The sequence below is a fragment of the Anomaloglossus baeobatrachus genome, chromosome 3 (assembly GCF_048569485.1).
Source record: "Anomaloglossus baeobatrachus isolate aAnoBae1 chromosome 3, aAnoBae1.hap1, whole genome shotgun sequence".
NCBI classification, from domain to species: Eukaryota; Metazoa; Chordata; class Amphibia; order Anura; family Aromobatidae; genus Anomaloglossus; species Anomaloglossus baeobatrachus.
The window spans coordinates 273,885,022-274,461,737 of NC_134355.1; the positions used below are offsets into that span (position 1 = coordinate 273,885,022).

The window sequence follows — 576,716 nt, forward strand, 5'->3', positions numbered from 1 at the left end:
GGCTTTTAAATTGGGGGGAACCGCACGCCGTTTTTTTTTAATTATTTATTTATTTATTTTACTGCACAGTATAGACACGCCCACCGGCTGCTGTGATTGGGTGCAGTGTGACACCTGTCACTCAGCGTGGGGGCGTGTCTCACTGTAACCAATCATAGGCGCCGGTGGGCGGGGAAAGCAGGGAATAGGAGATTGTTTAATGAGCGGCCGGCTTTTTCAAAATAGTAAAAGCCGCCGCAGCAGTGTGAATGCCGTGCAGCGCTGCGCCGGAGATCGGGGAACGGTAAGTATGAGAGAGGGGGGGAAACTGACCGACAGACTGTGAGAGAGGGACAGAGAGAGAGAGAGACCGACAGAGAGACTGACCGACGGACTCAGGGAGATTGACCGACATACACAGAAATAGAAAGAATAGCCGACATCACTAGAAATAAAAACACCAAATGGACACGGACTATAGGTAGATGCATACGTGTTTACTAACGTGTGTGCACATACCCATAGACTTTCATTGTGTCCACGTGTGCGTGCTCCGTGCAGATAACGGACATGCATCCGTGCCAAACGCAAACATATACGGATCACGGACACGCACACACGGACATAATGAAATAACGGACGTGTGACCACAATCATAGATTAACATTGGTGCACGTTTGGCCGTGTCTCCGGTATATACGGAAACGGACCAAACACGCACGTGTATCACGGACGTGTGAAGGGGGCCTTAAAGAAATAATACTGCAGGATAGGGATACAGGCTGCTGCTGGATAATTACTGCTCGGCCATTGCACTCCTCTCCTCACTTGCTGTGGGTTTTTACCTCCTTCCCCCTTGCTCTATATATACTATCAGCACACATGTTTGCACTATTTCTTGTACTTGTGTGTATATTTCTTTTCTATAAGTTTTTTTAATCTTTGGTCTAATAAAAATATTTTTTTAGCCATTAAAGCTCTTGTTTCCCTCCTCTGTATAAATTCAATATGGACTGGCTTTCCGTTATGGATAAGTCATTAGAGGACAATGTGCAATATGAAAATACTGTATTTACGTATCCAAGTCCCCTCCATAGAGCTGCATTAGCTGTAAGCGCCTCCCAGTTCCTTCCTGTTTGGTCATGTGACCGCTGAGGAGCCCATACGTTCTAGCCTCCACACCTCTCCACTCTGACTGGCTTCTCGGTCACCCGGGTGACGGGAGTAGGCGGGGCCAGTTACCGGGGAGCTGTTGTGGGCGGCCGAAGTAGGGAAAGTAACGGAAGAGTGGGCAGGGTCCTGTGAGCTCCGGTAACGGCCGCAGTCGCTCAGGTGAGTGGACGCGGCACCTTGCTGATGCTTGTCTGTAATGGAGGCGCCTGTGCCCAGTGCTGCAGCCCCACAGCCTCCTTGTGTACAGCACCGAGCTCAGCTGTCATGTCTGCCTGTAAGCAGCGCCGGGAGTGAGGACCAGGGGTAGTGTCCTCTTAAAGGAGCAGTGCAGCTCCAGTGTATACAATGCCTTCATATCACTGCATGTCTCCTATCTACAGGTGATCAGACGTTTCCCCCCAGAATATGCTCGTCTGGACTGAGAGCTTGTCCAGGACTAGTTTATCCTCCTGGATCCTGCAGGATGGGGATGCTCCTCTGCAGGGGCGTAACTAGAGTTTGATGGGCCCCGGTGCAAAGTTCAGACCTGGCCCCCCCTCCACATACATTGACACTTGGGATACGGGATAATGACTGGGTACGGGATAATAAGCACCCAGATTTCCCATGATCTGAAATCCCTCTATCAGCACCCAGCGTTTCTATGTTCTGATATACATCTTCTCTCAGCACCCAGCTTCCCCATGCTCTGCTATACATCTTTCCCTCAGCACCCAGCTTTCCCATATCAGAGCATGGGGAAAGCTGGGTGCTGAGAGAAGATGTATAGCAGAGCATGGGAAAGCTGGGTGCTGAGAGAAGATGTATAGCAGAGCATGGGAAAGCTGAGTGCTGAGAGAAGATGTATAGCAGAGCATGGGAAAGCTGGGTGCTGAGAGAAGATGTATAGCAGAGCATGGGAAAGCTGGGTGCTGAGAGAAGATGTATAGCAGAGCATGGGAAAGCTGGGTGCTGAGAGAAGATGTATAGCAGAGCATGGGAAAGCTGGGTGCTGAGAGAAGATGTATAGCAGAGCATGGGTAAGCTGGGTGCTGAGAGAAGATGTATAGCAGAGCATGGGTAAGCTGGGTGCTGAGAGAAGATGTATAGCAGAGCATGGGAAAGCTGGGTGCTGAGAGAAGATGTATAGCAGAGCATGGGAAAGCTGGGTGCTGAGAGAAGATGTATAGCAGAGCATGGGAAAGCTGGGTGCTGAGAGAAGATGTATAGCAGAGCATGGGAAAGCTGAGTGCTGAGAGAAGATGTATAGCAGAGCATGAGAAAGCTGGGTGCTGAGAGAAGATGTATAGCAGAGCATGAGAAAGCTGGGTGCTGAGAGAAGATGTATAGCACAGCATGGGTAAGCTGGGTGCTGAGAGAAGATGTATAGCAGAGCATGGGGAAGCTGGGTGCTGAGAGAAGATGTATAGCAGAGCATGGGGAAGCTGGGTGCTGAGAGAAGATGTATAGCAGAGCATGGGAAAGCTGGGTGCTGAGAGAAGATGTATAGCAGAGCATGGGAAAGCTGGGTGCTGAGAGAAGATGTATAGCAGAGCATGAGAAAGCTGGGTGCTGAGAGAAGATGTATAGCAGAGCATGGGTAAGCTGGGTGCTGAGAGAAGATGTATAGCAGAGCATGGGAAAGCTGGGTGCTGAGAGAAGATGTATAGCAGAGCATGGGAAAGCTGGGGGCTGAGAGAAGATGTATAGCAGAGCATGGGAAAGCTGGGGGCTGAGAGAAGATGTATAGCAGAGCATGGGAAAGCTGGGGGCTGAGAGAAGATGTATAGCAGAGCATGGGAAAGCTGGGTGCTGAGAGAAGATGTATAGCAGAGCATGAGAAAGCTGGGTGCTGAGAGAAGATGTATAGCAGAGCATGGGTAAGCTGGGTGCTGAGAGAAGATGTATAGCACAGCATGGGTAAGCTGGGTGCTGAGAGAAGATGTATAGCAGAGCATGGGGAAGCTGGGTGCTGAGAGAAGATGTATAGCAGAGCATGGGGAAGCTGGGTGCTGAGAGAAGATGTATAGCAGAGCATGGGAAAGCTGGGTGCTGAGAGAAGATGTATAGCAGAGCATGGGAAAGCTGGGTGCTGAGAGAAGATGTATAGCAGAGCATGAGAAAGCTGGGTGCTGAGAGAAGATGTATAGCAGAGCATGGGTAAGCTGGGTGCTGAGAGAAGATGTATAGCAGAGCATGGGAAAGCTGGGTGCTGAGAGAAGATGTATAGCAGAGCATGGGAAAGCTGGGGGCTGAGAGAAGATGTATAGCAGAGCATGGGAAAGCTGGGGGCTGAGAGAAGATGTATAGCAGAGCATGGGAAAGCTGGGGGCTGAGGGAAAAGAGCCTTTTTCCCTCAGCACAAAATGTTCCCATCCCATGCTTGTTTCTTTGTCCCCCCTTGTATATAGTTCTCCAATACAATAATGGCACCCACATAGCCTTCCATATAATATAAAGGGTCCCACATAACCCTTCATATTTAGAATACACTTCCATAGTCCTCCATGTATTATATTGCATTTCCCATAGTTCTCCATGCATTATAATTCACCCCATAGTACTCCATATATTATACTGCACCACATAGTCCTCCATATATTATAATGCACCCCCATAATCCTCCATGTATAAAGTAGCCCTTCAATTATTATCATGAATTTCTCATAGTCCTCCATATATTATAATTCACCCCATAGTACTCCATATATTATACTGCACCCCATAGTCCTCCATATATTACACTGCACCACATAGGTCTCCATATATTATAATGCAGCCCCATAATCCTCTATGTATAAAGTAGCCCTCATAGCCCTCTAAATATTATAATACATTTCTCATAGTTCTCCATGTATTATAATTCAGTCCATAGTTCTCCATATATTATACTGCACCACATAGTCCCCAATGTTTTATAATGCACCCCCATAGTCCATGTATAAGGTAGGCTCCATAATCCTCCATATATTATAATGTAGCCCCCATAGTCCTATATGTATTATAACGCAACCCCATAAAACTTCAGATTGTATTATGCAGCCCCATACTCCTCCATGTATAATGCACCCCTATATTCCATGTATAAGGTGTACTTCCAGCCCCCTAGACCTCCATGTATAATGCAGCCCTTTTACATGTATAAGGTGTCCTTCATGTTTATTAAGCAGCCCCCCAGACCTCCATGTATAATAATGTAGCCAGCCTCCCCAGCCCTCCATGTATAATAATGCAGCCAGCCTCCCCAGGCCTCCATGTATAATATAGCAGCTAATCTTTCCAGGCCTCCATGTATAATGTACCCAGCATCTCCAGGCCTCCATCTATAATAATGCAGTCAGCCTCTCCAGGACTCCATCTATAATAATGCAGCCAGCCTCCCCAGTCCTCCATGTATAATAATGCAGCCAGCCTCTCCAGGCCTCCATGTATAATGCAGCCAGCCTCTCCAGGCTTCCATGTATAATAATGCAGCCTCCCCAGGCCTCCATGTATAATAATGCAGTCAGCCTCTCCAGGCCTCCATGTATAATAATGCAGTCAGCCTCTCCAGGCCTCCATCTATAATAATGCTGCCAGCCTCTCCAGGCTTCCATGTATAATAATGCAGCCTCCCCAGGCCTCCATGTATAATATAGCAGCCAGCTTCTCCAGGCCTCCATGTATAATAATGCAGTCAGCCTCTCCAGGCCTCCATGTATAATAATGCAGTCAGCCTCTCCAGGCCTCCATGTATAATAATGCAGTCAGCCTCTCCAGGCCTCCATGTATAATAATGCAGTCAGCCTCTCCAGGCCTCCATATATAATAATGTAGTCAGCCTCTCCAGGCCTCCATATATAATAATGCAGCCAGCCTCCCCAGCCCTCCATGTATAATAATGCAGCCAGCCTCCCCAGGCCTCCATGAATAATATAGCAGCTAATCTCTCCAGGCCTCAATGTATAATAATGCAGCCAGCCTCTCCAGGCCTCCATCTATTATTTAGCCTCCCCAGGCCACCATGTATAATATAGCAGCCAGCCTCCCCAGGCCTCCATGTATAATGCAGCCAGCCTCTCTAGGCCTCCATCTATAATAATGCAGCTAGCCTCCCCAGTCCTCCATGTATAATAATGCTGCCAGCCTCCCCAGTCCTCCATGTATAATAATGCAGCCAGCCTCTCCAGGCCTCCATGTATAATAATGCAGCCAGCCTCTCCAGGCTTCCATGTATAATAATGCAGCCTCCCCAGGCCTCCATGTATAATAATGCAGTCAGCCTCTCCAGGCCTCAATGTATAATAATGCAGTCAGCCTCTCCAGGCCTCCATCTATAATAATGCTGCCAGCCTCTCCAGGCTTCCATGTATAATAATGCAGCCTCCCCAGGCCTCCATGTATAATATAGCAGCCAGCTTCTCCAGGCCTCCATGTATAATAATGCAGTCAGCCTCTCCAGGCCTCCATGTATAATAATGCAGTCAGCCTCTCCAGGCCTCCATGTATAATAATGCAGTCAGCCTCTCCAGGCGTCCATGTATAATAATGCAGTCAGCCTCTCCAGGCCTCCATGTATAATAATGCAGCCAGCCTCCCCAGGCCTCCATGTATAATATAGCAGCTAATCTCTCCAGGCCTCAATGTATAATAATGCAGCCAGCCTCTCCAGGCCTCCATCTATAATTAAGCCTCCCCAGGCCACCATGTATAATATAGCAGCCAGCCTCCCCAGGCCTCCATGTATAATGCAGCCAGCCTCTCTAGGCCTCCATCTATAATAATGCAGCTAGCCTCCCCAGTCCTCCATGTATAATAATGCTGCCAGCCTCCCCAGGCCTCCATGTATAATAACGTGAGCAAGGATGGTTGACCTTAGGGAGATCAACATCCACCACTGCGGAGACACCATCACGTGTTTCTCAACGCAGTGATTCTAGAGCAATGCCCCCTGGGTAATATTCAAAGCAAGAAGGCCTGCGGAGACACCATCACATGTCTCAACGCTGGCAGACTGATGAGGGGCAAATACCCCGAAACGGCTGTCTGTGGATGGATACCATGTTTGGCATAGGTGGTCTCCTTGACTGGAGACTGCTCTTCCCGTGGTTGTTCCTTCCCGGTGAAAGACCTGGCTAGTTTCCTGCCAGCGTTGAGACGTGATGGTGTCTCCGCAGGCCTTCTTGCTTTGAATATTACCCAGGGGGCATTGCTCTAGAATCACTGCGTTGAGAAACACGTGATGGTGTCTCCGCAGTGGTGGATGTTGATCTCCGTAAGGTCAACCATCCTTGCTCACATAGTCTTTACTAGGCAATGCTCCCACTAGCCAGATTCCTACTCCACACTGATGAGGGGCAAATACCCCGAAACGGCTGTCTGTGGATGGATACCATGTTTGGCATAGGTTGTCTCCTTGACTGGAGACTGCTCTTCCCGTGGTTGTTCCTTCCCGGTGAAAGACCTGGCTAGTTTCCTGCCAGCGTTGAGACATGTGATGGTGTCTCCGCAGGCCTTCTTGCTTTGAATATTACCCAGGGGGCACGTTTTACTCGGGTACCACCTTCCTCATTATGGGTGAGTGCAGCACAGGGACTTTGTGCATAGTAATGTGTTGCATCTTTTAATGCCTGTCTCTGTTATAATTGTGGTGTGGTTAATGGTCTGACTCTTCGGATATTGGACCCCTTATGTATGCTGATCCTCTTTGGTGCACACTTGTTAGGTGTGCACATTCCGGATCATTGATGTTTATTTGGGCCCAGTATCCGTTGTTGTTTCTTCTGGCCATGTCCCACCTATTATTTTGGTGATTCTGCTTCCCCAATGAAGGGTGGACTCCTGGTTCTATTGTGTCAGTGACACCTCCTTGCTGTAGCCTGATCACTGTGTAATGTTGTTTTTATCATGTTATGTCACTTTTTTGCTATTTATTATATGAATAAAACACTTGTTATATTTTTGCAAAAAAAGCAGTAATTGTGGTTATTTTGAATTGGTCAGTTTTTGACCCCGTGACTACCATTCCCATAGTCCTCCTGTCTCCATATCAAGTAATAGGGTGTAGTCTTTATTGGTACCTTAATTATTGGTCACATTTTGCCCTCATTCTTTTATATTCATGTTTGGCATAGGTGGTCTCCTTGACTGGAGACTGCTCTTCCCGTGGTTGTTCCTTCCCGGTGAAAGACCTGGCTAGTTTCCTGCCAGCGTTGAGACATGTGATGGTGTCTCCGCAGGCCTTCTTGCTTTGAATATTACCCAGGGGGCATTGCTCTAGAATCACTGCGTTGAGAAACACGTGATGGTGTCTCCGCAGTGGTGGATGTTGATCTCCCTAAGGTCAACCATCCTTGCTCACATAGTCTTTACTAGGCAATGCTCCCACTAGCCAGATTCCTACTCCACACTGATGAGGGGCAAATACCCCGAAACAGCTGTCTGTGGATGGATACCATGTTTGGCATAGGTGGTCTCCTTGACTGGAGACTGCTCTTCCCGTGGTTGTTCCTTCCCGGTGAAAGACCTGGCTAGTTTCCTGCCAGCGTTGAGACGTGATGGTGTCTCCGCAGGCCTTCTTGCTTTGAATATTACCCAGGGGGCATTGCTCTAGAATCACTGCGTTGAGAAACACGTGATGGTGTCTCCGCAGTGGTGGATGTTGATCTCCGTAAGGTCAACCATCCTTGCTCACATAGTCTTTACTAGGCAATGCTCCCACTAGCCAGATTCCTACTCCACACTGATGAGGGGCAAATACCCCGAAACGGCTGTCTGTGGATGGATACCATGTTTGGCATAGGTGGTCTCCTTGTCTGGAGACTGCTCTTCCCGTGGTTGTTCCTTCCCGGTGAAAGACCTGGCTAGTTTCCTGCCAGCGTTGAGACATGTGATGGTGTCTCCGCAGGCCTTCTTGCTTTGAATATTACCCAGGGGGCATTGCTCTAGAATCACTGCGTTGAGAAACACGTGATGGTGTCTCCGCAGTGGTGGATGTTGATCTCCCTAAGGTCAACCATCCTTGCTCACATAGTCTTTACTAGGCAATGCTCCCACTAGCCAGATTCCTACTCCACACTGATGAGGGGCAAATACCCCGAAACGGCTGTCTGTGGATGGATACCATGTTTGGCATAGGTGGTCTCCTTGTCTGGAGACTGCTCTTCCCGTGGTTGTTCCTTCCCGGTGAAAGACCTGGCTAGTTTCCTGCCAGCGTTGAGACATGTGATGGTGTCTCCGCAGGCCTTCTTGCTTTGAATATTACCCAGGGGGCATTGCTCTAGAATCACTGCGTTGAGAAACACGTGATGGTGTCTCCGCAGTGGTGGATGTTGATCTCCCTAAGGTCAACCATCCTTGCTCACATAGTCTTTACTAGGCAATGCTCCCACTAGCCAGATTCCTACTCCACACTGATGAGGGGCAAATACCCCGAAACGGCTGTCTGTGGATGGATACCATGTTTGGCATAGGTGGTCTCCTTGACTGGAGACTGCTCTTCCCGTGGTTGTTCCTTCCCGGTGAAAGACCTGGCTAGTTTCCTGCCAGCGTTGAGACATGTGATGGTGTCTCCGCAGGCCTTCTTGCTTTGAATATTACCCAGGGGGCATTGCTCTAGAATCACTGCGTTGAGAAACACGTGATGGTGTCTCCGCAGTGGTGGATGTTGATCTCCCTAAGGTCAACCATCCTTGCTCACATAGTCTTTACTAGGCAATGCTCCCACTAGCCAGATTCCTACTCCACACTGATGAAGGGCAAATACCCCGAAACGGCTGTCTGTGGATGGATACCATGTTTGGCATAGGTGGTCTCCTTGACTGGAGACTGCTCTTCCCGTGGTTGTTCCTTCCCGGTGAAAGACCTGGCTAGTTTCCTGCCAGCGTTGAGACATGTGATGGTGTCTCCGCAGGCCTTCTTGCTTTTTCCATGTATAATAATGCAGCCAGCCTCCCCAGGCCTTCATGTATAATAATGCTGCCAGGTTCCCCAGGCCTCCATGTATAATAATGCAGCCAGCCTCCCCAGCCCTCCATGTATAATAATGCAGCCAGCCTCCCCAGCCCTCCATGTATAATAATGCAGCCAGCCTCCCCAGCCCTCCATGTATAATAATGCAGCCAGCCTCCCCAGCCCTCCATGTCTAATAATGCAGCCAGCCTCCCCAGTACTCCATGTATAATAATGCAGCCAGCCTCCCCAGGCCTCCATGTATAATAATGCAGCCAGCCTCTCCAGGCCTCCATCTATAATAATGCAGCTAGCCTCCCCAGTCCTCCATGTATAATAATGCAGCCAGCCTCCCCAGGCCTCCATGCATAATAATGCAGCCAGCCTCCCAAGGCCTCCATGTATAATAATGCTGCCAGCCTCCCCAGGCCTCCATGTATAATAATGCTGCCAGCCTCCCCAGGCCTCCATGTATAATATAGCAGCCAGCTTCCCCAGTCCTCCATTTATAATAATGCAGCCAGCCTCCCCAGGCCTCCATGTATAATATAGCAGCCAGCTTCCCCAGTCCTCCATTTATAATAATGCAGTCAGCCTCCCCAATCCTCCATGGAGAGGGAGAATGATGATGCAAAGCGGCGCCGGCCGCTCTATGCTTCATTATTACTGTGCGCGGTAACGGGGGAGGGGGGCCCCGATGCCACCGCTGACATCGGGCAGGGGGCCCGATGTCGGCAGCGGGTCAAATAGTGGCCGCGTCCACTGTGGCAGATCAGCGCAGCTTCTCTCTTGCTGACAGGAGCTGTCTGCTAATCTGCCGGGTGGCTGCGGGCCCCTAACCTCCCGGGCCCGGTCGCAGTGGTCGCCATTGCGACCGTGGTAGTTACGCCCCTGCTCCTCTGTTTATCCTCCTGGATCCTGCAGGATGGGAATGCTCCTCTGTTTATAGTTTATCCTCCTGGATCCTGCAGGATGGGAATGCTCCTCTGTTTATAGTTTATCCTCCTGGATCCTGCAGGGTGGGAATGCTCCTCTGTTTATAGTTTATCCTCCTGGATCCTGCAGGATGGGAATGCTCCTCTGTTTATAGTTTATCCTCCTGGATCCTGCAGGATGGGAATGCTCCTCTGTTTATAGTTTATCCTCCTGGATCCTGCAGGATGGGAATGCTCCTCTGTTTATAGTTTATCCTCCTGGATCCTGCAGGATGGGAATGCTCCTCTGTTTATAGTTTATCCTCCTGGATCCTGCAGGATGGGAATGCTCCTCTGTTTATAGTTTATCCTCCTGGATCCTGCAGGATGGGAATGCTCCTCTGTTTATAGTTTATCCTCCTGGATCCTGCAGGATGGGAATGCTCCTCTGTTTATAGTTTATCCTCCTGGATCCTGCAGGATGGGAATGCTCCTCTGTTTATAGTTTATCCTCCTGGATCCTGCAGGATGGGAATGCTCCTCTGTTTATAGTTTATCCTCCTGGATCCTGCAGGATGGGAATGCTCCTCTGTTTATAGTTTATCCTCCTGGATCCTGCAGGATGGGAATGCTCCTCTGTTTATAGTTTATCCTCCTGGATCCTGCAGGATGGGAATGCTCCTCTGTTTATAGTTTATCCTCCTGGATCCTGCAGGATGGGAATGCTCCTCTGTTTATAGTTTATCCTCCTGGATCCTGCAGGATGGGAATGCTCCTCTGTTTATAGTTTATCCTCCTGGATCCTGCAGGATTGGAATGCTCCTCTGCTTATAGTTTATCCTCCTGGATCCTGCAGGATGGGGATACTCCTCTGTTTATAGTTTATCCCCCTGAATCCTGCAGGATGGGAATGCTCCTCTGCTTATAGTTTATCCTCCTGGATCCTGCAGGATGGGAATGCTCCTCTGTTTATAGTTTATCCTCCTGGATCCTGCAGGATGGGAATGCTCCTCTGTTTATAGTTTATCCTCCTGGATCCTGCAGGATCGGAATGCTCCTCTGTTTATAGTTTATCCTCCTGGATCCTGCAGGATGGGAATGCTCCTCTGTTTATAGTTTATCCTCCTGGATCCTGCAGGATCGGAATGCTCCTCTGTTTATAGTTTATCCTCCTGGATCCTGCAGGATGGGGATACTCCTCTGTTTATAGTTTATCCCCCTGAATCCTGCAGGATGGGAATGCTCCTCTGTTTATAGTTTATCCTCCTGGATCCTGCAGGATGGGAATGCTCCTCTGTTTATAGTTTATCCTCTTAGATACTGCAGGATGGGAATACTCCTCTGTTTATAGTTTATCCCCCTGAATCCTGCAGGATCGGAATGCTCCTCTGCTTATAGTTTATCCTCCTGGATCCTGCAGGATGGGAATGCTCCTCTGTTTATAGTTTATCCTCCTGGATCCTGCAGGATGGGAATGCTCCTCTGTTTATAGTTTATCCTCTTAGATACTGCAGGATGGGAATACTCCTCTGTTTATAGTTTATCCCCCTGAATCCTGCAGGATGGGAATGCTCCTCTGTTTATAGTTTATCCTCCTGGATCCTGCAGGATGGGAATGCTCCTCTGTTTATAGTTTATCCTCCTGAATCCTGCAGGATGGGAATGCTCCTCTGCTTATAGTTTATCCTCCTGGATCCTGCAGGATGGGAATGCTCCTCTGTTTATAGTTTATCCTCCTGGATCCTGCAGGATGGGAATGCTCCTCTGTTTATAGTTTATCCTCCTGGATCCTGCAGGATGGGAATGCTCCTCTGTTTATAGTTTATCCTCTTAGATACTGCAGGATGGGAATACTCCTCTGTTTATAGTTTATCCCCCTGAATCCTGCAGGATGGGAATGCTCCTCTGTTTATAGTTTATCCTCCTGGATCCTGCAGGATGGGAATGCTCCTCTGTTTATAGTTTATCCTCCTGAATCCTGCAGGATCGGAATGCTCCTCTGTTTATAGTTTATCCTCCTGGATCCTGCAGGATTGGAATGCTCCTCTGCTTATAGTTTATCCTCCTGGATCCTGCAGGATGGGAATGCTCCTCTGTTTATAGTTTATCCTCCTGGATCCTGCAGGATGGGAATGCTCCTCTGCTTATAGTTTATCCTCCTGGATCCTGCAGGATGGGAATGCTCCTCTGTTTATAGTTTATCCTCTTAGATACTGCAGGATGGGAATACTCCTCTGTTTATAGTTTAGCCTCCTGGATCCTGCAGGATGGGAATGCTCCTCTGTTTATAGTTTATCCTCCTGGATCCTGCAGGATGGGAATGCTCCTCTGCTTATAGTTTATCCTCCTGGATCCTGCAGGATGGGAATGCTCCTCTGTTTATAGTTTATCCTCCTGGATCCTGCAGGATGGGAATGCTCCTCTGTTTATAGTTTATCCTCCTGGATCCTGCAGGATGGGAATGCTCCTCTGTTTATAGTTTATCCTCCTGGATCCTGCAGGATGGGAATGCTCCTCTGTTTATAGTTTATCCTCCTGGATCCTGCAGGATGGGAATGCTCCTCTGTTTATAGTTTATCCTCCTGGATCCTGCAGGGTGGGAATGCTCCTCTGTTTATAGTTTATCCTCCTGGATCCTGCAGGATGGGAATGCTCCTCTGTTTATAGTTTATCCTCCTGGATCCTGCAGGGTGGGAATGCTCCTCTGTTTATAGTTTATCCTCCTGGATCCTGCAGGGTGGGAATGCTCCTCTGTTTATAGTTTATCCTCCTGGATCCTGCAGGGTGGGAATGCTCCTCTGTTTATAGTTTATCCTCCTGGATCCTGCAGGGTGGGAATGCTCCTCTGTTTATAGTTTATCCTCCTGGATCCTGCAGGGTGGGAATGCTCCTCTGTTTATAGTTTATCCTCCTGGATCCTGCAGGGTGGGAATGCCCTCTGTTTATAGTTTATCCTCCTGGATCCTGCAGGATGGGAATGCTCCTCTGTTTATAGTTTATCCTCCTGGATCCTGCAGGATGGGAATGCTCCTCTGTTTATAGTTTATCCTCCTGGATCCTGCAGGATGGGAATGCTCCTCTGTTTATAGTTTATCCTCCTGGATCCTGCAGGATGGGAATGCTCCTCTGTTTATAGTTTATCCTCCTGGATCCTGCAGGATGGGAATGCTCCTCTGTTTATAGTTTATCCTCCTGGATCCTGCAGGATGGGAATGCTCCTCTGTTTATAGTTTATCCTCCTGGATCCTGCAGGATGGGAATGCTCCTCTGTTTATAGTTTATCCTCCTGGATCCTGCAGGATGGGAATGCTCCTCTGTTTATAGTTTATCCTCCTGGATCCTGCAGGATGGGAATGCTCCTCTGTTTATAGTTTATCCTCCTGTATCCTGCAGGATGGGAATGCTCCTCTGTTTATAGTTTATCCTCCTGGATCCTGCAGGATGGGAATGCTCCTCTGTTTATAGTTTATCCTCCTGGATCCTGCAGGATGGGAATGCTCCTCTGTTTATAGTTTATCCTCCTGGATCCTGCAGGATGGGAATGCTCCTCTGTTTATAGTTTATTTTCCTGGATCCTGCAGGATGGGGATACTCCTCTGTTTATAGTTTATCCCCCTGAATCCTGCAGGATGGGAATGCTCCTCTGCTTATAGTTTATCCTCCTGGATCCTGCAGGATGGGAATGCTCCTCTGTTTATAGTTTATCCTCCTGGATCCTGCAGGATCGGAATGCTCCTCTGTTTATAGTTTATCCTCCTGGATCCTGCAGGATGGGAATGCTCCTCTGCTTATAGTTTATCCTCCTGGATCCTGCAGGATGGGAATGCTCCTCTGTTTATAGTTTATCCTCCTGGATCCTGCAGGATGGGAATGCTCCTCTGTTTATAGTTTATCCTCCTGGATCCTGCAGGATGGGAAAGCTCCTCTGTTTATAGTTTATCCTCCTGGATCCTGCAGGATGGGAATGCTCCTCTGCTTATAGTTTATCCTCCTGGATCCTGCAGGATGGGAATGCTCCTCTGTTTATAGTTTATCCTCCTGGATCCTGCAGGATGGGAATGCTCCTCTGTTTATAGTTTATCCTCCTGGATCCTGCAGGATGGGAATGCTCCTCTGTTTATAGTTTATCCTCCTGGATCCTGCAGGATGGGGATACTCCTCTGTTTATAGTTTATCCCCCTGAATCCTGCAGGATCGGAATGCTCCTCTGCTTATAGTTTATCCTCCTGGATCCTGCAGGATGGGAATGCTCCTCTGTTTATAGTTTATCCTCTTAGATACTGCAGGATGGGAATACTCCTCTGTTTATAGTTTATCCCCCTGAATCCTGCAGGATCGGAATGCTCCTCTGCTTATAGTTTATCCTCCTGGATCCTGCAGGATGGGAATGCTCCTCTGTTTATAGTTTATCCTCCTGGATCCTGCAGGATGGGAATGCTCCTCTGTTTATAGTTTATCCTCTTAGATACTGCAGGATGGGAATACTCCTCTGTTTATAGTTTATCCTCCTGGATCCTGCAGGATGGGAATGCTCCTCTGCTTATAGTTTATCCTCCTGGATCCTGCAGGATGGGAATGCTCCTCTGTTTATAGTTTATCCTCCTGGATCCTGCAGGATGGGAATGCTCCTCTGTTTATAGTTTATCCTCCTGGATCCTGCAGGATGGGAATGCTCCTCTGTTTATAGTTTATCCTCCTGGATCCTGCAGGATGGGAATGCTCCTCTGTTTATAGTTTATCCTCCTGGATCCTGCAGGATGGGAATGCTCCTCTGTTTATAGTTTATCCTCCTGGATCCTGCAGGATGGGAATGCTCCTCTGTTTATAGTTTATCCTCCTGGATCCTGCAGGATGGGGATACTCCTCTGTTTATAGTTTATCCCCCTGAATCCTGCAGGATCGGAATGCTCCTCTGCTTATAGTTTATCCTCCTGGATCCTGCAGGATGGGAATGCTTCTCTGTTTATAGTTTATCCTCCTGGATCCTGCAGGATGGGAATGCTCCTCTGTTTATAGTTTATCCTCTTAGATACTGCAGGATGGGAATACTCCTCTGTTTATAGTTTATCCTCCTGGATCCTGCAGGATGGGAATGCTCCTCTGCTTATAGTTTATCCTCCTGGATCCTGCAGGATGGGAATGCTCCTCTGTTTATAGTTTATCCTCCTGGATCCTGCAGGATGGGAATGCTCCTCTGTTTATAGTTTATCCTCTTAGATACTGCAGGATGGGAATACTCCTCTGTTTATAGTTTAGCCTCCTGGATCCTGCAGGATGGGGATACTCCTCTGTTTATAGTTTATCCCCCTGAATCCTGCAGGATCGGAATGCTCCTCTGCTTATAGTTTATCCTCCTGGATCCTGCAGGATGGGAATGCTCCTCTGTTTATAGTTTATCCTCCTGGATCCTGCAGGATGGGAATGCTCCTCTGTTTATAGTTTATCCTCTTAGATACTGCAGGATGGGAATACTCCTTTGTTTATAGTTTATCCCCCTGAATCCTGCAGGATCGGAATGCTCCTCTGCTTATAGTTTATCCTCCTGGATCCTGCAGGATGGGAATGCTCCTCTGTTTATAGTTTATCCTCCTGGATCCTGCAGGATGGGAATGCTCCTCTGTTTATAGTTTATCCTCTTAGATACTGCAGGATGGGAATACTCCTCTGTTTATAGTTTATCCTCCTGGATCCTGCAGGATGGGAATGCTCCTCTGCTTATAGTTTATCCTCCTGGATCCTGCAGGATGGGAATGCTCCTCTGTTTATAGTTTATCCTCCTGGATCCTGCAGGATGGGAATGCTCCTCTGTTTATAGTTTATCCTCCTGGATCCTGCAGGATGGGAATGCTCCTCTGTTTATAGTTTATCCTCCTGGATCCTGCAGGATGGGGATACTCCTCTGTTTATAGTTTATCCCCCTGAATCCTGCAGGATGGGAATGCTCCTCTGTTTATAGTTTATCCTCCTGGATCCTGCAGGATGGGAATGCTCCTCTGTTTATAGTTTATCCTCTTAGATACTGCAGGATGGGAATACTCCTCTGTTTATAGTTTATCCCCCTGAATCCTGCAGGATCGGAATGCTCCTCTGCTTATAGTTTATCCTCCTGGATCCTGCAGGATGGGAATGCTCCTCTGTTTATAGTTTATCCTCCTGGATCCTGCAGGATGGGAATGCTCCTCTGTTTATAGTTTATCCTCCTGGATCCTGCAGGATGGGAATGCTCCTCTGTTTATAGTTTATCCTCCTGGATCCTGCAGGATGGGAATGCTCCTCTGTTTATAGTTTATCCTCCTGGATCCTGCAGGGTGGGAATGCTCCTCTGTTTATAGTTTATCCTCCTGGATCCTGCAGGATGGGAATGCTCCTCTGTTTATAGTTTATCCTCCTGGATCCTGCAGGATGGGAATGCTCCTCTGTTTATAGTTTATCCTCCTGGATCCTGCAGGATGGGAATGCTCCTCTGTTTATAGTTTATCCTCCTGGATCCTGCAGGATGGGAATGCTCCTCTGTTTATAGTTTATCCTCCTGGATCCTGCAGGATGGGAATGCTCCTCTGTTTATAGTTTATCTTCCTGGATCCTGCAGGATGGGAATGCTCCTCTGTTTATAGTTTATCCTCCTGGATCCTGCAGGATGGGGATACTCCTCTGTTTATAGTTTATCCCCCTGAATCCTGCAGGATCGGAATGCTCCTCTGCTTATAGTTTATCCTCCTGGATCCTGCAGGATGGGAATGCTTCTCTGTTTATAGTTTATCCTCCTGGATCCTGCAGGATGGGAATGCTCCTCTGTTTATAGTTTATCCTCTTAGATACTGCAGGATGGGAATACTCCTCTGTTTATAGTTTATCCTCCTGGATCCTGCAGGATGGGAATGCTCCTCTGCTTATAGTTTATCCTCCTGGATCCTGCAGGATGGGAATGCTCCTCTGTTTATAGTTTATCCTCCTGGATCCTGCAGGATGGGAATGCTCCTCTGTTTATAGTTTATCCTCTTAGATACTGCAGGATGGGAATACTCCTCTGTTTATAGTTTAGCCTCCTGGATCCTGCAGGATGGGGATACTCCTCTGTTTATAGTTTATCCCCCTGAATCCTGCAGGATCGGAATGTTCCTCTGCTTATAGTTTATCCTCCTGGATCCTGCAGGATGGGAATGCTCCTCTGTTTATAGTTTATCCTCTTAGATACTGCAGGATGGGAATGCTCCTCTGTTTATAGTTTATCCTCCTGGATCCTGCAGGATGGGAATGCTCCTCTGTTTATAGTTTATCCTCTTAGATACTGCAGGATGGGAATACTCCTTTGTTTATAGTTTATCCCCCTGAATCCTGCAGGATCGGAATGCTCCTCTGCTTATAGTTTATCCTCCTGGATCCTGCAGGATGGGAATGCTCCTCTGTTTATAGTTTATCCTCCTGGATCCTGCAGGATGGGAATGCTCCTCTGTTTATAGTTTATCCTCTTAGATACTGCAGGATGGGAATACTCCTCTGTTTATAGTTTAGCCTCCTGGATCCTGCAGGATCGGAATGCTCCTCTGCTTATAGTTTATCCTCCTGGATCCTGCAGGATGGGAATGCTCCTCTGTTTATAGTTTATCCTCCTGGATCCTGCAGGATGGGAATGCTCCTCTGTTTATAGTTTATCCTCCTGGATCCTGCAGGATGGGAATGCTCCTCTGTTTATAGTTTATCCTCCTGGATCCTGCAGGATGGGGATGCTCCTCTGTTTATAGTTTATCCTCCTGGATCCTGCAGGATGGGGATGCTCCTCTGTTTATAGTTTATCCTCCTGGATCCTGCAGGATGGGGATGCTCCTCTGTTTATAGCTTTTCCTCCTGGATCCTGCAGGATGGGGATGCTCCTCTGTTTATAGCTTCTCCTCCTGGATCCTGCAGAATCATAAACACAGTGTGAACATAGTCTAATCCTAAAGCTTCTCCGGTAGGCACTGCTGTATACAAGCATGTGAGTAGTGACCCACCGCTTAGCGCTCTAGCGCTGACATATACTGGGCTACAGTGGTGCTGTACAATGGCAGCCACTAGAGATGGTACAAATGGAGTCACAGGACCCGGCATCTGCAGCTCTTCTTTTCATTAGCCAAGCTGGTCCAATGTCACTTTTACAACACTCTTTAATGACATTTTGCCAGGCAGGCTAATAAAAAATGAAGCTAGGGATGACGTCCGGTAAGAGGCAGTGTGCGGTGCCCCCATTCTGGTACCACAGATTACCTGGTCCTGTGAATTGATGCACCAGCTTTAGTGATTATGTGTACTGCTCTGCACAACCTCTCCTTGTCCAAAGGAATTTAATCAAAATTTCTCATTGTCTCTCCAGGAAAGGAGACAAACTCTAGCGCAGCGCCACCTTATGGAAGTTGCGATTCTAAAAGTCAGAAGTGGATTTTTAACAGTCCTTTGCATATGACTTAGGATTTATACCAGATCAGAATCTCAATTTGCAGACACGGTGTTTCGGGGTGCTTGCCCCTCGACAGTGCAACGTATGGGGTGTCTGATCTGGCTCATGAGAAACTATGTGGGGACCACAGGGGAACACTATTCTTCTTAAAGAGACTTTGCAAGCCAGTCTGGCTGCCAGTAAGGGGGCTGCAATGCCTCTCTGGGAAATATTCAAATTGTCTCTCCAGGAAAGGAGACAAACTCTAGCGCAGAGCCACCTATTGGAAGTGGCGATCCTAAAAGTCAAAAGTGGATTTTTGACAATCCTTTGCATATGACTTAGGATTTCTCAGGATTTTACAAAGTGATGTCAGTAATAAAAAGGATACAAGAGTTTTAGAAACATTTTTGAACATTGCCAGGCAGGAAGCTTTCTTGACCATTGGCAGCCACAGAGTGCCTCAATATACAGTGGTGGCTGGAGTCTCCCTTTAATCATTGCCAACTAGAGGGAACCCCATAGTAGTGCCAAAGACCTATACATGGTGTCAGAGTACTGCTGTGCCACAATGTCCCCTTAAGGTTACATGCGCACGCTGCAGTTATAACTGCAACCAAATCGGCACCTTGTCACAGGGAGACTGGAAATGTAAAAAAGAAATGCTTATAAACCCATAAAGCTTGTTGTTGGGGGGGAAAAAAAATGTCATTTCTTTCTTCTACCTCCCTTTTTTTTTTTTTTAAAGAAAAAAGAAAACCTGGATCTTCGCAGTAGTTTAATATCCAGCCAAGGTAAAGCCAACGGATGTGGCCTTGTATTGTCAGGGTGGGGAGGCCCATATTGTTAGGGCCCCCGCCAGCCTAAAAATACGAGCCCACAGTCGCCCCGATCTTGTCACATCCATTAAATGTGACAAGTCCGTCACTTTAACAGGCTCTTCCCGACTGCCCTGTGGTAATAATTTGGGGATGCTGCCAGTGAGTTGGCATCAAGCCCTAATATTAGTAATGTAGAGGCGTCCATAGAGACCTCCCATTAATAAGACTTCAACAATGTCCCCTCTTGTCCCCTCCATAGTGGCAAGTTCCTCTGTATATGGTGCCATCTCAAAATCTTCCTCCCTCGCGCCATCGCTAATTGTCCCCCCCTCCGCACATGTTCTCTGATGAACCACTGTCCCCACCATGCGCACACAGACGAGGAGAGGCTGGAAATCCTGCCGCAAGACACTGATTTCTAGGCGATCGGTCTGATTGTATCGCAGCCGGATTTCCACACGCTGAAGAAAGTTGTTTATCGGAGAACATGCAGAGGAGGGGACAGTCAGTGGCGGGGGGTAGGTTTTTAGATGGTACTATATGCAGGGGAATTTGACACTATGGAGGGGACATTTTTTGAAGTCTTAGTAATGGGATTTATCTATGGACGCCTCTACATTACTAATACTAGAACAGAGAGAAAGGAAAAAAGGAAGGCGATCATAAAAGCCCAGACACAATATAGCATATAAATCAATTTTTATTTATCAAATATAATTAATTTTTAGTGCAGGCAATGGTAGGGAACAACAAAGTATGCATGGTATACATTAAGCTCAAGACAGGACCAAGTCATAATATCATGCATTTCATAGAAAATCATATAAGTCTGCAAGCACTCTCATAGTTTCAATTAATTAATTAATTATTAATTGAAACTATGAGAGTGTTTGCAGACTTATATGATTTTCAATGAAATGCATGATATTATGACTTGGTCCTGTCTTGAGCTTAATGTATACCATGCATACTTTGTTGTTCCCTACCATTGCCTGCACTAATAATTAATTATATTTGATAAATAAAAATTGATTTATATGCTATATTGTGTCTGGGCTTTCATGATCGCCTTCCTTTTTTCCTTTCTCTCCTTTTCCTTTCTCACTTTTTCATGCGCTTTGCCCTCACAAGTAGTCCGAGTTGATGAATAGAATTCTATAATCATATATAATGTATATCTGTTCACTGTTTCTTACCTTCCTTAATACTAGAACAGACAGAAAATAAAAAGAAACACGATCAAACACCCATATTATTCTGTATCAAAAGGATTTTTATTAAATTACTCATAACAATTAAATATTTTTCAAGTTCATTGGTGGGGCAAAATACATATGCATCAATTGGACATTTTAAAAGGCCTGAGATCACATTTCATATGAACCATAGTAAAGTTCTGCTGTGCTGTATTAAGATAATGCACCACTAGAGGTCACACTAGATCTAAATCATACAAGTGTTTGATTATAAAGTGCCATTATGCACATAATATAATATACCACTAGAGGTCGCTAGGAATCCTATTAGAAGAAGATTCCAACACCAAATCGAATGCAGCCTATGTCACAATGGAGACCGCAATAAGAGTCCACTACAATACTTGCATATTCACCGTGGAGTAAAGTGCAGTTAGTTGCAGGAAGCAGCAAGCGATCACACAGTCCAGCACCCGGCGCCCTACACATGTTTCGGCTTTCCAAAGTCCTGCGTCTACCTGCAATTACTTCCTAAGGGGTTATCATTTGCTCCCACAAATTAATTTGATATTTATAGGACAATATTGGATGTCAACAAATTTGCAAGATCTCTGACTTTGCGTTGTCATTATATTGATGCAGATCCGGTGGAAAATCAATCTGAACAGGGTCCTAACATGGAGAACAGGTTTCTTTTTTGAACCTCACACAATTGCAAGCAAAGGGGATTACACCTAATGTTAATCTGAATTCACACCATAGAATTAAGAATCCTTATTTCTATCCAGTTCAATCTAGACCGGGGGTTCTTCAAATTTTTCAGGAATCTATCGAAGAGGAATTAAGGATTCTTAATTAACAAATTAAAGTGGAAAATTATTTAAAAAAAAATCTAATTGTCTAAAAAGAAGAGAGCCTTGTCAACCTTGACGAATATGGATGATTTGGTGGACCGAAAGGTTGACAAGGGCAGTGCAATTGTTTTGATGGATGCTGGTTTATATTGCAAACGGAATAATCTAATTTTGGAGGATGCAGATACATACCGTGAATTGAGCCTTGATCCCACTAAAAAATTTCAGGAAGAATTGATGGGAGCTATTAGTCAGAAAATATCTAATGATTTATTTGTTGAACTTCCTATTATTCCCATTTTCCACTCCCTACATAAGGATTGTTTTACCCCACCATTAAGACTAATAGTGGCAGGTATTGGGAGTTTAGGAGAGAGACTCAGTTCTTGGGTGAATATGTATCTGCAGCCCCTGGCTATGAATACACCTGGATTTATGCAAGATACCATACATGTTGTTGCTTCATTGGATAGTAGAGAATTTACAAAAGATGTTTGGCTTAAGGCCAAGTCACACTAAGCAACATCGCTAGCAACATCGCTGCTAAGGAACAACTTTTGTGACGTAGCAGCAATGTTGCTAGCGAAGTTGCTGTGTGTGACATCCAGCAACAACCTGGCCCCTGCTGTGAGGTCGTTGGTTGTTGCTGAATGTCCTGGACCATCTTTTAGTTGTTGCTCTCCCGCTGTGAAGCACACATCGCTGTGTGTGACAGTGAGAGAGCAACAACTAAATGTGCAGGCAGCAGGAGCCGGCTTCTGCGGACGCTGGTAACCACGGTAAACATCGGGTAACCAAGAAGCCCTTACCTTGGTTATCCGATATTTACCTTCGTTACCAGGGTCCGCCGCTCTCAGCTGTCAGTGCCGGCTCCTGTTCTCTGTACATGTAGCTGGAGTACACATCGGGTAATTAACCCGATGTGTACTGTGGCTAGGAGTGCAGGGAACAGGGAGCCAGCACTGGCAGTGTGAGAGCGGCGGACGCTGGTAACGAAGGTAAATATCGGGTAACCAAGGTAAGGGCTTCTTGGTTACCCGATGTTTACCGTAGTTACCAGCGTCAGCAGAAGCCGGCTCCTGCTGCTTGCACACGTAGCAGAGTACACATCGGGTAATTAACCCGATGTGTACTGTGGCTAGGTGTGCAGGGAGCCAGCGCTAAGCGGTGTGCGCTGGTAACCAAGGTAAATATCGGGTTGGTTACCCGATATTTACCTTAGTTACCAAGCGCAGCATCGCTTCCACGCGCCGCTGCTGGCTGGGGGCTGGTCACTGGCTGCTGGTGAGATCTGCCTGTGTGACAGCTCACCAGCAACCCGTGTAGCGACGCTCCAGCGATCCCTGCCAGGTCAGGTTGCTGGTGGGATCACTGGAGCGTCGCTTAGTGTGACATCTCACCAGCGACCTCCTAGCAACTTACCAGCGATCCCTATCAGGTTGTATCGTTGTTGGGAATCGCTGGTAAGTTGTTTAGTGTGACTGGGCCTTTATTTGTGATGTGGTGGGACTGTATCCTTCTGTGCCTCACGATTCAGTTATATCTGCTCTTAGGAGACATCTGGAGAAATACAGTTCTTATGTGGTTCAAATACAAGAATTTTTTATTTCAGCTGTTAGTTTTTTACTAACTTAGGCCCTGTGCGCACTTACCGTTTTTTGCCGCGGATTTCCTGTGCTTTTGCTGCATGTTTCGCTGCAGAAAATGTTCTTAACATCTCTGCAATGATTCACCAGCAAAACCTATGGGAAAAAAAAATGCTGTGCGCACTAGGCGGAATTTGACAGCTGCATGTTTTGCTGCGGGATTCCCGCAGCAAAAACAATTGCATGTCACTTCTTTTCCGCACGTCGCTGCGGGATTTCACTACATTGACTCCAATGTAATCGTGAAATCCCGCAGGGAATAACGCAGGCAGCAAATTCTGTGCGGTTCACTGCGTTTTCCTGCGTTATTCCTTGCAGTATTTCGCGGTTTACCTGCGGTAATGTACATCGCTTGCCTGCGGTTTTGCAGGGGAGTGATGTCATTATGACAGGACGAGGAAGCGGAGCAGAGTAAACACACAGATCACAAACACACACAGACATAGAACACAGACACAGACATAGACATATAGAACACACATAGAAAACAAATGGAAATATAGAAAACAAAACATGTGTGCTCCGCTGTATTTTTACCTTCCAGCCGAGGTAAAAACACAGCGGCGGCCCGGTATTCTCAGGCTGGGGAGGGCGAGGGGAAGGGTTAATGTCCACCGCCTCCCTCCCACCTCCCGCAGCCGAGAATATCAGCCGCAGCTGCCCCGGGACTGTCGCATGCATTATGCGGCAGTACCGGAGTGTCCCCGGCTCTTCCTGCTGCCATGATGCAGTGGCAGTCAGGGTAATACAAGGAGTCAATGGCGGCGGATCGCCGCCACTAAGTCCAGACTTGATCATGGCAGCGTCTATGTGACAGCTGACATGATCAACCCGTAAGTAAAGTGAAAAAAACACACACACCGAAAAATCCTTTATGTTAAATAAAACACAAATAAGCCTCGTTCACCCTTTTTATTAACCCCTCTCGAAACAAAGCTCCGACGTAATCCACGTCCTGCGATGCTTGCATCCAGCCGCGTCTGACACAGACACAGCACTGAATGCAGCCTCGCAGCGAGACAGCAGAGGTAACCACAGGGCATTTCCCACGGCCGGTAATGTGAACTCACTACCGATCGTGAGAAAGGCAGCGCTCTGTCCTCTATGTGTCTATCCCTCTATCTATCTATCTATCTATCTATCTATCCCTCTATCTTTTCTTCTATCTGTCTATTTATCTATCTATCTACCATCTATCTCAGAAGGAAATGATTTATTTATTTTTTTTCAATGTGCTTTATTGCATTGAATGCAATAAAGCACATGTACCAACCCGCACGCGGCAATACCGCGGTAAAACCGCATGCCGTTTTCGGGTACGGTTTGCCGCGTTTTTTTACCACGGGTGCGGTAATCTTTCAATGCCTGCAAAATTTTCTTGAGAAAATTCCATTTTCCAGTGCGCACATAGCCTTAAAATTATTTTTCATTCAGTAAACATTTTTTTGACAGACTAGGGGAGCGGCGATGGGAGGGAGTTGCTGTTCCTCCCTTGCTTATATCTTTATGTCTCAATAAGAGGAATTTTTATTTTTCAGCACAAAATCCATCAAATGGTATGGAACGTTTATTGATGATTTCCTATTTATTTTTGAAGGCTCATTAGCTCAAATTCAGATTTTTTTTGTAGCATATGAATAATAATGAAATGAATCTCATGTTTACCCATAGTGCTCATATGGATACTGTAAACTACCTGGATGTCAGCTTGAGCAGAACTACACAAAATACTATTGCTTTTATTCCTTACAGGAAAATTATGGCTACAAATGCTACACTGTTAGCTACCTCCTGCCATGCAAAACACACAGTCAAAAGTATTCTGGTGGGAGAGATGATGATGATTAAAAGGAATACTACTGAACTGGTGAGATTAAAGCCTGCTTTACATGTTGCAACGCCCCCATCGTATGTGCGGCACGTTCAATTTGTTGAACGTGCCGCACAAACGATTAACCCCCATCACACGTACTTACCCATCCATACGACCTCGCTGTGGACGTCGAACGTCCACTTCCTGGAGTGGGAGGGACGTTCGCTGTTACATTGACGTCACGCGGCAGCTGGCCAATAGAAGCGGAGGGGCGGAGATTAGCAGGACGTAAACATCCCGCCCACCTCTTTCCTTCCGCATTGTGGGCTGGGAGCCGCAGGACGCAGGTAAGATCTGTTCAATGTTCCCGAGGTGTCACACACTGCGATGTGTGCTGCCTCGGGAACATTGAACAACCTCACGTTCAATTCATGAGGAATGGACGACGTGCATGCGATGAACGGATTTTCGTTCAATCGCACGTACCTGTCACACACTACAATGTACCTTACGATGCCGGATGTTCGTCACTTACGACGTGACCCCGCCGACACATTTTAAGATACATTGCAGTGGGTAAAGCGGGCTTTTCAGCTGAATTAGATATAGTGTCAGAGAGATTGAGAGCTAGGAGATATCCAACCTAAATGATTAAACGGGCTAGACATAATATCAAACTGAGAAATAGGGATGTTACGCAAGGATGTAAAAAAAATGGGAAGAAATGAGACTTAAGCCCGCTACACACGCTTCAATATATCTCACAATCCGTCGTTGGGGTCAAGTTGTAAGTGACGCACATCCGGCATCGTTTGTGAGGTGTCTGCGTGTGACATCTACGTGCGATCAGGATTGAACGCAAAACCGTTGATCGCAAACACATCGTATCATTCTCTAGAATTGAGCGTTTTGTTGCACGAACCTAGTCAATTGTAACGTGTGACATCCCTCATACGATTTCGGTGTCTGATGCTATGTGCGCAGGTGTGCGCTCTGCACCGCAGCTTAAAAAAGGTCTGCTTCAGAGCGCAGCTGAAAAGCTGCGTTCTGAAGCGCCTCACAATGTCTGTCATGCACTAATCTCTGTCAGTCGGTCACTATCTCTGTCCCTCACTCTCAGTCCATGTCAGTCTATCCCCCTCTCTCATATACTCACCGATCCCCGATCCCTGGCGCTGCACGGCGCTCACACTGCTCCGGCGGCTTTTACTGTTTTGAAAAAGCCGGCCGCCCATTAAACAATTTCGTATTCCCCGCTTTCCCCGCCCACCAGCGCCTATGATTGGTTACAGTGAGACACGCCCCCACTCTGAGTGACAGGTGTCACACTGCACCCAATCACAGCAGCCGGTGGGCGTGTCTATACTGTGTAGTGAAATAAATAATTAAATAATTAAAAAAAACGGCGTGCGGTTCCCCCCATTTTTAAAACCAGCCAGATAAAGCCATACGGCTGAAGGCTGGTATTCTCAGGATGGGGAGCTCCACGTTATGGGGAGCCCCCCACCCTAACAATATCAGCCAACAGCCGCCCAGAATTGCCGCATACATTATATGCGACAGTTCTGGGGCTGTACCCGGATCTTCCCGATTTGCCCTGGTGCGTTGGCAAATCGGGGTAATAAGGAGTTATTGGCAGCCCATAGCTGCTAATAAGTCCTAGATTAATCATGTCAGGCGTCTATGAGACACCCTCCATGATTAATCTGTAAGTTACAGCAAATAAACACACACACCAGAAAAAAATCCTTTATTAGAAATAAAAACACACACATATACCCTGGTTCACCACTTTAATCAGCCCCAAAAAGCCCTCCTTGTCCGGCGTAATCCAGGATGATCCAGCGTCGCTTCCACCGCAGCTGCATGGAGGTGACCGGAGCTGCAGCACACACAGCCGCTCCGGTCACCTCCATGCAGCAAATGAAGACAGCCGTGCGATCAGCTGCTGTCACTGAGGTTACCCGCGGCCACCGCTGGATCCAGTGACAGCGGGTAACCTCAGTGACAGCTCAGCTGATCGCACGGCTGTCTTCATTCTGACAGTGCGGCTCTGTCTGTGTCTGCTGTCATCTGCCATTCAGCTCTGCTACATGGCTGTCTGTGTCTGCTGTTAGCGGCCATGTAGCAGAGCTGAATGGCAGATGACATAGTAAAAACGCATCCCACATTACACACGCTTGGCAAGTCAATAAATAAAAAAAAAAAAAAGGTGCTCAATGCATACGTCACAGAACACATGATCTAAAGGATCGCACACAAAATTGACCAATTTAACATAGACTACTAACGCTCGTGTGACAGCAAATGAACGACCAACGTGAAATCTCATAGATCCCGTATGCAACCTGGGCGTGTCACATCGCAAATGCGATTGTACAACTAATTGCAACGTGTAAAGTGGGCTTAAGGGGTGCTTCACACATAGCGAGATCGATACCGAAATCGCTGCTACGGTACGGTTTTGGTGACGCAACAGTGACCTCATTAGCGATCTCGCTGTGTGTGACACTGAGCAGCGATCTGGCCCCTGCTGCGAGATCGCTGCTCGTTACACACAGCCCTGGTTCGTTTTCTTTAAAGGCGCTCTCCCGCTGTGACACACAGATCGCTGTGTGTGACAGCGAGAGAGCGATGAAATGAAGCGAGCAGGGAGCAGGAGCAGGCATCTGGCAGCTGTGGTAAGCTGTAACCAGGGTAAACATCGGGTAACCAAGGTGGTTACCCGATATTTACCTTAGTTACCAGCCTCCGCAGCTCTCACGCTGCCTGTGCTGCCGGCTCTGGCTCTCTGCACATGTAGCTGCAGTAGACATCGGGTTAATTAACCCGATGTGTACTGTAGCTAGGAGAGCAAGGAGCCAGCGCTAAGCAGTGTGCGCGGCTCCCTGCTCTCTGCACATGTAGCTGCAGTACATATCGGGTTAATTAACCTGATGTGTACTGTAGCTAGGAGAGCAAGGAGCCAGCGCAAAGCAGTGTGCGCAGCTCCCTGCTCTCTGCACATGTAGCTGCAGTACACATCGGGTTAATTAACCCGATGTGTACTGTAGCTAGGAGAGCAAGGAGCCAGCGCTAAGCAGTGTGCGCGGCTCCCTGCTCTCTGCACATGTAGCTGCAGTACATATCGGGTTAATTAACCTGATGTGTACTGTAGCTAGGAGAGCAAGGAGCCAGCGCAAAGCAGTGTGCGCAGCTCCCTGCTCTCTGCACATGTAGCTGCAGTACACATCGGGTTAATTAACCTGATGTGTACTGTAGCTAGGAGAGCAAGGAGCCAGCGCAAAGCAGTGTGCGCAGCTCCCTGCTCTCTGCACATGTAGCTGCAGTACACATCGGGTTAATTAACCCGATGTGTACTGTAGCTAGGAGAGCAAGGAGCCAGCGCTAAGCAGTGTGCGCGGCTCCCTGCTCTCGCGGTTATGATCGCTGCTTCGAGTGCTGTGTTTGACAGCTAAGCAGCGATCATAACAGCGACTTACAAGGTCGCTGTTACGTCACAGAAAATGGTGACGTAACAGCGACCTCGTTGTCGCTGTCGCTTAGTGTGAACCAGCCCTTAGTAAAAGAGAGGTTACATTTGTTACACAATTTAGCCACAGTTTAATAAAATTAAAGGAATCATTTCTAAATATTTGCCCATTCTTTATCAGGATGGAAATCTTAAAAAAAATCCTGTCTGATCCAGTGAGATTTGTAGCCACTAGGTCACCCACGTTACAGACAATATTGTCTCCTAGTCTCTTTTTGTATGGAGATAAGAGTAATAAAGATAACTGGCTTCATTCAGACTGTTGTTTTTTACAAATGTGGATACAGTAAATGTAATTGCTGTGACCATGCGGTAAAAGCGGATTTTTTTTTCTCTACACTATGACGGGAGAGAGATTTAAAATAAAAAATTACATGAACTGTAATACACAGGGTGTGATTTATTTGATGACTTGTGGGACGTGCAGCCTACAATATTTGGGCTGCACGTCAGGGCCATTAAAGGTCAGAATATGTAGGCATTTATTGGACGCGGCTAAAAAATTGACAGTGAAGTGTTCTGCAGCTACCAGACATTTTTCTGCCGTACATGGAGGAGATACTAGCATGTGTAGAATTCAAGGTATTGAGAAAGTTAAATTACCAGTATATGGTGGAGATTTGGGTAAAATTTTATTGAACCAAGAATCCTGGTGGATCTATCGGCTACAAAGTAGGATACCTCAAGGTTTGAATAAGAGGTATGACATTATATTACATTATAATTGAAATGAAAAATAAATGTAAAAAAAGTGTACATTTTTTTTTTTTAAGTAATTGGGAAAGATATATAATGTTTATTCATATGTAGATGTATATATTTGTCATTGATGAATACTCTCGGATTTGTAGTTTGCAGCCTGTGATTGGTGGATTTTTGACATGTGATATAAAGGATATGACATAAAACGCTGAGGTGTCTTGGATTAGGATATACAATGAATGAGGATTTGAGAATCTGAAATGCGTTTGTGGGTGAAGGATTTTCCTCCTATTATTGCGCTTTCCTGTTTTTATGCAATAAAACCCCTTTTTTTAAGAATTTCTAAATAAAGACGGATTTTATAGAGACTTGTGCCGGACCCTCCCTTGTTCTATTGATAATAATGGTATATAATAATTTTTGATATATTTGGAAATTCATGGGAGATGTATGTTAATTTGCTGCAGATTATTATTTGATACTACTACGGGCTTGAAGCCAACTCACTGGCATCGACCCCAAATTATTACCCGGATTGCCACTGCCACAGGGCAATCGGGAAGAGCCTGGTAAAGTGGCGGACTTTTCATATTTAATGGATGTGACAAATCCGGGGCGGCTGTGGGCTTGTATTTTTAGGCTGGCGGGGGCCTTAGCAACATGGGCCTCCCCACCCCGATAATACAAGTTCACATCCATTGGCTTTACCTTGGCTGGATATTAAAATACTGTGGAGCCATTTTATAAAAAAAAAAAAAATATGGAAAAATATATATGTATGTTCTAATATAAACATCCTTCCTACTCCTGCACTATTTATTTATCCTGCAACAATGGGGGGTTTCAGTTCCTGTTACATCACTTTCTGTCAAATCACCTGTGGTTTTTGTGCCAAAAACGCAAGTAAAATCCAAGCAAAACACATCAATTTGTTAGCATGTGGTTTTCCATGTGTTCTTCATCCCCTCATTGATTTCAATGGGTGATAAAAGTGTAACAAAAACGCATAAAGAATGGACATGCTGCTTCTTTTTTGTCAAAAGTTTTTGACAAACTGCACAGCAAATCTGACTTCTCATAGACTTTGCTGAGAAGTCAAAAGTCAGAACTCTCTGACAACAAAACTGGCCAAAAAACGTGACTAAACCGCGGCTAAAAACGCAGCGTGCGTATGTAGCCACACTTGTCCTCACCCACTATCCTCGCTGCCTGGAAGGTCTGGGGCTATCTGCCTACTAAACTGACTGTGAGCAACTATTACAGTCTTTCCTTTATGTCATTCATGTATTTTATGTCATTAATACAGGTAGAAATCTGGACCGTTATGAAGCCGGCATGATTTTCTACAATCTGCATTAGTTCTTGGACTGAAGATGCCTACAGGTGATATAGTGATCATTGTTCATTTACTTTTTATGTTTTGGAGGCTGGTTATTACTTATATCACTGATGGCCACTGGTGACCATCACTTGACTATTTAGTCCACGATTCGGTATAATCTGCCGTTTTCCCAACTCGCATACATGGTCACCCTGAATTTTACAGAAGTATAACTAACGTTCACAGCCTGTGGAATATGTACATTAGAAGGTGCCCACCATCTCTCTAGGGCAGGGGAACACAACCTTAGGCGCAGGAACCAAATGTGACCTGCTACAACCTTCTGTGCAGACCTCAGCCGTATGCATAGTGCCTGGCACTGTGGTGTAGCACCATAAGAACAGGTAGTTATGAATGGTCTGCTGTATCATGTTAGGGCCAGCTATGTTTTGGGAAAATGGGGTCCTGACTCCTGTAGAACAGAAAGGAGAAGATGAGCTGAGAAATCTGACCATTCTTGAGTGCTGTTGTAGTCATTGAAGTTTATGGGAGAAGGGAAACACTGGACTTTTTCAGCGTCTCACATATCCTACAATATAGATAGCTGCATGCATGGCCTCTTCTGTCCTGGACTATAAACCCATGAGAAGGATATATCAACCTTCATGATAGGTGGCAGCCATATACATAGAATTTGCATCATTAGATATTTATGGCACACAATTTAAATATTAAGGAAGGTAACAATGTGATAATATTACAGCTCGTTGCGTTGGTTCCATTTGACCCATGGATAAAGATGTTCACACACCCCCCCACCCCCCCTTGCTCTAGGCTATGGTGCAGTACAATCATGTGCTCATGGGTGTAGTTTGATATCATTTATTTTCTTTAAAGGGTTTTTGGCCAGAGATATTAAGAAACATAAAACTAGAAATAGGGAAACAATTGACAGGTTTCATATCTCCCCTAATTTATAATAGAGAGTTACAGTTCTTATATGATCAGCTCTCCTCAGCAAAGTGACACCAATATGGATGATATTTGGATGATGTACTTGGCCATATCCGAGAGCCATATTATGTGATAGCCTGGCCAGTAGTCGCTTCTAGTCTTATGAAAATGATTGAAAGCATAAGAGGCAATATTGATAACCAGGTACAAGATATTTATTAATATTTCTTATGATAATTGCTGTGGAAACTCGTATTAGTGACATTATGTAATACAATTGCATATTGACAGATCATATACACTAATGCAGCTTTTAGGGCATACGTCTATAGTAGTGATAAGTCAGCACTACCATGCTCGGGTGCTCGGTACTTGTTACGAGGATTTGGTGCTCAGATGGACACGACTCAAGCACCTAAACAACATAAGCGTTTTTCTGTTAATTTTTCCAGAAAAATGCTTGAGTTCCCGATTGCCTTCCATTATACTAGTGCACTCAAGTCGCGTCTATCCAAGCATCCAACTGCTCATTAGAAGTACTGAGCACCCGAGCATGGGAGTGCTGACTTATCACTAGTATATATATATTTCTGTACATTTGTATTTAACATATCTTAATATTTCATTATTTGCAGTAGAAAGTGAGGCAAAAGCGAGGACAAAGAGTCGCTTTAATGAGGTCTTCGAGAGTTATGCCGCTCTTTCAGAAGCAAAGAAAAAGACAAAAAAGAAGAAAATACCTAAAGAGGAACATGTTATAGTATGTATAGTATATGTAATGTATTTACAGTATATCACAAAAGTGAGTACACCATTCACATTTTTATAAATATTTTATATCTTTTCATGGGACAGCACTGAAAACATGACACTTACATACAATGTAAAGTAATCATTGTGCAGTTTGTAGAATAGTGTTTCATGGAGCATGCCGGACGTCACAACTCAATACAAGTCTAGGAGAGCCTCGTTCTGGCTCTCCTAGACTTGCATGAAGAACTTATGACATAACTTCTAACTTCCGGCCAGTCAGAAATTACAGTTACAAGATGGCACCTCGGGACCAGACCTGCACTGAAGGATGAAAATGTCGGACGGTGAATATATTTCTGGGGGCAGGGGGCTTCCATTTAAAGCGCCACTGCAGTGCTAAAAAAGTAAAAACGCTGAAGTGGTGCTTTAAATTGGATACCTATTGTCTTTGCTTCATACTGTGTGCTTGTATTGTTACCTTTTATCTGGTTTATCTTAAAGGAGTTATCCGACATAAACTCCAAAAAAATTTTTAAGCTAATCTGTGGTGTATTGTCATATAATACACCTCTACATTATTTTTTTTTTGTTTTCTAACTTTTGTTCCTCTTGAATTATCCCTTTGTTCTCTGCAGCCTCTTTATTTACATGCAGCTCAACCAAACATGACATTTTCCTGTACCAAACCTCACAGTCAGAGCTTGCACTGCCCGGCCTCACTGTCCTGACCCGCCCTCTGCACACACATTCCCTGTCAGTTTTCCACCCCAGCACCTGACAGATAAATGAATACTATGTAATGAAGACTATATAGCCCCTAATGTGAGTCTATAGGATATATATACACACATACACATATACTCACACACAAACAACCACCCAAACACACTTAGAGTTTTATAATATATATAATCCCCCCTCATGCACTCTGTTTCCTATGCCCCCCAGCACCCACTCCCCCACTCTCTCTCTCACCCATGCACTGTCTTCTCTCCCCCTGCACTCTCTTCTCTGCAGCCCCCCCCCCGCTCTGTCTCTCACCCGTGTACTCTTTCTCCCCCTGCACTGTTCTCTGTCTGCCCCCCTGTCTTACCACGTCAAAGGGACAGGACGCATACGCCCTTACTTACATAGCGCTCACTAATATACAAATTAGGCACACTGAATGCAGTTTTATGGTAAAACAGTAATGTAACAATTTATTAAGATTGCATCAGGGTAATGTTCAATTATGGAATGGCAGAAACAATATTACTCTGTTCTATTGATTCAATTCATGTAAATCATACAGTCAATATAAATCATAGTATATAGAGAAATAAAGCATCAATACATTACCAAAGTATTGTAGCATCACTTCCCCACTGTAGGGACCTCAGTGTCAGCGAGAAGGAGAATACTTTGGTCTTATCATCACAGAAGTAGTGCGCCCACTATACCTTCTGGAGCGTCCCTAACTCGCTGAACAGGGTCCCCCTTTTTTATACACAATCCTCCTCCATCACAGCTGCGCAATATGTTTTAGCCAGATAATGAGTTTCTTGCAGCTGCGCAGTATGTTGCTATCACCTTAACTCCCCCAATGTAGCCCACTAGTGAAATAACAAATAATAAGTAAATTAAGCCAAATAGCCCCTTTAAATATTTAAGCTTTGTAGCCTTGCTTTGTCTGTGTGTAATAAAGTCTAAATATTTTTAGCTTTAAGACACCAGTTGTGTTTTTTTAATTATTTGTAATGGCTAATGGTGATTTTTACAAACATTAGAGAAGATGTTTTGCCTTATATCTTTTCCTAGCTCTTTACTCTACCATGTACCTAGTGGATTTAATATTTCTCATAAAGAGTAAGCATGATCAGCAAGTAAAGATCAACCACTGTTGTTGAAATTAGATTATATTGCTTTCTTTCTGATAAAATATTTCCTTTTCTATCCTAAAGCTTGAAACCTTCAGGAATCAACTTCACCCAGCCAAAGATAGTGTTGAAGAATCACGAGAGAACAGTACATACAGCATAGAAGAGAATAGTCCTAGGATTGCAAAGAAAAAAGCACGGGAATTGCTGCTGGAAAGCGAAGGAGGCAATGGCAGCACTAAAGAGCAAAAGCATCCAAAATCTGAGAAGAAGAAAAAAAAGAAACCCGACAACCCAAGTGAACTTCAAATAGAAAACTTAGATGTTGGGGGACAGCAAGTCAGATGTTCTGGGATGACAGTGGAGGCTACTTCAGGAGACGAGCGTAGCCCTACTGATTTTGAAAACGAGGAGCAGCTTTTTGAGGCTTATAAACTCTATGTTTCACAGGAGGAAACAAATGAAATCAAAGAGAAGATAAAAAAGAAACTAAAATCTCATCATTTCACCGAGGATGACCAACAACATCTTCTGCTGGATACCGGAACTGACAAGAAAAAAAGGAAAAAGAAGAAAGCTTTGGTGGAAACCGAGCAGGAAAACAGGTATTTCCTTTTTTTAGTGGTGGGTAACCATAAGTCCAGTGTGGTTTTAAAGGGAACCAATCACCAGGATTTTCCTATATAAACTAAAGACAGTGCTTTACTGGCACTATCGGGCTGAGTCTCTACATACCTGTAGTGGTCAGCTCGGATGTTTATTTTTTTTTAAATCCAAGAAAGTAAAGATTATAAAATCATTAGCTTCTTGAGTGACAGCAGCTGAGGATCCGATAATATCTTGGGGAGTATTCATAGTTATCCCCTCCTCCTGTTAAAATTAGCATAAGTATTATACAATCAATTAACTTTTCCCCTCACCCATGACAGCACCACGTGAGAGAGGGATCCGCCCAGCGAGGACAGGAAACCATTCTGAAATAAAAGGGCGGTACCTCTCCCCTTTGTCAGTTGGTTTCCTGTCCTTGATGGGAGACCTTGTTCTGGAATACGGCGGTTGAAGTAAGAAGTTTGAAGTACAGAAGCTGTATTTACCCAGCCCCGTCCGGTGTCCGGAAAAGCAGGGTGAGTCCTGCGGCGCCGTTCTTCGGGGCTGGAAGCGCCGTCCACCAGCCCTTAGGGAACCTGGTGTCCGTGCGGGGGTGTGCGGCAGGGCCCATCAGGGGTTCCGGACCGCTGCTCCGTCCTCCCCCCTTGCGCTCCCCTGCTGCCTAGGACTTCCAAATGTGGCGCACTCTGGGACACGTGCAAGGCATGCAGGGTTCAGGAATGGGACCGGAAGGTGGAGGAGCAGCACGGGTGTTCGTGCCTACATCCCGGGATGGCTTCAGAAAGGCAGCAGAACTTCCTCGAGCGCCGGCAGCATAGCGTTATGAACAGTCACCGTTCTAAGTGAAACAGACCTGCCCGGCCTCAATAGCCAGAAGGGCAAATCCTCGACGAAGCCTCCAGGACCCGGTACCCTTGATCTCCTGTGGTGGGTGAGTGATCTTCGTGAATGTCATCTGCAACATTAGGTGGCTCCTAAAATCCATACGGAGTGTCCCCTGTGCAGAGAGCCGATATGGCCTGCGGGCCGAGTGTCGGAAACCCCTTGTGTGGGGCATAGATGGCAATGTCTCTGCTTCGATCTATGGATTGCTGCATGCGAGTTACAAATGTGTATATGTTGTAAGGTAGCGACCACCAATATGGTAAATGGTCGCTATATGTCGCAGTGGAGAAGGTCGCTGCGATATTAACCTGAAGAGGTTGCTTTAGGACTTGTAGTTCTACAAAGGCTTCTTTCTGCATATAAGGGTCAGGTTCCCTTTAATAAGCCCAGTGTGCTGTGCAGATGTGGAGAATCACACACCTCCACCTGTGGGTGTGTCCGGTCTGATTAGGAGACTCAGTGTGCGTTCTGCAGAGTGTGAGAGCAGAGCAGGGAGCTCTGGGTGTGTCAGCCTGTGTGGAGGCTGAACACTGGGCTCTGGAATTCAGTCTGGGTTTAGACTGGAAGTAGTGTGCAAGCCAGGCTGGTTAGTGCTGTGGCTACTGGACCAAAGCTCTCCTGGAGTGGAGAGACAGACAGGAGTCTGCAGAGTGTCTCTGGGTTCTTGGAAGGAGCCACAGAAAGTGTTGTTCCCTGACAGGAGCCAGTGTGTACAGGCGCCACACTTCCAATAGAGACCGTATTGGACTGGAAGCCCACGGTATGTGGTTGTGCTATGTTTTTGCCTTAAGCCAGGAGAGGCCTGTTATGTTTACTGTTTACCGTTTATGACAAGTTTTTAATAAATGGCTGGAATTTTTTATGAAGATACTGTGTCGTCCTGTGACCTTGCCTATGCCTACCTGAGCTAATCCTCACAATGTATTGCTCTATGGTTGGTAGCAGCCCCTTCCTTTGTGACAATTCAGCAGCGGCAGCCTCCACGGTTAGCAACAACACCCCTATGATATACAGCATAAGTTGGGGTCCATGCCTACAGAATGACATGTACACAGTGACAGCTCTGTCTTAACAGCTGTCACTAACAGTGAGGGCTTGTTACTGTCAGTTACGGCACTCACTCTCCAGGTCCCATATGCACGCTCCTGTATGCACGCACTTGTGGGACACATCAGCAGGAATTCTGAAGCCGGCTATTGCCAAATCCCTGCACAGCCCGTGATTTTCAGGATCTGGCTACAAACTATTGTAGATCAGCTGAAGGATACAATATATATCTTTTTCTAAACTTACCACTGCTGCAGCGGCATTCTTGCAGAGTCGTCAGCCGATGCTATCAGGTTGGGAGCCCATTGTGCAGGATTGTCTAATCTGTCCGGAATGGCATTATGGTTGAAGGGCTGTCCCATATGCCTGCAAACCAAGCATGAATTATGTTCAGGGCCGTATGTCGATCTGCTCCTTTTGGTAAACAGCTGGAAGATGCGTTGGAGACCGTATCCAACGCCAAGCAGCCCTTCCAAAGGTTATCCCTTTTGTTCCAGCAGAGTAGATACTCAAGGTGTCAGAATAGGCCCTGGGGCCACTCTGCCATGCCATCATGTCTCTGAGACACGCTATATCCCTGCAGGGCACTATGATATTGTGCTTACCGGCGGCTCCATGGGGCCTGTTCCACTCCAGGGCTCTCCAATGGCAAATCCTTTCTGCCAAACAAAAAAAAAAAAAAATGAAAGCCCTTAGGAAGATATTTCGAAGGGGACGTCATTCTCTCCTTGCCAGTCAAGACTTCCCTGCTTTGGTGGACGTCCATAGGCAACCTGTCTGTGGGATTCCTGGCTACCTCGGCATCTGAAGGTGGTCACTGCTGATGCCAGCCGGTACGGCTGGGGATGCTCGCCTCCAGGTGCAGATATCCCTGGGCTGGTGGTCAGAGCAGGAAGCAGCACAGCCCTCACGCCTCCTGACGCTAGTGTCTGAAGAACGAGCACTAAATTCTCTTTGCCCCCCCTCCAGGGTCAGCTCGTTCGGTTGCTGTCGGTCACTCAGTCTACCGTCTCCTTCCTGAAACACTGGGGGGGGGGGGGGCACGATCCCCATCCTCCATTCTGGCATCTAACGGTCTTTACTGGGCGGGACAGAATCCCCCTCGGCTCTACACTTCACTGGATTCTAAATGCCAATGTTTGTTCCATGGTCTTGTGGTAAGCTTGTGGCCTTGGATGTGTGAGCTTTTGGGTTTGAATCCCGATGGGCCAGTCCTGTAGATGGCAGCTTACCTCAAGCGCCATCAACCGCGGCAAGGGGAATGATCCCTGAATCCGTGGATTTTTTCAACGGTAGTGGCTCTGTGGAGAATTCCACGGAGGGACCTGTTTCCTCCAGGCTAAACTGGCATATAGACCTCTTGTTCCATGTTCCCAGCAGTCCAGCCCTTGCGGTGAATGCACTTCCATTCCATGGACCTTTGGAATAGCCTATGCCCTTCCCCCTGTTGTCCTGCTCTCGATGGTTCTCCAAGAGCTCGGGGAAGCTCGGGCAAGGGTCCTTCCCCCTCGCCCCCTTCTGGCCCAAGGGGCCATGGCTCTATCTCCTGAGGACATGGTCTGTCCCGGATCCTGGGGTTCTGCCGGGGATTCCGGACCTGTTAGTGCAGTTACCTGTGTTCCTCGTGCAAGAAATGTTTTTTTTCATTTCACAGCTTAGAACTTGAGAGGTTATTGCTGATGCGCAAGGGTTCTCCTCTGACCCGGTCTCTTCCTTGTGGAAGAGCCATAAACCGGTTACCACTACACTCTATGGGAGAGGGTGGCAAAAGTTCCCCTTCTTTGCAAATGGTCCCTTGGGTATGAGTTCCTATTCTATGCAAATTGGCATTCTTGCAGACGGGTTGCTCTAGGATTCTCAGTGTACACTCTAGGGGTTCCTGTTCTGCCCTGGCAACCTTATACATTGGAAAACTGGCAGCAGACCGGTGGGTTCAAGGTTATTGGGTTTGTGAGTTCTTGCCTGACCGTTCCACCGGGGGATCAAATTAGGGTTGGACGCCCTCACGAGTCCTCCCTTTGAACCTATTGCCCAAAAAAAAAAAAAAAAAAATCTCCCTGACATTGGAAACGATTTTGCTCTGGGCCTTGGCGTCAGCTCGCAGAATTAGTGCTTACACGCCTTATCGGTAGTACGGCCCTACGCTCAGTTGTTCAACGATTGGCTGGGTCAGGTGTTAATAGGACCCTTTCTCCCATTGGTCGCCTCTCGATTCCATAGTATGCAGGGTATAATCCTCCCTCCTTTTGCGGCCATCCTACAAATACAGGGGTAAAACAGATTCATACGTTGGAGGTTCATAGGGCCCTGCTTCTCTACATCTCAGTGACACATAGTGTGGGGAAAACACAGTCCTCTTTCATAGCCCTCTCTGTAGTAGGAAAGGTCTGTGGGTGTGAAACTGCACTATCTCTAGGTGGATTAGGGAGGCCATTGCTTAGCCTACTCATCTAGTGGGGCTGCCTTCCCTGAGGGCTTAAGGGCCCATTCCACCGGTGCGGTGTCGCCCTCCGGGGCTGAGAAGACACAGGTATCTATTGACCGGATTTGTACGACCGCTACCTGGTCTTCACATTCTCACTTTTCTTCTGTCACTATCGGTTGGATCTATCCTTCTCAGCTAATCTCTCGTTTTGTAGAAGGGTGCTTGAGACGTTGGTCCCTCCCTAATACGTTATTCTCTGGAAATCTCTCACGTGGTGCTGTCATGGGTGAGGGGAAAACACCTCGGTTACTTACCGGTAGCCGGTTTTTCCAGAACCCATGACAGCACCCATATAATCCCTCCCTTTTCACCCTTAGTGTGCACTATTTTGGGTGTGCATGTGTGTGTTATAGTTGGTGATTGAGTTAAGTTCTAACGTTTGTTGGAGGTCCTCTCAATTCTCGGTAATCAACTGACGAAGGGGAGAGGTACCGCCCTTTTATTTCAGAATGGTTTCCTGTCCTCGCTGGGCGGATCCCTCTCTCACGTGGTGCTGTCATGGGTTCTGGAAAAACCGGCTACCGGTAAGTAACCGAGATGTTTTCTCTTCCAGGACCTGTAGTGCGGTCCTACCCATGTGATCAGAAGGGTCAGGGCCTCAGCCAACAAAGCTGATATCAGGAAGCAACATTTTCCTATTGACTGAGGCCTCGCCCCTTCTGGTCACGTGCATATGACCTCACCACAGGTCCTGGAAGAGAAAAGTTACATCGATTGTATAATACTTATGCTAATTCTAACAGGGGGAGGGGATAACTATGAATACCATCACCCCAGATATTATCTGATCCTCAGCTGCTGTCACTCAAGAAGCTTGTGATTTTATAAACCTAACTTTCTTGGATTTCAAAACCTAAGGCCCTGTGCGCACTTACCGGATTTTGCCGCGGATTTTTTGCAGTTTTGCTGCATGTTTCGCTGCAGAAAATGTTCATAACATCTCTGCAGTGAATCACCAGCAAAACCTATGGGCAAAAAAAATCCTGTGCGCACTAGGCGGAATTTGACAGCTGTATGTTTTGCTGCGGGATTCCCGCAGCAAAAACAATTGCATGTCAATTCTTTTCCGCACGTCGCTGCGGGATTTCACTACATTGACTCCAATGTTAATCGTGAAATCCCGCAGGGAATAACGCAGGCCGCAAATTCTGTGCGGTTCACTGCGTTTTCCTGCGTTATTCCCTGCAGTATTTCGCGGTTTACCTCCGGTAATGTACATCGCTTGTCTGCGGTTTTGCAGGGAAGTGATGTCATTACAGGAACAGGAAGCGGAGCAGAGAGTAAACACACACAGATCACACACACAGCCGAGGTAAGCACACAGCGGCGTCCCGCTATTCTCAGGCTGGGGAGGGAGAGGGGCAGGGTTAATGTCCCCCGCCTCACTCCCACCTCCCACAGCCGAGAATATCAGCCGTAGCTGCCCCGGGACTGTCGCATCCATTATGCGGCAGCACCGGCGTGTCCCCGGCTCTTCCTGCCATCGTGTAGCAGTGGCGGTCAGGGTAATACAAGGGGTTAATGGTGGCGGATCGCCGCCATTAACTCCAGGCTTGATCATGGCAGCGTCTATGTGACAGCTGACATGATCAACCCGTAAGTAAAGTGAATAAAACACACAGAAAAATCCTTTATTTTAAATAAAACAAACAAGCCTCGTTCACCCTTTTATTAACCCCTCCCGAAACAAAGCTCCGGCGTAATCCACAGCTCCTGCGCTGCTTACATCCAGCCGCGACTGTCACAGACACAGCGCTGAATGAATGCAGCAGACAGCAGAGGTAATTACCGGTCATTTCCCACGGCCGGTAATGTGAACTCACTGCCAACCGTGGTTAATGCAGCGATCTGTCTATCTATCTATCTATCTATCTATCTATCTATCTATCTATCTATCTATCTATCTATCTATCCATCCCTCTATCTATTCTTTTGTCTCTTTATCTATCTATCTATCTCAGAGTAAAATGACTTTTTTTTTTCTTTTTTCAATGTGCTTTATTGCATTGAATGCAATAAAGCACATCCCAACCCGCACGCGGCAAAACCGCGGTAAAACCGCGGCAAACCGCATGCGGTTTGCCGCGGTTTTTTACCGCGGGCACGGTAATCTTTGAATACCTGCGGAATTTTCTTGAGAAAATTCCATTTTCCAGTGCGCACATAGCCTAAACATCTGAGCTGACCACTAATGGTATGTACAAAATCAGCCTGATAGTGCCAGTATAGAACTGACTTTAGGTTATATAGGAAAATCCTGGTGATTGGTTCCCTTTAAAGCCAGATATGCCTTGTAGGCCCACTTTGTCTTGTAGCTCCTCGTGCCTAAAGCCTATGAAGCCTAAATACAGTGGCATGTAAAAGTGTGGGCACTTATGGTCAAAATTCTTGTTATTGTAAACCGTTAAGCAACTTGAAGATTAAATGATCTCTAAAAGGTGTAAAGTTAAAGATGACACATTTCCTTTGTATTTTAGTCAAAATACATGTATATTTTCATCTTTTCCATTTGAAAAGTTACAAAAAGTAAAATGGGCCTATGCAAAAGTTTGGGCACCCTGCATGGTTAGTACCTATAGAACCACACATTCCACATCTTGCACTTACGTAGTCAGGATAGCATCCTATCTATCAGTTAATCCACTTATATCCTCAGAAAGAATATACATAATGCCAATAATCCTCATAAAATATATTAGCTTTATTAAATCATGAATTAAAACATACATAGACAATAGGCATAGCAGGGCAGAGGAATATGCAAATATAACCCCCACGTATTGGGGGGGAAGGTGGGTAGAAACTCACAAATCCCTCATAGGGCATAAATAGTAAATATCAAAGACTAGTCATATAGGTCTCTGTGACATTACAGCACATAAATACATGGACAGTTTGCCTAGTATAATTATAAGACCACTTAATGGTTAGTACCTAGTAGCACCCCCTTTGGCAAGTATCACAACTTGTAAACACTTTTTGTAGCCTGTCAATCTTTCAATTCTTGTTTGAGGGATTTTCATCCATTCTTCCTTGGAAAAGTCTTCCAGTCTTGTGAGATTCCTGGCCCGTCTTGCATGCACTGCTCTTTTGAGGTCTTGCCACAGATTTTCAATGATGTTCAGATCAGGGGACTGTGAGGGCCATTGTAAAACTTTCAGCTTGCACTTTTTGAGGCAGTCTATTGTGGATTTTGACATGTTTCGAATCATTGTCCACTACTTTTTTGTCTGTTTTGAAAATATTGATTTTTGCAGGATCTATTTTTTTTTAACATTGTTGTCTATGGAAAACGGATCCTTTATCTGATTTGTTATTTACCTTCCGTTTAAGAGTGATCCAGTAAGCAAAAAAAAACCCCAGATCCTTTACAAATGAAAGAAAAATGGATGGCCAAATAGCAATCAGTTAACTGATCCATTTTCCATAGACTACTATTTTAAAATAGCTGATCCTGTAAAACAGGGGTGGGCAATTAATTTTCCCATGGGGCCGCATGAGAAATTGGGATTGGTTTAGAGGGCCGTACTAATATAATTACCTCAGTTCTACCCAATATATTACATCACTACACCCCCTCCATATACTACACCTGTAATAAACTACACCACTACACCCCTATATACTACACCTGTATTATACTACACCCCCCATATACACGTGTATTATACTACACTCCCTCCATATACCTGTAATATACTACACCCCCATATACACCTGTATTATACTACACCACTATATAATACACCTCCGATATACTACATCATTACACCCCTATATACTACACCTGTAATATACTACATCACTACACCCCATATACTACACCTGTAATATAGTACACCCCCATATACTACACCTGTAATATAGTACACCTCCATATAGCACACCTGTAATATACTACAACTCCATATAGTACACCTGTAATATACTACACCTCCATATAGTACACCTGTAATATACTACATCACTACACCCCTATATACACCTGTAATATACTACATCACTACACCCCATATACTACACCTGTAATATACTACACCTCCATATAGCACACCTGTAATATACTACACCTCCATATAGCACACCTGTAATATACTACCCCTCCATATAGCACACCTGTAATATACTACAACTCCATATAGTACACCTGTAATATACTACATCACTACACCCCTATATACACCTGTAATATACTACATCACTACACCCCATATACTACACCTGTAATATACTACACCTCCATATAGCACACCTGTAATATACTACACCTCCATATAGCACACCTGTAATATACTACACCTCCATATAGTACACCTGTAATATACTACATCACTACACCTGTAATATACTACACCTCCATATAGCACACCTGTAATATACTACACCTCCATATAGTACACCTGTAATATACTACATCACTACACCCCCTATATAGCACACCTGTATTATACTACACCCCCATATGTCACACACCCTGCTCCCCATACAGCCTGCACCCCCATATCACACACACTACACCCCCATATGTCACACACCCTGCCCACATATTTCACCCTGCCTGTACCCCAACTTACCCCTCTCAAACACTCTGCACCCCTTTACATCCTTCTGTCAGTCTGCAGCTCTCATATGCCACTCACCCTGCAACTCCATCTTCCCACATATGCCACTCACCCTGCAACTCCATCTTCCCTCATATGCCACTTACCCTGCAACTCCATCTTCCCACATATGCCACTCACCCTGCAGCTCCATGTTCCCACATATGCCACTCACCCTGCAGCTCCATGTTCCCACATATGCCACTCACCCTGCAGCTCCATCTTCCCACATATGCACTCACCCTGCAGCTCCATCTTCCCACATATGCACTCACCCTGCAACTCCATCTTCCCACATATGCACTCACCCTGCAACTCCATCTTCCCTCATATGCACTCACCCTGCAGCTCCATCTTCCCACATATGCCACTCACCCTGCAGCTCCATGTTCTCACATATGCCACTCACCCTGCAGCTCCATGTTCCCACATGTGCACTCACCCTGCAGCTCCATGTTCCCACATATGCACTCACCCTGCAGCTCCATGTTCCCACATATGCCACTCACCCTGCAGCTCCATGTTCCCACATATGCACTCACCCTGCAGCTCCATGTTCCCACATATGCACTCACCCTGCAGCTCCATGTTCCCACATGTGCACTCACCCTGCAGCTCCATGTTCCCACATGTGCACTCACCCTGCAGCTCCATGTTCCCACATATGCCACTCACCCTGCAGCTCCATGTTCCCACATGTGCACTCACCCTGCAGCTCCATGTTCCCACATATGCACTCACCCTGCAGCTCCATGTTCCCACATATGCCACTCACCCTGCAGCTCCATGTTCCCACATATGCCACTCACCCTGCAGCTCCATGTTCCCACATATGCCACTCACCCTGCAGCTCCATGTTCCCACATATGCCACTCACGCTGCAGCTCCATGTTCCCACATATGCCACTCACCCTGCAGCTCCATCTTCCCACATATGCACTCACCCTGCAGCTCCATCTTCCCACATATGCACTCACCCTGCAACTCCATCTTCCCACATATGCACTCACCCTGCAACTCCATCTTCCCTCATATGCACTCACCCTGCAGCTCCATCTTCCCTCATATGCACTCACCCTGCAGCTCCATCTTCCCACATATGCCACTCACCCTGCAGCTCCATGTTCCCACATGTGCACTCACCCTGCAGCTCCATGTTCCCACATATGCCACTCACCCTGCAGTTCCATGTTCCCACATATGTACTCACCCTGCAGCTCCATGTTCCCACATATGCACTCACCCTGCAGCTCCATGTTCCCACATGTGCACTCACCCTGCAGCTCCATGTTCCCACATGTGCACTCACCCTGCAGCTCCATGTTCCCACATATTCCACTCACCCTGCAGCTCCATGTTCCCACATGTGCACTCACCCTGCAGCTCCATGTTCCCACATATGCACTCACCCTGCAGCTCCATGTTCCCACATATGCACTCACCCTGCAGCTCCATGTTCCCACATATGCACTCACCCTGCAGCTCCATGTTCCCACATATGCACTCACCCTGCAGCTCCATGTTCCCACATGTGCACTCACCCTGCAGCTCCATGTTCCCACATGTGCACTCACCCTGCAGCTCCATGTTCCCACATATGCCACTCACCCTGCAGCTCCATGTTCCCACATGTGCACTCACCCTGCAGCTCCATGTTCCCACATGTGCACTCACCCTGCAGCTCCATGTTCCCACATATGCACTCACCCTGCAGCTCCATGTTCCCACATATGCACTCACCCTGCAGCTCCATGTTCCCACATATGCCACTCACCCTGCAGCTCCATCTTCCCACATATGCACTCACCCTGCAACTCCATCTTCCCTCATATGCACTCACCCTGCAGCTCCATCTTCCCACATATGCCACTCACCCTGCAGCTCCATGTTCCCACATATGCCACTCACCCTGCAGCTCCATGTTCCCACATGTGCACTCACCCTGCAGCTCCATCTTCCCACATATGCACTCACCCTGCAGCTCCATGTTCCCACATATGCACTCACCCTGCAGCTCCATGTTCCCACATATGCCACTCACCCTGCAGCTCCATGTTCGCACATGTGCACTCACCCTGCAGCTCCGTGTACCCACATATGCACTCACCCTGCAGCTCCATGTTCCCACATATGCACTCACCCTGCAGCTCCATGTTCCCACATATGCCACTCACCCTGCAGCTCCATGTTCCCACATATGCACTCACCCTGCAGCTCCATCTTCCCACATATGCACTCACCCTGCAGCTCCATCTTCCCACATATGCACTCACCCTGCAGCTCCATCTTCCCACATATGCACTCACCCTGCAGCTCCATGTTCCCACATATGCACTCACCCTGCAGCTCCATGTTCCCACATATGCCACTCACCCTGCAGCTCCATGTTCCCACATATGCACTCACCCTGCAACTCCATCTTCCCACATATGCCACTCACCCTGCAGCTCCATGTTCCCACATATGCACTCACCCTGCAGCTCCATGTTCCCTCATATGCACTCACCCTGCAGCCCCCCTCCCCCTCATGTCCCCTCTTTTCTCATTACCAGTCATCATGTGTCCACATCTCCTTCAGGATTCAGTATCTTTGCTTTCTGCCCGGCATCCTGCGTCTCCTCCCACACAGTCACATGGGCGTGACATCATCGCAGGTCCTACAGTGCAGGATGAATTATTCCGTCTGCTGTGCTGCTTCTTCTCCTGCCCGGCGGGAACTTTTGAAATGACACACGCAGCGCAGTACTGACAACGTCAGAGCGCGCGCGTGTGTCACTGACAATTAGTGCCGGCAGGGAACAGAGGAAAGACTCCTGCGTTCCGCTGCCTGCACTGACTGTGCGGAGTGCGGACCTGCACAGGATCTCTCCTTGCTCGGCACGCTGCAGCCCGGCTCCACTGCACCGGCTGAAGACGGGCGGGCCGGTCACAGAGAGCAGGCGGGCCGGATGTGGCCCGCGGGCCGCCCCTTGCCCAGGTCTGCTGTAAAATGTAATATTTCAAAATGGACAAAATAATTGTGTTTACTACTATGGATGACTTCTGGACATGTGAACTAAGCCTAAGATACAATGTTTTGATGGCTTCTTTTTGCATTATTTTGACAAAGTTGTACCAAACAAAAAAATGCAATTCTGACATTTTGATCTTGTTTTTTGATAGTGCCGTTTACTGAGCAGGTTAATTTTTTTCATATGTATTATGGATGCTGCTACACCACATTTTATTGTGTGTTTGTTTTCTTACTTTTTAATTTTTAACCCCTTTACCACCGGCGATTTTCCGTTTTTTTTGTTTTCCTTTTTTCCTCTCCTCCTTTCAAGATCCATAACTTTTTTATTCTTCCGTCATTATAGCCATATGAGGCTTGCTTTTTGACAGACATGTTGTACTTTTGAATGAAAGCATCCATTTTGGCCAATAAAATAGTTAGAAAGCGTGAAAGAATTCCAAGTGTGTTAAAATTGCAAAATAAGTTTAATTGCACAATTGTTTTTTGTTTTTTTTTACTTACCATGTTTCCTATATGGTGAACATCACATGGGACTATGATTCCCCAGGTCGGTACGAGTTCATAGATGCCAAACATCTATAGTTTTACTTTTATCTAAGTGTCGAAAAGAAATTCAGAAGTTTGTAGCAAAAAAAAAAAAATCCACTTTTCTCGCCATTTTCTGAGACCCCGTAGCGTTTTTAATTAACCCCTTCACGACCGCGGGCAATAAAGTTACGTCCTATTTTAACGTGACTTAACGACCAGGGACGTAAATTTACTGCCTAAAGTTCATTTGATTGCCGTGGCCATAGCAACGGCTTTCAAATGATGTCCTCTGCTGTTTCTTACAGCAGGGGACCTTTGCTTGACCCCAGGGATAGACGATCGATGTGATTGGCTGTTTGAATCTGAACCGCCAACCACATCGTTCGCACCAATTTCGGCAAAAATAATGCCTGAATTAGTGCGATACTGTGAGATCCGGCTATGAGGTGCTGTAGCAGCTGCAGCATATCATAGCTGGACCTCAAACATGTCGCCCCCCAGCCCCTGCAGCACTGATTGGAGCGATCGTGCTATGACGCGCAATCGCTCCAATCAGTGTGCAGTGAGGCGGTCTGATCTGCAGGTGGCCGCCCTCCCCAGACCTGTGCTGGTCTGGGAAGCCCTCCCCCAACATGTCTGCAGCGTGCACTTGCTGGTACTTGTGGTACCACGCCACTGCTGCCGCCGCTGATGTCACTGCTCCAGCTCCTGCTCCACGTGAGTATTCTGCTCCCGCGATGGCCCCTGCGCTCTCCTGTGATGGCCCCTGCCCGTGCCCCCCCACGCCTCGAACTGCCCCCCGACATCCCGATCTGCTCCCCCTGCGATCTACATGCCTCCTCTGTGATCTCTATTCTGCTTCCTTCCTTCTGCCTTTGCTTCTCCGCTATCCCTCTCTGATCTCCCCCCTCCCAATCTGCTCTCCCCTCGACGTCCACTTACCTGCCTTCACCGGGTCGTCCGAGGTCTTCACTGGCCCGATCACATCTGCCTCCATCGCTGGGTTCTTCTTCCTGGGTCTTCTGCTGATCTGTCCAACGTCCTGCCTGCTGCTCCTGTGAAGCTGTCTATCTCGCTTGCCTTCTGTTCCTCCTGCAGTTCTTCTGGTAAGTGATCCTCCTGCTAATCCCCTGGGTACTGTGAGTATAACTTTTTTTTTTTTTTTTTTCCTGTATCCCCTATCCATTTTTACACCTAATCCGTCCGTGCGTCCCGCCGAGCGTTGATCAGGGATGCACATAACGGATCTGCATCCGTGGTCAATTTTTGGCGTGACTTTTTTCCGTATCCGCGACGCTTTTTGTATCGCATACATCCGTGCGTCCCGCCAAGCGCTGATCAGGGATGCACATAACGTATCTGCATCCGTGGTCAATTTTTGTCGTGACTTTCTTTTTTTTCCGTATCCCCGACGCTTTTTTTTATCTCATCCGAATGTGCGTCCTGCAGCGGCCGATCAGTGCACCGCTTCTGTGCGTTTGAAAAGTCAAATGGCGTTCCTTCTCTTCTGAGCCCCGCCATGCGCCCAAACAATTTATTTCCACCACATATGAGGTATCTGCGTACTCAGGAAAAATTGCACAATACGTTTTATGGTGCATTTTTTTCCTGATACCATTGTAAAAAAAAAAAAAAGCTACCTGGTTGATGCAAAATTTTGGTGGTAAAAAAAAAAAATAAAAAATTTCACGGTTCAACGTTATCAACTTCCGTGGAGCCCCTGGGGTTACAAGGGGCTCACCAAACATCTAGATAAATTCCTTGAGGGGTCTAGTTTCAAAATGGGGTAATTTGTGAGGGAGCTCCACTGTTTAGGTAGGCACCCCAGGGGGTCTCCAAATGTGAAATGGCGTCCGCTAATGATTCCAACCAATTTTGCTGTCAAATGGTGCTCCTTCTCTTCTGAGCCCCGCTGTGCGCCCAAACAATTACTTTACACCACATGTGAGCTATCTGCGTACTCAGGAGAAATTGCACAATACGTTTTATGGTACATGTGAAAAAAAAAGCTACATGGTTCAAGTAACAGTTTAGTGGTGAAAAAAAAAAAATTGTATTCATGGCTCAACATTATCAACTTCTGTGGAGCCCCTTGGGGCTCGCAAAACATCTAGATAAATTCCTTGAGGGGTCTAGTTTCCAAAATGGGGTCACTTGTGGGGGAGCCCCATTGTTTAGGCACCTCAGGGGGTCTCTAAATGCAACATTACGTCAGCTAATGATTCCAACCAATTTTGCTGTCAAATGGTGCTCCTTCTCTTCTGAGCCCCGCCATGCGCCCAAACAATTACTTTTCACCACATATGAGGTATCGTCGTACTCAGGAAAAAATGCACTATAAATTTCATGGTGCATTTTTTCCTGATACCCTTGTGAAAAAAAAAGCTACCTAGTTGAAGCAACATAGAAAGAGGGATTTCCAGCGCCAGGAATAAGTTAAAAATCCTTTGTTCTGCCATCTTTCTGACATCTACTATGGTATCTGCTGGATTTTTACTATCTTATTTTCAATAAAAAAGGATTTTTAACTTATTCCTGGCGCTGGAAATCCCTCTTTCTATGTCTAATTGGATGGTTACCGAGCCTTACTCCGTGCGCAGGATCTTTGATTGCAACCAGCAGGTCAGTCCTTGGTGAGCTGGACTCTCCCCTTTCTCTAGTTGAAGCAACAGTTTTGTGGTAAAAAAAAATGTTTTTTTTTCTTTTCACGGCTACACGTTATAAACGTCTGTGAAGCCCCCAGGGGTTCAAAGTGCTCACCAAACATCTAGAAAAATTATTTGAGGGCTCTAGTTTCCAAAATGAGGTCACTTGTAGGGGAGCTCCATTGTTTCACCTCAGGGGGTCTTCAAACCCGACATGGCGTCCGCTAATGAGTGCAGCTAATTTTGCGTTCAAAAATTCAAATGGTGCTCCTTCCCTTTCGACCTCTGCGTGCGCCCAAACAATTGATTTTACCACATATGGGGTATCAGCGTACTCAGGAGAAAATGCACAATAAATTGTATGGTGCACTTTCTCTTTTCTCCCTTGTGAAAATGAAAATTTTATGGCTAAAGTAACATTTTTGTGTTAAAAAGTAAAATTTTCATTTTTTCCTTCCACATTGCTTTGGTTAATGTGAAGCACCTAAAGGGTTAATAAACTTCTTGGATGTGGTTTTGAGCAGTGTGAGGGGTGCAGTTTTTAGAATGGAGTCACTTTTGGGTATTTTCTGTCACCTCGGTCTCTCAAAGTCACTTAAAATGTGATGTGGTCCCTAAAAAAAATTCTTTTGTAAATTTTGTTGGAAAAATGGGAAATTGCTGATGAACTTTGACCTCTTCTAACTTCCTAACGAAAAAAAAATTTTGTTTCGAAAATTGCGCTGATGTAAAGTAGACATGTGGGAAATTTTATTTAGTAACTATTATGTGTGACATATCTCTCAGATTTATGGGCATAAATTTTCAAAGTTTTAAAATTGCGAAATTTTCAAAATTTTCGCAAAATTTCCTAAATTTTCACAAATAAACGCAAAAAATATCGGCCTAAATGTATCACTAACATGAAGTACAATATGTCACGAGAAAACAATCTCAGAATCGCCAGGATCCGTTGAAGCGTTCCAGAGTTATAACCTGTCAAAGTGACACTGGTCAGAATTGCAAAAAATGGCCCGGTCATTAGGGTGTTTTAGTGGCCGGGGGTGAAGGGGTTAATCAATTTTTGGGTAGATGCGATGTTTTGATTTTCATTTTATTGCAATGTTGCGGTGACAAAAAATAACCCGTAATACTGGCGATTTTATTTGTTTTTTTTGCTACGCCCTTTACTGATCAGATTAATTGATTTTATATTTTGACAGCGCAGGCGTTTCTGAACATGGTGATACCACATATGTGGGGTTTTTTTTTTTTTTTTTGTATTATGTTTTCAATGGAGCAAAACAGGGTGATATAAATTTTTAACTTTTTTTTATTGTTCATATTTTTTTAAACTTTTTTTCTTCCTATATTATTGATTTTTACTAATCTCCTTAGGTGACTTGAAGCCTGCACTTTTCAATCTCTTCTGCTATTTAGAGGAATGCTTCAGTATCCCTGTGAACAGCACAAATGCTGATCTGTGAGTGCCAGCACTCTGCTGGCATTCACGGGAAGTGAATCATGACAGCGAAAAGGGTCATCAGTTGACCCCACACTGTCATGGTGACCCATTGGCACCCCGTAATGGGGCCGCTGATGGGGGTGGGGAGCAGCATGATCCCGCCAGAGCACACTAGATTGCGCTGTCAAAGATTAAAAGCGCAATCTAACTAGTTAACAGGCGCAGGTGGATCTCCGATCCACCTGTGCCTTTTAGCTGCACATCAGATCAGCAGACATGTGTGTGGAATATTGCAGGTTTGCAGCTTGAATCCGCTCTGTGGTGTCTTTTTTTTTTTTTAACCTTTTATTGGAGATTCTTAATGGCCAGGTCAAATTTGGCCTGACATTAAGAATCTCGGGATTAATACCAGCTGATAAAACAAAGCTGGTATTAACCCCTTATCACCCAACGTGCTACCCGGCACCAGGGCCGCTGAAAGAGTTGATACAGCGCCTGGTGCGGCTGTGGACTGCAATTTGCAGTGGGGGGTAAGGGGGGGTTGGCAGAAAGCTTGGGCCACCTGTGCTGTGGATTCCAATCCCCAGCTGCCTAGTTGTACCTGGCTGGACACAACAATTGGGTGAAGCCCACGTCGTTTTTTTTTTTTAAATTATTTCATAAAATTCATAAAATAATTAAAAAAAGGGATTCCCTATATTTTTGGTTCCCAGGCGGGTACAAATAGGCAGCTGGGAGTTGGGGGCAGCATAATATATATAATGTACACAATATATAGTTGTACCAAAATAAATAATTTAATTTTTGATTCTCAGCGCAGATAAAACGGACAGCTATGGGCTGCCACGCCCATCTGCCTGGCGTTACCTCGGCTGGCGATCAAAATACAAGGAAGCACAATAATTTTGTTTTAATTATTTAAAAAAATAATTAAAAAAAAAAATGCATGGGCTTCCGCCATAATTTGATTGCCAGTTAGGTAAAGCCAGGCAGCTGGGGGCTGGGATTCTTGGCAGCCCGCAGCCGCCCCTGGAAATGGCGCATTGTTTCTTAGTGCCATTTCCAGGTGCTTTACCCGGCTCATCAGCGGCCCTGGTGGCGTGTGGCTCGCTGGGTAATAAAGGAGTGAATACCAGCTTTGTATTCTAAGATGGTACTAAGCCCGAAATTCATGATGTCACGCCAAATTAGACATGGCCACCATGAATTTCTAGTAAACAGTAAAAAGAAAACACAACACAAAGAATTTTTTTTTTTATTAGGAATAAAACAAAAAAAACATTTAGAGACTCCTTCTTTATTATAAAAAAAATCCTTCGTCCGACGTAGTTCACAAGGACAGCAATATCAACTCTGCTTCATCACTGTGCACAGACACAGTCTATACACAGTGAGAAGGAGAGAGAGCCATGTTAGCCATGCTAACGTTTTTTTAATAATGTGCTTTTTTTTTTTTTTTTTTTTTTTTTTTTTTTTTACAGCCCATGACTTGATCTGGACCCGATTTGTAACACGAGCTTCCCAGGAAAGCTCATGATCGGGATCATGTACACGATCGCAATGTGATCGGTACCATCCCCGATCTTTACAGATCGGGATTACCCATCACTATTCATGATGACAAAATGTGAACCCCGTAAAAATGTATAAATGTTTACACTACACCTCCTGCCCCCAGTTTTTTTTATCAAATAGTTATCATAAATTTAAAGGGGGTATTCCAGTCTTCTGCTTAAATTCTGCAGTCACGTAAAGAGTGGACAGTCATGTGACCATAATAATAATTTTTATTTCTATTATTCTATTTTATTTCTAATATTTCCTTACCTCAGTAATTGACATACTTCTGGACAAATTCCGACCTCAGCCAGTTCACTTGTATTGAGCATGGTCGAGCACGTCTAGTTGGCAGGTGACTACCCGCTCTTGCCGGCAATACTGAAGAATCCTTACAGCGTACTGTAAGGATTTAGGAGTCTGCAGTCACATGGATTGACTGTAGACTTTCATCAGAAGACCAGACACCCCCTTTATAAACAATGTATTCTGGGTTTAATAGCCCAGAGTAGACTGAAGATCTTTATATTCTAGGGGGTCTCTTGGGCTTGGTGGGAGTCTATCAAGTCCATTGTATATTGCCTTTTGTGGAGAATACTTGTTAGTTATAACATAAAGCTAATACATTGCTCTGACATAACATGGATACATATAACTTTGCTTGTATATATGGTATAACATCATTGCACCGTCTATGTGCTGATATTCTTAATGTGATCTAAATTATGCAATACTTTGTTTTTAAAGTGTTTCGGAGTTGGAAGGCCCACCAGCCGAAGTAGATGATCAACCAGAGCCATCAGCTTCTCCACATGATGCTGAATTACAGGAAGCCATTGCTAAAGTTAAAGGCAAGAAATCTAAGAAAAAGACTAAAATAGGTTAGTAATGTTCAGTATCTTCTGTGCAGCTGCACATAACTACCGTATTTTCTGTATTAAAAGACGTATTTTTTTCCACCCAAAACTGGGGTAAAATGGGGGTGCATCTTGCAATCCGGATATGGCTTACCAACCCGGCAGCAGTGGAGCAGGGTCATAGGAGGCAGGGTCGGCGATACTGAGGGCTCAGAGGAGTAGTGGAGCGGCTCAGGAGGGTCACAGGACAGGGTGTCTCAGCGGCGGGTGCATTTATCTGATTCTGGGCGCAATCTCCCACAGTTGACGTGATGAACGTCAAGAAAATGGCTTTGAGGCAGCGTGTGCGCAGATTGACACGATGCATTTCAAGAAAATGGCCACAGAGTCCTACCTGCAAACGCGTCGCCTCTGCGGCCATTTTCTTAAAGTTCATCTTATCAACCGTTGGCGATTCAACGAAGCCCTCAGTCAGATCAATGGCACCCTACACCGAGACACCCCGTCCTATGATCTTCCTGAGTCGCTCCACTGCAATAACACCCACGCAGCCTGCCGGTAGATCAGTGACGCCATCTGCGACACCCCTGAGCCTGCACTATCGCCGACCCTCCTGAGCCGCAACACCCCCTCCTGTGAGCGAACAGCATCGCTGACCCTGCTTCCTGTGACCTTCATGAACTGCTCCACCACCTCCACTGCCCCCTGCTGAGCATTAGGATTAAGACGCACTAGGATTATAAGACTGACCCTCATTTTAACATAAAAAATGATTTTTCTTTGTCGCTCCATTGGGAGACCCAGACAATTGGGTGTATAGCTACTGCCTCCGGAGGCCACACAAAGCATTACACTTTAAAAAGTGTAACCCCTCCCCTCTGCCTATACACCCCCCGTGCATCACGGGCCCATCAGTTTTTAGCTTTGTGTTGAAGGAGGCACACATGCACACAATGCTCCACATTTTAGTCAGCAGCAGCTGCTGACTATTTCGGATGGAAGAAAAGAGGGCCCTTTACAGGGCTCCCGGCATGCTCCCTTCTCACCCCACTGAGTCGGCGGTGTTGTTAAGGTTGAGGTACCCATTGCGGGTACAGAGGCTGGAGCCCACATGCCGCTTTCCTTCCCCATCCCTTAGGGGCTCTGGGTGAAGTGGGATCCTATCCGGTCATTCAGGCACTGGGACCGGGCTCCCTCCGCAGCCCCTGGTGGTATCTGCCGGACAGGAGACTGAGTATCGTCAGGGACAAGGCCCTGCAACTACAGGTACTCTGTGTCCCCTTTGGGACGGTGCATGGAGCACCTGGGCCTCGGACGCTGCAGCGCATGCAGTGTTGGTTTTTTGTACGGGACTACCGCGCCGACCATGCCTGCTGGCCGGCCGCGGTTTCTACTTTAGTCCCCGGCTTTTGCGGCCTAGTACATTAAACGCCTGCCCACAGGCCTGCCAGTCAGGGGCAAGGGCGGGACGGTCGGGCTGACGCCGACAGTGAGGGCTGGAGCACACATAGCTGTCCTCCTCCCCCCTCACTAATCCCTATGGGGCACCAGATTCCCGCACTTTTGTAAAGTCCGCCCAAGGCTCCCTCCTCCCCTGTGAACGCCGACAGCCATGTTTTAACACATCCTGCCGGTGGAGGACGTCTGCTGCAGCTCTGGGAGACCTGAGGCTAGGAATCTGGTGGCCACACACCGCTGGAGCGGTTGGTAAGCCACACCGGTTACCGGTGCTGGTCCCACTAGGGTGCTGAACTGTATATAGATACATTATATTGTATACTTTTCCGGTTCAGCTGTATTGTTAACTTGTGGCTATATACCCTCAGTGATCACGCTCCTGGGAGACAACAGCATGTCGTTCACAAGGAGCAAGGGGGCCAAGGCACAGGGTTATTTTGCTACCTGTACCTCTTGTGCGGCTATGTTACCTGCAGGTTCCACCTACCCTCACTGTGAGCAATGCTCTGCCCCTGTGGCACTCGCTCAGCCGGAGCCTGAGGCACTAGGGGGTCCCTCGGCCCAGGTAGAACCACCGGCCCCCCCTGTCCAGATGGCAGGGACAGAGTTTGCTGTTTTAGCTGACAAACTCTCTGAGTCGCTTTCTCATTCCATGACTCAGTCTATGGATAAATGGTCTGCTAAGTTTCTAGAGGTTTTGCAGTCCAGACCAGCCCTTACACAGGCCCCGGGCACTGCGGGATCACCCCCAGGCCCCTCTCGGTCTGCGACTAAGCGTGTTCCTGGTGTGACCTCTAGTTATTACGTACAGGACTCCGGCACGGACCGTAGTCCCAGACCAGCTAAGCGGGCTCGCTTAGAATCTTCCCCTGACTTCTTCACGCAGTTCGGGGTCTCAGCTTGAGGATTCTCTAGAGGAGGAGGCGGAGGTCGCAGCTCAGGACTCTGATCCTGACGTTGCGCTCAATCTGGATACACCTGAAGGGGACGCCATAGTAAATGATCTTATAGCATCCATCAACCAGGTGCTAGATCTGTCTCCCCCAACTCCGCCTACAGAGGATTCGGCTTCACAACAGGAGAAACACCAGTTTAGGTTTCCTAAACGTACACGGAGTGCTTTCTTTGATCACTCTAACTTTAGAGATGCTGTCCAGAAGCACAGGGCTTTCCCGGACAAGCGCTTTACTAAACGCCTTAATGACACACGTTACCCCTTCCCCGCTGACGTGGTTAAGGGTTGGGCTCAGTGTCCCAAGGTGGATCCTCCAGTCTCTAGACTGGCGGCTAGATCCGTAGTAGCAGCAGTGGCTGACGGTGCATCGCTCAAGGATGCCACGGACAGGCAGATAGAGCTACTACTGAAATCCATCTATGAAGCCATAGGCGCATCTTTTGCCCCAGCCTTTGCAGCAGTGTGGGGACTCCAGGCTATCTCAGCTTGTCTGACTGAGATTAATGCGGTCACCCGTACCGCTGCGCCACAAGTAACGTCTTTGACTTCTCAGGCGTCAGTATTTGCATCCTACGCCATGAATGCTGTCCAGGACTCGGCTAGCCGTACAGGGGCTGCACCAGCCAATTCTGTGGCAGTCCGCAGGGCCATGTGGCTACGCGAATAGAAGGCAGACTCTGCTTCCAAAAAGTTCTTGACCGGTTTGCCTTTTTCTGGCGACCGACTGTTTGGCGAGCGATTGGATGAAATTATTAAGCAATCCAAGGGAAAGGACTCTTCCTTACCCCAACCCAAACCAAACCGACCTCAGCAACGGAAAGTTCAAGCGAGGTTTCGGTCCTTTCGGCCCTCAGCCAGATCCCAACCCTCCTCGTCCAACAGACCACAGAAGAGCCAGAGGAACTCTTCTGCATGGCGGTCTAAGTCACGTCCTCCAAAGACCGCTGGAGGCACCGTCTCCAAGGCGGCCTCCTCATGACTTTCGGCCGCCCCAAACCGCATCCTCGGTCGGTGGCAGGCTCTCCCGCTTTTGCGACGCCTGGTGGCCACATGTCCAAGACCGATGGGTGAGGGACATTCTGTCTCACGGTTACAGGATAGAGTTCGGCTCTCGTCCTCCGACTCGTTTTTTCAGGACATCTCCGCCCCCCGAGCGGACCGTTGCGCTTTTTCAGGCGGTGGACACTCTGAAAACAGAAGGAGTGGTGATCTCCGTTCCACTTCAGGAACGCGGTCGCGGTTTTTACTCCAATCTGTTCGTGGTGCCAAAAAAGGACGGCTCATTCCGTCCCGTTTTGGACCTAAAATTGCTCAACAGACATGTGACAACCAGGAGGTTTCGCATGGAATCCCTCCGATCTGTCATCGCTTCGATGTCCCAAGGAGACTTCCTAGCATCAATCGACATCAAAGATGCCTATCTCCATGTGCCGATCGCTCAAGAGCATCAACGCTTCCTGCGTTTCGCCATCGGGGACGAACACCTTCAGTTTGTGGCACTGCCTTTCGGCCTGGCGACAGCCCCACGGGTCTTCACCAAGGTCATGGCATCCGTCGTAGCGGTCCTTCACTCTCAGGGCCACTCGGTGATCCCTTACCTAGACGATCTCCTAGTCAAGGCACCCTCACGGGTGGCTTGTCAACACAGTCTGACCGTTGCTCTGGAGACTCTCCAGAGGTTCGGGTGGATCATCAATTTTCCAAAGTCAAAATTGTCTCCGACCCAGTCACTGACGTACCTCGGAATGGAGTTTCATACTCTCTCAGCGATGGTCAAGCTGCCGCTGGACAAACAGCGGTCGCTACAGACAGGGGTGCGATCCCTTCTTCAGGGACAGTCGCACCCCTTGAGGCGCCTCATGCACTTCCTGGGGAAGATGGTGGCAGCAATGGAGGCAGTTCCATTTGCGCAATTTCATCTGCGTCCACTCCAATGGGACATTCTCCGCAAATGGGACAAGAGACCGACGTCCTTGGACAGGAACGTCTCTGTCTCTGGAAGCCAAGACCTCTCTTCAGTGGTGGCTTCTCCCCACTTCTCTGTCGAAAGGAAAATCCTTTCTGCCCCCATCCTGGGCTGTGGTCACGACGGACGCGAGCCTGTCAGGATGGGGAGCGGTTTTTCTCCACCACAAGGCTCAGGGAACCTGGACTCCGACAGAGTCTTCCCTTCAGATCAATGTTCTGGAGATAAGGTCAGTGTATCTAGCCCTCAAGGCGTTCCATCGGTGGCTGGAGGGCAGGCAGATCCGCATACAGTCGGACAACGCCACGGCGGTTGCGTACATCAACCACCAGGGCGGCACTCGCAGTCGTCAAGCCTTCCAAGAAGTCCGGCGGATTCTGCTGTGGGCGGAGGCCACAGCCTCCACCATCTCCGCGGTTCACATTCCGGGCGTAGAAAACTGGGAAGCAGACTTCCTCAGTCGCCAGGGCATGGACGCGGGGGAATGGTCTCTCCACCCGGACGTGTTTCAAGAGATCTGTTGCCGCTGGGGAACGCCGGACGTCGATCTCATGGCGTCTCGGCACAACAACAAGGTCCCGGCATTCATGGCACGGTCTCAGGACCACAGAGCTCTGGCGGCGGACGCCTTAGTTCAGGATTGGTCGCAGTTTCAACTGCCTTATGTATTCCCTCCTCTGGCAATGCTGCCCAGAGTGTTGCGCAAGATCAGGTCCGACTGCCGCCGCGCCATCCTCGTCACTCCAGATTGGCCGAGGCGGTCGTGGTACCCGGATCTGTGGCATCTCACGGTGGGGCAACCGTGGGCGCTCCCAGACCGACCAGACTTGCTATCTCAAGGGCCATTTTTCCATCTGAATTCTGCGGCCCTCAACCTGACTGTGTGGCCATTGAGTCCTGGCTCTTAGCGTCCTCAGGGTTGTCTCATGATGTCATTGCCACTATGAGACAGGCCAGGAAGCCAACGTCAGCCAAGATCTATCACAGAACTTGGAGGATCTTCTTAGCCTGGTGCTCTGAGAGGGGGTTTATCCCCTGGCCGTTTGCCTTACCCAAGTTTCTTTCCTTCCTTCAATCGGGATTGGACAAGGGTTTGTCTCTCGGCTCTCTCAAAGGTCAAGTCTTGGCGCTTTCCGTGTTTTTTCAAAAGCGTCTAGCCAGGCTTCCGCAGGTACGCACGTTCCTGCAGGGAGTTTGCCACATAGTCCCACCTTACAAGCGTCCGCTGGAACCCTGGGATCTCAACATGGCTCTACGGGTTCTTCAAAAAACCACCTTTTGAGCCGCTGCTGGATGTCTCTCTATCACGTCTTTCGCAGAAGGTGGCATTTCTAGTGACGGTTACTTCACTCCGTAGAGTGTCAGAGCTTGCAGCGCTGTCATGCAAAGGCCCTTTCCTGGTTTTTCACCAGGATAAGGTGGTTCTGCGTCCGGTCCCGGACTTTCTCCCTAAGGTGGTGTCCACTTTTCATCTCAATCAGGATATTTCCTTGCCTTCATTTTGCCCTCATCCAGTTTACCAATGTGAAAAGGATTTGCATTTGTTAGATCTAGTGAGAGCACTCCGGATCTACGTGTCTCGCACGGCGCCCCTGCGCCGCTCTGATGCGCTCTTTGTCCTTGTCGCTGGCCAGCGTAAGGGGTCGCAGGCTTCCAAGTCTACCTTGGCTCGGTGGATCAAGGAACCGATTTTTGAAGCCTATCGTTCTTCTGGGCTTCCGATTCCTTCAGGGCTGAAAGCCCATTCTACCAGAGCCGTAGGTGCGTCCTGGGCATTGCGGCACCAGGCTACGGCTCAGCAGGTGTGTCAGGCGGCTACCTGGTCGAGTCTGCACACCTTCACGAAACACTATCAGGTGCATGCCTATGCTTCGGCAGATGCCAGCCTAGGTAGGCGAGTCCTTCAGGCGGCGGTTGCCCACCTGTAAGAGGGGGCCGTTTTACGGCTCTTTTTATCGAGGTATTATTTTACCCACCCAGGGACTGCTTTTGGACGTCCCAATTGTCTGGGTCTCCCAATGGAGCGACAAAGAATCGAATTTTGTTTACTTACCGTAAATTCCTTTTCTTCTAGCTCCTATTGGGATACCCAGCACCCGCCCCTGTTCCCTTCGGGCTGTTTGTTCTTTTGTGTACACATGTTGTTCATGTTGAATTGTTCTTTTGGTTCATGGTTTCAGTTCTCCGAACATCCTTCGGATTGAATTTACCTTAGACCAATTTATAAGTTTTCCTCCTTCCTGCTTTGGCACTAAAACTGATGGGCCCGTGATGCACGGGGGGTGTATAGGCAGAGGGGAGGGGTTACACTTTTTAAAGTGTAATGCTTTGTGTGGCCTCCGGAGGCAGTAGCTATACATCCAATTGTCTGGGTCTCCCAATAGGAGCTAGAAGAAAAGGAATTTACGGTAAGTAAACAAAATTCCCTTCATTCCTATTTTCCTCCTCTAAATTTGGGGTGCGTCTTATAATCCAGTGCGTCTTATGAAACGAAAAATACAGTATTACAGCCCTGCTTCTATAAACAGCTGGCATGAGAACCGTTCCCTTCAGGGTTCACCGGAAGCCCTATTGTGTCAGAAGGAGCATCTCTAGGTTTCATAGCATGGCTAACATTACACATTTCATACAGCTTCCCAAAAATGTGTGCTGAAAATTATCATTTTTTTTTTTCCGACTTATCACATTGAAATCCAGGATTCAAATGTGTTAGAATTCCCGTATTTTAATCCCTATTTTCTTTTTCCTCATTCTCTTTTGGACCTTGATCCATAATTTGGGATAATTTGCAAATGCACGTAAAGTAGTTGGATACTTACCAGATTTGGAAAAAGTTCTGCCATATACTGGTATAATCTATCATAATACACTCATTTCTTACCCTTGTGACAGCCTCCACATTAACCCCTTAACGACCGCGGGCAGTAAAATTTACGTCCTAAATGTCATAATGTTACTGCCCGCGGTCCTCCGGCGGCAGCATGCTGCGATCGGCGCACATCTCAGCTGATTTTCACAGCTGAGATGTGTGCCTGCTAGGCACGAGCAGAATCATTATCTGCTCGTGCCGATTAACCCCTTAAATGGCGCTGTCAATACGTGACAGCGCCATTATAAGCGCGATCGCGGTAAAGTTTTACTTACCGCCCGATACCGGAAGTCACGTGACGCGATCACGTGACTTCCGATAGTTGTCATGGTAGCTTAGGGTCATGTGATGACTCCTGTACTACACATGACTTGCTTTCACTTTCGCTGTGCCAGCGGCACAGCAAAAGAGAAAGAGAGCGTATCTGCTGTTTATAGCTGTGTAGCTGTGATCAGCAGATACTGCAGAGCGATCGGATTGCTGATCGCAATAGCCCCCTAGGGGGATTAGTAAAATAAAAAAAAAAAAGTTAAAAAAATTAAAAAAAACAAACCTAAAAGTTCAAATCACCCCCCATTCGCCCCATTGAAAATTAAAGGGTTAAAAAAATAAAAAATATACACACTTTTGGTATTGCCGCGTTCAGAAACGCCCGATCTATCAAAATATAAAATCAATTAATCTGGTCAGTATACGGCGTAGCGGCAAAAAAAATCCAAACGCCAAAATGACGTTTTTTTGTCGCCACAACTTTTGCGCAAAATGCAATAAGAGGCGATCAAAATGTAGCATCTGCGCAAAAATGGTATCGTTAAAAACGTCAGCTCGAGACGCAAAAAATAAGCCGTCACTGATCCATAGATCCCGAAAAATGAGAACGCTACGGGTCACGGAATATGGCGTAAAACGTGCGCCACTTTTTTTGGACAAACTTCTGATTTTTTTTTTAACCCCTTATATAAAAGTAAACCTATACATGTTTGGTGTCTACGAACTCTCACTGACCTGAGGCATCACACCACACATCAGTTTTACCATATAGTGAACACAGTGAATAAAATATCTCAAAAACCATAGTGCTATCGCACTTTTTTTGCAATTTTTCTGCATTTGGAATTTTCTTGCCGTTTTCCAGTACACTATATGGTAAAACTGATGGTTTCATTTAAAAGTACAACTCATCCCGCAAAAAATGAGCCCTCACATGACCATATTGACTGAAAAATAAAAAAAGTTAGGTCTCTCAGAAAAAGAAAGGCGAAAAAAAAAAAACGGAAAGCGAAAAATCGGCCGGTTGTGAAGGGGTTAAATACTGTGGCAGTTTTTTCGAGGGTAATCCTATGGCCATTTCTTTGGCTTGTACTTTTTGATGCAGGCGCAAAGAGCTTATACAAACAAACCAGTAAATTCTCTTGTATCTGTGCTTGTGCAGAATAGGATGCGGCCAAGGAAGCTGTCACTTGATTACTCTTGTGACCGACACGTTTTACATCACTGATCATTGAGGAGCTGGGATCCTTGACATGAGCATTGGGAAAATTCTTGATTACTTTTGTCTGCACAAAGCAGAGTAAGGAGTTTTAGAAATTAATATTCAGTTATTGGTGATTCCATCATCTGAATAATTTTCTTAATAGATGCATTTCTAACTCTAAGAAACTGTGGAGATGTCTACTTTTTTTGTTGCATTCTTGCGTTCTGTACAAGTGAGCAGTTTTGATGTAGCTATCACCTTACGAAGGATAAAACCTTACAAACCTGCAACATAATTTACAGTGGGCTTTCAATTGTAATCATTCCCTAAAATCCGTTTAGATTCCCATTGTGGATCAGTGGCTTTTTGAAATCCTCATTCACATGTAAACTGCTATTTTTTCATTTTATTTTTTTATGTTTTTTTGCTGAATTTGTCATGTCTGATAGTGTTCTTAGTTTGTGTGCTCATATAAGGAAACACTTTAATTTTAGATGATATAGAAAGACTTGATGCGGCAGAAGATGATGTAGATAACAGCAGTCCTGGACCCATGTATGATGACCGCCTGGTGTTGGGAGTTTATATTCATCGAGCTGACAAGCTTAAAACTGACCTTATGGTATCTCGACCCTTGGTGAAGATTCACATCATTGATCAAAAAACAGGGGAATATGTCAAGAAAGAAACCAGGTGATAAGAGCAAAACATTATACTAAAGTTTTTTAAAGGGACTCTGTCAGCACAGAATGACTGTTCAAACCAAGTACAAGCGCTCGTGCATCATGGCGGGGCTAATTATTTAAATGCACCTTGCCACTTGTTTATTTTCCCTCTAGCTGCGCCCTTTTCTGGATCTATGGATCCTGAGCAGTCAGAGATAGAGGGAAAACAAGCAGGTAGGAAGGTGCACTTTAATGAATAACCCCGCCATGATGCACAAGCACCTGTACTTGGTTTGAACAGTCATCCTGTGCTGGCAGAGTCCCTTTAAATGTTTCTTAGTATTATTTAGGATGGTTTACATACACAGACCAATAGTATGCAGCTAAAGAAAACGTTTTTCTCTGATGGAAAATTATTTTAATTCTGTAGCAAGTATTTGTACTGGTTTAAAACGATAAAAAAATTCTAGATGTTTGTTTTTTGTAGGACGTTAAGATCATTAAAGGGGTTCTACTTGTTTCAGTTGATCGTCATCCACGGGCACAGTTTGGTATAAATAAAACTAACTAGGCTATACTCCCCATTCCCTGGTACATCGGTAATTGGGCTGCTGATATCGGTGTCTAGCATTGGCTGCGGCGCTAATGTCACTTCGACAATCAGTGAGCTCGGAGACTCTTGAGTGGTGTTTGGTCTGTACTTGCCGAGCTTCTGAGCTCACTGATTTGACGGAGTTGATGTCACACAGACAGCCAAACGGACACCACGAGCAGCTCAACAGACAAACCAGGCAAAGTATGCTGTGTCCAAAATGCTCCCTCTTCCGGATTGTATACACGTACCCTTAGTGAAAAGCGTTTCTTTTTTTCTTTTTCAGCTCTGATGCAGTTTTATCATTTCATGACCAAGAAAGTAATGAGTATATTCTGGCCAAGTGCACACAGCCATATGACTTCAAGCGGCTGAAAACCTTGATCCCGGAATGGGATGAACAAATCATATTTATGGATAGGTTCACTCACTTCTTGCACATTAAGGAAGACAGCCCTAATGTTATCATATTCTTTGAGGTAAAAGACGTTTTGTCTACTGATCAGTGTACAGAATTAAATTAACTCCTTCAGGTTTGACCTATTTTGGAGTTCCATTGGCACATTCTTAAGCCCATGACTTTATTTTTTTTTTTTTTGGACAAGTTGGAGTTTATTTTTTGTAACTTATAATTTATTGTTTAACTTTTATGTCATTTTTGCAGGAGTGCTGTTGGAAATAAGACAAACTATTTTTCCTGTGGTATAAGTAATGGGCCCGATTCATCAAGATTGGTATTGTTCACACTGGTCTTGATGAGAAGTGTTGGGGTCAGATGCTCCCGATTCATGAAGGAATACGCCTCTTCATGAATCAGGATCATCGGATGGGTGGCACTTCATTGTTCTCCTCACCACAAATCCTTCTCCAGTCCCTGCTGCTTGTCAAGGATTTTTACAATTGCCAGTTGCGACATTCCTGTCCTGCCCCAGGTCTGCCATCTTTGTTGAAGTTGGGCAATTTGGTGTGAGACTGTCGAAATTGCCAAATTTTAGTGCAGCCTTTAGTTGTGCCAAAATTGTGACTTTCTTTGTCGCTCCTAATTGGGAGACCCAGACAATTGGGTGTATAGCTACTGCCTCCGGAGGCCACACAAAGTACTACACTTAAAAGTGTAAGGCCCCTCCCCTTCTGGCTATACACCCCCCCGTGGGATCACGGGCTCCTCAGTTTTATGCTTTGTGCGAAGGAGGCCAGACATCCACGCATAGCTCCACTGTTTAGTCAGCAGCAGCTGCTGACTATGTCGGATGGAAGAAAAGAGGGCCCTTACTAGGGCCCCCAGCATGCTCCCTTCTCACCCCACTTTCTGTCGGCGGTGTTTGTTAAGGTTGAGGTACCCATTGCGGGTACGGAGGCTGGAGCCCACATGCTGATTCCTTCCCCATCCCCATTAGGGCTCTGGGTGAAGTGGGACTTTACCGGTCTCCGGGCACTGAGGCCGTGCTCCATCCACAGCCCCTGGAGGATCTGCTGGATACGGAGCGGAGTTTTCTCAGGGACAGGACCCTGCTCCATCAAGGTACTCCGTGTCCCCGTGCTTATCGCACACACACTGCAGCATTGCTGGGTGTGTTAGTGCGCCGGGGTAAACAGCGCTGCTGCGCTGGTGCCGTTACTCACTACAGCTCTGCTGAGTGAGGTGACTTTGTACGATCGGCCGATCCGGCCGCTGGGGTCAGTGTTTACTGGTCGCGGCTGGGATTTGTGGTGCGCCGGGGACTTCCGCGCTGGCCGTGCATATATGACGGCCGCGCTAGATTACTACAGTCCCCGGTTTTTGCGGCCTAGTTCGTATCGTTCCCGCCCCCGGACCTGCCAGTCAGGCGGAGGGCGGGACGCTGTACAGACCAGCAGCGCTAAGAGCTGGAGTCTGTTTTACATACTCCAGCCCTCACACTAGGCACAGGGGGACGCAGTTTCCCGCTCTTTTGTTTGGGACGCCCACGGTCCGCCTCTCTTCACAGGACGCCGGCAGCCATTCCTGCCTGCACGCTGAACTGCGGAGGGGAGGCTGGGAGACCCAGACAAGGGATTCTACGATCTCACACCCGCTTTTCAGCGGGCGGTAAGCAGCCCTCAAGGGCTCTCCCCCACTTGTGCCATAGTGTACTTTGTATTTTGTGCTGGCAATACTTTGCACTGTACAGTCGCTGGTGGTTTTCTGCTATATACCCTCCTTAGATTTCTCAAGGAGATAACAGCATGTCGTCCGCAAAAAGCAAAAGTGCCAAGGCACGGACTTTATATGCTGCTTGTACCGCATGTGGGGCTACTCTACCGGGAGGTTCCACTGACCCCCATTGTGTGCAGTGCTCGGCCCCTGTGGCAATTGCTCAGCCGGGGCCGCTGCTAGAGGTGACCCAGGGAGAACCACCTGTAAATGCTGTCCAGGTGACAGGGACGGAGTTTGCAGCTTTTTGCTGACAGATTGTCTATGACTATGTCTAAAATTCTTGAAACATTGCAGTCTAGACCAGTAACTCAGACCATGGGCACTGTTGATCCATTGCCCCCTGGTCCCCCTCAGCTGGACCACTTCCTAGCTCCGGGGGTGTCATATGCACCCCAGGGTGACGGCTCTGACTCGGACGACAGTCCCAGACAACCTAAGCGGGCTCGCTATGAGCGACCCTCAACTTCATCACACTGGTCAGGGTCCCAGCGGGACGACTCTCTGTGTGATGAGGCGGATGTAACTGATCAGGAGTCTGAGGCTGGGGCCGCTCTCAATCTAGATACCCCGGATGGTGACGCCATAGTGAATGATCTTATAGCGTCCATCAATAGGATGTTAGACATTTCTCCACCAGCTCCTCTTGCGGAGGAGGCAGCTTCACAGCAGGAGAAATTCCATTTCAGGTATCCCAAGCGTAAATTAAGCACGTTTCTGGACCACTCTGACTTTAGAGACGCAATCCAGAAACACCACGCTTATCCAGATAAGCGTTTTTCCAAACGGCTTAAAGATACACGCTATCCTTTTCCCCCTGACGTGGTCAAGGGCTGGACACAGTGTCCCAAGGTGGACCCTCCAATCTCCAGGCTTGCAGCCAGATCTCTAGTTGCAGTGGAAGATGGGGCGGCACTTAAAGATGCCACTGACAGACAGATGGAGCTCTGGTTAAAATCCATCTATGAAGCTATTGGAGCGTCGTTGGCGCCAGCATTCGCAGCCGTATGGGCACTCCAAGCTATTTCAGCTGGGCTTACACAGGTCGACACGGTCACACGTACATCTGCTCCGCAGGTGGCACCCTTGACCTCTCAAATGTCTGCATTCGCGTCTTACGCGATTAATGCTGTCCTAGACTCTACGAGCCGTACGGCGGTGGCGTCAGCCAACTCTGTGGTTTTACGCAGAGCCCTGTGGTTGAGAGAATGGAAGGCAGATTCTTCTTCCAAGAAGTGCTTAACCAGTTTGCCTTTTTCTCGTGACCGATTGTTTGGTGAGCGTTTGGATGAAATCATTAAACACTCCAAGGGTAAGGATTCATCCTTACCTCAGCCCAGACAAAACAAACCTCAACAGAGGAGGGGACAGTCTGGTTTTCGGTCCTTTCGAGGCTCAGGCAGGTCCCAATTCAACTCGTCCAAAAGGACTCAAAAGGATCAGAGGGACTCAGATTCGTGGCGGACTCAATCACGCCCAAAAAAGCCAGCCGGAAGAACCGTTACCAAGACGGCTTCCTCATGACTCTCAGCCTCCTCTCTCCGCATCCTCGGTCGGTGGCAGGCTCTCCCGCTTTGGCGACATTTGGTTGTCACAGGTCAAAGACCGTTGGGTGAGAGACATTCTGTCTCACGGGTACAGGATAGAGTTCTGCTCTCGTCCTCCAACTCGCTTCTTCAGAACTTCCCCACCGCCCGACCGAGCCGATGCTCTGCTGCAAGCGGTGTCCGCTCTAAAGGCGAAAGGAGTGGTGACTTCTGTTCCTCTTCAGGAACAAGGTCACGGTTTTTACTCCAATTTGTTTGTGGTGCCAAAGAAAGACGGGTCGTTCCGTCCCGTCCTGGATCTAAAGCTGCTCAACAAACACGTAAAAACCAGGAGGTTCAGGATGGAATCTCTCCGCTCCGTTATCGCCTCAATGTCTCAAGGAGATTTCCTAGCATCAATAGACATCAAGGATGCTTATCTCCACGTGCCAATTGCGCCAGAGCATCAGCGTTTTCTACGCTTCGTTATAGGAAGCGAACACCTGCAGTTCGTAGCTCTACCTTTCGGGCTGGCGACAGCCCCTCGGGTCTTCACCAAGGTCATGGCAGCAGTAGTAGCAGTCCTGCACTCGCAAGGTCACTCCGTGATCCCGTATTTGGACGATCTACTTATCAAGGCGCCCTCTCAAGAGGCATGCCAACACAGCCTGAACGTGGCACTGAAGACTCTCCAGAGTTTCGGGTGGATTATCAACTTTTCAAAGTCAAATCTAACCCCGACCCAATCACTAACATATCTTGGCATGGAGTTTCATACTCTCTCAGCGATAGTGAAACTTCCACTGGACAAACAGTGCTCGCTACAGATAGGGGTGCAATCTCTCCTTCAGGGCCAGTCGCACCCCTTGAGGCGCCTCATGCACTTCCTAGGGAAGATGGTAGCAGCAATGGAAGCAGTTCCTTTTGCGCAGTTTCATCTGCGTCCACTACAATGGGACATTCTCCGCCAATGGGACGGGAAGTCGACGTCCCTCGACAGGGAGGTCTCCCTCTCTCAGGCAGCCAAGGAATCTCTCCGGTGGTGGCTTCTTCCCACCTCATTGTCAAAAGGAAAGTCGTTCCTACCCCCATCCTGGGCGGTGGTCACGACAGATGCGAGTCTATCAGGGTGGGGAGCAGAGTTTCTCCACCACAGGGCTCAGGGTACGTGGACTCGGAAAGAGTCCACCCTTCAGATCAATGTTCTGGAGATCAGAGCAGTCTATCTTGCCCTACAAGCCTTCCAACAGTGGCTGGAAGGCAAGCAGATCCGAATTCAGTCGGACAACTCCACAGCGGTGGCATACATCAACCACCAAGGGGGAACACGCAGTCGGCAAGCCTTCCAGGAAGTCCGGCGGATTCTGACGTGGGTGGAAGACACGGCATCCACTATATCCGCCGTTCACATCCCAGGCGTAGAAAACTGGGAAGCAGACTTTCTCAGTCGCCAGGGCATGGACGCAGGGGAATGGTCCCTTCACCCGGACGTGTTTCAGGAGATCTGTCGCCGCTGGGGGATGCCGGACGTCGACCTGATGGCGTCACGGCACAACAACAAGGTCCCGGTTTTCATGGCACGGTCTCACGATCACCGAGCTCTGGCGGCAGACGCCTTAGTTCAAGATTGGTCGCAGTTCCGGCTACCGTATGTGTTCCCACCTCTGGCATTGTTGCCCAGAGTGCTCCGCAAAATCAGGTCCGACTGCCGCCGCGCCATTCTCGTCGCTCCAGACTGGCCAAGGAGGTCGTGGTACCCGGATCTGTGGCACCTCACGGTAGGCCATCCGTGGGCACTACCAGACCGTCCAGACTTGCTGTCTCAAGGGCCGTTTTTCCATCTGAATTCTGCGGCCCTGAACCTGACTGTGTGGCCATTGAGTCCTGGATCCTAGCGGCCTCAGGTTTATCTCATGAAGCGGTTGCCACCATGAGACAGGCTAGGAAACCATCCTCCGCCAAGATCTACCACAGGACGTGGAGGATATTCCTATCTTGGTGCTCGGCTCAGGGAGTTTCTCCCTGGCCTTTTGCATTGCCTACTTTTCTTTCCTTCCTGCAGTCTGGGTTGGAAAAAGGTTTGTCGCTTGGCTCCCTTAAGGGTCAAGTCTCCGCGCTATCCGTATTTTTTCAGAAACGCCTGGCGCGACTTCCTCAGGTACGCACGTTCCTGCAAGGGGTTTGTCATATCGTCCCCCCTTACAAGCGGCCATTGGAGCCCTGGGACCTGAACAAGGTTCTAATTGCTCTCCAAAAGCCGCCTTTCGAGCCTATGAAGGAGGTTTCCCTTTCTCGTCTTTCACAGAAAGTGGCCTTTCTAGTGGCGGTCACGTCTCTTCGGAGAGTGTCCGAGCTGGCGGCGTTATCATGCAGATCTCCATTCCTGGTGTTTCACCAGGACAAGGTAGTTCTGCGTCCAATTCCAGAATTTCTTCCCAAAGTGGTATCTTCCTTTCATCTCAATCAAGATATCACTTTACCGTCTTTGTGTCCGCATCCAGTTCACCAATTTGAAAAAGGTTTGCATTTATTGGATCTGGTGAGAGCACTCAGGATCTACATTTCCCGCACGGCGCCTCTGCGCCGCTCGGATGCACTCTTTGTCCTTGTCGCTGGTCAGCGTAAAGGGTCGCAAGCTTCCAAATCCACCCTTGCGCGTTGGATCAAGGAACCAATTCTTCACACCTACCGTTCTGCTGGGCTTCCGATTCCATCAGGACTGAAAGCCCATTCTACCAGAGCCGTGGGTGCGTCCTGGGCATTACGGCACCAGGCTACGGCTCAGCAGGTGTGCCAGGCGGCTACCTGGTCGAGTCTGCACACTTTTACCAAGCATTATCAGGTGCATACCTACGCTTCGGCGGATGCCGGCCTAGGTAGACAAGTCCTTCAGGCGGCGGTGGCTCACCTGTAGGAAAGGGCTGTTTGACGGCCCTATCACGAGGTATTCTTTTACCCACCCAGGGACTGCTTTTGGACGTCCCAATTGTCTGGGTCTCCCAATTAGGAGCGACAAAGAAGAAGGGAATTTTGTTTACTTACCGTAAATTCCTTTTCTTCTAGCTCCAATTGGGAGACCCAGCACCCGCCCTGTTTTTCTTAGGAAATTTGTTTTTTTCGGGTGCACATGTTGTTCATGTTGAACAGTTCAGTTCTCCGAGGTTGTTTCTCGGGTTGAATTTGTATTTAAAACAGTTATTGGCTTTCCTCCTTCTTGCTTTTGCACTAAAACTGAGGAGCCCGTGATCCCACGGGGGGGTGTATAGCCAGAAGGGGAGGGGCCTTACACTTTTAAGTGTAGTACTTTGTGTGGCCTCCGGAGGCAGTAGCTATACACCCAATTGTCTGGGTCTCCCAATTGGAGCTAGAAGAAAAGGAATTTACGGTAAGTAAACAAAATTCCCTTCTTTCAAGGCTTTCTGCACGTAAAAGCTTTGATGAATCGGGCCCAATGAATGAAATTTAGTCTATGGGTTAGTTTGAATACAGTAATGTTAAGTTTTGATTTGTGCATGCAATAATAGCTTTCGCATTCTGAAAGCTTTATCTTACTTTTTCAGTTAGGTAACCCTATGAGATTGGTTTTTATTTTTTTTTTCAGTACAAACTGTATTATTTATTACTTTCTATTTTTATGGGAAATTCAGAAAAATGCATTTCTACAATTTTTTTTCAATAGTATTTTTTCTTACTGTCCCATAAATTAATGCATATGTGTATGTAGTGTAGAGTGAGTGTATTATTTTACTCACTTACTGCTGCTCTCTCCGGGATCCAGCACCGTTCTGCTCCTCTTCTCAGTGACGTTACCGCTCTGCAGATTCTCCAGGTCACACTGGGCTCTGTGTGACCCAGAAGTGACTTTTACAATGTAATGAGTCAGAATGAGGATTCACAGGTTAACAGAGTCAGGGTCAGGGTCAGGGTCAGGCCAGAGTCAGGCATCCTCAGTTTCTAGCATTGTCAGCTGGGAGGCAAGGTCTGTCCCAGACCTGTCGTAGGTTAGACTCTAAGCTTTCTGATTGTAGGAGTCCCCTTTTCAGAGCTCTTTAGGGAGTTTTATGCAAACCTCTTCATTATTCCAAAAAAGGACAGATTGGTGCAGCCAATTTTAGATTTAAAGAATCTGAAGAAATGGGTTCACTTTGTTGCTTCAAAGTGGTCTGTGATCACATCCATGGAAGGTGGGGAATTCCTTTCATTGATGGATATTCAGGATGCTGATCTGCATGTGCCAGTTTTTCACGCCCATCAACGTTTTCACCGCTATGCAGTCAGGTGGAATCACTATCAATTCAGGGCTCTCTCATTAGGGCTGGCCACAGCGCCCAGGGAATTCACAAAGATCCTGGCCCCGGTAATGGTGCTGCTACGGTCCAGGGGATAATTGGCTTTCCCTGTCTGTTTGGACAAAATCCTGTCAAAGTGCCATTCTTTACTCAGAATATGGAACGTCAGAAGATCATTCTTCAGATTCTTGAGCAATTTTGGATTGGATTGTCAACAGGACAAAGTCTGTTGTGGTCCCAATGCAGCAGGTACAGTTTTTGGGTATGGTGTTTGACACTGTTTAGGCATCAGTATTTCTTCCAGATGAGAAGATATTATCTCTTCAGTAGTACGTCCGGGCCTTAAGACGTTCTGACAAGCATCCTCTTCGTTTCTGCATGAAAGTCCTAGAGAAGATGGTGACGGTATTCGTGGGAGTTCTGTTTGCTCAATTTCGGTCAATAATTCTGGAGGAAACGCTCCTGCCTCTTGGGACAGATCAATTCAGTCCCTGGATTGGACTATCCATCTCCCCCTCCATTGTCTTTGGTCTCTCAAATGGTGGTCAATGTCTCCCCTCTTACTTTGGGGTTCCTCCTTTTGCCCCATTCAGTGGCAGGTGCCCACGACAGATGCCAGCCTTTCCGGCTTGGAAGCTGTCTTCCGTCATTTGGCTGTCCAGGGAGTGTTGGGCAGAGAGAGAGACTTCTCCCTATAAATGTGTTAGAAATCAGAACAGTTAGTCTAGCTCTTTTACAATGGCAGCACTTAGGTCGAGGGTTGCCGATCAGAATCCAGTCGGACAATGCTACTATAGTGGCCTATATCAATCACCAAGGAGGCACACGGAGCTCATCTGATATGATGAAAATCACTGAAATTTTAGAGTGGGCAGAAAACAAAATTTCATTAAATTCAGTTTTTCCTATGTCAGAGGTGGACAATTGGAAAGCTGACTTTTTAAGTCGCCAATCACTTCCCGCAGGGAAGTGGTCTCTCCACCTGGAAGTGTTCACGCAACTTTGTTGACGGTGGAGTACTCCAAATATCGATCTTTTGGCTTTCAGACTTAACAACAAGGTGCCAAAATTTGTGATAGGATACAAGGACCCTCAAGCATTTGTAATTGATGCCTTAATAATCTCCTAGTCCCAGTTCTCTCTACCTTAACTGTTTCTACCTCTGCCGCCTCTACACAGACTTCTCAAGAAGATCAGAGCAGTGGGTGTTGCAGTCATTCTGATTGCTCCAGAGAGGCCGCAGAACGCCTGGTTTCGGAAGGTGGTCAATTTCTGGGTGGATGTCCCGTGGGCTTTTCTGTTCTGCTCGAACCTTTTGTCCCACGGTCCATTCTTCCATCTGAATTTACATGCACACAATTTGATGTAATGGCTGTTGAAATCATGATTTTGAGGGCCGTAGGGCTGTCTTAATCTTTTATTCAACCATGTATTAGGCCGGGAAGGCTTATGTTTGTTGGTGTGAGTCTACCAGTACCTTGCCGATGTCCTTTTCCGTGCTGGTTCTGCTCTCCATCTTGTAGTCCAGATTGGAGGCACTGCTGGCGCTTAGTTTCCTCAAGGGTCAGGTGTCCGCCCTGGATATTTTGTTTCAGATAGACTTGGCCACTAAGTTTCAGGTTAAGACCTCTTTGCAAGGAGTGGCACTTGTTAGACCGCCTTATCAAACTCCCCTAAATCTTTGGGCTGTGAATCTTGTTTTAGAAGCTCTTCAGTCCTCACTTTTTGAGCCTATCAAGAGAAATCGTTCCACTTTTTCTTTTTTATAAGGTTGCTTTTTTTTATAGCCATCACTTTGATTAGGAGAGTCATAGAGCTTGTTGCTCTGTCGAATCGCACTCCATACTTTGTTCTTCATCAACATACAGTAGTGTTGAGGCCAATGCCGTCTTTTCTCCTGAAGGTGGTCTCCAGTTTTCACCTAAATGAAGAGATTATTTTACTCTTCTTTTTGTCTGGCTCCATCTCATCCTATTGAAAAGGCTCTGCATAGTTTAGATAATGTTAAAGCTCCAAAGTACTATTTATCTGCAACTGCCTCATTATGGTGTTCTGATTCCTTGTTTATTATACCAGAGGACCCTTGTAGGGGTCAGACCACTTCTAAATCAACCATTGCTTGCTGGATCAAAACAGTGAATATCCATGCCTTTGATGGTAAGGCTCGGGCAGCTCCATTTAGGGTTAGTGCACACGCTACGTGAGCAGTGGGAACCTCCTGGATGATGCGTCATCAGGTATCTGCTTTGCAGCTACTTTGTCATGAGTACATACATTTTCTAAGTTTAACCAAGTGCATACTTTTGCCGTAGCAGATGCAAGCCTTGGTAGTAAGATAATGCGGGTGGCAGTAGCCCAGACGTCTGCTTGAGTTGGGGCAAAAGGCTAGGTGATTACGGTAGGATATATAATTTATTTTTCCTTCCCTGGGTACAGCTGTAAGATGTCACATGTTTATGTATCCCCCACTAAGATAAACAAGAAAAGTAGTTTTCAGTACTTGCCCTAAAATCTGATTCACATAATCTTCATTGGTGGACACATCTCCCTACCTTTGACATATATTTTCTCTTCTTAATTATTTTTCCTTTATTTCTCCTCTTGCTGCTTTCTCAAACTGAGAAAGCCTCACTCTGGCAGGCAAGGTATAGTCTACCAGGGAGATAATTTTATTTAGATGCAATAGTGTCAACCTCCAGGGGGCATAGGACTATCCGATGGTTCTATCTCCCCCAATGAAGACTATGAGAAGCAGATTTTACAGGGAGTATTAAAATCTCGTTATACATAATTCTGGACTAAGAAGGAGGTGTATAAGGACCCCATTTGCCTAAATTTATGAATTACACAGAGAAATAACTTGTGTGCTACCCTTCTATTCTTTATGTAAACTACATGCAGACGGTCACACCCAAGCAAGCATTTCTATGAGTATATGGTTGGGGGCTGCACAGAATGGCATAGCGGGCCACATGTGGGCCCTGGGTTGTGCAGTAGAGTGTGAATGACAATGTTCAGATAACACAATTGGACAGTATGTATCCTTATTAACTTGAATGTCTTATTCCTAATTGTTGAAAACCTATTCCTATGAAACTACTTAAGGCTATGTTCACATGTTGTTTTTTGTTGCTTTATTTTCTGCAGGCAAAACTTGATCACTTGGCAGTACAAAAAAAAAAGTGGCAGCCACAACACAGATTTTCTTGGCTTTGTTGCTGCTTTTCTTGCTGCTTTTTTTTCTAGCTGTGTTTTTAAGGATCACAAAGTCCAGCTTTGCTTACCTTGCAAGCAAAGGGCATTGTGTACATTTAAGGCATTAAAGAGGGGATTCACTGCTCTGCAATAGTGACCACATCTCTGTAAAGAGAAAAGAAAGACATAGAGAGGCACTAATGTTGTTACCAAAATTCAAATTTGTGTGACTTATTAAACACATGGAATAAGTAACCAAAGTTCAGTCCAAATAAAGACATAATCCAAGAAAAACAATTGTACACAAAGAACCATAAAGAAATGTAAAAGAAAAAGTACTTTATTTAGATATACAAAAAGACATTATTAAAATGGGAAAACCAGCGGGTGGCAGCACAACACAGTTTTTTAGCAGGAGGGAAATATATAATATTAATCTAAATCCCCATGTATATAATATATAAATCTTATCCATAAATAAATATGATTTATAGCAAACCACAACAAATAAAAAAAGATAGGGACGAGATGATACAAAGAGGTACAAAAAATATATATAATTGTAATACAAGTAACAATAAGTTAGCAAGTTGTCACTAAAAGGCTGTTGAGGAGTGTAAATCACAGAAAGAAGAGGAGTGGGGAAAAAGAGGAATACATAGTAGAATTACCGTACCTCCTCCACTTACCCTTCCATGTTACTGCCTTCTTCTGGGAATGAGGCGTTGTATACTGGACACATTGGAAAGGCATTGTATACATAACAGGTTGGTAGGGCATTGTTTACTTTATAACATTACAAATTTAATTAAACTGTACTTGGAGTCAGGAGAAGACTTTGTGGTTTATACTAAAATAAATGGGTTTCACATCCTTATGTACCTACTTTTTTTTAACCAAAAACGTTGCAAAACCTGATAGCAGCGTTTTTGCATTTACTCTATATGGATAAAAAAGGCTGCAAAAATGCTGAAAAATTGACATGCTACAGTTTGCAAAAACATAACAGTTTTCTAATTTAGTCAGAAAAAGATAAAGCTGTGTGTACATGAGATTTCTGAAATCTTTTTGTATTTGCTGCCTCTGTAAAAAGCAAAAACGCTTTTGTGTCCTAAAGAGATTTGTCCACTTTTGAACACCATTTACCACTTAAATATATGTTCTATATAAGGTGGAGTAGCTTTGGAAAAAACATTACTTTGGAGTCACAGCCAATAATATGCAAATCACTACCCATAAAGGCTTTATACAAAAAAAATGGAATGGGTAATTTAAACATGGAAGTCTTTAGAGTTGTAAAGGCTGCTCTGAATTATAATAAATGTAACTCAGGATCTGTATAAGATAAAAAGATTAAGAAATCTTCAGAGCAGGACATGGACATGTACTGCAATTATATGTAACTAGAAGGTGGCCCGATTCTAACGCATCGGGTATTCTAGAATTTATTGTGTAGTTAATGTATGTTTTTTGTTATATATCGATCTTGTTGTGTGTAGTTGCCAGTGTTTGTGTAGGGCGCTGTAAATGTTCTGGGTGTTGTCTGGGTGGGGGTGTGTGAGAGCGGTGTTGTTTGTGTGTTGCGTTGTGTGTGTTGCGTTGTTTGTGGAGCGCTGTGTGTCTACAGCATTCTGTGTGTGTGGTGCTGTGTGTGTTGTGCGGTTTGTGTGGGTGTGGAGTGCGTGTGTGTGTTTTGGGGGAGGTATGTTTTGTGCAGTGTGTGTGTTGCGCGATATGTGCGTATATTTGTGTATGCCGCGGTGTTTGTGTGTTGGGTGTTGTGTGTGTGTGGCGTTGTCTGTGTGTGGGTGTCTGTGTAGGGTGGTGTTTGTGGTTCCCAGTGTGTGTGTGTGGTGTGTTGTGCGGTGCGCGTGTGGCACTGTGTGTGTGTTTTGGGGGGAGGTGTGCACCCCCCATCGTGCTCCATCCCCCATGCTGCGCACTCCCCACCGTGCTCCATCCCCCATGCTGCGCACTCCCCATTGTGCTCCATCCCCCATGCTGCGCACTCCCCATTGTGCTCCATCCTCCATGCTGCGCACTCCCCATCGTGCTCCATCCCCCCATGCTGCGCACTCCCCATCGTGCTCCATCCCCCATGCTGCACACTCCCCATCGTGCTCCATCCCCCATGCTGCGCACTCCCCATCGTGCTCCATCCCCCATGCTGCGCACTCCCCATCGTGCTCCATCCCCCATGCTGCGCACTCCCCATCGTGCTCCATCCCCCATGCTGTGCACTCCCCATCGTGCTCCATCCCCCATGCTGCGCACTCCCCATCGTGCTCCACAGTCACACATCAGACAGTATACACGCACACATCTGATCGCATACACTCACACCCCACTTCTCCCTGTGCCCTCCGGTGGGCGGTCCCAGCAGCTGTGCTGCACGCCGTGCTCCTCTGCCTTCTGCTGACACTCACAGATCCGATCGCATACACTCACACATCAGAACACACGCACACATCCGATCGCATACACGCACACACCCGATCGCATACACGCACGCACACACACACACACACACATCCGATCGCATACACGCACACACACACATCCGATCGCATACACGCACACACACATATCCGATCGCATATACGCTCACACACACACATCCGATAGCATACACGCACACACACACTGACGATATCGCACATACCCGCTCACACACTCACAACATCCGGAGATACCACATGCTTCCGGCCATGTAATCCTCCGGCAGGTCCTGGAAGGTCACTGCACGCACAGTATCGCCGCCGAGAAGCAAGCGATATCACTGGATGTTGTTGTGTGTGGATGCGATCTGATGTATGTGTGAGGTGTGTGTGAGAGTGAGTGAGTGTGATCTGATGTGTGTGTGTCTGTTCTTATGTGTGTGCGTGTGTGTGTGTTCCGCCGCTGCAGGACCTTGATGCGCTCACCTGCTCCCGGTCGGCGTCTGGTGAGTATGACTGCGGGGTCTTCTTTCTTCTGTCTTCTCTCTTCTGGGGGTGCCCGCTGCCTATAATGAAGTGTCTTGCAGTGTCTTTAACTCTTTCACCGCTGCATGACACTTCATTATTGACCGGAGCGTATGCGTATCGGGAGCCGGTGTACGCTGGAGCGGGCGATGCGTGTGGAGGGCCGGGGCGAGCGGCTAATCCATGCGGGGGCGGAGCCAGACCGAGGCGAGCGGCCAATCCGTGGGGGGGCGGGGCCAGGCCGAGCCCTGCAGCCAATCAGTTGTCACTCTAACGACACTGTCACGGTGACACAATTTTGGAGCAAGACAGACAGACAGACAGACAGAATAAGGCAATTATATATATAGATACGTGATTACATTTTGTTTCTCTAATATCTAGACTTTACATATCCTTTTTACTAATAATTCTTTAATTCTTTTCATGTATTTTTGGAGTTATCTAAAATTGCAAAATGATTTCTTTTTCCAGATCCTTGATTTGATACATGAAGATAGTTTGAAAACCATTTCAGATGTTGAAATTAAGGAGAAAGGATTTCAGAAAATTGCATGGGCTTTTTTGAAGGTATTTGACATTTCATGTTAAATATATCTTGATACCATACGTTTAGGGGGGATTGTGACCTGTTTGGCTGGAGCTACTTTTGGATGACTGTTACGTTATGTGTCCGCTTCATGTCCAAGTATTGCCTCATTGGAGGAAAGGAGGTTTACGGGATGTTCTAACTGCCCATCTCTCCCTCCACCCACCCAAAACGCGATCGAGGGGCCTGATGGGTTTCCATGACACCTAGGGTCTACTGAAGACTTGGACTTACTTGAACTTTAAAATTGTCAGTTCCATTGAAGTCCAAATTGTGGCTAGATTTTATAAGAGAACGTGATTTTTGGTATACATAGCATAGTTTGGTATGCTGTGCATAATGCAAGTGATCAGCCGATGACATGTTCAAATCCCCTAAGGAGACTGACAAATACAATAACGATTTAAATTTTTTTTTTTTGAAAATCTAAAAAAACAAAGCACAATAGTTGGAATTCCTTTTACCCCCACAAAGAAACAATAAAAAATACACAAATCTGGTCCATGTCGAAGTCAAGTTCTAACATAGTATAACATTAAATTAACCAGATTAGTAAAGGGAAGTAAAATCGAAATGCCAGAATTGCGTTTTCTTTTGACTGCCAAAATGCCACAAACAAATACAATAAGAAGGGGTTAAGACGTATCTTCCCTAAAATGGTATCGATAAATATATTGGTTAGAGCCATCCATGCTCTTGAGCAGCAGTGACATCCTGTTGTGGGCGCTACAGCCAAGCACTGAGCTTAGCGGCTGAGCTCTAGCTGTCAACATGGGAAGGGCCGCTAGGCTCATTCATTGGCTTCCGTGCTGTTGTAGCTAGTACAAATTGCCAGAGCTGTGGTGAGAGGTGGCGTGGTACTCCAAGAGGGTGAGTAAGCTCAGTTAGATTTTTTAATTTACCGTATTTTTTCGCTTTATAAGACGCATCGGATTATAAGACGCACCCCAAATTTAGAGATAAAAAAGGAAAAAAATAATAAAAATGGGGTCCGTCTTATACTCCGGTGTTGTCTTAGTGTTGTCTCACCGGAGGGGGGCAGCAGTGGTGGTGAAGCGGGTAACAGGAGGCAAAGGTTCTGCTGGCACACGCGGCGGGTCCGTGGCGGCAGGTGCTGTGACGGCAGGTGCGGCGGGTCAGTGGCGGCAGGTGCGGCGGGTCAGTGGCGGCAGGTGCGGCGGCGTCCGTGGCGGCAGGTGCGGTGGGTCAGTGGCGGCAGGTGCGGCGGGTCAGTGGCGGCAGGCGTGGCAAGTCCGTGGCTCCAGGCGCGGCAGGTCAGTGGCGGCAGGCACGGCGGCGTCCGTGGCGGGAGGCGCGGCGGGTCAATGGTGGCCGGTCAGTGGCGGCAGGCGCAGCATCCGTGCAGGAAGGCGCTGCAGGCACAGCGGCGTCCGCGGCGGGTCAGTAGTGGCAGCGGCAGGCAAGGCGAGTCATTAGTGGAAGCGGCAGCGGGTGAGTGGTGCAGCAGATCGGTGCGGTGAGTGTCCCAGTGTGTCTGTGGTCCCGGTTCAAATGATGGCGCCCGGAGCGGCGCATGCGCAGATGAAGCTCTCATCCAAGGGCTCCATCTGCACACGCGCTGACTCCCGGAGCGGCGCCTGCGCAGATGGAGCTCTTGTCCAAGAGCTCCATCTGCGCATGCGCTGTCTCCCGGCGCCATCATTTGAAACTGGGACCGCGGACGCACTGGGAAACCTGTCGCACAGCCGCCCACCCGCACAGAGAGGCAGCCGGCACCGACAGGCACCCGGATGCCGCCCGCACGCAGGAAATTTTTTCGAGGAAAAGTGCGTCTCATAATCCGAAAAATACGGTATTTAGTTTTTGCCTCCCTGATACTCTAGGGTGTCATGTACATGGGTACATGGTGGCTCAGTGGTTAGCACTGCAGTTTTGCAGCGCTGGAGTCCTGGGTTCAAATCCCACTAAGGACAATATCTGCAAGGAGTTTATATGTTCTCCCCATGTTTGTTTGGGTTTCCTCTGGGTTCTCCGGTTTCCTCCCACAGTGTTCAGCGACAGTGTTCCTTTAAAGCGCTGTGGAATATGTTGGCACTATATAAAAATAAAAATTTGCTGTATTTATCTAGAGCAATGATTTTTGAGAGGGTAATTCCTTTTAAATATCAGGCATATTCTGTGTTTTTCTTATGTATCTGTGTAATATACACTTTCATTTTTTTTTTCTTAACCTTTTAGATTGTTGGTGCCAATGAAGTGCTCAATGTGGATAAAAAGCTACGTCTACAACTTTATTATCCTCCTTCAAGAGCTAGAGTAGCTTCCAGCACGCATGTCTATGAGTGGTGGCTAAAATATCCCAGAAACCGTTACCCGTCAACTCTGTATGTAACAGTAAAAGGTCTAAAGCTGCCCGATAATGTAAGTCTCCTTTTGGGTGTCATGAAACACTTTATTGTAAGTCTTTTACAGCTTTTTAGCATTGGTCTATAAATTACAGGTAAACCCAAATCGCAATATGGCTGTCCAACTGGATAGCAGTATCCTACAGTCTGACCTGCAGAATGACATTGCTGGGACGGAAAATGATTCATCTGAGGCTAAACAGAAAAAGGATCATTTCAAGTGGACTCGACTGCCTGGTCAGGTATTTAAGGCTTATTTTCTTATAGCAAAGTTAATGGCAAGATAGGTGTTTAACCCTTTACAGTCTCGGTCAATTCTCGGTATTATGCTTTCGTCTTCCTCTCCTTCTTCCAAGACCTATAGCTTTTAATTCTTCCAAAAAAACAAAACAATGAGCCAGAGAGTGAGTTGGTTAAATGCAACTTGTAAGCGCATGTTCACACTGGCCATAAGATAAAGAAAACCTAAGATGAAAATAATATGGACATATACCCTGCTGCAACTAAATAAAAGCATAATGCATATAAATAAATATAGGCGACTTAGTAAACACTATTTGTGATCAAGAAGCATAAAGCCATCCCACCGCGACAAGGTGTACCAAATCGGGATGGTACCTAACACGCTTTAGTATTAAAACCTTACCATGTGTCAGAACAGACTTCAATCTGAATAAGGGCAGAGAATGACTGGGTCCCAACTGAAAACACAGCCATGGGAAGTAATAGAAGAAATACCCAACTCAGGGAAAAGGGGGCCGCACCGTATTTGTGCTAAGTACAAGAAACTACAGAAAAACTTAAAAAAAAAAAAAAAAAAAAAAAAAAAAGTGAGCCGGAGCATGAGTTACATGCAGCTTGTAAACGCATATTCACACTCGCCCTTAGTACTACAGTGTTAGGTACCGTCCCGATTTGGGTACACCTTGTGGTGGGATGGCTTTATGCTTTTTTTGATCAAAAATAGTGTCTACATGCATTATGCTTTTATTTATTTACAGCATGATATATGTCCATATTATTTGCATATTGAGGTTTGTTTATTCAATGGCCATTATGAACAAGCACTTACCAGCTGCATGTGTAACAGCTCATTTTTTTGCTTTTTCTTTACCGTAGTTTCTTGTAGGTTTTAATACTAGAGCGTGTTAGGTACGTCCCCCCCTAAAAAAAACAAAAAAAACCCAAAACACACCGTATTTTTTGGACTATAAGACGCACTTTTTTCCACCCAAATGTTGGTGGAAAGTGTGGGGTGCGTCTTATAGTCTGAATATGGAGCATGGCTGCGGGGAATGAGGGTGCTGCAGTGGAGCAGGTTATTGACAGCACGAGCAGGCTGTAGCAGCGCCTGCCGTGACCACGTTGGCCCGCTCATTTGTTTGCACGCCTATCATGCCGCCCATCATCTCTCAGCGCTGAAGTTGGCACTGACAGGTGGGCGGGATGATGGGCGGGGGGTGCGCGCATAATTAACTGCCGGCCTGCATGATCACCCCTGGCAACTACAGCCTGGAGTGATCATGTGTGGCTGTATTCACTGGATGTATTACTATGGATGGATTAGTAATTAGTATGGTTTACTGCCCAGAAAACATAAAGAAAATGTTGTAGGAAAAATGAGTTACTTTGCAAATAAAAATGGCCCGATGTACTTGAGCCCAGTTACCACGCAAAGGTGCAACTCTCAGCTGGGTACTAATCTAATTTCTGACTCTTTTCGTGTGAATCCTGACATCTTATATGGGCTAGAAAAGAACCTGTAAAAGAAAAATTAAAACACCTGAGGTCACTGAGAGGAGTGCGCAGAAAAAGGACATAACTCCATAGTACAAAATAGAATAATTGCTGTCACTTCCTAAAGTTATGGTCTGAACTGGTGCAATCTGACCATAATATATATTATCCAAAATAACAGTTCCACTCAAATAATGGGGTGAGGGAAAAAAAAAATGTACAATTTTTTTTTTTTTTTTTTGGATATATGTTTTCTTGCTAGTAATGCATAGTCACACTCCAATGTTCACTATTTACATCCTTCAGTTTTTTCCCTCCCCTTTCCTTGAGTGCCACTGTTATTTTGGATACTAAATGTTATGTTCAGTTTGCACCAGTTCAGACCTTCAGTTTAGAAAATGCCGTCAATTTTTCTATTTTTACTTTTTTACTGTATAACATTTATTGCTCAATACTATTTGTCTAATATTTTTTATATAGGCTTGTCGTATTCCCAACAGACATCTTTTGTCTCTTCGAGGTGGGCATATGGGATGCTTCTCGCTGTGTTTTTCTCATGTTGGTAGAACATTGGCTGCAGCATGTGCAGACAGGGACGGTTATCCCATACACTGTAAGTATATTCCATTATAGGTTTTATTTTTTAGTGGCTCTTAATATCATTGTATCATCAACTTTAACTTAGAAGTGAAGTCTTAAAGTGGGTCTTCTGATTTTGGGAAAGCTTTTGTCACCTACTACAGTTTTGTTTAAAAAAAAAAAAACAAAACAAAAAAACAAAACAAAAAAAAAACCCCAAAAAACCAATGCGCTTTGCTCTCCCTCTTTGGGTTCAGCAACGCTGGAGCCCAGAATAGTCCAGTGCCGCTCCTGGCGGTTTCTCACTGTACCGCTTACCTGCCCATAGTAGAGACCTGTTAATCATCTATAGTAGCACTAATATGTTTTCTTCATCGTTCCTTATGGGAGACCCAGACCATGGGTGTATAGCTTCTGCCTCCGGAGGACACACAAAGTACTACACTCAAACGTGTAGCTCCTCCCTCCGGGCTATATACACCCCCTGGATGACAATCTAACCAGTTCAATGCTTTGTGTTCCAGGAGGTCACACACACACATGCATTCTCTGATTTTTCATTTTTAAGATTTTTGATTCAAAGATATGGAAGAAAAGCGGGTCCAGTCTGGACTCCCGGCATGTCCCTTCTCACCCCACTGTGTCGGCGGTGCTGTTAAGGTTGACTTTACAAGGCTGGAGCCTTCACATGCCGTGCTCCTTCACCATCCTCTGAGGCTCTGGCTTGAAGTGGGAGCCATCACGGTCCTCTCTGCTTTGCAGGAGACCGATCTCCATCCGCAGCCCTGTCAGGATCCTGCTGGACGGAGCGTGTAACCCCCCCCAGGGACATGGCCCTGCATCTCAAAAGCTAAGTATTGAGACGTTTTTCAGGGGTCCCGGGTATATTTATTGTGGGGAGAGTGTGTCTTTTGACTTTGCTGTGAATTCCGGCCGGTTCTCTGGGTTTTTCCTGAGAACCGCGCCGAGTGTGCCTGCTCGTCGGCCGCATGTAAAAATCTAGGCCCCGGCTTCAGTTGCGGCCTAGTTTCGGTTTCATTCCCTCTGCATGTCAGCTTTGCAGGGGAACAGTGCGGCGCCGCCCACCGGCCGATCAGCAGAGGGGAGGACACTCCTCTCTGATGAGATGTTTCCCTCCCCTGTATCTCTCCTTGGCCCTCCGGATTCCCGCTCTTGGGCTAATCCCCGCCCCCCTCCTCACTCCAGAGCCATTTTATCAGCGTTCTCACACTGATCGGAGCTGGCAGCTGCAGCTGCTGCATCCACTGGGGGTCCGAGCTGTGGAATCCGGAGGGCACACAAAATAAGCGGTCTGGTAAGCCACAACCTCTGGTTGTGGGCTTTATTATACACTCTCAGGGGATCATTCTATAGGAGTGTATTCTTTACTGCAGAGCCTCCACCTCAGCAGCATGTCTGTCACTAGGAGCAAGTCTGCTAAGCTGTACTCTATATGCACTGCATGTAAGCTCATTCTGTCTGAGCCGAGCACGATCCACATTGTGATGCCTGCTCTAACATGGTGGTGCCTCAGCCTGGAGCCTCTTCAGGGGTCCCCCCGGCTGCTCCGGCCCCGGTGGCTGAACCCCCGGCTTGGGTAGCATCTTTTTCCAGAGCTATCTCCCAGTCTTTTGCCGACTCCATGGGACAGCTGTCCCGGACTCTGCTGACCATGCATCAGCCCCCTTCTCAGGGCGCCTCTGCTGCTCCGAGCTCTGCAGAGCTCTCAGAGCATGTTTTAGGACCCCGTCCTCCTAAACGGAGACGCAGGGACCCTTCTCCTTCCTCGTCCCATGGCTCTGATTCACGAGCTGAGGTGCAGGGCGAGGAGGATACTTTTACTGTGGGTTCAGACGCTACCTCTATGTACCCCATTGACTTATCTGAGGGTGATGCGGATGTTAGTAATTTGATTGCATCCATTAACTCCGTACTGAACCTCAATCCACCAGTGTCAGAGGAACAAGCCTCTCTGGTAGAAATACACCAGTTTACCTCTCCTAAGAGAGCTAGGAGTACGTTTTTTAACCACTCCAGTTTTCAGGCCACTGTTTCCAAGCCCAGGGCCTGTCCTGACAAATGCTTTCCAAAGCGTAGTTATGATGACCGTTTTCCCTTTCCACCTGAGGTGGTTAAGGAGTGGCTTCCGCTAATTCTCTCGCGATCCGCAGGATCTTGTGGCTTCGAGAGTGGAAAGCAGACGCTTCTTCTAAGAAGTACCTTGCTGGGCTCCCCTTTGCTGGGTCCCGGCTGTTCGGTGAACAACTGGATGAAATTATTAAGGAAGCTACTGGCGGGAAGAGTACTTCCTTGCCACAAACTAAAACCAGGAAACCTGTCCAGGGCAGGAACCAGTCGAGGTTTCGTTCCTTTCGTTCCTCTAACTGGTCATCCTCTAAGCCCTCAGCTTCGTCCACTACCTCAGCCAAGGATCGTAAACCCAACTGGCGCGCGAAGCCGCGTCCTCAGAAGAACGGAGGAGCCGCTGCCACTAAGGCAGCCTCCTCTTGACTATCTGGCTGCGCCAGCAACGTCCTTGGTCGGTGGCAGGCTCTCCCACTTGGCGACGTGTGGTTTCAACACGTCTCCGATCAGTGGGTGCGGGATATCATCTCCCACGGCTACAGGATAGAATTTTCTTCCAGCCCGCCAAACAGATTTTTTCTGTCCGCTCCCCCCTGCTCCAAAGCCGCCGCCTTCTCACAGGCCGTGGCATCCTTGCAGGCCAACGGGGTAATTGTTCCGGTTCCCGCCCGGGAACGGTTCAGAGGTTTCTACTCAAACCTCTTCCTAGGCCCATCCTGGATCTCAAGCTTCTCAAGCATGTTCAGGTGCGGCGCTTTCGCATGGAATCTCTGAGATCGGTCATTGCCTCAATGACCCAAGGAGATTTTCTAGCATCCATCGACATCAGAGATGCCTATCTGCATGTGCCTATTGCGGTTTCACACCAGCGTTGGCTACGCTTTGCAATCGGAGAGGAACATTTCCAATTCGTGGCTCTCCCCTTCGGGTTAGCCACGGCCCCTCGTGTTTTCACCAAGGTCATGGCAGCAGTGGTTGCGGTCCTGCATCTCCAGGGGTTGGCAGTAATCCCCTACCTGGACGACCTTCTAGTCAAGGCCTCATCCAGTGCAGACTGCCAGCGGAGTGTCTCGCTCACTCTCGCCACGCTTGTTCAATTCGGGTGGCTTGTCAATCTGCCCAAGTCCACTCTGACCCCGACCCAGGAACTTACGTACCTAGGGATGCAATTCGAGACTCTGACGGCACTTGTGAAGCTGCCCTTAGTCAAACAGCAGACCCTTCATCTGGTGGTGCGCTCTCTGTTGAAGCCCCGCCGTCATTCCATCAGGCACCTCATGCAGGTGCTGGGTCAGATGGTGGCGTCAATGGAAGCGGTTTCCTTTGCCCAGTTCCATCTGCGTCCCCTGCAGCTGGACATTCTCCGCTGTTGGGACAAGCGGACCTCTTCCTTGCACAGGCTAGTGGCTCTGTCGCCGCAGACCAGGAGCTCTCTTCAGTGGTGGCTTCGGCCCCTCTCTCTGTCACAGGGACGCTCCTTCCTGACTCCGTCCTGGGTGATCCTCACCACGGATGCCAGCCTCTCCGGCTGGGGAGCAGTATTTCTCCACCACCGAGCACAGGGCACTTGGACTCCGTCCGAATCAGCCCTCTCGATCAATGTGCTGGAAATCAGGGCTGTTCTTCTAGCTTTCGTAGCCTTTCACCACCTGTTGGTGGGCAAGCACATCCGAGTCCAGTCAGACAACGCGACAGCGGTTCCCTACATCAATCACCAGGGCGGGACTCGCAGCCGCCTGGCGATGTTGGAGGTTCAACGAATCCTTCAGTGGACGGAGGACTCCAAGTCCACCATATCCGCAGTCCACATCCCAGGCGTAGAAAACTGGGAGGCCGATTATCTCAGCCGTCAAACCGTGGACAGCGGCGAGTGGGCCCTGCATCCGGCAGTGTTCAGGTCAATCTGCCGCAAGTGGGGCACTCCGGAAGTGGATCTAATGGCATCCCGGCACAACAACAAGGTCCCGGTTTACGTGGCTTGCTCCCACGATCCTCAGGCCTTCGCAGCGGGCGCGCTGGTTCAAGATTGGTCTCAGTTCCGTCTGGCCTATGTGTTTCCCCCTCTGGCTCTCTTGCCCAGGGTTCTGCGCAAGATCAGAATGGAGGGCCGTCGGGTCATAATCATTGCTCCGGACTGGCCCAGGCGAGCTTGGTACCCAGATCTGCTCCGTCTGTCCGTAGAAATGCCGTGGCATCTCCCGGACCGCCCAGACCTTCTCTCTCAAGGTCCGTTTTTCCGCCAGAATTCTGCGGCTCTCAGATTGACGGCGTGGCTCTTGAGTCCTGGATCCTGACAGCTTCAGGCATTCCTTCTGAGGTCATCTCCACTATGACTCAGGCTCGGAGGTCTTCCTCGGCCAAGATTTACCACAGGACTTGGAAGATTTTCCTGTCCTGGTGTCGCTCTTCCGGCCATGCTCCTTGGCCGTTCTCTTTGCAGACCATTCTGTCCTTTTTACAGTCCGGTCTGCAGCTAGGACTGTCCCTCAATTCCCTTAAGGGACAGGTGTCGGCTCTGTCGGTATTATTCCAGCGGCGTATCGCCCGACTGGCTCAGGTGCGCACCTTCATGCAGGGCGCATCTCACATCATTCCTCCCTACCGGCGGCCTTTGATCCCTGGGATCTTAATCTGGTCCTCACGGCCTTACAGAAACCCCCCTTTGAGCCTCTTAGGGAGGTTCCTTTGTTTAGACTTTCACAGAAAGTGGTTTTTCTAGTAGCCATAACTTCTCTCAGGAGAGTCTCTGATTTGGCTGCGCTCTCTTCGGAGTCACCTTTTTTGGTGTTTCACCAAGACAAGGTGGTTCTCCGTCCGACTCCGGAGTTTCTCCCTAAGGTGGTGTCTTCTTTCCACCTTAACCAGGACATTTCATTGCCTTCCCTTTGTCCGGCCCCTGTGCATCGCTTTGAGAAGGCGTTGCATTCCTTGGATTTGGTGCGGGCGCTCCAAATCTATGTGTCACGCACCGCCGCTTTTAGGCGGTGCACCTCACTTTTTGTGCTAACCACGGGTCAGCGCAAGGGTCTCTTGGCTTCTAAACCGACCCTAGCTCGTTGGATTAGGTCGGCCATCTCTGATGCCTACCAGTGTTCTCAGGTGCCCCCTCCGCCAGGGATTAAGGCGCACTCGACCAGAGCTGTCGGTGCCTCCTGGGCTTTCAGGCACCAGGCTACGGCTCAGCAGGTTTGTCAGGCTGCCACTTGGTCTAGTCTGCACACCTTTTCGAAGCACTACCAAGTGCATGCTCATGCTTCGGCAGATGCGAACTTGGGCAGACGCATCCTTCAGGCGGCTGTCGCCCATTTGTGAAGTTAGGTTTTGCCTACTTCTCAGTTTCTGTTTATTTCCCACCCATGGACTGCTTTGAGACGTCCCATGGTCTGGGTCTCCCATAAGAAACGATGAAGAAAAAGAGAATTTTGTTTACTTACCGTAAATTCTTTTTCTTATAGTTCCGACATGGGAGACCCAGCACCCTCCCTGTTGCCTGTTGGCAGTTCTTGTTCCGTGTGTTTCACCGGCTGTTGTTGTAGACAGAGGTTCCGGTTTTTCCGAGTTTTACTCTGTCTCTACTTATGGGTGGATGTCCTCCTTCAGCTTTTGCACTGAACTGGTTAGATTGTCATCCAGGGGGTGTATATAGCCCGGAGGGAGGAGCTACACGTTTGAGTGTAGTACTTTGTGTGTCCTCCGGAGGCAGAAGCTATACACCCATGGTCTGGGTCTCCCATGTCGGAACTATAAGAAAAAGAATTTACGGTAAGTAAACAAAATTCTCTTTTTCTCTGAAAATGTCCTAATGACGAGACTTTTACTGTGTGTTTCACTGGTACAGTATGGAAGTTAGCTTAGAATAGTGAGAGAAATACTCTAAGGACATAACATGTATTTGTACATGGGCAACCTTCAATCTGGATTCATCAGTTTTCTCCCTTATTGCATGTATTTAACTTATATCGCGTTATTAATTCCACAGCGCTTTACAGGAATGATCATCACTGTCCCCATTGGGGCTCACAATCCAAGTTTCCTATCAGTATGTCTGGAGTATGGGTAGAAAACCAGAGTACCCAGTTAAACCCACACAAACACAGGGAGAACATACAGGCGCCTTGCAGATGTTGTCCTATGTGGGATCCTCTCTTTACTGTAATTTACGATCATTGCTGAGAGGTGGGATTATGGGCTTGAGGAGCAGTGCATATTCATTTTGGATTTATATATGCTTGACTAGCCAGCCACTGAATTCTCCGGAACTTACAGCAAGACAACTAGATAAAGCTACAGCAATATAACTTACTGATCCTGAAAGGGCTGCCCAAGTCCTATTTCAGAATACCATTAGTATTGTACTGGAAAATTGCCTGACAGATTCCCTTTCAATGGTAAAAAAAATCTCTTTGCGTTCTTAATATTAGCCGTCAGATGTTAATAGCCTATGCAATCCACATTGCTGGAATTTGTTCTCCTTTTGAGCTACAAGGTGCAGGAAGCAGAGGTATTTCTGTGCCTTACACCACTTAAAAGGTGCCATGCTGTGAGGCGGAAGAAGAGGGGCCAGAGGGGCAGGAATCCAGGATGTCTAGACTGCGTTGCTGAGTGGCTGAAGGAACCGGCCAAGTTGATTGGCCAAATGAAACACGGCCATCAATTTGCTGAAAATGTCCCGCCCAATGATTAGCTGAAAGCTCTACACTGCCACACATGCTTGTAGACTTTCTGTAAAACCCTCAGCAACAGCGTCCGGCCCGCTACACCCAGACAAAGAGGAAGAGGGGCCCACAGAAAATCAGGATGGAAAGTCATCGCGGCACCAGTCCTATGCAGATAGACAATCACCAGTCGCCCCAAGGAAATTAATAGAGGGGGAAACAGGAGGGAAAGGGGAACTCTTGACAGGGTCATACTTGTCTGTCCTGAAGATCCAGAACTGCTTTTCTTCTTCTCCATGCACTCGTGGTCTATGTGGAGAGGGGGACAAGAGTTAATTAGGTTATGGACCTCTGCCGCAGTACCCTACTACCGACTGTGTGAAGGTACAAATAATCCAGTCACACCAACGGGAGAGGATACGGGCTTGACAATTACAGCCTGTACTGTCAGTTGCTACACGAGTGAAACAGGGTGCACAATTACACTCTTACTTTTAAGATATTCATCTGAAATACACAAAGCAAAAGAAAGGTTAGCACCTAACCTAAGACAGGTCTGGGACAGACCTTGCTTCCAACTGGCACTACTGCAAAATGAGGAAGCCTTACTGTGGCAGGCGAGGTACAGTATGTCGCAGAGGAGGCAATTTTATTTAGATGCAGTAATAGTGTCAGCCTCCAGGTTGCAGCAGACTATCCCATGGTTCTTTGTCCCCCAATAAGACAAATTGCTTCTTCTGTCTTGTAGTGTACGAAATTCCTTCTGGTCAATATCTCCGAGAACTTCATGGTCACCTTAATGTTGTCTATGACTTGTGCTGGTCCAGTGATGATCATCATTTGCTATCTGCGTCTTCTGATAGTACCGTCAGGTGAGTTTGATTTTGGATTTATCCATGTTATTCTGTTTGTATAGAGTTTTTTGGAATTTTTGAAGATTTTTTGCACAACAAAGACTGTTCTATATAATTTTATATGAAATTAATTATAAAACGTTTGTTAAATGCTGATACAGGGCACATGTAAAAAGTAAGGGAGGTTCCAGATTTAAAGAATCTGTCAACTGTAAAAGTATCACTGAATAAAATATTTAAAGTTAAGAAAATAGATGCCAAGATCACTTTGATGTAATATATAGGGATGATCGAATACCTCAATTATTTGGCTTCACGAATATCCGCCGAATAGGTCGCCGCTATGCGAATATTCGATGCACAATGTAAGTCTATGGGAAGCCCGAATAGTTCCGAATAGTTGTTATTCGGGTTTCCCATAGACTTACATTGCACATCGAATATTTGCGAATAGTCGAATAGCGGCGACCTATTCGGAAAATATTCGCGAAGCCGAATATTTGAGGTATTCGATCATCCCTAGTAATAAACATGAATCACCTAACATTATAGCAATTTTTCTATTTCAAAAGTAGCTACTTTGCATTCATTTTTTAATAAAAAATTTTGTAAGGATATGTTCACACGTGGCGTCTTTTTTGTCAGTGCATTTTGAGTGCATCTTAAAATGCACCAAAAACGCATTGCGGCAAAAGTGCATAAAAAAAAATGCAGTTTTACCACGTTTTGACACGTTTTTACCGCGTTTTGCCCAATGCATTTTTTTTAAAACTAATCTAATTACTGGAAAGGCTCAAAAACGCTGTAAAAACGCAAAAAGAATTGACATACTGCATCTTGAAAAATGCAGCCAAGATGCAGCCTACAAAAAATGCCCAGTGTGGCAGCAAAATAGAAATGTCATAGACTTTGCTGGAAGAAGGAAATGCATGCATTTAGGTGCATCTTTGTGACCTCAAAAATGCAACAAAAGATTCCCTGTGTGAACTTAGCCTAAAGGCCCATTTACACACTACGATATCGCTAGCGAGCGTACCCACCCCCGTCGTTTGTGCATCAACGGCAAATCGCTGCCCGTGGCGCACAATATCGCTAACACCCGTCACACGTACTTACCTTCCTAGCGACGTCGCTGTGGGCGGCGAACAACCTCTTTGTTAAGGGGAAGCTTCGTGTGCCGTCACAGCGACGTCACACAGCAGTCGACCAATAGAAGCGGAGGGGTGGAGAGCAGCTGCATTAATGACATGCCGACCTCGTTGCCGGAGGACGCAGGTAAGCTGTTGTTCGTCATTCCCGGGGTGTCACACGTAGCGATGTGTGCTGTCTCAGGAACGACGAACAAGCTACGTCCACAACGACCAACGAGATTTTGAAAATGAAGGACGTGTCAACGATCAACGATGTGGTGAGTATTTTTGATCATTAACACTCGCTCGGAGCTGTTACACGCAACGACGTCGCTAACGACGCCGGATGTGCGTCACAAATTCTGTGACCCCGACAACATATCGTTAGCGATATCGTTGTGTGTAAATGGGCCTTTAGACTGAAGATGTTCCAGGAGTTAGATGGTTCCTAAACTTATTAGCTTAGTTGAATAATGGGGGAAAAAACTCTTATCATGCATTAAAATATTTAACTATTATGTCATCTTTGGTTTCCCTACAGACTTTGGAGAATTGGAAATGAAGTTTCATCTGCATTAAAAGTTTTACCCCACCCCTCCTTTGTATACGCAGCTAAGTTCCACCCCATGTCTGATCATTTGGCAGTGACTGGATGCTATGATGCAGTCATTCGAGTATGGAATGTGAACGTGAAGGAGATCAATGGTCAGCTCCTACAGGAGTTTGATGGTCATAAAAGTTTTATCAATTCACTGTGTTTTGATGCAGAAGGTAAGTTCTTTTAAGAACACATCCTCTTAAAGTATGTATTTCCCTGTAAATACATTAAATTATATTAAATTCATGTCAATCGTGAGCAGGTCTTCAACATATCTTATACATAACTGTCACCATCAAATGCTCTGCCATTACAGTAGTGATAGAGAGACTAGAGCGGTTTTCTTTTTTCCAGCAAAAAAACAAATACGCTGGCATTGCTAAATTTATAATGCAGGTACGACTCCCTTCAGCGTGCCTTCAGGAACCTACACTGGCTGCTGAACAAACGTTATTCCATGGATATCTAAGAACATCCGGCAAGCAAGTCCCATTTCTGCTGGCTGTTGGCATGCACTACTTAGTATCACCGGTGCTCTGCCACAAAGAGGAAGAGTTAGTATCCAAATATGGAGTAAAAAATACAGTGGCATTCACAAGTTTGCTGGGATTCCTACACAACCTGAACTGGTTACATGATGCATAGAATGGGGCCTTGGTCATTTAGCTTCTTAATATCCTTTATCTCTCTTTGTGTAATCTTTGACAAAGCATGGGCAAATGCGAAACTGCTGTGAGCCATACCCTGGTCATGTGACCTAGTAATGGAATAAAAGAAATACGGCTGGAGAATATGATTGCCTCTGTGTTTATTTCTAATCCATATTTGTCTTAAAAAGTTATTTTCCACGGGCTATTCATTGGCTTTGACAGCGCTCAACTAACAAGTCCAGACGGTATACCACAAGTACAGAAGATAAACTGTAGTGGCATTGGCCAAAACCTTTCGCTTTTATTATCCACACTATATGACAGACAGCAGCAAGAGGAGTTCTGATACAGCGGTGGACCATGAGACCTCATTCCTTACTCTGCTGGGCATTCTAGTCTGTGAATAGCAAAAGATTTGATGAGTGCCACTACTGTTTTTGTTGTTTTACTTGTAGAATATAGTGTTTACTAAAGATAAATCTAAGGCCCTGCTCCCACGGGAAAAAAAACCTGTGGATTTTTCTGCAGGTATTTCTGCAGGGTCACTTAGCAGCTATCCATTTATGCGGATTTCATGCGGAATTGCTGCGGAAAACCTACACAAAATGTGCGGAATTCTTGTGTTTGTACTGCGGATTTCTCCCATGTATATCCATAGTAGAAAGGCAGGAAATCCACAGGACAATCCACAGGAATAATTGACATGCAGTTCTTTGCTACAGCGGAAATTCCTCAGCATTTTCCACAGGTGCAAAATCCACACGATATAAACAGCACACACCAAATCACATAGGATAACATGGGGAATCTGTATACTTGCGCAAACCTGTGGATTTATCTGGAAAATCTAGAAAATATGCAGGTTTTCCGCAGCAAAATCCGCAGGTATTTTCTCCCGTGGGCACAGGGCCTAATAACATACTGATTGATATAACAAAAGCCTACAATGCCCTTACCATATTCCTGATTTTTTTTTTTAGATACTTATAAAGGAATATTCTCATAGGTAGATAGTATCTGGTCGTAATAGATAAGTAGGATCCAACAAGAACCTTTCACTGAGCGCTTTCTAAATGGATCATACTGGTTTTTTTTTTAGTTTATACAACCCCTATTCCAGAAAAGTTAGAATTCTGTGTAAAATGTAAAAAAAACACAATGCAATGATTTGGAAATTTTTTAGCCATTTTTTATTCATAAAATTACATAGAACACAGATTAGAAGATGAAAGTCAGACATTTTTCATTTTGTTTGAAAAACATTAACTCATTTAGAAATTGGTGGCATCAACGCATCTCCAAAAAGTTGGGACAGGGCCATGTCTCCCATTGTGTAGTATCCCCTCTTCTTTTGAGAACAGCCTGTAAACAACTGGGAAGTGAGGAAACCAATTACTTATGTTTTGGAGAGGAATTTATCTTGCTTGTCTGATGTAAGATTCTAGCTGCTAGTTCTGTTTTCCTTAAATTTTCACTTCATAACATGCCAGCAGTTGTCTAATAGTGAAAGGTCTTGACTGCAGGCGGTTCATCACTCAAACTCTCCTGCAAAGCCATGGTGTCTGGCTGATAATATGCAAAGTGTTCCCTGAAATAGATGTCTACATGGGAGTATATGTTTTTCCAAAATCTCTTAATAATGCTCAGCATTGATACTGCCTTTCAAGATGTGTAAGCTGCCCATGCCATAGGCATTAATGCAGTCCCATACCATCAGAGATGCCTGCTTCTGAAATGCGCACTGATAACACTAATCTACAGCCAAAATTGGTTCAGAGATGAAAACAGTTGAACTCAACTAATTTTGTGGTGCTGAAAACTAATATGATGGTTAAATTTGCTGTTTGGCTCTAATTTTCACGATCCAGAGGAGGTTGTAATTACCTATCACACCTTTTATGCAGGCTTGCAGAAAATTTGCATCTTTATTATTTCATCATCATTATTGCATTGGTAATAGTCTATTACATCTTCTATTTAATCTGTTGACCCTTCAGTATGCTATAATGTGAGGATGACCCGTCACAAAATTCCAACTCCGCTTCAATGATGTAATCCAAATTCCATTTGCATCATCTGCTTTTTTAAATGCATTCTTTGTAAGGTATACAGTTTTAGGATTTCTTAGCTTATTTTCTTAGCATAGTGACATGTTTCTATATGTTTCTATATGTTGCATTAACAAAGTGTATAGTTTTTGCAACATATAAGGAGAAGTGTAACGCCCATACCGGAGTCCCCGAGCTGTTCTGCAACCCTTCCCCGGCATGTACGTTGGTCCCCTCACCTGCCTGAACATCCTGCTGTGGCTGTCCCAGCCCCGGTGCATGCCGCTGCCTCCCAGAGCTTGTCTGCACATCGCAGGCTTCCTGGTTCTGCCCGAAGGATGCTCGTACAGCCACTTCCATTTTTTTAAAGGGTCAGCGTACCCTTACACTGAAGTTTCTTTCCGGTCAGCAGAGAGGTTGCAGGTACGAGTTACTTACATTGCTAGCTCTCAGGTCCTCAGTGCTGCTGATATTGTGTTTTTCCTATTGCTGACTTGTTCTTCTGTTACATGCTGTTGCATCCATCCCAGACGGATCCATTACTCTCCCTGCTGTTTCTGCCACTTCTTTCAAAGACTATACTGCGTTTGTGGCGCCAGCTTCTGAGGTGCCGCAGATCCTTTTGGGGCTTCCCTATGCCGGCTGCTTATCAGCATGTGTACCTGATGCCACCTTAGGTGACAGTAGTGAAGACTCATCGTCCAGTCCAGTTAGCTACCCCAGGCAAGTGAACAGTACCTACTTTCCAGTGGACCCACTAATACAGTGGTCACCCTGCGAGCATAAAAAAGTCACTTTTATGTCACAAAAGGCAGAACTTGACTACCATGATGAGGAAAGCTTATAACCTTTATGTTGGCTGCAGAATTCAAGATATGAACAAGAGTTGGACTCCACACATATGCTGCAATAGACGTGCATCACATCTTACCAGTAGTGGCATGGGAAGAGGCAATAAATGTTTTATGCAGTCCCAATGATCTGAATAGAGCCAACTGATCACACTAGCAATTGCTATTTCTGTATGGTGCCCCCATTAGGAAAAGAGTTTCAAGGAAGAAGAATTGGACTGCACTGTATCCAAAAGTTCCATCTGCAATATGCCCAGTACCACATACAGAAGAACTGTCTGTTCCAAAAGCACCAGAAACATTTTCCGTCTAGTCAAGTAAGGAAGAAGCGAGCGCTTGGTGTCATGACGCATCTTTTTCTCACAACCCAGACTTAGTCAGCAACTTCAACTGGACCAAAGTTTATAACACAAAGTGAACTTAATATTCTTGTTAGAGATTTGGATCTTCCCAAGAGTAAAGGGGGTTTTACATACAACGACATCGCTAACGAGATGTCGTTGGGGGTCACTGAATTCATGACGCACATCCAGCCTTGTTAGCGGCGGCGTTGCGTGTGAAACGCACGAACGACCATTAACTATCAAAATTACTCACCTAACCATTGATCATCGTTCTAATCCCAAATGTCGTTGCTGTTGCAGGATGCAGGTTGTTTGTCGTTCCTGCGGCAGCACACATTGCTATGTTTGACACCGCAGGAACGAGGAACATCACCGTACCTGCGGCTGCCCGCAATGGGGAAGGAAGGATGTCGCTGTGTGTAAAGTGGCCTTAACTCTGAGCTCTTAGGTTCCAGGCTACAGCAGTGGAATTTCCTAACGGGCAATGTTCAGATTTCTTTGATCCACAGCCATGATAAAGATCTTGTCCCTCCATAGAGGGTGATGATGTGGCATGCAACATCAACAGTTTAAAGGAAGCTCTGAAGATTAAAAAATAATCCAGAAGAATGGAAGCTCTTCATCTATTTGTCCAAAGCAACCCTAAAAGCTGTCTTGCTGCAATATGCTACCTTCAATTCCAGTTGGTTATGCAATCCACATGAAAAAAACATATGACAACATGAAACAGCTATTGAGGTGCCTGAACTATGACCAACATTTGTGGCCTCTCTGTAGTGACTGAAAGGTGGTTGTCCTCTTACTTGGTCTCCAGGGCAGATACACAAAGTCCTGCTGCTTTCTGTGTGAGTGAGATAGTCGTGCAAGTGAATATCACTACAATAAAAGAGACTGGCCTCTCCAACATTCACTTCAACCAGAGAGTAAAAATCTCCTCCATCGAGCACTTGTTGTCCCACATAAGATTTTGTTACCACCATTGCACATCAGCTTCTGGCCTAATGAAGATCTTTGTAAATGGATAAAAATGTAAAAGCATTCAAGTATCTCACTGATACATTTCCAAGGTTAAGTGAAGTAAAGATAAAGTATGGAGTCTTTCTTGAACCTCGGATTCATAAGGATCTTCCAGATGAGGCATTTCTCCATTTGTTGCATGACAAGGAAAAGGCTGCATGTGTAGCATTCACATTAGTGGTAACTAATTTTTTGGGAAACTCCAGAGCAGATAATTATGAAGAGTTGGTAGAAAATCTCCTCAAAACATAGAAGGATCTTGGCTTTAACATGTCCATAAAGATTAATGTCTTACATTAGCATCTAGAATTTTCTCCACAAAACTGCGGAGCAGTGAGCGACAATCAAAGTGAGATTTCATCAAGATATTGCGGCTATGGAGAAAAGATATCAAGGAAAATGGAGTCCAACAATGCTTGTAGATTACGGTTAGACAATTGTAAGATATGATCCTATGCAGAACTACAAGAGAAAAGCAAAAAAGATTAGTCACTGAATGACGACCAAATTTTGTAGTGTAATTTCTGTAACTGTTTACAATTTGCATTAGTGTTTAGATAGGTTTTAGTTTTTTGTATTGTTGCTAAATTTCAACTAAGTAATTATCAGAAAATTGACATACAAAAGTGTTCTGCATCTTTATATTTGCAAAAATAATAATGTTTTAAAGTACTGAAACTTTTATACATTAATTATATATTACAATAAAAGGGAAACTCTTTGATATCAATGAAACAAGCCTACTAAAATTTTCCATTGTCAAATTGGAATTCAGGAGGTTAAAATCATTAAGAAATGGCTTATTTCATATCTGACCCTTACAACTTTTGAAAATATGTAGAACAGAGTAAGGCTATGTTCACATTTCCGTTTTTTTGCATCAGTCACCTGCATTGTACAACGGGTGACAAGAAATGGAATTGATTGTCATGAGAAAGTGGATTCCTTTTGGTAAAATTATTTCAGTATAAAAACAAGAGAGAACGATCAGCTGATCGCTCTCAAAAGCCGGCGAATTAGCTGATCGCTCTCAAAAGCCGGGAGATCAGCTGATCTCTCTCAAAAGCCGGCTGCCGGGAGATCAGCTGATCACTCTCAAAAGCCGGCCGCCAGGCGATCAGCTGATCGTTCCTGCCGCTGGAACTGAATTTACAATCCATCATCGTTTTTTACTGTGTGCATGCTCACTGTAAAAAAATGATCCGCCGCACACAAAATACGTTTCAGTGTGCGTTCCAACTGCCTGACGGTCAGTCAGTAAACGACTGATCCGTCACGCGGCGTATGCAACGCAGGGCCATTAGTCACAATCCGACGCTAATAGAAGTCTATGGAGAAAAAACGGATTCCTGGAAAATATTTTGCAGGATACCATAATTCCTCAAGGCGACGGATTGTGACTGATGCAAAAAGATGGAAGTGTGAACAAGCTGGATGGTCTCTCTCTTTTTGCATCCCAGGACATTTTGTCTGTGGTGTCCATAAAGAAGTAAAAAAATTATACATTTGATTTCAGAACGGTTTTGTAGCTTTCCTGCTGCCTGAGGTGAAAATTGAAATGAAGCCCCTCCTTGCAGTTAAATATAAACCTGGATGGAATAAATACAATTTCGTCATTGTATTTTTATTTTACTTTTACTTGCACCCGATACATTCTATTGTAAAAATGACCCGTGAGCATGATTTTGCAGGTCAGTGTGATTTCGGTGATAACAAATTTTCCATAGGTTTTTTGTTGTTGTTTTTGATAAAAAAAAAATAAAAAAAAATAACATTTTGGATTGTCATTCCAAAACTCGTACATATTGATTTTTCTGCCCATAAAATTGCGTGGCAAAAATTAAGAGACTACTGCACAGTTTTCTAACATCAGCTTCTCTTCATGTTGATTCCAATGTCAGTTGAATTCCAACCAGAGTACACCACTCAGTGAAAGACTAGTGGAAAGCATACCAAGACGCATGGAAACTTTGATTTAAAAATCATGGTTATTCCACAAAACATTGATTTCTGAACTCTTCCTGCGTTAAAACATTTAGTATTGTTGTTGTTTCTAAATGATTATGAACTTGTTATGTTTGCATTATTTGAGATCTGAGCCTCAATGCATTTTTTTTGTCATTTTGACCATTGCTCATCTTTAGAAATTAAATACAAAATTTATTGTTTGGAAAGTCAGAGACGTTGTCAGTAGTTTATAGAATAATTGAAGAATTTACAATTTACTCAAAAATATTCCTATAAAGAGAAAAATCAGAAAAATTTGCAGTGGTCTCTTAATTTTTGCAAGAGCTTATATATATTATATACATACTATACGGTTGAAACCGAAAGTTTACATACACTATCTAAAAAGACACATTTGTAAGTTTTTCTCACTATCTGACATGAAAGCAGAATAAACCCATTTTAGGATTACCAACATGATTTATATTTGCCACATGTCAGAACAATTAGCGAGAGAGAATGTTTTAACCCCTTCATGACCGGCCGATTTTTCGCTTTCCGTTTTTTTTTTCGCCATTCTTTTTCTGAGAGACGTAACTTTTTTATTTTTCAGTCATTATGGTCATGTGAGGGCTCATTTTTTGTGGAACGAGCTCTAGTTTTCAATGAAACTATAGGTTTTACCATATAGTGTACTGGAAAATGGCAAAAAATCCAAATGCAGAAAAATTGCAAAAAAAAGTGTGATAGCACTATTGTTTTTGAGATATTTTATTCACTGTGTTCACTGTATGGTAAAACTGATGTGTGGGTGTGATGCCTCAGGTCAGTGCGAGTTCGTAGACCCCAAACATGTATAGGTTTACTTTTATATAAGGGGTTAAAAAAAATTCGGAAGTTTGTCTGAAAAAAGTGGCGGACGTTTTACACCATATTCCGTGACCCGTAGCGTTCTCATTTTTCAGGATCTATGCCTCAGTGACGGCTTATTTTTTGCGACTCGAGCTGACGTTTTTAACGGTACCATTTTTGCGCAGATGCTACGTTTTGATCGCCTGTTATTGCATTTTACGCAAAAGTTGTGGCGACAAAAAAAATCATTTTGGCGTTTGGAATTTTTTTGCCGCTACGCCGTTTACTGATCAGATTAATTGATTTTATATTTTGATAGATTGGGCGTTTCTGAACGCGGCGATACCAAGTGTATATTTTTTTATTTTTTTAACCCTTTAATTTTCAATGGGGTGAAAGAGGGGGGTGATTTGAACTTTTATGTTTTTTGTTTTTTTTTTTACATTTTTTAAAACTTTTTTTTTTAACTTTTTTTTTTATTTTATTTTACTAGTCCCCCTAGGGGGCTATTGCGATCAGCAATCCGATCGCTCTGCACTATCTGCTGATCACAGCTACACAGCTGTAAACAGCAGATACGTGCACTTCCTGCTTCCCGGGCCTCCGTGGAAAGCGAAAGTGAAAGTAGTTCATGTCTAGCACAGGAGTCATCACATGACCCTGTGCTACCATGACAACCATCGGAAGTCACGTGATCATGTCACGTGACTTCCGGTATCGGGCCGTTAGTAAAACTTTACTGCAATCGCGTTTATAATGGCGCTGTCACATATTGACAGCGCCATTTCAGGGCTTAAACGGCACGAGCAGATAACGATTCTGCTCGTGCCTAGCAGGCACACATCTCAGCTGTGAAAATCAGCTGAGATGTATGCCGATCGCAGCATGCTGCAGACCGCAGGCAGTAACGTTATGACCGCTAGGACGTAATTTTACTGCCTGCGGTCGTTAAGGGGTTAAGGCATTTTTATTCATTTCTGCAAAGTCAAAAGTTTTTTGTGTTTATTTTTTTGTACGGCGTGTGATGTCACTAGGTATGGGAAAGTACCAAGCAAGCAGCAAAAGGCAAGGGAAAGGGATCCCTGTGTCTAGGAAAGGGGGAGATGTTGCCCCCCGGCCAAATCTACTGCTGGTCCTGGGGTTCCTCACCACCATAGATATCCCTATTGCTGGGCCCAAAATTGGGAATGGATGGCATGAGCCCTTCGTCAACCCCAATAAACACTAAATAAAGACACAAGTAGGACACACGGGGGGGGGAAGTGCATGAGCTACTTATCCACAGATGACTCAGGCAGTAGTTCAGCAAAGCTTCAGCAATTATACCAAATATGAGTACAAGCCATATGCTTACAACCAAAGCTTGAATGTACTTAATAATATCACCAGCACACGTCCAGGGAAGATAGGAGTATTTAAGCATAAGGAGAATACTGATAATCATCAGCTGGATGGAAGGAGCGCTCCCCTGGGTCCTAAAGGGGACAAGATGACAATCCAGCAGGAAAGCTACCTAGTACAATGAATACTAACAGCGGAACAACAGAAAGTGAAGGAGCATTTTGCACAGACAAACACTGTGACTTTCTATCGCCAGAAACCACAAGACTGTCTGTCACCCATGACAGAGCCATAACAAAAGACTTGCAGCAGCCATTGCAGAGAAAGGTGGTCCTACAAAGTATTGACTCATGTGTGGCTAAATACAAATACACGCACAATTTTCAGAATTATATTTTTAAATATTTAGAAAGCCATGTATCATTTCCTTTTATGTTTCAGAAATACTTGCTAAATGATGTTGATGTATCAACTGAAATACATTTACGTTTGTGGGTGTAGTGTGAAAAAAATGTGGAAAAGTTTATGGGATATAAATACTTTTGGAAGGCACGGTTATGTAACACAAAAACCTGATCCAAATAATGTCATTTTCTGATAATGGCTTCCCTTTAAATTACTTTTCAGAGAGTTTACAATATAGGAATCATGACTTGCACTAGTAATTACAAGCTGTCTGTGTCTTTGGATGGAACTGTGTCTCCGGTGTTTATAGCAGGGTGATCGCTTATGTATCAAGCCTGTGCTGTGGTATGAAAGCAGAGGGTTAGTTTAATGATGGCAAGCAGGCTGGTAGAAAGTGACCATGACTGGGCTGGAAGTCCACTGTAAGGCCTAAGCCACACGGCATGAAAATCTGAGCCAGTGAGATGCGATAAAACATCACATTCCACTCGGACCAATATTAGTTTATGTGCCAGCACCCATGAGCGATTATTTTCTTGGCCCCAATCGGACCGAGAAAACAATCGCAGCATGCTGCAATTGTAATGCGAGACTCTTTCTCTCGCACCCATTCAAGCCTATGGGGCGAGAGAAAGATCGCATTGCACTCGCGTTACACCGGTGTACCTCAAGTGCAAGGTGAGAATGGCACTAACTGGCTACGGAGGAGGGAGGGAGATAAATCTCTCCCCTCCGCAGCGCCGGCCCTCCCCTTCGCAGCACTGGCCCGCCCCTCCTCAGTGCCGGCCAACCCCCCGCAGCTGAGGTCTGATCGCATGATCGGACCTCAGTCACAGGGACACTCACCTGACACTCTGCTCCTGCTGTACTGCCAGCGTGAGCCGAGTGTCATGCGAGGATCGCATTTAGTCCCCGTGTGGCCCCGGCCTACCTCAATGATGAGTCTAACTAATTAGGAAGAGAGAACGTTTTGCAGCACAAACAGATGAGGTGTGAAGTTTTTATATTACACTGATGGTACACATTAAATTGTATTGTTTGTTACTGTGACCTCCTTGTCCTTAATCCCATTTATACAAAGCTAGTTAGAGGACATGACCCAATGACATGTTTTCTAGAAATTATTTGTCATCCTATGTAGTTTTTTAGCTCATTAAACAGGGCCTTTTGTTGTGTTCACAGTGGAGAGCAAAATGAAACACTTTTTAATTGCTTTGTATTCTCTCACAGGGTACTCGTGATGAAGGGAATACTACAAGTATAATGCTCTGTTCTGTAGTCCTAGGGAATTTACTCATGGGTATGAAGCTTAAAAGAGTATAATTAAGTGTGCTTTAGACAGGTGCCCATATTTACCATGAGTGGAATAACCCTGGGGTCATATCCAGTAAACCTCTCCCTGTGTTGATTTTGGCTCACCAATGAATCTGTCTTTCAGTTCAGGATGCTGTTTGTGTGCAAAAAGTAACAATAGGAGATAAAATCAGAAAAAAAGTGAATTTGCATAAGGAATACAGTATGAAATAAATGGTAATTTTTGTATAATTTGCAGAACAGTTGCCAGCTGTTTACAGAACTTAAAGGGATTGTTCAATGAACAAAGTACATTTTAATCAAAAGATCTTGGAATAAGAGGAAGTTCTTGCTAAAAAAATGTTCCCGTGCTGAGATAATCTTATATATGTGTTCCCTACTATATGTACTGTATAATGCACAGCTCATCACATAACAAAGCACCTGGCCAGGAAAGAATCACAAGTTGCTTATTATAAGTTTGTATACAGCTAAAAAAGCAGGGGTTCACAGCTGCTGCTTTCTGGGGGTAACACATTTTCCTGCCTGTTTTATCACAGGAGCGAATGTTTTTGCCACATATTCAGTCCCGTGAGCTCCTCCTAAATCAAGTCAGTGACATATAAGTTTAGCTGCCCGCTGACTTGATTTTTGAGGAGCTCACAGGACTGGAGATGTGGCAGAAACACTTGTTCCTGTGGTAAAACAAGCATAGGCAGAGAAATGTGCTGCCTTGATGTTGTATTTGATGCCAATCTGCAAAATTGCTTTTTTTTCATGGTCAATATGTGCAGCAGGTGGATCAAGGGAATATAGCATTTAGTTTCCTATGCAAAATACATTAATTTTCCATATCTCATTATCTCATTCCTTCCTCCACACCGGCCATGAATGTCACCAAAACATGAATGAAACCCCTCACACTTTTTTGCCTTTATTGGTCTGATTTGCAGGGAAGACACAGAAATTCAACTGTTGACTGGTTTTGAATGTCATGCTTACATGGCACAATATGCATTTACTTCCTTTCAGTAACATGGTGCCCTGCAGGTCTCTCAGCACAATAAATCGTGACTCCAATGCTAAAGGCTAGCACCATCTTTGTACATGCACTGGGTGCAGAAGTGCCAAAATGATCAATATAATAGGGCATAAAGATTTGGGACAAGAACAATTACATAGCATCAAACAGTATTTCTGTATTATTGTTGTATTAGGTTTATTTTATCAAGTTTAACCTGTAAAAATCTCTAAGCCAATAAATGCATAGCGAAGCTATGGTAGATGGGGTATAATTTGCAATGGAATTTTTTCAAAGTGGCACAATTCTGGCCAACGTGTGGTCCAATTCAGTGAAGCTATTAACCATACATCCATGTTTTTTCCATTTAATTTAGGACTTCACATGTTTTCTGGAGACAGCTCAGGACTGATTATCATTTGGAATACAAGTATTAGCAGAAGTTCCCTACAAAGCTCAGTTGACCTTTGGGATATTTTAAAGGTAAAATCCTTTTATTTTGTGTGTCCTCTTGCAACTTTTGTGTTTTATAATTTTAACAGGATTGTCCCATGATTGGTCTTCATGAGTGCACCCCTCCCCAGCCTCTGGGCTTCCTACTTGCTAGAATGTGTAGGGGGACAGTGTAGTCCTGATTTATTGGCATTTTGCACCAGCAGCATTGTTGTGCTTTTGTTTGAACTTAAAGGGAATCTGTCAGCAGGTTTTTGCTCCCCCATCTGAGAGCAGCCATAATATATAGACAGAGACCGTGATTCCAGCGATGTGTCACTTACTGAGCTGATTGCTGTCATTTTGATAAAAATCAATGTTTTCTCTGCTGCAGATCTAGCAGTTATACAGAGCTCCTGAATATGCTGGCCTGCCTGGCAGCAAACCAAGTAGTCCTCTAATGATAATCTACTGCTGATTAAACAGTGATTTTATCAAAACTACACTAAGCTCAATAAGTGACACAATGCTGAAATCATGATCTCTGCCCTATGTTATGTTGCTCTCAAATTAGGTGGCAAAAACCACTCGTTTATAGATTCCCTTTAAATTTGCATTTACCTCATTACCCTGATGAAGCCTATTAGGGTGAAACATGTTGGGAAGGCTCTTTTTCTATTTTAATAGCACCTTGTTCCTCTGGTCATTAGACATTACAAAATAGGATACAATCCCTGATGGTGCGATAATGGACGGCAATCATTTTGCTTGATGCTAATTACAGAATTGAGACTATTTGAGCTGTACACCTATGTGGGTAGATCTATTCATATGTACTGTATATTACAATTGAGTTACTCAACTAGTGTAGCAATTTGACCGCCAGTGAGCCGGCCAGCTTCAGAGCAGCTTTTACAAGCTTTTTTGGAAATGGCTTGTAAGCAGTGCTCAAGCTAACCCAGCACTAATAGATAGCTGCAATGGGCAGTAATCTACTCAATGAGCACTAAACAATTGAAATAAAATCCATCCAGTCTTGTTATTAGAGTGGATTAGTATTTAATAAGTAAAATGCAAAGTGGCTTTACCAGGACGTTGCAATTTTAGTATAATGAGAATAGTCCTTTAACCAATTGAGGCCCTTGAATGTTAATTAAAAGCATTATCTAGTGACATGAAATGTGCCTTCATTATGAAATCTGGGTCTCTGAATTAGCCATGATGGAGAAGTGTGTGTGTATTGGCAGCTGGACAGATAGGAATCCGTGATGAATTTGCTGCTTTGTTCTGTAGTATTTCTACTATAATGGTGTGTCATTTTAGGAAATAAAAGAAACTGATCTGAAAGGAATAGCTGTAAATCACCTAGAAGTTCATCCTAATGGAAGGCGTTTGTTGATTCATACTAAGGACAGCACAGTCCGAATCATGGATCTTCGAATGTAAGCTGTTTTTCTTCATTGCCTTTTGAGTGATTTTGTTTTTTGTTTAGATAGATACAGATATGTATATGTGTGTGTGTATGTATGTATGTATATGTGTATATATATATATATATATATATATATATAATATTTTGTCTCTTCCATGAAAAATCATACTTTTATTTATGAAATGAGTTGTATAATGAATAGAAAATGTAGTCCAGACATTGACGAGGTTAGCAATGAGGATTTTTACTTGAAATAATAATTTTCTCCTTAAGACTTTGCTTTCGGCACAGAATGCTCCTTTGCAGCAATTCCAGCTTTGCAGACCTTTGGTATTCTAGCTGTTAATTTTCAGAGGTAAGCTGGAGATATTTCACCACATGCTTCCAGAAGCCCCTCCACAAGTTGGATTGGCTTGATGGGCACTTTTTGTGTACCATATGGTCAAGCTGCTCCCACAACCGATCCATAGGGTTGAGATCTGGTGACTGGGCTGACCACTCCATTATAGATAGAATACCAGCTGCCTGCTTCTTCCCTAAATAGTTCATGCATAATTTGGAGGTGTGCTTTAGGTCATTGTTCTGTTGTAGGATGAAATTGGCTCCAATCAAGCGCTGTCCACAGGATAAGGCATGGCATTACAAAATGGAGTGATAGCCTTCCTTATTCAAAATCCCGTTTACCTTGTACAAATCTCCTACTTTACCAGCACCAAAGCAACCCCAGACCATCACATTACCTCCACCATGCTTGACAGATGGCGTCAGGCACTCTTCCAGCATCTTTTCAGTAGTTCTGCGTCTCACAAATGTTCTTCTGTGTGATCCAAACACCTGAAACCTCGATTCGTCTGTCCATAACACTTTTTTCCATTCTTCCTCTGCCCAATGTCTGTGTTCTTTTTCCAATATTAATCTTTTCCTTTTATTAGCCAGTCTCAGATATGTTTTTTTTTCTTTGCCACTCTGCCCTGAAGTCCAGCATCCCGGAGTCAGTTCTTCACCGTAGTTTTGGAGCATGTGCCCTTACTGATTTGTATAGTCAGACCTGGCACCCTTCATATCAAATCACGCTGTTGTGCTTAGTATTGAGCATACGGGTCACTTGATGGGCCTATAGATTGCTCAGGACTTGACGTTTCTTGTAGGGGAAGCAATGCATAACCAGCACCGACTGGACTGTGTATTGGGGCGAAATTTAAGGATGGATGATTATTGCCAGGATAGGTATCATGAATATTTTATTTTAAATACCCTTCTATTAGTCTACTAAAACTTCTGTATTTCTTCATCGTTCCTATGGGAGACCCAGACCATGGGGTGTATAGCTTCTGCCTCCGGAGGACACACAAAGTACTACACTAAAAAGTGTAGCCCCTCCCTCCGAGCATATACACCCCCTGGTTAACCAAATATAGCCAGTTCAATGCTTTGTGTTCAGGAGGCACACATCCACACATGCATTCTCTTCTGATTTTGATTTTTGGAAAGAGTTTGAAGAAAAGCGGGTCCAAGCCTGGACTCCCGGCATGTCCCTTCTCACCCCACTGTGTCGGCGGTGTTGTTAAGGTTGATTTCAGGGCTGGAGCCTTACATGCCGCGCTCCTTCACCATCCCTCCGGGGCTCTGGCTTGAAGTGGGAGCCAGCACGGTTCTCCCTGCCTTGCAGGAGACCGGTCTCCATCCGCAGCCCTTTCAGGATCCAGCCGGACGGAGCACTCATCCCTCAGGGACCTGGCCCTGCGTCTCACAAGCTAAGTATCTGAGACGTTATAATCGGGGGGTCCCTTGTACTTTATTGTTGGGGAGAGTGTGCTGTGTATCTATTGTGACATTTCCGGCCGGTTCTCTGGTTTTTACCTGAGAACCGCGCCGATGGTGCCTGCTCGCCGGCCGCATCGTTAAATTTAGGCCCTGGCTTCGCCTGAGGCCTAGTTTCGTTTTCACTGCCCCTGCATGCCAATCATGCAGAGGGACAGTGCGGCTCCGCCCAGCGACTGTTCAGCACTGGGGAGGGACACTCCTCTCTGAGGAAATATTCCCTCCCCTGTATATCTCCTTGGCCCTCCGATCCCGCTCTTAGAGTTGGCCCCGCCCCCTCTCCTCGCTCCGGCGCCATTTTATCAGCGTTCTCATGCATGTCTGCATAACCACATTGTGACAGCGATCGGCGCTGGCCATCTCTCTGGGGGTCCGGGCTGTGGGATCTGGAGGGCACAGAGATGTCTCTATGTCAAACGGTCTGGCAAGCCACAACCTCCGGTTGTGGACCTGCTTATATACACTGTTTATATACTCTGCTGGGGGTCATTCTGGCCAGAGCCCCCACTTCAGCAGCATGTCTCACATCAGAGCAAGGCTGCAAGGCTGTACTTAATATGCACTGCTGTAGGCTCGTACTGCCTGTACCGAGCACATAACCACATTGTGATGCCTGCTCTAACATAGTGGTGCCTCAGCCTGGAGGCTCATCCCCAGTGGTCCCTCCGGCTGCTCCGGCTCCGGTGGCTGAACCCCCGGCTTGGGTAGAATCCCTCCCTCCAGGGGACAGCTGTCCCTGAAACTGCTGAGCATGCATCAGCCCCCTTCTCAGGGTGCTTCTGCTGCTACGGCTCCCTCAGCAAAGCTCACAGAGGATTCTTCATCTGGTCTCAGACCCCGTCCTCCTAAAATGGAGACGCAGGGTCCCCTTTCCTTCCTCGTCCCGCGGCTCTGGTTCACGAGCTGACTCGCAGGACAAGGAGGATGCTACTCCATGTACCCCATTGATCTGTCCGAAAGTGACGCAGGTGCTAATGATTTGATTGCGTCCATTATATTTGTACTGGACCTCAATCCGCCTGTATCAGGGGAGCACCCCTCTCTGGCAGAAAAGCATCAGTATACCTTGCCTAAGAGAACGAGGAGTGTGTTCCTTTTCCACTCCAGTTTTTCAGGCCACTGTGACCAAGCCCAGAGCCTGTCCTGACAGACGCTTCCCAAAGCGTGGTTCTGATGACCGATTTCCGTTTCCACCAGAGGTGGTCAAGGAGTGGGCTCATTCACCAAAGGTAGACCCTCCGGTGTCTAGACTCTCAGCCCGGAAAGTTGTATCAGTGGCTGATGGCAACTCCCTTAAGGATTCCACTGTCCGCCATCTGTATATGAGGCGGCAGGGGCCTCGTTCTCCCCATCTTTTGCAGCAGTGTGGGCTTCAGAGCCATCTCTGCTTCTCTAGAGGAGATGCATTCCCTCACCAGGGACTCTATGCCCGAGATGGTTGCCTTAACTTCCAGGTCTTCAGCCTTTTTCATCCTATGCAATGTCTGCCATACTGGAGGCTCCGCACTCCGTGGCTTCGGCCAATTCTCTCGCTATCCACAGGATCCTGTGGCTTCGAGAGTGGAAGGCAGGCGCTTCTTCAAAGAAGTACCTTGCTGGGCTCCCATTTTCTGGACCCAGGCTGTTCGGTGAACAACTGGATGAAATTATTCAGGAAGCTACTGGCGGGAAGAGTACTTCCATGCCACAAGCCAAAACCAGGAACCTGTACAGGGCAGGAACCAGTCGAGGTTTCGTTCCTTTCGTTCCTCCAACTGGTCGTCCTCTAAGCCCTCGGCCTCGTCCACTAACTCAGCCAAGGACCAAAAACCCAACTGGCGCACGAAGCAGCCTCCTCTTGACTATCTGGCCGCGCCAGCAACGTCCTTGGTCGGTGGTAGGCTCTCCCGCTTGGCGACATGTGGTTTCAACACGTCTCCGATCAGTGGGTGCGGGATATCATCTCCCACGGTTACAGGATAGAATTCTATCCAGCCCGCCAAACAGATTTTTTTCTGTCAACTCCCCCCTGCTCCAAGGCCGCCACCTTCTCTCAGGCCGTGGCATCCTTGCAGGCCAACGGAGTAATTGTACCGGTTCCCGCCTGGGAACGGTTCAGAGGTTTCTACTCAAATCTCTACCTAGTCCCCTAAAGGGACGGTTCCTTCCGGCCCATCCTGGATCTCAGGCTTCTCAACAAGCATGTTCAGGTGCGGCTTTTTCGCATGGAGTCTCTCTGATCAGTCATTGCCCAATGACCCAAGGAGATTCCTTGCATCCTCGACATCAGAGATGTCTATCTGCATGTGCCAATTGCAGTTTCGCACCAGCGTTGGCAACGTTTTGCAATCAGAGAGGAACATTTCCGATTCGTGGCTTTTCCCTTCGGGTTAGCCACGGCCTCTCGAGTATTCATCAGGGTCATGGCAGCAGTGGTTGCGGTTCTGCACCTCCAAGGGTTGGCATCCCTTTTCCTGGACGGCCTTCTAGTCAAGGCTTCATCCTGTGCAGACCGTCAGCGTAGTGCCTCGCTCACTCCCGCCACTCTAGTCCAATTCGGGTGGCTTGTCATTCTGCCCAAGTCCACTCTGACTCCGACCCAGAAGCTCACGTACCTAGGGATGCAATTCGAGACTCTGCCGGCACTTGTGAAGCTGCCTTTAGTCAAACAGCATTCCCTCCACTAGCGGTGCGCTCTTTGCTGAGGCCCCGCCGTCATTCCATCAGGCACCTAATGCAGGTGCTGGGTCAGATGGTGGCGTCAATGGAAGCGGTTCCCTTGCCCAGTTCCATCTGCGTCCTGCAGCTGGACATTCTCCGCTGTTGGGACAAGCGGACTTCCTTCTTGCACAGGTTAGTGGCTCTGTTGCCACATACCGGGGACTTCCTTCAGTGGTGGCTTCGGCCCCTCTCTCTTTAGGGACGCTCCTTCCTGGCCCCGTCCTGGGTGATCCGCACCACGGATGCCAGTCTATCCGGCTGGGTAGCGGTATATCTCTACCACAGAGCGCAGGGCACTTGGACTCCGTCCGAATCAGCCCTCTCGATCACTGTGCTGGAAATCAGAGCTGTGCTTTTAGCTCTCTTGGCTTTTCACCACCTGTTGGCGGGCAAGAACATTCAAGTCCAGTCAGACAACGCCACAGCGGTTGCCTACATTAACACCAGGGCGTGACACTCAGCCGCCTGGCACTGTTGGTATCCTTCAGTGGACGGAGGATTCCAGGTCCACCACATCTGCAGTCCACAACCCAGGCGTGGAAAACTGGGAGGCAGATTGTCTCAGCCGTCAAACCGTGGACAGCGGCAAGTGGGCTCGGCATCCAGCAGTGTTTCGGTTAATCTGCCGCAAGTGGGGCACTCGGAAGTGGATCTTCTCTCCCACGATCCTCAGGACTTTGCAGCAGACGTGCTGGTTCAAGATTGGTCCCAGTTTCGTCTGTCTTACGCGTTTCCCCCTCTAGCTCTTGCCCAGAGTCCTGCGCAAGTTCAGAATGGGGGGCCGTCGGGTCATTCTCATTGCCAGACTGGCCCAGGCGAGCTTGGTACCCTGACCTGCTCCATCTGTCCGTTGAGGTGCTGTGGCATCTCCCGGACCGTCCAGACCTTCTCTCACAAGGTCCGTCTTTCCGCCAGAATTCTGCGGCTCTCAGATTGACGGCGTGGCTCTTGAGTCCTGGATCTTGACGACTTCTGGTATCCCTCCTGAAGTCATCTCCACTATGACTCGGGCTCGGAAGTATTCCTTGGCCAAAATCTATCACAGGACCTGGAGAATTTTCCTGTCCTGGTGTCGCCCTTCCGGCCATGCTTCTTGGCCTTTTTTCCTTGCCGACCCTCCTGTCCTTTCTACAGTCCGGTCTGCAGCTAGGACTATCCCTCAATTCCCTCAAGGGACAGGTCTCTGCTCTGCCAGTTTGTTTTCAGCGGCGTATCGCCCGGCTGGCTCAGGTGCGCTCCTTCATACAGGGCGCATCTCACATCATTCCGCCTTACCGGCGGCCTTTGGATCCCTGGGACCTTAATCTGGTCCTCACGGCTTCCAGAAACCCCCTTTTGAGCCTCTTAGGGAGGTTTCTTTGTCTCGTCTTTCACAGAAAGTGGTCTTTCTAGTGGCCATAACTTCCCTCGGGAGAGTCTCTGATTTGGCTGCACTCTCTTCGGAGTCACCTCTTTTTGGTTTTTCATCAAAACAAGGTGGTTCTCCGTCCGACTCCGGACTTCCTCCCTAAGGTGGTTTCTCCTTCCACCTTAACCAGGACATTTCCCTGCCTTCCTTTTGTCCGGCTCCTGTTCATCGCTTTGAAAAAGCGTTGCATATCCTGGATCTGGTGCGGGCGCTCCGGATCTATGTGTCTCGCACCGCTGTTCTTAGGCGGTGCACCTCTCTTTTTGTGCTGACCACAGGTCGGCGTAAGGGCCTCTCGGCTCTAAGCCGACCCTACCTCGTTGGATTATGTCGGCCATTTCCGATGCCTGCCAGTGTACTCAAGTGCCTCCCCCGCCGGGGGATCAAGGAACACTCGACCAGAGCTGTCGGTGCCTCTTGGGTTTCAGGCACCAGGCTACGGCTCAGCAGGTCTGTCAGACTGCCACTTGGACTAGTCTGCATGCCTTTTCGAAGCACTACAAGTGCATGCTCATGCTTCGGCAGATGCGAGCTTGGGCAGACGCACCCTTCTGGCGGCTGTCGCCCATTTGCGAAGTTAGGTTTCGCCTACTTCTCAGTTTTCTGTTTATTCCCACCTATGGACTGCTTTGAGACGTCCCATGGTCTGGGTCTCCCATAGGAACGATGAAGAAAAAGAGAATTTTGTTTACTTACCGTAAATTCTTTTTCTTATAGTTCCGTAATGGGAGACCCAGCTCCCTCCCTGTTGCCTGTTGGCAGTTTCTTGTTCCGCGTGTTATCACCGGCTGTTGTTGTAGACAGAGGCTCCGGTTGTTCCGGTTCTTGCTCTATCTCTACTTGTGGGTGGCTACTCTCCTTCAGCTTTTGCACTAAACTGGCTATATTTGGTTAACCAGGGGGTGTATATGCTCGGAGGGAGGGGCTACACTTTTTAGTGTAGTACTTTGTCTGTCCTCCGGAGGCAGAAGCTATACACCCCATGGTCTGTGTCTCCCATTACGGAACTATAAGAAAAAGAATTTACGGTAAGTAAACAAAATTCTCTTTTTTTCTTTATTTTAGACTGGCTGCAAAAAAATATATTGGAGCAGCTAATTACAGAGAAAAACTTAGCAGTGCCTTTACCCCATGTGGGACGTTTGTTATAGCAGGTAGTGAAGATGGAGTTGCATATGTGTGGAATGCTGAGACAGGTGAGACATCCTATAAATTTGTTGCATTGTATTTATTTGTTTTAAGTAAAATATATAGAACAAATATTCTGAACTATTTGCTCGACGACACAAGCATTTTTGTGCATTAAAGGAGATTTGCCAAGAATAAAAGTTATCCCTGTTCTGTAAGATAGGGCATAATCTACAAATGGTTTTATGGGTTTTTTTGTCCAAATGCTGTGACCCAAGCATACCTGAGAACATGGCTTTGCAGAGCCTCACCTGAATAAAATCAATGTACCTAGGATTTCACTCTCTGGAGCGCCTTTGCTGGCTGCCAGCAGTGTTTTCTCTGGCTGGTCTCCCCGAGATCAGTGATTGTTTTGTCTTGTTGGTCTACTAGGCATTGCTCCCACCTGGCCAGACTCCTACTCCACACTGATGAGGGGCAATACCCCGAAACAGCTGTCTGTGGATGGATACCTGGCCTTGGTATTTCCCTTGTCATATCTTTAGTTATCAAATCAGTTGTCATATCAAAGTTGGATATTGACTAAAATTGACTAAAATATGGTGGTTGTGGTGGTCTCCTAAAAAGAGCCACTCCTTGGCAGGGTCCTTCCCGGAGGGATATCTGGCTGGTTTCTGTGTTGAGACTCCTAACAGAGGCTCCGGGGACTTTTTTGATTCTGAATAAAATCAGACACAGCAGAAGCGATTAGACAGTATCTGCTTCAAGTCCCCTAAGGGGACTAGTGAAAGCAATAAAATGTGTAAAAAAAAAAAAAAAAAAGTCTTTAAAAATATGAAAAAATAAAAGTTCAAATCATCCCCTTTAGCCCTATTGGAAATAAAACAACAAAAAAAAACCCAATACACATTTTGTATTGCCACTTTCAAAAATGCCTGTTCTATCAAGATCTAAAATAAATCGATCGGTAAAGTGCTTAATGAGAAAAAAAAAATCAAAATGCCAGAATTACATTTTATGGTCACCGCAACATTGCAATAAAATGCAATAAGAGGCGATCAAAACATCGCATCTACCCAAAAATGGTATAATTAAAGGAAACCTATCACCAGACTTGTCCCGTGTAAGCTGCAGCCACCACCAGTGAGGTCTTATATACAGCATTGTAGAATACTCTATATAAGAGCCCAGGCCACTCCTGTAAAATCTGAAAAAATGCCTTTTATTATACTCACCTAGTGTTAAGCCCGGTCCTATGGGCTTCTCTGGTCTCGGTCCAGCACCTCCTCTCTTCCTCCCATCACCGCCCTCCTTATTTCTTTGTGTGGATGATGCGTCCTACATAATCGACACAGAGTCCTCCATTGCGCTCCAGCACACGCACACCTCTCTCTGCACTGTTGCAGGCAGATCAAAGTATTGTAAGGAGCAGGCTCAGGGAAAGGTCAGAGACCACCCGCCCATGCGCACTACAATACTTTGATCTTCCCTCAGCATAATGGAGGACTCTGTGTGGATGACCTAAGACGCATCATCCACACAAAGCAGGGAAGGAGGACAGCAACTCCACAGGATAGAGGAGGCGCTGAACCAGAGAGCAGCGTCATCCATTCAACCCAAGTGCCCTGCAGGTGAGTATGAGTGAAGCTGTTTATGTTTTACAGATCGGCCTGGGCACTTACCATACATATATACAGCATTCTAGAATGCTGTATATAAGGGGCTTACTGGTGGTGGCTGCAGCTTATTGAGACAAATCTGGTGATAGGTTCCCTTTAAAAATGCCAGCTTAAGATGCAGAAAATAGACTATCACATACCCACAGAATCCGAAAAATGAAAATTGTGACAAAAATGCATTTCTTTTTGACAAATTTCTGTTTTGTTTTTTTTTGGGTTTTTTTTCACTACTGAAATAAAAGGAAAACTACATGTTTTGTATCTATGATAATGTACAGACCTGAAGAATCATAATGCAGGTTCGGTTTACCAAATAATCAACATGGAAAATAAAAATCGTAAAATTGCACTTTTCTTTGCAATTTCACTGCACTTGGATTTTTTTTTTGCCGCTTTCCAGTACACTATATGGTAAAACTAATTGTTTCATTCAAAAGTACAGCTCGTCCTGCAAAAAACAAGCCCTCATATGGGTTTATTGAGATAAAATTTAAGTTATGGCTCTTGAAAAAAAGGGATGAAAAAAAACGGAACATCGCCGGGTGGTAAAGGGGGTAAAGTCTGTATTTCTGGAACAATTTCTCCTGATGTGGAATAACTGACCCTTTGGGCCAAAGAAATTGGATGTGATTACAAGTCGGGATCCAGACAGAACCCCCGAACAAACCAAATTATGTCTGGAAGTGAGGAGGGTTGGGGGAGCTGTGGAAAGAGGTGAGAAGCAGAGGCAATAAAGCACATGTGCCTTTTTTTCTTCTGGATCGTTGCAGCCAGTGCAGAGCACAGCAGTTACAATTAGGTTGGCAATGGCTGCTGTGCTCTGCATAGACTGTTGATGATGCTGCATGTTTAACCCCTTCACGACCGGCCGATTTTTCTCTTTCCGTTTTTTTTTCGCCAGTCTTTTTCTGAGAGACGTAACTTTTTTATTTTTCAGTCAATATGGTCATGTGAGGGCTCATTTTTTGCGGAACGAGCTGTACTTTTAAATGAAACCATCAGTTTTACCATATAGTGTACTGGAAAACAGCAAAAAAATTCCAAATGCAGAAAAATTGCAAAAAAAGTGCAATAGCACTATGGTTTTTGAGATATTTTATTCACTGTGTTCACTATATGGTAAAACGGATGTGTGGGTGTGATGCCTCAGGTCAGTGCGAGTTCGTAGACACCAAACATGTATAGGTTTACTTTTATATAAGGGGTTAAAAAAAAATCGGAAGTTTGTCCGAAAAAAGTGGCGCTCGTATTACGCTATATTCCGTGACCCGTAGCGTTCTGATTTTTTGGGATCTATGGCTCAGTGATGGCTTATTTTTTGCGTCTCGAGCTGACATTTTTAACGGTACCATTTTTGCGCAGATGCTACGTTTTGATCACCTCATTGCATTTTGCGCAAAAGTTGTGGCGACAAAAAAACGTCGTTTGGGCATTTGGAATTTTTTTGCCGCTACGCCGTATACTTATCAGATTAATTGATTTTATATTTTGATCGGGCGTTTCTGAACGCGGCGATACCAAATGTGTATATTTTTTTAACCCTTTAATTTTCAATGGGGCGAATGGGGGGGGTGATTTGAACTTTTAGGTTTTTTTGTTTTTTTTTTAAATTATTTAAAACTTTTTTTTTAACTTTTATTTTTAACTTTTTTTTTTTTATTTTCTTTGTCGCTCCATTGGGAGACCCAGACAATTGGGTGTATAGCTATTGCCTCTGGAGGCCACACAAAGTATTACACTTAAAAGTGTAAGGCCCCTCCCCTTCTGGCTATACACCCCCAGTAGGATCACTGGCTCACCAGTTTTGTGCTTTGTGCGAAGGAGGCAACACATCCACGCATAGCTCCACTTTTTAGTCAGCAGCAGCTGCTGACTATGTCGGATGGAAGAAAAGAGGACACATATAGTGTCCCCAGCATGCTCCCTTCTCACCCCACTGTATGTCGGAGGTGTTTGTAAGGTTGAGGTACCCATTGCGGGTACGGCGGCAGGAGCCCACATGCTGATTCCTTCCCCATCCCTTTTTACAGGGCTCTGGGTGAAGTGGGATTTACCGGTCTCCAGGCACTGAGACCGTGCTCCATCTACAGCCCCTGGAGAAGATGCTGGATGGAGCGGAGTACATCAGGGACATGGCCCTGCTTCCTCAAGGTACTCTGTGTCCCCGTGCATTTGGCGCTCACACCGCAGCATGCTGGGTGTTGTAGTGCGCCGGGGGACATCAGCGCTGCGGCGCCTGTGCCATGGCCTCATTCAGCTTTGCTGAAGCAGGCTCACTTATGGGAATTGGTCGCGCCGGCCGCTGGGACTGCGGCGCGGCTGGCACTTGTAGTGCGCCGGGGACTTCAGCGCGGCCTGCGCTTTTACGGCGGCCGCGCTGATAACTAGAGTCCCCGGCTTTTGCGGCCTGCTTCCGTTCGTTCCCGCCCCCAGACCTGCCAGTCAGGAGAGGGGCGGGACGCTGGCCACTTCCAGGAATCGGTCGCGCCGGCCGCTGGCAGCGGCGCGGCTGGCACTTGTGGTGCGCCGGGGACTTCAGCGCGGCCCGCGCTTTTACGGCGGCCGCGCTGATAACTAGAGTCCCCGGCTTTTGCGGCCTGCTTCCGTTCGTTCCCGCCCCCAGACCTGCCAGTCAGGAGAGGGGCGGGACGCTGGCCACTTCTATGAATCAGTCGCGCCGGCCGCTGGAACTGCGGCGCGGCTGGCACTTGTGGTGCGCCGGGGACTTCAGCGCGGCCCGCGCTTTTACGGCGGCCGCGCTGTTAACTCGAGTCCCCGGCTTCTGGGCCTAGTCTCCCTTCGTTACCGCCCACAGCCCTGACAGTCAGGGTAGGGGCGTGACGCTGCATAGAGCAGAGCTGAGAGCTGGAGTATGTTTTGCATACTCCACCCCTCTCACTGTGTGCACTGTGAATCCGGATTCCCGCACTTTCTCAGGCACGCCCACGGCTTCCTTCTCTACAAGGACACCGGCAGCCATTAGTGTCAGTTTCTGTACGATACAGAGACAAGTGTGGAAGACCCTGGCATTCTGATAGTCACACAATCGCTGTAACAGGCGTTAAGCAGCACCTGTGGTGCTAACCCCACTAGTGCAGAAGTGCACTTATAGATATGCTTGTACTATATACATTGCACTGTTTGGTCGCACGTTGTATATACCCTCCTGGATTATGCGGAGGAGTTATCAGCATATTCTCTGTGTAAAACAAAGGTGCAGAACCACATGTTTTTCTATACAGCTGGTACAGCATGTACGGCTATACGGCCGGCAGGTACATAGACTCCCATTGTATACACTAATGGCCAGGGGATGAGGACGGTGTCTGCAGTATTTACTGACAGTTTTTCTGAGACTATGGCTATGATACTAGAAGCCTAGCAGTCCGGACATGTCTCTCACAATATGGGCACTGTTGAATCATTGATCCATGGCCCCCCTCAGTGTGAATAACTAACAGCTCCGGGAATGTCACACGCATCCCAGAGTCACGGCTCTGCACGGACGTCAGTCCCAGACAGCCTAAGTGGGCTCGCTATGAGCGGCCTCGGTTTCATCAGGGTCCTAACAGAAGGACTCGCTGTGTAATGAGGCGGAAGTAGCGGCTCAGGATTCTGATCCTGAGACCGCTCTCAATCTGGATACACCTGATTGTGACGCCATAGTAAATAATCTTATAGCGTCCATCTATAGAATGTGGGTTATTTCTCACAGCTCCTCCAGTGGAGGAGTCAGCTTCACGTATTTTTCTGGACCACTCTGCCTTCAGAGAGGCAGTCCAGGAACACCACGCTTATCCAGATATGCGCTTCTCCAAACGGATTAGGATACACGTTATCCCTGTCCCCTGACTTGGTCAAGGACTGGACCCAATGTCCCGAGCGGCATCCTCCAATCTCCAGGCTTGTAGCTAGATCCATAGTTGCAGTGGGAGATGGAACTGCAAACTCAAAGATGCCACTGACAGACAGATGGATCTCTGGTCGAAAGCCATCTATGAGGCTGTCGGCGCACCGTTGGCTCCGGCATTCTCTCCCTTGGGGCACTCCAAGCTATTTCAGCTTGTCTTACACAGATTGACACGGTTACACGTACATCTGTGCCGCAGGTGGCATCCTTAACCTCTCAAATGTCTGCATCTGTTTCTTACGCGATTCAGGTTGTCCTGGACTCTGCGAACCGTGCGGCGGTAGCCTCCGCTACTCCGTGTTTTTAAGCAGAGCCTGGTCTGCTCGTTAAGTGAATGGAAGGCAGATTCTGCTTCCAAAAAAGGTTGCCTAACCAGTTGCCTTTTTCTGCTGACCGACTGTTTGGTGAGCGTTGGATGTAACCATCAAACAGTCCAGGGGTAAGGATTCATCCTTTCCTCAGCCCGGACACAACAAACCCCAACAGAGCAAGAGGCAGTCGGGGTTTTCGGCCTTTTCGAGGCTCGGGCAGGTCCCATTTTTCCTCGTCCAATGTGGACTCAAAAGGATCAGAGGAGCTAAGATTCTTAGCGGGCTCAGTCTCGCCCAAAAAAGCGACAGTCTGAAAACCCGCTTCCAAGGCGGCTTCCTCATGACTTGCGGCCTCGGTCGGTAGCAGGCTCTCCCGCCTTGGCGATATTTAGCTGCCATAGGTCAATGACCATTGAGTGTGAGACATTCTGTCTCACGGGTACAGGATAGAGCTCACTTCTCGTCCTCCAACTCGATTCTTCAGAATTTCTCCACCTCCCGGCCGGGCCGCTGCTCTTCTGCAAACAGGGTGCACTCTATAGGCAGAAAGAGTGATGACCCCCGTTCCTCTTCAGGAACAAGGTCACGGTTTTTACCCCAAATTCTTTGCGGTACCTATAACAACGGGCCGTTCCGTCCCGTTCTGGATCTAAAAATGCTCAGCAAGCTCGTGGACACCAGGCGGTTCCGGATGGAATCCCGCCGCCATGTCATCGCCTCAAGGTCCCAAGGATATTTCCTAGCATCATTAGGCATCAAGGATGCTTATCCACACGTGCCGATTGATCCAGAGCACTAGCGTTTCTACGCTTCGTTATAGGAGACGAACACCCTCTGTTCGTAGCTCTACCTTCCGGCTAGCGACAGTCCAACTGGTCTTCGCCAAGGTCAGGGCAGCAGTAGTCACAGTCCTGCACTCTCAGGGTCACTCTGTGGTCCCGTATTTAGACGATCTACTTGTCAAGGCACTCTCTTAGGAAACATGCCAACACTGCCCGAACGTTGCGCTGGAGACTCTCTAGAGTTTTGGGTGGATCATCAACTTTTTAAAGTCAGATCCGACCCCGACCCTATCGATAACATATCTAGGCATAGAGTTTCTTACTCTCTCAGCGATAGTGAAGCTGCCGCTAGACAAACAGCATTCACTACGGGCTGCAAGCTCTTCTTTAAGAACCAGTCGCACACATTGAGACGCCTCATGCACTTCCTACGTAAGATGGTAGCAATGGAGGCAGTTCCTTTCGCGCAGTTTTACTGCGTCCACTACAATGGGACATTCTCCGCCAATGGGACGAGGAGTCGACGTCCCTCAACAGAGTCGTCGTTCTTTCTCAGGCGGCCAAGGAATCTCTACGGTGGTGGCTTCTTCTCACCTCTTGGTCAAAAAGAAGGTCCTTCCTATCCCCGTCCTGGGCGATAGTTACGACAGACGCGAGTCTATCAGGGTGGGGAGCAGTTTTTCTCCACTACAGCGCTCAGGGTACGTGGACTCAGCAAGAGTCCACTCTTCAGATCAATGTTCTTGAACACAGAGCAGTGTATCTTGCCCTACAATCCTTCCAACAGCGGCTGGAAAGCAAGCATATCCGACTTCAGTCGGACAGCTCCACAGCGGTGGCATACATCAACCACCAGGAAGAACGCGCAACCGGCAAGCCTTCCAGGAAGTCCGGCAGGTTCTGATGTGGGTGGAAGACACGGCATCCACCATATCCACAATTCACATCCCAAGTGTGGAAACTAGGAAGCTGACTTCCTAAGTCGCTGAGGTGTGGCCGAAAGAGTATGGTCTCCTCACCCGGACGGGTTTCAGGAGATCTGGCGCCGCTGACAGAGGCCGGACGTCGATCTAATGGCGTCACGGCACAACAACAATGTGCCAGCTTCATGGCACGGTTTCACAATCATCGAGCTCTGGCGGCAAACGCCTTAGTTCAGCATTGGTCGCAGTTCCAGCTACCTTAGGTGCCACCTCTGGCATTGTTGCCCAGAGTACTGCGCTAGATCAAGACCGACTGCGGCCGCGCCATCCTCGTCGCTACAAATTGGCCGAGGATGTTGTGGTACTCGGTTCTGTGGTGCCTCACGGTAGGCTAACCGGGGGCACTACCAGACCAATCAGACTGGCTGTCTCAAGGGCCATTCTTCCATTTGAATTCTACGGCCCTCAACCGGATGGTGTGGCATTGAGTCCTGGAACCTAGTGTCGTCAGGATTACCTCAGGACGTGGTTGCCACCATGAGACAGGCTAGCATACCAACGTCCGCCAAGATTGACCACAGGACGTGGAAGATGTTCTTATCTCGGTGCTCGGCGCAGGGTGTTTCTCCCTGGCCGGTTGCATCGTCTATGTTTCCTTCCTTCCTGCAATCTAGGTAGGAAAATGGGTTGTCGCTCAGTTCCCTTTAGGGACAAGTCTCAGCGCTATCTGTATTTTTTCAGAAACGACGACTTCCTCAGGTACGCACGTTCCTACGGGGAGTTTGTCTTCTCAGCACTCCGTACAAGCGGCCGTTAGAGCCCTGAGATCTGAACAAGGTTCTAATTGCTCTCCAGATGCCGCCTTTCGAGCCTTTGAAGGATGTCTCCCTTCCCGTTTTTCACGGGAAGTGGCCTTCTAGTAACGGTCTCGTCTCTTAGGAGAGTTTCCGAGCTAGCAACGCTCTCATACAAACTCCCTTCCTGGTCCTTCACCAGGACAGGGTAGTTCTGCGTCCGGTTCCGGAATTTCTCCCTAAGGTGGTATCCCATTTTCATATCAATCAGGATATCACCTCACCTTCTTTGTGTCCTCGTCCAGTCCATCAATTTCAGAAAGATTTGCAATCTGTTGGTTCTGGTGAGAGCACTCAGGTTCTACTTCCCGCATGGCGCTCCTGCGCCACCCGGATGCACTCTTTGTCCTTGTCGCTGGTCGGCGTAAACAGTCGCAAGCTTCCAGATCCACCCTTGCTCGGGGGCTCGAGGAACCAATTCTTGAAACCTACAGTTCTACTGGGCTTCTGGTTCTCTCAAGGCCGAAGGCCCATTCTACCAGAGCCGTGGGTGCATCCTGGGCATTACGGCACCAGGCTACGGCTCAGCAGGTGTGTCAGGCACCCACCTGGTCGAGTCTACTTACTTTTACCAAGCATTATCAGATGCATACCTACGCTTCGGCAGACGCCAGCCTAGGTAGATAAGTCATTCAGGCGGCGGTTGGCCACCTGTAGGAGAGGGCCGTTTGACGGCCCTATCATGAGGTATTCTTTTACCCACCCAGGGATTGCTTTTGGACATCCCAATTGTCTGGGTCTCCCAATGGAGCGACAAAGAAGAAGGGAATTTTGTTTACTTACCGTAAATTCCTTTTCTTCTAGCTCCAATTGGGAGACCCAGCACCCGCCCTGTTTTCTCGGGGTTTTTCTGTTTTTTCGGGTACACATGTTGTTCATGTGGTATGGTTCAGTTCTCCGATGTTTCCTCGGATTGAATTGGTCTTTAAACCAGTTATTGGCTTTCCTCCTTCTTGCTTTGGCACTAAAACTGGTGAGCCAGTGATCCTACTGGGGGTGTATAGCCAGAAGGGGAGGGGCCTTACACTTTTAAGTGTAATACTTTGTGTGGCCTCCAGAGGCAATAGCTATACACCCAATTGTCTGGGTCTCCCAATTGGAGCTAGAAGAAAAGGAATTTACGGTAAGTAAACAAAATTCCCTTCTTACTAGTCCCCCTAGGGGGCTATTTCGATCAGCAGTCCGATCGCTCTGCACTATCTGCTGATCACAGCTACACAGCTGTAAACAGCAGATACGCTCACTGTCTTTTTCACTGTGTAGCGGGCACAGCGAAAGTGAAAGCAAGTTATGTGTAGTACAGGAGTCATCACATGACCCTGTGCTACCATGACAACTATCGGATGTCACGTGATCGCGTCACGTGACTTCCGGTATCGGGCGGTAAGTAAAAGTTTACCGCGATCGCGCTTATAATGGCGCTGTCACATATTGACAGCGCCATATAAGGGGTTAAACGGCACGAGCAGATAACGATTCTGCTCGTGCCTAGCAGGCACACATCTCAGATGTGAAAATCAGCTGAGATGTGTGCCGATCGCAGCACGCTGCTGCCAGCAGACCGCGGGCAGTAACGTTATGACCGCTAGGACGTAATTTTACTGCCCGCGGTCGTTAAGGGGTTAACGGGGAGGAAACTGCACGTTTGGCCTCTAGGACAGTAAGTTAGATGAATGGCAATAGCAGCCAGCAATACTAACACTAGGTGGCGCAATGCTAAATGTCATTGCTAAAACAAAATGTTTAATAAAAAAACTAATGATTTTCAAGATGTCTGCAGTATTAACGGTATTTTATATCTTGTACAACCCTTTTAATTGCTTAAATTCATGTATTGCTTATAAAGGCTATTAATTATTTTTTTCTTTCATCCTAGGAGATCAGGTAGCAAAGTATACTGAGCTTTCATATACAGCTCCACTTCGAGATGTGGCCTTTCACCCTCATGAACACATGGTAGCATTTTGTGCCTTTGGATCAAGCCAGCCAATTATTGTGTATATTTATGATTACAAAGGTGAGAATGATTGCTGGCGCAGTATTCTTCTAACACAGCCTTCTGACTTCTATCAAATTGACAAACTGGGACCTAAGTGACAGTACTAAGACAACCACTTCTCATTCCATGTACTTTCCCCCAATTAAAATAAAAAAGCCTATACTGTCCTCTAATGTCGGCACTGCTACAGCGGTGTCTGGGCTCACGTTTCCGGGGCTCAAGTGCGGTTGTGGCATCACGCGCCCAATCACCACCCGCTTCTCTTTTCCCCTCCTTTGGACAAATGATTAATCAACAGGAAGTGAGTGGCGGCGGCAGCTCTCCCTTCCTGTTGATTAGCTCATTTGAATGTGAGTCTCGTCACTGCTGGAATGATGTCGACACAGGAGGGGAGTATACGTTTTTTTATTTTAGTTGGAGGAAAACTTGGATTGAGAAAGGGTTATCGGTTATCCTAGTAGTGGACAACACGAACATACAGACTTGTATTGGCCTTATCTGTGCTGCTGGAAAAAAAAAACCACATGTTTCCATATGTGTTGTATGGACACCTGATCCGTGTAAAAACACGGTCATCTGAGCAGCCTCATGGGTTATCATGGGTACATGTGGTATCCGTGAAAAAAAAAAATATTATTCAACCTTTACTGGAAATACGGATTTGTCAACAAGGCCTTAGGGCAGTGATGGACAACCTTTTGAGCTCAGTGTGTCAAAATTTGTAAAAAAAAAAAAAAACAACAAAAAAATCCAAAAAAATGAGCATTTATAGCTTTAATAACAAAAATGCCGGGGAGAGGGGGAGAGGAGATGATGACTGATTCCTTTCCTCCTCCCCCTTCAGCAGTCCTGATAATGCTGGGGGGGGGAGGGGAGATAATGATTATCTCCTCTCCCCCACCCCCCAACAGCAGTTATTATCTCCTATTCCTTCCTCCCCAGCTCCCCCAAAAAACGTTTTTATAATGTATCCTGAGCGCTGCGGAACCAGATTCAGACAACAGCAGCGCTCTATAAATGTGCTGATGTGTAGACTTACTGCAACAGCCACACTGTAATGGCGCCCGCCTTCAATGGCAGCTCTCTTCATGCACCGCTCCAGAGGGTTAGAGAGAGGCGTGTTACGTACTTCATGGTACTTAAGCACGTCTCACTCGGGACCCTGATTAAAGATACAGAACACAAATTTCCAGTGGCCACATCCCGATCTATAAGACAAGCCGCGGCCGCCGGTGATTTAGCTAAACCTGCATGTGTGCCCCCCCCAGCACTGGTTCTTCATTTTGGAACAATTTAGCCGCACATGCAGTTCTAGTTAAATCACCGGTGGCTGCAGCTTGCCTTATAGATCGGAAAGTGGCTGCCGGCCCCCTGCCGCGTGTGTCAGGAAAAATGGCTCTGCATGTCACGTCTGACATGCGTGTCATAGGTTAGACATCCCTGCCTTCGGGTATGAACACAACCAAAGAAGCCTATGCGAAACACATCGGGGTTGTGCTTGTTTCAGGCTCACTATGGGAGCAATGGGTAAGCAGTGCTACCATCACTCTATACTTTTTCTGTACTGTTCTTGATGTACACTTTAAGAGGCTCTGCTCTTTAGTATCTCTACTATTTATGTTGTACATATTACAGCTGTGAGTGGTGCACTATGTGATTTTTTTTTTCCCATGCGGTGTCTATACTTGTGATTCTCACCGTGACTGTTACCATTTTATTATATGGTGTAGGTCTTTATCCTATTTAAATAAACTTTATATACATTTTTATGACTCTGGTGGATTTATGACTCTTTTCACTGTAGGATTAATGATTAGGTTGGAGTTTTTACCCCTACATTTTCCGCTCTATTACATCCTGGCCTTCCCACCTATACTTATAGGTGTGGCTGATGATGATCGTTCAGTTGTTGTTGAAAGTACACTTTCAGTATTTGCAGCACAAAATCCTATTGCAAATAGTGTTGGCAGGGAGAATGGACCGTAAAATACACATGTTTTTACATGGGTTTTTTATGCATTTTTTACTCTTCATTTGACTTGGTGCAACTGCTGTAAATACTGAAATAATTGACTGCTTCAAATCTGCAAGAAGAACAAAATGCAGCATCTTAGTTGGAGATGTCTTTAAATGTCACCGGTACTGTCCTTGTTCCTTTACTTATTCTTGTATCACTCCAGACCCAATATGAGTGAGCCCACCACAACGTGAAGGACCCGGGTGATCACTGAAGGATGTTAGGCGTAGATAAGAGCTTTTTCCCTTCACACTATAACTATTACACTTAGCAGTAATCTACTATCATAAAGTACATAATAAAAAATACTGGGTAATAGCTAAATAATCAAGGCTGAAACATGTTGTACAAGGATATTACCTGCAACGGTTGTAAGAACATTTCTTCACTTAGAAAATCAATAGACTGTGAAAATTAAGGCAAACTATTGCGTAAGACTGTGTAAGTACATATGATGTATGGGTATGTGTGCAAGAAATGTTTTTAGTGCTTTATTGGTGCTCATGTTTGTGTGCCTTTATTTTATTTTTTTCTTCTATTTAGTTGCAAAGCTTGAAGCCGAATCAGTGCATGCATCTGGTGATGCAAGTGGGCAAAGTAATTCAGATATTCTTACATTTCAAGAGTCTGTCGTTGCTGCAAGATCCTCTATGCGAATGATGAAAGTGAAGCAGAAATTGGATTCTGTTTTGGTATGTTCATTCCTTTCCCTCATTTGATTTAATTTTCAGCTCTCTGTACACCTATTTGTATTTATATTAACTGGAACGGAGGACCTGTGAGGTAACACATGTTCACACAATGCATAAGTTTTAAAAAATGTTTTACCTCACAGAATTATTTGCGATCCCATGCTACCCTGTCTATATACTATTTTGCTTCCTACCCTACCCAGCAGATGAAATTGATCCCTGTAGGATCAGAAACAGACATTACATAGTACAGTTGAACCTTGGTTTACGAGAACAATCCGGTCTGGGAGTGTGCTTGTAAACTAAGCTACTCGTCTAGCAAAGCAAGATTTACCATTGGAAATAATGCAAGCTCAGACAATTCGTTCCACAACTTGTTCAATGTCCAATCCTGGTCCCTTATTGTGCCATTCCACCCATGCACAAACACATACAAACACACATATTATTCTCACCTTACCTTCTGTTCCATTGCCGGCCTCATGGTTCTTGTAGTTCGCCGGTACAGGATGTGTATCCGGTAACCATCGCGACTGATGCCAGAGCGCTGACGTCAAAGGCAGGGGCCGCTTGTCTCTGATTGGCCAGCGCGCAGCCTTTGAGTAGCGGCTGACAGTGGAAATTCCTCCATCGTTGCGATGGGTACCCTATACACATCCTGTAGCGGTGAACTACAAGAACTTTGAGGCCGGCGATGGAACGGAATGTGTGTGCGTGCGTGCTTGTGCAAACTGCAAGAGCGGTTCAGAGCAAGGTTAAAATACGGAACCGGAAGTGTGTGCGGTGAGTATTTTGCTCGTACGGCAAAGCTTGATCGTAAACAGAGTTACAAATTTACAGCAAGCTTTGCTCGTATAGTGAAATGCTCGCAAACCGGGTTACTCGTAAACTGAGGTTCCACTGTACATTGCAGAAACACATTTATAGGATTACACTGGGCAATTCCTTTTTTAAGTTTTGCTTCCTTGAAAATTTGAGCTGATTTATGATAAACCCATTTGAGCTAAGCAGAAATTTAATTTCTGATAGTCTGAATCACGTGGAAATGTTGAGAAACAGGAGATAGTTTTACTGATTTATGAAGTATTTATATATTACCTGCAGCATTAGGTCAATAAAGCAAAAGTGTTTTGCTGTTGATTTTCATTTGTACTCAACATCTGGTTCATCTTGTATTAGTCTCCAGCAATAGTCAGCTAGCACTGATGGATTCCAGTAGCCTTATCCTCTTTACCCGAGGTGATTTTCCGTTTTTTTGTTTTTTGCACCCTTTCATCCGAGAGCTATAACTTTTTTTTATTTTTCCGTCAATATTGTCATATGAAGGCTTATTTTTACTGTGGGACGAGTTGTAGTTTTGAATGAAACTCTTAGTTTTACCATATAATTGTACTGGAAAACAGGGAAAGAATTCCAAGTGCGGTGAAATTGCAAAAAAAGTGCAATTGCACTGGACTCAGTGATGGCTTATTTTCTGCGTCTTGAGCTGACGCTTTTATGTGCAGATGCCACATTTTGATCGCCTATTATTGCATTTTAAAACAATTTTGAAGCAACCAAAAACATAATTTTGGGCATTTTGGAATTTGTTTCTCGCCACACCCGTTTACCTTTCAGATTATTTGATTTTATATTTTGATTGAGCATTTCTGAACATGGCAATACTAAATATGTGTATAATTTTTATTTTTTTAATTTTATTTTTTTTATTTTTTTCATAATTTTAAAGACTTTTTTTATCTATTTATTTTACTGGTTCCCCCCCTAGGGGACTTTATGGATCAGCAGTCTGATCGCTTGTGCATTTCTGTTGATCAGAACTGCACAGCTCTGATCCACAGAAATGCTGTGTTCTTATGAGAGCCGGTGCTCTGTTGGCTCTAACAGGAAATATGTCATGATAGCGACAGGAGTCATCATATGACCCATCGCTTCCATGGCAACTATTTGCTCCCTGTGACCGCGTCATGGGACCTCCGATGATGGCGGGGAATGGCATGTTCCCCGCTGTGGCCATTTAAATCGTGCTGTCAGTATTTGACAGGACGATCTAAGGGGTTGACAGGAGCAGGTGGATCATGGATACACCTGCGCCTGTTAGCCCCACATGTCTGCTGTTCAAATCAACAGACAAGTGTAGGGATCACTGCCGGCTCACCACAGCAGTAGATTACCACGACATGCCCAAGGACGTACAGTTACCTCCTTGGTCATAAAGGGGTTAAAAATGCTTTTCCATCATGGCAATATTTGGTGAAACCATTCCCCACGTCCGTTATGGACTCTACCAAGATTGTCAAGGAAGAATTTCAAAAGTTAATGCAGGAAATTAATTTTCAATGACATATGGCACTACATCTCTTTGTAAGCTTCAAGAAGGTTGTCAACTAATTTGATTTAGTGTGGTGCTCATTATTTGCCAAGGAAATTCTTGTAAACATCCTTAAATGCTTTCCAAGAAATTTTCTCAGGCCCCACCAGCATCTCTTCGAAGTGCTTGTCATTTATGATGTGTCAACAAACATGTCTTCCTTCCTTAATCTTTGCATCGGTTATTTTTGGGAACATATTTCTCAAATAACGAAAACTTTCTGCTTGCTTGTTCATTGCTTTCACAAAATTTTTCATCAGCTTGCGCTTTATGTGAATTGGAAGCAGAAATATCATTACTAGGTCCGCAAATGCTTCATGTGCGACATTTTTTTGCCCGGGAGTCAACTAGTTACGAATTGGTCACTTTCTTCTACTATAATGTGACTGGTTATCACGGCAGTCCCATTTGCAAATGAAACACCGGTACTTGGTATATCCGAGCTGCAATCCAAGCAGCAACTTCTTTTAAATCTCCACAGATGGTCCAGTTGTAGTTGCTGTACTTGATTTGTTTCAAGAACAGTTCCATGTTCTCATTTGTTTCTTTCATGTGTGCAGCATAGCCAACAGGTATTGAAGGATGAACTTTAACATTGTGTAACAATACAGCCTTGAGGTTTAACACTGATGAGTCAATAAAGAGATGCCACTGTTTCGGGTCATTCTTACAACCCAAAGCTGCGTACAACCCATCAATGTCGGTGCAGAAGCACAGGTTGTCAACCTATTTACAAAACTGTCTTAAATCATCTTGGCTTCTTCGAAGGGCAGCACTTTGTACCAAGTGACAGCAAATGCCATCCTTTAAGTCTTGAAGCCAGTACCTCTGCATTGCTTTGGACAAATGAAAATCCCGGACCAAGTCATTCATTTCTGGCTGTGTTATAAGATGGGGCTCACAAGACATACATGACTCAAAATCTGAACCAGGTTCGTTCCCCATCTCTCACTCATGGACTGCAACATCTTTGTCGGCTGCCTTCTCTACGCGCCATGTCTCTCATGGCTTTGGTACTGAAAGAGTGTAATTTTGTGGCACTGGTCTCCTAGCGGAAGGTAGATTGGGATATTCAATGGATTTCTTATTCCTAGTAAAGAAATCAGAGACATTGGTTAGACAGAAGTCTGTCACATGATCCTTCTGTTCTGGTATGTCGTTGGGACAGCAAATGGCATTGACTTGCGAGAACCTCTCAGCCAACCTCTAAGATCAACAGCACATCTTACAACAGATGTGAGGAGCCCAGGATTTGTCTTGATCACCAGTCTTGCATCCAATTTACAGCTCATAGACTTTCATGATGAGAGTTGTCATAGTGCGTCTTGGAGGCTTAAGCGTGTACTCTACACAAATGTAACAGAAGGTATTGTGACTGTTTCGACACTAATGAGAAATTTTAGCTATATCAGATCGTACTGTAGTAGATTATATCTGCTTAGATTTTAAATGACTTGCAGAATCTTTCTGAGATTTTACAGCCTCTGCAGACCACGTCCAGGTATCTCTAGACATGTTCAGGTGCGCTTGTGTAAGGCTATGTGGGCACGTTGCGTATTTGCATGCAGTTACGCTGCAATCTGCACCGCAGCATAACTGCATGCGTCCTGCGTCCCCAGCATAATCTATGAAGATTGTGCATGAGACGTGCGCATGTGGCGTATTAGAGCGCAGCGCTTTGGCTGCTGCCCGAAGTGCGCGTTCTAAGAAGTGACATGTCACTTATTCCGTGCGCTCTGCATGTATCCCCTGCTCTGTCTATGGGAGGGGCTGCACTCAGAGTGCATGGAATTGGCTTTTTTTTTCATTACGGAATCTTTCTGCAGCGATTTGAAGTGCACGTGTGCTGTTCAAATCGCTGCAGAAATGTCTGCAGGGACAGAACGCTACGTGCGCACATAGCCTTAAGCGGGCTTTACACGCTACGACATCGCTAGCAATTGCTAGCGATATCGAGCGTGTAAGCACCCGCCCCCGTCGTGTGTGCGATAGCGTGTGTTCGCTGTCGTAGTGAACATTATCGCTACGGCAGCGTCACACGCACTTACCTGGTCGTCTTCGTCGCTGTGACTGCCGAGCAATCCCTCCCTCAAGGGGGAGGGACGTTTGGCATCACAGCGACGTCACCGCGACGTCACTAAGCGGCTAACCAATCAAAGCGGAGGGGCGGAGATGAGCGGGACGTAACATCCCGCCCACCCCCTTATTTCCGCATTGCGCCCGGCGGCAGGTAAGGAGATGTTCCTTGCTCCTGCGGTGTCAGACACAGCGATGTGTGCTGCCGCAGGAGCGACGAACAACATCAACCATTACCAATTTTTGGTTTTAGGATGACCTCTCCATGGTGAACGATTTTCACCATTTTTGAGGTCGCTTAAGGTTGCTGGTAAGTGTCACACGCTGCGATATTGTTAATGACGCCGGATGTTCGTCACTAACAACGTGACCCCGACGATAAAACATTAACGATATCGTACCGTGTAAAGCCCCCTTTAGTCTGTAACAATTCCACTTATGTTTTGCAACTTCAATGAAAGGCAAGGAATTCATGCCTTTGCTTGCCTATAATTTATATAACAGCACATATAATGGGGATAATACATTGGCAGCCTGAAAATATGGGGGGACGGGGAAATCGCCCAAACAGAAGGTGTCCAAAAATCTCTTTTTATCACCCTTTGAACAATGTAAAACAGATCATTCCTGAATTGCTGTTTCTACTCTATTCTGCCTCACAAAAAGCAGAATAGAAAATGATGAAAGAATATTGTCGCCCAAAATGGTACCAATGAAAATTCCAACTCATCCCACAAAAAACAAGCTCCTCACATGACAAAAAAAACCTATAGCCTACAAAATTCGATGATGCAAAAAAACTTTATTTTGATAGTAGCCAAACCTAAAAAAAATGTATAAATATGGTATCGCTGTAATTGTATTAACCTAAGAAATTAAGCCGACTCATTGCTTACACCGCAAAGTGAACGGTGTAATAAATAAATAAATATAGCCAATTCTTCAACTTCTGTTGATTTGTTTCTGCCTCCCAAAAATCGCAGTATGGCACAGCTCACGTTTATCTTGTGCTATACACTGAGCACTTACACCGGGGATTACATGTTACATGTAAATGTCTAAAAATCGTGATTCAGATACAATTCCCAACTGAAAATTCACTAATGAGGTAGATGGAGTTACTTTGAACTTCTGTCTGGCCTGTGGTCTGGCGGTGTCCATCTTTTTACACATCTTTTTAGACCTGCACAAAACTGCGGTCGACTATACTTTTGTACACCTTAGAAAAGATGGTCACCGCAGAACAGAGACCAAACTGAGTCCGGAGTAACTCTACTGACTCATTAGTGAATGCATCTGTTGGGAGTTTCACTTAAATCACGTATTTCGGAAATATAGATGGAAATCCTTATGAAAGTGTTCAGCAAAGAGCACAGGATAAATGTGAACTGATCCAAAGTGTTCTCTACCCCAAATAGCTACCAATTAGCAATCAACTCAACCCGCAAAAACATAAGTCTCCACTCAGATCGGTCATCTGTTAACTGAAATATAAGGGGCTTCGATGTTACTGGTAGCACAAAGGCTCTGGAAAAATGCTATAGTAGCCCCCCTCTCAAAAAAGAAAACTAGCAAAGTCTGCGTTCCCAAAACCAAATGCCCCATTCCCTTTTAAGCCCCACAATATGCCTAAACCACATCCACATATTTGGCAATATTGTAGTTAGGAGAGCCCGCTTTATTTACGGGGTGCAGGTTTCCGAAGCAAGAGCTGGTTACAATGTACTGGGCACAACAAGGGCCTTTTTTGCAATTTTTAATTCTGCAACAATAATTGCATTTGACTCCATGGGTGTTTTCCAGAGACTAAATCGTCACTATCCCATAGAACTCCCGTAGGGGTGTAATTTCCAAAATGTAGTCACTTGAGGACGTTTCTGCTGTTTTGGCATTCAGGGGCTCTGAAAATGCAGTCAGCAAACTTTTCTGGGAAAATCTGTGCTCCAAAAATCAAATAACGCACCTTCCCTCTCAACACCTGCCGTGTGATCAAACAGTACTGTACAGTCATGTGGGTTTTTGCCACATTCAGGAGACATTGTGGTATATATTATGTGGCCCTTTTTTTTTACCTATTCCTTTTTAAGAAAATTGGAAATTTGGAGTTAAACAACATTTTAGTGGTAAAAATGTAATTTTTTTTTCTTCACCCCCATTAGTATAAAATTTTGTGACACACCTGTAGTGTCAATATGCTCACTGCCCTCCTAGATTAATTCATTGAGGGGTGCAGTTTGGAAAAAGGGATAATTTGTGAGGGGTTTCTGCTTTTACAGCACCTCAAGGACTCTGCCAAAGTGACACGGCACCCGCAAACCATTCCAACTAAATCTGCACTCCAATATGGCGCACCTTCCATTCTTGACTTTGCCTCAAAAGTAGCTTTCAATCACATATGGGTACTGGCATACTCCGGAGAAATTGTAGAACAAATGGTACGGTCCATTATATCCTGTGACCCTGTTATGGTCACCGAGGGTCGGGGACCATCCGGGGGTGGACCCACTGGACTGTGCACCGAACTCCCCTGAAGGAGCAACCAGCAGCGAACCTCTATACAGGGACTGTGTGGCGCTCCCACAGAAGGCCCAAATGCATGGCAGCCAGGGACCAGAGGAGATTGTCTCCTATGAACTGGTATAGTCTCAATGTCCAGTGCAGGAGTGTGCAGATGTGGCACAGAGATGACGGCTCAGATGTGGTGGCACTGGAAAGACTGCACAGACGTGGCGGAAGTCTGGTGATGGCTCAGATGTGACGGCAATGTGGTGATAGCTCAGATGTTGTGGCACTGTGGTAGTGGCTCTGATGTGGCGGCACAACAGTGATGCTCACGTGTATTGGCACAGGGATGGTAGAGAGCAGGCTCTAGGATGAGACAGAGGTTAGATACACGAGACTGGTGCAAGGAATAGACACAGTAATGTACAGAGACCTTAGAACTAGCAACGCACTATAGTCAATGTTCCTCAGGCGCCTCTTGTCAGTGGAGGCAGACTTAAATACCTTTTTTTTGTAACAGGTGACCTCTGGGATTGCTTTCGGGTAATGGGACGTCGGCCCTTTAAGTAAGGGTGCATGGCCACTCTTACTCCCTGTGAGCAAGGATGGTTGACCTTAGGGAGATCAACATCCACCACTGCGGAGACACCATCACGTGTTTCTCAACGCAGTGATTCTAGAGCAATGCCCCCTGGGTAATATTCAAAGCAAGAAGGCCTGCGGAGACACCATCACATGTCTCAACGCTGGCAGGAAACTAGCCAGGTCCCTCACCGGGAAGGAACAACCACAGGAAGAGCAGTCTCCAGTCAAGGAGACCACCTATGCCAAACATGGTATCCATCCACAGACAGCCGTTTCGGGGTATTTGCCCCTCATCATTGTGGAGTAGGAATCTGGCTAGTGGGAGCATTGCAGAGTAAAAGACTATGTGAGCAAGGATGGTTGACCTTAGGGAGATCAACATCCACCACTGCGGAGACACCATCACGTGTTTCTCAATGCAGTGATTCTAGAGCATTCCTACTCCACACTGATGAGGGGCAAATACCCCGAAACGGCTGTCTGTGGATGGATACCATGTTTGGCATAGGTGGTCTCCTTGACTGGAGACTGCTCTTCCCGTGGTTGTTCCTTCCCGGTGAAAGACCTGGCTAGTTTCCTGCCAGCGCTGAGACATGTGATGGTGTCTCCGCAGGCCTTCTTGCTTTGACTCTTACTCCCTATGGGGGATACACTAAAGGCCTGCGTGTGCGGCCTGGAAGCAGGGAGAGACTGCGGCAGATCACGGGGCTGGAGAAGGGAGCATGTAAGCGCTGGGCAGGAGAGGAGAGCGATGACTCCTCTGAGGCCTGGGAGCGGGAGTGTGCCAGGATGCAGCGCTGGGACTGAGCACATGGGGCCAGGAGACAGGTGAGGAGAAGGACGACCCCTCTGGCGACCGGGAGCGTGTGAGGGTCTTGGGCAGGAACCGGGAGCTACAGACCCTTGTGAAAATGAACAATTTAAGGATAATATAACATTTTTGTGGTAAAAAATTTATTTTTTTCATTTTCACAGCTCAACCTTGTAAAATTCGATGAAACATCTAGATAAATTCCTTGAGTGGTGTAGTTCCCAAAAGAAGGTCACTTGTGGGGGTTTTCTACTGTTTAGGCACATTAAGGGCTCTCCAAATGCGACGTGGCGTCCGCTAACGATTCTAGCCAACTTTGCATTCAAAAAGTCAAATGGTGCTCCTTCCCTTTCCAGTCCTGCCATGCACCCAGTAGATTTCCCCCACACATGGGGTATCAGTGGACTCAAATTGTAAAGTGCATTTTTTCCTGTTACTCTTGTGAAAATGCTACATTTTGAGTTAAAGTAACATTATTGTGGGAAAAAGAAAAATGTTTTTTTTCCCTTCCACGATGCCTTTGTTCATGCGAAGCATCTGTAGGGTTAATAAACCTGTTGGATTTTGAGCAGTGTGAGGTGTGTAGTTTTTAGACTGGTGTCACTTTGGGGAATTTTTTTCTGTCACCTATGCTTCTGAAACTCACTTCACATGGGATGTGGTCCCTAAAAAAATGGTTTTGTAAATTTTGTTTTAAAAATGAGAAATTGCTAATGAACTTTGAACCCTTCTAACTTCCTAACAAAAAAAAGTGATCTTTAAAAAATCCTGTTGATGTCATGTAGACATGTGGGAAATGTTGTTTATTAACTATTTTGTGTGACATAACTGGTTTCAGGACATAAAATGTCAAAGTCTGAAAATTGCAAAATGTTCCCTAAATTTCCGATATTTTTTGCAATTATTTGTGAAAATATCATTCTAAATTTACAACTATCATGATGAACAATATGAAAAAAAAAAAACTAACTTGTAATCACTGGGATCCGTTGAAGCGTTCCAGTTATTACATCCTAAAGTGACATTGGTCAGAATTGGGAAAAAATGGCCTGGTCATGAAGGGTTGGGGGGTGAAGGGGTTAAAAAAAACATGCCCTGTGATGACATTGATTTTTTTTTTTGTGTTATCCAAAAGGACCATGATATTGATATCCATCATCAATCAGTCAGTCAGTTATAGGCGCTCATGTTATACATGTCTGTTTATCTTTCATATACAGTGGAACCTTGGTTTACGAGAACAATCCGTTAAATAATGCAAGCTCAGACAATTCGTTCCACAACTTGTGCAATGTCCCATTCTGGTCTCCTATTGTGCCATTCCACACACGCACAAACACGCACAAACACGCATTATGCTCACCTTACCTTACGTTCCCTCGCCGGTCTCCTGGTTCTTGTAGTCCGCCGGTACATGATGTGTATCGGGTAACCATCGCGACCGATGCCGGAGCTTCCACTGCCAGTGCGTTGACATCAAAGGCATGAGAGGCTTGCCTCTGATTGGTCAGCACACTGCCTTTGAGAAGCAGCTGACAGTGGAAGTTTCTCTCTCGTCGCGATGGTTACCCAATACACATACTGTACATGCGAACTGCAAGAACCAGGAGGCCGGCTAGGAAACGGTAGTTAAGGTAAGCATAATATGTGTGTGTTTGTGTGTGTGTTTCTGCGGACTGCAAGAGCGGGTCAGAGCGCGGTGAAAGTACGGAACCGGAAGTGTGTGCGGTGAGTATTTGCTCGTACAGCAAAGCTTGCTCGTAAATGGAGTTACAAATTTACAGCAAGCTTTGCTCGTATAGCGAAGTACTCGCATACCAAGTTACTTGTAAACCGAGGTTCTACTGTATACATTTTTTGCTGGGTGGCACAAGTTTTTATTTGATTCGTTTCATGACAAATTGTATAAATTGCAGTTCAGGAAAGTTGAAAGTTGGACATCAGTCAATCATCAGGCATTTTAGATTGATATCTTGGATATTAGCAGGAGCTGCTGCTGCTATGGTGGTATGGGTTCCTTGGGGCACTTAAAGCTCACCAATCACCAGTATTTTCCTATATAACCTAAAGCCAGTGCTGTATTAGCACTATCATGCTGATTCTATACATACCTTTAGTTATCAGCGCGGATGTATAGATTTTGAATACCTACCCCAGCTATCAGCTGATCAGCAGCTGCTGTCACTCAAACAGCTGCTCATTTTACAATCTTTACTTGCTTGTGTTTTAAAACCTATATATCCTAGCTGACAGCTAAAGGTATGTAGAGAATCAGCCTAATAGTGCCAGTATAGTACTGGCTTTAGGTTACATAGGAAAGTCTTGGTGATTGGTGAGCTTTAACAGAACTTCTTACTTACATGTGTTTATTATCAGGAAATTCTCTTTAAAAAAAAAGGCTTCCCAGGTCATTGTTATAACTGTTCCTTGCACTACATAACAGCATTTATTTACATTGACATTGACAGCCTTACAACACTGACCTCATTCAGTCCAATAAGTAGGTATGTTCTCTTTAGCTCTCTCTCTCCCTAGTTCGTGTTATTATAGCTTAGCTATTTCAGTACAATATTACTATATCATGGGAAAGCTCAATAATTTTACTGTTTGTTACATCCAACTCTCACAATATTGCCAAAAATAAAACTGTTGTACACTATGACGAGGTTAAGTCGCTGTTCACATGTCCAGTTCTCATCCATTTGTAAGGAACCGGAATGATAAAAATGAAATGATTACAAGCATAAAAAAAATTTGTAAATTGGGAAACCATCCTTTTAAGACCCGTTTCCTATAGACTTCAAAGTTAACAAGAAACTGATCCAGTCACTAACGTTTGTTTTTTAGACAGAATAGTTGTGCAAGTTACATATTTTGATCCAGCTTAAAAAAAAACGGATAGCAGCTGGAAAGGAGGCAAAAGGATGTTTTATGTTTTATGTCTCTTCCATTCCCATTTAAAGGGAATCTGTCAACAGGTTTTTGCTATGTAAGCTGAAGCCAGCATTCTATAGGGGTTTAAAAACAAAACTCAACTATGCGTCTCTTATCAGGTTGTTTACCTAAACTAATGGCTTTATTACCCTGTGATTAACATTGCTAGGTCTAGCTGGCTCCTGCAAGGCAGTATGGCACGCCCCCTTGGTGTGATTGACATTTGACTGTCAATGTATCACGCTCACTAGGCATCTGTTTGTGACTTTCTTAAGCCCTGCTCATACTCATTAGACTAATGTTGGCTGAACCTCCTGATATCGACAGGTTGGGCCACCTTACTAATATGTATGAGGGCCCCAGACTATTGATTGTCAGGGAAGTCAAAGAGGTATTCCAATCTCCAAGAGCCTATCCTAATACAGTATGTAGTAGGTGTAATAATAAGAATATTAGCAAATACCCCCAATATAGTTATGTCACTTACCTTATGTGCAAGGCATTACAGTAGCTTAGGTGTCCAAGGTTACAGCCACACATACAGGGATAGTTATTTAGTTGCTAGTGGTCGTAACCATGGATACCTAAGCTGCAATGCCCTGCACATGAGGCAAGAGACATGGCTTATCAGGAAAATTAGACTGCATTTATAAATGGAGATATTTGCTAATATTCTTCTTTATTACAGCTACTGCATTATAAAAAATAGGTTCTTGGCGATGGAAATAACCCTTTAACACTAGAAGTCCCAGGAATTTCGAGCTCCATAGGGCTTCAATGGTAAAAATGTCAAATGACCCCTCTCTGGGACTTCTAGTGTTAACACTAATGCTAGTGTTCTAGTGTTAAGGGAACCAGCATGACGTAATTACACTCCTTCTGTTTTCTTTAAAATAAGCCGCCAGACGTGGCTGGTGGAGACTCTCTCATAGGAAACAAAGAAGCGTTCCTGTGTATGGGAAAGACGGCCATGATGATGTTGTCCGAACTATCAGATGAAGCTTGGACGACAGCGATCTCAATGTGTATGGTAGGCTTTAAGCACAAAACTCACCATCTTGGTTATCATTCGTTAAAGAATGTTGAAAGGGAAAACATAATATCTCAACTTTATAGGCCATTATAACTATGAGTAAGAAGTAAAAAAGTAAACCTTCTGACATCAGGGCCAACTGTCCATTGTAATCAGTTGTGTTTTCTTTTTCCATGTGACCGCTTTGTAGTTGTTAGAACAAAGCAATATTCTCCATATTCCTGTAACTTTGGTTGTTTGTTTTAGCACTTAATTATAAACCAACAGAGTAATCATACATATGTAGTATCAAGCCCTGCAGATCTCTGTTACATCATACCTGCTGCTAGCTATCCAGGTGGTTATCTTTGTAAGATTTACTCAATCTTCCTTCCAACCCAAGCTCTGAAAGAGATAATTCACGTTGACAACATCTATGTGTAAGCGGCATACATATGTGAGTTAATTAGTTCTGAAGCATGGAGTTACACTAGGACTGTTCAGCCCAAGGCATATTTACTCTTTTTGAAGTTTTTTTTTTTTTTAATCTTACTGTACCTCAGGACTATGTACCGTATGTGACGTTAAAATGTGTGTAATGTTTAATGTGATCATTGCTGTTGGCCACTTGTTAAGGCATGGTGATACCTAGGTTTCTATAGGTATCATAATCCACACCAACAAACATTACATTAAAAATATACATTGTGTCGCCAGAATCTAGAATAATATTAAATTAGGACTGTTATGTTCGCAAGGAAAAGAATTGTGTTTCAGGAATGAGAATCTTTGATCCATCCTGGCAAAACCTATTCTCAAACTGTACCTCCATTGGGAGTTGTAGGGTGTGTTTAGTTTGTAAAGCACTGTCCTGAATGACATTTGAAAAGATTCAATAGTTTGTGAAATGATTTAAAGGGAACCTGTCAATCGATCCATGCTGCCCACATCAAGGGCAGCATTAAGAAGCCTGGCTACACAATTGCATCCAGGTATGTTTTATTCTAACATTATCCGGTGTTTCAGAGAAACTTTAGTTTGAAGCATTGGCCAGGAACCAAAGGGAGAGACAAAATTAATCCAATGTGTTCCTTGGCCTAATTCTCCCCGCTTAGCTCCGGTTGAATGACAAATCTTTTTCTACCTGTTCAACACACTAATCTGTAACGAGCTTGGGAACTGAAGTGGGCCAGACACCCAATCAGATTCATCCTATGGTCCCCACCATGCTCTTCAACCTATGCTGTTTAATTATTAATTGTACATAAGGATAAGGCTGCACATCAAACAGACAATAGTACAATGCCATAAGGATACCGAAAAACATTGAAGCATACAATGAAAAATGCCACTTGCTAACTTGAAAGTGTGAATAATGATTTGCATACCTGCCATGAATATTAGGAAAAAGGAGATATTTAGCAATCGCATTGATCAATGTAACTGAGCCCCAAAACCTCGTCAAGGTATATCTCTATATTGGGGCATTGTACTATTTAGTCTGTTTGATGTGCAGCCTTATCCTTATGTATTATGTATTTTGTGGCTTGCACTCATAATATATACTAGTGCTCACTTCAGCTATCCTATTTAATTAATAATTGTGACATTCATGTATCCAGACTCTGATTCATGCTGCTCATGGTTTGGGCAGCATGATGTCACGCTTGCTGGGTGTAGCAAGCATGGCATGGTACATTCAGACCTACGTGTGTCTGAAGCACAACAAAAGCACAAGAAAAGAGTGCAACCAATGCTCCCAACACACACCACGGAAGTAAACACAAACTGGTAAAAATAACAACCAAAAGGATATAGCCTAAGACAAGGAACTAGATTTGCAGAACCTTCCTCAAAGGCGGCCAGTACACAAATGACTTTGTATCTTCAACAGGGAATGCTGGGATACACCAATATTTAAAGCTTAAGGGCGTGACTACTTAGTAAGTGCAGCTGATCACTCAGCAAGGATTTACTTTGGAAAAGCTGCAATAGCAAAACTGGCACTTAACCACTTCAGTGCCAAGAAAAATGAAGCCCATTTAATTGAAGAGAGCCAGATGAGTAGCTCCAGTCCAAAGGCTGTCACTGGTCTCAACATGCAGGGAGACGATCGTGACACATGAATTGAGGTACATTTTCCCTTTAACAGGAGTTTTTCAAAAGGTGTTTGCTATGTAAACTGAAGACAGCATGCTGCAAGGGATAACACCGAAAATTCGGGGATGCCTGTCTTGTCAAGGTCCAATCTGTTTATTTGCGATGTTTGTTTAAGCAGCAGGAGTCACCAGGACTTATTGCTAGGACTACAGTGTCACATGCAGGGCAGTCCAGCACGCCCCTTTCTCTTATCTCTGCTACATGGCTAAATTTAAACATTCTGATTGTGTCAGAATTGCTGCAGCCAGTAATCTAAGTGATACAGCTTTGGATTTAGGATCTAGATGTAGAACCCCTAAATATAAAAGGAACCCATAGCATGTTAGTTTATAGGTTGAGTTCAATGGACTTATTTCTTCTTTCAACCTTAAAACTATAATACTAGGGCTTGAGATGATGCCAAGTGCTATGACTGCTTTCCTATTGAGTTTGGGGGATATGTCGAGAGGAATTCAGTGTATCTATAAAGCATGTCTCTGTTTCCATATTGTGGCATGCATCAGCAGCAGCCATATGCAAGAGAAAAACACATATACCACGAGGTATACATGTTTGTAGATGCCTTTGTGTGAATAGCACAACAGATTGCTCTATTCCGCATGGCAGCCTTTTGGATTCAGCCAGGTTATTGGGGACATACGGAGAAATTAGATGTTCTGGTGCATCTCAATAAATTTAAGTATTTTCAAGAACTTAATTTATTTTAGTAATTCAATACAAAAAGGGAAACGCATATATTACATAGTCATTACAAACAGAGTGATCTATTTCAAGTGTTTATTTTTGTTCATGATTATGGGTTACAGCCAATGAAAACCAAAAACTAATTATCTCAGAATATTAGAATATTAAACAAGACCAATTTGTCACCCACAAAGTAGGAGATGTCCGAATGTAATGTGTAACACACGCATACAGACCGTCTGGTGTCTTAACGCAGTACAAAAACACCAACAAAAAAAGGGGGAAACATCGGGGTCACAATACAACAGAGGTCCCTGCTGCTAGGGAGAGGGGTGAGGGGGCATCTCCTGAACTTACCTCAAGCTGACCCCTGAGCTCCGTAGCATCCCTATTCTGGTTCTTTCAACTTGACGGTGAGCAGGATACCTTGGACCCATAGCTGTCCCTAAACTTACCCTGCCTAGTGAGTAGGCCGACAAGTTCACTAGACTCACCACTAAACTAATAAACACGGAGGGAAAGGAAAGACAGACTGGAAAATAGACACAAAGATACAAACACCAAACTTCAAAGCAGCAGACAGACTGTAAAGTAGCAGATGGATGGGCAGCTCCTTCCACCAGACTGGCCAGAGTAGAAATGAATTCTAACAGCAGCAAGGTCTGCTGGGAAAGTTTCCAGTAACTCCTTTTGCATGAATTACTGCATAATTTTGGTGTGGCATAGAGGTGATCAGCCTGTGGCACTGTTGAGGTGTTATGGAAGGCCAGGTTTTTTTGATAGCAGCCTTCAGCTTGTCTGCATTGTTGGGTCTGGTGTCTCTCATCTTCCTCTTGACAATACCCATATATTCTCTATTGAGTTTAGGTCAGGTGAGTTTGCTGGCCAATCAAGTACAGTGATACTGGGGTTATTAAACCAGGTATTGATACTTTTGGCAGTGTGGACAGGTGCCAAGTCCTGCTGGAAAATGCAATTTCTATCTCTAAAAAGCTTGTCGGTAGAGGGAAGCATGAAATGCTCTAAAATTTCCTGGTAGACGGCTGCATTGACTTTTTGGTATTGATAAAACACAGTGGACTTACACCATCTAATGACATGGCTCCCTAAACCATCACTGTTTGTGGAAACTTCACACTAGACCTCAAGCAGCTTGGATTGTGGCCCCTCCACTCTTCCTCTAGACTCTGGGACCTTGATTTCAAAATGAAATGCAAAATATACTTTCATCTAAAAACAACACTGTGCACGACTGAGCAACAGTCCAGTTCTTTTTCTCCTTGGCCCAGGTAAGACGCTTCTGGCGTTGTCTATTGGTCATGAGTGGCTTGATACCAGGAATGCAACACTTATAGTCCATGTCCTAGGTACATCTGTGTGTGGTGGCTCTTGAAGCACTGACTCCAGCAGCAGTCTACTCCTTGTGAATCTTCCCCAAGTTTTTGAATGGCCTTTTCTTAACAATCCTATCAGGGCAGCGGATATCCCGGTTGCTTGTGCATCTTTTTCTGCCACACTTTTTCCTTCCATTCAACTCTCCATTAACATACTTTGATACAGCACTCTGTGAACAGCCAGCTTCTTTAGCAATGACCTTTTGTGGCTTACCCTCCTTGTGGAGAGTGTCAATGACTGCCTTCTGGATATCTGTCAAGTCAGCAGTCTTACCCATGATTGTGTAGCCTACTGAACCAGACTAAGGAACTATTTTAAAAGCTTAGGAAGCCTTTTCAGATGTATTCTGGTAATTATTCTAATTTTTTGAGATAATGACTTTTGGGTTTTCATTGGCTGTAAGCTATAATCATCAACATTAACAGATATAAACACTTTAAATAGATCCCTCTGTTTGTAATGACTCTATATATCTGTTTCCCTTTTTGTATTGAATTACTGAAATAAATTTACTTTTTGATGATATTCTAATTTATTGAGATGCACTTGTATATGCCAGGAAAAGAAGCCTAAGCTTTTTCTCTTCTATTTTACGTAAAGCAGTCATTTCAAACAATGTTTTGCATATGTACTTGGCAAGGAAAAGGTTTACTACATGCTAGGGAGAGGAATGACCAGCAGTCCACAGAAAAATGTATGTTTTACATTAATTTTCAGGATTTAGATTTTTTTTCTGAGGTGCAAAAGAAAGTTAAGACATGCATTTTAGTTTAACTTGGAAACAAATTTTTCTAAGTGTTAAGCTGTAGGCATTTTTCTTTTCTCCTACCAACTGTAGACCATGAATCACAGTAACACAAAGCAGTAGTAAGGTGTCAAGAAATTCAACAACTTTGTCACATCACTTCTACAGTGGAAACCATTGCAAATGAATTGTGTTGCCCCAGATTGATGTCTTTTTTTACTTTGTCGCTCTCGGCTTTAAAAAAAAAAAAAAAAAAAAATAATTATGTGGATTGGGCAACTCAACTGGTCTGTATTTCTTTTAAGATTTATAAATGGATAACAAATAGCATAAAATGAAAACATTCACTTTGACATAGTAAGTCAGATTACAATGAAATACAAAGGTGAGCATGTGAGTCAAGACTTCTCGTCCACTAAATGCTTTTAAATGCAAAGAGATTTTTGACAGTATACCTACAAAGAAATAAATACCATGACAAATATCCAAAATTTGCCATAGACTACCTTACCAAATTTAAACAATATATAAAACAGACTAAAGACAGATGACCAAGACACAAAAGGATGAGGAGAAAAGGTAGTAGTGGGACTAACTACTATATTGAGGCCAAAAATAATCCCAATCCCATGGGGTCCAGATAGCTTAAAATCCACACCAGAAATAGCCATCATGTATTCCATTCTATGAACATCAGATATTCTACTAAGTGCTTACTGATGCGGAGGGGAATTGAGTCTTTTCCAGTTAAAAGCTATGAGACACCTAGCAGCAGTTCACAAATGTAGGAGCAACTTTGACATTTTTTTTTTCCCATCCCATTTTGGGGTAACATTAAGCAGGTAGATCAAGGGGTCTGTAGTGCTAACATATTAGTGGCCATCAGGAATCCATATTGGATGTCTGTCTTTACGAAACCCTTTAAGGTATTAAACTGCAAGAGTTATAGTTTCTATTAGCTTGTTTTTCTCACAGGCACCTTGAATTATAGTTCTAGTGAGAAAATACATGTTTATAGTATCATTCAGTACCACATAGTTTTCTTATCAATGTTTACTGAAAATGTGCGTGTGTTTATCGTATGGTAAAGCATCTGAAATCAGGAGCTTTTGGCATGTCTCATCCGGTGACTTATTTGTCCGGTGTAGGTTCACATATGGAGAGTTGGCCACTCAGAAGAGGGATACTATATTGGACAAATGGAACCTATTAAAGTTTGTGTGGCATTTGGTTACGCAAGCAATTTGTTGTCATGTGAGATATAGACTGGTGAAGATTACAGCAAAGTCAGAAGCCTGATTACCTGTGGAGGGGACGTCCGTTGACACCACAGTGTGGATCCCAGGAGTTTCTCTGTTTTTGCTGTTTTGCTTTTCACAGCTGATGTTTCCGGGCAGATGATGCGTGTAGCTCCTGGTGAAGTTTCTTCTTATGCAGTGTGCAATGTAAGTAATTTACCTTTTGTGATTTATATTATGCAAAAGTGTACGCAATATCACACTATTTCCTATTTTCTGTAATCATTTAATCATTATAATAAAACTAATCGCCTTCTTTAAAGCCGTATCTGATCCCTTTAAATACTTGCCAAAACAGGGTGCAATGGAACCTCCGTATATAGCGCCTAAACCCACCTAGTTTAGGACAGGACCGGAAGATGTGAAATAGTGTTATTGTCTGTGTACCACATTTCCAGCAGACATTCGGAAATTGGGGATTATGTTTGTGAAGGAGTTTTGAAGTATGATACCAAAATATTGATTCTCCTTATACAAAATGTATATTGAGGCTTTAGCTGCCTTATTCCAGATATTCTGTCAAGTCTGGGAAGATAATTCCTTCCCCAAATAGAATTCCCTTTTAACCATGTAGGAATGCTTTGCAGATGGGTCCATTTGAGAGAGATTTGTCAACTTGCAGATATCAAAGATCAACCCCTTAGTACATAGACGTCTTCTCCATACCCTTTCAAACTCCATTGGCTGAGAGACACTTGTGGAACCAAAAAGAGATGCAAAGAGATGCCGCTAAATGCTTAATCTAAAAACACCAAAAAACTGAGCTGTAACAAGAAAACCAGTAAACATGCAACGCTCCAAGCATGTAAATGGGAGCCTTTAGACAAGAATAGAACAAAGAGAAAAATTGTATGAAAAATACCCTGAATAATAATGAATAAAATGTAAGTGCTTAATAACAGGGTACTTAGTATATACATTTTTGCAAAAAGGTAAGAAGCCATCCCACCTCGTCAAGGTGTACCCATCTATAGCAAGAAGAGAATGGCACTTCCTATATATGTGTCTAGGAGATATTGGGGTGCACTTCAGGTTCCAAAGCCAAACAGTGAGAAGTATACAAGAATTCTTCAAATCATCTTGGGAGTGCCTTGTATACTTCTCAAGGTGTATCCATCTGGGACAGTCCCTAACCAACTAAAGTTAAAACCATTTTATATACCTGACTTGTGTCTATCAAAACTCCAATGTGAATGGTAACAAGTGGTCCCAGATTAAATACACAGCAAATTGGGAAGCAATTGGTTGTTCAGCCTCAGTAAAAGGAGGGCTGCGCCCCCAACTTGCAATAAAGCAAGATAGCAGAAAAAAACTGAGCTGTTTCGACATGAGGCATTGCCGTATGATCTTATTCATGGATTAAGATCATACGGCAATGTGTCATGTCGAAACGCGTTGGATGATATAATCTTATACTACCCTGATTCTGTGGATACCACCTGCGATGTGGATTTTTAAACCTGCACAAATAAAGATGTAAGTTTTTTTACTTCACCCAAGTCTATGATCCGCTGGAGTTTTTTCATTTATCTACCAAACTTGGGGATAAGAATTAAATAAGAGTGAGATAAAGTTTCAGTAATGGGAGAACACGTCAGAAATCCACTAAATAGCATGGTCAAATAAATAGTTAATTGATCAGCGAAAACCTTATAATACAAATATATCAACTCGTCAGGTCCCTGGGACTTAACAAGAGGGAGGTCCTTTAAGATATCAGTGATCCCCTCTTCAGTGTTCAGTTTGTTGAGTTATTGGCTTCTGATGGGAGGGCAGTTTAAGATTAGATAGATAATTAAGTAGGGAAGCCTGATGACATTTGAGCAATGGTAAGGAGTCCTCTTGATTATAAAACTTCTTATAAAAGTTAAGGAAGATGCATGAGATAGTGGATGGGTTGTAGTGAAGTGTTCCCTCACCATCACGAAGGGCCTTGGTGGCTGATGCTACCGAGCACTGGTTAACCCCAATACGACAGCATTATGGAAATAAACGGCGGCAGAAAAGGTTAATTATTCTGATCCGTCGTTTATAAACGGCAGTAAGGAAAAAGCCTGTAGCGCCCCCAAGCGTTGGAAAATATCCAGGCTTTCAGTTACCGGGGGTAGCTGAGACCCTAGAGATCATGATTTAGACCATTTTTTCTGGTCCCTGGTCACGTGATGACATTACAGTAAATGACAGTGCCGGTAAAAATGATTTATCTCCCATCTGACCATGATCAAACATTTATTTATTTATTTTTTTTATTACTTGACAGTTAGTAATGTCGGGTATCTGATAGACGCTGTGACATTACTAACCGCTGGGCTTGATGCCAGGGGACATTAGAGCTGATGTCAACCCCATTTATTACCCCATTTTCCACCGCTCCAGAGCAACAGGATGAGCTGGGGGCGAAGCACCAGGATTGGCACATCTAATGGATGCACCACTTCTAGGGCGGCTGTGGCCTGCTATTTTTAGGCTGGGAAGGGCCAAATAACCATGGCTCTTCCCACCCTGAGAATACCAGACCACAGCTGTCCACTTTACCTTGGCTGGTGAACCAATCTGAGGGCAGCCCACATTTTTTTTAATTATTTATAAATAATTAAAAAAACTAGCATGGGGTGCCCTCCATTTTGGATTACCAGCCAAGGTGAAGTTGACAGCTGCGGTCTGCAGGCTGCAGCTGTCTGCTTTACCCTAGCTGGCTATCAAAAATGGGGGGCCCCCCACGTCTTTTGTTTCAATTTTTTTATTTGGCTAAATACAAGGCTAAACACCCTTTAGTGCCACATGAAAGTCACTAAAGGGTGCCTGCTTAGAATATGCAGGGGGGTGGAACATTATGTCTTTGACTTCCATCCATCCTAGCTTTTTAGGCTGTGTGCCGACGATCAAGGTTTGCAGCGTTTAGGACGTAGAGTGTTTTCACTGTGTCGTGCAGTACAAGCGCAGTGGAAGGATTTTTAGAAATCTCCTGCCCACTGTGTTTCTTTTCTCTGCAGCATAAACTAACCTGCAGTGCAGCTTCTTTAGCCGCAGCATGTCAATTTATGCTGCGGAGACAAGTGTTCTCCGTGGGGAGAAAAGAGCTAAAGTCCGCAGCAACCTAAACCCTAATAGTGGGCATGGACCTCTGTGTTCTTCCATGGACACTGTGTACTAGACGCCGTGTCGGCGGATCGTGGGCACCTAGCCTAAAAGTGAGAAATTTGTCACTATATCAACATTTTTGTGAAGTACCTGTGGATTCAAAATGCTCACTATACCCCTGAATAAAATTTTTGATGGGGTCTAGTTTCCAAAATGGGGTCACGTGTGGGTGATTTTCTGCTGTATAGGTACTTTAAGGGCCCTGCAAATGGGACATGGTGCCCGCAATTTATTTAAACCTTTTTCAAATGTCACATGGTGCTCCTTCCGTTCCGAGCCCTACCATTTGGACAAACAGTGGTTTCTGACTATATGTCGGGTATCACTGCACTCATAAAAAAGTGGAAAACAAATTGTAAGGTCCACTTTTTGCCGTTGCCTCTTGAAATAGTGAGAAATTTGGTGCTAAAGAAATATTTTTGTGAAAAAAATGAAATTTTTCAATATGACGGCCTAATGTTATCAAATTCTGTGAAGTACCTGTGGGTTCAAAATGCTCACTATACCCCTAGATAGAATCCTTGAGGGGTCTAGTTTCCAAAATGAGGTCACATCTGGGAGTTTTCTGCTGTTTAGGCACCTTAGGGGCCCGGCAAATGCAACTTTGTACCCACAATCTTTTTCAGCCAAAATGTGTTCCAAAATTCAAATATTGCTCTTTCTGTTCTGAGCCCTCCCATTTGTCCAAAGAGAGGTTTCTGACTACATCTGGAGTATCAGGATGCTCAGAAGAAATTGGGTAACAGATTTTGGGTTCTTCTAAAAGTGAATAAATTAGGTCTAGGACAACATTTTTAAGTAAAATGATAATTTTGTGTATGTACCGTATTTTTCGGACCATAAGACGCACTTTTTCCCCCACAAATGTTGGGGGAAAGTTGGGGGTGCATCTTATGGTCTGACTATAGGGCTGCGGCCGGGAACGAGGGTGCTGCGGTGGAGCGGGTCATCGGGGGCACGAACATGCAGCAGCAGCGCCTGCCGTGACCACGTGGGCCCGCTCATTACATATGCATGCCCATCCTCCCGCCCATCTCTCTGCGCTGAAGCCGGCACTGACAGGTGGGCGGGAGGATGAGCGGGGACGCGCGCATAGTAAAGAGTCGGTCCGCATGATCACCCCTGGCAATTACAGCCTGGAGTGATCATGTGCGGCTGTATTCACTGCCCCCCGCGCGTCATCATCAGCGCGGGGTGCAGTGAATCAGTGTACTCACCCGTCCCCGTGTGTGGAGCCGTCCCCCTGCTGCACGCAATGTCTTCCTGTCTGTGCCGGTCAGCTGATCTGTGCTGATCTTAAGGAATAACGTTTGGAACTCCATTCTATGTCTGAACTGGGTGCAAAAAACCTAAAAAACATCACTATGGGGAGATAAGGTATGCACACCAGTGACTATGGAAGGGGAATACATGGAATAGCAGAAACTGCTGTGTGAATACTGACATGAAAAATTCAATAGCTATTTGTAAGAATGAAATGTGAAAAATGGAACCTGCATTACTGCCATGAATATATGAATAAAGAGAAATTTAGCTACTGAATTGATCAATGCAGAAGAGCCCCAACACTACGCCAAAGTATTTCTCTACGTTGGGGTCCCTAGCTTGTGTGTGTCCTCTCATGCAGTTAAAAAACTTACCGTGTATGGGACGCTGAGACCCAGGCTATATATGCGTATAATGTGGATTGGCAATAGGTGTGTATGGGGAGGGTTCACAAACGAAAAACTACTAACATTAAGGAATAACGTTTGGAACTCCATTCTATGTCTGAACTGGGTGCAAAAAACCTAAAAAACATCACTATGGGGAGATAAGGTATGCACACCAGTGACTATGGAAGGGGAATACATGGAATAGCAGAAACTGCTGTGTGAATACTGACATGAAAAATTCAATAGCTATTTGTAAGAATGAAATGTGAAAAATGGAACCTGCATTACTGCCATGAATATATGAATAAAGAGAAATTTAGCTACTGAATTGATCAATGCAGAAGAGCCCCAACACTACGCCAAAGTATTTCTCTACGTTGGGGTCCCTAGCTTGTGTGTGTCCTCTCATGCAGTTAATTCATGGCAGTAATGCAGGTTCCATTTTTCACATTCCATAGTGATGTTTTTTAGGTTTTTTGCACCCAGTTCAGACATAGAATGGAGTTCCAAACGTTATTCCTTAATGTTAGTAGTTTTTCGTTTGTGAAAGTAGCTAAATTTCTCTTTATTCATATATTCATGGCAGTAATGCAGGTTCCATTTTTCACATTTCATTCTTACAAATAGCTATTGAATTTTTCATGTCAGTATTCACACAGCAGTTTCTGCTATTCCATGTATTCCCCTTCCATAGTCACTGGTGTGCATACCTTATCTCCCCATAGTGATGTTTTTTAGGTTTTTTGCACCCAGTTCAGACATAGAATGGAGTTCCAAACGTTATTCCTTAATGTTAGTAGTTTTTCGTTTATGAACCCTCCCCATACACACCTATTGCCAATCCACATTATACGCATATATAGCCTGGGTCTCAGCGTCCCATACACGGTAAGTTTTTTAACTGCATGAGAGGACACACACAAGCTAGGGACCCCAACGTAGAGAAATACTTTGGCGTAGTGTTGGGGCTCTTCTGCATTGATCAATTCAGTAGCTAAATTTCTCTTTATTCATATATTCATGGCAGTAATGCAGGTTCCATTTTTCACATTTCATTCTTACAAATAGCTATTGAATTTTTCATGTCAGTATTCACACAGCAGTTTCTGCTATTCCATGTATTCCCCTTCCATAGTCACTGGTGTGCATACCTTATCTCCCCATAGATCTGTGCTGATCAGCTGATCGGCACAGACAGGAAGACATCGCGTGCTGCAGGGAAACGGCTCCACACACACACAGGTCATTGCCGCTGAGAGGAAGATGATCGGTGCTGGAGGGAGTGAGGAAAAGGTGAGTATAAACGTTTATTTTTTTTCTCTGTGCTATAGGATACAGGCCATATACCAGGATGGTATATGAGCACGATGGGGGCATATAGTAGGATGGGAGTATATGAGCAGGATGGATGGGGGGTATATGAACAGGATGGGGGTATATGAACAGGATGGGGGTATATGAACAGGATGGGGGCATATGAACAGGATGGGGGTATATGAACAGGATGGGGGCATATAGCAGGATGGGAGTATATGAGCAGGATGGATGGGGGGTATATGAACAGGATGGGGGTATATGAACAGGATGGGGGTATATGAACAGGATGGGGGTATATGAACAGGATGGGGGTATATGAACAGGATGGGGGTATATGAGCAGGATGGGGGTATATGAACAGGATGGGGGTATATGAACAGGATGGGAGTATATGAGCAGGATGGGAGTATATGAGCAGGATGGATGGGGGAAATATCAATAGGATGGATGGGGGGTATATCAATAGGATGGGGGTATATGAACAGGATGAGGGAATATGAACAGGATGGGGGTATATGAACAGGATGGGGGCATATAGCAGGATGGGAGTATATGAGCAGGATGGGGGGGGGTATATGAACAGGATGGGGGTATATGAACAGGATGGGGGTATATGAACAGGATGGGGGTATATGAACAGGATGGGAGTATATGAGCAGGATGGGAGTATATGAGCAGGATGGGAGTATATGAGCAGGATGGATGGGGGAAATATCAATAGGATTGATGGGGGGTATATCAATAGGATGGGGGTATATGAACAGGATGAGGGAATATGAGCAGGATGGGGGTTTATAGCAGGATCATATACAAGGCAGGAGGATCATTACCAGGATGGGGTACCTTAGTAGAGGATTTGGGGACATTACCCCCATAACAGTGTCAGCAGCAGACCCTCGCCCCATAACAGTGTGTCATGACCACATTTTTTTGCTTAAAGTTTTATTTTCCTATTTTCCTCCTCTAAAACCAGGGTGCGTCTTATAGTCCGAAAAATATGGTATGTTTTTTTTTGTTTGTTTTTTTTTATTCACATTGTTTTAGTTCCTGTGAAGCACATGAAGGGTTAATAAACTTCTTGGATATGGTTTTGATACTTTGGGGGGTGCAGTTTTTAGAATGGTGTCACTTTTGGGTATTTTCCGTCACCTAGGCTTCTCAAAGTCACTTCCAATGTGATGTGGTCCCTAAAACATGGTTTTGTAAATTTTGTTGAAAAAATGAGAAATTGCTGATAAACTTTGAACTCTTCTAACTTTTTAACCCCCAAAAATTTTCTTTCAAAAATTACGCTGATGTAAAGTAGACATGTAGGAAATGTTGTTTATTAACTATTTTGTGTGACAAAACTCTCTGGTTTAAGGGCTTAAAAATTAAAAGTTTGAAAATTGGAAAATGTTCAAACTTTTCATCAAATTTCCAATTTTTTCACAAATTAAAGCAAAAATAGTCATCCTAAATTTATAACTATCCTAAACTAAAAAAGGTCACGAAAAACCAATGTCAGAATCACCAGGATCTGTTGAAGTGTTCTAGAGTTATAACCTGTGAAAATGACACAGGTTAGAATTGCAAAAAATGGAATGGTCATTCAGTACAAAATTGTCTTTTTGCTTTAGGGGTTAAGCTGGCAAGCAAGTAACAAGCGAGCTTTATTCCCCGTTTTGCAGTATTTCTGTTTGGTGAAGTGGAAAGTGGAGCAGTTTTTCAACTTGCGCATGGACAAGTGTTTCTGTTTAGCTGCAATTGCCTTCCTCAAAATACCCATAGACGTGGAGATAGTGTTATTTTTTTTAGATCTTTACGATAAGAGGAGAGTTTAACATATTAGTGATTGGCGTTAATCTTTAACCTGAAACCCTATGTGATTCAATGACCACTCATTTCTGCCTTGGGAGCTTCCCACAATACAGCTAGACAAGACGCAGAACCAGTGTTGTGCTGGCAAGAATCGCCCAAGTGATTAAATGATGTTTTCCTTATATCAGGATCGTTAAGTAAAAATTGATTTAGGTGCCAGTGACAAATCCGCATTAAGTGGTGATACAACTTCATGTCGAGTAAGATTGGCACATGGTCCTACGAGATGACAGAACCCATCTCAACTCTCTCCAGAAACCTTAGAATTAGAACATTCGCAAATAAAATAGATTCTGTTGTGGGTTTGATGGGGGTATGAATAAAAAAATGCTTTTTCTTTAGGGTGTTCAATTCTCCAAAGGTCAAAAAGAGAGATATAACTAGTTTTCTGAATTCTGACGACAATCTTGACACATTTGCCGAGGGTAGAGATACACCTAATGAGAGCCTATCTGTGACTTCTGAAATGGGGATTTTAAAGTTATCTCCTATCGATAAGGCTGCCAGTAAAATTTTCTGTAGAAAGGAAAATACACTACTTAAGAAACCTATTTAGCCCGTATTCAGAGCATATACACTACAGTTCAAAAGTTTGGGGTCACAAGACAATTGTCTTTTCCATGAACAATCATACTTTTATTTATCAAATGAGTTGCATAATGAATAGAAAATATAGTCCAGACATTGACATAGGTTAGAAATAATGATTTTTACTTGAAATATTTTTTTTCTCCTTCAAACTTTGCTTTCGTCACAGAATGCTCCTTTGCAGCAATTCCAGCTTTGCAGACCTTTGGCATCTAGCTGTTAATTTGCGGAGGTAATCTGGAGATACTTCACCCCATGCTTCCAGAAGCCCCTCCCACAAGTTGGATTGGCTTGATGGGTACTTTTTTCTTACCATACGGTCAAGCTGCTCCCACAACAGCTCAATAGGGTTGCGATCTGGTGAATGGGCTGGCCACTCCATTACAGATAGAATACCAGCTGGCTGCTTTCTCCCTAAATAGTTCATGCATAATTTGGAGGTGTGCTTTGGGTCATTGTCCTGTTGTAGGATGAAATTGGCTCCAATCAAGCGCTGTCTACAGGGTATGGCATGGTGTTGCAAAATGGAGTGGTAGCCTTTCTTATTCAAAATCCCTTTTACACTGTACAAATCTCCCACTTTACCAGCACCAAAGCAACCCCACACCATCATATTACCTCCACTATGCTTGACAGATGGCATCAGGCACTCTTCCAGCATCTTTTCAGTTATTCTGCATCTCACAAATGTTCTTCTGTGTGATTCAAACACCTCAAACTTCGATTCGTATGTTCATAACACTTTTTCTAATCTTCCAATGTCCCATTGTCTGTGTTCTTTTGCCCATATTAATCTTTTCCTTTTATTAGACAATCTCAGATATGGTTTTTTCTTTGCCACTCTGTCCTGAAGGCCAGCATCCCGGAGTCGCCTCATAATTGTAGACGTTGACACTGGCGTTTAGCAGGTACTATTTTAAAAAAGCTACCAGTTGAGGACCAGTGAGGCTTCAATTTCTCAAACTAGAGACTCTAATCTACTTCTCTTTCTGCTCAGTTGTGGAGTGGGGCCTCCCACTTCTCTTCTAACTTTTGTTTAGATCCTGTTTGTGCTCTCCTCTGAAGGGAGTAGTACACACCGTTGTAGGAAATCTTCAGTTTCTTGGCAATTTCTCGCATGAAATATCCTTGATTTCTAAGAACAAGAATAGACTGTCGAGTTTCACATGAAAGTTCTCTTTTTCTGGCCATTTTAAGAGTTTAATGGAACCAACAAATGTAATGCTCCAGATTCTCAACTAGCTCAAGGGAAGGTCAGTTTTGTAGCTTCTCTAATCAGAAAAACTGTTTTCAGCTGTGCTAACATACTTGCACAAGGGTTTTCAAGGGATTTCTAAACATCCATTAGCCTTCTAACACAGCAAACACAATGTACCATTAGAACATTGAAGTGGTGGTGGTTGTTGGAAATGGGCCTCTATACACCTATATTGCATTCAAAACCAGATGTTTGCAGCTAGAATAGTCATTTACCACATTAACAATGTATAGAGTGTAGTTCTGTTTAATTTAAAGTTGGCTTCATTGAAAAAAAATGTGCATTTCTTTTCAAAAATAAGAAAATATTTAAGTGACCCTAAACTTTTGAACTGTAGTGTATATTGCATGAAGTAATAGGTTTACCCGTTACAAAACTTTCAAGTATAATGAATCTACCACCCAGATCTAAGTGAGATTTTGTCAAAATAGACAGTTTGAAGACATCAAAATCGCTACCCCTTCCTTTTCTTATTATTAAAAGTGGAATAGGTCATGATTGGAATAGGTCATAGGTCATGATTGTCTGCCAGCTGAAACGTTCCTGTCTTATCATAGTGGGTCTCTTGTCTTTGGACCCTTAACTCTCGCAGAGTCATTCTTCTCTTTTTAAGGGAGTTAAGGCCACTTAAATTAAGAAATATTAAATTTATCTTGAGGGCATCTTAGTGATTTAAAAATTATAAAGGTTGAATTCATACTCGAATTATAGCAAAAGGGAGGTGTTGCATAACAAAATATAACCCTTTAAAAGTCAATTTTAATTTATTTTCACTTAAAAATCCCAAAATCCAGTGCAAAATACAAAATGGATGAAAAAAGGGAGGAGGGTAAAGTTCTCACCCTAAAAGATGCACCTCCCTCCTGTCCTTTACCTACCGCGGAGGTTGGCACCCTATAATGATATGAAAGTGGCATCCCCACTCGACGACGGCTGTCCCGAGGTATCCTTATTATGCCCTTACAAAAGTCATGAAGATACAGAGTTAGAGACATAAAAGCAGGGTATACTTTAAGTAGTACAGGGTACAGAGAACGCACAAATAAACAACTATCCATACAGATATTGAATTATGGATACGGATGGAGGGGTCCTAAAAATGATTAGATAGAAAGGACCACTTATTATCCTCCAATCAACAATGCAACAAATGCAAAGCCACAATAATTAGCAAAAGTTTACACACACTAGATGAAGTGCATAGTGCATATGTCTAGCAGGATAAAGTGACAGGAGGGAGGTGCATCTTTTAGGGTGAGAACTTTACCCTCCTCCCTTTTTTCATCCATTTTGTATTTTGCACTGGGTTTTGGGATTTTTAAGTGAAAATAAATTAAAATTGACTTTTAAAGGGTTATATTATTTTGAATTTATACTCACACTCTCAAATAGGCTTATACATGCATCCCACCAGTTAACCCTGATGAAGGGCAGGTCTCCTAACTGTACGAAGGATTTCCCATCCTTTAAAGAGAGGTATTAATCTGCCAAGGAAAGAAGGGAAGGGAACAGGAAAACAAGAGGAATACAAAGACAATAATAAACACAAAATGTATTTGTAAAATACTTTGCTAACCAAAGAAAATAAGAACAACAAGGAAAATCCCAAATATATCTAATGCTCGCAGGGGTTGCGAGCGGGAGTGGACCCAGGCTTACCCTGACATTGGAAGAGCTTAACTAAGCACCTAACTGGTATTTACAAAAGCCTCAGATGGTGAGGATGGGCACAGATCCCCTTAAAGGGACAGGAAGCATGCATGCCTCCTAGTCTAGAGGCCAGGGCCAAGCAGCACATGAGCGGCCAGGGAGGTAATGGCTGTGGTGTACCTGCTGGGCTAAGGGGAGAGGAAAGTGCATGTAGATCTGTGCTGGGATTCAGATGTGTTCAGAGACCGGAACACTGGTGCTACAATATCATGTGGGAGGAGCCTAAAAAAGATCTCCTAGTGGGAGATACTACCATATAACCCACAGAGTTTCTAACGAAGCCTCTAAGGCTAATGAACTGCAGATACAGTACCCTACTAAAGAATGGCTACATGTTAATTTGAAGGAAAAAAAAATGTTTGTACCAGCCAGTACTAGTCAGTCCTTATATTAGACCCATACAAGATCCAGTGAACCCCACTTCATTCAGGGTTGGGCCAACAAGCTTTAGGAGAGGTAGAGTTTACCAGAAGTCCATGATTTCCATGACCTCTCCTTTCTCCCCTTCCAATCTGACACAACACAGGGGGAGGTGACTCCGATGGCAAGAAGATAGCCCAATACAACAATTTATGCAGTGATTGGATGCTGCAAAAGGAGGGTAGGTCCTCCAAAGATCGTAGTGTCGAAGATATCCCATCTTAATGAGCAATCAAGGCGAAGGGTACCTGTAGGGTATCCCCAGATCCAACATGACCTGTAGTAGTGGTTTGAGATGCCTTTTCTTCTGAAGAGTTATACGAGAGAGATCAGGAAAAAGCTGAATTTCAGTGTTCATTTACAATATGACCTTCTAAGACCTAGCCTTCAGCACTATTCTTTCTTTAGCTTTATAGTCATAGTCAGCACATGTCCCGGGGACGTATTCTCAGACCCCTTAGGCTTTAAGTAGTCAACAATTAGTCCTCCATGTATGGTTAGTGCACACACTAAATGAACAAGGCCAACAACATAACGCATAGATGGGATACCGCTGGGAATTACAATGTGAGATTGCACAGATGTTTTTTTTTTTTTAAGAAATATCTTTTATTTAAATACATACAAAACATTTTTCTGTTATTTATAAAAACAACAACAATGGAGACCACCGAGAGAGACAGAGCCTAACCTTACAGATGCCAATATATCAGGAAAAGTTTCATGCGAAATTGAAAATCCATGGGAATTGTGCATAAATTATTCATGGTTGATTAACCTAATGACATTTTAAATTGCACTGTTGTAAATAATATGGTAGACAATAGAAAAGTCCTCAACTATCGCTATTACTTACAAATAACATCATATTTTATAAGGACTGAATAAAGTGCTGCGTGCATACATATGACCTAATGAATCAAGTCAAATGCCAAACAAGTCACCTGTGCACAGGATGAGACAGATACAATAACCATTATCCTTTAATGAATATGGGATTAATTAATAATTATTAATAAACCTCACACTGATACATAAACTTGCTCATAAGAAGACCACATAAACAAGTCATGACCTCCACCACCTTTTTTGTTTAACCCCTTAAGGACGAAGCCAGATTTGTACTTAATGCCCAGGCCATTTTTTGCAATTTTGACCAGTGTCACTTTATAAGGTTATAACTCTGGAACGCTTCAATGGATCCCGGTGATTCTGAGATTGTTTTTTCGTGACATATTGGGCTTCATGTTAGAGGTAAATTTAGGATGATATTTTTTTATTTTATTTGTGAAAAAATCTGAAATTTGACAAAAAAATTAAAAATTTTGCAAGTTTCAAACTTTTAATTTTTATGCCCATAAACCGGAGAGTTCTGTCACACAAAATAGTTAATAAATAACATTTCCCACTTGTCTACTTTAGATCAGCGCAATTTTTGAAACAAAATTTTTTGGGGTTAGGAAGTTAGAAGGGTTCAAAGTTCATCAGCAATTTCCCATTTTTTCAACAAAATTTACAAAACCATTTTTTTAGGGACCACATCACATTTGATGTGACTTTGAGAGGCCTGGGTGACAGAAAATACCCAAAAGTGACACCATTCTAAAACCTGCACCCCTCAAGGTACTCAAAACCACATTCAAGAAGTTTATTAACCCTTCAGGTGCTTCACAGGAACTAAAGTAATATGGAATGAAAAAAAATAAAAATTAACATTTTACCTAAAAATGTTACTTTAGCACTAATTTTCTTACTTTTTCAAGAGGTAACACCAAAAATTGGACCTCACACTTTGTTACCCACTTTCTTATGAGCGCGCCGATACCCCACATGTGGTCAGAAACCTTTGTTTGGGTAAATGGGAGGGCTTGGAATGAAAGGAGCAATATTTGAATTTTGGAAAACAAAGTTGGCTGAAACAGATTGCGGGCACCATGTTGCTTTTACAGATCCCCTAAGGTACCTAAACAGCAGGAACCCCCCTCAAGTGACCCCATTTTGGAAACTAGACCCCTTAAGGCTTCTATCGAGGGGTATACTGAGCATTTTGGACCCACAGGTACTTCACAGATTTTGATAACGTTACTTTGTCATATTGAAAATTGTAATTTTTTTCTCAAAAATGTTGCTTTAGCATCAATTCTCTCACTTTTTCAAGAGGTAATTCCAAAAATTTGACCCAAATGTTTGTTACCCACTTTTTTATGAGCACGGTGGTACCTCACATGTGGTCTGAAACCTTTGTTTGGACAAATGGGAGGGCTTGGAACGAAAGGAGCAATATTTGAATTTTGGAAAGGAAATTTGGCTGAAAAAGATTGCGGGCACCATGTCGCATTTGGAGGACCCCTAAGGTACGTAAACAGCAAAAAACCACCACAAGTGACCCCATATTGGAAACTAGGCCTCTCAAGGAATTTATCTAGATGTTTGGTGAGTACCCTGAACCCCCAGGTGCTTCACAGAAGATTATAACGTTGAGCCATGAAAATAAAAAAATAAAATTTTACCACAAAATTGTTACTTCAACCAGGTAGCTTTTTTTTCACAAGGGTAACAGGAAAAAAATCACCATGAAATGTATTGTGCAATTTCTCCTGAGTTTGGTGATATCTTATATGTGGTGGAAATCAACTGTTTGGGGACACGGCAGGTCTTGGAAGGGAAGGAGTGCAATTTGACTGAACATTTGGCTGGAATAATTAGTGGACGCTATGTCGCATTTGGAAAGCCCCTAAAGTGCCTAAACAGTGGAGGCCCCCCACAAGTGACCCCATTCTGGAATCAAGAAACCTCAAGGCTTTTATCTAGGTGTATATTGAGCATTTTGAATCCACGAATACTTCACAGAATTTGATAAGCTTAGGTTGCCATATTGAAAATTTTCATTTTTTTCACAAAAATGTTTCTTTAGCATCACATTTCTCACTTTTTCAAGAGGCAACAACAAAACGTGGACCCCACAGGTTGTTATCCAATTTCTTGTGAGCGCAGGGATACCCCATATGTGGCCAAAAACCTCTGTTTGGATATATGGGAGGGCTTGGAATGGAAGGAGCACCATTTGAATTTTGGAAAAGTTGAAATAAATTGCGCGCACCATGTCACATTAGCAGGGCCTCTTGGGTACCTATACATTAGAAACCCCCCACAAGTGACTCCATTTTGGAAACTGGACCCCTCAAGGATTTTATTCAGAAGTATAGTAAGCATTTTGAATCCACAGGTACTTCACAAAAATGTTGCTGTAGCAACAAATGTCTCTCTTTTAGGCTATGTGGCCATGATCCAGCGACACGGCGTCCAGTACACAGTGTCAGCCTTCCTGCAGAGATGTGAGTGTTGTCCACGGGAGAACGCAGCTGCCCATGCCCACGATTTGGGTTCAGGCTGCTGTGGAGCTCTATGCTACCTGCAGAGCACACTCATCTCCGCAGCATAAATTGACATGCTGAGGCTCGGGAAGCTGCGCCACAGGTCGGTTTATGCTGCGGAGAAAAGAAGCACAGTGGGCATGGGATTTCTAAAAATCCTTCCACTGTGCTTCTACTGCACAACGCAGCGTTATGGACGCAGGGAAAACACTCTGCACCCAAAACGCTGCAAACCCTGATTGTGGGCACATAGCCTAAAATGCTACAATGGATGAATGGATAGATGTCAAACATATATATAACGTCCCACCCCCTGCATATTCTAAGCTGGCGCCCTTTAGTGCCTTTCATGTGGCACTAAAGGGTGCCTAGCCTTGTATTTAGCCCAAAAAGAAAAAAAAATAATTAAAATAAATGACGTGGGGTCCCCCCTATTTTTGATAGCCAGCTAGGGTAAAGCAGACAGCTGTAGCCTGCAAACCACAGCTGACAGCTTCACCTTGGCTGGTGATCAATTTGGAGGGCTCCCCAAGCTGTTTTTTTTTTTTAATTATTTATAAATAATTAAAAAAAAACAAACAAACGTGGGGTCCCCCCAAATTAGATCACCAGCCAAGGTCAAGCTGACAGCTGGGGTCTGGTATTCTCAGGATGGGAAGAGCCATGGTTATTGGACTCTTCCCAGCCTAAAAATAGCAGGCCGCAGCCGCCCCAGAAGTGGCGCATCCATTAGATGCGCCAATTCTGGCGCTTCGCCCCAGCTCATCCCGCGCCCTGGTGCGTTGGCTAACGGGGTAATAAATGGGGTTGATACCAGGTGTGTAATGTCACCTGGCATCAAGCCCAGCAATTAGTTATGTCACAGCGTCTATCAGATACCCGACATAACTAATTGACAGTAATAAAAAAAAATTGACAACAAAAAAAATTTATTTGAAAAAACACTCCCCAAAACATTCCCTGATTGACCAATTTATTGAAAGGAAAAGAAAAAAAAATCCGCTGTAATCCATTTGGACGTCCCACGTCGACTCTGGACCTTCTAGAATATGGGGGACACGTTCAGGGAACGTATCCCCCATTTTCTAGGAGGGCAGACCCTCCATTTCAGGAGAGTGGGTGCAAAGAATCTGCACCCACTCTCCCCGGGTCACAGCTGCAGACTCCGTGCAGCAGCAGCAACAGCAGCCAGCGTCCTGAACACAGGAAGCTGTCAGCTGCTCGGCACATGTGACCGGCGTCTGCTGTGAAGGAGCCGGAGGAGGGGGCCGCGGGGGATCAGCGCTCCGACAGGTATGTATGACACCGGGGAACACCGGGGGGGATAGGGGGGGACCCGGCAGGGCCTGTGGAGCAGGTTTCTGTCGCATGTGTGATGGCACATGCGACAGAAACCATAGGAAAGGGGGAAATGCGGCCGGCGCGCTGCTGTGATCACCGGTGCGCGCGGCCATCTTGGATTTTCGGGAGGGGGTTGGGGGTCAGGGGGGCACTTTGGGGATACCGAGGGGACCGGAGGGAACCGGGAAAAAGATTTATCTCGCATCTGGCATGTTTGATCATGCCAGATGGGAGATAAATCATTTTTTACCGGCGCGGTCATTTACTGTAACCTGATCATCGGTATACGGTGTATACCGGTCATCAGGTGAGCGGGGACCGGCCAGAATCATGATCTCCAGGGTCTCAGCTACCCCCGGCAGCTGAGACTCCGGAAATTTTCCGACTCTGGGGGGCGCTAGACCCTTTTTTCCGACCGCCGTTAAAAAGCGGCGGATCGGAAAAAGTACCCTAATATGCCGCCGTTAAAAGGCGTATCGGCGGTCGTAAAGGGGTTAATCTACTTGGTTCGATTATCGAAAAAAACTTTTTTTCTATCACCTATCATATTAAAGAAAGGATCCAAATCCGTTATTTTCATTTAGGCCCTGCGGGACTAAAGACCCCAAATGATAAATACAATTACATGCCACACTGGCTAAAAGCTGGCTGAGATCACCTCCTCTAGGACCGACACTTACCTGGTCAATTGCCTTAAATTTTAGCCCATTGGGCTTACACTTGTGGAAGATTTTAAAATGTCTCGCTATGGTTTTTAGTAGAGACAAATCCTCCACAGCCTGTGCATTCCTGATGTCCTTTAAAGGGGTTATCCGGCTTATTTTGCTTTTTTTATTATTTACACTATTGGGCTACATTGGGGCAGGTAAGTAGATAGTGACCACTTACCTGCCCTGCTGTCAGCCCCTCTCCCCCGGTTCAGAGTGGTCATGTGACTGCTCCTGCTGTGATTTTGCTACTTCCAGTCATTTCATGTCAACATGGGAAGGACCATGTTGACATGCAAATCTGCCACTGCATGTTGCCGCCCTGCTGGGCTGTACAGTGCGATGAGCCCCGCCCCCTCCCTGTGAGCTGCTATCTGTGCCCTGTATGTGCTGGACAAACACAGGGTTGCCCTCTCTGTCTAGGACACTGTGAGTGCTGTTTTCCCAACAGTGTCCTCAGCTAATTATGTTGTATGGTGCCCGGGCAACTGTGACCCCCCTCCCCCGTGCGCTGTCTCTGTGATGAATGCAGCCTCCCGTGCTCCTCGCTTCTGAATACAGTCAGAAGCAGGGATGTCACCTGACACCAGCGAGCAACAGCACTGAGCTCTGTATAGGACACTGCAATCATCACAGCACGGAGAAGAGACAGCATGCTGCATGGGTGAGGAGGGAGAGCGAGCAGGGGGGTAGAGGGCAGAGAAAAGCGTGTACGGCTGACAGAGTGGGGGGGCAGAGAAGAGAGTTCATGGGTGACACAGCAGGGGGGCAGAGACGAGAGTTCATGGGGGTGAGAGACAGGGGAGTGCTGGGGGCAGAGGAGACAGTGCAGTGGGAGAGAAGAGAGTGCATGAGGGGGATAATGTATATTATATAACGGTAGGTAGGTAGGTGTGTGTGTGTGTGTGTGTGTGTGTGTGTTATGTATATGTGTGTGTGTGTATCCTATAGACTCAGATTAGGGGCTATATATAATGTTCATTACACAGTATTCATTTATCTACAGGTGCTGGGGCAGTATACTGACAGGAGGGAATGTGTGTGTGCAGAGGGCGGGCAGAGGGTGTGGCTGGACACTGAGGCCGGGGGCGGTGCCAGCTGTGACTGTGTGTTTGGCTGTCAAACATGTCATGTTAGGTTGTGCTGAATGTAAACAAGGAGCTGCAGAGAATAAAGTGAAAAATCAAGAAAAACAAAAGTTAGAAAACAAAAAAATAATGTAGGGGGTGTTTTATATGACAAGACAGCACAGATTAACTTAATTTTTTTTTTGGAGTTTATGTCGGACAACTCCTTTAAATGTTCCAAAATTAGCACCTTAAACCCGCGAGTAGTGAGGTCTGTCTAAATTTTGGCACATAGGCTTTCGGCTTGGTAAATGACCCTGGTGGATGAACAACTCTTTCGTATATCAAATATTTTAGATCCATCATGGTTTTTAAAGGTTTCTGATTTAACACAATTGCAACACGCCTTACACAGGCCGCATGGAAAAAATCCTTGGGGGGTTTTAGACCGATTTAAATTGCCTGATAGTTGTTTGGTGTCATAATGACTATTTATAAGCATGTCTCGTAAGTTTTTAGAACGTCTAGCCACAATTGAGGGGTTTGCAGTTAGATAAGTTTTGAGTATTGGGTCCGTCAATAATATCCTCCAGTGTTTTTCTACTATTGCTCGTACCTCATTCCATTGAGAGTTATATGTGGTAATAACTGTTGTGATATTGGCAGTTTCCATCTCTCCTCTGGCTCTTATTCCAAATAGAAGGCCATCTCTACAAACGCCCTTTGCCTTTCTGTAGCCTTTTCTAGTGACTCTACGGCTATAACCCCATTCTTCAAAAAATCTTCTAGCAATGTCCCTAGATTGGGCCTCAAAAGATTCGTCTTGAGAGCATAATCTTCTTGCTCTTAAAAATTGGCCCACAGGTATACCTTGAATAGTTGATGGTAAATGGTATGAAGACGCATGGAGGAGTGAGTTTGTATTGGTTTACGAAACATGTCTGTGGGGATTTCACCTCTCGGTGGTCTCCTTTGTTGTTTTATATACACAGAAAAATGTTTTGTATGTATTTAAATAAATTAAGCTATTTCTTAAAAAAACAAAAACATTTGTGCAATCTCACATTGTAATTCCTAGTGGTATCACACCTATGGGTTATGTTGTTGCCCTTAGGCTTTAAGGCCCGGTGAGTTCTATCAAATGTGATAACTGAGAACGTACAATTTCCCAGAATTGAATTAAAAAACATTTGTAGTATTGCTTTAGGGTCTTCCTGAGCATTGTATCTGGGGTGCCTTGGACCCTGATGTTGCACTTCCTGCCTCTGTTGTTAGTGTCCTCTATAAGAGTATGTAACTCACTCACAACTCTCTTTTTTGACATGATCAACTGCTGAAGATCTGCAACATGTGATCTGGTAACATCATGATCTCCTTTCAGAGCATCCATGCGATCTGCAAGTTACTGTATATTATTTCTCACACAGGTAATTTCTGACCTGCAAGCTTCTTTCACTTCAGATATTAAGGTTTTAAAGTCCCCCTTAGAAGACAAATGGCTTAGATATTTCTTCCAAGCTGCTGGAGATGAGGGAGGCTCATGATCCATATAGTCGTCACCTGATGGTACTGAGGACGAATTCCATCACTGAGCACTCAGTGGGGCCTAAGTGCTGGGGATTTACATCTTGACCCATATCCCATTCTGCATATAACCTCTAGGAGGAAGATCTCCCTATTCTGGGTGGCAGCTGGGGCCTAGTATCTGTATGTTGTTGAGAGGACTCAGCCAGGTCCTTCATCAGGCCACTATTCTGGAAAGGAGTCCCTAGGACGCACACTCCCAGTGCTATATGCGGATGTAGGGCACCAGATCTAGAATCGGTGCCAGGGAACCTTAACAAGTCCCCCCCTCCTCTAACTGAAGTGACTGGGCTGTCTCCTACCTCCGCACCAACCGCAGAGCTTTCCACTGCGAGAGAAACAGATTCTGTCTGTGATAAAGTCCAAAATGGCGCCAGCTCTAAAGGCCCAGTCACACACAATGACTTACCAGCGATCCCGAAAACGATGCGACCTGATAGGGATCGCAGGTCGCTGGGAGGTCGCAGGTGAGATGTCACACAGTCAGACCTTACCAGCGATGCAGGAACAATACAGGTCGCAGTAGCGACCTGTTTAACGATCTCAGCAGTCACTGTGACCCTGTCACACATTGTCAAACACAGCGATGTGTCCTGCCCAGCAGGACATCGCCTTTAAAGAAAATGGCCTGGACCATTCTGCAACGACTAGAGATCTCACAGCAGGGGCCTGATCGCTGGTAGGTGTCACACATAACAAGATCGCTAACGGGATCATCACTGCGTCACGGAAACCGTGACTCAGCTGCGATCTCGCTAGCGATCTCGTTATGTGTGACGGTACCTTTATGCCGTAACTGGTGGAGCTGCAGTAGTGCTCATAGTGGTATGCGTCTTAACTCTTTGGGGTTCCTTTTAGTATTCTCCGTTGGCCACTGTTTTAGGCGGACAGATGGTAATTAAGCAGCTCTTCGTGAGAGCTCCTCACTCACATGTCCTCTCAGATCTGCATCCTGGACATGCCCCCCGCAACTGGTAACTTGACAGATGTAAAATAATTTATACCAGACCCTAGATTAAATTATATCAATTTATGCCTGCTCATAGGGTACTGTCACACGGGACTATGAGAATAGCAGGAAATCAGGGCCCCTAAACTGACCCTCAGACTAGGGGGCTCTGTGCTTTCCCTATTCTCAGAGGTACCCCTAATGGAGGGGATTTCTGAGTGTCCATCCTGACCAGCCCTGATCTTATACCCACTCCCCCTCCCCCAGAGGAAGCCGAGACAGGAGTATGAATTAACCCACAGAAATAGACAAACTGGAAACGAAAACTGTGACACAGCAAGCACACACAGAGGTATAAGACAACAAGAGATTAGGAGGAAAACAAGAGCAGGGTGGAATCACCTAGATGACTGGTAACTCCACAATAACAGAGGCTACTCTCTCCAGCAAATCTGGGACACCACAGAACACAGACCAACACAGCATAAACTATAGTTTGGCTTAGGCAGAAGATTTCCTCCAACCTAAAAATGGGAGAAGCAGAAGTGATTGCCTTCCTTACAAGATGTGTTTAAAAATTCCTAACAAGCAGGAGGTTAACTCTTGCTAGCCTATCTATGAATAAGCAGACAGCAGGTCGACTCCCGAATCAGCGTGAGTTGATCAGAAACAGCATCGGACGGAGTGTCAAACTCTGCAGTGTGAACAGAGCCTGACACCGCCCTTGACAGTCTGCTAGTTTTGTGCAAAACTCTGTGTGACATGTTGAATTTATTTGTACAACCTTCCTCCATTAGCTCTCAGTCATTTATGGCATGACATAGGGCACATTAATGTTGGAAAAAAAGTATAATAGATAACCAGAAAAGCGTAATAAGGAAAAATGGAGGTAGTAGACATGAAAGTTTGTGTAAACAGTCATGAAAAATATTAACACATTGGTAGCTAGTACGAATGGAGCATCAAACATGAAGACAGGTGACTGCGATGAAGCTATGGTTGAAAAAAAAAAAAAAACCTATGGTTAAATTGTATTTTTTTTTTTTTCACCATTTCATCCCTCCTGGAATTTTTTCCAAGTTTTCAGTACATTGTATGGGAAAAGGAAATGATGTCTTTTAAAACTACAACTTGTCCTGGACATAATAAGCCATCATATGGCTATGTCGACTGAAAAGTAAAAAAGTTATTGTTCTTAAAAGGGAAGGAAATTAAAAAAAAAAAATGAAATAATTGCACAGGCATTAAATGGTTAAAGATATTGCTTGGGCTAAATATTTATGCCTAGTTAGGAAAGTTTTTTTGGGAAGCAGGCTAAGTTGTATTTATAGAGGTTTAATTATTATCCACCTTTATGTATCTATACCGCCCTCCCCCTCCAATGTTTGAGCAGTTCCAAGAAGGAAACATTGGGATTTAAACTGGTTTTTCCAGAAAATCTTTGTCACTTGATACTTTAGTTAAACATGACACTGTATTTCTATTTACTGTACAGACTTTTATTTATAAGCTGGCTTAAATATTGCCTTGCTTTAGAATTTAGCCATGTCTATTAATCATCCTATTGTCACCTTGCCATATTCATCAATTACTAAATTACTATTACTACAATTACTAAATCATTTACTATTATTAATTTCTTCTACATGCTAAACTGGTCACATCATGATAAAGTGGCTGAAGATCTGAATAAAACGTTGATGTTTGTTTGTTTGTTTTTTTTTATTTCTAATTGTCATGATCCAGGCCGCCTTTTCCATGCTGCTGGTTACACCCAGCTCTGGACTGGTCATGTCAGGGGTCAACTTCCCTTGCCTCGTTCAGGATCCCAGGACGCTATATATTGCCACTATACCTATGGCTCAGTGCCAGTGATATTTCGGTCTTGCAGCTTGTATACTAGTTCTGGTGAGTGTTCCTGATCTGTTGCGCCTCCCTGCTACTGTGTCCTGACTCTGACCCTTCCCCTTTCGTCTGCCTGTCCCGGTCCCTGACTTCCCTCTCCTGTCTGTTGTTTGTTTTTCCCTATGCATACCTGATCTCCCAGCTTCCGACTCGGTTCTGTTTTCTGACTTGATATTGATCCTCTCTTTGCACTGACTCGACTTTTCTGGCTAGACCCTGACTGTTTGACTACTCTATTGCCCCCTGGTGGTTCGCCTGTTAACTGCCTGCTGAAGTTTCTCTGCTGTACTTCAGCTGCCTTTCTGTTAGTGTTTCTTTGTCTCTCCTTCACTACTCTGCTTCCACCTTGTGGGGATTACATTGTACTACATCTTACTAGCCTTTGTAAAGCATGACACTAATCTTTTTCTTTTGGGGATTTGGTTAAACAGATTTCAGTGTGACCTGGTTAAACTTATCACTTTGCCAATGCTTACTGTGATTACGAGAGCAAGGGGCAAGAGAGCTGTGCTGTAATGACATTACATACTCGACTCTTCATTTATCCTAAGTATCTGGTAATAATGCTCAATATTTATACGCCCATTGGTGTCCTACCAGTAAAAGGGAATCTACCACCAGGTTTTTGCTACCTCATTCTGAGAGCAGCATAATCTAAGAAAAGAGACCCTGATTCCAACAATGTATCAATTAGTTTACTGGGTGCAGCAGTTGTGACAATATCAGCGTTCTTAGATGTAGCAGAGCTCAGAAAGCCAACCCCGCCCACACCACAGCTTTCTGTAAACATTATCTATTGATAGTAAGCTGCTTATCAGAGTAGTGGGTGTGGTCAGACTAAGGATCTCAAGTTATGTAGTTGCATGTCCTGGTGATAAAACCTTCATTGTATGACAATAAAAGCTAGCAGCCTAATAAGTGACACATTGGGGCAAAGACACAGATTTCAGCAATCTCATGTTGCCCTCAAATTACATTGTAAGAACCTGCTGACAGATTCTTTTTAAACTATATACAGCTGGTGAAATAAGAATTAGATGTCCCCCATTTTCTATACAAATATATTTCTAAAGTAGATATTGACATGATTTTTTTCCCCCAGATGCCCATAACAATCCCTCCAATCCACGCAGGCAAAGAAATCAAACAATAGAAGTTAATAAATTAAGATATGTTATAATGGGTAATAATACAAGGAAAAAGTATTGAATACATGAAGAAAGAGAGGTGCAAAATTAACATAGACAGTCATGACACAAGCTGAAATCTATCAGTAATTAGAAAGCAATCCTGCCACTTAGTTAAAAAATATCAGCTGGTTTAACTGATGGACTATAAAAAGGTGTATCATTACCAAGTTGCCACCCAAGAAACATTTCATGATTGGTAATCATCAGTGTGGAGTAGGAAACTGGCTAGTGGGAGCAATGCCTAGTAGAAGACTACATAGGTAAGGATGGTTGACCTCGGGGAGATCAACATCCAACACTGCGGAGACACCATCACATATTTCTCAACGCAGTGACACTAGAACAAGGCCCCCTGGGAATCCTACTACACACTGATGATGGGCAAATACCCCGAAACAGCTGTCTGTGGATGGATACCATGTTTTGGTATAGGCGGTTTCCTTGACTGGAGACTGCCCTTCCCGTGGTTCTTCCTTCCCGGTGAAAGACCTGGCTAGTTTCCTGCCAGCGTTAAGAAACATGTGATGGTGTCTCTGCGGCATTCTTGTTTTGCATATTTTCCCAGGGGGCCTTGTTCTAGTGTCACTGCGTTGTGAAACACGTGATGGTGTCTCCGCGGTGTTGCATGTTGATCTCCCCGAGGTCAACTATCCTTACCTATGTAGGCTCATAGTTTGAATCTGCGCCAAGCTCGCTGGGCACTGTTCTTCGCTCGCTTTGACTTTGTTCTTCATTTTCGCACGGCCGAAAAGAACGTCAAGCCCAGGGTGCTGTCGCAGTTGTTTCCCTTGGCCGATCAGAAGGAGGAGCCTCAGCATATTATAAAGCCTTCCAGGATGGTGACAGTGTCTCCTATAGACGTGTCCAAAATTCCTCCCGTTATGATGTTCGCTGCTGAAGCAGACTGGAAGTGAATTCCTCAGTGGGGTAATTTCTCTAGGCTGGCAAGCCACGCTGGATAGTAGAAGTCCCTGCAGCTGATATCTCAGCATTATTATTGCAACATACTGTATGTACTGGAGTTTGTTTCGGCCTGTCCCTCGTGCCCACCACAAGACCCTACACAGGCTTCTTGCTGGGCAACTGCTTCCTTTACCGGTACCATCTGACCCTTAGCAGCATATTGATATGGACTTTATCACTGGCCTGCTGAAATCCTCCGATTACACCGCCATTTGGGTGGGTGGTGGTAGAAAAGTTTTCAAAAATGTCTCATTTCACGCCGCTGACCAGATTGCCCTCTGCGCCATCCAACACATCTTCCAGCTGCACGGTCTACCGCTCTACATAGTGTCCGACACAGGTGTCCAGTTTACGTCTCGATTCTGCAGGGCCACCTGCAAGCTGTTAGATATCACCTTGCACTTTTTGTCGGCCTACCATCCAAAGTCCAACATCCAAGTGGAGCAGGTGAATCAGATCCTGATGAACTTTCTGCGGCACTTCATCAATGAACATCATAGTGACTGGGTCAAATTCCTTCCTTGGGCAGAATTCTCATATAGCAATCACATAAGTGAATTCTCAGCTAAAGGCCACTTTACACGCTGCGATATCGGTACCGATATCGCTAGCGTGGGTACCCGCCCCCATCGGTTGTGCGACATGGGCAAATCGCTGCCCGTGGCACACAACATCGCCCAGACCCGTCACACTACTTACCTGCCCTGCGACATCGCTGTGACCAGCGAAACTCCTCCTTTCTAAAGGGGCGGTTTGTTCAGCGTCACAGCGACGTCACAGCTGCATCACTGAACCGCCGCCCAATAGAAGCGGAGGTGCGGAGATGAGCGGGGCGAACATCCCGCCAACCTCCTTCCTTCCGCATTGTGGGCGGGAGGCAGGTAAGGAGAGGTTCCTCAATCCTGCGGTGTCACACGTACCGATGTGTGCTGCCGCAGGAACGAGGAACAACTTCGTTACTGCTGCAGCAACGATATTAGAGAATGGACCCCCATGTCACCGATGAGCGATTTTGCACGTTTTTGCAATGATGCAAAATCCCTCATAGGTGTCACACGCAACGGCATCGCTAAAGCAACCGGATGTGCGTCACAAATTCCGTGACCCCAATGAGATCGCTTGAGCGATGTCGCAGCGTGTAAAGCGGCCTTTAGTCTCTTTTTCACATAGTGTACTAAAAGTGACCCAGAATTCTGTTCCCAGTGGCTCTCACCTCCAGCAATCCAATTCCCTCGTCAAGACTTTCTCTGACATCTGGGCAGAGGCCAAGTTCTTCCTAGAGCAGTCCTCCATCCGTATGAAAAAGTATGTGGACAAGAGACTCCTAAACCTTCCTTCATTCTGGCTCGGAGACAAGGTGTGGCTTTCTTCCAGGTATGTCTGCCTCAAGGTGCCATCCTACAAGTTGGGTCCCCGCTTTACCGATCCCTTCGAGGTGCTCCAGTGGATTAACGAGGTATCCTACAAGTTGAAGCTCCCGTCTTCACTACACATCCCTAACTCGTGTTTCTCCTTAAACCTGTCATCGTAAGCCGTTACTAGAGGGATCCAGGTACCTCACCTCCTCCGGTCATTGTTGAAGACACCTTAGTGATAAAAGACATCTATGCTGTAAAAGAGGTCCGAGGTAAAACCTACTTCTTGGTAGACTATTAATGCCCTCTTCTCCTTAATAGATTCCTGGAAAAGGGGGGGGGGGCATACTGTAATGCCCATACCGGCATCCCCGCGCTGTCCTGACTTCCTTCCCTAGCGGTGATGTTTGCACTCTCACTTTCCTGGCCATCCTCTTGTGTCTGCCCCATCCTGGGTCTCCTGGGGTATGCGCATACCGCACAGGCCTCCTGGGAATGCTTATAGGGTGCGCACGCTTACAAGCCCCTTTTCTTAAAGGGCCAGTACGCCCTGACTCGGAAGTGACCTCTCAGCTCTGCTGCAAGACTGCAGGTATTTAAGGCACCTTCCCTTTAAGGGAAGTGCCTGGGCAACGGGTTTCCAACGTTGGTAGTTCTCCGGTCCCTTTGTGCTGCTGCTGCTGCAGTCATAGTGCTGTATTCTGCTGTTGATTCATATGTGTGTTTCATTGCATTGCAAGTTGGCTGCTGCTGCAACCATCCATGACGGACGGCTACCACGATATCCACTGCCACCTCCCAACCTTTTCAGGAGCTGCGCACATGAGTCTTAGCATTAATGGGGTAGAGGACATACCCCAATCCCTGTGTATTACCATTGTACTGTGACATCACGGTGTATTACCCCTGTACTGTGACATCACTCTGTATTACCATTGTACTGTTACATTAATGTGTGTATTACCCTTTATCCCATGGCATATTTTAGCTCAACCAAGTTGGAATCTGCCTGTCAGGACAGTATTGATAGATTTCACTATAAACTAGCTCACATCTGCAAGCATTCCCGATCTAAATTGCATAGATTGTATATTGACAGTAAGCTGCTAATCTGTGCTTGGGCATGGTTGGACAAGGAAGGAGGATCTAAATTGTCCTTTAATGATAATCTCTTGCTGATAAAACACTGATTGTATTGAAACAGTAGCACACACCCTAATGAGTGACACATCACTTTAAGCAGTGTCTCAGCCCCCACCTCATGCTGCCCTGGGATAACATAACAAAAACCTGCTGACAGATTCCCTTTGAAGGGTGTTGTTTTGGACGTTGTCTAGATGATCAACGATAATATACTGCAAAATTAAAACAGTGCAGCAGAACTTCAGTAATATAGAGCAGTGTAACATGGCAGGCCATATGGGGAATGGCACTGTATGGCATTCATCATGGATCACTGGTGACAGATGTCTTAAAGTGACCTAACATCCAGCGATTTCAGGCTATGATGGCATCCCTTGAAACGCCTTGACCAGCTCCTGATAAGTAATATGAAAAGGACTTCACTTTTACACCTTGTCGCACTCTGGACCCCCTGAGATTGAGTGTGGCCATTACTGAACAATCCATTCATTTCAATAAACCCAATAATTTCCTTTTGTGTGTTTTCATTAATATTTGACTTTAGTTTTCCAGCAGAAATAATAAACTCTGTATAAAACATGTACAGTATGCTAGTTTTAATGTACACCTGTTTAAGAATGAGAATGATGTAGGTGTAAAGATCTTTACGCATTACGTTTCACATATCTCTTTATGTTTGGTTTCACAATTTACTTCCACATTTTCACTACTGTGTGTGGGGGCTGACTCTATGTGTGAACCATTGTTCCATTTTATGTTATGGAATTGTCCCAAGCAGTCCCTGTGACAGGTGTTCTCGTCTTTGCACAGGTGCTTTCTCTGAGTGGGCGTGATATTGGGAATTCTGCCATGCACAGCCATTTCTATGGTAATCCACAAACATCAAGAATCAGGGGATGTACTAAGTAAACACATACAATAGGGACGGCTGCAGAAGTGAGAGGTTCTAAGAAGAAGGGTAATTGCAAGGTGGATAATTGTTTCCATTCCCTGAAAGGCCTGTTACTTTCATTTGTGTCATCCACTTCTTCTGCTTATTTAGATATGTGTGTGTATATATAAATATGTATGTGTGTTTGTGCTTATATAGATATGTGTGCTATTTCTTTTTATTGTGTTTCTCATTAAATGGTCAATAATGCATAGTATTATTCAAACTAGTTGTTTCCCTTCTGCTTAACTTGCTGTCAACTGTCTACAGACCCCAAGATGAATTACAGCAACTGGATATAGGTTGTTGTGTTTCAGCTCATGCTCTCCTGTTTTTTTGACCTTCATACAGGCATAAGAGAGACATTCTTTAAAGGTAACCTGTCACCAGATTTTTAGCTATTAAACTAAAGGAATCCCCTTCTGCAGCTCCTGGGCTGCATTCTATGAAGGTGCACCTTGGCCCTGACTCCCCTTCCAGACCCCAAAAATAACTTTATAAAACTTGGCCCTTAGGTATGCTTATTACTTTGGTTGGCCAAATGGGCAGGCTTATTTTCTGCTCCTTTATCCCCCTCCTTCCTTGATTGACGGGATGACGCCCTCCATCATTTCCCTCGTCACATTTTCAAATCTTGCACTTGTGCAGTTAGATTGGCTCGCGCAGGCGCAGTTCGCTCTGCCATATTGCGACCAGAGCAGAAAACATAGCTGCCCAACTCGCGCCTTTGCGCTAAATGCGCAGGCTCGAGATTATGGGCGGCTATGAGCATGGCGCTGGTGAGGTTAGCGCTGTGCATGACCTCACCAGCGCCATGCTCGTACCCACCCATAATCTCGTGCCTGCGCATTTAGCTCACCAGGGCCAAGGTGCACCTTCATAGAATGCAGCCCAGGAGCTGCAGAAGGTGATTCTTTTAGTTTAATAGGTAAAAATCTGGTAACCGGTTCCCTTTAAAGTGATAGTCCAATCTAAAATGATAAGTCTACAATCACTCAATGTGATTACAAACTTATGAATCCTCACATCACGTGCACTATGAGGATTTTCCGGTGTCAGTGGCAGGAATGGCGGCGTCATGACTGTAAATGGCCAAAATCCAATTAGTTGGGCACGGCCTTACTCAATACACGTGCATTCAGTGAGACTGCGCCATTCTGATATTACGGAAAGCACTAGTAATACAGAGCAGCCATTAGAAGTTTTAATACAGTGGAACCTTGGATTACGAGCATAATTGGTTCCGGGAGTGTGCTCTTAACCCCTTCATGACCTTTGACGGATCTATCCGTCATGGATCGTGTGCCGTTAAGCCCCGCCCCCTGCCGCGGGCAGGAGACGGCGATCGGTGCACATATCAGCTGTTTTCAACAGCTGACATGTGTGCCTGCATATTACGAGTGGAATCGCATTCCACCCGTAACATTAACCCCTTACATCTCGCTGCCAAAGTCTGGCAGCGAGATGTATATATGCGCGGTGAAGATTTTTACTTACCGCCGCCCCCACCGGAAGTCACGTGAGTGATCACGTGACTTTCGGTGTTTGCCATGGTAGATGACGCCTGCAGCTATGACGTTTCACTTTCGTTTTCACTCGGCCCGGAGGCCAGTGAAGCAAGAAGTGACCGTATCTGCTGTTTACAGCTGTATAGCTGTGATCAGCAGATAGATCAGAGCGATCGGATTGCTGATCGCTATAGCCCCCTATGGGGACTAGTAAAATTAAAAAAAAGTAAAAAAAAAAGTTTTAAAAAAATTAAAAAAAACAAAATCTAAAAGTTCAAATCACCCCCCCCCCTTTCACCCCATTGAAAATAAAGAGTTAAAAAAAAAATACAGATATTTGGTATCGCCGCGTTCAGAAATGCCCAATCTATCAAAATATAAAATCAATTAATCTGAGTAATCTCAGTAAATGGCGTAGTGGCAAAAAAAATTAACGCAAAATGCAATAAGAGGCGATCAAAACGTAGCATCTGCGCAAAAATGGTACCATTAGAAACGTCAGCTCGAGACGTAAAAAATAAGCCACAACTGAGCCATAGATCCCAAAAAATGAGAACACTACGGGTTTCGGAAAATGGCGCAAAACGTACGCCACTTTTATTGGACAAGCTTGTGATTTTTTTTAACCCCTTAGATACAAGTAAACCTATCCATGTTTGGTGTCTACAAACTCGCACCGACCTCAGGCATCATACCTACACATCAGTTTTACCATATAGTGAACACCGTGAATAAAACATCCCAAAAACTATTGTGCCATCACACTTTTTTTGCAGTTTTTCCACACTTGGAATTTTTTTGCTGTTTTTCAGTACACCATATGGTAAAACTTATGGTTTCATTTAAAAGTACAACTTGTCCCGCAAAAAACAAGCCCTCATATGGCAAGATTGACGGAAAAATCAAAAAGTTACGGCTCTTGGAAGAAGGCGAGCAAAAGACAAAAACGGAAAGTGCTCTGGGGCTGAAGGGGTTAAACCAAGTTACTCTTATATCAAAGCGAATTTTCCCATAGGAAATAATTGAAACACAGACACAACCCAAAAATATTTACTGTATTTATACAAACTTATTACAGTAATATAAAATAATGTCTTGTATTCATAAAATGATTACAGTACACTAGTGCAAAATACTGTACAGTACAGTGAAAAAACATATAAAGCAAATTAAACTGCACTTTAGCTTACAATAAAATTGTTGGTGTGCGAGAGGTACAGTATAAGCAATGTGCTGTACTGGTTAGCAGAAAGAAAGAAATAAATGCAAATTGATAAACATGCTAGATAATATATACTGTACTGTACAATGGTATACATATATGTACAGAAAGTTACCTACAGGGCGGGTCAGAGAATGGTGAAAGGACAGAACCGGAAGTGTACATAATGAGTATTTGCTCTTCTTGCAAAGCATTGCTCTTAAACCAAGTTACAAATTTGTAGAAATCTTTGCTTGTCTTGCAAAACGCTCTCAAACCAAGTTACTCTTAATTCAATGTTCCACTGTATATCCGAAGTGCAGAAGATTTTTGACTCGCCCTCATAGATATCCTCGAAACTTCTCATCAATATGATAGTTTGTCTAAACTTCAAAGCACAGGTATAGTAGCTACCGGCTTGATGGCTGCGCACCGTAATGACATGGCATAGTGAGCCCACACTGTTTGCATAGCGCCACTCTTTCAAAGTGGATGAGAGCAGCAGCACATACAAATAGCAAAAAGCGCCAAAACATCTGTATTTATCTTGTCTACGTTGTTTGTGCTCCCTTCAATGGCTTGTTTATCTGTTGAGTCCCACGGATACACATCAATGCCACTCCAGAGCGGTCTACGCTTACTTTCTGCCTACAGTCATATTTTAATGTTTTCAAATGGCTGTTTTCTATAACAGTAATGATGACCTATCTCTGAACTAGGCCATGAAGTTCTAATTCAGCTGAGTCATATCCATCTCTGCATGAAGTGACCACGAAGCTCACCATCATTATTTACCAAGGAATATTGACCTCTTATAACGGTTATTTACCAGTATTGCAGCTCACGGCAGATTATTCTCATAAGGTCACATTCAGATTATTGCACGGATTCCATACATGTATGTGAATGTGATTTCTACAGAAGTGGCCTGCTACTTATGTCTGCAAATTTCCCATGGACACAGCAAGGATTAGCCCCATTAAATCACAGTGTTATTCAGTGAGGCAGAGCAGATCTGCAATTTTTTTCTCATGCCAATTTGGACTGAAAATAAAATGGCTGCATGCTGTGATTGCCAGTGTGTCTTGGATCACGCGCATCCATGCAAGTCTATGGGTGCGTAAGAAACATCGAACTGTACTCGGATGTCATCGATATACGCTTAGATAGGCAATGGAGAAGATGGAGAGTTCAATGTCTCCTTCTCACCTGTGCTCTGATTCTCATATGTGGTGAATTACACTCGGATCACGCTCGCAGCAGAGTTTGAGCCGAGTGTCATTAGCATGTCGCATAGGAGGCTATAAGCTAGTGCAGACCTGGACAAGGGGCGGCCCACGGGCCACATCCGGCCCGCCTACTCTCTGTGACCGGCCCGCCTTGCTTAGGGAGTCCTTGCTGGCCGGTCAGTGATGAGGGCAATCTAACCTATTGTCCGGAGCACTAGGCTCTGGGAGGCCCGTGGTCAGATTGCCCTCATCACACGCTGCGTGCCGGGCAGGGAACAGAGGACAGATCCTGCAGCGCCGCACAGTGTAGGCAGCGGAACCCAGGAATCTGTCCTCTGGTCCCGGCCCGGCAACTTTCTCTGTGACACACATGCGCGCCCTGATGTCATCAGTACGGCGCGCGTGTGTCATTTGAAAAGTTCCCGCCCGGCATGAGAGGAAGCTGCAGCAGCCAGGGCCCGTACGTAGAGAAGCAGCGGCGGGGCCCCTACAAGAACAGCAGCGACTGGGGCCCGTACAAGAGAAGAAGCATCTCGGCCCATACGGAGGTACCTGAGGAGGGAGAGGTGAGTAATAACCTGAGGGGACAATGGGGTGAGGGGGGGGGGGGTAACTGGTGAGTAATATTTGGGTGTAGTGATGTAGTTTTACAGGTGTAGTATATAGGGGTCTAGTGATGTATATGGGGATGTAGTGATGTATATTACAGGTGTAGTATATAGGAGTGTAGTGATGTATATTACATGTTCAGTATATAGGAGTGTAGTGATGTATATTACAGGTGCAGTATATAGGAGTGCCTCCCTCTCCTGACCCCCGCTCATTCATCGATTATTCAACGCACTCAGTACCTGGAAGCCGGAGCATCACGGTGACAGCGCTGGGCACAGCACCGCTGAGGACATCATTGCAGGGACAGGTGAGTATTCTGCAAGCACAGTAATTTCCAGGAGGTCATCGGAGTTTCCAATGAACTCTGATGACCCCCCTGCGACACCCACGCTACAGCTTCACGGGTTCATCAGAGTTCATTGGGAACTGTGACGAGTTCCCGAGGTGCTCCGGCTTCCAGGTTCTCAACACACACACACCTGTATACTCATACAGCGATGCGGTCCCCAGCGCTGTCCCTGCTTCCAGCTGCTCACTGCAGTGAATATTCAGTGAGTATAATTACCGTTGATAAGGAGCGGGTGGCAGCAGAGCCAGAGAAAGCAGCGCTAGAGAGAGGTAAATATAGAAAATCTTTTTATTAAAAAGACCCGTGTTTTCTCTGGTATTTGTCACACTGATGTCACACAGATCACATCAGTGTGTGATCCGGTTGACATCCGTGCTGCTGGAGAAAAAAATGGACATGTCTGCGTGTGTGCATGCAGGGCCACGAGTCCGTAACTTACTGTTTGTTTATGAAGGGATAGTATATATACTGTATACAGTATTGGGTAAAACTCAGTTAATTATATTAGTCCGGCCCTCTAAAACCATCCCAATTTCTCATGCGGCCCCATGGGAAAATTAATTGCCCACCCCTGAGCTAGTGTGACCCCGGCCAAATCCTTGTGCTGATTTGCTGCACACCCTAGATATCCATTGCAGAAATACAAATGTTTGTTACAATTTCTTGCATGGATAATGTCTTAATTAATTTTAGAATTTGTAATATGCAAAACTTGACATTTAAATATCCTAAATCCCTAAATATCCTTAAATACCCTAACTAGAGTATAAGGGCATACTCACATGAGTGTGACTCATCAGAGCGCTATCCAATGTTTTATCAGATAGCTCTCAGTCCAATATTATACTATAGGGCAGTGACGATCAGCGTTTTTTCCGCCGATTCAGCATGATAGAAAAAGTGCAGCATGATGCGATTGGCAGTATATATCGGACAGCATACATGATTTCCAAGCACCCGTTCTACTCTGTAGATATCATCCAAGTGCAGTGCAATTTCTTCAGTCTCACAGAATGGAGAAGATGCTGAACTTCTGTTCTCCTTTTTCTCCTGACAGTGTGCTCTGATTCTCTTGACCGAGAGATTTGGATCTCACAAAGCTGACGCCCTAATCAGAGTATGAGCGAAATGTCATTAGCATGTCAACAGAAATTCTTCTCTCGTATAAGAGACTCTTCGGCCTTCTGACTGCAGACAAAGTTGCAGTAACAGACCCAGTCATAACCAAATGTATGACACTTAGACCAAAATATCATGCATGTTAATGGCCATGTATAATCTGTGGCCCTAACGTATTAACTTAAATGGGTTTTCCTATTTCAGAAAACCCCTGCACCCAGGCATAGTTTGTTTAAAACAAAACCAAAAACCTGTCCTTCACTCCTCATCCCAGGTTCAGTCACTAAGCCTCCACCATTGCTCTCTGTGCCCATTATTATTTGCAGTGCTTACGTCACATTGACAGCGCTGCAGCCAATCATTGAGCTCCAAGTCTTTGCCTGAGTGTATGGCGCAATACTCTCACAGCTGCTGAGCTTACTGACTGGCTGCAGCTCTGTTGCCATGATATCAGCGCTGCAGACAATAACAGACATGGGGAGCTGTGATAGAGGCTCAGAGATGGACTCTCGTCGGAGAAGAGTAGAGTACAGGTTTTTGGTTGTTTTTTTTTAAACAAACTGTGCACTCAGGACAGGGATTTTCTGAACCTGGAAAACCCCTTTAAATAAGTACTAATCTCATTTAACAGAGACATATTCATTTACATGATCGTGAAATAACTGTAGTAGTAAAGTTACTAGGGATGATTGTAGACTTTTACTCTAGATTTGCAATCTGAATGTGTGTGCCCGCCTTTCTGTAAAATCTTTTGTAATTGCTTTCGTAAGTGGATCCTGTACGGAAGTGTCTTCCATGGCACTAAAGCCTGTTGATACTGTGTCTATCGAACTAGTTTCCTTTTTTTCTATTCTAAAACATCTCTGATAAAAAGTGATATATTTGTATTCTAATAGGAGGAATACTATCCTGCAATATATCTCTATATAAGCACATTGACTGTCACCAGCCTTTGTCATACCACTGCCATGACTTGTGAAAGGTCTAAACATGTCACAATCTAGGGTGGAACCAGTGGGTTGGTTTTCTACTTACCTTGGCTCTACTGACTGGCGGGGTCTCAAGTGCTGGACCTTCTCTGGTCACAAATAGTGCACGTGTTCCCAATGGCCTTAAGTCACCTCATTGTGGACAGTTTTGCAGAAGGAACTACATTTTTTGTGGTTTTCAATTTCATATCCTTACATTATTTTAGTGGGTTTTTTTGTTTGTAAGTGTTTTTATTTCTAGTATTCCTTTCAGCACATACAACAAATTGTGACTTACACTTATTGTATGAGATCTTTTGCATACTAGGTGTGCTACTAAGGCAAGCCAACATAATTGAATGCATTTTAGCTGATTTGTTTTTCATTTGCATTTCGGCTATTTATCTCTGTACCAATGTCAGGTGTCTTTAATAAAATGCATTAGAGACCTGTAAGGGCTCATTCGGACTTCAGTTTTCCTAGTTTGAGTTCTGTGTTTTTCACAGATAGTACTCGTACCTATACTGCTAAATTCACATGTCCAGTAATCATGAATTAGAACGGATCCAGCAGTAATCGGTTTGGAAAAAAGTTGTGCAACCTTTTTGTTCGTTTTTGACCCTTGTACCCTCGGGTGATTTTCTATTTTTCATTTTTTTCTCCCCTTCTTTCAAGAGCCATAACCTTTTTATTTTTCCATCAATATAGCCATATGAAAATTAGTTTTGTAAGAACGAGTTGTACTTTTGAATGATACCATTCATTCTGCCCCATATAGTACAAGAAAACGGGGGAAAAAATCCAAGTGCGGTGATATTGTAATAAAAGTTGTTTTTTGTTTTTATTTATCGTGTTCACTGTTTTGAAAAACTGACCTGGTAATATGATTCCCCAGGTCAGTACAAGTTTGTAGATGCCAAATATATATAGATTTACTTTTATTTAAGTGGTGAAAAAAAATCCAGACGTTTGTCAAAAAAAAGAATAGCGCTTTTGCTCCATTTTCCAAGACCTTTAGCGTTCTCACTTTGTTTTTGATCTGGGACTCAGTGATGGTTTACTTGTTTGCATCTGGAGCTGGCGTTTTTAATTATACCATTTTTGGGTAGGTGCAATGTTTTGATCACCTGTCATTCCATTTTAATGCATTGTTGCAGCGACCAAAAATACGTAATTTTGGCATTTGGAATCTTTTTTCTTGCCATGCCGTATATCAATCAGATTAATTGATTTTTTTATTTTGATAGATCAAGTATTTCTGAACGCGGCGATACCAAATAGGTGTAATTTTTTTTGTTATTTATTGTTCAATGGGGCAAAAGGGGGTTGATTTGAACATTTGTTTTTTTGGGATTTTTTTAAAATATTTTGTACAACTCTTATTTTTACTTTTTTTTTTTTTTTTTATTAGTTTTACTAGTACTCCTAGGGAACTTTACACTATGATTACACAGTCTGATCACTTCTGCTGATCTGCTTCAGCATCACTCTGATCAGCAGAAATGCTGTGTTCCTGTGAGTGTTGGCGCTCTGCCAGCATTCACAGGAAGTGAGTTATGACAGCGACAGGGGTCATCATCTGACCCCGCGCTGCCATGCCAGCACATTGGCACCCCATGATCACATTAGATTGCACTGACAGCACAATTTAAGGGACTAAAAGGTGCGGCCTGTTAAGGGTGCTTTACACGCTGCGATATCGCTTACGGTATATCGTCAGGGTCACGACGTTAGTGATGCACATCCGGCGCCATTAGCGATATCGCAGCGTGTGACAACAATGAGCGATGATCAACAAGCCCAAAAACGTTAAAAATCGTTGCTCGTTGACACGTCGTTCATTTACTTAACATCGTTGCTGCTGCAGGTACGATGTTGTTCGTCTTTCTTGCGGCAGCACACTTCGCTATGTGTGACACCGCAGGAACGACGAACATCTCTTTATCTGCGTCCACCGGCAATGAGGAAGGAAGGAGGTGGGCGACATGTTACGGCCGCTCATCTCCGCCCCTCTTCTGCTATTGGACGGCTGCCGTGTGACGTAGCTGTGACACTGCACGAACCGCCCCCTTAGAAAGGAGGTGGATCGCCGGCCAGAGCGATGTCGCAGGGAAGATAAGTCCGTGTGACAGGTGTTAGCGATGATGTGCGCCACGGGCAGCGATTTGCCCGTGTCGCACAACTAACGGGGGCAGGTACGCTCGCTAGCGATATCGGTACCGATATCGCAGCGTGTAAAGTACCCTTTAGTCTCAGATGTCTACTGATCAGATTAGCAGACGTGCGGAGATTACCACGGGAAGATAAATAGCGATCCGTTAACGGATCAGTTCTCCATAGACTACAATGTTAAAAAACAAAAACCCAGATCCTGCTGTTGATTCACAGCTTGTATGGTATGTAAAGGCTACAGCCAATCATCAGTTACTGATTGGCTGCAGTGGTCATATGAAGCTACAGAGGAATGTTGATCCGTGTTGAACACAGCAGTGAGTACGGAAGAATGGCCCTGGTTTCGGAAGTGAGGATAGTCTTTGTTTGTTTTGTTTTTTTACTCCATTCTGGCCGATTCTGGAAAAGTTTTAACAGTGGTAGAAAACAACAATAAAGTACGTTTTACCAATTACTCATTCCCTAAAAGGATCCTAACATAATAGTAAATCTATCAGATCACAGCTATGATCTGCTTATGGTTCCAAGGTAAAGAAAAAAAAAAGAATTGTCCAAAACAGACAACCTTTTTTTCAATCTCTAGATTATATTTATTTGCTAGTAAAAGAGCTTTTCACATAATAGAACTTGGATACTATTTGACTTGCAAGCTTATATGCAAATATTCCCTGCTTATCCCATGGGCCCAGCTCCTAAGCTCTCCCAAAACACAGATGAATCACTTAGAAATTTCAAATTCTATTATTTTGAAGGGAACATAATTGACCCGTTTTGCATGAAAATTAGGAACCATTGCTGAATTACTATTTACATAATTTGCTTTAAGTTGCCAAAAGGCAAAACAGTTACCCTGACCTTCGATAAAGCCTGTATTATAAAGCTAACCTCATTTTACTGTTTCATTGCTTTTCTCCTGAAGTTTTATCTCTATCTAGCAATAGTTGTAGTAAACAATCATTTTGACAGGATTGTGGTTTTTTCATGAAGCAAGCAGAAATATATTGTGAAAAAATAAGAATAATGTACTGGCTGTGTTAACCAATACCACTACTTGTTGTTGTAAAGGTGTTAAGCAATCCTCTCCACAACCTATATTTCTTAAATGAGTTGCATCATAGCCGACAAGTGTATTTTTTCTTTCTCATCAGAAGCTACCTACTATGTTATTTATTCCTTTTTACCAAAGGTTATCAACACAGTTGTGAAGAAGGCTCAAACAAGAGCCAACTGTTATGCTGGGGATGTAAGGACCCTGGTGCTAGGCAACGGAGAGCGGGGTCACCTCCTAATAGTCACTTGAGCTGATCCCTACACTCCCTAATGTCCCTAGATGGGTCCTTTCCCCTGTGCGCCGTTACGTACCTAGGCCCTCGCTGGCCCTGAATTCACCCTGACTAGTACCAAGACCAGAGAGACGCTAGTCTCGCCACTACAATAAAACAGCATGAGGAAAGTAAGATAAACATGGGAAAGACACAACAAATAAGTCTCCACAGCTACTCCAGCAGGAAGCCTCGAAGCTGCAACAGAAACAACACCACAGCTTCTCCAGAGCCAGGCTCCTTCAAAGTGGTCAGTTATAGTATGAACTGTAGCCAGCATAGGAGACCGTGAGGAATGAGTTTGTATAGCGGAAGGGCATGGCAGCAGCTGACATTAACAGCTGCAGGTCAACCTCCGCAAGATAGAAAAGAGACCTTAACCCCTTCAGCACCACATGGTATTAAATGCTCAGGATAAGCCTGTGCTGATTACACTAATTTTTACAGTAGAAACACAATAAAACCTTATGTGTTTTTTAAATTTTCCTCATCTCATTAAAGTATATGGGGCAAACCTGCAAATAAAATATTTATTGCAAGATAATTTGCATGGTACAGATTTGAAAATCACACTGTGGTCATAAAAGGTATATAAATCCTCATATACGTTTTCTGTAGTAGACTACGTTTTGGGGCCCGCCTGCAGAAAACGTATATGCCCGAAAATGGTGCAAGACAGAGCACACGCTGACTCCGTCTGCTCTATTATAGTCAACGGCCCTCGTCGGAGCATGCGTCCGAAACACGTTTTGCGGGGGGGAGGGGTGGTTCAGACGGATGCCCTGACGGGACAAGTGAACGTAGGTGAAACCGCAATGTGAAAGAGGCCTTAGGTTAATTTTGGCAGAACCCATCTATATGAATGGATTCAGCCAACACTAAAGTGTATGGGGGCACTTCCAAATGATGGTAAAGGCAGCTGTCGATCCGGAATGACCGATTTTGTACGTATGATCACTTCTTTCTCCCAGAGATAAGCTACCAGAGATGTCTGTTAGAGACAGTCTCATAAATATGCTATTCAACCTCTTTTTTAATGTGCACCAAGAAAAGGGCAACATTGAATATCATAAACACAGTGGTTGGCCAGGAAACTTTGTATAGCAGATGAAAGATACATCATGCTTTCCCGTGGAAGATGTCCAACAGTGCAATCAGCTCAGACCTGCAGCAAGTAATAGAACTCAGCTACACTCATCTATGGTTCCGAGAAGTCTGGCCAGAAGTGGTCTTCATAAAAGAATTGCGATAAAACTTGCAAGGAACTTCCAACATGCTTCACTCTTGCCTGCAGACACTCATTATTGCAACCCTTTTAGTCGTTTGGCAAACAAATTGCCTTTGTTATAGCCATATATTTCAGATTTTTACTTGTAAAGCGGGCTTTACATGCTGCGATCTCGCTAGCGAGATCGCAAGCGATCGTACCCGCCCCCGTCGGTTGTGCATCATGGGAAAATCGCTGCCCGTGCCGCACAACCTCGCTTAACCCCATCACACGCACTTACCTGCCCTGCGACGTCGCTCTGACCGGCGAACCGCCTCCTTTCTAAGGGGGCGGTTCGTGCGGCATCAAAGCGACGTCACACGGCAGGCGTCCAATAGAAGCGGAGGGGCGGAGATGAGCGGAACGTAAACATCCCGCCCACCTCCTTCCTTTCGCATTGCCGGCGGCTGCAGGTAATCTGCAGTTCATCGTTCCCGGGGTGTCATATGGAGCGACGTGGGCTGCCTCGGGAACAATGAACAACCGGAGGACAGAAGGACGTTTGATTTTTTTTGAAAATGAGCGACGTGTCAACGAGCAATGATAAGGTGAGTATTTTTGCTCGTTTACAGTCACTCATTTGTGTTACACGCTACGATATGTCAAACGAGGCCGGATATGCGCCATTAACGACGTGACCCCAACGACCTATCGTTAGATATATCGTAGCGTGTAAAGTGGCCTTTAGTCTAGATCACCTGTTGCCATTTTTTGCACCACATTTACTCTGCTTTACTGCATAATTTTGTCACTTGGCATTGTTTGCATGGTAGTTTTTGGCTACAATTCGTCTGTAAAAGCCACTTGCTTCCAGTTTTTAGCTGATAGCACTGCTGGACTTCATATGATGTTGCCCATTTTTTGGTGTCCCCAATGCTGAGAAATACAGACAGATACTAATCCTTCATACAAATGTAGATTCAATGCAAACACTGTTTTATCAGCAGTAGATTATCATTGAAAAACTAGTTGTCTGGAGCCATGTACTCCTGCTCTGTTTAATCCCTCCCCCACAACTGATTAACAGCTTTCTGCCAATGTATAATGTACACCGAAAACTGTCAATCAGTGGTATGTGCCATGTTTTACAGAGATCAACAGCAGATAAAACAGTGATTTTTATCAAAACTGTATAAATCTCTGCAATCAGGGTCCATACATGCTCTGATTACATAAAAATCTGTTTACATATTCCCTTTAATTTGTACTTTTCCCTGGAAATAGCAGCTGTTCCGCTGTTGTAGATCATGTAAAATATATTTAAATTTCTATATTTAAGGATGTATTTTGAATGAGTCTGACCATTTTAAATGAAAGTAAGCCTTGTATTCTTTATTTACATTAGTTGGTATTTCCATTCTGCATTCATGTGAGAGTATTAGAGAAAAGTTTGCATTTTCTATAGGAACGTACATATTCAAAAATGTCTGATGTGAGATTAAACATGTTCCGTGGAGGAAAATTAAAATGACAAGAAGTGGGTAGCTGATGTCCTGTATAATATGTGCTTGAGCAATTGATATTGCTTCAGAAGACCAAGAATAATTGTAGCTTTTATTTCGATTTAGCCTTGTTCAGTATTACTGAAGCTAGTCAATAATATAGCGTATGCAGTTATAGAGACCACCATTGTATAAATTGAATCCAATAAATGTACATACTGTTTTGTGAATACAATAACCACACAAATCCAGCAGCTTTGTAATCGCACTCTCTCTGTATCCCCAACACAAGGGTTTCAGAGTGCACCACCAATCTCACCATTGGTCCCTGAGTACACTGCTGCCAAACATTTCATAGTGTCAGGATCTGAGGTTGGTTGTTGTATTAATCACCTAGGCAGGTTAACAATGCATTTGTTTTTATTTCTTCCATCCACGGGCATACAGCAACCATAGTCCTTATGCTCCTTCAAACTATGGATATCACGACTGTAGTGCATGTACCCAGCTCCAGCTGGCCACAATAGTCCCTATGCTCCTCCAGACGACGAATATCATGACTGTAGTGCTTGTATCCAGCTCCAGGGGGCAATAACAGTCCTTAAGATAGTTCCTCAAATCCAAACCTCTGATATCACAACCACAATGCGTGTATCCAGCTCCAAACTCTAGGCTACCCTATGTGAGAGCAAGTCCACTCCGCCCTTTCATATGACCGTGTACGTAACTAGCGGCGATACCCGATTTCCCTGGCTCCACCGGGAGTTTCATACAGCAGGCCATAGTAGATCAGTATCAGATTCCCGTCCATCAGCTTCAAACTCCCATTGTTGTGTCATCTATGGATGGAATACCCCTGTCAGACGTATATATGTCTCCCATCCTGGTCCCCTTGAGGTGTATATGTCCCCATCCTGTGTCTCTTCGGGGTATATATCTCCTCTCCATCCTGGTATATACAGTCAGGGCCAGAAATATTTGGACAGTGACACAAGTTTTGTTATTTTAGCTTTTTACAAAAACATGTTCAGAAATACAATTATATATATAATATGGGCTGAAAGTGCACACTTCCAGCTGCAATATGAGAGTTTTCACATCCAAATCGGAGAAAGGGTTTAGGAATCATAGCTCTGTAAGGCATAGCCTCCTCTTTTTCAAGGGACCAAAAGTAATTGGACAAGGGACTCTAAGGGCTGCAATTAACTCTGAAGGCGTCTCCCTCGTTAACCTGTAATCAATGAAGTAGTTAAAAGGTCTGGGGTTGATTACAGGTGTGTGGTTTTGCATTTGGAAGCTGTTGCTGTGACCAGACAACATGCGGTCTAAGGAACTCTCAATTGAGGTGAAGTAGAACATCCTGAGGCTGAAAAAAAAGAAAAAATCCATCAGAGAGATAGCAGACATGCTTGGAGTAGCAAAATCAACAGTCGGGTACATTCTGAGAAAAAAGGAATTGACTGGTGAGCTTGGGAACTCAAAAAGGCCTGGGCGTCCACGGATGACAACAGTGGTGGATGATCGCCGCATACTTTCTTTGGTGAAGAAGAACCCGTTCACAATATCAACTGAAGTCCAGAACACTCTCAGTGAAGTAGGTGTATCTGTCTCTAAGTCAACAGTAAAGAGAAGACTCCATGAAAGTAAATACAAAGGGTTCACATCTAGATGCAAACCATTCATCAATTCCAAAAATAGACAGGCCAGAGTTAAATTTGCTGAAAAACACCTCATGAAGCCAGCTCAGTTCTGGAAAAGTATTCTATGGACAGATGAGACAAAGATCAACCTGTACCAGAATGATGGGAAGAAAAAAGTTTGGAGAAGAAAGGGAACGGCACATGATCCAAGGCATACCACATCCTCTGTAAAACATGGTGGAGGCAACGTGATGGCATGGGCATGCATGGCTTTCAATGGCACTGGGTCACTTGTGTTTATTGATGACATAACAGCAGACAAGAGTAGCCGGATGAATTCTGAAGTGTACCGGGATATACTTTCAGCCCAGATTCAGCCAAATGCCGCAAAGTTGATCGGACGGCGCTTCATAGTACAGATGGACAATGACCCCAAGCATACAGCCAAAGCTACCCAGGAGTTCATGAGTGCAAAAAAGTGGAACATTCTGCAATGGCCAAGTCAATCACCAGATCTTAACCCAATTGAGCATGCATTTCACTTGCTCAAATCCAGACTTAAGACGGAAAGACCCACAAACAAGCAAGACCTGAAGGCTGCGGCTGTAAAGGCCTGGCAAAGCATTAAGAAGGAGGAAACCCAGCGTTTGGTGATGTCCATGGGTTCCAGACTTAAGGCAGTGATTGCCTCCAAAGGATTCGCAACAAAATATTGAAAATAAAAATATTTTGTTTGGGTTTGGTTTATTTGTCCAATTACTTTTGACCTCCTAAAATGTGGAGTGTTTGTAAAGAAATGTGTACAATTCCTACAATTTCTATCAGATATTTTTGTTCAAACCTTCAAATTAAACGTCACAATCCACTTGAATTCTGTTGTAGAGGTTTCATTTCAAATCCAATGTGGTGGCATGCAGAGACAACTCGCGAAAATTGTGTCACTGTCCAAATATTTCTGGACCTAACTGTATGTCCCCCATCCTGGAATTATATAACCCATCCTGCCTCTAATGCATAAAAACATTTTATTCCCCTTCCTCCACTCCCACGTCGAGTAGAGTTCTTTTCTGTAGCCACGGCAGAGGCCAGCAGCTGACATCCACGTGTCTGCTATGGCAATGCATGATGTCACTGCCATATGACGACAATGCCACGCACATTGATGTCATATGCCGTTCTCTGAGTGGCAGCATGTATTGTGGCCTAGGGACCCAACAGATCCTTGCATAGCAATACACTTTAACTGATACACGTCCTCGGACATACATCAAGCTGAAGTAGGCCCTGGGGTTGGCTGGACCTTCACCAGCACGGACCCAGTCATGGTCACATCCTCTGCAATCGCTAATGTTGCACCCCTATCACTTAGGGATATGAATCCTGTTGAAACTATAATTCACCATTGCTACTGTTTGATTACATAATTATCTAAGTAACAATGTGATATCTAAAAATAATGTTACTGAAGTGATATGAAAGAAGTTGTAAACTACACTGTATATATTACTTGTGTTTTTTTTTTTTTTTTACTGTTTACAGAGTGGATCCAATGGCTTCCTACCAGCACCTTCCTTGTTATCGCCTCATTCTAAATTCAGGCTTGCAGGAACATCTAGCACACAGTTTCAGCCCCCTGGTACGAATACATATGGTAAGATCATTTAATTCTGCATAATTTTGGTTTACCTTATTTAAAGTAATGTTAAATTGATACATTCATAACGTGTGATGATGAGCTAGTCAGATGACATGCCTGTAGTTGGTCAGAAATGTGTCATTTAGACTCCTATAGTTTTTCATGACACAATGTATGTATCACATAGCTGACACTGTTGCAAGAGCGTCTTAGATTATGCGGTCAATCGCAATCACACATCCATAAAGTTTGTATAAAATAACCAGCTCACTAGTTACCTCAGAATATGGTAAGCACAACCAATTACATGTAATACATAGATACCATATTTTTCGGACTATAAGACGCATCGGACCATAAGACGCACGCTTGTTTTAGAGGAGGAAAATAAAATTTTAAGCAAAAAATGTGGTCATGACACACTGTTATGGGGCAAGGATCTGCTGCTGACACAGCAGCACCACTGACCTGTGTGGAGCCATGCGCACAGCAATGACGTCATCGCTGTGCACATCGCTCTCCACACATAGCAGCGGCCGGCACAGACAGGAGGACGAGCGATGCTGTTAAGTATACTTATTCACTGCCCCCCACGCTGATGATGATGCGCGGGGGTAGTGAATATAGATAGCCACACATGTGCACTCAAGGCTATAAGAGCCAGGGATGATCACCGTGGCCGCCTGTTTAGTATGCGCGCACCCTCCGCCCATCATCCTGCCCACCTCTCAGCGCCAACTTCAGGGCTGAGACATGATGGGCGCCAGGATGCAGTTCATATGAAATGAGGTTAATGAGCGGCCCCACGTGGCCACGGTAGGTGCTGCTACAGCCTGCTCCTGCCTTTGATGACCCGCTCCACCACCACTGCGCCCCCCTTCCCCGCAGCCATCGGATTATAAGACGCATCCCCCACTTTCCCCCAAACTTTTTTGGGAAAAAAGTGCGTCTTACAGTCCGAAAAATACGGTATTTATTTTCAATAAAGAAAGTGGTAACGATTCATGACATCAGTAATTTGAGATATTATTGATATAAGCCATGTTTTTTGTTTTTTTTTTATAAACAACCTTTCATGTGTAATTCGGGGCTAGGACACTATACCAGGAAAACCATTTGTAGCGAGTCAAATGTTACTTTCTAGGGAAGCTCTTTCCAAAAAGGTGCTCTCTGTTATTAAATATAAGTGTATATAGTTGTGTAACTTCTTTATGGAATTTTTGTTGATTTTTTTGTTTTTTTAAAATTATTTACAGATTGCTAACATTTCACATACCATAGATGTTGAGTAATCATGTTCTTAATCATCTGTATTTCAAGACTTTACAGTCCACTCGCCTCCTTATTCCCATTGGAGATGAGATTTATTTATCCTGATGTGTAAAGTTGCAACAGTTGTTAGACAATGTCCGGACAGTATGGGGCATAATTATTAATAGTGTCTAATTTTTAGACAATGGAAATTTAGGGCCCAATTCCTCAAAGCTTTTACACCAGTATTCTGCTGTTAAATCTTGTGATAAGTCACTTAATTTTGGCACAACTTGAGGTTGCACTAAAACTTTGCGACTTTTGGCGTTGTTGGCTCCATTAAAGTGGGTGGGACAAGTAGTAGCCTCCGCTGCTCTTCAAATTCATGATGAGTGGTGGTGTTCGCTACACCACACCTCTTACTCCAGCATATACTGGAGTAGGATTTTTGGCAAGGTGCACACAGAGATGTATGTCACCAATCTGATACTCCTGATTTATGAAGGGGCATATGGGTGGCACGGTGGCTCAGTGGTTAGCACTGCAGTCTTGCAGAGCTGGGGTCCTGGGTTCAAATCCCACCAAGGACACCATCTGCAAGGAGTTTGTATGCTCTCCCCGTGTTTGCGTGGGTTTCCTCCGGGTACTCCGGTTTCCTCCCACACTCCAAAAACATACTCATAGAGAACCTAGATTGTGAGCCCCAATGGGGACAGTGTTGTCATTGTATGTAAAGCGCTGTGGAATTATTATTATTATTATTATTATTATTATTATTATTATATTTTCATGAAGCAGGAGAATCTGACTCCAGCACATCTCCTCATCAAAACTGGTGTGAACAATGCTGGTCTTGATGAATCTGGACCCTGAACTAGACAGTTTTCACATATTCCAAATTTAACAGCGGTAAATGCTGTCTCATCTTTAGACTATCTATTTAAGGTTTACACCATATTTTAGTTGGCTTAATTTGTGTTAGAAATTTGTGACAAAATTTTGGTGCTTTTTTTTTTGCACACTGTGTGGTAAATTAAATGTCCCTCTTTTTGGTAAACAACACTAATTTAGCAAAGTCATACCCCTTGTCTGATAAGGTGAGAAAGTGTCTAAGACACATATGATAAAATTCAAATCCATTTTTTTGTTGCAAACAGCACAAGAATTCTCAACATATGTGTTCTGGATATGTTCTTTCTCTTGTACAGTCGTGGCCACAAATTTTCAGACTGACCCACATTTTGGTTTTCACAAAGTTTTCTGCTTCAGTCTTTTTAGTTCCATCTACAGTGGGTGAAATTGACATTGAACACACCACCAATTTTCTAAGGAAATATATTTCTAAAGATGCTATTGACATGAATATTTCATCAATGTCAGTAACAACCCATCAAATCCGCACAGGCAAAGAAATCAAACTATAAACATCCATAAATGAAGGTATGTGTAATAATGAGAAATGACGCAGGGATGGATTAAACACATGAAGAAGAAAAGATGCAAAAGCCATGGAAAGTCATGACACTAACTGAAATCTATCAGTAATTAGAAAGCAATCCTGCCACTTAATGAAAAATAATATCAGCTGGTTCAACTGATAGCCTATAAAAAGATCATTGCCAAGGTGCCACACAAGAAAATTCTCATGATGGTTAAAACCAGTGAGCTGTCTCAAGACCTTCCCAACCTTATTGTTGCAAAATATACTTATGGCATAGATTATGGAAGAATTTCTCAGCTACTGAAGGTTGCATTGAGCATTGTTGGGCCATAATCCAGAAGTGGAAAAATCATAATTTCAGCATAAACCAGCAACGATTAGGTGCTCTCTGCAAGATTTCAGACAGAGGACTGAGAATAATTATCAGAAAAATTCTCCAAGAGCCAAGGACCACCTGTGGAGAGCTACAGACAGACCTGGAATCAGCAGGTGCAGTTGTGTCAAAGAAAACAAGTATTGTTGAATGGGTTGTTACAGACATCTGGTGAGAAATTTAAGTTAATAGCACCTTTTCACTTAGTAAATTGTTGACGTGTTGAATATTTATTTCATCCACTGTAATTTAATTTATGAACATCTATGGTTTGATTTATTTGCCTGTGTTAAGGCCCAGTCACACACAACGACTTACCAGCGATCCCGACAACAATACGACCTGATAAGGATCGCTGGTAAGTCGCTGGGAGGTCGCTGGTGAGATGTCAGTCAGACCTTAGAAACGACGCAGTAATGATGAGGCGGATTTAAGCTAAGTGGATCTAATTGTCCCTGCATTTGTATAGGTTCTCATTGAAAACACTGGTGACCTCCTGAATCTTGATGAGGTTTCTGTGAACCCAATTTTTGCACATTATCACTTTATGTTATGCGCACTGCACTTTGTTTTGGTTCACAGGGCAATAGCAGGGACAGCCGTCAGTGAGTGGGGGTGCCACATCTTATCTTTAAGGTGCCAATCTCCACGGCTAGGTAGGGAACAGGAGGGAGTGGATATTGTAGGGATTGAGTTTCCCTCTCTCTTCTGTGCACCGGTTTGTTTTATCCATTTGAGAAGTTGAGTTCACCACCAATCAGTATAGGGGCTCCATAGAAAGTCTATGACCCTCTTCACTATTCTTCTCATAAGTCCTTTAGGTGATCGGTGCAGATCTCTGGACGGACCCTGTCTCCCACTGATCTGCAGTGTGTTTTAGCTCCTATCATGCAATAAAATGAAGGTAAACTTTTAAGTATCCAATCTCTTGATATTAAAAATAAAATCTATATTTAAGGAGGTATATACTCAGGTCAGTTAAACAAGTGATTTAATGTACTGGATGTCTAAAACAAAACGACAGGTAATAGTAAACCTTACATCTACTGTATGTAGATTGCTGGTTTTGTAGAGTTATAGTTGGCTTAGGCTAAGTTCACATTTCCGCTAAAATCTATCAGTCACAATCCGCTGCTCTTGTAAACAGCGGAATCCGTTTAGCGGATTCCGCTGCTCCCATAGACTTGTATGAGCAGCGGATTGTGACTGATGATGCTGCGTTGCACCCTCCGCCCGACTGATCAGTCGTAGAACGACTGACCGCCGGGCGGGGGGAACGCAGCATGTAACGTTTTTTGAGCAGCGCGATCCGTCGGATTTCGCTGCGCATGCTCTCTGGCTCCCTGCACACGTCACCAGCTTTGGTTGGTTACCCGATATTTACCCTGGTTACGGTGCAAGGAGCCAGTGCTAAGCGGTGTAGGCCCGTAACCAAGGTAAATATCGGGTAACCAAGGTAAACATCGGGTGCTTTGCTGTTATCCGATATTTAGGCTGGTTACGTGTGCAGGGAGGCCGACACTTCCCCGCTCGGCCCCGCCCCCTCCCGCACTCCGCACATGTATGTACACACACACACCTGTCCCCAGCCATGCAGACAAGCACTGCCACTGACACCCTCGTCTGGCCCCGCCCCCTGCTCGGCTCCGCCCCCTCCCACACTTTGCATGTGCACACACACACATACATACATACATACATGCACATACACACACTCACTCACACATACACTCACCTGTCCCCAGCCATGCAGACCGCAGCACTTCTACTGACATCCTCAGCGCCTGGCCCCGCCCCCCGCTCGGCTCCGCCCCCTCCCGCACTTTGCATGTGCACACACATACATACATACATACATACATACATACATACATACATGCACATACACACACTCACTCACTCACAGATACACTCACCTGTCCCCAGCCATGCAGACCGCAGCACTTCTACTGACATCCTCAGCGCCTGGCCCCGCCCCCCCGCTCGGCTCCGCCCCCTCCCGCACTTTGCATGTGCACACACATATATACATACATACATACATACACACATACATACATACATACATACATACACACATACATACATACATACATACATACATACATGCACATACACACACTCACTCACTCACAGATACACTCACCTGTCCCCAGCCATGCAGACCGCAGCACTTCCACTGACATCCTCAGCGCCTGGCCCCGCCCCCCCGCTCGGCTCTGCCCCCCGCACACAACGGAATCCGACAAAGAATTCTGTTCTTTGTCATCCGTTGTACAGCGTTGAACAGCGCATCAGTCACATGCGTCAAGCGACGCATGTGACTGATACAAATCAACGGAAATGTGAACTTAGCCTTAGGCTGCTTTCACACTTCACACATCAGTTTTTTGCAATCAGGCACAATCCGGTTTGTGCCTGATGCAACAGATCCATCTCCAATTGTGTAAAAACTGATACAACGGATCCGGTAAAAAAACGGATCTGTGGGTTCTTTTTGTTTTTTTTTCTTCTTTTTTTGCTGAGAGAGACCCCATCATCCCCGCACAAACGCCGGCACTATCGCCCCATCATGACCGCACACCCCGGCACTGCCGCACGCATCACTGCACACCCCGACAATCCCGCACTCCTCACCGCAAACTTCGGCACTCTCACACTCATCACAGCACATGCAGGCACTACCGCACTCATCATCACCGCACACTCCACAACACTCCCGCACGCACCATCACCGCACACCCCTGCACTACCGCACTCATCATCACCGCACACACACCACGGCAGTACCTCAGTGACGTCACCGCTGACAGCACGACTCCCTTCAGTTGCTGCGTGGAGCTCCGAGGAGCGGCGGTGTGCTACGGCCACTCCTGTCAGCTTCATGTAGCATAGCTGAAAGCGTTGCGGGACCTCTGTGGATTACGTCCGACCTGGAGGGGTATGTGGGGATTTTAATAAAGTGGTGAAACAGGGTTTTTTTTGTCTTATTCCAAATAAAGTATTTTTTTGGGTGTATGTGTTTATTTACTTTCACTTACAGGTTAATCGTTGGGGTTTCTCATAGACGCCTGCCATGATTAACCCCTTATTACCCCGATTGCCACCGCACCAGGGCAATTCGGGATGAGCCGGGTAGAGTCCCGGGACTGTCGCATCTAATGGATGCGGCAATTCCGGGCGGCTGCTGGCTGATATTTTTAGGGTGGTGTGCTCCCTATAACGTGCGGCTCCCCATCCTGAGAATACCAACCTTCAGCCGTGTGGCTTTATCTTGGCTGGTATCAAAATTGGGGGTGACCGCATGCCGTTTTTTTTTTAATTATTTATTTATTTATTTTTTACTGCAAGAAATAGACCCGCGGCTGTGATTGGTTGCAGTGAGACAGCTGTCACTCAGCGTGGGGGCGTGTCTGACTGCAACCAATCATAGGTGCCGGTGGGCGGGGAAAGCAGTGAATACGAGATTGAATAATTGGCGGCCGGCATTTTCAAATCAGGAGAAGCCACCAGCAGTGTGACAGCCGTGCAGCGACGCGCCGGTGATCGGTGAGTGGGTGAGAGTTAGTGAATGAGTCAGTGAGTGTGAGAGAGAGAGGCTGGGGCACTACTGCGATGCTCGCATGACACTCGACTCGCGCTGGCAGCACAGCAGGAGCCGAGTGTCATGCTAGTGTCCCTGCGTCTGAGTGTGGTCCGACTGTGCGAGCGGACCACAGCTGCGGGGGGCGGGCTGGCTCTCAGGAGGGGCGGGCTGGCACGGGGGAGGGGAAGGAGGGATTTATCTCCCTCTCTCCTCCGTAACTGGCTATTGCCATTCTCGCCCTGCACACATGGTACACCAGAGTACTGCGAGTGCAGCGCGATTTTTCTCTCGCCTCATTCACTTGAATGGGTGCAAGAGAAAAGAGTCTCACATTACAGTCGCAGCATGCTGCGATTGTTTTCTCGGTCCGATTAGGGCTGAGAAAATAATCGCTCATGTGTGCTGACACACAGGCTAGAATTGGTGCGAGTGGAATGTGATGTTTTATCGCACTCCACTCGCACAGATTTTCTTAGGCCAGAGAGAGAGATATTTTCTGACAAGCAATGACTTTATCTCACTTCTGGGCATGCTCAGAAGTAAAAACCGAATCCGGTACATGCTTCCGGCATTTGATGCATGCCACCGGATTCGGTGTGCATAGACTTTCATTATGCACCATGCCGCATGGCGCCGCTTGCGGCGCTATACGTTTTTTTGCCGCTGGCAAAAAATGTTCCTCTCTGCGTCTCTGAGTGGCGATTTTTGCCGCAACCGGCAAAAAACGGATCAAACGCGAGTACATGCGGCACAATCCGGCGCTAATAAAAGTCTATGAGGAAAAAATGCACTCGGCGGCAAAAAAAAAACCAAACGGATGCGTTCTTTCTGCAAAGCATCGGATTGTGCCGCACAGCAAAAACCGGATGTGTGAAAGCAGCCTTACTAAACTACATTGTATGTCATTTTATTCCCTCTGTCCAATTCAGGCAAGTTCTCCTTCCTCAATAAATGTGGCTATCTAGCCTTTCACTGTCAACCAAGCTTTGGAAATGTAAAAATTGTGTAAAGCTGGTGCACCCTTTAGTGCCTCAGAATAAGTCAGAAATATAGTACAGCAACTTGAAAAACTGGATTTATTTTTTTTTTTTTAAACAAAATGAAAAATATTTCCCATGAGAAAATATTCAGTGTGTTACCCCCTACCTTGTTAAAAGACAAAGTGTGAGCCTGATGGTCAAATAAATTCATAATATGAAAGATTCACAATCTGGTGTTTTTCCTTAAAGAAGTCTACTTGTTGTTTGCAATATAAAATTAGCCTTTAAAAATGTCTTTTGCATTTTAAAACCAAGTTTATAGTAACCACAGGGGTAAAAAAATTGTTTTAATTTACAGTACAGAAGATTTCACCGAAACCAAAAAAGCCTGCCATTACCAACAGCAAACTGCTAAACTCTGTGCCATTCCTTAACAGGACCTAATAGGGAAAACCAGGGGATATGTGAAGTTTAGCATCCTTTGTCCATATTTTATTTACGGTTTAGTGTTGTAGGATCAGAATTGTGTAAGAGTGCCGTCTATGAGTACACAAAATTCACAAATTAAATCATGACTAACCTAAAAATCTCAGAATTTGGTAAATGCACTGTCTAAAATGGAAGACCTATTTAGGTAGTGTTAGTTCAAATCTATAATAGCAGGTAGTATCCAGCAAAAAGGAGGATGATCTCATCTTCGTGAGAATAGGTCAGCCTTCATGTCGCATGTAGAGAGGATAAAAATTGTAGACCAAAGAACAAACCCCTTAAAATTACAAGAGAGGATAAAAATCACTTTTTAATATGAGAACGTCTAAAGTTATCTTATATACAGAAAGGCAGTCAGTTTGGGGTTATCAACAAATGATTGCATGGATATTTGGTCAAAGATTCAAATTGAAGTCCTACAGGTAAAAGACCTACTGTATTTTTCTGTCTATAAGATGCACTTTTCCTCCTAAAAATTTGGGTGGAGAGGGGGTGCGTCTTATAATCTGAATGTAGCTTACCGGGTTGGTGGAGAGGAGTTGCAAGGGGCCAGGGAATGCTGCGGCGGCTGTGCAGGGGCTGCGGTGGCTGGGCTGGTAAGGAGGCTGGTGTGGCTGTGCAGTGTCAGCAGCTGCTCTCCGGCTGCTGCAGCAATTGTGCGGGGTCTGCGCGTGGTCTCCGGCGGCTGCTGTGAGCGGTCTCGGCGGCTTTACTGGCGCTGTAGGTCAGGGGGTGATGAGTTCAAATAATGCTGCCCGGAGTCGGCGCGTGCATAGTTGGCGTTCTCGGCTCAAGCTCTCATCTGTGCAGGTGTTGCCTCCGGCCCATTGATCTCCCTCCAGTGGACTTCAGGAAAATGGCGCCCGGAGGTGGCGCTGGCACAGATGAGATCTCAGCATGCCATTGAGCATAGAGCTCAATCTGCGCTGACTCCAGCCGCCATTTCTTTGAAGCCCTCACTGTCCGCAGCAGCAGCTGCCGCAGCCCAAGCCCCGACACAGCTGTGCCAGCACGGCAGCACCAGCCTCCACCCGAACCCCAGCCTCCGCCGCCGCAGCAGCAGCCGCCGCAGCCCGAGCCCCTGCACAGCTGCCCTTGCACGGCAGCACAAGCCTCTCCTCCACCGCAGTAGCAGTCGCCGCAGCCCAAGCACAGCTGCCCCAGCACCTCAGCACCAGCCTTCGCCGCAGCTTGAACCGCAGCCCCAGCCTCCGCCGCTGCACCAGAACAGCCTCACCACCACCGCTACTGACCCCTCCAGTAAGATAACACCGGATTATAAAATGAACCCCATTTTTTTTTCTTCACCTTTTCTTGCTCTGAATTTGGTGTGCGTCTTATAATGCAGTGCGTCTTATAAAGCGAAAAATATGGTAAATAACCAAAAAGTACTAAAATGTAGAAAATATTTATGTTTACATAATCATAAAATGTATCGCATTGTTAATAAGCAGCATCACAAGCAGGATATGATGCACGTATACAGTAATACAAGAAGCTTACCAGAACAATGATGATTCATCTGGTCACATCATTGTGCTATCAGCTTTCTTGCGTTATAAGTGCATCTATTTCTTATTGTAATGCTGTTTTCTCTCTTCGTGATTCTTCAACTGATTTTTTCTGATTATCTGTACAGATTGGGGTTATTTATACTCTCCTGATACTAGCCTTCTCTACTGGCCATATTTCTATGTGGATTACTGCTAAGGCGTTCCAGACCTGCAGATAAGGGATTTAGGCAGAAACCAGGGTGGTTTTCTCTGTGTTTTCTCATTTGCCTTTCCTTCATCTATATTTTGTTTTCTGATATGTTGTTAGGAGTTTAATTCTTGCTTGCATTTATTATTTCTCTTTTGTCCATGTCTTTTATGTTTCCTCATCTTGGGTCCCTACCTGTCTGCATGCTTTTCCTATCTTGATTTATATTGCTTAACAACATCCCCTCTGGTTCCTCGGGAAGTTTGAGGAACAACTTGACAGTCTTTTAGGCAGACGGGTCCGAGTTATGGGTTTCTAGTGTTGTAGCTAGGGATATTTTAGCCTGTGCAAGAGCCATTAGGAGTTGTGCAGATAGAGATACTAGACTGGTCCAAGAGCCAGTAGAGTGCAGGTGTGACTACATTTAGATAGGCTTTATTTCCCCTTTTCCCCTGTTGGAATCAGGGCTGTGGAGTCGGAGTCGGAGTCGTGGAGTCGGAGTCGGAGCTCATTTTGGTGGAGTCGGAGTCGGAGTCGGTATAAAATGCACCGACTCCGACTCCTAAAATATATAATAAATTGGGGACAGGAGTGCAATGCAGAATGTGCTGAATATTTTACTAAATAACAACATTTAGTATAATGCTTATATTTAAGTGAAAAATTTATTGTAGTACAATGTGAACATCAGACATTTAATTGTTTTTATGATACAATAATCAAGATATTTGGATAGAACATAAAATATTTATTGGAATACAACTTTAGAACACAAAAAAACTAATAAATTGTAAATATGTAATATATATAATATATATATATATACAGTGTATATACACACACACAAGATATATATGTAATCTACTGTATATTACATAGTGTATTACATATTTACAATTTATTACAGTTTTTTGTGTTCTAAAGTTGTATTCCAATAAATATATTTTATGTTCTATCCAAATATCTTGATTATTGTATCATAAAAATTATTAAATGTCTGATGTTCACATACACATATTCATGTACTACAATAAATTTTTCACCTAACTATAAGCAATATATGTAGGAGCCGGAGTCGGAGCCGGAGTCGGAGCCGGAGTCGGAGTCGGAGTCGGTGCAAGAGAATTTGAGGAGTCGGAGTCGGAGTCGAAGGTTTGGCTTACCGACTCCACAGCCCTGGTTGGAATACGTGTGTGTGTGTGTGTGTGTGTGTGTATGTGTATATAGCAGGTTGTACTTTGTGGAGCTGGGATGCATATTTAAGTGAACATACTATTCAGCTGTTCCTAGATCCAATTGCGAAATCTGAAACAAATACATCTTCCACCTACAGTTTCTTTTTTCTAGTGGCTTTTTATGTGGCAGAGGGGCTGTGGCTTTTCGGGACTGTTGTTACTTTTCCCTCTAAGGCCTGTTACACACATCAGTTTTTTGCCATCAGGCACAATCTGGCGAAAATACTGATGCGACGGATCCGTAAAAAAAACGGATCCGTTGCATCAGTTTTTTCCATCTGTTTCTTCCGTTTTTTGACGGATCCGTTCTGATACTGAGCAAAAACGGAAACTGGCGCCAGTTTTCGACATATGACGCATGATGACGGATCCGGCTGCCATAAGCTTCCATTATAAAACATGCCGTACGACGCCGAATCCGGCGCAATCCGTTTTTTTGCCGGAGATAAAAAAAAACCGTTCCATTCAACGTTCCATCTGGCCGCCAAACAAGCAAATTTTGCCGCATCCGACAAAAGCCAGATGGAACGCAAGGCCATCCGGCACAATCCAGCGCTAATAGACGTCTATGGGGGAAAAAACTGATCCGGCGGCAACAGACGCCGGATCCGTTTTTTTCATGTTTTTGCCGGATTGTGCCTGATGGCAAAAAACTGATGTGTGAAAGCAGCCTAACCTCAGTATAACAATGTCCCAATTACCACTGTGATTCATAAAATATGAAATTTGAAACAAAAAGTACATGTTGCAGACCTAGTAATTTCTTTCTTCTGCAGGCTATGAATATTGTGAATTATCATACTCTGCTAATAAAACATGATTTAAAAGAAATCTGTCAGCATGTTTTTTCTATGTGATTTGAGAGCAACATGATGTAGAGGCTGAGAGCCTGAATCAAGTGATGTGTCACTTAGTGGGCTGTTTATTGTGCTTTCATTAACAGTGTTTTATTAGCAGGAGATAATCACTACAGGACTAGGTGTCTCATGCCTCTTAGTCCTGTATAAAGTTTCCCCTCTTATGTGTGAGGTCTTCAATAAACTCTGCATCCAACTCACCCGTCCACTGATCTGTAGTCAGGCCATCCTCCACGTCCAGCCCATCCTTTGCATCACGGACATGTAGAATGTGATCTATACCTTTGAAAACGCAGCGGGCTTCAGCCGACTTTGTCGTCCATAATAGGATTTAGCCGTTCTGGGGGGAAGAAAGGTAGGATCCTATTACGAAGACTGTGAGTTGGCTGAAGACAGCTGCGCTTTCAGAGGTATAGAATACATTCTGCGTCTCCTTAATCCAGGGGATTAGCTGAACGTGAAGGATGCCCTGACTACCCACTAGTGGAGGAGTTTGATGTAGACTCCTAGTCTTCTAACCCTACCCTCACTACAGCTTTTTGTTAATGTACAGTGTTCACAGAAAGCTGCCAATCAGTGATGTGGGTGGGTTAGATAACGCTCAGCATTCCAAGCAATCAATAGAGGGATTGTATCAAAACAACATGCAGACCAGCAAGTGATACATTGCTGGAATCAGGGTCTTAGCCTCTATATCATGCTGCTCTTAGATTACATAGCAAAAAAAATGGTGATAGATTCCTGCTAAGTGCAAATCAAGACTTATTGAATGACTTTTTGTATAGTGGGACAAGTATATGTGGTGACAATCTTTGTGTTGTGATGACCTGAATTGTACTTTTATACACAGATGCTTTATACCATTACGGGATTTCCTTTGCACATGGTGTTTGGAGCATTGTACTTCACATCTGTACAGGTTGCACATGTGCTGCAGATCATTTAAGTTCAATGTTAATGTTGGAATTTCCTAATGCCTCTCTAAAGCAGAGTGCTATATGTTTAAGCTTAGCAAGAATAAGCATGTGCGAAAATAAAATTGGCAGGAATGTAGAATTATTACATCTATCACTTTAATTGCCTCAAATGATACTGTAAAAGGGGATTTCCAGTTCTGATTTTATAGATCTTTTTTTCTTTGAGTATATGCCCAATCTGCTACTACATGACAGGTTACAAGATTCCAACACTTTTTCACAAAACAGAAGAATCCTATATAAATGGAACAAATGATGATGTATCATTTTTTTCAATAAAGATATAGGCTTCAATTCATTGTTGTCTTTGTGCCTTTTTTCTGGAATACAAATGGTCGTTATAGTGACTTTTTAATTTCTGCCCTATTCATTATATCATTTTCGCCTTTTTTTTACGTTACCCTTGCTTTTTGCTTAGTATTATGGGCTTGGTTTTTCTTATCCAGTTGTAGTCTAAACCATAATACATAGCTGTTGACAAATTTTTGATCTATTGTATTCTATCGGAGTACAGAATTTGTCTATTTTTAATTTTTGTGGAAACATTAGGGATGATTGAATACCTCAAATATTCGGCTACGCCCATATTCGACGAATAGGTCGTCGCTATTCGACTATTTGCGAATATTCAATGCACAATGTAAGTCTATGGGAAACCTGAATAGTTGCCGAATAGAAACTATTCGGGATTCCCATAGACTTAAGGCCCCGTTATATGCTACGATTTATCTGACGATATGTCGTCGGGGTCATGATTTCCGTGACCCATTTCCGTCATCATTAGCGACGTTGTTGCGTGTGACACCTACGTGCGACTCTGAATGATCGCAAATAGGTTGAAAATCGTTGATTGTTGACACGTCGTTCAGTTTCAAAATATTGTTCGTCGTTTGGAACGCAGCAGACATATTGCTACGTTTGACACCCTGCCAACGACGAACAACATCCACACGACCGCCTTGGTCAAACAATATATCGCTGAACGATGTTGCGTCGTTTGTGAGATGTGTACGTGTGTCCGCTACTAAACGACCTATGTGCGATCTCGGCAAATCGTAACTATGATCTGGGCATGTCACATCGCTACTGAGATCGTCAAATAAATCGTAGCGTGTAACGGGGCCTTTACATTTCACATTGAATATTCGCATAGCGGCGACCTATTCGTCGAATATTCGAAGCCGAATATTGCCGAATATTTGTGATATTCGATCATCCCTAGTAAACATGCAATATGTTAAGGTCTCAAACTTTTTGTTAAAGAAATGTAAAAGACGAGGAGCAAATTTGATTTTGAAGAATAGTGTTTGGTACGAACACTGAAATTCGGGATTGCTCATCTTTAATCATTTGGCCGTAAGCACCAATTACAGCTTGACCACATCATCTCATGCTTTACACAAGTCAAGTTATTGTCTACTGAGACATGACATCCCACTGTTCTTGAAGGGTGGCCCTCAGGTGATTAATATTTTGGGAACAAAGTTACATGGTGACTCAGCTTATCCCTTAGGTTTTGTATGGGATTCAGGTTTGGAGAAAGTGCAGGCCACTCCATTGAAGTATTCCAGCAGCCTTTCCCTAATGGTGTGACCTCTATGAACTGGAGCATTGTGGTCCATGAAGACACAATTAGGGATGTGTTGTTCATGCAGAGGCACAGTGACTAGATTAATCATGTAATTCAAGTAGTAGGGGCTTCTCACTGTACCATTCACAAAATGTAGAGGAGTAAAAAGCTGTGGAGAAGAAGCGCAATAGGGTTTTATCCCAATAACACACGGGGTAGAGACAGGGAGCAGTAATACTCACCAAGTGAAGTTGTGAAAGTCACAACTACTATGCAGGCATGGAAAGTTTTGATCAAGGCAGCAGCAACCCAGACTGCAGATAACAGAGAACAATAGAGGAAAATAGGGTTTTTTTGAGCCGCGCCAATGATCACTTCTCAGGTATTAAGAACACATCAAATCAAATCAAAGATTTTATGTGTTCTTATGCCTGATGGTCCTGAGGAAGGGAGCTGAGACTCCAGAAACGCGTAGACCTGTGCAAAATAAAGTTCCATTAATCTGAATACCTGAGAAGTGATCATTGGCGCGGCTCAAAAAACCCCTATTTTCCTCTATTGTTCTCTGTTATTCACAAAATGTAGGGCAGTTGTGTATTGATTAGCCACATGGGCCAAAACTGTAACACCACCACCATCAGCAAAAGCTCATCTGGTGACAACAGTGCCTGATGCATAGCGCTCTCCTTGACGTCGCCAACATCATTGGCGGCCATAATTTCTACTTTGTATGAATTGACTTTAATCAGTGAACAGCACTGAGGCCCACTAGTCCCTTGTCCACCAAGACAATGACAATTTTGTCTGGCTGTGTGATCAGCTATCCTTGCAGGTAGTCTAGCACGCAGAACACTCCTCATTTAAATGGTTTCAAATCGACTAACGTGATACTTGGGTGCCTCTCACCTCCTTTAAATATACCTGGAGTTCTGTGGCATTCATCATCCGGATTTGAAGGGAATTGTTCACAATGTAGACATCATCAGTGTGGAATGTGGCCAAAGGATGTCCACTTTGGTGCCTTTCTGTGACTCTTCCACTCTCTCTATTGCAATCTGCTGATAACACTCTGACACTCTAAGGGGTACTTTGCACACTATGACATCGCAAGCCGATCCTGCGATGCCGTGCGCGATAGTCCCCGCCCCCGTCGCAGCAGCGATATCTTGTGATTGCTGCCGTAGTGAACATTATCGCTACGGCAGCTTCACATGCATTTACCTGCCCTGCAACGTCGCTCTGGCCGGGTCGTGCGACGTCACACGGCAGGCGGCCAATAGGAGCGGAGGGGCGGAGATGAGCGGGACGTAAACATCCCGCCCACTTCCTTCCTTCCGCATAGCCGGTGGACGCAGGTAAGTTGATGTTCCTTGCTCCTACAGCTTCACACACAGCGATGTGTGCTGCCTGCTGGAACGAGGAACAACATCGTACCGTCGCTGCTACGAAATTATGGAAATGTCGGACCCTACACCGATCATACGATAACAACGCTTTTGCGCTCGTTAATCGTATGTAAAAGGATTCACATACTGCGATGTCGACTGCGACGCCGGATGTGCGTCACTTTCGATTTGACCCCACCGACATCGCACCTGCGATATCGTAGTGTGCAAAGTACCCCTAAGTTCAGTGGCCACTTCCGTCTGAGAGCATCCTGCTTGAAGCCTCGCGAGGCACTGTTGATCAATTGTTGGGTATCGTCTTGGTCTCATGATGACAAAATGTCAACAGAATAATGAGGAGGATAGTTTGGTGAACAATGTTTGAGAGAAAAAGAATTTGAGTTCATAAAAAAAAAGTCTTAGATTGTGGAGTTCAGCTCAAAAATGGGAGAAAAGCAAAAGTGTTGCGTTTTATATTTTTGTGTGTATATTTTTGTTCAGTATATGTCCCTCAAGTAACAGGATAAACATTATACTAGGAAATATTTTTTCTCCTGTTTTTGATATAGCCATGTGAGGGCTTGTTTTTTGTAGAATGAGTTGTAAATTCCATGTGGTAAAATGGTAAAAAGAAAAGTGAAATTATGCGATTGCTTTTTTTGCTATTAATTTAACAGCATTCATTTATTTTACCATAAAACTAATGTGGCAGTATGATTTTCCGGGTCAGTACGATTGCGTAGATACAAAACATGTTCAGTTTTAGTTTTATTTAAGTGATGAAATAAGTTTAGAAATTTGGTGGAAAAAAAAAAATCTTGCTTCTACTTTCCAAGAGCCGTAACATTTTCAGTTTTTGGGATATGGAGCTGTGTGAGGGCTTGTTGTTTGCACTCTGAGCTAATGTTTTTACTGATATTATTTTGTGGTATGTACGTTTTTATTTTTTTTGTTATCGCCTGGTATTACATTTTTTCTTTTCTTGCAGTGGCTGAAAAACTGTAATTCTGGCATTTTTTTTCTCATTATACTGTTTACTAATCAGATTAATTTATTTTATATTTTGGTAGATCTGACTTTTATGAATGTAGTGATACTTTCTATGTGTTTTGTTTTTTTTCTTAATTTTTAATGTGGTGAAAGGGGGGTGATTTTAAACCACAGTTCTTTCAATGCAGGCAAAGTAATAATGGACTCTCACCCAGACATCAATACAGGTCCTTCTTTAGGTTGTCTGCTCACATTCACTGTTTACTCAGAGTTAATTCCAGATCGGTCACTCAAAACTGCTATTGTCCATTGCAACCAGTGATAATTGCAGTTTAGGGCACACAACCTGTGCAGTTTTCTTTGAGAGAGATTCTGGCTTGTGTTTCTCCAGCTCCAACACACTCCTCACTGTTCAGCTTCCACAGATGACTGACAGGTGAGCACATGGCTTGTTTCTAGTCATAGCCATCTAGGTGCACCTAATCAAGACCTGTTGTACTATGATATAACGCTGTCCTACCCGGCTTTCCTAAAGAACCATAATAATAATTAAGAAAAATAGTATTCTCCATCCAAAAGCACTGACACTACTCACCCACTTCACATTTACTAGAGGCAAATTATGTGGTGGAGCAGCTAAACATGACCTTCCCTCTATAAGTCGGAGCAACACTGTGCTGATGCTATTCTTTGGGTAAGTAGGATTTCGAGACAACTTGACCTAATTTCCTATTATTTCCTATGTGCAGACATTGGACAATTACTATTGTTGCATTGCTTCTGTTTCTGTTTTGCTAATCTGGATTTTCAACTTTGCTATTGTACTGTTGAAGCATTGTGTATTTAGCATCCCCTTTTCCCATTATGTTATGTATCAAGTTTAAAAAGAGGTTCCTGTTATCTATCTTATTCATACTTACAGCAATATGGGATTAGTTTGGGTCCCACCATTTGTTGCTCCAGAGAATGAGCTGTCCGTTTGATCTTGCTCTATATAGAATTAATTGATATGCTGCAGATTTCAATAATCAACCCTGCAGGCCAATTTATTTTATTTTTCAGAGTATTAATGAGATTTTTTTTCAAGTCACATCTATTTAACTGGTACTATATTACTCTGTGGATTTTTCTTGAGATAAGCCCACCTAATGCCCACTGTATCCACTGTGTTACCCTTTAAAGCACATAAGAGCCAAGGAATTATGTTTGCATGAGCTTGGTTATCCAGAGTAGTAATGAACTTGATTAGTCGAGGTGGGATATCAACCAAGTTGTCCCCTTGTCTACTGCCCACTTGATAGTAATATAAGATTAGCTCCATAAGACCTTGGACAAACTAATTAAGGCATATGAAACCCCAAAATCTATATCAATTATTTGCAGAGAAGGGAAATTTCGATTTTGCTCGTGGCTATGAACGGTGTGTTCTCTTTATTCTCTGGTATTACACTACAACCACTAGCGATTAATAGCTATAGTTATCTATAATCTCTCTGCTAATCAGTCTAATCCAATTTATTATTACATTTAACAACAAAATGTTATATTCTTCAAAATGTATCATAAACTCCAAGACACTAACTTTCCAGCTCATCAGTTTAGTATAATACAACAGACCACAAGATGGCGCTACTTCAAAGGATGTCAAAGCATCTGTCCTAATTGTACTTTGTATGTTCAAGCAGTATAAAGTATTCTTGCACTGTATTTTAGAGCCATCTTCAATAACTGCATTTTTATTTTCCATACATATGTGATTATTAATTACTAGATTCAGCAGTTATCTTATTCAGGCTAATCTTAAAATAGTTCTATAGCAATATATAGAGCTGAATGAATCAAGCCTGTCTTGTGTATATCTTCTACATTACTGTAACAGCAGCAAGTTCTTAGAGTTGATGGATAGGGCCAGTTTTCTATACATGTTTGTTTATACGCTACTAGTGATAGGCGAATGTGTTCGGTTGCTCGGTACTTAATCGAGCCTTAGGGTGCTCAGATGTGTCGTTCGTGAAACAACAACCACAATGCACAGGCTGATATCATTGCATGATGTGTACAGGCACCCCAGGGAGAGCCATTTGCAGTCTCTGGCTCTCCTGGGGGACAAAACAACGTTCTCGTACATAGTGTGACAAAAAAGAACCCTGCTCTCCCTTCCTCGGAGTTGCCCAGGGGTATGTGGGCACAGACCCAAACGGTCAATCATTGACTTTCCATATTGCTAGTTACTCACGTTGAGCACCTCCCAGTGTCTGACCAGCTTAAATCATGTAACGAGCATTTTAATGCTTGCCTATTACTATAAACTATTATTTTTTTTTTTTTGCCCAACGCGTGTTCTCTTACAACTCGTACAGATGTAGCAACCACCTACATGATAACGGTCGCATTACATTAACGGAATATGCATACGGTGTCTCTTTCAGGTGTTTTCTGCCTGGAATATGCCTGAAATAATGATAAAAAAAGGCAGAAAAGAATGAACACACACAATGTTTAAAAAAAGAAAAACGCAACAAAAGACACATCAGGAAAAAACACTGCCAACGTTTTCCTGAGGAGGTTTTCTATAACATCTAATATGCATTGGGTGCACATACTCTACTAGTGTAGTGCACTGTGGCAACGTATGGTCTTTGCATAGTGCAGTTATTCTAAGCTCGGTGGTTGGCTGCAGTAGTGACTTGAACTGTCAATGATGTCACGGCTGCAGTCAAAACACTGAGACCGGAGCTGTGGTGGAAAGTTGCTTTTTCTTTTTTACTATCTGAATTTGTTATGTTACGTGACCAGAAACGTTTGGGGTCCACTTTTCTAAAAGTGAAAAACCCCTTTCCGTAAACCACACAAATAGTAACGCCACATTGCATCGCATTTATCTCTGACATCTGCTGCAGGTGTAGATATAGAAAGAGCTTATGACGCTTTTCCTAGTTTTTGGAGTTACAACTTCTGGCTACGCTCTAAACTTGCTTTCGTCACACAACTGCGGGGCTCTTACAAAGTTGTGTCAGTTCTTTTGTTTTGCTCACAGAAGATTGCCTGCACTGCAGTAAAGTGCAAATGTGGAAAAGTAGAACCAGGTTCATCAAACGCACTGAGAAAAAGAAAAAATGCCTCTGAATGGAAACTATTATTTGTCTGTGGAAGTGAAAGCGCACTTGGGTCTTAACAGGTATGAGATTTCACAAATAAGGTGCCAAAGGCACACTCACCTGCTGAAGTTTTGTCAGGCACAACTCCTATATACACATTTATCAAATGGTGGTCAGCAGCAGCCCCGAAGAAAGGGTTAAAACAATGGGAATAAATGAGGTTTAATGCTGCTCTAGAAACCACATGAATCCAGGAGTATGTGATAAAATCCTTTTTTCTTTATTTCTGCAGGTCAACGGATATGTCTTTGAAACGCGTTGACCTGCAGAAATAAAGAAAAAAGGATTTCATCACACACCTTTAGAGTAAGCACTTCTAAATGGGAAGCTATTCTCCTTACGGAGACTGAGACACCATTGCAGCATGCCAGTGAGGAGACTTTTAAGCCACAATAGTCCTCTGGAAAATATTCAGATTGTCTCCTCAGGGAGGAAGAAGGCGTACTCTGATGCCACCTATTGGATGTAGCAATCCTAGAAGTCAAAATAACCCTCCAACAAATCTTGTCGTATGACTAAGGGGCACTTTGCACACTACGACATTGCAAGCCGATGCTGCGATGCCATGCACGATAGTCCCCGCCCCCGTCGCAGCTGCGATATCTTGTGATAACTGCCGTAGCGAACATTATCGCTACGGCAGCTTCACATGCACTCACCTGCCCTGCGACGTCGCTCTGGCCGGCGACCCACCTCCTTATTAAGGGGGCGGGTCGTGCGGCGTCATAGCGACGGCAGGCGGCCAATAGAAGCGGAGTGGCGGAGATGAGCGGGACGTAAACATCCCGCCCACCTTCTTCCTTCCGCATAGCCGGCGTGAGCCGTAGGACTCAGGTAGGAGATGTTCCTCGCTCCTGCGGCTTCACACACAGCGATGTGTGCTGCCGCAGGATCGAGAAACAACATCGTAACATCGGTATTTCCCAATTCATGGAAATGCCAGACCCTACACCGATGATACAATAACGACGCTTTTGCGCTCGTTAATTGTATCAAAAAGGATTTACACACTACGATATCGACTGCGACGCCGGATGTGCGTCACTTTCGATTTGACCCCACTGACATCGCACCTGCGATGTCGTAGTGTGCAAAGTGCCCCTTAGGATTTATGCCAGATCAGAACCTCAATTTGCAGATACGGTTTTTCAGGTGGTTTCCCTCGTCAGTGCAAAGTATGAGATCTGATCTGGCTAGATGAGAGTCTAAGGGGCACTTTGCACAGGTGCGATGTCGGTGGGGTCAAATTGAAAATGACGCACTTCCGGCATCGCATGCGACATCGCAGTGTGTAAAGGCTGGATGATACGATTAACGAGCGCAAAAGCGTCATAATCGTATCATCGGTGCAGCGTCGGCGTAATCCATGATTACGCTGACGCGACGGTCCGATGTTGTTCCTCGCTCCTGCGGCATCACACATCGCTGTGTGTGAAGTCGCAGGAGCGAGGAACGTCTCCTACCGGCCTCACTGCGGCTTCCGTAGGATATGCGGAAGGAAGGAGGTGGGCAGGATGTTTACATCCTGCTCATCTCCGCCCCTCCGCTCTGATTGGCTGCCTGCCGTGTGACGTCGCAGTGACGCCGCACGACCCGCCCCCTTAACAAGGAGGCGGGTCGCCGGCCACAGGGACGTCGCACGGCAGGTGAGTGTGTGTGTGAAGCTGGCGTAGCGATAACTTTCGCTACGCCAGCTATCACCACATATCGCTGCTGCGACGGGGGCGGGCACTATCGCACTCGGCATCACAGCATCGGGCTGCGATGTCGTAGTGTGCAAAGCCCGCCTTAGACACAGTCTAAAGGGGAAGCTATTCTGACGTGAAGAACACCTGTGGTATTTGAAGTCATCATGGCTCATTAAGGAGCACAACATTTAAGTTTTTATTCCATAGTGTGACTTAAAATGCTGTGTCAAAAATATAAAAATAATACAATTATTTACATACCGTATTTGCCACTTTCGCAACTTTTTCAACCTTAACAAAAAATACATACATTTTTTTTCTGCCAAGAATGATGACAGGGTGATAATTGCTTTTTGTGTGAACCTTCAAAAATCACTTATTTTAATCCTCTTATACCAAGAAAAATGAATATTTTTTATTCTACTTGTGAATCCTCTTTATGTAAAGGCCATGAAGCCTGCATAAATGTTCCTATTTCTGTTCATCGTGTCAATGTAAACATTTCCATGAATGTTTATGTACTTACCGATTATACCTTGCAGCCTGGGACAAACAACTGCTGGTGTTTGCATGAGATTAGTTCCAGTGTACAAGTCTATGTCTCTCATTACTACCTCTCTCATCAACACACGCTCACTCTATGAATATTATGACTGTTACATTAAAATGTGAACATAGTCTGGGCAGTTTGTTCATGGAAGTTGACAGACTGTATAGTTAGAAGGACTTGAGGTTTTCAAGTAGAATCTATTTGGATGAACTTCATGCATGCTCACTGAAATATTTTCTTTCATATTTTTGGCAGAGTTAAATGAGTTTTCCATAAATAATTGTTTTATGTTGGTGTTCTTCCAATGGGTCTAAATAGCCACTTTCCCTCTCTGCACCGCCTCTCTCATTTTTTACAGGGTGCAGAGGTGACATCACAATACAGCGCTCATGACTGCTGCAGCCACTCACTTAGTTCAGCATCAATGCTGATATAGATGCTATGAGCCATTGAGCCCAGTGATTGGCTGCAGGAGTCGCATGACATCACCGCTGCAATCTATCAATAAAGACTGGAGCACTGGCAGAGAAGCACCACTGGAGTGGTGAAAGGTAAGAGCACTATTTCTATTTTCACTAGAAGGATAAAATACTGATACGTGGAAAACATCCCTTTAAAGGGCATCTGTCACCAGGTTTTTGCTACTCCATCTGAGATAAGCATAATGTAGAGACAGAGACCCCGATTCCAGTGATGTGTCATTTACTGAACTTTTGCTGTCATTTTGATAAAAATCTTTTCACTGCTGCAGTTCTAGAAGTTCTACAGAGCTCATGAATATGCTGGACTACCTGGCAGCACTCCAAGTAGTCCTCTAATGATAATCTACTGCTTATTAAAGCAACCAAGTAAATGACGCATTGCTGGAATCAGGATCTCTTCCCCTCTGTTATGCTGCTCCCAGATTAGGTGGCAAAAATCTGGTGACAGATTCCCTTTAAAGGGAACCTGTCACCAGTTTTTTCACTATTAAACTAAGGCTATGTGCGCACGTCTGCGTTCTGCCGTGACAAATATTCTGCAGTGTTTTGTCACTGTATGTGCGTTTCAAAACGCAGCTAAAAAGCTGCGTTTTGGATGCATTGTGAATGAAGAATTCATGCGTTCTGGATGCTTGCTCTGCCATAGACAGAGTGGGAAAAGCATCCAAAACGCTCAAAAGAAGTGACATGTTGCTTTTTAGAACGCAGCAATTTGGATCAAAATTTCAGCATGCAAATCGCTGCGCTCTCAAATGCAACGTGCCGATGGATTATGTACAATCTTCATAAATTGTACTGGGGACGCAGGACGCATGCATTGACGCTGCAGTGCAATACACAGCGTAAAGGCATGCAAAACACACACGTGCGCACCACAGCCTAAATGTATCACTTTCTGCAGCTCCTTGGCTGCATTCTATGAAGGTGTACCTTGTTCCCTGACTCCCCTTGCAGACCCCAAAAATAACTTTATAAAATCTGAGCTCCATGTATGCTAATTACCTGATCTAGTCGGATGGGCGTCCTCTTTTTTGGCTCCTGTCCCCCCCTCCTGCTGCTGTGCGCCGTCTCCCTTTCTTGATTGACGTGGATGACGCCTCCGTCATCATCCACGTGGCTCTTTCAAATCTCGCGCCTGTGCAGAGTCATGTTCGCTCGCGCAGGCACAGTTTGCTCTGTCATAGCGCCGACCATAATCTTGCGCCTGCGCAAATAGCTCACCAGCACGCGAGGGCAACTGTTTTCTGCTCTGCCCGTGATATGGCAGAGCGAACTGCGCCTGCGCAAGCGGACATGACTCTGCACAGGCGCGAGATTTGAAAGAGCAACATGGATGATGACGAAGGCATCATCCACGTCAATCAAGAAAGGAGGACGGCGAACAGCGGCAAGAGGGGGGACAGGAGCCGAAAAAGAGGACGCCCATCTGACTAGATCAGGTAATCAGTATACGTGGCTGTCAGATTTTATAAAGTTATTTTTGGGGTCTGGAAGGGGAGTCAGGGAACAAGGTGCACCTTCATAGAATGCTGCCCAGGAGCTGCAGAAGGTGATACTTTTAGTTTAATATTGAAAAAAATGGTGACAGGTTCCCTTTTAACTAGATATCAGTAGGTAAAAAAATTCTCTACTTCAAAGACACATGTAATTTGGGTGTTGTCATGTGAAACCTTTGGCTGCTGCAAAGCAAGAGCCATAAAATACCTGGGAACCAAATTCAGGAAAAACATAGCAAGGACAAAACAGGCAAGCTACCACAGATATGAGCTAAACTCTACAAAGTGCCCTCTCACGCTCACCACCGGGGATGGTACTGCAGCGAGCAAAAGTGGACCCACTGGACCACAAGGGGACCCCGGGTGTACCGTTGTAGAGGCAGGGGCTTTAGTAGGCGCCCACCGTGAAGCGGACACCAGGTGCTACTCCCAGGGCAGGGACCGGGACTGTGGCAGCAGTTCCCCAGTCAGGAGCAGTCACAGGAGTAGACAGGGATGAATCTCAAGTGTAGACAGGGACCACCGGAGTGGCAGAGGCAGATGGCTTGGCCAGGTCAGACAGCCAGAGTCTCTGTTGTAGCAAGGACTATGAGGTAGCTAAGGCATGAAGCTCGGCAGGGTTGGATAGCCACAGTGTCTGGTATAGCAAGGCTACTGGGGAGGCTGAGACTGGAGGCACGGCTGGGTTGTACAGACACAGTCTCTAGGTATTTTAAGGCTGCCGGGGTAGCCGAAGCTTGAGGCACAGGCAGGGCCGTAGCACACTGTAATAAAAGCACAGCGGGCAAGTGAACCTGACAACTAGCTGGCTTATGGCAAACATTGACTAACTAAACATGTTGATCAGGCACCTCCCCTAGTGGGCGAGAGCCTTATGTACCCATTGCGATAGGTTGAGAGGCACTTCCTTGGAGTGACGCTCTGGCCCTTTAAGAACGTACGCACGCACCAGGAATGCTCCCCAAACAGCTGTGCCCGCATGCACAGGCCCCGGGAGGAGGAAGCTGAGAACGCGCATGTTGGGAAGTGAGGAGACACCGGGACACATGTGAGAGGTGGCCTCGGCGGTGAGTAGCGCGTGTCCCTGCAGAGGAGGATAGCAGGAAGCACAAGGACACCAGCGCTACATGCCCATTCTTATTAAATTAAAGATTGATGCATTGTACCAATTTTGGCAGAATAAGTTGATTATCTAATATCTATAAGGATCACCCAATTTTGCCAAAGCAGCAGTTCTTGGGGTGTCAACAGGTGTCAACATGCCTGATCCTTTGTTCTTGTTGGAGATAAGCCTTTAAACAAAACCAGACATCTATATATGTGTAAATTATTAGATGAAGCTGCATAAAAACAATAAAAATATTGTTTATAAGTGAAAAATCACTTTGCAAATAGGTAAAGATAGAAATAAAACTTTTACTGGATTCAATCAGTATATTATACATTCCATTGCACATTAGCTCTCATTGTATAGTAAGTCTGTTCTACTTCTAAGAGATAAATGTAGGCCTCAGGCACTATTCCAGGATGCAGAAGTAGGGCATGTACTGTACAGTGATCACCATGGAAAAAGCGAGAAAAGCAAATGCTGAAACCAACATGCCTACATGAGCAGCACCTTACTTCTCTGGTAAGATGATTTAAAATATTTTGTCAAGAAAATGGTAACAGTTAATGACTAGAGATAAGGATTGTCCGTAAAACCTAAGGGGTACTTCTCACATAGCGAGATCGCTAGCGAGATCGCTGCTGAGTCAAGGTTTTTGTGACGCACCAGTGACCTCATTAGCGATCTTGCTGTGTGTGACACTGAGCAGCAATCTGGTCCCTGCTGTGAGATCGCTGATCGTTACACACAATGCTGCTTAATTTTTTGGACATTGCTCTCCCGCTGTGAAGCACACATCGCTGGGTTTGACAGCGAGAGAGCAACGAACTGAATGTGAAGGGAGCCGGCGTCTGGCAGCCTGCGGTAAGCTGTAACCAAGGTAAATATCGGGTAACCAGTGCTTTGCTTGGTTACCCGATATTTACCTTGGTTACTAGCATCCGCCGCTCTCACGCTGCCAGTGCCGGCTCCCTACTCCCTGCACTCCTAGCCGGAGTACACATCGGGTAAATAAGCAAAGTGGTTTGCTTATTAACCCGATGTGTACTCTGGCTAGGAGTGCAGGGAGCTAGCGCTAAGCGGTGTGCGCTGGTAACAAAGGTAAATATCGGGTAACCAAGCGCTTGGTTACCCGATATTTACCTTAGTTACCAAGTGCAGCATCGCTTCCACACGTCGCTGCTAGCTGGGGGGCTGGTCACTGGTCGCTGGTGAGATCTGCCTGATTGACAGCTCACCAGCGACCATGTAGCGACGCACCAGCGATCTTGACCAGGTCAGATCACTGGAGCGTTGCTAAAGTGTGACGGTACCCTAAGGGTGGCTTTGCACGTTGCGACATTGCACTTGCGATGTCGATGGGGTCAAATCAAAAGTGACGCACATCCGGCGTCGCAGTTGATATCGCAACGTGTAAAACCTTTTTGATACGATGAACGAGCGCAAAAGCGTCGTTATCGTATCATCGCTGCAGCCTCCGACATTTCCATAATGCCGGTGCAGCGACAGGTGCGATGTTGTTCCTCGCTCCTGCGGCAGCACACATCGCTGTGTATGAAGCCGCTGGAGCGAGGAACATCACCTTACCTGCCGCCGGCTGCAATGAGAAGGACGGAGGTGGGCGGGATGTTTACGTCCTGCTCATCTCCGCCCCTCCACTTCAATTGGCCGCCTGCCATGTGACGTCGCTGTGACGCCGCACGACCCGCCCCCTTAGGAAGGAGGCGGGTCGCCGGCCAGAGGGACGTCGCACGGCAGGTATGTGCGTGTAAAGCTGCCGTAGCGATAATAATCGCTACGGCAGCTTTCACTAGATATTGCACGTGCGACGGGGGCGGGACTATCGCTGCAGCATCGGTAACACATTGTTACCGATGTCGCAGCGTGCAAAGCCCGCCTAAGTCCAAGCCTACGTGATGATACTGTTTGTGGTGTCTCCTTCAAATGCAGGCCCTAGTAGAGAAACTTTTCATCGGCGATCTGATCAACTTTAGAGCAATGCTTACCAACTCTATAGAAGATGGCTTGTAACACTGTGTTTCTTGCCTAGGAGATAGGCCACCCACCGCTGATGGACTTGAGTGGTGGCCAATAACCCAGGCGACGATCAGTAAACAATGAAATTAATAATCCTTCTGTTCTTGATCTAGGAAAATATTTTTAATAAAAAAGTAAATTTCAAAGAGATTTAGACAAAAACTTGGGAACTTGGGAATTCAGTATTTCTGTTCCCTTATACAGTAGAAGAAAATCTAAATGCCATGCAGTGACAATCCATCACATATCGAAACACGTTACCCAATGAATCACACTGACGATAATGGGGTCCATCAAGCTGGGAGAAATGGTGCAGCGTCCTGCACTGTTTTGGGAGGTTTTTTCTGTTTTTTTTTTTTTATAATTGATGGTTTTTAGCTCATGAGACCAATTGCTAGATTACTGGAATTGGTCAAGTATATATGGTCACTCTTTGGAAGGTAAGAAAAACGCTCGCTGATTGTCTGTCAGTGTTCTTTTGTCAAAGGCATGGAACATTTAAAATACAAAAGTGAACTGCAGTTTGGACTGATGATTAGAATGTACCATTGTTGTGGAAAATACAATTCTTGGCAATTGTTGTGCATCCAATCGTCAAACAGAATGACTGCCATAAAGAATTGCCAAAGTGTCAGACTACTTTTGTCACATTATAGTTAAATGTTTAATAGCTTTATTTAAAATGACTATTTTTTTTCTTTTTTGGTGGTAGAATAATTGTTTTCTTGCCTTTGGGCTTACAGGAAATACCTGCTGCCAAGTCATACATGGGCGTAGGATAAAAGCTGACAAAAAGAAATTGTAGGTGCTAATTTCTACTTGAATTGAATTGAGCATTTATTCTGCACAATCACTTAGTTTATTAAAGAGGTTTTTCAGGTTGAAAAACTGTTAAAATTGGCATATATGCAAATATGTCAAAATAAAAATGATACATTTGGTGATATGTTTACCTTTAAACAATTCCTCATGAAGATTGTACTGTAGTATATGGTGAACAGACCCATCACCAAGAAAGGCAGACACCCCCAAAAGTATTACACTCAAAAGGCCCAAAACAATAAGGGTTGTGTTCGAGAGCCTGACACTTGCCAACCCTTGTTGCTTTGACTTTTGTGTGGTGTTTTGAGTGCTATTCTTTTGAAAGTGCCTGCTTTACTTTATTGAAGGGTTTACCTGTCCTGCTGCATTCTGTTGCCAATTGATTTTACATTTTTACATGTATACTGTAGCTGCTGGACACTATTTAAATTAACTTTTTTATGAACTGTAACTAGGGTTTATTTTTGGAGTAGAGCTTATATTTGGAACATCCTGAAAAATCCTGGAAAATCACACTAGGGCTTATTTTCAGGGTGGTCTTATTTTCACTAATACTAACAAGCAAAAAGAGTAACCATGATTTGAACTTTTGACTTTCAAGCTCCATATATCACCATTCACTCCAGCTTTGAGCATGAGACTACCTTCATTTCATAGACTATCATCTTGCTATGTCATACATAGAGTTGACTTGCAACTATTTATCATATGATTTAGTTATGCAGATTCTTGTCATGTCGCTGAATTGTGACCATTTTGCTCCTAAAAATTTAAATTTGAATTTTTTTATTATTTTCTTAGTGTTTTGTAAATCTATCTTTGGCTTTCAACACTGCCTGAATCCTTCTGGACATTCTATCGATCAGATTCAGGCCTGTCTCAGCTGAAATCTGATAACAGATCTCTTCTACATGTTTCCATTCTTGGTGCATACTGGTCGTCTCACTTGAATACGTATACAACTTTTTCTTCAACTCTACCCACAAGTGTTCGATTGCGTTGAGGTCTGGGGACTGTGGGAGCCAATTCAGCACCTCTACTTCATTATCATTGAACCATTTCTTGGGCAAGCTCAATGTATGCTTTGGGTCGTTGTCCTGCTGGAACACTATTGTCCTTTTCAAACCCATAGTACTTGAGTATACAAAGTAACTAATTTTGTAGGATACTCACATATAGCTGAGCATTGAAACCACCATCAATCCTGGTCATATTTCCAATGACTTTGTCTGTAAAACAACTGCATATCTTCACGCTTCCTACACCAAACTTGACAGTTTTGTTCAATTTCTCGATCTGTTATCCCCTTTTCCCGTGTTTCTTCCAGACCCATTTCCACCCATCACCTGCTTCCAATCTTCTACTGTCCACTTTTCATACTTCTTTGCAATCTTGGGCCATCTCTTCTTATGATGATATTGAAGTTGAGGCTTTTTCACTTTTTTCGGGCCACCATTCCAGACTTTTGTGACGTGCGTCGAATGATATTTGCATGAACGTCTGTGATCTCACTATTACGATGCATACGAGCTACCTCCACTGCCGTGTTTGTCGCACCAGAACTTATAAACTTTGTGATGTGCCAACTTGTTGACTCTGATATTTTCTGTGGACGTCCATCTCTTAGCTTTTAAATGGAAATATGGACTTCATTTTGTATTCTTTCAACTGTCATGGCACCCACATGATGCAGTTTGGCAATTTTTTTAGGAAGAGAGACCGCTATCTATGACCTGGATGATTCTGAGACACACGGAGCTATTAGGGAAACTGAAAACAGGTTGTAATTTCTGAGTTCAGCTCAAGAAAAATGGGAGCAAAACAAAAGTGTTTTATTTATATGTTTATTCAGTGTATAGATCGAGATTACATATATATATATATATATATATATATATATATATTTATTTGTGTGTGTAGTACATTAAGAATTGAATAAGTATAACTGAAGAAGACCTTATTCTGCCCATAATTTTCTATGAAGCATATGTTCTTATTCTAATAAACATAAATTGTAGCAAAAATTCTCCATATGAAAGTGGCCTAATAGCTTAGGTGCCTTCGCTTTCATATATTTTCCCAGCTCTGCTATAATACACCAACATTCTCTTTTTGACTAAAGGCTACTTTACACACTGCGATATCGGTCCCGATATCGCTAGTGTGCGTACCCGCCCCCATCTGTTGCGCGACATGGGCATATCGCTGCCCGTGCCGCACAACATCGCCCAGAGCCGTCACACATACTTACCTGTCCGGCGACGTCGCTGTGACCGGCGAACCGCCTCCTTTCTAAGGGGGCGGTCCGTGCGGCGTCACAGCGACGTCACTGAACCGCCGCCCAATCGCAGCGGAGGGGCGGAGATGAGCGGGACGTAACATCCCGCCCACCTCCTTCCTTCCGCATAGCGGCCGGGAGGCAGGTAGGGAGACGTTCCTCGCTCCTGCGGCGTCACACGCAGCGATGTGTGATGCCGCAGGAACGAGGAACAACCTCGTTACTGCTGAAGTAACGATTTTTGGGAATTAGGACCCGTGTAGCCGATTAGCGATAAATCACGCTTTTGCGACGATTTTACATCGCTGAACGCTGTTACACAAAGCTATATCGCTAACGATTGCGGAAGTGCGTCACCAAAACCGTGACCCCAACGACAAAATTCGGGCGATATCGCAGTGTGTAAAGCCCGCTTAAGTCTGTGTACCCTGTAATACCTGATGCCCCTTTAAAGTGGATGTCACTTTTCACAATGGACAAACACTCATATTTGCTCAACGCTGATTAACCATTCCACCTGGTGAAGGAAAGTATGAGACTTTTTCGGAAACCGTTTAACATAAGAGTTCTTGTCATCTTTCAGTTATGTTTAAGTCTCAGTGTGAGCTATAAAGAATAGACTTTCCCAGGCCAAATAATCTGTGTCCTGGATTGTAGAGGACACAGTTTGCACACTGCTTTACAAATTATATGCTTCATGGTTCTTCCTATAACAAAGACCTGTAGAAAGACTTGATATGTCAGTGGTTAGCATTGCAGTTTTGCAGCACTGGGGTCCTGGGTTCAAATGCTGCCAAGGATAACATCTGTATGGAGTTTATATGTTCTCCCCATGTTTGCGTGGCTTTACTCTGGGTCGATTCACTTGGGTTTGTATACAGGTAAAATATATCTTTGTACAGTGTTAGCCAGTAGAGTTTGTATAACCCAGTTTGGGTTTGTATATGACTTTTTCTTTAAACTCTACCCACAAGTGTTTGATTGGGTTGAGGTCTGGAGACTGATGGGTCAGTCCAGAACCTCTATTTCATTGTCATTGAACCATTTCTTTGCTTATCTCGGCGTATGCTTCAAGTCGTTGTCCTGCTGAAACACTGTCGTCCTTTTCAAACCCATAGTACTCGAGTGTACAAAATATCTCGTCTTGTAGGATACTCGGATATAGCTCAGAATTAAGGCCACGATCGATCCTGGTCAAGTATCCAACACCGTTTGCTGTGAAACAACCTTATATTTATCAGGCTTCCTCCACCAAACTTGACCGTTACTTTAATTTCTCAATCAGTTAGCCCATTTTCCATGGTTTCTTCCAGACTCATTTGCACTCATGAGAGCCTACTCTATTTACTTTCATCTCATCGCTTCAAATCACCCCTTTCCAATCTTCTACTGTCCACTTTTTTCGTACTTTTTTGCAAACTCAAGCCGACACTTCTTATGCCGATATTAAAGTTGAAGCTTCACCTTTTTTAGGGAGACAATGCCAGATTTGTATAACGTGTGTCACACAGTGCTTGCATGGACGTCTGTGATCTCACTATTATGAAGCATATGAGCCATCTCCACTGTTGTGTTTGTCGTGTCAGAACTGATAGACCTTGTGATGAGCTGACTTGTCGACGCCAATATTTTGCCTGGACATCCAGCTCTTGGATTTTGGATGGATGGAATTCATTCTGTATTCTTCCAACTGTCATGGCACTCACATGATGCTGTTTTGCAATTTTCTTAGCCAGCATACCACTGTTGATGAGCTGGATGATGCTTTTGATGATGATTTTTCTTTTCTTGGAAAATCTTCATGGCTGCTCCTCGATTCAAGCCAGTGACCTCCCTCTTGGGAATCAACCTGATAAAGTACTGAGCTATTAGGGAATGTAAGATGAGAAAAGGTTGTAATTTGTAGTACACCGGAACTTTATTTTTTTACCAACACCAGGAGCAAAACAGTTGTTGCTGATGAGATTTTATGTAGATAGAAGAGGGAAGAGCTAGATGTGAGGAAGAAGCTAGAGGCAAGGAAGGAGCATGAGGCAGAACTCCTCCCTCCTCTCCCTTCTATCTGCATAAGAGATGGCAGTTGTTACTGATGAGATTCTATATAGATAGAAGAGGGAGGAGCTAGAGGCAGAGAGGTGAGCTAGAGGCGAGGAAGGAGCTAGAGGCAGAGGGGTGAGCTAGAGGCAGAGCTCCTCCCTCCTCTCCCTTTTATCTACATAAGAGATGGCAGTTGTTACTGATGAGATTCTACAGTATGTAGATAGAAGAGGGAGGAGCTAGAGGCAGCGGGAAGAGCTAGAGGCGAGAAAGAAGCTAGAGGCAGAGCTCCTCCCTCCTCTCCCTTTTATCTACATAGAATCTCATCAGTAAGGGTGGCTTTACACGCTATGATATCTGTCCCGATATCGCTAGCATGAGACTCGCCCCCATCGTTTTTGCGAGAGGGGCATATCGCTGCCCGTCGCGCACAAAATGGTGCACCCCCGTCACACGTACTTACCTGCCCTGCGACGTCGCTGTGACCAGCATACCGTCTCCTTTCTAAGGGGGCGGTCCGTTCGGCGTCAGAGCGACGTCACTAAGCGGCCGCCCAATGAAAGCGGAGGGGCGTAGATGAGCGGAACAAACATCCCGCCCATCTCCTTCCTTCCGCATTGTGGCCGGCGGCAGGTAAGGAGATGTTCCTCGTTTTTGCGGCGTCACACGTAGCGATGTGTGCTGCTGAAGGGACGAGGAACAACTTCGCCCCAGCGACAGCAGCGATAATTGGGAGTGGACCCCCATGTCAACGAGGAGCGATTTTGGACGTTTTTGCAACGATCCAAAATCGCTCCTAGGAGTCACACACAACGATATCACTACAGCGGCCGGTTGTGCGTCACAAATTCCGTGACCACAACGAGATCGCTGTAGCGAAATCGTAGCGTGTAAAGCCCGCTTAACAACTGCCATCTCTTATCTCAGTAATGGGAAAGTCTTCACTGAATACAGATTTTTACCTCGAAATTGAGAATTTTGATAATGACCAATTAGAAAGAAGCAAATTTGTCTGATATGATATATTACAAAGTTTCTTATATTCATCTATACTATTGATTTATGAAATTAATTTAAACAGTTATGCTTGACCATTTCTATTATGTTGTTAAATATATTTATATTGTTTAAATTATATATTTAATATTCTGGAAAATCTTGGAGTTTTTCCAGCTATTTCAAGTTTCAGAACTGGTTCTGCCAGTCTTCAGATGTTTGGATAGCTTACAAGACTTGCAAGGCCATTTCCTTTCTTCCAGCCTGAAACGAATTGCTTGTATTTCATTTCATCTGGTATATAAGGTGAAAGCCTGTTTGCCTGACAGTATATAAAATGTTTTGGGGATTTTTTTCTTAACTGTTTTTCTTGTCTCTTATGAGGTTTGTGTCTCTTATGTTTAGTTGGATTTGAGGGGCTAAGATGTCTTTTGTATGGTTGTAGAACATCATTGATGTCAGAGAATTTCTCGGCAATAGCGTCCTGCAGTTTTATGGAGAATTGATTCAAGAAGTTAATTGGGGCAAGATTTACACATAGTGTGTTGTGGCTACACCTCAGATGCAAAAGATACAAGATGATGTATATTTTCCATGTTATTGCTGAATGTCTGTTTGGTGGAAAATGTCTTCCAGTGTGAACGTTCAGTCTTCCTTTACATGCTGGGATGTTTATTTGTTTGATTTCACTCCACAAGCCTCTCACAAGCTAAGGGAGATGAGACATTTAGAAACTTCTAGACTTGCTACAGCTGGCCATTGTTCTTGTAATGGGAGGGGGATTTTACATTTCAGATACTTTTTGATAACTTAGCGCATTTTGTTGCATTTGGTTATTTTTACATACAATTTACTGAAAATGATCAGTAGAGTTTGTAACCTCAGGCACCCTTTTGAAAGAGTTTACTCAGTTAAAGGGTTAAAGCACCCTAATTGGAAATGTACTGTGCAAAATCTACACCATAAGGTATCACTGGTTGCACAATGTGAACCCACAGTGGAGTGTAAGTCATTATTTGGCCCCTTTTCATTTTCTGGCTGGTGAAAAATGGGAAAGCCTTCTTGTAAAGGGAATCTGTCAGCAGGCTTTTGCTATGTAAGCTGAAGTTAGCATGCTTCAAGAGTTCACACAAAAAATTCAGGGATGCCTGTCTTGTCGAGGGCAGATCTGTTATTTGTTATGTTTATGTTATCTGTTATTTGCTAGCAGTAGGGCTTCTCATTGCTAGGACTACAATTCTGCTTGCATTACAATGTTACGCGTTCTACAATGTCATGTGCATGCCTAGTGTGGGTGGGGCAGCTCTCTGGGTTCAGCTACATGACTAAGGGTACCATCACACTAAACGACATAACAGCGATCCCGACAACCATACGACCTTATAGGGATCTTGCAATGCAAAGTAGAAAAAGTATAGCACTCACCGGTTAAATTGCTGTGCAGAAAAACTGTTTATTTAAACAGCGGAGGTTACATGTGCGGAGAGGGCTGGTGGGGAGAGGGAGTGTGCGCTGTAGCAGACGACGGCCGTTTCGCACCTGTCCGGTGCTTCAGCTGGTCCAGCTGGAGACCAGCTGAAGCACCGGACAGGTGTGAAACGGCCGTCGTCTGCTACAGCGCACACTCCCTCTTCCCACCAGCCCTCTCCGCACATGTAACCTCCGCTGTTTAAATAAACAGTTTTTCTGCACAGCAATTTAACCGGTGAGTGCTATACTTTTTCTACTTTGCATTGCAAGATTTGTTATCTATTGATATAAGCACCCCGGTGTTTGCTTCCAGCCTCTGAATACAGGACTTTCTTTGTAATGGACAAATAGGCTTGTTGAATACTGAGTAGTAGTGCCCTGGAATTCCTCCCTTTTTCTGAATGACCTTATAGGGATCACTGGTAAGTCGCTGGGAGGTTGCTGGTGAGATGTCACATAGTCAGACATTACCAACGACGCAGTAGCGACCTGTATAACGATCTCAGCGGTCATTGGGACACTGTCACATAGCGTCAAACACAGTGCTGTGTGCTGCCCAGCGGGAGCCTGACGACCAAAAAATGAACCAAAGCAGTGTGTAACGATCAGTGATTTCACAGCAGTGGGCCAGGTCGCTGCTTAGTGTCACACACAGCGAGATCGCTAATGAGGTCACTGGTGCGTCACACAAAACCTGTGACTCAGCGGCGATCTCGCTAGCGATCTCACTATGTGAGAAGTACCCTTAAACCTAAAACTTCTAATTGTCAGAACCGCTGGACCCAGTAATCTAAGTGATACATTGTTGGATTCAAGGCCTCCTTGCCTAGATCATGCTGCTCTCAGATGAGGTACCAAAAACCTGCAGACAGATTCTCTTTAATATTAATATGCAGCCCTCAGAATGCTTCTTGCACCCACCTACGTTAAAGGCTACGTATTTTTCAAATATAAATGTGCAACATAAGGGTGGTTGGAGTCCAAATTTCTTCTAAAGTTTGAATATATGTCTCCATTTATGAAACTGTCTGAAATAGAGGCCGTTTAGAACCCCAGTGCAGTTGGTCATATTAGTCCATAAACGGTGAATGAATCCATATATGATTATTTGTTAGTTGACTTGGCTGTATAGTTGAGGGGTTTTGTTTGTATTTGAGAATGGGTACACCAATAAAAAGTGTAAGTTATATATAGCATGAAAAGCAATTTACTCTTCATTTTTCATGTTTTACAAACTCTACCAGATATCAATTCCTAAATGACATCTGTTATGGTTGACCCATTTTCTCTCACGGAAATTATTAGGGTGCATGACAAATCCTTATTTTTTTATTTGCTCATTTAAGAAATGTAAGACGTAAAAGTGTTTTTTTCTTTTTAATGACAGTATCCCGAAGAGTTTGAGTCCTAATTTATTATTTCATTAATTTAAAGTTCTCATTCATGTTTCAGTTGTTATTTTTGTATGTCCGTAAATGATAATCTACCAGTAATTATTGAATTCTTCAAGAGTTTACGTCATAATGATTTCAGTGTGTTTATCTTGTTTGAGTCATCAAAAGTATTATTACTTGTACAATTACAAAACATGACCATTACATTTTTGTAAAGATTAGACTTTTTTTGTGTTTTGCCGTAGTTCATTTTGTAAAGTAATGTCTTGTAGTACAGTTTTACAGAAAAATCTGAAGCCACTCATTTTGTATAGAAATGTATTTACTGACGTTCTCAATGAGTTTCCTGTTAAATAAACCTACACACTACCTTTTATGTTCCCAAAGTGAACTATCATTTTTATAATATCACCCTTACCACATATGTACTATAAGTCACTGACTATTGCTGAACTTCTTTTACAGGAATATTTGGGCTGTGTGTCAGAGTTTATGCAAGAGGCAGTTAGAAGATGAAATTATGTCATTCTAGAAACCAAATATGTCATTGTATAGAAGAGGAAACTTATGACTTGTTTTATGTTAACAGGAATTACTGGCTTGGTCATCTTCATTACTGTTGGGATCCAGTATAGGAGATTTCTTTACATCTTTAAAGAACCCAATAAGAAGTTCTTGTGTTAACATTTACTCTAGAGGTGCTCCTCAATCTATTCTTCTAGGCCTCTCTAAACAGTCTACATCCATACTAAAACACGGGAACGAGTGATTGGAGTGTTGATATTGAGCTGTGGGATAGAATCCACAGTGCTAGTTGCAGTTTGTCAGTGTTCTTTTCTGGGGCTTTAAAGGGAACCTGTCACCGGATGTTTACAATACTTACGTAACGGTTGGTGTGGCGCAGACTGGTCTGATGGGTGTCTCCGTTCTCCAGGTCTCGCACCTCCTCTTTTGGCCATTGTCATCCGCGTCATTCACACTAGCTTCAGAAGGAGGACAAAGATGGCCAAAAGAGGAGGCGGGGGACCCAGAGAACGGAGACGCCCATCCGATCAGTCTGCTCCACACTGACCGTTAGGTAAGTATTATAAACATCCGGTGACAGGGTCACTTTAATTGTGCAGTTACACCTGTTAATCCAAGCTGTTAAACTGCCTATCAGCTACATGCAGGTCAATCAACAGGCGTTGACTGCTCTGTTTAGATAGGCTTACTAAAATTTTATACTCAGAGCAAAATCGTTAATACAATTATTCTTTAAGCATAGAATAACATGTTATTGGCAGCACATCTTCTTTTATATACAGGACAATATGCTGCTGATAATGATGATGTATGTTTAAGCTTGCTTAAAAATGATTGCATCTGACAATCAATCATTTTGCTTATTTGGTGGCTGAATGCCGGTGTGGTTAGATGGGCCAATATCGCAAACCAGCATTGCTAGACTTGCTTGTCTCCCGATTATTGACCCGGCTAAATGGGTCTTAAGAAAGTTATGTATGTGTGTGTGACTTTCTGTTCTGTATCAGCACAGAAGAATTTTCCAGAATAAAGCATTCTGTAGTACATCTTGCCTTACAATTTAAAGGGATTGTCTAGTCTAAATCGATAAATCTGCAGTCACTTTATGTGACTACTTAGGAATCTTCACATTGCACGCACTGTGTGCTGTGATTCGTTGGTTTCAGAACTGGGAATGGTGGTCACGTGTCTGTAAGCATGCGATATGCACAATCTAGGTCAGAATCCCACTATATAGGCGCGGCAGAGGCCTTAAAGGAGTTGTTCAGTCTTAAGCTACAAATCTGCAGTCACTCTATGTGGCTATAGACATATGAATCCTCACATTGCGCACACTGCACAGTCATTTATTATCACTGACCTCGATGCCGATAGGTGGGTGGGATTATGGGCATGGTGAACAGTGAATATACATTTCCCGTAATGTGGGACACACGTGGTCACACCACTCCTGCCACTGCGGCGTTCTTCAATGGCGACTCTGCTCCTGCCTCTTGTGACCCCGCCTCACGGCCACTGCACCCCCAGAGTGAGCCAGGTACATTCTGACTATAACATGCACCCACATTTTCCTAGCAAAAATACGGTATACTACATGCGTAGTATTGCAATTTATGTATTATGTAATATTATAGGTTTTAACTGTATTACTGTAGAAGGTATTAGTTTTAGACATGTACCGTAACTGCATAAATTGCATTTAATTCCTCCACATTTACATGAGCCTTTTACATTTAACCATGTGTAGTTGTGCGCCAATTTACTGGAGAAAAGACTGGGTGATATATGTTTAATATTACAAGCTTTTTGTGCCATACATCTGAATCCTTCACGTAGCATATTATAAAGAGTGTCATTTTGGTATAAAATAGGTATGTGTTTTTGTATTAATCGCATAATTTCAAAAATGTCTGTGCTGATAGGAGTGTAAAAAGTGAATTCTTCCTCTTTGATAATTGTACTCTTTCTCTTGGCATTGTCTGATTATTCATTGTCAAATTATTGTGCATTTTATGAGAAGCAATAGATAGAGCCCTATTCAAAATAGAGCATTTATAACTAATGATGAGCGAGCGTGCTTGCCACTTCACGGTACTCAATTGAGCATCGAAGTTTAAAAATGCTCGCATTTCCATTAACCTCCATTATACTTGGTACTCGATTTGTGCCCAAGCACCCCGATGCTCGATCGACTAACGAGCAATGGCAAGCACGCTCGCACATCACAAGCTATATCCTTTCTTGTGCAGACGTTTCTTTATGTTATTATCACATTTAAATTGATGTTCCAACTCAGTGGAACATGCATGGCGAGCTCTGGTGAACTCACTGGTAGATAGATTACGAATAAGGGAGACATCTCGTGGCAAACAAAATAAAATTGCCTCTTGTTGGTTTTCTATTTAACCTGGTGTCAGTAGTGCCACTGGAGACATCCCCTTTTAATAAGATGTCCAGAAAAGGAACTGCCAGCATGTTTATCCATTGTCGAATATAAGCTTAAATTATTATTGTTAATGTAATTTTTGAAAGCTGTAATAAGTGTGGAGGGACTGATATTTGAGACCTTCCAGATCAGTTTAATCCTACCTGCTAAGACCACATTCACACATCAGGGCAGGTCAGGAGACCCATGGCCAGTCCGTGCATTCTGTACTTTGAATGTGAAACATGGATGTGTGAATGCAATGTAATTTTTTTTGTGAAGTTAATTTTATAAAATCAAGCATAAAACCATTGGTAGAGTGTAGCTTGTTTAACTGACCTTGCCAATCAGAAGGGATTTCCGCTAATTTTTGATGATGTTGTGTACAAGAAGCACTGTGGAATCTGCAGTCTGTGTAACACTTATGGCCCCGTTACACGCAACGACATCGCTAACGAGATGTCGTTGGGGTCACGGAATTCGTGATTCACATCCGACCTTGTTAGCGACGTCGTTGCGTGTCATACGTACGAGCGACCACTAACGAGCAAAAATACTCATCTAATCGTTGATTGTTGACACGTCGTTCAGTTCCCAAATATCGTTGCTGGTTCAGGACGCAGGTTGTTCGTCGTTCCTGAGGCAGCACACATCGCTACATGTGACACCTCGGGAACGACTAACAACAACATACCTGCATTCTGCCGGCAACGAGGTGGGCGTGTTCTAAATGCGGCTGGTCTCTGCCCCTCCACTTCTATTGGGCGGTCACGAACCTCCCCCTTAAAAAAGAGGTTGTTTTCCGCCCACAGCGACGTCGCTAGGAAGGTAAGTATGTGTAACGCGTCCTAGCGATATTGTGCGCAACGGGCTGCGATTTGCCCGTGATGCACAAACGACGGAGGCGGGTGCTTTCACGAGCGACATCGCTAGCGATGTTGCTGCGTGTAAAGTAGCTTTAAGTCTGCTTAATCTAAACCAATTTTTAAGTTAGATCATGTTGGGCAAATTTTGGGGGAAAAGTGTATAATTTCTTTTAGGCTGGTGTATTTATTTATGTTTTCGCAAATATTTGTTGGAAATGTAATAGTGGGCAGAGACCATATTATATACTTCATTGTTCTTCCTTGCCAGCCCATTGCGTGCTGCTTAGTATACAATGCTAATTACTGTTTGGTCTTTCCTATACTTTTACTGAAACCTGAGGGCTTTTGGAGCTAGTTTTGTGGTCAGCGATGAAACACCGATCCTATGCAGGCTGCTCTATACACTATCATGACTTCTGATTTACTCTGAATTTCCTTTCCTTTGTTTTCTCTCCCATTTAGTGATTCCATTATTTAAACTAATATATGTGTGATAAAAAAGAAGGATTTAATAAATGTTTCTTCTGTGTTTCTTAAGGCCCAGTCACACACAACGACTTACCAGCGATCCCGAAAACGATGTAACCTGATAGGGATCGCTGGTAAGTCACTGGGAGGTTGCTGGTGAGATGTTAAACAGTCAGACCTTACCAACGATGCAGGAACGATACAGGTCGCAGTAGCGACCTGTATAACGATCTCAGCAGTCACTGTGAACCTGTCAGTGTCAAACACAGCGATGTGTCCTGCCCAGCAGGACATCGCCTTTGAAGAAAATGGCCTGGACCATTCTGCAACGACTAGCGATCTCACAGCAGGGGCCTGATCGCTGGTAGGTGTCACACATAACGAGATCGCTAACGGGATCGCTACTGCGTCACAGAAACCGTGACTCAGCTGCGATCTTGCTAGCGATCTCGTTGTGTGTGATGTTACCTTTACTCACCTTATCTCATTCATTCCAATTAACTTACAGATAAACTGTATTTTGTGACTTCTCTTTAAAAAAAAAGTATTAAGGCTCTGGGCGTAGCTCTCCCCCAACAGGTGGCAGGAATAGTGCAGTCGGCTTACCCTTTCCGCTGGCCCTCTAGTAAAGCGATAAGCTATTTAGGGACCTTCATCCCTTCCGACCTCTCAAGATTGTTTATGTTGAACTTCCATCCTTGGCAAACTAAACTGGAGGGATGTTTGAAGACCTGGGACAGGTCGGAATTCTTATGGTTTGGTAGAGTGAGTATTCTTAAGAGGACTGTGCTTTCCAGGCTGCTATACCTGCTACAGACCATCCCGTTATATTTTCCTGCCCCCTTCTGGATTAAGGTGCAGCGTGCCTGCAGGAATTTTGTTTAGGCCTGTAGGAAACCAAGACTTCGAATTGAAGTCTTGACTCGTCCGAAACTAGATGAAGGGACCGGGTTACCTGATTGTAGGAGTTGTTATTTCGCAAGTGCGCATGCGGGATTACTAGACCTAATTCATTGCCAAACGTCAAAGTTGTGGGTGCAATTAGCCCACGAAACGTCTCCCTTATCAGTGATAACAACCCCTTGGACCTAGCCCTTGGGCAACCGGGAAAACATCCCCTTATCCTTCTCAATCAAACAAACCTAACAAATCATTCTCACCCCATCAGTCAGGGGAGTACTGGTAGATCCAAATGGAATGCTGTAACCTCTGGTGGACTCCCCCGATTTCCACCGGGAACTTCCACACAGAAGTTTTTAACTAGCTCCAAAAAGACATCGCTCCGCATGTATCATGTTGCCCCCCAAGGCGCCCTCCTTCCTTTACATCACATCATAGGAGACCGAGTGGTTTCACCTAGACACACCTTCGAGTATGTGCAACTACAACATTATTTCCTAACAATCACAAATAAATCCGGTTTTGGGCGCCCCCTCACAGGTTTTGAGGAACTCTGCGTCGCCCCTTCCATGCAGCCTCATGCTATCTCAGCCATTTACACTATGTTGACACTAGAGAAAAATAGGGTCCCTCCCGTCGGTGTGTCGTCCTGGGAACGCAAATTGAATACCAAGTTTACAAAAGAGCAGTGGGACAGGTGTTTTCTCCTGTCACATAACTCTGTCGTTACTACAAAGGCTCAAGAGACGAGTTATAAAATAGTCTCAAGATGGTATCGTGTTCCGAAGGTCCTACACAAATGGTTTCCGGGAGTCTCCAATTCATGTTGGATATGTAGTTTGGGGGTCGCTACTATGACCCACATTTGGTGGTCATGCCCAACATTGGGAGCTTTCTGTGAAGGAGTACTCAAGCTAGTGAGGGTGGTCACTGACCTCCTGGTCCTAGCCCTGCGGAGGCAGTGCTTTTGTTTATGTTCCCTATGTCAAAAAATACCTATAAAAAATCTTTAGTGCGACACCTACTACAAGCAGCTAAAACAATAATTCCCCGCCACTGGAAGTCAACAGACCCTCCCACTCTTGAGGAATGGTTCAGTGAGGTCTCGGGAACCCCAACGATGGAGACTTCAATGGCCAAGTTCCATGAAGAGCGAATAATGGTGGCGACTAAATGGTTTCATTGGGAAGCCTTCCTCTCCTCCCCATTGTTTCAAACAATCTCAAGATAGGTCGAGCCATAGGAAACGAATTAGCATCCTTACACGTTTGTGAATAAGCCTCGTAGTGGGGTTGGGTACCGTGGTCAAAGTTTCATCCTCCATCTTTTTTTTTTTTTCTTCCCTTTTTTACGCTCCGACTGTCCCCTTTTACCCTCCTTCTCACACACTTTGCCTCTCTGTTTCTTCTTGCTTATAGTTCATATTATTTGCTTAGTCTCTACTTGCTTCATTCACACTATATTATAAAACACTTGTTGGTAAATATATCTGGCTTTTGAAGGACGATTGAGAATCTGTATCATGAAGTTTCTTGTTGAAATTGAAAATTAATAACATTTTTGAATATGAAAATAAAAGTATTAAGGCAATTTGGGGAAATTGCTTATAATCATCTCTTTGGTACCTCTTGACTCAATTACTATCTGTAATGTGATTTGGCTCAGAGAAGAATAACTGTGGATTTTACGTGTTTATTCTACATATTTTTGGAGGCAACAGAGACAACCCTTTTTAGTATGTTAATTGAAGTTTTATGAAAAAGAACAGGGATCTATTTAGTAAGCCTCCATCACCGATTCGGCTGAATAATTGCACGGTCCTGGGAGCACTAAAGGGTACTTTACACGCTGCGATATTGGTACTGATATCGCTAGCGAGTGTACCCGCCCCCGTCGGTTGTGCGTCACGGGCAAATCGCTGCCCATGGCGCGCAACATCGCTAACACCTGTCATACGGACTTATCTTCCCTGCGACGTCGCTCTGGCCGGCAAACCGCCTCCTTTCTAAGGGGGCGGTTCATGCGGCGTCACAGCGACGTCACACGGCAGCCGTCCAATAGCAGAGGAGGCGCGGAGATGAGCTGCCGGAACATGCCGCCCACCTACTTCCTTCCTCATTGCCGGTGGACGCAGGTAAGGAGATGTTCGTCGTTCCTGCGGTGTCACACACAGCGATGTGTGCTGCCGCAGGAACGACGAACAACATCGTACCTGCAGCAGCAACGATATTTGGGAAAGGAGCGACGTGTAAACTAGCAACGATTTTTCACGTTTTTGAACTCGTTGATCGTCGCTCCTTGGTGTCACACGCTGCGATGTCGCTAACGGCGCCGGATGTGCGTCACTAACGACGTGACCCCGACGATATATCGTTAGCGATGTCGCAGCGTGTAAAGCACCCTTTAGGAGGAGACAGATGGTTACTTGCTTGAATTTCTTTATTCACACCACAACGCGTTTCGATATCAATGTAATATCTTCATCAGGTGGATAATTATTAAAATGACATATAAAGGGGTTGATAAATTCCTATTGGTTGTGACAATTAGCATGTGGACTAACAAAAGTTAGCCCTTACTTGACAAACAGTTAATCCCTATCATAGACAGATTAAAAATCCTTGGTATGAATAGATATCTAAAAACAACAAGGAAATATAAATCAACAAAAATATATATAAAAATATAAATGGAAAAAAGGAAAGAAAAACCCCCCAAAAAAAACGATCCATCACAGATTCATCTCACCAGTGAAATTTTGTCCACTGCCAAGTGACTTCGCTTTTGAATACCTTGCAGCAGAACTGACAACTGAGATTGAATGGCACAATCATGTATCAGTGGATCAAATGTTGCAGTTGTGTGACGTCGGCAAGATACCTCTTACTGTTATGCAGTGTGTTCTGCTATGTCATTTCCATGTGATTTTTTTTTCTAATGAACACTTAAGTTGACTTGGCTAAACATGGTCAATATTTGGACATGTCAGTTAATGTGAATGACCTCTACTTCCACATCAACTTGCCTTTGGTAAATATGAGAATATATCCTGTGTTGGATTTTTTTTCCATTCTTTTAAAATTCTTTAAAAAAATATTGTAGCTACCCTTGAGACATTGTTTTCTCATGCTGGTTAATAAATTAATTATTTTATATTGTTCCCCAAAATGCTAGCTTTTAGAGCCATAGAAATAATGAAGTAGATTTAATTTTGTGTTTGTGCGAAGTTTGACAGATAGTCATATGAAAAAGTTTGGGCACCCCTATTAATGTTAACCTTTTTTCTTTATAACAATTTGGGTTTTTGCAACAGCTATTTCAGTTTCATATATCTAATAACTGATGGACTGAGTAATATTTCTGGATTGAAATGAGGTTTATTGTACTAACAGAAAATGTGCAATCCGCATTTAAATAAAATTTGACCGGTGCAAAAGTATGGGCACCTCAACATAAAAGTGACATTAATATTTTGTAGATCCTCCTTTTGCAAAAATAACAGCATCTAGTCGCTTCCTGTAGCTTTGAATGAGATCCTGGATCCTGCATGAAGGTATATTTGACCATTCCTGTTTACAAAACAATTCCAGTTCAGTTAGGTTTGATGGTCGCCGAGCATGGACAGCACGCTTCAAATCATCCCACAGATTTTCAATGATATTCAGGTCTGGGGACTGGGATGGCCATTCCAGAACATTGTAATTGTTCCTCTGCATGAATGCCTGAGTAGATTTGGAGCGGTGTTTTGGATCATTGTCTTGCTGAAATATCCATCCCCTGCGTAACTTCAACTTCGTCACTGATTCTTGCACATTATTGTCAAGAATCTTCTGATACTGAGTTGAATCCATGCGACCCTCAACTTTAACAAAATTCTTGGTGCCGGCATTGGCCACACAGCCCCAAAGCATGATGGCACCTCCACCAAATTTTACTGTGGGTAGCAAGTGCTTTTCTTGGAATGCCGTGTTTTTTTGCCTCCATGCATAACGCCTTTTTGTATGACCAAACAACTCAATCTTTGTTTCATCACCCTACAGGACCTTCTTCCAAAATGTAACTGGCTTGTCCAAATGTGCTTTTGCATACCTCAGGCGACTCTGTTTGTGGCGTGCTTGCAGAAACTGCTTCTTTCGCATCACTCTCCCATACAGCTTCTCCTTGTGCAACGTGCGCTGTATTGTTGACAGATGCACATTGACACCATCTGCAGCAAGATGATGCTGCAGGTCTTTGGAGGTGGTCTGTGGATTGTCTTTGACTGTTCTCACCATTTTTCTTCTCGGCCTTTCTGATATTTTTCTTGGCCTGCCACTTCTGGCCTTAACAAGAACTGTACCTGTGTTCTTCCATTTCCTTACTATGTTCCTCACAGTGGAAACTGACAGTTTAAATCTCTGAGACAACTTTTTGTATCCTTCCCCTGAACAACTATGTTGAATTATCTTTGTTTTCAGATCATTTGAGAGTTGTTTTGAGGAGCCCATGATGCCACTCTTCATAGGAGATTCAAATAGGAGAACAACTTGCAAGTGGCCACCTTAAATACCTTTTCTCATGATTGGATACACCTGCCTATGAAGTTCAAAGCTCATTAGGGGTTACAAAACCAAATTAGTGCTTTAGTAAGTCAGTAAAAAGTAGTTAGGAGTGTTCAAATCAAGAAATTGATAAGGGTGCCCATACTTTTGCACCGGTCAAATTTTGTTTAAATGCGGATTGCACATTTTCTGTTAGTACAATAAACCTCATTTCAATCCAGAAATATTACTCAGTCCATCAGTTATTAGATATATGAAACTTTAATAGCTGTTGCAAAAACCCAAATTGTTATAAAGAAAAAAGGTTAACATTAATAGGGGTGCCCAAACTTTTTCATATGACTGTAAGTTGCATTGAGTAAATTTGCCTATGTATTACTACTGTGTTTACCACAAAAATTAGACCTACCCCCAAAATAAGTCCTAGCAGAGTTTTTTGGCCTTATAGGAGTTTGCCAATAATATAAGCCCTACTCCAAAAATAAGTAATTGCGTACCATGCTATAATGGAATTCTGAAATAGGGCTTGTTTAGCCTTTTCAGAGTACGTAACTGTTATTGGTGTATGTTACCTTATTGGGTTGCTGTAGGCCCTGGAAGTTTATAGTCACATGGCGGCTAGTTAATGGAAAATGAATATTCACCCTGCCTACCCCTCTGTGTCGGGCCATAGATTGGAACGTGTGTTAATGTAAAATAAATATTCATCCTCTTCTCCCGCCCACCACTCTGTACTGGCATCAGTGATTGCAACATTTATTAATGGCAAATGAATATTCACCCTCTTCCCTCACCCATAATTCCACCCACCCCACTTTGCTGGCATCCGTGATTGGAACGTTTGTTAATGGAAAATTAATATTCACACTTTCCCCTGCCTACCCCTTTGTGTAGCTGTCAGTGATTGCGACGTGTGTTGATGGTAAATAAATATTCACCCCCTTCCCCTGCCGATAATCCCGCCCACCTCTCTGTACAAGTGTCAGTGATTGGAATGTTTGTTAATGGCAAATAAATATTCACCCCCTTTGCCTGCCCATATTCCCTCCCACCCCTCTGTCCTAATGTCAGTGATTCAGTCAGACAGCCGTAATTATTGCCTTAAGGTGGCTTTACACACTGCAACATCGCAAACGACATCGCTGTAACGTCACCGGTTTTGTGACGTTACAGCGACCTCCCCAGCGACATTGCAGTGTGTGAAACCTATCAGCGACCTGGCCCCTGCTGTGAAGTTGTGATCTCTACAAATCATTCAGGACCATTCCTAGGTCCTTTGTTTCCCGCTGTGCAGCATGCATCGCTAGAAAGTTTCAGTGTGTAAAGGGGACTTTACAGCGACTTCCCTTTCAAATAGCAGCTTTGACACGTCCCCAACAACCAGCTAGGTCGCTCTGCAGGTCTGGATCGCTGTTGCGTCGTTGGCCAGGTTTGCCTGTTTGACAGCTCACCAGAGACTTTGTAGCGATCCCGGCTAGGTTGAGATCGCAGGTTGGATCGCTAGAAAGTCTCAGTGTGTAAACCCAGCTTTAGAATCTCATCACAATCCTCGGACTGACCGGGGGCTCTCCTGACCCTAGCGTGTATTTCTATACATGTGGTCAAAATTGTTGGTACCTCTCGTTTAGTGAATGAAAAACCCACAATGGTCACATAAATAAATTGAATCTGACAAAAGTAATAATAAATAAAAATATCTATGAAAATCAACGAATGAAAGTCAGACATTGATTTTCAACCATGCTTCCACAGAATTTTAAAAAAAAATAAGACTAATGAAATCGGCCTGGTCAGAAATAACTGTACCCCTGAAAATAACGTGACAAAAAGGACATGTTAAATCAAGGTATGTCCACTAATTAGCATGATAGGTGTCAACAATTTTGTAGTCAGTCAGTGGGCCTTTATATAGGTCTACAGATACTCACTGTGCTGTTAGGTGACATGGTGTGTACCCCACTCAAGATGGAACAGAGGAAGCAAAGGAAAGAGTTGTCTCAGGAGATGAGAAAGAAAATTATAAGCATGTTAAAGGTAAAGGTTATAAGACCATCTCCAAGCATTTTGATGTTCATGTGACTACAGTTGCACATATTATTCAGAACTTTAAGATCCATGGGACTGTAGTCAACCTCCAAGGACGTGGCCGCAGTAGGAAAATTGATTACAAGTCAAAGAGACTGATAATACAAATGGTAACAAAAGAGCCCAGAAAAACCTCTAAAGAAATTAAAGGTGAACTTCAAGCTCAAGGAACATCCATTTCAGATTCCACTATTCGTCGTTGTTTGAGCCAAAGTGGTTTTCATGGGAGATGACCAAGGAGGACACCATTGTTGGAAAAAATCATAAAAAAATCCAGACTGGAATTTGCCAAACTAGAAGTTGACAAGCCATAAAGCTTTTGGGAGAATGTCCTATGGACAGATGAGACAAAAATGGAACTTTTTGGTAAGTCACATCAGCTCTATGTTCACAGATGGAAAAATGAAGCATATCACAAAAAGAACACTGTCCCTACTGTGAAACATGGAGGAGACTCTGTTATGTTCTGGGGCTTTTTTGCTGCATCTGGCACAGGGTGTTTTGAATCTGTGCAGGGTACAATGAAATCTCAAGACTATCAAAGGATTCTAGAGAGAAATGTGCTGCTCAGTATCAAAAAGCTTGGTCTCAGTCACAAGTTATAGGTCTTGCAACAGGATAATGACCCAAAACACACAGCTAAAAACACCCAAGCATTACTAAGAAAAAAACATTGGACTATTATGAAATGGCATTCTATAAGCCCTGACTTAAATCCTATTGAGCATCTTTGTAAAGAGCTGAAACAGTCCATCTGGAAAAGGCAACCTTCAAACACCAGACAACTGGAGCAGTTTGCTTTTGAAAAGTGGTCTAAAATACCTGTCAAGAGGTGCAGAAGTCTCATTGACAGTTACAGGAATTGTTTGCAGTGATTGCCTCAAAAGGTTGTACAACAAAATATTAAGTTAAGGGTACCATCATTTCTGTCCAGGCCGATTTCATGAGTTTTATTTATTTATTTATTTATTTATTTTAATTCCGTGGAAGCAGAAAAGCAATGTCTGACTTTCATTTGTTTATTTTCATAGATATTTTATATTTATTATTACTTTTGTCAGATTAAAGTTATTCCTGTGACCATTGTGGGTTTTTCGTTCATTAAACGAGGGGTACCAACGATTTTAAACGTGTGTATGCAGCTGTTACGCTCAACTGAGAAGAGCGAATGGCCAGACCGAGGATAACGATGTGATCTCTGGGCAGTAATACAGCAGTCTGACTTAATCACTGACACCTAGCACAGAGGGCTGGGCTAGAATATGGGCGGTGAAGCTGGTGAATATTCATTTGCCATTAACAAATGTTCCAATCACTGACGCCTGTACAGAGAGGTGGACGGAATTATGGGCTGAGGAAAGAGGGTGATTATTCATTTTGCATTAACAAACGTTCCATTTACTGACACCAGCACAGAGGAGTGGGCGGGATTATGGCAGGAGAAGGGGTGAAAACTAATTTTCTATTAACACAGGTTCCAAGCATTGATGCCAATAAAAAGAATATAATACTTCCCCTGAAAATAAGCCCTAGCGTATCTTTTTGACCCAATAATAAAATAAGACCCTATCTTATTTTGTGGGGAAAATGTTATGTGTTTTAGACACTATGGGTCAGATCCATTAACACTGGCATTGGACAATAAAAAGAACTGGCTTGTGGAATTTCAGCAGTAAATTATTTTGCTATCCCTAGAGATCATCTGCTGCTCACAGAGAACACAAGAGCACTCTGTTGAGTGTTCCTATGTAGAGATGAGCGAACCTTTTGAAGGTATAGTTCGCAGGGCACGTCTCAAACCTTATCTAAGATTCGGTTTGTAACCTGAACTTGATCCGAACCTCAATGGAAGTCAGTAATTGGACAGTTTGTGTCTCTGCCCACATGCAGCCAACCATAAGCAAAATACTTCCGGGGGCGGGTGCTGTTTTCCCCCAAAATGTTTTAGTTTGTGTGTGTACACTGCATCTGATGATGCTGACTTTACCCCAAGTGCGAGCCATTCAAAAACTGCACACGGCTCACATAGGGCTGTGCATCACTCATACCCAAGCACAGCGCTGCTTGCTTCAGTGGTTTGTACTCATAACTCAATTGAACTTCGAACTCGAACTTTGTTCTTTTGGAAGTCTGTTTCTGAACCCGAACCTCAGGTTCTCTCATCTCTATTCCTATGCCTGGCGAAGTCAGGAAAGAGAGTTGAGTTGTCGCCAACAGCTACCTAATCTATATGGGGGCAAACAAGGATTATCCAGCAACTCATCCGGTATTTTTCTTTAAAATTCGTAGAAATATATTAAAACTTCATTAAAAACAACAAGGGGTATAAAATCAAGGAGTCCATGGTTCGCTCGCTTACGCGTTTCAGACTGGAAAGTCCTTACAGCACTTTCAAGGTTTTTCCAGTCTGAAACGTGTAAGTTGGCGAACCATGGACTGCTTGATTTTATACCTCTTGTTGTTTTTAATGAAGTTTCAATACATTTCTACGAATTTTAAAGAAAAATACTGGATGAGTTGCTGGATAATCCTTGTTTGCACTTGTTGCTACACCGTGGATCCCCGATGTCCTGGCATCTGTGCACCGCCCGGTTTTGATTGAATCCAGTGGAAATGGAGCTTTAGGCTATGTGCGCACGTTGCGTATTTGCATACAGTTACCCTGAGATCTGCACCGCGGCGTAACTGCATGCGTCCTGCGTCCACAGCACAATCTATGAAGATTATTCAGGAGACGTGCGCACGTGGCGTATTAGAGCACAGCGCTTCGGCTGCTGCCTGAAGCGTGCGTTCTAAGAAGTGACATGTCACTTTATTCCGTGCGCTCTGCATGCAGTCCCCGCTCTGTCTATTGGAGGGGCTGCAGTCAGAGCGCATGAAATCGGTTTTTTATTTTTTTCTTCATTACGGACTTTTTCTGCAGCGATTTGAAGCGCACGTGTGCTGTTCAAATCTCTGCAGAAACTTCTGCAGGGACAGAACACTACGTGCGCACATAGCCTTAGGGTGAGCTGAAATCTTTTTTGGTTTTGTCTCTAATCTATATGGGGGTCTGTAGACAAAATGTATTATCCTGAATGAGTCACTTAGTCTAAAAATGCACCGAATGTATCTATCTCGTCTATGTTTATGCTGTCTAGATAGAAAAAAGGATTAGTATAATATTAGTATAAGAACTTGTGCATTTTCGTTACAATAATAGATACATTTATTTATTTTGCTCAGTTGGTTGCTCAAGTTAAAGGGAATCTCTCAGCATGTTTTTGCTACCTCACCTGAGAGTTGCATGATGTAGGCAAAGAGACCTTGAATCCAACAATTTATCACTTAGGTTACTGGGTACAGCCATTCTGACAGTTTTTAGATTTAGCTATGCGGCAGAGCTGAGAAAGCTCCCACCAAGATCTTGATATTCGTCTATAACAGTGAGCTGCTAATCACAGCAGTAGGCGTGCCAGATTACCTGACCTCTATATCACACAGTCTGGCAATGATAATCTCCTGAAGCTAAAACAAACATTTCAGGTGAACAATAGCATGCAGTGTTATAAGAGATACATCACTGAAATCTCTGTGTTAACCCTTACAGTATGATGTCTTCAGATGACATAGCAAAAACCTTCTGAGAGATCACGTTTAGCAACAGACATAATAATTTCATGTCCAGATAGAATCTTTGTAGCTATTCTGGTAGTGCCTTTGCTCCTTCCAATACTTATGCATACATCATTCATCACCCCCTTGAAAAAATTACCCAGGGGGGCTCAAAATGTCATGTGATTTTTGCTTGTTGTGAGTACTTTTTTATTCACAATAAATCTTTGTCAGCATTACTGGAGAAATGATCTATAGGCAATCAAAAATTGTAGAATTTCCTACAGACTTTGCATTAAATTTTAACAGCACACAGCTTGAACCAGCAGAGAACTAGTATAACAGGTCTAACATGTCGTACTTCAACATTTTGATGGGATGTTGGAGTACTGCCGTCGGTAAGCCACACTGTCTTTCAGATAAAGAAAGGGAAGCTGTTAAAACTCATCAGTAATGGAATGAAGAATGTATAATTTTGTCAATTTCTTTTGCTCACCGTGATTTTATGGCAATGATAGGATTTGGACATAGAGATTTTAATAATTTGGTATTCCAACCATTGACATTTATGGCACATCCACAAGTAATGTAATGGGGCAAACACTCATTCCACCGCAATACATGCAGTAGCAGTACTCGCTGAAAAAATATTGCGTGACACAAAATACCTGGCCAAATATATAACACATAAAGTTCTCAATGATACACTATGGATCAACTTTTTGTTATATGGAAATATGCCAATGAGACTAGTAAAAACTTTAATATCTTATGATAATCCAAAACCCTGACTCTTTGTCCTCCTAACCCACACCTAAAGAAATGCTTGATGTGTCACAACCCTATTAGTGAAGGTTCTACAACCATTGTATTTAAGTACATTAAGGTATTGGTTGATTGATGCTTTTTCCAACACTTAGGGCGGCTTTGCACGTTGCAACATCGCACGTGCGAAGTCGGTGGGGTCAAATCGAAAGTGACGCACATCCGGCGTCACTTTCAACGTCGTTGTGTGTAAATTCTAGATGATACGATAAACGAGCGCAAAAGCATCATTATCGTATCATCGTTGCAAGCTCCAACTTTTCCATAATTTTGCTGCAGCGATGGTACGATGCTGTTCCTCGTTCCTGCGGCAGCACACATCGCTGTGTGTAACGCCACAGGAGCGAGAAACTTCACCTTACCTGCCGCCGGCGGCTCTACGGAAGGAAGGAGGTGGGCGGGATGTTTACATCCTGCTAATCTCCGCCCCTCCGCCGCTATTGGCCGCCTGCTGTGTGACGTCGCTATGACGCCGCACAACTCGCCCCCTTAGGAAGGAGGCGGGACGCCGGCCAGAGCGACGGTCGCAGGGCAGGTGAGTGCATGTGAAGCTGGCGTAGTGATAATTTTCGCTACGCCATCTATCATAAGATATCGTACCTGCGACGGGGCGGGACTATCGCGTGCGACATCGCAGCATCGGCTTGCGATGTCGCAACGTGCAAAGCCCGCCTTATCCATGAGGGTTCCTCTGAATTTATCCAAAGCACGAACAATGCTTATTGTTATGTCTTCTTGCAGGTGGATTCAGCCCAGTAGGACAGTCACTCAGTCGTACACCATCAATCAAACTGCAAGTGGTAAGACAACTAGATTATTATGTATAGTCATATTTACCATCAAACATCCGCATTGCACATTAGGTCAGTGTTTCTTTCCAGTAAGAATTCCTTCCAGTAAGGTTAAATGGGGAGGAGAGTTTACAAAAGTATTTATACATATTTGATACACAAAAATGTTTTTTTTTGCTTTCAGTTCATACAAACTATGTTAAATATTTTCGCTGTTAAGGTATTCATTACTATACACTGTACTTTAAAGGGAACCTGTCACCACTTTTTTGGCCTATAAGCTGCGGCCACCACCACCGGGCTCTTAAATACAGCATTCTAACATGCTGTATATAAGAGCCCAGGCCGCTATGAGAGCATAAAAAAACACTTTATAATACTTACCTAACGGTCGCTTGGTGGCCATATGGGTGTCTCCGTTGTCTGGTGCCGACACCTCCTCTTTCGGCTATCTTCGTCCTCTTTCTGAAGCCTGTGTGCATGACGCGTCTACGTCATACACACTCGCCGGTCCTGCGCAGACGCACTACAATACTTTGATCTGTTGTGCTCAGGGCAGATCAAAGTGCGCCTGTTCAGGACCTGAATAATGGCAAGTGTGTTTGATGTCGGATGCGTCATGCACCACAGCTTCAGAAGATGAAGGACGAAGATGGCCAAAAGAGGCGATGCCGGCACCGGACAACAGAGACGCCCATGTGGCCAACCGCGCGACCATTAGGTAAGTATTATAAAGGGTTTTTTATGTTCTCACAGTGGCCTGGGCTCTTATATACAGCATGTTAGATTGCTGTATATAAGAGCCCGGTTGTGGTGGCCGCAGCTTATAGGACAAAAAAGTGGTGACAAGTTCCCTTTAAAAATTAAGGATCTAATTGAAATTACAACACTAATAAGGAAAATTCATGGAATTGTGTTAATTATAGCATAAATAGACTTGTTAGTGATCTTCAAATTCTGAAGAAATAGAAAATTTTCACAACATCTCAATGTACTTTGTGTAAGCGCCATCCACAGAAATACCCACACTTGCATGCCCTTGCACATTATCACTTACATTATTAATGGTTGTCTGCGGAATGTTCTGCCACTCCGAATGCAATTGGGCATGCAAATCATCAAGATCCACTGTGATCAGCTTCGTTTGCAAGTGGTAACCATTGACATCCCAGATGTAATTGATGGAAGAAAAAGTGCAGAAATGTTGCAGGCCATGGTAGCATGTATAGGCCATGCAAACTGCTCATAGTAACAAAAGTGATTATGTGTTAAAAAACGACTCCTCGGACACTATAGAGAATCGTCCATACCACTGGTTCCATGACCAAATTAACGTGATGGTATGCGTAAAGTGATGGCGACTATATATTATGTCACCCCACATCCTAATCCCGGGAGGACGGGTGTGATGTTCCCTTATGCGGATGTTTCATTGACCTTGCACCACTACTCATAGATTGTAAGCTTTTGAGCAGGGCCCTGACTTTTCTTGGTATCTGTTGAATTGTGTTACTCTGCAATGTGTGATATTGTCTGTACATGTCCCCTTTGAATTGTAAAGTGCTGCGGAATATGTTGGTTCTATAAAAAATATTATGAATTTCAAAGGCTATCAGGGTTCTGAAAAAGACTGCAATATAGTATTCAATGGAGTTTTGTCCTTTTCAGTAGAGTTGAGCGAAACTGAGTTTCTATTTTCGAACCGAACACCAACTTAAAAAAAACGGGCTCAGGTTCGAAGTTGGAATGCTTTACGTGCAAACTTAACTCACATAAGCAACGCTGTGCCCATGTACGCTCAGTACGCTCAGTGCTCAGCTCTGTGCAAGCCGCTTGCAGTGTTTGAAAGGCTCACACTGAGGTTAACAGCATGATCACATGTAGTCTGCAACCCCAAACAAAAATTTGAAAATGTCTGCCCACCCTTCCCTGAAAGTGATCTGCTTATGACTGGCTGCATGTTGGAGGAGACTCAATCTGTCAATTAGTGTTTCCAAACCTCATCGGGCAAGATTCGTACACGTGGAGGTTCAGTTCATTTGCTGCCAGCGAACCAAACCTACAAAGATTCGCTCATCTTTACTTTTCAGTAATGTGCTCCACTTTTGTCTTTTTTCCAATGATAGTCTGAGATCAGTTTGGAGATCATATGGACATCGCTATGAAGTGGCCTTCATGAAGGGACATCACATTGATCCTTCTCTGGGGATTATGAAGTGGAGTGGTATAATGTACAGTAGCTGGATGCATGTAGTCTTCATTCCAGGTACACTAGGTACACTAACAGCTTGTTGCTATATTAACTGGTGGAACCAGTGATGGATATTTCTCTAACGTGTCCCTGAGCAGTTTTTCAGCATCACAGTGCCAGGCCGCATGTTCCCTCTGATACTGTGAGAAGCTTGCTTGGTCTAACGGGGTAATCATGGCCTGCATCGTTCCCAGACTTGACTGTTATTGAGCTCATCTGAAACGTCATTGATCGGCAATTTCAAAAAGAGCTGACAGCAGCAGATCTTGATAATTTGCATTTCTCAGACAACAATTAAAAACCTTATTTGTAGCATGCCAAGGTATACAAGTATTTCTGCATAGCATGTGGTGCTCATACTCAATACTGAATAAATCGGGATTTATTTTTTTTTTCCATTTAGTTTATTTATTTGCATGTCATTAACATATCTGCCAATATTGTTATTTCCAGAATTCTACAACTTTTCTTTCTTGGTGTTGCAATTTCAATGTTGAGGATTGTATATTAAAAGATGCAGCAACTTTAGTTCTTTAATTTACTGTAAGGGGTTTTAGTAAATTGTTTAGTTATAAAGCATTTTAAACTCTCTAGCAGATACTTAGATACAGACAACCCATATGCATACAGTACTGGCCAAAAGTTTATATACACCTGTACATTTAATGCTTTACTTTTTTTTTCTGCAATGTGCATATTACAGAGTCAGCCTGAATACAGCAACACTTAAAGGACTTCACATAGAAACAAGGAGTAAAGGAACACTTTTACTTTGATCATACCTTTTACCACTCTTGTGGTAATCTCTCAAGTAGCTTCACCAGTAAGTCATATAAAATGGCTTCCAGTGAACAGGTATGCATCATCAGAAGTTCATTTGCGAAATCACTGACCTTTAGAAAGTGTTTGTGATCACATCAGGTGTGTTTTGTAAAGGTATTTTGGTACACCGTTCCATACAGTGCTGAGCCTTATTCCACTACGGTTCTAAGCCAGAGTATGGCATCAACTTCACAACTAAGTAAAGAGAAACGACAGTCCATCATTACTTTAAGACATGAAGGTTAGGCATTCTGGAAAATTGCTAGAACCTTGAATTGCTAGAACCTTAAATTGCAGTAATTAATTTATTAGTTGATATGATGAAACTGGTTCTCATGATGACTACCCTATGAAAGAAAGGCTAAGAATTACCTTTGCTGCAGAGGATAAGTTCATCAGAATTTCTAGCCTCTGAAACTGCAGATCGACCGCATACTAGAAACAGCCTTCATAAATGATGAAAAACCATCAAGTAGTAATCAAATATCAACCTGATTTATCAAGAGGAGCTGCGAGAAGTTGGCCTATATGGTTGAATTGCTGCAATAAAGCCATTAATGAGAACAAGAAGGATAGACTTCTTTGGGACAAGCAGCACAATGACAGGATGTTAAGTTAAGGGAAATCTGTGCTGTGATCTGATGAGTCAAAATGTGAGATTTTCTTATATCATCTGCCTTGTCTTTGTGAGACGCTGAAAAGTCGCAGAACATGGAGTTGATATTGATCTCTGTTATAACACACTGATCTCTTTTCAACTCATGAGAGTTTTACGCTGTTTTTGGGGAATTCTGTGATGTCAGTAATTTTTCAGTGGTTCTCTGTGCGGAGGAACCTTGAGGGCAATTGACCATCTGCACTTACTATACATGTCTATGTACAGACTGCTAATAGTGATCTAATGGACTGTCACCATTAGATCACTGCTTTAGTGAAATGTATATGGGATAATGGGTTATATATTACATGTGATGTTAACAAAGCCTAGTATTTTCAAAATGATTGATGTAAGTTCTAATATCAAATTTTAAGAATAGCCTCTGGGGTTGGCATAGAAATACAATTAAATCACATTTTAGGATGTAGAATTCCATAAACAGTATAGTAAAAAGTATAAGTAACAATTTTATAATTTAACATTATAACATATTTGCCCTTCATCCTCAGAGACTGATGGCATACAAATCAGTAGAATATTTCATCCTGACTTTGCCCCACTGATCTAACTTAAGACTGATAGGATTGTACCTTTATATAAATGATTAGTTTCCTAGGATTGTCTGAAACTTTTCACACATCTCTTAACAGTGAATCCATTTCTACAGGTTTCTCTGTTATTACAGCTCTCTGTGAGTCACTATAAACAGACCTCAGGGGCTTCTGTACCAATGAGACAGAGACACGCCTTGCCAAAAAAATGCCTTAATTTCACAAAGCAAACAAAACTTCATTAATAGTTACTTTGGCTATTGGTGCATATGTGGGCAGAAAGGAATTATAGAAGTAAAACTTGTTTTGTGAAAGCACCTGCTTAGAAATTGGAAGTGATGTTAAGGAAGTGGGAAGCCATTCATTTGCTTACAAATAGAAAATTATAACATTATTATAATTCTTTACAGCAGTATTTTCTAAGCATTGACTTTATGTTTAAAGGAGTGGTCCTGTCTAAGAAGCAACAGTGACAGTACACGGTCACAATTCCCCTGTATTCCCAGTGTGAGTGGGAAGACACCTAACCGCATATATGATACTAGAAGGTGGCCCGATTCTAACGCATCGGGTATTCAAGAATTTATTGTGTAGTTAATGTATGATTTTTGTTATATATATATATATATATATATATATATATATATATTAAATGTTGTGTGTAGTTGCCAAGTGTTTGTGTAGGGCGCTGTAAATGTTCTGGGTGTTGTCTGGGTGTGGGGGGGGTGAGAGCGGTGTTGTTTGTGTGTTGCGTTGTGTGTGTTGCATTGTTTGTGGAGCTCTGTGTGTCTGCAGCGTTGTGTGTGTGTGTGTGGTGCTGTGTGTGTTGCACGGTTTGTGTGGGTGTGTATGTGTTTTGGGGGAGGTATGTTTTGTACAGTGTGTGTGTGTTGGAGGAGTAGTCCTGGAGGGAGAGGAGGATAATAGGAAGAGTAGTCCTGGGGGGAGAGGAGGATAATAGGAGGAGTAGTCCTGGGGGTAGAGGAGGATAATAGGAGGAGTAGTCCTGGGGAGAGAGGAGTATAATAGGAGGAGGAGTCCTGGGGGTAGAGGCGTATAATAGGTTGAGTAGTCCTGGAGGTGAGGAGTATAATAGGAGAAGTAGTCCTGGGGGGAGAGGAGGATAATAGGAGGAGTAGTCCTAGGGGGAGATCAGGATATTAGGAGGAGTAGTCATGGGGAGAAAGGAGGATAATAGGAGGAGTAGTCCTGGGGGGAGAGTGTGTGGGGGCGTGGCCGAGCGGGCAGAGTGTGTGGGGGGCGTGGCAGAGCGTGTGAGGGGCGTGGCAGAGCGTGTGGGTGGCATGGCCGAGCGGGCAGAGCGTGTGGGGGGCGTTGCCGAGCGGGCAGAGTGCGTGAGGGGAGTGGCCGAGCGGGCAGAGTGTGTGGGGAGCGTGGCCGAGCGGGCAACTATGCAAAGCGGTTTCCATAGTTACCCGATGTGTATCATGGTTACCAGCGCAGCCGGCTCCGGGACACGTGTGCCGGGAGCCGGGGTAAGCTGGTAAGCATGGTACACATGATGTAAGTATTAAAAGCGACAGTGCTGGTTCACTTTTTCTTTGTTGGTCTCCTGCTGTGCAGCACGCATCGGCGTGTGACAGCGGGAGACCAACGATCTGAATGGGCAGGGATCCGGTATACGCTGGTAACCATGGTACACAATATTACCTGATGTGTAGCATTGTTACCAGCGTACGCCGGAAACACAGCCGACATATACCCTCGCGTTGCTGGGGTTGCCGGCGTACGCTGGTGTGAGCTCCTGGGGATGCAGCACTCACCTGGGAGTCGGGGCTCCGTGTCGGTTCGGGGAGTGCGTGCGGGGGGCGGGGCCAGGCTGAGCGTCCAATGCGTGATGCGGCAGGGCCTGGCCAAGCGGCCAATGCAGGGGGCGGGGCCTGGTCGAGCGGCCAATCCGTGTGGAGGGCGGGGCCAGGCCGAGCCGAGCGGCCAATCCGTGCGGGGGGGGGCTGGGCCAGTCCGAGCTCAGCGGCCAATGCGACGGTTTCACTGTAACGACATAATGTTGGAGCAAGACAGACAGAATAAGGCAATTATATATATAGATGTATTCTTACGGTCATATGCCAACTAGACTCTTTGCTTTTCTCAATTTGCTTCTATTGAGAGAAGCCAGATGAGACTAGTTGTCACATGTCTGAAAGTATGCTAATTTCATACTTTGGTCACTTTAACGCCACTCACTGGGAAATTGTGACAGTGTGAAATTAGAAACTTTGCAATCACATAGACCTCAGCAGCGGAGGTATGTCTTATGCCTGCTTTACACGCTTCAATAAATCTTTCAATCCGTCGTCGGGGTCAAGTTGTAAGTGAAGCACATCCGGCATCGTTCGTGACGTATTTGCATTTGACACCTACGTGCGATCAAGATTGAGCGCAAATACGGTGATCGCATACACGTCATTTATTCCTCATACATTGGACGTTTTGTTGTACGAACCTAGTCAATTGAAAGGTGTGACATCCCTCATACGATTTTGATGTCTGAGGCTATGTGCGCAGGTGTGCGCTCTGCACCGCAGCTTAAAAAAGGTCAGCTTCAGAGCGCAGCTGAAAAGCTGCGTTCTGAAGCGCCTCACAATGTCTGTCATTCACTAATCTCTCTTACACAGCAACTGAGGTGAGTAGAACGATCAGCTGAGCTGTCACTGAGGTTACCCGCTGTCACTGGATACAGCGGTGGCCGCGGGTAACCTCAGTGACAGCTCAGCTGATCGCGCGGCTGTCTTCAGTTGCTGCGTGGAGGTGACAGGAGCAGCGGTGTCTTCTGCAGCTCCGGTCACCTCCATGCAGCAGAGCTGGAAGCAACGCTGGACCATCCTGGATTACGACGGACATGGAGGGCTTTTTCGGGCTTATTAAAGTGGTGAACCAGGGAATGTGTTTGTGTTTTTTATTTCTAATAAAGGATTTTTTCGGGTGTGTGTATTTACTGTCACTTACAGATTAATCATGGAACGTATCTCGGGGAGACGCCTGACATGATTAATCTAGGCTTTAGTGGCAGCTATGGGCTGCCATTAACTCCTTATTACCCCGATTTGCCAACGCACCAGGGCAAATCGGGAAGAGACGGGTACAGTCCCAGAACTGTCGAATCTAATGTATGCGGCAATTCTGGGCGGCTGCTGGCTGATATTGTTAGGCTGGGGGGCTCCCCATGACGTGGAGCTTCCCATCCTGAGAATACCAGCCTTCAGCCGTATGGCTTTATCTGGCTGGTTTTAAAATCGGGGGGGACACAACGCCGTTTTTTTTAATTATTTAATTATTTATTTCACTGCACAGTATAGACACGCCCACCGGCTGTTGTGATTGGGTGCAGTGAGACACCTGTCACTCAGCGTGGGGGTGTGTCTCACTGTAACCAATCATAGGTGCCGGTGGGCGGGGAAAGCAGGGAATACGAGATTGTTTAATGAGCGGCCGGCTTTTTCAAAATAGTAAAAGCCGCCGGAGCAGTGTGAATGCCGTGCCGGGGATCGGTAAGCATATGAGAGGGCTGCTCAATTCAGTTACTCAGAAGTTTAGCGGTCACCGGTGAGTCCTTCACAGGTGACCGCTAATCAGGACGCGACACAGACAGAGCCGCAGCATGACAATGAAGTCGGGTGAAGTTAACCCGAGTTCATTCTGATCATGCGGCTCTTTCTGTGTCTGCTGTCATCTGCCATTCAGCTCTGCTACATGGCTGTCTGTGTCTGCTGTTAGCGGCTATGTAGCAGAGCTGAATGGCAGATGACATAGTAAAAACGCATCCCTACACATTACACACGCTTGACAAATCAATAAATAAAAAAAAAAAAAAAAAAAAGGGTGCCCAAAGCATACGTCACAAAACACATGATCTAAAGGATCGCAATCAAAATTGATCAATTTAACATAGACTACTAACGCACGTGTGACAGCAAATGAACGACCTACATGCGATCTCATTAAATCGCATATGCGACCTGGGCGTTTCATATCGCATACGAGATCGCACACCTAATTGTAAGGTGTAACGCTGGCTTTAGTCTTCCTTTACTGGGCAAGTTTCAGCACAGCAATTCATCAATTCATGGTTTTCATAGCTGCTTTTGAGGATATCTTCAAGGTTCTAGCGATTTTGTGGACTGACTGACCTTCAAAACGTAAAGTAATGATGAATTGTTGATTCTTTTTGCTTAGTTGCATTGTTTTAGCTATATTATGGATTAGAAGCATTGTGGAATACGTCTCAACACTGTATTAAGCTGTGTACCAACACTACCTCTGAAAAAATGTCTGATGGCCGCAAGCACTTTCTGAAGGACACTGATATCACAAGTAAAATCTTGATGAAGCACATCTGTTCATTAAAAACCATGCTAGGTAGCTAGCTACCAGATGAAGGTGCTTGAGATAATACCAAGAGTTACATAGTTACATAGTTACTTAGGTTGAAAAAAGACCTAGGTCCATCTAGTTCAACCTTCCTCCACCAGTTCTACATTTAGTCACTAAGTCATTTATAACCAACAATGTTTTGTGTACTGAGGAAATCATCCAGCCCTTTTTTTAAAAGCTGTTATAGTATCTGCCATTACTACCTCTTGTGGTAGTGTATTCCACAGTCTGACCGCTCTAACTGTAAAGAACCCTTTCCTATTTAGGTGTCGGAATCGCTTTTCTTCCACTCGCAGTGAGTGACCCCTGGTCCTTAGTACTGTCTTTGGAAGAAATAAGTCACGTGCCAGTCCTTTATATTGACCACACATGTATTTATACATATAAATGAGATCTCCTCTGAGACGTCTTTTTTCTAAGCTAAACATATCTAACTTTTTCAACCTGTCATCATATGGGAGGCCTTCCATTCCTTGTAATAGTCTAGTTGCCCGCCTTTGAACTGACTCTAACTTCTGAATGTCCTTTTTAAAATGTGGAGCCCAAAACTGGATCCCGTATTCCAGATGTGGCCTTACAAGTGATTTATAGAGGGGTAACAATACGTTGGGATCACGGGATCTAATCTCTCTTTTTATACACCCTAAAATCTTGTTTGCTTTAGCAGCTGCTGCTTGACATTGAGTGCTGCTGCTCAGCTTATTTGTAATGAGAATACCCAAGTCCTTCTCCTGTTCTGTAGTCCCGAGTTTACTTCCATTTAATGTATACGCAGCTATAGGATTACTCCGTCCTAGGTGCATTACTTTACATTTATCAACATTAAATCTCATTTGCCAAGTATCTGCCCATTCTGACATCTTATCCAGATCTTTTTGTAATATTGTACTATCCAGGTCAGTTTTTAATATCCTACATAGTTTGGTGTCATCGGCAAAGACTGACACTTTACTATCAATCCCATCCACAAGGTCATTAATAAAGAGAGTAAAAAGAATCGGTCCAAGCACAGATCCCTGCGGCACCCCACTGCTGACTATAGCCCATTTAGAGAATGTACCATTTATGACTACTCTTTGTTTCCTATGTTTTAGCCAATTCCTTACCCAGTTGCATATTGTGTTCCCTAGTCCTTGCTTCTGGAGCTTTAGTATAAGGCTATTATGTGGTACAGTATCAAATGCCTTTGCATTTGTGTGTAAAGGGTTATCAGAATAAAAAGGGGGTTGCGTTGAGTATTATACGATTTCACACATGTTCTGGGTTGTTTCACGTGTTTCTTTACTCATTTCCATATGTGTCCTTTTGTGGTTTTGCTGTCCTCATTTGCTGTCCTCATATGAGAACGCAGCACTCATATGCTCATCAGCTTACCGCATGGGAGGAAGACGCTGTGCTGCGGGGATCATAGGGAGGGTGAGTATAATATTTTAAGTGTGCGGCATTATGAGGGCCAGGTACCTGGATGGGGGATCATATATACCAGGATGGGTTGCTATGCACTAGCATGGAGGGCCATGTACCAGAATGGGGGCCATTTACTAGGATGGGGAGCCAAGTACCAGGATAGAGGATAATATATACCAGGCTGAGGGACCATGTACCAGGATGGGGATCATATATACCAGAATGGGTGATCATATATACAAGGATGGGGGCCATGTACCAGGATGGGAGATCATATATACCAGGATGGGGGCCTTGCACTAGGATGGGGGATCATATATACTAGGGTGGGGGCCATGTACCAGAATGGGGGATTATATATACCAAGATGGGGGCCATGTACCAGGACTAGGGATCATCTATACCAGGATAGGGGCCAGGTACCAGGATGCAGATCATGTATACTAGGATGGGGGGCATGTACCAGGATGGGAGCTATATACCAAGATAGGCCATAAAGAGGGGCTGGAATGGATTAATAGCATTTAAATTAATTTTAATGGGGAAATTTAATTTGACATAAGAGCAAATTGAGTTTAGAGCTCATTCACAGAACAAATTAAATTCTTAAGTCAAGGTATTACTGTATTACATGACATGCTCCCGTTGCTCTTCTGTTTGAACCTTTTGTGTTCTGGAAAGTTGCTGCAGTTGATTATCCATCCAGCTGCTGCTGGAAGAGGTCCAGATCATTGATATCAGCCTACAAATACTCCCTTATTTTAAAAGGGCTGTGTGGGATTAGTAAAATATGACGAGCCATTTCATTCTTAAGACCCCCTTTAAACGTGCATATAAAACACGAACGTGAAGCATCGGTACCGGTGTCATCCGTGTGTAATCAGTGTGCCATGTTTTTCCTGTATGGATAAAGAAAGCATGAAATTACAAAGCTTCCCTTATACTTTGCAATGTTAAAGACATACAGCACACAGATGCCAGCCCATGTACTTGTATTGGCTCTTGTCATCCATGCTGCCACCAAAAAATGGCATGACTCAGTGTTGTTCACACTGACACACTCTCTATGTGAACATACAGACATGTGAACATCACCAGAGATTATAATGGGTACGTGTAGGTTCCGTCAAAAAAATGGATGCCACACGTTCCGGAAACACAGATGTGAAGGAGGTATATAACAGCATCACGTGTGACCACAGATGGTAATTGAGCTTCAAATTCCCTGCATATAGATCTAAGCGAAAATATGCTGGTTACCTTCAGCCTCCAATAAAAGGAGCTTGAGAGCTTGTGACTTGTATTAATTGATTAATTGAATAAATGGCTATGTCTGCACACTTCAACACCACCTGCAGCTTGTAATTCTTGTTTATTGAGGGTTGTTCTGAGGTGTACTGGATTCCAGCACTTGACAAGTTGTGTTGTAAAACTGATATAGATGACATTTTTTCTTTTCATTTACCTGGCCTAAACTTATAATTAACTTCCAGCAGTAGAAAATAATCCACACTACGTACCCTTAAATTCCTCTTTTTTTTGCGCATGTGCAGCAGTGGAATAACACACAGGCACAGGGGCCTACAATCAGTTCACGCAGCCTACAATTGTTTTACGTGCTGTTTATTGTCCCATCTCTATATTTGCATGGAGTAAAATGAAATTTCATAAATTAAAAGCAAAATTGTGTCAGGCTTAATTTTCTACTGCTGGAACTGATTGTCATCTGTTTGAAAACGCAAAACCAAAACGGGAAAGTTATGGTATTGTAGAATTCACAGGATCATTACATATTTTAATTATATGCTAATGATGAAAAAATAAAAACAGAAACATTTTCAAAACATTTTGACTTATTCAGTATCTAGTCTGAGCACCACATTCAGCATGCCAAGGCATGCAAGTGCATGTATTTCTATCAATGAGGTTATAATGGCTGTCTGAGGAATGTTCTGCAATACTACTTGCACTGGGGCACGCACATCAAGATCCGGTGCTGGCAGCTCTCTTTGCAATCGCTAACCAGTGACGTCCCAGATGTGCTCGATGGGTGACAAGTCCAGGGATGTTGCAGGCCATGGTAGCGCCATTAAGCCACTCGTGCTGCTCAAAGTAGCACGAGAAACATGCAGCCTGGCATTGTTGTGTTTAAAAACTGCTTCTGGCACACATGGGAGAAATGGCCATGCCACTGGTTCCTCAACATAATCATTAATAAACCAAAGAGTCCCTAATGTATGACTTCAAAGATTGTGCTATAAGTTGGAGAAAAAAATCTAGGTATATACAAGGCTTCTCAAACAGCCCACCAATCCCAGAGACGATGGGCCTACCTGGTGGTTCTGTAAAATTTTTGTGAACCTTCGACAAAAGATAGAGTGTGGGGGTGGCGGGATTCCTTGTCTTCATGAAATCTCTTTCTTTCTTTGTGATGACGTTGTGTTCAAATGCAGAGTCCAGAAAGCCATCCAGCTTTTGTTTGAAAAAAGAGACTGGATTAGAGGGAAGAACTTGATAATATTTTGTATTGGAGAGTTGCTGTTTAGCCTCCTTTAGATACATCTCCACAGGCCACAAACGATATTCCCCCCTCTTATCAGCTTCCTTTATGAGAAATGTTTCATTTTTACTCAGATTACTAATCACCTTTCGCTCTAATGTTGTTAAATTAGTCCTACTCGTTCTTATTTTTAGCAAGCATACAGTTAGGTCCAGAAATATTTGGACAGTGACACAATTTCCGCGAGTTGGGCTCTGCATGCAACCACATTGGATTTGAAATGAAACCTCTACAACAGAATTCAAGTGCAGATTGTAACGTTTAATTTGAAGGTTTGAACAAAAATATCTGATAGAAATTGTAGGAATTGTACACATTTCTTTACAAACACTCCACATTTTAGGAGGTCAAAAGTAATTGGACAAATAAACCAAACCCAAACAAAATATTTTTATTTTCAATATTTTGTTGCGAATCCTTTGGAGGCAATCACTGCCTTAAGTCTGGAACCCATGGACATCACCAAACGCTGGGTTTCCTCCTTCTTAATGCTTTGCCAGGCCTTTACAGCCGCAGCCTTCAGGTCTTGCTTGTTTGTGGGTCTTTCCGTCTTAAGTCTGGATTTGAGCAAGTGAAATGCATGCTCAATTGGGTTAAGATCTGGTGATTGACTTGGCCATTGCAGAATGTTCCACTTTTTTGCACTCATGAACTCCTGGGTAGCTTTGGCTGTAAGCTTGGGGTCATTGTCCATCTGTAGTATGAAGCGCCGTCCGATCAACTTTGTGGCATTTGGCTGAATCTGGGCTGAAAGTATATCCCGGTACACTTCAGAATTCATCCGGCTACTCTTGTCTGCTGTTATGTCATCAATAAACACAAGTGACCCAGTGCCATTGAAAGCCATGCATGCCCATGCCATCACGTTGCATCCACCATGTTTTACAGAGGATGTGGTGTGCCTTGGATCATGTGCCGTTCCCTTTCTTCTCCAAACTTTTTTCTTCCCATCATTCTGGTACAGGTTGATCTTTGTCTCATCTGTCCATAGAATACTTTTCCAGAACTGAGCTGGCTTCATGAGGTGTTTTTCAGCAAATTTAACTCTGGCCTGTCTATTTTTGGAATTGATGAATGGTTTGCATCTAGATGTGAACCCTTTGTATTTACTTTCATGGACTCTTCTCTTTACTGTTGACTTAGAGACAGATACACCTACTTCACTGAGAGTGTTTTGGACTTCAGTTGATGTTGTGAACGGGTTCTTCTTCACCAAAGAAAGTATGCGGCGATCATCCACCACTGTTGTCATCCGTGGACGCCCAGGCTTTTTTGAGTTCCCAAGCTCACCAGTCAATTCCTTTTTTCTCAGAATGTACCTGACTGTTGATTTTGCTACTCCAAGCATGTCTACTATCTCTCTGATGGATTTTTTCTTTTTTTTTCAGCCTCAGGATGTTCTGCTTCACCTCAATTGAGAGTTCCTTAGACCGCATGTTGTCTGGTCACAGCAACAGCTTCCAAATGCAAAACCACACACCTGTAATTAACCCCAGACCTTTTAACTACTTCATTGATTACAGGTTAACGAGGGAGACGCCTTCAGAGTTAATTGCAGCCATTAGAGTCCCTTGTCCAATTACTTTTGGTCCCTTGAAAAAGAGGAGGCTATGCATTACAAAGCTATAATTCCTAAACCCTTTCTCCGATTTGGATGTGAAAACTCTCATATTGCAGCTGGGAGTGTGCACTTTCAGCCCATATTATATATATAATTGTATTTCTGAACATGTTTTTGTAAACAGCTAAAATAACAAAACTTGTGTCACTGTCCAAATATTTCTGGACCTAACTGTAAATCTTTACACATTTTCTCATAAAAGATCTGTATCGCTCCAAAGAGGGTCAGCGTGGGAGTGGACTGTGAAGGTACCCTTCCAGTAAAAGCAGGTCTCTTACCAAAGTTCACAGTGTCCTCATTCAGCAGGTCCAAAAGATCCTGAAAAACAGGTCTCTCATCCTGCAGGTAAGGTGTCTACCAAATTGGGTTGATGATACAAAAGCTTAAAGGCAAGCTGCCTACAAAAAAGGTATACATCTTTTTCATAAAGACAAACTGTGTATTCGTTGGAGAGAATGAAAGACCTCTTGAAAGAATCAATGCTTCCAAATCGGACAATTTATATGAAGAAAGGTTGACAACCTCCAAATCACCTGTTCCCTGAGTGTCTGTCACCACCTCTTGTTCTGCCTCGTTTCTCTCCTGTACACCGGGGACCATTTCCGATACCTCCTTGTTTGCCTTGTGGAGATGTCGTGATTTCCGTCTGCCCCTTCTGCAGTGATTTCCAGATCGCTTGACCCCGTCGATAAAAAAATCGCTAGATGATTTACCGAGAGGACCAGGCTCCCTTGGAGTCTCCCAGACCTGTCCCCTCCTATTGCCATCATGCGACCATTTAAACACTCTGTTATTATCAAAATCTTGCTTGTCACGTTGTAATTTGTTTTTTCTTATTGATGATATCCTTCTCGAACACCTCTATGATTTTCTTCAATTTGATTTGGAAGGGGCCCACCATAGTAGTCTGATCAAAACCCTTAATATTGGATTCTTTTTCTTTAATGCTGTTCTTGATCTGTGCCATTAGAAAACGATCATGATCCAATAATTAGTCTATCAGAATGTTTGAACAATGTAACAAACTAATTTCCCATTTGGACTTGAAGGCTGGCTCCGTCTCCCATGCAGGGAAAATCTGTGGTCTCAACCCACGTGGTACAATTTTAAGTCTCTTATACTTCTCCAAACTCCTTATATTCCAGTACGTTTTGGTCAGACGTTTATGCAGACCTTTTAGGTCTTTAGAAAGTTTGTTGAAACCATTATCAGTATCACCTAATTCAGAACCAACCTCCATGACACCACAACCAAAAACATCACTGCTTTGGTTCAGCCAAAGCGCTTCCCTTGTACCCAAATCCATTTCTAACAACGTGTGATAAGAACCTCACAAATTGGGAAAAAAAGGCAAACAAAAGCCAGACTACACAGCCCAAATTGGTTAGTAAAAATTAAATGAATGTGATTTTTATATATATATATATATATATATATATATATATATATATATATATATATATATATATATATATATATATATATATATATATATATATATATATATATATATATATATACAGTTAGGTCCAGAAATATTTGGACAGTGACACAAGTTTTGTTATTTTAGCTGTTTACAAAAACATATTCAGAAATACAATTATATATATAATATGGGCTGAAAGTGCACACTCCCAGCTGCAATATGAGAGTTTTCACATCCAAATCGGAGAAAGGGTTTAGGATTCATAGCTCTGTAATGCATAGCCTCCTCTTTTTCAAGGGACCAAAAGTAATTGGACAAGGGACTCTAAGGGCTGCAATTAACTCTGAAGGCGTCTCCCTCGTTAACCTGTAATCAATGAAGTAGTTAAAAGGTCTGGGGTTGATTACAGGTGTGTGGTTTTGCATTTGGAAGCTGTTGCTGTGACCAGACAACATGCGGTCTAAGGAACTCTCAATTGAGGTGAAGCAGAACATCCTGAGGCTGAAAAAAAAAGAAAAAAATCCATCAGAGAGATAGCAGACATGCTTGGAGTAGCAAAATCAACAGTCGGGTACATTCTGAGAAAAAAGGAATTGACTGGTGAGCTTGGGAACTCAAAAAGGCCTGGGCGTCCACGGATGACAACAGTGGTGGATGATAGCCGCATACTTTCTTTGGTGAAGAAGAACCCGTTCACAACATCAACTGAAGTCCAGAACACTCTCAGTGAAGTAGGTGTATCTGTCTCTAAGTCAACAGTAAAGAGAAGACTCCATGAAAGTAAATACAAAGGGTTCACATCTAGATGCAAACCATTCATCAATTCCAAAAATAGACAGGCCAGAGTTAAATTTGCTGAAAAACACCTCATGAAGCCAGCTCAGTTCTGGAAAAGTATTCTATGGACAGATGAGACAAAGATCAACCTGTACCAGAATGATGGGAAGAAAAAAGTTTGGAGAAGAAAGGGAACGGCACATGATCCAAGGCACACCACATCCTCTGTAAAACATGGTGGAGGCAACGTGATGGCATGGGCATGCATGGCTTTCAATGGCACTGGGTCACTTGTGTTTATTGATGACATAACAGCAGACAAGAGTAGCCGGATGAATTCTGAAGTGTACAGGGATATACTTTCAGCCCAGATTCAGCCAAATGCTGCAAAGTTGATCGGACGGCGCTTCATAGTACAGATGGACAATGACCCCAAGCATACAGCCAAAGCTACCCAGGAGTTCATGAGTGCAAAAAAGTGGAACATTCTGCAATGGCCAAGTCAATCACCAGATCTTAACCCAATTGAGCATGCATTTCACTTGCTCAAATCCAGACTTAAGATGGAAAGACCCACAAACAAGCAAGACCTGAAGGCTGCGGCTGTAAAGGCCTGGCAAAGCATTAAGAAGGAGGAAACCCAGCGTTTGGTGATGTCCATGGGTTCCAGACTTAAGGCAGTGATTGCCTCCAAAGGATTCGCAACAAAATATTGAAAATAAAAATATTTTGTTTGGGTTTGGTTTATTTGTCCAATTACTTTTGACCTCCTAAAATGTGGAGTGTTTGTAAAGAAATGTGTACAATTCCTACAATTTCTATCAGATATTTTTGTTCAAACCTTCAAATTAAACGTTACAATCTGCACTTGAATTCTGTTGTAGAGGTTTCATTTCAAATCCAATGTGGTGGCATGCAGAGCCCAACTCGCGAAAATTGTGTCACTGTCCAAATATTTCTGGACCTAACTGTGTATATATATATATATATATATATATATATATATATATATACATATACACACCGTGTTTTTCCAAAAATAAGACACTGTCTTATATTTTTTTTGCCCCCCAAAAAAGCACTAGGGCTTATTTTTGGAGGAGGTCTTATTCTTGGAGAAACACGGTTGGGGTACGTTTACCCCCCAAAAAAGCAGACCCCCCCCACTTCCCAGGAGACTCATACTCACCAGACCCGGACGTCTGCGTGGATCCCAGGTCCTCCCTGTGATCTCCGGTCAGTGCTGCATGCCGTTCTCCCCTGCTGCTGGCTGACACACCGACACAAACAGCCCAATCGCAGACACACACAGCAGATCACACAGACACACAGCAGATAGCAGACACACACAGCCGATCGCAGGCACACACAGCCGATCACAGATACACACAGCCGATCGCAGGCACACACAGCCGATCACAGATACACAGAGCCGATCGCAGACACACACAGCAGATCACACACACAGCAGATAGCAGACACACACAGCCGATCGCAGGCACACACAGCCGATCAGATACCCACAGCCGATAGCAGATACACACAGCCGATCGCAGGCACACACAGCCGATCGCAGACACACACAGCCGATTGTAGAAAAACACAGCCAATCGCAGATACACACACAGCTGATCCCAGACACACACAGCAGATCACTGACACACAGCCGATTGCACACACACAGCCGATCGCACACATCACATCACATCCAGCACTTACGGCCGTAGGGAATGATGAGAGCAAGTCACGTGTCCCACCGCAGGTCCTGTTCGTTGCGCTCCACTGCACTGCCTCTCAGGATTCTGCCGGCGAGAAGAGATCTGTGTCGCTGGATGAGGTGAGTGTGTATGCGATCCGATGTGTGTGTGATTTGATGTTTGCGTGTGATCCAATGTTTGTGTGTGCGATCTGATTATGTGTGCGATCTGACTGTGTGCGATCCGATGTTTGTGTGTGAGATCTGGTGTGTGAGTGAGATGTGTGTGTGTGTGTGTGTGTGTGAGAGAGAGAGATCTGATGAGTGCGGGTGTGTGATCACTGCAGGTCCTGCCGCTCAGCATCGGGTGAGTGTAATTGCCGGGTGCCGCTGTCTATAATGAAGTGTCCTGCAGTATTTGTAACCTTTTTTAGCTGCACGGACACTTCATTATTGATCCGGGACTAGGGCTTATTTTCGGGGGAGGGCTTATATTTAAGCCTTGCTCCGAAAATGATGAAAATCCCTGCTAAGGCCTATTTTTGGGGGAGGGCTTATTTTTGGAAAAACACGGTATATATATATATATATATATATATATGTACACATTATGGAAACAATTAGGATTGTGCCACACTCAATAGCACTGGAAGACAAGAGTTGACAAGTTTAAATATAGGAGGGGACCAACCCAACCCTGGGATCACCCCTGGCACTAAAAATATTACATTTTATACAGCCTTTTCAAAAAAGATGGAAATTATTTACTTCAACACTTCATGTCTGGTGAGCCCTCGTTTTTTTGGCACTTCTTTTCTCTTTGGTTTATTAGTATATTTTTAGTGCCAGGGGTGATCCCAGGGTTGGGTTGGTGCCCTCCTATATTTAAACTTGTCAACAAAATCATTGTAACAGCAAGCTGTTAGTGTACTTGAATTTTGCCACCCTAATCATAATCCTGGGAATACTGTGATGTTCCCTCATGATGACCTTTTCATTGTGTTATCCATGTGGTCTCATCAGATTTTTAGAATAACACTTGGTGATCCATTTTATACTGCAAATTAAATTGGATATCAGATTCCAAGCCTAAGGAGTCAAACAGTGTTTGCACAAACCATGAAAAACTTTTTGGTATTCTGGCTCTTAAGGCCCTGTCACACACAGAGATAAATCTGCGGCAGATCTGTGGTTGCAGTGAAATTGTGGACAATCAGTGGCAGGTTTGTGGCTGTGTACAAATGGAACAATATGTCCATGATTTCACTACAACCACAGATCTGCCAAAGATTTATCTCTGTGTGTGACGGGGCCTTTAGCCCAATGTTGTGCAGCATAGCGTTCTTTTGACCTCATGCACTTGCTCTCAAAGGAAACAAAGCAAAACAGCATTGGAGGCTCTTATGGAGAATTGTCCTCTTCAGCAATGAGTCCCACTTTTGTTTTGGATAGGGTGATGGGAGATTGGTTTGGAGACTATGTGGTCAACAAAGTGAAGAGTCCTTTACAAGGGAAAGTTAAATGTTCTAAAAGCTGTTTTTCAACATGACGATCTCAAGCCCCATGTTGCTGGTGCTATAGTGAGCAACCTGCATAGTTTAAGCATGACTCAGTATCTCTTTACTTATCTCTAATGTGCACAATGGAAAACATCCTTGGACGGCAATTGTAAAGAGAGAAGCTAGCAGCAGATGTACCAAGTACAATCAGCATTGCAGAACATTCTTCAGACAACCATTAATAACCTCATTGGTAACATGACAAGCTGTGTAAGTGCTTGACTACCTTAGCTGCTGGCAACTCTTTTGCAATTGCTGACCAATGACATCACAGATGTGCTCACTGGAAGACAAGTCTGGAGATGCAGCAGGCCCATGGTAGCACTTTTAGATCACACAGCCTGCTCACAGTAGAATTAGCAGCATGAGACCTGGTGTTGTTGTGAATAACAGATCCTGGGGTACTTTCACGTTCATTCTTAATGGCCTCTTCTTGGCATTGCCAAACCAATCTCCAGTTATTATTGTGTCCAAGAAAAAAAGTGTGATTCTTCAATGAAGAGGATAGACATCCATTCCAGATTCTATTAGTGTCTTTCTCTGCACCAGGATAGCCTTTGAGAGAGGTGGCATGAGGCTAATGGAACACCAATAACTGGACTTGTGGCTCATAGCTCAGTGACGTTCAAACTCCTTCTGATGGTTTGTATAGACAGTTTGACACCTTAGGCTTGTGGTATCCAAGTTCACTTGCAGTAGAAAAGAGGTCCTACTCTTAAGACTATGGTTTGAGGTGGCATAATGTACAGTAACCAGACCCCTTTTGTCTTCATTCCATGTACACTGACAGCTTGTCGTTACATTGTTTTACTCGTGGAACCAGTGGTATGGCCATTTCTCCAAAGAGTCCCAGGAGCAGTTTTCCAACATACCATGCCGCACGTTGCTCGTAATAATGTGTGCCGCCTTTGTCGCCCAATTGTCTCCCATTAAGCACGTTTGGCAAGTCATTTATCCAGCAATTGCAAAGAGAGCTTCCATTATCAAACCTTGTTGATTTGCGTGCCAAAGTGCATTTCTCGTGGCAGAACATTTCACAGAAAACCACTAATAACCTCATTGATGGCATGCAAAGCTATGTATGTGCATAAATCTCTGCGTGTGGCACTCATACTCAATACTTAATAAATCAAAATGTTTGAACAAAAATGTTTTTATTTTTTCATTATTTGCACATCATTGACTCTATTGATTCTATAACTTTCATAATCACATGACTTTTCCTTCTTAGTGTTGCCATCTCAAGCTTGAGGAGTTATGTATGCATAATTTTCTTTTCTTTCTTTTTTTTTCAACAATTTTAGAATAATGTAGAATCAAAGGTGTATTCGATGAAAATAGAAGCAGACGGTATACCAGTCCAGGAGACAGTAAGTATCCTTTAGGTTAATTTTTACTCGGTAATTAAACAGATTCATAAATACAGTTCTATGCCAACTGCATGGGGTACGTTTATGATTTATATGAAACATGGCAAGGGGGAGTCAGGGGACCACATGCACCTTTATAGAATGTAGCACAAGAACTGCTTAAAGTGAACCTGTCAGGTGCAATATGCGCGCAGAACCACAAGCAGTTCTGGGTGCATATTGCTAATCCCTGCCCAAGGCCCTGTGCGCACACTGCGTTATTACCCGCATTTTTTTGCGCTTTTGCTGCAGAAATTTCTTGAGAAAATGATTGTAACCTTTCTGCCCAAAATTCCCCAGCAAAACCTATGGAAAAAAAAATTAGCTGTGCGCACACTGCGTTTTTTTCTCAAGAAAATTCTTTCAGTAGATTTTCTTGAGAAAAAGAATGAGCATGTCACTTCTTTTCTGTAGGCACCTGCGTTACTCCATTGACTGTAATGTAATCATGAAATCATGCAGGGAATAACGCAGGTAGCAAATTCTGTGCATTTCATTGTGTTTTCCTGCGTTATTTTGCGTTTTTCGGGGCATAATATTCATCACTGCCCTGCGTTTTGCAGGGAAGTGATGTCATTATGACAGGAAGAGGAAGTTGAGCAGAGAGTAAACGCACACACATATCACACTCACACACAGACACATACATATATAACACACAGACATATCACATTCACACACAGGCACATACATATAGAATGCACATAGAAATCAAACGTACATATTAAAAATGAAAAAAAAAAAATGTGGGCTCCACTGTATTTTTACCGTCCAGCCAAGTTAAACACACAGCGGCGGCCCGGTATTCTGAGGCTGGGGAGGGCCAGGGCCATGGTTAATGTTCCCCCCCTCCCACAGCCAAGGATATAAGCCCGCCGCTACCCCGAGAATGTTGCATCCATTATGTGACAGTCCTGGCGTGTTACCGGCTCTTCCCAATTGCTGTAATGCGGTAGCAATCGGGGTAATAAGGAGTTAATAGCATTGCATCGCTGCCACTAAGTCCTAGCTTAATCATGGCAGCGTCTATGAGACAGCTTCCATGATTAACCTGTAAGTAAAGTGAATAAACACACACCGGAAAATCCTTTATTTGAAATAAAATAACAAAAAAGCCCCCTCTTTCACCACTTTATTAACCCCCCAAACTTTATTAACCCCCAAAGCATACAGCTATGGCGTAATCCACAAAAGTCTCACGAAGCTTGCAGACTGCTCCAGCCATGCCTGACATAGTACTCAATGCCGCCTCGTTCAGTGAGCGATGCTGCAGGGGTAACTACAGGTCATTTCTCACGGTCGTTAATGTGAACACATTACCGCTCGGGAGAACTGCAGTGTGTCCTCACAGGGACTCTATCTATTGATTGATTGATCAGTCCTCTATCTATTGATTATCTATCGATTATCGTTCTATACATCTATCTATTTATCTGTCTATCTATTTATCTATCGATTATCTATCCATCAATCTATCTATCCAGCTTTCTATCTATCTATCCATTATCTATCTATTTATCGATCTATCTGTCGATACTTCTATCTATCCATTATCTATCTGTCTATCCGTCTGTCTATCTATCTATCGATTATCTATCTATTCTCTATATTATTTATTGCTGTTAAAGCATTAAAAAACACAGGGACCAACCTGCAAAAAAACGCACCAAAAACGCATGCGTTTTTCGGTGCGTTTTTTTTAATGCACGTGAGTTAATCCTTCACTCTTAAGAAATATCTTGAGAAATTCCTTGAGAAAAATCCTTTTTCTAGTGTGCACATAGTCTAAAGGCCCCGTCACACTAAGCAACATCGCTAGCAACATCGCTGCTAACGAACAACTTGTGTGACGTTGCTAGCGATGTTGCTGTGTGTGACATCCAGCAACAACCTGGCCCCTGCTGTGAGGTCGTTGGTTGTTGCTGAATGTCCTGGACCATTTTTTAGTTGTTGCTGTCCCGCTGTGAAGCGCACATCGCTGTGTGTGACAGCGAAACAGCAACAACTAAATGTGCAGGCAGCAGGAGCAGGCTTCTGCGGAGGCTGGTAACCAATGTAAACATCGGGTAACCAAGAAGCCCTGTCCTTGGTTACCCGATATTTACCTTCGTTACCAGCCTCTGCCGCTCTCACGGTCAGTGCCGGCTCCTGCTCTGTGCACATGTAGCTGCAGGACACATCGGGTTTATTAACCCGATGTGTGCTGTAGCTAGGAGAGCAAGGAGCCAGCGCTAAGCAGTGTGCGCTGCTCCCTGCTCTGTGCACATTTAGCTGCAGCACACATCGGGTAATTAACCCGATGTGTGCTGTAACTAGGAGAGCAGGGAGCCAGCGCTCAGTGTGCGCTGCTCCCTGCTCTCTGCACGTGTGGCTGGTTGCTGGTGAGCTCACCAGCAACTTGTGTAGCGACGCTCCAGCGATCCCTGCCAGGTCAGGTTGCTGGTGGGATCGCTGGAGCGTCGCAGTGTGACATCTCACCAACAACCTCCTAGCAACTTACCAGCGATTCCTATCGTTGTTGGGATCGCTGGTAAGTTGCTTAGTGTGACTGGACCTTAAGGGGTGCTTCACACACAGCGAGCTCACTGCCGAGATCGCTGCTGAGTCACGCTTTTTGTGACGCAGCAGTGACCTCATTAGCGATCTCGCTGTGTGTGACAATGAGCAGCGATCTGGCCCCTGCTGCGAGATCGTTGCTTGTTACACACAGCCCTGGTTCGTTTTCTTCAAAGGCGCTCTCCCACTGTGACACACAGATCGCTGTGTGTGACAGCGAGAGAGCGACAAATGAAGCGAGCAGGGAGCAGGAGCCGGCGTCTGACAGCTGAGGTAAGCTTGTAACCAAGATAAACATCGGGTAACCAAGGTGGTTACCCGATATTTACCTTAGTTACCAGCCTCTGCAGCTCTCACACTGCCTGTGCTGCCGGCTCCGGCTCTCTGCACATGTAGCTGCTGTACACATCGGGTTAATTAACCCGATGTGTACAGCAGCTAGGAGAGCAAGGAGCCAGCGCTAAGCAGTGTGCGCGGCTCCCTGCTCTCTGCACATGTAGCTGCATTACACATCGGGTTAATTAACCCGATGTGTACTGTAGCTAGGAGAGCAAGGAGCCAGCGCTCAGTGTGCGTGGCTCCCTGCTCCCTGCACACACAGCTAAGCGGTGTGCGCTGGTAACTAATGTAAACATCGGGTAACCATACCCGATGTTTACCTTAGTTACCAGTCTCCGCAGCTTCCAGACGGCGGCTCCGTGCAAGCGCAGCATCGCTTGCACGTCGCTGCTGGCTGGGGGCTGTTCACTGGTCGCTGGTGAGATCTGCCTGTTTGACAGCTCACCAGCGACCATGTAGCGATGCAGCAGGGATCCTGACCAGGTCAGATCGCTGGTCGGATCGCTGCTGCATCGCTAAGTGTGAAGGTACCCTAACTGTCCCAGCATTTAGTAGCATAGATAAAGAGATCTTTAGAAAAAGTACTTCTAAAGATCCTTTTTGATATGCTAATGAAGCCAGCAACTAGTCACCAAGGGCGTTACTTCCCTTGGTTAGTCGGCCCCGTTAGCATGTAGCACGTCCCTGTGGGTGTGCTAACATGCTAATGAATGTGCAGCGTCAGAGGCATGGTTGATCTCACCACTCTCTGCTGCAACCTCGATGCTGGATTTCGGCTCAGTGCGCATGATCAGAAGTCCTGGACTTCCAGTCATGTGTACTATGAAGCTGGGTGTATACGTCCCGGCTTCAAATTAGTGTAGTGCATATAACCGGAAGTCCGGGAATGTTCTGATCGTGCACACGGAGCTGAAAAAGAGCGATGGCAGTAGACGTGAAAGCTACCAAGCCTCTGACGCTGCGCATTCATTATCTTGTTAGTACGTGCTAATATGCTAAGGGGGTTGACTAGCCAAGGAAACTAACGCCCTTGCGACTAGTCCCTGGCCTTATTAGCATATCATACAGGATATTTAGAAATACTTTTTCTAAAGATCTCTTTATCTATGCTAGTGTATACAGGGACAGTTAGGCAGGGATTAGCAATATGCACCCAGAACTGCTCCTGATTCTGGGTGCATATTACACCTGACAGGTTCACTTTAAGGTGCTAGTTTTGGTTTAGAACACAAAACTCTGGTGACAGGCTCCCTTTTAAGTTATTGGTTCATCTAAAAAAGAAACATAGTATAAATCTATGATTTGATTAAAATGATATGGTGATTAGTCAAAAGCTGCAATTACAAAATATTGAACTACACAGCTATGCAGGTCCATTATGTTTCTATCTTTCTTATTTCTAGGGTCCAACAGAAATGAAAATGTTAAACAACTTTGTCACTTTAATAACAGTTTTCCAAGTGTTACACTGTGGTGCTTTTGCATTCTAAGAAATGAGTTCACTTTATGTGTCAAGTTCATAAATCAATAAGAAGCAGCTGCTTTGAAATTGGTACAGTAGTTGGTATGATTAGTGTGCAAAACCATTTTGCACATTTCCCACAGTCCATTATCATATGTCTCCGGCTGTGTTCCCACCACCTTGATTCCTTCAGCAAAGTTTACAAAGCCTCAGCTTTTACCAAGGTAGAGCTTTGGTTTCAGCTGTTTTACTGTGAGAGGAAGTATAAACTACTGCATGGTAAGGGGTGCCTTTGTGGCATGATTGTGATAACGTTGTGGTGGTCTTATCTCTCCTTTAGGTGATTGCTCTATATGACTACACTGCGCATCGATCAGATGAGCTAAGCATCCATCGTAGTGACATTATCCATGTGTTGTACAAAGATAATGACAATTGGTGGTTTGGCAGTCTACAGAATGGACAACAAGGTTACTTTCCAGCAAACTATGTGGCTGCTGAAAGTAAGTTCATACAGTAGAAAGTAATATTGGTTTAACTGATTGTTTTGCTCCATATACTGTATCTGAAATTATTTGTAAAAATAATAGTGTCCTGTTTTTATTCCAGTCCAACATGACCATGACCAATCTATAACATCGAACATTCATGATCCTATTTTCCATGAACAGTCACAAGTTGATCATCCTGAACATACTGCCGACATGGTAAATATCCTTATTTGCAATAGAAAATATACAGTATATAACATTATAAAGTAGTGGCCATTTCATTGATGATTTGATTGAGGTTTCTCTAAATTCTTTATATTGAGTCACATCTCTAACACTTTTAACCCAAAGTAGTTTGAAAAACACCACAGGCGATATACTACCAATTTGGGGCTCCTGAACAAGAAGTGTGTCTGGGGCCCTCTCCTTTTATGCTTACAAATCCGCTTGCATCTCAGTTGCATCGAGGTAGGCACTGAAGGTACTTTGCATAAAACTTCAGGCTGCTTTATTTAGACTGCATAAAGCATACCACCAGTACAGAAAACAAACAGCATTTAAACGCAGGAATACAGGCACATTCCCAAACGGCACTTCACTGACTGTCCAATAAGTCCCAACATAGAGACTTCTCACAGGAGGCTTCCTCACCTCTGCACATGGACCCCGGTCAGTGTATCCAACCTTCACAAACGGACAGGCCCAGTCAGCCTCAAGCTGGGCTGATTAACAGAGGTTTTTTCACCTCCACTCCCAGACCATGTGCCAAACAGATTGACACCATTTTAAACCATGTGACCTGTCAGTCACATGTCAAACACTCCCATGCGTGGAGGTATGTGGGTATGTGGATAGCCAGACCCGCCCATCTCTCTGGTTATTCGTAAGACCTGACCCAGAAAAGGAAGTCATGAGATTGAATTTAACTAAGAAGCCAACGATAAGAACAAAACATGTTCCTGAAAGAATGTGTGTGTGTGTGTGTATATACTGTGTGTGTGTGTGTGTGTGTTTATATAATATATATATATAATGTCATGGCGTTGTACATAACAAGAGAGTATGTTACGTAATCTGCAGTGATGAGATGGAGTTTAACTAAGAAAGCCAAAATGAGAACAAAGGATCTTCCTTAAAGGATGTCCAGGATAACCAAGCTCTAGAATGGCAGCTGTCATGGTCATGAGTCATAAGAGATTCGAAAAATAGTTATAGGCCTTTTTTTAGTTGAGGAGATGGATCCAGGAAGTTATAAAGGAAGTGCAATCCGATGAGTTGGAGCAAGGCACTTAGTAGTAAATTTATAAAATTGCTTGCTAAAATGGCTACAAGAGAGAGCAGGAACACCAAATATGGTTTATGGTACTAATTCCAACTCCACATTGCCAGCAAAAATTAGAAGTTGCTGAGAAAACTCTGTGTAAAAGCATAGGGTATTTTTAACTAGCTAGTAGTGATGGGCGGACCTGGACTGTAAGGCCCTGTTCGCACTGGAAAACGGAATTTTCTTAAGAAAATTCCGCAGGGTCTGAAAGATTACCGCACCCGCGGTAAAAAAAAAACCGCGGCAAACCGCACCCGAAAACCGCATGCGGTTTGCCGCGTTTTTACCGCGGTATTGTTCACGGTATTGCCGCGGTTTTGCCGTGTGCAGGTTGGTACATGTGTTTTATTGCATTCAATGCAATAAAGCACATTGAAAAAAAAAAAATAATCATTTCCTTCTGAGATAGTAGATAGATAAATAGACAGATAGAAGAATAGATAGAGGGATAGATAGAGGGATAGACAGAGGACAGATCGCTGCATTTCTCCCAAGCAGTAGTGTGAGTTCATATTACCGGCCATGGGAAATGCCCTGTGGTTACCTCTGCTGTCTCGCTGCGAGGCTGCATTCAGCAGTGTGTCAGTGTCAGTCGCGGCTGGATTCAAGCATCGCAGGACGTGGATTACGCCGGAGCTGTGTGTTTCGGGAGGAGTTAATAAAATAGTTAATGAGGAGGCTTATTTGTGTTTTATTTAAAATAAAGGATTTTTCGGTGTGTGTTTTTTCACTTTACTTACGGGTTGATCATGTCAGCTGTCACATTGACGCTGCCATGATCAAGCCTGGACTTAGTGGCGGCGATCCGCCGCCATTAACTCCTTATTACCCTGTCTGCCACCGCATCACGACAACAGGAAGAGCTGGGGACACTCCGGTACTGCCGCATAATGGATGCGACAGTCCCAGGGCAGCTGCGGGCTGATATTCTCGGCTGTGGGAGGGGGGGGGCATTAACCCTGGCCCTCGCCCTCCCCAGCCTGAGAATACTGGGCCGCCGCTGTGTGCTTACCTCGGCTGGACGGTAAAAATACAGCGGAGACCACGTGTTTTTTTTTTCTATATTTCCGTTTGATTCCTATGTGTATTCTATATGTCTGTGTGTGAGTGCGATCTGTGTGTATTCTATGTCTGTGTCTGTGATGTGTGTGTTTACTCTCCACTCCGCTTCCTCTTCCTGTCATAATGACATCACTTCCCTGCAAACCGCAGGCAGCGATGTACATTACCGCAGGTAAACCGCGAAATACCGGAGGGAATAATGCAGGAAAACGCAATGAACCGCACCGAAATTGCTGCCTGCGTTATTCCCTGCGGGATTTCACGATTACATTGCAGTCAATGGAGTGCAATGCCGCAGCGACGTGCGGAAAAGAAGTGACATGCAAATGTTTTTTGCTGCGGGAATCCCGCAGCAAAACATGCAGCTGTCAAAATCCGCATAGTGCGCACAGCATTTTTTTTTCCCATAGGTTTTGCTGGTGATTCACTGCAGAGATGTTATGAACATTTTCTGCAGCGAAACATGCAGCAAAACCGCAGGAAATCCGCGGCAAAAACCGGCAAGTGCGCACAGGGCCTAAAAGTCCGAATCTGCGCAGGTTCCCAAGTACCCATGCTCTGTTCCCAAGCTCTGAGTTCTTAGGGAACTCTGAGTAACTATCTGAATCCGGCCACCTGGTAATAAAAAGAAAGAAAATAGGATAAAGTAGGCGCATTAGGCCGGTTTCACACATCCGGCTTTTCGCTTGTTTGCCGGATCCGGCGCTCTCCCGTACAGACAATACAGTACAGTGACAGCGCTGTAACTTCCGGGTCACATGCGCCGGTCACATGACAGCATGTGACCGGCGCTTGTTGCGCTGTCACTGTACTGTAGTCACTGTATGGGAAAGCGCCGGATCCGGCAAACAAGCGAAAAGCCGGATGTGTGAAACCGGCCTTATACTTACCAGTCTCCCATGCGGCGGTAGCGCTACTTCCAAGGCTGCTCATTGCTTCCCCAGCCCACAGGCAGTCCCAGTGTCTGTGATTGGCTGCAGTCAGACCGCACCCCCACCTTGTGTGACAGCGTGTCTAGCTGCAATTGATTGCACATGCTGTGTGTGTCCCTATCATGGTTTTAAAATAAAAATAAAATTGGTATGGGGTCCCCCAATACTGTGATACCTAGCACAGATGAATGATACGGCTTCAGGCTGCAGCACCCAGCCGTGTGCGTATCTTGGCTGTGTATTAAAATAAGATGGACCCCATACGGCTTTTGAAATTATTATTTTAAAAACCGGCGTGCGACCCTCCAATTTTGATACCCAGGCATGGTAAAATCAACAGCTGAGGGCTTGTATTCTGATGTCTGGGAGGGCCATGGTTATTGGGCCCTCCCAGCCTAAAAATAGTAGCTTGCAGCCGCCCAGAATTGTCACATCCATTACATGCGACAATCCCAGAACTTTACCTGGCTTATCCCATGGGTGTTTTTTTTGTATTTTATTTCAAATAAAGGATTTTTTTGGTGTTTTCTTGTTTCTTACAGATTATTAATATGGGGGTATTTCATAGACACCTTCCATTACTAATCTAGGGCTTAGTGGCAGCTGTGAGCTATCATTAATACCTTATTACCCTGATTGCCACCACACCAGGGCAGTTAGGATGAGCCCTGTAAAGTTCTGGGATTGTCGCATCTAATGGATGCAACAATTCTGGGCAGCTGCAGGATGCTATTTTTAGGCTGGGGAGACCAATAATCATGGGTCTCTCCAGCCTGAGAATACCAGCCCCCAGCTATCTGCTTTATCATGGCTGGGTATCAGAATTGGGGGGACAGTATGCCGTTTTTTAAAATTATTTATTCAAATATTTTAAAAAAAAAATGCATGTGGTCTCTCTTTTTTGATACACAGCTAAGATAAGTGGGGGCTGCAGCCTGTAGCCATATGCTTTATCTGAGCAGGGTATCATAATATGGGGGGACCCTACGCCAATTTATTTTTTTATTTAGTTAGTTTTACACCAATATAGACACAAAGCATCTCTGATTGAAAGCAGTCAGAAACACGGGCACACACGGGGGCTGCCGGTGGGTAGGTGAAGCAGTGAATATGTGTAAAGAATAATGAGCCGCCCCGGAAGTAGCGTTACAGCCGCGTGGAGATTAGTAAGTATAAAGCACTTGGTCCAATCCCCCTATCCCTTTTATCATAATTTTTAATCTCCTAATTTGGGTCCCCGTAGACTTATATGGGGACCAGTGTCTAGCCAGATATCCAGGATCAATTCCGGGCCCGAACCGGTATTTTCTCCAATCACCCTCCACAACAGCACAACAGGAGGATGACTTCCCGCCCTAATAGGGACAGGAAACACAAAGAGGATAAAAGGCCCCTCCCTGCCCTCCTCTCCAGTGTTTTTTCCTGTCCCTATCAGGGCATGAAGAGGTTCTCCTGTGGTGCTCCATGGTCGGTGATCGGAGTTACCTGTTTCTGTATAACCGGGCAGCTGGGGTCGTGGCTCTGCCTCCTCCTCTTCGGTGGCTGCTCACGTCTCTTCATAATTCGGGAACCCCCCACTCCTCCTGCACCTTCGGGTTATGCAGAGTGGTGCCTGAACCGCGGGCCTCTCTGAGCTCCCTGGTTCTTCCTCCTTCCTCTCAATCAGCGTCTCCGGGCACTAGCGCGAACCGGAAGTGTTGCTATCGTCACTTCCGGTTTCAGTTCTGTGCCTGTGCGCATGCGCGGTGACGCGTTCAGGCCGGAACACACAGGAATTACATGTGGGTTCCACTGTGGACTGCACGCTCGGAGGACACGGCTACTCTGGGTGCGCCTCGGGCCTACCCATGATGAACACCCCCCCCCAGGGGAGGAGCACCCTGCATCAGTCATGCTACGCTGAGGGCCCGGCACTACTATAAGAGTACCCGGCCAGAAGATTTCTCCAGGTAGGACCAAACCTTCCCAGATTATGGAGAGTGACCAGTCTTACCCACCTGCATCTGCAGAGCCCAGCATCATTCCTAGCACAGTGAGTCCTGTAATAGGTGGGGGGAGGGTCGGTGTGTCTGCTCCACATTCCCTATCCAGTATTACTGAGCAGTGGGTGGTTCTCCTCTATTAGGGCAGGTATCTGACTACCTTATTTTGTCTCCCCCTAAAGGGGAAAAATTGCCTGCACCGAAGAAGGAGAAAATCACGATCCGAAAGTGTCCTATATATATGCAGCAAAGCTTCCCCCTTCACGTACAAAAAAGCTTTGCCAATATTGCACGGATAAAGTTCTCAAGAATAAACAACCATCATTCCTGGAGGAGATTAAAGGGCTTGTACGTCAGGATGTCCAGGCTTCCATTGCCTCCCTCTCTCAATCCCTGCCCGCCCCAGCTCCTGCCCCTGCTCCTACGCTGGCTCCCACCCCAACTCCCAAACCAGCTCCGAAAAAACGTAAGTGGCCTCTCACTGAAGACTCAGATTCCTTGGGACATCCAGCTTCTCTATCAGAAGGACAGTTGGACGAGGAGGAGTCGGTCTCAACACTAGGGCCCCACTCTGTAAGGAAGAAATATTATTTCTCTTCCGAGGATATGGATGAATTACTGGGGGCAGTGAGACACACTATGGGGGTAGAGGAGGGAGAGACTGTACAATCTATACAGGACGAAATGTTTGGGGGTCTCAGGGCAAAAAAGTCAAAAGGTTTTTCCCATTCCTGAGACCATTCAGAACCTGATCCTTCAGTATGTGGGAATTGCCTGACAAACGTCTTTCCGTCCCTTCAGAGCTTAAGGGACGATTCCCATTTGATGCAAAAATCTCCAAAAAATGGACTGACATTCCCAAAGTAGATGTCCAAATCACAAAGGTGGCCAGGAAAACCACACTACCATTTAATGATTCATCCCAGCTCAGAGACCCTATGGACTGTAAGCTGGAGAGCCTCCTCAAGAAATCCTGGGAGACATCCTCCTTCCTCCTAAATGCTAAGATAGTCTCCACCTGCGTTGCCAGGTCCATGGCTCTCTGGTTGGAAAAACTTACGGAACATCTGGAGGGGGGCACTCCAAGTGAGGATATACTTGCTTCCTTCCCTCTTCTCCAAAAAGCTACTGGCTTCCTTGCAGACTCCTCAGCAGAATCTGTGAGAGTAGCGGCTAAAAATTCTGTTTTGTCCAATGCAGCCAGGCGTGCATTATGGCTCAAAATATGGAGCGGAGATATCGCCTCAAAGACCAAGCTCTGCTCCATCCCCTTCCAAGGTGAACGTGTGTTCGGCCCAGTGCTGGACGAATTGGTTGAAAAGGCAGCAGACAGAAAAAACGTCCCTTCCTGAACAAAAGGACCAAAGGAAGAAACCCTTTCGTCCTTTTCAAAACCCTACCCACCAATACAAGGGGAAGGGGAAAATGGGACGCTGGAGTTACCCCAAGGGTGGCAGAGGCAGGAATATTTTTTTTCTCCCGTGACGAACCCCACGACAAAAAGTGACGCCATACCTGTTGGACGGATCTCTCGGTTCCACTCCCGATGGATAACAGTCTCATCCAACACCTGGGTTCTCAGCATCGTCAAGGAAGGTTTAAAATAGAATTTTCCTCCTGCCCTCCTCGGCGGCTGACAATCACATCCCTCCCGTCTCCGGAGCTACAGGGTCAACTCCTGTCGAATCTTCAGACTCTTCAGGCATTAAGAGTAATATCCCCTGGCCCCACAGACTAACAAGGCCAGGGTCATTACTCCTACCTGTTTATGGTGAAGAAACCCAATGGTTCTTCCAGAATGATTCTGAATCTGAAACCACTGAGCAACTATGTTGTATATCGGCGGTTCAAGATGGAATCAATCAAATCCACGATTCCCTTGATCAGTTAAGACTGTGTGATGGCCACAGTGGACCTTCAAGATGCATACTATCACATGCCCATTCATCCGTCACAGCGTCAGTTTCTATGATTTGCAGTCCGGCATGACGGTGCAATCTTGCACTACCAGTACAATGTCCTGCCCTTCAGCATCTCCTCCGCTCCAAGAATCTTCACCAAAATCATGGCAGAACCGATTGCTCACCTGAGGAACTTGAACATCAGCATCGTCCAATATTTGGACGACCTCTTGATCATCACACCATCTACACCACTCTTAGAGAGTCATATCAGAACAACCCTACAAGTCCTGGACTCCTTGGGCTGAATTATAAACTTCCAGAAGTCGAACCTTCTATCTTCAACGACAAAAAAATTCTTAGGGGTTCTCTTAGACTCTGGGAGACAAACAAGGCTTCTCTTGCATGGTGGTTGATCCAGAACCACCTGAAGACGGGGGTGCCCTGGAACCATACTCCTCTGCTCATGGTCACCACAGATGCTAGCAAGAAGGGTTGGGGAACAGTGGTGGGTCAGATGTCTTTCCAAGGCACCTGGAAACGGCAGTTCAGCGTCAGGTCCTCCAATTACAGAGAACTGAGTGCAGTGGAGGAGGCTCTGAAAGCAGCTGTGTTTCTCATCCACAACAAACATGTCAGGGTCTACTCAGACAATATGACAACCGATGCCTTCCTGCGCCATCAAGGAGGTACGAGATATGCATCCCTGCAGAAGGTGTCATCCAGAATATTCTCCTAGGCAGAACAGCATCTTCTCTCCCTTTCGGCATTCCATTTGCAAGGGTCGGACAATATCCAGGCAGACTTCCTGAGTCGGACGACCATACGGCCAAGCAAGTGGAGCTTGAACGAGGAAATCTTCCAGGGCTTAGTTGCTCGATGGGGTAGCCCAGATGGGGATATATTTGCAAGTCGAGCAAACGCAAAGGTGCCTCTATATTTTTCCTTGAATCCCACAGACGAATGCCTGGCGGTGGACGCCCTTGCTCATCCTTGAGACTTCAATCTCGTCTACGCATTCCCGCCACTTCCGCTACTGGCCAGAACTCTGCAGAAGATCGGGATAGAAAAAGTCACCACAATTCTGGTTACTCCACTATGGCCCAAGAGGAGCTGGTATGGTGCTCCAACGAGCCTACTCCACGACAGTCCCCTCTTGTTACCTCAAATCCATAACCTTCTACATCAGGGACCTATTCCTCATCCCAACCTACAGAAGCTGAGTCTGGCTGCCTGGCTACTGAAACCATGATTCTGAAGAATAGAGGTCTCTCAGATGCTGTAATTACTACGCTTCAGAAAAGCTGGAAGCCGATCACCAACGCCATCTACCACAAAATCTGGAGGGTCTTCTCTACTTGGTGTGGGTCTCAACCTCCGGATCCCTTCCACCCCAATGTGGCCCAGATTCTTTATTTCCTTCAGTGTGGCCTAGAAAAGGGCCTGAAACCTAACACCCTTAAGGTTCAGATCTCTGCACTGGCGTCCTTCTTTGACTTCGATCTCGCAGGTCATCGTTGGGTCAAACACTTCATGATGGCAGCCACCAGACTACGACCCTGGAGATCCATCCTGATTCCCCCTGGGACTTGAATATTGTCCTCAAAGGTCTTACCATGCCTCCATTTGAACCTCTCGCTTCTACCAGTCCAGAGCACCTGGCATGGAAGACTGTCTTCCTAGTAGCCATTACTGCTGCAAGAAGGGTTGGTGAAATCCAGGCTCTCTCCATTAGGGAACCATACATGAAGATCCTGGATGACAGATGGTTCTTCGCCATGACCCTACCTTTCTGCCTAAGGTAGTTTCGGACTTCCATGTATCTCAGCACATCATTCTATCTTCTTTCTCCCAGCATCCATCTAATTCCAAAGAAGCGGAGTTCCATTCCCTTTATGTATGCCGGACTGTACAACATTACCTACAACATACCGAGTCCTTTCGGAAAGATCACAATCTTTTTGTACAAATATCCGGAAGAAATAAGGGGAAGAAAACTTCAAAAAGTACCATCGCCACTTGGATCAAGAAGGCTATCTGCACAACTTATGACAACCAAGATATGTTACCACTGGAGAATCTGAAAGCCCACTCAACCCGATCCATCTCGGTCTCCTGGGCTGAAAAGGCAGACACTTCCATTGAGCAGGGCTGCCACCTGGTCATCTGTTCATATGTTCATTAAACATTATAGACTTGATCTGACCGCTAACAAAGACTTAGCTTTCGGTCGGAAAGTATTGCAAGCTATTGTCCCCCCCTGAGGATTTCGTTGGTATTCTTCCTGTTGTGCTGTCGTGGAGGGTGATTGGAGAAAATAGAATTATTCTTACCGTTAATTCGGTTTCTAAGAACCCTCCACGACAGCATGGATTTCCCTCCCTACTTCACGTACTTATGCTTGTTGTTAGACAATTGGAAATAAACAACACTTGAGCAATCATACCGGTGTGGTACTTGAAAACGACACTGGAGAGGAGGGCGGGGAGGGGACTTTTAACCTCTTTGTGTTTCCCGTCCCTTTTAGGGCGGGGAGTCATCCTCCTGTTGTGCTGTTGTCGCGGGCGGGGAGGAGGGTGTCAGCACACCGCGCTCACCCCTTCTGCTCGGGTCCGGCGGCTGCTGCTCAGTGGTGGCTCGAGCGGTGGGCCGGATCCCGGGGGTTTCTCGAGCAGCACTCCTCGCCCGTGAGTGAAAGGGGTTTTGTTGGGTGTGGGGATGATTATTGTCCGTGACGCCACCCACGGTTGTGGTGATTTCACCACCGCTGCTCAGTACAGGGGTCCCGGGGATGGTGATGCGGAGCAGCCAGGTGTTGTGTTGCCCCTCCGTGGGTAGGGGTTGGTGATCCCGGGGCCCGGTGATGGTTTGGGAGGTGCAGGGCCTGGTGGGCGCAGGGACGCGGGGGCAGCGCTGTGCCTTGCGGCACTGTGGTACTCACTCAGCCTGAGACGTGGACACAGTTTTACGGTAAACCAAACGGCTGGATAGACGGTCCCACAGACGGCTGCACTTGCTCTCCCGGTAGGTGACGGTGATGTCCCTCTTCCTTGCACCTTGGTGTACTTTTTGGTTGCGATGGGTCCCCACCGGTAACCCGCTCCCCGGCTTCAAGCTGGACCGGGGGAGCTCTACTCTTTGCCCGCAGGCGCTGGCCCTAAGAAACGGGTGCCTTGGCGGTGGCGGTGTCTCTTCTACACTGGCTGGGCTGTTGCCTTCAATCGGGACTTTGTTGTTGGGGGATCTACGTCCCCTTCACTGACGGATTCGGCAAATTATGGCGACTCCAAGCCTTGCCGGGGTCCGAGAGGCCCCTGCCCTGGTGCTGACTGTCCTTCGGAACACTGCTCCAGACCGCCGGGCACACAGCCAACGGGGTCCTTCCAGGAACTTCCAAACGGTCCCCCTCCAGACAGTCACCGCCGTTGCTGACCTTGCTGACCTGTCCTGCACACAGCTGGACTACTTCAGGCTTTTGCACGCTTTCTGTTCTGTCACCTCACTTGCTTTCCTCCTTTTCCACTTTTCTGCTTTCACTACTTTCACTTAGCTGTTTACTCAAGCCCTGCCTGGGCTACTCCTCCACTCCTTCCACTTCCTCCTCCCTGACTAGACTGCCTGGTTTCTCCCGCCTCCAGAGCTGTGACCTCCTTGGTGGGCGGAGCCAACCGCCTGGCCCACCCCCTGGTGTGAATCATCAGCCTCTGGAGGAAGGCAACAAGGATTTTTGGTTAGCTGTGGTGTTCCTACCTGGGATGTAAGGTGTGGTGGTGTGTGACCTGTGTCCCCTGGCTTGCCCAGGGCGACACACTGTCATGGAGGGTTCTTAGAATTATTCTTACCGTTAATTCGGTTTCTATTTTTTTTTTTTTTAAAGAAAACTTGGTTGGACCCGCTGATCCCAGCTATCTTCGAGTCCGCCGATCACTATTTATGACATTTCTTCCAAATCCAATTACTGATTCTTAGGTTTTCCTACTCCCTAATTTATAAAAAAAAAAAAAAACACTTCTATTTTTAACCATGACGTATGGATTCATCTTCAAAGGTTCCATTAATACCTTTTCTCTTATAGAAGTCCTGTGGATCTTCTCTGTGAAGCATCCAGCAATAGTCCACCATCATATTCATGTTCCATCCATCTTGGTATTGTCCCTCTATCTCTTAATTTCCTGATGAAGTCCTTCTCCTTTCTTTTTGCTAACAGAACAGCACCAAGGTTTTCAGGAAAGTAGTCCAAATGGGAATGTAAAAAATGTAACTTCAAATTCATCAGACAACTGAAGGCTTTGAAACATTTCAGTATGTTTTCCACGAGGGATGTCAATTTTGAATCTTTGTTGTTACGCAGAAATTTTTTCACGCCTTCTTTAAAAAAAAACACATGCTTTTTTCTCAACAGCTTTCATTTTTGTTTGTAAGACATCATCACTCATGAGTTTCTGAATATCTGGAACCACAAAAATGCCTTCCTTCAGTGTTTTTTTTTTGGACATTCGCTGAAAGTTGGTACAGTTACTTAAAAGACTCTTCTTTCGGTAGAGCTTTCACAAACTGCTTAATCAGTCCAAGCTTAATATTGATTGGTGGTTAAAGAACTGTCCACAACTATGTTCTTGAGTCCAGGTTGCAAAGATGTTTTCGTTGGCAAACATTTTTGGCTCCTATGCCAGCTGACCCATTCACTCAAAAAACATATTTTGTATGTATATGTATCCTCCTTGCTGCGCAAGGAACAAATAGAGGAATTTCAGATCACCAAATATTGACCATCTTGATCCTCATAGGTAACTTATTTGAGAATAAAGTCTGAGTTCTCATAGCTTTCCTTCAAGTGCACAGACTGTCCTACAGGCACTGAAGCATACTTGCTGCCATTGTGCAGTAGCACAGCTTTCAGACTTTTTTTTTTTTTAATAATAAATGCATCTCCTCTCGCTCTTATTGTTCACAATCTAACATTTTTCCATTAGCCGAGGAACATCACTGCAATACACTATAGCACTGTCTTCAGAAAAGACACACATAATTACCACATCCGTCGATATTGATTACTTCTGGTCAGCAGGGGGAATCTGGGACACAGGGCTGTGGAGCGTGAGGACCTGTAGTGGAACGCATAGAGGACCTGCAGTGTAACACATGGCCAAATAGGGGATGTGATAAAATGAACACCTAAAAATTTTTAACCTCTTGACTCCAATTCCCTTGTCGTTTTGCCACTCCTGTGGACCTGCCAGTATGAGAAGTAATCCAAAATAACAGTTGCACTAAAGTACAGGGGAGGGAAAAATAATTGAAGGATGTAAATAGTGAATATTGAAATGAGACAATGCATTGCAGCCCAGAAAACATATAAAAAAAATTTAGAGGAAAAAAAATGAGTTATTTTGCAAATAAAATTGGCTAAAATTACTTGACCCCAGTTACCACGCCAAGGTATAACTCTCAACTGGGTCCTAATCTAAATTTCTGCCTCTTTTCATGTCAATCCTGACATTTCATTATATGGGCTAGAAAAGAATCTACAATGCATATTCTTATTTTGATATTCACTATTTAGATCCTTCAGTTATTTTTCCCTACCCTCTACTTGAGTGCAACTGCTATTTTAGATAATGTATTCTATGTTCCATTTGCATCAGTTCAGACCTTCAGTTTTGGAAGTGACGGCAATTCTTCTATTCTGTATTATGGTGTATGAAGCAAAGTTAAGAGGCGAAAATATAACTTTTAATCCTAATACTCTTAAAAACCTAGATTAGGTAATACGTAACCAAAAGCTCCTTAGTATACTGACATCTCAGAATATACCATATGATGTTAAATATGGTGAACAAGGAACCTGTAGATATATAACAAAATAAACAAAAAAACAAATAATAATTGAGTAGATTATTTAACCCAAGGGGACAGTGGTCCACATAGTGAGCACTAAAAAAATAATCAAAACAACTCAATACAAACAACCAAAGTACTATATATTGGTCCTCAAAGGAGGAACTTGCAATATGTACAAATACTTTAGATGAAACTAAATAGGAACAATCTCACCCATATTGTGTAGCTTGGGGTGCATCAGGGTTTCTTCTGAGTGGGTCCTTCCATTTTCATGTTGTCACTGACCCTACACATCCCTAGGGAAACTAGCTTTGCCTGCTACTCCACAAGCTTCTGCCCTAACAAGGGCAGACCACATCTAACCCTCACTTGATACCCCTATACCGTTTTTAGCCTTGTTCCGACGCGTTTCATCATTTAGGAATCATCAGGGGACTCCGGTATTCTGGTAGAGGTCAGAGGTCCTATGACCAAGCTCCCAAAAGACACAATGGAACCAGAGCAAAAATGTCGGAGGGTATATAAACAGAATAAGTCCAATCAGAGTTGAATCTAATCAGAAAACTCACCAGTGATGAGTCAAGAGTCCAGGTGGATCCATATTGGAAATAATGCACAATGAATTCAAGTGCAGTTACGTGGTTGAACCCCTCCATGTGTCAAACCGCATGGTCTGTGAGACGCAAACAGCATGCGTTCCACGTAACGCTATGTCCGGTGAAAGTATTCATGCCCGGATCTCCCATAGCGATAAACTGGAAGTGCATCATGCTGGAGGCGGAGCATTTCCGTGCAGTACTGCGCAATCTCCAGCTTTGGAGCGCAGGTATCTGCGTTCCATTCCCCAACCGGAAATGATGTAGGTGGTGGGAGTGACAAATAACATCACGGATCTAAAGAGCTGTATTTTGCTATTAGAGCTGGATCATCCCCGCTGAGGAACACAGGCAGGCACATAAGGGAGAGAGCTCACACGGCCGCTAAAGTCCCATGTCCTGGATCGAATCCAGGTCCTTATGCCATCCACCCACAAACAACGGTGGAGCATCTATCAGTTCACACATCTCAAATAGGTCACCACATCAAAATATTTTCAAATACCATATAAAGCGTTACACAGAGAGGGTATACTGTGCAATTAATAAACTCCTCATGGATCCACCTGGTTATCTCCCCACCACTGTCCTTCTGAGGACAATGTTTAGAATTGTATTTTATGCGATTATATTCCATCATATACTCTTTAGGAATAGTTCTATCATTGCCCAAGCGTTACAAAGGTATACAAATACTCGGGTTCCAGATATATCAGAGGACAGAGTAATTCATTACCTACAAGAAAGGGAAATCTCTTGGTGATAGGCTAGTACATAGCCATTTTGAAAGACACCAGGAGAAAAATTGGTTATCCAAAGAGGTGAAGGGCTGCTATAAATGGTCTAAATGCATAGCATGCCCCTATCTGGAGGTCGGGAAAAGCTTCAGAAGCAATGTGCTTGATAAGAACTTCGAAATACGCCATTTTATCAATTGTTGAACTCAAGGAGTGATCTATAAAGCCACCTGCACCTGCGGCCTAGAGTATGTGGGCAAAACCATTCGCTAATTTAGACGCAGGGTGGGAGATCACCTCGGAGATATCGAGCACAAAGGAGACAAACCACTAGCCAGGCACATGTGGACAAAACATGGTGGTAATCCTACAGTGGTTCATTTAACGGGTATTGACGTAGTCCCAAGACCAAAAAGGGGAGATAACTGGGACAAGCGGATACTTCAACAGGAGACCAAATGGATCTTCACCCTGGGTACCCTATGTCCACGGGGACTGAACGAACATCTCCAATTTGCCAGTTTTATTTAAAACCCGAGGGAGAATTACTAACCAAAGATAGCCTTGCCTTTATTTATATGAAAATCGTAACCTATATAGTTCTGGATGGATAGAATGAATTACTCTGTCCTCTGATATATCTGGAACCCGAGTATTTATATACCTTTGTAACGCTTGGGCAATGATAGAACTATTCCTAAAGAGTATATGATGGAATATAATCGCATAAAATACAATTCTAAACATGGTCCTCAGAAGGACAGTGGTGGGGAGATAACCAGGTGGATCCATGAGGAGTTTATTAATTGCACAGTATACCCTCTTTGTGTAACGCTTTATATGGTATTTGAAAATATTTTGATGTGGTGACCTATTTGAGATGTGTGCACTGATAGATGCTCCACCGTTGTTTGTCGGTGGATGGCATAAGGACCTGGATTCGATCCAGGACATAGGACTTTAGTGGCCGTGGGAGCTCTCTCCCTTATGTGCCTGCCTGTGTTCCTCAGCGGGGATGATCCAGCTCTAATAGCAAAACACAGCTCTTTATATCCGTGATGTTATTTGTCACTCCCACCACCTACATCATTTCCAGTTGGGGAATGGAACGCAGATGCCTGCGCTCCAAAGCTGGAGATTGCGCAGTACTGCACGGAAATGCTCTGCCTCCAGCATGATGCACTTCCGGTTTATCGCTATGGGAGATCCGGGCATGTATACTTTAACCGGACATAGCGTTACGTTGAACGCATGCTGTTTGTGTCTCACAGACTATGCGGTTTGACACATGGAGGGGTTCAACCACGTAACTGCACTTGAATTCATTGTGCATTATTTCCGATATGGATCCACCTGGACTCTTGATTCATCACTGGTGAGTTTTTTGATTAGATTCAACTCTGATTGGACTTATTCTGTTTATATACCCTCCGACATTTTTGCTCTGGTTCCATTGTGTCTTTTGGGAGCTTGGTCATAGGACCTCTGACCTCTACCAGAATACCGGAGTCCCCTGATGATTCCTAAATGATGAAACGCGTCGGGACAAGGCTAGGAACGGTATAGGGGTATCAAGTGAGGGTTAGATGTAGTCTGCCCTTTTTAGGGCAGAAGCTTGTGGGGTAACAGGCAAAGCTAGTTTCCCTAGGGATGTGAAGGGTCAGTGACAACATGAAAATGGAAGGACCCACACAGAAGAAACCCTGATGCACCCCAAGCTACACAATATGGGTGAGATTGTTCCTATTTATTCTCATCTAAAGTACTTGTACATATTGGAAGTTCCTCCTTTGAGGACCAATATATAGTACCTTGGTTGTTTATATTGAGGTTTTTTTATTATTTTTTAGTGCTCACTATGTGGACCACTGTTCCCTTGAGTTAAATAACCTACTCAATTATTATTTGTTTTTTGTTTTGTTTTTTTGTTTATTTTGTTATATATCTATAGGCTTCTTCACCATATTTAACATCATATGGTATATTCTTAGATGTCAGTATACTAAGGAGCTTTTGGTTACGTATTACCTAATCTAGGTTTTTAAGAGTATTAGGATTAAAAGTTATATTTTAGCCTCTTAAGTTTGCTTCATACACCATTTATTCAAGTGGCTTCCCTCTAATTTGAGGACTGCTGTTTTGACGTATTTTGTATTATGGAGCCATGTGCTTTGTCTGCGCACTCCTCCCAGTGACCTTAGCTGTTTTAATTTTTCTTTTGTAGGTTATTTTGTAGCCCATATAAACAAAGGTTGGCATTTACATAAAAAAGGCAGAAATTTAGATTAGAACCCAGTTGAGTAATATCTTGGCATGGTAATTGGGCTCAAGTAAATTTGGCCAATTTTTTTTTATATTTAAACATTTTATTGGTGTTCATGAAAAATAGAACAGGTTACAACATATAATTTTATCTTGCTTACCAAATTGGGAATATAGGGACCACAGAGTCCAACAAAAAAAAGGGAACCAAAAGGTATTTCTCTTTTATACTTTGTTGTGATAGTTATCAAGTGTACCAAACACAGAAAAATCCTTGTGCAAGAACCCCCCCCACCCCCCACACAGGAAACATATCACAAAAGAAAAACCTCTAATAGAGAGAGATGAAGAAAGAAGGAAGGGGGAGCAAAGAAGAGGAAACCACGGGGCCGCCAACTACCCACCATGTCCATATGGGGAGGCGGAGAGTCTCATTCAAAAGTGAAGTTATGTCATGGGTTCCAGCTAGACCAGGAATAGGACTCCCAGTAAAACCATTTTGTGATCACAGATTCCACATCCTCCCGCGATTGGTCCAGTACCTTCTCCATCCGATATACCACATTCACCTCGTCAATGCATTCCTCCAAGGTTGTAGAGTCTGCCGTCTTCCAGTGGCGAGGAATGACAGTCTTGGCGGCCTGCAGAAAGTGTCACAATACATATTCTTTATAAGCTTTTTGGGACATGGGAAACATGTAGAGCAGGACCGCCTCAGAACATCTCGGCACCACTGTCCCCGAAACCTCCTGGACCACCTCCAGTACCCCATCCCACAAGGTCTCCAAGTCTGTACACGACCACCATATATGCGTCATGGTGCCCCCCTGACTCCCACACCTCCAACAAGTATCCGGGATCTCGGCCCACCATCTGTGAATGAGGGAAGGGACCCTGTACTATCGTGATATGACTTTATAACTAGTCTCCTGGGACTTAGTGGCAGTCTCCGATTTATGCGACAAATGAAAGCAGCGCTCCCATTGTTCTTTAGAGAACGCTTGGTTGAGCTCCCCCTGCCACGCTCCACAGAAGGGGGGGGAGAGTCCAAGCCTCTGTAAATCAGTAATTTGTATATAACTGAACTATTGTGATTGGGGGTACACATGGTTTCAAAAGAGGATTGAGAGAATGAGAGCTCATTCGTCTGTGTAAGGGATGTAATAAAATGTTGGAGCTGAGCATATTCAAAATTATGACACAGTTTTAGGGATTTCTCCACCAGGATCACGGAAAGTGGGAGGATAGTTCCCTGTGGGGCTACATGCATGAGACAAAGAGGCGTCCTTCTAAAACCATCTAAGAAAAGGGCAGCGGAGACACCCGGAGGGAATCCCAGGCTATCCGTTACCAACATCATTGGTCCCCATGCACGAATCAGATCACATCTCCTTCTGGGGGCATGTATTGTGCATAAAGTCTGCCCAATACTATACCCTACTACAAGTTTACGGCGGTTAAGCCGGAGCCAAGTCCAGGGGAGGGTTGACACTGACAAAGAACATAGATCATGGGCCAGACGCATCCATAACTTAGGCCTCTCGTCATGCACTAGGTCCAGAACCCGTGCATGGGCCGCCGCTAGGTGATACCCATGGCATGTTCGGCAGTCCCAGACCTCCCGCATCCTTCGGTCTGGTCAGAACACTTCCTCGTATTCTAGGCCGACCTTTGGACCAGACAAATTGAATGAATAATTTTTGAATCTTATGCCAGTATGACGCAGGGATGTGAACGAGCACTGTCTGCAGAAGGTATAACAATCTGGGCAGGACGTCATCTTGAGGGCGCCAACCCTCCCAAACCAAGACACTACCCGCTGATGCCATGTGGCCAGGTCCTTCTCCAATTTAATAAGGAATTGTTGAAAGTTAAGTAAGAACAGTCTGGACAGATCAGATGGAATGGTGATGCCTAGGTACCTGATATTATTGCTTTGGGGCCACTTAAAAGAGTGATTGGATTTTACGGAAATAACTAAATTTTGAGGGAGGGGGATTTCAAGGCCTCAGATTTAGCAAGCTTTATCCGGACGTTGGACCATTTACCAAAGCTTTCCAACTCGGACATCAGAGACGGGAGTGCCTCAAGCGGATTGGTGAGATAGAATAAAAGATCGTCGGCAGAAGCCGAGCATTTATATTCCTGGTTTGCTATCTAAATCCCGCGGAAGTCCGAGTTGGCTCGTAGAACAACCATGAGATGCTCCATCATCAGAATGGTGTATAGTAAAGGGAATAGGGGATACCCCTGTCTTGTCCCATTATGAATAGTGACAGGGGCAGATAGGGTGCCATTAATCTTTACGGGAGCCGACGGGGAATGGTACAGAGCAAGTATTTTTGCCGTCAGGTTGGGGCCCAGCTCAAGATGATTTAGTGTTTGAGAAAGCAATTCCCATGATATCCTGTCAAAGGCCTTCTCGGCATTTAGTGACAGGCAGGGCTTTGGAGTCGGAGTCGGTGCTCATTTTGGTGGAGTCGGTATAAAATGGACCGACTCAGACTCCTAAAATATATAATAAATTGGGGACAGTAGTGCAATGCAGAATGTGCTGAATATTTTTTTCATAGGAATTTGGGAAAGTTATGAAAGGTCCTATAAATGTCTGTTCCATTCCTGATCTAAGGCTACATTCACACACAGCGTTTTTGCTGCGTTATTTGAGGATACGTTTTTCAGCTGCAAAAGCAGATCAGCTTTTTAAAAAACCGCATCACCTTCAAGGTTTTTAAGCTCATAAATAATGCTTTCAATAGCAAAAGCAGATTAGAAAAACGCCACACAAACTGACATGCTCCTTCTTTGTGAGGATCCTTTTTGAGTCCAAAAACGGATCCTCACAAAACGATGTGTCTGAATGTCATATCTTGAAACCCATTGACTTTGCTGGCATGCCCAGAGTCACTGCATTTCACTGCAAAAAACGCCGCAAAAATGCTGTGTGTGAATGTATGTAGCCTGAGGATCTAGGCTTTGTCTTAGATGAGATAAGTCTGTGCTGCATTTGAGCAACAGTGAAGCTCCTCCTCTACAGGCAAGTGTAAAAAGTAACCACACTCAGAAAGAAGGAAGGCCGCACTCATCTCAGAAAGAAGGAAGGCCGCACTCATCTCTGAGTTGCTTGAGTGAACAGGACACAAGATTAAGGCCATTACGTCTTAAAGCATATTTAAACTTTCAATAAACTGTGCATAAATCAATAGTCCATTATATTGTATGCTCTCTCTGTATGCTTGATGTGTGTTTGTTTTTTCTTTGAGCTCATGTACTTTTGTCGCCCAGGGTTATGGAGTACTCGGTTCCGGGCGGTTTGCAATTTGGGAATGTCACTTTGGTGGCCATTGCCCGGTTCCGTGCCCTGGATGCTTTTTGAAAAGGTGGATATATTTCTATGGGATTTAGGTTAATGTTTATACGTGACATCACTTGCGGTGTTGCAGCTACATATGTGGAGCTGCCGCTGAAGAATGTCACTACTGGGGCTGGTGTTATTGCAGCCTGGATGGTATGCCCTCCGCAAGCAGGGCCGGGCCCCAGAGAATGGGTGATATAATGGCCGGAGGAAGAATGTAGTCCACACAGAGATTTAGTGCAACTGGTTTTTACTCACTGCTGCTTAGGTAATAGCTGGATACCCGAGGCCGGCTGGTTTCACCTCCAGGTCCCCTTTGTCCCAGTGCCAGTTCATTACTCTGGTACCTTCTTCCCCTGCACCTGTTCTCTGGTAAATGGGTCCCCGTGGCATTGAGAAACTGGGGGTCCCCGTCCGGTTATTTGTCCACTTCTGTCCGCCTGACGGTAGCGTGAACCCTGTGTGGGTTGGAGTCTCTGGTCCTGTCCCCGGTTCTCCCTTTGCTACTGAGTCTTCAGATTTTTAAGGGTCAGCGAAGTCCTTGATGGACCTCTCGCTGTGCAGGTGTTAGCAGATCAGCGTGAGGCTATTTCCTGTCCTAGGGTCCTGTACCCCGTCGGTGCGTAGTTCCAGGAGCACTCCACCGACTCCACCAGCAACTACTCTCCTGGATACCAGGTTACCGTCAACCTGGGACAGCTCATGCCTTCACGCCTACCTTTACTCTCCGTCACACTCTACTTTACTTTGCTGTCACTGTCCACAGTCTGCCCCTCCCACCTGGGCAACTAGGGGATTGGAGTGGCTCCACCTCTAGGCGGCCATCCATTGGTCCGACCCTAGCTTTGCACCATTATATGGGGGAAAACTGGGATTACCTGGGTTTTTGATGTTACAGACGCTGGTATTCCGGGGCCTAAGGGGTAGGCCCTGCATCCTTGCGGGGATGCAGAACCTGGTAGCACCCTGATGGTTTCAGGGGCGCTACATACTTTTGGGAGGATAGATTCTATATAATATATATACAATACACAGGGAAAATACAGCAACAGGATTAATGAGGACCTGTATAGAAGCTAAAACACCAAGTTATTAGCTGTTATCAGTTTCTTTGTTCCTGGAGTATGATACACAACAAACTTGCTCCCTCCCTTCTCCACGCTTCATAGACTGAAACAATCTGATGTGAAACATTAAGTGAGCTGTACCTAATTAAAGCCTGAGATTGGAAATTCAAAGTAAAGCTATCTAATGACATATTTTACAAACTTTATATTTGTCATCTGTACAATTAATTTATGCAACGTTTTGTTTTATTTCTATAAAAATGTACTACAATAAATTTTTCACTTAAATATAAGCAATAAATGTGGGAGTCGGAGTTGGAGTCGGTGCAAGGGAAATTGAGGAGTTGGAGTCGCAGGTTTGGCTTACTGACTCCACAGCCCTGGTGACAGGATCATCAAAGGGATCTCCTGGACACGAGCGTATTGAATAATGTCCAGGGTTTTGAGGGTATTATCTCTAGCCTCTCACCCCGGGACAAACCCCACCTGATCTAGGTGAATCAGATCCGGAAGGAGAGGATTTAGCCTGTTGGCAATAAGTTGAGCATAACACTTGATGTCTACATTAAGCAGGGAAATCGGTCTGTAACTACCACATATGCTTGGGTCCTTACCCGCTTTGAGGATGACTGTAACATGCGCAGATGTAGAGTCCATCGGGAAAAAGGTGGTCTCCGAAATTGAGTTGAAAGAATCTGGCATTAGGGGAGCAAGCAGAGCCGAAAAGGATTTATAGAATTTTGCTGTTAGCCCGTCTGGACCTGTACCCTTATTACCAGGTGCATCCTGGATAACCTATAACCTGCAAAAGTTCTTCCATCGTAAATGGGGCCTCGAGATTTTCAATTATGGCACTATTCAATTTTTTAAAGGGGGAAGGGGGGGTCACTAATTGTGGCATTGGCGGGTATCCTGGTGGGGGGCAGATTGTACATCCTAGAATAATATTTATGAAAGGCACTTGAAATCTCCGAGGTGGTATGCACCAATCTATCCGATGAGTCCTTGATGCAAGGAATCAGGGCTGTTGCCCTTTTGGCTCGTAGACTGTTAGCTAGTATTCTACCTGGTTTGTCACCAAACTCGTAAAACCTGCTCCTGCCCAATTGGATAATGTGTCTATATGAGGAGTCTCATAATTTTTTCACCTCTAACCTCACTCTCAGGAGTGATTTTAGTGTCGAGGCCGTAAGCGCACGTTTATGGAGAAGTTCTAGGGTTGTGACTCTTTGGAGAGATTCTTTAGTGGATTATGCCCTGTCTTTTTTAATTCGGGAGCCATGTTTAATGAGAGTCCCACGAAGGACACATTTCAAGACCTCCCACTTAAATACAGGCGCAGTGGTATCTGATGCGTGGTCCCCAACAAAATTTGAGAAAGAGGTACGAATATCTGAGACGCAACTCTCATCTAGAAGCAGGGACTCGGTAAGATGCCAGGATCCCGTCGTCCTCACCATGGAGGGAACATGTATGGAGCAGAACACCAGGGTGTGGTCCGACCAGAGGATGTTGCGAATCCTCGTATAGGACAACCAAGACAAAACGTTATGCTGAACCAGGACATAATCCAAGCGACTGTACGAGTCCTGCGGGTGTGAATAAAAACTGTAATCCCTATCTGAGGGATGCTGTATGTGCCATACGTCATACAGTTGAAGCTGCAATAAAGATTTTTTGATTCGCTTAATTAGCGCATATTAAAGGCTTGACCAGGCTTTGGAATTATCCATGGCCGAGTCGAGCGTTTTGTTTTGGTCCCCACACAGAATCACTGAGCCCCTAATCAAAGGGAGGGATGTACGCACCAGTCCGGTGACAAAGCAGTCTTGGTTCTGGTTGGGTGCATATGCATTAATTATCATGAAATCTTGGCCACTCAGGGACAGCGATAGAACGATATAACGTGCTTCTTCATCTATTTTGATGCCTAATAAATGGTGAGGTAGGGATCTATGCAAGGCTATCGCCACCCCCGTTGAGCGTGTCACCGGGTTGTTAGCAAAAATCCATGTGGTGTAGTATTTGTTTTTGATCTGTGGGGTGTGGTTAGTTTTAAAGTGTGTCTCCTGAAAGCAAATCAGGTGTACCTTACGTTTGTAAAGGTGAAAAAGGATCTGAGCCCGTTTCTCTGGTGTGTTGAAGCCCTTCACATTGAAGGACGCAATGTTCAGGTCCGCCATTCATAATGTAGTTTGGATTCTGCGATGGGCGAAGGGTAGGACTGTGGTTTCGGTGGATGGTGCCCATGGCAAGGTCCAGTATAGATAAAGGGGAATAGAAAAAAGAGAAGAAGTGAAGAGTCAGAGAAAAAAAACAAAAGCAGAGGGATAGCCTCCACACTTAACACTAAGGCGGGCTTTGCACACTACGACATCGCAAGCCGATGATGCGATGCCGAGCGCGATAGTCCCCTCCCCCGTCACAGCTGCAATATCTTTGTGATAGCTGCCGTAGTGAATATTATCGCTATGGCAGCTTCACATGCACTCACCTGCCGTGTGAAGTCGCTCTGGCCGGCAAACCGCCTCCTTATTAAGGGGGCGGGCCGTGCAGCGTCACTGCGACGTCACACAGCAGGCGGCCAATAGGAGCGGAGGGGCGGAGATGAGCGGGATTTAAACATCCCGCCCACCTCCTTCCTTCCGCATAGCCGAGGGGAGCCGCGGTGACGCAGGTAGATGTTCCTCGCTCCTGCGACTTCACACACAGCGATGTGTGCTGCCGCAGGAGCGAGGAACAACATCGGACCGTCGCGTCAGCGTAATTATGGAATTCGCCGACGCTACACCGATGATACGATTACGACGATTTTGCGCTCGTTAATCGTATCATCTAGGATTTACACACTACGATGTCGAGAGCGATGCATGAAGTGCGTCACTTTCGACATGACCCCACCGACATCGCACCTGCGATGTCGTAGTGTGCAAAGTGCCCCTAAGTATGTCAATACAATCAGCGGGAACATGCCCGCCTCAAACCAGCAGGGCAGGGGTTCCCAACCTATTGGGGGGGAAGTGGTCCGCATTAACCAAAAGACATCTCCTTTTCAACTGAGAAATATTAAAAAGAAACATAATATTATACAAAACCACCGGCATCCTACTACCGAAACGCAATCAACATCCCCGAGATGTGGCGCAGGAACCTCAGGTGGGCTCCCTGTCGTCCGCACCCTTTTCAGGTGGCATCGCGACTCCAGTGGCTTGGGTGCAGGTTTCTTTTGCCCCCGGATGTCTCCTCCCTCCGAGGGAGACCCGTGGACTGCTGACTCGCAGCAGGGGCCCCAGAAGGTTCCGCACACTGACTCACACCCCACGGGACGAGCAAGGTGTTAGGCCACTGGGGGATGAGGACAACCAGCAGGCCCAATCCTGCTGTGAATGAGGGCAAATCATCAGGGGAGCGAAGGATATAATATTTTGAGCCCTGGCGGACTGAGAGGGAGAGGGAAAATCCCCAACGTAACTGGATCTCTCTGTCCTTTAAGACGTCTAGCAAAGGTTTGAGAGACGCTCTCTGAGCCAGGGTATGTCGGGAAAGATCCGGTAAGATTCTAATAGGGGTCCCATTGTAGAAGAGAACAGATCTTTTTTTCCTTGCTGCCAACAGGATCGCCTCCTTCAGAACGTAGACGTGGACCCAGCAGATAACATCCCTTGGGTGGAAGTCCTCCGGGTTGAGAGGACGGAGCGCTCTATGGGCTCTATCAAGTTCTATTCCAGCCCCTGGCGGACGCTTGAGGAGCTTGTTGAAGATTGTGGTTAGCACCAAGGGGACATCCACAGAAGCAATAGACTCTGGCAGTCCTCTGATGCATAAGGGTGCGGAGGTCTGCCAGGGAGGCTGGTCTATCCTCTCCTTCTGCAACCGGGGGGAGGGCCACAGGAGTTGTATTGTAACTTGATTGCGATCTGTAGGGCTGCGGCCTCCCCTTCCCCTGGGATACGACCGCAATCGGCACATGTGGTATCACCCGAGTGTCAGGGCCCAACTGATGCAAGGGTGGTGAGCTCTCAGGTGATACAGGAAGTTGAGGGGGGGAGCTGTCTGCCCATGAGGATCCCATGGACCACCGGGATAGAGGGCTTGGTGCTGCTGCCCCCTTCAGTCTCCTCATCTTCATGGGGGAGCGACCCTTCATCCCCCTTTTCCATCTGTGGGGGACAGGTGCCCCCCCTCAACTCTGTGTCAGCTTGACCTCCATGCCACCACACCAGCTGGGATCATAAATGGGGGAAGGGGGAAGTCCGGAGCATTCTCCAGCCACTCTCTCCCATGGTTCCAGCATATTTCCCGGGGGTGGAGGCGTCTGGAGTCCTGTGCAGTGTCCTCCCCCTCTCTCTTGTGGGCTTTTGTCAGCGCCCGCCGGTTGCTTCAGGGCCGCGGTCTGTGGTGTGCTTACCCGTGCTGTCTTTGCTGGCGATCTGCTGCGTCGACCATCTTGGAATTGCGCTGCTGCCGCGTAGGACCTCTCTTCTCCCGGTGCAATGGCCCTCAGCTCTCCGGGTGCAGACTCACCCCTCCGGGCCCCACTTGGCACCTCTCCAGCTTCACCCGGTGGCTGGATCTGACTCCCGCTCACTGCCATGGAGGTCTCAGCAGCCGGTCCGTCTCTTGTGCAGGCCACATGGATGCCCCAGGCTTCTTCTCCTTTCGGGAGCTGGAGAGATAAGCCTCCATGTTGTGCTGTGGGGATGTCAGGCGGGCAGCAGAGCGGGACCTGACCTTTTTAGCGTAGGTCCGACCCATCTCTGCGCAGGGATGCCGGTGGATCAACGGATTCTGCAACGGAGCTCATGAGCCACGCGTCTTCACTCAGCCATGTCTAGCCACGCCCCCCAATTTGGCCAATTTTATTTGCAAATTATTTTTTTTCTCTAAAAAATGTTTTTCATGTTTTCTGGGCAGCAATACCTAGTCTCATTTCGATATTCACTATTAACATCCTTCAGTTATTTTTCCTTCCCCTTTACTTGAGTGCAACTGTTATTTTTATATAATGTATGCTATGTTCAGTTTGCACCAGTTTAGCCCTTCAGATTAGGAAGTGCCAGTAATTTTTCTATTTAGTATGGGAAGTAATGACATTCCATCCATCCATTCATGTAATATTTGCAGCCAATCCCTGGTGTCATTGTTGAATTCTGACTATAAGGCAGGTGACTGCAGAGGCCAGTGATTTACTGCAGTCATCATAATGCAAGACAGGACTCCATCACTGGCGATAGCTGCATTGACCAGCAGCACTGGAGCAACAGGAGCGTCAGGCGTAAGTATTACTTATATCTTTATTTTGTAACATTTCCTACGCTTTTCCTAGTTTCAAATTTTGCAACACATCTTTAATGTCTGGTCACCAGGTTTTAGGAACATTTTCTTCTGGTATTGTTGCACATCAATGATCTTGTTATCATCCTTATGTAGAAAAAATGCTCATTAAACGCCCCATCAGGACTAGATATACTACAAATAAGGAGTCACAATCACTAATATTTAAAACAAAAAAAACATGCAACTGTATATGTATGTATGTATGTGTATGTATCACTTTTTCCCTTTTAGATTAACTTTATTTTTTTCTCCACAAAGATTAGATCTCATGCTGAAAAAGATTGGCCACTCCTGATCCAAATCATCCCTCCCTTACACCTCATCTCATTGTATGAGTGATCAATTACATGAAACTGGTCTAAGTGTTTTAGTTGACATTTGATCTGAATGTCGTCATTTTTTTTCTCATTGCTTTCTGGAACCTGTTATGCTGGACAAACGAAATTGATGAGCCCTGACGAGATGTTTGTTATCTTGTAGGAGTAACCTTAATCCTTTTGAGCTTTACTTTCATAGATGTCAAATGAAATTACCTAACTATTACATATTGACATTGGCATTGAAGGGAAAGACCTAATCAATTGAAATAATATTATCTTGAGCAAACGGATGCATGCCTTTGCCTGTGACGGTGCAAACTTTATACTCCGCTATAGTGAATATAAAATATTTTCACACCTTTGTTAAAATGCCAGGTTTTTGTCATGTAAAAAAAGCATACCAAGAAGAATAATTTCAGCACTTTTTTCCACCTTTAACCCCTTCACCACCTGGCAATTATCTTTTTCATTTTTTCCTCCCTTTCTTCTAAGAGCCATAAGGCTATGTGCGCACTTACCGGATTTTGCCGCGGATTTTCCGCGGATTTGCTGCATGTTTCGCTGCAGAAAATGTTCATAACATCTCTGCAGTGAATCACCAGCAAATCCTATGGAGAAAAAAAATCCTGTGCGCACTAGGCGGAATTTGACAGCTGCATGTTTTGCTGCGGGAATCCCGCAGCAAAAACAAGTGCATGTCACTTCTTTTCCGCACGTCGCTGCGGGATTTCACTCCATTGACTCCAATGTTAATCATGAAATCCCGCAGGGAATAACGCAGGAAGCAAATTCTGTGCGGTTCACTGCGTTTTCCTGCGTTATTCCCTGCGGTATTTCGCGGTTTACCTCCGGTAATGTGCATCGCTTGTCTGCGGTTTTGCAGGGAAGTGATGTCATTACAGGAAGAGGAAGCCGTGCAGAGAGTAAACACACACACATCACAGACATAGAACACATAGACACAGACACATAGAACACACATAGAAAGAAAACGGAAATATAGAAAAAAAAGAACGTGGGCTCCACTGCATATTTACCTTCCAGCCGAGGTAAGCACACAGCGGCGGCCCGGTATTCTCAGGCTGGGGAGGGAGAGGGGCATGGATAATGGCCCCCGCCTCACTCCCCCTCCGGCAGCCGAGAATATCAGCCGCAGCTGCCCCGGCACTGTCGCATGCATTATGCGGCACTACCGGAGTGTCCTCGGCTCTTCTTGCCACCGTGTAGCAGTGGTGCCAAGGTAATACAAGGGGTTAATGGTGGTGGATCACCGCCATTAACTCCAGGCTTGATCATGGCAGCGTCTATGTGACAGCTGACATGATCAACCCGTTAGTAAAGTGAAAAAACACACACACAGAAAAATCCTTTATTTTAAATAAAACAAACAAGCCTCGTTCACCCTTTTATTAACCCCCCCCAAACAAAGCTCCGGCGTAATCCACAGGTCCGACGTCCTGCGCTGCTTCCATCCAGCCGCGACTGTCACAGACACAGCGCTGAATGAAAGCAGCAGACAGCAGAGGTAATTACCGGTCATTTCCCACGGCCGGTAATGTGAACTCACTGCCGGCCGTGGGAAATGCAGCGATCTGTCATCTATCTATCTATCCCTCTATCTGTCTGTCTATCTATCTATCCCTCTATCTATTCTTCTGTCTATCTACTATCAGAATTAAATTGCCGCGGCAAAACCGCGGCAATACCGCAAATAATACCGCGGTAAAACCGCAGCAAACCGCGGCAAACCGCATGCGGTTTTCGGGTGCGGTTTCCCGCGGTTTTTTACCGCGGGTGCGGTAATCTTTGAGAGGATGCGGAATTTTCTCAAGAAAATTCCATTTCCCAGTGCGCACATAGCCTAACATTTTTATTTTTCCTTCAATATGGCCATATGAGGGCTTGTTTTTTGTGGGACGTGTTGTACCTTTGACACTATTCATTCTGCCTCAAATTGTACTGGAAAACATGAAAAAAATTCCAAAAGTGCAATTCCGCAATGGGTTTTTTCATTTTTTTTTATTCACCATGTTCATTATATGGTAGAACTGACCTGCTAGTATGATTCCCCAGGTCAATACAAGTATGTAGATATCAAACATTCAGAGATATGTAAAAAAAAAAAAATGAATGTTTATGTGACCATTTACAGAGACCCGTAGTGTTCTCATTTTTTGGGGGGATCTGGGGCTGTGTCATGGCTTATTTTTGCATCCTAAGCTGTCCTTTTTTCTTATAGCATTTTTGGGTAGCTGCGATGTTTTGATCGCCTTTAATTGGATTTTATTGCAATGTTACGGCTACCAAAAAAACCCCATAATTCTTGCATTTTGATATATTTTTTCTTTACACCTGTGAGGTAAATCCGGAGATATGACGATAAATCATGATATTCAAGTTATGTCAGGAAGCCCTCTCCTGGTGTCACCCCCCCTTTCCTTCACACAACTTGTTTAGCAACCCATCCCATGGCCATCTCCTGTGATATGGAAATTAGGTGATGTGGGAACAAAGGACACAGGATGACTCCCTGCCGTCACCCTGTAACAAGAGTTGTATCTCATTATAAGGCTCTGGAACTAGCCAGACAGAACGACTCCAGTAAAAAATGGTTCATACCTCGCAAGCCATATTTCCGATAAATACGGCAACCATAAAAATGGTGTTTTCGCATGCGGACGATGCTGGCACACCTTTTTTATGGGAGCGGGAGCTTGGGAAATACCCCAGGCGTGATATCAGCCAATGTGGAACTAGTAGACAAGTCATGAAACCTCTCATTCTGTAGCTAAATTCATAACTGTCACAATGAGAGCATTGGCGTCCGCCTACGACGCTCCCAGGCCAAGTTATGGCCATATTCCATGTTGTGGATTTTGTCCATAACTCCAGCCAGGGGTGGAGCAGTGCTCCCTCTGAGGTCACGAAGGTAGGAGGGGACCTGGATTTGCCCAGGTTGATAACCCTACTTCGGCCATTTTCCAGTGTTCTTTTCGCTGGGGGCACGTGTAGGAAACATCTGTGGGAAGGATCCTAGAAACCTGGGTACAGCGCCCCCCTGTGGCCAGACGCAACAAGGTAACTGCTGGAACTGTGTATGCCTGTTTGTAACCCATGCTTTGATTGTAACTGTACTCTGACATATGTATATTCTGTAGATTCCCTATTGTATATATTGTAGTTTCTAGTGTGCTTTAGGCTGATTAAATTATATAATTAATCTTGGGCTGTTCTGTTATCTCGATCTTGAATCCCACGTCTGTGTGTTCGGCTAATAGTTACCGTGAAGCGGTTGGTGGCAGCGAGTTGTGCCAAGGATTATTGTGGGGAGGCCAGTGAGATTCGGGGAGGTTTTATATATTCCGCCCGCGGAGGTCGGGGGAATATATACCCTACTCTCACTGGGGACCCTTCAATAATCGGCATAAGTAGTATAGCGGCCTCCTTGCTTATTGTCGGGCAATTCCATAATTGGCCTGACTATAAGAGGGGCGCTAGAGAGCGCGTCACGTGCTCTGTCTGTCGGTCGGGAGGTATAAAGGAGGGGTGACTCCTGCTTGTTACCCCCCGATCGTGACGTACTGGTAGCCAGCGCGGGGGATTTCTGAGTGACCCCCCCGGTGGTTTGTGACATATTGGTGGCAAAGCGGTGGGATCGAGATAATAGTGTGTGTGAGTGTGAGACCCATACTCCCAGACACTAAAGACTGCCTGCAGCAGCTGTGGCTGCTGGGGTCTTCAGACTAGCTCAACACTAGAGTGTCAGAGTGCAGATACTGTAAGGTGTGTGGAGGCATCAGGTGTCAGTTCTGTGTCAGTGACCAAAGTCTGCAACAATGGCTGAGAGCACCAGGAGCAAAGCCAAAGGAATGGCCGATGCTCAGGCCAGAGACGATGAGGAGGTTGTCCACGAGCCCTCCAAGAGCCCGACGCCAGGGAACAGCTCTGCAGAGGACATCGCACAACCTGGCACTGCTGGACAAAATGAGGAGGAGCTCGCCCAAGGGTCCTCAACGAGCCAGATGCCAGCCCTCCGCTCTGAAATGGACAGTGAATCACCAGGCTCCGCAGCGGGCCGCAGATCACCACGTGCCATTCCACCGAGCCTGGGAGGCTCGGATAGCCTTCTTCAAATGGCTATGGCCCTTCTCCAGGCTGGAGACCAGGAGGGCTACAAGGGACTCCTGGCAGAGCGCAGGGCAGAGCGGCAGGCAGCGCGTGACGCTGAGGCTGCGGAGCGGCAAGCAGTGCGTGAGGCTGCGGAGCGGCAGGCAGCACGTGAAGAGCGACAGCAACAGGCCGAGCGTGACTACCAGCTGCAGCTAGCTCAGCTCCGGCCCTCATCAGCCACACGTGACCTTCAAGACACCAAACTTCCAAAGGTCCGTGTTGAGGACTTTCCCGTGCTGGAGAAGGATGGAGACTTGGACTCTTTCTTGACTGCTTTTGAACGGACTTGCCTGCAGCACCATCTGGACAAGGACCAGTGGGCCAAATACCTGACCCCCCGTTTAAGGGGTAAGGCCCTGGATATCCTTGGGGACTTGCCTGCTGAGGCAGATCAGGGCTACGACACCATCAAGCGGGCCCTGATCCAACAGTACAACCTCACTCCAGAGTCCTACCGCAAGAAGTTCCGGAGCCTACAGAAGGGACCAAAGGACTCCTGGGCTGACCACCGGCGGGCACTTGCCCGAGCTGCCGACCACTGGACCCAAGGCCTGCAGCTTTCCACCGGACCGGAGATCCTGGACTTGTTCATCACGGAGCAACTCTTGTGGAACTGCCCTGAGGATCTCCGCCAGTTCATCCGAGACCAGAAGCCAAAGGGGTCCACGGCTACAGCTGCCCTGGCCGATGACTACACCAACAATCGGGCTCCTGAAGCCAGGAGAGCAGCCACCAGCAGCACCTGGAGAGGGGGTAAGATGAATTCTGCGACTGCCCCACCTGCCCCTAGACTGCAGGGGGTGTCCCCCTCAACTCCCCTCTCCAGGCCCGTGGCAGAACCAAGACGGTGCCACCAGTGCAACCTACCTGGACACTTCAAGGCCATGTGCCCTCAGCGTCCCAAGGCCCCGGCTCCGTCCCCGTCCCAAGGGCCGCCCAAGGTGTATTGTGTGGGTGGGGGTGGTGGTAGGTCCCTGGACAGCTTCCAACCTGTCACCGTCGGCCGGTCTGTGACCATAGGACTGCGAGACAGCGCCTCGGAGGTGACTCTGGTGCGGCCTGAGATGGTGTCCCCCCAAGACTTGATCCCTGGAAAAACCCTCGCTGTCTCCGGGATTGGAGGCATTGACCCGGCGCTGCCTGTTGCTGACATTTATGTGGACTGGGGCGCAGGGCGAGGGGTGAGGGAGGTGGGGGTAACTGATCGGATCCCCGCAAACGTGCTACTTGGGACAGATTTGGGGCAGATAACCTCCCAGTTTGGGCCCCAACCAAGGGCTGAACCTTCAGCCAGTACTGACATGCCTCCGGACAATGTTAATGTGTTATCTATGAATGATGTAAGGGAGGAGGGAGTGAACTCTGATATTTCTGCTTGCATAGACACCATAGACACACACACAGCTGCAGCTGTGACAGGGGAGGGGGTCAGAGAAAGGTGTGACAATGCCTCTACAAGTAACCAGCCTGTGAGCTGGGATCTGTTGCCCTCTGCAGGGATAAGCAGAGAGCAGGGTGCTGCAGGGGGAGGACCAGTGTGTGGGGTGGGGGCTACCACAGCAAATGTGGGGTCCCCAGAGATTTCACAGCGGGGTTCTGTTGCTGCAGGAGGGGAACAGGCAGGTGAGATTGGGGCCGGTCCAGGAGCGGAAGTGCTCCCAGGTAAGATCTCGGTGCATGGTTCCCCCACAACCGGGGTGTCAGGAAGCCAGGTAGGTCTGCCTGAACCGGCGACTTGGTCAGGAACGGAGGAGGAGCAGGCACGACCCACGGTCGCAGCGGCTGTGGCCGCTGTCACCCGCAGTGGGAGTGCTGGAAGCCAAGGGGCCTCCCGGAGGTCCGATAGCTCTTCCCCTTCTGACCAAGTGGCAGCCGAGTCAGGTGGAGGCCAGGACACAGGTCCCGGGGTACTGACCGAAGATGTGACAGTCTCGTCGATTCTGGCCACATCTAGTCAGGGGTTTCAGGCAGCGTTAGAAGCTGACGACAGCCTGAAAGCTCTTAAGGAGCAGGCGGCACAGCCTCCCTCGGACTCGGACCCGGAGCGAGTGGTCTGGGACCAAGGACGGCTGTACCGGGCCACGGTCCAGCAGGGTTCACCGGAGGCGTGGCCCAGGGACCGACAGTTGGTGGTACCCTATCCGTTCCGGACGGAGTTGTTGCGGATCGCACATGAGATTCCGATGGCCGGACACCTAGGGATCGCTAAGACCAAGGCCAGGTTAAACCAGCATTTCTACTGGCCAAAAATGGGGGCCGATGTGGCTGCCTACTGCCGTTCGTGTGAAACCTGTCAGAGAGTGGGGAAGGCGGGGCCACACCCCAAAGCCCCACTAGTATCTCTGCCAATCATCGATGAGCCTTTCAGGAGGGTGGCTGTGGATCTGGTCGGCCCGCTGGCCATCCCCAGCAGCTCCGGGAAACGCTTCATACTGACGGTAGTGGACTATGCCACCCGGTACCCAGAAGCAGTGGCCTTGTCGTCCATTCGGGCTGACAAGGTGGCCACCGCATTGCTGGAGATTTTCTCCCGAGTGGGTTTTCCCCAGGAAATGCTCACTGACCGGGGGACCCAATTCATGTCCCAGCTGATGGAGGCCCTCTGTAAGCAGGTCCAGGTGCGACATCTGGTGGCCAGCCCGTACCATCCACAGACTAATGGCCTGTGCGAGCGGTTCAATGGCACCTTAAAGCAGATGCTTAAGATGTTGGTCGACTCCCATGGGCGTGACTGGGAGCGGTATCTCCCACACCTGTTATTTGCTTACCGGGAGGTTCCACAGGCCTCAACAGGATTCTCACCGTTTGAGCTCCTGTACGGGCGACGTGTGCGGGGCCCCCTGGCTCTGGTGAAAGAGGCTTGGGAAGGGGATTTGGCCACCCCTGGAGTGTCGGTTATCGAGTATGTTATGCGCTTCCGGGACAAAATGCAGGCCTTGACGCAACTGGTACACGACAATATGGCTCAAGCCCAGGCCGATCAGAAGCGTTGGTACGACCAGAACGCTTGTGAGAGGACCTACCAAGTGGGTCAAAAGGTGTGGGTACTGGTCCCCGTACCACAGGACAAGCTTCAGGCAGCCTGGGAAGGCCCATACCTCGTGTACCAGCAGCTCAACCCTGTGACGTACCTGGTCACCCTGGACCCTGCCCATGGAAGGCGGAAGCCCTTCCATGTGAACATGATGAAGGCACATCATGAGCGGGAGGCATGTGCGCTCCCCGTGTGCAACCTGCCCGAGGAGGGAGAAGCGGAAACCCTCTTGGATATGCTAGCCCAGGTTAGGGCAGGCGGATCCATTGAGGATGTGGAGGTTGGCCACCAGCTCTTGGAGGACCAACGGTCCCAGCTGTGGGCCACCCTACACCCCTTCCGGGGGTTGTTTACCAACCAGCCCGGAAGGACTGACTTGGCTGTCCATCACGTGGACACTGGGGATCATCCCCCGATCCGGCGTTCAGCATATCGGGTCTCCCTGGAGGTGCAGCAACACATGCGCCAGGAGATTGACGAGATGCTGAAGCTGGGGGTGATCCAGGCATCCAACAGCGCTTGGGCCTCGCCTGTAGTCCTCGTCCCTAAGAAGGACCGAACCACTCGGTTCTGCGTGGACTACAGGGGGCTCAATGCTGTCACGGTCGCCGATGCGTACCCAATGCCACGCATCGATGACCTGCTCGATCAGTTGGCCGGGGCTCAGTACCTGACCATCATGGACCTGAGCCGGGGATATTGGCAGATCCCCCTGACTCGCAAGGCCAGGGAACGCTCTGCCTTTATTACCCCATTTGGACTGTACGAGTCCACGGTGATGCCATTCGGGATGAGGAATGCCCCTGCCACTTTCCAGCGGATGGTCAACACCCTGCTCAAGGGACTTGAAGGGTACGCGGCCGCGTACCTGGATGACATTGCCGTCTTCAGTCCCACCTGGGAAGATCACCTAGAGCATCTAGCACAGGTGCTCAGGCGGGTCCACCGGGCAGGTTTGACCATCAAGCCGGGCAAGTGTCAGCTGGCCATGAGCGAGGTCCAGTACCTCGGTCACCGGGTAGGCGGGGGAACACTGAAGCCCGAGCCTGAGAAAGTGGAGGCCATCGCATCCTGGCCCACCCCCAGGACCAAGAAGCAGGTGATGTCCTTCTTGGGGACCGCTGGGTACTATAGGAGGTTTGTTCCATGCTATAGTAGCCTGGCAAAGCCCCTGACGGACCTCACCAAGAAGAAGCTGCCCTCTGCAGTCGATTGGACAATGGACTGCGAGACAGCCTTCCGGGCCCTAAAGGACGCCCTGTCCAGCCCGCCCGTGCTACAGGCAGCCGACTTCACGCGGCCGTTTGTAGTACAGACCGACGCCAGTGACTTCGGCCTCGGTGCGGTGCTCAGCCAGGTGGACTCTGCGAGCCAAGAGCACCCAGTCTTGTACCTGAGCAGGAAGCTGTTACCGAGGGAAGTGGCCTATTCCACAATGGAGAAGGAGTGCCTGGCCATAGTGTGGGCCCTGCAGCGTCTGCAACCCTATCTATACGGGCGCCACTTCATCGTGGAGACGGACCACAACCCCCTCAGCTGGTTGCACACTGTCTCTGGGACGAATGGGCGACTGTTGCGATGGAGCCTTGCGCTCCAGCAATACAACTTCACCATTCGCCACAAAAGGGGCCGTGACCACGGTAACGCAGACGGGCTGTCCCGACAAGGAGAGGTCGCGGACGGGCGCACGGGGGAACACCGGAGTGTGCTGCCCCCTAGCGCCCTCAAAAGGGGGGAGGTGTGAGGTAAATCCGGAGATATGACGATAAATCATGATATTCAAGTTATGTCAGGAAGCCCTCTCCTGGTGTCACCCCCCCTTTCCTTCACACAACTTGTTTAGCAACCCATCCCATGGCCATCTCCTGTGATATGGAAATTAGGTGATGTGGGAACAAAGGACACAGGATGACTCCCTGCCGTCACCCTGTAACAAGAGTTGTATCTCATTATAAGGCTCTGGAACTAGCCAGACAGAACGACTCCAGTAAAAAATGGTTCATACCTCGCAAGCCATATTTCCGATAAATACGGCAACCATAAAAATGGTGTTTTCGCATGCGGACGATGCTGGCACACCTTTTTTATGGGAGCGGGAGCTTGGGAAATACCCCAGGCGTGATATCAGCCAATGTGGAACTAGTAGACAAGTCATGAAACCTCTCATTCTGTAGCTAAATTCATAACTGTCACAATGAGAGCATTGGCGTCCGCCTACGACGCTCCCAGGCCAAGTTATGGCCATATTCCATGTTGTGGATTTTGTCCATAACTCCAGCCAGGGGTGGAGCAGTGCTCCCTCTGAGGTCACGAAGGTAGGAGGGGACCTGGATTTGCCCAGGTTGATAACCCTACTTCGGCCATTTTCCAGTGTTCTTTTCGCTGGGGGCACGTGTAGGAAACATCTGTGGGAAGGATCCTAGAAACCTGGGTACAGCGCCCCCCTGTGGCCAGACGCAACAAGGTAACTGCTGGAACTGTGTATGCCTGTTTGTAACCCATGCTTTGATTGTAACTGTACTCTGACATATGTATATTCTGTAGATTCCCTATTGTATATATTGTAGTTTCTAGTGTGCTTTAGGCTGATTAAATTATATAATTAATCTTGGGCTGTTCTGTTATCTCGATCTTGAATCCCACGTCTGTGTGTTCGGCTAATAGTTACCGTGAAGCGGTTGGTGGCAGCGAGTTGTGCCAAGGATTATTGTGGGGAGGCCAGTGAGATTCGGGGAGGTTTTATATATTCCGCCCGCGGAGGTCGGGGGAATATATACCCTACTCTCACTGGGGACCCTTCAATAATCGGCATAAGTAGTATAGCGGCCTCCTTGCTTATTGTCGGGCAATTCCATAATTGGCCTGACTATAAGAGGGGCGCTAGAGAGCGCGTCACGTGCTCTGTCTGTCGGTCGGGAGGTATAAAGGAGGGGTGACTCCTGCTTGTTACCCCCCGATCGTGACGTACTGGTAGCCAGCGCGGGGGATTTCTGAGTGACCCCCCCGGTGGTTTGTGACAACACCCTTTACCAATCACATTCATTTATTTTATATTCTAATAGATCGGGCATTTCTGAACACAGCGATACTAAATGTGTATTTTTTTTCTTTGTTTTATTTTCAGTGGGGCTAAATGGGGGCTATTTGAACTTTTATGGAGAGGGGTTTCATATTTTTTTAAACTTTTTTTTAAATTTTTCTTTTACACTTTTTATTGAAGTTGACCCAGTCCGATTGCTTCTGCTGTACCGGGGGGTGCGTCAGTTGACATGTGCCCCTAACAGCGGAAGGCAGATCCGTTTACCGTCCGCTGCTGTTAAATCCTGTTGTCAGTTTTTGATAGCAGGATGTAATGCATGTCGATGGGGAGCGCGTCATTCCCTTCTCTAATCAGCGGCCTTTGACATGATCACGTTGCACCAATGGGTTGTCATAGCAGCCTGGGGTCAGCTGATGACCCCTGTCTTTGTCATGATGAACTTTCTGTGAACGCCGGCTGCGTGTCAGCGTTCATAGGAAGTCAGTATTTATGCTGTACAGAGCAGTGCTGATGCCCTACTCTGTGCAGAACAAGCAATCGGAAGATCACCGCTTCAAGTCCCCTAAGGGGACTAGTAAAAAAAATAAAAAAAACAAGCATTCAAATCAACCTCTTTTGCCCCATTGAAAATAAAACAAACAAAAAACCCACATATTTGGTATTGCTGCATTCAGAAATGTCCGATCTATCAAAATATAAAATAAATTAATCTGATTCGTGAACAGCGTAAAGAAAAAAAATCAAAATGCCAGAATTTTGGTTTTGCCCTCCGCAACATTGCAATAAGAGGCAACATTGCATCTACCTAAGAATGGTATTAATAAAAAGTCAGCTAAGGGAGCAAAAAATAAGCCATCACTTTTTTTTTTTTTTAAACAAATTTCTGAAAAAAATTTCACCAATTAAATAAAAAGAAAAAAAAACACTATACATGTTTGGTATCTACAAACCTGTACTGGGAATCCTAATGCTTGATCACTTTTTCCATATAGTGAACATGGTAAATAAAAAAGAACAAAAAAACAATTGTTGAATTTCACTCTTTTTTCCATTTCACCTCACTTGGAATTTTCCAGCACACTATATAGTAAAATGTGAAACTTGCCTTGCAAAAAAACAAGCCATCATATGGCTAGGTTTTTTGAAAATTAAAAAAGTTCTTGCTCTTGGAAGAAGGAGAGGTAAAAACAGAAATTTACTGGGTGGTGAAAAGGTTAAAGTTCCACCCCAGTGTTTTTGGTCTTTTTAAGCCCTGGAGTAAACTAAATTAGGAGAGAAAAGGCGCAATAGGGTCTTACCCGATTTACTGGGTAAAAAGTATAAAGAAATTATGCACTCACCTGATCGGGTTGTGCCAGTCACAACTCCTTTAGTGGCATGAGCGAGTGCCTAAGTGGTCCAGCAGCAGCCCTGGTGTACAAGCGGAACATCAACTTCAACAAAAAGCTTTTTTTTCCCCTGAAGAAGGAGGCAGTTGTGGTATCCGAAACGCGTAGGAATGAAATGAAATAAAAGAATTGTGTGTTCAACACTGATGTTCGTGGTCTTCAAGCGCGGCGCTAAACCTGTTTTCCTCCAGTTCCGAAGTTGATGATAAGCCCTGGAGTGGCGCTTTAAATCTAAGTCACCTGTCATATACTCAGTTTATGGTGTCTTCTCCGTTTACCGACGCCGCTTCGGTCCCTCGGCGCCATCTTATGACCGTAATTTCTAAATGGACGGAAGTCAAAAGTTTCTTCATAAGCTCTTAATGTATCTCTATGAGAGCCAGAACAAGACTCTCATAGAGATGTATTGATTTGTGACCTCTGGTGCACTGTATGAAACACTGGAATGTGCTGAAATGTGACAAATCGTCAAAGCCAAACGTAGCGATAGTGGTTGAAGCCGCTGGGAAGTGAGTACCAGTTGGGTGGCAGGGGGTTTGCATTTAAAGCATCACTCCAGCAGTGCAATACTAAAATGCTGGAGTGATGCTTTAAGCTACAAGGCTATGTGACTACAGACCTGTGAATCCTCACATTGTGTGTGCTGTGAGGATTCTCTGATGAAAGTGCCAGGAGTGGCCATTCATGTGGCCTGAAGTATACAATTTGCATACTTCCAGCCATATTCTGACTAGACAGATGTTTCAAACAGTCTAAAGGGGGCTTCTTGAAAGAAGTAACTTAACTTTGCATGCTTGAAATAAAGGGATTGGACCCAAACGGACTGTGGTAAACATATTTTCTCTTATGAAGCCCCCTTCAGACGGCTTAGGACATCTGAAAAAATGACAGTCCAGAGAATTAAAGGTGAACTCTATGAGTCATGTATTATGCCAACAGTGAAGCATCTAAAAGTGCAGCACGGTGGCTCAGTGGTTAGCACTGCAGTCTTGCAGCGCTGGGGTTCTCGGTTCAAATCCCACCAAGGACAACATCTGCAAGGAGTTTGTATGTTCGCCCCGTGTTTGCGTGGGTTTCCTCCCACAATTCAAAAGTATGCTGATAGGGACATTAGATTGTGAGCCCCAATGGGGACAATGTTGCTAATGTATGTAAAGCACTGTGGAATTAATAACGCTATATAAATGAATAAATATTATTATTATTATTATTAGTATTATTATTATCTAAAAGTGAGTTTACAAACAAAAACACACAAAATGTGCTAAACGTCAAGCAGTGCATGAGTCAGGATTTGGCCTAGCAGCCGATATCTATCATGCTTTAGAGAAGTCTTGAAAAATACGAGTCAACACTGTAAATATTAAGTCTTTAGTAGAGGTGGGCGAACCCGCAGGTGTTCCTGTTTGGTGGGTCCGGCCAGACTTTAAAATAAAAAGAAAAAAATCCGCTTTGGGGCCAAACTCCATATAAGTCTATGTGTAGAGATGATACAACCTGAAGTTTGGTGTTCAGTATGAAAGAAAGCAAAGTCCAGGTTCAGAGTTTGGGTGCTTTACAAATGCAACCCATTCACGTGAGTATCGCTGTGCTCAGGTATGTTCGGTGCTCAGCCATTGTGGGGCACTTGCTGGTGTTTGAACACCCTGCAGATCCAACGTAATCCACGCGAGGTCCCATGACTATCCTGGCTCAGCTAAACACTAAGGTCGCAGCGCGCGGGCACATTACAGAACTTGATCGCACAGTGTGGCTTCAGGCAGACTGACTGAGCCACAGCTGTCAGTGGTTACCTCACTGAGTTTAACTGCGGTCACAGGTGGAGGTTCCCACAGTACCCCACTTGTAACCACAGGTAACCTCACCTCAGGAGTTCAATCAGACCTGCATGTTCTGGCAAAAAAAGCATCAAAATGCGATGCAGTATTGATACCGTATTGATGTGATTATTTTGTGCCAGGAGATGCAGATTTTGTGCAGCAGTTTGGTGTGTAAATTCCAACACCAAATCTGCGTCTATTGACAAATAACGCAGAAAAAAAAAATATTTTGATGCTGTTTTGGTGCGGTTTTCTGCCAGGAGAGGCAAGTTTGGTGCTGAAATGTTTGCACCAGCAAGCCGGCGCTTTGTGTTTGATGTATCATGAACAACACATCTGAGCACCGATGCATTGTTGTTTTTGTAAGTGGTAAAACTTTTTTGCTTGTGTCACCATTTTCCGAGACCCGTAACACTTTCAATTTTTGGGATATGGGGCTGTATGAGGGTTTATTTTTTGCACCCTGAGCTGACGTCTTTACTGATACTATTTGGTGGTAATTGTTGTGTTTTGATCTTTTCTTATTGCATTTTATATCAATGTGTCGGCGTCCAAGAAAGCGTAATTCTGGCTTTTTGATTTGTTTACTCTTTAAGCTGTTTACCTATCAGATTAATTTATTTTATATTTTAATAGATTGGACTTTTATGAATGCAGCTATATCAAGTATGTGTTTTTTTTATCAACCATCATGTGCCAAGAAAGATGCAGGCTCAGCATGCGAGCCCACGTCAAAGTCAAGGATCTGGCATATGGCATACCAGTATGTCATATGTCAGTAAAGGGTTAATACGGGGGAGAAAAAAACAAAAAGGACTCTGTACTGCAAAAATTGATATAGTGAGGTACCAAAGTAAAGTAAAAGGACAAAATGGGGAGAAGGGATAGGAGGTCGTGAGTGAGTGGGGATGGATGTGCTTTCAGTGGTTTAACTCCTTCATTTTTGTTTTTTGTGATTTTGTTATTTCTTACCAGAACCATAACATATATATATATATATATACATATATATATATATATGTATATATATATATATATACATATACACATACATACATACATCGTCTGATCACGTGTGCTATATACAGCTATACCACACTATAGCTGTATATAGCAAAAATCATGGTCTCCTTTGAAGCTGAACCACAGGCAGGGTTTTAAGAGGCCTCCGTAATGACAAGCACAGAGGTTTAACAGACCCCAGCTGACATAGTAACCAATCGGTGTCCACGACCATGTCACCAGCTTGCCAATGGGAGCATAAAATGACGTGCTCCAATGCATGCCCCCGCACTGTTAATCTCGCTGTCAGAGTTTCATTTAACAGGTTAACACTCTGCTTCACCCACAATTGTTACAGACATGTCCTGGCTGTAACAGACAGCCATTACCTGTCTTGCACGTCGCGAGCTCACCCTGTGAAAGTGCTCCATATAACCTCTACCAACTTGCGTCATAGGCGGTTAAAGGGATTTTGTCAGCACGGAATGACTGTTCAAACTAAGTACAGGCACTCTGGGCATCATGTTGTAGACAAACATTTAAGTACACCTTCCCACCTGCTTGTTTTCCCTCAATCTACACCCTCCTCTCTTCTTTGATGGCTCTGGCTTCATAGAGCCGGAGAAGGGTGGAGATAGAGTGAAAACAAGTAGGTGGGAAGGTGCACTTAAATAGAGGGTCTAACACAGTTTGCGTATGAGGTCCACCTTGGCGAAGGGTTCCCATTACCTAACAACAGAGTCATCACTCCACTACTTTAAATAACAGAATGGCCACACAAGTCAATGAACCATGCCTTAAAACTTTTATGTCAATCAGGGACATTAGCAGGATCAACAGGGGGTCAGAAAGCCCATACTGTGGGCCAATGGCTATAGACTTGTAGGGTTACAATGCCTATAGATCAAGGTTGCCCATAGATTATGTATCAAAGACATTCTAAAGGCTTGTTATGTATAGCGTAACCACAACTGAGACCATGAAAAAATGAATATAAATCAACGTCCCAAAAAGTGTCACTGATAAACCATAACACAAATTTATAAAAATGTAAAGACACAGACCCCCGATTCATCAAGATCGGCATTCTTGACACCAGTCTTGTTGAGGGTGCCTGCTGGAGTCAGATGCTCCTGATTCATGAAGAGGTGCATGCCTCTTCCTTTAATCTGGAGCGTCTGATGACCAACGTTCACCTCCATGAACTACGGCAGAAATCTCACTCCAGTCAAGTACTGGAGGGAGCTTTCTGGCTTTCTTCTTGCATTTTCTGGCTTAAGGAACGCCACAGTTCATCATGTAGTAGACAAGATTGGTGGGCCCTCCCTTGCTGCACCCGCCGTCCTGCTCCAGCTCAGTGCATTTTGTAGGAGCTGGCGGAAACTGTTGTGAAAAGACCAAAGTTACAAAATTTAGACACAACTCTGCCATGAAAGCTTTGATGAGTAAAGCCAACAATATCCAAATTATATCTATACAGTACAAATGTTCAAAGTGATTTCCATTGGTGGCACAGCAGATGTCTAGGCGGTAGTCCAGTTATGTTCAGACATGTACTACCATATCCTTGGATTTGGACTCCTCTGTTTTAATGATTCACCAATGTTGCTCTCCATGATTTCCAAATATAACACCATATAATTACTGTCTTTGGGTCTGCATGAAGGACTCAGTGTATGTGCACCCCCGCATACATCGTATTTGATCAACCGGAAACAACTCACCAGTGCAGTGTATAGATAAACTTAGTTAGGTACTGTGGTCTTTTATGCCAGTATTTTTGCATAAAATGCTTAAAAAATTAACATAGTTTTGGCGCTGCTGATGGTGGGGCTAAAATAATGTGACTTTTGGTGCTCATGCCTTTTTGCCCTACTCCGATAAAGTGGGTGGATTTGGGTCAGAATCAGGGTGTGGCAACTGCCCTCATCAAATTCATAACAAGCAGCGACATTAGCTATGCCACAAATCTCACTCCAGCAAGAACTGTAGTAGAATCTGTGGTAAGGCGCACACACTTGTGCACTCCACTCATTCAACTTCTCTGATTCATGAAGAAGCATATACTGTATATCTGATTGATGTCCGGTGATGTTGCGTCAAGTTCCGGAATTGGAAGTTTACTCAGCATCACCGAGGCAGGACCCAGTCTGCCTGAGTGACTGGGCTGTGGGCGTAATTTTCACCGAACATCACAGCCCAGCATTGGCAACAAGTATTTGGAAAAAGCCTTCTTTCTCAGCATTAAATCAATGTGCTCACTATACATTGTAGTGGACCACCTCTATAAAGATGTGCCAAATTCAGTAAGAGATGCAAGCCTCTTAATGAGTTTGGCTCTTTATATTACAGTACCAAATTTATTGGCGTTAAAAACACCAAATCGAGGCTATTACTCTGTGTCTTTTATCAATATTGTGAGACTTTATCTGGTAGACTGTAAGCTCCACTTCCACGTTACTAGCATCTCTACTAGTGATTATTTTACGTGTTGTTTATACAGGCACTCTGTGCGGTTAGTCTTCTAAACCTCTCTATAACTGGTGAGCAACCAGGTGCAGCTAAGATTTTTACCTTGAGTAATTTCTAATGTTTGTTTCTCACTTGAAAATTGTCTGGCTAAGAGAAAGTGGGGCCTGAACCTATTTCCTACCACAGTTCCTCAAATGAGACTGTGTGTAAAAGATGGGGTGTATTCTCTCTTTCCCCAGGAAGCTGGTGGGTTTGTGAGATGCACAGACTTGGCCTCTTTACGTACTACTATATTGTCTGTCTCTTGTTCTTGCAGATGTCAGCAGTCCCCAGCAAGTCAAGGGATCTGAAATTTATGTCACATCATGACACAGATGCAAGCTCACCTGTGACACTGTAAGACGCATCATTTAAAGGGATTGTTTCATAATGTCAGACCAATTTTATATAGAATATATTTATTTACATATGTATTACATATTGAATAAAAAGTAACAATCTTAAAAAACTTTTTTTTTTTTTGTAAGCTCCTTAGACCTGTGTTGCTGTGCAGATATATTACACTTCTTTCTTTTATACCACTTTTTAATCCATATTATTGCATTGTAATTGGTATAATAAACTGCTTTTGTATATAACAGGTATCAGGTATTTCTTTTAGAGATACAGTATAAAGCGCATCTTAGATTTGAATGTGCACAGACTGAGATAATAGAAAATAGGGATTTAGTTTACTAACGTGCTATTACTAGCCAAGTAGTAGAAGTGAGAGCCAGAAATTATGAGAAAATCAAATTACCTATAGCTTCTACTCAGCTCCTCAAAAGGCTAAAGTTACAGGAACCATTTGGATTTTAGATTCTTTGAGGCTGTCGATGTTTGACGTTTGGATCACATTTGCTTGTACTATAAACAACTAATATACCAGATAAATAGCACATATTTCACATTAACATGCACTACATCAAAATATGAAGACTATTTTATAATATATTCTGTATTGAGATAATCAGGGTCTTCTAGTTTTGATGGTCATTGCTACAGTGCCAATCTTAATATGCCAGGACAAATAGAGTATTCTAAAAGGCTATGTATGCCTGTTAAATGGAAAAAGCATTTATACATTGGCATACAAACGTTTGGGCACCCCTGGTCAAAATTCCTGTTGTTGGTTAAGCAATCTGAAGATGAAATGATCTCTAAAAGGCATGAAGTTAAAAATGACACATTTCCTTTTTATTTTAGGCAAAAAAAAAAATAATATTTTCATCTTTTACATTTTAAAAATTACAAATAGGAAAATGGGCTGATGCAAAAGTTTTGGCACCCTTAGAGATTTATTTGTTTAGATAACTGTGACTAAGGTTTCAGACCTTAATTAGCCTGTTAGGGTTATGGCTTGTTCACCAGGGCTGTGGAGTCGGTAAGCCAAACCTTCGACTCCGACTCCTCAATTTCTCTTGCTCCGACTCCGACTCCTCAATTTCTCTTGCTCCGACTCCTACATATATTGCTTATAGATACATATAGTCCAACAATATATTAAGGACACACAGCAGCCGTCCCTCAATTGGGACGCTGCATTGTGTGCCAGAGCTACTCACAAATAGAATCAAAAACAGGAGAAAAACGAGTAGAACTGCTTCAAAAAATATGTATTTTATTTTTGTTATTATCTTAATTTATATTATATCAAAGACAGATAAGAAAACATACATATATAAATATATATAGGGTCAAGAGTAAAGAGAATGAGGCCAGGAGGAAGGATGTTAAAAGGGCACAGACATAACCTGCAAGGATCCTAAAAGAGTGTTATCAAAAAACCAAATGAATGTCACATAGGAATTATATCAGAAAAAATAAACAAAGATGCTGACTGCACCATTCCTGCATGCTGTCTACACAAGTATCACACTTATATATAATTAAAACAATGCAGCAAAGTCTCATGAGAAAAAGATCATAAAAGAGTGCATAAGTCAAAACTCAGACTCTAACCACACCATGTACAGACACTGTTTGCAAAATAGCTCATTACAAGTGTGTAAAAAAGGGGGGTGTCAGAAGGGTCTGTTTTGGCCAGTTATATATCAACTACAACATTTATCACATAAGGCAAAAAACGCATATATGTGCACTTATCTCAGAAGGCATATAACACTTGTGTATACAAGGTGGTTGTAAGTAGGGTCCTGCCCATACAATGTCCCTCATTACCGATCATCTATCAGTACTCTAGGTCAACGTTATTCAAAATTTCTTCAGCGCTCTATTGGGAGACCCAGACGATTGGGGTATAGCTACTGCCCTCCGGAGGCCACACAAAGCACTACACTAAAAAGTGCAAGGCCCCTCCCCCTCTGGCTATACCCCCCGTGGTATCACGGGTTCTCCAGTTTTCAAGCTTTGTGCGAAGGAGGTCAGACATCCACGCATAGCTCCACAGATTTTAGTCAGCAGTAGCTGCTGACTATTTCGGATGGAAGAAAAGAGGGCCCATATAGGGCCCCAAGCATGCTCCCTTCTCACCCGTGGATGGTGTTGTAAGGTTGAGGTACCTATTGCTGGTACAGGGGCTGGAGCCCCACATGCTGTTTTCCTTCCACATCCCCTTGTAGGGCTCTGTGGAAGTGGGATCCTGCCGGCCTCTAAGCTCTGACGCCGGGCTCCATCCACAGACCCATAGCACCTGATGGATACGGAGCAGGAGTACAATCAGGGACATGGCCCTGCATCATACAGGTACTCTGTGTCCCCGGCAGGCACAGACACACTCCGGGCTGGCTGGGTGTTGTAGTGCGCCGGGGACCGTAACGTTGGAGTTAGTGTTCCTACAGTTTACTGGGGGACTTTGTGTTGTGGGAACGCAGCGCCGACCCCCACTGGACCGGGCGGCGCTGCTGTGACTTGTGGTGCGCCGGGGACACGCCGACCGCGCTTTTACGGCGGCGGCGTTTATAAATCCAGTCCCCGGCTTTTGCGGCCTAGCTCAGCTTCGTTCCCGCCCCCACCCTGTCAATCAGGGTAGGGGAGAGACGCTGTTTCGCAGCAGCGACGAGGGCTGGAGCCTGATTTACATGCTCCAGCCCTCTCACTAGGCACAGAGGGAAGCAGGCTTCCCGCTCTTAGTCAGGAACGCCCAGGGCCCGCCCCCCCTCCTCTCCCAGGACGCCGGCAGCCATTACATGCAGTCTGGCTGGAGGAAGGACGCAAGGCTCTGGGAGACCTGGACTAGGGGGCTTTTGGAGATCACACACCCGCTCTTAAGCGGGCGGTAAGCGGCTTTTCAGCTGGCCCCTCTAGTGCCTCAGTGTGTATTGGTGTACTGTGTCACCGGATATATATATTTAGTTATTTCTTGCACTGTAAGGTCGCTTCCTGGCTGGATACCCCAGATCGCTCTGAGGAAGCAGCAACATGTCATCCACAAAACGCAAGGCTGCCAAGGCTAGGGCTGTGTACACTGCGTGTGCTGCATGTGGGGCTGCTCTACCAGCAGGTTCCAAAGACCCCCATTGTGTGCAATGCTCAGATCCGGTGCTGCTTCGCCAGCCGGAGTCCGGAGAGGTAGTGACCCAGGCTGAGACGCTTGTAAGTCCTGCCCCGGTGTCAGGGACAGACTTTGCAGTTTTTGCTGATGGAATGTCTGTGACTATGGCAAAGATCCTTGAAACTTTGCAATCCATGACTGGGGCTCAGTCTATGGACACGGCGAGGTCTCTGTCCTCTAATCCCCCTCAGTTGGAATTAGTCCAGACTGCATGGGGGTCCCCGGCTTCCCAGGCTGAGTATTATGACTCAGATGATAGCCCCAGCCACCCTAAGCGAGCTCGCTGGGAAAGACCCTCAACGTCATCACACTGCTCAGGGTCTCAGCGCAATCAGTCGCCCTGTGATGCGTCTGAAGAGAGTGATCAGGAGTCTTATCCTGGAACCCCTCTCAATCTGGATACCCCGGATGGGGACGCCATGGTAAACGATCTTATCTCAGCCATCAATAGACTGTTGGATATTTCTCCCCCAGCTCCTTCTGCAGAGGAGGCAGCAGCAGAGCAGGAGAAGTTTCGTTTCCTCTATCCCAAGCGTAAATTGAGTGCTTTCTTGGATCACTCTGACTTCAGAGAATCAATCCAGAAACACGACGCTCATCCAGAAAGGCGTTTCTCTAAACGTTCTAAGGATACACGTTTTCCTTTCCCCTGATGTGGTCAAGCGCTGGACCCAGTGTCCAAAAGTAGACCCCCCGATTTCCAAACTTGCAGCTAGATCCATAGTTGCAGTGGAGGATGGCGCTTCACTTAAGGATGCCAATGACAGACAGATGGACCTTTGGTTAAAATCTGTCTATGAAGCTATCGGCGCGTCGTTTGCTCCAGCATTCGCAGCCGTATGGGCGCTCCAAGCTATTTCAGCTGGTTTAGCAAAAGTGGATGCTATCATACATCCAGCGGCGCCGCAAGTGGCGTCCCTTACCTCGCAGATGTCTGCGTTTGCGTCTTACGCTATCAATGCGGTCCTAGAATCTACCAGCCGCACCTCAATGGCGTCCGCCAATTCGGTAGTTTTGCGCAGAGCCTTGTGGTTAAAGGACTGGAAAACAGATGCTGGTTCCAAAAAATGTTTAACCAGCTTGCCTTTATCTAGAGATAGACTGTTTGGCGAGCCATTGGCTGACATCATTAAACAGTCCAAGGGTAAAGACTCTTCTTTACCCCAGCCCAGATCAAGCAAACCTCAGCAGAAAAAATGGCAGCAGAGGTTTCAGTCCTTTCGAGGTTCGGGCAAGACACAATTCTCCTCGTCCAAAGGGACTCAGAGGACGCAAAGAGTCTCAGATTCCTGGCGGGCTCACGCACGCCCCAAGAAAGCAAATGGAGGAACCGCTTCCAAAGCGGCTACCTCATGACTTCCAGCCCCCCCCCTCCGCATCTCCGGTTGGGGGCAGGCTCTCCCGCTTTTCCGACATTTGGACGTCACAGGTCAAAGACCGGTGGGTGACAAACATTTTGTCTCGCGGGTACAGAATCGAGTTCAGTTCTCGTCCTCCAGCTCGGTTCTTCAGAACCTCCCCACATCCAGACCGAGCAGATGCCCTGCTGCAGGCGGTGGACTCCCTAAAAGCGGAAGGAGTAGTGGTTCCTGTACCGCCTCAGGAACAAGGGCGAGGGTTTTACTCCAATCTCTTTGTGGTTCCAAAAAAGGACGGCTCGTTCCGTCCTGTTCTGGATCTAAAGCTGCTCAACAAACATGTGCACGCCAGACGGTTCCGGATGGAAACCCTCCGCTCTGTCGTTGCCTCAATGTCTCAAGGAGACTTCCTTGCCTCAATAGACATCAAAGATGCTTATCTCCACGTGCCAATTGCTACAGAACATCAACGTTTTCTACGTTTTGTGATAGGAAACGACCATCTTCAGTTCGTAGCTCTGCCATTCGGTCTGGCGACAGCCCCCCGGGTCTTCACCAAGGTCATGGCGGCGGTGGTAGCAGTCTTGCACTCTCAGGGACACTCGGTGATCCCTTACCTAGACGATCTACTTGTCAAGGCACCCTCTCAAGAGGCATGCCAACTCAGTCTACATGCTACGCTGGAGACTCTACAGACGTTCGGATGGATCATCAACTTTCCAAAGTCAAATCTGTCACCGTCACAGTCGCTAACGTATCTTGGCATGGAGTTTCATACTCGAGCAGCGAGAGTGAAGCTTCCGCTGAACAAGCAGCGGTCCCTACAGACAGGGGTGCAATCCCTCCTTCAAGGCCAGTCGCACCCCTTACGGCGCCTCATGCACTTCCTCGGGAAGATGGTGGCAGCCATGGAAGCAGTTCCCTTTGCGCAGTTTCATCTGCGCCCACTTCAATGGGACATTCTCCGCCAATGGGACGGGAAGTCAACGTCCCTGGACAGGAAAGTCTCTCTTTCCCAGACGGCCAAGGACTCTCTACAATGGTGGCTCCTTCCCACCTCATTGTCTCAGGGAAGATCCTTCCTGCCCCCATCCTGGGCAGTGGTCACGACAGATGCGAGTCTGTCAGGGTGGGGAGCAGTGTTTCTCCACCACAGGGCCCAGGGGACGTGGACTCCGCAGGAGTCCACCCTTCAGATCAATGTTCTGGAAATCAGGGCAGTGTATCTTGCCCTACTGGCCTTCCAACAGTGGCTGGAAGGAAAGCAGATCCGAATCCAGTCGGACAACTCCACAGCGGTGGCATACATCAACCACCAAGGAGGGACGCGCAGTCGGCAAGCATTCCAAGAAGTCCGGCGCATTCTAATGTGGGTGGAGGACACAGCATCCACCATATCCGCGGTTCACATCCCAGGCGTAGAAAATTGGGAAGCAGACTTCCTCAGTCGCCAGGGCATGGACGCAGGGGAGTGGTCCCTTCACCCGGACGTGTTTCAGGAAATCTGTCGCCGATGGGGAGTGCCGGACGTCGACCTAATGGCGTCCCGGCACAACAACAAGGTCCCGGCATTCATGGCGAGGTCGCGCGATCAAAGAGCTCTGGCGGCAGACGCATTAGTTCAAGATTGGTCGCAGTTCCGGCTCCCATACGTCTTCCCACCTCTGGCACTCTTGCCCAGAGTGTTACGCAAGATCAGATCCGATTGCAGCCGCGTCATACTCGTCGCCCCAGACTGGCCGAGGAGATCGTGGTATCCGGATCTGTGGCATCTCACGGTCGGTCGACCGTGGTCACTGCCAGTCCGACCAGACTTACTGTCCCAAGGGCCGTTTTTCCATCAGAATTCTGCGGCCCTGAACCTGACTGTGTGGCCATTGAGTCCTGGATCCTAGCGTCCGCAGGATTATCTCAAGGAGTCGTAGCCACAATGAGACAAGCTAGGAAGCCCACGTCTGCTAAGATCTACCACAGAACGTGGAAGATTTTCTTATCCTGGTGCTCTGCACAGAGAGTATCCCCTTGGCCATTTGCATTGCCCACCTTTCTTTCCTTCCTGCAATCGGGGTTGGAAAAGGGCTTGTCGCTCAGCTCCCTTAAAGGGCAAGTCTCGGCACTATCCGTGTTTTTTCAGAAGCGTCTAGCACGTCTTCCTAAGGTGCGCACGTTCCTGCAGGGGGTCTGTCATATTGTGCCCCCGTACAGGCGGCCGTTAGATCCATGGGATCTGAACAGGGTACTAGTTGCTCTCCAGAAGCCGCCTTTCGAGCCTCTGAAAGAAGTTTCCTTTTCTCGCCTGTCACAGAAAGTGGCGTTTCTTGTTGCGATCACATCGCTTCGGCGAGTGTCGGAGCTGGCAGCTCTGTCATCCAAGGCTCCCTTCCTGGTGTTCCACCAGGACAAGGTAGTGCTGCGCCCCATTCCGGAGTTTCTCCCTAAGGTCGTATCCTCGTTTCATCTTAATCAGGATATATCCTTGCCTTCCTTTTGTCCTCATCCGGTTCACCGGTATGAAAAGGACTTACGTTTGCTAGATCTGGTGAGAGCACTCAGAATCTACATTTCCCGCACGGCGCCCATGCGCCGTTCCGATGCACTTTTTGTCCTTGTCGCTGGTCCGCGCAAGGGGTTGCAGGCTTCTAAAGCCACCCTGGCTCGATGGATCAAAGAACCAATTCTAGAGGCCTACCGTTCTGCGGGGCTTCCGGTTCCTTCAGGGCTAAAAGCCCACTCAACCAGAGCCGTGGGTGCGTCCTGGGCATTACGACACCAGGCTTCGGCTCAACAAGTGTGCCAGGCAGCTACCTGGTCGAGTCTGCACACTTTCACCAAGCATTATCAGGTGCATACCTATGCTTCGGCGGATGCCAGCTTAGGTAGAAGAGTCCTGCAGGCGGCAGTGACACCCCCGTAGGGGAGGGCTGTTTTGCAGCTCTAACATGAGGTATCTCTTTACCCACCCAGGGACAGCTTTTGGACGTCCCAATCGTCTGGGTCTCCCAATAGAGCGCTGAAGAAGAAGGGAATTTTGTTACTTACCGTAAATTCCTTTTCTTCTAGCTCTTATTGGGAGACCCAGCACCCGCCCTGTTGTCCTTCGGGATTTTTTTGTTGTTTGCGGGTACACATGTTGTTCATGTTGAACGGTTTTTCAGTTCTCCGACGTTATTCGGAGTTAATTTGTTTAAACCAGTTATTGGCTTCCTCCTTCTTGCTTTGGCACTAAAACTGGAGAACCCGTGATACCACGGGGGGGTATAGCCAGAGGGGGAGGGGCCTTGCACTTTTTAGTGTAGTGCTTTGTGTGGCCTCCGGAGGGCAGTAGCTATACCCCAATCGTCTGGGTCTCCCAATAAGAGCTAGAAGAAAAGGAATTTACGGTAAGTAACAAAATTCCCTTCTTAACCATGATACTACGGCAGAGGGAACACAGAGATGGCAGGAGCCTCATACATACCACAATGTGCAGTCCGCATATATAACAAAGGACTGGCAGATTTGTCAGGTGAGGAAGGGTTAAGTCCCCTAAGTAACTCCGACGTACGTTTCACAGATAGCTTGTGCGCTGTTGCTTCATCAGGGAGTGACTGATCGTGACAGTCGGCTAGTTTAAATAGCCGCTAATCCCATGAGAACAGCTGCATCCTGTCAACAGATATTACCGGCGCATGCGCGTATGGCGCCCCCGAGATCCGGAAACCTCCACACACCGTCATGACCTCAGCGCATGCGCGGGAGCAGGGACGCGTCTCCATAGCACCCACGCATGCGCAACAAGTCACTCAGAGACGGCCGGGAGGAAGGCGGACCCGCAGCGCAAGACGCGCACGCGCACATCCATGACAGGTAAGAAGAATGAAGACCAAGTATTCACAGGCACAGACATTATAATTATACGGTCGCATAAATGGAAGTACAATATAAAGTCACACCAAAACTTATTGACATGGGTACAGGTAAATATACATTAGGCACGCCGCATATGCTGTCCGGTGTCTGTGTCCACTTAAGTAGGAAAAATCTTCATTTCTCATGTGTCACATTCTGGCTTGGTAAATCAAAATAAAACAGGATCAGAGCTGTTGTTTCAAGGGGACATGTGAAAGGTTAAAAGGAACACAATGAGTGAATAAAAAAGAATAATAAAACACATAATTAAAAACACGCATCCATATCGCTCAGTCAAAAAGAGGGGAAAAGAGACCCACAAAGTGGGGTAATGTCATAGAAAAGGGGCAAAACTTAAAGCCTCATTGAGACCCGACGGGGTGATTGTACCCAACATCACCATCCATCGCGTCTCACCTTGGGCTAACCTTTTCTTAATATTGCCACCCCTAATGCCACCATGAACAACCTCAATCCCACGTATTAGTAGAGATTTCGGATCACATCCATGGTAGGCCTTGAAGTGGCGTGGAATAGTTTTTAGGGAGGCAAGGTCAGTCAGTCTTTGCCGCAGCAATATCCCACACATGCTCGCGAACACGCAATTCGCGCGACGTCAATCCTATGTAAATCAATGGGCACCCACAAACAGCATAATATATGACGTTTGAGGTGCCACATGAGACATAGTCCCTGATGCGGAACTCACGCGTCCCGTCTGCTGACGCAAACACCGAGCTGCGAATGACATTGCTGCATGCGAGACAATGACCGCATGGGAAGCAACCAACCCGAGGATTGGTAAGGCCTAAAAAACCAGATGCTGGTGGAACGTAATGGCTTCTGACCAGCACATCACGGAGATTAGCCGATCTCCTAGCCGTCATTAGGGGATAGTCAGAAAGAGAGTCCTTCAGGGCTATATTGCTTATAGTTAGGTGAAAAATTTATTGTAGTACATGAACATGTGTATGTGAACATCAGACATTTAATAATTTTTATGATACAATAATCAATATATTTGGATAGAACATAAAATATATTTATTGGATACAACTTTAGAACACAAAAAACTGTAATATATTGTAAAATATGTAATACACTATGTAATATACAGTAGATTACATATATATCTTGTGTGTGTATTTATCTTGTGTGTGTATTTATCTTGTGTATATATATATATATTGTATTACATATTTACAATTTATTAGTTTTTTGTGTTCTACAGTTGTATTCTAATAAGTATATTTTATGTTCTATCCAAATATATTGATTATTGTCTCATAAAAATAATTAAATGTCTGATGTTCACATTGAACTACAATAAATTTTTCACTTAAATATAAGCATTATACTAAATGTTATTATTTAGTAAAATATTCAGCACATTCTGCATTGCACTACTGTCCCCAATTTATTATATATTTTAGGAGTCAGAGTCGGTGCATTTTATACCGACTCCGACTCCACCAAAATGAGCTCCGACTCCACGACTCCGACTCCACAGCCCTGTTGTTCACTATCATCATTATGAAAGGCCAGGTGATGTAAATTTCACAGCTTTTTAAAAAACCAAGCCTCATCTAATCTTGTGCCAATAACCAGCAGCCATGGGTTCTTCCAAGCAACTGTTAGCACTCTGGAAATCAAAACGGTGGAGACCCATGAACCAAGGCTATAAAAAGATATCAATGTGTTTTCAAGTTGACTTTTCCTCAATTCAAAATGTAATTATAGTGGAGGTCAAGATAAGGTCTGGAAGACCAAGGAAAATATCCTTGACAGCTGCTCGTAAGATTGCTAGAGAGGCAAATCAGAACTTGCATTTGACTGCAAAAGACCTTCAGGAAGATTTAGCAAACTCTGGAGTTGTGGTATATTGTTCTACTGTACATAAACAGCTGCAAAATATGGTCTTCATGGAAGAGTCATCAGAAGAAAACCTCTCCTGCCTCCTCACAGTAGAATTCAGCATCAGAAGTATACAAAAGAACATCTAAACAAGCCTGCTGCATTTTGAAAGCAAAACCTATGTATGGATTTGTGTTACAGCCAATGATACGGGCACAATTCACGGATAGATGGAAGAAATGAATCAATTAAATTTCAACAAATTTTTAACGCAAACATAACACTATCTGTAAAAAAAAGCTGAAGTTGTAATGAGGATGACTTCTACAAATGGATAATGATCCTAAACACATCAAAATCCATAATAGTTTACCTCAAAAGGTGCAAGCTGAAGGTTTTACAGTGGCCCTCACAGTCCCCTGATCTGAACATCATTGAAAATCTGTGGCTAGACCTCAAAAGAGCAGTGCATGCAAGATAACCCACGAATCTCACAGAACTGGAAGATTTTTCCAAGGAAGAATAGATGAAAATCCCTCAAACAAAAACTGAAACAAACATCAAACCTCAAACAAAAATTGAAAGACTCTTAAGACTCTTGCCTGGCTACAAAAAGTGTTTACAAGCTGTGATACTTGCCAAAGGGGGTGCTGCTAGGTACTAACCATGCAGGGTGCCAAACTTTTTCACCAGCCCGTTTTTCTTATTTGTTCATTTTAAGATGTAAGGCTATGTGCGCACGTTGCGTACAGTCACTGCAGACATTTCGGCAGCGATCTGAAGAGCACAAGTGCGCTTCAAATCACTGCAGAAAATGTCCGTAGTGAAAAAAAAAAAAGCCGATTCCATGCGCTCTGCCTGCAGCTCCTGCCATAGACAGAGCAGGGGCTGCCGGCAAAGCGCACAGAAGAAGTGACATGTCACTTCTTAGAACGTGCGCTTCGGGCAGCAGCCGAAGCGCTGCGCTCTAAAATGCCACGTGCGCACGGCCCCTGCACAATCTCCATAGATTATGCAGGGGACGCAGGATGCATGCAGTTACGCTGCGCTACAAAGCGCAGCGTAACTGCATGTAATTACGCAACGTGCGCACATAGCCTAAAAGTTGAAAAAAAAATTTTTTTTTGCCTAAAATACAAAGGAATTGTGTCATCTCTAACTTTCTGCCTTTTAGACATCAGTTCATCTTCAATTAGCTTAACTTATCAGAATAACAGTAATTTTGAAGAGTGGTGCCCAGACTTTAACATGCTACTGTATACAGTAACCTTTAAAGAGATGAAAGGCAAAGTAATCTTCCTCCTAGATCCCTGCCTATTTAGTGACATATTCTAAACCATTTTCTAATTTACTTGCATTAAAAATTCCCTATCCTTCTCTAACTACACTATCTAACTAGTTTTCTATTATTTTTCCCTATTTTACTTTTTGATGACTCTTTATTTGAGAATCACTGTGCATGCTGGGATACTGAAATGAAGCATCATCAGGGGACAGATGCTGTGGTCACTGCTGAAGCCCCTGTCCCTTCCCTTAACAAATTAATATAATCCTCATTTCTGTAATAGACAAAACTTTCAAGTTTCACATGGCAGTCCTAGGTAAAAGTTTTTAAAGAGTATAGTAAATTGATGTACAATGCATGTGGATTATTAGTAACCAACATTTTATAAGGACATACAGCACCCACACTTGTAGCAATTGGAAGAAATTTTGGCTTTCTCCACTATACACAATTGTTTCCTTTTTGTATATGTATATATATTTGAGATGTCTGCTTGAATAGTCCATGCTAAGCCACATAACCACAGTTGTGATGATCCCATTGGTCACTGTAAAATATTCTTAAAACCAAGTTAGAAATTATATTTCCATAGTTTTTCCATAATTTTAATTATTTTTCTTTGGCATATTAGACATTGTTCCCAAGCTTTTTGATGTAAGGAATTCCTTATGTTTCATTGTTGAGATTAAATTTGCATTCAGTTAAGCACGCTTGTATTTTCACAGCATATCCTTGTATGTTTTCCAAAACTGCTGCTTCTGCATCTGTTCACAAAATATTGTTCACCACTACTGTAAAGAATCCAGGTGGTCATTGGCAAACATTCGACAAGTAGTGATGTGTTCTTTTTGGAGTGCAGTGGTTTCCTCTGTGGTAGCTTCCATGCACACTAGTGTTCACTGGTTTTATGATGGTCACACAGATGTTATCAATTGTAAAAGACACCTTCAGATTATTAGCTTTTGTGCTTGGATTCTATATTTCTTGCTTGAGAATTATAAGGTGTTCTTTGTATCATGTCGTCTACTAAAGATATCGCTGGCTAAATGTTCAGTATTTATAGCCTGTCTAAATAATAATCTCTGACAGTTTTATAAAAAATAAAAAGTATGTGGTCGACTGGATACAGGTAAAACAAAACAAATATTGTCAGCTTACCACTCTTGACAAGAGTCCTTCCTGTGCACGGACGTCCCAATAGCAAACTTAAAACCACAGCATCCAGGGAGCTTGTCATAAAATCATCCAATGTTCTTCTATCCATGTCAAAATCCACATCAATCTTGTGTGTATAACCTATCCGACACGTTTCATTTTATTTTTATATATTTTCTTTTGCCCACTTCTATAACGCCATTATATTCCGTAGCATTCCATAGACAATATCAGACTGCATTATTCCTTACTCATAGCTTAAATATGTCAGCAAGACCATTCACAGAGGCTCCATGTGAATATTAGCATGGTTTGAATACAATTAGATGGTTTTATGACAAGCTACCTAGATATTGTAATATCTGTATTTCATTTTACTGGTTACTGTTTGAGTTCCTGCACTTAACCCTTTCCTGACATTGGGCATACAGGTACGTCAGGAGCAGTGCTCACTCGATTGCCACTGGGAGCTCAGCTTAAGTGATAGCCAAGCTCCGGATGTCACAGCTTGGGCCGGTTCTTGCACTGCCCCTGGCTGTTTAATATCCTAAATTCCACAATCAATAGCAATCGCAGCATTTAGGAGCCTAGGACCTGATCAAGACCCCTGCAACGTGATTATGGAGTCTTGATCATTGCCATGGCAACCCAAGGTCAAATGACGAACTCCGGATTAATTGGCTACTGTGGCCTGTTAGACGATGCTCATGGCATGGTTTAAAGCCCGCTTTACTCGCTGCAATGTATCTTACAATGTGTCGGCGGGGTCACGTCGTAAGTGACGCACATCCGGCATCGTAAGGTATATTGCAGTGTGTGACAGGTACGTGCGATTGCGATTGAACGGTAAAACGTTCATCGCATACACATCGTACCTTTCTCTAGAATTGCACGTCAGATTGTTCATCGTACCCGGGGTAGCACACATTGCAGTGTGTGACACCCCGGGAACGATGAACATATCTTACCAGCGTCCTGCGGCTCCCGGCCCACAATGCGGAAGGAAGGAGATGGGCGGGATGTTTACGTCCCGCTCAGCTCCGCCCCTCCGCTTCTATTGGCCGGCTGCCGCATGACGTGGATGTAACGCCGAACGTCCCTCCCACTCCAGGAAGTGGACGTTCACCGCCCACATTGAGGTCGTATGGACGGGTAAGTGCGTGTGACGGGGGGTTACTCGTTTGTGCGGCACATTCAACAAATTGAACGTGCCACACATCCGATGGGGGCGTTGCAAATCGCATACGATATCGTATGCAAAATTGCAACGTGTAAAGCAGGCTTAACAGGCATTCTGTCAGTGTCTCAATGACGAGGGTAATAAATTGCCATGCTTGTAAATTAAAGTTTATGTCCCAAAGGATGACTACTTAATCAAAATATAAAAATATTTTTCAAAATCCCCAAATAAATTAGAAAAAAAATTATACCAATAAACACATACATTATGTAAAAGAAAAAATACATATATTTCTTTATCGTTCCTTTGGGAGACCCAGACCATGGGTGTTTAGCTTCTGCCTCCGGAGGACACACAAAGTACTACACTTAAAAGTGTAGCTCCTCCCTCTGAGCTTATACACCCCCTGGTGAGCAGACCCAGCCAGTTTATCGCTTTGTGTTCAGGAGGCATACATCCACACATGCATTCTCATATGATTTTTTCCTTTTGGAATGAGATTGAAGAAGTGCGGGTCCACATCTGGACCCCCGGCATGTCCCTTCTCACCCCACTGTGTCGGCGGTGTTGTAAGGTTGATTTCCAAGGCTGGAGCCTTACATGCCGTGCTCCTTCACCATCCCTCCTGGGCTCTGGCTTGAAGTGGGAGCCAGCACGGTTTCCCTGCCTGGCAGGAGACCGGTCTCCATCCGGAGCCCTTCAGGACCCTGCTGGACCGGAGCACTCATCCCCAGGGACCTGGTCCTGCGTCTCAGCAGCTAAGTACCTGAGACGTTTATATTTTGGGGGTCCCTGTGCTTTATTGTTTGGGGGAGAGTGTGCTAACTGTATTTATTGGCATTTCCGGCGGGTTCTCTAGCTGTCGCCCGAGAACCGCACCGATGGTGCCTGCGCGTCGGCCTCGCCGCTCAAATTTAGGCCCCGGCTTTGCCAGAGGCCTAGTTTCTGTTCTCTGCCCTCGCATGTCATTCATGCAGAGGGACAGGCTCGGCTCCTCCCGGCGGCCGTTCTGCACAGGGGAGGGACACTCCCCACTGCTGTGCGTGTCTCCTCCCCTGTAGGTCTCTATGGCCCTCCAGATCCCACTCTCACAGCCAAGTCCCGCCCCCTCTCTTCGCTCCGGCGGCCATTTTCTCAGACAGAGTTCATCGGCGCTGGTCTGCACTCTGCATCCTTGCTGAAGTGCTGTGCTTGGGGGTCCGGGCTTCGGGATCTGGAGGGCACACAACACCGCTCCAGCGGTCTGGTAAGCCACAACCGTCCCTGGTTGTGGACCTCTGTATATACTCTCTGGGGTTCATTCTCTTGCAGAGCCCCCACTCCAGCAGCATGTCTCACACGAGGAGCAAGGCTCCAAAGCTTTATTCTGTATGCGCTGCATGTAAGCTCCTGCTGCCTGAACCGAGCACCTATCCTCATTGTGAGGTCTGCTCTAACTTGGCGGTGCCACAGCCTGGAGTCTCACCCCCAGTGGTCTCTCAGGCTGCTCCTTCTCCTGTGGCTGAACCCCCCGGCTTGGGTAGAATCCTTTTCTAGGTCTATCTCCCAGTCTTTTGCTGAGTCCATGGGACTTCTGTCCAGGACTTTGATGAATATGCATCAGCCCCCTTCACAGGGTGCCCCTACTGCTATGGGTCCCTTAGGTTCGGAGCTCACAGAGGATTCATCATCAGGGCCCAGACCCCATCCTCCTAAGAAGAGACGCAGGGTTCCCTCTCCCTCCTCCTCCCGCGGCTCTGATTCAAGAGCTGACTCGCAGGATGAGGAGGATGCCTTTACAGGGGGCTCGGAGGCTAACTCCATGTACCCCATTGATCTGTCCGAGGGTGACTCAGATCTTAGTGACTTGATTGCTTCCATTAATTCTGTACTGGATCTCAACCCTCCAGTATCAGAGGAGCAACCTTCTCTGGCAGAAAAGCACCAGTTTACCTCGCCTAAGAGGGCGAAGAGTGTGTTCTTTAACCACTCCAGTTTTCAGGCAGCTGTGACCAAGCCCAGGGCCTGTCCTGACAAACGCTTCCCAAAGCGTGGTTCTGATGACCATTTTCCCTTCCCACCTGAGGTGGTCAAGGAATGGGCTCAGTCCCCAAAGGTAGACCATCCGGTGTCTAGGCTCTCAGCCCGGACCGTTGTGTCGGTGGCTGATGGCACCTCCCTTAAGGATTCCACTGACCGTCAGATTGACCTTCTGGCCAAATCCGTGTATGAAGCGGCGGGGGCCGCGTTTTCCCCGACTTTTGCAGCAGTGTGGGCTCTCAAAGCCATCTCTGCTTCTCTAGAGGAGATGCATTCCCTCACCAGGGACTCTATGCCCGAAATGGTTGCCTTAACTTCCCAAGCTTCAGCTTTTTCATCTTATGCCATGTCTGCCATGCTGGAGGCTTCTCACCGCACTGCGGTGGCTTCGGCTAATTCCCTCGTTATCCGCAGGATCCTGTGGCTTCGAAAGGGGAAGGCAGATGCTTCTTCTAAGAAGTACCTTGCTGGGCTCCCTTTTGCTGGGTCCCGGCTGTTCGGAGAACAGCTGGATGAAATTATTAAGGAAGCTACTGGCTGGAAGAGTACTTCCATGCCACAAACCAAAACCAGGAAACCCGCCCAGGGTAGGAATCAGTCGAGGTTTCGCTCCTTTCGTTCCTCCAACTGGTCGTCCTCTAAGCCCTCGGCCTCGTCCGCTAACTCAGCCAAGGACCAGAAATCCAACTGGCGCCCAAAAGCGCGTCCACAGAAGACCACAGGAGGTGCTGCCACTAAGGCAGCCTCCTCATGACTCTCTGCCCGCTCCGGCGACGTCCTTAGTCGGTGGCAGGCTCTCCCACTTTGGCGACGCTTGGTTTCAACACGTCTCCGATCAGTGGGTGAGAGATATCATCTCCCACGGCTACAGGATAGAATTCTCCTCCAGTCCGCCAAACAGATTTTTTCTCTCAACTCCCCCTTGCTCCAAGGCCGCCGCCTTCTCGCAGGCCGTGGCAGCCTTGCAGGCCAACGGAGTAATTGTACCGGTTCCCAGCCGGGAACGGTTCAGAGGTTTCTACTCAAATCTTTTCCTAGTTCCCAAAAAGGACGGTACCTTCCGGCCCATCCTGGATCTCAAGCTTCTCAACAAGCATGTTCAGGTGCGGCACTTTCGCATGGAGTCTCTGCGATCAGTCATTGCCTCAATGACCCAAGGGGATTTCCTTGCATCCATCGACATCAGAGATGCCTATCTGCATGTGCCAATTGCAGTCTCACACCAGCGTTGGCTACGTTTTGCAATAGGAGAAGATCACTTCCAATTCGTGGCTCTCCCCTTCGGGTTAGCCACGGCCCCTCGGGTATTCACCAAGGTCATGGCAGCAGTGATTGCGGTTCTGCACCTCCAGGGGTTGGCAGTGATTCCTTACCTGGACGACCTTCTAGTCAAGGCTTCATCCAGCGCAGACTGTCAGCGGAGTGTCTCACTCACTCTCGCCACTCTAGCCCAATTCGGGTGGCTGGTCAATCTGCCCAAATCCACTCTTACTCCGACCCAGAGTCTCACGTACCTAGGTATGCAGTTCGAGACTTGGCCGGCACTTGTGAAGTTGCCCTTAGTCAAACAGCAGTCCCTCCAGCTAGCGGTGCGCTCTCTGCTGAGGCCCCGCCGTTATACCCTCAGGCGTCTGATGCAGGTGCTGGGTCAAATGGTGGCGTCCATGGAGGCTGTTCCCTTTGCCCAGTTCCATCTGCGCCCCCTGCAGCTGGACATTCTCCGCTGTTGGGACAAGCGGCCTTCCTCCTTACACAGGTTAGTGGCTCTGTCGCCACAGACCAGGAGCTCTCTTCAGTGGTGGCTTCGGCCCCTCTCCCTGTCCCAGGGGCGCTCCTTCCTGGCCCCGTCCTGGGTGATTCTCACCACGGATGCCAGTCTATCCGGCTGGGGAGCGGTATGTCTCCACCACAGAGCGCAGGGCACTTGGACTCCGTCCGAGTCAGCCCTTTCAATCGATGTGCTGGAAACCAGAGCCGTGCTTCTAGCTCTCCTAGCTTTTCACCACCTGTTGGCGGGCAGGCACATTCGAGTGCAGTCAGACAACGCGACAGCGGTTGCCTACATCAATCACCAAGGCGGGACACGCAGCCGCCTGGCAATGTTGGAGGTACAACGCATCCTTCAATGGGTGGAGGACTCCAAGTCCACCATATCCGCAGTCCACATCCCAGGCGTGGAAAACTGGGAGGCAGATTATCTCAGCCGTCAAACCGTGGACGGTGGCGAGTTGTCCCTGCACCCGGCAGTGTTTCAGTCAATCTGCCGCAAATCGGGCACTCCGGACGTGGACCTAATGGCATCCCGTCACAACAACAAAGTTCCTGTTTACGTGGCTCACTCCCACGATCCTCAGGCATTCGCCGCGGACGCTCTGGTTCAAGACTGGTCCCAGTTTCGTCTGTCCTACGTGTTTCCCCCTCTAGCTCTCTTGCCCAGAGTCCTGCGCAAGATCAGAATGGAGGGCTGTCGAGTCATCCTCATCGCACCGGACTGGCCCAGGCGAGCTTGGTATCCAGACCTGCTCCATCTGTCCGTAGAGATGCCGTGGCATCTCCCGGACCGTCTAGACCTACTCTCGCAAGTCCGTTTTTCCGCCCGAATTCTGCGGCTCTCAAATTGACGGCGTGGCTCTTGAGTCCTGGATTTTGACGGCTTCTGGTATTCCTCCTGAAGTCATCTCCACTATGACTCGGGCCCGTAAGTCTTCCTCCGCTAAGATCGATCACAGGACTTGGAAAATTTTCCTGTCCTGGTATCGCTCTACCGACCATCCTCCTTGGCCATTCTCCTTGCCGACCCTTCTGTCTTTTCTACAGTCCGGTCTGCAGCTAGGACTGTCCCTCAACTCTCTCAAGGGACAAGTCTCAGCTCTGTCAGTTCTGTTCCAGCGGCGTCTCGCTCGGCTGGCTCAGGTCCGCACCTTCATGCAAGGCGCGTCTCACATCATTCCGCCTTACCGGCGGCCCTTGGATCCCTGGGACCTTAACTTGGTTCTCACGGTTTTTCAGAAACCCCCCTTTGAGCCTCTTAGGGAGGTTTCTTTGTATCGTCTTTCACAGAAAGTGGCCTTTCTGGTGGCCATAACTTCCCTCAGGAGAGTCTCTGATTTGGCTGCGCTCTCTTCGGAGTCACCTTTTTTAGTTTTCCATCAAGACAAGGTGGTTCTCCGTCCGACTCCGGACTTTCTTCCTAAGGTGGTCTCTCCTTTCCTCCTTAACCAGGACATTACCTCACCTTCCTTTTGTCCGGCTCCTGTTCATCGCTTTGAAAAAGCGTTGCATACTCTGGATCTGGTGCGTGCTCTCCGGATCTATGTGTCTCGCACCGCTGCACTTAGGCGGTGCACTTTTCTTTTTGTGCTAACCACAGGTCGGCGCAAGGGCCTTTCTGCTTCTAAGCCGACCTTAGCCCGTTGGATTAGATCGACCATTTCGGACGCCTACCAGAGTACTCAGGTGCCTCCCCCGCCGGGGATCAAGGCACATTCGACCAGAGCTGTCGGTGCCTCTTGGGCTTTCAGGCACCAGGCTACGGCTCAACAAGTCTGTCAGGCTGCCACTTGGACTAGCCTGCACACGTTTTCGAAGCACTACCAAGTGCATGCTCATGCTTCGGCAGATGCGAGCTTGGGCAGACGCATCCTTCAGGCGGCTGTCGCCCATTTGCGAAGTTAGGTTCTGCCTACTTCTTAGTTTTTCTGTTTATTTCCCACCCAGGGACTGCTTTGGAACGTCCCATGGTCTGGGTCTCCCAAAGGAACGATAAAGAAAAAGAGAATTTTGTTTACTTACCGTAAATTCTTTTTCTTATAGTTCCGTATTGGGAGACCCAGCACCCTCCCTGTTGGCAATTTCTTGTTCCGCGTGTTATCACCGGCTGTTGTCGTGGACAGAGTCTCCGGTTGTTCCGGCTCTTGTTCTGTTCTACTTGTGGGTGGCTATTCTCCTTCAGCTTTTGCACTAAACTGGCTGGGTCTGCTCACCAGGGGGTGTATAAGCTCAGAGGGAGGAGCTACACTTTTAAGTGTAGTACTTTGTGTGTCCTCCGGAGGCAGAAGCTAAACACCCATGGTCTGGGTCTCCCAATACGGAACTATAAGAAAAAGAATTTACGGTAAGTAAACAAAATTCTCTTTTTGGTATTGCTGCTTCTGGAACAACCAGATCTATAAATGTGTCACATTGGTTAACCCCTTCAGTGAACAACGTAAATAAAATAAAAAAACATGGCAACTATTTGGCTTTTTCATTAAACTGCCAGAAAAAAACAAGCCACCATACAGCTCCGTCAGCGGAAAAATTAAAACGCTATAGCTGTCAGAATATATTGATACAAAATCAATTTTTTTTTTCAATTAAATTAGTTTTTATTGTGTGATGTAGGCAAAACATAAAAAACATATAAAAGTTTTATTGCTGTAATCATACTGAGCCAAAGAATAAAGCTGTGTTATCACTTTTACCAAACAGTGAACGACATTAAAAAACAATTTCTAAATTGCTGTTTTTTGTTGATTCTGACTCAATCCCAAAAATGATATGAAATTCTGAGACACACCTGTGAAGTCAATATGCTCAGTACACCCCTAGATGAATTCATTATGAGATGTTTTTATAAAATGAGGTCACTTATGGGGGGTTCTGCTGTCCTGGCACCTCAGAGGAACTGCCAATATGATATGGCACCCACAAACCATAATAGCAAAATCTTCACTATAATATAGCTTTCCCTCCTTTCTCAGCTTTGCACTGTGCCTGTAAAGTAGTTCACAATTACATATAGGGTATTGGCGCACTCCGGAGAAATTGTGCAGTTCATTTTTTTCCTGTTAACCATTTTAAAAATTAAAAGCTTGGTCCTAAAAACATTTTAGTGGTAAAAATGTAATTAATCTTTTTCACTACCGAATGGTCTAAAATTCTGAGGCACCTTTTGTGCCAGCATGGTCACTGCTAATCTAGATTAATTGAGTGTAGTTTGTAAAATAAAGTCATTTATGGGGGGGTGCTTTGCTCTTACTTCAGGGACGTGGCACCCGCTAACCATTCCAGGAAAATCTTCAGTACAATATGACACTTCTTCTCTTATGAGCTTTGCACTGCGCCTCAAAAGTAGTTTTTGACCACACATGGGGGAATTGTAGTTTGGGAAAATTGTTGTGTTGACAAATTCATGAGACATTGTGTACCATTCGTTTTTTCCCATTACCCTTTTGAAAAGTAAAGCTTGACGCCAAAGCAACCTTGTGTTGAAAAAAATGGGAAATTTTAATTTACTCAGCTGAATGTTATACAATTCTGTCAATCACCTGAGGGTGCAATATGCTCACTATACCTCTAGATAAATCCCTTGAGAGGTGTAGTTTCCAAAATGGGGTCACTTGTGTGTGCTTTCTACTGTCTACACATCAGAGGCTTGGCAAATGTGCTATTTCAGCCAATTTTGCATTCCAAAAATCGAATGGCACTCCTTCTTTTCCGAGCTCTGCCGTGAGCGCAAACAGTAGTCCCCCCACCACCACCACCACATATGGGGTATCTGTGTGCTCCGGTGCTCCGGGGGAATTGCACAACAAATTGTGTGGTCCACTTTCTCCTCCTTTGAAGCTTTTTGTGTAGTATTAAAAAAAAAAAAAAAAGTTAAATGTTCATGTTTTCTTTCCACATTGCTTCAATCCTGTGTGAAGAACCTGAAGGGTTAATAAACTTCTTGAATGTGATTTTGAGCACTTTGAGGGGTGCAGTTTTTAAAATGATGTTGCTTAATGGTATCTGTCATATTGGCCTCTCAAAGTCACTTCAAAAGTGTTGTGGTCCCTAAAAAATATGTTCTGTAAATTTTGTCGCAGCTTAATTATGATGTTACAAATAATGTTTTATTGTAATAGTATTTATTCTTTACCACAATTTAACAAGGTAGAATATCCGTTATCACATACAAATGTTATTCCCCCTAAACCAACCTACCATTCGTAAAGAAGATAATATCCTACAAATCTTATGTTATGATGTATAATTAATAGCCTCATTCAAGCAACTAACATACAGTTCAGGGGGCCCATAATAGATTAATCTCTGGTAGATTTCCTATTTTAAAGATAGTGTGTTTCTTATCAACATTTATTACTACCAATCTGTTCTGTTCTCATTCCATAGTTGGTAAACCTGCACTCGCTCCACTTCCACCAACAACCATATAGTAGAGAAATCTGGGAACTTCATCCTAAATCCAGTATCCAAATGGAGCCAAACTTTACTCCTAAGAATATGTTTATTTTGCATTTTAGTTTTCTCGGCTTTCTGTATGTCTGAATGCCTGGAGAACAGGATTCGTACATTTGCACTGATGTGGGGCATTTGAATTTAATGCTGCATATGATGGTCAACTGTACTCTGGATTAATGACTATAGTTGACTTGGCCTTGGTGCCCACTTCATATAACCGGATACTGCCCAAAATCATGTCTGACAGAGTAGCCAGTGACTCTCTGCAGCATTACAGTCATGATCCCCACAAGCACAAACATCCAAATCCCCTTTTCCAGACCCTTCAGAAGTAAGCACCAAGAGAGCTACTGATATGAGGATAAAATGTAATGTCAACATAGCCTTTACTGCCTGACACTTCTAGTACATGTGAATAAAGCCTGCCAGGGAAGCATGGCTGCTCAGTGGTTAGTTGCACTGTTGCTTTGTAGGCCTGGACTTCCGAGTTAAAAACCCTCCAAAGACAACAGCTACAAGGAGTTTGCATGTTCTCCCTGTATTTACATGGGTTTTCTCAAGGTGCTTCAGTTTCCTCACACACTGCAAAAAGACATACTGTGGTTATAGGGATTTAGATTATAAGCCTCAGTAGGGACAGTGATGAAGATGTCTGTAAAACACTGTGGAATTAATGGAGCTGTATAAGTGAGTAAAATAAATAAAGATAAATATATCTGTGTGAAGTAAACATATTCTTTATTTTCTTTGTGTGTATTTGAACAACCCAAAAAAAAACCTGAAAAACGACAAATTGGACATAATTTCACACACAACCCCCAAAATCCGCCAAACAAAAATATTTCGTTGCACTCCCTTTGGAATAAACAACTGCTATCAGTCACTTCATATAACCATCAACATGCTTCATATATCTCTCATCTGAAAGTTTGGACCACTCTTCTTTTTGCAAACTGCTTCAGATCTCTCATATTTGAAAGCGCCTTCTCCCAACAGCAATTTTAAGATCTCTCCACAGGTGTTCAGTGTAATTTATATCCGGACTCATTTCTGCCACTTCAGAACGCTCCAGAGCTTTGTTTCCGTCCATCTCTGAGTGCTTCTTCAAGTATGTTTGGGGTTGTCGTCCTGCTTGAACACTCAAGACCTAGGACACAAACCCAACTTTCTAACACTAGGCACTACATTGCACATTGAGGTCTAAAATCCTTTGGTAATCTTCAGATTTCATGATGCCTTGCCCACAGTCAAGACACCCAGTGCCAGAGGCAGCAAAACAACCCCAAAACATCTTTGAACCTCTACCATATTTGACTGTAGGTACTCATTTAGTTTTCGCTGAACAGTAGAATGATGTGCTTTACCAAAAAGATCTATCTTGGTTTCATCTGTCGGCACTTTTCCAGAAGTATTTTTTACTTAGTCTAGCTTTTTTATGTCTCTGTTTCAGCAGTGGTGACCTCCTGGGTCTCCTGCTATAGCATATAATTTAATACAAAAGTTTACTGATCATTTGCACTGACACTGATGCACCCTGAGCCCGTAGGGCAGCTTCAATTTTTTGGAACTTGATTTGGGGCTGCTTATCCACCATCAGAGTTTCCTATGTTGCAAACTTTCAACAATTTTTCTTTGCCATCCACTTTCAGGGAGATTAGCTACAGTGCCATGAACTGTAAACTTCTTGATTGTTGCTCACCGTGGAAAAGGAGCATCAAGATAGACTTGTAACTTTGAGATTAATATTTTTCAACAATCTTAGTTCTGAGACAGTGCTCTTCTCCTCTGTCTTTTCTCCATGCTTAGTGTGGCACATACAATGCAAAGATTAAGTCAACTTCTCCACTTTTTTATCTAGTCTCAAGTGTGATTTTTATATTGCCCACATTCGTTACTAGCCACAAGTGTGTTTGAACAAGCATCACATGCTTGAAAGAAAGTTGTTTACCCTCAATTTTGGAAAGGTGCCAACAATTTTATCCAGCCCATTCTGGAGGTTTTGTGTGAATTTTCAGGAACAATTTGAATGATGCCATCACTTTCGGCCATGACTGTATATCAATTGTTCAGGTGAGATGACTAAAACACCCTTGGCAGGTAAATTCTAAGTAAGTCCCAGGGTAGGAGAAAATCAGTACGAAATTCTGAACTATCAGGTGGGCTACTCCAGCGCTGTTACATGAATTTCCATACACATCAAAATCCACACACATGTAGCTGAACTTCATGTGATGTAAATAATTTTCACCCTGTCATGTATAGGAATATCTTGTTCATCAGACACAAGCATAAGACTAAATGTCCTAAAAAAAACTTTCATTGTATAGTGGCATGCAAAAGTTTTGGCACCCCTGGTCAAATTAATGTTTTTGTGAACAGTTAAGCAAGTTGTAGATGAAATGATCTCTAAAAGGCATAAAGTTACAGATAACACACTTTCTTTGTATTTTAGGGAAAAAAAATATATATTTAATCTTTTACATTTTTAAGTTAAAAATGGAAAATTAGCACATGTAAAAATTTGGTACCCTGGATGGGTAGTACCTATAAGCATCCCCTTTGGCAAGTATCACTGCTTGTAAACGCTTTTTGTAGCCTGCCAAGAGTCTTTCAATTTCAATTCTTGTTTGAAGGATTTTTATAATTTTTTCACTGGAAAAGTCTTCCAGTTCTGTGAGATTCTTGTGTCGTCTTGCATACAATGCTTTTTTAAGGTCTACAGATTTTCCATGATGTTCAGGAGACTCTATTGTAGTCTATTTTGGATTTTGATGTGTGTTTAGGATCATTATCCATTTGTAGAAGCCATCCTCTTTTCAGCTTTTTTACAGATGGTGTTATGTTTGCAAAACAGTTTGTTGACATTTCATTGAATGTATTCTCGCCTCTATCTGTGACATGTTCCCTGTGCCATAAGCTGCAACACCACTCCAAAGCATGATTGATTCCCCCCCCATGCTTAACGGTTGGTGAGATGACTTTTCCATGAAGGCCACACTTGTGCAGGTGTCTCTGAACAGTAGAACAATGTACCACAACTCCAGAGTCTCCTAAATTATGCGGAAGGTCTTTTGCAGTTTAGTGGGGGTTTTGATTTGCCTCTCTAGCAATCCTACGAGCTGTTCTCACAGAAATTTTGCTTGGTCTTCCAGACCTTATCTTTATCTCCACTGTTCCTATTAACTGCCATTTCTAAATTACATTTTGAACTGAGGAAAGGCAACTTGAAAAGGTGTTGCTATTTTTTTATAGCCTCCTCATGCTTTGTGGGCCTCCAAAATTTTAATTTTCAGAATGCTAGGTAGCTGCTTAGAAGAACCCATGGCTGCTGATTTTTTTGACGTGAGGTTAGAGGAGACTGGGTTTTTACAAAACTGTGAAATTTGCATCACCTCGCCTTACCTAATAGAGATGAGCGGTTCCATTGAGGCTTAGTTCACCGGCAGCAAATGTGCCTAGCCTCCACAGGCTTGAGCAGGATTTTGAACCCCGGATCCAGTCACTCATTAGCAGTTTGAGTCTCTGTCCACATACAGCCAACCATAAGCAGATCACTCCAGGGATACAAGCGTACCTGAGCACAGCGTTGCTGGCACAAACATCTGTAAAGCATCCGATCCCCGAATCTTGTTTTTTAATTGTGGTGTTCGGTTTGAAAACCGAACCTCAGGTTCGCTCATCTGTTTCTTAACAATGATGGTGAACAAGCCATAACCCCAACAGGCTAATTATGGTCTGAAATATTGGTCAAAGTTATCTAAGCACACAAATCTCCTAGGGTGTCCAAACTTTTGCATCAGTCCATTTTCTTTTTTGTCATTTGTAAAATATAACTGTTCATAATAACAGTAATTTTAATCAGGGGTGCTCAAACATTTGCATGCTATTGTAAGTACTTATGTGCAGAGTGCAACTATAATATTATATTGGAAAGTTAAAGAGCGAAATACAGTGTGAACTGTTGCAGACAGTGAGAGAATATAGTTTTTGTACAAATAGTAAAGGTATGAATGTATTCGATTCACCATGGCTTAATGTTCCTTTCTGCCCATCAGCTGTAAGAAAGAGCCTTGGGATTCTTCCATATTAGAACCTGCATAATGAAGAGCATTGTAGTGAGAGCTCAAGCAACAATTTGCATCCTTCTTGAAAAGTTATGCTCATTTTTTTCTTTAACTTTCATTTGGGTTTTGATTTTATTGTGCAGATTGGAAATTACACTGTGTGCAGAATTATTAGGCAAGTTGTATTTTAGAGGATTTTTTTTATTATTGATCAAACAACTATGTTCTCAATCAACCCAAAAGACTCATAAATATCACAGCTTAATATTTTTGGAAGTTGGAGTGTTTTTTTTTTTTTTTAGATTTGGCCATCTTAGGAGGATATCTGTTTGTGCAGGTAACTATTACTGTGCAGAATTATTAGGCAACTTAATAAAAACCAAATATAGTCCCATCTCAATTGTTTATTTTCACCAGGTAAACCAATATAACTGTACAAAATTTAAAAATAAACATTTCTGACATGCAAAAACAGAACCCAAAAAATAGTGACCAATATAGCCACCTTTCTTTATGATGACACTCAACAGCCTATCATCCATAGATTCTGTCAGTTGCTTGATCTGTTTACGATCAACATTGCGTGCAGCAGCCACCACAGCCTCCCAGACACTGTTCTGAGAGGTGTATTGTTTTCCATCCCTGTAGATCTCACATTTTATGAGGGACCACAGGTTCTCTATGGGGTTCAGATCAGGTGAACAAGGGGGCCATGTCATTAATTTTTCATCTTTTAGACCCTTACTAGCCAGCCACGTTGTAGAGTAGTTGGATGCATGTGATGGAGCATTATCCTGCATGAAAATCATGTTTTCCTTGAACGATACCGACTTCTTCCTGTACCACTGCTTGAAGAAGTCTTCCAGAAACTGGCAGTAGGTCTGGGAGTTGAGCTTCACTCCATCCTCAACCCGAAAAGGTCCCACAAGTTCATCTTTGATGATACCAGCCCATACCAGTACCCCACCTCCACCTTGCTGGCGTCTGAGTCGGAGTGGAGCTCTCTGGCCCATCAAGAGTCACTCTCATTTCATCAGTCCCTAAAACCTTTGAAAAATCAGTCTGAAGATATTTCTAGGCCCAGTCTTTACGTTTTATCTTATGTTTCTTGTTCAAAGGAGGTCGTTTTTCAGCCTTCCTTACCTTGGCCATGTCCTTGAGTATGGCACACCTTGTACTTTTTGATACTCCAGTAACGTTGCAGCTCTGAAATATGGCCAGACTGGTGGCAAATGGCTTCTTGGCAGCTTCACGCTTTATTTTCCTGAATTCATGGGCAGTTTTTGCGCCTTTTTTGCCCAACACGCTTCTTGCAACCCTGTTGGCTATTTGCCATGGAATACTTGATTGTTCGGTGATCACGCTTCAAAAGTTTGGCAATTTCAAGATTGCTGCATCCCTCTGCAAGACATCTCACAATTTTGGACTTTTCAGAGCCCGTCAAATTTCTCTTCTGACCCATTTAGCCAAAGGAAAGGAAGTTGCCTAATAATTAAGCACACCTTATATAGGGTGTTGTCGTCATTCCCCACATCCCTCCTCATTACAGAGATGCACATCACCTGATTTACTTAATTAGTAGTTGGCTCTCAAGCCTATACAGCTTGGAGTAGGACAGCATGTATAAAAAATTATCATGTGGTCAAAATACTAATTTGCCTAATAATTCTGCACACAGTGTATTAAATGTATTCAGAATACAAGCTGGAAATATCATTATAAAACTAAACAACTAAGAACAGTGATACAAAATCTGTAGCAAAATGTTACCTACGATAGCATTTTACATGGCTCCAAGCATTAGGATTTTAGTTTTATTCAAAAAGTTTTTTTTCCTTTTACAGTGCCTACAAGTAGTATTCAACCCCCTGCAAATTTAGCAGGTTTGATAAGATGCAAATAAGTTAGAGCCTGCAAACTTCAAACAAGAGCAGGATTTATGAACAGATGCATAAATCTTACAAACCAACAAGTTATGTTGCTCAGTTAAATTTTAATAAATTTTCAACATAAAAGTGTGGGTCAATTATTATTCAACCCCTAGGTTTAATATTTTGTGGAATAACCCTTGTTTGCAATTACAGCTAATAATAGTCTTTTATAAGACCTGATCAGGCCGGCACAGGTCTCTGGAGTTATCTTGGCCCACTCCTCCATGCAGATCTTCTCCAAGTTATCTAGGTTCTTTGGGTGTCTCATGTGGACTTTAATCTTGAGCTCCTTCCACAAGTTTTCAATTGGGTTAAGGTCAGGAGACTGACTAGGCCACTGCAACACCTTGATTTTTTCCCTCTTGAACCAGGCCTTGGTTTTCTTGGCTGTGTGCTTTGGGTCGTTGTCTTGTTGGAAGATGAAATGACGACCCATCTTAAGATCCTTGATGGAGGAGTGGAGGTTCTTGGCCAAAATCTCCAGGTAGGCCGTGCTATCCATCTTCCCATGGATGCGGACCAGATGGCCAGGCCCCTTGGCTGAGAAACAGCCCCACAGCATGATGCTGCCACCACCATGCTTGACTGTAGGGATGGTATTCTTGGGGTCGTATGCAGTGTCATCCAGTCTCCAAACGTCACGTGTGTGGTTGGCACCAAAGATCTCGATCTTGGTCTCATCAGACCAGAGAACCTTGAACCAGTCTGTCTCAGAGTCCTCCAAGTGATCATGAGCAAACTGTAGATGAGCCTTGACATGACGCTTTGAAAGTAAAGGTACCTTACGGGCTCGTCTGGAACGGAGACCATTGCGGTGGAGTACGTTACTTATGGTATTGACTGAAACCAATGTCCCCACTGCCATGAGATCTTCCCGGAGCTCCTTCCTTGTTGTCCTTGGGTTAGCCTTGACTCTTCGGACAAGCCTGGCCTCGGCACGGGTGGAAACTTTCAAAGGCTGTCCAGGCCGTGGAAGGCTAACAGTAGTTCCATAAGCCTTCCACTTCCGGATAATGCTCCCAACAGTGGAGACAGGTAGTGTTACGGTTGCTGCGAGCACTGGAGACTAAGTCCAGATTTCTTGCTACTGCACATGTGCGAGCGCTGGAGACTAAGTCCAGATTTCTTGCTACTGCACATGTGCGAGCGCTGGAGACTAAGTCCAGATTTCTTGCTACTGCACATGTGCGAGCGCTGGAGACTAAGTCCAGATTTCTTGCTACTGCACATGTGCGAGCGCTGGAGACTAAGTCCAGATTTCTTGCTACTGCACATGTGCGAGCGCCGGAGACTAAGTCCAATCTTGGAGCCATTGCACATGTGCGGGTGACATCATCGCTGACACGAGGTCACATGTCTCTGACACCTTCTATGCCGATTGGTCGCTGGTCATGTGCTTGTGACGTCTTGCTCGGTGATAGGCCAGCATGACGTCACTCCTGTCGTTCTGGAAGCGGATTGGCTCTGGTGTCCTCCATCTTGGATGAGGCACAGAGTCTATATAAGACCCTGACACACGCCGCATGGTGCTCAGTCCTCTTGGTTCATGCATATGAGTAGACGCTCTGTGCGCGTTCCTCTAGGCATTCCTCTGTCTATGCTAGGTGAGCGCTACCGGCAGGGTAGCGTTCTTATACCTTACAGCTTCGGCTGCTGTCCGTATCCTTACCTCTTAGGGGAGCGGACATAGGCAGGTGCCTGAGGCACATGGTCTGGCTGGGCCTTGTGATTGTACTCGTAGGTGGACGTTGCCGCTAGGGTAACGTTCCTTATACTGCGTCTGGCAGTTGTTCGTATCCTCGCACACTAGGGGAGCGAACAGAGGTAGGAGCTTTGTGCGGCTTACGCTGCTGTTCGTCTCTTTTGCACCACTAGAAGAGCGGACCTAGGCAGGTGCCATATCTAGTGGTTCGTATCCTCGCACACTAGGGGAGCGAACGCAGGTAGGAGCTTTGTGCGGCTTACGCTGCTGTTCGTCTCTTTTGCACCACTAGAAGAGCGGACCTAGGTAGGTGCCATTTCGCACACATTGCCTTTGTCTCTGTGATTATTAACAGAGATCATTCCACACACCCTCCAAGTAAGGGAGGAATTGCTTTACTTTCTTATTATATCCTTCTGTGAGTTAACAGAGGTATTGCACTCTGCCATAGTCTGCAGCAAAGTCTTTGCACGGTGGACCCTGACTGTCTGATACTCCTTTCGGTTATTATCAGACAGCCCCCCGTAACATTAGGACTGAGCCAAGGGTCTGGCAGTTATGGCAGAATATCAGCAGTTACACCGTTACATACAAGTACTTGAGTCACGGCTCAAGAGTATAGAGGATAAACCTCAGACCATGGTGACATCTGCACATGATCCTCGACTTGCTCTACCAAACAGATATTCTGGCGATGCCAGATCATGTCGTGGTTTCATTAGTCAGTGTCAGATACACCTAGAGGTTAACTCTTCTCGCTTCTCTACGGAGAGGTCCAGAGTAGGCTTTATCATCTCCTTACTTCAGGACAAAGCCTTAGAATGGGCGACTCCCCTATGGGAGCGCTCTGATGTGGTTACTCTGAGACATCAAGACTTTCTTGATGCTCTTAAGGCGGTATTCATGGGTCCGCAGGTTACCCATGATGCGGCCCTGAGACTGTTAGATCTATCTCAGGGTTCGCTATCCACTAGTTCTTATGCCATTGCTTTTAGAACTCTGGTGGCAGAACTAGGTTGGCCAGAGAAGGTGTTGATTCCTATCTTCTGGAGAGGGTTGGCTGGCTATGTCAAGGATGCCCTTGCTACTCGTGAAGTCCCTGCTTCTCTGGAGGACTTGATCACAGTAGCAACGAGGATCGATGTACGCCATAAGGAACGTAGACTCGAGGTCTCTTCCTCACGCCCTAAGCATCGGGCTATTCCAGTTGTTGAGGGTCCACTACCATCTTCCTCAGCATCTGAAACATCTCCCACTCCTATGGAGTTAGGTCATACGTTCTCCAGACTACGCAAGTCTGGTCCTCCTATATGTTACGTATGTCGTCAGGCTGGGCACTATGCCAACAAGTGTCCTAGTCGTCAGGGAAACTCCCTGGCCTAGTAACCATTAGAGGGGGGTTACTAGAGACGTCTTCTGCACCCTCTAAGTGTTGTATCCCAGGTCAGCTCTCGTTATCTGAGAATACATGGCCTATTATGGCTTTTGTGGATTCCGGAGCTGACGGGATTTTTGTGTCCTCAGGATTTGTAAAGGGACACAATATTCCCTCTATCATGTTAGAGGCGCCTATTCCTGTCCGTGTTGTTAATGGAACTATGTTGTCTGACTCCATTACATTGAGGACAGTTCCCTTGCGCCTTTCCCTGTCTCAGGGTCACATAGAGGAGATTTCTTTTCTTGTTTTGCCTGAGGGTATAGACGACGTCCTTCTGGGTCTTCCATGGCTTCGGACTCATGCTCCTCACATTGACTGGGAGTCTGACAGCATTATTAGTTGGGGTTCGAAATGTCAGTCCCGATGTCTTCCCTTACCACCTAAGGTCGTTGCAGTTGCATCAACTGATCTCTCTCCCATACCTACACCCTATTTGGATTTCGCTGACGTGTTCTCCAAACAGGGTGCTGAGGTTCTTCCACCCCATAGGCCGTATGACTGTGCCATAGACCTTATCCCAGGTTCGGTTCCACCTAAAGGCAGGGTTTACCCCCTGTCGATACCTGAGTCGGAGGCCATGTCGACCTATATAAGAGAGAGCTTAGAGAAGGGGTTCATTCGTAAGTCTGTCTCTCCCGCGGGAGCTGGGTTTTTCTTTGTTCGGAAGAAAGAGGGTGATTTGCGTCCCTGCATAGATTACAGGGGTCTCAACGCAATCACAATAAAGAACAAATACCCATTACCTTTAATTTCGGAGCTCTTTGACAGACTGAGAGGAGCTCAAGTTTTTACGAAGTTGGATCTGCGGGGTGCGTATAACTTGGTACGAATTCGAAAGGGTGACGAATGGAAGACCGCTTTTAACACCCGAGACGGTCACTATGAATACCTCGTCATGCCTTTTGGGTTATGTAATGCACCCGCAGTATTTCAGGACTTCGTAAATGATGTGTTCAGGGATTTACTGTTATCCTCAGTAGTGGTGTATCTGGACGACATCCTGATTTTTTCTCCTGATCTAGAGACTCATCGTCAGGATGTCGTTCGTGTCCTTTCCCGTTTAAGGGAGCACTCATTGTTTGCTAAACTCGAGAAATGTGTATTCGAGCAGTCCTCATTGCCTTTTTTGGGTTACATTATCTCACAAGAGGGTCTGGCTATGGATCCTGCGAAGCTCTCTGCTGTCCTGCAATGGTCCGAACCTCATTCCTTGAAGGCGGTGCAACGCTTCTTAGGATTTATAAATTATTACAGGCAGTTCATACCCCATTTTTCTACTTTGGTGGCCCCTTTGGTGGCCTTGACTAAGAAAGGTGCTAATCCCAAAGCCTGGTCTACTGAGACATCTCAGGCTTTTGAGGCAGTAAAAAGACACTTTTCAACTGCTCCCGTTCTTCAAAGACCCGATGAGAGTAAGCCCTTCCTCTTAGAGGTTGATGCCTCTTCAGTGGGTGCTGGTGCGGTCTTGTATCAAAAGAACGGTGCAGGTAGAAAAAGGCCGTGTTTCTTCTTTGCTAAAACCTTTTCACCGGCAGAGAGAAACTATACCATTGGGGATAGGCAACTGCTCGCCTTGAGATTAGCCTTGGAGGAGTGGCGTCACTTGCTGGAAGGAGCGAAACATCCTTTCCAGGTCTATACAGACCATAAGAATCTGACGTACTTACAAACCGCTCAGCGTCTGAATCCTCGCCAAGCCCGCTGGTCCTTGTTTTTCTCCCGCTTTCACTTCTCCATCAACTATCTGTCTGGGAGTAAGAATAACAAGGCAGACGCCCTGTCTCGCTCTATGCTTTCTACCCAGGAAGAGATTGACGAACCTCGTCTTATCCTTCCCTCCAGGGTTTTTCATACGCTCTCCCCTGTGACGTTAGACCAAATCCCACCGGGCAAGACATTTGTTCCGCCTGATCGACAGAATGATATACTGTCATGGGCCCACACCTCAAAGGTGGGTGGGCATTTTGGTATTAGGCGGACACGAGAGTTACTGGAGAGGTGGTATTGGTGGCCACACTTAGCCAGCCACGTCAAGAGATATGTCGGTTCCTGCTACTCGTGTGCTCGCAACCGTCCATTACGGCAGAGACCGGCTGGGCTCTTGCATCCTTTACCAGTGCCAGATAGACCATGGGAGGTGGTAGGCATGGACTTTGTGGGTGATCTTCCATGTTCACAGGGACATAGATTTGTGTGGGTCATTACGGACCATTTCTCCCGGATGGTTCATCTCGTACCGTTATCGAGAATCCCATCTTCCAGGGTACTAGCCAAACTATTCCTCAAGCATGTCTTTAGGCTTCACGGGATGCCAGATCGTATCATTTGTGATAGAGGCCCGCAATTTACTTCCCGTTTCTGGCGAGATCTTTGTAGCCTTCTGCAAATTGAGTTGAATCTCTCTTCGGCATACCATCCGGAGACTAATGGTTTGGTTGAACGTACCAATCAATCTATGATTATATACCTTCGACACTTTGTTGCTGAGAACCACGATAACTGGTCCTCCCTCCTACCCTGGGCAGAATTTGCCCTTAACAATTCGCTGGCTGAGGCCACTGGGCAGACACCGTTCGTACTCAATAATGGGCAACACCCTAGGGTACCGGTACCGTTTCCCGCTGCTGCACCCCCTCCTCTTGTGGCCGACTGGGCAACTAATGCCAGAGAGGTTTGGGATCGGACTCAAGAGTCGATCCAAGCAGCTAAGGACCGTATGAAGACGGTGTCCGATCGGTTTCGTCGCCCGGCTCCTGTCTTTTCTCCAGGGGACTTTGTGTGGCTCTCTGCAAAACACGTGAGACTTAGAGTGAGCTCTGTCAAATTTGCTCCTCGCTTCCTGGGTCCTTATGAGGTTCTTCGACAGGTAAATCCTGTAGTCTATCAATTGAAGTTACCTGTCCATCTTAGGGTTCATGACAAATTCCATGTCTCACTGCTAAAGCCGGCTATTTTACCTCACGCTCGTGAAGTGCACTCTCCTGCCTCTGATTCCTCTCGCTCTAGCTATGAGGTACGAGCCATAGTTGGTTCTAAGATGGTTAGAGGGCGCAGGTTCTTCTTGATAGATTGGGAGGGCTATGGCCCGGAACATCGCTCTTGGGAGCCTGAGGAGGCTGTCCATGCTCCCGACTTAGTTGCCGATTATCTGCGTCGCCGGGAGGGGGGCCCTTGAGGGGGAGGTACTGTTACGGTTGCTGCGAGCACTGGAGACTATGTCCAGATTTCTTGCTACTGCACATGTGCGAGCGCTGGAGACTAAGTCCAGATTTCTTGCTACTGCACATGTGCGAGCGCTGGAGACTAAGTCCAGATTTCTTGCTACTGCACATGTGCGAGCGCTGGAGACTAAGTCCAGATTTCTTGCTACTGCACATGTGCGAGCGCCGGAGACTAAGTCCAATCTTGGAGCCATTGCACATGTGCGGGTGACATCATCGCTGACACGAGGTCACATGTCTCTGACACCTTCTATGCCGATTGGTCGCTGGTCATGTGCTTGTGACGTCTTGCTCGGTGATAGGCCAGCATGACGTCACTCCTGTCGTTCTGGAAGCGGATTGGCTCTGGTGTCCTCCATCTTGGATGAGGCACAGAGTCTATATAAGACCCTGACACACGCCGCATGGTGCTCAGTCCTCTTGGTTCATGCATATGAGTAGACGCTCTGTGCGCGTTCCTCTAGGCATTCCTCTGTCTATGCTAGGTGAGCGCTACCGGCAGGGTAGCGTTCTTATACCTTACAGCTTCGGCTGCTGTCCGTATCCTTACCTCTTAGGGGAGCGGACATAGGCAGGTGCCTGAGGCACATGGTCTGGCTGGGCCTTGTGATTGTACTCGTAGGTGGACGTTGCCGCTAGGGTAACGTTCCTTATACTGCGTCTGGCAGTTGTTCGTATCCTCGCACACTAGGGGAGCGAACAGAGGTAGGAGCTTTGTGCGGCTTACGCTGCTGTTCGTCTCTTTTGCACCACTAGAAGAGCGGACCTAGGCAGGTGCCATATCTAGTGGTTCGTATCCTCGCACACTAGGGGAGCGAACGCAGGTAGGAGCTTTGTGCGGCTTACGCTGCTGTTCGTCTCTTTTGCACCACTAGAAGAGCGGACCTAGGTAGGTGCCATTTCGCACACATTGCCTTTGTCTCTGTGATTATTAACAGAGATCATTCCACACACCCTCCAAGTAAGGGAGGAATTGCTTTACTTTCTTATTATATCCTTCTGTGAGTTAACAGAGGTATTGCACTCTGCCATAGTCTGCAGCAAAGTCTTTGCACGGTGGACCCTGACTGTCTGATACTCCTTTCGGTTATTATCAGACAGCCCCCCGTAACAGGTAGGCCCAACTCCTTGGAAAGGGTTTTGTACCCCTTGCCAGCCTTGTGACCCTCCACGATCTTGTCTCTGATGGCCTTGGAATGCTCCTTTGTCTTTCCCATGTTGACCAAGTATGAGTGCTGTCCACAAGTTTGGGGAGGGTCTTAATTAGTCAGAAAAGGCTGGAAAAAGAGATAATTAATCCAAACATGTGAAGCTCATTGTTCTTTGTGCCTGAAATACTTCTTAATACTTTAGGGGAACCAAACAGAATTCTTGTGGTTTGAGGGGTTGAATAATAAATGACCCTCTGAATAAACTTTTCACAATTTAAAAAAAAAAAAAAAAGAAATAACATTCTTTTTTGCTGCAGTGCATTTCACACTTCCAGGCTGATCTACAGTCCAAATGTCACAATGCCAAGTTAATTCCGAATGTGTAAACCTGCTAAATCTGCAGGGGGTTGAATACTACTTGTAGGCACTGTATATTAAAATCTTCTTTTTTTTTTCTTATGTAATAGTTGATAGCAGCTTTGCACATATTTCTGAATATTCCCATACTGTGAGGAGCACTGGTCTTCATTCATACAGCACAATACTAAAAAAAAACATGGCAGCTGATTTCTGAAATTCAGAGATTATTTTATTAGGGCATATTCATCATATTTGTAGATAGAAAGTGAAGATTGCCTGTGAGGGCAAATTGATGCTGCCCAAACCAAGAGTATGAATCATAACCTGGCTATATGATTGCAGTCAGATATACAGTCATATGAAAAAGTTTGGGCACCCCTATTAATGTTAACCTTTTTTCTTTATAGCAATTTGGGTTTTTGCAACAGCTATTTCAGTTTCATATATCTAATAACTGATGGACTCAGTGTAATATTTCTGGATTGAAATGAGGTTTATTGTACTAACAGAAAATGTGCAATCCGCATTTAAACAAAATTTGACCGGTGCAAAGGTATGGGCACACTTATCAATTTCTTGTTTTGAACACTCCTAACTACTTTTTACTGACTTACTAAAGCACTAAATTTGGTTTTGTAACCTCATTGAGGTTTGAACTTCATAGGCAGGTGCATCCAATCACGAGAAAAGGTATTTAAGGTGGCCCCTTGCAAGTTCTCCTATTTGAATCTCCTATGAAGAGTGGCATCATGGGCTTTCCAAAACAACTCTCAAATGATCTGAAAACTAAGATTATTCAACATAGTTGTTCAGGGGAAGGATACAAAAAGTTATCTCAGAGATTTAAACTGTCAGTTTCCACTGTGAGGAACATAGTAAGGAAATGGAAGAACACAGGTACAGTTCTTGTTAAGCCCAGAAGTGGCAGGCCAAAAAAAATCAGAAAGGCAGAGAAGAAGAATGGTGAGGACAGTCAAGGACAATCCACAGACCACCTCCAAAGACCTGCAGCATCATCTTGCTGCAGATGGTGTCAATGTGCATCGGTCAACAATACAGCGCACATTGCACAAGGAGAAGCTGTATGGGAGAGTGATGCGAAAGAAGCCATTTCTGCAAGCATCGAAAGAAGCCATTTCTGCAAGCACGCTACAAACAGAGTCGCCTGAGGTATGCAAAAGCACATTTGGACAAGCCAGTTACATTTTGGAAGAAGGTCCTGTGGACTGATGAAACAAAGATTGAGTTGTTTGGTCATACAAAAAGGCGTTATGAATGGAGGCAAAAAAACACAGCATTCCAAGAAAAGCACTTGCTACCCACAGTAAAATTTGGTGGAGGTTCCTTCATGCTTTGGGACTGTGTGGCCAATGCCGGCACCGGGAATCTTGTTAAAGTTGAGGGTCGCATGGATTCAACTCAGTATCAGCAGATTCTTGACAATAATGTGCAAGAATCAGTGACGAAGTTGAAGTTACGCAGGGGATGGATATTTCAGCAAGACAATGATCCAAAACACCTCTCCAAATTCATTCATTCATTCTGCATTCATGCAGTGGAACAATTACAATGTTCTGGAATGGTAATCCCAGTCCCCAGACCTGAATATCATTGAACATCTGTGGGATGATTTGAAGCGTGCTGTCCATGCTCGGCTACCATCAAACTTAACTGGAATTGTTTTGTAAACAGGAATGGTCAAATATACCTTCATGCAGGATCCAGGAACTCATTAAAAGCTACAGGAAGCAACTAGAGGCTATTTTTTTTAGCAAAAGGAGGTTCTACAAAATATTAATGTCACTTTTATGTTGAGGTGCACATACTTTCGCACCGGTCAAATTTTGTTTAAATGCGGATTGCACATTTTCTGTTAGTACAATAAACCTCATTTAAATCCAGAAATATTACTGAGTCCATCAGTTATTAGATATATGAAACTGAAATAGCTGTTGCAAAAACCCAAATTGTTATAAAGAAAAAAGGTTAACATTAATAAGGGTACCCAAACTTTTTCATATGACTGTATTTTTTGCCTAAAAGCTCCATTGTTGCATAGAAAATATACTTTAAAGATCTGGCCTGGGCCAACAGCTGAGACAAGTCTATCCAGACTCTATCCAGCAGTCTCTTCCCGGTGCTGCTATAGGTTACAGATCTCTCTTTATGGGAGAAACTTGTAAATCATCTAGAATGGCACTGGGATAAGCTGTCCAGCGGCGGCACGGAAACTAGACTCATCTCTAGCAATTGTCAACACACTATACCTGAATGCAGTAATGTAACCACGCTCTTGTTTGGGTTGCCCTTGGTTTGGGCAGCATGAATCCAGTGATCGGTTCCCTTTAAAATGACAATATGTATTGTCATTTATCTTCACTTTTACTAGTGCTTTAAGTCTGAAAATATGCATGCTGTAAAAGTGACATATATTTTTTTATGTTTTCTTTCAGTAGTGAACAGAGACCGCATATACAGCAGATGAGACAGTCTGCTGACCTTACTTCACAGCCTGTGGATCTACTGACCACATTCTCACCATCCGTAGTTCCTGGCTTGAATGATCATGGTCTACTAAGGCAAGAGAGCAGTGTTAAACCAAAAAAGAAGAAATCCTTGAAACAAGGCACCTCGGTTGGAAAAACAAACATTGCATTTCAGCCGGATGAATAATATGCATAATGACCAAATGAGATAGCGAGTATAGTAGACCCTTTCCAGTTTGTTTAATATAGGAAAGTCTACAAGGAAAGAAATGTTGGAATGTTAAGATCATATTTTTTATAATAAATCTGTACTGAATATTCCTACACCGTGAAAGCAATCCTTAAAATATTATTTTGGACATGGTGCTATTAGTTTTAACAGCACCAGAGACTGATCTTTGGTTTTTCTTTTTGCAACAAACACACATTTCTGTATCTTTAAAAAACTTTTTAGGACACCATTGACTGCTGTTGACTGATGAAAGAGTTTACTTGTTATATTAAGTATCAAAATGACTGAGCAAACATGTTGAGAAGGATAATCGAGAACCAACCTAATGTATTTTTCAGATATATCAGTAGTTAGTAGTTAATCTGCCCTCTTAAGATTCTTTTTTTTTTTTTTAACCATTGTCGCCTATATATTAGGTTGCAAAAAACTAATTTAATTTATTATTTAGAGTGCCTAAATGAGTCACGTAAACCAAGTTACTATAATATTCTGAAATCTCCAGAATGCAATCATTTGTCACCCTTGCATCTGCTGATCTAAATGCTACATAGCCCACAACTTCCAACTTTTAAGCACAGACCATAAACTGAATGAAAAATATTTATCTCTCACAAAAATTAAGGAGGTAGAAAGGAAAGTTGTATATATTTTTTTCCTAAAAAGTTGAATAATTTATATAAATGTATGATATAATTAAATTGCAAAATGTGTAACTTGCAAGAGCATTCTTCTAGCTACTACTTCTAATTTTTTATGTATCAGAAAGTATAATTTGGTATAAGGCACTCTCCTACTATCTCATTATTTTTCTTCCAACATTGAAGTTTATAATTGTAGTTTTATGCTGTAGACGTGTCAAGTGTTGGATCAATGTAATCAACTATCTATCCTATCTATCTCTATCTATCTATCTATCCTTCTAACTATCGATCTATCTATCATATCTTAGAAAATATATTTAGGGAGTTACTTGTTAAAAGCAATTGTAAATTGTATTGACGTTCTATCACTGAAATTAACAAATATGCACTTTATATTAGAGTTAATTTATGTAATTTATATATTTTTTACCAATTTGATGAAGAATTGTTTTTAATGAAGGAATATGCTGATGTGAAACCCCACAATAATTTTGTACTTTAATAAATATGTTTAAATATACAATGTTTGTATGCTTTTACAAATTGTGTGTTGTGGAAAATTGAAAACTTAACCTTTGGGTCTCTTGGGAGGATGTCAACAGGATTAAAATTAGATAATCCTACATTTGCCACATGACACAACACAAGCCCATTGATAAAAAGAAAGAAGTGAGACTAGCAGCATTTGGGCATTGAAGTATGAAAAATTCCCCAAGCGCAAACCACAATAATCCTTGCACATGTTCCTACGTTGCTTAACAAACTGGTTAAAAGAAATATGAAAAGAAAAAAGTAGGTTGGAAAAATTATATAGTGCCAGCATGAAAAAAAAATACATTTTTTAAATGCATATAATAGATAGTGGAATTAACAATACATATGGTTCTTAGTTTGTAGTAAATACTTGAATCTAATTATTGCATGTTTTATTATTGAATCAGTTGACTTTAGTTTCTGACCATGATCAACAGAATATTAGCTTTAAGATCAAATTAAAGAAAATTTCTAGAAATTTCTAAGAAAAATCCACTCACAATTATGAAAGGGATTTTAATATCTGCACATTTGAGCTACAATCTGACAAGTACGGTGACATTACAAGTCTTATTAATTTGCACTGGCCCACTGGTCTTGTGCTTCTCTTGTTGCTCCTATTCTGTATTGAGCATCATGGCCACAGGTGTGGAATCTTTATAGAATGAATATATATATATATATATATATATATATATATATAAAAATAATTAAAAAATCGCCAGGTTGGAAAGGGGATAAACTTCGATTGCTATTTCTCGGCCCAAGCCTACTATTTACATAAAATATTATCTTCAGGGTTTATATATATTACATATATATATATATATATATATATATATATATATATATTACATAAAATATTACATAAAATATTATCTTCAGGGTTTATATATTTTTTTATATATATATATATATATATATATATATATATGTGTATATATATATATAGATATATATGTATATATATAGATATATATATATAAAGTCATGACAACAGTTGAAATCTATCAGTAATTGGAAAGCAATCCTGCCACTTATTGAAAAAAATTTATCAGCTGGTTTAACTGATGGCCTATAAAAAGGTTTCTCATTACAAAGATGCCACACAAGAAACATTTCATGGTGGGTAAAACCAGTGATCTGTCTCAAGGTCTTTACAATGTTACTGTTGCAAAACATACTGATGTCATTGCTTACATACTTTCTAAACTACTGAAGGTTCCAGTGAGCACTGAGGGGCTCATAATCTGGAAGTGGAAAAAACATAGTATCACCATGAACCGGCCACAACCAGGCGCTCCCAGCAAAATTCCCCAAAAAGGGGAAAAAAAACAAGTAGCACTCGCCGTCCTAGATTCAGTTTATTAAAGCTTAAAACATCAAGTGTTTTTAGGACGATGGCCATTTTACTTGTGCAGACACTTCCAACGGGCCCCAGTACAACAAGACGTCAAACGACTTCCTCTTGGGTAGTTCCACCCATACGTCAAGGTAACGTTAAACGTGTCTCTCCTTTTCCAGTCCTAATAGAGTTAAAATGCTCTCTGAATCTCACAAACGATTGTCGAAGTGTGTTAGCCCTATTGTGCACAAAAAGATCTTTCAAATGATTGTATCTTTTATATGTAAACTAAAGATTTTCTTAATGCTATTTCACGTAAATCCTCATCTCAATAAGGTAGCAGTTCTTATGTAGAGAAGATAGTATTAAGGAATCCATGGGGCCATATTTAAAATTGATGATAAATCTTTTATTATGTTTCTGTTGAGAGTTATTATTTTTTAAATATTGTTTATAATATTTGGATCTAACTTTAGAAAGAGCTTCATCTAGAAGGGGTGAAGGATAACCTCTGTTGAAAATCCTTTTTTTTTTTTCATTTCATTGGCTTGTTCTTCAAAACGATCTAAATTAGTGTGTATTTATCTTAATTGTAAAAACTGGCTATAAGGTAGTGCCTTTTTGGTATGAAATGAGTGAGCACTATTAAAGTGTAGGACACTGTTGGTGAAAGTAAGCACTCTGTGACTCTCTGTACATATTTGCCCATTAATAATAAAAACCTTTACGTCAAGAAATTCAAGTACCTCTGAAAATAGATGTGAGAAACATATTCATATTATTCACTTCATTAAGATATGTAACAAAAGCTTAAATTTGCAGCTTTGTCCTAGACCATATAATAAAAATATCATACACATACCTTACAATTTTTTTTTAATACATTTAGTAAATGAGTTCAAGATGGAAAGAAAACAAAATTATCTTCAAGGACTGACAGGAATAGATTAGTGGACGAACAAGCGGGGAGGATACCCATTGCAGTGCCCGTTTCTTGCCAATACCATTTGTCATTACATTTAAAAGCATGGTGAGTCAGGACAAATTCTTATGCTTCACATACAAAATCATTATGTTTTTGTATTGGAAGAATACAAAATGAAGTCCATCCCATCCATTCAAAAAGTGGAAAAAGGTGGATGTCCAGGCAAAATATTGGAGTCAACAAGTCAGCTCATCACAAGATCTATCAGTTCTGGTGTGGCACATGGCAGTGGATGTGTCTCATATGCTTTGAAATAGTGAGATCATAGACATCCATGCAAGCACCATTTGATGCACATTACACAAGTCTGGAATGATGGCCCGAAAAAGATAACAAAGCCTCGACTTCAATATGGTCATAAGAAGCATCAGCTGTCACGTTTGCAAAAAAGTACGAAAAGTGGACAGTAGAAGACTGAACGGGTGATTTGGAGCAATGTGACAAAAGTCAATAGACTGGGCTCTAATGAGGGCAAATGTATCTGGAAGAAACAATGGAAAAAGGGGCTAACAGATTGAGAAATATAAGGAACTGTCAAATTCGATGGAGGAAGCCTGATGATATGGGGCTGTTTCACAGCCAAAGGCGTTGGATACTTGACCAGGATCGATGATGGTCACAATGCTGAGCTACATATGAGTATCCTACAAGACAAGTTGCTTCATATACTTGAGCTCTATGAGGATGAAAAGGACGAAATAGTGTTCAAGCAGAATAATGATCCAAAGCATACATTGAGATGGGTAAAGAAATGGTTTAATAACAATGAAATAGAGGTGCTAAATTGGCCCCCACAGAACCCGGGTCTCAACCCAATTGAACACTTGCGGGTAGAGTTGAAGAAAAAGCTGTATACATACCCAAGTGAGTCAACCAGTATGTACCAATGTCGGAAACGAATGGGGACCTGGGATCATATTTCGGTCAAGACATGCTTGAATATGATCGAGTAATTGCCCAGATGCATTCAGACAGTGTTGAATGCCAAAGGTGGATTTTAAAAATACTAACAAAATAATAAAAATATTACTTTTGATTTTTAAGACAAAACAGTAACAATGCAGTAACAAGAGAAAAATCTGTATAACTAGTCATATGCTAAATATATTTCTGTATGAGAAAGCCAAGATGATTGTTTATAAAAGGAAGGTGGTTTCATGCTCAAACCACTATGCAGCCTGAAATTCAAAAGTTTAAAACATTGTTTCTCTTTTGCTCCTCATTTTATATATACAGTGGGTGAAATAAGTATTGAACATGTCACCAATTTTCTAAGTAAATATATATTGCTTTACATTGCTCTGTGATTTCAAATTTGTTTTGCTTTCTGTCGATTCAGCAAGGCATGACATTTTCCTTGCTACAGGTTAGTTCACCTCAGGTGGAGCCTGTTTGTAACCACTCCCATCTACTTTAAATATTCACATGATCTATCACCTGATGCCGGTAATAGAATCTCATTCTGTTCTTACCACCATGGAGGGAGGAAGTTCTCTTGGAGCTGTTGGTGGGTGTTATGCTGCTGGAGCTTAGCTGTTACAGTGCTACATTTTGGAGCCTAGTTAGTTGCAGCTTTGGTGTGTGGCTGCAGCAGTGAAGTTTGTTTGTGCCCCCTTTTTGTCTTCCTTGACCTGTATATTATCCAGAGTGAGTAGAGAAACCGTAAGGGACTAGGCACATGATGGCGATGAGGGGAAGGGACTCATATAGGGACGTTAGGGGAGCTCAGGGACCAGACATAGGTTAGTGTCAGGAGGTGGCCCATTCCTGCACAGTTTCATCTTGCTTTTCCCTTCCTTTAATATACCCATTGATCCCTGTGTATGTTGCTGTGTGCCAGACACTCATTGGTCTGTGCACATCTGTCATGTTGTTGTTGGACACTTGCAAGTCCGAGCATGACAGATTTAGAATGCAAAAATTTCTTAATATGTTGGACCACCCTTTAAGAACTTTCTGGATAAGGAGAAGTGTTGTGTATTTTATAATAAAGTGAATTACATAAGTTCTTGGGGTGTAAAATTAGATATTTAGGAAGGAAATTTCAAGTATTAGACCACCACTTTAACAGGGTGCTTTGCATACTATACTCTTTTATTAGAGAGAGGGGGAGCCAGCCTTGGCTATGAATGACATGCAACAACCAAAAAGTAAAGAATTCACAAATTCATTCCTACTGTACTATAATGCAAAATGAGGTTTTTAGCAAACAATTCATCAATAATTTGAGCTGCCACGTCATGGCAAATCTCAATAGGGGGGTCCTACTTTATACTATATAATTTACCATTGTGCCATACGGCCTCCTAAATATTTTAATAAGCAGAACCATATAAAAGCAACACATATACCTCACCCTGTTCCACAGGCATCATTAATTAAGCGCCATTTACTTGGGCCTGCTCTGCCTTTATCTATGGCTGCTGGTAAGACACTGTGAGGGCCAGCTCTGACATTGTGCTGGTGTGTGTGGCTTTGCTGCTTATGCTGGTACCTGGACTGCCTTTATTCGCAGTTCTGTCTTTGCAACATGGGAGCAGTTCTGAGATGTCAGGTATACAGTATGTGTTGCTTTTATATGGTTCTGCTTATTAAAATATTTAGGAGGCCATATGGCACAATGGTAAATTATACAGTGTGTCCACCCATATCCTGTTCACCGCCATTAACCTGAGAATGGCGGCAGCTATAGGCATAGAAGTGGTGTCCAGGTATAGTTAAATATCCATGCGCTACGCAATGAAACCAAATATAGCGCCACCTGGTGGAAAACAACAGAGTTAGCATTTTTATCTCGAAAACGGAATGAGATAGAGAAAAAAAGTGAATTACAAAGTTGTAGGGCATCATCAATTCAATACGAATCGACACCTTGCATACAGAAATGCTATTATTAGAACATGTAAAACTCCCAAGGCTGCGGACGTGAAGCGATACCTCATGGAGACCTTCCAACAAGTCATTGGGTATGGTGGCTGCCTAGAGTGGCCTCCACGCTCACCTGACGACTTGACCCCATTGGATTTCTTTCTCTGAGGTCACATCAAACAGCAGGTGTATGCGCCCCCTCCACCAACATTGCAGGACCTACGATGACGTATTACAGATCCTTGTGCAAACGTGTCACCTACCGTATTGCACAACGTGCAGCAAGATACAGTATGCTGTCCAGAGTCCAGATGTACATTGCAGCTGACAGTGGCCACTTTGAGCATCAAAGTTAAATGAGCGCCATATGCGTGACCAGCATTCAATGTTTTGGGGGGTCATGGGTTTCATATCATAGCATTTCTGTATGCAAGGTGTTGATTCGTATTGAATTGATGATGCCCTACAAGTTTTTAATTCACTTTTTTTCTCTGTCATTCCGTTTTCGAGATAAAAATGCTAACTCCGTTGTTTTCCACCAGGTGGCGCTATAGGTGGTTTCATTGCAAAGTGCATGCATACTTTACTATACCTAGACACCATTTCTATGCCTATAGCTGCTGCCGTTCCCAAGTTAATGGTGGTGGACAGGATATGGATGGACACACCGTATAATATAGAGTAGGATCCCCTATTGAGATTTGCCGTGACGTGGCAGGGGTGGCTCAAATTATTGATCAATTGTTTGCTAAAAATCTCATTTTGCATTATAGCACAGTAGGAATGAATTTGTGAATTTTACACTTTTTATTTGTTGCATGCCATGCATAGGCAGTGCTGGCTCCCCCCTCTCTAATATATACTCTTTTATTGACAACTAATTTTGGCACTGTGCTTGCTAGATTAAGGGTGGTGTCACACACAGCGACGACGACAACGACGTCGCTGCTACGTCACCATTTTCTGTGACGTTGCAGCGACGTCGCTGTCGCTGTGTGTGACATCCAGCAACGACCTGGCCCCTGCTGTGAGGTCGCCGCTCGTTGCTGAATGTCCAGCTTCATTTTTTGGTCGTTGCATTCCCGCTGTGACGCACACATCGCTGTGTGTGACAGTGAGAGAGCGATGAAATGAAGCGAGCAGGGAGCAGGAGCCGGCTTCTGGCAGCTGCGGTAAGCTGTAACCAGGGTAAACATCTGATAACCAAGTGAAGACCTTTCCCTGGTTACCCGATATTTACCTTCGTTACCAGCGTCCGCCGCTCTCGCTGCCAGTGCCTACTCCCTGCTCTCTGCACATGTAGCTGCAGTACACATCGGGTAATTAACCCGATGTGTACTGTAGCTAGGAGTGCAGGGAGCCAGCGCTAAGCGGTGTGCGCAGCTCCCTGCTCTCTGCACATGTAGCTGCAGTACACATCGGGTAATTAACCCGATGTGTACTGTAGCTAGGAGTGCAGAGAGGCAGCGCTAAGCAGTGTGCGCGGCTCCCTGCTCTCTGCACATGTAGCACAGCAACGCGTGTCGTTATGATCGCTGCTGCTTCTGCTGTGTTTGACAGCTAAGCAGCGATCATAACAGCGACTTACAAGGTCACTGTTGCGTCACAGAAAATGGTGACGTAACAGCGACGTCGTTGTCGCTGTCGCTATGTGTGAACCCAGCTTAAGAACTAGTTTTATCTCCACATTCTATCAACATTGATCAACATTGTAAACAGCGCTTGCTATTCCAGTAGAACACAGTAGTTTTTATAGTACAATTTATTTAAACACATCATTACGAAAAAAAAAAGCTACTAAATGTAGCTTAAGGGTAAGTTTACACAGTGTGTTTTTCGCGGCGTTTTTGCGCGTTTTTCGGGTGCGTTTTTGCTCAGAAAACTGCATGACTTTGCTTCCCCAGCAAAGTCTATGAGGTTTAATTTTTGCTGTCTGCACACAGCGGTTTTTTTAGCTGCGTTTTTGTGGTGCCCACAAAAACGCAGCATGTCAATTATTTTTGCGTTTGTCACTGCGTTTTCCACCCATTGAGTTCAATGAGATGTTCAAAAATGCAATGAAAACAGCAAATTGCAAATATAGCTGCATTTTAGTGCGTTTCTATGACTAAAAACGCAGCTATAAACGCAAGGGGTGGGCAGTAAAGTGACGTGTACAGGAAGAGGATTCCTTCTGTCAGTAAACACAGAAGCGTGAATCCTCCCGGTACCGTCACCACTGCATCCACCTCCCGTCCTGTGCATGTCAGCTCCCGTGCGGCGCCATGTCTGGGCGGGAGGTGGAGGCAGCTGCGAAAACAAAAATGAACAGCAGAAAAAAAAATGTCATACTCACCTGTCTGCAGACTCCCGGTGCCATGTCCACTCCCAGCTCCTCTCCCGGTACCGGGACACCTCCGATAGCTGCAGGACCTGGCGCTGATCACCTGATGTGGTCACCTGAAGCGTCAGCTGATCGTAAGTCTCGCGGTGACGCTGGCGCCCGGCCAGTTTCACGTATCAGCTGATCCTGCCGTCAGGAGACTTCATCCCTGATTACCGGCAGCTCCTGCAGCGATCGGACAGGATCAAACTCCACTCCAGGAGCTGCCAGTAATCAGCACATAAGTGAGTATTTTTTTTTTTTTTGCACTGATGCATCATCTGATTGTATAAACAGCTTTTATACAATCTGCTGCTGTGTCATGTGGTTCACATCCTAGAACCTGACTAGAGATGAGCGAACCGGTCCCGGTTCGGCTCGAGGCGGTTCGCCGAACGGGGGGTCTGGCTCGAGTTCGGCTCGTCGAACGTTCGACGAACCGAACTCGAGCCCATAGGAAACAATGGCAGGCAATCACAAACACAGTAAAACACCTAGAAAACACCCTGAAAGGTGTCCAAAAGGTGACAAACAACTCACAACATAACACAAACACATGGGAAAGTGACAAGGACATATACTCATGTGAAAACAAAACAGCTGGACAAGGAAAAAGAGGGAGACACACAGATATATGAGTATATGCAAAGAAACATCGATTCCATTATTGTGCAACTTGAGCCCTGCTCATTTTAGGCTTCCAATCTGGATAAATTGCCTGAGCTCGCCACGTACGCCTTGAGGATCTTGTCGTGTCCTGCAGCCAGCGTTCTCTCGGAACCTGTCTTCAGTGCTGCTGGGGGTCTGCTGGCAGATAAGCACACGTGTCTGTCCACTGACAATGTGGACCTGGCTCTCAGAGGACTTTTCTTCCCCTGGGTCAGCCAGGGGAGGCGAAAGGCACGCGTATTTTTGAGAGTGCTTCATGCAAAGCATCTTTTTCTTTGTCAAAAGGGGGGCTCAACCGATGCCAGTCAAGTGGGGTGTGTGTGGCCCAGTTAGTGGCAACGAGGGAGACTGTGGTTGGAGTCCCCTCGCTGTGTCTCTAAAAGAACCAAGATGAACAAGTCATGGCTCTCAGAGGACTTTTCTTCCCCTGGGTCAGCCAGGGGACGGGAAAGGCACGCGTATTTTTGAGAGTGCTTCATGCAAAGCATCTTTTTCTTTTTCAAAAGGGGGCTCAACCGATGCCAGTCAAGTGGGGTGTGTGTGGCCCAGTTAGTGGCAACGAGGGAGACTGTGGTTGGAGTCCCCTCGCTGTGTCTCTAAAAGAACCAAGATGAACAAGTCATGGCTCTCAGAGGACTTTTCTTCCCCTGGGTCAGCCAGGGGACGGGAAAGGCACGCGTATTTTTGAGAGTGCTTCATGCAAAGCATCTTTTTCTTTTTCAAAAGGGGGCTCAACCGATGCCAGTCAAGTGGGGTGTGTGTGGCCCAGTTAGTGGCAACGAGGGAGACTGTGGTTGGAGTCCCCTCGCTGTGTCTCTAAAAGAACCAAGATGAACAAGTCATGGCTCTCAGAGGACTTTTCTTCCCCTGGGTCAGCCAGGGGACGGGAAAGGCACGCGTATTTTTGAGAGTGCTTCATGCAAAGCATCTTTTTCTTTGTCAAAAGGGGGGGTCAACCGATGCCAGTCAAGTGGGGTGTGTGTGGCCCAGTTAGTGGCAACGAGGGAGACTGTGGTTGGAGTCCCCTCGCTGTGTCTCTAAAAGAACCAAGATGAACAAGTCATGGCTCTCAGAGGACTTTTCTTCCCCTGGGTCAGCCAGGGGACGGGAAAGGCACGCGTATTTTTGAGAGTGCTTCATGCAAAGCATCTTTTTCTTTGTCAAAAGGGGGGGTCAACCGATGCCAGTCAAGTGGGGTGTGTGTGGCCCAGTTAGTGGCAACGAGGGAGACTGTGGTTGGAGTCCCCTCGCTGTGTCTCTAAAAGAACCAAGATGAACAAGTCATGGCTCTCAGAGGACTTTTCTTCCCCTGGGTCAGCCAGGGGACGGGAAAGGCACGCGTATTTTTGAGAGTGCTTCATGCAAAGCATCTTTTTCTTTTTCAAAAGGGGGCTCAACCGATGCCAGTCAAGTGGGGTGTGTGTGGCCCAGTTAGTGGCAACGAGGGAGACTGTGGTTGGAGTCCCCTCGCTGTGTCTCTAAAAGAACCAAGATGAACAAGTCATGGCTCTCAGAGGACTTTTCTTCCCCTGGGTCAGCCAGGGGACGGGAAAGGCACGCGTATTTTTGAGAGTGCTTCATGCAAAGCATCTTTTTCTTTTTCAAAAGGGGGCTCAACCGATGCCAGTCAAGTGGGGTGTGTGTGGCCCAGTTAGTGGCAACGAGGGAGACTGTGGTTGGAGTCCCCTCGCTGTGTCTCTAAAAGAACCAAGATGAACAAGTCATGGCTCTCAGAGGACTTTTCTTCCCCTGGGTCAGCCAGGGGACGGGAAAGGCACGCGTATTTTTGAGAGTGCTTCATGCAAAGCATCTTTTTCTTTGTCAAAAGGGGGGGTCAACCGATGCCAGTCAAGTGGGGTGTGTGTGGCCCAGTTAGTGTCAACGAGGGAGACTGTGGTTGGAGTCCCCTCGCTGTGTCTCTAAAAGAACCAAGATGAACAAGTCATGGCTCTCAGAGGACTTTTCTTCCCCTGGGTCAGCCAGGGGACGGGAAAGGCACGCGTATTTTTGAGAGTGCTTCATGCAAAGCATCTTTTTCTTTTTCAAAAGGGGGCTCAACCGATGCCAGTCAAGTGGGGTGTGTGTGGCCCAGTTAGTGGCAACGAGGGAGACTGTGGTTGGAGTCCCCTCGCTGTGTCTCTAAAAGAACCAAGATGAACAAGTCATGGCTCTCAGAGGACTTTTCTTCCCCTGGGTCAGCCAGGGGACGGGAAAGGCACGCGTATTTTTGAGAGTGCTTCATGCAAAGCATCTTTTTCTTTTTCAAAAGGGGGCTCAACCGATGCCAGTCAAGTGGGGTGTGTGTGGCCCAGTTAGTGGCAACGAGGGAGACTGTGGTTGGAGTCCCCTCGCTGTGTCTCTAAAAGAACCAAGATGAACAAGTCATGGCTCTCAGAGGACTTTTCTTCCCCTGGGTCAGCCAGGGGACGGGAAAGGCACGCGTATTTTTGAGAGTGCTTCATGCAAAGCATCTTTTTCTTTTTCAAAAGGGGGCTCAACCGATGCCAGTCAAGTGGGGTGTGTGTGGCCCAGTTAGTGGCAACGAGGGAGACTGTGGTTGGAGTCCCCTCGCTGTGTCTCTAAAAGAACCAAGATGAACAAGTCATGGCTCTCAGAGGACTTTTCTTCCCCTGGGTCAGCCAGGGGACGGGAAAGGCACGCGTATTTTTGAGAGTGCTTCATGCAAAGCATCTTTTTCTTTGTCAAAAGGGGGGGTCAACCGATGCCAGTCAAGTGGGGTGTGTGTGGCCCAGTTAGTGGCAACGAGGGAGACTGTGGTTGGAGTCCCCTCGCTGTGTCTCTAAAAGAACCAAGATGAACAAGTCATGGCTCTCAGAGGACTTTTCTTCCCCTGGGTCAGCCAGGGGACGGGAAAGGCACGCGTATTTTTGAGAGTGCTTCATGCAAAGCATCTTTTTCTTTTTCAAAAGGGGGCTCAACCGATGCCAGTCAAGTGGGGTGTGTGTGGCCCAGTTAGTGGCAACGAGGGAGACTGTGGTTGGAGTCCCCTCGCTGTGTCTCTAAAAGAACCAAGATGAACAAGTCATGGCTCTCAGAGGACTTTTCTTCCCCTGGGTCAGCCAGGGGACGGGAAAGGCACGCGTATTTTTGAGAGTGCTTCATGCAAAGCATCTTTTTCTTTTTCAAAAGGGGGCTCAACCGATGCCAGTCAAGTGGGGTGTGTGTGGCCCAGTTAGTGGCAACGAGGGAGACTGTGGTTGGAGTCCCCTCGCTGTGTTTTACATGCTTTTAGAAGGGCATGAAATGGCTTGGAGGTTGACTTTCATCATATGCAAACTGTTGGCTACCAAAATGCTGCCTTTCCAACAACTGTGGTTATAGGCAATGAGGAACATACTGATGAAGATGAGACGCAGATACCCGATTGGGATGACAACTTAAATATTCGGTCAGGGCAAGAAGAAACTCGGTCTGAGGGGTAGGGGAGTGCAAACACAACAATTGATGATTAAGTTCTAGATCACACCTACTGTCAACCCACAGTCAGACACTCGAGGAGGTCAACAGAGGCGGTGGAGGAGGATGCAACCGACGTCGAAGTAACCTGGCGCCTTCCTGGACACAGTCGGAGCACTGGTAGCACGTCTACAACTGCATCCTCAGCCACCACTCTGCCTCTGAGCATTATTCGGGGTGGATCAACAGGTCGCATGGCCTCTAAGCCTTGCCTAGCCAGGTCCTTTTTTGACATAGAAAAAGATCGCCCAAATTATGTGATCTGTAAAATTTGTCATGGTTCTCTTAGTAGAGGTCAAAACCTCAGCAGTTTGACAACTTCTTCCATGAATCGTCACATGAATAAATATCATATGGCCCGATGGGAAGCTCACCGTGCTGCAATGCGGCCTAGCGGAGCGAACCATCCACCGCCTGCCCCTTCCAGTGCATCCGCGCGCTCGTCATCTTCTAGGACTGTGGGGACAGCTGTCACACCTGTTTTTCCACCCACAACTTCCACCACTGTAACCGCAACAGGCAGTTTGCTTGGTAGGTCGTCAGTTGGTTTGGAAGGGGAAACAAGTGAGTGTGTACAGCTCTCTCAGACATCGATAGCACCAACTTTGGATGAAGGCAACATCATGTCTCCGCCTGCACTTTCCTCACAAAGCTGCATTTTTCCAGGGACACCCGACTCAACACCATCTACACACAGCAGCCAGATCTCTGTCCCTCAGATGTGGTCAAATAAAAGGCCACTTCCTGCGACCCATGACAAAGCGAAGAGGTTGACTCTATCCCTCTGTAAGCTGTTGACTACAGAAATGCTGCCTTTCCGCCTAGTGGACACACAGGATTTTAGAGACCTTATGTCTGTCGCTGTGCCCCAGTACCAGATGCCTAGTCGCCACTACTTCTCTAAGAAAGGTGTGCCCGCGCTACACCAGCATGTCGCACACAACATCACCGCTTCCTTGAGAAACTCTGTGTGTGAACGGGTGCATTTCACCACCGATACTTGGACCAGTAAGCATGGACAGGGACGTTACATGTCGCTGACTGGCCACTGGGTAACTATGGTGATAGATGGTGAAGGGTCTGCTGCACAAGTCTTGCCGTCCCCACGACTTGTGTGTCAATCCTCTGTCTGTCCAAGTTCCGCCACTGCTTCTGCATCCTCCACCTCATCTGGGTCCTCCACCTCCGCCCCAAGCCTGCCTGGTCAGGCCACCAGCGTTCTCACTGCGCAGAAGGAATCACGCACCCCTCATTACTATGCTGGTAGCAGAGCGCAACGGCATCAGGCGGTCTTTAGCTTGACATGTCTTTGAAATAGGAGTCACACAGCGACTGAGTTGTGGGCAGCTCTGGAGACTGATTTTGATAAATGGTTGTCTCCACTCAACCTGCAGCCTGGTAAGGCCGTGTGCGACAATGCTGCAAACCTGGGTGCGGCCCTTCGCCTGGGCAAGGTGACACACGTGCCTTGTATGGCTCACGTGTTTAACCTTGTTGTCCAGCAATTTTTAACACACTATCCCGGCCTAGATGGCCTTCTGACCAGGGCACGGAAACTGTCTGCAGTGCTCACTTCCGCCGTTCAACCGCCGCACCTGAGCGACTTGCATCGCTCCAGAAGTCTTTCGGCCTGCCGGTTCATCGCCTGAAATGCGATGTGGCGACACGCTGGAATTCAACTCTCCACATGTTACAGCGACTGTGGCAGCACCGGCGAGCCCTGGTGCAATACGTCATGATGTATAGCCTGGGCCAACGAGATGCAGAAGTGGGGCAGATCACCCTGATGGAGTGATCTCAGATCAAGGACCTATGCACCCTTCTGCACAGTTTCGACATGGCGACGAATATGTTTAGCGCTGACAATGCCATTATCAGCATGACGATTACAGTCATTTACATGCTGGAGCACACGCTAAACACTATTCGTAGTCAGGGGGTGGGACAACAGGAAGGGGAGGAACTACAGGAGGATTCATATGCGCAAGACACAACAACATCACCAAGGTCCAGACGTTCATCATCACCAACGCGGCAGGCATGGGACCATGGGGGACAGGGATCAACAAGGGCGCATGGTAGCAGGTGAGATGTTGAGGAAGGTGCAGGAGGACATGAAGATATGGAGGACGAACTGTCCATGGACATGGAAGACTCAGCAGATGAGGGGGACCTTGGTCAAATTTCAGTTGAAAGAGGTTGGGGGGAGATGACAGAGGAAGAAAGAACGGTTAGCACCTCTATGCCACAAACACAGCGTGGACTTGGTGCGCATGGCTGCGCAAGACACATGAGTGCCTTCTTGTTGCACTACCTCCAACATGACCCTCGTATTGTCAAAATTAGAAGTGATGATGACTACTGGCTTGCCACACTATTAGATCCCCGGGACAAGTCCAAATTTTGTGACATAATTCCACCCATAGAAAGGGACGCACGTATGCAGGAGTATCAGCAGAAGCTGTTACTCGATCTTAGCTCGGCTTTTCCACCAAACAACCGTGCAGGTGAAGGGAGTGATTCTCCCAGTTGTAACTTGACAAACATGGGACGGCCTCGTCATCTTCAACAGTCTACCCGTACCAGTAGGACCGTATCTGGTGCTGGTAACAGCAATTTTATGGAATCTTTTCATAATTTTTTTAGACCCTCCTTTGCAAGGCCACCAGAGACAACAAGTCTGACACATAGTCAACGGATGGAGAGGATGATACAGGAGTATCTCCAAATGAACATCGATGCAATGACTTTGCAAATGGAGCCTTGCTCCTTTTGTGCTTCAAATCTAGAAAAATGTCAAGAGCTCTCCAGTTACGCCTCGAAGATTTTGTCGTGTCCAGCTGCCAGCGTTGTCTCTGAACGTGTCTTCAGTGCTGCTGGGTGTGTGCTGACAGATAAGCGCACGCGTCTGTCCAGTGACAATGTGGACAGACTGACGTTCATCAAAATGAACAAGTCATGGATCCAGAAGGAATTTACTACCCCTGTGTCATCCTGGGGAGAGTAAATGCTTGTGGATTTGGAATGTGCTTGATGCAAATCAAAACATCCTGTTTGCAACTAGGGCACAAGTGCTGCCACTGATAAGGTGTCTGTGTGGGGCCCAATTTTTGGAAAAAAAGGGAGACTCCGCTTGGAGTAACCCTTGCTTGCTGTGTTTTTTAAAAATGATACAAGATGAACAGATCTGAAGGCAAGATGAAGCCAACATCATGTCTCCGCCTGCACTTTTCTCACAAACCTGCATTTTTCCAGGGACACCCTACTCAACACCGTCTACAGACAGCAGCCAGATCTCTGTCCCTCAGATGTGGTCAAATAAAAGGCCACTTACTGCGACCCATGACAAAGCTAAGTGGTTGACTCTATCCCTCTGTAAGCTGTTGGCTACCGAAATGCTGCCTTTACGCGTAGTGGACACACAGGATTTTACAGACCTTATGTCTGTCGCTGTGCCCCAGTACCAGATGCCCAATCACCACTGCTTCTCCAAGAAAAGCATGCCCGCGCTACACCGGCATGTCGCACACAACATCACCACTTCCTTGAGAAAATCTGTGTGCGACAGGGTGCATTTCAACACAGATACTTGGACCAGTAAGCATAGACAGGGTCATTACATGTCACTGACTGGGCACTGGCAAACTATGGTGAGAGATGGAGAAGGGTCTGCTGTACAAGTCTTGCCGTCCCCACGAGTTGTTTCAATCCTTGTTCTGTATGTAGAAGTTAATACACTGCTTCTGCCTCTTCAACCTCGTGTGGGTCCTCTACCTTTGCGCAAACCCTGTGTGGTCAGGCCACCCTTCCTTGCAACTGCGCACAAGGACTACCACACACCTCCTTACTATGCTGGCAGCAGAGCTCAATGCCATCAGGCGGTCAAAGTTTTACTTTGAAATGTATGGGAAATGTGAGTCACACCGCTATTACAGAGAATAGTAGTCAGGCAGGGTCAAAACATTAATTGAGGAACAGGAACAGAATGGGACGGCCAGGACTTAATCAGAAAACAAGCAGAGGTGAAATGCGTATCGGCCAACAAGGTACATAAACAGCAAGCAGGAAAAGTAGTCAGGTAACAAGCACACAAAATCATAAAACTGAACTGGGGGTAAAATTAACCAGAGGTTCATAGCTATGTCTGGCAGTGGTCTGCAGACAGGATGGGCATAAAAAAGGGTGTGGTGTCTTCCCATTGGTTGTAGCTGAATGATGGTATTTCATCTGTGAGATACCCACCAGCTACATTCAGCCAGAGATTCTGCATCTGTCAAGGTAATGCAGCCCAGTGGGTGAGCATAACCTGCGTCCACCTGCGCCGCTGGCATCGACTACTCTCCCATCATCAGCACTATTCATGAAAGGAACACGTTGTCACCTGGCGACCGGAGTACAAATTGACGGAGCGGACTCCGTTGGTGACTTAACAGCCGTGTGCGGCAATGATGCAAACCTGGCTGCGGGCCATCCTCAGGGCAATGTGACACACGTGCCTTTTATGGCTCACGTGTTGATCCGAATTCTCCAGCAATTTTTAAAACACCATCACGGCCTACATGGCCTTGTGCAGCGGGCACGCTCGCTATGTGCTCACTTCCATCGTGCGCACACAGCAGCTCAACAACTTTCATCACTCCGGAAGTCTTAGGGTCTGGCAGTTAAACGCCGGAAATGCGATGTTCCGACACGCAGGAATTGGAATCTGCACATGTTGCAGCGTGTGTGGCAGCACCGCAGAGCCCTGCTGAAATACGGTAAGACATATAGCCTGGGATAAGTTGATCCAGAGGTGGTGCAGATCACGCTGCTGGAGTGGTGTCAGATCAAGGACCTATGCACCCTGCTACACAGTTTTGAAATGTCGACGAAGATGTTTAGCACTGGCAATGTCATTCTCAGCGTGACAATTCTGGTCATCTACATGATGGAGCACACTGTAATTATTATTCGGAGTCAGGTGTTGGGACAAGAGGAAGGGGAGGAAGTACAGGAGGAGTCATATGCGGAAGGGATAACAAGATCTACGAGGTCCAGATGGTCAGCGGCACCTATGCGGCAGTCATGGTGAGGGAGAGGGATTAACAAGGGCGCATAGTATCAGCAAAAAGTGTTGATGAAAGTGCAGGAGCCCATGAAGAAATGGAGGACGAACTGGCGATGGGCATGGAAGACTCAGCAGATGAGTGAGAGCTTGCTCACATTTCGGTTGTGCGAGGTTGTGGGTAGAGGGCAGAGGAAGGATGCACGATTCTCACCTCTCTGCCACCAACACACCAAGGACTTGGTCCTCCTGGATGCACAAGACACATGAGCGCCTTCTTGCTGCACTACCTACATGACCCTCGGATTGTATGAATTTGAAGTAATCCTGAATACTGGGTTGCCACACTGTTAGATCCCCGGTACAAGACAAAATTTGGCGAACTAATTCCTGCCATAGAAATAGACGCACGTATACAGGAGTATCTGCAGAATGTGGTACGCAATCTTAGATCTACTTTTCCACTAAACACCAGTGCTGCACAGAGTGAATCTCAACACTTTGTCATGGATAGGAGGAAATGGTCTTTTACTTGTCCACATCGGAGGGACCGAGGGATGGCTGCTGTGCTGAGATGGCGTTGAGTACGGTGTCCCTGCACAGTTGCACTTTTGGTCATATCCCAAAATGAGTTGAAAAAGGACAGATGCTGTTGGAAAGGGGAACAGGTGTGTTGGAAAGGGGAAAAAAATTTTGGTCCGTGGATTTGGTGGTTAAACAACTGTAACATTTGCTGAAGAAACAACATCTGTTACAGTGGGACTGGCAGATTTGGATAAAGTGGTATATAATCTGTGACCGCTATATAACAAAAATTAATAAGAAAAGAAAGAGAAAGGTATATATCACCTTCAGCAGTCAGTGTCCACCGTGCTCCCAGTTGGAAAAGGAGAGGTTGGCAACTTGAAGGTTTGGTGGAGGATACAGAGCTGTGTGGCTATGAAACTAATAGTAGCCTGAACCGAGTTAGACGCCATTCGGATCTGGAGACTGTGAGCCCTGTTAGCGTCACAGGGTCCACATGCCCACCCAGCCCAGGAACTCCCTGTTAACAACACAGGGGCCATTGAGTACGCTGACCGTGTGCGTAGGGGCCACACCTGTGGACAGCAGGCGCATCAGCAGCAGCAGGCCTGTTAATGCCACTGGGCTGCACAAGCAGGACTGTTAGGACAGGAGCTGGTCTTAACCGTTCTGCGTTACCAACTGTGGTGGTGGCCTGCATCCACCACCCTATCCCTGCCTACCTCTGGCCTAAAGCCGCAATGGGTTCAACACATGGAGGTGTGCTCTTTCGGAGCATAATAGAAGACTGCGCACCTCCTTGTTGGCTCCAGCCCCTTTTATAACCTGGGTCCGCCCCAAACCAGGGTGAACCACAATGCACCTCCTGGAGACAAAAGCAGAGTGACACGTCATGAGTGGCATAACTAGCGTCCTATTTGGAAACGCAACTTCAATGATGACCTCATGGCTGCCATGACCCAAACACCTCACCAGTCATCGTCTGACCATCAATAATGCGGTGACAAGTCATAGGTGTGGGCCTCTGCAAGCCATTTGGGAGGACACCTGATGCCCTGTGGTCTATATGGGACCCCCACATCAGGGCCAGGGCCAAAGAGTTCATTACCGGACCTAGTCTCTGATGCAGGAAGTGCCTGAGCATGCTCAGTAGCATGAAATACAGTCTCTGAAAAAAGACTATCAGCTTTAGCATGGTGTCTAGGCACAAAACAGGACTTAGACCCGGCACAGAATGCAAGCACCTGTGCAAAGAGGCTTTTCACACTTAGTGTGGGAGCATGCGCTGTATCCCGAAATGAAGACTTAGCGTCAGGAATGGCACAGTCAGGCTGAGCATACTCACTAGGCGAAACACTGTAATTATGCTGCAGCTGGGGTACATCGGCACACGCATGCGCACTAGCTGCCTCTCCACACTTAGACGTGGAGGGGAAATTTGTCTTGGAGATGCTGTCTATGAACAGAAGGAAAAGCTAAAGGAAGCCTGACTTTCTATCCCTCCGAATTATGAAATGCAGCAATGAATTCCATGAGTTTGCTATAACATTAGCGTAGCTAAATGTGCATGAGGGTGTGATGTAGAGGTGCTAGAAATAGCTTGTCACCAGTGGGGCACTAATGGAATACAACAGCCAGTTCTATGATGCCACAAAATGGCAGTATTTTGTGCTATCATTATAGCTTATTAAAAACAGAGCACGAGGTTGTCATGCAGAGGTGCTGCACATAGATTTGCAGTAGTGTGAATAGACAAAAGTACAATAGCCACGTTTAGGATACAACTAGGTACAGTGAGTGTTTGCTAGTATAATGGCTGAGTTTAAAAAAGTTTGAGTGTGCAATGCAGGCAGACGTGCTGCAAATAACGTTCCAATACTGTGAATTGACAAAAGTACAATAGCCACGTTTAGGATACAACTAGGTACAGTGAGTGTTTGCTAGTATAATGGCTGAGTTTAAAAAAGTTTGAGTGTGCAATGCAGGCAGACGTGCTGCAAATAACGTTCCAATACTGTGAATTGACAAAAGTACAATAGCCACGTTTAGGATACAACTAGGTACAGTGAGTGTTTGCTAGTATAATGGCTGAGTTTAAAAAAGTTTGAGTGTGCAATGCAGGCAGACGTGCTGCAAATAACGTTCCAATACTGTGAATTGACAAAAGTACAATAGCCACGTTTAGGATACAACTAGGTACAGTGAGTGTTTGCTAGTATAATGGCTGAGTTTAAAAAAGTTTGAGTGTGCAATGCAGGCAGACGTGCTGCAAATAACGTTCCAATACTGTGAATAGACAAAAGTACAATAGCCACGTTTAGGATACAACTAGGTACACTGAGTGTTTGCTACTATAAATGGCTGAGTTTAAAAAAGTTTGAGTGTGCAATGCAGGCAGACGTGCTGCAAATAACGTTCCAATACTGTGAATTGACAAAAGTACAATAGCCACGTTTAGGATACAACTAGGTACACTGAGTGTTTGCTACTATAAATGGCTGAGTTTAAAAAAGTTTGAGTGTGCAATGCAGGCAGACGTGCTGCAAATAACGTTCCAATACTGTGAATTGACAAAAGTACAATAGCCACGTTTAGGATACAACTAGGTACACTGAGTGTTTGCTAGTATAATGGCTGAGTTTAAAAAAGTTAGAGTGTGCAATGCAGGCAGACGTGCTGCAAATATCGTTCCAATACTGTGAATAGACAAAAGTACAATAGCCACGTTTAGGATACAACTAGGTACACTGAGTGTTTGCTACTATAAATGGCTGAGTTTAAAAAAGTTAGAGTGTGCAATGCAGGCAGACGTGCTGCAAATATCGTTCCAATACTGTGAATAGACAAAAGTACAATAGCCACGTTTAGGATACAACTAGGTACACTGAGTGTTTGCTAGTATAATGGCTTAGTAACAATGAGTTGTAGTGTGCAATGCAGGCAGACGTGCTCTGCAAATGTCTTTGCACTAGTGGGACTATAGCAAAGTCCAATAGCCACGTTTAGGATGCCACTAGGTACACTGAGTGTTTGCTAGTAAAATTGCTTAGTTTAAAAAAGTTGGAGTGTGCAATGCAGGCAGATGTGCTCTGCTAATATCTTTGCACTAGTGGGACTATAGCAAAGTCCAATAGCCACGTATAGGATGCCACTAGGTACACTGAGTGTTTGCTAGTATAATGGCTTAGTTAAAATGAGTTTGAGTGTGCAATGCAGGCAGACGCGCTATGCAAATGTCTTTGCACTAGTGGGACTATAGCAAAGTCCAATAGCCACGTATAGGATGCCACTAGGTACACTGAGTGTTTGCTAGTATAATGGCTTGGTTTTAATGAGTTGGAGTGTGCAATGCAGGCAGACGCGCTCTGCAAATGTCTTTGCACTAGTGGGACTATAGCAAAGTCCAATAGCCACGTATAGGATGCCACTAGGTACACTGAGTGTTTGCTAGTATAATGGCTTGGTTAGAATGAGTTGTAGTGTGCAATGCAGGCAGATGTGCTCTGCTAATGTCTTTGCACTAGTGGGACTATAGCAAAGTCCAATAGCCACGTATAGGATGCCACTAGGTACACTGAGTGTTTGCTAGTATAATGGCTGAGTTTAAAAAAGTTAGAGTGTGCAATGCAGGCAGACGTGCTGCAAATATCGTTCCAATACTGTGAATAGACAAAAGTACAATAGCCACGTTTAGGATACAACTAGGTACACTGAGTGTTTGCTACTATAAATGGCTGAGTTTAAAAAAGTTTGAGTGTGCAATGCAGGCAGACGTGCTGCAAATAACGTTCCAATACTGTGAATTGACAAAAGTACAATAGCCACGTTTAGGATACAACTAGGTACACTGAGTGTTTGCTACTATAAATGGCTGAGTTTAAAAAAGTTAGAGTGTGCAATGCAGGCAGACGTGCTGCAAATATCGTTCCAATACTGTGAATAGACAAAAGTACAATAGCCACGTTTAGGATACAACTAGGTACACTGAGTGTTTGCTAGTATAATGGCTTAGTAACAATGAGTTGTAGTGTGCAATGCAGGCAGACGTGCTCTGCAAATGTCTTTGCACTAGTGGGACTATAGCAAAGTCCAATAGCCACGTTTAGGATGCCACTAGGTACACTGAGTGTTTGCTAGTAAAATTGCTTAGTTTAAAAAAGTTGGAGTGTGCAATGCAGGCAGATGTGCTCTGCTAATATCTTTGCACTAGTGGGACTATAGCAAAGTCCAATAGCCACGTATAGGATGCCACTAGGTACACTGAGTGTTTGCTAGTATAATGGCTTAGTTAAAATGAGTTTGAGTGTGCAATGCAGGCAGACGCGCTATGCAAATGTCTTTGCACTAGTGGGACTATAGCAAAGTCCAATAGCCACGTATAGGATGCCACTAGGTACACTGAGTGTTTGCTAGTATAATGGCTTGGTTTTAATGAGTTGGAGTGTGCAATGCAGGCAGACGCGCTCTGCAAATGTCTTTGCACTAGTGGGACTATAGCAAAGTCCAATAGCCACGTATAGGATGCCACTAGGTACACTGAGTGTTTGCTAGTATAATGGCTTGGTTAGAATGAGTTGTAGTGTGCAATGCAGGCAGATGTGCTCTGCTAATGTCTTTGCACTAGTGGGACTATAGCAAAGTCCAATAGCCACGTATAGGATGCCACTAGGTACACTGAGTGTTTGCTAGTATAATGGCTTAGTTAAAATGAGTTTGAGTGTGCAATGCAGGCAGACGCGCTATGCAAATGTCTTTGCACTAGTGGGACTATAGCAAAGTCCAATAGCCACGTATAGGATGCCACTAGGTACACTGAGTGTTTGCTAGTATAATGGCTTGGTTAGAATGAGTTGTAGTGTGCAATGCAGGCAGATGTGCTCTGCTAATGTCTTTGCACTAGTGGGACTATAGCAAAGTCCAATAGCCACGTATAGGATGCCACTAGGTACACTGAGTGTTTGCTAGTATAATGGCTTAGTTAAAATGAGTTTGAGTGTGCAATGCCGGCAGACGCGCTATGCAAATGTCTTTGCACTAGTGGGACTATAGCAAAGTCCAATAGCCACGTATAGGATGCCACTAGGTACACTGAGTGTTTGCTAGTATAATGGCTTGGTTTTAATGAGTTGGAGTGTGCAATGCAGGCAGACGCGCTCTGCAAATGTCTTTGCACTAGTGGGACTATAGCAAAGTCCAATAGCCACGTATAGGATGCCACTAGGTACACTGAGTGTTTGCTAGTATAATGGCTTGGTTAGAATGAGTTGTAGTGTGCAATGCAGGCAGACGCGCTCTGCAAATGTCTTTGCACTAGTGGGACTATAGCAAAGTCCAATAGCCACGTATAGGATGCCACTAGGTACACTGAGTGTTTGCTAGTATAATGGCTTGGTTAGAATGAGTTGTAGTGTGCAACGCAGGCAGACGCGCTCTGCAAATGTCTTTGCACTAGTGGGACTATAGCAAAGTCCAATAGCCACGTATAGGATGCCACTAGGTACACTGAGTGTTTGCTAGTATAATGGCTTAGTTATCAGTTGGAGTGTGCAGAGGACAAGAGGGTACAGTGGCAGGATTGTGGTGCTCTGGGTAGAGGAATGGAAGACTGCCTTTCTATTCCCTCCTAATGGTGAAATGCAGGTAGGAAATCCCTGACCTGGGCTACACAGACGCTGTTGCTGTTTGCAGGACCTGTCACCTATGGCTCTCTGACCCTGCCGGTTGGAGCCCTTAAAAGGACTGCTATAAAGTGCTCTCCCTAAGCTGTCTAACGCTGTGTATGCAGCGCATACAGCTGTATCGGCTATAGGACTCAGGAAGACGGAGCTGCGACAGTGATGTCTGACACCAAAGACGCAGAAGGCAGATAATGGCGTCCGTGAAGAAAATGTCCGGTTTTATAATGCAGGGACATGTGACATGCAGATCCTATCACACATGCCGTTGCTTCTCTGGCTCAAAGTCCACTTAGCTGTGTGTGTGTCTGGGATTGGCTGACATGCTGGCCCGCCCCACAAGACGCGCGCGCTTAGGGAAGGAAGACAAGAAAAAAAAAAAAAAAAAATGGCGATCGCCATTATAGAAACAGCAGTGATCTGAAGGCGCTGTTCACGCACACTATACACTGAAATGTGATAATAGTTTGATTCACAGAGTGACTTACACTATTACAGCAGAAACCAAGCTATGATTTAGCTGTTTTTTGGCTGCTAGAACCGTTCTCGAACGTTTCTAGAACTACCGAGCTTTTGCAAAAAGCTCGAGTTCTAGTTCGATCTAGAACATGCCCCAAAATCACTCGAGCCGCGAACTGGAGAACCACGAACCACGAACCGCGCTCAACTCTAAACCTGACACATTATCTGATCGCTTTGCCTTCCAGCAAACCGATCAGATGATATTGGATCCGGATTGGATGGCGCGGGACCCTTGACCCAGGATTGGGGTTCTTTATTTCAATAAAGATGGAGTCACTAATTGTGTTGTGTTTTATTTCTAATAAAAATATTTTTCTGTGTGTTGTTTTTTTTTATCTTTACTAGAAATTCATGGTGGCCATGTCTAATATTTGCAAGACACCATAAATTTCGGGCTTAGGGCCAGCTGATAATATACAGCTAGCCCTAACCCCATTATTACCCAGCGATCCACCCGTCACCAGGGCAGCTGGAAGAGTTGGATATAGCACCAGAAGATGGTGCTTCTATGAAAGCACCATTTTCTGGGGTGGCTGCGGACTGCAATTCGCAGCAGGGGTGCCCAGAAAGCATGGGCACCCTGCACTGTGGATTCCAAAAATTGGGCGAAGCCCACGTCATTTTTTTTTAATTATTTCATGAAATTCATGAAATAAAAAAAAAAAGGGCTTCCCTATATTTTTGGTTCCCAACCGGGTACAAATAGGCAGCTGGGGGTTGGGGGCAGCCCGTACCTGCCTGCTGTACCTGGCTAGCATACAAAAATATGGCGAAGCCCACGTCATTTTTTTTTTGGGGGGGGGGCAAAGAAATCCTGCATACAGTCCTGGAAGGAGGATGCTGAGCCTTGTAGTTCGACAGCTGCTGTCTGCTCTCCTGCATACACTATTGGATGGAGGATGCTGAGCCTTCTAGTTCTGCAGCTGCGGTCTGCTCTCCTGCATCCACTAGTGGATGGCGTATGCTGAGCCTTGTAGGTCTGCTCCCCCTGACTCTCCCTCCATACAGTCCTGGATGGAGCATGCTGAGCCTTGTAGTTCTGCAGCTGCGGTCTGCTCTCCTGCATCCACTAGTGGATGGAGTATGCTGAGCCTTGTAGGTCTGCTCCCCCTGACTCTCTCTCCATACAGTCCTGGATGGAGCATGCTGAGCCTTGTAGTTCTGCAGCTGTCTGCTCCCCTGCATACACTAGTGGAGAATGAAGAATATATGGAAGAAGGAAATGAAATCAGACCTTTTTTTTTTTTTTCTCAACAATCTTGAATGGCAATGTTCACTGATAAAAAAAAAATGCAGTGAGCAAAAACGCAGCAAAACACAGCCATGCGTTTTTTAAAGACGCTGCGTTTCTGTGCATTTTTAGCACTAAAAAACGCACAAAAACGCAGCGTCAAAAAAACGCAGTGTGTGCACATAGCCTAGGTCTTGACATTTTTTTTTGAGCTTTTTTACTAAATCAGGCAATTTCATGATAAGCAATGAATTGATTGCCTATAACTTGGTTGTTAGTATTTTAAATGAGAAAAGTAGCACCCGTGGCCATCCTGCTTCCTCAATGTTTGGCTTAGGAGGCTATTGGTTGTTAATTGTTGGACAGCAGTTATCTAGTGGCTTATGCCTGCTTTAAGCTGGGGTCACACTAAACGACAGCGACAACGACGTCGCTGTTACGTCACCATTTTCTGTGACGTAGCAGCGACCTTGTAAGTCGCTGTTATGATCGCTGCTTAGCTGTCAAACACAGCAGCCGAAGCAGCGATCATAACGACACGCGTCGCTGTTCTGCAACAGTACACATAGGGTTAATTACACGATGTGTACTGCAGCTACATGTGCAGAGAGCAGGGAGCCGCGCACACTGCTTAGCGCTGGCTCCTTGCTCTCCTAGCTACAGTACACATCGGGTTAATTACACGATGTGTACTGCAGCTACATGTGCACAGAGCAGGATCCGGCGTGAGAGCGGCGGAGGCTGGTAACAAAGGTAAATATCGGGTAACCACCTTGGTTACCCGATGTTTACCTTGGTTACAGCTTACCGCAGCTGCCAGATGCCGGCTCCTGCTCCCTGCGCGCTTCATTTCGTCGCTCTCTCGCTGTCACACCCAGCGATCTGTGCGTCACAGCGGGAGAGCGACGACCAAAAAATGAAGCTGGACATTCAGCAACGAGCGGCGACCTCACAGCAGGGGCCAGCTCGTTACTGGATGTCACACACAGCGACAGCGACGGGACGTCGCTGCAACGTCACAGAAAATGGTGACGTAGCAGCGACGTCGTTGTCACTGTGTGTGACACCACCTTTACAATGGGTCTTTCTTTATCTTATATATGTAAATTTTGTTCTGATCAGTTTAAGTTGAAAACATTGTTAAAAAACCCATCTTAATAGAGCAGGGGGGCGTGGCCTGGACGGCAATGTGAAGAGACGTGTTTGTGGAGCTCTCCTGCAAACTCCCTTGATAAATCCCTGAATACCGCTGTTATCACTGCCTCAGCCGGCTGTCAGGAAGATAAGGTGGTGAGGACTTATCTGGAGTGAGTCTGGTGGATGCAGAGAGGTGCCATGGTCCGTCACAGGCAAAAAGATAATGGAGGCGGGAAAGTCCCCAGCTCTCAGGATGGTGCCATGATAAGGCAGGAAGCTGAGAAAGTGAATGCAGCCTGTCAGGAGAGGATGCAGGTCGCGGCAAGGCTGGAGAAATTTGCCCGGACTTCAGAGAAATCACATCAGCATACAGATAACAGAGGTGAGAAGGGAGAAGACAATGCCAGCTCTGATGAGATGGGGGATGGTGAACAGCAGCAAGATAAGACAGGAGAAGTAGAGGAAGCACATAGTGCAGACCAGGCTCCAGAAAACCCCACTTTAAAGGACATTTTTGCAGTGGTGTCTTTTTGTAAAGAGGCTCTGACTTCCCTGACGAAGCAAGTTAAGGGATTACAGGCAGAGGTTGCTGACATTAAGAAAGACCTCAAGAAAGCAGACCTGAGAACAACGGCTGTAGAGGAGCGAGTGGGGATAACAGAGGATCATATTACAAAACTACAAAAGTCTGAAAAAACATTTGCACAGCAGATAGCTGAAATCACGGCAAAAAATGATGATTTAGAGAACCGCTCTAGAAGAAATAACATCCGAATTGTCGGCATCCCTGAGAAAGCGGAAGGAAGAAACCCCACTGAATATGTAGAAGACTGGCTCAGGGGGAAAATGGGTGCTAATGTCTTATCCAAGCTCTATGCTGTGGAACGTGCACACAGAGTCCCGATGCAGCCACAACCAGCAGGAAGGGGCCCTCGCACTATGCTAGCCAAGCTCCTCAACTACAGAGACAGGGACACTATACTGCGAAAGGCAAGAGACATGGAGGATCTTATGATTGACGGCCAGAGAATTTCCATATACCCGGACTACTCCATTTCTGTTCAAAAGCTACGTATGACTTTTACAGGAGTAAAGAGGCACCTGCGAGAGATGGGGGTGCAATACTCAATGATGTTCCCGGCAAAGCTAAGAGTGACGGCGTTGGAGCGGGTGCACTTTTTTACAACTCCAGAGGAAGCCATGCAGTGGTTGGACGCAAACGAAAAGCGGATCCGTTTGAAGGAATGAGCTGACTGTCTGAATCTGCAGTGTGTTGGAGAAGGCCGGCTGAGGCTCTACAACATCCTTAGGAGCTTACAGGGGACCCTTCTTGTTTTTTCTTTTTTTTTTTTTTTTCTCCTTCCCTTTGGGATTGAGGTAGTATGCAGGGGGAATGCGAAGGGTTTGATGTGAGCTTCGCAGGACATGGGGACTGCCTAATTTGGCGCGGTGGGGGTATTTACAATTTGAGATTCCAGTTTAATTACTGTTCGCCATTTTACTGTTATATTGGTTGAGTGGAATATGATTATACATAGAAAGGGGGGGAGTGGAGAATTGTTGGAAAAGGGACGAGTTTTAAAATGTGTCTAAGAGGGGAAGGCGAGGGAGGTAGGGGGGAATTTAGTAGGGATTATGGACCAGGTTTGGAAAACCCGATGCTTCACGGGAGTACTCGAAAACAGGAAGTGGTGGGGAGTAGGAGGGGAGGGGAGCAGGGGGGGAGGGGGGAAAGGGGTAGGGTAGAGGCAGCATGGGGAGATACTACAAGGTTTGATGGTTTTACTGGCTGGGATAATGGGGGATAGAATTAAGGTGTTGAGTTGGAATATTAGAGGGTTATCAGATAGGTCTAGGAGAGCGGCAATAATTAAATATGTTCAAGACCAGAACCCGTCAGTAATATGTCTACTAGAAACGCATCTAACAAAGGAGACAACACATGTTTTAAATAGGAGATGGGTGCAGAAGGCCTATCACTCCACCTTTTCCAACTATGCAAGGGGTGTATCACTGCTGATCCATAACTCTGTGCAATATGAAGAGATAGAAGTGTATGTGGATAAAGAGGGACAGTGTGTGGCCGTCAAGTGTAAAATATTTGGCAGACTCATGTGTATAGCTGCAATATATATACCACCTCCATATAAGTGCACCAAACTAAGGGAGATAAGGGAGTTCTCTGAGAAGGGGGGAGTAATCCCTTTTTTACTGGTGGGGGACTTCAATAATGTGATAGACCTGTACTGGGATAGGAGTAGTAGACCTCCAGGTATTCAGGATAGTTGTATGACTTCGTTTGGCACTCTTATTGGGGAACTTGGAATGGTGGATGCCTGGCGAGTGAGGAATGGGAGGGTATCCTGCTTCTCTTGTTATTCGGCTTCACATAACACTCTGTCCCGCATTGACATGGCTCTAGCTAGTGATCTGATGGATGCAATGATAAGTGACGTGCAATATCTGACAAGAGTGATTTCAGATCATAGCCCAATTCTAGTGTCCATACGACGGGGAACCCTGACAGGGGGAAGGAGGGGAGAGTGGAAGCTTCATCCAGCATGGATCCGTCATATTAATATGGGGAATATAGAACGGGATCTTGGGGATTTCTTTATCCACAACGAGGGTAGCACTGGTCCGCTGGTGGTATGGGATGCGATGAAGGCATACCTCAGGGGGCTCCTGTTCAGGGATATCTGTAAACGTAAAACACAGACGAGGCAGGATGAGAAAGATAGGCTGGAGGCCTTAGATAAGGCAGAGCTGGAAGCAATCCGGAGTACTACTACGGACGCGAAGCAAAATCTTAGGCAGGCGCATGAACAGGTTAATAAGATGCTTTTGGAGAAGGCGGTAAGGAAGCAGGCATTCCAAAAATTGCATTTTTATGAGGAGGGGGAAAAAGTTGGTCATCTATTATCGGTCATAGCTGCAGCTCAAAGGAGTAGTTCATTTGTGCATGGTATGGACACGGTGGAGGGGACACAGGTCACTGAGGTTGAGGCGATCCTTGAGGTCTTTAAAGATTTCTATCGCACGCTATATTCTTCTAGCGGAGAGATGAGGGTGGAAGAGGTGGACTCATTTCTTGAGCGAGGTGAGCTTCCGGTGTTGTCTGTGGCGGATAGAGATAAACTGGAGTCACCTATTACTATTGATGAACTGGAGGACGCTCTGCATGGCATGAGCAATGACAAGGCACCGGGAGCAGACGGGCTACCAGTTGAAATTTATAAACAGAAGAAATCCTATTACCCAAACTATTGAAAGTCTTTGAGGTGGCGGAGGGGGAAGGTGTATTGCCTGAATCTATGAGAGAAGCAATAATAGTAGTAATTCCTAAGGAGGATAAAAATCCGAGGCTTCCAGACTCATATAGGCCCATCTCGTTATTAACAGCGGACGTGAAGCTTCTGGCTAAGGTGTTGTCAAACCGGCTGACTGGAGTTATATCTAACCTAATCCATATGGACCAATCAGGGTTCATGGCCAATAGGTCGACAGCTGCTAATATCAGGAGATTGTACCTTAATCTACAGTTGCCGCCTGACAACCCTGGCCGGAGGGTGATCGCTTCGTTAGATGCCCAGAAAGCGTTCGATAGTGTTGAGTGGGGGTATCTGTGGAAAGTGTTGCAGCATATGGGTTTTGGCCCACGGTTTGTAAAGTGGGTGCAGCTGTTGTATAATAGGCCTACTGCTAAAGTTAGAGTTAACGGTATGACCTCCTCAGCGTTTGAGTTGCACCGGGGAACGAGACAGGGCTGCCCACTATCACCGCTCCTATTTGCTATTGCAATAGAGCCTCTGGCGGCGGCCATTAGGAAAACAAAGGAGATCCATGGATTTAAGTATGGGCATTTAGAGGAGAAAATAGCTCTTTATGCTGACGATTTATTACTTTTCTTGGGGGATCCATCAGCCTCATTGGATCATGCCATGCAGATAATAGAGAAATTTGGAGAAGTTTCGGGACTGACCATTAATTGGTCTAAATCGAGCCTCTTTAAGGTGGATGGGGAAGTAGCCTGGACAAATGAGGATACTGGGGCTAACAAATTGAAGAATGTGGACGAATTTAAATATCTAGGTATCCAGATATCTCTGCCAGTAGAAAAATACATACAGGTGAACTTATGGCCGCTCCTTAAAAAATTGAGAACCAAGGTGGATGCCTGGAACAAGCTACATTTGTCAGTTGTTGGAAGGGTTAATTTACTAAAGATGGTAGTAATGCCTAAACTCCTATACATACTGCACAATGCCCCTGTTTGTATTTCAAGGAAAAGATTTAAAGGGATAAACTCGCTGTTTAGGGACCTGGTGTGGGGTAAAAAGCAGCCTAGGGTGCGATTTAGAGACTTTACAAAGGCCGAAGGATGAGGGGGGTCTAGCAATCCCAAATCCGGAATTGTATTATATAGCGGCGCAATGTCAACACCTCAGGGGTTGGTCTGATCGAGAGAAAGATGGGGGCATTAAAGAAGTACTGGAATACATAGTGGGTAGAAGTCCATTGGTAATGGGACTAGAGGATGGTGCGGTGGGGCTCCTGGGTAGAACATCTCCTACAATGGCACTTATAAATAAGACCTGGGATAGGCTGAAAAGGGTGAGAGGGGTGACCCGGTTAACCAAGTTTACACCTATCTGGGATAACAGTAATCTCCCGGAGATTCAGAAAATGGGGAATATTGAGGAGTGGAGACGCAAGGGTGTAATATACATGCATCAGATATTGGACGGAGGAATTGTGAAATCGTTCCCGCAGTTACAGAGTGAGTTTCAGTTACCGGCGTCCGGCTGGCTCCACTACAGACAATTAAAACATGCGATTGCAGCCCAAGCGGCTAAACAAAGTGTGGCCATACAGACTGACCTGGTACTGGAGTATGTGTGTAAGGGCGGAGGAAGCACTAAAGGGATCATTTCTGGCACGTATAAAGATATACTACATACCTTTCTGTTAGAATACCCAATTAAAACTAAATCTAAATGGGAGGAGGAAGTTGGGCCGATAACGGAGGAGGTGTGGGAGAGTATCCTGGCGTATGTCCCTAAACTTTCCATGAGCGAACCGGCCAGACTGTCTCACCTATACGTGATTCACCGGGTATATAGGTCTCCCTTACTGATGTTTAAAATGGGGTTGAAAAGGAATTCGGAGTGTCCAAGGTGTCAGGGATCTGACGCAGGTATTTTTCACATGATGTGGTCTTGTCCGAGACTGGTCTCCTTTTGGACTAAGGTTATCCACAAGATAGTAAGAACATATGGGTGTGTTCTCCCCAGGGAACCAGTGATCTGCCTATTGGGATATGTTGAGGAGCTTGGGGTGGAAAATACTATGAAAATTGTCATTGCTAGGCTGCTGTATGCGGCAAGAAAGCTAATCGCCAGGTCCTGGATTAAAAAAGACCCCCCGACCAGGGGAGAGTACATTAAAAGGGTGAAGTGTATTCTTCAGCTGGAACGGGGAGTGTATGAAAGAAGGGGGAATGTTAAAATGTTTGAGAAGCTCTGGTCTCCTTGGCTGCAATGCGGATAGGACGAGTGATGGACCAGTAAACTGATATGGGACGGGGATAGCCGTCTGAGACCTCTGATGTGTATGTTTTGTTTTATTTGTGTTACTAGTTGTTCCTCCTGCACAACGGGATGGTTCTATACTACAGTTGAAGGGTATTATAAGTGTGTACTATATGGGATGTAGTATCGGGGAGAAGTGTTGCTGCCGGGGTGGGGGAGGGGGCGGGAGGGGGAGTTGAAGGGGTAATAGATGTGATAAATTTAATTTGGATGCCGATTTGTTATTCTGTTGTATGTACTCTGTTTTAATAAAAAAGTATCTGATTTAAAAAAAAAAAAAAAAAAAAACCCATCTTAAGCCATTTCTGAGTTTATCATTGACAAATCCAACACATTCCTCTCATGTCATCTGAAAATTTGCATGAAGAGAACTTTTTTGTTGCACTACTTCATATGATTTTATTCTCAGACGTAACAGCATTCAGTCAGTAAAGTTCAATTCAGTAAAACTAACACTATCTTACTTTAGGTATGCCAATATCTTGCATATAGCTAAGGTTATGCAAATTGCAGAATTGTAAAAACTAGAAAAGACTTGCAAAGAACTAATAATACAGAGATTTGCATTGCTCAATATTCTCAAACACAAAGGTTATTCTGTGAAGGGTGATCTGTAATAGAATTAATGGGACTTACTCATGAACATGCAAATATTGGTTTATAGGTAGTTGGCCAAATATCGCAGTTCCTATAGCAGTTGGTTTCACATCTTTTAGAAAATTAATTGAATTAAACTACAGTCTGATCACATTGTGGCTCCGCAGCTCCTAACCTCAAACAGACAATCAGTAAGATGGACTGTGATTGATCACAATATGGGCAAAATGAAGGTTGTCCCTATGCACTGTCCTTGTTAGCTTTCGATAAAACTCTCATAGTGCATTAGAGCTTTAAAAAAAAAAAGAAATCTCAGTAAATTACATGAGAAAAAAAGACCCTGTGCTAGTCTTGACTCATTCGCATGAGCACATCTAGCCAGCCATGTCCACAATTTGAGGACACGATTGGCCCTATTTCCAGTATGGCTATTTGTACACCTTGTTTTAATACTTTTTTTTTACCATAATTAAACTAAAATAATTCATAGGCCTCAAGTAGGTATAGTGTAAATCCTTAAAGCTAAAATAAAATAAAACTGCTATTGGGAACTTGATCACTATATATGAACTACCAAGAACAGAATTTACAGGCTTGTTTTAGGCAATGGCAGTAAATACCTACCTGCTTTCAGAACGTTCTATAGAAGAATCTTTATTTGGTGAATCTCACATGGATGGATGAGCCTGCAGCTGCTCCCTAGTTCCCCCTCCCCCATTCATTCTGTGGACACAAATTTTACATAATGTACATTATTAAGCTTCATGTGCTGACAATTTGTAATATACTTTATTAGTGCCATACTCCTATAAATCTGATCTCTTTTACTGAGAAGGAGCTTGCGGTGGCTAGCGAGTATGTACTGCTTTGGGCACGTGAATTTATAATATGAATAGAACACATACATGACTCCGAGACATCTGAATAAGACCTTATTCGGCATTTTGTAATAGGGTATGCACTTTCATTTAGGGCCTAATGCATTGGGCATACAGATTACCAGAGGAGTAACTAGCAGTGGAGTAAGTAGAGTTTGATGGGCGCTGTGCAAAATGTGGACCTGGGCGGCCACCAGCTTGATCAGATGTATGGACACTTTTAGCATTCGAGCTCCTATAAAGACATACATGTTCACCTTCCTCCCTATGTAGTAATGTGCTCCATTCTGTAATAATGCCCTCAATCCTAGCCCCTTCCTGTAATAATGTCCCCCATTCTGGGCCCATTCCTGACATAATGTTCCCCATTCTGAGCCCATTTCTGGCATAATATCCCCAATTCTGGCCCCATTCCTTGTGTAATGTCTCCCATCCTCCCATCCTTGGCCCTTTCCTATGTGACTATGATTGTTACACTCCTGGTAACTAGAGTCTTATGGGCCTCGTGACAAATTTTGATCCTGGGCCTTCCCATAGCTACAATATTTTTGCTCTGATGTGTATGCTTTTTGGGATATATTTCACTCATTCCTCCCCCCTCAAAAACCATAAAAAACTACAGAAATACAGTATATAGTCTAACAGTTAGCAACTTATACCACTATACAAGTAATTATACCACCACAAAGTTACTGAACAAAACCTAGTATACTAACACTAATACAGATATAGAAAGAACAATTAATATCATCATACCATCACATAGTGACCGAACAATACCACAATACTGGTTATTACCATACACACCTGTACTAAGACCATTACCACTATACAGTGATCATATAGTCGTAGATAACATTTGCCCATATGTGTTCTGTATATTACATGTATGTTCTTTAAAGATAATTTCAGTAACTCACTGGTGATGTTCTCTGTGATCAAAATCATTAATTTTCCCTGTTCTTCTCCACCCAGCTCAGACCACCATGACAACTTCTTCCATTAACCTGTTGTGCCTGCAATAGATAGATAACACAGAAAATGCATTATTTAATACACAGAGCTGCAATGTATGTGCGGCATTGCAACATTTTACAAACATTTTGAATTTTTCTGTCAAGAGGCGTTGAAAGAGTCGGCCTACTGTTCAGCCACATGCAAATATTACATTAGCCTCATTCACACATTTATCTGTACTGCTATATAATAATTCCCTGGGTAGTTTGTTGAGTGAAAAATGTAATGGGGCCAAATACTGCTCATAATTGGGGCTAAGCTGCTCAGTCCAGCAAAGGGGCCCACCGGGGAATTCTCCTGTTCCCTTGTGGGCCAGTCCGAATCTGCTGGCAGGTATGACCTGTCTACTTGTGTGCTCATGGCATTGACCGTAGAAGTATAAGTTCAATTATTTATCATTCCTGTTAATTACTCTTCATCACTTCACCCTTAGATTTCTGCTAAAATCCTAATTTAATCTATGTAGGACTTTTTTTTCCACTGGAGGGAAGAATACAGCTATGTATGATTTTTTGCTATCGTGTTTGATTCTGTTTCCACCTGCTCATAAAATCATTGCACAATATTTATGTGAGCGACACTCACCTTATCTTAAACTTTGCAACCTACACTGAAAAACAAACTAATACTAGAATGGTCCAGGTGATAGGACCACAATCCACAATGACAAAGGAAAACATACATAAGATTAGTGAACATGTCTGCACATGACTTGGCCTACGGCACTTCACCGAGTTTTGACGTTCAACATATCATTTGCATAAAATCTGACAATGCAGAGAACCTTGCACAGCAAAGGAGTGTTTTCTAATGGACTTGAGATGTATTACACCAGCTAGAGATTTAACCTCTAATAATCTTTTTTCTTTTCTTCTAGCTATTACATTTACTGTGTATATATTCTACCATAGAATACTGAACTGCACTTAGCAGATGGGAAGCAAAAAGGCCCCTCTGCCACATGCCATTGGGCAGAGAAGTGGTATGATATGTTTGCAAATAATCACTTGATAAATACTGTAATGTTGGTCCTTTAAGACAGTTTTTTACCAAAAGGAATGTGTCAGCTCAAAATAACTGTTAGCATAGGCACTTGGTGCGCCATTGGTGTGCCCCCTGACCAGTGTACATTCTCACCTATTTTTTCTCCACCTCCATTCTCCTCTTTATTGATTGACAGCTCCGGCCATACAGGAGACAAAGGAAAGCAGAAATACAACTTTGAATTCCACATAAGTTGTGACCCTTTTTGATTAGTTCTCCTTACTTCTCCAGCCTTTTGTTAACCATCTCATCTGTTTTGAGATCTCTTGCAGCCATCAATTTATTAATGAGTTAATCTTTTCAAATGAAATGGAAAAATGTCTTTCCCTTCTGATCTATGTTTTATGTACTATTGGGAACAAGATACGGCCATAAGAGATTTCCAAATCATTGCATTTTTGTTTTCTTTTCATTGTATACAGTGTCCCACCTTTTTAGGAATTTGGCTTTTAGATGTTAAACAAGTAGGTGGAAAGGTATATCGGACTGTTCGGACACACCAAGCGTGCACCGAGCACCTGTGTCTAGTTTAAACAGTAATTTTGTGTTAAAGATCATTTGTTTTTGCTTGGTAATCTGAGTGCAGCATGACGTAGGGGCTGCGACCCTGATTCCAGCAATGTGTCACTTATTAGGATGCTTGTCAATTTTTTTTTTTTTTATAAAAATCTGTTTTCTGTGCTTCAAGTCTACCATTTCTCTGAATGTTGAACTTTGTAAAAACCTACAAACACCAGTGGTTGACAGCTGTCTGTGCACACTTTAAAATGACAGGAAGCTGTTAGACGGTGGTGAGGACTGGGTTACAAAGAGCAATTGACTATAAGGGGTGCTTCACACACAGCGAGATCGCTGCTGAGTCACGGTTTTCGTGACGCAGCAGGGACCTCATTAGCGATCTCGCTGTGTGTGACACTGAGCAGCGATCTGGCCCCTGCTGTGAGATCGCTGCTCGTTACACACAGCCCTGGTTTGTTTTTTTTATTGTTGCTCTCCCGCTGTGACGCACAGATCGCTGTGTGTGACAGCGAGAGAGCGACGAAATGAAGCGAGCAGGAGCCGGCGTCTGGCAGCTGCGGTAAGCTGTAACCAGGGTAAACATCGGGTAACCTTCGTTACCAGCCTCCGCAGCTCTCACGCTGCCTGTGCTGCCAGCTCCTGTTCTCTGCACATGTAGCTGCAGTACACATCGGGTTAATTAACCCGATGTGTACTGTAGCTAGGAGAGCAGGGAGCCAGCGCTAAGCAGTGTGCGCGGCTCCCTGCTCTCTGCACATGTAGCTGCAGTACACATCGGGTTAATTAACCCGATGTGTACTGTAGCTAGGAGAGCAGGGAGCCAGCGCTAAGCAGTGTGCGCAGCTCCCTGCTCTCTGCACATGTAGCGACGTTATGATCGCTGCTGCGTCGCTGTGTTTGACAGCTAAGCAGCGATCATAACAGCGACATACAAGGTCGCTGTTATGTCACAGAAAATGGTGACGTATCAGCGACGTCGTTGTCGCTGTCGCTATGTGTGAACCCAGCTTTAGGCATGAGCCAATTAGTCCTCTACTGATAATCTCCTGCTGATAGCACACTGATTGTATTGAAACTGCAACAAGCATGCTAGTAAGGGACACATTCTCTGCTCCTACATCATGCTGCTTTCAGATTACATAGCAAGAATCTGCTGAAAAATTGTTTAATCATTAACTTAGTACCATGGCCTAAATAAATAATATTGAAGTACTACAATGCACTACATTGGAGAAATGTTATGCAACACTGCCCCCTTAATCATAAATGTGACTGAATCTTTTAGATCATTTTACATCACTATTGAAGTATTTTAGCCCACTCTTTGCAGATTTGCTTCTATCCATATATATTCAAAGTTTTTGGACTACTAAAATGTTATTTTGACTATATCATGGTCCTGGTGCACCAAAGCTTTCTTATGCTATTACTTTTTCACCACCATATTTGACTGTTGATGTTCTTACTGTGTTTTGTCCATGCCGGATGTTCTATTGTCAACTTTCTGTCCACCAAACGTCAGTCTGCTAAACCAATGGTTTATGAGTAGAGAGTTGTGGAAAAGAAGCGCAATAGGGTTTTACCCCAATAAACCAATGGTTTAGGTGTTTTACATAAAAGGGTGGAAAGAACTTACTTTTTGAAAGATTTCCCTATAACAGATATGTGATAACAGGGGGCATCTGGAGTCACTTTTTGAGAGTACGCTACATAGTTCTTCTGATAATTTATTCTGCTGCTCTCAATTTTGAATTTAAACTTTTTGATTCAAAAAGTTTAACAAAGAATATGGAGAAGACATAAGAAAATCTGTTAGATCAGATCAGTATGTAGCTAGAGGCCATTCTTAATAATTCTGTGATATACTCAGCCATCAGGTTCTCCTGCATCACAGGAGTAATTACATCACTAAGTCATTTCAAGCATGTTAGGAAAATGTCAGCGTCTCATTTTGTGTAGGTGAGTTCCTGTAGTTTCACATTTCCACCCACTCCAGGTTACCTCCACTAAGCTAAAGAAATATGATGGACCTCAGCTAGCCTCCAGCAGAGAACACCCAGCAGATACTATGAAGGGTTGGAAGGGAATGGCAAATGTTTTCAGAGACAAAGATAACAAAAATGCTTGTTCTAATGTCATCGAAATATCTGCATTGATGGATTAGTGTGTGGGCCCTGTAAGTGCTCAGGTTAAGATGAAATCTACAGTATGTATCCTCCCTGTTCAATTATCATTAAAGGTAATTTAATTGGATGTAAAGTACCTCTTTTTCACAAAAAAAAAAAATATTGTGTGTTAAATATTTTATTCATTTTTGGGAGAAATTATTTATTGACCTAAAATTCAAATGACTGTGCATCACATTTTCTACATGAGAAATAGAATATCCAGATGATAAAATAGACTATGTTGACAGCTAGATTTTGTGGCGCTTCATATTTAGTATAACATATGGGGAATTATGAAATCTTGCAAGGCCTGTCCTACCTCCATGTGCGTGTGCTCATTCCTAGCCTTGTTTGGCCTGTGCTAGACTGGGTATCTACATAAATTGTTGTTCATCATGTACATTATAAATTCACTCAGGATCGTTATGAACATTCTATCCCTTGATGGATGACCACATAAAAAAAAATCCCTGGGTAGTTAGTGTATACAAGTGGGCGAACTGAAGAATTGCTGCTAGTGTTTACTTTTTCACCTTAAACAGTCTACATTCTGAAACAAATCGGCAAGCACCAATGGGTTACCATGGAGACCAGAGGCTTACTGAAGGCAACCATCACTGCCATCTTGGTACTCCTGTGATGCTCAATCACAGGCTGAGCTTCATGGAAGACTGTGATTTTCACTACATACTTTTATACTTTATTATTATAGCATATAGTATAAGAAATCAGATGATAGCAGGTTCAAAACCCACTATGGATGCTAAACAAAAATGAAGTGAAAGTTTTTACAAATATATTATATTATAATATATAACACATATCTATAGTCATACAATGTGTAGAGCATGGCGCCAGCTAACCACAAAGGAGTTCCTCTTATGCAATTGTTCACCTTGTTCTCTGCAGGGATCTAGGCAGGGAGTATGCAACAAACAAATAGAAATTTAGAAGAATTGGGATCCAGCAAAAAGATGAAATTTCACCAAAGTTATAAAAATCTTCTTTAGTAATCCATCATGTCATACAAAAAATAGAAGGAACTGCACACAAATAATATGCAATCCAGCAAGGGATTAATAAAGAAAAAGATTTTTATAACTACGGTGAAATTTCATCTTCTTGCTGGATCCCAATTCTTCTAAATTTTTATATATATATACATATTAGTGATGAGCGAGCATGCTTGTCACTACTCGGTACTCGCACGAGTATCACTGTACTCGGGCTGCTCGGCGGGGACCGAGTAATCTCGCGATACTCGTGCTTTACTCGTGGTCTTCATTTCTGCATGTTGGCGCTCTTTTGAGAGCCAGCCCTCATGCAGGGATTGGCTGGCAGACCACTGCAATGCCACAGCCCTGTTAGTTGTGGAATTGCAGTGATTGGCCGGCCTGCACAGCGTCACCGAGCCTTTATATCGGCCGGCGCGCTGTGCTCTGCTCACAGCTATTCTGACAGTGAGTGTAGGGAGAGTGTCGCTGATTCAGGGAAAGCTTTGCGGCCCTTTATAGCTTTTTCAGTTGCAGGGCTGCAAACAGTGTGACCAAAAGTCCTTCTCAGGACTATTCTAGTTGTATACAGGCAGGCAGGGTATAGCCAGGTCGGAGTACAGTAGCAGAGTCCTTCTCAGGACTATTGTTGCTATATACAGGCAGGGTATAGCCAGGTCTGAATACAGGCTAGTGACCAAAAGAGTCCTTGTCAGGACTATTGTAGCAGTATACAGGCAGGCAGGCAGGCAGGGTAGTGGTGACCGTATACCAGCCTTCATATCTGGGGCTGGTGTACACAGTGTAAAACAGTCCAGATAGTGTCTGACTTGTCTGTACTGTAATTGTCGCTCCCCAAAAAAACCTGTTAGTAGGTTATTATTGCGTCCGTGCTTGGTTTTTAAAACCGCACGTGTGTGCCTGTTGGTGGCAGCGTACAGGTGCACTGGTGTGCGTTTACCAAACTATTATATAACGCACAAGTGTAGTGTATAATACACGTCAGTCAGCAGTGGCTGATAGTGTCAGAGTTCTTAATTTTTGCTCCTAAAACCTGTGTTAGGTTATTATTGCGTCCGTGCTTGGTTTTTAAAACCGCACGTGTGTGCCTGTTGGTGGCAGCGTACAGGTGCACTGGTGTGCGTTTACCAAACTATTATATAACGCACAAGTGTAGTGTATAATACACGTCAGTCAGCAGTGGCTGATAGTGTCAGAGTTCTTAATTTTTGCTCCTAAAACCTGTGTTAGGTTATTATTGCGTCCGTGCTTGGTTTTTAAAACCGCACGTGTGTGCCTGTTGGTGGCAGCGTACAGGTGCACTGGTGTGCGTTTACCAAACTATTATATAACGCACAAGTGTAGTGTATAATACACGTCAGTCAGCAGTGGCTGATAGTGTCAGAGTTCTTAATTTTTGCTCCTAAAACCTGTGTTAGGTTATTATTGCGTCCGTGCTTGGTTTTTAAAACCGCACGTGTGTGCCTGTTGGTGGCAGCGTACAGGTGCACTGGTGTGCGTTTACCAAACTATTATATAACGCACAAGTGTAGTGTATAATACACGTCAGTCAGCAGTGGCTGATAGTGTCAGAGTTCTTAATTTTTGCTCCTAAAACCTGTGTTAGGTTATTATTGCGTCCGTGCTTGGTTTTTAAAACCGCACGTGTGTGCCTGTTGGTGGCAGCGTACAGGTGCACTGGTGTGCGTTTACCAAACTATTATATAACGCACAAGTGTAGTGTATAATACACGTCAGTCAGCAGTGGCTGATAGTGTCAGAGTTCTTAATTTTTGCTCCTAAAACCTGTGTTAGGTTATTATTGCGTCCGTGCTTGGTTTTTAAAACCGCACGTGTGTGCCTGTTGGTGGCAGCGTACAGGTGCACTGGTGTGCGTTTACCAAACTATTATATAACGCACAAGTGTAGTGTATAATACACGTCAGTCAGCAGTGGCTGATAGTGTCAGAGTTCTTAATTTTTGCTCCTAAAACCTGTGTTAGGTTATTATTGCGTCCGTGCTTGGTTTTTAAAACCGCACGTGTGTGCCTGTTGGTGGCAGCGTACAGGTGCACTGGTGTGCGTTTACCAAACTATTATATAACGCACAAGTGTAGTGTATAATACACGTCAGTCAGCAGTGGCTGATAGTGTCAGAGTTCTTAATTTTTGCTCCTAAAACCTGTGTTAGGTTATTATTGCGTCCGTGCTTGGTTTTTAAAACCGCACGTGTGTGCCTGTTGGTGGCAGCGTACAGGTGCACTGGTGTGCGTTTACCAAACTATTATATAACGCACAAGTGTAGTGTATAATACACGTCAGTCAGCAGTGGCTGATAGTGTCAGAGTTCTTAATTTTTGCTCCTAAAACCTGTGTTAGGTTATTATTGCGTCCGTGCTTGGTTTTTAAAACCGCACGTGTGTGCCTGTTGGTGGCAGCGTACAGGTGCACTGGTGTGCGTTTACCAAACTATTATATAACGCACAAGTGTAGTGTATAATACACGTCAGTCAGCAGTGGCTGATAGTGTCAGAGTTCTTAATTTTTGCTCCTAAAACCTGTGTTAGGTTATTATTGCGTCCGTGCTTGGTTTTTAAAACCGCACGTGTGTGCCTGTTGGTGGCAGCGTACAGGTGCACTGGTGTGCGTTTACCAAACTATTATATAACGCACAAGTGTAGTGTATAATACACGTCAGTCAGCAGTGTCTGATAGTGTCAGAGTTCTTAATTTTTGCTCCTAAAACCTGTGTTAGGTTATTATTGCGTCCGTGCTTGGTTTTTAAAACCGCACGTGTGTGCCTGTTGGTGGCAGCGTACAGGTGCACTGGTGTGCGTTTACCAAACTATTATATAACGCACAAGTGTAGTGTATAATACACGTCAGTCAGCAGTGGCTGATAGTGTCAGAGTTCTTAATTTTTGCTCCTAAAACCTGTGTTAGGTTATTATTGCGTCCGTGCTTGGTTTTTAAAACCGCACGTGTGTGCCTGTTGGTGGCAGCGTACAGGTGCACTGGTGTGCGTTTACCAAACTATTATATAACGCACAAGTGTAGTGTATAATACACGTCAGTCAGCAGTGGCTGATAGTGTCAGAGTTCTTAATTTTTGCTCCTAAAACCTGTGTTAGGTTATTATTGCGTCCGTGCTTGGTTTTTAAAACCGCACGTGTGTGCCTGTTGGTGGCAGCGTACAGGTGCACTGGTGTGCGTTTACCAAACTATTATATAACGCACAAGTGTAGTGTATAATACACGTCAGTCAGCAGTGGCTGATAGTGTCAGAGTTCTTAATTTTTGCTCCTAAAACCTGTGTTAGGTTATTATTGCGTCCGTGCTTGGTTTTTAAAACCGCACGTGTGTGCCTGTTGGTGGCAGCGTACAGGTGCACTGGTGTGCGTTTACCAAACTATTATATAACGCACAAGTGTAGTGTATAATACACGTCAGTCAGCAGTGGCTGATAGTGTCAGAGTTCTTAATTTTTGCTCCTAAAACCTGTGTTAGGTTATTATTGCGTCCGTGCTTGGTTTTTAAAACCGCACGTGTGTGCCTGTTGGTGGCAGCGTACAGGTGCACTGGTGTGCGTTTACCAAACTATTATATAACGCACAAGTGTAGTGTATAATACACGTCAGTCAGCAGTGGCTGATAGTGTCAGAGTTCTTAATTTTTGCTCCTAAAACCTGTGTTAGGTTATTATTGCGTCCGTGCTTGGTTTTTAAAACCGCACGTGTGTGCCTGTTGGTGGCAGCGTACAGGTGCACTGGTGTGCGTTTACCAAACTATTATATAACGCACAAGTGTAGTGTATAATACACGTCAGTCAGCAGTGGCTGATAGTGTCAGAGTTCTTAATTTTTGCTCCTAAAACCTGTGTTAGGTTATTATTGCGTCCGTGCTTGGTTTTTAAAACCGCACGTGTGTGCCTGTTGGTGGCAGCGTACAGGTGCACTGGTGTGCGTTTACCAAACTATTATATAACGCACAAGTGTAGTGTATAATACACGTCAGTCAGCAGTGGCTGATAGTGTCAGAGTTCTTAATTTTTGCTCCTAAAACCTGTGTTAGGTTATTATTGCGTCCGTGCTTGGTTTTTAAAACCGCACGTGTGTGCCTGTTGGTGGCAGCGTACAGGTGCACTGGTGTGCGTTTACCAAACTATTATATAACGCACAAGTGTAGTGTATAATACACGTCAGTCAGCAGTGGCTGATAGTGTCAGAGTTCTTAATTTTTGCTCCTAAAACCTGTGTTAGGTTATTATTGCGTCCGTGCTTGGTTTTTAAAACCGCACGTGTGTGCCTGTTGGTGGCAGCGTACAGGTGCACTGGTGTGCGTTTACCAAACTATTATATAACGCACAAGTGTAGTGTATAATACACGTCAGTCAGCAGTGGCTGATAGTGTCAGAGTTCTTAATTTTTGCTCCTAAAACCTGTGTTAGGTTATTATTGCGTCCGTGCTTGGTTTTTAAAACCGCACGTGTGTGCCTGTTGGTGGCAGCGTACAGGTGCACTGGTGTGCGTTTACCAAACTATTATATAACGCACAAGTGTAGTGTATAATACACGTCAGTCAGCAGTGGCTGATAGTGTCAGAGTTCTTAATTTTTGCTCCTAAAACCTGTGTTAGGTTATTATTGCGTCCGTGCTTGGTTTTTAAAACCGCACGTGTGTGCCTGTTGGTGGCAGCGTACAGGTGCACTGGTGTGCGTTTACCAAACTATTATATAACGCACAAGTGTAGTGTATAATACACGTCAGTCAGCAGTGGCTGATAGTGTCAGAGTTCTTAATTTTTGCTCCTAAAACCTGTGTTAGGTTATTATTGCGTCCGTGCTTGGTTTTTAAAACCGCACGTGTGTGCCTGTTGGTGGCAGCGTACAGGTGCACTGGTGTGCGTTTACCAAACTATTATATAACGCACAAGTGTAGTGTATAATACACGTCAGTCAGCAGTGGCTGATAGTGTCAGAGTTCTTAATTTTTGCTCCTAAAACCTGTGTTAGGTTATTATTGCGTCCGTGCTTGGTTTTTAAAACCGCACGTGTGTGCCTGTTGGTGGCAGCGTACAGGTGCACTGGTGTGCGTTTACCAAACTATTATATAACGCACAAGTGTAGTGTATAATACACGTCAGTCAGCAGTGGCTGATAGTGTCAGAGTTCTTAATTTTTGCTCCTAAAACCTGTGTTAGGTTATTATTGCGTCCGTGCTTGGTTTTTAAAACCGCACGTGTGTGCCTGTTGGTGGCAGCGTACAGGTGCACTGGTGTGCAATTTCCAGAAACTTTGATATAACGCACAAGTAGTGAATATACACGTCAGCAGTGCACAGCATTGCAAAATGCGCAAGGGCATTGGCAAGGAACAAGGAAGTGGACGTGATGGTGGTGCAGGCAGAGGCCGAGGTCGTGGGCAAGCTCTAATTTCGCCACAACAAAGGGCCACATCTAGTCGCTCGCACGTCCTGTCCCAAATTCTTGGGGACCGCAGCAGTACACCGCTCTTGAACCAAGACCAGTGTCAACAGGTTGTTAGTTGGATAGCGGATAATGCTTCCAGTCAGATTGGCACCACCACAAACACTCTGTCTTCCACACGGTCAAGTGTCAGTAGCCGTGATACTGCACCGCACATTTCTGAACCTGATCCTCCTTCCTACCACCAGGCTGAGTACACGTCCTCCTCGGACATTAATGATCCCACACTTGGACACTCGGAAGAGCTGTTCACGTTTCCATTCACACATTCTGGCCTCTCGCCAGCTCATATTGAAGTGGGTCATGAGGAGATCGTCTGTACAGATAGCCAAATATTTGAGCAGCCACGTTCTCACGAAGTTGGCAACGTGTCTCAACAAGTGGTGGACGATGATGAGACACAATTGTCAGCAAGTCAGGAGGAGGAGCAGGGTGCGGAAGAGGAAGACGACGTGGTGGATGATCCAGTAACTGACCCAACCTGGCAGGAGGATATGCAGAGCGAGGACAGCAGTGCACAGGGGGAGGGAGGCGTAGCATCACAACAGGCAGTAAGAAGCAGGGTGGTGGTCCCAGGCAGAAGTCAGGCAACCGTTCCCCGTAACAACACGACGACACAAGGTGCCTGTACAAATGTTAGGTCTTCACGAGTCTGGCAGTTTTTTAAGTTGGATCCAGATGATTCAAAAAAGGCCATTTGCAACACCTGCCGTGCCAGCATCAGCAGGGGTACCAAAACTAGCAGCCTGACCACCACCAGCATGATCAGGCACATGTCAGCCAAGCACCCGACTTTGTGGGAAGTACAACAGAGTCGAGGAGCAGTGCTTGCTGATGTCACTGCTACGTCTTCGCTGGTTGTGCATGCGAGCCAATCCTCTGTCCATGCTGCCTGCGAACAAGCCTCCTCCACTCCTGCACCTGCAGTTGCCTACGCAGAAAGAACACCATCATCAAGCACGTCCTTGTCCCAGCGCAGCGTTCAGTTATCCATTCAGCAAACCTTTGAACGCAGGCGCAAATACACTGCCAACACCCCACATGCCACAGTTCTAAATGCTAACATTTCGCGACTGCTTGCGCTGGAAATGTTGCCTTTTAGGCTGGTGGAGACAGAAGCATTCCGTGACCTGATGGCGGCAGCTGTCCCACGTTACTCGGTCCCCAGCCGCCACTATTTCTCCCGGTGTGCCGTCCCCGCGTTGCATAACCACGTGTCACAAAACATCACACGTGCCCTGAACAACGCTGTTTCACCCAAAGTCCACCTAACCACAGACACGTGGACAAGTGCTTGTGGGCAAGGCCGCTACATCTCGTTGACGGCACACTGGGTTAATATTGTGGAAGCTGGGACCCAGTCTGAGCGAGGGACGGAACACGTCCTTCCCACACCAAGGTTTGCAGGCCCTACCTCAGTCAGTGTTTCACCCACACTCTACAGCTCCGGAATGTCATGCTCTTCAGCCTCCTCCTCCTCCTGCGCATCCTCATCCACTGTGCCCTCCACACCAGTCACAAGCTGGAAGCACTGCAGCACTGCCTCGGCGAAGCGGCAACAGGCTGTGCTGAAGCTAATCTGCATAGGTGACAAACCCCACAATGCAGAAGAGCTGTGGACAGCTCTGAAACAGCAGGCAGATCACTGGCTCACACCTCTGAACCTAAAGCCAGGAAAGGTCGTTTGTGACAATGGCCGGAACCTGGTGGCGGCTTTGAGGCGAGGCCAGCTGACACATGTTCCATGCGTGGCCCATGTGCTCAACCTCGTGGTTCAGCGGTTTATAAAGTCATACCCAGAGCTGTCTGATCTGCTGGTAAAAGTTCGCCGCCTGTCTGCACATTTTCGAAAGTCACCTACTGCTTCAGCCGGCCTTGCCGGCTTTCAGCGCCGTTTGCATCTTCCGGCTCACAGACTGGTGTGTGATGTCCCCACGCGTTGGAATTCAACTCTGCACATGTTGGTCAGGATATGTGAGCAGAAGAGGGCAGTTGTTGAGTACCTGCATCACCTAAGCCGTCGGGAAATGGGTCAAACTCCACACATAACACCTGAGGAGTGGAGATGGATGTCAGACCTATGTACCATCCTCCAAAACTTTGAGGACTCCACCAAGATGGTGAGTGGTGATGACGCCATTATTAGCGTCACCATACCGCTACTCTGCCTTCTAAAACGGTCCCTTTTGAAAAACAAACATGATGCATTGCAGGCGGAGCGCGATGAGTTGCAGCAAGAAACAGTAGTGGGTGTGGGTGATAACACACAGCCCAGCCTCGTCTCATCACAACGTGCAGTGGAGGACTATGACGAGGAGGAGGATGAAGACATGGAGCAACTCTCCGGCCAAATTGAGGATATGACATGCACACCAGTCATATCCTCGATTCAGCGTGGCTGGCCAGAGGACAGGGTAGATGAGGAGGAGGAGGAGGAGGAGGAGGAGGAGGACAGCATGTTCAGTCATCTTGTTGGTCAGGCTACTGAAGTCCTGGCTGTTAAGAGTCTGGCGCACATGGCTGACTTTATGGTAAGCTGCCTGTCTCGTGACCCTCGCGTTAAGAACATCTTGGCCGACAATCATTACTGGTTGGTAACACTGTTAGACCCACGCTACAAGGAGAACTTTTTGTCTCTTATTCCCGTGGATGAGAGGTCAACCAAAATGCAGCAGTTTCGGAAGGCCATACTCACGGAAGTAGGCAAAGCATTCCCCTCACAAAACGCTAGCGGCATAGGTCAGGAATCAGTGGACAACCGAGGCGTACAGCCGAGAGAGGCACAAGTCCAATCCGCCAGAGGTAGGGGAACAGTCTTTAAGATGTGGGACAGTTTTCTCAGCCCCTCACGTACCACAGCCCCTGAGGTGCGGGGTAGTGCCACAAGAAATCCTAAGTTTGCCCAGATGCTGAAGGAGTACCTTGCAGATCGAACAACTGTACTCCGACATTCCTCTGTGCCTTACAATTATTGGGTATCCAAGCTGGACACGTGGCATGAATTGGCTCTCTACGCCTTGGAAGTCCTGGCCTGCCCTGCTGCTAGCGTTTTGTCAGAGCGTGTTTTTAGTGCCGCAGGTGGAATCATTACAGATAAACGCACCCGCCTGTCAACTGAAAATGCTGACAGGCTGACTCTGATAAAGATGAACAAGGGTTGGATTGGGCCAGACTTCACCACACCACCAGCAAATGAGAGCGGAATTTAAAGTTTGCCATGTACCTCCACTCACCCATGGGTACACTTCTCGACTTTGGATAATCGCTGGACTGCTCCTCCTTCTCCTCATGCGCCATCATGATGACCGTTACAATAGTTAGGTCTTTGTTTCAGGTATACCCCCAGTGGTAAATTTTTTCGCCCATTCTTTGCAGAATGGACATTACAACGACAGGAGACCCGCTCCTTTGCAATGGGAACAATGTTTTGAGGCCCTCATGCACGTCTCTACCCAGGGACAACGTGGAGCCTCCCAATTTTTGGCTGCCCTGCCTAAGGGCTATACTGAAATACACCCACTTCCTTAAAATGGACACTTAATGTTTTGAGGCCCTCATGCACGTCTCTACCCAGGGACAATGTGGAGCCTCCCAATTTTTGGCTGCCCTGGCAAAGGGCTATACTGAAATAGACCCACTTCCTTACAATGGGCACTTCAGGTTTAAAGGCCATCATGCACGTCTCTACCCAGGGACAATGTGGAGCCTCCCAATTTTTGGCTGCCCTGCCTAAGGGCTATACTATAATACACCCACTTCCTGACAATGGACACTTAATGTTTTGAGGCCCTCATGCACGTCTCTACCCAGGGACAATGTGGAGCCTCCCAATTTTTGGCTGCCCTGGCAAAGGGCTATACTGAAATAGACCCACTTCCTTACAATGGGCACTTCAGGTTTAAAGGCCATCATGCACGTCTCTACCCAGGGACAATGTGGAGCCTCCCAATTTTTGGCTGCCCTGCCTAAGGGCTATACTATAATACACCCACTTCCTGACAATGGACACTTAATGTTTTGAGGCCCTCATGCACGTCTCTACCCAGGGACAATGTGGAGCCTCCCAATTTTTGGCTGCCCTGGCAAAGGGCTATACTGAAATAGACCCACTTCCTTACAATGGGCACTTCAGGTTTAAAGGCCATCATGCACGTCTCTACCCAGGGACAATGTGGAGCCTCCCAATTTTTGGCTGCCCTGCCTAAGGGCTATACTATAATACACCCACTTCCTGACAATGGACACTTAATGTTTTGAGGCCCTCATGCACGTCTCTACCCAGGGACAATGTGGAGCCTCCCAATTTTTGGCTGCCCTGGCAAAGGGCTATACTGAAATAGACCCACTTCCTTACAATGGGCACTTCAGGTTTAAAGGCCATCATGCACGTCTCTACCCAGGGACAATGTGGAGCCTCCCAATTTTTGGCTGCCCTGCCTAAGGGCTATACTATAATACACCCACTTCCTGACAATGGACACTTAATGTTTTGAGGCCCTCATGCACGTCTCTACCCAGGGACAATGTGGAGCCTCCCAATTTTTGGCTGCCCTGGCAAAGGGCTATACTGAAATAGACCCACTTCCTTACAATGGGCACTTCAGGTTTAAAGGCCATCATGCACGTCTCTACCCAGGGACAATGTGGAGCCTCCCAATTTTTGGCTGCCCTGCCTAAGGGCTATACTATAATACACCCACTTCCTGACAATGGACACTTAATGTTTTGAGGCCCTCATGCACGTCTCTACCCAGGGACAATGTGGAGCCTCCCAATTTTTGGCTGCCCTGGCAAAGGGCTATACTGAAATAGACCCACTTCCTTACAATGGGCACTTCAGGTTTAAAGGCCATCATGCACGTCTCTACCCAGGGACAATGTGGAGCCTCCCAATTTTTGGCTGCCCTGCCTAAGGGCTATACTATAATACACCCACTTCCTGACAATGGACACTTAATGTTTTGAGGCCCTCATGCACGTCTGTATGCAGGGGCATTGGTGAACCTCACAATTTAGGACTGCCCTGGCAAAGGAAAATACTACAAAGACTCACTTCCTCAAAATGGGCACATTAGACTCAAGAGGCCTTCATGTACGTCTCTTCTCAGGGACATCGGAGTGCCACACAATGTTTTCACGTAAAATCTTTCATGTATTGATCTCAAAAAGTAACATACACCAGATCTATCTCACTATTGGGTATGTGCCCTTAACATTTCCGCCATGAAAAATCATTTTGGGGTCATTTTGGAAGGTTTTCTGGTGAGTCCGTAAAAATGGCGTAAAACGCGGACAAAATTGTTCACAGCTGTGACTTTTGAGTGATAAATGCTTCAAGGGGTCTTCCCCATGCTGTTGCCATGTCATTTGAGCACTCTTCTGAGACTTTTGTGACATTTTTAGGGTTTCTCCATGCTGCCGGGAGGTCATTTCACAAAAATACTCGGGTCTCCCATAGGATAACATTGGGCTCGTTGCTCGGGCCGAGTACACGAGTATCTTGGGAGGCTCGGCCCGAGCTTCGAGCACCCGAGCTTTTTAGTACTCGCTCATCACTAATACATATATATATATATATATATATATATATATATATATATATATAAATAAAATGTAATTACCACTTCCACCCCCCTATATAAACTAATACAAAATATTTTATATTACCATGTCCTTAAAAGCGTGGTCCATAAAAATATAGTTGTGAGTCACTTCTCATAGACGAGCCATGAGGCGTAAAGGTCAAAAGCCAGAAGAGTTTGTCAAAGACAAAGGGATAAGACAAACGGATAGTCAGAGGCAAAGTTTGGGGTCAGATAAGGTCAGATTGGATCAAGGCAAAAGGGGTAAGTCAAACGAGTAGTCAAGCCATAAATCAAAAGTCAGGGAACAAAGATCAGAACACTGAGCAAACCACACCACTGAGCAAAGCTACAACAGGCAACACTGAGAACACTGCTAGCCCGCTAATCACCCTAAACAGGTGACACATGGAGGAAACCCTGCAAGCCCGGCCAGAATGGGCAGCTGTGCTGTCAATAGTAATACCGACAGTCCAGTACATCCCTGCCTCTGATTGGACTACTGGGCTGTCACTCACAATACTTACTATCCAGCATGCCCCCGATCCTATAGGGTGACTGAAATGTCACTCATTGCATCCATAAGACACATTGAATAGTGGAATTGTGACAATATTGCAGTTTATTGGCTACCATACCTTCCAAAATAATGAAATAAAAAGAGATCAAAATGTAATTTGTTAACATGGTATCAATAAAACTGTCAGCACAGTATTAAAAAAAGAAACCTTCACACAGCTCCATCAAAGAAAAAAATTAAAATGTTAGAAACTAGTGACACAAAACTATTTTTTTCTTTGACATAAGCGTCTGAAATTTTTTTCATCACTTAAAAAAAATCTATGTAAGTTTTTTTGTTGTTGTAATCATATTCATCCTGCAAATCATTTTTCTATATCATTATTACCATGAATGCTGTAAAAATTGAAATTTTCAACAATTTTATCCCAATTGAATTTCTCTCCCAATTTTCCATTACATTGTATAGTGTTATTCAAAATTGCATCTCAACCTGCAAAAACAACCCCTCATACAGCTAGAGGGAGGGAAAAATAAAAAAAAAATATGGCTTTTTGAAAAAGAGGAGGAAAAAAATTATGGATATGTAAAATTGAAAATTGGCTTTGGGGATACGGGGTTAACGGGGTTGGCTCAAGTTCTTAAATGGGTAAAATTGGTAAGTGCTTGTAAAAACAAGTAACTTTGAAATTTACCCCTTGTTAAAATCCTTTTTGTTCTCAAGAACGAAGGTAATTTTTAATTGTTTAGTGTACAGTTTGTAGCCTAGCCACTGTGCATCCTCAGTGTTCACAATTACAAGGGGTGCCATCTTGAGTACCCCCCAAGTTTCTACTATGTTGCAGAGGCAAAGCTGCCTCTGTATGCAGCTTGTAAGAATGCTCAGTTTGGACCATCAGTGCCACCATGTCACTGTTCCCAACTGCCAATCTTCTGAATCCCACTGCCAATGGCAAAGCAGTAATTTGGGGGCCACAGGGAGCTATGTGCTCCTCAAGAAACATCTTGAGGACACCCCTTTAAGTAAAAGAAACTGTGGGGTTTTTTTCTGGCTTGTTGTATGACATAGCTGTAATACTCATACTGTAAGGGAATGCACATCGATTGCAGAGTGGATTATCCAGAAGAAAACTCCTATTGCACACATACTGCAGAGAAACTATCAAGTTATGCTACATATTTTCCCATTGAATTGAGTCTTTGCAATGCAATGTTAGGCAAAACCACAGCATTTTGTTGATAATATCTACATTTCTACAATAAAATCTGTGTGAATGTACTCCTTCTGTGATAAGCAGTGTACGTGTGTGTTGACTAGTGTTGAGCGGACCCGGATCCGCAAAATCCGGATCCGCACGGTTTGAGAGCCCGATCTGAGTCCGACCAGTACCCGGGTTTCGGGTTGCACGATCCGGATCAGTTTTTTTGGGGGGGGGGTTTCTCTCTCTCTCTCTCACCCTGGATCCGACTCCCCATTGATTTACATAGACGCGGATTCCGGACCGGATGCATTTTTTGCTGTGTTTTGCTCACTGCATTTTTATGCGTTTTTTTTTATCAGTGAACAATGCCATTAAAGATTGTTGACCTACAAGGCTCAGCATACTCCATTTACTAGTGGATGCAGGAGAGCAGACCGCAGCTGTAGAACTACAAGACTCAGCATCCTCCATCCAATAGTGTATGCAGGAGAGCAGACAGCAGCTGTCGAACTACAAGGCTCAACATCCTCCATCCAGGACTGTATGCAGGATTTCTTTGCCCCCCAAAAATTGACGTGGGCTTCGCCATATTTTTGTATGCTAGCCAGGTACAGCAGGCAGATACGGGCTGCCCCCAACCCCCAGCTTCCTATTTGTACCCGGCTGGGAACCAAAAATATAGGGAAGCCCTTTTTTTTTTTTTTTTTTAATTTTTTCAGGAATTTCAATAACCATTATACAATCAGCTGATGCATAGTTGCAAAAAAAAAAAAAAACACTACACACTTCTGTGCAGCATCGGACTGGCTACCGGAGTAAACTCCAGTAATGCCAGGCCTGGATTCAGGTACCTGCACTGCACTCCGGAGCTCTCATCTGAGCTCCGGCGTGCAGCCTAGACTGTACAGCGAGCGCCGAGTGACTGATTCCCCGGCGCTTGCAGTCAGTTCATTACAGCTGCAGACAGGCCGGGCTGATCTCCGGAGTTCAGGGGAGAGTACCGGAGATCACCCCAACCTGTTTGCAGCTGTAATGAACTGAACCGCAAGTGCCGGGGAATCAAACACTCGGTGCTCGCTGTACAGTCTCGGCTGCACTCTGGAGCTCAGGTGAGAGCTCCAGAGTGCAGTGCAGGTACCTGAATCCAGGCCTGGCATTACTGGAGATTCCTCCGGTAGCCAGTTCGATGCTGCACAGAAGTGTGTAGTTTTTTTTGTTTTATTGCACTGATGTATCAGCTGATTGTATAAAAGCAGTTTATACAATCAGCTGCTGTGTCATGTGATTCAGGCCCTTGAACCTGACACATCATCTGATCGCTTTGCCTTCCAGCAAACCGATCAGATGATATTGGATCCGGATTGGACGGCGCAGGACCCTTGACCCTGGATTACTTATTATTTCAATAAAGATGGAGTCACTAATTGTGTTGGGTTTTATTTCTAATAAAAATATTTTTCTGTGTTGTTTTTTTTTATCTTTACTAGAAATTCATGGTGGCTATGTCTAATATTGGCGTGACACCATGAATTTCAGGCTTAGGGCCAGCTGATAATACACAGCTAGCCCTAACCCCATTATTACCCAGCGAGCCCCCCGACATCAGGGCAGCTAGAAGAGTTGGATACAGTGCCAGAAGATGGCGCTTCTATGAAAGCACCATTTTCTGGGGTGGCTGCGGACTGCAATTCGTAGCGGGGGTGCCCAGAAAGCTTGGGCACCCTGCGCTGCAGATTCCAATCTCCAGCTGCCTACTTGTACCTGGCTGGACTCAAAAATTGGCGAAGCCAACGTCATTTTTTTTTTTATTATTTCATGAAATTCATGAAATAATTAAAAAAAAGGGCTTCCCTATATTTTTGGTTCCCAGCCGGGTACAAATAGGTAGCTGGGGGTTGGGTGCAGCCCGTACGTGCCTGCTGTACCCGGCTAGCATACAAAAATATGGCGAAGCCCACGTCATTTTTTGGGGGGGCAAAGAAATCCTGCATACAGTCCGGGATAGAGGATGCTGAGCCTTGTAGTTCAGCAGCTGCTGTCTGCTCTCCTGCATACACTATTGGATGGAGGATGCTGAGCCTTGTAGTTCTGCAGCTGCTGTCTGCTCTCCTGCATATACTAGTGGATGGAGTATGCTGAGCCTTGTAGTTCTGCTCCCCCTGCCTCTCCCTCCAGCATACAGTCATGGATGGAGCATGCTGAGCCTTGTAGTTCTGCAGCTGTCTGCTCTCCTGCATACACTAGTGGAGAATGAAGAACATATTGAAGAAGGAAATGACATCAGACCTTTTTTTTTTTTTCAACAATCTTTAATGGCATTGTTCACTGATAAAAAAAAAACACATAAAAACGCAGTGAGTAAAACACAGCAAAAAACGCACCAAAACACGGTAAAAACAATTTTGCCACGGGTGCGTTTTTTGCAGCAAAAAACGCACAAAAACGCAGCGTCAAAAAAACGCAGTGTGTGAACTTAGCCTAAGACGCTCCACTCGCAGAGTAGTAACACAAAGAACGGTCTCCATGACCGGTGTGATGATAGCCAAGTCTTCCCCCGTGGAAAGGAAAATGAGACCTTGTGCATCTCTCCCTTATAGGCAGTATACTTACATCCAAGAGTTCCCCCTTAACCCCATTGCCATCTCATGCACACTTGCCACACTATTGTGTCCAACCTAAGTACCTGGTCTGTCTGTTAGTATCATCCCATCTCCAGCATACTATATTTATTTCTCTACCCACTGCCAGTATAGCACATTCAGATCTATTCTTCTGATCGGGGATACTCACAAAAATCACCCAACTAGCAGACAGCCGTGAGCCACACATCATGGGCCCATGAGCCACAGGTTTGGGTCCCCTGAACTAGAACATAAAAATAAAGGTTAACACTGCATTACACCAGGCATAAATTTTGAAAACTGTGATTAATTGACACAGAAAGTATATTGAAAATTGAGAATAAGTTTTATTCCTACATCTTGATCGTTTGGATAGGCCTTTAGTATCAGATTGATGAAGGTCTGACACCTGACACACTTGGTAATCAGTTAATTACTCCGCCAGTGGCCTGATGTAAACATTTAATAGAGCTGCGCTGCAAAGCCCCATTCAAAGTGTATCGGTCACTGCCGAACACTGCACATCAACTCATATTACCATGGTCGAGAGAGTATTGCCACTATATACTTCATACCACTGCTCCTTATACTACGTAAAAGAGTTAAGAGAATAGTATGAAAATGGCCACTGTCACATATTTCAAGATGCAACCCATCCTAATCACATGTCAGGAAAGGTTGAAATCTGAAAAAAACCACTGCTCGAGCGGTGTTTGTGTCTCATCTGTCAGGTTGAGGAACAGCATCAGGAAAAGACACAATTGCTCTACTCTAAGCTGCGGAGCGGGGCTGTAACATGATGATGAAAAAACCCCATAAACTTCTTCCTAGCTGACCGAAGCACATGGGGTTATTTTTCTCCTGCTACAGTCCTCCATGCTCAGACACTCTCCTCGCCCTTCTGTAAATCTGCCATTCTGATTTGGAACAGGGTTCCAAATGAACATGGAGGGCGACTGTAAAAATAGAAAAAAAAAACCGTTTTGGTCAGTCAATGGAGGGAAAGGGTTTATTTATTATACTGTCCTCTTCTGCGACAGAGAGAATAATAATCATTTTTAGAAATCAAGCTGCTCCTCGGACAATTGACACGTGTTGACAAGTGTTTTTTTTTAGGCTGCAATGCATCCTGACACTTAACTAGTACAAGTTGCAACGTAAAATATGTGATGGTGGCCATTTTTATCAATCACAATATAAGAGAAACGTTTCAACAATCTGATCAAGGCTGCAACTGGTAACTGAAACGTCATATTTTCTGTGCAAATTGCATAAAGGTAAAAATGCATGAATTTCTGTGAGCAACAAATAGCGTGAGTGTGGAGTCTTCTATGTACACAAGAGTTAGTACACTACTTATGCCCCAACACCTTTGACCAAGTGCTTTGTTTCCCTTCACTTTGATATCTCTAATAACTGTATGATTTTTATTGAATGTATTACAATATTTTTAACTATAATAATATTGCAATAATTTTCTGTTCTGTCATATACTTATCCTAAAATAGTGATACATGCCGTTTTATATTGGAACTTTTCACATGTAGAGTGAATACAATAAAAATAAAATCCTTTCTATATGATTAAAAAAAACTGGTAATTGTTCATAAGTGAAATATGAAATGTAACTTAATATTATTGTGCTACTACTTGTCATCTTTACATCAGTAAATATTCCGATTTATACCATGCGCACTAATCACATTTTGAAATAGCTTCTGGAATACGTAATCCTTTGTGTAAATTGAGCTGTATAATAATGCTGGGAAAATTGTGTGTACAGATTGAGGTAATGCAGAAACACTGCTTCCTCCAAGCAGCAGGAGAGTAAAAACAGCACCAAATTGTAAAATAACTTTGCATATTATCTGCCGTGTCACATGAAAGGTCGAGTAGAGAGCATTGTCTTGGAACGTATTAGGGAAAACACTGCTAAGCTCTATGCAAAGCACTAATTTGGCACAATAAAGGTTAAATGTTGCAATAAATAACACTTGATTTAAACACAATACTGAGGCAGAGTTCCTAATTATGGGCACTTCATATTTTCAGGCTCAGGGATCAGGATTACAATGGTGTTCACTGGTCTGAGGATGAATAGGGCAGCTTGAGACATGATGTGTGGAGGCCTGGGTTGACAGACATCAAGCGAGGTGCACAAATACATTTAATCATAGTAATATAATACAGAACTAGTATGCTTACCAAATGTAGTACATAGCATACATAAATCTCCACCCATAAATGACACAAGCGTATATATGCGTAATGTGAATAATGAAAAAAGAAATACATCAAGAAGAGCTTTTTTCACAGTCTTTAAATTCAGAATCAGGACCAATGCTTTTGTAGAGTATTGCATTCAATCCGGAGGTAAGAAAATGCACACTGTTGGTGGGCAGTGCTGAAGTTACAAATGAAGTATTAACACTAAAAAAATAAAAAATCATCATGTGGGTTAGGCCAGGTTCACATCTATTCAGTGCTTTCTGGTGCTATATTCTACAATTGTGAAAACTGTATATGGCAGAGTATCCACAGATAGGGATGAGTAAACCCGAACTAGTGTCCGGGGCTTGGACCCCAACAGGGACTTTTGGGAAAAAGTCTGTGTCAGAGTTCACTGTTCTTGTACTGTTCATATGTTAATAAAGTTTATTGAAAGCCAGCAACTCAGCCAATCAACAAGGTTTATTGCATGGCGTTGCCTGTCCGTGGCTGTGAACAATAAAAAAAAAAAAAAAAAAGATGTGGGCTCCCGCCTATCTTTAATTACCAGCTCTGGTAAAGATGAACCTGCGGACTGCAACCCTTTACCTTGGCGGGATATCAAAAATAATGGGGACCACATGCAATTTTTTAAAATTAGTTACATAATTGAAAAAAAACTGTGTAGGGTCCCCCCTTTTTTGATAACCAGCCAAAGTAAAGCAGACAGCTAGGGGCTGATATTATCAGGTTGGGAAGGCACATGGTTATTTGGCCCTTACCAGCCTAAAAGTAGCAGTCCACAGCCGCCCCAGAAGTGACGCATCTATTAGAAGCACAAATTCTGGCGCTTTGCTTCTTTCCAATTGCCTTGGTGTGGGGGAAATCGAGGTAATATTTTTAGGGTTGATGTCAGGTGGCATCAAGCCCAGGAGTTAGTAATGGGTAGGCATCTATCAAACACCCCATTACTAACCAAGCAATTAAAGAGTAAAAAAAACACACGCAGGAAAAAAAGTTTATTTGAATAAATACTCCCTCAAATGCCTTCATTCACCAATTTATTAATAAAAAAATCCTGCAAGTTGCAACCTAATCTAAAGAGTAATATCCCATGACATCCACTGATTCCTATGGAGCTGCGTTCTGAGAACTTACTCAGAATTCAATTCAGCTCCATAAGTCACTGCTGGTCAGTGGCAGCCCTCAATTTCTCACACCCGTGACAAATTGCATAACTACTGTTGACCAGCATTAACTCCATGCAACCTCGTTCTGAGAATGTTCCCAGAACAAGGCTCCATACGTAATTGCCAGTAAGTGGTAGCCTGGAATTTCTCACGAGTTGTGACGTCAGTGAGTTTTTGACGTCACCGCTCTTGAGAAATCCAGGCTGCCGCTGAACGGCAGTGACCTATGGAGCTGCTTTTTGAGAAAGTTCTCAGAATTCAGCTCCATAGAAATTGATGGACATTGTGGAACATTACTCTTTGGATTACGTTGGAGCTTCCAAGATTTGTTTTAATAATAAATTAGTGAACGAGGGAGTGTGGGGGGATCTTTATTCCCCTTTTGATTACGTTGGAATTTCCAGGATTTATTTTATTAATAAATTGGTGAAAGAGGGAGTGTGGGGGAGTCTTTATTAGTCAATTGGATTATGTTGGAACATCGAGGATTTATTTTATTAATGACTTTGGGGAGTGTTTATGCAAATAAACCCTTTTTTATGTGTTTTTTTTAACTATACTTGCCGAGTTAGTAATAGGGCTGTGTGATAGATGCCTATCCATTACTAATCCCCTGGGCTTGATGTCAGCTGTTAATTCAAAGCTGACATCAGCCCCAAAACCCCAATTGTCACTGCACCACGGCAATCAGGAAGAGCCAGGCAATGCTCCAGAATTGGAGTATATAATGCATGTGCCACGTCTGGGGCAAGCTGCGGGCTGCTATTATTTGACTGGGAGGGGCCAAATAACCATGGGCCTTCCAAGCTTGATAATACCAGCTTCCAGCTGTCTACTTTTCCTTGGCTGGTTATCAAAAATAAGGAGGTACCAACACCAGATTTTTATATTCTTTATTTAAATCATTTAAAAAAATAAATGGAGTAGGATCCCTTCTATTTTCGATAACCACTAGTAATTACCTCCCAGAACTGTTGCATCCTTTAGATGCGACAGTCCTGGAACTTTACCTGGCTTTTCCTGATTGCCCTAGTGCGGTGGCAATCGGGATAATAAGGGGTTAATAACAGCCTACAGATGTCACTAATCCCTAGATTACCAATGGGGAGGGTGTATGAGACCTCCCATTACTAATCTGTAAGAAAAAGTAAAAAAACACAAACATCAAAAAAAAATCCTTTATTTGAAATAAAATACAAAAGAACACCTTATTTCACCCCTTTATTAACCCCAAAACACCCCTTCAGGTCCAACGCAGTCCACATGAGGTCCCACGATGATTCCAGCTCTGCTACATAGCTGAATTCACACCGGACGGCCATAGAACATGACTGCCTACTGTGAAGTTCACAGGTGTCCTCCACTTGTGACCGCAAGTAACCTGACCTCAGGTGATTTCATTAAACACAGGTGGAGGACTCCAACTATGACTGCAACTAACCTGAGTGATGTCACCACTGATTGTTGCGGCTCGTTCATATTCTGCCTGGAGCTCACAGCGGGAAGTCATGTTCCATGATTGTGCGTTGTAAGTTCAGATGTAGCAGAGCTGGATGCGATAATTCTTGGTGGCTGCAGGCTGCTATTTTTAGGCTGGGGGATGGCCCAATAAGCATGGGTCTACGCAGCCTGAGAATACCAGCCTCCAGCTGTCGGGCTTTATCTTGGCTGGGGATGTTTTTTTAAATTATTTAAATAATTAAAAAAAAAAAAAAACATATGCGGTTGCAGCCCTCCAAATATTATAATGGCCCACACATAGCCCTCCAAATAGTGCATTGGCCTCCACACAGCCCCCAAATATAATAATGACCCAACATAGCTTTCCATATAGTATAATAGCTCCCATGTAGTCCTCCATATATTATAATGCACCCCATATATTATAATGCCCCCCATAGTACTCCATATACAGTATTATAATGCACTCATGCTATTAACCTGCAGATTAACCCCCCACCTTCAGATTATTAGTGTTTTTTTACATGACGGGTTCCCTTTAAGATTTGTCATCAAGAATGGATGTTAATCTAACTTCATTTCGCAATAGGTTATGTGTTACGGGGGGACTGGCGGAGTAGGATAAAGGTGGTTAATATCCCAATTGCTAGTCGGGGTCCACCGTGCTCCAAGATGGTAAAGGAGCTGTTGGCAACCAGTAGGTCAGGTGGATAATACAGAGCTTGGTGGCTCTGAAATTATATGAACCTGATCAAAGTTAGGCATCACTTGGACCAGGACTATTGTGAACCCTGTTCACGCCACAGGGTCCACACACCCAAACCAGGAACTCCCCTGTTAACACCACAGGGTTCCTGGAGTACGCTGTCCGTGTGCGTAGGGGGCACACCGAGACCATGGGGGCACACCGAGACCGTAGGCGCAGCAGCTGCAGCCCAGTTAACTCCACTGGGTTGCTACAACAAGACTGGAACAACAGGATGGAAGCGCGGCACTTGCCCCTAACATGTCGAGTCACGAATCTTGGTGTGACAGGCACCGGATGCCTAACTTTACCTACCTCTTCCAGAACTAGTGGTTATAGGACACACTGTGGCTCGATACATGTGCAAAACATGAATGGAGAATGAAGACTGCGCACATCCATGAGGTCTGCAGGCCTTTTTAATACCCAGTGTGAGCCATAATGGCGCCTCCAGGGGCTAATAGCAGAGTGCTACATCATCAGTGACGTCACCAGCGGCCTATCCGGAACCGCCACGTCACTGATGACACAATAGCAACACCGCCCCAAACACCCTACCAGTCATTGTCTGATGACCAATGATGGGGTGCCAGGTCATAGGGGCAGGCCTACACAAGCCAGTCCGGAGTGGCCATATCTTCAGGACACGTGATGCTATCCAGCTTATCAGTGCCTGCCACCTCACAGACATGCCCAGTGAAGTCCTTACTGGACTTAGCCTCTGATGCACTAAGTGCCTCAGCATGCTCAGTAGCCTGAACAACAGACTAGTCTCAGAAGTCAGACTATCAGCTCACAGCCTACACTGTAGGCACAACACAGGACTTGGACACAGAACGAAGTCCAAGTACCTCAGCAAAGAGACTTTTCGCACTAAGTGTGGGAGCATGCTAAGTAGCCTGAACTGAGGACTTTGCTTCAGAAATGGTACTAACAGGATGAGCATGCTCACTAGGCGAAACACTGGACATAGCCTATGACTGGGGCATATCGGCATGCCCAGCACCCTAGCCACCTCTCCACACTTAGACGTGGAGGAGGAAACAGCCAGCTGGATGACCCGAGGCACGGTCAAAAATGGCGGCCGGCGCCTGGGTGTAGCAGGAACCACAGCAGGTTACTTGTGGCTACGGCGGCGCTGATTTGTAACAGCATGTCCTTTTTCTTTTTTTAATTATTCTATGTTTTTATATGATCATAATTGTTGATTGTTTGAATATGTCACATCACATTTACATATAAAGCATGTGAAAATTAGCTTGGTGAAGTTCTTAAGGCAAACACATGGTATGTACTTGTTGTTCCCACCTCTGGCTCCAGAAAAAGCTAACAAATCAACTGCATGTTCATTAACATAGACTGCTTCACAACATTCATATAAACAATTGGTAATTATTTTTCCTTTTTTTTTAAAAATTAACTTTCTCCTATTTTTTTCCCATCACGGATGGACCAATATGTAAACATGTATCTATAAAAGGTGAAATACCTATTTGCCAGCGCACAAATCAGTCATATGAAGATCTCAGAAACGTTTTCAGCAAAAAACTAATTCTGTTGGTTGAAGCTCTTCTATCACTTTGGCAGCAAGAAAACCATTAGTAAGTGAATGCTGCTGTGAATAGAAAACATTGGCATATATGTATAGAATTGTTTCCATCAGTTTAAATCTGTCACGACGATAATGAAGTGACTGGGAATCAGGACACTTTAGCGTACGCAAATAATTTTTTCAGACAGTCGAACGCATGTAAAGCACTCTCAGACCAGTCGGAAAAGTCTGTACCTTTCTTTGTCATGTCGGTCAAAGACTTCACTATAGCAGAAACATTCTTAATAAACTTCTCTGTTTATTAGGAAAAAGTCTTAATAAACTCTCTGTAATAATTAGCAAACCCCAAGAACCACTGTAGCCTTAAGATTTTCAGGACTGTCCCATTTTAGAATAGTCTGCAGATTGGAGCGAACCATCCTAAACCCAGAAGCGAAAATAATATAACCCAAAAATGGCAAATCCAGCTTGTTTGCCCTGAGTATCTGCAATACCTATCCAACATGTTCCATGTGTGACCTGCAATCTAGAGAATAAATGAGAATGTCATCCAGATATATGATAGCAAACTTCCCCAACAGGTGAGTGAATACATAATTTATGAATAGTTGAAAGACCATAGATGCATTGGTTAAACCAAAGAGCATTACCAGATTTTCAAAGTGACCCTCAGGTGTATTAAATGCGGCCTTCCACTCAACCCCCTGATGGACCCTGATGAGATTGTAGGCCCCCTGAGGTTGAGTTTAGAGAATCACTTTGCACTGGAAATCTGGTTAAATAGGTCCGGAAGCAGAGGCATAGGATCACAAACCATAATCTGGTTAAGTTCCCGGAAATCCAGACACAGGCATAGTCCACCATCTTTCTTTTTTTACAAAATAAAATCCTGCCGCTACAGGGGATTAAGATGACCTAATGTGACCATTGGCCAAACCCTCTTATGTACTCCTTGAGAGCTTGTCTCTTTGGATCGGACAGATTTTACATTCTGCATTTGGAAAGCTTGGCCCCAGGCTTCAACTTTATGGTGCAGTCATAAGGTCGGTGAGGCGGCAATTCCTGACCACCTTTTTCAGAGAACACATCACTTAACTCTGTCAAGGGTTCAGGTAAAACAAAGGTTAAGGTGGAGACAAAGGTCCTCAGACAGTGTTTCTTACAGTAAGATCTCCACTGAACAGTGTCCTGGGTCTTCCAGTCAACTATCGGATTGTGTAGTATGAAACATGGGAATCCTAACACTATTTGAGCAGGTAAGTCCTTGAGCACATGGCAAGTAACACACTCAGAATGGAGTACCACAATGCAGAGTTCCAATCCCTTTACACATTCCTTGAAGGTCCCTTGAGAGAGGTGATAAGTCGATGGCAAAAATCCTTATAGGACTAGCAAACTCATCAACTCTTAAACTAAAGTATGGAGCAAACTGTTCATCGATAATATTGGCCCCAGATATACTATCAAGAAACACCTTAATAGAAACCTCTTGCCCTCCTATTTTTACCTTGGCAGGTAAAAGGTACTAAGATACCATGTTCTAGGAGATACGTAGACCCAGGTGGTAATCTCCCAATCCTACTGGGTCTAACAGTTTTCCGACAGGCAACCTCTCTTCGGCATCTGATAAAATGTACATTTTGCTGCAGAAAAAACATACATCTCCTTTTTAGGAGCAGGGAACTCTCATCTTGCCTGCGGCATCCCACCGAGCTGTATGGGCTCAGACACGGCCTTCGGGGGTGATGCAGGTGTTGCTGCCCCCTCCCAGATAGAATTGGTATTATGAGTCCTCTGATGAAACCAGCGATCTAATCGGATTACCAGAGTCATGGCACACTTAAGAGAAGGAGGAGTTTCATACATAACCAAGGCGTCCTATATCCTCTCATAAACGCCCCTAAAAAATTGGCTCTTGAGAGCAGAGTCATTCCACTGAGTGTCCACTGACCAATGCCAAAATTCAGTGCAGTAATCCTCAGCCAACTGACTGCGTTGATGAAGTGAACAGAGCTTAAACTCAGCCAATGATGCTTTGTTGGGATCATAGTAGATAAGACCGAGTGCAGAAAAAAATGTCCCAGGAGAACACAGGAGAATCAGAATGCAAGGAAAATGCCCATGATTGTGGGCCACCATTTAGAAGTGAGACTACAATACCCAGTTTCTGTGTCTCACTCCCAGAGGAAAGAGGACACAAGTGGAAATATAACTTACATGCTTCCCAGAAGGAGACATACTGACTGTGGTCCCCAGAGAACCACTCCGGGAGAGGCAGTTTGGGGTCAGGTGCTCCGGCAACCAATCCGGACTGCGCTGAGCAGGCAGACTGAACCTAAAACTGACCTGCCCCCCTTAGCTCCGCTACCTGGAGTGACAGCGCCTGCATCTGCTTCTCAAGGGAAGCTATGGGATCCGGGGGGAGATTCAAATGAGCCAAATATAATGTCATGACAGTAATGAAATGACTGGGAATTGCAACTCCTAAACTGGCCCTCAGGCTAGGGGAGCCCCTAACTGTCCCTCATCCCAGTGGTACGCCTGGTGGTGTGCACCCCCAGTGTAACCCTAACTCCTGAGAAGCCCTGGACCTACCCCCTCAAACCCAGCCCGAAAGTGGGCCAGGACTGGTATGATAAATCCCCTCACAAATCGACAGACAGGGAGTAACTAAAACTCTAACTCACAGCAGTCACTCACGGAGGTATAGGTAATATGTGCACAGGAGTGAAATAAAGAAAAGGAAAGAAATACACAATGACAACACACCCTGATAGCATATAGCAGTGCTCCAGAAGTTGAATCACCAGGCACTAAGACCGGTATCACTTTCGCTATATTCAGCATGGAGGAACAGGATCTACCATCTTTTAAAGGGTGGAGGTGGCTGTGATAGGTCTTCAGTAACCTATAACCCCAGCAGCAACTCACAGGATCATAGGAATAAACTCCTGCCAGACCAATCACCAGCGAGCACAAAACTGGTCGACGCCTGGCTCTAACTCTGCAACACAGAAGCATCAGGTGGCGTGTAAGACTCTGCAGTGTGAATTGAGTCTGAAGTCGCCATGACACCTGGTGTATATAGAGCAGCACACCACATGACAAGGACAATGTCATGATTCCTCCTGTGCGTTTTGGAATCAATAGGTGATTGTTTGCTGCAATGTAGAGTCTGGCAAACAAAGGCGAAAAGCGTGGATCAAGATTGCAAAAATCTCAAAATATGAATTTATTTTCACACACTAATGGTGAAATAGACAGGATAAGGACAGCACAGATGCTGGAAAATTATCACAACATAGTACAATGCATATTCCATAACATACAATGCATCTTCCTTTAAATACATGTGAAAAATGGAGAAAAACAAGTGGGGTATATTGCAAAACAGAAAACAAATGTTTATTCATTACAAAAATGTTTTGAACAATTATATATAAATGTGAAAAGTGACATACAATAAAACTGCTGACACAAAAAAATCTACGAAAATGTCACCGGAGGTATACAGTATTCTCTATTAAAACATCTTGGCAACTACAGGTATATAATGACAACCATTAAATTAAGTAATAAAAGTATACAAGTGCACAGTTGCCATAGAAAAAACTTAATAAATGAACCAAAAATAGCATACCAAAAGTCGAGGTAACAATTAAGAAAAGGTGCCAGCAATGCAAAGGGTCTGGGGTCCCCCTAGGAAGGGTAAAGCACGTTTCGCATGTCACAATGCATGCTTCATAAAACCAAAGGAAGGAGTGAATATTCCTCCGTGCAAGGAGCTTTTGAGTCCACTGTGTGACACATCACATGGTTCCTGTCAGCCAATCATTGATGATGTTAACGGCACATCCGCGGCCGGCGCGAGTCCCTGTGGTGCACGCCCACGGCATCAGGTACAATGCGCATGAGCAGGGGTTAAGATGCAGACTGAACAGGATAAGTAAAAGAATCTTCCCTTAAAGAGACAGCCACTCAAAATTGCATATGGTGGAAATACAGATCATGGAACATACACAGAGTATCATAAACATCTACGTATAGTCACAGAAAATAAATAAAAAAAGTCCATCCAGTTAAATATTAAGGCCATCTCAGAGAGGAAGGTACTCTCAAGTAGAATGATGCTGGTCCTTGTACGGCTGCCTGACATATCCAGGCTGTGACAGGTAGTCCATACAATGGTCCAGCATGGGGGAAAAGATACTAAAAAAAACAAATAATTTTTTAAAAACCACATAAAAGGTTATGAATCAAACAATTAAAAAAAATATTAAAAAAGAGAGAGACAAAGATTTAGGGGAGAGGGGAGACTACAGAAAAGAGGTGAAAATCAGGGACTCATTCAAGCCTTGAGGTGTCAGTGGTAATCCCCTTCGTTTCTTTTTGGGAAGAATTTTTTTAATGTTACCACCCCTGATTCCATCATGAACTATATCAATCCCTTTAACTTTCAAAGATTTAGGATTGCAATTATGGAGACTATGGAAATGTCATGGCAGTGTTTTAAGGGTTGAAACGTCAACCACTGTCTTGGCCGTACCAATGTCCCTCACATGTTTACATACTCTAACCTGCAGTTCCCTTGAGGTCAGTCTGATATATATTTTCAGGCAATTGCAGGTAGCATAATAGATATCATTGAATGTCCCGCAAAAAATGTAGCCCTTGATGTCAATCCGGCAGCTACCATCCATTGCAGTGAAATATTTACTGTGAGAGACATTGGTGCAGGCAAGACAATGACCGCAAGGAAAACAGCCACAAAGTGGACTGGTGGTACTGAAAGGATTGGAGATGGCTGGTGTATAATGACTATGGACTAAGAAATCTCAAAGATTCTTAGAGCGCCGTAATGTCATAAGGGGATGATCGGGAAGATGAGCACTCAAGGTGTGGTCAGTTTTGAGTATTGGCCAATATTTGTTCAGTATGTACCTCATGGTCTGCCATTCATGGTTGTATGTAGAAATTAATCTAATCTCACCAGCACCACCACCCGCCCAACCGGACGGCGGCAAGAGCTCGCCTTTGGGTATTACGGACTTTGTTAAAGCCCTTTTTAATAGATCGATGGCTGTAGCTCCTCGAAACCAATCTAGATGTTAAGTCTTTGGCTTGTGCCTGGAAGTTCTCAGATGTCGAACATATTCGCTTCATCCTGAGACATTGCCCAACCTCCTCCTTTAAATACATACAGCATCTGTGGTCAGTAAAAATAACATAGTATACTAAAGATGCAATGGCTATCAATTCATCAATTTGTGTCGCCCCCACGACAGCCGACGGGCTGCTCGGACCCGGATCCACAGTGGCTCGAGGAATCTCCGGATCCGAGGCGGAGTCACGCGGATACCCGGAATAAAAAGGGGGGAATGTTTTGGTAGGTGAATGGGATAATGTTCGTGACGCCACCCACGGTGTGTGATAACATGAGGGACCACCGCTGCTGTTTAGGGCAGAGCCCGGGGACGATGGTGTGGCAGCTCGAGATGTTAACCTCTCCGTGGGTAGGGGGAGTGGTGTCCTGGGACTCAGTTTATGGATGGAGTGGGGAACCCGTCGGCGATGAAGGGATATCGGGTACTCACACAGTCCAAAGTCACTTACGCTGACACCAGGTAAACCAAACTCTTGAATGCTCTGTCTCCTTTGGTTGAGCACGCTGGGTCCGTGCCCCTTTGGTGTTGCTAGTTGGCCTGAAGCCTTGTCCCTTGGCACTGTCTGTTCTTCGTATGGATTCCTTTTGCTTGGAACTACTCAGGTCCCGCTCACCTGCATGGCTAGCAGGGTGAGCTTTCACGGTTCACGCTTGGGATTTTCTGGACAGTTATGGGAAGTCCTATCCCCCTCGTTGCGCTAGTACCCCGATTTTGGAGTGGGTGGGGAACGGTTCCTGAAGACTCCGTTCCCGTCGGGTGAATTACTGGGCTGCGTGAAGCTTCTTCCCAGCCTAGGGTCCGTGTACCCCATTGTGCCCTGGACGCTGCCCGGTTGTAGCACAAGGCAGCCGGCCTGCTCTCTGTAGCAGCACCGTGTCCCCTGTCACTACCCCCTGCGACCGGGGTTCCAGCTCCTTCTGGCCAGGCCAACATCTGGCACCTGGGACGGGTACAGGAGCCCAGCTCCACAGCGTGACTTGTCCTGTCACCACTGTCTCACTGCTCAACTACTACTCAACTGACATCTCTGCCCTCCCTCTTCCATCCCTCCATCTAGGTGGCACTATTCCACTCAGGCTGCCCAATGGGTGTTTGGTGGGTGTGGTGCAGAGTCTCAGGATCTAGATCTCAGGATTTAGATACACCTGTTGGTAGCAACACCAAATTGACAGGACCCGTAACCAAGGAGGAGCGAGTACCATGCTGAAGGGCAGATTGCACGGCACCCTTGTGACGACCTGATAGGCCAGGGCGTCACAAATTCATGTGTACCAACAGTCACAGTAGCAAAAACACCATCATACAAAGGACATACCTATGTGAGGCAAAGTTGCTATGTGCAATAAAGTGACAGCAGTTCAAGGGGAAAGGAGCCCCACAGGGTGACACGTGCTTCGCGTGGAGTATATTACTTTAGACCAGGAAATTTGTGATGCAATTGGACCACAAGGACCTTAAATGGCCGTGGCAACAGGTCAGATAACCGGAAGTAAAGGCAGAGTCATGATGATGTGGGCAGCACCTGTGCAGGTGGCGATACCATCATTGTCACGGCTGATGTCAAGTCTTTATACACCTGTATTGGACATGATGATGGATTGGAAGCATTCTGCTTCTTCCTGGGCAACAGCAACCAGAATGGCCACTTGTGCGCACTGACCCTTGAGCTACTCCGCTTTATCCTCACTCATAATTTCTTTGTTATTAAAGATTCTTTTCACCTGCAGCTACATGGCACTGCAATGGGCACGGTCTGTACGCCGTCATATGCCAACCTCTTTCTGGGCTTCTGGGAGAGTCTTTGGTGAACAGGGTGCCCGTGCTGCGGCCCATGGGCAATACTGGCTCCGGCATGTTGACGATGTACTTAGAATTTGGCAGGATATGGCGGAGCAGCTCAAACTTTTTATGGATCAGTTAAACCCCAATTCAAAAAACATAAAACCTTCTTAAAAATATGATTATATCAAAATTGACTTCCTGGACATCCTCATGGAGGTCGACTCTTCCGTACGCCTCCAGATAGATGTTTTCAGAAAAAACACGTCAGTGAATGCATTATTCCATGTCTCGTTTGCACATAGTAATAGCAGACTTAAGGCCATCATGGAGACCCCCTTAATTACATAGCTTTATGTTTGCTCGTGAAGGTCATAATCTTTTTGAAAATGCACCTTATAAGTTGTCCAAGGGAGTACAAAAACTCTTATCACAGTTACTGATGAAGATCAGACAACTCCTAAAAAACAGCTTTAACAAGGAAAATAGCAGTTTAGATTCCTTAACTGTGCATTCGCTTGTTTAGGAGAATATTTAGTGGAAAATAATCACACTGCATCCTTCCCCAGAAGTATGGGGCACTGACTCTAGCAGTCAATGTGATTCTGCTCCAAGGTATCATGGAAATAATAGCACAATTGAGAAGACAATAGTGGGGAGTGAAAATTGACATTGACATCATGTGTTCAGAAGCAGACAGGAGACCAAACTGCAGGAAAGTGAGCATTGTATACATAAAAGAAGTGCAAAGTGTTATATTTGATGGTCACCTGATCTAGTTTGATAGATAATGCGGTAAATGTACAATACACAAATCACTTTACATATTTCCGAAAAGTAACATTATGCTGTCCCCCTCCCCTCACAAAAAAAGAAAAATCAATCGAAGTCCTGATTCTAGACAAGACCAAACGTTTCTTCATGCTTTTGTACACTAAGTTTTTATTCACAATTTTCAAATGACTTTCAAAATTTAGAAATCATTTTTGGAAATAATTTATTTTAGTACATTTTTTCTAAGAATTTTCTAATTTAATTATGTATTTGTTTGAGATATAAAACGTTTACATTTTTTTTTGCAATAGACTGGGGATAAGTTCATTCAGCTGGTAAACATCAACGCAGATGTGTTTGTGAAATGCATCAGCTGTTTCCCCAGATTGGGTGTTTTTGGTGGAACCACTTAGGCATAGTGATCAAAACAAAAGTCTTTACAACACTCATTTAGTGTAGAAAAAGAGTATGACAATACAAACTGTATTCCCTTAATTCTTAGAACATATTTGCAGATTCTTCATTTCTATTTTAGTGTTGGATCAACAATATTAGGGTCCTCTTTCATTTACCAATATAATTTAATGTGTGGCTAGTGTAAAGTGGTTTGCAGAGGGGTTTTCTTTCTGGTCTCTCGAAAGCCGGGCACTCTTCCCCTCTTCTTCTATAGAGTAATAATGCTGTAGTGGGGGAGACAAGAAAGGCGCAATAGGGTTTTACCCGGTTTACAGAGTGAAAGAGGATAAAAACAGTGCACTCACCTGGCCGGGTTGTGCCAGTCACAACCCCTTTATTAGCATGGATGTGCGCTTGGGTGGTTCTGCAGCGGCCCCGTTATAGAGCAGATTTTGAATATGAAGGACTGGAGAAAACGGGTTTATTGCCGCGCTAAAAACCACGAGCATGTATAAGTCAAAATATTCTCTTTATTTAGATCATTCCTACGCGTTTCTGAGGCTCATCTGCCTCCTTCCTCAGGGAAAAAGAATCCCTGAGGAATTCTTTTTCCCTGAGGAAGGAGGCAGATGAGCCTCAGAAACGCGTAGGAATGATCTAAATAAAGAGAATATTTTGACTTATACATGCTCGTGGTTTTTAGCGCGGCAATAAACCCGTTTTCTCCAGTCCTTCATATTCAAAATAGAGTAATAATGTCTGCAATTCATTCTTTACTGTATTGCCCACTCCATTCCCCCTTCAGATATAATCTACTAGACTATATCCCCTTATACAAGGCTCTTTCTATCTATATATCCTAGTTACATTCCAATATTGTAACAGCCTTTTTATGTGTTATTTGGTTCTTCTATTACAAACTTTAGACATATTTATGGTGTTGCGTGCCTATATCTTGTTATTTATTATCGCTTTTTGCATCTTATTATATTCTCATCACCTTGAGCTTGTTAGTATTTGACTCAGTATTTTTTCTATCTCATTGTTGAATGTGTATGGCGACCTAAAAAAGTTGATACCTACTTTATAATTCAGGGACTGTCTGGTCTGTATTTATATATTTTTGTCTCGTTATATCATATAAGCTGTGGATATTTAATTGACTTTGTTCTCTATTGCAACTTTGTTTGGGATATCAGTATCACTGAATCATCATAATTCTATGTCCACACCTGGTTATAGTTATTCATATGCATATTTGAGACATTGAGTTTATATATATTTTTTACTATTTAAGTGCCTGACTTCTCATATATGTATATTGATCTACTATTTCTTATGCTGATGGGGAGACTATGGTTGTAATTAATTTTAATATTGGAGCTTTGTGTCAATAAAATATGATTTTTCATTTATAGTTGTTAACTTACAGTATGTCACAAAAGGAATATTTTAAGGATGCAAATGATTCAGAATCCACCCAGACTGAAGGAAGACGGACCTTGACAAACAAGAAAAGGTCAGATTGGATACCTCCACTTGGACGCAACCCTCATTTGGATAAATGTATAGACACTTTCAGACATTTGGTAAAATCCACTATCCTAGACACACACAGGAGGCAACCATCCAACATCAGTTCCCAGGAGAGAAGGGCCATAAAATCTTCGAAAATTAACAAAGAAATCATCATTAAACTTACAGACAAGGGGGTGCAATAGTCATGATGAATAAATCAGAATACATGAAGGAAGTGTGACGCCCTGGACCCCAGGGGTCACAGGTAATAACACCTACCACATTACACACACACCCCCATCCCCTGTGAGGACACACCCGTCACCCGAAAGGGAGACCTGATGCCTCCCTCAGGGCCAGTAGGGCACACCAGGTGGGCGGAGTGGAGTCATGTGGAAAGGCACGCCCACCGAAGAGACTACTGGCCTGAGGCAGCAAAGTCGAACAGTCTAGTTGCGGAGTTGTAGTGTGTGAAAGTGAGAGGAGCGGAGTTGTAGAGCTGTCAGGGACCCGAGTAGGAGCCTGGGCCCCTTGAAACATCAGGCAGGCAGACGGTGGTGGCCGTCTGCAGGAGTACTGGTACAGCAACCGGCGGAACCGTAGGGACCGGGTCAGGGTTGGAGCCCGCCGGCCCTGAATCGGGGAGTCAAACGTGTACCGGAGCACCAGAAACTGGGTACTCAGACCCCGTCCTAGCTTAGAAGCCATTGAGTCTAGGCAAATTGACTGGCTGGACCTCACTGGTTCATCCACACCCAAAGTCCCGAAAGAAGGCAAAAGCCCACCGATTCCGGGTGAGGGCCAAACACCCGACGGGCCAGCGCCTGCGGGCAACCGAGGGCTCCTCCGGCAGCTCAACGCCGGGGAGCGGGCTACCACTGTCCAGGCAGGGGAGCCGAAAAACCACACAAGAGGTGCAAGGGAAAAGGGGCCACCATCAACCTCACGGGGGACACAAGCAGCTGGCTGCGGGACCCGACCATACCCGAACTTTGGTTTACCAGTGACTATGAGTGTGAATTAATCGTGAGTACACCAGTGCCATCCGGGCACGACACTGCACCGCAGCACGGCACCCTGCACCCCGACAACAAAACCGTTGCCAGCGCTCCCTCAACACCGATCCCGGACGATATGAAAAAGGAGGGGAGCTGAGTTTTAAATAAATAAATAGAGGGTGCAACTATTGTAATGCAAATTATTTATTGAGAAAAATTACAACATAATTACAACATAAAAATAAATGGAAATCCACCACACAGGTCACATCTTAAAATAGAAAGAAGAAGGGAACAGAAAATTAAAATCAATTAAAATCAAAGAACAGAAGGAGTACTGAAAGTACTCCCTCCCCAGAGATACAGATGTACATATCACAAAAATGAAGAAAAACTCATTTTTTCATTAAGGCCAATAGGAGCCATAGTACCAAGGCGCACAATCCATGTGCACTCCCGTTGGGAAAGGGTTTTGCCGTAGTCCCCACCTCTCGTCCCCAAATGAACGACATCTATACCCCTTACTTTAAAGTTTTTAGGGTCACACCCATGTTCTAATTTGTGATGTCTGGGTAGAGTTTTCAATTGGGGATCATCGAGGTCGATGTTTGCCGCCGCCAGAATTCCCCTCACATGTTCCCGTGTACGGAACCTTAATTCACGTGTAGTGAGACTAATATATATTTTGCCACACCCGCATGTGGCATAATATATAACGTTATCTGTGCGGCAGGTAATATGATGTTGTATCCGAAATTCGGATTTTCCATCTGCCGACACAAATGACGTTGCCCTAACCATATTGCGACACGCAATGCAGGACCCAAATGGGAAAAATCCTTTAGCGGGCTCACCAACACCAAAAATACGTGGCATTCTGGCCACGTAATGACTTTGGACCAATTTGTTACGCAAATTAGACGCACTTTGATTCTCAATCTCCTTTCACTTTATGTGTGTTTTACCATTGTCTTATGAAATATGATAGTGCTTCTTGTTGTAATTTTTCTCAATAAATAATTTGCATTACTATAGTTGCACCCTCTATTTATTTATTTATTGTGTGGCCATAAAAAACTCAGCTCCCCTCCTTTTTCATATAACTCTATTCTGAGTGGCCCTTTACATATCATTGAATATCCACTTTTGATCCTTTTTTTCTGCCTAATATATCTATTGTGTGTACCCACAGCTTTATCAAAAGGACAGATGGATACTGCGCATGAGAGCATGTGGCAAAATAAACTAGAACAAGTGTTTGGTGATGAATCAGAGTTTGTTGATGTACAGAACTCCAGAGAAACAGATGGCTCTATTGAGAAGCTCAAATTTTCATTAAATCAAAAAACCAGAATATGGTGGAATAAGGCATTTATGGAGCGTTATTTATCTAAAGGGCTCATACCAAGAGGCTTGAGAGTCCAGGTGTTCCCCTCCTTCAATATAGATGATGAGGTGGTGAAGGGGGAATGGGAAGACCTGGCCACTAATTGTTCAAAGGGCTTCATGGGCTTGCTGATTAAAATTAATGAGAAAACACTCTCTAAATTAGAGAGTGAGATAGAAGACCTGAAGCGGGATTTATCAGCTAAGCTCTCTGAGGATTCTTTAAAGAAACTAAATATGGATTTAGAAAAATCCTTCACAAAATGGGAAAAGGACATTATTGAGATTAAAACTAAAAAGTACAAACGGGATTTGGGAGATTACAGAAATAATTTTGTTTATAAATGGAAACATGCTCAAAAAAAGAGAAAACCTTTTCCATCTTCCAATCAATCTAGATCTCCATCAGTATCCTCACTCTCATCAATGGATGATGATACATCCCTTAGTAGAGGATTTGTAACTCCCTTTATAAGTAAATGGAATTCCAACAAAACCAAACAAGTGACCTCGGCAGCTACAAAAAGAAAAATTACTCCTCCTGAATCCCTTGAAAAGAAGATCAGGAATAAAAATAACTTAGAGGTAATTAATCTCTCTAATATTGTACTCTCTAAGCCACAGATTGAGGTATTGGAGCTTGGTTTGTCTTTTGTCCCTAATAGCCCCTTTAATTATTTTACAGCACTGAAGGACTTGAACCTTTTTTCACGCAAGTTGGTCCTAAAAAAACTACACGCTAATAAAGATTTACAGAGAACCCATGTCGGTACGTCCGAAGGTGAGGCCTTGGAGATATTGGAGGGTGATTCTCCTTCCACGTCTGGAGGTAATTTCCCAAAATCCATTTATCCGAGGTCGACCACTTTTCCTCCCTTCTCCCTATGTCCGGCCATTGAGATTTTCCACAGATTGGTAGCCCATGATTTGAAAACATTAGAGGGCGGTGGTAGAAGGAGGGATAATTTAATGGCTGGACAGAGGAGAGCTCTTCAGGAGCTAAAAAATCTGCCTGATGTGGTTATCAAACCGGCGGATAAGGGGGGGAATGTGGTGATTTGGCCCGTTAAAATGTACGAACAGGAAGCCTTCAGACAGTTGAAGGATAAATCGTCATACTCCCCTCTGTCCTCCAATCCAACCAACGGATACATGGCGGAACTTTTTGGAATTATCGACATGGCTTTTCAAAAAGGGATTATCCCCAAAAAGATTATGGATGGATTATTAGTAAGAGACCCCAAAATTCCTACTTTTTATTTACTTCCTAAAGTCCACAAAGATCCCCTTGTCCCTCCGGGGCGTCCCATTGTCTCTGGCATTGGGGGGCTGTCTGTGCCAGTGTGCAGGTTTATTGAGCATTACCTGCATCCTCTGGTTCAGAATTTGCCGTCCTATGTCAGGGACACTACGGACGTCCTGCGACAGATCGATGGGATCTTTGTGGACCCGGACGTCATATTGGCCATGGTGGACGTTGAGTCACTGTACTCCTCGATAAAACACGAACATGGACTTCAGGAGGTGAGATTCTTCCTTGGGATGAGCAGTCTGGATGCACCAATGATTGAATTAATTTTGGAATTACTTTCTTTTATTTTAACTCACAATTATTTTTTGTTTAAAGATCGTTTCTTTTTACAGGAGCGCTGCACTGCGATGGGCGCGGCGTGTGCGCCCTCGTACGCAAACCTCTTTCTGGGGTATTGGGAGAGGGAGGTTTTCGGCGAGGGCGTGCCCGCCGCGTCCCAGGCGCAGTGCTGGCTCCGTTTTATTGATGATGTTTTGATTTTTTGGAAGGGCACTTTTTCTAATTTTTCTACTTTTATTCATGATTTAAATTCTAATGATTTCAATATCAAGCTTACTTTTAAGTGTAATAAGAGTTCGATTGATTTCTTAGATATTCGTATTTTGGTGCATCCCGACTGCTCTATCCAAACAACAATCTTTCGTAAGGAGACTTCTGTAAACAGTCTGTTGCACGCCTCATCGGCGCACACTCCTTCCACAATCTCGGCAATTCCAACTGGCCAATATTTGAGGGCTAGGAGAATATGCTCTACTGAGACCCTCTTTGAACAACAAGCCAAGGACCTTCGGGAGAGATTCTTGGTGAGGGGTTACAGTGGAAGGAGTGTGCAACGTGGGTATGGACGTGCTCAGAATACAGTGAGAACCGACCTGTTGATTCCCAAACAAAGATAAGGAGAGGAATCCTATCCGCCTGTTCGTTTCATTTCCACTTTTAATGATCAGTGGCAGGAGATGTGCTCAATATTGAAACGTCATTGGGGGGTTCTGAAAACGGATCCATCCATTGGGGCATTAATACCGCCGAGGCCCTTAATGACATCTCGACGTGCGTCTAATTTGCGTGACAAATTGGTCCAAAGTCATTACGTGGCCAGAATGCCATGTATTTTTGGTGTTGGTGAGCCCGCTAAAGGATTTTTCCCATGTGGGTCCTGCATTGCGTGTCGCAATATGGTTAGGACAACGTCATTTGTGTCGGCAGATGGAAAATCCGAATTTCGGATACAACATCATATTACCTGCCGCACAGATAACGTTATATATTATGCCACATGTGGGTGTGGCAAAATATATATTGGTCTCACTACACGTGAATTAAGGTTCCGTACACGGGAACATGTGAGGGGAATTCTGGCGGCGGCAAACATCGACCTCGATGATCCCCAATTGAAAACTCTACCCAGACATCACAAATTAGAACATGGGTGTGACCCTAAAAACTTTAAAGTAAGGGGTATAGATGTCGTTCATTTGGGGACGAGAGGTGGGGACTACGGCAAAACCCTTTCCCAACGGGAGTGCACATGGATTGTGCACCTTGGTACTATGGCTCCTATTGGCCTTAATGAAAAAATGAGTTTTTCTTCATTTTTGTGATATGTACATCTGTATCTCTGGGGAGGGAGTACTTTCAGTACTCCTTCTGTTCTTTGATTTTAATTGATTTTAATTTTCTGTTCCCTTCTTCTTTCTATTTTAAGATGTGACCTGTGTGGTGGATTTCCATTTATTTTTACATCTTGGATATGCGTGTGGGTACTGATGAGCATCAACCCTGGAAGTTTACTATAGACTCTAATACCACCATGATGAAGTTCTCTGGACCATCTCAACATCAGAGTTTATTCTGCAATGTAGTATGTCGTATATGGGTGTGTATGTGCATGTTTGTGTTCATATATACATGTATATGCATGTATGTGTAGGTGTGCATCTATGTATACATGCATGGATATGTGTATGTATATGTATATGTATATATATGAAAAACCCTTTGAAAGTCCCTGAATAAATTTGAGTATGTAATTGAGCACACTATGTAATAGCCATATATAATGGGGTCTATACTGACTTCTCCATTCAGTCATGAATTTGATTATTTTTTCATCCTTTCTTACATTAGCAAGATATCTTTGTTTATATTGTGCTCTGGTGTATGTGGGGGGGTTTCCCTTGTGGCCCCCCATATATCTAATATGTTCACATACTCCTCTATATCCATTTCTGAAAACTATGGGTTTATAGGTGTAAAATATTGTAATGGGTATCTATACATCTCGGTATATGTACATGTATATCTTTCTGACTTATTAAATCACTGTCCCAATCATTATATGCATTGTTTATGCCCCTTGGAGATGGATTATATATGAATTTCTATCCAATATGAGTGGTGAATTGATGTTCTGAACACCTTTTCTATATCTGCCCATAAGCTTACCCACATCCAAGATGGCCGCGCGTGCTCACGCATGCCCAGTGCTGCCCGCGATCTCGCGCGCACTGAGGAGCTCCGTTCCGATGAGAAGTGTAATCCCCCTTGTGGATGTCACTTCCGCCGGGGAGACCCGGAAGTGACGCGCGGGCCGCGGACACTGCCACTGCACATGCGGCGCTTAAACGGCGGTAATTACGAACATCAATTCTGTGACTATATAAAGTGAGGCTCACCATACAGGATCACACGGGCCCCCGAGGAAGCATTGCGAAACGCGTCGGGGCTTCCCTCTCTCCCCACAGGACTCTCAATCCAGCAACTGCACTTGCACTTTATTTATGGGTAAGCGTTGTCCCTTGTGATTCATAGGGCTGGGAAAAAATTCTCCCTTCCATATAGGCCCTCTTTGGGCTTTCCTCTTGGATATCTCTGTGTATGTTTTTGGCTAACCATCAAATACATGGGGACATGCTATATACCCTTATATTGTTATATGCTGCTGAGGTCCCAAGCAGGGAATACTTTGATTCTCAATCTCCTTTCACTTTATGTGTGTTTTACCATTGTCTTATGAAATATGATAGTGCTTCTTGTTGTAATTTTTCTCAATAAATAATTTGCATTACTATAGTTGCACCCTCTATTTATTTATTTATTATGTGTGGCCATAAAAAACTCAGCTCCCCTCCTTTTTCATATAACTCTATTCTGAGTGGCCTTTTACATATCATTGAATATCCATTTTTGATCCTTTTTTTCTGCCTAACCAATCCCGGACGAGCCCGTCTTCACTCCAGCTGCAGCGGTGGTGCATCCCGTCACCACAACCCGTGGGTGGCGTCACGACCCATAGGACATCAGCGCGGCACACCCGGCTGCACGCCTCGTCCCACACCACCACCACCCTACCGCCTTCCTTCCTTAACAGAGCGATGTGGCCCCCAGTCTGGAGCCGCTCGTGCCACCGACAACCCGAGCCCGGACCTCGAGTGGCTCGGCCCGAGTAAGCGGAAGAAGCGGCCGGGCCCCTCTCAGGGCCGTACAGAAGCACACAGACAACTGATGGACACACACTACTATAAAAAATTGGAGTATGATTCCACACAGGACTACTACAAGGAACTAAACAAGTTGGTCTCTTGTCTGCCTGACAAATCCTTAAGAGCTGATGAACTGATACTGGTAAGTCCAAGAATAGGCACATTCTACATGCTTCCCAAAATTCACAAATCTGGAAATCCAAGAAGACCCATCATTTCATGTGTGGGCACACTCACTGAACAAGTCTCTGGATGGGTAGAGGGTATCCTTAAACCCTTGATAAGGGATACAACCAGCTATATCCAGGACACAACTGACCTACTGAAAAAACTATTATCAATATGTGCTCTACCAGAGGGAACCATCCTTTCCACCATGGATGTGGAATCTTTGTACTCGAATATTCCACACCAGGATGGATTAAATGCTTTCAAAGTCTTTCTGAAAAATACAGGAATTGATGCCGATTCAGTAGTGAAGCTTACAAAATTCATCCTCACCCATAATTAGTTTGCATTTGATAATAATATCTAAAGTACTATATATACAGTATATAGAATATAATATATCTACAGAAGACAGGAACAACAATGGGAAGCAAATGGCACCACAATATGCAAATCTTTTCATGGCCAAGCTTGAAAGTGACTTTTTATCCTCTTGTCCTGTATCAGGATATGGAGGTTAGTCCAGATAGTGGCATTTCAAGTTAGATTTTTTAGTCGAGCTGCCCAGACATGGATGTTTTTAACCTAGATAGTGGCATTTTAGTTAGATACCCGGAATATTAAGATTTACCTTGCCGTTTGGTGTCCAGGCTTACATGCATTGGCCAATTCATAAACTAAAAATCTCATTTTTTCATATAGCAGTAATGCAGTACCAGAGTTCCCTTATACATTGATGGCATTTAGTGTGCAGCTGTATCCATTTTGTATTTGCTATGTTTTTATAGCTGGCACTTATACACACTTGTAGGATGTGCGGGTCAGTTTTTTTAAATGTTTGCAAGGAGATTCTTTCTGACTGAGCACTTCGCCCTATAAACCAGGCTGTGTTCATGATCCTTATACCAGGAGTCCTAGCTGCCCAGACATAGAGGTTAGTCCAGATAGCGGCATTTCAAGTTAGATTTTTTTAGTCTAGCTGCCCAGACATGGATGTTTTTAACCTAGATAGTGGCATTTTAGTTAGGTACCCGGAATATTGAGATTTACCTTGCCGTTGGTTTCCAGGCTTACATGCATTGGCCAATTCATAAACTAAAAATCTAATTTTTTCATATAGCAGTAATGCAGTACCAGAGTTCACTTATACATTGATGGCATTTAGTGTGCGGCTGTATCCATTTTGTATTTGCTATGTTTTTATAGCTGGCACCTATACACACTTGTAGGATGTGCGGGTCAGTTTTTTGAAATATTTGCAGTGAGTTTCTTTCTGACTGAGCACTCCGCCCTATAAACCAGGCTGTGTTCATGATCCTTATACCAGGAGTCCTAGCTGCCCAGACATGGAGGTTAGTCCAGATAGTGGCATTTCAAGTTAGATTTTTTAGTCTAGCTGCCCAGACATGGATGTTTTTAACCTAGATAGTGGCATTTTAGTTAGGTACCCGGAATATTGAGATTTACCTTGCCGTTGGTTTCCGGGCTTACATGCATTGGCCAATTCATAAACTAAAAATCTAATTTTTTCATATAGCCGTAATGCAGTACCAGAGTTCCCTTATACATTGATGGCATTTAGTGTGCAGCTGTATCCATTTTGTATTTGCTATGTCTTTTCTGCTGGCACCTATACACACTTGTAGGATGTGCGGGTCAGTTTTTTGAAATATTTGCAGTGAGTTTCTTTCTGACTGAGCACTCCGCCCTATAAACCAGGCTGTGTTCATGATCCTTATACCAGGAGTCCTAGCTGCCCAGACATGGAGGTTAGTCCAGATAGTGGCATTTCAAGTTAGATTTTTTAGTCTAGCTGCCCAGACATGGATGTTTTTAACCTAGATAGTGGCATTTTAGTTAGGTACCCGGAATATTGAGATTTACCTTGCCGTTGGTTTCCGGGCTTACATGCATTGGCCAATTCATAAACTAAAAATCTAATTTTTTCATATAGCCGTAATGCAGTACCAGAGTTCCCTTATACATTGATGGCATTTAGTGTGCAGCTATATCCATTTTGTATTTGCTATGTTTTTTCAGCTGGCACCTATACACACTTGTAGGATGTGCGGGTCAGTTTTTTGAAATATTATCATTAATTACGGAAGCAGCCAAGAAACCCATGATCACTCTGGAGGAGCTGCAGATATCCACAGCGCAGGTGGTTGAATCTGTCCGCAGGACAACTATTAGTCATATACTCCAGAAATCTATCCTTTATGGAAAAGTGTCAAGAAGAAAGCCATTTTTGAAAGAAAGTCATAAGAAGTCTCGTTTACATAGAGCAAAATAACTGTGTAGGGGACACAGTGGGCATGAGAAAGAAGGTGCTTTGGTCAGATTAGACCAAAGTAGAATTTTTTGGCTAAAGGCAAAACATTATTTGTAGCATAAAATTAACTGCACATCAACCTGAAAACACCATCCCACTGTCAAACTTCATTTTATGAGGATGCTTTTCTTTACCAAGGACAGGGAAGTTGGTCAGAGTTGATCAGAAGATTAATGGAGCTAAATGCAGTGCTAAATACAGCGGTGCAAAAGACTTAACACAGGGGCGTAGGCTCACCTACCAGTACGTCATCAGCCATAAACATACTACCACAGTTACAATAGAATGGTTTAAATGTCTAAATGGCTCAAAGTACAGACCAAAATCCCATTGAGAATTTGTGGCAAGTAGTGATAAGCGAGCACTACCATGCTCAGGTGCCCGGTACTCGTAATGAGCAGTTGGACGCTCAAATGGCCTTGACTCATGTACTGAGGATATTAGAAGTCAATGGGAAACTTAAGCATTTTTCCAGAAGATTTTCACGAGTGGAAAAGATGAAATAGCAAATGTAAGCATGGGTAGCCTCCTACAAACTATACAGCATTCAGTGAAAAAATGTATGTAAGATAAATGAGAAAGCTCAGAGCAAATCCCAAACTTGTCTCTCTCTGAGAGGCAACAATCCCTAGTAGCAGGGCTGGAACTACTTAGCAGAATCCACATAGGACTATAGCCAGCAGAGAAGGCTAGTACCAGGAAAGTATAACTAGCCTCACCCGGGATCTGATATGACAGAGAAAATGAGAAAGTGAAAATACCTGATAATCAGAAACCAAAATTATAGAAGCAAAAGTGTGGACAGGGACTTGACATTTTTTTCCAATCCTAGACAGCTTCACTGAAGTGGGCAGAGATAGCAGTAAGTGTGGTGAAGCCCAACCACCAAATTCTTTCGCCACACAACTGGAGTAAATATACTGCAGGCCTCTTATTCAATTTAAACATTAAGACTGTAGTGCCAAACACCAGTGTTGATGCAGCAGGGCCTATATTGTTTACAGCAGCCATTGCTCTTAGAATGAAATGAACAAAGAGGATGCTGCAATGAGGTGATGGACAAATAGTCTTACTTACCAGTCTTCTGAACTAAAGAAACATATGTTTCAGATGGACTCCAATGGAAGTAGGAACTAAGTAGAGTGAATCGAAAGTGCTGACCAATAGTAGGGGAAGACATCTTATGTTTATAAAGTGGTAAAGTTTAGGGATGAGCGAACTCGAACTGTAAGGTTCGGAGTTCGTATCAAACATCTAATGTCCAGTGCTAAAATCTGAACACTGACTTCTCACAGAAGTTTTTGGTCGAGTTCGGATGCTGATCAGATGCTGAATAGAGTTTGTTGAAAGGCTGCAGCACAGCCAATCAACAATCTTTTCGGCTTTGGGCACTTCGACAGCCATCACAACCATCCCGAGTATTGGCATGGCTTTGATTGGCTGGGGCAACACGTTATCAGGCCTGTATAACCACCGGATCACAAGTGGTACCGCCATTGTGCGCTGACTAGTGTAGGGGTACATCTGTGGGAGTACTCTGAAAAAAGACCCTGTGGAGGTATTCTGAAAAAAGGCTCTGTGTGGGCCATCTACACCAGGCTCTGTGAGGGTACTCTTAAAAAAGGCTCTGTTGAGGTATTCTTAAAAAGGCTCTGTGGGGGACAGTCTACAACAGGTTCTATCTGAGTACTCTTAAAAAAAGTCTCTGTAGAAGTACACTGAAAAAAGGCTCTGTGAGGGTACTCTTAAAAAAGGTTCTGTGTGAGCACACTGCACCAGGCTCTGTGGGGGAACTCTTGAAAAAGGCTCTGTGGGGGTATTCTAAAAAAAGACAACAGGATCAAATAGGGAATTTTGCTGTGGTGCTGTTGTTTGTATGGAAGCTGCTGCAGGGAGAGGATGTGGTTGATCTGTGTGCTTGCTACTGTCACACAGACTTTCTCAAAAAAGTTGCCAACTGTCATGGCAGCATCAGATGCTGTTCCCATTGCAGATTCTGACAATCTGCCCAATGGTTTCTGACCTACACAGGCAGACTCGGGCGTTGACAAGCTGTGTGATCATTTAGACATAGGCTAGCAAGAGTTAACCTCTGCTAGCCTTCTTGTTAGGCTTCTGCGATCACATGTTGTAAGGAAGTCTATGACATCTGTTCCTCCCATACTTCAGTTGGAAAAGATCTTCCTCCCACGACAACTGTAGTCTCTACTATGTTGGTCTGTGTGCTGTGATGTCCCTACATTTGCTGGAAAAAAGTGTGGCTTCATGATTAGTGTTGGTGTGGAGATACCTGTCATCTTGTTGTTTCCACCCTGCTCTTGTTCACCTTCTAATCTCTTATTGTCTTATACGTGTGTGTGTGTGTGTGTGTGTGTGTGTGTGTGTGTGTTGTATGACAGAGTTTTCATTTCCCCTGTTTGTCTATATCTGTTGGGAAATCACACTCCTATCCCGGCCGCCTCCCCTGGGGGAGGGGGTATGAGGTCAGGACTGGTCATGACCAGGGTCAGAAAGGAGACTCAGACATCACCACCATTAGGGGTACCTGAGAATAAGTATAGCACATGGCCACCTAGTCTGATGGTCAGTTTAGGGGCCCTGTTTTTCTGCTATCCCCATAGTCCCACATGACAGCTATGCACCCAAATGAAACACCTTCCTCTGGTGTATGCAGGTGATGGGACATTCTGGGTAATTTCTTAGGAATGAGTACCACTACACGAATGGTGAGGCCAGAACAAGTAGAGGCGGTTTTAGATTGGATGGCTGAGAGTGCCTCCAATTCCTCCGCTTTGTCTTACACTGGAAACCCTGCTGAAGGCACAAAGTTTTGCACTAGCAGCCCATGGGCATCTGTCTTCCACTTCTCCCCCCAGCAAATTAGACAAGCAGTCTGAGCCCCAAGTCATGCAGCAGTCACTACTCCTTTTTGATACCTCCACTGGCTATGGTTCTGTGGGCCATCCACCTGGCCGTGCCCCAGAGTCCCCACACATTCCATGTCCCATATAGATATAAAAGAAAACAAATACATAACTCAATTCTGTTCCCCTGGGGCTCTACTCTCTACTTCTTGATGCCAATGCATATATGCTGGTCCTGGCCTTGCTGCCAGCTGATGACTGTGACGGGAGCTTCTCTGGATCTGCACTGCCTTCTGTGTTGCCGGCAGCATAGTTCCAGGTAAGCTCCCTGTTTGGAGATGTGCGTCAGGAAAATGGGGTGGAGGTGAGGATGTGCTGCTGCACAAAACATTATAATGAGGGCAGTATGATCATGGTACCCCGGAGCATAGGGCCCCGGGTGGTAGCCCTGATTTCCCTCATTATAATCTGCCTATGCTACTACATACTTGACAGAATGAAGTAGAATTCATTTCTAGATCTAATATCATAAATGCAATAACAATGGTTTGGTGTAAAGTCGGCATCCCCACAGGGACGCAGCCATACTCGCTATACTCACAGCCATGGCCACCTTGCAGTCTCTCCCACAAGTGTTCCAGCTCCTGCTATGGTCCCCCACTCCCAGGTTCTGTGCACATCAAGCAGGTCTCCTGGCAATGGGCAACACCTTTAAGGTACACACACACACAGGCTTAAAGGATTCATAAAGGTGCAGTGCTCGCAATCCAGAAGTGTACACAGCCTATTGGCTGGATAGCACTAGGTATTTAAGGCACCTTCCCAAACTTGGAGGTGCCTGAGCAACAATGTTTCTAGTTAGTCTTGTGTCTGCTAGTTTTCTGTTAGGTCCCTGAACCTGTAGCTGAAACCAGTGCCTATCCTGCCTATACTTGAACCTGTCCTGTCCATCTGTACCTGTATCCCAATCCTGCCTGAGTACCTGAACCATTGGTCCAGCCTGTACCCGAGTTCCTTCCTGAACCTGCCTTGTCTGACCCAGCCGTCCAGTCTTAAGCAGCAGTCCTCTCCAAACCAGCATCGGTGTCTACCCTGTCTGTGACTCTGATTCAGTCCAGTCTGTTACCCTGAGCTCAATACCAGCATCCTTGACCACTGGGGTCAGCTGCTGCAGTCCGGGGACTGCCCTGGAATGGTACCTGGTGTCTACAGGCAGCCAAGGTAAATGTCACCATCAGAGGCTCTGGTGAATACCCTGTAGGCATTTAGTCGCGCGCTTCCAGGTAAGCCCGACCTGTGGTACAGTGGGTCCACACCTGCGTGCATGAAATTTGGTGCTACGCTGTATTTCCAATGTGAGATCTGCATCAATATACTTCTTTGTAATGTACAAGTACAATATAATTATGAATACATGCGTTGCCTACCTACATTAGTAGTAAATAGTTTTCCAACAAACCATATTCAGTTGACTATTATCAAGCACTAGGATGGCTTTATTAAATAAAGGTTTATTCTATTGCCCTCGTCAGCCAGGCAAGAAAATGTCACCATCTGAACATTGATTATTGTGTTACAAGATCTGTGTGGCTTCACTCTACTGTGCAGTCATATCAGAAGCTATAAGAAGGAACAGCAGAGAAATTATTCTAGTCAGGAGAGCCATCGGTTGACCTACACTGGTCAGCGCAGATGGAGCACATTGATTTTTTTGAAGTCTCAACTCACATATGAAAGCAGGTGCTCTGTATCTTTATTATGTCCCTAACACTTTTATGTGACTAACAGCTATTTGTAAGTAGAAATATTAAATATTATAATAATAATAATAATTAACAACTATTATTTATAAATGTAAAAATCACAACACTAAAATTAACATTATATGTGCATGTTGAATAATCATATAATTACATTCTCAGGTTATGATGACCTAATGCTGGTGTTTAGGTGTTTGGAGATTTCTTTTGATGAAAAGGGGTTTCATTCCCATCATTAAAGACAAACATGGTAAGAACTCACACATAGAAGAACTCAAGTGCTTTCTAGTGAATGCTCTCACACGTATCAGAGAACTTTTTATTATCTGGAACATACTGAAAAAAGGACACAGTGGGACATATCTTGTGTTTCCAAAGCATCATTGCATCTTTTTGTAACCATCCAATGGGTTAATTAGGATGACAAAGAGAGGAGGATCAGAGTCATACTGGGGCTAATGAGGAAACAGCAGAAAGACATGACAATCGAAAGCTCCTGTTGACCAGCAGACTAAATCTGCCGCCTGGCTCCAATTGTCTGCTAGAGAAATGAATGTCATGACCACTTAGGTTTAACAATGGTCCAACACAAGCACAACTAGACAGCTATATAAGAAGTAATAGCCGGCATGGGATGCAGAGTTAATAATGAGGCATTCCATTCACCACATCCTTCTGCTCTAATTGTTGAGGTGAATAGAGGATACTTTGTCAGAGGCGGGAAAAGCACAGAGTGAAGGCAATTGTTTTCCATTGAGTTGTTTATACATGTGCTTTCTCTTCCTTAGGTGTGTGTCAAAAATTCAGGGTGAAGCACTAATCCCATCAGTTCTTGACTGGGAAGTCATGTCCTAGCTGTATAGGTATTTTAAAACCTAAAGACTAACATTGTACAAAACCTTGTAATACAATACATAGCTTGTAATGTTTATGTTACACTGTCTAGGAAATCATAATTGTATATTCCCTTATGACCCTTCTGCATCAAAATAATGGGATTATTCTCCACTCAACAAGTTGATAGGACTTAAAAACGTCACTCCTTGAGAAAGCTATCAAGCGAAACATACTTCGGAGGTTTGGGGCCCAGTATCCATGTGTTGTATTTTAGACTATGGTATGTCCTTTTATTGATATATGCTGTTCACTTCTAAGAAATGTTTTGGTCTTATATGCACATTTTTGGCTGGCATTTTTTTTTTCTTTATAACATTGATATTGTAATTTAGCTATATCTTTATAAGATGGACTTCTGCAAATGCTATTAAGCCTTACAACACAAGAATTAATTCTGTGTCCCCATCTATCGGATATCTTTTTATATTCTATCATGTATAGCTCACCCCATTCATATCCTCTTTAAAATGGATCTAAATGTTTTATTTCATTATCTATTAAAGAAATTTATTTTACAAGGTTTTTTTGTGGTTTTTATATTTTCTTGTTGTCCACAAGTTGATAGGTTTATAATGCCAAACCACAGGTGGTAAGCAGCTAGCTAACTCATCTAATTTAATGTGAATTTAGCCTTTTACCACTATTATGGTAGGAGGCTTTGGCATATCCTAGGTCTGGTTACTTAGATGGGTATCTCTGTGTTATTAGTTTTTCTGGGTCTCAGAGTATCCAACTACCGCTGGCACCCTCTCCTTTGGTCTAGCACTGCTCACCAGTATTTCCACTATACTCTTATTTCGGCCATGTTCCTTTTGGTATTAATAAACCAAAAGGATGTGCCATCAGTCTTTTTCTTAGATTAAAGGGCATTCCTTGTGATTGAGCACTACTGATCTTCAGCCTTAGGCAATTTTAATTCTCCAAGTGCTGGTTCCTGTCCTCACCATAAATTGTAGATTTTTAAACCCAAAGAGAGGCATTGTTTGATAGGGACCCAACAAATAGAGGTCGCCTTGCTTTTGGCTGTTGGGCTCACATAAAACTGGCCATTTGTTTCTACCAGCTTTGCACATCTAGAGGCTACAATTTTTTCCCATTCTTCTTTGCAAAGTAGCTCTAGCTCAGTGAGATTGAATGGAGACGTCTGTGAACAACAATTTTCAAGTCTTGCCACAAATTCTCAATGGAAGATCTGGACTAGATCATTCCATTGTAGCTCTGGCAGTATGTTTAGGGTCGTTGTCCTGCTGAAAGATGAACCTACGCCCCAGTCTCAAGTTTTTTGGAGCTTCTGAGAAGTTTTCCTCCAGGTTTGGGTAGCATTTACCTCCATCCCTTTTTTCATAAACTCTGACTGGTTTGCCTGTCCCTGCTGAAGAGTTGCAGCCCCACAGCATGATGCTGCCATCAACCTGTTTGACGATGGGGATACATTTTTCTAGGTGATGTTCAATGTTACTTTTCCATCTCAGATAGCGTTTTGCATTTACCCCAAAAAGTCCTACTTTGGTCTCATCTGACCAAATCAACTTCTTTCACATGCTAGTGTGGCGCCCTGGACAAGCCAGGTCGTCACAGAACTACACCAACACACCCCACACCCCGGTTAGGCACACCGAAGTCAAACACAAAACCCTTGTTGCCTTCCTCCAGGGGCTGATGTCCACACCAGGGGGTGGGCCAGGCGGTTGGTCCCGCCCACCAAGGAGTTCACAGTCCTGGAGGCGGGAAAAGGAATGAGTTCAGTGGAGAGTCTAGTTTTGAAGTTGGAGGAGTGAAGTGGTAGAGGAGCAGTCTGACGGCGTCCGGGTGTGTGGCCCGGACGGAACAGCAAGGTTGGCAGACGGTGGTGACCGTCTGCAGTAGAGGCTGATTGGAGCGAACCATACGGACCATGGATGGGTGGTGGCCCGACGGTACCGGATTGGAGAGCAAAGAGAAGCCAGCACCATCCGGCAGGGCTTACGGACCCCGACCAGGCTAGGAGTCGCCGTAAAACTGGTAAAATCCGTTAGCGAAGGGAACTTCCGGGGTTTCCCAGCAGTCAAGACCCGATTGAAGGCAACAGCTCACACCGTAGAGGGAAACACAGCCACCGCCAAGGCTACAGTTCCCAGGGCCAGAGCCTGTGGGCAAAAGGGGCTCCTTCAGCATCCATCCAAGCTGGGGAGCGGGTTACCGGTGGGAAGCCATTGGAACCGTAACACAACACAGGTGCAGGGAAAGGCAGTCACCATCAACCTACCGGGAGGAGAACAACCGCAGCCGCCTGTGGGACCCGTCCATCCAGCCGTTTGTTTGACCAGAGACTCCGCGTGAATTACTGGCTGAGTGAGTACCACCGTGCCATGCGGCACAGCGCTGCCCCCCATGACCCTGCACCTCACCAGGCCCCGTAACCCACCTGCCATCCATCCCCAACCCTCACCGGGCCCCGGGACAACCAAACCCCCTACCCACGGAGGGGAGAACCAACATCCAAGCTGCTCCCTGTCATCGCTCCTGGGATCCCCGTCCAGAGCGGCGGTGGTGTCACCAATCTCACCACAGCCGTGGGTGGCATCACGGACAATATCCCTAAACCCAAACCACCGCCCTTTCACTCACGGGCGAGGAATGCCGCTCGAGTCCCTGGGATCCGGCCCACCACTCGAGCCACCACCGAGCGGCAGCAGCAGCCGGACCCGAGCAGTGGGTGAGCGCAGCATCCCCTCCTCCGCCCGCGACAACAGCTATATCCCCTACACAGCTTTATGGAAAAAATAAACAGGATTTCTTATAACTTGTTTTAAAAACCGGCTTTCTTTTTGCCACTCTTCCATTAAGGCCAGATTCGTGGAGTATATGACAGATTCTACCAACTGAGCTGTGTATCTCTGCAGCTCCTAAAAAGTGACCTTAGGCCTCTTGGCTGCTTCTCTAGTTTGTGCTCTCCTTGCTTGGGGATGTTAGTTTAGGTGGATGGTCAAGTCTTGGTAGTTTGCAGCTGTACTATCCATCCATTTTTGAATGACAGATTGAACAGTGCTTCCCCCGAAATATTTTTACCAGATTTCAGCACCAAATTTGCACCTCTTGGAAAAAAAACTGCACCAAAATGGCATCAAAACCATTTTTGTGCACTTTGGAGCCAAGAGATGCAGATTTGGTGCTGAAATTTTTACACCATATTACTGCATCCAATCTACACCTCCTGGCAAAAAAAAAAAATTGCATCACTATTGCATCACACCGCATGCAGAAGTGATGCGTTTTTTTTCCCAGTAGGTGTAGATTGGGTGCAGGAATATGATCTAGAAATTTCAGCACCAAGTCTGTATCTCTTGGCAAAAAAAACACAGTTCTGTGCAGGGAGATGCAAGTCTCTGGACTCAGTGAGAGTTCATTGAGGTCTCCAGAGCTCAGGTTACCTGTGGTCACAGGTGAAGGAGAATAAAAAAAAAAATAAGGGTAAGTTCACACACTGCGTTTTTTTGACGCTGGGTTTTTGTGCGTTTTTTGTGGTAAATAACGGACAAAAACGCACTCGCGGCAAAAAAAGCAGCAGCGTTTTTTGCCGCGTTTTGCTGCGTTTTTGCTCACTGCGTTTTTATGCATTTTTTATCAGTGAACAATGCCATTAAAAACTGTTGAAAAAAAAAAAGGTCTGATGTCATTTCCGTCTTCCTTCAATATGTTCTTCATTCTCCACTAGTGTATGCAGGAGTGCAGACAGCAGCTGAACTACAAGGCTCAGCATGCTCCATACAGGACTGTATGCTGGAGGGAGAGGCAGGGGGAGCAGAACTACAAGGCTCAGCATGCTCCATCCAGGACTGTATGTTGGAGGGAGAAGCAGGGGAAGCAGAACTACAAGGCTCAGCATACTCCATCCACTAGTGTATGCAGGAGAGCAAACAGCAGCTGCAGAACTACAAGGCTCAGCATGCTCCATCCAGGACTGTATGCTGGAGGGAGAGGCAGGGGGAGCAGAACTATAAGGCTCAGCATACTCCATCCACTAGTGTATGCAGGAGAGCAGACAGCAGCTGCAGAACTACAAGGCTCAGCATCCTCCATTCAGGACTGTATGCAGGAGTTCTTTGCTCCCCCAAAAAATGATGTGGGCTTCGCCATATTTTTGTATACTAGCCAGGTACAGCAGGCAGGTACGGCCTGCCCCAAACCCCAGCTGCCTATTTGTACCTGGCTGGGAACCAAAAATATAGGGAAGCCCTTTTTTTTAATTATTTCATGAATTTCATGAAATAATTAAAAAAAAAAAATTATGTGGGCTTTGCCCAATTTTTGAATCCAGCCAGGTACAACTAGGCAGTTGGGGATTGGAATCCGCAGTTCAGGATGCCCAAGCTTTCTGGGCACCCCTGCTGCAAATTGCAGTCCGCAGCCACCCCAGAAAATAGCGCTTTCATAGAAGCACCATCTTCTGGCGCTGTATCTAACTCTTCCAGCTGCCCTGATGCCGGGTGGATCACTGGGTAATAAAGGGGTTAGGGCTAGCTGTATAATATCAGTTTGCCCTCAGCCTGAAATTCATGGTGTCATGCCAATATTAGACATGGCCACCATGAATTTCTAGTAAAGATAAAAAAAAAAACACAACACAGAAAAATATTTTTATTTGAAATAAAACACAACACAATTAGTGACTCCATCTTTATTGAAGTAAAGAACACCCCTCCGCAATAATCCTGGGTCAAAGGTCCCGCGCTGTCCAATCCAGATCCAAGATCATCAGATCGGTTTGCTGGAAGGCAAAGCGATCAGATGATGTGTCAGGTTCAAGGGCCTGAATCACATGACACTGCAAAAGCCGTTTATACAATCAGCTGATGCATCAGTGCAAAAAAAAAAAAACTACACCCGTCCGTGCTGACTCCTGTCCGATCGCTGCAGGAGCTGCCGGTAATCAGTGATGCGGTCTCCTGACGGCATCAGCTGATAGTTTAAGCCGGCCGGGCGGTAAAAAGCCGCCATCACCACGAGACTTATGATCAGCTGATGCGTCAGGTGACCGCATCAGGTGATCACCGCCAGATCCTGCAGCTATTGGACGTGTCCAGGAGACTGCACACAGCCGGAGCAGGGGTGGCGGTATCGGGAAGAGGAACTGGGAGCAGACATGGCACCGGGAGTCTGCAGACAGGTGAGTATGACTTTTTTTTCTACTGTTCACTTTTGATTTCGCAGCTGCTTCCATCTCCCGTCCGGACATGGCGCCGCTCGGGAGCGGACATGGTGGCGGGATGGGAGGTGGAAGCAGCGGTGGCGGTACCGGGAGGATTCACGCTTCTGTGTTTACTAACAGAAAAAATCCTCTTCCTGGACATGTCACTTTACTACCCACCCCTTGCGTTTATAGCTGCGTTTTTAGTCATAGAAACACACTAAAACGCAGCTATATTTGCAATTTGCATTTTTCATTGCGTTTTTGAACATCTCATTGAACTCAATGAGTAAAAAACGCAGTGAAAAATGCAAAAATAATTGACATGCTGCGTTTTTGTGGGCACCACAAAAACGCAGCTACAAAAAACACTGTGTGCAGTCATCAAAAATGAAAAGTCATAGACTTTGCTGGGGAAGCAAAGTCATGCAGTTTTCTGAGCAAAAACGCACCCGAAAAACGCTCAATAACGCCGCGAAAAAAACGCACTGTGCGCACATAGCCTAAAAAAGCATTTTCAGATGTTAAATAGATTAAAAAAAACATTACCTTACCTCCCTGTTAAAGGTGAATCCGCTCTAGCACTAATGTTCATGTAGTCCACACGTTCCACAAGTAGTGATATTGTATGTCCTACTTACACATTACAGATTGAGCCAGTAACTAGGTAATGTACACAGACACTACATACGCTACATATGTACATAATAAATATAGCATACACTATACACACTTATACTTACAGTATAATAGACAAAAAAAATGTAACCTTCATCTTCTCCAGTTTTTGGGTGCAGAATTTTCATCATGTGCCCATGTTATTAAATTACCAGCACCTCCCAGTCCATTTTTGGCATGACTTTTGTTAAAAAGTTTTTTTTTTATTACGCTACATAAGAGTGTTTCCTTGATTAGTACTGTACAGTATAAAAGAAAACAAAATTAATCAATACATATTTGTAACATAATTGATGTTGTTTACCTGTTTCTTGTTCAAAATGTAAAAAGGACAGCCGATAAAAGTAAATCCAAATCCTCATAAAAAATGCATAATATAAAGTAGGAGACTGACTAAATAATTTTACAAGAATCTAACTGAAAATCATTATGCCTATAGTAACACATCTGTAGCTATACAGCAAACTCACCTAAAAGATCAATAGTAAAATGTTATTTTCATAGTCATTCCTCCACAGTGCCATGGAGGAGGGTGCTATGTAAGAGTGACCAAGAGAAAATCATTATGTGAGTGATTTTGCACTTTGGTATACTTTCTTTGCAGCATTTATCAGTCAACAGGACTAGCAATAAGGGAGGCCAACTGGATACTTGCCAAGAGCTGCTATCTGCAAAGTGGGTCCCATTCACCCATGTTGGTAGGCAGCTGCTAGTCAATCTGTCTTTCAGTCAGCAATTTCAAACTCTGTGTCCTGTAATCAGTTGAATATAATGGCAGATCAGGGAGTCGTCAGATCCCTGCTCCACCATTCAGTCTAGATAGAGGTTGAAGGACCTGTAAGACACTTCTAGTCATGACATTCTCAAGTCACCTCACACAGCAATGTGACAGGGCACTGAAGTCTGTGGAGGTTGTTTTAAAGGCAAGTGGAATGCTTGTGTGCAAGGTGCACAAAAGACACATTGGAGATATGATAATGTGGAAAAGGGGCACTGTACAGGCATATTTGTTTTCAGAAGGCACTGTGAGCGACACTCGCATCACGGCACACAAAGACATTTGATGACGTCATACTCACGTGACCAGTCTGTAGCCAATGAGGTAATACAACATTCACATGTGACTGGTCACATGGGTATGACATCACAGAAAGTCCTGTAACTCCATGCGGGTTACCGGGCAGCACAGCAATGATCAGATGGACGCTGAAGTGGCCGGGAGACAGTATGATCATAATGTTTTTTAATAACGTGCTTTTTTTTTACAGCCCCTGGACCCAAACTGGACCCGATCTGTAACACAAGCTTCTCAGGAAAGCTCGTGTTCGAGGCCGTGTGCACGAACACCATGTGTCCAGTACGGACCCCGAACTTTACATCCCTACTTGTGAGGACCGGAGATTATGTATGGAAACATAGTGGGAGACTAGTTTCGGCATGAATGGAGGAGACAGATTATATGGACAGCCTTGAAAATGATTGCTGGTAATTTACAGTAAACTGTATTTGCTGGGGAATTGGAAGCTAGTGAAGGTATTTGCAGTAGGAAGAGGAAAAATAATAGTAAGGAGAGAGGTGGATTAATTGGGTAGATGAGTTAAGGGTAGACTGGAGAAGTGCAAAAGTATTAGTTGGTGGTCACCAGAAGAAGATATTATAGTAATTGAGGTGGGAGATAATGACAACAAGCACTAACATTTAAGTAGACTTTGGCTTGAGGAAAGGATGAATTCTGGTGATATTATGGAGTTGGAGCTTGTAGGAGGTGGTAATGGCTTGGATGTGTAGCTTGAAAGACACGGTAGATTCAAGGGTTACACCCAGGCACTGGACCTGTTATACATTGGAAAGTGTAATTTGTTTTAGGCCTGTTTCACACGTCAGTGAAAAACAGACATTTTTCACTGACATGTAAAAAATGCATATGCTCCTCCGTGTGCCATTAATCATGGCACACGTGTATTCTCCATGTGATCCTTGATCTGTGATAGCACATGGAGATAAACTCACCTGTCCCCGCTCCTGCTGTCCGTGGTGCTGAAGTCTCACGGATGCTGAGTCCGGGCACTGTGTCTCTCACTGCTGCAGCTACTTCCGGGTCGGCTGTGCAGTGCAGAACTGCATATGCATGAGAATAATTAGCCGGTCTGAAAGCAAATGGCAGCAGCAGGAGACAGCATTGCTGGAGACGGGTGAGTTTAAAAAGCTTTTTATTTTCAATGTACGTGTTTTTCTGGTACATTTTTCATGGATCACATCATAGTGTGGTCCGTGGGGAATCAGTGATGCCAGAAAAAAATGGACATATCTCTGTGCGTAAACACGGACACACGTGTACGCTGCACGGAGACACGGTCACTGAAAAATCACTGATGTGTGTGCAAATCCATTGATTTTAATGGGTTTGCGTATGGCCATGATTTTGGTACATATAAAAACTGTCACGTACGTACCAGAAACACTCACGTGTGAAAGAGGCCTTACTGTGATGGATACATCTAGTAGGGTGGGTTAAGTGAGACAGGGGAAAAGATTATGAGCTTGGCTTTGTGGTACAAATAGAGGACTAAAAACATACATGTAGGATAAGTAAAACTCTAATTCATGAAGTCTATGTTATGTACAGTATTTTACAGACAGATTGGAGGTGCCTTTACCTACTAGAAGAAGCGTTTTAGAGGTACTTCCCTTTGTTCCCTTTGTTTCCACTGTTTCCAGAGAAGCTGGAATTTTTTTTAAAGTCTACTTACTGTAGCTGATGTTCTATATCATTTTCGCAGTGAGATGACATAAAGGGGTGATCCGAAGGCAATGTCATTTTCCCCCTAACTTCCTATCTATTTAATGCCAAAATCATAACCATAATTCTTCCCTCACTACTCCATCTAAGGGATTTTCATTTTTTTTCACTTCCTGTCTGATGACGCTTTATTTGAGAATTCCCAATGCATGCTTGAATACTCAAACAAAACATCATCAGAGCAGGGGGCAGAGGCTGCGGTCACTGCTGCATCCTCTGCCCCCTCCCTGAACCAAACAGTCATCAGTGATGCTCATCTCAATGACTCATCCCTGCATGCTGTGTATAGTGTGAAGTGCACAGCGGGTGTTCTGTTGTTGGCTTAGATGAATAGTAATAAGCTGGCAATAGAGTGGTGTCAGAATACCCGGAAGGGACCAGTGACATCATCTGTGGGGGCGGCGCTAATCTCCTTCATGCGGTGTATAACGACTCTGTTGCTGGCTTATTATCCATCTAATCCGAAAACAGAGGCGTACGCTGTGCACAGAGCATGTATGAGTAGATGAGCATCCCTGAGGATGCTTCATTTCAGGGAGGAGGCATAGGATGCAGCAGTGACCACAGCCTCTGCCCTCTATTCTGATGATGCTTTGTTTGAGTATCCCTGGATGACCTCAATATACTGTAGAATGCTGTAGCCAATCATTGACTGCAACATCGACACACTGGTTAACACCTAGCATGCTGCATTTATATGCCGACTTCTATGCTTAGAGTCTATAAAACTGATCTTCCTTTCATATGTTAAAGTTGTACATCTTTAATATTAAGGGATATATGAAATGTTGTGCTCATGGCTGAATTACCTTTATTTGCGTTAAATTTAAGAGTGTCACGCGATCTTAATAAACTTGTCGCACCTTTAACTATAAATAACACTTTTGTACTTTTGATTAGACCAATTTTTACTTGACTGCCAATAGCAATTTTTTTTACAAATGTTTAAAAAGTCATAATTCTGATTTAAATATATTTTCTTAATTTACTAATTGATGACTTTGCCATCCACTTTTAAACATGGTGTAAAATCGGTCACATGACTTTCCATAAAAATGATGGGCATCAAAATTTGTGACTTTTCTATAGCAGGTTTCTGGTGTAAAATGAATGATGAATTTCCCCTACGTTTCCTTCTTGATTATTATAAAGGAAAATGATATTTCATTCAGTTATTGAATTTATAAAGAGAACTTATCAGCACGATTTTGTAAGAAAGTAAAGACATAGCTGTAAAGTTGCTGTAATACTGATTAAATTTATTAGATAGAAATTTGGATTAGATTTTGGTGCACAGGGGACTGAATGTACACTGGGTCTTCAGTTCATCAAACAGAGACAGGTCTTTTAAAGACAGGAGGCAGTCAGCGGGGCCGGCAATCACAGATGGGAGGAGTAGACCCAGTGTACTGTCCAGCCCCTGGGCACCAAACCTTCAAATAGTGATTAAAGAAGAACAATAAAGTGGATTTCTTCACCAAATGTATCAATTTAATCAGTATTACAGTGCCATTACAGCCATGGCTTTACTTTGAATTACAAAATTGTGCCTACTAGTTCTCTTTAAGGGTTGCCAATCCTAACAGTACAAGTAGATTGTAGAGGCTGTGAGCAAACAAACCAATTGGTTGGGTCAAATGATATTCTCTTGAATGTTATCAGTTTCTTATCCAGCTGAAGGAGAGAATGTCAGTATGAACACTTGAACTTTCTTGAACTTGAACACTTATTTAGTACATTAGATGGTTGGAAACACATAATTTAATTTACCAACAATTGTTTCTAAGTTACTGAGCATCATAGCTGATAAAGGATATTACACATGGAAGATGAAGAACAGCAAATCAATATGAATGCTATGGAATGTTTTGCTTTATGTAAGAGACACCTTGGACTCTGTAGCCCTCCATTTTTGGCCATATGTCTATAATGCTGGTGCATAAGGGATCTAACATATACTAGTGAATTAATATTAATGCAATGTTAGCAATATATGCAAGTAGGCATATATAGTGTAAAAACTCCAGACTATGCAAAATCTCCCTTCCTTTTGATCCTACAATGTCTTTTAGCCTTTCAATGCTACATAGATACATAGGTTGAAAAAGGTTGAAAAAAGACTGAGCTCCATCTAGTTCAACCTTCCTCCACCAATTATATATTTGTCATTAAATCATTTATAACCAACAATGTTGTGTGTACTGAGGAAATCTAAGAGATCCGGTATAAAGAACAATTACTTAATGGACATTGGATATTGGCAGATTTCACACCTGATTAACCCAAAAGATAAGCAATCTCAGCATAGCTGAAAGTGGATGTCAATCTCTATGGATGAAGAAGGGCAGATCCCTTCTCTGAGGGCCAAAAACACTAGAATAGACTGAAAAAGTTCCAACAATGTTGATCTATCATCTTAGAAGGAGAACATCAGAGCAGCTGCATAGAAATTGCACATAGATCTTACCAAAACAAGGGCATCCACAATAACATAAGCCATCATCTATGGGTTGTGGTACAGAATACCTGGGGGTTTTTTTTCAAGCAAACCTTAAGAAAGAAAAATCGCAAATCTTCATTACTTTCTGCCGATATTCCTTAACATTCCAATGGCACTTTTCTGTGCTTATTCTTGTCAGGAGGATGGGATTGTGCAACATTGTAAAAACAGCTCTGTATTTCATATCATGTCAGCATCTTTGGCCAAAAATGTATCCTCCAGAAAGTAGGTTAAAGTCATATCATATTTCTTATTCATAGGATATATAGTATATTTATTTCTCTTTATTTTCTAACAGGAATTCAAAATGAGTCCAATCATGTAAGTTTCCTACACTATTGTGACTATCTGTACAATCTATGAGGATTAATACTATGTCAGAAGCAGCCAGTGTATAGAAACTAGTTTTTAGCAGCTGTAAATTTTCTGAGGATTTATCTAACCACAGCTATATAGAAGTGGGGAAACTGTGCTATATTAAACTGTGCAAGATGCAGCCTCCATTTCTGCAACATCCTGTAATTAATTTATTATGACAGGTCTGACAAACTGAAACACCCAATTTGCTTGCGACAGACACATGATATACGTGTGTGGAAACCTTAGTCACTTATAGTAATAGTGGAAAAAAAAATCAATGCACAGAAGAAGGCTATGGAGGGCACATATTAGTAGTAAAAAAATGGCACATTTGAGGCATAAGATAATGTTATGACATAGATTATGGTTACAGTATAACATTCTAGTAGGATTATTATTATTTTTTTATTTTGGGGGTTCGGCGGGGTGCAGCTAGCATTTTAAAAAAAAAATGTAATGTTTATGTACTAACATGGTAATATTGGCAATGTATGTTAATTTTAAATAGTAAGCTGAGAAACTGTGGAAAAGAAGCGCACATAGGGTTTTACCCGATATAGGGCTAATGCAGGGAATGGGACAGGTACTCACCTGCTGCAGTTGTGACAGGCACAACTCCTTAAAGGCACAATGTAAATAGAATGGTGGTAAGCAGCAGCCCCGATGCAAGCAGTAAAGTATAAAAAATGGTTTAGAGAATATGGGTTAAATGCTGCGCTTAAAAACACAAATCCAGATCATATGATGAATTCCTTTTTCTTTATTTTCACAGGTCAACGCGTTTCAAAGACATCTCCGTCTTCTTCATCAGGACTAACATAAATGGATGCCGTTCCTTTTATGTTTGTCCTGATGAAGAAGACGGAGATGTCTTTGAAATGCGTTGACTTGTGAAAATAAAGAAAAAGGAATTCATCATATGTCCTGGATTTGTGGTTTTTAGCGCAGCATTTAACCCGTTTTCTCTAAACCATTTTTTATAATTTTATATAGTGGTATAGGTTTTAATGATGTAATGACATTGATCAATAAAAATCTGTCTGTTCTTATAGCAAACCAATTACTAGAAAATATTTGACGCAATGGTGATGGGAAGGAGACACATACCCAATTTTTGGCGTAAAACCTGATTCTCGAACAAGGCACTTCTACGGTCAATAGCATCAGTTATGCTCCAATTCCATGCAGACAATTAGAAAACAAAACCCTTGAGATGTTGCTTCAGTTCATGATTTATGAGGAAATTTCCCACCAGACCTTCATGAAACATTGTGCTAGTGCATGTGCAGTGGTGTAACTAGCCCCCCCCCCCCCGCAAGTTGTTCAGAGTATGGGCCATTGTGGCATTCTAGATCATATAAAGACATTTGAGTTTCCCCCCTCCTCCTTCATTCTGTAGTAATGACCTTCATCCTTTACCAATGTCCCCCATTCTGGGCCACTTCCTAGTAAAGATACCCCCCATCCTAGTAAATATGTTCCCATCATGGTCCAATCCTGGTATATGTCCCAATTATGGCCCTCTCCTGGTTTATGTACCCATCATTACCCCATCCTTGTGTATGACCCCATCAGGGCTATATCCTGGTATATATGGCCTCATCCTGATATACATTTCCCCATCATGGCTCCATCCTGAAGTATGACCACATCAGGGCTATCTCCTGGTATATGTGGCCCAAGCCTAGTATCTATGTCCCTATTATGGCCACATCTTGGTATATGTGTCCCCATCATGGCTCCTATCCTGGTACATGTGTCCCAATCATGGTCTCACCCTATTATATATCTCCCCATCATGTATTCATCCTGGTATATATCTCCATCTTGGCCCCATCCTGGTCTATGACCCACATCATGGCTATATCCTGGCATATATGGTCACACCCTGGCCTTATCTTGGTATATATGTCCACATCCTGGCCTCATCCTGGTATATGTCTCCATCCTGGTATATGTCCCCATCATAGCCCCAACCTGGTATTTATGTCACCATCATAGCCCCATCCTAGTATATATCTCCATTCTGGCATATATCTCCATCCTGGCCACATCCTAGTACTTATGATCTCCAATTACGCTGCACACAGTAAAAAAATATATAAACTATTATACTCACCCACTTACACTGCCATCAGCTGTCGGCATATTTGCTGCTCCACACCCTCAGTATTATAGGCATGGGAAGCAGTGAATATTCAAATTCTTTAATAGTGGCACATGTGACCATCAAGCCGCTGCCTGCAGGAAGTAAGCTGCTGGGAGGTCATATGCTGCTATGAAAGAACATGAAAATTCCCTGTTGCACACACCAATAATCCCGCCCCCCTCTCAGCACCGGCTTCTGTGCAAAGAGGTAGACGGGATTATGGACATGGGGAGCAGTGAATATTCAAACCCAACCCAAAATTGGTGGCTGGCCCATTACAGTGCAAGGACCTGATAGGTCTCTGTGCTGCAATGCATTTCAGATGGATACGTGCCCATGGATGCACATTTAGCTGAAACAGGAGCTGGGGTTGGCGGGCCCCCTGCTCCCCTGGGCCCAGTCGCGATCCCTGTGACCCCGATTGTTACGCCCCAGTGATATTACAAAGTATGAACACGGCCAACACTAGCTATGAATACAGAATTAAGGCCTGTCACAGGGTAAGAAGAAGGTTTCATGAAATGGTAGGTCTTTATAAAAAAAAGTGCAAGATATTATATTGTAAGCCACAGGATTTTTGACTCATTTTACGTGGTCACTCACTTTTTTAGAAAATGACTAAAATGCTATAAACTCTTTCCTTTGGTTCGATCACGCACAGGAAATCTGCTATTTGTAAGAAGAACTGAAATTTATTTTAAAAATGCTACCATTTGCCTTTCACTGTTATAATAATGAAACTTATGGATCACTAAAATACAGCCACAAAATCATCCAGTGGCTCATGTAACCATAATGTATGCCTACTCACATAATTACTTAGGTTGAAAAAAGGCACATACACATAACGTTTACCCTTTCCAATACTAAATATAATATTGTTGCTAAATTATTTATTTTAAACTCTCAATGTCATTCATCATTAGATAAGAATGTAGTGTTTGGTTTTTTTTTCTTCGTTTTTTCATAGCATCTCCCATTATTATCTCTTGGGATAAAACTTTCCATAGTTTGATAACACACACTGTAAAGAATCTTTTCCTGTATTGGTAGAGTGACACGGCAGCTTTGGTCCCGTACCCAAAGATATTTATATGCGACTGTTACATGACAGATTAATGCAAATGAAAAGGGTCACATTGTAACCCACAAGGTGGCGGGACAGAGAAATTTAGAACCATGTGACTTTTTTGTGACTTGATTATCACAGTAAATTGCAGGTTAAAATGTGCACCCATTCACTTGTTCTATGTTTCGGTGTAGTAGAAGTAGGCAACAATTTCTGGCCACATGCCATGTGTTGTAGCCAATGTGAACGTCAACTGAACATTAGTCTTCATCTTCATAACATATATCCAAGGCTGATTCTAGCAATTCTGCTACCTGAAATTGTGGCGCCCCTGACCTGGTCAGGCACCACTGAGTACTGCACCCATGCTGGGTGAGTACAAACAGGTAATCCTGATGGTTGGATAGGGTGTGGACACACAGACACACTTTAACCAGGGCTCACACACAGAGGGGACCCCTGGGCAGACCCAGGAGGGAGCGTGGCTCCACATCTCAGCTAGTGGTGCGGTGGAGAGCTGGAAGGAGTTATGCAGAGGCAGTCCAAGAGAGAGGAGCAGTGGAGGAGGACACATGTCAGTCTGGAGTGGAGAGCGGGCACGCAGGCATGCTAGCCAGACCTTGCAGGTGTAGTGGCTGTTTGCGGTGGAGTTTGGTTGCCACAGAGTCAGACTGAAAGACACCTCAAGAAGAAGCGGGGTGATTGACTACGGCGACTCCTGGTAGACCAGGCACGGACGGGGACAGGTCCCTAGAGCCAGACATCCATTTAGTGGTCTGCTAAAACCTGCCGGTGAGGGCACTACAGGTGTCTCACCAAACAACACAGAGTCCGCAGCACACGCAGCAACGAGGGGGCCCATAAGTGAGTTGGGGCAAGAAGCCATCTTTACTTGGCCCACACTGCACAGTAAACAGGCCAGAAAGGGGAGAAAGGCAGATGCGACTTCCCTGGATGGATCCCATATACTTCAAGTCGGGGGTTATCTGAAACAAGAAGTGCTAGGAAGGCGAGGTTACAGTCACCCTTATTCCAGCCTGAAGGATACCTGGTTCTCCCTGCAGTTTGTCTCAGCATCACCCGGGCTCCCTCACAGTGAACAACTGAACGTAAGTAAAAACCCTGAAAGACATTCTGGACTGTGTGTGAGTTTTTCTGCGACTTGTGGTTCCACGCACATACACCCAAGCCCCTGGGGCCAGCCTCACTTTCGGGAGGCCACACCATCTAACTGCAAATATCATCAGCCCCAGACGCTCGCTAAACTGCAGTGGCGGTCACCTCTCACCCTGACCGCAAAACCGAGAGTGGCGTCACGATTCCTATTAAAGTTAACCTGACATACCTGTTGCCAGAAGATTTCCCCTGCGGCGTCCCTGAAGGTGGAGAGAAGTCCCTGAGGTCCCAGAGGCGACTGCTGCAGGTGAGGGGCTTCACAAAATGAAAACTGAAACCACACATTTACCAGAATAAACCTGCAGTGAATAAATGCAATTCCATCATTGTTTGTTTTTTTTCTTATGAGATATTCACTATATGAGAACATCATTCGTCACGTAGGTGCAATCATAACGATATTAAATTTAATCGTTTGTATTTTTTTAACAAGAATGTTTAATTTCTGATGCCACCATCATCGAATCCACCATCACTACTTGAATACCTCCCCAGAACCAACCTAAGTACAGGAATACAGCACCAGAACCAACATAACTACATGAATACATCACCAGAACCATCATATGTACATGAATACATAAAACAAACACAGGCAATATAGGAATACATCACCAGAATCACTATCAGTACATGTGTTAAGGACTGAGCTTAAAAGGATTGTCCCCTTTCAGAAAATTCCAGGTGCACTAGTCAATTTCTGTGGCTGCTCTGGTGTCTGGAATTGGCTGTAGTGTGGGCACCATATCAACAGCGAGGCAGCCAATCAATGAACTGTGCCAGTGTAGACAAAGCAACCTGCTCAAAGCCACTGAACTCACAAATGATGTCAGTGCTGCAGCCAATTCAAGACCCCGGGAACAGTGACGGAGACAGCACTGGATTTGGGGATGGTGACTAAGGTGTGGTTTATTTGTGTGATTTGCACTTGGGGCCCACAATTTTCCGAAAGGGAACAACCCCTTTAATACAGCGATCAAAAGTAAGGTTATGTCAGGGGGCTGTTATACACTTCATGATTTTCATTTGGTCTGACATACACTGTGAGCTGTGAGGTCTTAGATAGACAGGTGTGTGCCTTTCCAAATCAAGTCCTATCAGTTTAATTAAACACAGCTGTACTCCAATGAAGGAGTAGAACCATCTCAAGGAGGATCACAAGTAAATAGCATGTGACTTAAGTATGAGTGCCTGAGCAAAGGGTCTGAATACTTATGACCATGTGATATTTCAGTTTATCTTGTTTAATAAATTTGAAAACATTTCTACATTTCTGTGTTTTTTTCTGTCAAGATGGGGTACAGAATGTACATTAATGAGAAAAAAATAACTTTTTAGAATTTACCAAATGGCTGCAATGAAACAAAGAGTGAAAAATGTAAAGGGGTCTGAATACTGTCCGTATCCACTGTAGATCCAAAACTAGCGGCACAGTAACAAATAAGAATAACAAAAGGAAAAACCAGGGACTATAGCCCAGGATACAGTCATATGAAAAAGTTTGGGCACCCCTATTAATGTTAACCTTTTTTCTTTATAACATTTTGGGTTTTTGCAACAGCTATTTCAGTTTCATATATCTAATAACTGATGGACTGAGTAATATTTCTGGATTGAAATGAGGTTTATTGTACTAACAGAAAATGTGCAATCCGCATTTAAACAAAATTTGACCGGTGCAAAAGTATGGGCACCTCAACATAAAAGTGACATTAATATTTTGTAGATCCTCCTTTTGCAAAAATAACAGCCTCTAGTCGCTTCCTGCAGCTTTTAATGAGTTCCTGGATCCTGGATGAAGGTATATTTGACCATTCCTCTTTACAAAACAATTCCAGTTCAGTTAAGGTTGATGGTTGCCGAGCATGGACAGCACGCTTCAAATCATCCCACAGATTTTCAATGATATTCAGGTCTGGGGACTGGAATGGCCATTCCAGAACATTGTAATTGTTCCTCTGCATGAATGCCTGAGTAGATTTGGAGCCATGTGTTGGATCATTGTCTTGCTGAAATATCCATCTCCTGTGTAACTTCAGCTTCATCACTGATTCTTGCACATTATTGTCAAGAATCTGCTGATACTGAGTTGAATCCATGCGGCCCTCAACTTCAACAAGATTCCCGGTGCCGGCATTGGCCACACAGCCCCAAAGCATGATGGAACCTCCACCAAATTTTACTGTGGGTAGCAAGTGCTTTTCTTGGAATGCCGTGTTTTTTTGCCTCCATGCATAACGCCTTTTTGTATGACCAAACAACTCAATCTTTGTTTCATCAAACCACAGGACCTTCTTCCAAAATGTAACTAGCTTGTCAAAATGTGCTTTTGCATACCTCAGGCGACTCTGTTTGTGGCGTGCTTGCAGAAACGGCTTCTTTCGCATCACTCTCCCATACAGCTTCTCCTTGTGCAACATGCGCTGTATTGTTGACCGATGGACATTGACACCATCTGCAGCAAGATGAAGCTGCAGGTCTTTGGAGGTGGTCTGTGGATTGTCCTTGACTGTTCTCACCATTCTTCTTCTCTGCCTTTCTGATATTTTTCTTGGACTGCCACTTCTGGGCTTAACAAGAACTGTACCTGTGTTCTTCCATTTCCTTACTATGTTCCTCACAGTGGAAACTGACAGTTTAAATCTCTGAGAAAACTTTTTGTATCCTTCCCCTGAACAACAATATTGAATAATCTTTGTTTTCAGATCATTTGAGAGTTGTTTTGAGGAGCCCATGATGCCACTCTTCATAGGAGATTCAAATAGGAGAACAACTTGCAAGTGGCCACCTTAAATACATTTTCTCATGATTGGATACACCTGCCTATGAAGTTCAAAGCTCAATGAGGTTAAAAAACCAATTTAATGCTTTAGTAAGTCAGTAAAAAGTAGTTAGGCGTGTTCAAAACAAGAAATTGATAAGGGTGCCCAAACTTTTGCACCGGTCAAATTTTGTTTAAATGCGGATTGCACATTTTCTGTTAGTACAATAAACCTCATTTCAATCCAGAAATATTACTCAGTCCATCAGTTATTAGATATATGAAACTGAAATAGCTGTTGCAAAAACCCAAATTGTTATAAAGAAAAAAGGTTAACATTAATAGGGGTGCCCAAACTTTTTCATATGACTGTAAATAACCATTAACCAATGCTGAGAATCAATTAGAAATTTAGCTGAGAACACTCATCACACCATTGTGCAAGGGAACTGAATAAACAGCATTAGATTGGGTTAGGCTATGTTCACACAGGGCTTTTTGGTAAATATTTGCAGCGTTTTTTTAGCTGCAGATTTGCCTTGGTTTTATGCAAATCCATGCTAATAAAAAGCTGCTTTTTACAGTCCCACCAAAGTCTATGACATTTCTGAAATCTCATGCACACACACAAACACCTGCAGATTTTTTCCTGACTGTTTTGTCAAATACCTGCGTTTTTGCTGCAGATTTCAAAGCAGATTTCATGAGCAGGTTAATTCTTTGCAGCGTTTTTGCAACGTTTTTTCATTGATACAACCCATTTTGTAGAAAAAATGCACCATAAACGCCACTAAAAACACTACTAACGCACCAAAATCAAATCAAAAACGCAGGAAAAAAATTACCAAAAAAGCCCTGTGTGAACATAACTCGTTGGGGTCACGGAATTGGTGACGCACATCCGGCCGCATTAGCGATGCCGTTGCGTGTGACACCTATGAGTGATTTTGCATCGTCGCAAAAACATGCAAAATCGCTCATCGGTGACATGGGGGTCCATTCTCAAAAATCGTTACTGCAGCAGTAAGGAAGTTTTTCCTCGTTCCTGCGGCAGCACACATCGCTCCGTGTGACACCGCAGGAACGAGGAAGCTCTCCTTACCTGCCTCCCGGCCGCTATGCGGAAGGAAGGAGGTGGTCGGGATGTTACGTCCCGCTCATCTCCGCCCCTCCGCTTCTATTGGGCGGCGGTTCAGTGACGCAGCTGTGATGTCGCTGTGACGCTAAACAAACCGCCCCCTTAGAAAGGAGGCGGTTCGCCGGTCACAACGACGTCGCCCGGGCAGGTAAGTAATGTGACGGGTCTGGGCGATGTTGTGCGGCATGGCAGTGATTTGCCCGTGTCACACAACAGATGGGGGTGGGTACCCATGCTAGCGATATCGGTACCGATATCGCAGCGTTTAAAGCGGCCTTTAGAATAAAATCTGGAGGAGACAAAATGATGCAAATGGTGTATTATCCTAGTGGAGCAGGTTTTAGCTATCCCAATGCTAATGATTAAGTTCAAATGATATATCCCTCCCAGTGATGTCCAGGGAGCCACTCCCTGCTCACCTGTACAGCAGGGCACACATATTCCCACCAGTGGCTTACAGCAGGCAATGCAGCATCTGGCGTTGCCTGGCGACCAGGAGTCCCAACATCCCATGTCTCCGGCACCTGTGAAACACGTGAGAGGTGCGGCGTCCTATCCCCCTACATCACACACTACTTCCATGCACTGTAACAGATATTTTATTCCATTGCTTCAAAATTGGTAAAAATCCATTAGTCACAATTACATATTTTTTTTAAATCATATGTGTTTCAATGATTAAGGTTTCTCTACTGAAACGCGTTTGATTTTAAATTTCTTGTAATTATAACTAATGGATTTTAACCATTTTTGACACAATGGAATAAAATATATGATTTTTACTTTCGATCACTGAACTCAGTAAAAACTCAGTAAAAATATCGAAAAAAATTCCATCACGTACAGTTTTTACACAAACGCTGATGCCATAGCTCCACCGAGCCACTGCTTTTTAATGACACTCAGCTCACGCTCGCAGTAGAGTTTGAGTGGAGTGTCATTAGCATATCTCATCTGATTCTCTCTCATCAAATGCTATATGCTTGTGTGACCCCGGACACAGACATGAATAGGTGAGTTGCGTCCTATTTACGCAGCCATGAACCGCTAATTAAAACTACATCAGTAATTATCTACTACTATCACTACCAGCAATATTATAAAAGTTGTAAGCATATCTATTGACATTATAAGAAGTTGTAAAATGCTTAACAATATTTATACATTGTGCAACACCCAGGTTAATAAAGTGCAAAAAACCCACTAGAGTCAAAACTGCACCATCTTGTTCAAAAGAAAGTAGGTAAAGATGGCAAAGTTGCAGTGTTCAGTCATTCCTTCCATGTAAATTCTAGATTCTAGAGAAACATCTAATAATCTTTTTTAAGTCTAGTTTTAATCTGCTCTGTCCATGGAGGTTAACCATGTAAACACCACTGTCAATCTCTAATAGCTGTATTTAAATAGAACATGTGCCGCTTTTCACTCACATTGGCACAACACAATCTCAGGGAATTTGTAGGTTACATGGAAGCCTGGTGTCTGATAAAGCCCCCTGTCACTCCATCTTGGTACACCTCTGAAATTCAGCCACAAACTGAGCTTCAAAGAATTACATTATTTTCACTATATACTGTAATATAATGGTATTGTACTACATAGTGGAAATAAAATAATTATTCAAACAATTATGCAAGTTTGGTGTTGTCGTAATTGGACTGAGGTGGAGAATCCTGTTGCCTGGTTATTTACCATGTGATGAGCACCATAAAAGCAAAATCCAGAAAACTATGGAAGAATTGCAGTTTTTTCAACATTTCATCCCACTTGGAATTTTTTTTCCCAATTTTCAGTACATTTTATAATAAAGTGAAAATGGCATTGAAAACTACAACTTCTCCGTCAAAAAAGCCAAAAAAACAAACAAAAATAACAAAAAAACCCCAAGATGCCTTATGGCTATGTGGGCAGAAAAATAAGTATGTTATTGCTCTTTGGAGAAATAAAGAGTAAGAAGAAAGACCGTCTGGCTTTATGGGGTAAAAAAGAAAGTCAGGGAAGAGGGATCAAGAGTCACCTCAGGTTGGCTGAAAAGATCACAGAAGAAACATGCAGGGGAGAAGGATTCAGGTAACCTCCATATTTTATTAGTATGTTTGAAATATTTTGTTTTTAAAGAGCAATCTAGTATTCAGGATTCAGTAAGAAAATGATGGATCTTTCTAACCAACTTGGCTTCTGCTTCGCAGCTGACAAGTGAGTTCCACTAGCTTGAGAGCATCAGAAGCAATATGCTAATGACCCTCTGCTGTTGCTGTCAGCCGAAGTTCATGTGACACGCCCGCACCGGGACCATGGGGCATTCGTTACCGGGCTGCGGTTCTGTTCTGGGACGGAATGGTTGTCGCATTGGCAAGGCACGGTTCCGTGACCCCGGCGGTGCCGTTTAAAAGGGAGATAATGTTTGTGACGCCACCTGTGGTACTTGGCCAGAGATAGCTGACGCTGTGGGATGGGACCTCTGGGGTAGATGGTGACGCAGCTTGGTTGGTATAGCTCTCCACAGGTAGAGCTGGCCCCCAGAGCGGTTTGGAGTGGTAGTAGGTGATGACGGGGGTGCATGGCCGGAGGCGCATGCAAATAATGGAGCAACACAGGGATGCAGTCTTAAGGTTTTTACTCACTGTAGCAGGTTCCAGACTAACACGACTAGTCAGTGACTGCCTTTGGAGTGCTGGGTTCCACTGTGATGGGCTCTAGTCGATTCCGAGCAGCTCGGAGGTCAAGACCAGCGCACCTCTCTAATGTTCCCTCCCTGGTCATCTTTCTGCACTGGCCTCTCCCTCCTGCCCCATGCTCACACACACAGCCCTGAGCCAGTGTCCGCAGACCCTGTCGGGTGGCTTAAAGCTCTATCCCTTGGCCCTATGTGATCACCTTCCAGCTGATTCATGTGCAGAGTTGGCTTTGGTACTAGATGTGTCCTTCGCCTCCGGTTTTAGTAGATGAGTACTTTGGTTCTTCTCCTCTAGTCTAGGAACCGGATCCCCATATGCGGCCAAGTCTTTCCACTCCAATATTTTGTTTGTGGAACGAGGCCACGGGAACATGGCGTACATCCCGTGGGCTCTAGGATCCTTTTCCACTTGTGCCTGGGTCGTGTTGCACCAGCTCCAGACCAAAGGTCCTCACTCCTCCACTGCTTCTTCTCGACTGTGTCTCTTCCTACCAGCTGCTCCCACTAACTAGACTCCAACCCCCAGCGGCCGATATTACCCTGGTCTGATGGAGTGTTGCTGAGTGAGAGTGTCGGTATTTTGTGTATACTGGTGGATGACATCTTCCTTACCCAGGGATGGGGTTCCACACCTCTGGCTGAGATGCAATACTTCTGTGGTGACTGCAGCCTCAGGGGTGCCACACATGCGACTGAGATGCCATCTTGCGATCACATCACAGGTGTGAAGAAGAGGGACGGTGCCCTTTCTCCCCATCTCCTCAACTGCCTGTCTCTGCGTATCTTGTACTGCACTCGGATTACACGCCAGCGCAGTGCAGTTTCACACGCTGCCATAGACATTCTAAGGGGTGCATGAGCCGAGAATCGGTGCATGAGCCGAGAATCGCTGCAAATGCAGCATGCTGTGATCCATTCTGCATGCCAATATGGTATGAGAAATCAATCACAGATGGACACTGCCCCATAGGTTTGCACTAGAGTGTGAGCAATCCGATATTTTATCAGATTGCACTCGTCCATGCAAAATGCAAGTGGAACTGTACCCTAAATGATAAAAACATTTCAAGGCTATCGAAGAGAAAGGCATTTTATATTATTGGAATATTATGGCATATTTGTATGGACAATTCCTTTACCTGTAAAAATGTTATTAATCTGCAGATATAGGGCTAATCTGTAGGTTAATAGAGTTTGAAACTTACCTGGCGCCTGCACATTGACCTCTGCTGTCGGGAGGAGATTAGAAACTGTGGAAAGAAAAGCGCAATAGGGTCTTACCCCAAAAAGGGAGGAAGATATGTAATGAAAACACACTCACCTATAATGGTTCTGCCAGTCACAACCACTATACAGGCATATATAAGATCCAGGTCCAGGCAGCAGTCCCAAAGTTGGCTGATAACAGAGAGTGATAGAAGAAGGGTCTTAATTCCGCGCCAAGGACTCAATGGATCCAGGAAGAGATTAATGCTTCTTTAATAACATGCACAAGTCTACGCGTTTCTGGAGACACAGCTCCCTTCATCAGGACATTGGCAAGAGAACATCAAATCTGGTTTCAAGTGAGATGGTGGAGTATAAAAGCATGCAATGATGTCATAGGAAACACCCATCCTGAAAAAAAACCTTGAAAGCGGGCGGGATCCTGATCATTCTAGAAATCTGTATGTTCCAACAGTTCCCTGAATATTGAATTATGATCAAAAAAAGTTATATACACTTCTACTAACATACAGTAAATATGTACAATAATCCTGACAAAAGAAAAAATAAAATAGATATATAATATATAATAGATATACTGAACGACAAACACGGGGTTAGAACCTGGTGTAAAAGAAAGAAAAACAGCACGATGTCATGGAGGAGCAGAGACATCAACCACAGGACTACCGCCCCGAGTCGTAATTTATTATAGTCCTAAGGTGGTTTCCTATTAGGCAGGCAGCCTAAGGGTATAATGATGGAGCTCAAATTGCTGTCATGGAATTGCTAGAAGAGAGCGGATGGCCGAGGGCTATGTGTGGAGTATATTGTGGAACCTTCAATGAAATGCAGTACGGAGCTAGTGTCAGAGAGGTGAACAAAGTTCAGAGGCGTGGGGAAAAACACAACCAAAGTACGCCTGTGCAGACTGGTGCTCAGAAAAAACAGGCAAAAATCAGAGAGACACAGTGTCTAACATATAGAAACTCAGGGGATATATATTCACTGGGGGAAAAACTTTATATTGGATGGATCACGGTCAAAAAACAGCTCATCTATAATAAAAAATGGAGCAAGTTTTTTTATATATATATATATATATATATATATATATATATATATATTTATATTTATTTGGAAGTGTGCTTCCGATGTAATAGTATATAGGAATGCATCACAAATATAGATCTTATTACTATTTAAATTATGTGGTTAGGGGGGGGTGAAAAAATGACAAGGGGCAAACTAAGTTTGAACCTCGTTCAAACTATAATAAGTTTAATTACTGGAGGAGGGGGATGATCAAAATGTAAAAGACTGGATAAGGGAGGAAAAAAAAAAAAATCCTCATAGTGTAAGAAGGAAAAGTGGTTAAAAAAAAATATATATATTAATTTTTATTATGACATTAAAAAACTAGGAAGCATCTCTGTATTTAAAAGCAATTTACCCTAAAAAAATTATTTGAAAAAAATATATATATATAAATATATAAAGAAACTGGTTTAAGACATATATAAAAAACTGGTTTAATACATATATAAAAATATGTTGTGGAATCATTAATAAATAATTATTATTACGGGTATATATACCTAAAATCAATAGAACAGATCAGTGACCTCATTGAGACCCGACGGTTTAAGTGTACGTAGCCTATAGATCCAATAGGTCTCCTTTTTGTTGAGCATTTCCATACGGTTAGGGATAAAAGGTGGGATCTGTTCAATAGGGGTGACCCTAAGCTTAGATTTCCTATTGTGTGCTATAGTGACATGCCTAGACAATCCGTGTAGGAGAAAGCCTTTTTTAATGTTGTGACGATGTGAATTCAATCTATTGTGTAGTGGTTGTATCGTTCTGCCCACATACTGCTTATTACATTCACATTCGATCAAATAAATGACATAGTCAGATTGGCATGTTAGGTGGGTTTTGATAGGAAAAAATTCCCCCCCTGAACCAGAACAGAATTGTGTCCTCTTATGTTGTATCGAGTAACAACAAAGGCAGTTCCTCATAAGGCATTTATAAGCACCACAGGGTTTGACAGAAGACTGGGAGATGGGAACCTCCCTAAGTCTACTGGGGGCTAGCATATTCTTTAAGCTAGAGGCTCTCCTGAAGGTCACCCCGGGTTGTGCCGGTAAGCACCCCCCTAGGACCGGGTCATTTAGGGAGGAGATTAACTTTAATCTTTCCAGCAGTGTTCCAGTTTCAGTCATGGAGGCAGTGCCAGCGCAGGTTCAGTCACCGGTCTGTGTAGGGAGATCGGCAGCTGTAACCACACCCCTACACTGCCTGACAGCTGCTCAGTATTAGGCCCCCTTCACACGTCCGTGAAAATAACGCACGTTTTTCACAGACATGTCAAAGGTGCGTATTGTCCTCCGTGTGCCGTGTTTATGGCACACGTGTGTTCTCCGTGTGTTATCCGTGAGAACACACGAAGAACGGGAACTTTATACTCACCTGTCCCTGGCATTGCTCTCCATGGGGCTGATCTTTGGTCTCCCGGCCTGCCGACTCCTCGCTACTGCTGCTTCCGGCCCGCAGTGGAGTGAATATGCAATGAGCATAATGAGCTGGAGGTTGGAAGCAAGTGACAGCAGCGGCAGAGACAGCAGCACTGGAGAAGGTGAGTATAGAAATTATTTTTTTTCACAGACACGTGTGTTTTCTCCGGTGCGTGTCACACGGATCATATCCACGCGGTCCGTGTGCGGTCCGCGTGACACCCGTGATGCCGGAGAAAAATGGACATGTCTATGTGTGGAGCACACGGGCACACATATGCTCCACACATACACACGGTCCATGGCAAAACACGCACGTGTGCGCAGACCCATTGATTTTAATGGGTCTACGTGTGCCCGTGTCTCTCGCACGTGAGGAAATGGACCAAACACATGCTTGAGACACGGACGTGTGAAGGAGGCCTTAGAGGAAGTATTCAGTCAGTGCGGGGGTGTGAGTACAGCAATCGCTCTCCACACACAGAGCGAAGACTGAACACGCGCCGCCACCTCCCTCTGTGACTGAAACCCAAATGTTGCCAGGAGGATTAATGTTAATTTCCTCCCAACAATGAGGTTCAGTGTGAAAGCGCTGGGAAGGTTTCAAATGCTATTAACCTGCAGATTAACCCCATATCTGCAGATTAATAGTGTTATTGCTCGTGACAGATTGCTTGTTAATGATTAAAAACTATTTTGACTGACAAGTATAATGAACATATTTTGTGTTGATGCTATTATGGTGTTGACTTCAACATTTAAACTTTTGCTAGGGCACAATCTAACTTGAATTAAAGAGTTATGAACTAAAAAAACTGGTAAAAAATTCCAACGGAAGAAAACCCCATGTGGAGCCAACATTTGAGTCAATAATTTGATATTACAGTCTGTATTTTTATGGATTTTGTGTAGCTCAATGGTAGAACCTCAAAATGATTTTCTCTAGAGGGCCTAAGGAACCCCAATCCGATGTTTGGCACAAAAGTGTGATATTACTGCCACCACTGTGTAGATAACATGTTGCCCTAGAGTGAGGGCACTCTGCTGTGACTACTTCTATCTCTCAAACAATTTTCCAAGCAAAACATATACGGTATATGCAAATAAATAACCTGTTTATGAATATAGTAAGTTCACAATATTTTTAGGGTATTGTTATGCCTTGAAAGCTATGGACCATAGAAAAGTATTGTATATTCAAAAAAACAACATTCTTCAATAAGCATCTGTTTCTTTGGGGATTCCTTTGGGGATTATGAGTTTGTGATATATTTTAACATATTGCACACTATCAGGCAAAGACAGAAATGTTTCTGGTCATATAAACCATAGAAAAATCAGTCAAAAGTACAGCTGGAGCTTAACTAACTTTATTTACTTAATTGTATAATATGAGTTGAAATAATTTTTTTTAAAGAATTTTCATACAAACAATCAATGCAAAACAAACAGTAACTTTATACAGGATACTCAATACATAGCAATATATGTAGACATTAACGTATCAAGTGAGTAAACCATCATACCTAAGGGAAAGGGTAGGGAGAAAAGGAAGGGATGGGATGAAGGAAAGAGCATTTTATTGGGCAGGAGAGGAAAAGAGGGAAGGGAGTGTGAAAGGGTAAGAAACAATGGAGACCTTTTATAATAATTCAAGTATATATACATAAAGAAGATAAAATGCAGAATAAAAAAGTCAAATTCCAGGTATAGAAGTCTCAATTTTCAAGGATTATGACGTTTAAAAATCAGACATTAAGCACATGGACCAGACGCTATTAGGAATTTTGTTGGTAAGAAAGCCAAGGGCTCCATTTTTTATGATATGCAGCAAATGAATTATTATAAATTGCATAACATTATTCGAGATTGTTATGTAAGGTAACTTTGTCAATCACCTCGGTGATTGTGGGAATCAAAGCTTGTCTCCAGTATGATGCAATTAGATTTTTAGCTACCACGCATATGTGAATTATAATCGGTCTAACAATTGGGTTGATGTGCTCTATATCCAAAGATAAAACATCCATTTGTGGTGTAAGGTTAATAGAAATGTGGGTTATCTGGTTTATCAGAGCGAATATTCCTGACCAAAAGCCCTTTAATTTCTGGCAGCTCCAGAATGTATGAAGGAGATTTCCCTCGCTTCCACATTCTCTCCAACAAAGTGGCGATGGAGTTAATGCTGCTCTATTTAAAAGCACCGGGGTATAATACCATCTTGGGATGGTCTTGTAAAATGATTCATGCAGAGTCGCACAAGCAATAGAATTATATGTTGTTTTAAGGCAGCGTTGCCATTGTTCCAAGGAGAAGATCTTATTTAGATCTTTTTCCCATTTGACCATATAAGGACTCTTATCGAATGAGTGGTCATTGTTAATAAAATCATAAATATTCCTTGTTTTCCAAATTGTTACACTGGCTGAGTTGCAGAACAGGAAGCTAATAAGTTCTGGCAAAGAATTCCTATTACGGAGTAAGTCATTAAGAGCCCCTCTAAGTGAGAGAACCAGTTTAAAAGCTGAGTCAGGGATACCAAATCTAAGTCTTATATCTAAAAAATTATAAAATCCTTGCCATTATAGATATTTTTAATGCTTTTTAATCCCAGCTTGGCCCAGGACAAAGGAATCTCTACATTCGGTAAAACTCCCAGAAACATTAAGGGATAATCTTTAATTTCCTCAAATTTGGATACACCCAGTCTATGTCTAGATAACTCCACACATTAACGGTCGCTGAAAGAGTAGGAAATTTAGGTAGGGGCAAAAGGGGATTTGCAATGTGGGAGAGAATAAGTGAGCAGAGTGAGGAACCACCATTGAGCCCTGTCTCTAATTCAATCCAGGCAAAAGAATGATTATTATTCACCCAATTTTGACTTGGTCTATTTAAATTTGTTTGGTAATAACCCTTTATGTTTGGAAGACTATAACCCCCCCTTTTCTTATGCTTTGTTGAAATAGTTTTTGCTAATCTAGGTTTTTTATGGTTCCAAACAAAGTCATTTAGTAATTTCTGAAGGTCATAAAGATATTTTGATGGTATAGTTAAAGGTATTGCTCTAAAAATATATAATATTTTCGGGAGAATTACTATTTTAAAAGACAAAATTCTTCCAAGCCAAGTTAAATCAGTCCTTATCATATTGTAAATATCTTTCCGGACTGTTCCAACCAATTTTTCTAAATTAGACTCAACTAGAAACTGTAAGTTCTTTAATTGTATAATATGAATGGTGTGCATCCTCCATATGAACATATTGTATCATTTATATACTGTATTGTTATTCAGTTAGATATCCTTTAAATTGCCCGTTCTATCTTGTATTCTCACTCACATTTCATTAGAGCTATTTTCACACTTTGTGTGCTAAAACTATGTGAGAAAGTACAAGTATACTCAGACTTTAAATCTGGCAGTAATTTTTGTTGGCTCAAGTTTTCTATGCACATTAGAAGAAATTCATCCCAATCTGTCTGCTGGAGGCAGGTTTTGTTGACTATCTCATGTTTATGGTAGTGTCCTAGCTCTCTTCCAAATGTACTGTAGATGTAAGAAAAAAGGAATATTGGATTTCAACAGTATGTGCACACGTTGAGTATTTGGATGCAGAAATTTCTGCACCGTTTCTGCATCTTCAGGCAGGAAAAAACAAAGCTGCAAAAACATGTATGTCACGCAAGTGACGGTAAGGTAGTAATAACAATGTGCATCTGAGTTGTCTTTAAAGCTAGGGGTCCCTAGGTTAATCCCTGTTCTCAGGATTACCCCTGAAGGTGGAGATGCCTGAGTCACGTACCGTATACACTCCTGGATAAAACTCACCTAAATGTCCCACCTCCACCTAAAGGGAGTAAAGAGGCAGGAAAGCAAGTAAACACATAGTCAGTTCAGGCATGGCAACAGGCATGACATGAATCCAAGATCTTCTCCAGTTGGAAGCTGCGCTGCTGCTAAAGGAATGAACAGCTGAGCTTAATAGCAAAAAGCTCCTCCTCCATGGTCAGAATAGAAATTCTATATCCAACATGGAGTGAACTCAGGAGTAAGTAGATATTGCAGAAGGGAGAGATAATCACAAGCTGCAGCTGAAATGAAGGCTAAGAGAATTCTCAGCCAGCAGGGAAAGGGTCCTTAACCACTTTAGCGTAGAAGGAAAAGCACATATGCAAAAAAACAGTCATATGAGCTCTACAGAAGGCCTGTGATCAATTAAACACTGAGACCTTCTGACCACAGGTTCCCCAGAGGTGACATCAGAACATGGCACACTCATGACAATCTGGACCCTCAAGACCAGGTTTGTCCTGAAGAAATGCATAGAAGGAACGTGTCAACCTACTGCCGTTGATAGAGTTTTGCACACACTTCACCGACTGTCATGGTGGCAATGGGCTCTGTTCCCATTGCAGATTTTGATACTCCCACTCAACCCGATGGTTTCTCTGGTGTCTGGGATCAATGCAGGAAGACTCGGGAGATGACCTGCTGTGTGCTGACTCATAGACAGGCTAAAGGGAGTTATTTTCTGCAAATCTGCTTGTTAGGGTCCTTTGATCATCTGTAGTGGGGAGGCCAACTACAAGTGCATCTTAGTAAACTAGAATATCATCAAAATGTTAATTTATTTCAGTAATTCAATACAAAAAGGGAAAAGTATACTACATAGAGTTGTTAGAGGGATCAATTTCAAGTGTTTATTTTTTGTTAATGTTGATGATTATGGCTTACAGCCAATGAAAACCCAAAAGTTATTATCTCAGAAAATTAGAATATTTTATAAGACCAACTGAAAAAAATTATTTTAAACTCAGAAATGTTGGCGCCTACTGAAATGTCTGTACAGTAAATGCACTCAATGCTTGGTCCTTTTGCATGAATTACTGCATCAATGTGGCGTGGCATGGAGGCGATCAGCCTGTGGCACTGCTGAGGTGTTATGAAAGCCCAGGTTGCTTTGATAGCAGCCTTCAACTCATCTGCATTGTTGGATCTGGTATCTCTCATTTTCCTCTTGACAATACTCCATGGATTCTCTATGGGGGTTTAGGTCAGACGCTTTTGCTGGCCAATCAAGCACAGTGATACTGTGGTTATTGAACTAGGTATTGGTACTTTTGGCAGTGTGGACAGGTGGCAAGTCCTGCTAGAAAATGAAATTTCCATCTCCAAAAAGCTTGTGGTCAGAGGGAAGCATGAAGTGCTCTAAAATTTCCCAGTACATGGCTGTGCTGACTTTGGTCTTGATAAAACACAGTGGATCTAAAACAGCAGATGACATGGCTCCCCAAACCATCACTGATTGTGGAAATTTCACACTAGACCTCAAGCAGCTTGGATTGTGTGCCTCTCCACTTTTCCTCCAGACTTTGGGACATTGATTTTCTAATGAAATGCAAAATTTACTTTCATCTGAAAACAACACCTTAGACCACTGAGTAACAGTCCAGTTCTTTATATCATTGGCTCAAGTAAGATGCTTCTGGCATTGTCTATTGGTCATGAGCGGCTTGACACAAGGAATGCGACCGTTGTATCCCATGTCCTGGACACATCTCTGTGTAGATGCTCTTGAGGCACTGACTCCAGCAGCAGTCCACTTCTTGTGAATCTCCCTCAAATTTTTTAATTGCCTTTTCTTAACAATCATATCAAGGCTGCGGTTAACTCAGTTGCTTAAGCACCTTTGTCTACCACACCTTTTCCTTCCACTCAATTTTCCATTCATATTCTTGGATACAGCACTCTGTGAACAGCCTGCTTCTTTAGCAATGACCTTTTGTTGCTTACCCTCCTTGTGGAGTGTGTCAGTGAATGCCTTATGGACATCTGTCATGTCAGCAGTCTTCCCCATGATTGTGTAGCCTACTGAACCAGACTAAGGGACCATTTTAAATTCTTAGGAAGCCTTTGCAGGTGTTTTGTGGTAATTATTCTAATTTTCTGAGATAAGGACTTTTGGATTTTCATTGGCTGTAAGCCATAATCATCAACATTCACAGAAATAAACACTTGAAATAGATCACTTTGTTTGCAATGACTCCATATAATATATGTGTTTCCCTTTTTTCATTGAATTACTTAAATAAATGAAGTTTTTGATGATATTCTAATTTATTGAGATGCATTTGTACATCTGCTCCCCTTCTATTCAAGCTGAATGAAATCTTCTACCCATGCCAGCTATAGTTTCTATGTTGCTCTGTGAGGTGTGGTGTCCAAGATTATCTGGTAAAAATTGTGCTGTTTGCTTGTTGCAGTTGTGGAAGTTTACCTCTGTTGTTTTATAGCTTTCTTCCTCGTCTTGTTGAATCTCTTATTGTCTTTACCTTTGTGTGTGCACACTGTGTAATTGAGTTTTGTTTTTTCCCCCTTGTTTGTCTATATCTGTGACTTTTGTTACACATCTGTCCCATCCCTCCCTGGGGGGGGAGTGGGAGGGGGAAACAGATCAGGACTGGTCAGGAGTAGGTCTTGGAAGGAGACTCAGGCATCCCTACCATTAGGGGTATCCCTGAGAATAGGGATAGCATAGGGCCCCCTAGTTTTAGGGAAAGATTAGAGGCCCCGGTCCCCGCTATCCCAGAGTCATTGTGACAGGTGTTCATTTCCGATGCAGGTACCCACATCCTTTCCTCAGAACCATAATCCCTTTAGTGCACCAAATAATGAAGATAGGAGCGAACAAAGCAACAATCCACGATTCTTGCCACCTGAAACTGTAAAGGGGGCTTTACACGCTACGATATCGTTAATGTTTTATCGTCGGGGTCACGTCGTTAGTGACGCACATCCGGCATCATTAACGATATCGCAGCATGTGACACTTATGTGCGACCTAAAAACATCGCAAAAGCGGCCAAAATCGTTTGCGGCGAAGAGGTCGTCCTAAAACAAAAAATTGTTTACCTCTCATTAGCGATGTTGTTCCTCGTTCCTGCGGCACCACACATCGCTGTGTGTGACACCGCAGGAACGACGAACATCTCCTTACCTGCCTCCACTGCCAATGAGGAAGGAAGGAGGTGGGCGGGATGTTATATCCCGCTCATCTCCGCCCCTCCGCTTCTATTGGATGCCTGCCGTGTGACGTCGCTGTGACGCCGAACGAACTGCCCCCTTAGAAAGGAGGTGGATCGCCGGCTACAGCGACATTGCAGGGCAGGTAAGCCGTGTGACGGGGGAGCGCGATTTTGTGCACGACGGGCAGCGATATGCCCGTGTCACACAAACGATGGGGGCGGGTACGCAAGCTAGCGATATTGGTACCGATATCGCTAGCGTGTAAAGCCCCCTTAAGTTACCATCAACAACAACTGGAGGCAGCAGTAATGGTGACGGCTCCACAGACGTGTCATACTTCTTGAGCGATAATCTGTGAAAGCATTATGGATTATATGCTTGAGGTAGATCTAGACAAAAAGCCACAGAGTTAATACTGGTGACCATCTTGTATGGGCCAATGAACTTAAGACCTAATCTCCAAGAAGGAATCTTCAACTTAATGTTTCTGGTGGACACCCATACATAATCACTCACACACAGGTCCGGACCTGATGAACGTCTTTTAGCCTTTCTGACAGGTCCTGACAAAAATGGCTTCTAAAGGCAGAGTCATTCCACCTGGTGTCAGTGGTCTATTTATGGATCTCTGAGCAAAACGCCTCTGTCATGCTGTCTCCCTGCTGGAGCTTAAAGCGCTTAGACTCAGCAAGGGAGACACAGTCAGGGTCATGAAAAACGAGGCCTAGAGCTACAAAAAAAACGTCGACCATCTGGAATGATTGTGAGTTGGACAGAAGTGAAAAAGCCCAGGATTAAGGATCAACTTGGGAGAGGGAGATAACAATCCCAATCTGTTGTTCAGCACTCCCAGACAATCAAGAACGAAGCTTAAAGTAGAGCTTGCAAACTTTACAAAAACTCAGAAATTGATCACATCCCCAGAAAACTCATCCTAAAGTGCCACCTTAGGCTCAGGTTCCACATAGCTGGCTTCCAGACCTGAGGGCTGCTGTTGCACATTGAAAAAAATCAGACCTCAGATCTGACGGATCTAAGGACAGAGTCTGCAACTGATCTGCAAAACCTGTGATAGGATCAATGAAAAAATCCTGAAAAAAAAGTGCGTCGGTTATAATGTCACACTAGTGATGATTAGGCAGCAGGGAAAGTGTGCACCTCAGCTGTCCCTTAAGCTAGGGGTCCCTAGGCTAATCACTAAAATGGATAAACTGCCAGCACTTCCTAACCTGAAGGTCTGAATTAGTGCATACTTAACATAACATATACTATCACAATAACAATTGTACTCAAGGAAGAGAGGAAAAAACCTGAAGGATGTAAATAGTGGACACAGTTATGGGAATATGTATTACTGCTTAGAAAAAAACAAAAAAATGAGATACTTATTAGATAAAAATGGCCAGTTTTATTTGAGCCCAGTTACCACGTCACAGTGGTCATGCCCTCTGTCTGTGTCCTTAGGTTAGAAAGTGACGGGAGTTTATCATTTTTTATATTATGGGGTTATGCCTCTGCCTGTGCACCCATCCCAGTTACTTTAGTTGTTTTTAATTCACTCTTAGCAGGTCCTTTTCCAGCCCATATATAAGAGGTCAGGTTTGACACAAAGAGAGGCCTTCACTAGGTTAGGACCCAGTTAAGAGATACACCGTTATGTGGTAACTGGGCTCAAATAAAATTGTCCTTTTCTATCTGCTACGTGTCTCTTTTTTTCATGCTTTTCTAAGCAGTAATGCGTGTTCACATTCCTGTGTCCACAATTCAACAGGTATGACATGGCGTCAAAATTTTCTCCAATTGGAAGCTGCCCTGCTGCTCAGGAATGAACACCTCTGTTTAATGGAAACAAGCTCCTCCATCATGGTCAGAATAGAAATTCTATATCCGGCATGGAGTGAAGTCAGGGGTGAGCAGATATAACGGAAGGGAGATATAATCACAAGCTGCATGTTATGATGTTGCAGAATAGCAAGGAACAGGAGGCTCCTATGCTTTTCCTCACTCTAGGAGACCCTAGCCTATCCCTAACCTCTATTGACTTACTGCCATATTACCTTTATGGTTAGGCTTTACAGCCAGGTATTGTGTGTTTTGGGATTATATTATTTATCTGCGGTCACTTCCTTTATTATATACTTATTATGCATTCTATTATCAAGGCCCTGATATTTCATTGGCTATAATTACAGGATTATTTTTATATTCATCCCCCTATTTCATCAATTCTTTTTCTCTTATCAATCATGTTTTTAACTTTTGCTTTTGTAAGAGTTATATATTTCTATATAAATAGCGGGGTGCGCAAATGTTTTACTATGCAGCTTTTTTCCTCTCACGTTACAACTTGTAGTAAAACTTTGCCCCATTCCTCCTTCTCTCCCCTTCCCAGTAAATGTCAGGACATATATTCTTCAGCTCCTCTATGGAATACTTACCATGTCCTCGGCACCTCTGCGGTTCTGCATTCCCTGCAACAGTGGGATGAGGTCACAGCATGATGACGGGCACTGCTCTGCCCCACTGCCCCTGTGGCTGAAGCATATCGCATGCACATTAGCTATGTGGTAGCACAGTCACTCAGCATAAAGTGGCCAAAGCAACACAGCCAACCCCCTTTGCTGCGGCCATACTGCAGGCTGCCTGTTTTGACTGGGGCCCAGGCCTGGGGCTTAATAAAGCTAAGTAATTACCTGGAGGCCAGGACCCCCCTTTTTATCTGACCCCATACACCAGTAATGGTAGTAATGTCCTGCTGGTGGCCCTGCCCATGCATGGCTTGTCTCCTGACCAAATCTAATCTGTTACTCCTTCCCAGCGAAGGAAAGGGTAGGAGTGTGATGGTAACACAGATTAAGACAGACAGGGGAAAACAAAAACTCAGACACACTGTAAACTCACAGGAAGAAACAGTAAGAGACTAAGAAGAAATGCAAGAGCAGGAAGGTAGCAACAAAAAGACAACAAGAGTTAACTCCACAACCGCTCACAGCAATAATACACAACAACCATCATTAATTCTGGATCACAACACCGCACCAGACTAGTATAGATAAAGTATAGCTGGAATTAATTAAATAATCCAGGTCAGCATATATAGGAGGGTAGTGAACGTGATTGGCTCCCTCACAGCATGTCAGTGTGATGCCCCTGCGGTAACCAGGTGTCACAAAAATAAGGTAGCAACAAGGTAACAGCTCAAGTCCAAAATGACTGTACCAGTCACTACACACACACTTGCACACTAGGACATTTACATTTGCTGTACCCGGCTGGGAGACTCACTTAGCCAGATGACAGGGCTGGGCACTGTTAGATGACAGGCAACCAACTGGAAGAAAGAGACCAGACCTGGGGGAGGAGAAAGTGACCTGGGGAGTGTGGGTAGTCAGTCGGCAGTAGACAGTGAAAGAGGAAGGAGCTAGTTAGTGAGTCGGAGAAAGGAGTTGTGAGTTGAGGAGAGAAGTAAAAAGAAAAGGTGTCAAGACAGACTACAGACTCTTGAGACACATTGAAAGTAGCAAAGAATCCACAAAGACCTAAGTAGAAAGATCAGCTATTGAGAGGAGAAACGTAGCTGGAGAGCAAGAGAGCAAGCTCCAAGGACAGAGGGATCCTGTGGGGTGGACATCTAGGGCTCACAGTACTTTGCACGCACGAGGTGCAGATCCCAGAACAGACCAGGACTTCAAGCCATCTGTTAATTCTGCCAGGTGGGTGGGTTTCCAGGACTCATCTGCTACCACTAACGTCTGAGGCATCAGCAGCAATGAAGGGACTGGGAGAAATTCCCTTAAATAGTCCAAACTGTCTGCGGCAGGACCCAGACACCAGGAGGACCTACAAGTGCTCAATGCCAGGGAGGACCCACATACATCAGAGTGCAAAGGTGGAGAGTGGCACCAGGTTGGCTGGCACAGCCATCAGGAACATGGGCGCAACTAGGATCCAGTATGTCCCCAGGGCGTGAAGGCAGTAAGTAAAGAAAATCACACTGCACTCTCTGTCTGGACTGCTGCATTGCACTGCACCTCCACGTTAACCCTTCACGAACCCCTGGGGAAAAGCCCTGCTTGCGGAGGGCTACACACCACCCACACTGCCCCCATCCATCATCCCCAGTGGGAACCCGCAGCGGCGGCCCTACTATCCCTGGCCGCAAACCGCGAGTAGTGTAGTCGGACTTTATTTTTCTTTTTCTTTTCATTTAAAACTGTTCGACGGTGCCCCCAGGTCTGGGACCCCTCAAGCCACGGACCACCCAGATTCGAGCAGCTCGGCTGCCCCGGGGTGGGACATCAGCAAAGAGACTAACAAGTAGCCGAGCAAAGATTAACTATTGCTAGCCTGCCTGCATGTAGGATGATGCCCGCATCTTCCTGCACTGATTACAGGCCTCAAAGACGTTAGCAGGCAGAGTGCCAGAATCTGTGGTTTCCACAGATCCTCATGCTGCCATGGCAGTTTGTGATGCCTGCAAAAATCTACTTGTGATATTGCAGCTGAAATGAAGGCTAAGAGAATTCTCAGGCGGCAAGGAAAGGGTCTTTAACCCCTTCAGCATAGAAGGAAAAGTACATATGCAAGACAACAGTCAAATGAACTCTACAGAAGGCCTGCGATCGAGTAAATGTTGAGACATCTTGTTCCCAGGTCGCCAGAGATGACATCAGGACACGACACACTCATGACAGTTCTTTGCTGCATTTTGATGCATTTTCAACTCGTTTTTGCATATAATTGCACAACCCTCTGACATATCCTAAAATTGCAGTGTTCTCGGAAAGGCAACTACTCAAACTCTTTGAAGCTTTGTTCTGAGGATCCATAGTCTTTGTTCCAGGTAATCGAGGAACTTTGTGAGAACCGCTGGTCTACATCAGAGATGGGAACTTTGCTTTCCAATAAATTGGTGATTGAGGGACAGTGTATTGTTCTTATTCCTCTCTTTTTATGTCTTTCAGATTTCCATTTGTGGACTACCTGGGAATTCCTGGACTACAGCAGATCTGCTTGGATATTTTTATGTAAAATGGTGAACCAGGGAAAGTGGAAGGGTATGTCTTTTCTAGAGACGAGTGAACCTGAGGTTCGGTGTTCGTACCAAACAAAGACTTTACACAAAAAACAGAGTTCAGATTCAGAGTTTGGGTGCTTTGCGTATAAACTCTATTCACACGAGCATCGCTATGCTTGGGTACATTCGGTGTTCACCCATGTGCGAGCTGGTTGCTGTGTTTGAATGGATCATAATGGGGGTAACAACAGCATGATCAGATGTAGTGTGCACCAAACAATCAAAAAAAAAGAAAAACTCCGCCCTCCATGATCTGTTTATAGCTCGCTGCATGTGGTCAGAGACCCGAACTGCCCCATTAGTGACTTCCATTGGGATTCAGGTCAAGTTCGGGCCCAACTTTCCTGCGTTCGCTCATCTCTAGTTTTTTCAAATCAAGTCTTTTTTGTGTGTGCTTTTTTCTTTTCACTTATTGGGTTAATAATGGGGGTGTCTGATAAACACCTCTCCATTACGAACACCAGGGTTTGATGCCAGCTGACACTACACAGCCCCAAAAACCATTCCCCTGATTGCCTAAGCACCAGGGCAATTGGCAAGAGCTGAGGCGATGCGCCAGAATTGGCACATCTAACGTGATGCACCACTCCTGGGGCAGCTGCGGGCTGGTATTTTTAATCTGGGAAGGACCCAATAATCATGGATCTTCCCAGCCTGGTAATATGAGCCCACATTTATTTATTTAATCATAAAAAGTTGTCCAATAAGCTCCACAGGGTGTAATTTCATTCTCTCTCTCATGCTGTCTTGCTATTTCTTTCTATTATCTATCTCTAAAGAGTCTCTTCTCCAATGAATAATGTAAAAATTCTTTATTGGTATATCAATTGAAAAGGCTATGACATGTTAACACCAATTAAAAAGACAAAATAGTGGAATGTGTAGGATGGAAAAAACAGACCAAGGGCACAAAATGAAAACATTGTTGTCTGAATCTAACCACCACATTGGTTGCAAATATAAGGTGGAAAGGTGTACACACTTAGGGGCACTTTGCACACTGCGACATCGCAGGTGCGATGTCGGTGGGGTCAAATTGAAAATGACGCACTTCCGGCATCGCATGCGACATCGCAGTGTGTAAAGGCTGGATGATATGATTAACGAGCGCAAAAGCGTCGTAATCGTATCATCGGTGCAGCGTCGGCGTAATCCATGATTACGCTGACGCGACGGTCCGATGTTGTTCCTCGCTCCTGCGGCTGCACACATCGCTGTGTGTGAAGTCGCAGGAGCGAGGAACGTCTCCTACCGGCCTCACTGCGGCTTCCGTAGGATATGCGGAAGGAAGGAGGTGGGCAGGATGTTGACATCCTGCTCATCTCCGCCCCTCCGCTCCGATTGGCCGCCTGCCGTGTGACGTCGCAGTGACGCCGCACGACCCGCCCCCTTAACAAGGAGGCGGGTCGCCGGCCACAGGGACGTCGCACGGCAGGTGAGTGTGTGTGTGAAGCTGGCGTAGCGATAACTTTCGCTACGCCAGCTATCACCACATATCGCTGCTGCGACGGGGGCGGGCACTATCGCACTCGGCATCGCAGCATCGGCCTGCGATGTCGCAGTGTGCAAAGTGCCCCTTAGAATATAAAGAACATTTCCATAATGGATGGTAGTGTGATACATAGGGTAAATGAATAAACATATACAGTTAAGTCCAGAAATATTTAGATAGTGACCAAATCTTCATGAATTTGGTTCTTTCATGCCGCTATTTTTTCTTTAAAATAAAAAACTGAGATGCCATTGAAGTGTAGACTTTCAGGTTTAAATAAAGGGGTCAAATATAAATATCCTGTGAAACGTTTAGATCTTGCAGCTTAGGACTTGCAGACATTTTTTACGAAGTCTCCTCATTTCAGAGGCTCAAAAGTAATTAGACAGATTTACTTTACCATTAATAAAATGTTTATTTTTAATATTTTGTAGAGAATCCTTTCCAGGCAATGACTGCTGAAGTCCGTAAGCCATGAATGTCATTCACTAGTGGGTTTACTTTTTTGTAATGCTTTCCTGGCATTTACTGCAGCTGACTTCAGTTGTTGCTTGTTTGTGGGTCTTTATTTGCTTGTAAGTTTCATCTTAATCAGGTGAAATGCAGCTCAGTGAGGTTGACATCTGTTGATTGACTCGGCCATTGTAGAATGTTCTATTTCTTTGCCTTAAAAAACTTCTTGGTTGCTTTTGCAGTTGTTTTGGGTCATTGTTCATTTGTCAAGTGAAGCACCAATCATTCGTGCTGCATTTGGTTAAATCTGAGCCGGAAGTATCACCCTGGACTGTTTTCAGTCACATCATCAATAAACACCAGTGACCTAGGGCCATTGGAAGCCATGTATGCCTGGCCATCACACCACCTCCACCATGTATTGCAGAGGATGTGCTGTGTTTTGGATCATAAGCTGTTCCAACCTCTCTCCATTCTTTCTTTTTCTCATCATTCTGCTCCAGGTTGTCCGTAGTTTCATCTGTCCACAGAATGCTTTTCTAGAACATGTCTGGCTTCTTTAGATTTTTTTTCAGTCTAATCTGGCCTTTCTATTAATGGTTTGCTCCTTGTGGTGAACTCTCTACACTTGCTCTCATGCAGTCTTCTCTTTATGGTAGACTTAGATATGGAAATACCTACCTCCTGGAGAGTGTTCTTCACTTGGATAGATGTTATGAAGGGTTTTTTTCCGCCATAGAAAGAATTCTGCAATAATCAACTAATGGAAAAACGGAGAAAATGTGGACAAAACATAGTGCTAAAAAGCTAAATTTTATTTGATATTTTTTTTAAAATACATATAAAGACACATAATATAAATAAGACAACAGCAACACAGCCAGTCAAAGGCATAACATCTGGTAAGTATGTACTTTACAAGTGAGGGGAGATAGATATGGCAGTATCATTTACACAGGCCCACAGACTATATAAAGCACATAATATAGGCCAAAGGAGCATATAGTGAAAAACCTAAAATGGGGCCAGGTGATAAAACAAAAACAAAAGTGGAGTCATCCCCACCCTGACACACATAAAGGAGATCTGGTGCAGAAATATCCAATCAAAAAAAGCAATGAGTCTGCAGTGATAATATATATGTACCAGATCAAAACATTATTTACCTAGTGGCAGTAGATGAGTCAAGTGTGGGGGGCTCTAGTGGGTACCCCAAAGCACATTTCACCTGTCTCATTGTCTAATTGCTCGCTTTCTCAAGGGGAGGGAATATTGGTGGCAAGCCAGGACTATTTTAAATCATGTGACCTAAGTAATCTGTATGTTGCCCATGAATGAAAGCAATGAATACTGGAACATGCACCCCATCCACATGAGGTCATACGACCATGCCGAGGTATCAGAAGGCAGTGCGAATATCCGGAGGCCTGGACACGTCACCATAAGTTATAACCACTGGATATGTGCACGACCAAAGTATGGCACCGGGGAGGAAGGAAAAGCTCACTGCGGGACGCATGTGCTTCACCACTCTCAGCATTCTGCATAATGTACATGATTTACAATCGGTTTCTCACATCAACTGTACTTGCTTTATCATATCCAGTCCTTACATGCCAAGAGTGGTGGAGGTCATGCATCCCACCTTGAGCTTGGTGTTTCCTTGATTTGATTGTAGAACCAGTAGTACAGCCATTTCTCCAGGAGTCCTTTTTGAACAGGAAAACTTGAGGTCACATATTGCTCATGCTACAGTGAGCAGTCTCTGTCGCAGAAACATGCTAGCATGCCCTGCTGCGACTCCGGACTTATCTTCCATAGAGTACATCTGGAATGTCATTGGTCGCCAATTGCAAAGGGAGCTGCCAGCAGCAGATCTTGATGATTTCTGTGCCTAATACTTGATACTGAATAAATCGGTATGTTTTGAAAAATGTATTTCATCACATGAATACCATTAATATGTCTATTGAGCCTGTGATTTTCAGACTTTGGGACTTTTCTTTTGTGTTGTTGAAATTGAAATTGCAAGAACATGAATGAACCATCTTAGCATTATGAAAATTCTAATGTAAAATGTTCTGTAAAAGTTCTGGAAGTGTTAAAATGCTGCAAATTAAGAATGTTTTAAAAAATGATTTTTTGTGTTATTTTTTTTTACATATACTGTTTATTAAACAACAGGCTAACTACTCCAGAATAGTACCTGCAGAAGAATTACAAAACGTCAGCTCCAGCATGTCACTCAATATAGCTAGTTAACCTTATCTGTAGGTCATTTTATGGAAGAATAGGCAGTTTCAGAAATTCAGCAGCTGCCTGGTTATAAAATATCTGATTTATTATCATGTAATTGCTTTATGACTATATGATTCTCTATTCTTCATATGTATGCATGAATGCCACTAGTAATGACCCTGACATGCAGTGTACAGCAATTTACTAAGTAAACATCCTATGTGCGTATTTACTGCGTGTTTTTTAAAAAGTATTTTGGTTTTCTCCTGATAAACACTAAAGATAACTGAGCAAGTTGACTAGAAAAGGTGATTTTAAGATACATGTTTCTGTTGTCATATAATGTTCTGAGTCATATTTTTTGATAAGTAATTATTAATAGAGAGAGGATATTCATTTGCTTTTTCTTGTATTCCAACATTATTGTAAAAAGAGATAATCAGCAGACCCCTGTAAACTAAGAGATACATTGCTGGAATCAGGGTGTCTGCCCCTACTTCATGCTGCTCTCAGATGGGGTAGCAAAAACTTGTTACAGATTCACTTTAAGTCTTTCACTATATATGACTTACCTATACATCAGGGTTGAGAAAGGGTTCCCAACCTATGACGTATGGGTATCCAATGGCAATCGCGCAGGGCACAGTAACTGATCACCGCAAGGAACTCAGCTTACATGACAGCCAAGCCCCAACTTTCACAGGCAGAAGCGGTGACCACACAGCCCCTAAATGCTGTTATCAATCCCAAGCCATGGGGACTCGCGCAAAGTGATCATTACCATGGAAACTTGAGGTTGTCATGACGACCTCCAGGTCACCCAGCTAAGGAAAGTCCTTGAGATCATGCCAGGAGCATCATCTCAGAGGCTTTTGTCAATACAGCACAAATAGTACAGCACTGATAGGTATAATGCATTGCAATGCTAATGCACTGCAATATATTGTACCAGTGATCAGAGCAATAAAACTTAATGTACCATATAGAGACTAAATAAAAAAGTTGCAAACATGTAAAAAAAATTATAGCCATAGCCATAGCTCTCAGAATTCAGCCATGCAAAATCATATATATTTATTTATAGTTGTGCTCAAAAGCTGACATATCCTTGCAGAGTTTTTGCTTTCTTGGCCTTTTTTGAGAGAATTTGAATGATAACACAAAATCTTTTTTTCCACTCATGGTTAGTGGTTGGGTTAAGCCATTTATTGTCAAACTACTGTGTTTTCTCTTTTTAAATCATAATGATAACCAAAACATCCAAATGACCCTAATCAAAAGCTCACATACCCTGGTGATTTTGGCCTGATAACATGCACAGAAGTTGACACAAATGGTTTGAATATCTAATAAAGGTAACATCCTCACCTGTGACCTGTTTGCTTGTAATCAGTGTGTGTGCATAAAAGCTGAGTGAGTTTCTGGGATCCAGACAGACTCTTGCATCTTTCATGATAGATAGTTGAACTGTATAAAACAGGAAAGGAAAAGAATACAAAAAGATATCCAAGGAATTCATAATGCCAAGCATCAGTGTTCAAACTGTGATTAACAAATGGAAAATCAGAGGCTCTGTAAAAACCAAACCATGATCAGGTAGACCAACAAACATTTCGGTCACACCTGCCAGGAAAATTTTTGGGATGCAAAGAAAAACCCACAAATAGCATCAGATGAAATACTGAACTCACTGAAAACTAGTGGAGATGCACAATAAAAAGGCACTCGAAGAAAAATAGGCTGCATGGTCGAATCGCCAGTAGAAAGCTATTACTGCACAAATGCCACAAAGTATCTCGTCTACAATACACCAAACAGCACAAAGACAAACCTCTAAACTTATGGAACTAGGTAATTTGGAGTGGTGAGACCAAAATTGAAGTTTTTGGCTACATCCATAAACATTACATTTGCAGAGGTGTCAACAAGGCCTATGATGACAGGAACACAATTCCTATTGTAAAGTACGGAGGTGGATTGCTGATGATGTGGGGATGTGTTAGCTACAAAGGCACAGGAAACTAGGTCAATGTTGAAGGAAAGATGAATGCAGCACATCATCAGCAAATACTGGAAAAAAATTTGCACTCATCAACCCAAAAGCTGCGCATGGGACGTACTTGGAGGTTCCAACATGACAATGATCCAAAACACAAGGCCAGGTCGACCTGTCATTGGCTACAGCAGAACAAAGTAAAGGTTCTAGAGTGGCTATCTCAGTCTCCTGACTAGTGTTGAGCCACCCCCTAGTGTTTGAGTTCCGTTCGTCGGACGGTGGCTCAGTTCGACGAACACCTTCGAACCCCATTGAAAACAATGGGAGGCAAACACAAACACATACAAACACATTATACATGTACACATACAGTTAATAAACATTGCTATTACACTTATAGGTCCCCATGACGCGTCCTGCACTCTGTCTCCCACCACTTTTCCTTCCGATCGTCGCTGCGCCCTCCCAGTAACCAGCACTGATGATAGTACCTTCCATGACGTCGCCATAGCATGTGACCAGTCACGTGTGTATTATCTCATTGGCTACAGACTGGTCACATGGCTAGACGTCATGCTAGGTCCTGTCAGTGCATCTCTCAGGTACGCGGTGCTTGTTTGAGCATCTCCGTGTACCAGTGAGATGCTTGGGCACATGCTTGGCTCCCCGTTCCTGCATGTGGGTGCTCTTTACAGAGTCAGCCAACATGCAAGGACTGGATGCCACAGCCAGTGAATAACGGAGATCACCATTGCTATAGTAACCCGCCTGTCAGATTCCTATTTCAACGGTGGCAGCGGTGACATCACCGCTTACAACCTGCAGCCTCTGCTCACTCACTGAGTGATTAGACTGCACGGGAGGAGCAGCATCTTCCTCCCATGCAGTGCTGTCTGATGTAGCAGAGCTGCATGGGTTGAAGGAGAACGAAGACAGAAGACCAGGATTGTGGAGGGGTGAGAGGGAGTAATAAACATGGAGTCTCTAAGTGTGTCTGTATATTTATTTCTATTAAAGTATTTTTTCTCTGTGTGGTGTCTTTTTTTTAACCCTTTATTGGAGATTCTTAATGGCCGGGTCAAACTTGCCTGACATTAAGAATCTCTGGCTTAATACTAGCTAGTAAAACAAAGCTAGTATTAACCCTTTATTACCCAGTGAGCCACCCGTCACCAGGGAAGCTGGAAGAGTTGAATACAGCGCCAGATGATGGCGCTTCTATAAAAACGCCATTTTCTGGGGTGGCTGTGGACTGCAATTTGCAGCAGAGGCTCCCAGAAAGCTCGGGCTAACCTGTGCTGTAGATTCCAATCCCCAGCTGCCTAGTTGTACCTGGCTGGACACAAAAATGGGGCGAAGCCCATGTCGTTTTTTTTTTTAATTATTTCATGGAATTCATGAAATAATTAAAAAAAGGGCTTCTCTATATTTTTAGTTCCCAGCCGCGTACAAATAGGCAGCTGGGGGTTGGGGGCAGCCGTACCTGACTGCTGTACCTGGCTAGCATACAAAAATATGGCAAAGCCCATGTCATTTTTTTGGTGGGCAAACAATTCCTGCATACAGTCCTGGATGGAGTATGCTGAGCCTTATAGTTCTGCAGCTGCTGTCTGCTCTCCTGCATACACTAGTGAATGGAGCATGCTGAACCTTGTAGTTCTGCTCCCCCTGTCTCTCCATCCAGCATACAGTCCTGGATGTAGCATGCTGAGCCTTGTAGTTCTGCAGCGGCTGTCTGCTCTCCTGCATACACTAGTGAATGAAGTATGCTGAGCCTTGCAGTTCTGCTCCCCCTGCCTCTCCCTCTAGCATACAGTCCTGGATGGAGGATGCTGAGCCTTGTAGTTCTGCAGCTGCTGTCTGCTCTACTCCATACAGACAGACAGCAGCTGCAGAACTACAAGGTTGGAGGGATGGTGGGATAGAGAGATGGAGGGAGGGATGAAGGGATGGATGAATGGATGGAGGGAGGGATGGATGGAGGGATGGATGGATAGAGGGATGGATGGAAGATAGAGGGATGGAGGGAGGGATGAAGGGAGGGATGAATGGATGGAGAGATGGAGGGAGGGATGAAGGGAGGGAAGAATGGATGGAGAGAGGGATGGAGGGATGGATGGGAGGGCAAACACGGGCACTACCGCACTCATCACCGCACACACACAGGCACTAAAACCCCCATCATCACCGCACACGTGCATAATTAAATTAAAATTATAAATAAATAATAATTATAATTTAAAATTCAAAATAAATTAAATTAAATTCCTTACCGGGACAGCCGGGACTCGAACTCGTGAACTAATTCTCCTTAGGCAGTAGCTCTAGCCATTGAGTTACTGTCTCTAATGAAAAGCATAGGAATATTTGGTAATCTTGACCTGTATTGCACTTGAGAATCCAGAAGTAGATTATTCAGCTAAAAGGATGGATGGAGGGATGGATGGATGGAGAGAGGGATGGATGGAGGGATGGAGGGATAGATGGATGAATGGATGGAGGGATGGATGGAAGGATGGAAGGAAGGATGGAAGGATGGATGGATGGAGGGATGGATGGAGGGATAGAGGGATGGATGGAGGGATGACGGGAGGGATGGCTGAATGGATGGAGGGATGGATAGAGGGATGGATGGAGGGATAGAGGGATGGATGGAGGGATGGAGGGAGGGAGGGATGAAGGGAGGGATGAATGGATAGAGAGATGGAGGGAGGGATGGAGGGAGGGATGGAGGGAGGGATGGCTGGATGGATAGATGGATGGAGGGATGGAGGGAGGGATTGAGGGATGGATGAATGGATGGAGGAATGGATGGATGGAAGGATGGATGGAGGGATAGAGAGATGGAGGGAGGGATGAAGGGATGGATGAATGGATGGAGGGAGGGATGGATGGATAGAGGGATGGATGGAAAGATAGAGGGATGGATGGAGGGAGGGATGAAGGGAGGGAAGAATGGATGGAGAGAGGGATGGAGGGATGGATGGGAGGGTAAAGACCGGCACTACCGCACTCATCACCGCATACACGCAGGCACTAAAACCCCCTAACTAAAATATGAGAATGAATGGAACCTAGCAATTTATACAGAAATTGGCACCTGTAAAATGGGTGAGAAATTTCCAGTTTATTAAATGAGTATTCGGATTTTTCCTTACATATTTATGAAATGGTGGCAACATAATTGCAGTTTGGTAATTACATAACACTATTTTTTCATCGTTGTATGAAGACGGAGGGACCAAACCTTACAGTATATACATGTTGGTTGTTTGTATGTTTGATTTTAAATAAGAGGGGTCAACTTGACCAAAATTTTAGGTAATTTAGAGTAAAAGTTATATTTTAGGACGCTATTATTTCATCCACAACTTTTTGCTGAATCAATTAAACATTTGTGGTAAAAACACAGTACCTACTTTGGATATAGATGGAAACCTTGATGTATGTTGTTAGCAAAGAGCACAAGATAAATGTGAATTGATCCAAAAATGTCTGTTCTCCAATTACCACCAATAGCATTCAACTCAACCCGCAAAAAAAATCTCCACTCAGGTTCGTCATCTGTTAAAGAAAATATAAGAGAATTCCACGTTACTGGCAGCACAAAGTCTTTTGAAACACATTATGGCTCCCCATCAAAAAAGAAATCCAGCAAAATCTGCACTTCCAAATCTAAATGCCCCCCTCCCTTTTGAGCACCACAATGTGCCTAAACCACAGTTAACATCCACATGTTTGGCATTATTGTAGTAAGGAAGCCCTCTTAATGGATGATGTGTGTGTCTCCAGTAGCACAAGCTGGGACAATGTACAGGCGCTACCTACAATTTATTGGGCATGACAAGGGTTTATTTGCAATTTTTAATTCTGCAACATTAGCTGTGTTTCACTTCGAGGATGGTTTTCAGACACAACTACAGCCGCAGATGAATTCCCAAAGGGGTTTCATTCCAAAATGTGGTCACTTAAGGGAGTTCTGCTTTTCTGGCAACTGGTATCCGCAAGCTATTCTATAAAAAGCTGTACTACAAAAATCAAATGGCGCGCCTTCCCTCCCGAGCCTTGCCGTCTGGCCAAACAGTACTATACAGTCACATATTGGGTATTGCCATGCTCAGGAGAAATTGTGTAACACATTATGTGATTTTTTTTATCTATTCCCCTTGTGAAAATTGGAAATTTGTGGCTAAAAGAACATTTTAATGGAAAAAATTTCCGCTCCCAGTAGAATAAAATTTTGTGATGTCAATATACTCACTGCACTTCTAGCTGAATTCATTCAGGGGGGCAGTTTTTAAAATTGGGTCACTTATGTGGGGCTCTGCTTTCCTGACATGTCCAATGTGATATGGCACCTCCAAACCACCTCCAAATCATTCCAACTACAACAGCACTTCAATATGGCGCTCATTCCCTTCTGAGCTTTGGACTGTTGGCGAACTCAGGAGAAATTGTGTAACAAATTGTCTGCTCCATTTTCTCCTCTTACTGTTTTTGAAAATTAAAACTTTGGGGCCAAATTTATATTCACAGCCCAATGTTATATAATTCTGTGAATCACCTTAGGGTTAAAATGCTCACTATAGCCCAAGATTAATTCCTTGAGAGGTGTAGTTTCCAGAATAGGTTCACTTCTGGGAGGTTTCTGCTGTTTTGAGATTTCAGAGGATCTTCAACTGGGACATGGCGTCCACAATCTGTTCCTGCCAAAATCATTTTTGTAGGAAAAATGTGATTTTGTATTTTCACAGCTCAACATTATAAAATTCTGTGAAGCACCTGTGGTTTCAAGGGGTTTACTACACATCTAGATAAATTCCTCGAAGGGTCTAGTTTCTAAAATGGGGTCATAAGTAGGTGTTTCCATTGCTTAGGTAGCACAGGGTGCTTTGCAAACACAAATTGACATCCGCTATCTATTCCAGACAATTTTGCGCTCCAAAATTCAAATAGCGCTTCTTTACTTCCGAGCCCTGCTGTGTGCTCAAATAGTAGTTTTCCACCACATATGGAGTACTTAAAAGAAATTGTACAACAAATTGTATGATCCATTTGCAATTGTTACCATTGTAAAAATGAAAATAAATTGAGGTTAAAGCAACATTTTTGGGTTTATTTTTTTTTTTCATTTTCATGGCGCAACATTATAAAATTCTGAGAAGCACCTGGGGGTTCAAAGTGCTCACCACTCATCTAGAAAAATTTCTAGATGGGTGTACTTTCCAAAATGGGGTCACTTGTGGGGGTTTCCACTGTTTAGTCATATTGAGAGGTCTCCAAACATAATATGGCATCCGCTAATGATTCCTACCAATTTTGTGTTCAAAAAGTCAAATGGTACTCTTTCCCTTACAAGCCGTCTGAAGTGGGGGAAACAAGGGCGCAATAGGGTCTTACCCGATATTTAGGGTATGAGAAGAAAGAGAGATGCACTCACCTGGTCTGGTTGTGACAGTCACAACCCCTATGATAGCGTATGGGAGTGCTGAGCTGGTTCCAGCTGCGGCCCCGTCAGAAATAGTAACTGAAAACGGAGATAAAAAGGGACGGGTTTTTCAGCCGCGCTATGAACCACACTGTTGAAGATTCCTTAGATATTTTTATTGAGTCAATTCCAACGCGTTTCAAAGGCACACTGCCTTCTTCTTCAGGGAATAAAAATATATATTTTTATTCCCTGAAGAAGAAGGCAGTGTGCCTTTGAAACGCGTTGGAATTGACTCAATAAAAATATCTAAGGAATCTTCAACAGTGTGGTTCATAGCGCGGCTGAAAAACCCGTCCCTTTTTATCTCCGTTTCCCTTACAAGCCGTGTGATGTGTCAAAACAGTAGTTTTCCACCACCTGTGGTGTATCCCTGTACACAGATGAAACTGTGCAACAATTTATATAGTGCAATTTCTGCATTCACCCTTGTTAAAATGAAAAATTTGCGACTAATGCAACATTTTTGTGGGAAAAAGTGAGATTTTCTTTTTTTTCTTCCACATTGCTTTAATTTCCATGAAGAACCTGAATGGTTAATAATCTTCTTAGATGTGGTTTTGAGCACTTTGAGGGATTCAGTTTTTAGAATGAGGTCACGTTTAGGTATTTTCTGTCATATAGGTCCCTGAAAGTAATTTCAAATGTGATGTGGTCCCCAAAAAAAATGGTTTTGTAAAATGTTTTTGAAAAATTAGAAATTGCTGCTACAGTTTTAGCCCTTCTAATTCCTAATAAAAAATTATGTTTGCAAAAATGGTGGCGATGTAAAGTAAACATGTGAGAAATGTTGTTTATTAAATATTTTCTTGTGACATATCTCTCTGTTTTAAGGACATAAAAATTTAAAATTTCAAAATGCAATATTTTTTTATTTTTAGCCAAATTTCTAATTTTTTTTCACAAAAAAAAGCAACATGTCATCCTAAATTTACAATTAACATGATGTACAATATGTCACAAAAAGCAGTCTCAGAATCACTGGGATCCATTGAAGTGTTTCAGAGTTATAACCTCATTAAATGTCACCGGTCCAAATTGAAAAAACTGGCCTGGTCAGGAAGGTGAAGGGAGTTGGGTGGTGAAGGGGTTAAAGCACTACTAAGTGTTTTTGATTTTTTTCAGCGCTGGAGTAGCGCTTTAACTCCAATTCCCTTGCACACAGTCTTCTACTCAGCTTCCAGCGTTTTCATGCTTTTTCGGTGCTGTTTTATTCTCGCAACGCAATCTTGTGACTGTAACTTCTGACTACAATAGGGAATATTCTAAAATGAGATAAATGGAAGGCGCTCAAAATGAGATAAATGGAAGACGGAGAAAAAATGTTTTCTTTTTCCAAATATGCTTTTTATTGTGTGCTCAAAAAGGAATAATAATGAAGGACGTGTTATTCAATCGACATATCGGCTGATAACCTCAGCCCTCGGTAAAGTGTTGGGCTTGTCGCACTTAATGGATGCGACAATTGCGGGTGGCTGGAGGCTGATATTTTTAGGCTGGACCTCCCCAGTCTGAGAATACCAGCCCCCAGCTGGCTTTATCATGCCTGGGTATGAAAATTGGGGGGGAATGCACGTCGTTTCTTTTTAATTATCTATTTATTTTAAAGAAAAGCTGCATGCGGTTCCTCTTCTTTTGATACACAGCCAAGATAAGCACAGGGCTGGGGCTTTATCTTTGCTGGGTATCAGAATACTGGGGGACCCTGCACCAATTATTTTATTTATTTTTATACCTTGGGGTTTATTATGCCTTATTGTATGCAAACTCTAGTATGTTTGTTCACAAGCGCTCACTTCATTCTTGTTTTCTTTATTTTATTTCTTGAGTGCCAAATCAAGATCAAACACCAGGAATCCCGGGCCTGGGTCCGGCACCCCAGTATCTTTGAAACCGCGCTGACCTGGACTTTTACAGTCCTGGTCCGCCCGGCCCTAGTGGTGATATATAACTTGTTCACGTTTTTATAGCCGGAACACTGTTTTGCCACTGTTGCGGTTTGACCCTATCTTCCTTAACCAGCATATGTACATCACAGAGTGAGCTTGTCTACATTATAAGATTCCGGTCACCTGCTATTCCTGAGAAGGCCAATAAAACCCATAGCTTCACAGTGACCCTTTTTTGCTTTTATAGTGGTTTTGACCTACACAACAGGCCCTCTCAGTACAAGGCACACGTTGCTTTTATATCTATATATATAATTGCCTTATTCTGTCTGTCTGTCTGTCTGTCTATCTGTCTGTCTGTCTGTCATGCTCCGAAATTGTGTCCTTACGGTGACACAAAGCTGATTGGCCGCTGGGCTCGCCATGGCCCCGCCCCCCCCCCCACGGATTGGCCTCTCGCCCCGGCTCTCTGCAGGCCCCGCCCCCCTCACGCAATGCACGCTCGCTCTGGCCCAACTGACACGGAGCCCCGATTCCCAGGTGAGTACACACACACATCAGATCACACTCACTCTCACACTCACTCTCACACACACCTCACACATCACAACATCCTGGGATATCGCTTGCTTCTACACCGGCTCCGTCAGGATCCCGGCAGCGCCAGACATAACCTTGCGATGCTGGGATCTTGACGGAGGCCGTGAACGCTGGTAACCATTATACACATCGGGTAACTAAGGTCCCTTAGTTACCCGATGTGTATCATAGTTACCAGTGTACACCGGCTCCCACTCACTCTCACACACACCTCACACACACATCACATCGCATCCACACATCAAGGTCCTGCAGCTGCGGAACATACACACACATAACAGCACACACACACACACATACACACAAATCAGATCACACTCACACACACCTCACACATCACATCGCATCCAAATACTCACAACATCCTGGGATATCGCTTGCTTCTCGGCCTCGATACTGTGCTGTTGTGAGCTTCCAGGACCTGCCGGGGGATCACATGGCCAGAAGCATGTGATATCCCCGGATGTTGTGAGTATCAGCGCGTATGTGCAATATCGTCAGTGTCTGTGTGTCTTTGTGTGTGAGTGTATGCGATCGGGTGTGTGTGAGTGTATGCGATCGGGTGTGTGTGAGTGTATGCGATCGGGTGTGTGTGAGTGTATGCGATCGGGTGGGTGTGAGTGTATGCGATCGGGTGGGTGTGTGTGGGTGTGTGTGAGTGTATGCGATCGGATCTGTGAGTGTCGGCAGAGGAGCACGGCGTGCTGGAGGAGGCTGAGAGGAGAGAGGCTGATCCTGGGGAAGGCTGGGATATGGAGGCTGGGGACAGAGAGGCTGATGCTGGGGACAGAGAGGCTGATGCTGGGAGGAGAGAGGCTGATGCTGCAGGTAGAGAGGCTGATGCTGGCGCAGCATGGCGGATGGAGCACGTTTGGGAGTGCGCAGCATGGCGGATGGAGCACGTTTGGGAGTGCGCAGTATGGGAGATGGAGCACGATGGGGAGTGCGCAGCATGGCGGATGGAGCACGTTTGGGAGTGTGCAGCATGGGGGATGGAGCACGATAGGGAGTGCGCAGCATGGCGGATGGAGCACGTTTGGGAGTGCGCAGCATGGCGGATGGAGCACGTTTGGGAGTGCGCAGCATAGCGGATGGAGCACGTTTGGGAGTGCGCAGGATGGGAGATGGAGCACGATGGGGGGTACGCAGCATACGGGATGGAGCACGATGGGGAGTGCGCTGCATGGGGGATGGAGCACGATGGGAAGTGCACACCTCCCCCCAACACACACACACACATACGCGCGTGCGCGCACTGCACAACACACCACACCACACACACACACTGGGAACCACAAACAACTGCCCTACACAGACACCCACACACACAGACAACGCTGCACACACAAATATATGCACATACCGCACAACACGCACATTGCACAAAACATACCTCCCCCCAAAACACACCACACACACACAAACTGCGCAACACACACACAACGCTACAGACACACAGCGCTCCACAAACAACGCAACACACAAACAACACCGCTCTCACCCCCCATCACACCCAGACAACACCCAGAACATGTACAGCGCCTACACAAACACTTGGTAACTACACACAACAACATCTATATATATATATATATAGATATATATATATATATATATATATATATATATATATATCTATATATATATATATATATATATAGATATATATATATATATATAACAAAAATCATACATGAACTACACAATACGTAAATTCTAGAATACCCGATGCGTAGAATCGGGCCACCTTCTAGTATATATATATATATATATATATATATATTCACCTTGGCTTTGTATTGTCTCCGTCCAGATTTGATATCCTGACATGTTTATCTTGAAAAAGGCTGAGGCTATCAGCCGATACGTCGATTGAACAATATGTCCTTCATTATTTTTCCTTTTTGAGCACACAATAAAGAGCATCTTTGGAAAAAGAGAAAAAAAATCTCCGTCTTCCATTTATCTCATTTTGAGCGCTGAGTAATATTTCTGGATTGAAATGAGGTTTATTGTACTAACAGAAAATGTGCAATCCGCATTTAAACAAAAGTTGACCGGTGCAAAAGTATGGGCACCCTTATCAACTTCTTGATTTGAACACTCCTAACTACTTTTTACTGACTTACTAAAGCACTAAATTGGTTTTGTAACCCCATTGAGCTTTGAACTTCATAGGCAGGTGTATCCAATCATGAGAAAAGGTATTTAAGGTGGCCACTTGCAAGTTGTTCTCCTATTTGAATCTCCTATGAAGAGTGGCATCATGGGCTCCTCAAAACAAATCTCAAATGATCTGAAAACAAAGATTATTCAACATAGTTGTTCAGGGGAAGGATACAAAAAGTTGTCTCAGAGATTTAAACTGTCAGTTTCCACTGTGAGGAACATAGTAAGGAAATGGAAGAACACAGGTACAGTTCTTGTTAAGCCCAGAAGTGGCAGGCCAAGAAAAATATCAGAAAGGCAGAGAAGAAGAATGGTCAGAACAGTCAAGGACAATCCACAGACCACCTCCAAAGACCGGCAGCATCATCTTGCTGCAGATGGTGTCAATGTGCATCGTCAACAATACAGCGCACGTTGCACAAGGAGAAGCTGTATGGGAGAGTGATGCGAAAGAAGCCGTTTCTGCAAGCACGCCACAAACAGAGTCGCCTGAGGTATGCAAAAGCACATTTGGACAAGCCAGTTACATTTTGGAAGAAGGTCTTGTGGGGTGATGAATCAAAGATTGAGTTGTTTGGTCATACAAAAAGGCGTTATGCATGGAGGCAAAAAAAACCATGTAATTCCAAGAAAAGCACTTGCTACCCACAGTAAAATTTGGTAGAGATTCCCTCATGCTTTGGGGCTGTGTGGCCAATGCCGGCACTGGGAATTTTGTTGAAGTTGAGGGTCACATGGATTCAACTCAGTATCAGCAGATTCTTGACAATAATGTGCAAGAATCAGTGATGAAGTTGAAGTTACGCAGGGGATGGATATTTCAGCAAGACAATGATCCAAAACACCGCTCCAAATCTACTCAGGCATTCATGCAGAGGAACAATTACAATGTGCTGTAATGACCATCCCAGTCCCCAGACCTGAATATCATTGAAAATCTGTGGGAAGATTTGAAGCGTGCTGTCCATGCTCGGCAACCATCAAACTTAACTGAACTGGAATTGTTTTGTAAGCAGGAAAGGTCAAATATACCTTCATCCAGGATCCAGGAACTCATTAAAAGCTACAGGAAGCGACTAGAGGCTGTTATTTTTGCAAAAGGAGGATCTACAAAATATTAATGTCACTTTTATGTTGAGATGCAAATACTTTTGCACCAGTCAAATTTTGTTTAAATGCGGATTGCACATTTTCTGTTAGTACAATAAACCTCATTTCAATCCAGAAATATTATTCAGTCCATCAGTTATTAGATATATGAAACTGAAATAGTTGTTGCAAAAACCCAAATTATTATAAAGAAAAAAGGTTAGCATTAATAGGGGTGCCCAAACTTTTTCATATGACTGTATGTAATTTTTTTTACTTCTCAGCACCAACCTTAGCAAACCAGTGAGCCAGACCTACTCTTTCTTTGACTGTAAGTTCTGACTGGCTGAAAACCAGAAGTTACGTCACAGTTTCTCAATAAAACTCAGTGAGAGCCAGAATGAAGCCAGAACAAGGCTCTCATAGAGTTGTATTGTTGTGACCTCCGTGCTCCATGAAACAATAGAGCTGCTGACAGGTCACAATTTGCTGGAGCCTGACAGGTGCGGCAGTGATGGAAGATAAAGATGCTGGAGAGTGAGTATAAGACAAGGGACAGAAAACTTACATTAGACACACTACTTAAGTGGTGCAAGAAAAAGAACATGCTGGAGTGATGCTTAAAAGAGCACCTGTCATACAATTTCACAATATAAACTGTATACATTAATAAATAGATTTCTTACAGCTGATGAAAATCCATGTTAGAATGGCCACATAATCCTTAACTCCTTACCAAAGAAGCCTGTTTTCACCCCCCTGACAGGGCCAAATTTTACAATTCTGACTAGTGTCGCTTTATGTGGTAATAACTTTGGAACGCTTCAACGGACCCCAGTGACTCTGATACTGTTGTATCGAGACACATTGTACTTCATGTTAATGACAAACGTAGGTTAAAACATTTTATGTTTATTTGGGAAAACATTGGCATTTTGGCAAAAATTTTGAAAATGTAGCAATTTTTAAAATTTTTATGCCTTTAAACCAGAGAGTTATGTTACACAAATTAGTTAATAGATAACATTTTCCACGTCTTCTTTACTTCAGCACCATTTTTGAAACTTTATTTTTTTTTTGTTAGGACTGTTAAATGGAATCTGTCAGCAGGTTTTTTCTACCTCATCTGAGAGCAGCATGATGTAGGCAAAGAGATCTTGAATCCAACAATGTATCATTTAGATTACTGGCTGCAGCCATTTTAAGACAATCAGAATTAGTCACGTATTTGAGCCCAGGGAGCTGTCCTGCCCACACCAGGCTCTACGTTGAAATTATACATTGATAGTGAGGTGTTAATCACAGGAAGGGCCGGCTGTGCACATGACTTTGTGTCCAAGGAATGATAAAGGTCCTGCTGCTAACAAAAGTAGCAAATCAACAACAGATCAGACTATGACAACACAGGCAGCTCTAAATTTTGTGTTAACACTTGCAGCATGCTGCCTTCAGTTTACATAGCAAAAATATGTCCACCGATTTCCTTTAACCCCTTCACGACCATGGACGGATCTTTCCGTCATGGATCGTGTCCCGGTAAGCCCCGCCCCCTGCCGAGGGCAGGTGGCGTGGATCGGCACACATATCAGCTGTTTTCAACAGCTGACATGTGTGCCTACATGTTCCGAGTGGAATCGCATTCCACCCGGAACATTAACCCCTTAGATCTCGCTGCCAAAGTCTGGCAGCGAGATCTATATGCGCGCGGCCATCTTTTTTATTTACCGCCGCCCCCTCTGGACGTCACGTGAGTGATCACGTGACATTCGGTGGTTGCCATCGTAGCAAAGGGTCATGTGATGACGCCTGGTGCTACGAAGTTTCACTTTCATTCTTCCTCGGCACGGAGCAGAGGAAGAAAGAAAGTGACTATTTCTGCTGTTTACAGCGGTATAGCTGTGATCAGCAGATAGCGATCAGCAATCGGATTGCTGATCGCTATAGCCCCCTAGGGGGACTAGTAAAATAAAATAAAAAAAGTAAAAAAAAAGTTTTAAAAAATTAAAAAAAAACCAAAAAACCTAAAAGTTCAAATCACCCCCTTTCCCCCCATTGAAAATTAAAGGGTTAAAAAATAAATAAATATACACATATTTGGTATCGCCGCGTTCAGAAATGCCCGATCTATCAAAATATAAAATCAATTAATCTGATTGGTAAACGGCGTAGTGGAAAAAAAATTCCAAACGCCAAAATTACGTTTTTTGGTCGCCGCAAGTTTTACGCAAAATGTAATAACAGGCGATCAAAACGTAGCATCTGCGCAAAAATGCTACCATTAGAAACATCAGCTCGAGACGCAAAAAATAAGCCATCACTGAGCCATAGATCCCAAAAAATAAGAACGCTACGTGTTTCGGAAAATGGCGCAAAACGTGTGCCACTTTTATTGGACAAGCTTGTGAATTTTTTTTAACCTCTTAGATACAAGTAAACCTATACATGTTTGGTGTCTACAAACTCGCACCGACCTCAGGTATCATACCCACATATCAGTTTTACCATATAGTGAATATGGTGAATAAAACATCCCAAAAACTATTGTGCCATCACACTTTTTTTGCAATTTTTCCACACTCGGAATTTTTTTGCTGCTTTCCAGTACACCATATGGTAAAACTTATGGTTTCATTTAAAAGTACAACTTGTCCTGCAAAAAACAAGCCCTCATATGGCAAGATTGACGGAAAAATAAAAAAGTTACGGCTCTCGGAAGAAGGGGAGCAAAAAACAAAAACGCAAAAACGGAAAGTGCCCCGGGGCTGAAGGGGTTAAAAGATTATCAGTAATTTCTCATTTTTCCCACATAATTTAGAAAAACAAATTATTTTTTTTAGGGACCACATCCCACTTGAAGTGAGTTTGAGGTGCTCATATGACAGAAAATCCCCAAAAGTGACACAATTTCAAAAACTGCACCCCATGGAACTGATCAGAACTTTATTCAATAAGGTTATTAACTTGCTTCACAAGAGTTAAAGCAATGTGGAAGGAAAAAAAAAAAATTTTACTTTTTCCCACCAAAATATTGCTTTAGCCTAAATTTATTTTATTTTCACAAGGGTAACAGGAGAAAATGAACCATACAATTTGTTGTGCAATTTTTCCTGAGTATACCGATGCCTCATAAGTGGTGAAAAACTACTGCTTGCGTGCACGGCAGAGTTTGAAACAGAAGGAGCACCATTCGACTTTTGGAGGGCAAAATTGGCTGAAATAGAGAGTGGATGTCATGGCGCGTTTGCAGATCTCCTAATATGCCTAAACAGTGAAAGCCCCCACAAATTACCGAATTTTGGAAACTACACCCCTCAAGGAATATAATTAGAGGTGTGGTGAGCACCTTGAACTCACAGGTGTTTTTCCGTTTTTTTATAACATGGAGTCACGAAAATGTAAAAATAAATTTTCCCTACAAACATGTAGCTTTAGCTCCAAATTTTAAATTTGCACAAGGATAACAGGAAAAAAATGAACCATACAGTTTATTGTGCAATTTCTCCTGAGTAGGTTTATACCCTATATGTATACAGCAAAAATCGGTTGTGCAAAACAAACAACCAAAATGAATATTTTAGGTATTTATTAAATATTAAATTAATACATCATAACAATATATTCAATTAATGTTAACAAAAGCAAGTGCTAGGTTTGAATCAAAGGACACCACAGCATAAATTATTAAAGAGCCAGTGAAGTTGGTTGAAGAAAATATAATCAGCATAGGTTGCTGCCTAAAAGTTTAGGTACTCCTGTAAGACACTAAATTGGCATTGGTATAGTCATATTGCAGACAACGCGTAATGAAAAAGCATATCAGCTTACCGGGATGAGAGGGTTCTGTGTGTCCTACCCGACCCTACGCGCGTTTCACCATTCTTCATCAGCGGGCGTTTGGCACACTGATACATTTGTGCTCAAACGTTTACATGCCCCGACATATTTGTTGCTTTCTTGGCCTTTTTTCAGAGAATATGGATGATATCACAAAAAAAAATTTCCACTCATGGTTAGTGGTTGGGTGAAGCTATTTATTGTCAAACTACTGTGTTTTCTCTTTTTAAATCATAATGACAACCAAAACATCCAAATGACCCTGATCAAAAGTTCACATACCCTGGTCATTTTGGTTTCATAACATGCAGAGACGTTGACACAAATGGTTTGAAAATCTAATAAAGGTAACATTGTCGCGGGCGGGGAGGAGGGTGTCAGCACACCGCGCTCACCCCTTCTGCTCGAGTCCGGCAGCTGCTCCTGGTGGCTCGAGCTGTAGGCCGGATCCCGGGGTTTCTCGAGCGACACTCCTCGCCCGTGAGTGAAAGGGGGGTTTTGTGGTTGGGTGTGGGGATTGTTATAGTTCGTGACGCCACCCACGGTTGTGGTGATTTCACCACCGCTGCTCAATGTGGGGATCCCGGGGATGGTGATGGGGAGCAGCCAGTTGTTGTGTTGCCCCTCCGTGGGTAGGGGTTGGTGATCCCGGGGGCCAGTGGGGTGCAGGGGCGCAGGGGGCAGCGCTGTGCCTTGCGGCACTGAGGTACTCACTGAGCCAGTAAACACGACACAGTTCTCGGTAAACAAACGGCTGGTTGGACGGGTCCCTCGGACGGTTCACGGTGCTGCGGTTCCCTGCAGTTAGCGGTGACGGTCTCTTCCCTGCACCTTTGAAATGTCTGTTTGGTAGCGGTGGATTCCCACCGGTTACCCGCTCCCCGACTGCAATCTGTGCCGGAGGAGCTCCACACTTTGCCCGCAGGCGCCGGCCCTGGGAAACTGGTGCCTTGGCGGTGGTGGTGTTTCCCCGTGGTGGTTGGACCTTTGCCGTCAATCAGGACTTGCTTGTTGGGAGATCTACGTCCCCTTCACTAACGGATTTAGCAATTTACAGCGACTCCAAGCCTTGCTGGGATCCGAAAGCCCCTGCTCTGGTGCTGACTGCCCTTTGTATACTGCTCCAGACCCCCGGATACACACAGCCTCCGTGGCCCTTCCAGCAACCTCCAGACAGTCCCACTGCAGATCTTCACCACTGTCTGCTGACCTTGCTGACTCCGTCTGGGCACACAGCCACAGACCAACTTCAGGCTTTCTGTCACTTCCACTGCTGTTTCACTCTAGCTCCCTCCTGAGCTACACTCTGTTCACCTCCTACTCCTTAACTGAACTGCCTGGTTTCTTCCTGCCTCCAGAGTTGTGAGCTCCTCGGTGGGCGGAGCCAACCGCCTGGCCCACCCCCTGGTGTGCATCATCAACCTCTGGAGGAAGGCAACAAGGATTTGTGGGTTAGCTGGTGTACCTACAGGGAATGTGGGGTGTGTGTGTTGTTATCTGTGTCCCCTGGCTTGCCCAGAGCGACACATTCCCCCTTAGCAAAACGCAGACCGTCCTCGGGCTGCCCGTCCAACACCGGTTTTATTTTCCTTTTTGTTTTTCTGAAAAGGTAAAACGGTATAACATTATAAACGGTAAATTATGTACATTTTTTTAATCATAACTCTTCCCAAGACGGGAGGCACATTTACTTTTAACGTTACAACGGTATACGGTCACGGTTTCCGCTCTCTCCCACCCAAGCAACCTGGCCCTGATGCTGCCCCTAAAACCCAGGCAGCACCCCTTGACCCACAGTCCAGCACAAGTTACCCGAGCGGGATCTGTCTTTCCCCTCCAGAGGGTGGCCACCGGTTCCTTTGGTGGCTGGGCCCTGGCCTGCTCTGCTCAGGGCCCTCCCTCCAACCTGCCTCTCCGGAGGCGGTATGGCGGAAACGGTAACGGTACCCAACATATTTACAAGCCACTTAACGTTTGTGGTGCCCTGCCAGTTCACGGGCTTGTCCATGGATAGTTCCCATGCTACACTTAAACGGTCCCCACGGGGACAACGGTGACGGCTCCTGCCGGTTGCAAATCAACAAACAAATCAGGTGACCTCTTCGGTAATTTCACTTATCATTTCAATACTTTTTAAACCTTTTCAAACAAACAGCAACACTCTTTTACATTTGCGGACCCCTTTCACTCATAGAACGGTCTCCCTGTACCTAAGTGGGGGTCTACCTAGGTTGGAACGGGTGGACCTTCGGGGCCCGGTATCAGTGGTGCTAGACAGTGGGGTAGAGGGAACAATCGGTTCCTCCTCCCTGCTATAGTGTGGAGTAGGCGGAGGTGCAGGGGGGCTGGGTACAGGTTCATCCCTGGGCACTGGCACTGGTTCTGGCTCACGGTTAACCGCTTCCACTACTTCTTCATCCACGGGTTGTGGGAACAGTATCACTGGAAGTATCACCGCGCCGTTCTGTGTAGGCCAGTCTGCTGGGAAGTCGCCCATTACAGTGTGGATTACCTCTGCTGCCTTCTCCACTGGTGGAGGAACCGGTACTTCAGCCTCTGCCTCCTGGCAGCTGCATCCCCGCCGTGCCTCCGGTGCATCTTTGCTGACGGGCTCAGCCTTTGGCTTCTTCCATAGAAGCGGTTCAGGGTGGTCATGAGCTTCTGCTGCAGGTCGGTCCGCCGGGGCGGATTGGCAGGGTACCGCTACCGGTGGTGGTGGTAGCGGGCCTGGTGGCGGGGCAGCAGCAGCTAACGCGGGTAGCGGGAGAGGCAGCAGGGTGAACGGGTGTAGGCCGGGCCCCTCAGCCGCAGCGGCCGATCCCTCGGGAATACAGGGACGTGGGTCTCTTACCCGTTCCTCCAAATCTTCCTCCACCTCGCATCTCCACATAGCAGCCACCACTTCCACCACGTCGGCCTCCCGCTCCTCCAGGAGGAGCTGCCTGTGGACCTGCAGACGGCTGCTTAGCTGGACGGTCCGGACTTCCACCCACGCCGCCATGCCAGGCGCGGGGACCACGGTGTTGTTGGTCGGACTCAGCATCTTTAGCAGCGGCCTCTTCCAGGAACCAGTAAATGGCCGCAGGGTCCTGGCGTCCCTGCTTCCATAGCCGCGCTTACATGCGGCCAGCCGCCATCGCGTCCCCCTTAGCTCTTTCCGGCCCCTCCTCTCTCGGGGCGGAGTTTTGGCCTTCGCGCCTCTACTGCTCGAGAAGACGCTCGAGCGGGAACTTTTCGCGCCAAAGATGGCGGCTTCTGAAATTTTTCTGCCGGATACCTCCGGCGGTAACAAGGCGCACCTCTACCTGACGGCAGAGCGGTAAGATCCTGTTCGTGACGCCAAGTTGTCGCGGGCGGGGAGGAGGGTGTCAGCACACCGCGCTCACCCCTTCTGCTCGGGTCCGGCAGCTGCTCCTGGTGGCTCGAGCTGTAGGCCGGATCCCGGGGTTTCTCGAGCGACACTCCTCGCCCGTGAGTGAAAGGGGGGTTTTGTGGTTGGGTGTGGGGATTGTTATAGTTCGTGACGCCACCCACGGTTGTGGTGATTTCACAACCGCTGCTCAATGTGGGGATCCCGGGGATGGTGATGGGGAGCAGCCAGTTGTTGTGTTGCCCCTCCGTGGGTAGGGGTTGGTGATCCCGGGGGCCAGTGGGGTGCAGGGGCGCAGGGGGCAGCGCTGTGCCTTGCGGCACTGAGGTACTCACTCAGCCAGTAAACACGACACAGTTCTCGGTAAACAAATGGCTGGTTGGACGGGTCCCTCGGACGGTTCACGGTGCTGCGGTTCCCTGCAGTTAGCGGTGACGGTCTCTTCCCTGCACCTTTGAAATGTCTGTTTGGTAGCGGTGGATTCCCACCGGTTACCCGCTCCCCGACTGCAATCTGTGCCGGAGGAGCTCCACACTTTGCCCGCAGACGCCGGCCCTGGGAAACTGGTGCCTTGGCGGTGGCGGTGTTTCCCCGTGGTGGTTGGACCTTTGCCGTCAATCAGGACTTGCTTGTTGGGAGATCTACGTCCCCTTCACTAACGGATTTAGCAATTTACAGCGACTCCAAGCCTTGCTGGGATCCGAAAGCCCCTGCTCTGGTGCTGACTGCCCTTTGTATACTGCTCCAGACCCCCGGATACACACAGCCTCCGTGGCCCTTCCAGCAACCTCCAGACAGTCCCACTGCAGATCTTCACCACTGTCTGCTGACCTTGCTGACTCCGTCTGGGCACACAGCCACAGACCAACTTCAGGCTTTCTGTCACTTCCACTGCTGTTTCACTCTAGCTCCCTCCTGAGCTACACTCTGTTCACCTCCTACTCCTTAACTGAACTGCCTGATTTCTTCCTGCCTCCAGAGTTGTGAGCTCCTCGGTGGGCGGAGCCAACCGCCTGGCCCACCCCCTGGTGTGCATCATCAACCTCTGGAGGAAGGCAACAAGGATTTGTGGGTTAGCTGGTGTACCTACAGGGAATGTGGGGTGTGTGTGTTGTTATCTGTGTCCCCTGGCTTGCCCAGGGCGACACAACATCATCACCTGTCATTTGTTTGCTTGTAATCATTGTGTGCATAAAATCTAAGTGAGTTTCAGGGATCCAGACAGACTCTTGCATCTTTCATCCAGTATAAAAATAGCAACAAAAAGAGGACAATGTCCTCCAAAAATCAAGTATTACTCACAGCAAGTTGGGCTGCAGTGTGTACATCGCCCAGGCCAAAAGCTAATGCTCTACCAGGATACAGCTAAACCCCCACTAATGTGGAAGCATCACAGGTGCAGATGAAGCAGATCACACACACACCTCCATGGAATGGAGGGGAGGCGAATGCTAGATGATAAAACTGCACACTGGTGACTTGCATAGAGCGCTGTTCACATGCAGATGGCACAGTCACAAACCCGCAGCCTATTAGGTGACGCCCTTCTATTAGATCAGGCGGGCTGCCAAGCCGTACCCCACTGTGTATCATGCACGAACAGACACTCTACAATGCAAGGCCCAACAGAAAGGGGCCTGGCTGTATCCTGTACAAACAAAAAAATATGAGGTTTTTGTTGGTATTTATGGCCATAAAACGTAAGCCTACACCCTCGTCACGGGACCTCATGTCTGTAGGTCCCTACACTAAATATAAAAATAGCAACAAAAAGAGGACAATGTCCTCCAAAAATCAAGTATTACTCACAGCAAGTTGGGCTGCAGTGTGTACATCGCCCAGGCCAAAAGCTAATGCTCTACCAGGATACAGCTAAACCCCCACTAATGTGGAAGCATCACAGGTGCAGATGAAGCAGATCACACACACACCTCCATGGAATGGAGGGGAGGCGAATGCTAGATGATAAAACTGCACACTGGTGACTTTAGTGTAGGGACCTACAGACATGAGGTCCCGTGACGAGGGTGTAGGCTTACGTTTTATGGCCATAAATACCAACAAAAACCTCATATTTTTTTGTTTGTACAGGATACAGCCAGGCCCCTTTCTGTTGGGCCTTGCATTGTAGAGTGTCTGTCCGTGCATGATACACAGTGGGGTACAGCTTGGCGGCCCGCCTGATCTAATAGAAGGGCGTCACCTAATAGGCTGCGGGTTTGTGACTGTGCCATCTGCATGGGAACAGCGCTCTATGCAAGTCACCAGTGTGCAGTTTTATCATCTAGCATTCGCCACCCCTCCATTCCATGGAGGTATGTGTGTGATCTGCTTCATCTGCACCTGTGATGCTTCCACATTAGTGGGGGTTTAGCTGTATCCTGGTAGAGCATTAGCTTTTGGCCTGGGCGATGTACACACTGCAGCCCAACTTGCTGTGAGTAATACTTGATTTTTGGAGGACATTGTCCTCTTTTTGTTGCTATTTTTATATTTAGTGTAGGGACCTACAGACATGAGGTCCCGTGACGAGGGTGTAGGCTTACGTTTTATGGCCATAAATACCAACAAAAACCTCATATTTTTTTGTTTGTACAGGATACAGCCAGGCCCCTTTCTGTTGGGCCTTGCATTGTAGAGTGTCTGTTCGTGCATGATACACAGTGGGGTACGGCTTGGCAGCCCGCCTGATCTAATAGAAGGGCGTCACCTAATAGGCTGCGGGTTTGTGACTGTGCCATCTGCATGTGAACAGCGCTCTATGCAAGTCACCAGTGTGCAGTTTTATCATCTAGCATTTGCCTCCCCTCCATTCCATGGAGGTGTGTGTGTGATCTGCTTCATCTGCACCTGTGATGCTTCCACATTAGTGGGGGTTTAGCTGTATCCTGGTAGAGCATTAGCTTTTGGCCTGGGCGATGTACACACTGCAGCCCAACTTGCTGTGAGTAATACATCTTTCATCCAGCCAATGACGTTTCTGGATTGTGAGAGATGGGAAAAGCAGAAGAATTGTCAATGGATCTTTGTGAAAAGATAGTTGAACTGTATAAAACAGGAAAGGGATGCAAAAAGATATCCAAGGAATTGATAATGCCAGTCAGCAGTGTTCAAACAGTGATTAACAAATGAAAAATCAAGGGTTCTGTAAAAACCAAACCATGATCAGGTAGACCAACAAAAAGTTTGGCCACAACTACCAGGTAAATTGTTCGGGATGCAAAGAAAACCCCCACAAATAATATCAGCTGAAATACAGGACTTACTGAAAATTAGCTGTGGCTGTTTCAAGATGCACAATAAGGAGGCACTTGAAGAAAAATGGGCTACATGGTCGAGTCACCAGAAGAAAGCCATTACTGCGCAAATGCCACAAAGTATCTCACCTACAATATGCTAAACAGCACAGGGACAAGCCTCCAAACTTCTGGAACAAGGTAATTTGGAATGATGAGACCAAAATCAAACTTTTTGGCTACAACCATAAACATTACATTTGAAGAGGTGTCAACAAGGCCTATGATGAAAGGAACACCATTCCTACTATAAAGCACAGGGGTGGATCACAGATGATGTTGGGATGTGTGAGCTACAAAGGCACAGGAAGCTTGGTCAAAGTTGAAGGAAAGTTGAATGCAGCATGTTATCAGCAAATGCTGGAGGCAAATTTGCACTCAACAGCCTGGAAGCTGCGCATGGGATGTACTTGGAGGTTCCAACATGACAACAATCCAAAACACAAGGCCAAGTCGACCTGTCATTGGCTACAGCAGAACAAAGTGAAGATTCTGGAGATTCTGTAGTGGCCATCTCAGTTTCCTGACCTCAATATCATTGAGTCACTCTGGGGAGAACTCAAGCACACAGTTCATGCAAGAAAGCCCAGAAATTTACAGAACTGGAGGCTTTTTGCCAAGAAGAATAGGCAGCGTTACCATCTGAGAAAATAAAGAACCCCATCCACAATTACCACAAAAGACTTCAAGCTGTCATTGATGTTAGAGGGGGCAATACACGGTAATAAGAACTGGGGTATATGAACTTTTGATCAAGGTCATTATGATTTAAAAAGAGAAAACAGTAGTTTGACAATAAATGGTTTCACCCAACCACTAACCATGAGTGGAAAAAGAAGATTTTGTGTCATCATTCATATTCTCTGAAAAAAGGCCAAGAAAGCAGAAAATCTGCCGGGGTATGTAAACTTTTGAGCATAACTGTAAATTTTTGCCTAGTGGCATTAAATCAATTGATGATTTTTAGATGTGTGGTTCATGTTATTTTCTCCAGCTATGTTGCATTTTTAATCTGTATGCTGAATGGTCTGTGGTTATAAGTGATGCTTTTCTATTTTCACATTTTACAAGCTATGTAGTATATTGTAGTTTTCCAAAGATATTTTTAACTTACAGGTTGATTTTTTTCACCTTAAGTGTTTGGAAATCTGCCTGGCAAATAGTATTCAGTATGTGAAAACATAAGGTTATATATATATATCTAGGTATTAATAAACTGCAGGTATCATTTGTCCTAGAGGGACAAAAACTGGTAGAGTCACTTAAAGAGAAGGATCTGAGTGTACTTGTAGATCACAGACTAAACAATAGCATGCAGTGTCAATCAGCTGCTTCTAAGGAAGGCAGGATATTGTCATGACTCGATTGGACTTTATGGATATTTTTCTTTTTTCAACTGTATTAACTATATAAATGCTTTAAGTTAGTCTGAAGTCTTCAGTCCTTCATTCATTTTCAGACCGAGTAACATGCAGTTTTCAGTTTGATTGAAGTTTCCAACTTCTTGTGTGTCTCTTTCCGTAATACTTGCTGGATCTCAGCTCTGTATGTATGAGGGGGCTCCTGTTACCTTAAAGGGAACCTGTCAGGGGAAAAATGCTATTAACCTGCAGAAATGGGGTTAATCTGATGGTTAATAGCATTTGAAACCTGCCCGGTGCCTGCACATTAAACTCTGCTGCCGGGAGGAAATGAACTTTAATCCTCCCCGCAGCATTTGGGTTTTAGTCATTGAGGCAGCACGGTGTGGGTGCCGTTACTGCTTTGCATATGGAAAGCAGCGGCTGTAACCGCACCCCTCCACCACTGTCTGGCAGCAGGTTCTAATGCTGAGCTAGCTGTCAGTCAGGGCAGGGAGTGTGGCTATAGCCTCCGCTCTCCACACACAGAGTGGTGAATGAACCCGCTCTGTTTCCATGACTGTATCTCTGGCTGTATGGGGCAAAGAGCCAGACTACCCATTAATTGACTTCCATTATACTCGGGATTTGAGTTGAGCTTGTACGAGCATCTGACCAGCTCAACTCAAGTAAAGAGACTTGAGCATCATAGTGATCAATCATCGTTTTGTGTACTGAGCATTGTTTTGCTGTCCCATTATTAGACCCAGCTGTCTTCTCCCCACCTAATTCTGTATGATTGGCAGGACTATCCTTATGTGTATATAGCTTACACCTTTGTCATTCTAAGTTAGTTGGAGGGAAAAAATTTGATGGAGGCATACTTACAGTCACCTTATCCCCATCCCCTGTTTTAAAGTATGGTTTTCTGACCTGCAGAACCATTTTTGAAAAATACATATGTAGCAGGGCAAAGATTTAGTCAAATGTTTAAAAATCCTGAAAGTAAGGCTGTGTGCCTACGTTGCGTATTTGCATGCAGTTACGCTGCGTATTGTACTGCAGCGTAACTGCATGCGTCCTGCATCCCCAGCACAATCTATGAAGATTGTGCAAAATCCATGCGCACATTGTGTTTTAGAATGCAGCGATTTGCATGCTGCCAAATCGCTGCGTTCTAAAAAGCAACATGTCACTTCTTTTGTGCGCTCTGCATGCTGTCTCCATTCTGTCTATGGGAGAGGCTGCATCCAGAGCGCACGAATTCTGCAGGAATTCTGCAGCCACCAAAGTTTCAGAACGCAGCTTTTCAGCTGCATTCTGAAGTGCATATGCAGTGACTTTACACTGCGGTGCAGAACGCACTCACGTGGGCACATAGCCTAAGAATGCATTCAAAATAGAAGTGTTAATAGTTTATTTGTACTAATTAAAAAAATGCAAAATGAATGAAGAAAAAAGAACTCAAAATCAATATTTGGTGTGACCACTCTTTAGAACATCATCAAGGCATCACTTCTTCTATGACCCAGGCTCGCACTGGCCCACAGGGGAACAGGAGAATTCCTCGGAGGGTCTCTATGCTGGAGTAAGCCCCTTAGGCTATGTGCACACAGTGCGTTTTTCGCGGCGTTTTTGCGCGTTTTTCGGGTGCGTTTTTGGCCTCAAAACTGCAGGACTTTGCTTCCCCAGCAAAGTCTATGAGTTTTAATTTTTGCTGTCCCCACACATCTGTTTTTTTTCAGCTGCGTTTTTGTGGTGCCACAAAAACGCAGCATGTCAATTATTCCCGCGTTTTTCACTGCGCTTTTCATCCATTGAGTTCAATGGGATGTTGAAAGACGCAATGAGAAACGCAAATAGCTGCGTTTTGGTGCGTTTTGGTGCGTTTCTAAGACCAAAAACGCAGCTATAAACGCAGGAGGTGGGTAGTAAAGTGACGTGTACAGGAAGAGGATTCCTTCTGTTAGTAAATACAGAAGCGTGAATCCTCCCGGTACCGTCACCGCTGCGTCCACCTCCCGTCCTGTGCATGTATGCTGCCGTGCGGCGCCATGTCTGGGCGGGAGGTGGAAGCGGCTGCGAAAACAAAAGTTAACAGTAGAAAAAAAAAAAAAAAGTTATACTCACCTGTCTGCAGCCTCCCGGTGCCATGCCCGCTCCCAGATTCTGTCACGGTATCGCCGCTCCGGCTCCGGCTGTGTGCAGACGGCCGGGAAACCTCCGATGGATGCAGGACCTGGCGATGGATCACCTGATGCAGTCACCTGACGCATCAGGTGATCGTAAGTATCGCGGTGACGCGGGCGCCCGGCCGGTATCAGCGGATGCGTCAGGAGACTTCATCCCTGATTACCGGCAGCTGCTGCAGCGATCGGACGGGATCAGACTCCCGCCCCATCGCTGCAGGAGCTGCCGGTAATCAGCACATAAGTGAGTATTTTTTTTTTTTGCACCGATGCATCTGCTGATTGTATAATCGGCTTTTATACAATCAGCTGATGTGTGATGTGATTCAGGCACTTGATCCTGACACATCATCTGATCGCTTTGCCTTCCAGCAAACCGATCAGATGATATTGGATCCGGATTGGACGGCGCGGGACCCTGACCCAGGATTACTGCGGAGGGGGGGTTCTTTATTTCAATAAAGATGGAGTCACTAATTGTGTTGTGTTTTATTTCTAATAAAAATATTTTTCTGTGTGTTGTGGTTTTTTTTTATCTTTACTAGAAATTTATGGTGGCCATGTCTAATATTGGCGTGACACCATGAATTTCGGGTTTGGTTCCAGTTGATAATATACAGCTAGCCCTAACTCCATTATTACCTAGCTAGCCACCCGGCTTCAGGGCAGCTGGAAGAGTTGGATACAGCGCCAGAAGATGGCGCTTCTATGAAAGCGCCATTTTCTGGGGTGGCTGCGGGACTGCAATTCACAGCGGGGGTGCCCAGAAAGCATGGGCACCCTGCACTGTGGATTCCAATCCCCAGCTGCCTAGTTGTACCCGGCTGGACTCAAAAATTGGGCGAAGCTCACGTCATTTTTTTTTTAAATTATTTCATGAAATTCATGAAATAATTTAAAAAAAAAGGGCTTCCCTATATTTTTGGTTCCCAGCCGGGTACAAATAGGCAGCTGGGGGTTGGGGGCAGCCCGTACCTGCCTGCTGTACCCGGCTAGCATACAAAAATATGGCGAAGCCCACGTCATTTTTTTGGTTTGGGGGGGGGGCAAAGAAATCTTGCATACAGTCCTGGAAGGAGGATGCTGAGCCTTGTAGTTCGACAGCTGCTGTCTGCTCTCCTGCATACACTATTGGATGGAGTATGCTGAGCCTTGTAGTTCTGCAGCTGTCTGCTCTTCTGCATACACTAGTGGAGAATGAAGAACACATTGAAAAAGGAAATGACATCAGACCTTTTTTTTTTGTTTACTGATAAAAAACGCATAAAGACGCAGTGAGCAAAAACGCAGCAAAACGCAGAAAAAAAGCGCACCAAATCGCGGCAAAACGCGTGCGTTTTTTGCCGCGTTTTTTTGACGCAGGTGCATTTTTGTGTGTTTTTAGCAGCCAAAAACGCACAAAAACGCAGTGTCAAAAAGACGCAGTGTGCGCACATAGCCTAACCCCCCAATATGAGCAGTATTTGGCCAAATTACATTATTCACTATGTACAGAAAAAAGCAGCATCTCATCATTCACACAACAAACTACCAAAGACATTATTACATAGAAGTACCGATAAATGTGAGAATCAGGCTAATGTATTATTTGCATGTAGCTAAACAGTGGGACTCCAGAGTCAGTGTTACTGGTGAACCCACAGTGTCAGTGTTAATGGTGGGCCCACAGAGTCAGTGTTACTGGTAGGCCCACAGAGTCAGTGTTACTGGTTGGCCCACAGAGTCAGTGTTACTGGTAGGCCCACAGAGTAAGTGTTACTGGTGGGCCCACAGAGTCAGTGTTACTGGTGGGCCCACAGAGTCAGTGTTACTGGTGGGCCCACAGAGTCAGTGTTACTGGTGGGCCCAGAGAGTCAGTGTTACTGGAAGGCCCACAGAGTCATTGCTACTGGTGGACCTACAAAGTCAGTGTTACTGGTGGACCCACAGAGTCAGTGTTACTGGTGGGCCCACAGAGTCAGTGTTACTTGTGGGCACACAGAGTCAGTGTTATTAGTGGGCTCACAGACTCAGCATTACTGTTGGACCCAAAGAGTCAGTGTTACTGGTGGGCCCACAGAGTCAGTGTTAATGGTGGGCCCCCAGAGTCAATGTTACTGGTGGGCCCCCAGAGTCAGTGTTAATTGTGGGCCCACAGAGTCAGTGTTACTGGTGGGCCCAGAGAGTCAGTGTTACTGTTGGGCCCAGTGAGTCAGTGTTACTAGTGGGCCCACACAGTCAGTGTAACTGGTGGGCCCACAGAGTGAGTGTTACTGGTGGACCCACAGTGTCAGTGTTAATGATGGGTCCACAGAGTCATTGTTACTGGTGGGCCCACAGAGTCAGTTTTACTGGTGGGCCCACAGAGTCAGTGCTACTGGTGGACCTACAGTGTCAGTGTTAATGGTGGGCCCACAGAGTCAGTGTTACTGTTGGGCTCAGAGAGTCAGTATTACTAGTGGGCCCACAGAGTCAGTGTTATTGGTGGGCCCCCAGAGTCAGTGTTACTGGTGGACCCACAGTGTCAGTGTTAATGATGGGCCCACAGAGTCATTGTTACTGGTGTGCCCACAGAGTCAGTGTTACAGGTGGGCCCACAGCGTCAGTGCTACTGGTGGACCTACAGTGTCAGTGTTACCGGTGGGCCCACAGAGTCATTGTTACTGCTGTGCCCATAGAGTCAGTGTTACTGGTGGGCCCACAGAGTCAGTGCTACTGGTGGACCTACAGTGTCAGTGTTACTGGTGGGCCCACAGAGTCAGTGTTACTGGTGGGCCCTTAACAGCTCAGTTCAACACTGCTAGAACCTGTAATATGGAAATAAAAAAAAATTGAGTGTCAGTCAGCAAGTGGCGGGGAGAGTGCACCTGTATGCTGGCAGTGGCCATAGATTCTATCCAGATAGTCCCTGGAGTGTCTTGTTCCCCCAGCTGTGACAGAGTTTTGTATACAGGTGTAAGCATGGACTTTGCTGTCTATAAAAGAAAAGTGTAATAGCAGAAACCAACTTCCTCTTCAACTCCCTGGAGATCAAAGTTATTGTATTGCTATATAATAGAGAGTTCACGACTGGCAGCCTAATGAATGCTATATATGATCCTTGACTATCAGTATACACGTGATTAAGTAGCTTACCTGAAAGCAAACTATTTAATTAGACATGTGTCTTTTTATTGGTAGGATTAGAGCAAACATGTTCAGAAAATCAACACAGAATTAGGAACTGAAAATAGACCCTATAAAAACTAAAGATTATTCATAGTTATATAATGCACACCTTATCAAGAGAGATATATACAGAGCTATGGCTCTGTAGTTTACAATCTGCTATGAATTAGATTACATTTTTATTTTTTCCTTTTGTACTAATAGGAGAACAAAAACTTAATGCAAGCATTGTTCTCCAATTGAGCTACATTATTATTTTTAATTATTATAGAGCCATTTATTCCGTGGCGCCATATATAGAATAGGAGTATACATAATAAAGACAAGTACAATAATTATGAACAATACAAGGCACAGGCTGGTTACAGGAGGCGAGAAGACCCTGCCTGCGAGGGATCGCAGTACATGACTGTTTTATGACAGTATATAGACATATACATACAAACATATACATATACATACATCTATACATAGACATATACATACAAACTGTTTTGTACTATATATTTTATCCTTTAGATGTGATTAAATACATACAGATCGTCACTGCATTCAAAATAATGCTCAATTATTCACTATTCACAGAAATTACACCTGGCTATCCTGTTCCCCATTGTCATTAAACTTGGCAATGGAAAGAGCAATTTGAAGACAGATCTAATAACGTGGACAGATGTTCATCAGTTTTTCTTACAGATATTCTGTGCCAACTGTTGTATTACGGCACTTTAAAAAAGTCAGATTTATCCAATTTTATTTTGTATTATTGTTTATAAAGCCTTAGGTGTACTTTGCACACTACGACATCGCAGGTGCGATGTTGGTGGGGTCATGTCGAAAGTGACGCACTTCCTGCGTCGCTCTCAACATCGTAGTGTGTAAAGCCTAGATGATACGATTAACGAGCGCAAAAGCGTCGTAATTGTATCATCGGTGTAGCGTCAGCGAAAACCATAATTACCTTGCTGCGACGGTCCGATGTTGTTCCTCGTTCCGGCGGCAGCACACATCGCTGTGTGTGAAGCCGCAGGAGCGAGGAACATCTCCTACCTGCTTCACCGCAGCTCGTGTCGGTTAGGCGGAAGGTCGGAGGTGGGCGGGATGTTTACGTCCCGCTCATCTCCGCCCCTCCGCTTCTATTGGCCGCCTGCCGTGTGACGTCGCTATGACGCCGCACAGCCCGCCCCCTTAATAAAGAGGCGGGTCGCCGGCCAGAGTGACGTCACAGGACAGGTAAGTGCATGTGAAGCTGGCGTAGCGATAATTTTCGCTACGCCAGCTATCACCACATATCGCTGCTGCGACAGGGGCGGGGACTATCGCACTCGGCATTGCAGCATCGGCTTGCGATGTCGTAGTGTGCAAAGTACCCCTTAGTTTAATGACTGTAAAGAAATGTAACATTTATAAAGTTATAAAGAGAAGCTAATACTTCAACTGTATTGTGAATAGAAATTTCTCCAAGATCTGCCAAATATAATAATAGTTGGCAGTCAAGATGCCAGGGTGTTATATAACATACCATTTCTTATTGTTCAACTTTTCATGCACCTATGCTAACCTGGAGCACGATGGGGGGTGCACACCTTCCCCCAAAACACACACACACCGCCACACACGCACCGCACAACACACCACACACACACTGGGAACCACAAACACCCCCCTACACAGACACCCACACACACAGACAACGCCGCACACACACAACACACAAACACCGCGGCACACACAAATATACGCACATACCACGCAACACACACACATTGCACAAAACATTCCTCCCCCCCAAAATACACACACACACCCCACACCCACACGCACATAAACTGCGCAACACACACACAGCACCACACACAGACAACACTGCAGACACACAGTGCTCCACAAACAACGCAACACACAAACAACACTTCTCTCACACCCTCCCACACCCAGACAACACCCAGAACATTAACAGTGCCCTACAAAAACACTGGCAACTACACACAACAACATCTATATATATAAAAGAAATCATACATTAACTACACAATAAATTCTAGAATACCCGATGCGTTAGAATCGGGCCACCTTCTAGTCCTATAATAATGTCCCAAGACTTGTCCACTTGTAGTAAAAAGTCCCGTGCTTTTGCCCATCCTGTAGTGATGTGCTCATCCTTGTCCTCATCTGGTAGTAATGTGGCCATCCTGGTTCCCATCCCATAGTAATGTGCCCATCCTTGTCCCCATCCTGTAGTAATGTGCCCATCCTTGACCCCTTGTAGTAATGTGCCCATCCTAGTCCCCCTTGTTGTAATGTGCTCATCCTTGTCCCTATCCTGTAGTAATGTGCCCATCCTTGTCCCCTTCCTGTAGTAATGTGCCCATCCTGGTCTCCCTTGTAGTAATGTGCCCATCCTGGTCTCCCTTGTAGTAATGTGCTCATCCTTGTCCCCATATTGTAGTAATTTGCCCATTCTTGTCCCCATCCTGTAGTAATGTGCCCATCCTTCTCCCCATCCTGAAGTAATATGTCCATCCTGGTGCACATCGTGTAGTAATGTGCCCTTGTCTCCTTTCTGTAGTAATGTGCCCATCCTTGTCTCCTTCCTGTAGTAATGTCCCCATCCTGTAGTAATGTGCCCATCCTTGTCTCCATTCTGTAATAATGTGTCCATCCTTGTCCCATCCTGCAGTAATGTCCCAATCCTTGTCCTCATCCTGTAGTAATGTGCCCATCTTTGTTCCCTTCTTGTACCAATGTGCTTATCTTGTAGTACTGTGCCCAGTTTTGTCCACATCTTGCAGTAATGTGCCCATCTTTGTGCCCATCCTGTAGTAATGTTCCCTTCCTGTATAATGTGCCCATCCTGTAGTAATATGCCCATCTTTGTGCCCATCATGTAGTAATGTTCCCATCCTGTAGTCATGTGCCCATCCTGTAGTAATGTGCCCATCCTGTAGTAATGTGCACATCTTTGTGCCCATCCTGTAGTAATGTGCCCCAACCTTGTCCCCTTTTACATTTACTAATGTGCCCTTCATTGTCCACTTTTAATAATGTTTCCATGATTGTCCACTTTTACTAATGTGTCCATGCAGGTCCTCTTTTAGTAGTAATTTCCCCTGGTCCTCTTCTTGTTGCAATGTTCCATCCTGTTCCCCTAATGTGCCATTCTTCACACACACACACACACACACACACACACACACAAACCCCAAAACATTCTTCTCACCTGTCCTTCATTCCCTCAGCATCCTCTTCTCTGCTTCTTGCAGCCCATAGACATGTGGACCCAGTAATGATCGCAGCCAGTGCAGGGGCAGCCGCTGTCAGCGTTCATCTGAAATTCAGGTGAACATTTATCCGGCGCTGCACAGAGTTAAGCTCTTTCTGCACAACTATTCCAATGGCAGCCCCTGGCCAATCAGAGGCAAGCAGCTGACATAATACGCGTCAACTGCCTGCTCTGATTGGCCAGCAGCTGCCATTGGAATAGTTGTGCAGAGATAGCTTGATTCTGAGCAGCGTCAGCAAAATGTTCCTCTGAAATAAAGAGCTGCAGCCCCTGCACCCCCTGTGATCATTACTGGGCTCACGTGCCCGGGGGCCGCAAGAAGCAACCTGAGCGGTCACATGTGGCCCACGGGTTGTGTGTTTGAGATTCCTGGTGTAAACAGTCTATTAAATGACCACCATTCAGTAAAAGTTTACTGATCTGGGAGCAGTATTGCGAGGCTTGTCAGTCTGTATAAATGGACCTTAAAATAAATGGTAATTAACCCCTAAGCAATATATGACATACATTTACATCATATGCCAGCCCCCTGACTTTGAGCTGAGCCCACATCTTTCCTCTAAAAAATGCAGGTGGAGCGTACCTGAATTACTGACAGCAGTAGGCATTCATTGACAACAGCATTTACTCTGTGCCAGTATAGATGCATATCATTCTATGAGCCTATCGTCGCGCCCATTATATGATCATAGGGTGACGATGGGATGCCTGGACAATCAAGGATCTGCTGAAGATTATATTATGATGGTACTCATATGAAAGCCAGCCTATAGCTAGCATAGTAGACCGCAATTTTCACTATATGGCATCATTCAATACACTTGAATTGAGCAAAGCCCTGCCCCTTTTGTCAAGCATATGTGTAGCGCCCCACAGGGCAGGTGTTTTAACCTACTCGTTGCTGGGCTTGGGGTGCAGATACTCTGCGTCATCACAGGCTTTCCTGGCCCAGTTCCGTTGCCCTGAGGCGTACAGAATGAAGCATTGGAGGGTGGTAGGGAGGCAGGATGGAATATGGGAGTGGTAGTGACGGTTAGGAAAGCCTATTAGATGATCGTGACGCCACCTTTGGTACGCGACCAGGATGGGGCCGTCGCTGCAGGGTCTCTCGCCAAGGCAAATGGTGAGTGCAGCCGGGATGGTGTCACCCCTCACAGGCGGAGCGGAATTACCCCGGGGAGGATGACGGGGGTGGTAGTAGTCCCTGTTGGCACTGCAGTGCTTGGCGACGGCACCGGTAAAGGAGAGGCAGAGGCAGGGGCTGTGGTTCCAAGTCTTTTTACTTACAGGTAGTTCAGTCGCTGCCCCAAAGTACCGATCTCTGCCACGATGGGCACCAGCCGATCCCGGATAGTCGGCGGTCACCGCCGGTGCCCGTGAAAGTCTAGTGAAGTGTCCCTCGGTTACTATCTGGAACCGGGGCCAAGCCTCCTACTCCAAGCCACGGGCCCACGGAGAGAGAGAAACACTAACTCCAGTTGTCAGTGTTAGATGTTATCCCAAGCTGTGCCCGGGAAGGTTCTGCTGTAAGTGTGTTGGTTGCGCCTACTTCTACACCATGTGGTGCCTGCCCCCAGTGGTTGTTCTAGTGACCAGGAAAGTCCCTTGCTTTGTGATGGCTAACTCCCCTGTCTGTCCTAGTCCAACCCCCTATGAGTAAACATCTTGCTATTGTTTGTGTGTGTTTTGTGAAGGTACCGGCAGTTAACCCCCTCCTGACCGGGGATAGATATTACCCCTGAAAAGTAGTGTAATACCCTGTGGTGCCTGAAGCCCAGAGGTGCCACATTTGCATATTGTATACCCGCAGCCTCGTGACTACCATTCCCTGCTGTGACACTGGAGAATTCTCACAGTGCACAGTGCGTACGATGTGAGGATTCATCAGTCTGCAGTCACATAGACTGACTACAGACTTATGGATTTAAGAAAGATGCTGGCCCACTATAAAAGTCTGGAGAGTGACCTGAATGTGGAGGTGTGAGTGAGATGCTTTTCTGAAAAAAACATTGCTTTATACATTGGAATTGCCTACAAATAAGAGGAATGCCGTTTGCGCAAATATTTATTGGGATATTATATGTGGGGGATATATATAAAAATCTACCCCATAATATGATATGATGGTGGCAGAAGGAAGTGTAAAAAGTCCGTTATGGTGGGTGTAATGGAAGTGGAACGCAAGCCTTGCGTCTCAGATACTCACTGATGACGTGAAGAGGCCGTCATAGGATGATATGAGGGGACGCGGCTATGTCCGAGGACTAAACGCTGCCTGGAGATCATGTGGAAATGGTGGGAGGAGTTCGGATCACATGATCGGGACGTTGTTTCCCCAAACACGGCTCCTCCCACAAAAGTGCTCAGTGGGCATGCGCAATGCCTTTTAAAAATGGCGGCGCCCATGCGCCGCGAGCATGGCACAAAGAACACATGTTGATGTGAGACAGGAGTGGTGAGTAGATTACCCTTTGCGAAATAATCCTTCTAAATTTACTGGGGTTTAATCTGAGATTAATGGGAATTCTATTGTATCCCTATTACAGCCCAGGACTGTTTGCAGTATATATGTAGCTGTATGGAATGCGGCTGAAACCTTACTAAGTTTTCCCCTGAGTGACAGACACGAAACGCATCGGGAGTAAGGGAGTGTATGAAAAACTATTTGCAAACTAAAGAGATGGTGTTTTATGCCACATGAAACTGCTTCCCAAGGAGGACGGACAGGGTATGGTTATGACCTTGGAAGACCAACCCTGATGCAAAAAAGTCCATGCTGGGAATATATCCTGTACCTACAAGTTGGTGAGAATTTTCTATGTTGTATGTGGACAGATGGTGTTGGATGGGGTTGATATCTGTTCAACCCATAATGCCTCACCATGAGCTACTAGGTGATATCTGTACTCTGTATTTGAGTGTGATTTTCTTATGTTGAATAGGAGCAGATGATGCGGTAGAATATCTGCTTGATGTATATCACCTCACTCTAAGTGATATCACTATCGTTTCTCACTTTATCCTGCCCCCATATTGGGATCCGTAGCTGATCCGGAGGGGCGGTTCCCCTCGGATTAAGTTTAGGAAAAACTTGAGGGCCAATACCAGTGCTCTACACTGGCGGGACCTCTGGGGACTAGTACCTTAAATAACTGTGCCTCACATGAGCTTTGATCCTGTTTGAGCTTTGGGAGTCAATTCTCGTGTGTTTTATTTATGTGTGTTTTTTTATGTGTGATTTTATGAGACCACTGGTCTTTTAAAAAAAAAAAAATTCTAGTAAAAGTTAATTTTTTGGAGTCAATTATTATTAATTCCTTATACCTATATTGCGGAATAAGATTGATAACTGTTTATGGGCTATACCCTTTGGAAAATATCCGGCTTATAAAAGACTTATGGATTTAGGCAAGACAACTCCTTTAAAGCACTGTGTAAATTAAAGATGCTATATAACAGTTGTTTCTCAATCACTAGCTCATGAGTTACATGTGGCCATTCTTAATCTATATATATAATTGCCTTAGTCTGTCTGTCTGTCTGTCTGTCTGTCTGTCTTGCTCCAAAATTGTGTCCTTACGGTGACACAAAGCGGATTGGCCACTGGCCTCGCCATGGCCCCGCCCCCCCGCACGGATTGGTCGCTCGCCCTGGCTCCCTCCCCCCACACTGATTGGCCGGCCGCTCGCACAGGCTCCGCCCCCCACACGGATTGGCCTCTCGCCCCGGCACCCTGCACGTATTGGCAACTCGGCCACGCCCCGCCCCCTCACGCAATGGACGCTCGCTCTGGCCCCGCCCCCCGCACGCATCCTCCGAACTGACACGGAGACACGACTACCAGGTGAGTACTGTACCCCCGGGAGCCCACACCAGCATACTCCGCCAACCCAGCCGACACAAACCCTCGCATTGCTGGGGTTTGCCGCCGTATGCTGGTGTGGGCTCCCGTGCGAGTGGGGGACGTGATGCACTGGTAACCATGGTAGCATAGTTACCAGCGCATCAAGGTCCTGCAGCGGCGGAACATCCACACGCACACACATAACAGACACACACACACACACACACATCAGATTACACTCACTCTCACACACCTCACACACACATCAGATAGCATCCACACACTCACAGCATCCGGAGATATCGCTTGCTTCTCGGCCGTGATACTGTGCTGTGAGCTTCCAGGACCTGCCGGAGGATCACATGGCCAGAAGCATGTGGTATCTCCGGATGTTGTGAGTATGAGCGCGTATGTGCAATATCGTCAATGTGTGTGTGCGTGAGTGTATGCGATCGGGTGTGCATGAGTGTATGCGATCGGGTGTGCGTGAGTGTATGCAATCGGGTGTGCGTGAGTGTATGCGATCGGGTGTGCGTGAGTGTATGCGATCGGGTGTGTGTGAGTGTATGCGATCGGGTGGGTGTGAGTGTATGCGATCGGGTGGGTGTGAGTGTATGCGATCGGGTGGGTGTGAGTGTATGCGATTGGGTGGGTGTGAGTGTATGCGATCGGGTGGGTGTGAGTGTATGCGATCGGGTGGGTGTGAGTGTATGCGATCGGGTGAGTGTGTGTGTGAGTGTATGCGATCGGATCTGTGAGTGTCGGCAGAGGAGCACGGAGTGCTGGAGGAGGCTGGGAGGAGAGAGGCTGATCCTGTGGAAGGCTGGGAGGGGGAGGCTGATGCTGGGGGAGGCTGATGTTGGGGGAGGCTGGGAGGGTGTAGGCTGATGCTGGGGGAGGCTGATGCTGGGGGAGGCTGGGAGGAGAGAGGCTGATGCTGGGGGAGGCTGATGCTGGGGGTGGCTGGGATGGGGGAGGCTGATGCTGGGGGAGACTGGAAGGAGAGAGGCTGATGCTGGGGGAGGCTGATGTTGGGGGAGGCTGGGAGGGTGTAGGCTGATGCTGGGGGAGGCTGATGCTGGGGGAGGCTGGGAGGAGAGAGGCTGATGCTGGGGGAGGCTGATGCTGGGGGTGGCTGGGATGAGAGAGGCTGATGCTGGGGGAGGCTGGAAGGAGAGAGGCTGATGCTGGGGGAGGCTGGGAGGAGAGAGGCTGATGCTGGGGGAGGCTGATGCTGGGGGAGGCTGGAAGGAGAGAGGCTGATGCTGGGGGAGGCTGATGCTGGGGGAGGCTGGGAGGGGGAGGCTGATGCTAGGGGAAGCTGGGAGGAGAGAGGCTGATGCTGGAGGAGGCTGGGAGGAGAGAGGCTGATGCTGGGGGAGGCTGGGAGGAGAGAGGCTGATGCTGGGGGAGGCTGGGAGGAGAGAGGCTGATGCTGGGGGAGGCTGGGAGGCGGAGGCTGATGCTGGGGGAGGCTGGGAGGCGGAGGCTGATGCTGGGGGAGGCTGGAAGGAGAGAGGCTGATGCTGGGGGAGGCTGATGCTGGGGGAGGCTGGGAGGGGGAGGCTGATGCTGGGGGAGGTTGGGGGGAGGGAGGCTGGGAGGAGAGAGGCTGATGCTGGGGGAGGCTGATGCTGGGGGAGGCTGGAAGGAGAGAGGCTGATGCTGGGGGAGGCTGATGCTGGGGGAGGCTGGAAGGAGAGAGGCTGATGCTGGGGGAGGCTGATGCTGAGGGAGGCTGGGAGGGGGAGGCTGATGCTGGGGAAGGCTGGGAAGAGGGAGGCTGGGAGGAGAGAGGCTGATCCTGGGGAAGGCTGGGAGGAGGGAGGCTGATGCTGGGGGAGGCTGATTCTGGGGGAGGCTGGGAGGGGGAGGCTGGGAGGAGAGAGGCTGATGCTGAGGGAGGCTGGGAGGGGGGAGGCTGAGAGAAGAGAGGCTGAGGCTGGGAGGAGAGAGGCTGATGCTGGGAGGAGAGAGGCTGATGCTGGGAGGAGAGAGGCTGATGCTGGGAGGAGAGAGGCTGATGCTGGGAGGAGAGAGGCTGATGCTGGGGGCAGAGAGGCTGATGCTGGTGCAGCATGGGGGATGAAGCACGATGGGGGGTGCGCAGCATGGGGGATGGAGCACGATGGGGAGTGCGCAGCATGGGGGATGGAGCACGTTTGGGAGTGTGCAGCATGGCGGATAGAGCACGATGGGGGGTGCGCAGCATGGGGGATGGAGCACGATGGGAGGTGCACACCTCCCCCCAACACACACACACAACACACCACACATACACTGGGAACCACAAACACCGCCCTACACAGACACCCACACACACAGACAACGCTGCACACACACAACACCCAACACACAAACACCGCAGCATACATAAATATACGCACATACCACGCAACACACACATTGCACAAAACATACCTCCCCCCAAAACACACCACACACACCCCACACCCACACAAACCGCGCAACACACACACACACAACGCTACAGACAACGCAACACACGCAACACACATACAACACCGCTCTCACCCCCCGCCACACCCAGACAACACCCAGAACATGTACAGCACCCTACACAAACACTTGGCAACTACACACAACAACATCTATATATATATAACAAAAATCATACATTAACTACACAATACGTAAATTCTAGAATACCCGATGCGTAGAATCGGGCCACCTTCTAGTAACATACATAAACATCTTTAGATGTTTCTTGTCATTTACAGTGACACAAAAAGGAAAGCTAGCTGCACCAGTATCTTAAAATCATTAGTGTGGCGCCCCTGAGGCTTCAGTCGCCATAGAGTATTGCACCCAAATTTGGGTGTAATGCTAAACTCGGATCCTAAGGAGGCCAGTCCCGCTTTCAACACTTACACACTCAAATGCACACCAGCTTGCCCCATTTCCACTGGGTACTGGGCTAGGGTAGGGTAATAAAGGTGGTTGCCTACAGAGGGACATTTACAGGATGCCCTCTTACAGGGGTCTCGGTCCCACTAGCTTAGGACCTGGTAGGGAGGAAGTGCAGCCAGCAAGGGGAGTTTGGAGTCACACAACAGTTAACAAAACTAATGAGCCAGCCACACTCAGACAGGCAGTCTAGAGGAATTCTCCAGCAGGAGAGGAAAGGAGAAGACATGTATCACGGGTGCTCCAGTGGGAAGGAGGAAGATTTCATTTGGTTGCTGTTCATACTTCACGTTGGTTTTTCTGAATCTGCCTGGACGAGGAAAGTTTTAAGCTTCCCTGGCCACAGAGTGCCCAACAGCACAGTGCCAGAGAGGATCCAGGGCCTTGCATCACGCCGGACCCCATATCGGAGCTGCGGCACCTGCATATAGGGACAAGAGTACTACTCGTGAAAACCCAAGTAGCTTTAAGCCAGGGGATCCACTGACAGGCGCTATAAGGAGGGAACCCATCAAACACCACACCAGACTGATCTCTAAAGGGATTCAGGTTCGACGGAGCCCATCTTAAGTGACCGGTATTACCTGGGTGAGCGGCACAGCACAAAAGTGAGTAAACAACCTGGAACCGCAGCCATAGACTCTGACTCTTCATTACCGGTACTGCCGCTCCACGCCTCGGCGTCCGCCATTACTACTCTCCTCATCATTCTCCCCGGGGCCCACTCTACCTGTGGGGAGCGATACCACCATCCGCCCCGGAGGACAGAGACAGCAGTGGCAGCCAATTCCCTGGCCGCATACCACAGGTGGCGTAATGACCTATACACCACACCGCCTCGGGGCAATAGAGCCGGGTTAGGCCGCCCGTGACAACGACAGTCAACGGCCCGGCGATGAGTAGGTTAATGCACCTGCCCCGTGGGGTGCTACATTATCCCAAAGCATGTGAAAGCATCACTGACACTTGGCCTCATAGTCAGAACCTGGGCAAATATTTATTTGGTGGCATAGTGTAAGGCTTATGTAGGGCACAGTATGGGTGAATATTTTTATTCAGACTGTATAATGATGACATTGTCATTTTCAAGGACACAGTTTCTGAATGTGCTGAAATAGACAGTGGAGAGGGAATTCTGGAGGAACGAGCTGTTGATATGAAAACTTATCATGACTTGAGGACCAGAAGAAGAAAGGGATAGGAATAACACCAATGAAAGAAGACGTCACGTATAAGATACCAAGATTTAAGGGTGCATTTACACTGGGCAATTGTGGCCATTAAAACCTCAACTTGTGTGCTGTAAAATGGTGGTAATAAGGGCTAGGAGGCTGCAAAAGGAAGCAAAATAGGGATCACAGCAGGACAAGTAAACTTACAGAGTTTCCACACGGCGGTCACATTGCTTCCACGTCCTTTCATTACACCTTATGAATATGCACTGCTTTCCATGCCCATGACTCGCCCACCCCAGGGCTATGGGACACCCGGTGCCGGGCCGGACTAGTCCGGGGGACGTCAGTGGTGGCGGGGCCCGACTCCGTGGCCCTGGTGGGTGTCAGTTTAATATGGCTGGTGACTTGGGAGCAATTAAAGTATTTGTTTCGTGACGCCACCTGTGGTCTGCGGCTATTAAGCCGCCGCTGCTGTGTGAGGCCTCCGGGGTGATGATACGGCAGCAATGGTGGTACTGCTCCCCACAGGTGGAGCGGAGCCCCGGGGACACTGTTAGTGCTCGTGAAAGTCTATGGTGTTGTGTGGCTAACACGGTGCAGGGCCGACAGGCAATGAAAGAACCAGGCACAAACAACAGTCTCTTTACCTTCTCCTCTTTTACTTTAGGAACAGTCCAATCCTGGGAGACCGTCACAGGTGGTGAAGGGGATCCGGTCGGCCTGGAAGTACTTGGGGTGATCTTTCTGGCCAGCTGAGTATGAGGCCTACTCCTGTTCCTTTCTTTACTACGATAGGACCCTGCTTCTCTGGATCCAGCAATGGCCCTCTTTGCTGCTGGGACCGGTGGTACGTCCCTTTCCCTCTGTGGTAGGCTGCGCAGGCCCTCTCTGGTGCTTCTCTGCTGGAGTCCACAGCAGGCCCTGATGCTGCAGCTGTACCTTCGGGCTGTTTATGGGCCAGGTGCTTGCAGCTCTCCTGCCCTTCGGATTCGGCTACCAGGGAGTATTTTAAGCCCTGGTGGCCACAGACTCCGATGTCCGAGTCTCTTCTCTGCCTCTCTGCTACTCCTGCTTCCCTGGGCCAAGCTGTTCCAGCTCCAGGCCCCAGATCCACAGGACAGCACACTCTGCGTCTGCTTCCTTTCACTTCTCTCTACAGACTAAACACTACTTCCTCCCTCAAGTCAGACTTAAGGAATGCTCCCTGGAATTCCAGGTTCAGAGCTCCCCCTGCTGGCCGGAGGGAGAACTGCGTTGGATGTTAAACTTGCTGGCCAATGGACCTCCCAATTACCTCCAGGCTCAGCATTAACCCTTTGGGAGGGCAATGCTGTTGTGGCGACCAGGTCCTGGGGCGCCACACTCCCCCTTAGTTAAATTCAGTACTCCCGGACTGTAGAAAACAAAACAAGACATACATGTTACAACCTTAAACAACTATAAGAGTCCAGTGTGGCTCCCTGCCGGGTGTCCATTACACTGCTCCATGGGGGACCCGCCGCGATAAAACCCCCAACATAGGCTCTGGGCATGCGTCAGAGCATTGATGACCCCACTCTATGCACGCCGGACGGGTTTTTCTTCAGGGGTTGCTGAGCACACTGGTGCTAACTATGTACAGCTAGGTGTTGGCCACCCATAGTCCAGTGGCCCAATTGTCCATTTTCTCAACCAAAAAAAACATTTTATACACAACATTACAGACATTTCACATAACTATTTACATTCTAATAAGTACTCTTTCTTTTTAGTCTCTATACCTTGGAGGGGGCTGTCCCCGAGTGCTGCGTTGGGACCTGCGTAGCTCTGGTGTCTGCCCCTGACTACTTGGTGTGTCTTCTACCTCAGCACTACAGGTAGGCCTAACCCTGATAGGTATGCGTGATGATTGCCTACGTGGTCTGAGAGTCGCCAAGGGTATGACAGGTTCACCACTGACAGGGGGTTGATTCTCCTGTTCCACTGCTGGCGTGTCATCTCGTGTTGGAGCGGACGGTTCTTTAGGTGGATCTGGAACCTCTTCTGTTTCTGGCTCGACCAACTGCGGGAACGTCAACACTGGTACCACTATGGCATTGTTTATTCGGGTCCAAGTTTTGGGGAATTTTCCAAGGATTGTTTGGATCATCTCTTCCTCTTTTTCTGGTGTAGGGTTCATTCTCCCACTGATCATCTAATTTATGCGCCCTCCGCTTTTTCTTGAGGACCTGTTCTCCAGGTGCTAAGGGAGTTGCTGGAGCTGTTTGATTGTAATGCTGCTCTTGTCTCGTTCTTGCTTGGGACAGGCTCCTTTCTACGCATTCCTGGACCTTGCGGTACTGCTGTTGTCGCTCTGTATCCCAATCTTCTATCTCCTGAACCACTTCAGGTGACACAGTCCCCATCTCAAAGTCTACAGGTAACTTGCCAGGTCTTGCTCGCATCAGGTAAGCAGGGCTGCAGTTGGTCGAATTTACTGGGATATGGTTGTACAGGTCTACCAGATCTGGGAACTTCTCTGGCCATTGGTTTCTTTCTTCCAGAGGTAGAGTCTTGAGCATATCAATAACAACATGGTTCATCTTCTCGCACAATCCATTGGTTTGGGGGTGGTACGGTGTGGTTCTGATTTTCTTACAACCGTACATGTTACAGAACTCTTGGAACACTTCTGCCTCGAATGCAGGACCTTGATCAGTCAGTACCCTTTCAGGGTAACCGTGAGGTCGACAAAAGTATGCCTGAAATGCTCTAGCTGCTGTTCTGGCTGTCTGGTCCTTCACGGGCACTACTTCCAGGAAACGAGAGTAATGGTCCACAATGGTGAGGGCGTACACATAGCCTGACCGGCTTGGTGTTAACTTCACGTGGTCCAGGGCCACCAACTCCAGGGGCTGCTTCGTGACAATTGGCTGTAGGGGAGACCTCTGGCTGGCATCATCTTTCCGCCTCAGGTTACACGGACCACAGTCTCGGCACCACTTCTCGACTGTCTTTCTCATGTGCACCCAGTAGAACCGATCACAGAGTAGGGTCTCCAACTTCTTCCACCCGAAGTGTCCTGCGTTATCATGATAAGCTGCTAGGACTATTGGAGCATCCCTCTGTGGGACCACTATCTGCCAGACGAGTTCATTCGTTCGCAAGTTGACATATCTCTTGCAGAGCTTGCCTTGGTAGGTGAACAGTCGTCCCCTCTCCTTCCACAGCTGCTGGGCTTCTTCTGGAGCATCTGGGCCAAGATGGGTCTCAGCTTGTGCTAGCTTTTCTTTGACCAATCGCATGGCCGGGTCACCGTTCTGTGTCTCTTCCCAATTATGGTGGAGTAATGGGTTGACCGAGACCTCGTGCTGGCTCGAGCGCTTCACTCCTACAGCATGCTCACACTGGGAGACACCTTGGTGATGGAAAGCCGGTAACTCTATCTCTTCGAGTTCATCCAGGTCTTCTCCAGACTCGGGTAAGTGAGGCATTCTGGACAGCGCATCAGCATTGTTATTCTTCTTGCCAGCTCGGTACTTGATGGTAAAGTCAAAGTTAGACAGCCGGGCCATCCATCGCTGTTCCAACGCACCTAACTTGGCTGTTGCCAGATGTGTCAACGGATTGTTGTCCGTGAAGATGGTGAACTTGGCCGATGCCAGATAGTGCTTGAAGCGTTCAGTCACTGCCCAAACAATAGCGAGGAACTCTAGCTTGAAGGAACTGTAGTTTTCTGGGTTCCTTTCTGTGGGCCGAAGCTTCCTACTGGCGTAAGCTATCACCTTCTCTCTGCCTCCCTGCACCTGGGACAGAACTGCTCCCAGGCCCACGTTGCTGGCGTCTGTGTACAGTACAAACGGCTGGCTGTAGTCAGGGTAGGCCAGAATTTCTTCTCCCGTGAGAGCCCCTTTCAGCCGGACAAAGGATGTTTCTATTTGGCTGCTCCATTCAAATGGAGGGCTCTGCTTCTTAGCCTGCTTTGGCTGGCCCACCAGGAGATCTTGAAGGGGCGCTGCTATCTTTGTGAAACCATCAATCAACCTTCGGTAGTAGCCCACCAGCCCAAGGAACTGCCGCACCTCCTTTACCGTGGTGGGTCTTGGCCAGTCCTTGATTACGGTGACTTTCTCCGGATCAGGTGCTACACCTTCTGCGCTGACCACATGACCCAGGTACTGTACCTTTGGCTTCAAGAGGTGACATTTGGACGGCTTTATCTTCAGGCCATATTCCGACAAGGACTCAAACACTTCTGCTAAGTGCCTCAGGTGGTCTTCATAAGTCTTGGAGTAGACTATGACGTCATCCAGGTACAACAGCACGGTTTCAAAGTTGTGGTGGCCCAAGCAGCACTCCATCAACCTGTGGAATGTCCCTGGGGCGTTGCAGAGCCCGAATGGCATACAGTTGAACTCGCAGAGGCCCATTGGCGTCGTGAATGCAGTCTTCTCCTTGTCCGCCTCTGCCACGGGAACCTGCCAATACCCACTGGTGAGATCCAAGGTGGAGAAATAGTTAGCTGACTTTAAGGCTGTTAGTGACTCCTCTATTCTGGGTAGTGGATAAGCATCTTTATGTGTAATGCGGTTAATTTGTCTGTAATCTACGCACATTCTCATTGTACCATCTTTTTTCTTTACGAGCACTAGTGGAGCTGCCCAAGAGCTACAGCTATCTCTGATAACCCCAGCCTCCTTCATTTCCCGTAACATTTCTTTGGCACGCTGATACTGTGCTGGGGGTACAGGGCGGTATCTCTCTTTAATGGGATGATGATCACCCGTGGGGATTTGATGTTTAACCCCTTTTACCTGCCCAAAATCTAGGGGGTGTTTGCTGAAGACCCGCTCGTACTCCTGTACCACCCGGTAAACCCCATGCTTTTGGTTTGAGGGGGTGGAGTCGGTGCCCACATGTAATTTTTGGCACCAGTCTTCCAGCTGCCCCTTGGAGCCATTGTCTTCCGCCTGGTCGGACGGGATCAAGGGTTCCACTGCTTTGATGGTACTGTTACTGACAGTGTACAGTTTTGCTACAGTGGCGTATCGGGGCAATTTGGCTTCCTCCTCCCCACAATTCAGGACACGGACGGGCACTCTCCCCTTGCGGACGTCTGCTACCCCTCTGGCTATCAGGACTCCAGGCCTACTGTCTGAATACACCGGTTCTACCAAGGCATGGTAATCCTGACCCTTGAGGCCTATTGCTGCCCGACACCATATCAACATTTCACTTCTTGGGGGTATTGCAATGGGGAGGGGGTCACTTACCCTCACACTGCCAATTTCTCCTCCGGCCATCTCTACCTGCTGCCTCCTCATCAGGGCTCTGATCTCCCTCTGTAGTGCACGCTGCTGCCCGGAGCTGGCAGTTTCAGACGCCTGTTGCAACAAAATTATCACTTCGGCAATACAATTTTCTATCACATTTGTACCAATGGTTAGCAGTGGGTCAGATTCTTTGCGATCAATATCTACAATTATCATCCCCTGACATGGCAATTCTACCCGCCCCACTTTAATGGTTACTTCCTTGTACCCAATTTGGGGTAAGGGCTGACCATTACTGGCCACAATTGTTAAATCATCATCTGGGCCATGGTCAATGTCTGAATCAGCCCAATATCTTTTGTACAGTTTCTGCAGGCGCACAGTACCCGGTGGAACCGGGCACGAAATCCTGTTTGTGACGCCAAAAGTTGACTCGCTCACCCCAGGGCTATGGGACACCCGGTGCCGGGCCGGACTAGTCCGGGGGACGTCAGTGGTGGCGGGGCCCGACTCCGTGGCCCTGGTGGGTGTCAGTTTAATATGGCTGGTGACTTGGGAGCAATTAAAGTATTTGTTTCGTGACGCCACCTGTGGTCTGCGGCTATTAAGCCGCCGCTGCTGTGTGAGGCCTCCGGGGTGATGATACGGCAGCAATGGTGGTACTGCTCCCCACAGGTGGAGCGGAGCCCCGGGGACACTGTTAGTGCTCGTGAAAGTCTATGGTGTTGTGTGGCTAACACGGTGCAGGGCCGACAGGCAATGGAAGAACCAGGCACAAACAACAGTCTCTTTACCTTCTCCTCTTTTACTTTAGGAACAGTCCAATCCTGGGAGACCGTCACAGGTGGTGAAGGGGATCCGGTCGGCCTGGAAGTACTTGGGGTGATCTTTCTGGCCAGCTGAGTATAAGGCCTACTCCTGTTCCTTTCTTTACTACGGTAGGACCCTGCTTCTCTGGATCCAGCAATGGCCCTCTTTGCTGCTGGGACCGGTGGTACGTCCCTTTCCCTCTGTGGTAGGCTGCGCAGGCCCTCTCTGGTGCTTCTCTGCTGGAGTCCACACCGGGCCCTGATGCTGCAGCTGTACCTTCGGGCTGTTTATGGGCCAGGTGCTTGCAGCTCTCCTGCCCTTCGGATTCGGCTTCCAGGGAGTATTTTAAGCCCTGGTGGCCACAGACTCCGATGTCCGAGTCTCTTCTCTGCCTCTCTGCTACTCCTGCTTCCCTGGGCCAAGCTGTTCCAGCTCCAGGCCCCAGATCCACAGGACAGCACACTCTGCGTCTGCTTCCTTTCACTTCTCTCTACAGACTGAACACTACTTCCTCCCTCAGGTCAGACTTAAGGAATGCTCCCTGGAATTCCAGGTTCAGAGCTCCCCCTGCTGGCCAGAGGGAGAACTGCGTTGGATGTTAAACTTGCTGGCCAATGGACCTCCCAATTACCTCCAGGCTCAGCATTAACCCTTTGGGAGGGCAATGCTGTTGTGGCGACCAGGTCCTGGGGTGCCACACCCACCCTCTGTGACAGCATCAGTGATTGGTTGCAGTGAGACTGGCGGCGGCTTGCTGGTGTCTTTGATTGGTTGCCCTCATACTAGCTGTCTGGGTCCTGGACAGGAGCTTAGAAATAAATAATTGGAGATAATGTAGTAGAGACCCCCTGTATTTTGATACCCAGTGCATATAAAGCAGACAGCTATAGGCTGCTGACCCCAGCTGTGTGCCTTATCTTGGCTGTGTATCAAAATACGAGGGACCCCAGGCTGCTTTTTAAAAAAACGGATTTTTGTGTACTCACCGTAAAATCGTTTTCTCTTAGCCATCATTGGGGGGGACAGGACCATGGGTGTTATGCTGCTTATCCATAGGAGGACACTAAGTAGATGCAAAGATGTTAGCTCCTCCCCTGCAGTATACACCCCCTGGCTCAGCCAGGCTACTTCAGTTTTAGTACACAAGCAGTAGGAGAACAAGTAACAACAAACGTGAGTGAATACTCCTAACAAAAAAGTATTGAGAAACAAAAAATTAAGGCGCAACAGGGCAACAAGGTGGGTGCTGTGTCCCCCAATGATGGCTAGGAGAAAATGATTTTACGGTGAGTACACAAAAATCCGTTTTTCTCTGACGCCTCATTGGGGGACACAGGACCATGGGACGTCCTAAAGCAGTCCCTGGGTGGGTAAACAATAAACAACGCAACCCAAGGACTAGGAACCAGTCCCGGATAGCCAGGAGCGCCTACTGAGATAGGTGCTCTACTGTCATTTTCAGAATTTTCATACCTAGGTTCGCCTTAGCCGAAGCCTGGGTATGGACTTGGTAATGCTCTGAAACAGTATGTAGGCAAGACCAGGTCGCAGCCTTACACCTCTGTTCCACTGAAGCCTGATGTCTAATGGCCCAAGAGGCGCCAACTGCTCGCGTGGAATGAGTCTGCAGCCCACTAGGAATGGGCTTGAGTTGAAAGCAGTAGACCTCCTGGATCGCAGAGCGAATCCAGCGAGCCAGCGTTGCCTATGAAGCTGCCTGTCCTTTCTTAGGCCTTTCAGGAATGACGAACAAGGAGTCCATGTTTCTAAAGAGGCTGTCCTGGATACGTAATATCTGAAAACCCTCACAAGGTCTAGCAAATGTAGAGACTTATCCACCCTATGGACTGTGTGTGGACAAAAGGAAGGCAGAACTATGTCCTTGTTCAAATTTAATGGGGAAGTAACCTTCAGAAGAAAATCTGGAAGGGGGCGTAGAACCACCTTATCCTGGTGAAAGATCAGAAAGGGTTCGCGGCAAGAGAGTGCTGCCAGTTCCAAAACTTGTCTGATGGACGTAATCGCCACTAAGAATGTTATCTTCCAGGAGAGAAGAGCAAGAGAAGATTCCTTAAGAAGTTCAAAGGGGGACCTCTGGAGACCGTCCAAAACGAGATTGAGGTCCCATGGCTCCAGCGACCGTTTGTATGGGGGAACTAGATGGGAAACGCCCTGGAGGAAGGTCTTGACTTGCGGATTGCAAGCTAGACGGCATTGATAGAATATTGAGAGAGATGAAACCTGCCCCTTAAGGGAGCTGAGGGCCAACCCCTTTTGCAACCTGACTGCAAAAAAAAAGGAAATCAAAAACGGAAAGTTTTCCATGTACGGTGGTAAATACAGGATGAAGGCCGGCTTTCAGGCACTGATCATGGTGGAGATGACCGCGGGAGAGAATCTCGCTCTTGTTAAATTCTAGGTCTCAATGGCCAGGCCGTCAGCTTCAGGGCTCTGAAGTTCTAATGGGAAATGGACTCTTGGGTCACCAGGTCTGGGATGCTTAAGAGGCGCCATGAGCAATTGTACTAATTCGACGTCCCAGGCGCGCCTGGGCCAGTCCGGTGCTATTAGTATCACCGGAACTTCTTTTGCCTTGATCTTCCTGATTACTCGCGGCAGCAGGGGCAGAGCTGGAAATATGTAAAGTAGACGGAAGCGACTTCAGGAGGAGACTAGAGCATCCACACCAATGGACTGTGGATCACGTGACCTGGCTAAGAACGCGGGTACCTTTGCGTTCAACCTTGAGGCCATTAGATCCACGTCTGGTGTGCCCCAGCGAGTGCAGATGTGTGGGAACACCTCTGGGTGGAGAAACCACTCTCCGGCAGCCAGGCCTTGGCGATGTAGAAGGTCCGCTGCCCAGTTCTCTACTCCCAGTATGTGTACCGCTGAAATCACAGACCCCGTCAATTCGGTCCAGGTGAGGATCCTGGGGAGCTCGAGATAAGCTGTCTTGCTGCTGGTACCTCCCTGCCGATTGACAAAGGCCACAGCTGTTGCATTATCCAATTGGACCCGAATCAAACGACCTGCTAGCAGATGGGGGGAACGACCTGAGTGCAAGAAAGGTCGCGCTGATTTTCAGGATGATTTCTGGGAAGGGAAGACTCCTGGGGCGTCCAACATCCCGAAGCAGTGTGGAGCCAGTACGCTGCTCCCCAGCCTAAGAGGCTGGTGTCCCTGGTCAGGAGTAGCCAGTCCACTTGGGAGAGAAAATCTCCCTCTCGATATGGAAGAGGGCTGAAGCCACCAGAAAAGCTCATACCTCACTGAAGGTGTCAGGTGAAAAATTCGTCCAAGGAAAAAAGGGGCTCTTGTTCCAGGGCAGCTAGAAGCACCAGCTGCAGTGGGCAGTGGTGTGGCTAAGCGAGCGGCACTGCCTCTATAGCCGCCGCTATCCTACCTAGCACTCTCACACTGAATCGTATGGAGCGAGAGGAGTACGTAAAAGGCAGTGTACCGCCTGTTGTAGAGCGGTCGCCTTGTCTTGAGGGCGAAATATCAAGCCCCGAAGGGTGTCCAGGGACATGCCCAGGGAGGTGACGGATTTTGACGGGACCGGGGATGATTTGACTGGAGTCAAAAGCCACCCTAAGCGGGATAGGGTGCCCACAGAGATCTGCACGCTGGTTGAGCCCTTGATAAGGAGGTCATCCAAGCAAGGCAGAACAGCCACTCTCCTGGCGTGAAGGGCACTCATGGTGGCCGCTATGACCTTGGTGAAGACCCTTGGTGCTGTGGCAGGGCCGAGGGTAGGGCTACAAATGAAAAAAGAAGTCCTGAACCGCAAAGCGGAGGAACTTTTGGTGAGCTGGGGTGATGGGTATGTGCAGGTACGCGTCCCTGATAGCTATGGAGGCAAGGAATTCTCCTTCGACCATAAAGGTAATAATGGACCATAGGAACTCAATTTTGAATCTCCTTACGTGCACATGTTTGCTCAGGTGTTAGAGGTCCAGGATGGGTCGAACTGACTCGTCCTTTTTTGGGGACCACAAGAGGTTGGAATAGAAGGCCTTGAACCTCTCACCGTCCGGAACAGGTACCATCACCCCTGCCATTTGGAGGGAGTGGATTGCTGAGGAGAAGGCCTCGCGGTGTTTTGGAGCCTTTTGGGGGGGTTTGAGAGAAAAAACCTACCCGGGAATCGGGTCCGCAATTCAATGTGGTAACCGGAAGACACAGGGTGTCGCACACATTTGTGGTCTGAGGCGGCAGCCCAGATGGAGGAGGATGAGACTCCTCGGTCTTTGTCTCGACTGCCAGGACGAGGTGGACTCGGGAAGGGCTGAGAAGGTCGGGCCCTACGTGTCTAGTAAAAAACGTCCTGGGCTAGAGTTGAGGGAGGGAGGTACTCTTTTCCTCCCGTGACGTCAGGAAAAAGAGCCTGTCCAGACGATCGCCAAACCATTGGTCTGGAAAGGAGTACTGTGAGAGGCTTGTTAGGGACTGAGTCCACTCTACATTATCGGAACCAGAGGGGCTTATGGATGGCTATGGTATTTGAGGCGGCAAAAACTGCGCAGGTAGCAGCGTCGAGGGAGGCCTGCCGCAGCAATGTGAACTGTTACATCTGTGAGGGTCTGAGGAAAACTGGTATTCCTGGTGCCTGTGCGACTCACACGGAAGGAGAGAGGGACCCGCGGCCTCAAGGCGGAGCGATCGAGCTGCTCCACTTGTCTGTCTGTCGGGTCCTTGAAGGAGGATCCATCAGGTAAAAGACAGGAGGGTCCTTCAGGCAGGCGGGAAGCCGGGTGAGGGTCCACCGAGGCCGGATCAGCCCAGCCCTTAGAGACAGCTAAGCCAAAGGGGTACCGGGACTCCATGAGTTTATGGATACCGAAGTGGCGTCAACATTTATTTTTTTTGAGGTTTCTTCACCCTTTTAAAGGAGACCGCAGGGTCAGTAGTAGTGGATGGGAGATCTTCCACATGCAGAGTTTGGTTGATTGCTGCAATAAGGGAGTCCATCGCAGCTTGATTGCTCGGGGAGGTTGAAAATCAAGGAATCATCCTGGTACAAACATCATTCCCCTTCCTCCGGCTCCTCAGAGACCGCAGAACATGTGGGAGAACCCGATCTGTGTACCCCCAATGAAGAACCCTGGGGGTCATGACCTTTTTCTGATCTGCAACCGATGAAGCAGAGTGCTGATTCTTATCAGAAGGACCCTCTATAGAGGCGTCATCAGGCTGCGTTCTATCCAGGGGCCCCGAGAGGTGTGAGGACGATGTTGCATAGCCAGCACCGGGTTCTTGGAACTGTGCCCATTCCGGGGGACTGGGAGCCATAGGCTCTGAGCTGGCAGCGGTTGCTGCAGTGGTGGCGGGGGGGGTTGGGAGCTACAGTGGCACCGGATTCACGGAAGGAAGAGGTGCTATCAAACCCTAGTAGTTCAGTGTGGCAGGTAGTGCACGCTGAACATTAGAAGTCTTATAGCTGTTACTGTAGTTGTGCAGGGCATAAAACATGTGACTGCAGCCGTAGCTTATCGTGTGTCGGAGGGGGCGGGGCTTAGCTCCGACAAGAACGTCGACATGAGGAAATATAATAAAATGGTGGGAAGGGACTCCCCTTCCCCCGTCCAGCCCTGCACAACAACGGTGGACAGAAAAAAAACTCCATAAGTGTACCGCAGCTGCGGGTGCACTGAGTCCTGGGATCTCTCCCCCTCTCCCCGCCACAGGTGGAATGCTATGCAGGAGTCTGCAAACAGCCCATGTGAATCCAGACAGTGACCTCTGCTCCAATTCATGTCAGGAAGGATTCATCAGTTAAAAATAATGTCAGGGAGGAGTCCTCAGGTAAAATTCCTGTCAGGAAGGATTCCCCAGGTAAAATTCCTGCCAGAGAAGATTCCTCAGGTAAAATTCCTGTCAAGGAGGATTTCTCAGGTAAAATTCCTGTCAGGGAGGATTTCCCAGGTAAAATTCCTGTCAGGGAGGATTTCTCAGGTAAAATTTCTGTCACGGAGGATTCCTCAGGTAAAATTCCTGTCAGGGAGGATTCCCCAGGTAAAATTCCTGTCAGGGAGGATTCCTCAGGTAAAATTCCTGTCAGGGAGGATTCCCCAGGTAAAATTCCTGTCAGGGAGGATTCCTGAGGTAAAATTCCTATCAGGGAGGATTCCTCAGGTAAAATTCCTGTCAGGGAAGATTTCTCAGGTAAAATTCCTGTCAGGGAGGATTCCTCAGTTAAAATTCCTGTCAGGGAGGATTCCTTAGTTACAATTCCTGTCAGGGAGGATCTCACCTCAGCTCCAGTGTGGAGATTCTGACACCTGCTGTGTCTGGTCACACTTGGTGCAGAGCGTGTATCAACTCAGAGCCTGCCAGAGGGACTGAGGAAGTTTGTTATCGGCTCTGAGCTCTGGAAAATCGGTGCCATCAGACCCGTCGTCCAGTGAGTAACAGCCCAAGATCCAGCGTTGCAGGAGGGTGTACGGGGAGGCAACACTCTGCGTTCCTGCCTGTTGATGGTTTTGGGAAATCGGTCCCCGAAGGAAACCGTCGCTCTCTAAAAACAAAAAATTCTTGCTGCAGTAGTCTGCAGAGATGTGCCTCCTATAGACACTAAGCTAAAACTGAAGTAGCCTGGCTGAGCCAGGGGGTGTATACTGCAGGGGAGGAGCTAATATCTTTGCACCTACTTAGTGTGCTCCTATGGATAAGCAGCATAACACCTATGGTCCTGTGTCCCCCAATGAGGCGTCAGAGAAATTTAAATAAAAAATTTAAAACAACGGAGTGCTATTGCCCCAAATTTTGATACCCAGCCAAGATAAGGCGGACAGCTGGGGGCTGGTATTTATCAGGCTAGGAAGGCCCATGGTTAGTGGACACTCCCCAGCCTAAAATTAGCAGCCCACAGCCACCCCAGAATTGCCGTATCCAGTAGATGCTCCAATGTTGACACTTACCTGGCTCATCTTGTTTGCCTAGGTGCGGTGGCAATCAGGGTGGTATAAGGGGATAAAGACACCTGTGATTTGTCAAAAAATCACAGCTGTCATCATGCTCAAGGTTAGTAATGGGGAGGGGTCTATGAGACCCCCATTACTAATCATGTAAGAAAAAGAAATAAAACACAAAACAGAGAAAAATCCTTTATTTAAAAAAACAAAACAACTCACCCTCTTTCCCAAATTTATTAACTGCCAAAACAACCCTGAAGGTCCTATGTAATCCACACCACGATGTCCCACTATGATCTCAGCTCTGCTACATCTGAGGTTGCAGTTTGGGTTTGCCCATCACTAGTCAAAACGTAAATTTTGAGTCTTTTCATAAACTTGATGTATTTGTCAATAAAAGTTTCAAAACTTATGAAATGCTTAGACTTGTACTTAAGTAACCATAGAAATATCAAAAAACATTGAGGCACCACACTTTCCAAAAACCAAAATGTTTTTCAGTTTCAAAATGTTTGTCCACAACTGTACTAGTGGTGGTTCTGATCTTGTATCAGTGTAGATGTAGTAAACTAGTAATCCTTAATTTATGAGACCTGAGTATAGAGTATTATAGGCTCAGTGTACAGTCTGTTGCACACATGGACAACACAAAGGCTGAAAATACACTCGTCTGAACAAAGCCATATATGTCAGGCAAACAATTGTTTGACTAAAGCCCCCATACACTTTTACGGAGCTGTTGGATGATTGTATGGCCAATCTTTCCGTTATTTCGCCCAAGTCTCCCATATGTAAGAGCACTCTCTCTGTCGAGTAATTTAAAAGCCAATAAATCTGAAATAAACTTGTAGATAGTTGGGTTTTTACAGCATACCTAGCAACACACATTTATCTGTGACAGTCCTCATCTTTTAAAGTAGATGAGAAACTGTGGAAAGAAAAGCATAATAGGGTCTTACCCCAAAAAGGGAGGAAAATATGTAATAAAAACACACTCACCTATAATAGTTGTGCCAGTCACAACCACTATACAGGCATATATAAGATCCAGGTCCAGGCAGCAGTCCCAAAGTTGGCTGATAACAGAGAGTGATAGAAGAAGGGTCTTAATTCCGCGCCAAGGACTCAATGGATCCAGGAAGAGATTAATGCTTCTTTAATAACATGCACAAGTCTACGCGTTTCTGGAGACACAGCTCCCTTCATCAGGACATTGGCAAGAGAACATCAAATCTGGTTTCAAGTGAGATGGTGAAGTATAAAAGCATGCAATGATGTCATAGGGAACACCCATCCTGGAAAAAAAACTTTGAAAGCGGGCAGGATCCTGATCATTCTAGAAATCTGTATGTTCCAACAGTTCCCTGAATATTGAATTATGATCAAAAACAGTTATATACACCTCTACTAACATACAGTAAATATGTACAATAATCCTGACAAAAGAAAAAACAAAATAGATATATAATAGATATATTGAACGACATACACTGGGTTAGAACCTGGTGTAAAAGGAAGAAAAAAAGAAAAAAAAGAAAAAATGAAAGAAAAAAAAGAAAAATACCCTTAGGCTGCCTGCCTAATAGGAAACCACCTTAGGACTTTGATAAATTATGACTCGGGGCGGTAGTCCTGTGGTTGATGTCTCTGCTTCCTCCATGACATCGTGCTGTTTTTCTTCCTTTTACACCAGGTTCTAACCCCGTGTATGTCGTTCAGTATATCTATTATATATCTATTTTGTTTTTTCTTTTGTCAGGATTATTGTACATATTTACTGTATGTTAGTAGAAGTGTATATAACTGTTTTTGATCATAATTCAATATTCAGGGAACTGTTTGAACATACAGATTTCTAGAATGATCTGGATCCCGCCCGCTTTCAAAGTTTTTTTTCAGGATGGGTGTTCCCTATGACATCATTGCATGCTTTAATACTTCACCATCTCACTTGAAACCAGATTTGATGTTCTCTTGCCAATGTCCTGATGAAGGGAGCTGTGTCTCCAGAAACGCGTAGACTTGTGCATGTTATTAAAGAAACATTAATCTCTTCCTGGATCCATTGAGTCCTTGGCGCGGAATTAAGACCCTTCTTCTATCACTCTCTGTTATCAGTCCTCATCTTTTGACATTCCATAACAGTTGTTATCATGTGAACAGTTAACAAGCAGATGTCGATTGTTATCAACCAAGAGGAAGACAATAAAAGCTTTATTATCAAGTGACATTTCTCACAGGAAGTGTAATGCATGCAAGAAGATATCTTCCACTTTGATTACAGATTTCTCTCAATCATAAACAAAAAAATAATGTACCACAAAAAGTAGATATAAGACAGTACACAATAAATGGTAAGATATCAGCCAAATTTTTCCCCACCAAAGCTTGATCCCATATATCCCACTGGCAGTTAATAGTTGGTGCACACCAGTCTACATTTCTATTATTTTTCACACACAGAAATTATTTTCTGTAAAAATCTTAATTAGATTAGTTTATTATAAACAATTATGTTCTCCGTAGCTGGCTTGAATTAGATGGACAGGCTTTAGTTTTCAATTGGTTTGCTCTTCATATTCACAGAGTTCCAACACCATACAATTCGTTGTACAATTTTTCCTGAGTACGCCGATACCCCATATTTGGTGGAAAACTACTGTTTGGGCGCATGGCACAAGCTCGGAAGGGAAGATTTGGTATGAAAAGACTGGTGCCAAAACAGAGGAAATCATCCACATATGACTCAATTTTGGAAATTACACATCTTGAGGAATTCATCTAGGGGTTTAGTGCGCATTTTAAACCCATATATAATTAACAGAAATGAAAAATTACATTTTTTTTCACTTAAATGTTGTTTTAATCCCAAGTTTTTAATTTTCAAAAGACCTTTTAGGAGGAAATGGACAACATAATTTATTACACAATTTCTCCCAAGTTTACCAATATCCTATATGTGGTTAGAAACTACTTTTCAGGCACAGTGCAGAGCTTAAAAGGGAAGGAGTGCCATATTGAAATGAAGATTTTGCTGGCATGGTCATGTCATATTGGCAGAGTCCATGAGGTGATAGAACATCAGAACTCTCTATAAGTGTCCACATTTTACAAACCATACCCCTACGGCAAAACATCTGGTAATACAGTCAGGATATTAACACCGCACATCTCAAATAATTTTATAAGTTGGCATCCAATTTCTGCTGAATGTAGCAATACCCCACATGTGACTACAGTACTGTTTGGCCACCCTGCAGGGTGCGAGACGGAAGGAGCACTATTTTCCTTTTGTGGCGCAGATATTTATAGAATAGCTTGTGGACTCAATTTGCAGAGCCCCTGATGTGCCCAAAGAGTGGAAACCCCCCTCAAAAACTAGATTTTGGGTACTCACCGAAAAATCTCTTTCTCGGAGCATTCATTTGGGGACACAGGAAACCATGGGTGTATGCTGCTGGCACTAGGAGGCTGACACTATGCAAATAAAAAAGTTGGCTCCTCCCCAGTAGTATACACCCACCGACCAGAGCTAAGGAGATCAATTTGTGTAAAAGCAGTACGAGGAGAAGCTTGAAATCCAGAACATTCCGGATCCACTGAAGTCTTAGAAAAGGGCGGGAACTGTGTCCCCCAATGAAGGCTCCGAGAAAGAGATTTTACGGTGAGTACCCAAAATCTAGTTTTCTCTATCGCTTCATTGGGGGACACAGGAAACCATGGGACATCCTAAAGCAGTCCCCAGGGGTGGGAAGAGAAAGACCCGAAAACAGGGTTAGCAGAGACGAGATTCTGTGACCGGGAACTGGCCCTAGACACCGTAAGGAACGCCTACCCAGCAGGAGCCAAAGTATAGGGGGAAGCGTTAAGAGTACTAGGGAGTACTAAGATCTAGTATAAACCGCATGTGCGGAGATTAGAATGATCAGGGAAAAAGCTGCATCCTCTGAAATCTGCACCTAAGAATCTAAGGCGACTAACAGCAATAGGTCAGGACAAGAGAAAAAAAGCCTGACTGACCCTGGTGCTACGTTTGAGAGTGGAAGAAAGAGGGAAGAGCTAAGGCACCTGGTAGAGGTAGGTGCCAGGTAAGTGGAGGCCTACCCAGCCTTGGCCCTTTACTGACATAGAATGACTAAAATGGAACACCAACTGCCTGAAAGGGTGCAGGGGAGTTGGGCTGAGAGAAGAGTCGAGATACTCGAGAAGAGAGTAAGGGTACTCCGTCATAGGGGGACTTGACCTGTTGATTCCACAGAACCGAGGGAAGTGATCTGACCCTAGTGGACGGAACAGCCTGCAGGCGGGAAAAAAATACGGGAGATAATTCCCCTGTGTAAAGAGTTCCAGAAAAACTTGCGAAGTCCGGAGAAAAAAGAGAAGGTTAAGGAGCCGAGGGAAATCCAATAACCAACTTCCACTATCACATGACAGATAGGAGAAGAGAGTCCGGGCATCTACAATGGCGTGACTGGGAAAACTCGAACTCTGGATTCGGGTACTAGATGGCCACTGAAGTGAATTACTGGAAGGAGAACCCCCTATGGGGGAAGGCTCTTTTGACTGAAAATAGGCACAAGATCTGGGATGTGCGACCCGGAATGGAAGGAAAAAACCCTTCCAAGGGGGACGCAAGGAAGGGCTCGGACTATGTCACTGGCCTAAGCGCTAGCCGACCAGAGTGAGGCCTATCCTGGGAAGGTTGCAAGGAAAACGGAAGAGTGATGCGAAAACGCGTTATCACGTCACAACCAGAAGTGACGACGAAGGGGAAGAAATGACCGAGAATATGAGAGGTTAAATGGTCTGGCAGAGACTCTGCTTAAGAAGTGCATGAATACACGAGCATCTGAGCCCAAGCGGTGGAGAGTGGTCATGGAATTTGGTATGGCGGAGAATTCGAAGAGATCTAGCATATCTCCACGAGCCATCTAGAATGGCTACAAGAGAGGGAAAGGGAGGCAGACCCGGGACAGGGGAAATGAAGACCCCTCTTGGCCTGAAACTGAAGTTGGTCATGTATAGGTGTTAGTGAAGACTGGCAGATCAGATGGGGACCACTCGCTGTAGCGTTGAGTGTTCAGGTGGAAACACCCAGTGGCCTCAGCATTCAGGGCTCTCTGAAGAATTCTGTTGTGGAAAGTGGCCAGAAGACGATGCTTAAAACCTACAGCTGGTCCAGAAATGTGAGCCCAAGGACTGGGCCGTCAGGATACAAGAAGTCCGTTGGTGAAACTGGTCCTCCGTGGAATCGATACTTGCTAGACGATCCTGTGTCTGGTTCTTAACGTTATCTGTTATCTGTGAAGGGACTGAGAAAATCTGATCTCTATCTGGAAGAGAGAGAATGTAAGTAACGACCTATGGATTTAAACATATACAGTACCTGGCCGGAACCCTAGTAAAGGGCGCGGCTAAGGCTGGTCTAGGCCAAACAATAGGCGGATACTAGAAGTACTATGAACCACTCAAGGAAGGTGGCAGGAAGTAAAGCAGACGACATACCAGTTAGCGGACAGAGCCGTACCTTGCTTACCTCATTTGAGAAACAAAATGACTGCTGCTTCAAGAAACGACGCAACCAACGTACGGTCAGAGAAAAAAGCCTTACCTCGTGGTTACCGTAGATAAATGGTGCGAGGTAGGAGAAGGTCCCAGGTAACTGGGAAGCGACTAAATGAGAGCTACTGCTGTGCTGAGTCATGGGGTCCGTGGTTGCTGCAGGGAGTGAATCACACGACCCTCCAGTCAGATGGTCGCGTGTTACCTTATCTCGAGATCATGTTACACGTATGGTGTGAGGTAGGAGATGGATGCAGATCGCTGAGAAGTGAGTAAATAACTGCTGCAGAAAGAGAAAACATTGAACTGGCCAGAGGACCATGGCTTACCTCCTGTTTACCTGAATGAGTGGTTTGAAGTATGAGAAAACCCCCGGGTCACTGGGAAGCAACTTAATGAGAGTTGCTGCTGTACCGCGTTAAGGGTCCATGGAGACCACAGTCCTCGCCTCAGTCGAAGATGAGGGAGATACATGACCCATTAGGTGAGGTAGTCTGTTCGACTCACTGGGTCGTGAGCAGAGCAACACATACCTGTTACGGTATCCAGCTTCTGGTCTGGAGAAACGCTAGCCCATTGGATAGCGGGCAGGATCATCGATCTTGAATACTGGCACTGAATGTGACAGCTGCTGCCGTACCGCGTCATGGGGCAGTGTTGGATGGAGCTCTCGCCTCGGTCCAAGATGAGCGGAAAAGCTGAACAAAGCACTCAAGCCTGTTGTTGTATTCTAATTCTGGTTCTGATAAGTGCTGGCTCATAAGATAGTGGGCAGGCTCATCAAATCACTGTCACGCTGTAGTAGACAGGTGCATATAGAAACACTGGCACACAAGATAGAGGGCACGTTCTGGAAACACTAGCACACCGGATGGTGGGTAGGTGCATAGAGAAACACTGGATAGTGGATACTGGCACCCTGGAAGATGGACCGACATATAGAGACACTGGCACACAAGCAAGTGGACAGGTCTATGGAACTGTCAATCTGGATGGTGGACAGGTTGATAGAAAATTTTTTAGCACACTGAAACGGACAGGTGCAAGTAGAAACCTGACACCCTAAACAGTGGGTAGGTTCACAAAACACTGTTACAGTGGTGTAGACAGGTGCGTATAGAAACACTGTTACACTGAGTAGTGTAAGGGCTTGTGAAAACACTGGTACACCAGAGTAAACAAATGCACATAGAAACACTGGCCCACGGAATAGCGGGCAGGATCCCAAAAGCACCTGGGTATTGGAGCAGACAGGCATGACGCAGACACTGGCACACTGGATAGTGGACAGGTAGAGGGAAACGCTGGCACACAGGAGTAGGTCAGTGCGTAGAGAACGCTGGCCCACTGGATAGTGGACAAGTACGAGGAAACACTAGCACACCGATGAAAACTAATACATAAAGAAACACTGGCACACTGGTGTAGGCCAGTGCGTAGAGAAACTCTGGCATGCCGGTGTAGACCAGTGCGTAGGAAAACACTGGCACACCGGATAGTGACCAGGTACATAGAGACACTTGCACACTGGTGAAGACTAGTGCATAGAGAAAAGACCGGCACACTGGATAGTGGACAGGTGCGTAAAGACACTGACACACAGGTGGAGATCACGGGCACCCTGGTGTAGACCAGGGCAAAGAAAAACACTGGCACACTGGGTAGTGGACAGGTACATGAAGACACTGACAGACTGGATAGAGGGCAGGTGCCTAGAGACACTAGCGCACTGGTGTAGTAGACCAGTGCGTAGAAAAAACACTGGTACACTGGGTAGAGGACAGGTAGTTGGAGACACTGGCACACTGGATAGTGGACAGGTTGACATAAAAAGTGGACATGTCAAAAGAACACTGACCCTGTGGTAGATAGGTACATAAGAAACACTGACACGCTAGATAGTGACTCTACGGTAGATAGGGAAATGAGGAACACTGACACACTAGATAGTGGGTACAGGAGAGTAGGCAAGAGCACGAGACACACCGACAGTGGAAGTGGACAGGACCACAGAACACTGGAGTACTCCTAGAAATGGGTAGGTCAGTGACAGCACATTGGGAAGGGTGACCTAACAGAGGACCGGTGGTCCCTAGCCGAGCGTGCGTGTAGAGGAGTGTTATCCCATACTTGTAGAAGTGGGGGGAATCTGGGCATGCAGTAGTATGAGGTAGCTAATACTCCCGGGCTGAAGTAGTTCTATAGACATAGAATATGGGTAACAGGGGAGACAGCTCACTGTAAGTGAACGGGAACTCCGGGATCAGGAGTAGATGCCTATGGTAGCAAATAGTGCTACCAACAAATAGGAGGAAAACAGGTTTAGAGGCATGCTTAAGGGTTTTTTTTTGTTTTTTGTTTTTTTTTTACAACCGTTTTGTTGAGACTGGGAGCAGGTAAGGGAGGCCCAGGAGAGGCCAGTGGTGCCTGGACAGCCCGGAGCGGTGACTGAGGGGGGAGCTGGGCTGCAGGCAGTGCAGAGAAGCTGTCTGGCTGCGAGGGCGCGCTGGGCCCTGAATCGCACTGGCTGCCTGTGGGGAGCGCTGAAGCTGCGGCGGCGGCAGCGCTACTTACCAGGGAGGCTTGGTCTGTGGGGCTGGAAGGGCGGGCAGAAATGACATCCCCCAGAGGTCTCGGCGCTGGGAAGTGACGTCGGGCGCCAGAAAAGAGGGGGCGGCACCTGCACGAGGAAGCAGCAGTGCCGGGTTGGGAGCTCGCGCAACAGAGGAGGCGGACCAGTGTCTGAAAAGCCCGCGCGCGCGAGCAGAAGAATTCCTGGCCTGGGGGCGTGGTTTGGAAGGCGCGCAGACGTTTAGTGGTGAGAGGCCTGGACGCTGAAGGGGGCGTGGCGCAACAGAGGAAGAAGGCCGCAATGGAGCCTAGGGCTAAATTTTTAAGGTAGGCCGCCACAGGGGACGCCTATTAGTGAATGCCACGGCCGAGGATGAGCGCAGGGGGACGATCGGGGGAGCGCAGGGAGGCCACACTACAGGGGGGGCAAGCTAGAGAGGGGCCTGATGTGGATGGCTCTAAGGGAGATATCAGGACCCCCTGACCCAAGTGGAGAAGGGGCTGTGAGGATTATATAAACAGGATCCCTCCACCCCTGACCCGCGACGGGGAAGAAGGAGGGGGGAGAGCAGAGTACTTATCTTGAAGGTCTCGGCTTGTCCTGAGGTGATCCTGGATTCATCCCGGAAGGCGAGCGAAAACATCTCGACGGTCGTCCCGGGCATAGTCGAAGGGAGACCGGAGGGGTACCTCTCCATCCCAGGTACGATCTTCGTCCTCCTACCGCACAATCAGGCTCGGGAGCGAGAGAGTTTTGGGAGGGGGGCAGGACCCTCCGCCTTTATCAACGACGTCGCACTTTTCCTCACTGCAGATGCACCTCGAACACTCTTCTGTGTTGGAGGGGCCGGGTTCACTGCCAGATAGACACAGAGGACAACAGTAGTGATGGACGGACCCCGCTCTGTGAGACCGGTCTCTATGTGGGAGAGCAGGGTGAGCGATTACACCCTATCGCCCGATGAGCTGTGTCTGAAAAACAAAGGGAAAACATTAATAAAACACAACAATACAAACCTGAGGGGCTGAGAGCAGCCCCTGCGTGTCCAACCTCCTCGGACACTAAGCAAAAACTGATCTCCTCAGCTCCGGTCGGTGGGTGTATACTACTGGGGAGGAGCCAACTTTTATATTTGCATAGTGTCAGCCTCCTAGTGCCAGCAGCATACACCCATGGTTTCTTGTGTCCCCCAATGAAGCGATAGAGAAAGACTCCTTATTACAATTTACACCCCTATGGGAATTCATCTATGGGTGTAGAGACTATTTATACGCTATGGGTGGTTTCCAAAAATAAATACTCAGTGGAAATTGCAGAGTGAAAATTGCAAATATGCCATTGTAGTGCCCAAAACACAAGATGACAGGGTCAGTTGATGTATGGCATCAAAAAGGAGATTACCTCAAAAATCGATTATGTTGCAACAATATTAGGGTTGTCGGATCCAAAGTGACAACATCCTGAACGGTTCATTAAAACACTTGCAAATAAACAAAGGTGGCTACAATCTCAGCGCCTTTGTACTCAACACATTGACTCTATGTCTAAATGCAAGTTGTTCTTCACTCATCAGTTTTATTAGAAACTAGGGAATCAACCTAGCAAACTACCAGCTTGTATGCTTTGTCAACGCAATAGGCCAAATACCATACTTTAGATTAAAACTTCTGATGGCTCCATTGGAACATCTGCAGAGGTCATTACTAATGATGAGCAAACTCGCAGATAACTAGGACCGGCGGGTCCATGTTATCTGGTTTTTAAAATCCAGCTCCAGGCTGGATTCTGGTCCCATATAAGTATATGGGGACCAGAATCTGGCAATTAAAATTGTTGGTAAAGGGAATAGAGGGATGAGAGCAAGCGCACTGTACTTACCCGGGCCGGCTGTACATTGCTCTTGCGGTGGCACTTTCACTTACGGGGCCAATAATCTACGTTCATTCGCACTGCTTTCTCCGCTCATTAATTCTTCCTTTATCAGATAGTGGTTTGGGGCCCAAATACAATTTTTAAACAATTTATCCCAATAATGTAAAATTAACAATTTACCCCAAAAATTTAAAATTAACAATTTACCCCCAAAATTTAAAATTATTTACCCCCCAAATTTAAAATTATCTCTTTAAAGGTGCTACGAATATTAGGGGTAGAGTTAAAGGCTAGATGTTCTCCCTGTAGAGAGAATACCTCCTCCGCATCACTGTCCCAATAGGTTACCTCCAACCTCTGACAGCCAGGAGGGGGATGAACATCCCTACCATGAGGTCACATACAACCTCCAAATCCAACCACCACTTATTCTAATCCAAAAAACAGCCAAATGCAAGAGTTTTAAATTTTTGGGGTAAATTGTTTAAAAATTGCTTTCTCCGCTCACCGGTGCCTGTAATTGGCTGCAGTCAGACGCATCCCCATGCTGAGTGACAGCGTGTCAGCTGACTGCATTAAATCACAGGCGCTGTCTGCAGGTCAGTATCATACAGTAAAAATAAAAAAATAAATAAAATATTTAGCGTAGGGTCACCTCATATTATAACACCCAGCACAGATAAAGCCCATAGCTACAGGCTGCTGCGCCCAGCCATGCGCTTATCTTAGCTGTGTATCAAAATACATAATTTTAAAAAAAAAATGCTATGCAGTCCCTCGTAATTTTGATACCCATCCATGATAAAGCCCAACAGTCAGGGGCTGGTATTCTCAGCCTGGGGAGTCCCATTGTTATGCTAAGAATAGCGGCTTGCAGCTGCCCAGGATTGTCACATCCATTAGATGCGACAATCCCGGCATTTTACCTGGCTCTTCCCAATTGCCTTGGTGCGGTAGCAATTGGGGTAATAGGGGTTAATGACAGTGCACAACTGTCATCAGGCCCAGAATTAGTGATGGGTAGGGTTCTATGAGACCCCATATCACTAATCCTATAAGTAAAAAGAAATACACACACAGAGAAAAATCCTTTATTGGAAATAAAATACAGCACCCTCTTTACTTTCTTTATTAACTCCCCAAAAAACCCTTGAAGTTTTGCCATAATCCACATGAAGTGCCACAACAGTCCTGGCTCTGCAACATCCGAATCTGGAAAGAACGAAAACATGTCCAATCTTTCTAGGCTCTTGGAAACACTGACAAGAGAGACCCGGCTGGCACCAGTGACATCAGTCAATTTAGCTGTCACCAAAGCCTAGATGAGTAATGGGGAGAGTCTGAGACCCCCATTACTAATCTGCAAGTATAAAAAATAAACACAAACACCGAAAAAAACGGATCTTTGTGTACTCACCGTAAAATCGTTGTCTCTTAGCCATCATAGGGGGACACAGGACCATGGGTGTTATGCTGCCTATCCATAGAAGGACACTAAGTAGATGCAAAAAGCATTAGCTCCTCCTCTGCAGTATACACTCCCTGGCCAGGCCAGGCAACCTCAGTTTTAGTACACAAGCATTAGGAGAAAAAAACAGTAAAAACTTATCTCAATGGAGGAACATGAGAAAAAAGAGTTATAACCAAATAAGGTACTGAGAGAACCAAGGCCCAACAGGGCAACAGGGTGGGTGCTGTGTCCCCCAATGATGGCTAAGAGAAAACGATTTTACGGTAAGTACACAAAAATCCGTTTTTCTCTGACGCCTCATTGGGGGGGATAGGACCATGGGACGTCCTAAAGCAGTCCATGGGTGGGAAAAATAAAAGAAGGCAACACAACCCAAGGACTAGGAACCAGTCCCAGACAGCCTGGAGCACCTACTGAGAGAGGTGCTCTACTGCCGTTTGCAGAATTTTCCTACCCAGATTTGACTCAGTTGAAACCTGGGTATGGACTCTGTAATGCTTTGAAAAAGTATGTAGGCTAGACCAGGTCGCAGCCTTACACACCTGTTCCACTGAAGCCTGATGCCGAGTGGCCCACGAAGCGCCAACTGCTCGCGTGGAATGAGCCTGTAGCCCACTAGGAATGGGCTTGAGTTGCAAGCGATAGACTTCCTGGATCGCAGAGCGAATCCAGCGAGCAATAGTTGCCTTTGAAGCTGCCTGTCCCTTCTTAGGCCCCTCAGGAATGACGAACAAAGAGTCTGTTTTCCTAAAGGGGGCTGTCCTGGATATGTAATATCTGAGAGCTCTGACGAGGTCTAACGAATGCAGAGACCTTTCCATCCTATGAACCGGGTGTGGACAAAAGGAAGGCAGAACAATGTCCTCGTTCAAATGAAACGGGGTAGGAACCTTTGGAAGAAAATCCGGAAGGGGCCGCAGAACCACCTTGTCATGGTGAAAGATCAGAAAAGGCTCGCGGCAAGAGAGTGCTGCCAGCTCCGAAAACCGTCTGATGGACGTAATTGCCACCAGGAATGTTACCTTCCAAGACAGAAGAGCAAGGAAGGATTCCTTGAGAGGTTCAAAGGGTGACCTCTTTAGACCATCCAGAACGAGATTGAGTTCCCATTGGTCCAGCAGCCGTTTGTACGGGGGAACTAGATGGGAAACGCCCTGGAGGAAGGTCTTGACTTGCGGTTTTTGAGCCAGGCGGCATTGGTAGAAGATTGAGAGTGCTGAGACCTGCCCTTTAAGGGAACTGAGAGCCAACCCCGCTTGCAAGCCAGACTGCAGAAAGTCGAGAATTTTGGGGATGGCCAGAGGCATAGGCTGGACGTTAGTTTCCCTGCACCATGAAAAGAAGATTTTCCACGTACGGTGGTAAATGCGGGATGAAGCAGGCTTTCGGGCGCTGATCATGGTGGAGATAACCGCGGGGGAGAATCACGCTCTTGTTAATACCCGGGTCTCAATGGCCATGCCGTCAGCTTCAGGGCTCTGGAGTTCTGATGGGAAATGGGCCTTTGGGTCAGCAAGTCTGAGATGTCTGGAAGGCGCCACGGTACGTCTGCGAGCATTTGTACTAATTCGGCGTACCAGGCGCGCCTGGGCCAGTCCGGTGCTATTAGTATCACCCGGGCTCCCTCTGCCTTGATCTTCCTGATTACCTGCGGCAGCAGGGGTAGAGGTGGAAATATGTAAGGCAGGCGGAAGTGGTGCCAGGAGCAGACTAGAGCATCCGCGCCGATGGACTGTGGGTCGCGTGACCTGGCTATGAACGTGGGTACCTTTGCGTTCAACCTTGACGCCATTAGATCCACGTCTGGTGTACCCCAGCGAGTGCAGATGTGTAGGAACACTTCTGGGTGGAGAGACCACTCTCCGGCGGCCAGGCCTTGGCGACTTAGAAAGTCTGCTGCCCAGTTCTCTACTCCCGGTATGTGTACCGCTGATATCACTGACCCCGTCGATTCGGCCCAGCTGAGGATCTTGTGGGCCTCGAGATAAGCTGCTTTGCTGCGGGTGCCCCCCTGCCGATTAATATAGGCTACAGCTGTCGCATTGTCCAATTGGACTCGAATCTGACAACCCGCTAGCAGAGGGCAGAACGCCCTGAGCGCGAGGAAGATCGCGCGGATTTCCAGGATGTTTATGGGTAGGGAAGACTCCTGGGGCATCCAACGTCCTTGAGCAGTGTGGTGCCGGTACACTGCTCCCCAGCCTAGGAGGCTGGCGTCCGTGGTCAGGACCAGCCAGTTCACTGGGATGAGGGCCGAAGCCACCAGCGGAGTGCATACCTGACTGAAGGCGTCAGGTGAAGATGTTTGTCCAGGGAGAAGGGGCTCTTGTCCCAGGCAGCTAGAAGGGCTAGCTGCAGTGGGCGGAGGTGCAGTTGAGCAAAAGGTACCTCCATAGCCGCCACCATCCTGCCGAGCACCTTCATGCTGAATCGAATGGAGCGAGACGGAGGACGTAGAAGGCAGCGTACCGCTCGTCGAAGAGCGATCACCTTGTCCTGAGTGAGATAGATCAAGCCCTGACGGGTGTCCAGGGACATGCCCAGGAAGGTGATGGATCGTGCTGGGACCGGGGATGATTTGTCTAGATTCAGTAGCCACCCTAAGCGGGATAGGGTGCCCACGGTGATCTGTACGCTGGTTGAGCAGTCGCGGAAGGAGGGGGCCTTGATGAGGAGGTCGTCCAAGTAAGGGGGAAGGACTACTCCCCTGGCGTGAAGGACGCTCATGGCGGCCGCCATGACTTTGGTGAAGACCCTTGACACGGTGGCAAGGCCGAAGAGTAGGGCTACAAATTGAAAATGGGAGTCCTGAACTGCGAAGCGGAGGAACTTTTTGTGATCTGGGGCGATGGGTATGTGCAGGTACGCGTCCTTGATATCTATGGAGGCGAGGAATTCCCCTTCGACTATGGATGCAATAATGGACCTTAGGGAATCCATTCTGAATCTCCGTACGTGCACATGTTTGTTCAGGTGTTTGAGGTCCAGGATTGGTCGAACTGACCCATCCTTTTTGGGGACCACAAGGAGGTTGGAATAAAAACCCCTGAACTTCTCGTCGTCCGGGACGGGTATTATCACTCCTGCTGTTTGGAGCGAGTGGATTGCTGAAAAAAAGGCCTCGCGTCGTTTTTGAGTCTTTGGGGGGTTTGAGAGAAGGAACCGACTCGGGGGTCGAGTCCGAAATTCTATGTGGTAACCGGAAGACGCAAGGTCTTGCACCCATTTGTCGTCTGAGGCGGCAGCCCAGATGTGTTGAAAGAGCCGCAGTCGACCTCCTACAATGAGTGTGTCTTCCGGGGCGCCGAAGGAGTCATGAGGGGGGAAAACATCGTGAACGAGTCTCCCTAGTCCTGGACTGTTTCGGTCTAGGCTGCCATGACGAAGTGGGTTTCGAGGAGAGCTGAGAAGGTCGGTCCCTGCGTAGTTCGCGGCTAGTGGCGGCGACAGCGCGGGATGTCCACCAACCAAATGAGTTCCAAAAGGAGCGGAACAAGGACTGTGAACGTCTGGTGAAGGTCGTCCTGGGCTTCAGCTGGGGAAGGGAGGTACATTTTCCTCCCATGGCGTCAGAAATGAGTTTTTCCAGACGTTCGCCAAACAATCGGTCTGGAAAAAAGGGAAGGCCCGTGAGAGACTTCTTGGAGGCAGAGTCCGCTCGCCATTGTCGGAGCCAGAGAGCTCTACGGATGGCTACAGTATTTGAGGCGGCAAAAGCTGCGCAGGTAGCAGCATCAATGGAGGCCTGCATGAGGTACTCCGCTGCAGCGGCAATTTGAGCTGTTACCTCTGTGACGGTATGAGGGAACTGGGATTCCTCAAGCGAAGTGTTAAGGGATTCTGCCCAGACCGCGATCGCCTTTGCGACCCACACAGAGGCAAAGGAGGGCGAGAGGGAGGAACCCGCAGCCTCAAAGGGAGAGCGGGCGAGGTGCTCCACCTGTCTGTCTGTCGGGTCCTTGATGGAGGAACCATTGGGTAAAGACAGGAGCGTTTTTGTGGCAAGGCGGGAGACTGGGGGGGGTCGACCGAGGGCAGATCGGCCCAGCCCTTAGGGGCAGGTGAGGCAAAAGGGTACCGGGAGTCCATGAGTTTACGGTTACCGAAGCGCCTGTCAGGCTTCTCCCTTTGCTTTGTGAGGATATCCTGAAACTCTGGGTGATCAGTGAAAACCTTTTGGGGTTTCCTTGCCCTCTTAAAGGAGACCACATGGTCAGTGGTAGTGGATGGGGGATCCTCCACATGCAGAGTTTGGTTGATTGCTGCTATAAGGGAGTCTATTGCAGTTTGATCATCTGGGGAGGGTGAAACCAAGGAATCATCCTGGTACAAACAGCATTCTCTTTCCTCCAGCTCTTCAGAAGCCGTGGAGCTTGTGGCAGAGCCTGCCCTGTGTGCTCCCGAGGGAGAGCCATGGGGGCCATAAGAGAGTGCTGGAGACACCCGGCCATGTGCTCTTTTTCTGATCCCTGCAACCGGTGAAGCACGGACCCGGATTACCTCAGAAGAATCCTCCATAGGGGTATCCTCAGGCTGCATTCCGTCCAGGGGCCAAGAAGGGTGTGGAGGACGACATTGCATAGCCAGCACCAGGTTCTGTGACAGTTTTTCCATGGATTGGGACAGAAACTGTGCCCATTCTGGTGGGCTGGGAACCCTAGGCTCTGGGCTGACGGTTGCGGCGGTGGTGGTGGTGGGGTCTTAGGGGGCTATAGGGGCACAGGACTCACAGAGAGAAGAGGTGTGTTTATGTGGTAGCTCAGCGTGGCAGGCAGTGCAGGCTGAATAATAGACTATGTGAGCCTTAGCACTCTTAGTACCCTTAGAGTTCTGCATGTTCCTAATAGGAGTATGCCAGGAGGGGGAGCAATGATATGCAGAGCTACAAGTGAAGCAGTGGGAAGCAAGGATTGTATTTTCTTCGGTGTACCTAACCAGAATCAGCCGATGGCCCTGCGTCCTCAGGAAGGAGTCTCTGTGGAGATCTTTGTGCGTTTTCCGGGGGGCGGGGCTTATCGCGGCCCACGCGGGGGGCGGGGCTTAGCGCTAAAAGAGCGCCAAGAAAAAGTCAGTGTGCCTCCCCTGCTGTCGGTAGTAAAAAACGAAGGGAAGGGAGCTTCTGAGTCAGCACACAGCTACCAGTAGATTATCTCTGCAGGAGTCCCTGCAATCAGCAAGGGACTCCCCCTCCTCCAGCCAGCACGCAGCTAGAGGGAATAAACACTGAGTTTATGAGCCCTGGGAGCCCTCCCCTCGCCACCGTTAGATTATCTCTGCAGGATTCCCTGCAATCAGCAAGGTACTTTCCCCTCCTCCAGCCAGCACGCAGCTATGGTGGGAATAAAGACTGTAAATTCAGTAGTCCTGGGAGCCTTCCCTGCACCGTCTTTCTCCCTTTGTCTGGGAAACCAGTCAGGGGGGATCTCACCTTAACACTGCCTCAGTCCAGGCAGTGGAAATAGCAGAGTCAGCCTGCTGTGTCCGGCCACACAGGTGCAATGTATCAACTCAGAGCCTGCAAAGTGGGGCTGAGGAATTGTGCCTCTGCCCTGGGCTCTGGAAAATTGGTGTCTGTGGGACCCGTCGTCCAGTAAAAGGCAGCCCAGGATCCAGCGTCGCAGGAGGGGGTATGTGGAGGCAACACTCCGCGTTCCCGCCCGTTGATGGTATTGGGAAATCGGTCCCTAAGGGAAACTGTCGCCCTCAAAAAATAACAAAACCTTGAAAGGATGTGCCTCCTACAGACACTAAGCTAAAACTGAGGTCGCCTGGCCTGGCCGGGGGGTGTATACTGCAGAGGAGGAGCTAATGCTTTTTGCATCTACTTAGTGTCCTCCTATGGATAGGCAGCATAACACCCATGGTCCTGTGTCCCCCAATGAGGCGTCAGAGAAAAACTTTTATTTCAATTAAAATACAAACCCACCCACCCTTTTTCACCCCTTTATTAATCCTCAAAATATTCAGGTTTCACGTAATCCACACGAAGTCCCATGATCATTTCAGCTCTGTTACATTAGGCAGAGCGCGCAGGCATAGAACCTCTTGCTGTGGGCTTCAGGCAGAGACAGAGCCGCAGCAATGAGCTTTGATGTCACTCAGTTTATTTGCAGTCACTGCTGGAGGTTCCCATGGTCCTCCACCTGTGACTGCAGGTAACTTGGCCTCTGGTAACCTCATTAAACTCAGTGACGTGCATCTCCTAGCAGAAAACAACATTTTTTTTTTACAAGAGATGCAGATTTTATGTTAAAATTTTTACACCATATTCCTGTGCATGATCTACACCTCCTTGCAAAAACATTGCATCAATACCACATCATAACACATGTGGTTTTGATGTGATTTTTTTTTTTTTGCTAGGAGGTGTATATTGTTTGCAGAAATATGGTGTAAAAATTTCAACACGAAATCTGCATCTCTTGGTAAAAAAATGCACAAAAACAGTTTTCACGCCGTTTTGGTTGGGTGTTCTGACAGGAGGTGCCTGTCTTCAAAAATGTGCATTCTGCCCAAAATTTTGTAAATGATTACAACTGTTATATGTGACCTCCTAAGGCTAGGGTAGTTGTGAACAATTAACCAGCTCCATCCTTTTCTCTAGAAATAGAGACTCACCAGGAGTGTCCTCTCTCTTCCGCTTTATTTGCTTTGGCTATTGAAGCGTTGGCTTCAACATCAGAATATGCTCCACATCACTACTTAACCACTTCAACCGCCAGCCAGTTTTCACCTTCATGACCAGGACAATTTTTTTTAGTTCTGACCAGTGTCATTTTTTTGTGGTAATAACTCTGGAACACTTCAACATATCACAGTGATTCAGAGACTTTTTTGTGACATATTGTACTTCATGATAGTGGTAAATGTAGGATAATCATTTTTTGCATTTATTTGTGAAAATACTGGAAATATGGGGAACATTTGGAAAATGTAGCAATTTTTAAACATTGAATAGTTATGCCCTTAACCCCTTCACGACCGCGGGCAGTAAAATTACGTCCTATTTTAACGTGACTTAACGACCAGGGACGTAATTTTACTGCCTAAACTTCATTTGATTGCCGTGGCCATAGCAAGGGCTTTCAAATGATGTCCCCTGCTGTTTCTTACAGCAGGGGACCTTTGCTTGACCCCAGGGGGGTGGCATCGCCACCCCCCATAGGCGATCGATGTGATTGGCTGTTCAAATCGGAACCGCCAATCACATTGATCACGCTGTTTTCGGCAAAAAAAAATGCCAAAAATGGTGTGATCTTGTAAAATCCAGCTAGGACAGGGGCTGCAGCAGCTCCGATCATTGGCTGGAAGCAAGCAGACACCGTGGCCCCCCCCTGCAGCACTGATTGGAGCGATCGTGCTATGACGCGCAATCGCTCCAATCAGTGTGCAGTGGGGAGGTCTGATCTGCCGGTGGCCGCCCTCCCCAGGCCTGTGCTGGTCTGGGGACCCTCCCCCAACATGTCTGCAGCGTGCAGCACTGGCTGGTACTAGTGGTACCACGCCACCGCTGCTGCTGCCGCTGCTGTCACGTCACGGAGCAGGAGCGGTGAGTATTGTGCTCACCTTGCAGCCCCTGCGCGCTTCCGTAATGGCCCCTGCTCGTGCCCCCCTGCGATCTGCCCCCCCCCGACATCCCGATCTGCCCCCCCGACATCCCGATCTGCCCCCCCGACATCCCGATCTGCCCCCCGCCATCTCTATTCTGCAGCTCCTCCGGTATCCTCCTCCTCCCCTGCTCTCTTGCAGCCCCTGCGCGCTCTTGTGATTTGCTCCTGCGCGCTCCCGTAATGGCCCCTGCCCGTGCCCCCCTGCGATCTGCCCCCCGCCATCCCGATATGCCCCCCCGACATCCCGATCTGCCCCCCCACATCCCGATCTGCCCTCCGACATCCCGATCTGCCCCCCCGACATCCCGATCTGCCCCCCGACATCCCGGTCTGCCCCCCGACATCCCAATCTGCCGGCCTTCCCCGTGATCTCTATTCTGCAGCTCCTCCGGTATCTCCCTCCTCTGCTCTCCCCCTCCCCCTCTGCTGTCCCCCTCTGCTGTCCCCGTCCCCCTCTGCTGTCCCCGTCCCCCTCTGCTGTCCCCCCGACGTCCTCTTACCTGTCTTCACCGGCCGATCACATCTGCCTCCATCGCTGGGTCCTTCTTCCTGGGTCTTCTGCTGAGCTGTCCAACTTCCTGCCTGCTGGCTGCTGCTGTAAAGCTGTTCCTTGCCTTCTGTTCCTCCTGCTAATCCTCTGGGTACTGTGAGTATAACTTTTTTTTTTTCTTTTTTTTCCTCTATCCCCTTTCTATTTTTACACCTCATGCGTCCGTGCGTCCCGCCGAGCGCTGATCAGGGATGCAGATAACGTATCTGCATCCGTGGTCAGTTTTCGGCGGGACTTTTTTTCCCGTATTCCCGACGCTTTTTGTATCGCATCTGTCCGTGCGTCCCGCCGAGCGCTGATCAGGGATGCACATAACGGATCGGCATCCCTGCTCAATTTTTGGCGTGACAAAAAGCATCGGGGATACAGAAAAAAAAGTCACGCCAAAAATTGAGCAGGGATGCCGATCCGTTATGTGCATCCCTGATCAGCGCTCGGCGGGACGCACGGACTGATGCGATACAAAAAGCGTCGGGGATACGGAAAAAAAAGTATCGCATCTGTCCGTGCGTCCCGCTGAGCGCGGATCAACATCCCTGCTCAATTTTTGGCGTGACTTTTTTTTTTTTTTTCCGTATCCCCAGCGCTTTTTGCATCTCATCCGACCGTGCCTCCTGCAGCGGCCGATCAGTGCAACGCGTCTGTGCGTTTGAACAGTCAAATGGTGTTCCTTGTCTTCTGAGCCCCGCCATGCGCCCAAACAATTGATTTCCACCACATGTGAGGTATCTGCGTACTCGGGAAAAATTGCACAATACGTTTTATGGTGCATTTTTTCCTGATACCGTTGTAAAAAGAAAAAAAAAAAAGCTACCTTGTTGCTGCAAAAATTTAAAAAAAAAATGTAAAAAAAATAAATAATTTTCACGGTTCAACGTTATCAACTTTCAGTGGAGCCCCTGGGGGTAAAAGGGGCTCACTAAACATCTAGATAAATTCCTTGAGGGGTCTAGTTCCAAAATGGGGTAATTTGTGGGGGAGCTCCACTGTTTAGGCACCATGGGGGGGGTCTAAAAACGTGACATGGCGTCCGCTAATGATTCCAATCAATTTTGCTGTCAAATGGTGCCCTTCTCTTCTGAGCCCCGCCATGCGCCCAACAATTACTTTCCACCACATGTGAGGTATCTGCGTACTCAGGAGAAAATGGACAATACGTTTTATGGTGCATTTTTTCCTGATACCCTTGTAAAAAAAAAAGCTACCTAGTTGAAGCAACAGCTTTGTGGTAAAAAAAAAAATTTTTCTTTTCACGGCTCAACGTTATAAACTTCTGTGAAGCCCCCAGGTGTTCAAAGTGCTCATCAAACATCTAGAAAAAATATTTGAGGGCTCTAGTTTCCAAAATGGGGTTACTTGTGGGGGAGCTCTATTGTTTAGGCACCTCAGGGGGTCTTCAAACCCGACATGGCGTCCGCTAATTAGTGCAGCTAATTTTGCGTTCAAAAATTCAAATGGCGCTCCTTGCCTTCCGAGCACTGCCGTGTGTCCAAACATTTGATTTCCACCACATATGAGGTATCTGCGTACTCAGGAGAAAATGGACAATACATTTTATGTTGCATTTTTTCCCGATACCCTTGTGAAAAAAAAAGCTACCTAGTTGAAGCAACAGTTTTGTGGTAAAAAAAAAATTTTTTCTTTTCACGGCTCAACGTTATAAACTTCTGTGAAGCCCCCAGGTGTTCAAAGTGCTCATCAAACATCTAGAAAAAATATTTGAGGGCTCTAGTTTCCAAAATGGGGTTACTTGTGGGGGAGCTCCATTGTTTAGGCACCTCAGGGGGTCTTCAAACCCGACATGGCGTCCGCTAATTAGTGCAGCTAATTTTGCGTTCAAAAATTCAAATGGCGCTCCTTGCCTTCCGAGCACTGCCGTGTGTCCAAACATTTGATTTCCACCACATATGAGCTATCTGCGTACTCAGGAGAAAATGGACAATACATTTTATGTTGCATTTTTTCCCGATACCCTTGTTCAAAAATTCAAATGGCGCTCCTTGCCTTTCGACCTCTGCCGTGCACCCAAACAATTGATTTTTACCCAATATGGGGTATCAGCGTACTCAGGAGAAAATGCACAATAAATTGTAGGGTGCACTTTCTCTTTTCTCCCTTGTAAAAATGAAAATTTTATGGCTAAAGTAACATTTTTGTGTTAAAAAGTAAAAATTTCATTTTTTCCTTCCACATTGCTTTGGTTCCTGTGACGCACCTAAAGGGTTAATAAACTTCTTGGATGTGGTTTTGAGCAGTGTGAGGGGTGCAGTTTTTAGAATGGGGTCACTTTTGGGTATTTTCTGTCACCTCGGCCTCTCAAAATCACTTCAAATGTGATGTGGTCCCTAAAAAAAATATTTTGTAAATTTTGTTGGAAAAATTAGAAATTGCTGATGAACTTTGACCCCTTCTAACTTCCTAACGAAAAAAAAATTTCTTTCGAAAATTGCGCTGATGTAAAGTTGACAAGTGGGAAATGTTATTTAGTAACTATTTTGTGTGACATATCTCTCAGATTTATGGGCATAAATTTTCAAAGTTTGAAAATTGCGAAATTTTCCAAATTTTCGCACAATTTCCTAAATTTTCACAAATAAACGCAAAAAGTATCGGCCTAAATTTACCACTGACATGAAGTACAATATGTCACGAAAAAACAATGTCAGAATCGCCAGGATCCGTTGAAGCGTTCCAGAGTTATAACCTGTCAAAGTGACACTGGTCAGAATTGCAAAAAATGGCCCGGTCATTAGGGTGTTTTAGTGGCCGGGGGTGAAGGGGTTAAACCAGAGACTAATGTCACATAAAATAGTTAATAAATAACATTTCCCACATGTCAACTTTACATCAGCACAATTTTTTTAAACATCATTTTTTTGTTAGGAAGTTAGAATGGTTCTAAGTTCATCAGCAATTTCCCATTTTTCCAACAAAATGTACAAAACCATTTTTTTAAGGACCACATCACATTTGAAGTGACCTTAAGAAGCCTAGGTGACAGAAAATTCCCAAAAGTGACAACATTCTGAAAACTGCACCCCTCAAACTGCTCAAAACCACATTTAAAATGTTTATTAACCACTTAGGTGCTTCACAGGAACAAAAGCCATGTGGAAGGAAAAATACGTAATTACTTACCGGTAATGTGTTTTTTCTAAACCCATGACAGCACCACGAGAGAGAGGATCCGCCCTTCAAGGACAGGAAACCTCCAGAATCAAAAGGGGCGGCACCTCTCCCCGCATCGGTTGGTTACAGAGCATGAAAGGACCTCAGGAAGGAACAATGTTATAACACAGCCAGCACCAACATGAATCACGTGTAGCTAAAATACTGCCAATTTATCCACATGCAGGGAGGGAATATAAGGGTGCTGTCATGGGTTTAGAAAAAACACATTACCGGTAAGTAATTACATATTTTTCCAGCACCCATGACAGCACCACAAGAGAATTACAGAGAACAAGGAATATTTTAAGGGGGGGAACTACAGATTACAGAACCGATCTCCCCAGGTGAAGCCAGTAAGGATAAGGCCAACCTATAGTGCTTATAGCAAGTGGAAAGTGAAGACCATGTGGCCCTGTGAGTTACAAGCTGCTCAATGGTGACATACGGTCTTCCAGCCCAGGTGATGTCATTGCCCTTGTGTAGTGAGCATCAGACCTGCAGGCACATACAGTTAGGCCCAGAAATATTTGGACAGTGACACAATTTTCGCGAGTTGGGCTCTGCATGCCACCACATTGGATTTGAAATGAAACCTCTACAACAGAATTCAAGTGCAGATTGTAACATTTAATTTGAAGATTTGAACAAAAATATCTGATAGAAATTGTAGGAATTGTACACATTTCTTTACAAACACTCCACATTTTAGGAGGTCAAAAGTAATTGGACAAATAAACCAAACCCAAACAAAATATTTTTATTTTCAATATTTTGTTGCGAATCCTTTGGAGGCAATCACTGCCTTAAGTCTGGAACCCATGGACATCACCAAACACTGGGTTTCCTCCTTCTTAATACTTTGCCAGGCCTTTACAGCCGCAGCCTTCAGGTCTTGCTTGTTTGTGGGTCTTTCCGTCTTAAGTCTGGATTTGAGCAAGTGAAATGCATGCTCAATTGGGTTAAGATCTGGTGATTGACTTGGCCATTGCAGAATGTTCCACTTTTTTGCACTCATGAACTCCTGGGTAGCTTTGGCTGTATGCTTGGGGTCATTGTCCATCTGTACTATGAAGCGCCGTCCGATCAACTTTGCGGCATTTGGCTGAATCTGGGCTGAAAGTATATCCCGGTACATTTCAGAATTCATCTGGCTACTCTTGTCTGCTGTTATGTCATCAATAAACACAAGTGACCCAGTGCCATTGAAAGCCATGCATGCCCATGCCATCACGTTGCCTCCACCATGTTTTACAGAGGATGTGGTGTGCCTTGGATCATGTGCCGTTCCCTTTCTTCTCCAAACTTTTTTCTTCCCATCATTCTGGTACAGGTTGATCTTTGTCTCATCTGTCCATAGAATACTTTTCCAGAACTGAGCTGGCTTCATAAGGTGTTTTTCAGCAAATTTAACTCTGGCCTGTCTATTTTTGGAATTGATTAATGGTTTGCATCTAGATGTGAACCCTTTGTATTTACTTTCATGGAGTCTTCTCTTTACTGTTGACTTAGAGACAGATACACCTACTTCACTGAGAGTGTTCTGGACTTCAGTTGATGTTGTGAATGGGTTCTTCTTCACCAAAGAAAGTATGCGGCGATCATCCACCACTGTTGTCATCCGTGGACGCCCAGGCCTTTTTGAGTTCCCAAGCTCACCAGTCAATTCCTTTTTTCTCAGAATGTACCCGACTGTTGATTTTGCTACTCCAAGCATGTCTGCTATCTCTCTGATGGATTTTTTCTTTTTTTTCAGCCTCAGGATGTTCTGCTTCACCTCAATTGAGAGTTCCTTAGACCGCATGTTGTCTGGTCACAGCAACAGCTTCCAAATGAAAAACCACACACCTGTAATCAACCCCAGACCTTTTAACTACTTCATTGATTACAGGTTAATGAGGGAGACGCCTTCAGAGTTAATTGCAGCCCTTAGAGTCCCTTGTCCAATTACTTTTGGTCCCTTGAAAAAGAGGAGGCTATGCATTACAGAGCTATGATTCCTAAACCCTTTCTCCGATTTGGATGTGCAAACTCTCATATTGCAGCTGGGAGTGTGCACTTTCAGCCCATATTATATATATAATTGTATTTCTGAACATGTTTTTGTAAACAGCTAAAATAACAAAACTTGTGTCACTGTCCAATATTTCTGGCCCTGACTGTACCTACCACGAGCCCAGTAGGCGAAGAATTGGCTTCTCTGATCCACCCACCAAGTGGATTTAGAAGTTTAGAGCTCTTAGCTATTACCCTGAAAGAAAACAAACCGGACCAGCCTCTTCTGCATACAAATATTCCATAAGGTAACTGCTAACGGCCAGGCAATGCCCCCTCCACGTCCTGATCTTTTGGACTAACAAAAAAGGATGGAATACCCATCCCATTTGAATTATGAAAATCATGATTTACTATCAGGAGGCAAGGAGGGGCAGGATTCAGGATACCGTATCCTGGAAAGCTGAGTAATGGTGGAACTAAGACAGGGCCTAGATGTTACTAACCCGACTTGCTGATGTGAAGGGGTCTGGAAGTTGGTTTCAGGGATGGATTATTTAAGCGACATGGACTGTAAGGAAGCAAGGGGGCTTTGCCAGGGCTGATAGGATGAGATTAAGATCCTATGGAAGCAAAGATAGATTGCTCATAGGGCTAGACCATATCCTAATGAATCGGGAATCCAGTGGTCTCCCATCAGGACATAATTGAACCAGGTTGCAAGAGCCGATATTAGAACTCTTTGTCTACGTACTGACCTACACAGTGTGAACCCCTTCTGGAAGCACTCCAAGAGTACCATAACTGTCGTCGGTACAACTGGGTTCTCCCATGGGAGACAAGAATTTTGTCCAGGCTTTTTTTTTGTCGTTTTGTAACCGGCTTACTACTCTGTAGAAGAGTAGGGACTAGAACAAGAGAGAACTCTCTGATTGGTAAGGAGACCTGTCAAAAAACCATGCCGTAAGATGCAATATGCCTGACAGGGGGTGAAGATCTGGACCCTGAGTGAGAAGCCCTGGTAGTTTCAATAGGACCCCTGGCCTGGAGAACGACTATGTATCAGGCAATAGACTCATGGTGTGCCAGGCCAAAAAACGGGGCTATCAGGATCATTACTGCCCTGTCCCCCCTGGAGTTTTTCTTCAAAACGGGTGAAAAGGCCATGAGTGGAAGTAAATCAAGGCTGAAGCTCCATTTGAACAGCAGGGCGTCCACCGCAGGAGGTTGATCCCTTGGAGTTAGCGAATAGAACCAGTGAACCATTTTGCAGGACACAAGAGGCCCATTATTGGAACACACGTAACGGAAGCTAATTGAAAATGGACTGACTTAAGACCCATTCCCAGTCTCAACTTGCTGCGGCTGAAAAAAGAGAATTTTGTTTACTTACCGTAAATTCTTTTTCTTATAGTTCCGACATGGGAGACCCAGACCATGGGTGTATAGCTTCTGCCTCCGGAGGACACACAAAGTACTACACTAAAAAGTGTAGCTCCTCCCTCCTAGCATATACACCCCCTGGATGACCAAATCTAGCCAGTTTAGTGCAAAAGCTGAAGGAGGACATCCACCCACAAGTAGAGACAGAGCAAAACCCGGAACAACCGGAACCTCTGACTACAACAACAGCCGGTGAAAACACACGGAACAAGAAAACTGCCAACAGGCAACAGGGAGGGTGCTGGGTCTCCCATGTCGGAACTATAAGAAAAAGAATTTACGGTAAGTAAACAAAATTCTCTTTTTCTTCATCGTTACTTATGGGAGACCCAGACCATGGGACGTTCCAAAGCAGTCCATGGGTGGGAATAAACAGAAAACTGAGAAGTAGGCGAAACCTAACTTCACAAGTAGGCGACAGCCGCCTGAAGGATGCGTCTGCCCAAGCTCGCATCTGCCGAAGCATGAGCATGCACTTGGTAGTGCTTCGAAAAGGTATGCAGACTGGACCAAGTGGCAGCCTGACATACCTGCTGAGCCGTAGCCTGGTGCCTGAAAGCCCAAGAGGCACCGACAGCTCTGGTCGAGTGTGCCTTGATCCCCGGCGGGGAAGGCACTTGAGAACACTGGTAGGCATTGGAAATGGCCAACCTAATCCAGCGAGCCAGGGTCGGCTTAGAAGCCGAGAGGCCCTTACGCTGACCAGTGGTCAGCACAAAGAGAGAGGTGCACCGCCTAAGAGCAGCGGTGCGAGACACATAGATCCGGAGCGCCCGCACCAGATCCAGAGTATGCAACGCTTTTTCAAAGCGATGAACAGGAGCCGGACAAAAGGAAGGCAGGGAAATATCCTGGTTAAGGTGGAAAGGAGATACCACCTTCGGAAGAAAGTCCGGAGACGGACGAAGAACCACCTTATCTTGGTGAAAAACCAAAAAAGGTGACTCAGAGGAGAGCGCAGCCAAATCAGAGACTCTCCTGAGGGAAGTTATGGCCACTAGAAAGACCACTTTCTGTGAAAGAAGAGACAAAGAAACCTCCCTAAGTGGCTCAAAAGGGGGTTTCTGCAAGGCCGTGAGGACCAGATTAAGGTCCCAGGGATCCAGAGGTCGCCGGTAAGGCGGAATGATGAGAGATGCGCCCTGCATGAAGGTGCGCACCTGAGCCAGCCGGGCGATACGCTGCTGGAACAACACTGACAGGGCCGAGACCTGTCCCTTGAGAGAATTGAGGGATAGTCCTAGCCGCAGACCAGACTGTAGGAAGGACAGAAGGGTCGGCAGGGCAAAAGGCCCAGGTGGCGTGGCCGGAAGAACGACACCAGGACAGGAAAATTCTCCAAGTCCTGTGGTAAATTTTTGCCGAGGAAGACTTCCGAGCCTGAGTCATAGTGGAGATGACTTCGGGAGGAATGCCGGAAGCCGTCAGGATCCAGGACTCAAGAGCCACGCCGTCAATCTGAGAGCCGCAGAATTCTGGCGGAAAAACGGACCTTGTGAGAGAAGGTCTGGACGGTCCGGGAGATGCCACGGCACCTCTACGGACAGATGGAGCAGATCTGGGTACCAAGCTCGCCTGGGCCAGTCCGGAGCAATGAGGATGACCCGACGGCCCTCCATTCTGATCTTGCGCAGGACTCTGGGCAAGAGAGCTAGAGGGGGAAACACGTAAGACAGACGGAACTGGGACCAATCCTGAACCAGCGCATCCGCTGCAAAGGCCTGAGGATCGTGGGAGCGAGCCACGTAAACCGGGACCTTGTTGTTGTGCCAGGATGCCATTAGATCCACTTCCGGAGTTCCCCACTTGCGGCAGATCGACCGGAACACTGCTGGATGCAGAGCCCACTCGCCGTTGTCCACGGTTTGACGGCTGAGATAATCTGCCTCCCAGTTTTCTACGCCTGGGATGTGGACTGCGGATATGGTGGACTTGGAGTCCTCCGTCCACTGAAGGATGCGTTGAACCTCCAACATTGCCAGGCGGCTGCGAGTCCCACCCTGGTGATTGATGTAGGCAACTGCTGTCGCGTTGTCTGACTGGACTCGAATGTGCTTGCCCGCCAACAGATGGTGAAAGGCTACGAGAGCTAAGAGCACAGCTCTGATTTCCAGCACATTGATCGAGAGGGCTGATTCGGACGGAGTCCAAGTGCCCTGTGCTCGGTGGTGGAGAAATACTGCTCCCCAGCCGGTTAGACTGGCATCCGTGGTGAGGATCACCCAGGACGGGGCCAGAAAGGAGCGTCCCTGAGACAGAGAGAGGGGCCGAAGCCACCACTGAAGAGAGCTCCTGGTCTGTGGCGACAGAGCCACCAACCAGTGCAAGGAAGAAGGCTGCTTGTCCCAACAGCGGAGAATGTCCAGCTGCAGAGGACGCAGATGGAACTGGGCAAAGGGAACCGTTTCCATTGACGCCACCATCTGACCCAGCACCTGCATGAGGTGCCTGATGGAATGACGGCGGGGCCTCAACAGAGAGCGCACCGCCAGATGGAGGGACTGCTGTTTGACTAAGGGCAGCTTGACAAGTGCCGGCAGAGTCTCGAATTGCATCCCCAGGTACGTGAGTTCTTGGGTCGGGGTCAAAGTGGACTTGGGCAGATTGACAAGCCACCCGAATTGGACAAGAGTGGCGAGAGTGAGCGAGACACTCCGCTGACAGTCTGCGCTGGATGAAGCCTTGACAAGAAGGTCGTCCAGGTAAGGAGTCACTGCCAACCCCTGGAGGTGCAGAACCGCAACCACTGCTGCGATGACCTTGGTAAATACTCGAGGGGCCGTGGCTAATCCGAAGGGGAGAGCCACGAATTGGAAATGTTCCTCTCCGACTGCAAAACGTAGCCAACGCTGGTGTGAAACTGCAATTGGCACATGCAGATAGGCATCTCTGATGTCGATGGATGCCAGGAAATCTCCTTGAGTCATTGAGGCAATGACTGATCGCAGAGACTCCATGCAAAAGTGCCGCACCTGAACATGCTTGTTGAGAAGCTTGAGATCCAGGATGGGCCGGAAGGAACCGTCCTTTTTGGGGACCAGGAAGAGATTTGAGTAAAAACCTCTGAACCGTTCCCTGGCGGGAACCGGTACAATCACTCCGCTGGCCTGCAAGGATGCCACGGCCTGAGAGAAGGCGGCGGCCTTGGAGTTGGGGGGAGTTGACAGAAAAAATCTGTTTGGCGGGCTGGAAGAGAATTCTATCCTGTAGCCGTGGGAGATGATATCCCGCACCCACTGATCGGAGACATGTTGAAACCACACGTCGCCAAAGTGGGAGAGCCTGCCACCGACCAAGGACGTTGCTGGCTCGGCCAGATAGTCAAGAGGAGGCTGCCTTGGTGGCAGCACCTCCTGCGGTCTTTTGTGGACGCGGCTTCTTGCGCCAGGAGGGCTTTTGGTCCTTGGCTGAGTTAGTGGACGAGGCCGAGGGCTTAGCGGACGACCAGTTGGAGGAACGAAAGGAACGAAACCTCGACTGGTTCCTGCCCTGGACAGGTTTCCTGGTTTTAGTCTGCGGCAAGGAAGTACTCTTCCCGCCAGTAGCCTCCTTAATTATTTCATCCAGTTGTTCACCGAACAGCCTGGACCCAGCAAATGGGAGCCCAGCAAGGTACTTCTTTGAGGAAGCATCTGCCCTCCACTGTCGAAGCCACAAGATCCTGCGGATAACGAGAGAATTAGCGGAGGCCACCGCAGTGCGGTGAGAGGCCTCCAGCATGGCAGACATGGCGTAGGCTGAAAAGGCTGAAGCCTGGGAAGTTAAGGCAACCAATTCAGGCATAGAGTCCCTAGTGAGGGAATGCATCTCCTCTAGGGAAGCAGAGATGGCTTTGAGAGCCCACACTGCTGCAAAGGATGGGGAGAACGAGGCCCCTGCCGCCTCATAGACAGACTTGGCCAGGAGGTCAACCTGGCGGTCAGTGGGATCCTTAAGTGAGGTGCCATCAGCCACAGATACAACTGTCCGGGCTGAGAGTCTAGACACTGGAGGGTCTACCTTTGGTGAGTGAGCCCACTCCTTGACCACCTCTGGTGGAAAAGGATAACGGTCGTCAGAACCACGCTTTGGAAAGCGTTTGTCAGGACAGGCTCTGGGCTTGGACACAGTGGCTTGAAAACTGGAGTGGTTAAAGAACACACTCCATGTTCTCTTAGGCAAGGTAAACTGGTGCTTTTCTGCCAGAGAGGGTTGCTCCTCTAATGCTGGCGGATTGAGGTCCAGTACAGAATTAATGGACGCAATCAAGTCACTCACATCTGCGTCACCCTCGGTCAGATCAATGGGGCACATGGAGGTAGCGTCCGAGCCCCCAGTAAAGACATCCTCCTCGTCCTGCGGGTCGACTCGTGAATCAGAGTCGCGGGACGAGGAAGGAGAGGGGTCCCTGCATCTCCTCTTAGGAGGACGGGGTCTGGGAGCAGATGAAGAATCCTCTGTGAGCTCTGCAGAGCGAGCCGAAGCAGCAGAGGCACCCTGAGAAGGGGGCTGATGCATGGTCAGCAGAGTCCGGGACAGCTGTCCCATGGAGTCGGCGAAGGACTGGGAGATAGATTTAGAAAACACTTCAACCCAAGCCGGGGATTCAGCCACCGGGGCCGGAGCAGCCGGAGGGACCACTGGGGAGACTCCAGGCTGAGGCACCACCATGTTAGAGCAGGCATCACAATAAGGGTATGTGCTCGGTTCAGGCAGTACGAGCTTACATGCAGTGCATATTGAGTACAGCCTTGCAGCCTTGCTCCTAGTGTGAGACATGCTGCTGAGGTGGAGGCTCTGCAGTAAAGAATACACTCCTTCAGAATGACCCCCAGAGAGTGTATAATAAAGTCCACAACCAGAGGTTGTGGCTTACCAGACCGTTTTATGTGCCCTCCGGATTCCACAGTTCGGACCCCCAGACAGATTGCAGAGATGCAGCAGCCGGCGCCGATCAGTGTGAGAACGCTGATAAAATGGCGCTGGAGTGAGGAGGGGGGGCGGGACATAGCCTAAGAGCGGGAGGGCCAAGGGGATATACAGGGGAGGGAAACATCTCCTCAGAGAGGAGTGTCCTCCCCTGAGCTGAACGGCCGGTGGGCGGCGCCGCACTGTCCCTCTGCATGACTGACATGCAGGGGCAGTGAAAACGAAACTAGGCCGCAGCCGAAGCCGGGGCCTAAATTTTAGAACGCGGCCGGCGCTCAGGCACCGTCGGCGCGGTTCTCTGGTGAAAACCGGAGAACCGGCCGGAAATGTCACAAATAGTACAAAACACACTCTCCCCAACATTAAATTACAAGGGACCCCCCTGACAATAACGTCTCAATACTTAGCTTATGAGACGCAGGGCCAGGTCCCTGAGGGATGAGTGCTCCGTCCGGCAGGGTCCTGAAAGGGCTGCGGATGGAGACCGGTCTCCTGCAAAGCAGTGAGAACCGTGTTGGCTCCCACTTTAAGCCAGAGCCCGAGGGATGGCGAAGGAGCGCGGCATGTAAGGCTCCAGCCTTGAAATCAACCTTAACAACACCGCCGACACAGTGGGGTGAGAAGGGACATGCCGGGAGTCCAGGCTTGGACCCGCTTTTCTTCAAACTCTTTAAAATGAAAATCAGATGAGAATGCATGAATGTGGATGTGTGCCTCCTGAACACAAAGCATTGAACTGGCTAGATTTGGTCATCCAGGGGGTGTATATGCTAGGAGGGAGGAGCTACACTTTTTAGTGTAGTACTTTGTGTGTCCTCCGGAGGCAGAAGCTATACACCCATGGTCTGGGTCTCCCATAAGGAACGTAGAAGAAAAGTCCGCCAAACAGATGTCTTTTCCCCATACAGAACCGGAGAGGGATGATATAAACACTCTGCTAAATAAAATTCTGCCTGCCATATCCATGAGCACTCTTGACCAACATGCCTCCAGTGGATGAGGCATAGTATCCTCGCCTGATTTAAGAGGATTTTAACCGGACAACCAGTCAGGTAGGGCAGGGACCGGCCCACTGCTCATTCTACAGCCAGCAAAGATCTGATAAGTTTGAGAAAAACATGGGATTCACTTCTAGACCACACTCCTTGGACTGGGAGACCGCGAAGGTGAGCTCCCCTTGTGCAGACTTGCGTTGGTAGTAAGCACCTTAGGTTCTCAGGGCAACCCAATGCTACTATGGTTCACGCCTGTTCCCATCAAACTGCCGGTATGGTGGATGTAAGGGAACCCTACAGGGACATAGCTCTTGCGAGAGACAACCCTGGGGCCTCTTGTGCCTGACCTATGAGTACCAGAAGATTCTCCAGCAAGGAGTCCGGAAGACGAAACACCTGAGCTTCTGAATCTAAGTGAGCCCTAGAAAAGTTCGGACCTTCCCTGGACGCAATCCTGATTTCTCCCACTTTACGAGCCTTTCTTGTGTTGGCAGGGAAGAACCCCTTCCCGCATAAGGTGGCACGATGACGGGCAGGCCTGCCGTCAAACAAGAAGTTGGCGAGGTAAGGGATGACAAGCACTTCCTTTCCCTGTGACGTCTGGAAGGGTTGCCTACTGGAAACGAACATTTTTTTTTTTTTTTTTCATAAACAGGCTACGCTGAGGAACTCTGAACTATGTGGAGCTGGACATGATAATATGCATCCTTTCACTAGTGTTATGTGAACACCTGGAATAAACATTGCACACTGGACCTCCTTGACTCCATGCTGAACTCATTATGATGAGAGAACTGTTTGCCAGTCTGGTTGAGGCCGCAGATGCGTCTAAAGGAACACTGCTGCCCCTTGATAGAAGAGGAGAAGGAACATGATTTGTCTAGGGGCTCCTCGTGTAGCTGATCCCTCGCACTACCAGGGACTGTGCCGTGTAAGTAGCTACAATAGCCGGGTGCAAAGCCACAGCTGAAACTTCCCATCCTGAGGAAGTGTTGGTAATGTCATCCAAGAATGATTCAAGGCCCTACAGTTCTCATGATTTGCAGAACCGGGGATTATCCGACAATCCCCTCAGCTGGTACTTGTCCAGTCTCAAACTGTATAGAAGCTGTGATCTGACGAGGGCAGGTACATTCAGCTCAGAGTGGCCAATGACTTTTTGATACATTGGTAGCAGCGACAGCCAGCTTAAGGGGCTTTGTTGCAGAAGGGACAGGCTGCTTCCTCAAAGGGTATTCTGGGTTGGACTCTGCCTATCTGTCTGCTTTCATTATGTAGCAATGAGGGACTATACTTAACAACAACCGGGAGGCATTTCATTTCCCTCTGCTAGGCCACAACATATAAAAACTGAGGGTTTTTTTTTTTTTCCTCTGGGTGTCACTTCAGGGATGCCCGTTGTGGGCCTGACCACATTCACTAGTCACCCATTGTGCTCCACAGAAAAGTATGAACAACCTGAGTTACTGTCGGACATGGAGGCGGAAGCTGAAGAATGACATTCACCATCGGACCTGTCTAAGTCCCCATAAGCAGAGAAGGCAGGTCTGGAATTCTTAAGACTATGACATTTGATTGATAAGGAGCTAAGAATCAAAAGATGCTGCAAAACAGTCAAGCCAACATTGGGCTTGTTGCCTATAGAAACCAATTGCAGCGCTGCTAAGGGAGTTCCTGAACTCAGCACGAATCCAAGACCACCCCTGATAGGGTATGCATAACACCTTCCTGGCACCGCTTCTGAGACCAGGAAACAGACAGCTCCTGATTACAGGGAGCGAGGTCTGGTTAGTAAAGTGTATCCATTGAGTCTGTCCCAGATATGAAAGAAAAACAGGCCAGCGTAGCTCTGCAGAAAGTGAACTTTCATGAATGTCACTTACCACTCAGATGCCAAGAGGTGGAACCGGGTTAGAAGTAGGAATGAAGTTAGCTGATCAATCTCCTCTGCAGGCTCTGGGCATCAGTCCTGCTGGACTTTAGACTCCACTAATTGGACCAGGTGCGGTTCCTTCCAGAGTATCCCACATGAGCCAGCATACCCATCCACGTCGAGGTTTGCATTTTTGTTGCCCCATCTGAGTGGCAGCCTGTTAGTGTGTTAGTAGTAGAACTGGAGGTTGTGTATTTCAGTGAATCATTTTTACTCTTTTTTTTTTTTATGTCACGGATGCTCACATCTAAAGGGTTAATCAGCCATTCAGAGAGACCGACCCTCATTGGAGTTCAGTAACTGTCAGCAACCTGACCCCCCGTCAGTGAAAGCTGTCAACACAAAGCTGGCACTGTGTTATAGGGGTTTTGTTGCTAACTGTGGAGGCAGCCCCACACCAAGGGTCTGCAACACTAGGCCCGCAGACCATATGCAACCCTGGAAGCTGCTTCCAGCAGCCCGGGGACTCGTGTATTCCACCGGAGGGGTGAAGCCATCGGTCGTCTCACCTCAGCCGAGTCTCAGCACACACTGCCATTGTCACTTCCAGGAGATGACGTCAGTCGAGCGTCATTCGAGAAGCCAGAGAAGATCTCGCGCCTGCGCACACTCACCACTCGGCAGCGGCCATCCCCAAGATGGCGTCCCCTGTTGTCACTCCTGCCCAATCGCCCGAAGTGGCAGGGCAGAGAATTGGTAGGCCCCGGAAGCACACTGCAGAAACACCAGCGCACTCATCCACTTACCTCCGGGCAGGTAAGACGGCATCACTACTCCTGCATCGTTGGAGCGTGGGAGGTACCGTCATTCACAGGCATAGCCTCCGTGGGCTGCTGTGGTGCGTCCCCAGACCTGCTGGTAGGCGTTGCTACTCCCGGGTGAGGGCAAAGAAGCAGGTCGACGCCGACACACACAGGCACAGCCCCCGTGGGCCAGCTGTGGTGTTCCCTTCAGCACCTCAGCCGGCCGCAGCAGGACCCATGTCGCTGCCTGAACCGACCGGCCAGGGCTGAAATACTTGGAGACTTCGACCCCTAAGGGCCATCTTGAACCGCCGCTCCTGGAGGTTCCCTCTTCAAAGACAGGAAACCAACTGATGCGGGGAGAGGTGCCGCCCCTTTTTATTCTGGAGGTTTCCTGTCCTTGAAGGGCGGATCCTCTTTCTCGTGGTGCTGTCATGGGTGCTGGAAAAAAATGAAAATTTTAACTTTTTCCCACAAAAATGTTACTTTGACCCTAAATGTTACATTTTCACAAGGGTAACAAGAAAAAATGCACAGCAGAATTTGTTGTGCAATATCTCCCGAGTACATTGATACCACAATTGTGGTGGACATCAACTGTTTGGGTGCACAGCAGGGCTTGGAATGGAACAGGCACCATTAGAATTTAGAGCGCAAAATTGTCTGAGATAGAGAGCGGATATCATGTTGCGTTTGCAGAGACCCTGATGTGCCTAAATAGTGGAACCTCTCACCATTTTGGAAACTAGACCCTCAAGGAATTTATCTAGATGTTTGGTGAGCACCTTGAACCCACAGGTGCTTCACAAAAGTTTATAACGTTGAGCTGCAAAGATGAAAAAATAGATTTTTACCACAAAATTGTTGCTTTAACCCCTCATCTTATAATTTCACAAGTGTAACAAAAGAAATTGCACCAAGCAATTTGTTGTGCAATTTCTCTTGAGTACGCCAATACCCTCTGTGTGGTGGAAAACTACTGTTTGGGTGCACGGCAGGGCTCGGAAGGGAAAGAGCGCTATTTGACTTTTTGTACGCAAAATTGAATGGAATTGTTAGTGGACACGATGTTGCATTTGATGTGCTAAAACAACACTTGTGGAGTAGAAGGTACTCCACCAAAAAAACAATTATTTCAGTGTAGTAAAATAGATTATTTATTTGGTAGATATAAAACTATAAATGTAAATGGAATATAAATGGAACTTGAATCAATGATGCAAACTCTGAATAGGAATGACAAGAATATCAGGCTCACCTACAAATATGGTAGGAGAGTGGATTTTCTCGATTTATTGATTGATAACCTTCCCAGTGGAGAAGTGATCACCGATGTATATCTTAAATCAACATCGACAAATTCCCTGCTGTCTGCAAAATCATTACACCCACGATCCACTATCCTAGGAATACCCACGGGTCAATTCCTAGGACTAAAAAGAATTTGTTCATCTCAAGAATCCTTTTTGACACCATCAACTGATCTAAAATAGGTTTAGGGAGAGAGGTTATAGTTCTAGAAGTATTCGGAGAGGATTTAATAGAGCACTCAACACCCTGAGGGACCAATTACTCTATGGTCAATCAAGAAGGATGATTGAAGACAAACAACTTACTTATAGCCCAACACGCCTTATTATGACATATAATAATCAATGGAATAAACTCAGAGATATTATTGTCAAACATTGGCCAGTTCTGCATACGGATCCCATTCTCAAAAGGACTCAACTTACGAGACATCCTTGTACATAGCCACTATGATCCAGTAAACCAAAGTAAAATTACCAGTCATTCAGAGATTACTGGATTTTTTCCATGTGGGCTATGTAAGGGATGTGCAAATCATATTAAATCATAAACTTTTCATAATTATGATGGATCTAGAGAATTCCAAATTAGAAAAAGAATTCCCTGCATGTCCAAAGGGGTTATTTATGTCACAAAATTGTACCTGTAAAAAAATCTATGTGGGTCTCACAACAAGAGAACTTCGCATATGCACAAGGGAACATTGCAGAGACATACTGTAGAAAAAGCAAGAACTGAGAAAGATGATGTCCTCTAAAAAACTATACCTAGGCACTTTAAAGCACATCATAATTGTAATCCTAGATTTCTTAAGATCAAAGGAATTGACCAGGTAAGTATGGGATAGAGAGTGGGGAATTTGGGAAAAATCCTGGCTCAAATTGAAAGCCGTTGGATTTACCGCTTGGATAGTTTAAAACCTGGGGCATTAAATGAACAATTTGGCTTTGGTGCTTTTTTATAGACTTTTAGCTTTCACATTTTATTTAATTTTAATGATGCTAATAGAGATTCCATTTTATGGGTGGTAATTTTAACACTAGAACTACTGAGGTAGTCATTTTGACTACTTTGCACCATGTATTGCTATATAGGTGTCACGAGTCCAGTAGTTCTAGTGGTAATGGGACATAGCAAATTGATAAAAAATGTAATAAAACATTTTTCTTTTAAATAAATTTTGATTTTAATTTGTTATTATTTAATTTATATATATATATATATATATAATATATATATATATATATATATATATATATATATATATATATATATATATATTATATATATATATATATATATATCCTTCATATCTGTGGAGAAGACCTGTATGAAATGAATGAGCAGGCATGGAATTGGAGAAACAGGAATTCTGGGAGAACACAAAAATATTTTTTCTATATATTTACTTTTATCAAAAAAAGTTTCACCCAATTTAAATATTACTGTTTTGTGTCAATACGGTGCTTCACTTTGCAATATCACAGTCAATATGTATATAATATGTCATGTATGTGTATGCACAGACATTCATATCACATATTTATTATCTAACACACAAAATTTTACTTTCATATTTATTTTTATGCTCACACACATGCCTTCTTTTTATCATTTTTCATATCCTTAGAATCTTGGACAGTTCACAGCACTTCTAACTACAACATTCTCTTCGTTTTTTACAGATACACGCCTCCACGGCTGCACTAGTCTTCCCACATATATCACACTGTTTCAAATCACGAGAACGAACTCTGAGAGCATGCGCTCCCATAGTGAGACGTCATTTCCCGAGCTCGCAGCACACGTGACCGCAATGTATTCCATCTGCGTTCCACGCCGCGGACCGGGAGTATCTTCAGACCGAATCACTATTGGGATTCATGCGCCACATGTGACTTAAGTTCTACATGATTACAGGAGTATTTAAGAGGAAAAGTATATTGAAACGTACATCGGGTTAGAGGGACGACTCAACACTACACACTAGGTAATTATTGTTTACTGGCACAGGAGCACCTTATTTTATCAGTCATTGAACCTTATCTAAATGCATTACTGTCCGCTTATAACAACCACTATTGCACTTTACACTTGAAGCACTTTATACCACTGGTCATTGATTAGCAGTTAGCACTTAGCAACATTAATACCTCACGGAACCTGCTAATTCATATTCACCGCATTGACTTACACCAGTTTTACTATGCTGCAATTTACTCCTTTTTCTCTACACCTATATTAACTTATCATTTAGAAACTTATATCATAAGTCACTTTTTACTCAAATACATTTTGCATTTAGATGGATTTATTTTTATACTACTGATGAATTTTATTCTTGTCTGTGAATGTTTTATTTTTAAGGTTTATATAAACCAGATACATTCACTGATACTTGAATTTTCCAGACAATAATATATTCATTTTGTATCGAATATTTAGGCTTTGTTTACTCCTGTGCCTATTATAATCCTAATATTTATGCTGACATATTGTCCCTCTTGTTGAAGCACAATTATTTATTATACTTGTCATTGTTTCACATTTAGATTTTTAGATCTACCAAATAAATAATCTATTTTACTACACTAAAATCACTGTTTTTTTGGTGGAGTACCTTCTGCTCCACAAGAGTTGTTTTAATTCGGTTGTGCAGTGAATTAATTACTTAGACCTTATTGTTGTTATTTGATGTGCTAAACAGTTGAAACCCCCCACAAGTGACCCCATTTTGGAAACTAGACCCCTCAAGGAATTTATCAAGATGTTTGGTGAGCACCTTGAACCCCCAGTTGTTTGTACAACGTTCAGCCATGAAAATAAGAAAAAAACAATTTTACCACAAAATTGTTGCTTTAACCCCACATTTTTCATTTTAACTAGGGCAACAGGAGATAATGGATCATACAATTTGTTGTGCAATTTCTACTGAGTTCACCAATACCCCATATGTGGTCAAAAAGTGTAAAAAGGGAAGGAGTGCCATATTTGAGTTCAGATTTAGTTGGAATGGTTTGCGTCTGCCATGTCACATTGGCAAAACCACTGATGTGCCAGAACTCTCCTACAAGTGACTCCATTTTACAAACTGCACCCTTCAATTAATTTATCTAGGTGTGCAGTAAGTATATTGACACTACAGGTGTGTCACCAAATTTTATACCACCGGGCAGTGAAGAAAAATAATTATATTTGTACCAATAAAATGTTGTTTTAACCCCAGAATTCTAATTTTTACACATTGTTTCCTGAATGTGGCAATAACCCACATGTGACTGAATCGTATTGTTTGGCCACACAGCAGGGCTCAGGAGGAAAGGAGCACCATTTGATTTTTGGAGCACAGATTTTCCTAGAATAATATGCAGACTTAATTTGCAGAGCTCAAGTGCCAGAAGTGCCAGAAGAGCAGAATCCCTCTCAAGTGACCTGAAATTGGAAATTACACCCCTCTGGGAGTTCATCTATGGGTGTAGTGACAATTGAATCTCTGGATAACACCCATGGATTCAAACGCAGTGAATATTGAAGAATTAAAAATTGCAACTCAGCCCTTTTCATGGACAGTACATTGTAGGGGCCGTACATTGTGCCCAGATTGCGCTTCTGGAAACCTGTGCCACGTAAATTAAGTGCGCTTTCCTAACAACAGTGCCAATCGTGGATGTGAACTGTGGTTTAGGCACATTGTGGGGCTCAGAAGGGAGGAAGGCAATTGGATTTGGGAGTAAAGATTTTGCTGGTTTTACTTTTTGAGGAGGGAGCCATAGCGCTTTACCAGAGCCCTTGTGCTGTCACTAACGTGGAAGCCCCCAATATTTTCATTAAATGGAATCTGTCAGCAGGTTTTGGCTATGTAATATGAATCTCTGGCATTTCCTATGTCACTTATAAATGGATGCAAATCTCAATATCCTTCAAAAAGTGAGAGGCTGGCCTCAAAAGAAAAGGATAGTGTGACAGATATAATATAAAAACTATAATGATTATTGAATACATTTACAACAATGTATAAAAATTCATATATATATAGGTAAACATAATAAAAAAACAGGGTTTTTCTTAAATAGGGTATAACAGGTTGGTTGCTCTCTGAGACTAAATGGAATCTGAACAATTTGCATGTAATAGTATATAAAAACCTCATAGAAAATCTCTGCAAAAAGTAAGGTAGCCAAGTTAGATAACCAGAGAAATAATAATGCTGTGTAAAGAGGTATTATAATAATATCTGGTGTGCATTCCTGGGTGTCAGTTGCTGGTCCTGAGTCCCTATGGCCCAGACGCGCGTTTTGTCATCACTTCCTCAGGGGACCATAAGTAGGGGGTAATGTGCTATGTGTATATATACCCGGTTGCTGATTAAATAGATGGGCAGGTGTGGGTGGTAATAGCACTGACCTGGTGTTATACATTGTTGTGAATTTATTCAATCTCTATAAGAGCCTGGTGTGGGCAGAGAAGCTCTCTCAGCTCTGCTAAATATAAACATTCTGATTGTTTCTATACAGCTGCACGCAGTAATTTAAGTGATACATTGTTGGATTCAGAGTCTCTTTGCCTACATTATACAGCTCTCAGATGAAATTAGTAAATATCCATAGGATA

The 576,716-nt window shown here is 45.1% G+C and overlaps 1 protein-coding gene and 1 long non-coding RNA gene across 3 annotated transcripts; one reads left to right on the plus strand and one right to left on the minus strand.

The window, feature by feature from the left end:
* The first annotated feature begins 1,147 nt into the window (after positions 1-1,147).
* Positions 1,148-352,792, plus strand: AHI1 (Abelson helper integration site 1). Of its 2 annotated transcripts, XM_075339856.1 has the most exons (26): positions 1,148-1,311; positions 30,258-30,334; positions 31,862-31,986; positions 33,920-34,440; positions 53,397-53,530; positions 62,723-62,921; positions 63,772-63,964; positions 78,106-78,201; positions 80,420-80,602; positions 80,682-80,828; positions 82,804-82,936; positions 90,391-90,514; positions 92,168-92,397; positions 104,370-104,476; positions 105,749-105,867; positions 112,852-112,982; positions 123,250-123,390; positions 125,933-126,081; positions 138,259-138,390; positions 189,481-189,592; positions 242,899-242,957; positions 263,976-264,041; positions 268,778-268,940; positions 269,047-269,144; positions 312,887-312,966; positions 351,408-352,792. In XM_075339856.1, exons 2-26 carry the CDS (start codon positions 30,325-30,327, stop codon positions 351,625-351,627), a joined length of 3,672 nt encoding a protein of 1,223 aa, XP_075195971.1. In that variant the 5' UTR covers positions 1,148-1,311; positions 30,258-30,324; the 3' UTR covers positions 351,628-352,792. The 2 variants fall into 2 exon arrangements, with proteins under 2 accessions (XP_075195971.1, XP_075195972.1); XM_075339857.1 differs by lacking the exon at positions 138,259-138,390 and having other exon boundaries at positions 1,149-1,311.
* Positions 242,692-249,230, minus strand: LOC142296366 (uncharacterized). Its single transcript, XR_012751625.1, has 3 exons — positions 249,015-249,230; positions 246,093-246,216; positions 242,692-242,948 (listed from the first exon to the last, which is right to left on the minus strand). It is a non-coding gene; the product is annotated as an uncharacterized LOC142296366 (long non-coding RNA).
* Positions 352,793-576,716: the final 223,924 nt, after the last annotated feature.

Coding starts and splice junctions, on each gene's coding strand:
- AHI1 (XM_075339856.1), top strand. Junction 53,531..62,722: donor TAAGAAAAAGACTAAAATAG/GTTAGTAATGTT, acceptor CTTTAATTTTAG/ATGATATAGAAAGACTTGAT. Junction 80,829..82,803: donor GGACTCGACTGCCTGGTCAG/GTATTTAAGGCT, acceptor TTTTTTATATAG/GCTTGTCGTATTCCCAACAG.